Genomic DNA, 576,716 nt, shown 5'->3' on the forward strand with positions numbered 1-576,716 from the left:
GATCCCTGACTGCAGTGTAATCACTCGATCCTGATCACAAACTCCCGATTCCTGATTGCAGAGAAATCACTCGATCCTGATCACAAACTCCCGATCACTGATGCATTGGAATCAGTCGATACTGATCACACATTCCTGATCTCTGAATGCAGTGTAATCACTCGATCCTGATCACAAACACCCGATCCCTGAATGCAGGGTTATCAATCGATCCTGATTACACACTCCTGATAGCTGAATTTAGTGTAATCACTCGATCCTGATCACACACTCCCAATCTCTGAATGCAGTATAATCACTCGATGCTGATCACACACTCCCGATCTCTGAATGCAGTGTAATCACTCGATCCTGATCACACACTCCCGATCTCTGAATGCAGTGTAATCACCCAATCCTGATCACACACTCCCGATCTCTGAATGCAGTGTAATCACTCGATCCTGATCACACACTCCCGATCCTTGAATGCAGTGTAATCACTCGATCCTGATCAGTCACTCCCGATCTCTAAATGCAGTATAATCATTCGATCCTGATCAAACACTCCCGATCCCTGAATGCAGTGTAATCACTCGATCCTGATCACAAACACACGATCCCTGAATGCAGTATAATCACTCGATCCTGTTCACACACTCCCGATCTTTGAATGCAGTGCAATCACTCGATCCTGATCACACACTCCTGATCTCGGAATGCCGTGTAATCACTCGATCCTGATCACACACTCCCGATCTCTGAATGCAGTGTAATCACTTGATCCTGATCACACACTCCCGATCCCTGAATGCAGTGTAATCACTCGATCCCGATCACACTCTCCCGATCGCTGAATGCAGTGTAATCACTCGAACCTGTTCACACATTCCCGATCTTTAAATGCAGTATAATCACATGATCCTGATCACACACTCCCGATACCTGACTGCAGTGTAATCAATCGATCTTGATCACAAACTCCCGATACCTGAATGCAGTGTAATCACTCGATCCTGATCACACACCCCCGATCTCTGAATGCAGAACAATCACTCGATGCTGATCATACACTCCTGATCCCTGAATACAGTGTAATCACTCGATCCTGATCACACACTCACGATCTCTGAATGCAGGGTAATCACGCGATCCTGATCACAATCTCCCGATCTCTGAATGCAGTGTAATCATTCGATCCTGATCACACACTCCCGATCTCTGACTGCAGTGTAATCACCCGATCCTGATCACACACTCCCCAACCCTGAATACAGTGTAATCACTCGATCCTGATCACACACTCCCGATCTCTGAATGCAGTGTAATCCCTCGATCCTGAACACACACTCCCGATCCCTGAATTCAGTGTAATCACTCGATCCTGATCACATACTCCCGATCCCTGAATGCAGTGTAATCAGTCGATCCTGATCACACACACCCGATCCCGATTACACTGCATTCAGTGATCGGGAGACTGTGATCAGGATCGAGTGATTACATTCCATTCAGGATCGTGTGTTTGTGATCAGGATCGAGTGATTACACTGCATTCAGGGATGGGGAGTTTGTGATCAGGATCGAGTGATTACACTGCATTCAGAGATCGGGAGTGTGTGATCAGGATCGAGTGATTAACCTGCATTCAGTGATCGGGTGTTTGTGATCAGGATCGAGTGATTACACTGCATTCTGGGATCAGGAGTGTATGATCAGGATCGAGTGATTACACTGCATTCAGAGATCGGGAGTGTGTGATCAGTATCGACTGATTACAATGCATCAGTGATCGGGAGTGTGAGATTAGGATTGAGTGATTACACTGCATTCTGAGATCGGGAGTTTGTGATCAGGATCATATGATTACACTGCATTCTGGGATCGGGAGTGTGCGATCAGGATCGAGTGATTACACTGCATTCTGGGATCGGGAGTGTGTGATCAGGATCGAGTGATTACACTGCATTCAGGGATCGGGAGTGTGTGATCAGGATCGAATGATTACACTGCATTCAGGGATCGGGAGTGTGTGATGAGGATCGAGTGATAACACTGCATTCAGGGATCGGGAGTGTGTGATCAGGATCGAGTGATTACACTGCATTGAGGGATCGGGAGTGTGTGATCAGGATCGAGTGATTACACTGCATTGAGAGATCAGTAGTGTATGAGCAGGATCGAGTGATTACACTGCATTCAGGGATCGGGAGTGTGTGATCAGGATCGAATGATTACACTGCATTCAGGGATCGGGAGTGTGTGATCAGGATCGAGTGATAACACTGCATTGAGAGATCAGTAGTGTATGATCAGGATCGAGTGATTATACTGCATTCAGGTTTCGGAGGTGTGACATCAGGATTGATTGATGATACTGCACTCAGAGATCGGGAGTGTGTGATCGGGCTCGAGTGATTATACTGCATTCAGGTATCGAGAGTGTGTGATCTGGATTGGGTGATTACACTGCATTCAGAGATCGGGAGTGTGTGATCAGAATCGAGTGATTATACTGCATTCAGGGATCGGGAGTGTGTGATCAGGATCGGGTGATTACACTGCATTCAGAGATCGGGATAGTGTGATCAGGATCGAGTGATTACACTGCATTCAGGGATCGGGAGTGTCTGATCAGGATCGAGTGATACCACTGCATTCAGAGATCGGGAGTGTGTGTTCAGGATCGAGTGATTACACTGCATTCAGAGATTGGGATAGTGTGATCAGGATCGAGTGATTACACTGCATTCAGGGATCGGGACTGTGTTATCAGGATCGAGTGATTGCACTGCATTCAGTGATCGGGAGTGTGTGATCGGGCTCGAGTGATTACACTGCATTCAGAGATCGGGAGTGTGTGATGAGGATCGAGTGATTACACTGCATTCAGAGATCGGGATTGTGTGATTAGGATCGGGAGATTACACTGCATTCAGAGATCGGGATTGTGTGATCAGGATCGAGTGATTACACTGCATTCAGGGATCGGGAGTGTGTGAACAGGATCGAGTGATTACACTGCATTCAGAGATCGGGAGTGTGTGATCGGGCTCGAGTGATTATACTGCATTCAGGGATCGGGAGTGTGTGATCAGGATCGAGTGATTACACTGCATTCAGAGATCGGGAGTGTGTGATCAGGATCGAGTGATTAACCTGCATTCAGGGATCGGGTGTTTGTGATCAGGATCGAGTGATTACACTGCATTCAGGGATCAGGAATGTGTGATCAGTATCGACTGATTACAATGCATCAGTGATCGGGAGTGTGAGATTAGGATTGAGTGATTACACTGCATTCTGAGATCGGGAGTTTGTGATCAGGATCGAGTGATTACACTGCAGTCAGGGATCGGGAGTGTGTGATCAGGATCGGGTGATTACAATGCATCAGAGATCGGGAGTGTGTGAACAGGATCGAGTGATTACACTGCATTCAGTGATCGGGAGTGTGTGATCAGGATCGAGTGATTACATTGCATTCAGAGATCAAGAGTGTGTGATCAGGATCGAGTGATTATACTACATTCAGAGATCGGGAGTGTGTGATCAGGATCAAGTGATTACACTGCATTCAGGGATCGGGAGTGTGTGATCAGATTTGAGTGATTACACTGCATTCAGAGATCAGTAGTGTATGATCAGGATCGAGTGATTATACTGCATTCAGGGTTCGGGAGTGTGAGATCAGGATTGAGTGATTATGCTGCATTCAGAGATCGTGAGTGTGTGATCGGGCTCGAGTGATTATAAAGCATTCAGGTATCGAGAGTGTGTGATCAGGATCGGGTGATTACACTGCATTCAGAGATCGGGAGTGTGTGATCGGGCTCGAGTGATTATACTGCATTCAGAGATCGGGAGTGTGTGATCGGGATCGAGTGATTACACTGCATTCAGAGATCGGGATTGTCTGATCAGGATCGAGTGATTACACTGCATTCAGAGATCGGGAGTGTGTGTTCAGGATCGAGTGATTACACTGCATTCAGATATCGGGAGTGTGTGATCAGGATCGAGTGATTACACTGCATTCAGGGATCGGGAGTGTGTGATCAGGATCGAGTGATTACACTGCATTCAGAGATCAGGAATGTGTCATCAGTATCGACTGATTCCAATGCATCAGTGATCGGGAGTTTGTGATCAGGATCGAGTGATTTCTCTGCAATCAGGAATCGGGAGATTGTGATCAGGATCGAGTGATTACACTGCAGTCAGGGACCGGGAGTGTGTGATCAGCATCGAGTTATTACACTACATTCAGAGATCGGGAGGGTGTGATCGGGCTCGGGTGAGTGTACTGCATTCAGAGATCAGGACTGTGTGATCAGGATCGAGTGATTACACTGCATTCAGAGATCGGGAGTGTGTGTTCAGGATCGAGTGATTACACTGCATTCAGGGATCGGGAAATTGTGATCAGGTTCGAATGACTACATGGCACTCAGAGAACGGGAGTGTGTGATCAGGATCGAGCGAGTTACACTCCCGATCTCTGAATGCAGTGTAATCATTCGATCCTGATCACTCACACCCGATCTCTGAATGCAGTGTAATCACTCGATCCTGATCGCACACTCCCGATCCCAAAATGCAGTGTAATCACATGATCCTGATCACACACTCCCGATCTCTGAATGCAGTGTAATCACTCGATCCTGATCACAAACTCCCCATCCCTGAATGCAGTGTTATCACTCGATCCTGATCACACACTCCCGATCCCAGAATGCCGTGTAATCACTCGATCCTGATCGCACACCCCCGATCCCAGAATGCAGTGTAATCACATGATCCTGATCACACACTCCCGATCTCTGAATGCAGTGTAATCACTCGATCCTGATCACAAACACACGATCCCTGAATGCAGTGTAATCACTCGATCCTGATCACAAACACACGATCCTGAATGCAGTGTAATCACTCGATCCTGATCACAAACACACGTTCCTGAATGGAATGTAATCACTCGATCCTGATCACAATCTCCCGATCACTGAATGCAGTGTAATCGCTCGATCCTGATCACACACTCCCGATCTCTGAATGCAGTGTAATCACCCGATCCTGATCACACACTCCCGATCCTTGAATGCAGTACAATCACTCGAGTCCGATCACACACTCCCGATCTCTGAATGTAGTGTAATAACTCGATGCTGATCACACACTCCCGATCCCTGACTGCAGTGTAATCACTCGATCCTGATCACAAACTCCCGATCCCTGAATGCAGTGTAATCACTCGATCCTGTTCACACACTCCCGATCACTGATGCATTGTAATCACTCGATCCTGATCACACACTCCCGATACCTGACTGCAGTGTAATCACTCGATCCTGATCACACACTCCCGATATCTGAATTCAGTGTAACCACTCGATCCTGAACACACACTCCCGATCTCTGAATGCAGTGTAATCACTTGATCCTGATCAGACACTCCCGATCCCTGAATGCAGTGTAATCACTCGATCCTGATCACAAACACACGATCACTGAATGCAATGTAATCACTCGATCCTGATCACACACTCCCGATCTCTGAATGTAGTGTAATCACTCGATCCTGATCACACACGCCCGATCTCTGAATGCAGTGTAATCACTTGGTCCTGATCACACAGACCCGATCCCTGAATGCAGTGTAATCACTCGATCCTGATCACACATTCCTGATCTCTGAATGCAGTGTAATCACTCGATCCTGATCACACACTCCCGATCCCTGAATGCAGGGTAATCATTCGACCCTGATCACACACTCCCGATACCTGAATGCAGTGTAATCACTCGATCCTGATCACACACTCCCGATACCTGACTGCAGTGTAATCACTCGATCCTGATCACAAACTCCCGATCTCTGAATGCAGTGTAATCACTTGATCCTGATCACACACTCCTGATCCCTGAATGCAGTGTAATCACTCGATCCTGATCACACACTCCCGATATCTGAATGCAGTGTAATCACTCGATCCTGATCACACACTCCCGATCTCTGAATGCAATGTAATTACTAGATCCTGATCACACACTCCCGATCTCTGAATGTCGTGTAATCACTTGATCCTGATCACACACTCCCGATCCCTGAATGCAGTGTAATCACTTGATCCTGATCACACTCCCGATACCTGACTGCAGTGTAATCACTCGATCCTGATCACAAACTCCCGATCTCTGAATGCAGTGTAATCACTTGATCCTGATCACACACTCCCGATCCCTGAATGCAGGGTAATCATTCGATCCTGATCACACACTCCGATACCTGAATGCAGTGTAATCACTCGATCCTGATCACACTCTCCCGATCTCTGAATGTCGTGTAATCACTCGATCCTGATCAAACACTCCCAATCTCTGAATGCAGTGTAATCACTCGATCCTCATCACACACTCCCGATCTCTGAATACAGTGTAATCACTCGATCCTGATGGCACACTCCCGATCCGAGAATGCAGTGTACTCACTCGATCCTGACCACACACTCCCGATCCCTGAATGCAGTGGAATCACTCGATCCTGATCACACACTCCCGATCTCTGAATGCAGTGTAATCACTCGATCCTGATCATACACACCCGTTCCTTGAATGCAGTATAATCACTCGAGCCCGATCACACACTCCCGATCTCTGAATGCAGTGTAATCACTCGATCCTGATCGCACACTCCCGATCCCTGAATGCAGTGTAATCACTCGATCCTGATCACACACTCCCGATCCCTGAATGCAGTGTAATCACTCAATCCTGATCACACACTCCCGATACCTCAATGCAGTGTAATCACTCGAACCTGATCACACACTCCCGATCTCTGAATGCAGTGTAATCACTCGATCCTGATCACACACTCCCGATCCCTGAATGCAGTGTAATAACTCGATGCTGATCACACACTCCCGATCTCTGAATGCAGTGTAATCACTCGATCCTAATCTCACACTCCCGATCACTGATACATTGTAATCAGTTGATACTGATCACACATTCCTGATCTCTGAATGCAGAGTAATCACTCGATCCTGATCAGACACTCCCGATCTCTGAATGCAGTGTAATCACCCGATTCTGATCACACACTCCTGATACCTGAATGCAGTATAATCACTCGATCCTGATCACACACTCCCGATCCCTGAATGCAGTGTAATCACTCGATCCTGATCAGTCACTCCCGATCTCTAAATGCAGTATAATCATTCGATCCTGATCAAACACTCCCGATCCCTGAATGCAGTGTAATCACTCGATCCTGATCACAAACACACGATCCCTGAATGCAGTATAATCACTCGATCCTGTTCACACACTCCCGATCTTTGAATGCAGTGCAATCACTCGATCCTGATCACACACTCCTGATCTCGGAATGCCGTGTAATCACTCGATCCTGATCACACACTCCCGATCTCTGAATGCAGTGTAATCACTCGATCCTGAGCACACACTCCCGATCCCTGAATGCAGTGTAATCACTTGATCCTGATCACACTCTCCCGATCGCTGAATGCAGTGTAATCACTCGATCCTGTTCACACATTCCCGATCTTTAAATGCAGTATAATCACATGATCCTGATCACACACTCCCGATCCCTGAATGCAGTGTAATCACTTGAGCCCGATCACACCCTCCCGATCTCTGAATGCAGTGTAATCACTCGATCCTGATCACACACTCCCGATCTCTGAATGCAGTGTAATCACTCGATCCTGATCACACAATTCCGATCCCTGAATGCAGTGTAATCAGTCGATACTGATCACACATTCCTGATCTCTGAATGCAGTGTAATCACTCGATACCGATCACAAACACCCGATCCCTGAATGCAGGGTAATTACTCGATCCTGATCACACACTCCCGATACCTGACTGCAGTGTAATCAATCGATCTTGATCACACACTCCCGATCCCTGAATGCAGTGTAATCAGTCGATACTGATCACACATTCCTGATCTCTGAATGCAGTGTAATCACTCGATACTGATCACAAACACCCGATCCCTGAATGCAGTGTAATCACTCGATCCTGATCACACACTCCCGATCCCTGAATGCAGTGTAATCAGTCGATACTGATCACACATTCCTGATCTCTGAATGCAGTGTAATCACTCGATACTGATCACAAACACCCGATACCTGAATGCAGTGTAATCACTCAATCCTGATCACACACTCCCAATCTCTGAATGCAGAACAATCACTCGATGCTGATCATACACTCCTGATCCCTGAATACAGTGTAATCACTCGATCCTGATCACACACTCACGATCTCTGAATGCAGGGTAATCACGCGATCCTGATCACAATCCCCGATCTCTGAATGCAGTGTAATCATTCGATCCTGATCACAACTCCCGATCTCTGACTGCAGTGTAATCACCCGATCCTGATCACACACTCCCCAACCCTGAATACAGTGTAATCACTCGATCCTGATCACACACTCCCGATCTCTGAATGCAGTGTAATCCCTCGATCCTGATCACACACTCCCGATCCCTGAATTCAGTGTAATCACTCGATCCTGATCACATACTCCCGATCCCTGAATGCAGTGTAATCAGTCGATCCTGATCACACACACCCGATCCCTGAATGCAGTGTAATCACTCGATCCTGATCACACACTCCCGATCCCTGAATGCAGTGTAATCACTCGATCCTGATCACACACTCCCGTTCTCTGAGTGCCATGTAGTCATTCGAACCTGATCACAATTTCCCGATCTCTGAATGCAGTATAATCACTCGAGCCCGATCACACACTCCCGATCTCTGAATGCAGTATAATCACTCGAACCTGATCACAATTTCCCGATCTCTGAATGCAGTGTAATCACTCGATCCTGATCACACAGTCCCGATCTCTGAATGCAGTACACTCACCCGAGCCCGATCACACCCTCCCGATCTCTGAATGTAGTGTAATAACTCGATGCTGATCACACACTCCCGATCCCTGACTGCAGTGTAATCACTCGATCCTGATCACAAACTCCCGATTCCTGATTGCAGAGAAATCACTCGATCCTGATCACAAACTCCCGATCACTGATGCATTGGAATCAGTCGATACTGATCACACATTCCTGATCTCTGAATGCAGTGTAATCACTCGATCCTGATCACAAACACCCGATCCCTGAATGCAGGGTTATCAATCGATCCTGATTACACACTCCTGATAGCTGAATTTAGTGTAATCACTCGATCCTGATCACACACTCACGATCTCTGAATGCAGGGTAATCACGCGATCCTGATCACACACTCCCGATCTCTGAATGCAGTGTAATCACCCAATCCTGATCACACACTCCCAATCTCTGAATGCAGTGTAATCACTCGATCCTGATCACACACTCCCGATCCTTGAATGCAGTGTAATCACTCGATCCTGATCAGTCACTCCCGATCTCTAAATGCAGTATAATCATTCGATCCTGATCAAACACTCCCGATCCCAGAATGCAGTGTAATCACTCGATCCTGATCACAAACACACGATCCCTGAATGCAGTATAATCACTCGATGCTGATCACACACTCCCGATCTCTGAATGCAGTGTAATCACTCGATCCTGATCACACACTCCCGATCTCTGAATGCAGTGTAATCACCCAATCCGGATCACACACTCCCGATCTCTGAATGCAGTGTAATCACTCGATCCTGATCACACACTCCCGATCCTTGAATGCAGTGTAATCACTCGATCCTGATCAGTCACTCCCGATCTCTAAATGCAGTATAATCATTCGATCCTGATCAAACACTCCCGATCCCTGAATGCAGTGTAATCACTCGATCCTGATCACAAACACACGATCCCTGAATGCAGTATAATCACTCGATCCTGTTCACACACTCCCGATCTTTGAATGCAGTGCAATCACTCGATCCTGATCACACACTCCTGATCTCGGAATGCCGTGTAATCACTCGATCCTGATCACACACTCCCGATCTCTGAATGCAGTGTAATCACTTGATCCTGATCACATACTCCCGATCCCTGAATGCAGTGTAATCACTCGATCCCGATCACACTCTCCCGATCGCTGAATGCAGTGTAATCACTCGATCCTGTTCACACATTCCCGATCTTTAAATGCAGTATAATCACATGATCCTGATCACACACTCCCGATACCTGACTGCAGTGTAATCTATCGATCTTGATCACAAACTCCCGATACCTGAATGCAGTGTAATCACTCGATCCTGATCACACACCCCCGATCTCTGAATGCAGAACAATCACTCGATGCTGATCATACACTCCTGATCCCTGAATACAGTGTAATCACTCGATCCTGATCACACACTCACGATCTCTGAATGCAGGGTAATCACGCGATCCTGATCACAATCTCCCGATCTCTGAATGCAGTGTAATCATTCGATCCTGATCACACACTCCCGATCTCTGACTGCAGTGTAATCACCCGATCCTGATCACACACTCCCCAACCCTGAATACAGTGTAATCACTCGATCCTGATCACACACTCCCGATCTCTGAATGCAGTGTAATCCCTCGATCCTGAACACACACTCCCGATCCCTGAATTCAGTGTAATCACTCGATCCTGATCACATACTCCCGATCCCTGAATGCAGTGTAATCAGTCGATCCTGATCACACACACCCGATCCCTGAATGCAGTGTAATCACTCGATCCTGATCACACACTCCCGATCCCTGAATGCAGTGTAATCACTCGATCCTGATCACACACTCCCGTTCTCTGAGTGCCATGTAGTCATTCGAACCTGATCACAATTTCCCGATCCCTGAATGCAGTGTAATCACTCGATCCTGAACACACACTCCCGATCTCTGAATGCAGTGTAATCACTCGATCCTGATCACACAGTCCTGATCTCTGAATGCAGTACACTCACCCGAGCCCGATCACACCCTCCCGATCTCTGAATGTAGTGTAATAACTCGATGCTGATCACACACTCCCGGTCCCTGACTGCAGTGTAATCACTCGATCCTGATCACAATCTCCCGATTCCTGATTGCAGAGAAATCACTCGATCCTGATCACAAACTCCCGATCACTGATGCATTGGAATCAGTCGATACTGATGACACATTCCTGATCTCTGAATGCAGTGTAATCACTCGATCCTGATCACACACTCCCGATCCTTGAATGCAGTGTAATCACTCGATCCTGATCACACACTCCCGATATCTGAATGCAGTGTAATCACTCGATCCTGAACACACACTCCCGATCTCTGAATGCAGTGTAATCACTCGATCCTGATCAGACAATCCCGATCTCTGAATGCAGTGTAATCACTCGATCCCGATCACACACTCCCGATCTCTGAATGCAGTATAATCACTCGAGCCCGATCACACACTCCCGATCTCTGAATGCAGTGTAATCACCCGATCCTGATCACACACTCTCGATACCTGAATGCTTTATAATCACTCGAGCCCGATCACACACTCACGATCTCTGAATGCAGCATAATCACTCAATCCTGATCTCACACTCCCGAACCCTGAATGCAGTATAATCACTCGATCCTGATCATACACTACTGATCTCTGAATGCAGTGTAATCACTCAAATCTGATCACACACTCCCGATCCCTGAATGCAGTGTAATCACTCGATCCTGATCACAAACACACGATCCCTGAATGCAGTATAATCACTCGATCCTGTTCACACACTCCCGATCTTTGAATGCAGTGCAATCACTCGATCCTGATCACACACTCCTGATCTCGGAATGCCGTGTAATCACTCGATCCTGATCACACACTCCCGATCTCTGAATGCAGTGTAATCACTTGATCCTGATCACACACTCCCGATCCCTGAATGCAGTGTAATCACTCGATCCCGATCACACTCTCCCGATCGCTGAATGCAGTGTAATCACTCGATCCTGTTCACACATTCCCGATCTTTAAATGCAGTATAATCACATGATCCTGATCACACACTCCCGATACCTGACTGCAGTGTAATCTATCGATCTTGATCACAAACTCCCGATACCTGAATGCAGTGTAATCACTCGATCCTGATCACACACCCCCGATCTCTGAATGCAGAACAATCACTCGATGCTGATCATACACTCCTGATCCCTGAATACAGTGTAATCACTCGATCCTGATCACACACTCACGATCTCTGAATGCAGGGTAATCACGCGATCCTGATCACAATCTCCCGATCTCTGAATGCAGTGTAATCATTCGATCCTGATCACACACTCCCGATCTCTGACTGCAGTGTAATCACCCGATCCTGATCACACACTCCCCAACCCTGAATACAGTGTAATCACTCGATCCTGATCACACACTCCCGATCTCTGAATGCAGTGTAATCCCTCGATCCTGAACACACACTCCCGATCCCTGAATTCAGTGTAATCACTCGATCCTGATCACATACTCCCGATCCCTGAATGCAGTGTAATCAGTCGATCCTGATCACACACACCCGATCCCTGAATGCAGTGTAATCACTCGATCCTGATCACACACTCCCGATCCCTGAATGCAGTGTAATCACTCGATCCTGATCACACACTCCCGTTCTCTGAGTGCCATGTAGTCATTCGAACCTGATCACAATTTCCCGATCCCTGAATGCAGTGTAATCACTCGATCCTGAACACACACTCCCGATCTCTGAATGCAGTGTAATCACTCGATCCTGATCACACAGTCCTGATCTCTGAATGCAGTACACTCACCCGAGCCCGATCACACCCTCCCGATCTCTGAATGTAGTGTAATAACTCGATGCTGATCACACACTCCCGGTCCCTGACTGCAGTGTAATCACTCGATCCTGATCACAATCTCCCGATTCCTGATTGCAGAGAAATCACTCGATCCTGATCACAAACTCCCGATCACTGATGCATTGGAATCAGTCGATACTGATGACACATTCCTGATCTCTGAATGCAGTGTAATCACTCGATCCTGATCACACACTCCCGATCCTTGAATGCAGTGTAATCACTCGATCCTGATCACACACTCCCGATATCTGAATGCAGTGTAATCACTCGATCCTGAACACACACTCCCGATCTCTGAATGCAGTGTAATCACTCGATCCTGATCAGACAATCCCGATCTCTGAATGCAGTGTAATCACTCGATCCCGATCACACACTCCCGATCTCTGAATGCAGTATAATCACTCGAGCCCGATCACACACTCCCGATCTCTGAATGCAGTGTAATCACCCGATCCTGATCACACACTCTCGATACCTGAATGCTTTATAATCACTCGAGCCCGATCACACACTCACGATCTCTGAATGCAGCATAATCACTCAATCCTGATCTCACACTCCCGAACCCTGAATGCAGTATAATCACTCGATCCTGATCATACACTACTGATCTCTGAATGCAGTGTAATCACTCAAATCTGATCACACACTCCCGATCCCTGAATGCAGTGTAATCACTTGATCCTGATCACACACTCCCGATCTCTGAATGTAGTATAATCACTCGATCCTGATCACACACTCTTGATCTCTGAATGCAATGTAATCACTCGATCCTGATCACACACTCCCGATCACTGAATGCAGTGTAATCACTCGATCCTGTTCACACACTCCCGATCTCTGATGCATTGTAATCACCCGATCCTGATCACACACTCCCGATCCCTGACTGCAGTGTAATCACTCGATCCTGATCACAAACTCCCGATCTCAGAATGCAGTGTAATCACTCAATCCTAATCTCACACTCCCGATCACTGATGCATTGTAATCAGTCGATACTGATCACACATTCCTGATCCCTGACTGCAGTGTAATCACTCGATTCTGATCACAAACACCCGATCCCTGAATGCAGGTTAATCACTCGATCCTGATCACACACTCCCGATCTCTGAATGCAGTGTAATCACTCGATCCTGTTCACACACTCCCGATCCCTGAATGCAGTGTAATCACTCGATCCTGATCACACAATCCCGATCTCTGAATGCAGTGTAATCTCCCGATCCTAATCACACAATCCCGATCTCTGAATGCAGTGTAATCACTCGATCCTCATCACACACTCCCGATCTCTGAATGCAGTGTAATCACTCGAGCCCGATCACACACTCCCGATCACTGAATGCAGTGCAATCACTCGATCCTGATAACACAGTCCCGATCCCTGAATGCAGTGTAATCACTCGATCCTGATCACACTATCCCAATCTCTGAATGCAGTGTAATCACTCGATCCTGAACACACACTCCCGATCTCTGAATGCAGTGGTATCACTCGATCCTGATCAGACACTCCCGATCCCTGAATGCAGTGTAATCACTCGATCCTGATCACACTATCCCGATCTCTGAATGCAGTGTAATCACCCGATCCTGATCACACACTCCCGATACCTGAATGCAGTATAATCACTCGATTCTGATCACACACTCCCGATCTCTGAATGCAGTGTAATCACCCAATCCAGATCACACACTCTCGATACCTGAATGCAGTATAATCACTCGAGCCCGATCACACACTCCCGATCTCTGAGTGCAGTATCATCAATCAATCCTGATGTCACACCTCCGAAACCTGAATGCAGTATAATCACTCGATCCTGATCATACACTACTGATCTCTCAATGCAGTGTTTTCACTCGATCCTGATCACACACTCCCGATCCCTGAATGCAGTGTAATCATTCGATCCTGATCACACACTCCCGATCCCTGAATGCAGTGTAATCACTCGATCCTGCTCATACACTACTGATCTCTCAATGCAGTGTAATCACTCGATCCTGATCACACACTCCCGATCCCTCAATGCAGTGTAATCACTCGATCCTGATCACACACTCCCGATCCCTGAATGCAGTGTTATCACTCGATCCTCATCACACACTCCCGATCCCTGAATGCAGTGTAATCATTCAATCCTGATCACACACTCCCGATCCCTGAATGCAGTGTAATCACTCGATCCTGATCACACACTCCCGATCCCAGAATGCAGTGTAATCACTCGATCCTGATCGCACACTCCCGATCCCAGAATGCAGTGTAATCATATGATCCTGATCACAAACTCCCGATCTCAGAATGCAGTGTAATCACTCAATCCTAATCTCACACTCCCGATCACTGATGCATTGTAATCAGTCGATACTGATCACACACTCCCGATCTCTGAATGCAGTGTAATCACTCGATCCTGATCATACACTCCCGATCCCAGAATGCAGTGTAATCACTCGATCCTGATCACAAACACCCGATCACTGAATGCAGGTTAATCACTCGATCCTGATCACACACTCCCGATCTCTGAATGCAGTGTAATCACTCGATCCTGATCACAAACTCCCCATCCCTGAATGCAGTGTAATCACTCGATCCTGATCACAAACACACGATCCTGAATGGAATGTAATCACTCGATCCTGATCACAGTCTCCCGATCACTGAATGCAGTGTAATCACTCGATCCTGATCACACACTCCCGATCTCTGAATGTAGTGTAATAACTCGATGCTGATCACACACTCCCGATCCCGGACTGCAGTGTAATCACTCGATCCTGATCACAAACTCCCGATCCCTGAATGCAGTGTAATCACTCGATCCTGTTCACACACTCCCGATCACTGATGCATTGTAATCACTCGATCCTGATCACACACTCCCGATACCTGACTGCAGTGTAATCACTCGATCCTGACCACAAACTCCCGATCTCTGAATGCAGTGTAATCACTTGATCCTGATCACACACTCCCGATCCCTGAATGCAGTGTAATCACTCGATCCTGATCACACACTCCCGATATCTGAATTCAGTGTAACCACTCGATCCTGAACACACACTCCCGATCTCTGAATGCAGTGTAATCACTTGATCCTGATCAGACACTCCCGATCCCTGAATGCAGTGTAATCACTCGATCCTGATCACAAACACACGATCTCTGAATGCAGTGTAATCACTCGATCCTGATCACACACTCCCGATCCCTGAATGCAGTGGAATCACTCGATCCTGATCACACACGCCCGATCTCTGAATGCAGTATAATCACTTGGTCCTGATCACACAGACCCGATCCCTGAATGCAGTGTAATCACTTGATCCTGATCACACATTCCTGATCTCTGAATGCAGTGTAATCACTCGATCCTGATCACACACTCCCGATCCCTGAATGCAGTGTAATCACTCGATCCTGATCACACACTCCCGATACCTGACTGCAGTGTAATCACTCGATCCTGATCACAAACTCCCGATCCCTCAATGCAGTGTAATCACTCGATCCTGATCACACACTCCCGATCCCTGAATGCAGTGTAATCACTCGATCCTGATCATACACTCCCGATCTCTGAATGCAGTGTAATCATTCGATCCTGATCACTCACACCCGATCTCTGAATGCAGTGTAATCACTCGATCCTGATCGCACACTCCCGATCCCAGAATGCAGTGTAATCACATGATCCTGATCACACACTCCCGATCTCTGAATGCAGTGTAATCACTCGATCCTGATCACAAACTCCCCATCCCTGAATGCAGTGTTATCACTCGATCCTGATCACACACTCCCGATCCCAAAATGCAGTGTAATCACTCGATCCTGATCGCACACCCCCGATCCCAGAATGCAGTGTAATCACATGATCCTGATCACACACTCCCGATCTCTGAATGCAGTGTAATCACTCGATCCTGATCACAAACACACGATCCCTGAATGCAGTGTAATCACTCGATCCTGATCACAAACACACGATCCTGAATGCAGTGTAATCACTCGATCCTGATCACACACTCTCGATCTCTGAATGCAGTGTAATCACTCGATCCTGATCACACACTCCCGATCCCTGAATGCAGTCTAATCACTTGATCCTGATCACAAACTCCCGATCCCTGAATGCAGTGTAATCACTCGATCCTGATCACAAACACACGATCCTGAATGGAATGTAATCACTCGATCCTGATCACAATCTCCCGATCACTGAATGCAGTGTAATCGCTCGATCCTGATCACACACTCCCGATCTCTGAATGCAGTGTAATCACCCGATCCTGATCACACACTCCCGATCCTTGAATGCAGTACAATCACTCGAGTCCGATCACACACTCCCGATCTCTGAATGTCGTGTAATAACTCGATGCTGATCACACACTCCCGATCCCTGACTGCAGTGTAATCACTCGATCCTGATCACAAACTCCCGATCCCTGAATGCAGTGTAATCACTCGATCCTGTTCACACACTCCCGATCACTGATGCATTGTAATCACTCGATCCTGATCACACACTCCCGATACCTGACTGCAGTGTAATCACTCGATCCTGATCACAAACTCCCGATCTCTGAATGCAGTGTAATCACTTGATCCTGATCGCACACTCCCGATCCCTGAATGCAGTGTAATCACTCGATCCTGATCACACACTCCCGATATCTGAATTCAGTGTAACCACTCGATCCTGAACACACACTCCCGATCTCTGAATGCAGTGTAATCACTTGATCCTGATCAGACACTCCCGATCCCTGAATGCAGTGTAATCACTCGATCCTGATCACAAACACACGATCCCTGAATGCAGTGTAATCACTCGATCCTGATCACACTCTCCCGATCTCTGAATGCAATGTAATCACTCGATCCTGATCACACACTCCCGATCTCTGAATGCAGTGTAATCACTCGATCCTGATCACACACGCCCGATCTCTGAATGCAGTGTAATCACTTGGTCCTGATCACACAGACCCGATCCCTGAATGCAGTGTAATCACTCGATCCTGATCACACATTCCTGATCTCTGAATGCAGTGTAATCACTCGATCCTGATCACACACTCCCGATCCCTGAATGCAGGGTAATCATTCGACCCTGATCACACACTCCCGATACCTGAATGCAGTGTAATCACTCGATCCTGATCACACACTCCCGATACCTGACTGCAGTGTAATCACTCGATCCTGATCACAAACTCCCGATCTCTGAATGCAGTGTAATCACTTGATCCTGATCACACACTCCTGATCCCTGAATGCAGTGTAATCACTCGATCCTGATCACACACTCCCGATATCTGAATGCAGTGTAACCACTCGATCCTGAACACACACTCCCGATCTCTGAATGCAATGTAATTACTAGATCCTGATCACACACTCCCGATCCCTGAATGCAGGGTAATCATTCGATCCTGATCACACACTCCGATACCTGAATGCAGTGTAATCACTCGATCCTGATCACACTCTCCCGATCTCTGAATGTCGTGTAATCACTCGATCCTGATCAAACACTCCCAATCTCTGAATGCAGTGTAATCACTCGATCCTCATCACACACTCCCGATCTCTGAATACAGTGTAATCACTCGATCCTGATGGCACACTCCCGATCCGAGAATGCAGTGTACTCACTCGATCCTGACCACACACTCCCGATCCCTGAATGCAGTGGAATCACTCGATCCTGATCACACACTCCCGATCTCTGAATGCAGTGTAATCACTCGATCCTGATCATACACACCCGTTCCTTGAATGCAGTATAATCACTCGAGCCCGATCACACACTCCCGATCTCTGAATGCAGTGTAATCACTCGATCCTGATCGCACACTCCCGATCCCTGAATGCAGTGTAATCACTCGAGCCCGATCACACACTCCCGATCTCTGAATGCAGTGTAATCACTCAATCCTGATCACACACTCCCGATACCTCAATGCAGTGTAATCACTCGAACCTGATCACACACTCCCGATCTCTGAATGCAGTGTAATCACTCGATCCTGATCACACACTCCCGATCCCTGAATGCAGTGGAATCACTCGATTCTGATCACACACTCCCGATCCCAGAATGCAGTGTAATCACTCGATCCTGATCACACACTCCCGATCCCAGAATGCAGTGTAATCACATGATCCTGATCACACACTCCCGATCTCTGAATGCAGTGTAATCACTCGATCCTGATCACAAACACACGATCCTGAATGCAGTGTAATCACTCGATCCTGATCACACACTCTCGATCTCTGAATGCAGTGTTACCACTCGATCTTGATCACACACTCCCGATCCCTGAATGCAGTGCAACCACTCGATCCTGATCACACACTCCCGATCCCTGAATGCAGTGTAATCACTCGATCCTGATCACACACTCCCGATCTCTGAATGCAGTGCAATCATTCGATCCTGATTACACTCTCCCGATGTCTGAATGCAGTGGAAACACTCGATCCTGATCACACACTCCCGATCTCTGAATGCAGTGTAATCACTCGATCCTGATCACCCACTCCAGATCCCTGAATGCAGTGTAATCACTCGATCCTGATCACATACTCCCGATCTCTGAATGCAGTGTAATCACTTGATCCTGATCGCACACTCCCGATCCCTGAATGCAGTGTAATCACTCGATCCTGATCACATACTCCCGATCTCTGAATGCAGTGTAATCACTCGATCCTGATCACTCTCCTGATCTCAGAATGCAGTGTAATCACTTGATCCTGATCACACACTCCCGATCTCTGAATGCAGTGTAATTACTCGATCCTGATCGCACACTCCCGATCTCTGAATGCAGTGAAATCAATCGATCCTGATCGCACATTCCCGATCTCAGAATGCAGTGCAATCACTCGATCCTGATCGCACACTCCCGATCCCAGAATGCAGTGTAATCACTCGATCCTGATCGCACACTCCCGATCTGAGAATGCAGTGTAATCAATCGATCCTGATCACACACTACCGATCCCTGAATGCAGTGTAATCACTCGATCCTGATCACACACTCCCGATCTCTGAATGCAGTGTAATCACTTGATCCTGATCACACACTCCCGATCCCTGAATGCAGTGTAATCACTCGACCCTCATCACGCACTCCCGATCTCTGAATGCAGTGTAATCACTCGATCCTGATCACACACTCCCGATCTCTGAATGCAGTGTAATCACTCGATCCTGATCACACACTCCCGATCGCTGAATGCAGTGTAATCACTCGATCCTGATCATACACACCCGATCCTTGAATGCAGTATAATCACTCGAGCCCGATCACACACTCCCGATCTCTGAATGCAGTGTAATCACTCGATCCTGATCGCACACTCCCGATCCCTGAATGCAGTGTAATCACTCGATCCTGATCACACACTCCAGATGCCTGAATGCAGTGTAATCACTCAATCCTGATCACACACTCCCGATCACTGAATGCAGTGTAATCACTCGATCCTGAAAACACACTCCCGATCCCTGAATGCAGTGTAATCACTCGATCCTGATCACACACTCTCGATCCTTGAATGCAGTATAATCACTCGAGCCCGATCACACACTCCCGATCTCTGAATGCAGTGTAATCACTCGATCCTGATCACACACTCCCGATCCCTGAATGCAGTGTAATCACTCGATCCTGATCACACACTCCCGATATCTGAATGCGGTGTAATCACTCGATCCTGATCACACACTCCCGATCCCTGATTGCAGTGTAATTACTCGATCCTGATTGCACACTCCCGATCCCTGAATGCAGTGTAATCACTCGATCCTGATCACACACTACCGATCCCTGAATGCACTGTAATCACTCGATCCTGATCACACACTCCCGATCCCTGAATGCAGTGTAATCACTCGATCCTGATCACACACTCCCGATCTCTGAATGCAGTGTACTCACTCGATCCTGATCACACACTCCCGATCTCTGAATGCAGTGTAATCACTCGATCCTCATCACACACTCCTGATCCCTGAATGCAGTGTGATCACCCGATCCTGATCACACACTCCCGATACCTGAATGCAGCATAATCACTCGAGCCCGATCACACACTCCCGATCTCTGAATGCAGTGTAATCACTTGATCCTGATCACACACTCCCGATCCCTGAATGCAGTGTAATCACTCGATCCTGATCACACACTCCCGATATCTGAATGCAGTCTAACCACTCGATCCTGAACGCACTCCCGATCTCTGAATGCAGTGTAATCACTTGATCCTGATCACACACTCCCGATCCCTGAATGCAGTGTAATCACTCGATCCTGATCACACTCTCCCGATCTCTGAATGCAGTGTAATCACTCGATCCTGATCACACACTCCCGATCTCTGAATGCAGTGTAATCACTAGATCCTGATCACACACGCCCGATCTCTGAATGCAGTGTAATCACTTGATCCTGATCACACAGACCCGATCCCTGAATGCAGTGTAATCACTCGATCCTGATCACACATTCCTGATCTCTGAATGCAGTGTAATCACTCGATCCTGATCACACACTCCCGATCTCTGAATGCAGTGTAATCACTCGATCCTGAAAACACACTCCCAATCCCTGAATGCAGTGTAATCACTCGATCCTGATCACACACTCTCGATCCTTGAATGCAGTATAATCACTCGATCCTGATCACACACTCCCGATCTCTGAATGCAGTGTAATCACTCGATCCTGATCACACAGTCCCGATCCCTGAATGCAGTGTAATCACTCGATCCTGATCACACACTCCCGATCCCTGAATGCAGGGTAATCATTCGACCCTGATCACACACTCCCGATACCTGAATGCAGTGTAATCACTCGATCCTGATCACACACTCCCGATACCTGACTGCAGTGTAATCACTCGATCCTGATCACAAACTCCCGATCTCTGAATGCAGTGTAATCACTTGATCCTGATCACACACTCCTGATCCCTGAATGCAGTGTACTCACTCGATCCTGATCACACACTCCCGATATCTGAATGCAGTGTAACCACTCGATCCTGAACACACACTCCCGATCTCTGAATGCAATGTAATTACTAGATCCTGATCACACACTCCCGATCCCTGAATGCAGGGTAATCATTCGATCCTGATCACACACTCCGATACCTGAATGCAGTGTAATCACTCGATCCTGATCACACTCTCCCGATCTCTGAATGTCGTGTAATCACTCGATCCTGATCAAACACTCCCAATCTCTGAATGCAGTGTAATCACTCGATCCTCATCACACACTCCCGATCTCTGAATACAGTGTAATCACTCGATCCTGATGGCACACTCCCGATCCGAGAATGCAGTGTACTCACTCGATCCTGACCACACACTCCCGATCCCTGAATGCAGTGGAATCACTCGATCCTGATCACACACTCCCGATCTCTGAATGCAGTGTAATCACTCGATCCTGATCATACACACCCGTTCCTTGAATGCAGTATAATCACTCGAGCCCGATCACACACTCCCGATCTCTGAATGCAGTGTAATCACTCGATCCTGATCGCACACTCCCGATCCCTGAATGCAGTGTAATCACTCGAGCCCGATCACACACTCCCGATCTCTGAATGCAGTGTAATCACTCAATCCTGATCACACACTCCCGATACCTCAATGCAGTGTAATCACTCGAACCTGATCACACACTCCCGATCTCTGAATGCAGTGTAATCACTCGATCCTGAACACACACTCCCGATCCCTGAATGCAGTGGAATCACTCGATTCTGATCACACACTCCCGATCCCAGAATGCAGTGTAATCACTCGATCCTGATCGCACACTCCCGATCCCAGAATGCAGTGTAATCACATGATCCTGATCACACACTCCTGATCTCTGAATGCAGTGTAATCACTCGATCCTGATCACAAACACACGATCCTGAATGCAGTGTAATCACTCGATCCTGATCACACACTCTCGATCTCTGAATGCAGTGTTACCACTCGATCTTGATCACACACTCCCGATCCCTGAATGCAGTGCAACCACTCGATCCTGATCACACACTCCCGATCCCTGAATGCAGTGTAATCACTCGATCCTGATCACACACTCCCGATCTCTGAATGCAGTGCAATCATTCGATCCTGATTACACTCTCCCGATGTCTGAATGCAGTGGAAACACTCGATCCTGATCACACACTCCCGATCTCTGAATGCAGTGTAATCACTCGATCCTGATCACCCACTCCAGATCCCTGAATGCAGTGTAATCACTCGATCCTGATCACATACTCCCGATCTCTGAATGCAGTGTAATCACTTGATCCTGATCGCACACTCCCGATCCCTGAATGCAGTGTAATCACTCGATCCTGATCACATACTCCCGATCTCTGAATGCAGTGTAATCACTCGATCCTGATCACTCTCCTGATCTCAGAATGCAGTGTAATCACTTGATCCTGATCACACACTCCCGATCTCTGAATGCAGTGTAATTACTCGATCCTGATCGCACACTCCCGATCTCTGAATGCAGTGAAATCAATCGATCCTGATCGCACATTCCCGATCTCAGAATGCAGTGCAATCACTCGATCCTGATCGCACACTCCCGATCCCAGAATGCAGTGTAATCACTCGATCCTGATCGCACACTCCCGATCTGAGAATGCAGTGTAATCAATCGATCCTGATCACACACTACCGATCCCTGAATGCAGTGTAATCACTCGATCCTGATCACACACTCCCGATCTCTGAATGCAGTGTAATCACTTGATCCTGATCACACACTCCCGATCCCTGAATGCAGTGTAATCACTCGACCCTCATCACGCACTCCCGATCTCTGAATGCAGTGTAATCACTCGATCCTGATCACACACTCCCGATCTCTGAATGCAGTGTAATCACTCGATCCTGATCACACACTCCCGATCGCTGAATGCAGTGTAATCACTCGATCCTGATCATACACACCCGATCCTTGAATGCAGTATAATCACTCGAGCCCGATCACACACTCCCGATCTCTGAATGCAGTGTAATCACTCGATCCTGATCGCACACTCCCGATCCCTGAATGCAGTGTAATCACTCGATCCTGATCACACACTCCAGATCCCTGAATGCAGTGTAATCACTCAATCCTGATCACACACTCCCGATCACTGAATGCAGTGTAATCACTCGATCCTGAAAACACACTCCCGATCCCTGAATGCAGTGTAATCACTCGATCCTGATCACACACTCTCGATCCTTGAATGCAGTATAATCACTCGAGCCCGATCACACACTCCCGATCTCTGAATGCAGTGTAATCACTCGATCCTGATCACACACTCCCGATCCCTGAATGCAGTGTAATCACTCGATCCTGATCACACACTCCCGATATCTGAATGCGGTGTAATCACTCGATCCTGATCACACACTCCCGATCCCTGATTGCAGTGTAATTACTCGATCCTGATTGCACACTCCCGATCCCTGAATGCAGTGTAATCACTCGATCCTGATCACACACTACCGATCCCTGAATGCACTGTAATCACTCGATCCTGATCACACACTCCCGATCCCTGAATGCAGTGTAATCACTCGATCCTGATCACACACTCCCGATCTCTGAATGCAGTGTACTCACTCGATCCTGATCACACACTCCCGATCTCTGAATGCAGTGTAATCACTCGATCCTCATCACACACTCCTGATCCCTGAATGCAGTGTGATCACCCGATCCTGATCACACACTCCCGATACCTGAATGCAGCATAATCACTCGAGCCCGATCACACACTCCCGATCTCTGAATGCAGTGTAATCACTTGATCCTGATCACACACTCCCGATCCCTGAATGCAGTGTAATCACTCGATCCTGATCACACACTCCCGATATCTGAATGCAGTCTAACCACTCGATCCTGAACGCACTCCCGATCTCTGAATGCAGTGTAATCACTTGATCCTGATCACACACTCCCGATCCCTGAATGCAGTGTAATCACTCGATCCTGATCACACTCTCCCGATCTCTGAATGCAGTGTAATCACTCGATCCTGATCACACACTCCCGATCTCTGAATGCAGTGTAATCACTAGATCCTGATCACACACGCCCGATCTCTGAATGCAGTGTAATCACTTGATCCTGATCACACAGACCCGATCCCTGAATGCAGTGTAATCACTCGATCCTGATCACACATTCCTGATCTCTGAATGCAGTGTAATCACTCGATCCTGATCACACACTCCCGATCTCTGAATGCAGTGTAATCACTCGATCCTGAAAACACACTCCCAATCCCTGAATGCAGTGTAATCACTCGATCCTGAAAACACACTCCCGATCCCTGAATGCAGTGTAATCACTCGATCCTGATCACACACTCTCGATCCTTGAATGCAGTATAATCACTCGAGCCCGATCACACACTCCCGATCTCTGAATGCAGTGTAATCACTCGATCCTGATCACACACTCCCGATCCCTGAATGCAGTGTAATCACTCGATCCTGATCACACACTCCCGATATCTGAATGCGGTGTAATCACTCGATCCTGATCACACACTCCCGATCCCTGATTGCAGTGTAATTACTCGATCCTGATTGCACACTCCCGATCCCTGAATGCAGTGTAATCACTCGATCCTGATCACACACTACCGATCCCTGAATGCACTGTAATCACTCGATCCTGATCACACACTCCCGATCCCTGAATGCAGTGTAATCACTCGATCCTGATCACACACTCCCGATCTCTGAATGCAGTGTACTCACTCGATCCTGATCACACACTCCCGATCTCTGAATGCAGTGTAATCACTCGATCCTCATCACACACTCCTGATCCCTGAATGCAGTGTGATCACCCGATCCTGATCACACACTCCCGATACCTGAATGCAGCATAATCACTCGAGCCCGATCACACACTCCCGATCTCTGAATGCAGTGTAATCACTTGATCCTGATCACACACTCCCGATCCCTGAATGCAGTGTAATCACTCGATCCTGATCACACACTCCCGATATCTGAATGCAGTCTAACCACTCGATCCTGAACACACTCCCGATCTCTGAATGCAGTGTAATCACTTGATCCTGATCACACACTCCCGATCCCTGAATGCAGTGTAATCACTCGATCCTGATCACACTCTCCCGATCTCTGAATGCAGTGTAATCACTCGATCCTGATCACACACTCCCGATCTCTGAATGCAGTGTAATCACTAGATCCTGATCACACACGCCCGATCTCTGAATGCAGTGTAATCACTTGATCCTGATCACACAGACCCGATCCCTGAATGCAGTGTAATCACTCGATACTGATCACACATTCCTGATCTCTGAATGCAGTGTAATCACTCGATCCTGATCACACACTCCCGATCTCTGAATGCAGTGTAATCACTCGATCCTGAAAACACACTCCCAATCCCTGAATGCAGTGTAATCACTCGATCCTGATCACACACTCTCGATCCTTGAATGCAGTATAATCACTCGATCCTGATCACACACTCCCGATCTCTGAATGCAGTGTAATCACTCGATCCTGATCACACAGTCCCGATCCCTGAATGCAGTGTAATCACTCGATCCTGATCACACACTCCCGATATCTGAATGCGGTGTAATCACTCGATCCTGATCGCACACTCCCGATCCCAGAATGCAGTGTAATCACATGATCCTGATCACACACTCCCGATCCCGGAATGCAGTGTAATCACTCGCTCCTGATCACACACTCCCGATCCCTGAATGCAGGGTAATCATTCGATCCTGATCACACACTCCCGATACCTGAATGCTGTGTAATCACTCGATCCTGATCACGCACTCCCGATCTCTGAATGCAGTGTAATCACTCGATCCTGATCACACACTCCCGATCTCTGAATGCAGTGTAATCACTCGATCCTGATCACACACTCCCGATCCCTGAATGCAGCGTAATCACTCGATCCTGATCATACACACCCGATCCTTGAATGCAGTATAATCACTCGAGCCCGATCACACACTCCCGATCTCTGAATGCAGTGTAATCACTCGATCCTGATCGCACACTCCCGATCCCTGAATGCAGTGTAATCACTCGATCCTGATCACACACTCCAGATCCCTGAATGCAGTGTAATCACTCAATCCTGATCACACACTCCCGATCACTGAATGCAGTGTAATCACTCGATCCTGAAAACACACTCCCGATCCCTGAATGCAGTGTAATCACTCGATCCTGATCACACACTCTCGATCCTTGAATGCAGTATAATCACTTGATCCTGATCACACACTCCCGATATCTGAATGCGGTGTAATCACTCGATCCTGATCACACACTCCCAATCCCTGATTGCAGTGTAATTACTCGATCCTGATCGCACACTCCCGATCCCTGAATGCAGTGTAATCACTCGATCCTGATCACACACTACCGATCCCTGAATGCACTGTAATCACTCGATCCTGATCACACACTCCCGATCCCTGAATGCAGTGTAATCACTCGATCCTGATCACACACTCCCGATCTCTGAATGCAGTGTACTCACTCGATCCTGATCACACACTCCCGATCTCTGAATGCAGTGTAATCACTCGATCCTCATCACACACTCCTGATCCCTGAATGCAGTGTGATCACCCGATCCTGATCACACACTCCCGATACCTGAATGCAGCATAATAACTCGAGCCCGATCACACACTCCCGATCTCTGAATGCAGTGTAATCACTTGATCCTGATCACACACTCCCGATCCCTGAATGCAGTGTAATCACTCGATCCTGATCACACTATCCCGATATCTGAATGCAGTCTAACCACTCGATCCTGAACACACACTCCCGATCTCTGAATGCAGTGTAATCACTTGATCCTGATCAGACACTCCCGATCCCTGAATGCAGTGTAATCACTCGATCCTGATCACAAACACACGATCCCTGAATGCAGTGTAATCACTCGATCCTGATCACACTCTCACGATCTCTGAATGCAGTGTAACCACTCGATCCTGATCACACACTCCCGATCTCTGAATGCAGTGTAATCACTCGATCCTGAAAACACACTCCCGATCCCTGAATGCAGTGTAATCACTCGATCCTGATCACACACTCTCGATCCTTGAATGCAGTATAATCACTCGAGCCCGATCACACACTCCCGATCTCTGAATGCAGTGTAATCACTCGATCCTGATCACACAGTCCCGATCCCTGAATGCAGTGTTATCACTCGATCCTGATCACACACTCCTGATATCTGAATGCGGTGTAATCACTCGATCCTGATCGCACACTCCCGATCCCAGAATGCAGTGTAATCACATGATCCAGATCACACACTCCCGATCCCTGAATGCAGTGTAATCACTCGATCCTGATCACACACTCCCGATACCTGAATGCAGTGTAATCACTCGATCCAGATCAAACACTCCCAATCTCTGAATGCAGTGTAATCACTCGATCCTGATCACACACGACCGATCCCTGAATGCAGTGTAATCACTCGATCCTGATCACACACTCCCGATCTCTGAATGCAGTGTAATCACTCGATCCTGATCACGCACTCCCGATCTCTGAATGCAGTGTAATCACTCGATCCTGATCACACTCTCCCGATCTCTGAATGCAGTGTAATCACTCGATCCTGATCACACACTCCCGATCTCTGAATGCAGTGTAATCACTAGATCCTGATCACACACGCCCGATCTCTGAATGCAGTGTAATCACTTGATCCTGATCACACAGACCCGATCCCTGAATGCAGTGTAATCACTCGATCCTGATCACACATTCCTGATCTCTGAATGCAGTGTAATTACTCAATCCTGATCACACACTCCCGATCTCTGAATGCAGTGTAATCACTCGATCCTGATCATACACTCCCAATCTCTGAATGCAGTGTAATCACTCGAGCCTGAAAACACACTCCCGATCCCTGAATGCAGTGTAATCACTCGATCCTGTCCACACACTCCCGATCTCTGAATGCAGTGTAATCACTCGATCCTGATCACACACTCCCGATCCCTGAATGCAGTGTAATCACTCGATCCTGATCACACACTCCCGATATCTGAATGCGGTGTAATCACTCGATCCTGATCGCACACTCCCGATCCCTGAATGCAGTGTAATCACTCGATCCTGATCGCACATTCCTGATCTCTGAATGCAGGGTAATCATTCGATCCTGATCACACACTCCCCATACCTGAATGCAGTGTAATCACTCGATCCTGATCACACTCTCCCGATCTCTGAATGTAGTGTAATCACTCGATCCTGATCACACACTCCCGATCTCTGAATGCAGTGTAATCACTCGATCCTGATCGCACACTCCCGATCCGAGAATGCAGTGTAAACAATCGATCCAGTTCACACACTCCCGATCTCTGAATGCAGTGTAATCACTCGATCCTGATCACACACTCCCGATCTCTGAATGCAGTGTAATCACTCGATCCTGATCACACACTCCCGATCCCTGAATGCAGTGTAATCACTCGATCCTGATCATACACACCCGATCCTTGAATGCAGTATAATCACTCGATCCTGATCACACGCTCCCGATATCTGAATGCGGTGTAATCACTCGATCCTGATCACACACTCCCGATCCCTGTATGCAGCGTAATCACTCGATCCTGATCATACACACCCGATCCTTGAATGCAGTATAATCACTCGAGCCCGATCACACACTCCCGTTCTCTGAATGGATCACCCGATCCTGATCACTCTCCTGATCTCAGAATGCAGTGTAATCACTTGATCCTGATCACACACTCCCGATCTCTGAATGCAGTGTAATCACTCGATCCTGATCGCACACTACCGATCTCTGAATGCAGTGTAATCAATCGATCCTGATCGCACATTCCCGATCTCAGAATGCAGTGTAATTACTCGATCCTGATCGCACACACCCGATCCCAGAATGCAGTGTAATCACTCGATCCTGATCGCACACTCCCGATCCGAGAATGCAGTGTAATTACTCGATCCTGATCGCACAGTCCCGATCCCTGAATGCAGTGTAATCAATCGATCCTGATCACACACTCCCGATCCCTTAATGCTGTGCAATCACTCGATCCTGATCGCACACTCCCGATCCCAGAATGCAGTGTAATCACTCGATCCTGATCGCACACTCCCGATCCGAGAATGCAGTGTAATCAATCGATCCTGATCACACACTACCGATCCCTGAATGCAGTGTAATCACTCGATCCTGATCACACACTCACGATCCCTGAATACAGTGTAATCACTCGATCCTGATCACGCACTCCCGATCTCTGAATGCAGTGCAATCACTCGATCCTGATCGCACGCTACCGATCCCTGAATGCACTGTAATCACTCGATCCTGATCACACACTCCCGATCCCTGAATGCAGTGTAATCACTCGATCCTCATCACACACTCCTGATCCCTGAATGCAGTGTGATCACCCGATCCTGATCACACACTCCCGATACCTGAATGCAGCATAATCACTCGAGCCCGATCACACACTCCCGATCTCTGAATGCAGTGTAATCACTTGATCCTGATCACACACTCCCGATCCCTGAATGCAGTGTAATCACTCAATCCTGATCACACACTCCCGATATCTGAATGCAGTCTAACCACTCGATCCTGATCACACACTCCCGATATCTGAATGCAGTCTAACCACTCGATCCTGAACACACACTCCCGATCTCTGAATGCAGTGTAATCACTCGATCCTGAACACACTCCCGATATCTGAATGCAGTGTAACCACTCGATCCTGAACACACACGCCCGATCTCTGAATGCAGTGTAATCACTTGATCCTGATCAGACACTCCCGATCCCTGAATGCAGTGTAATCACTCGATCCTGATCACAAACACACGATCCCTGAATGCAGTGTAATCACTTGATCCTGATCAGACACTCCCGATCCCTGAATGCAGTGTAATCACTTGATCCTGATCAGACACTCCCGATCCCTGAATGCAGTGTAATCACTCGATCCTGAACACACACTCCCGATACCAGAATGCAGTGTAATCACTCGATCCTGATCAGACACTCCCGATCCCTGAATGCAGTGTAATCACTTGATCCTGATCAGACACTCCCGATCTCTGAATGCAGTATAATCACTCGATCCTGAACACACTCCCGATATCTGAATGCAGTGTAACCACTCGATCCTGAACACACACTCCCGATCTCTGAATGCAGTGTAATCACTCGATCCTGATCACACACTAACGATCTCTGAATGCAGTGTAATCACTCGATCCTGATCACACACTAACGATCTCTGAATGCAGTGTTATCACTCGATCCTGATCACACACTCCCGATCCCTGAATGCAGTGTAATCACTCGATCCTGATCACACACTCCCGATCCCTGAATGCAGTGTAATCACTCGATCCTGATCGCACATTCCTGATCTCTGAATGCAGGGTAATCATTCGATCCTGATCACACACTCCCGATACCTGAATGCAGTGTAATCACTCGATCCTGATCACACTCTCCCGATCTCTGAATGTAGTGTAATCACTCGATCCTGATCACACACTCCCGATCTCTGAATGCAGTGTAATCACTCGATCCTGATCGCACACTCCCGATCCGAGAATGCAGTGTAAACAATCGATCCAGTTCACACACTCCCGATCTCTGAATGCAGTGTAATCACTCGATCCTGAACACACACTCCCGATCTCTGAATGCAGTGTAATCACTCGATCCTGATCACACACTCCCGATCCCTGAATGCAGTGTAATCACTCGATCCTGATCATACACACCCGATCCTTGAATGCAGTATAATCACTCGATCCTGATCACACGCTCCCGATATCAGAATGCGGTGTAATCACTCGATCCTGATCACACACTCCCGATCCCTGTATGCAGCGTAATCACTCGATCCTGATCATACACACCCGATCCTTGAATGCAGTATAATCACTCGAGCCCGATCACACACTCCCGTTCTCTGAATGGATCACCCGATCCTGATCACTCTCCTGATCTCAGAATGCAGTGTAATCACTTGATCCTGATCACACACTCCCATCTCTGAATGCAGTGTAATCACTCGATCCTGATCGCACACTACCGATCTCTGAATGCAGTGTAATCAATCGATCCTGATCGCACATTCCCGATCTCAGAATGCAGTGTAATTACTCGATCCTGATCGCACACACCCGATCCCAGAATGCAGTGTAATCACTCGATCCTGATCGCACACTCCCGATCCGAGAATGCAGTGTAATCACTCGATCCTGATCGCACACTCCCGATCCCTGAATGCAGTGTAATCAATCGATCCTGATCACACACTCCCGATCCCTTAATGTTGTGCAATCACTCGATCCTGATCGCACACTCCCGATCCCAGAATGCAGTGTAATCACTCGATCCTGATCGCACACTCCCGATCCGAGAATGCAGTGTAATCAATCGATCCTGATCACACACTACCGATCCCTGAATGCAGTGTAATCACTCGATCCTGATCACACACTCCCGATCCCTGAATACAGTGTAATCACTCGATCCTGATCACGCACTCCCGATCTCTGAATGCAGTGCAATCACTCGATCCTGATCGCACACTACCGATCTCTGAATGCACTGTAATCACTCGATCCTGATCACACACTCCCGATCCCTGAATGCAGTGTAATCACTCGATCCTCATCACACACTCCTGATCCCTGAATGCAGTGTGATCACCCGATCCTGATCACACACTCCCGATACCTGAATGCAGCATAATCACTCGAGCCCGATCACACACTCCCGATCTCTGAATGCAGTGTAATCACTTGATCCTGATCACACACTCCCGATCCCTGAATGCAGTGTAATCACTCAATCCTGATCACACACTCCCGATATCTGAATGCAGTCTAACCACTCGATCCTGATCACACACTCCCGATATCTGAATGCAGTCTAACCACTCGATCCTGAACACACACTCCCGATCTCTGAATGCAGTGTAATCACTCGATCCTGAACACACTCCCGATATCTGAATGCAGTGTAACCACTCGATCCTGAACACACACGCCCGATCTCTGAATGCAGTGTAATCACTTGATCCTGATCAGACACTCCCAATCCCTGAATGCAGTGTAATCACTCGATCCTGATCACAAACACACGATCCCTGAATGCAGTGTAATCACTTGATCCTGATCAGACACTCCCGATCCCTGAATGCAGTGTAATCACTTGATCCTGATCAGACAGTCCCGATCCCTGAATGCAGTGTAATCACTCGATCCTGAACACACACTCCCGATCTCTGAATGCAGTATAATCACTCGATCCTGAACACACTCCCGATATCTGAATGCAGTGTAACCACTCGATCCTGAACACACACTCCCGATCTCTGAATGCAGTGTAATCACTCGATCCTGATCACACACTAACGATCTCTGAATGCAGTGTAATCACTCGATCCTGATCACACACTAACGATCTCTGAATGCAGTGTTATCACTCGATCCTGATCACACACTCCCGATCTCTGAATGCAGTGTAATCACTCGATCCTGATCACACACGCCCGATCTCTGAATGCAGTGTAATCACTTGATCCTGATCACACACTCCCGATCTCTGAATGCAGTGAAATCACTCGATCCTGATCACACATTTCTGATCTCTGAATGCAGTGTAATTACTCAATCCTGATCACACACTCCCGATCTCTGAATGCAGTGTAATCACTCGATCCTTATCACACATTCCTGATCTCTGAATGCAGTGTAATTACTCAATCCTGATCACACATTCCTGATCTCTGAATGCAGTGTAATTACTCAATCCTGATCACACACTCCCGATCTCTGAATGCAGTGTGATCACCCGATCCTGATCACACACTCCCGATCTCTGAATGCAGTGTAATCACTTGATCATGATCACACACTCCCGATCCCTGAATGCAGTGTAATCACTCAATCCTGATCACACACTCCCAATCCCTGAATGCAGTGTGATCACCCGATCCTGATCACACACTCCCGATCTCTGAATGCAGTGTAATCACTTGATCATGATCACACACTCCCGATCCCTGAATGCAGTGTAATCACTCAATCCTGATCACACACTCCCGATATCTGAATGCAGTCTAACCACTCGATCCTGAACACACACTCCCGATCTCTGAATGCAGTGTAATCACTCGATCCTGAACACACTCCCGATATCTGTTTGCAGTGTAATCACTCGATCCTGAACACACACTCCCGATCTCTGAATGCAGTGTAATCACTTGATCCTGATCAGACACTCCCGATCCCTGAATGCAGTGGCATCACTCGATACTGATCACACACTCCCGATCCCTGACTGCAGTGTAATCACTCGATCCTGATCACACACTCCCGATCCCTGAATGCAGTGTAATCACTCGATCCTGATCACACTCACCTGATCTCTGAATGCAGTGTAATCACTCGATCCTGAGCACACACTCCCGATCTCTGAATGCAGTGTAATCACTCGATCCTGATCACACACTCCCGATCTCTGAATGCAGTGTAATCACTCGATCCTGATCACACACGCCCGATCTCTGAATGCAGTGTTATCACTTGATCCTGATCACACAGACCCGATCCCTGAATGCAGTGTAATCACTCGATCCTTATCACACATTCCTGATCTCTGAATGCAGTGTAATTACTCGATCCTGATCGCACACACCCGATCCGAGAATGCAGTGTAATCACTCGATCCTGATCGCACACTCCCGATCCGAGAATGCAGTGTAATCAATCGATCCTGATCACACACTCCCGATCCCTGAATGCAGTGCAATCACTCGATCCTGATCGCACACTCCCGATCCCAGAATGCAGTGTAATCACTCGATCCTGATCGCACACTCCCGATCCGAGAATGCAGTGTAATCAATTGATCCTGATCACACACTAGCGATCCCTGAATGCAGTGTAATCACTCGATCCTGATCACACACTCCCGATCCGAGAATGCAGTGTAATCACTCGATCCTGATCGCACACTCCCGATCCGAGAATGCAGTGTAATCAATCGATCCTGATCACACACTCCCGATCCCTGAATGCAGTGCAATCACTCGATCCTGATCGCACACTCCCGATCCCAGAATGCAGTGTAATCACTCGATCCTGATCGCACACTCCCGATCCCTGAATGCAGTGTAATCACTCGATCCTGATCACGCACTCCCGATCTCTGAATGCAGTGCAATCACTCGATCCTGATCGCACACTACCGATCCCTGAATGCACTGTAATCACTCGATCCTGATCACACACTCCCGATCCCTGAATGCAGTGTAATCACTCGATCCTCATCACACACTCCTGATCCCTGAATGCAGTGTGATCACCCGATCCTGATCACACACTCCCGATACCTGAATGCAGCATAATCACTCGAGCCTGATCACACACTCCCGATCTCTGAATGCAGTGTAATCACTTGATCCTGATCACACACTCCCGATCCCTGAATGCAGTGTAATCACTCAATCCTGATCACACACTCCCGATATCTGAATGCAGTCTAACCACTCGATCCTGATCACACACTCCCGATATCTGAATGCAGTCTAACCACTCGATCCTGATCACACACTCCCGATATCTGAATGCAGTCTAACCACTCGATCCTGATCACACACTCCCGATTCCTGAATGCAGTGTAATCACTCAATCCTGATCACACACTCCCGATATCTGAATGCAGTCTAACCATTCGATCCTGAACACACACTCCCGATCTCTGAATGCAGTGTAATCACTCGATCCTGAACACACTCCCGATATCTGAATGCAGTGTAATCACTCGATCCTGATCAGACACTCCCGATCCCTGAATGCAGTGTAATCACTCGATCCTGATCACAAACACACGATCCCTGAATGCAGTGTAATCACTTGATCCTGATCAGACACTCCCGATCCCTGAATGCAGTGTAATCACTTGATCCTGATCAGACACTCCCGATCCCTGAATGCAGTGTAATCACTTGATCCTGATCAGACACTCCCGATCCCTGAATGCAGTGTAATCACTTGATCCTGATCAGACACTCCCGATCCCTGAATGCAGTGTAATCACTTGATCCTGAACACACACTCCCGATCTCTGAATGCAGTATAATCACTCGATCCTGAACACACTCCCGATATCTGAATGCAGTGTAACCACTCGATCCTGAACACACACTCCCGATCTCTGAATGCAGTGTAATCACTCGATCCTGATCACACACTAACGATCTCTGAATGCAGTGTAATCACTCGATCCTGATCACACACTAACGATCTCTGAATGCAGTGTAATCACTCGATCCTGATCACACACTCCCGATCTCTGAATGCAGTGTAATCACTCGATCCTGATCACACACGCCCGATCTCTGAATGCAGTGTAATCACTTGATCCTGATCACACATTCCTGATCTCTGAATGCAGTGTAATCAGTCGATCCTGATCACACACTCCCGATCTCTGAATGCAGTGAAATCACTCGATCCTGATCACACATTCCTGATCTCTGAATGCAGTGTAATTACTCAATCCTGATCACACACTCCCGATCTCTGAATGCAGTGTAATCACTCGATCCTGATCACACATTCCTGATCTCTGAATGCAGTGTAATTACTCAATTCTGATCACACACTCCCGATCTCTGAATGCAGTGTAATCGCTCGATCCTGATCACACACTCCCGATATCTGAATGCAGTGTAATCACTTGATCCTGATCACACACTCCCAATCCCTGAATGCAGTGTGATCACCCGATCCTGATCACACACTCCCGATCTCTGAATGCAGTGTAATCACTTGATCATGATCACACACTCCCGATCCCTGAATGCAGTGTAATCACTCAATCCTGAACACACACTCCCGATCTCTGAATGCAGTGTAATCACTCGATCCTGAACACACTCCCGATCTCTGAATGCAGTGTAATCACTTGATCCTGATCAGACACTCCCGATCCCTGAATGCAGTGTCATCACTCGATACTGATCACACACTCCCGATCCCTGACTGCAGTGTAATCACTCGATCCTGATCACACACTCCCGATCCCTGAATGCAGTGTAATCACTCGATCCTGATCACACTCACCTGATCTCTGAATGCAGTGTAATCACTCGATCCTGATCACACACTCCCGATCTCTGAATGCAGTGTAATCACTCGATCCTGATCACACACTCCCGATCTCTGAATGCAGTGTAATCACTCGATCCTGATCACACACGCCCGATCTCTGAATGCAGTGTTATCACTTGATCCTGATCACACAGACCCGATCCCTGAATGCAGTGTAATCACTCGATCCTTATCACACATTCCTGATCTCTGAATGCAGTGTAATTACTCAATCCTGATCACACTCTCCCGATCTCTGAATGCAGTGTAATCACTCGATCCTTATCACACATTTCTGATCTCTGAATGCAGTGTAATTGCTCAATCCTGATCACACACACCCGATCTCTGAATGCAGTATAATCACTCGATCCTGATCACACACTCCTGATCTCTGAATGCAGTGTAATCACTCGATCCTGATCGCACACTCCCGATCCCTGAATGCAGTGTAATCACTCGATCCTGATTACACACTACCGAACCCTGAATGCAGTGTGATCACTCGATCCTGATCGCACACTCTCGATCCCTGAATGCAGTGTAATCACTCGATCCTGATCACACTCTACCGATCCCTGAATGCAGTGTAATCACTCGATCCTGATCACACACTACCGATCCCTGAATGCAGTGTAATCACTCGATCCTGATCACACACTCCCGATATCTGAATGCAGTGTAACCACTCGATCCTGAACACACACTCCCGATCTCTGAATGCAGTGTAATCACTCGATCCTGATCACACACTCCCGATCCCTGAATGCAGTGTGATCACCCGATCCTGATCACACACTCCCGATCCTTGAATGCAGTATAATCACTCGAGCCCGATCACACACTCCCGATCCCTGAATGCAATGTAATCACTCGATCCTGATCATACACTCCCGATATCTGAATGCAGTGTAACCACTCGATCCTGAACACACACTCCCGATCTCTGAATGCAGTGTAATCACTTGATCCTGATCAGACACTCCCGATTCCTGAATGCAGTGTAATCACTCGATCCTGATCACAAACACACGATCCCTGAATGCCGTGTAATCACTCGATCCTGATCACACTCAACCGATCTGTGAATGCAGTGTAATCACTCGGTCCTGATCACACACTCCCGATCTCTGAATGCAGTGTAATCACTCGATCCTGATCACACACTCCCGATCTCGGAATGCAGTGTAATCACTCGATCCTGATCACACACGCCCGATCTCTGAATGCAGTGTAATCACTTGATCCTGATCACACAGACCCGATCCCTGAATGCAGTGTAATCACTCGATCCTTATCACACATTCCTGATCTCTGAATGCAGTGTAATTACTCAATCCTGATCACACACTCCCGATCTCTGAATGCAGTGTAATCACTCGATCCTGATCACACACTCCCGATCCCTGAATGCAGTGTAATCACTCGATCCTGATGACACCCTCCCGATCACTGATGCATTGTCATCAGTCGATACTGATCACACATTCCTGATCTCTGAATGCAGTGTAATCACTCGATCCTGATCACAAACACCCGATCCCTGAATGCAGGGTAATCACTCGATCCTGACCACTCACTTCCGATACCTGAATGCAGTGTAATCACTCGATCCTGATCACACACTCCCGATCTCTGAATGCAGTAAAATCACTCGATGCTGATCACACACTCCCAATCCCTGAATGCAGTGTAATCACTCGATTCTGATCACACCCTCCCGATCTCTGAATGCAGTGTAATCACTCGATCCAGATCACGCACTCCCGATCTCTGAATGCAGTGTGATCACCCAATCCGAATCACACACCCCCGATCTCTGAATGCAGTATAATCACTCGAGCCCAATCACACACTCCCGATCTCTGAATGCAGTGTAATCACTCATGCCTGATCACAAACACACGAGCACTGAATGCAGTGTAATCACTCGATCCTGATCACACTCTCCCGATCTCTGAAAGCAGTGTAATCACTCGATCCTGATCAGACACTCCCGATCTCTAAATGCAGAGTAATCACTCGATCCTGATCACACACTCCCGATCCCTGAATGCAGTGTAATCACTCGATCCTGATCACAAACACACGATCACTGAATGCAGTGTAATCACTAGATCCTGATCACACTCTCCCGATCTCTGAATGCAGTGGAATCACTCGATCCTGATCTCACAGTCCCAATCTCTGAATGCAGTGTAATCACACGATTCTGGTCACACACTCCCGATCTCTGACTGCAGTGAAACCGCTCGATACTGATCACACACTCCCGATCCCTGACTGCTGTGTAATCACTCGATCCTGATCACACACTCCCGATCTCTGAATGCAGTGTAATGACTCGATCCTGATCACACACTCCTGATCTCCGAATGCAGTGTAATCACTCGACACTGAACACTCTCCTGATCTTTGAATGCAGTATAATCACTCGATCCTGATCACACACTCCCGATCTCTGAATGCAGTGTAATCACACGATCCTGGTCACACACTCCCGATCTCTGAATGCAGTGTAATCACTCGATCCTGATCACACATTCCCGATCCCTGACTACAGTGTAATCACTTGATCCTGATCACACACTCCCGATCTCTGAATGCAGTGTGATCACTCGATCCTGATCACAAACACCCGATCACTGAATGCAGGGTAATCACTCGATCCTGATCACACACTCCCGATCTCTGAATGCAGTGTAATCACTCGATCCTGATCACACACTCCTGATCCCTGAATGCAGTATAATCACTCGATCCTCATCATACACTCCCGATCCCCGACTGCAGTGTAATCACTCGACCCTGATCACAAACACCCGATCACTGAATGCAGGGAAATCACTCGATCCTGATCACACACTCCCGATACCTGAATGCAGGGTAATCACTCGATCCTGATCACACACTCCTGATCTCTGAATGCAGTATCATCACTCGATCCTGATCACACACTCCTGATCTCTGAATGCAGTATAATCACTCGATCCTGATCACACACTCCCGATCTCTGAATGCAGTGTAATCGCTCGATCCTGATCACCCACTCCTGATCTCTGAATGCAGTGTAATCGCTCGATCCTGATCACCCACTCCCGATCTCTGAATGCAGTGTAATCACTCGATCCTGATCACACACTCCAGATCTCTGAATGCAGTGTAATCACGCGATCATGATGACACACTCCCGATCTCTGAATGCAGTATAATCACTCGATCCTGATCACACACTCCCGATCCCTGAATGCAGTGTAATCACTCGATCCTGATCACACACTCCCGATCTCTGAATGCAGTGTAATCACTCGATCCTGATCACACACTCCCGATCTCTGAATGCAGTGTAATCACTCGATCCTGATCACACACTCCCGATCTCTGAATGCAGTGTAATCGCTCGATCCTGATCACCCACTCCCGATCTCTGAATGCAGTGTAATCACTCGATCCTGATCACACACTCCCGATCCCTAAATGCAGTGTAATCACTCGATCCTGATCAGACACTCCCGATCACTGAATGCAGTGTAATCACTCGATCCTGATCACACACTCCCGATCTCTGAATGCAGTGTAATCACTCGATCCTGATCACACACTCCCGATCCCTAAATGCAGTGTAATCACTCGATCCTGATCAGACACTCCCGATCACTGAATGCAGTGTAATCACTCGATCCTGATCACACACTCCCGATCTCTGAATGCAGTGTAATCACTCGATCCTGATCACACACTCCCAATCTCAGAATGCAGTGTAATCACTCGATCCTCATCACACACTCCCGATCCCTGAATGCAGTGTAATCACGCGATCATGATCACACACTCCCGATCTCTGACTGCAGTGTAATCACTCGATGCTGATCACACACTCCCGATCTCTGAATGCAGTGTAATCACTTGATCCTGACCACACACTCCCGATCTCTGAATGCAGTGTAATCACTCGATCCTGATCACACACTCCACATCCCTGAATGCAGAGTAATCACACTCTCCCGATCCCTGAATGCAGTGTAATCAGTCGATCCTGATCGCACACTCCCGATCTCTGAATGCAGTGTAATCACTCGATCCTGATCGCACACTCCCGATCTCTGAATGCTGTGTAATCACTCGATCCTGATCACACACTCCCGATCCCTGACTGCAGTGTAATCACTCGATGCTGATCACAGACTCCCGATCTCTGAATGCAGTGTAATCACTCGATCCTGATCTCTGAATGCAGTGGAATCAGTCGATCCTGATCACACACTCCCGATCTCTGAATGCAGTGTAATCACTCGATCCTGATCACACACTCCCGATCTATGAATGTCGTGTAATCACTCGATCCTGATCACACACTCCCGATCTCTGAATGCAGTGTAATCACTCGATCCTGATCGCACACTCCCGATCTCTGAATGCAGTGTAATCACTCGATCCTGATCGCACACTCCCGATCTCTGAATGCAGTGTAATCACTCGATCCTGATCGCACACTCCCCATCTCTGAATGCAGTGTAATCACTCGATACTGATCACCCACTCCTGATCCCTGAATGCAGTTTAATCACTCAATCCTGATCACACACTCCCGATCTGTGAATGCAGTGTAATCACTCGATCCTGATCACACACTCCCGATCTCTGAATGCAGTGTAATCACTCGATCCTGATCGCACACTCCCGATCTCTGAATGCAGAGTAATCACTCGATCCTGATCGCTCACTCCCGATCTCTGAATGCAGTGTAATCACTCGATCCTGATTGCACACTCCCGATATCTGAATGCAGAGTAATCACTCGATCCTGATCGCTCACTCCCGATCTCTGAATGCAGTGTAATCACTCGATCCTGATTGCACACTCCCGATCTCTGAATGCAGTGTAATCACTCGATCCTGATCGCACACTCCCGATCTCTGAATGCAGTGTAATCACTCGATCCTGATCGCACACTCCCGATCTCTGAATGCAGTGTAATCACTCGATCATGATCGCACACTCCCGATCCCTGAATGCAGTGTAATCACTCGATTCTGATCACATACTCCCGATCCCTGAATGCAGTGTAATCACTCGATCCTGATCACACACTCCCGATCCCTGAATGCAGTGTAATCACTCGATCCTGATCACACTCTCCAGATCCCTGAATGCAGTGTAATCACTCGATCCTCATCACAAACACATAATCCCTGAATGCAGTGTAATCAATCGATTCTCATCACACACTCCCTATCCCTGAATGCAGTGTAATCAGTCGATCCTGATCACACACTCCCGATCTCTGAATGCAGTGTAATCACTCGATCCTGATCACACTCTCCCGATCCCTGAATGCAGTGTAATCACTCGATCCTGATCGCACACTCCCGATCTCTGAATGCAGTGTAATCACTCGATCCTAATCGCACACTCCCGATCTCTGAATGCAGTGTAATCACTCGATACTGATCACCCACTCCCGATCCCTGAATGCAGTGTAATCACTCGATCCTGATCACACACTCCCGATCTCTGAATGCAGTGTAATCACTCGATCCTGATCACACACTCCCGATCTCTGAATGCAGTGTAATCACTCGATCCTGATCGCACACTCCCGATCTCTGAATGCAGTGTAATCACTCGATCCTGATCGCACACTCCCGATCTCTGAATGCAGTGTAATCACTCGATCCTGATCACACACTCCACATCCCTGAATGCAGAGTAATCACACTCTCCCGATCCCTGAATGCAGTGTAATCTGTCGATCCTGATCGCACACTCCCGATCTCTGAATGCAGTGTAATCACTCGATCCTGATCGCACACTCCCGATCTCTGAATGCTGTGTAATCACTCGATCCTGATCACACACTCCCGATCCCTGACTGCAGTGTAATCACTCGAATCTGATCACACTCTCCCGATCTCTGAATGCAGTGTAATCACTCGATCCTGATCACACTCTCCAGATCCCTGAATGCAGTGTAATCACTCGATCCTGATCACAAACACACAATCCCTGAATGCAGTGTAATCACTTGATCCTGATCACACTCTCCCGATCCCTGAATGCAGTGTAATCACTCGATCCTGATCATACACTCCCGATCCCTGAATGCAGTGTAATCACTCGATCCTGATCACTAACACACAATCCCTGAATGCAGTGTAATCACTCGATCATCATCACACACTCCCGATCCCTGAATGCAGTGTAATCACTCGATCCTGATCACACACTCCCGATCCCTGAATGCAGTGTAATCACTCGATCCTGATCACACTCTCCCGATCCCTGAATGCAGTGTAATCACTCGATCCTGATCGCACACTCCCGATCTCTGAATGCAGTATAATCACTCGATCCTAATCGCACATTCCCGATCTCTGAATGCAGTGTAATCACTCGATACTGATCACCCACTCCCGATCCCTGAATGCAGTGTAATCACTCGATCCTGATCACACACTCCCGATCTCTGAATGCAGTGTAATCACTCGATCCTGATCGCACACCCCCGATCTCTGAATGCAGAGTAATCACTCGATCCTGATCGCACATTCCCGATCTCTGAATGCAGTGTAATCACTCGATCCTGATCGCACACTCCCGATCTCTGAATGCAGTGTAATCACTCGATCCTGATCACACACTCCCGATCCCTGAATGCAGTGTAATCACTCGATCCTGATCACACACTCCCGATCCCTGAATGCAGTGTAATCACTCGATCCTGATCACACACTCCCGATCCCTGAATGGAGTGTAATCGCTCGATCCTGATGACACACTCCCGATCCCTGAATGCAGTGTAATCACTCGATCCTGATCACACCATCCCGATACCTGAATGCCGTGTAATCACTCGATCCTGATCACACTCTCCCGATCTCTGAATGCAGTGTAATCACTCGATCCTGATCACACACTCCCGATCCCTGAATGCAGTGTAATCACTCGATCCTGATCACACACTCCCGATCTCTGACTGCAGTGGAATCACTCAATCCTGATCACACACTCCCGATCCCTGAATGCAGTGTAATCGCTCGATCCTGATGACACACTCCCGATCCCTGAATGCAGTGTAATCACTCGATCCTGATCACACCATCCCGATACCTGAATGCCGTGTAATCACTCGATCCTGATCACACATTCCCGATCTCTGAATGCAGTGTAATCACTCGATCCTGATCACACACTCCCGATCCCTGAATGCAGTGTAATCACTCGATCCTGATCACACACTCCCGATCTCTGAATGCAGTGTAATCACTCGATCCTGATCACACACTCCACATCCCTGAATGCAGAGTAATCACACTCTCCCGATCACTGAATGCAGTGTAATCAGTCGATCCTGATCACACACTCCCGATCTCTGAATGCAGTGTAATCACTCGATCCTGATCACACACTCCCAATCCCTGAATGCAGTGGAATAACTCAATCCTGATCACACACTCCCGATCCCTGAATGCAGTGTAATCGCTCGATCCTGATGACACACTCCCGATCTCTGAATGCAGTGTAATCACTCGATCCTGATCGCACACTCCCGATTTCTGAATGCTGTGTAATCACTCGCTCCTGATCGCACACTCCCGATCTCTGAATGCAGTGTAATCACTCGATCCTGATCACACACTCCACATCCCTGAATGCAGAGTAATCACACTCTCCCGATCCCTGAATGCAGTGTAATCTGTCGATCCTGATCGCACACTCCCGATCTCTGAATGCAGTGTAATCACTTGATCCTGATCGCACCCTCCCGATCTCTGAATGCTGTGTAATCATTCGATCCTGATCACACACTCACGATCCCTGACTGCAGTGTAATCACTCGATGCTGATCACACTCTCCCGATCTCTGAATGCAGTGTAATCACTCGATCCTGATCACACTCTCCAGATCCCTGAATGCAGTGTAATCACTCGATCCTGATCACAAACACACAATCCCTGAATGCAGTGTAATCACTCGATCCTGATCACACTCTCCCGATCCCTGAATGCAGTGTAATCACTCAATCCTGATCATACACTCCCGATCCCTGAATGCAGTGTAATCACTCGATCCTGATCACTAACACACAATCCCTGAATGCAGTGTAATCACTCGATCCTGATTGCACACTCCCGATCTCTGAATGCAGATTAATCACTCGATCCTGATCACACACTCCCGATCCCTGAATGCAGTGTAATCACTCGATCCTGATCACACTCTCCCGATCCCTGAATGCAGTGTAATCACTCGATCCTGATCGCACACTCCCGATCTCTGAATGCAGTATAATCACTAGATCCTAATCGCACATTCCCGATCTCTGAATGCAGTGTAATCATTCGATACTGATCACCCACTCCCGATCCCTGAATGCAGTGTAATCACTCGATCCTGATCACACACTCCCGATCTCTGAATGCAGTGTAATCACTCGATCCTGATCACACACTCCCGATCTCTGAATGCAGTGTAATCACTCGATCCTGATCGCACACCCCCGATCTCAGAATGCAGAGTAATCACTCGATCCTGATCGCACATTCCCGATCTCTGAATGCAGTGTAATCACTCGATCCTGATCGCACACTCCCGATCTCTGAATGCAGTGTAATCACTCGATCCTGATCACACACTCCCGATCCCTGAATGCAGTGTAATCACTCGATCCTGATCACACACTCCCGATCCCTGAATGCAGTGTAATCACTCGATCCTGATCACACTCTCCCGATCCCTGAATGCAGTGTAATCACTCGATCCTGATCACAAACACACAATCCCTGACTGCAGTGTAATCACTCGATCCTGATCACACACTCCCGATCTCTGAATGCAGTGTAATCATTCGATCCTGATCACAAACACACAATCCCTGAATGCAGTGTAATCACTCGCTCCTCATCACACACTCCCGATCCCTGAATGCAGTGTAATCACTCGATCCTGATCACACACTCCCGATCGCTGAATGCAATGTTATCACTCGATCCTGATCACACTCTCCCGATCCCTGAATGCAGTGGAATCACTCGATCCTGATCACAAACACACAATCCCTGAATGAAGTGTAATCACTCGATCCTGGTCACACACTCCTGATCCCTGAATGCAGTGTAATCACTTGATCCTGATCACAAACACACAATCCCTGAATGCAGTGTAATCACTCGATCCTGATCACACACTCCCGATCTCTGAATGCAGTGTAATCACTCGATCCTGATCACACACTCCCGATCTCTGAATGCAGTGTAATCACTCGATCCTGATCACACACTCCCGATCCCTGAATGCAGTGGAATCACTCATTCCTGATCACACACTCCCGATCCCTGAATGCAGTGTAATCGCTCGATCCTGATGACACACTCCCGATCCCTGAATGCTGTGTAATCACTCGATCCTGATCACACCCTCCCGATACCTGAATGCCGTGTAATCACTCGATCCTGATCACACATTCCCGATCTCTGAATGCAGTGTAATCACTCGATCCTGATCACACACTCCCGATCCCTGAATGCAGTGTAATCACTCGATCCTGATCACACACTCCCGATCTCTGAATGCAGTGTAATCACTCGATCCTGATCACACACTCCACATCCCTGAATGCAGAGTAATCACACTCTCCCGATCACTGAATGCAGTGTAATCAGTCGATCCTGATCACACACTCCCGATCTCTGAATGCAGTGTAATCACTCGATCCTGATCACACACTCCCGGTCCCTGAATGCAGTGGAATCACTCAATCCTGATCACACACTCCCGATCCCTGAATGCAGTGTAATCGCTCGATCCTGATGACACACTCCCGATCTCTGAATGCAGTGTAATCACTCGATCCTGATCGCACACTCCCGATTTCTGAATGCTGTGTAATCACTCGCTCCTGATCGCACACTCCCGATCCCTGACTGCAGTGTAATCACTCGATGCTGATCACACACTCCTGATCTCTGAATGCAGTGTAATCACTTGATCCTGATCGCACACTCCCGATCTCTGAATGCAGTGTAATCACTCGATCCTGATCGCACACTCCCGATCTCTGAATGCAGTGTAATCACTCGATATTGATCACCCACTCCCGATCCCTGAATGCAGTGTAATCACTCGATCCTGATCACACACTCCCGATCTCTGAATGCATTGTAATCTCTCGATCCTGATCGCACACTCCCGATCTCTGAATGCAGAGTAATCACTCGATCCTGATCGCACACTCCCGATCTCTGAATGCAGTGTAATCACTCGATATTGATCACCCACTCCTGATCCCTGAATGCAGTGTAATCACTCGATCCTGATCACACACTCCCGATACCTGAATGCAGTGTAATCACTCGAACCTGATCGCACACTCCCGATCTCTGAATGCAGTGTAATCACTCGATCCTGATCGCTCACTCCCGATCTCTGAATGCAGTGTAATCACTCGATCCTGATTGCACACTCCCGATCTCTGAATGCAGTGTAATCACTCGATCCTGACCATACACTCCCGATCCCTGAATGCAGTGTAATCACTCGATCCTGATCGCACACTCCCGATCTCTGAATGCAGTGTAATCACTCGATATTGATCACCCACTCCTGATCCCTGAATGCAGTGTAATCACTCGATCCTGATAACACACTCCCGATACCTGAATGCAGTGTAATCACTCGATCCTGATCGCACACTCCCGATCTCTGAATGCAGAGTAATCACTCGATCCTGATCGCTCACTCCCGATCTCTGAATGCAGTGTAATCACTCGATCATGATTGCACACTCCCGATCTCTGAATGCAGTGTAATCACTCGATCCTGATCACACACTCCCGATCCCTGAATGCAGTGTAATAACTCGATCCTGATCATACACTCCCGATCCCTGAATGCAGTGTAATCACTCGATCCTGATCACAAACACACAATCCCTGAATGCAGTGTAATCACTCGATCCTCATCACACACTCCCAATCCCTGAATGCAGTGTAATCACTCGATCCTGATCACACACTCCCGATCCCTGAATGCAGTGTAATCACTCGATCCTGATCACACTCTCCCGATCCCTGAATGCAGTGTAATCACTCGATCCTGGTCGCACACTCCCGATCTCTGAATGCAGTGTAATCACTTGATACTGATCACACACTCCCGATCCCTGAATGCAGTGTAATCATTCGATCCTGATCACAAACACACAATCCCTGAATGCAGTGTAATCACTCGCTCCTCATCACACACTCCCGATCCCTGAATGCAGTGTAATCACTCGATCCTGATCACACACTCCCGATCGCTGAATGCAATGTTATCACTCGATCCTGATCACACTCTCCCGATCCCTGAATGCAGTGGAATCACTCGATCCTGATCACAAACACACAATCCCTGAATGAAGTGTAATCACTCGATCCTGGTCACACACTCCTGATCCCTGAATGCAGTGTAATCACTTGATCCTGATCACAAACACACAATCCCTGAATGCAGTGTAATCACTCGATCCTGATCACACACTCCCGATCTCTGAATGCAGTGTAATCACTCGATCCTGATCACACACTCCCGATCCCTGAATGCAGTGTAATCACTTGATCCTGATCACAAACACACAATCCCTGAATGCAGTGTAATCACTCGATCCTGATCACACACTCCCGATCTCTGAATGCAGTGTAATCACTTGATACTGATCACACACTCCCGATCCCTGAATGCAGTGTAATCATTCGATCCTGATCACAAACACACAATCCCTGAATGCAGTGTAATCACTCGCTCCTCATCACACACTCCCGATCCCTGAATGCAGTGTAATCACTCGATCCTGATCACACACTCCCGATCGCTGAATGCAATGTTATCACTCGATCCTGATCACACTCTCCCGATCCCTGAATGCAGTGGAATCACTCGATCCTGATCACAAACACACAATCCCTGAATGAAGTGTAATCACTCGATCCTGATCGCACACTCCCGATCTCTGAATGCAGAGTAATCACTCGATCCTGATCGCTCACTCCCGATCTCTGAATGCAGTGTAATCACTCGATCCTGATTGCACACTCCCGATCTCTGAATGCAGTGTAATCACTCGATCCTGACCATACACTCCCGATCCCTGAAGGCAGTGTAATCACTCGATCCTGATCGCACACTCCCGATCTCTGAATGCAGTGTAATCACTCGATATTGATCACCCACTCCTGATCCCTGAATGCAGTGTAATCACTCGATCCTGATCACACACTCCCGATACCTGAATGCAGTGTAATCACTCGATCCTGATCGCACACTCCCGATCTCTGAATGCAGAGTAATCACTCGATCCTGATCGCTCACTCCCGATCTCTGAATGCAGTGTAATCACTCGATCATGATTGCACACTCCCGATCTCTGAATGCAGTGTAATCACTCGATCCTGATCACACACTCCCGATCCCTGAATGCAGTGTAATAACGCGATCCTGATCATACACTCCCGATCCCTGAATGCAGTGTAATCACTCGATCCTGATCACAAACACACAATCCCTGAATGCAGTGTAATCACTCGATCCTCATCACACACTCCCGATCCCTGAATGCAGTGTAATCACTCGATCCTGATCACACACTCCCGATCCCTGAATGCAGTGTAATCACTCGATCCTGATCACACTCTCCCGATCCCTGAATGCAGTGTAATCACTCGATCCTGGTCGCACACTCCCGATCTCTGAATGCAGTGTAATCACTTGATACTGATCACACACTCCCGATCCCTGAATGCAGTGTAATCATTCGATCCTGATCACAAACACACAATCCCTGAATGCAGTGTAATCACTCGCTCCTCATCACACACTCCCGATCCCTGAATGCAGTGTAATCACTCGATCCTGATCACACACTCCCGATCGCTGAATGCAATGTTATCACTCGATCCTGATCACACTCTCCCGATCCCTGAATGCAGTGGAATCACTCGATCCTGATCACAAACACACAATCCCTGAATGAAGTGTAATCACTCGATCCTGGTCACACACTCCTGATCCCTGAATGCAGTGTAATCACTTGATCCTGATCACAAACACACAATCCCTGAATGCAGTGTAATCACTCGATCCTGATCACACACTCCCGATCTCTGAATGCAGTGTAATCACTTGATCCTGATCACACACTCCCGATCTCTGAATGCAGTGTAATCACTCGATCCTGATCACACACTCCCGATCCCTGAATGCAGTGGAATCACTCAATCCTGATCACACACTCCCGATCCCTGAATGCAGTGTAATCGCTCGATCCTGATGACACACTCCCGATCCCTGAATGCTGTGTAATCACTCGATCCTGATCACACCCTCCCGATACCTGAATGCCGTGTAATCACTCGATCCTGATCACACATTCCCGATCTCTGAATGCAGTGTAATCACTCGATCCTGATCACACACTCCCGATCCCTGAATGCAGTGTAATCACTCGATCCTGATCACACACTCCCGATCTCAGAATGCTGTGTAATCACTCGATCCTGATCACACACTCCACATCCCTGAATGCAGAGTAATCACACTCTCCCGATCACTGAATGCAGTGTAATCAGTCGATCCTGATCACACACTCCCGATCTCTGAATGCAGTGTAATCACTCGATCCTGATCACACACTCCCGATCCCTGAATGCAGTGGAATCACTCAATCCTGATCACACACTCCCGATCCCTGAATGCAGTGTAATCGCTCGATCCTGATGACACACTCCCGATCTCTGAATGCAGTGTAATCACTCGATCCTGATCGCACACTCCTGATTTCTGAATGCAGTGTAATCACTCGATCCTGATCGCACACTCCCGATCTCTGAATGCTGTGTAATCACTCGATCCTGAACACACACTCCCGATCCCTGACTGCAGTGTAATCACTCGATCCTGATCACACACTCCTGATCTCTGAATGCAGTGTAATCACTCGATCCTGATCACACACTCCCGATCTCTGAATGCAGTGTAATCACTCGATCCTGATCACACACTCCCTATCTCTGAATGTAGTGTAATCACTCGATCCTGATCACACACTCCCGATCTCTGAATGCAGTGTAATCACTTGATCCTGATCGCACACTCCCGATCTCTGAATGCAGTGTAATCACTCGATCCTGATCGCACACTCCCGATCTCTGAATGCAGTGTAATCACTCGATATTGATCACCCACTCCTGATCCCTGAATGCAGTGTAATCACTCGATCCTGATCACACACTCCCGATCTCTGAATGCAGTGTAATCACTCGATCCTGATCGCACACTCCCGATCTCTGAATGCAGTGTAATCACTCGATCCTGATCGCACACTCCCGATCTCTGAATGCAGTGTAATCACTCGATCCTGATCGCACACTCCCGATCTCTGAATGCAGTGTAATCACTCGATCCTGATCACACACTCCCGATCCCTGACTGCAGTGTAATCACTCGATCCTGATCGCACACTCTCGATCTCTGAATGCAGTGTAATCACTCGATCCTGATCGCACACTCCCGATCTCTGAATGCAGTGTAATCACTCGATATTGATCACCCACTCCTGATCCCTGAATGCAGTGTAATCACTCGATCCTGATCACACACTCCCGATACCTGAATGCAGTGTAATCACTCGATCCTGATCGCACACTCCCGATCTCTGAATGCAGAGTAATCACTCGATCCTGATCGCTCACTCCCGATCTCTGAATGCAGTGTAATCACTCGATCCTGATTGCACACTCCCGATCTCTGAATGCAGTGTAATCACTCGATCCTGATCACACACTCCCGATCCCTGAATGCAGTGTAATCACTCGATCCTGATCATACACTCCCGATCCCTGAATGCAGTGTAATCACTCGATCCTGATCACAAACACACAATCCCTGAATGCAGTGTAATCACTCGATCCTCATCACACACTCCCGATCTCTGACTGCAGTGTAATCACTCGATCCTGATCACACACTCCCGATCCCTGAATGCAGTGTAATCACTCGATCCTGATCACACTCTCCCGATCCCTGAATGCAGTGTAATCACTCGATCCTGGTCGCACACTCCCGATCTCTGAATGCAGTGTAAACACTTGATACTGATCACACACTCCCGATCCCTGAATGCAGTGAAATCACTCGATCCTAATCACACACTCCCGATCTCTGAATGCAGTGTAATCACTTGATACTGATCACCCACTCCCGATCCCTGAATGCAGTGTAATCACTTGATCCTGATCACACACTCCCGATCTCTGAATGCAGTGTAATCACTCGATCCTGATCACACACTCCCGATCTCTGAATGCAGTGTAATCACTCGATCCTGATCGCACACTCCCGATCTCTGAATGCAGTGTAATCACTCGATCCTGATCACACACTCCCGATCTCTGAATGCAGTGTAATCACTCGATCCTGATCACACACTCCACATCCCTGAATGCAGAGTAGTCACACTCTCCCGATCCCTGAATGCAGTGTAATCAGTCGATCCTGATCGCATACTCCCGATCTCTGAATGCAGTGTAATCACTCGATCCTGATCGCACACTCCCGATCTCTGACTGCAGTGTAATCACTCGATGCTGATCACAGACTCCCGATCTCTGAATGCAGTGTAATCACTCGATCCTGATCACACACTCCCGATCCCTGAATGTAGTGTAATCACTCGATCCTGATCACACACTCCCGATCTCTGAATGCAGTGTAATCACTCGATCCTGATCGCACACTCCCCATCGCTGAATGCAGTGTAATCACTCGATACTGATCACCCACTCCTGATCCCTGAATGCAGTGTAATCACTCGATCCTGATCACACACTCCCGATCTCTGAATGCAGTGTAATCACTCGATCCAGATCACACACTCCCGATCTCTGAATGCAGTGTAATCACTCGATCGTGATCACAGACTCCCGATCTCTGAATGCAGTGTAATCACTCGATCGTGATCACACAATCCTGATCTCTGAATGCAGTGTAATCACTCGATCCTGATCACACACTCCCGATCCCTGAATGTAGTGTAATCACTCGATCCTGATCACACACTCCCGATCTCTGAATGCAGTGTAATCACTCGATCCTGATCGCACACTCCCCATCGCTGAATGCAGTGTAATCACTCGATACTGATCACCCACTCCTGATCCCTGAATGCAGTGTAATCACTCGATCCTGATCACACACTCCCGATCTCTGAATGCAGTGTAATCACTCGATCCAGATCACACACTCCCGATCTCTGAATGCAGTGTAATCACTCGATCGTGATCACACAATCCTGATCTCTGAATGCAGTGTAATCACTCGATCCTGATCACACACTCCCGATCCCTGAATGTAGTGTAATCACTCGATCCTGATCGCACACTCCCCATCGCTGAATGCAGTGTAATCACTCGATCGTGATCACACAATCCTGATCTCTGAATGCAGTGTAATCACTCGATCCTGATCACACACTCCCGATCCCTGAATGCAGTGTAATCACTCGATCCTGATCACACTCTCCCGATCCCTGAATGCAGTGTAATCACTCGATCCTGGTCGCACACTCCCGATCTCTGAATGCAGTGTAATCACTTGATACTGATCACACACTCCCGATCCCTGAATGCAGTGAAATCACTCGATCCTAATCACACACTCCCGATCTCTGAATGCAGTGTAATCACTTGATACTGATCACCCACTCCCGATCCCTGAATGCAGTGTAATCACTTGATCCTGATCACACACTCCCGATCTCTGAATGCAGTGTAATCACTCGATCCTGATCACACACTCCCGATCTCTGAATGCAGTGTAATCACTCGATCCTGATCGCACACTCCCGATCTCTGAATGCAGTGTAATCACTCGATCCTGATCACACACTCCCGATCTCTGAATGCAGTGTAATCACTCGATCCTGATCACACACTCCACATCCCTGAATGCAGAGTAGTCACACTCTCCCGATCCCTGAATGCAGTGTAATCAGTCGATCCTGATCGCATACTCCCGATCTCTGAATGCAGTGTAATCACTTGATCCTGATCGCACACTCCCGATCTCTGACTGCAGTGTAATCACTCGATGCTGATCACAGACTCCCGATCTCTGAATGCAGTGTAATCACTCGATCGTGATCACACAATCCTGATCTCTGAATGCAGTGTAATCACTCGATCCTGATCACACACTCCCGATCCCTGAATGTAGTGTAATCACTCGATCCTGATCACACACTCCCGATCTCTGAATGCAGTGTAATCACTCGATCCTGATCGCACACTCCCCATCGCTGAATGCAGTGTAATCACTCGATACTGATCACCCACTCCTGATCCCTGAATGCAGTGTAATCACTCGATCCTGATCACACACTCCCGATCTCTGAATGCAGTGTAATCACTCGATCCAGATCACACACTCCCGATCTCTGAATGCAGTGTAATCACTCGATCGTGATCACAGACTCCCGATCTCTGAATGCAGTGTAATCACTCGATCGTGATCACACAATCCTGATCTCTGAATGCAGTGTAATCACTCGATCCTGATCGCACACTCCCCATCGCTGAATGCAGTGTAATCACTCGATACTGATCACCCACTCCTGATCCCTGAATGCAGTGTAATCACTCGATCCTGATCACACACTCCCGATCTCTGAATGCAGTGTAATCACTCGATCCAGATCACACACTCCCGATCTCTGAATGCAGTGTAATCACTCGATCGTGATCACACAATCCTGATCTCTGAATGCAGTGTAATCACTCGATCCTGATCACACACTCCCGATCCCTGAATGTAGTGTAATCACTCGATCCTGATCGCACACTCCCCATCGCTGAATGCAGTGTAATCACTCGATACTGATCACCCACTCCTGATCCCTGAATGCAGTGTAATCACTCGATCCTGATCACACACTCCCGATCTCTGAATGCAGTGTAATCACTCGATCCAGATCACACACTCCCGATCTCTGAATGCAGTGTAATCACTCGATCCTGATCACACACACCCGATCCCTGAATGCAGTGTAATCACTCGATCCTGATCACACACTCCCGATCCCTGAATGTAGTGTAATCACTCGATCCTGATCACACACTCCCGATCTCTGAATGCAGTGTAATCACTCGATCCTGATCGCACACTCCCCATCGCTGAATGCAGTGTAATCACTCGATACTGATCACCCACTCCTGATCCCTGAATGCAGTGTAATCACTCGATCCTGATCACACACTCCCGATCTCTGAATGCAGTGTAATCACTCGATCCAGATCACACACTCCCGATCTCTGAATGCAGTGTAATCACTCGATCGTGATCACAGACTCCCGATCTCTGAATGCAGTGTAATCACTCGATCGTGATCACACAATCCTGATCTCTGAATGCAGTGTAATCACTCGATCCTGATCACACACTCCCGATCCCTGAATGTAGTGTAATCACTCGATCCTGATCACACACTCCCGATCTCTGAATGCAGTGTAATCACTCGATCCTGATCGCACACTCCCCATCGCTGAATGCAGTGTAATCACTCGATACTGATCACCCACTCCTGATCCCTGAATGCAGTGTAATCACTCGATCCTGATCACACACTCCCGATCTCTGAATGCAGTGTAATCACTCGATCCAGATCACACACTCCCGATCTCTGAATGCAGTGTAATCACTCGATCGTGATCACACAATCCTGATCTCTGAATGCAGTGTAATCACTCGATCCTGATCACACACTCCCGATCCCTGAATGTAGTGTAATCACTCGATCCTGATCGCACACTCCCCATCGCTGAATGCAGTGTAATCACTCGATACTGATCACCCACTCCTGATCCCTGAATGCAGTGTAATCACTCGATCCTGATCACACACTCCCGATCTCTGAATGCAGTGTAATCACTCGATCCAGATCACACACTCCCGATCTCTGAATGCAGTGTAATCACTCGATCCTGATCACACACACCCGATCCCTGAATGCAGTGTAATCACTCGATCCTGATCACACACTCCCGATCTCTGAATACAGTGTAATCACTCGATCCTGATCACACACACCCGATCCCTGAATGCAGTGTAATCGCTCGATCCTGATCACACACTCCCGATCCCTGAATGCAGTGTAATCACTCGATCCTGATCACACACTCCCGATCCCTGAATGCAGCGTAATCACTCGATCCTGATCACACCCTCCCGATACCTGAATGCCGTGTAATCACTCGATCCTGATCACACATTCCCGATCTCTGAATGCAGTGTAATCACTCGATCCTGATCACACACTCCCGATCCCTGAATGCAGTGTAATCACTCGATCCTGATCACACACTCCCGATCTCTGAATGCAGTGTAATCACTCGATCCTGATCACACTCTCCCGATCCCTGAATGCAGTGTAATCACTCGATCCTGATCACACACTCCCGATCCCTGAATGCAGTGTAATCACTCGATCCTGATCACACATTCCCGATCCCTGAATGCAGTGTAATCACTCGATCCTGATCACACACTCCCGATCCCTGAATGCAGTGTAATCACTCGATCCTGATCACACACTCCCGATCCCTGAATGCAGTGTAATCACTCGATCCTGATCACACACTCCCGATCTCTGAATGCAGTGTACTCACTCGATCCTGATCACACACTCCCGATCTCTGAATGCAGTGTAATCACTCGATCCTGATCACACACACCCGATCCCTGAATGCAGTGTAATCACTCGATCCTGATCACACACTCCCGATCTCTGAATACAGTGTAATCACTCGATCCTGATCACACACACCCGATCCCTGAATGCAGTGTAATCGCTCGATCCTGATCACACACTCCCGATCCCTGAATGCAGTGTAATCACTCGATCCTGATCACACACTCCCGATCCCTGAATGCAGCGTAATCACTCGATCCTGATCACACCCTCCCGATACCTGAATGCCGTGTAATCACTCGATCCTGATCACACACTACCGATCCCTGAATGCACTGTAATCACTCGATCCTGATCACACACTCCCGATCCCTGAATGCAGTGTAATCACTCGATCCTGATCACACACTCCCGATCTCTGAATGCAGTGTACTCACTCGATCCTGATCACACACTCCCGATCTCTGAATGCAGTGTAATCACTCGATCCTCATCACACACTCCTGATCCCTGAATGCAGTGTGATCACCCGATCCTGATCACACACTCCCGATACCTGAATGCAGCATAATCACTCGAGCCCGATCACACACTCCCGATCTCTGAATGCAGTGTAATCACTTGATCCTGATCACACACTCCCGATCCCTGAATGCAGTGTAATCACTCGATCCTGATCACACACTCCCGATATCTGAATGCAGTCTAACCACTCGATCCTGAACGCACTCCCGATCTCTGAATGCAGTGTAATCACTTGATCCTGATCACACACTCCCGATCCCTGAATGCAGTGTAATCACTCGATCCTGATCACACTCTCCCGATCTCTGAATGCAGTGTAATCACTCGATCCTGATCACACACTCCCGATCTCTGAATGCAGTGTAATCACTAGATCCTGATCACACACGCCCGATCTCTGAATGCAGTGTAATCACTTGATCCTGATCACACAGACCCGATCCCTGAATGCAGTGTAATCACTCGATCCTGATCACACATTCCTGATCTCTGAATGCAGTGTAATCACTCGATCCTGATCACACACTCCCGATCTCTGAATGCAGTGTAATCACTCGATCCTGAAAACACACTCCCAATCCCTGAATGCAGTGTAATCACTCGATCCTGATCACACACTCTCGATCCTTGAATGCAGTATAATCACTCGATCCTGATCACACACTCCCGATCTCTGAATGCAGTGTAATCACTCGATCCTGATCACACAGTCCCGATCCCTGAATGCAGTGTAATCACTCGATCCTGATCACACACTCCCGATCCCTGAATGCAGGGTAATCATTCGACCCTGATCACACACTCCCGATACCTGAATGCAGTGTAATCACTCGATCCTGATCACACACTCCCGATACCTGACTGCAGTGTAATCACTCGATCCTGATCACAAACTCCCGATCTCTGAATGCAGTGTAATCACTTGATCCTGATCACACACTCCTGATCCCTGAATGCAGTGTACTCACTCGATCCTGATCACACACTCCCGATATCTGAATGCAGTGTAACCACTCGATCCTGAACACACACTCCCGATCTCTGAATGCAATGTAATTACTAGATCCTGATCACACACTCCCGATCCCTGAATGCAGGGTAATCATTCGATCCTGATCACACACTCCGATACCTGAATGCAGTGTAATCACTCGATCCTGATCACACTCTCCCGATCTCTGAATGTCGTGTAATCACTCGATCCTGATCAAACACTCCCAATCTCTGAATGCAGTGTAATCACTCGATCCTCATCACACACTCCCGATCTCTGAATACAGTGTAATCACTCGATCCTGATGGCACACTCCCGATCCGAGAATGCAGTGTACTCACTCGATCCTGACCACACACTCCCGATCCCTGAATGCAGTGGAATCACTCGATCCTGATCACACACTCCCGATCTCTGAATGCAGTGTAATCACTCGATCCTGATCATACACACCCGTTCCTTGAATGCAGTATAATCACTCGAGCCCGATCACACACTCCCGATCTCTGAATGCAGTGTAATCACTCGATCCTGATCGCACACTCCCGATCCCTGAATGCAGTGTAATCACTCGAGCCCGATCACACACTCCCGATCTCTGAATGCAGTGTAATCACTCAATCCTGATCACACACTCCCGATACCTCAATGCAGTGTAATCACTCGAACCTGATCACACACTCCCGATCTCTGAATGCAGTGTAATCACTCGATCCTGAACACACACTCCCGATCCCTGAATGCAGTGGAATCACTCGATTCTGATCAAACACTCCCGATCCCAGAATGCAGTGTAATCACTCGATCCTGATCGCACACTCCCGATCCCAGAATGCAGTGTAATCACATGATCCTGATCACACACTCCTGATCTCTGAATGCAGTGTAATCACTCGATCCTGATCACAAACACACGATCCTGAATGCAGTGTAATCACTCGATCCTGATCACACACTCTCGATCTCTGAATGCAGTGTTACCACTCGATCTTGATCACACACTCCCGATCCCTGAATGCAGTGCAACCACTCGATCCTGATCACACACTCCCGATCCCTGAATGCAGTGTAATCACTCGATCCTGATCACACACTCCCGATCTCTGAATGCAGTGCAATCATTCGATCCTGATTACACTCTCCCGATGTCTGAATGCAGTGGAAACACTCGATCCTGATCACACACTCCCGATCTCTGAATGCAGTGTAATCACTCGATCCTGATCACCCACTCCAGATCCCTGAATGCAGTGTAATCACTCGATCCTGATCACATACTCCCGATCTCTGAATGCAGTGTAATCACTTGATCCTGATCGCACACTCCCGATCCCTGAATGCAGTGTAATCACTCGATCCTGATCACATACTCCCGATCTCTGAATGCAGTGTAATCACTCGATCCTGATCACTCTCCTGATCTCAGAATGCAGTGTAATCACTTGATCCTGATCACACACTCCCGATCTCTGAATGCAGTGTAATTACTCGATCCTGATCGCACACTCCCGATCTCTGAATGCAGTGAAATCAATCGATCCTGATCGCACATTCCCGATCTCAGAATGCAGTGCAATCACTCGATCCTGATCGCACACTCCCGATCCCAGAATGCAGTGTAATCACTCGATCCTGATCGCACACTCCCGATCTGAGAATGCAGTGTAATCAATCGATCCTGATCACACACTACCGATCCCTGAATGCAGTGTAATCACTCGATCCTGATCACACACTCCCGATCTCTGAATGCAGTGTAATCACTTGATCCTGATCACACACTCCCGATCCCTGAATGCAGTGTAATCACTCGACCCTCATCACGCACTCCCGATCTCTGAATGCAGTGTAATCACTCGATCCTGATCACACACTCCCGATCTCTGAATGCAGTGTAATCACTCGATCCTGATCACACACTCCCGATCGCTGAATGCAGTGTAATCACTCGATCCTGATCATACACACCCGATCCTTGAATGCAGTATAATCACTCGAGCCCGATCACACACTCCCGATCTCTGAATGCAGTGTAATCACTCGATCCTGATCGCACACTCCCGATCCCTGAATGCAGTGTAATCACTCGATCCTGATCACACACTCCAGATCCCTGAATGCAGTGTAATCACTCAATCCTGATCACACACTCCCGATCACTGAATGCAGTGTAATCACTCGATCCTGAAAACACACTCCCGATCCCTGAATGCAGTGTAATCACTCGATCCTGATCACACACTCTCGATCCTTGAATGCAGTATAATCACTCGAGCCCGATCACACACTCCCGATCTCTGAATGCAGTGTAATCACTCGATCCTGATCACACACTCCCGATCCCTGAATGCAGTGTAATCACTCGATCCTGATCACACACTCCCGATATCTGAATGCGGTGTAATCACTCGATCCTGATCACACACTCCCGATCCCTGATTGCAGTGTAATTACTCGATCCTGATTGCACACTCCCGATCCCTGAATGCAGTGTAATCACTCGATCCTGATCACACACTACCGATCCCTGAATGCACTGTAATCACTCGATCCTGATCACACACTCCCGATCCCTGAATGCAGTGTAATCACTCGATCCTGATCACACACTCCCGATCTCTGAATGCAGTGTACTCACTCGATCCTGATCACACACTCCCGATCTCTGAATGCAGTGTAATCACTCGATCCTCATCACACACTCCTGATCCCTGAATGCAGTGTGATCACCCGATCCTGATCACACACTCCCGATACCTGAATGCAGCATAATCACTCGAGCCCGATCACACACTCCCGATCTCTGAATGCAGTGTAATCACTTGATCCTGATCACACACTCCCGATCCCTGAATGCAGTGTAATCACTCGATCCTGATCACACACTCCCGATATCTGAATGCAGTCTAACCACTCGATCCTGAACACACTCCCGATCTCTGAATGCAGTGTAATCACTTGATCCTGATCACACACTCCCGATCCCTGAATGCAGTGTAATCACTCGATCCTGATCACACTCTCCCGATCTCTGAATGCAGTGTAATCACTCGATCCTGATCACACACTCCCGATCTCTGAATGCAGTGTAATCACTAGATCCTGATCACACACGCCCGATCTCTGAATGCAGTGTAATCACTTGATCCTGATCACACAGACCCGATCCCTGAATGCAGTGTAATCACTCGATACTGATCACACATTCCTGATCTCTGAATGCAGTGTAATCACTCGATCCTGATCACACACTCCCGATCTCTGAATGCAGTGTAATCACTCGATCCTGAAAACACACTCCCAATCCCTGAATGCAGTGTAATCACTCGATCCTGATCACACACTCTCGATCCTTGAATGCAGTATAATCACTCGATCCTGATCACACACTCCCGATCTCTGAATGCAGTGTAATCACTCGATCCTGATCACACAGTCCCGATCCCTGAATGCAGTGTAATCACTCGATCCTGATCACACACTCCCGATATCTGAATGCGGTGTAATCACTCGATCCTGATCGCACACTCCCGATCCCAGAATGCAGTGTAATCACATGATCCTGATCACACACTCCCGATCCCGGAATGCAGTGTAATCACTCGCTCCTGATCACACACTCCCGATCCCTGAATGCAGGGTAATCATTCGATCCTGATCACACACTCCCGATACCTGAATGCTGTGTAATCACTCGATCCTGATCACGCACTCCCGATCTCTGAATGCAGTGTAATCACTCGATCCTGATCACACACTCCCGATCTCTGAATGCAGTGTAATCACTCGATCCTGATCACACACTCCCGATCCCTGAATGCAGCGTAATCACTCGATCCTGATCATACACACCCGATCCTTGAATGCAGTATAATCACTCGAGCCCGATCACACACTCCCGATCTCTGAATGCAGTGTAATCACTCGATCCTGATCGCACACTCCCGATCCCTGAATGCAGTGTAATCACTCGATCCTGATCACACACTCCAGATCCCTGAATGCAGTGTAATCACTCAATCCTGATCACACACTCCCGATCACTGAATGCAGTGTAATCACTCGATCCTGAAAACACACTCCCGATCCCTGAATGCAGTGTAATCACTCGATCCTGATCACACACTCTCGATCCTTGAATGCAGTATAATCACTTGATCCTGATCACACACTCCCGATATCTGAATGCGGTGTAATCACTCGATCCTGATCACACACTCCCAATCCCTGATTGCAGTGTAATTACTCGATCCTGATCGCACACTCCCGATCCCTGAATGCAGTGTAATCACTCGATCCTGATCACACACTACCGATCCCTGAATGCACTGTAATCACTCGATCCTGATCACACACTCCCGATCCCTGAATGCAGTGTAATCACTCGATCCTGATCACACACTCCCGATCTCTGAATGCAGTGTACTCACTCGATCCTGATCACACACTCCCGATCTCTGAATGCAGTGTAATCACTCGATCCTCATCACACACTCCTGATCCCTGAATGCAGTGTGATCACCCGATCCTGATCACACACTCCCGATACCTGAATGCAGCATAATAACTCGAGCCCGATCACACACTCCCGATCTCTGAATGCAGTGTAATCACTTGATCCTGATCACACACTCCCGATCCCTGAATGCAGTGTAATCACTCGATCCTGATCACACTATCCCGATATCTGAATGCAGTCTAACCACTCGATCCTGAACACACACTCCCGATCTCTGAATGCAGTGTAATCACTTGATCCTGATCAGACACTCCCGATCCCTGAATGCAGTGTAATCACTCGATCCTGATCACAAACACACGATCCCTGAATGCAGTGTAATCACTCGATCCTGATCACACTCTCACGATCTCTGAATGCAGTGTAACCACTCGATCCTGATCACACACTCCCGATCTCTGAATGCAGTGTAATCACTCGATCCTGAAAACACACTCCCGATCCCTGAATGCAGTGTAATCACTCGATCCTGATCACACACTCTCGATCCTTGAATGCAGTATAATCACTCGAGCCCGATCACACACTCCCGATCTCTGAATGCAGTGTAATCACTCGATCCTGATCACACAGTCCCGATCCCTGAATGCAGTGTTATCACTCGATCCTGATCACACACTCCTGATATCTGAATGCGGTGTAATCACTCGATCCTGATCGCACACTCCCGATCCCAGAATGCAGTGTAATCACATGATCCAGATCACACACTCCCGATCCCTGAATGCAGTGTAATCACTCGATCCTGATCACACACTCCCGATACCTGAATGCAGTGTAATCACTCGATCCTGATCAAACACTCCCAATCTCTGAATGCAGTGTAATCACTCGATCCTGATCACACACGACCGATCCCTGAATGCAGTGTAATCACTCGATCCTGATCACACACTCCCGATCTCTGAATGCAGTGTAATCACTCGATCCTGATCACGCACTCCCGATCTCTGAATGCAGTGTAATCACTCGATCCTGATCACACTCTCCCGATCTCTGAATGCAGTGTAATCACTCGATCCTGATCACACACTCCCGATCTCTGAATGCAGTGTAATCACTAGATCCTGATCACACACGCCCGATCTCTGAATGCAGTGTAATCACTTGATCCTGATCACACAGACCCGATCCCTGAATGCAGTGTAATCACTCGATCCTGATCACACATTCCTGATCTCTGAATGCAGTGTAATTACTCAATCCTGATCACACACTCCCGATCTCTGAATGCAGTGTAATCACTCGATCCTGATCATACACTCCCAATCTCTGAATGCAGTGTAATCACTCGAGCCTGAAAACACACTCCCGATCCCTGAATGCAGTGTAATCACTCGATCCTGTCCACACACTCCCGATCTCTGAATGCAGTGTAATCACTCGATCCTGATCACACACTCCCGATCCCTGAATGCAGTGTAATCACTCGATCCTGATCACACACTCCCGATATCTGAATGCGGTGTAATCACTCGATCCTGATCGCACACTCCCGATCCCTGAATGCAGTGTAATCACTCGATCCTGATCGCACATTCCTGATCTCTGAATGCAGGGTAATCATTCGATCCTGATCACACACTCCCCATACCTGAATGCAGTGTAATCACTCGATCCTGATCACACTCTCCCGATCTCTGAATGTAGTGTAATCACTCGATCCTGATCACACACTCCCGATCTCTGAATGCAGTGTAATCACTCGATCCTGATCGCACACTCCCGATCCGAGAATGCAGTGTAAACAATCGATCCAGTTCACACACTCCCGATCTCTGAATGCAGTGTAATCACTCGATCCTGATCACACACTCCCGATCTCTGAATGCAGTGTAATCACTCGATCCTGATCACACACTCCCGATCCCTGAATGCAGTGTAATCACTCGATCCTGATCATACACACCCGATCCTTGAATGCAGTATAATCACTCGATCCTGATCACACGCTCCCGATATCTGAATGCGGTGTAATCACTCGATCCTGATCACACACTCCCGATCCCTGTATGCAGCGTAATCACTCGATCCTGATCATACACACCCGATCCTTGAATGCAGTATAATCACTCGAGCCCGATCACACACTCCCGTTCTCTGAATGGATCACCCGATCCTGATCACTCTCCTGATCTCAGAATGCAGTGTAATCACTTGATCCTGATCACACACTCCCGATCTCTGAATGCAGTGTAATCACTCGATCCTGATCGCACACTACCGATCTCTGAATGCAGTGTAATCAATCGATCCTGATCGCACATTCCCGATCTCAGAATGCAGTGTAATTACTCGATCCTGATCGCACACACCCGATCCCAGAATGCAGTGTAATCACTCGATCCTGATCGCACACTCCCGATCCGAGAATGCAGTGTAATTACTCGATCCTGATCGCACAGTCCCGATCCCTGAATGCAGTGTAATCAATCGATCCTGATCACACACTCCCGATCCCTTAATGCTGTGCAATCACTCGATCCTGATCGCACACTCCCGATCCCAGAATGCAGTGTAATCACTCGATCCTGATCGCACACTCCCGATCCGAGAATGCAGTGTAATCAATCGATCCTGATCACACACTACCGATCCCTGAATGCAGTGTAATCACTCGATCCTGATCACACACTCACGATCCCTGAATACAGTGTAATCACTCGATCCTGATCACGCACTCCCGATCTCTGAATGCAGTGCAATCACTCGATCCTGATCGCACGCTACCGATCCCTGAATGCACTGTAATCACTCGATCCTGATCACACACTCCCGATCCCTGAATGCAGTGTAATCACTCGATCCTCATCACACACTCCTGATCCCTGAATGCAGTGTGATCACCCGATCCTGATCACACACTCCCGATACCTGAATGCAGCATAATCACTCGAGCCCGATCACACACTCCCGATCTCTGAATGCAGTGTAATCACTTGATCCTGATCACACACTCCCGATCCCTGAATGCAGTGTAATCACTCAATCCTGATCACACACTCCCGATATCTGAATGCAGTCTAACCACTCGATCCTGATCACACACTCCCGATATCTGAATGCAGTCTAACCACTCGATCCTGAACACACACTCCCGATCTCTGAATGCAGTGTAATCACTCGATCCTGAACACACTCCCGATATCTGAATGCAGTGTAACCACTCGATCCTGAACACACACGCCCGATCTCTGAATGCAGTGTAATCACTTGATCCTGATCAGACACTCCCGATCCCTGAATGCAGTGTAATCACTCGATCCTGATCACAAACACACGATCCCTGAATGCAGTGTAATCACTTGATCCTGATCAGACACTCCCGATCCCTGAATGCAGTGTAATCACTTGATCCTGATCAGACACTCCCGATCCCTGAATGCAGTGTAATCACTCGATCCTGAACACACACTCCCGATACCAGAATGCAGTGTAATCACTCGATCCTGATCAGACACTCCCGATCCCTGAATGCAGTGTAATCACTTGATCCTGATCAGACACTCCCGATCTCTGAATGCAGTATAATCACTCGATCCTGAACACACTCCCGATATCTGAATGCAGTGTAACCACTCGATCCTGAACACACACTCCCGATCTCTGAATGCAGTGTAATCACTCGATCCTGATCACACACTAACGATCTCTGAATGCAGTGTAATCACTCGATCCTGATCACACACTAACGATCTCTGAATGCAGTGTTATCACTCGATCCTGATCACACACTCCCGATCCCTGAATGCAGTGTAATCACTCGATCCTGATCACACACTCCCGATCCCTGAATGCAGTGTAATCACTCGATCCTGATCGCACATTCCTGATCTCTGAATGCAGGGTAATCATTCGATCCTGATCACACACTCCCGATACCTGAATGCAGTGTAATCACTCGATCCTGATCACACTCTCCCGATCTCTGAATGTAGTGTAATCACTCGATCCTGATCACACACTCCCGATCTCTGAATGCAGTGTAATCACTCGATCCTGATCGCACACTCCCGATCCGAGAATGCAGTGTAAACAATCGATCCAGTTCACACACTCCCGATCTCTGAATGCAGTGTAATCACTCGATCCTGAACACACACTCCCGATCTCTGAATGCAGTGTAATCACTCGATCCTGATCACACACTCCCGATCCCTGAATGCAGTGTAATCACTCGATCCTGATCATACACACCCGATCCTTGAATGCAGTATAATCACTCGATCCTGATCACACGCTCCCGATATCAGAATGCGGTGTAATCACTCGATCCTGATCACACACTCCCGATCCCTGTATGCAGCGTAATCACTCGATCCTGATCATACACACCCGATCCTTGAATGCAGTATAATCACTCGAGCCCGATCACACACTCCCGTTCTCTGAATGGATCACCCGATCCTGATCACTCTCCTGATCTCAGAATGCAGTGTAATCACTTGATCCTGATCACACACTCCCATCTCTGAATGCAGTGTAATCACTCGATCCTGATCGCACACTACCGATCTCTGAATGCAGTGTAATCAATCGATCCTGATCGCACATTCCCGATCTCAGAATGCAGTGTAATTACTCGATCCTGATCGCACACACCCGATCCCAGAATGCAGTGTAATCACTCGATCCTGATCGCACACTCCCGATCCGAGAATGCAGTGTAATCACTCGATCCTGATCGCACACTCCCGATCCCTGAATGCAGTGTAATCAATCGATCCTGATCACACACTCCCGATCCCTTAATGTTGTGCAATCACTCGATCCTGATCGCACACTCCCGATCCCAGAATGCAGTGTAATCACTCGATCCTGATCGCACACTCCCGATCCGAGAATGCAGTGTAATCAATCGATCCTGATCACACACTACCGATCCCTGAATGCAGTGTAATCACTCGATCCTGATCACACACTCCCGATCCCTGAATACAGTGTAATCACTCGATCCTGATCACGCACTCCCGATCTCTGAATGCAGTGCAATCACTCGATCCTGATCGCACACTACCGATCTCTGAATGCACTGTAATCACTCGATCCTGATCACACACTCCCGATCCCTGAATGCAGTGTAATCACTCGATCCTCATCACACACTCCTGATCCCTGAATGCAGTGTGATCACCCGATCCTGATCACACACTCCCGATACCTGAATGCAGCATAATCACTCGAGCCCGATCACACACTCCCGATCTCTGAATGCAGTGTAATCACTTGATCCTGATCACACACTCCCGATCCCTGAATGCAGTGTAATCACTCAATCCTGATCACACACTCCCGATATCTGAATGCAGTCTAACCACTCGATCCTGATCACACACTCCCGATATCTGAATGCAGTCTAACCACTCGATCCTGAACACACACTCCCGATCTCTGAATGCAGTGTAATCACTCGATCCTGAACACACTCCCGATATCTGAATGCAGTGTAACCACTCGATCCTGAACACACACGCCCGATCTCTGAATGCAGTGTAATCACTTGATCCTGATCAGACACTCCCAATCCCTGAATGCAGTGTAATCACTCGATCCTGATCACAAACACACGATCCCTGAATGCAGTGTAATCACTTGATCCTGATCAGACACTCCCGATCCCTGAATGCAGTGTAATCACTTGATCCTGATCAGACAGTCCCGATCCCTGAATGCAGTGTAATCACTCGATCCTGAACACACACTCCCGATCTCTGAATGCAGTATAATCACTCGATCCTGAACACACTCCCGATATCTGAATGCAGTGTAACCACTCGATCCTGAACACACACTCCCGATCTCTGAATGCAGTGTAATCACTCGATCCTGATCACACACTAACGATCTCTGAATGCAGTGTAATCACTCGATCCTGATCACACACTAACGATCTCTGAATGCAGTGTTATCACTCGATCCTGATCACACACTCCCGATCTCTGAATGCAGTGTAATCACTCGATCCTGATCACACACGCCCGATCTCTGAATGCAGTGTAATCACTTGATCCTGATCACACACTCCCGATCTCTGAATGCAGTGAAATCACTCGATCCTGATCACACATTTCTGATCTCTGAATGCAGTGTAATTACTCAATCCTGATCACACACTCCCGATCTCTGAATGCAGTGTAATCACTCGATCCTTATCACACATTCCTGATCTCTGAATGCAGTGTAATTACTCAATCCTGATCACACATTCCTGATCTCTGAATGCAGTGTAATTACTCAATCCTGATCACACACTCCCGATCTCTGAATGCAGTGTGATCACCCGATCCTGATCACACACTCCCGATCTCTGAATGCAGTGTAATCACTTGATCATGATCACACACTCCCGATCCCTGAATGCAGTGTAATCACTCAATCCTGATCACACACTCCCAATCCCTGAATGCAGTGTGATCACCCGATCCTGATCACACACTCCCGATCTCTGAATGCAGTGTAATCACTTGATCATGATCACACACTCCCGATCCCTGAATGCAGTGTAATCACTCAATCCTGATCACACACTCCCGATATCTGAATGCAGTCTAACCACTCGATCCTGAACACACACTCCCGATCTCTGAATGCAGTGTAATCACTCGATCCTGAACACACTCCCGATATCTGTTTGCAGTGTAATCACTCGATCCTGAACACACACTCCCGATCTCTGAATGCAGTGTAATCACTTGATCCTGATCAGACACTCCCGATCCCTGAATGCAGTGGCATCACTCGATACTGATCACACACTCCCGATCCCTGACTGCAGTGTAATCACTCGATCCTGATCACACACTCCCGATCCCTGAATGCAGTGTAATCACTCGATCCTGATCACACTCACCTGATCTCTGAATGCAGTGTAATCACTCGATCCTGAGCACACACTCCCGATCTCTGAATGCAGTGTAATCACTCGATCCTGATCACACACTCCCGATCTCTGAATGCAGTGTAATCACTCGATCCTGATCACACACGCCCGATCTCTGAATGCAGTGTTATCACTTGATCCTGATCACACAGACCCGATCCCTGAATGCAGTGTAATCACTCGATCCTTATCACACATTCCTGATCTCTGAATGCAGTGTAATTACTCGATCCTGATCGCACACACCCGATCCGAGAATGCAGTGTAATCACTCGATCCTGATCGCACACTCCCGATCCGAGAATGCAGTGTAATCAATCGATCCTGATCACACACTCCCGATCCCTGAATGCAGTGCAATCACTCGATCCTGATCGCACACTCCCGATCCCAGAATGCAGTGTAATCACTCGATCCTGATCGCACACTCCCGATCCGAGAATGCAGTGTAATCAATTGATCCTGATCACACACTAGCGATCCCTGAATGCAGTGTAATCACTCGATCCTGATCACACACTCCCGATCCGAGAATGCAGTGTAATCACTCGATCCTGATCGCACACTCCCGATCCGAGAATGCAGTGTAATCAATCGATCCTGATCACACACTCCCGATCCCTGAATGCAGTGCAATCACTCGATCCTGATCGCACACTCCCGATCCCAGAATGCAGTGTAATCACTCGATCCTGATCGCACACTCCCGATCCGAGAATGCAGTGTAAATCAATCGATCCTGATCACACACTACCGATCCCTGAATGCAGTGTAATCACTCGATCCTGATCACACACTCCCGATCCCTGAATGCAGTGTAATCACTCGATCCTGATCACGCACTCCCGATCTCTGAATGCAGTGCAATCACTCGATCCTGATCGCACACTACCGATCCCTGAATGCACTGTAATCACTCGATCCTGATCACACACTCCCGATCCCTGAATGCAGTGTAATCACTCGATCCTCATCACACACTCCTGATCCCTGAATGCAGTGTGATCACCCGATCCTGATCACACACTCCCGATACCTGAATGCAGCATAATCACTCGAGCCTGATCACACACTCCCGATCTCTGAATGCAGTGTAATCACTTGATCCTGATCACACACTCCCGATCCCTGAATGCAGTGTAATCACTCAATCCTGATCACACACTCCCGATATCTGAATGCAGTCTAACCACTCGATCCTGATCACACACTCCCGATATCTGAATGCAGTCTAACCACTCGATCCTGATCACACACTCCCGATATCTGAATGCAGTCTAACCACTCGATCCTGATCACACACTCCCGATTCCTGAATGCAGTGTAATCACTCAATCCTGATCACACACTCCCGATATCTGAATGCAGTCTAACCATTCGATCCTGAACACACACTCCCGATCTCTGAATGCAGTGTAATCACTCGATCCTGAACACACTCCCGATATCTGAATGCAGTGTAATCACTCGATCCTGATCAGACACTCCCGATCCCTGAATGCAGTGTAATCACTCGATCCTGATCACAAACACACGATCCCTGAATGCAGTGTAATCACTTGATCCTGATCAGACACTCCCGATCCCTGAATGCAGTGTAATCACTTGATCCTGATCAGACACTCCCGATCCCTGAATGCAGTGTAATCACTTGATCCTGATCAGACACTCCCGATCCCTGAATGCAGTGTAATCACTTGATCCTGATCAGACACTCCCGATCCCTGAATGCAGTGTAATCACTTGATCCTGAACACACACTCCCGATCTCTGAATGCAGTATAATCACTCGATCCTGAACACACTCCCGATATCTGAATGCAGTGTAACCACTCGATCCTGAACACACACTCCCGATCTCTGAATGCAGTGTAATCACTCGATCCTGATCACACACTAACGATCTCTGAATGCAGTGTAATCACTCGATCCTGATCACACACTAACGATCTCTGAATGCAGTGTAATCACTCGATCCTGATCACACACTCCCGATCTCTGAATGCAGTGTAATCACTCGATCCTGATCACACACGCCCGATCTCTGAATGCAGTGTAATCACTTGATCCTGATCACACATTCCTGATCTCTGAATGCAGTGTAATCAGTCGATCCTGATCACACACTCCCGATCTCTGAATGCAGTGAAATCACTCGATCCTGATCACACATTCCTGATCTCTGAATGCAGTGTAATTACTCAATCCTGATCACACACTCCCGATCTCTGAATGCAGTGTAATCACTCGATCCTGATCACACATTCCTGATCTCTGAATGCAGTGTAATTACTCAATTCTGATCACACACTCCCGATCTCTGAATGCAGTGTAATCGCTCGATCCTGATCACACACTCCCGATATCTGAATGCAGTGTAATCACTTGATCCTGATCACACACTCCCAATCCCTGAATGCAGTGTGATCACCCGATCCTGATCACACACTCCCGATCTCTGAATGCAGTGTAATCACTTGATCATGATCACACACTCCCGATCCCTGAATGCAGTGTAATCACTCAATCCTGAACACACACTCCCGATCTCTGAATGCAGTGTAATCACTCGATCCTGAACACACTCCCGATCTCTGAATGCAGTGTAATCACTTGATCCTGATCAGACACTCCCGATCCCTGAATGCAGTGTCATCACTCGATACTGATCACACACTCCCGATCCCTGACTGCAGTGTAATCACTCGATCCTGATCACACACTCCCGATCCCTGAATGCAGTGTAATCACTCGATCCTGATCACACTCACCTGATCTCTGAATGCAGTGTAATCACTCGATCCTGATCACACACTCCCGATCTCTGAATGCAGTGTAATCACTCGATCCTGATCACACACTCCCGATCTCTGAATGCAGTGTAATCACTCGATCCTGATCACACACGCCCGATCTCTGAATGCAGTGTTATCACTTGATCCTGATCACACAGACCCGATCCCTGAATGCAGTGTAATCACTCGATCCTTATCACACATTCCTGATCTCTGAATGCAGTGTAATTACTCAATCCTGATCACACTCTCCCGATCTCTGAATGCAGTGTAATCACTCGATCCTTATCACACATTTCTGATCTCTGAATGCAGTGTAATTGCTCAATCCTGATCACACACACCCGATCTCTGAATGCAGTATAATCACTCGATCCTGATCACACACTCCTGATCTCTGAATGCAGTGTAATCACTCGATCCTGATCGCACACTCCCGATCCCTGAATGCAGTGTAATCACTCGATCCTGATTACACACTACCGAACCCTGAATGCAGTGTGATCACTCGATCCTGATCGCACACTCTCGATCCCTGAATGCAGTGTAATCACTCGATCCTGATCACACTCTACCGATCCCTGAATGCAGTGTAATCACTCGATCCTGATCACACACTACCGATCCCTGAATGCAGTGTAATCACTCGATCCTGATCACACACTCCCGATATCTGAATGCAGTGTAACCACTCGATCCTGAACACACACTCCCGATCTCTGAATGCAGTGTAATCACTCGATCCTGATCACACACTCCCGATCCCTGAATGCAGTGTGATCACCCGATCCTGATCACACACTCCCGATCCTTGAATGCAGTATAATCACTCGAGCCCGATCACACACTCCCGATCTCTGAATGCAGTGTCATCACTCGATCCTGATCACACACTCCCGATCCCTGAATGCAATGTAATCACTCGATCCTGATCATACACTCCCGATATCTGAATGCAGTGTAACCACTCGATCCTGAACACACACTCCCGATCTCTGAATGCAGTGTAATCACTTGATCCTGATCAGACACTCCCGATTCCTGAATGCAGTGTAATCACTCGATCCTGATCACAAACACACGATCCCTGAATGCCGTGTAATCACTCGATCCTGATCACACTCAACCGATCTGTGAATGCAGTGTAATCACTCGGTCCTGATCACACACTCCCGATCTCTGAATGCAGTGTAATCACTCGATCCTGATCACACACTCCCGATCTCGGAATGCAGTGTAATCACTCGATCCTGATCACACACGCCCGATCTCTGAATGCAGTGTAATCACTTGATCCTGATCACACAGACCCGATCCCTGAATGCAGTGTAATCACTCGATCCTTATCACACATTCCTGATCTCTGAATGCAGTGTAATTACTCAATCCTGATCACACACTCCCGATCTCTGAATGCAGTGTAATCACTCGATCCTGATCACACACTCCCGATCCCTGAATGCAGTGTAATCACTCGATCCTGATGACACCCTCCCGATCACTGATGCATTGTCATCAGTCGATACTGATCACACATTCCTGATCTCTGAATGCAGTGTAATCACTCGATCCTGATCACAAACACCCGATCCCTGAATGCAGGGTAATCACTCGATCCTGACCACTCACTTCCGATACCTGAATGCAGTGTAATCACTCGATCCTGATCACACACTCCCGATCTCTGAATGCAGTAAAATCACTCGATGCTGATCACACACTCCCAATCCCTGAATGCAGTGTAATCACTCGATTCTGATCACACCCTCCCGATCTCTGAATGCAGTGTAATCACTCGATCCAGATCACGCACTCCCGATCTCTGAATGCAGTGTGATCACCCAATCCGAATCACACACCCCCGATCTCTGAATGCAGTATAATCACTCGAGCCCAATCACACACTCCCGATCTCTGAATGCAGTGTAATCACTCATGCCTGATCACAAACACACGAGCACTGAATGCAGTGTAATCACTCGATCCTGATCACACTCTCCCGATCTCTGAAAGCAGTGTAATCACTCGATCCTGATCAGACACTCCCGATCTCTAAATGCAGAGTAATCACTCGATCCTGATCACACACTCCCGATCCCTGAATGCAGTGTAATCACTCGATCCTGATCACAAACACACGATCACTGAATGCAGTGTAATCACTAGATCCTGATCACACTCTCCCGATCTCTGAATGCAGTGGAATCACTCGATCCTGATCTCACAGTCCCAATCTCTGAATGCAGTGTAATCACACGATTCTGGTCACACACTCCCGATCTCTGACTGCAGTGAAACCGCTCGATACTGATCACACACTCCCGATCCCTGACTGCTGTGTAATCACTCGATCCTGATCACACACTCCCGATCTCTGAATGCAGTGTAATGACTCGATCCTGATCACACACTCCTGATCTCCGAATGCAGTGTAATCACTCGACACTGAACACTCTCCTGATCTTTGAATGCAGTATAATCACTCGATCCTGATCACACACTCCCGATCTCTGAATGCAGTGTAATCACACGATCCTGGTCACACACTCCCGATCTCTGAATGCAGTGTAATCACTCGATCCTGATCACACATTCCCGATCCCTGACTACAGTGTAATCACTTGATCCTGATCACACACTCCCGATCTCTGAATGCAGTGTGATCACTCGATCCTGATCACAAACACCCGATCACTGAATGCAGGGTAATCACTCGATCCTGATCACACACTCCCGATCTCTGAATGCAGTGTAATCACTCGATCCTGATCACACACTCCTGATCCCTGAATGCAGTATAATCACTCGATCCTCATCATACACTCCCGATCCCCGACTGCAGTGTAATCACTCGACCCTGATCACAAACACCCGATCACTGAATGCAGGGAAATCACTCGATCCTGATCACACACTCCCGATACCTGAATGCAGGGTAATCACTCGATCCTGATCACACACTCCTGATCTCTGAATGCAGTATCATCACTCGATCCTGATCACACACTCCTGATCTCTGAATGCAGTATAATCACTCGATCCTGATCACACACTCCCGATCTCTGAATGCAGTGTAATCGCTCGATCCTGATCACCCACTCCTGATCTCTGAATGCAGTGTAATCGCTCGATCCTGATCACCCACTCCCGATCTCTGAATGCAGTGTAATCACTCGATCCTGATCACACACTCCAGATCTCTGAATGCAGTGTAATCACGCGATCATGATGACACACTCCCGATCTCTGAATGCAGTATAATCACTCGATCCTGATCACACACTCCCGATCCCTGAATGCAGTGTAATCACTCGATCCTGATCACACACTCCCGATCTCTGAATGCAGTGTAATCACTCGATCCTGATCACACACTCCCGATCTCTGAATGCAGTGTAATCACTCGATCCTGATCACACACTCCCGATCTCTGAATGCAGTGTAATCGCTCGATCCTGATCACCCACTCCCGATCTCTGAATGCAGTGTAATCACTCGATCCTGATCACACACTCCCGATCCCTAAATGCAGTGTAATCACTCGATCCTGATCAGACACTCCCGATCACTGAATGCAGTGTAATCACTCGATCCTGATCACACACTCCCGATCTCTGAATGCAGTGTAATCACTCGATCCTGATCACACACTCCCGATCCCTAAATGCAGTGTAATCACTCGATCCTGATCAGACACTCCCGATCACTGAATGCAGTGTAATCACTCGATCCTGATCACACACTCCCGATCTCTGAATGCAGTGTAATCACTCGATCCTGATCACACACTCCCAATCTCAGAATGCAGTGTAATCACTCGATCCTCATCACACACTCCCGATCCCTGAATGCAGTGTAATCACGCGATCATGATCACACACTCCCGATCTCTGACTGCAGTGTAATCACTCGATGCTGATCACACACTCCCGATCTCTGAATGCAGTGTAATCACTTGATCCTGACCACACACTCCCGATCTCTGAATGCAGTGTAATCACTCGATCCTGATCACACACTCCACATCCCTGAATGCAGAGTAATCACACTCTCCCGATCCCTGAATGCAGTGTAATCAGTCGATCCTGATCGCACACTCCCGATCTCTGAATGCAGTGTAATCACTCGATCCTGATCGCACACTCCCGATCTCTGAATGCTGTGTAATCACTCGATCCTGATCACACACTCCCGATCCCTGACTGCAGTGTAATCACTCGATGCTGATCACAGACTCCCGATCTCTGAATGCAGTGTAATCACTCGATCCTGATCTCTGAATGCAGTGGAATCAGTCGATCCTGATCACACACTCCCGATCTCTGAATGCAGTGTAATCACTCGATCCTGATCACACACTCCCGATCTATGAATGTCGTGTAATCACTCGATCCTGATCACACACTCCCGATCTCTGAATGCAGTGTAATCACTCGATCCTGATCGCACACTCCCGATCTCTGAATGCAGTGTAATCACTCGATCCTGATCGCACACTCCCGATCTCTGAATGCAGTGTAATCACTCGATCCTGATCGCACACTCCCCATCTCTGAATGCAGTGTAATCACTCGATACTGATCACCCACTCCTGATCCCTGAATGCAGTTTAATCACTCAATCCTGATCACACACTCCCGATCTGTGAATGCAGTGTAATCACTCGATCCTGATCACACACTCCCGATCTCTGAATGCAGTGTAATCACTCGATCCTGATCGCACACTCCCGATCTCTGAATGCAGAGTAATCACTCGATCCTGATCGCTCACTCCCGATCTCTGAATGCAGTGTAATCACTCGATCCTGATTGCACACTCCCGATATCTGAATGCAGAGTAATCACTCGATCCTGATCGCTCACTCCCGATCTCTGAATGCAGTGTAATCACTCGATCCTGATTGCACACTCCCGATCTCTGAATGCAGTGTAATCACTCGATCCTGATCGCACACTCCCGATCTCTGAATGCAGTGTAATCACTCGATCCTGATCGCACACTCCCGATCTCTGAATGCAGTGTAATCACTCGATCATGATCGCACACTCCCGATCCCTGAATGCAGTGTAATCACTCGATTCTGATCACATACTCCCGATCCCTGAATGCAGTGTAATCACTCGATCCTGATCACACACTCCCGATCCCTGAATGCAGTGTAATCACTCGATCCTGATCACACTCTCCAGATCCCTGAATGCAGTGTAATCACTCGATCCTCATCACAAACACATAATCCCTGAATGCAGTGTAATCAATCGATTCTCATCACACACTCCCTATCCCTGAATGCAGTGTAATCAGTCGATCCTGATCACACACTCCCGATCTCTGAATGCAGTGTAATCACTCGATCCTGATCACACTCTCCCGATCCCTGAATGCAGTGTAATCACTCGATCCTGATCGCACACTCCCGATCTCTGAATGCAGTGTAATCACTCGATCCTAATCGCACACTCCCGATCTCTGAATGCAGTGTAATCACTCGATACTGATCACCCACTCCCGATCCCTGAATGCAGTGTAATCACTCGATCCTGATCACACACTCCCGATCTCTGAATGCAGTGTAATCACTCGATCCTGATCACACACTCCCGATCTCTGAATGCAGTGTAATCACTCGATCCTGATCGCACACTCCCGATCTCTGAATGCAGTGTAATCACTCGATCCTGATCGCACACTCCCGATCTCTGAATGCAGTGTAATCACTCGATCCTGATCACACACTCCACATCCCTGAATGCAGAGTAATCACACTCTCCCGATCCCTGAATGCAGTGTAATCTGTCGATCCTGATCGCACACTCCCGATCTCTGAATGCAGTGTAATCACTCGATCCTGATCGCACACTCCCGATCTCTGAATGCTGTGTAATCACTCGATCCTGATCACACACTCCCGATCCCTGACTGCAGTGTAATCACTCGAATCTGATCACACTCTCCCGATCTCTGAATGCAGTGTAATCACTCGATCCTGATCACACTCTCCAGATCCCTGAATGCAGTGTAATCACTCGATCCTGATCACAAACACACAATCCCTGAATGCAGTGTAATCACTTGATCCTGATCACACTCTCCCGATCCCTGAATGCAGTGTAATCACTCGATCCTGATCATACACTCCCGATCCCTGAATGCAGTGTAATCACTCGATCCTGATCACTAACACACAATCCCTGAATGCAGTGTAATCACTCGATCATCATCACACACTCCCGATCCCTGAATGCAGTGTAATCACTCGATCCTGATCACACACTCCCGATCCCTGAATGCAGTGTAATCACTCGATCCTGATCACACTCTCCCGATCCCTGAATGCAGTGTAATCACTCGATCCTGATCGCACACTCCCGATCTCTGAATGCAGTATAATCACTCGATCCTAATCGCACATTCCCGATCTCTGAATGCAGTGTAATCACTCGATACTGATCACCCACTCCCGATCCCTGAATGCAGTGTAATCACTCGATCCTGATCACACACTCCCGATCTCTGAATGCAGTGTAATCACTCGATCCTGATCACACACCCCCGATCTCTGAATGCAGAGTAATCACTCGATCCTGATCGCACATTCCCGATCTCTGAATGCAGTGTAATCACTCGATCCTGATCGCACACTCCCGATCTCTGAATGCAGTGTAATCACTCGATCCTGATCACACACTCCCGATCCCTGAATGCAGTGTAATCACTCGATCCTGATCACACACTCCCGATCCCTGAATGCAGTGTAATCACTCGATCCTGATCACACACTCCCGATCCCTGAATGGAGTGTAATCGCTCGATCCTGATGACACACTCCCGATCCCTGAATGCAGTGTAATCACTCGATCCTGATCACACCATCCCGATACCTGAATGCCGTGTAATCACTCGATCCTGATCACACTCTCCCGATCTCTGAATGCAGTGTAATCACTCGATCCTGATCACACACTCCCGATCCCTGAATGCAGTGTAATCACTCGATCCTGATCACACACTCCCGATCTCTGACTGCAGTGGAATCACTCAATCCTGATCACACACTCCCGATCCCTGAATGCAGTGTAATCGCTCGATCCTGATGACACACTCCCGATCCCTGAATGCAGTGTAATCACTCGATCCTGATCACACCATCCCGATACCTGAATGCCGTGTAATCACTCGATCCTGATCACACATTCCCGATCTCTGAATGCAGTGTAATCACTCGATCCTGATCACACACTCCCGATCCCTGAATGCAGTGTAATCACTCGATCCTGATCACACACTCCCGATCTCTGAATGCAGTGTAATCACTCGATCCTGATCACACACTCCACATCCCTGAATGCAGAGTAATCACACTCTCCCGATCACTGAATGCAGTGTAATCAGTCGATCCTGATCACACACTCCCGATCTCTGAATGCAGTGTAATCACTCGATCCTGATCACACACTCCCAATCCCTGAATGCAGTGGAATAACTCAATCCTGATCACACACTCCCGATCCCTGAATGCAGTGTAATCGCTCGATCCTGATGACACACTCCCGATCTCTGAATGCAGTGTAATCACTCGATCCTGATCGCACACTCCCGATTTCTGAATGCTGTGTAATCACTCGCTCCTGATCGCACACTCCCGATCTCTGAATGCAGTGTAATCACTCGATCCTGATCACACACTCCACATCCCTGAATGCAGAGTAATCACACTCTCCCGATCCCTGAATGCAGTGTAATCTGTCGATCCTGATCGCACACTCCCGATCTCTGAATGCAGTGTAATCACTTGATCCTGATCGCACCCTCCCGATCTCTGAATGCTGTGTAATCATTCGATCCTGATCACACACTCACGATCCCTGACTGCAGTGTAATCACTCGATGCTGATCACACTCTCCCGATCTCTGAATGCAGTGTAATCACTCGATCCTGATCACACTCTCCAGATCCCTGAATGCAGTGTAATCACTCGATCCTGATCACAAACACACAATCCCTGAATGCAGTGTAATCACTCGATCCTGATCACACTCTCCCGATCCCTGAATGCAGTGTAATCACTCAATCCTGATCATACACTCCCGATCCCTGAATGCAGTGTAATCACTCGATCCTGATCACTAACACACAATCCCTGAATGCAGTGTAATCACTCGATCCTGATTGCACACTCCCGATCTCTGAATGCAGATTAATCACTCGATCCTGATCACACACTCCCGATCCCTGAATGCAGTGTAATCACTCGATCCTGATCACACTCTCCCGATCCCTGAATGCAGTGTAATCACTCGATCCTGATCGCACACTCCCGATCTCTGAATGCAGTATAATCACTAGATCCTAATCGCACATTCCCGATCTCTGAATGCAGTGTAATCATTCGATACTGATCACCCACTCCCGATCCCTGAATGCAGTGTAATCACTCGATCCTGATCACACACTCCCGATCTCTGAATGCAGTGTAATCACTCGATCCTGATCACACACTCCCGATCTCTGAATGCAGTGTAATCACTCGATCCTGATCGCACACCCCCGATCTCAGAATGCAGAGTAATCACTCGATCCTGATCGCACATTCCCGATCTCTGAATGCAGTGTAATCACTCGATCCTGATCGCACACTCCCGATCTCTGAATGCAGTGTAATCACTCGATCCTGATCACACACTCCCGATCCCTGAATGCAGTGTAATCACTCGATCCTGATCACACACTCCCGATCCCTGAATGCAGTGTAATCACTCGATCCTGATCACACTCTCCCGATCCCTGAATGCAGTGTAATCACTCGATCCTGATCACAAACACACAATCCCTGACTGCAGTGTAATCACTCGATCCTGATCACACACTCCCGATCTCTGAATGCAGTGTAATCATTCGATCCTGATCACAAACACACAATCCCTGAATGCAGTGTAATCACTCGCTCCTCATCACACACTCCCGATCCCTGAATGCAGTGTAATCACTCGATCCTGATCACACACTCCCGATCGCTGAATGCAATGTTATCACTCGATCCTGATCACACTCTCCCGATCCCTGAATGCAGTGGAATCACTCGATCCTGATCACAAACACACAATCCCTGAATGAAGTGTAATCACTCGATCCTGGTCACACACTCCTGATCCCTGAATGCAGTGTAATCACTTGATCCTGATCACAAACACACAATCCCTGAATGCAGTGTAATCACTCGATCCTGATCACACACTCCCGATCTCTGAATGCAGTGTAATCACTCGATCCTGATCACACACTCCCGATCTCTGAATGCAGTGTAATCACTCGATCCTGATCACACACTCCCGATCCCTGAATGCAGTGGAATCACTCATTCCTGATCACACACTCCCGATCCCTGAATGCAGTGTAATCGCTCGATCCTGATGACACACTCCCGATCCCTGAATGCTGTGTAATCACTCGATCCTGATCACACCCTCCCGAGACCTGAATGCCGTGTAATCACTCGATCCTGATCACACATTCCCGATCTCTGAATGCAGTGTAATCACTCGATCCTGATCACACACTCCCGATCCCTGAATGCAGTGTAATCACTCGATCCTGATCACACACTCCCGATCTCTGAATGCAGTGTAATCACTCGATCCTGATCACACACTCCACATCCCTGAATGCAGAGTAATCACACTCTCCCGATCACTGAATGCAGTGTAATCAGTCGATCCTGATCACACACTCCCGATCTCTGAATGCAGTGTAATCACTCGATCCTGATCACACACTCCCGGTCCCTGAATGCAGTGGAATCACTCAATCCTGATCACACACTCCCGATCCCTGAATGCAGTGTAATCGCTCGATCCTGATGACACACTCCCGATCTCTGAATGCAGTGTAATCACTCGATCCTGATCGCACACTCCCGATTTCTGAATGCTGTGTAATCACTCGCTCCTGATCGCACACTCCCGATCCCTGACTGCAGTGTAATCACTCGATGCTGATCACACACTCCTGATCTCTGAATGCAGTGTAATCACTTGATCCTGATCGCACACTCCCGATCTCTGAATGCAGTGTAATCACTCGATCCTGATCGCACACTCCCGATCTCTGAATGCAGTGTAATCACTCGATATTGATCACCCACTCCCGATCCCTGAATGCAGTGTAATCACTCGATCCTGATCACACACTCCCGATCTCTGAATGCATTGTAATCTCTCGATCCTGATCGCACACTCCCGATCTCTGAATGCAGAGTAATCACTCGATCCTGATCGCACACTCCCGATCTCTGAATGCAGTGTAATCACTCGATATTGATCACCCACTCCTGATCCCTGAATGCAGTGTAATCACTCGATCCTGATCACACACTCCCGATACCTGAATGCAGTGTAATCACTCGAACCTGATCGCACACTCCCGATCTCTGAATGCAGTGTAATCACTCGATCCTGATCGCTCACTCCCGATCTCTGAATGCAGTGTAATCACTCGATCCTGATTGCACACTCCCGATCTCTGAATGCAGTGTAATCACTCGATCCTGACCATACACTCCCGATCCCTGAATGCAGTGTAATCACTCGATCCTGATCGCACACTCCCGATCTCTGAATGCAGTGTAATCACTCGATATTGATCACCCACTCCTGATCCCTGAATGCAGTGTAATCACTCGATCCTGATAACACACTCCCGATACCTGAATGCAGTGTAATCACTCGATCCTGATCGCACACTCCCGATCTCTGAATGCAGAGTAATCACTCGATCCTGATCGCTCACTCCCGATCTCTGAATGCAGTGTAATCACTCGATCATGATTGCACACTCCCGATCTCTGAATGCAGTGTAATCACTCGATCCTGATCACACACTCCCGATCCCTGAATGCAGTGTAATAACTCGATCCTGATCATACACTCCCGATCCCTGAATGCAGTGTAATCACTCGATCCTGATCACAAACACACAATCCCTGAATGCAGTGTAATCACTCGATCCTCATCACACACTCCCAATCCCTGAATGCAGTGTAATCACTCGATCCTGATCACACACTCCCGATCCCTGAATGCAGTGTAATCACTCGATCCTGATCACACTCTCCCGATCCCTGAATGCAGTGTAATCACTCGATCCTGGTCGCACACTCCCGATCTCTGAATGCAGTGTAATCACTTGATACTGATCACACACTCCCGATCCCTGAATGCAGTGTAATCATTCGATCCTGATCACAAACACACAATCCCTGAATGCAGTGTAATCACTCGCTCCTCATCACACACTCCCGATCCCTGAATGCAGTGTAATCACTCGATCCTGATCACACACTCCCGATCGCTGAATGCAATGTTATCACTCGATCCTGATCACACTCTCCCGATCCCTGAATGCAGTGGAATCACTCGATCCTGATCACAAACACACAATCCCTGAATGAAGTGTAATCACTCGATCCTGGTCACACACTCCTGATCCCTGAATGCAGTGTAATCACTTGATCCTGATCACAAACACACAATCCCTGAATGCAGTGTAATCACTCGATCCTGATCACACACTCCCGATCTCTGAATGCAGTGTAATCACTCGATCCTGATCACACACTCCCGATCCCTGAATGCAGTGTAATCACTTGATCCTGATCACAAACACACAATCCCTGAATGCAGTGTAATCACTCGATCCTGATCACACACTCCCGATCTCTGAATGCAGTGTAATCACTTGATACTGATCACACACTCCCGATCCCTGAATGCAGTGTAATCATTCGATCCTGATCACAAACACACAATCCCTGAATGCAGTGTAATCACTCGCTCCTCATCACACACTCCCGATCCCTGAATGCAGTGTAATCACTCGATCCTGATCACACACTCCCGATCGCTGAATGCAATGTTATCACTCGATCCTGATCACACTCTCCCGATCCCTGAATGCAGTGGAATCACTCGATCCTGATCACAAACACACAATCCCTGAATGAAGTGTAATCACTCGATCCTGATCGCACACTCCCGATCTCTGAATGCAGAGTAATCACTCGATCCTGATCGCTCACTCCCGATCTCTGAATGCAGTGTAATCACTCGATCCTGATTGCACACTCCCGATCTCTGAATGCAGTGTAATCACTCGATCCTGACCATACACTCCCGATCCCTGAAGGCAGTGTAATCACTCGATCCTGATCGCACACTCCCGATCTCTGAATGCAGTGTAATCACTCGATATTGATCACCCACTCCTGATCCCTGAATGCAGTGTAATCACTCGATCCTGATCACACACTCCCGATACCTGAATGCAGTGTAATCACTCGATCCTGATCGCACACTCCCGATCTCTGAATGCAGAGTAATCACTCGATCCTGATCGCTCACTCCCGATCTCTGAATGCAGTGTAATCACTCGATCATGATTGCACACTCCCGATCTCTGAATGCAGTGTAATCACTCGATCCTGATCACACACTCCCGATCCCTGAATGCAGTGTAATAACGCGATCCTGATCATACACTCCCGATCCCTGAATGCAGTGTAATCACTCGATCCTGATCACAAACACACAATCCCTGAATGCAGTGTAATCACTCGATCCTCATCACACACTCCCGATCCCTGAATGCAGTGTAATCACTCGATCCTGATCACACACTCCCGATCCCTGAATGCAGTGTAATCACTCGATCCTGATCACACTCTCCCGATCCCTGAATGCAGTGTAATCACTCGATCCTGGTCGCACACTCCCGATCTCTGAATGCAGTGTAATCACTTGATACTGATCACACACTCCCGATCCCTGAATGCAGTGTAATCATTCGATCCTGATCACAAACACACAATCCCTGAATGCAGTGTAATCACTCGCTCCTCATCACACACTCCCGATCCCTGAATGCAGTGTAATCACTCGATCCTGATCACACACTCCCGATCGCTGAATGCAATGTTATCACTCGATCCTGATCACACTCTCCCGATCCCTGAATGCAGTGGAATCACTCGATCCTGATCACAAACACACAATCCCTGAATGAAGTGTAATCACTCGATCCTGGTCACACACTCCTGATCCCTGAATGCAGTGTAATCACTTGATCCTGATCACAAACACACAATCCCTGAATGCAGTGTAATCACTCGATCCTGATCACACACTCCCGATCTCTGAATGCAGTGTAATCACTTGATCCTGATCACACACTCCCGATCTCTGAATGCAGTGTAATCACTCGATCCTGATCACACACTCCCGATCCCTGAATGCAGTGGAATCACTCAATCCTGATCACACACTCCCGATCCCTGAATGCAGTGTAATCGCTCGATCCTGATGACACACTCCCGATCCCTGAATGCTGTGTAATCACTCGATCCTGATCACACCCTCCCGATACCTGAATGCCGTGTAATCACTCGATCCTGATCACACATTCCCGATCTCTGAATGCAGTGTAATCACTCGATCCTGATCACACACTCCCGATCCCTGAATGCAGTGTAATCACTCGATCCTGATCACACACTCCCGATCTCAGAATGCTGTGTAATCACTCGATCCTGATCACACACTCCACATCCCTGAATGCAGAGTAATCACACTCTCCCGATCACTGAATGCAGTGTAATCAGTCGATCCTGATCACACACTCCCGATCTCTGAATGCAGTGTAATCACTCGATCCTGATCACACACTCCCGATCCCTGAATGCAGTGGAATCACTCAATCCTGATCACACACTCCCGATCCCTGAATGCAGTGTAATCGCTCGATCCTGATGACACACTCCCGATCTCTGAATGCAGTGTAATCACTCGATCCTGATCGCACACTCCTGATTTCTGAATGCAGTGTAATCACTCGATCCTGATCGCACACTCCCGATCTCTGAATGCTGTGTAATCACTCGATCCTGAACACACACTCCCGATCCCTGACTGCAGTGTAATCACTCGATCCTGATCACACACTCCTGATCTCTGAATGCAGTGTAATCACTCGATCCTGATCACACACTCCCGATCTCTGAATGCAGTGTAATCACTCGATCCTGATCACACACTCCCTATCTCTGAATGTAGTGTAATCACTCGATCCTGATCACACACTCCCGATCTCTGAATGCAGTGTAATCACTTGATCCTGATCGCACACTCCCGATCTCTGAATGCAGTGTAATCACTCGATCCTGATCGCACACTCCCGATCTCTGAATGCAGTGTAATCACTCGATATTGATCACCCACTCCTGATCCCTGAATGCAGTGTAATCACTCGATCCTGATCACACACTCCCGATCTCTGAATGCAGTGTAATCACTCGATCCTGATCGCACACTCCCGATCTCTGAATGCAGTGTAATCACTCGATCCTGATCGCACACTCCCGATCTCTGAATGCAGTGTAATCACTCGATCCTGATCGCACACTCCCGATCTCTGAATGCAGTGTAATCACTCGATCCTGATCACACACTCCCGATCCCTGACTGCAGTGTAATCACTCGATCCTGATCGCACACTCTCGATCTCTGAATGCAGTGTAATCACTCGATCCTGATCGCACACTCCCGATCTCTGAATGCAGTGTAATCACTCGATATTGATCACCCACTCCTGATCCCTGAATGCAGTGTAATCACTCGATCCTGATCACACACTCCCGATACCTGAATGCAGTGTAATCACTCGATCCTGATCGCACACTCCCGATCTCTGAATGCAGAGTAATCACTCGATCCTGATCGCTCACTCCCGATCTCTGAATGCAGTGTAATCACTCGATCCTGATTGCACACTCCCGATCTCTGAATGCAGTGTAATCACTCGATCCTGATCACACACTCCCGATCCCTGAATGCAGTGTAATCACTCGATCCTGATCATACACTCCCGATCCCTGAATGCAGTGTAATCACTCGATCCTGATCACAAACACACAATCCCTGAATGCAGTGTAATCACTCGATCCTCATCACACACTCCCGATCTCTGACTGCAGTGTAATCACTCGATCCTGATCACACACTCCCGATCCCTGAATGCAGTGTAATCACTCGATCCTGATCACACTCTCCCGATCCCTGAATGCAGTGTAATCACTCGATCCTGGTCGCACACTCCCGATCTCTGAATGCAGTGTAAACACTTGATACTGATCACACACTCCCGATCCCTGAATGCAGTGAAATCACTCGATCCTAATCACACACTCCCGATCTCTGAATGCAGTGTAATCACTTGATACTGATCACCCACTCCCGATCCCTGAATGCAGTGTAATCACTTGATCCTGATCACACACTCCCGATCTCTGAATGCAGTGTAATCACTCGATCCTGATCACACACTCCCGATCTCTGAATGCAGTGTAATCACTCGATCCTGATCGCACACTCCCGATCTCTGAATGCAGTGTAATCACTCGATCCTGATCACACACTCCCGATCTCTGAATGCAGTGTAATCACTCGATCCTGATCACACACTCCACATCCCTGAATGCAGAGTAGTCACACTCTCCCGATCCCTGAATGCAGTGTAATCAGTCGATCCTGATCGCATACTCCCGATCTCTGAATGCAGTGTAATCACTCGATCCTGATCGCACACTCCCGATCTCTGACTGCAGTGTAATCACTCGATGCTGATCACAGACTCCCGATCTCTGAATGCAGTGTAATCACTCGATCCTGATCACACACTCCCGATCCCTGAATGTAGTGTAATCACTCGATCCTGATCACACACTCCCGATCTCTGAATGCAGTGTAATCACTCGATCCTGATCGCACACTCCCCATCGCTGAATGCAGTGTAATCACTCGATACTGATCACCCACTCCTGATCCCTGAATGCAGTGTAATCACTCGATCCTGATCACACACTCCCGATCTCTGAATGCAGTGTAATCACTCGATCCAGATCACACACTCCCGATCTCTGAATGCAGTGTAATCACTCGATCGTGATCACAGACTCCCGATCTCTGAATGCAGTGTAATCACTCGATCGTGATCACACAATCCTGATCTCTGAATGCAGTGTAATCACTCGATCCTGATCACACACTCCCGATCCCTGAATGTAGTGTAATCACTCGATCCTGATCACACACTCCCGATCTCTGAATGCAGTGTAATCACTCGATCCTGATCGCACACTCCCCATCGCTGAATGCAGTGTAATCACTCGATACTGATCACCCACTCCTGATCCCTGAATGCAGTGTAATCACTCGATCCTGATCACACACTCCCGATCTCTGAATGCAGTGTAATCACTCGATCCAGATCACACACTCCCGATCTCTGAATGCAGTGTAATCACTCGATCGTGATCACACAATCCTGATCTCTGAATGCAGTGTAATCACTCGATCCTGATCACACACTCCCGATCCCTGAATGTAGTGTAATCACTCGATCCTGATCGCACACTCCCCATCGCTGAATGCAGTGTAATCACTCGATCGTGATCACACAATCCTGATCTCTGAATGCAGTGTAATCACTCGATCCTGATCACACACTCCCGATCCCTGAATGCAGTGTAATCACTCGATCCTGATCACACTCTCCCGATCCCTGAATGCAGTGTAATCACTCGATCCTGGTCGCACACTCCCGATCTCTGAATGCAGTGTAATCACTTGATACTGATCACACACTCCCGATCCCTGAATGCAGTGAAATCACTCGATCCTAATCACACACTCCCGATCTCTGAATGCAGTGTAATCACTTGATACTGATCACCCACTCCCGATCCCTGAATGCAGTGTAATCACTTGATCCTGATCACACACTCCCGATCTCTGAATGCAGTGTAATCACTCGATCCTGATCACACACTCCCGATCTCTGAATGCAGTGTAATCACTCGATCCTGATCGCACACTCCCGATCTCTGAATGCAGTGTAATCACTCGATCCTGATCACACACTCCCGATCTCTGAATGCAGTGTAATCACTCGATCCTGATCACACACTCCACATCCCTGAATGCAGAGTAGTCACACTCTCCCGATCCCTGAATGCAGTGTAATCAGTCGATCCTGATCGCATACTCCCGATCTCTGAATGCAGTGTAATCACTTGATCCTGATCGCACACTCCCGATCTCTGACTGCAGTGTAATCACTCGATGCTGATCACAGACTCCCGATCTCTGAATGCAGTGTAATCACTCGATCGTGATCACACAATCCTGATCTCTGAATGCAGTGTAATCACTCGATCCTGATCACACACTCCCGATCCCTGAATGTAGTGTAATCACTCGATCCTGATCACACACTCCCGATCTCTGAATGCAGTGTAATCACTCGATCCTGATCGCACACTCCCCATCGCTGAATGCAGTGTAATCACTCGATACTGATCACCCACTCCTGATCCCTGAATGCAGTGTAATCACTCGATCCTGATCACACACTCCCGATCTCTGAATGCAGTGTAATCACTCGATCCAGATCACACACTCCCGATCTCTGAATGCAGTGTAATCACTCGATCGTGATCACAGACTCCCGATCTCTGAATGCAGTGTAATCACTCGATCGTGATCACACAATCCTGATCTCTGAATGCAGTGTAATCACTCGATCCTGATCGCACACTCCCCATCGCTGAATGCAGTGTAATCACTCGATACTGATCACCCACTCCTGATCCCTGAATGCAGTGTAATCACTCGATCCTGATCACACACTCCCGATCTCTGAATGCAGTGTAATCACTCGATCCAGATCACACACTCCCGATCTCTGAATGCAGTGTAATCACTCGATCGTGATCACACAATCCTGATCTCTGAATGCAGTGTAATCACTCGATCCTGATCACACACTCCCGATCCCTGAATGTAGTGTAATCACTCGATCCTGATCGCACACTCCCCATCGCTGAATGCAGTGTAATCACTCGATACTGATCACCCACTCCTGATCCCTGAATGCAGTGTAATCACTCGATCCTGATCACACACTCCCGATCTCTGAATGCAGAGTAATCACTCGATCCTGATCGCTCACTCCCGATCTCTGAATGCAGTGTAATCACTCGATCATGATTGCACACTCCCGATCTCTGAATGCAGTGTAATCACTCGATCCTGATCACACACTCCCGATCCCTGAATGCAGTGTAATAACGCGATCCTGATCATACACTCCCGATCCCTGAATGCAGTGTAATCACTCGATCCTGATCACAAACACACAATCCCTGAATGCAGTGTAATCACTCGATCCTGATCACACACACCCGATCCCTGAATGCAGTGTAATCACTCGATCCTGATCACACACTCCCGATCCCTGAATGTAGTGTAATCACTCGATCCTGATCACACACTCCCGATCTCTGAATGCAGTGTAATCACTCGATCCTGATCGCACACTCCCCATCGCTGAATGCAGTGTAATCACTCGATACTGATCACCCACTCCTGATCCCTGAATGCAGTGTAATCACTCGATCCTGATCACACACTCCCGATCTCTGAATGCAGTGTAATCACTCGATCCAGATCACACACTCCCGATCTCTGAATGCAGTGTAATCACTCGATCGTGATCACAGACTCCCGATCTCTGAATGCAGTGTAATCACTCGATCGTGATCACACAATCCTGATCTCTGAATGCAGTGTAATCACTCGATCCTGATCACACACTCCCGATCCCTGAATGTAGTGTAATCACTCGATCCTGATCACACACTCCCGATCTCTGAATGCAGTGTAATCACTCGATCCTGATCGCACACTCCCCATCGCTGAATGCAGTGTAATCACTCGATACTGATCACCCACTCCTGATCCCTGAATGCAGTGTAATCACTCGATCCTGATCACACACTCCCGATCTCTGAATGCAGTGTAATCACTCGATCCAGATCACACACTCCCGATCTCTGAATGCAGTGTAATCACTCGATCGTGATCACACAATCCTGATCTCTGAATGCAGTGTAATCACTCGATCCTGATCACACACTCCCGATCCCTGAATGTAGTGTAATCACTCGATCCTGATCGCACACTCCCCATCGCTGAATGCAGTGTAATCACTCGATACTGATCACCCACTCCTGATCCCTGAATGCAGTGTAATCACTCGATCCTGATCACACACTCCCGATCTCTGAATGCAGTGTAATCACTCGATCCAGATCACACACTCCCGATCTCTGAATGCAGTGTAATCACTCGATCCTGATCACACACACCCGATCCCTGAATGCAGTGTAATCACTCGATCCTGATCACACACTCCCGATCTCTGAATACAGTGTAATCACTCGATCCTGATCACACACACCCGATCCCTGAATGCAGTGTAATCGCTCGATCCTGATCACACACTCCCGATCCCTGAATGCAGTGTAATCACTCGATCCTGATCACACACTCCCGATCCCTGAATGCAGCGTAATCACTCGATCCTGATCACACCCTCCCGATACCTGAATGCCGTGTAATCACTCGATCCTGATCACACATTCCCGATCTCTGAATGCAGTGTAATCACTCGATCCTGATCACACACTCCCGATCCCTGAATGCAGTGTAATCACTCGATCCTGATCACACACTCCCGATCTCTGAATGCAGTGTAATCACTCGATCCTGATCACACTCTCCCGATCCCTGAATGCAGTGTAATCACTCGATCCTGATCACAAACACACAATCCCTGAATGCAGTGTAATCACTTGATCCTGATCACACTCTCCCGATCCCTGAATGCAGTGTAATCACTCGATCCTGATCATACACTCCCGATCCCTGAATGCAGTGTAATCACTCGATCCTGATCACTAACACACAATCCCTGAATGCAGTGTAATCACTCGATCATCATCACACACTCCCGATCCCTGAATGCAGTGTAATCACTCGATCCTGATCACACACTCCCGATCCCTGAATGCAGTGTAATCACTCGATCCTGATCACACTCTCCCGATCCCTGAATGCAGTGTAATCACTCGATCCTGATCGCACACTCCCGATCTCTGAATGCAGTATAATCACTCGATCCTAATCGCACATTCCCGATCTCTGAATGCAGTGTAATCACTCGATACTGATCACCCACTCCCGATCCCTGAATGCAGTGTAATCACTCGATCCTGATCACACACTCCCGATCTCTGAATGCAGTGTAATCACTCGATCCTGATCGCACACCCCCGATCTCTGAATGCAGAGTAATCACTCGATCCTGATCGCACATTCCCGATCTCTGAATGCAGTGTAATCACTCGATCCTGATCGCACACTCCCGATCTCTGAATGCAGTGTAATCACTCGATCCTGATCACACACTCCCGATCCCTGAATGCAGTGTAATCACTCGATCCTGATCACACACTCCCGATCCCTGAATGCAGTGTAATCACTCGATCCTGATCACACACTCCCGATCCCTGAATGGAGTGTAATCGCTCGATCCTGATGACACACTCCCGATCCCTGAATGCAGTGTAATCACTCGATCCTGATCACACCATCCCGATACCTGAATGCCGTGTAATCACTCGATCCTGATCACACTCTCCCGATCTCTGAATGCAGTGTAATCACTCGATCCTGATCACACACTCCCGATCCCTGAATGCAGTGTAATCACTCGATCCTGATCACACACTCCCGATCTCTGACTGCAGTGGAATCACTCAATCCTGATCACACACTCCCGATCCCTGAATGCAGTGTAATCGCTCGATCCTGATGACACACTCCCGATCCCTGAATGCAGTGTAATCACTCGATCCTGATCACACCATCCCGATACCTGAATGCCGTGTAATCACTCGATCCTGATCACACATTCCCGATCTCTGAATGCAGTGTAATCACTCGATCCTGATCACACACTCCCGATCCCTGAATGCAGTGTAATCACTCGATCCTGATCACACACTCCCGATCTCTGAATGCAGTGTAATCACTCGATCCTGATCACACACTCCACATCCCTGAATGCAGAGTAATCACACTCTCCCGATCACTGAATGCAGTGTAATCAGTCGATCCTGATCACACACTCCCGATCTCTGAATGCAGTGTAATCACTCGATCCTGATCACACACTCCCAATCCCTGAATGCAGTGGAATAACTCAATCCTGATCACACACTCCCGATCCCTGAATGCAGTGTAATCGCTCGATCCTGATGACACACTCCCGATCTCTGAATGCAGTGTAATCACTCGATCCTGATCGCACACTCCCGATTTCTGAATGCTGTGTAATCACTCGCTCCTGATCGCACACTCCCGATCTCTGAATGCAGTGTAATCACTCGATCCTGATCACACACTCCACATCCCTGAATGCAGAGTAATCACACTCTCCCGATCCCTGAATGCAGTGTAATCTGTCGATCCTGATCGCACACTCCCGATCTCTGAATGCAGTGTAATCACTTGATCCTGATCGCACCCTCCCGATCTCTGAATGCTGTGTAATCATTCGATCCTGATCACACACTCACGATCCCTGACTGCAGTGTAATCACTCGATGCTGATCACACTCTCCCGATCTCTGAATGCAGTGTAATCACTCGATCCTGATCACACTCTCCAGATCCCTGAATGCAGTGTAATCACTCGATCCTGATCACAAACACACAATCCCTGAATGCAGTGTAATCACTCGATCCTGATCACACTCTCCCGATCCCTGAATGCAGTGTAATCACTCAATCCTGATCATACACTCCCGATCCCTGAATGCAGTGTAATCACTCGATCCTGATCACTAACACACAATCCCTGAATGCAGTGTAATCACTCGATCCTGATTGCACACTCCCGATCTCTGAATGCAGATTAATCACTCGATCCTGATCACACACTCCCGATCCCTGAATGCAGTGTAATCACTCGATCCTGATCACACTCTCCCGATCCCTGAATGCAGTGTAATCACTCGATCCTGATCGCACACTCCCGATCTCTGAATGCAGTATAATCACTAGATCCTAATCGCACATTCCCGATCTCTGAATGCAGTGTAATCATTCGATACTGATCACCCACTCCCGATCCCTGAATGCAGTGTAATCACTCGATCCTGATCACACACTCCCGATCTCTGAATGCAGTGTAATCACTCGATCCTGATCACACACTCCCGATCTCTGAATGCAGTGTAATCACTCGATCCTGATCGCACACCCCCGATCTCAGAATGCAGAGTAATCACTCGATCCTGATCGCACATTCCCGATCTCTGAATGCAGTGTAATCACTCGATCCTGATCGCACACTCCCGATCTCTGAATGCAGTGTAATCACTCGATCCTGATCACACACTCCCGATCCCTGAATGCAGTGTAATCACTCGATCCTGATCACACACTCCCGATCCCTGAATGCAGTGTAATCACTCGATCCTGATCACACTCTCCCGATCCCTGAATGCAGTGTAATCACTCGATCCTGATCACAAACACACAATCCCTGACTGCAGTGTAATCACTCGATCCTGATCACACACTCCCGATCTCTGAATGCAGTGTAATCATTCGATCCTGATCACAAACACACAATCCCTGAATGCAGTGTAATCACTCGCTCCTCATCACACACTCCCGATCCCTGAATGCAGTGTAATCACTCGATCCTGATCACACACTCCCGATCGCTGAATGCAATGTTATCACTCGATCCTGATCACACTCTCCCGATCCCTGAATGCAGTGGAATCACTCGATCCTGATCACAAACACACAATCCCTGAATGAAGTGTAATCACTCGATCCTGGTCACACACTCCTGATCCCTGAATGCAGTGTAATCACTTGATCCTGATCACAAACACACAATCCCTGAATGCAGTGTAATCACTCGATCCTGATCACACACTCCCGATCTCTGAATGCAGTGTAATCACTCGATCCTGATCACACACTCCCGATCTCTGAATGCAGTGTAATCACTCGATCCTGATCACACACTCCCGATCCCTGAATGCAGTGGAATCACTCATTCCTGATCACACACTCCCGATCCCTGAATGCAGTGTAATCGCTCGATCCTGATGACACACTCCCGATCCCTGAATGCTGTGTAATCACTCGATCCTGATCACACCCTCCCGAGACCTGAATGCCGTGTAATCACTCGATCCTGATCACACATTCCCGATCTCTGAATGCAGTGTAATCACTCGATCCTGATCACACACTCCCGATCCCTGAATGCAGTGTAATCACTCGATCCTGATCACACACTCCCGATCTCTGAATGCAGTGTAATCACTCGATCCTGATCACACACTCCACATCCCTGAATGCAGAGTAATCACACTCTCCCGATCACTGAATGCAGTGTAATCAGTCGATCCTGATCACACACTCCCGATCTCTGAATGCAGTGTAATCACTCGATCCTGATCACACACTCCCGGTCCCTGAATGCAGTGGAATCACTCAATCCTGATCACACACTCCCGATCCCTGAATGCAGTGTAATCGCTCGATCCTGATGACACACTCCCGATCTCTGAATGCAGTGTAATCACTCGATCCTGATCGCACACTCCCGATTTCTGAATGCTGTGTAATCACTCGCTCCTGATCGCACACTCCCGATCCCTGACTGCAGTGTAATCACTCGATGCTGATCACACACTCCTGATCTCTGAATGCAGTGTAATCACTTGATCCTGATCGCACACTCCCGATCTCTGAATGCAGTGTAATCACTCGATCCTGATCGCACACTCCCGATCTCTGAATGCAGTGTAATCACTCGATATTGATCACCCACTCCCGATCCCTGAATGCAGTGTAATCACTCGATCCTGATCACACACTCCCGATCTCTGAATGCATTGTAATCTCTCGATCCTGATCGCACACTCCCGATCTCTGAATGCAGAGTAATCACTCGATCCTGATCGCACACTCCCGATCTCTGAATGCAGTGTAATCACTCGATATTGATCACCCACTCCTGATCCCTGAATGCAGTGTAATCACTCGATCCTGATCACACACTCCCGATACCTGAATGCAGTGTAATCACTCGAACCTGATCGCACACTCCCGATCTCTGAATGCAGTGTAATCACTCGATCCTGATCGCTCACTCCCGATCTCTGAATGCAGTGTAATCACTCGATCCTGATTGCACACTCCCGATCTCTGAATGCAGTGTAATCACTCGATCCTGACCATACACTCCCGATCCCTGAATGCAGTGTAATCACTCGATCCTGATCGCACACTCCCGATCTCTGAATGCAGTGTAATCACTCGATATTGATCACCCACTCCTGATCCCTGAATGCAGTGTAATCACTCGATCCTGATAACACACTCCCGATACCTGAATGCAGTGTAATCACTCGATCCTGATCGCACACTCCCGATCTCTGAATGCAGAGTAATCACTCGATCCTGATCGCTCACTCCCGATCTCTGAATGCAGTGTAATCACTCGATCATGATTGCACACTCCCGATCTCTGAATGCAGTGTAATCACTCGATCCTGATCACACACTCCCGATCCCTGAATGCAGTGTAATAACTCGATCCTGATCATACACTCCCGATCCCTGAATGCAGTGTAATCACTCGATCCTGATCACAAACACACAATCCCTGAATGCAGTGTAATCACTCGATCCTCATCACACACTCCCAATCCCTGAATGCAGTGTAATCACTCGATCCTGATCACACACTCCCGATCCCTGAATGCAGTGTAATCACTCGATCCTGATCACACTCTCCCGATCCCTGAATGCAGTGTAATCACTCGATCCTGGTCGCACACTCCCGATCTCTGAATGCAGTGTAATCACTTGATACTGATCACACACTCCCGATCCCTGAATGCAGTGTAATCATTCGATCCTGATCACAAACACACAATCCCTGAATGCAGTGTAATCACTCGCTCCTCATCACACACTCCCGATCCCTGAATGCAGTGTAATCACTCGATCCTGATCACACACTCCCGATCGCTGAATGCAATGTTATCACTCGATCCTGATCACACTCTCCCGATCCCTGAATGCAGTGGAATCACTCGATCCTGATCACAAACACACAATCCCTGAATGAAGTGTAATCACTCGATCCTGGTCACACACTCCTGATCCCTGAATGCAGTGTAATCACTTGATCCTGATCACAAACACACAATCCCTGAATGCAGTGTAATCACTCGATCCTGATCACACACTCCCGATCTCTGAATGCAGTGTAATCACTCGATCCTGATCACACACTCCCGATCCCTGAATGCAGTGTAATCACTTGATCCTGATCACAAACACACAATCCCTGAATGCAGTGTAATCACTCGATCCTGATCACACACTCCCGATCTCTGAATGCAGTGTAATCACTTGATACTGATCACACACTCCCGATCCCTGAATGCAGTGTAATCATTCGATCCTGATCACAAACACACAATCCCTGAATGCAGTGTAATCACTCGCTCCTCATCACACACTCCCGATCCCTGAATGCAGTGTAATCACTCGATCCTGATCACACACTCCCGATCGCTGAATGCAATGTTATCACTCGATCCTGATCACACTCTCCCGATCCCTGAATGCAGTGGAATCACTCGATCCTGATCACAAACACACAATCCCTGAATGAAGTGTAATCACTCGATCCTGATCGCACACTCCCGATCTCTGAATGCAGAGTAATCACTCGATCCTGATCGCTCACTCCCGATCTCTGAATGCAGTGTAATCACTCGATCCTGATTGCACACTCCCGATCTCTGAATGCAGTGTAATCACTCGATCCTGACCATACACTCCCGATCCCTGAAGGCAGTGTAATCACTCGATCCTGATCGCACACTCCCGATCTCTGAATGCAGTGTAATCACTCGATATTGATCACCCACTCCTGATCCCTGAATGCAGTGTAATCACTCGATCCTGATCACACACTCCCGATACCTGAATGCAGTGTAATCACTCGATCCTGATCGCACACTCCCGATCTCTGAATGCAGAGTAATCACTCGATCCTGATCGCTCACTCCCGATCTCTGAATGCAGTGTAATCACTCGATCATGATTGCACACTCCCGATCTCTGAATGCAGTGTAATCACTCGATCCTGATCACACACTCCCGATCCCTGAATGCAGTGTAATAACGCGATCCTGATCATACACTCCCGATCCCTGAATGCAGTGTAATCACTCGATCCTGATCACAAACACACAATCCCTGAATGCAGTGTAATCACTCGATCCTCATCACACACTCCCGATCCCTGAATGCAGTGTAATCACTCGATCCTGATCACACACTCCCGATCCCTGAATGCAGTGTAATCACTCGATCCTGATCACACTCTCCCGATCCCTGAATGCAGTGTAATCACTCGATCCTGGTCGCACACTCCCGATCTCTGAATGCAGTGTAATCACTTGATACTGATCACACACTCCCGATCCCTGAATGCAGTGTAATCATTCGATCCTGATCACAAACACACAATCCCTGAATGCAGTGTAATCACTCGCTCCTCATCACACACTCCCGATCCCTGAATGCAGTGTAATCACTCGATCCTGATCACACACTCCCGATCGCTGAATGCAATGTTATCACTCGATCCTGATCACACTCTCCCGATCCCTGAATGCAGTGGAATCACTCGATCCTGATCACAAACACACAATCCCTGAATGAAGTGTAATCACTCGATCCTGGTCACACACTCCTGATCCCTGAATGCAGTGTAATCACTTGATCCTGATCACAAACACACAATCCCTGAATGCAGTGTAATCACTCGATCCTGATCACACACTCCCGATCTCTGAATGCAGTGTAATCACTTGATCCTGATCACACACTCCCGATCTCTGAATGCAGTGTAATCACTCGATCCTGATCACACACTCCCGATCCCTGAATGCAGTGGAATCACTCAATCCTGATCACACACTCCCGATCCCTGAATGCAGTGTAATCGCTCGATCCTGATGACACACTCCCGATCCCTGAATGCTGTGTAATCACTCGATCCTGATCACACCCTCCCGATACCTGAATGCCGTGTAATCACTCGATCCTGATCACACATTCCCGATCTCTGAATGCAGTGTAATCACTCGATCCTGATCACACACTCCCGATCCCTGAATGCAGTGTAATCACTCGATCCTGATCACACACTCCCGATCTCAGAATGCTGTGTAATCACTCGATCCTGATCACACACTCCACATCCCTGAATGCAGAGTAATCACACTCTCCCGATCACTGAATGCAGTGTAATCAGTCGATCCTGATCACACACTCCCGATCTCTGAATGCAGTGTAATCACTCGATCCTGATCACACACTCCCGATCCCTGAATGCAGTGGAATCACTCAATCCTGATCACACACTCCCGATCCCTGAATGCAGTGTAATCGCTCGATCCTGATGACACACTCCCGATCTCTGAATGCAGTGTAATCACTCGATCCTGATCGCACACTCCTGATTTCTGAATGCAGTGTAATCACTCGATCCTGATCGCACACTCCCGATCTCTGAATGCTGTGTAATCACTCGATCCTGAACACACACTCCCGATCCCTGACTGCAGTGTAATCACTCGATCCTGATCACACACTCCTGATCTCTGAATGCAGTGTAATCACTCGATCCTGATCACACACTCCCGATCTCTGAATGCAGTGTAATCACTCGATCCTGATCACACACTCCCTATCTCTGAATGTAGTGTAATCACTCGATCCTGATCACACACTCCCGATCTCTGAATGCAGTGTAATCACTTGATCCTGATCGCACACTCCCGATCTCTGAATGCAGTGTAATCACTCGATCCTGATCGCACACTCCCGATCTCTGAATGCAGTGTAATCACTCGATATTGATCACCCACTCCTGATCCCTGAATGCAGTGTAATCACTCGATCCTGATCACACACTCCCGATCTCTGAATGCAGTGTAATCACTCGATCCTGATCGCACACTCCCGATCTCTGAATGCAGTGTAATCACTCGATCCTGATCGCACACTCCCGATCTCTGAATGCAGTGTAATCACTCGATCCTGATCGCACACTCCCGATCTCTGAATGCAGTGTAATCACTCGATCCTGATCACACACTCCCGATCCCTGACTGCAGTGTAATCACTCGATCCTGATCGCACACTCTCGATCTCTGAATGCAGTGTAATCACTCGATCCTGATCGCACACTCCCGATCTCTGAATGCAGTGTAATCACTCGATATTGATCACCCACTCCTGATCCCTGAATGCAGTGTAATCACTCGATCCTGATCACACACTCCCGATACCTGAATGCAGTGTAATCACTCGATCCTGATCGCACACTCCCGATCTCTGAATGCAGAGTAATCACTCGATCCTGATCGCTCACTCCCGATCTCTGAATGCAGTGTAATCACTCGATCCTGATTGCACACTCCCGATCTCTGAATGCAGTGTAATCACTCGATCCTGATCACACACTCCCGATCCCTGAATGCAGTGTAATCACTCGATCCTGATCATACACTCCCGATCCCTGAATGCAGTGTAATCACTCGATCCTGATCACAAACACACAATCCCTGAATGCAGTGTAATCACTCGATCCTCATCACACACTCCCGATCTCTGACTGCAGTGTAATCACTCGATCCTGATCACACACTCCCGATCCCTGAATGCAGTGTAATCACTCGATCCTGATCACACTCTCCCGATCCCTGAATGCAGTGTAATCACTCGATCCTGGTCGCACACTCCCGATCTCTGAATGCAGTGTAAACACTTGATACTGATCACACACTCCCGATCCCTGAATGCAGTGAAATCACTCGATCCTAATCACACACTCCCGATCTCTGAATGCAGTGTAATCACTTGATACTGATCACCCACTCCCGATCCCTGAATGCAGTGTAATCACTTGATCCTGATCACACACTCCCGATCTCTGAATGCAGTGTAATCACTCGATCCTGATCACACACTCCCGATCTCTGAATGCAGTGTAATCACTCGATCCTGATCGCACACTCCCGATCTCTGAATGCAGTGTAATCACTCGATCCTGATCACACACTCCCGATCTCTGAATGCAGTGTAATCACTCGATCCTGATCACACACTCCACATCCCTGAATGCAGAGTAGTCACACTCTCCCGATCCCTGAATGCAGTGTAATCAGTCGATCCTGATCGCATACTCCCGATCTCTGAATGCAGTGTAATCACTCGATCCTGATCGCACACTCCCGATCTCTGACTGCAGTGTAATCACTCGATGCTGATCACAGACTCCCGATCTCTGAATGCAGTGTAATCACTCGATCCTGATCACACACTCCCGATCCCTGAATGTAGTGTAATCACTCGATCCTGATCACACACTCCCGATCTCTGAATGCAGTGTAATCACTCGATCCTGATCGCACACTCCCCATCGCTGAATGCAGTGTAATCACTCGATACTGATCACCCACTCCTGATCCCTGAATGCAGTGTAATCACTCGATCCTGATCACACACTCCCGATCTCTGAATGCAGTGTAATCACTCGATCCAGATCACACACTCCCGATCTCTGAATGCAGTGTAATCACTCGATCGTGATCACAGACTCCCGATCTCTGAATGCAGTGTAATCACTCGATCGTGATCACACAATCCTGATCTCTGAATGCAGTGTAATCACTCGATCCTGATCACACACTCCCGATCCCTGAATGTAGTGTAATCACTCGATCCTGATCACACACTCCCGATCTCTGAATGCAGTGTAATCACTCGATCCTGATCGCACACTCCCCATCGCTGAATGCAGTGTAATCACTCGATACTGATCACCCACTCCTGATCCCTGAATGCAGTGTAATCACTCGATCCTGATCACACACTCCCGATCTCTGAATGCAGTGTAATCACTCGATCCAGATCACACACTCCCGATCTCTGAATGCAGTGTAATCACTCGATCGTGATCACACAATCCTGATCTCTGAATGCAGTGTAATCACTCGATCCTGATCACACACTCCCGATCCCTGAATGTAGTGTAATCACTCGATCCTGATCGCACACTCCCCATCGCTGAATGCAGTGTAATCACTCGATCGTGATCACACAATCCTGATCTCTGAATGCAGTGTAATCACTCGATCCTGATCACACACTCCCGATCCCTGAATGCAGTGTAATCACTCGATCCTGATCACACTCTCCCGATCCCTGAATGCAGTGTAATCACTCGATCCTGGTCGCACACTCCCGATCTCTGAATGCAGTGTAATCACTTGATACTGATCACACACTCCCGATCCCTGAATGCAGTGAAATCACTCGATCCTAATCACACACTCCCGATCTCTGAATGCAGTGTAATCACTTGATACTGATCACCCACTCCCGATCCCTGAATGCAGTGTAATCACTTGATCCTGATCACACACTCCCGATCTCTGAATGCAGTGTAATCACTCGATCCTGATCACACACTCCCGATCTCTGAATGCAGTGTAATCACTCGATCCTGATCGCACACTCCCGATCTCTGAATGCAGTGTAATCACTCGATCCTGATCACACACTCCCGATCTCTGAATGCAGTGTAATCACTCGATCCTGATCACACACTCCACATCCCTGAATGCAGAGTAGTCACACTCTCCCGATCCCTGAATGCAGTGTAATCAGTCGATCCTGATCGCATACTCCCGATCTCTGAATGCAGTGTAATCACTTGATCCTGATCGCACACTCCCGATCTCTGACTGCAGTGTAATCACTCGATGCTGATCACAGACTCCCGATCTCTGAATGCAGTGTAATCACTCGATCGTGATCACACAATCCTGATCTCTGAATGCAGTGTAATCACTCGATCCTGATCACACACTCCCGATCCCTGAATGTAGTGTAATCACTCGATCCTGATCACACACTCCCGATCTCTGAATGCAGTGTAATCACTCGATCCTGATCGCACACTCCCCATCGCTGAATGCAGTGTAATCACTCGATACTGATCACCCACTCCTGATCCCTGAATGCAGTGTAATCACTCGATCCTGATCACACACTCCCGATCTCTGAATGCAGTGTAATCACTCGATCCAGATCACACACTCCCGATCTCTGAATGCAGTGTAATCACTCGATCGTGATCACAGACTCCCGATCTCTGAATGCAGTGTAATCACTCGATCGTGATCACACAATCCTGATCTCTGAATGCAGTGTAATCACTCGATCCTGATCGCACACTCCCCATCGCTGAATGCAGTGTAATCACTCGATACTGATCACCCACTCCTGATCCCTGAATGCAGTGTAATCACTCGATCCTGATCACACACTCCCGATCTCTGAATGCAGTGTAATCACTCGATCCAGATCACACACTCCCGATCTCTGAATGCAGTGTAATCACTCGATCGTGATCACACAATCCTGATCTCTGAATGCAGTGTAATCACTCGATCCTGATCACACACTCCCGATCCCTGAATGTAGTGTAATCACTCGATCCTGATCGCACACTCCCCATCGCTGAATGCAGTGTAATCACTCGATACTGATCACCCACTCCTGATCCCTGAATGCAGTGTAATCACTCGATCCTGATCACACACTCCCGATCTCTGAATGCAGTGTAATCACTCGATCCAGATCACACACTCCCGATCTCTGAATGCAGTGTAATCACTCGATCCTGATCACACACACCCGATCCCTGAATGCAGTGTAATCACTCGATCCTGATCACACACTCCCGATCCCTGAATGTAGTGTAATCACTCGATCCTGATCACACACTCCCGATCTCTGAATGCAGTGTAATCACTCGATCCTGATCGCACACTCCCCATCGCTGAATGCAGTGTAATCACTCGATACTGATCACCCACTCCTGATCCCTGAATGCAGTGTAATCACTCGATCCTGATCACACACTCCCGATCTCTGAATGCAGTGTAATCACTCGATCCAGATCACACACTCCCGATCTCTGAATGCAGTGTAATCACTCGATCGTGATCACAGACTCCCGATCTCTGAATGCAGTGTAATCACTCGATCGTGATCACACAATCCTGATCTCTGAATGCAGTGTAATCACTCGATCCTGATCACACACTCCCGATCCCTGAATGTAGTGTAATCACTCGATCCTGATCACACACTCCCGATCTCTGAATGCAGTGTAATCACTCGATCCTGATCGCACACTCCCCATCGCTGAATGCAGTGTAATCACTCGATACTGATCACCCACTCCTGATCCCTGAATGCAGTGTAATCACTCGATCCTGATCACACACTCCCGATCTCTGAATGCAGTGTAATCACTCGATCCAGATCACACACTCCCGATCTCTGAATGCAGTGTAATCACTCGATCGTGATCACACAATCCTGATCTCTGAATGCAGTGTAATCACTCGATCCTGATCACACACTCCCGATCCCTGAATGTAGTGTAATCACTCGATCCTGATCGCACACTCCCCATCGCTGAATGCAGTGTAATCACTCGATACTGATCACCCACTCCTGATCCCTGAATGCCGTGTAATCACTCGATCCTGATCAGACACTCCCGATCTCTGAATGCAGTGTAATCACTCGATCCTGATCACACACTCCCGATCCCTGAATGCAGTGTAATCACTCGATCCTGATCACACACTCCCGATCTCTGAATGCAGTGTAATCACTCGATCCTGATCACACTCTCCCGATCCCTGAATGCAGTGTAATCACTCGATCCTGATCACACACTCCCGATCCCTGAATGCAGTGTAATCACTCGATCCTGATCACACATTCCCGATCCCTGAATGCAGTGTAATCACTCGATCCTGATCACACACTCCCGATCCCTGAATGCAGTGTAATCACTCGATCCTGATCACACACTCCCGATCCCTGAATGCAGTGTAATCACTCGATCCTGATCACACACTCCCGATCCCTGAATGCAGTGTAATCACTCGATCCTGATCACACACTCCCGATCCCTGAATGCAGTGTAATCACTCGATCCTGATCACACACTCCCGATCCCTGAATGCAGTGTAATCACTCGATCCTGATCACACACTCCCGATCCCTGAATGCAGTGTAATCACTCGATCCTGATCACACACTCCCGATCCCTGAATGCAGTGTAATCACTCGATCCTGATCACACACTCCCGATCCCTGAATGCAGTGTAATCACTCGATCCTGATCACACATTCCCGATCCCTGAATACAGTGTAAATATCGAACAGTAATTCGCTATGGAGGGAGTGCCATGGTGGAAACTGCCCCCTTGAAGGTCACTACAAATGATCCAGTGCGCCTGAGTTTGGAAGTTTGGAAATCAGCCATAATCCCCAGGGACCGACCACTGACCAAACCCCAGTTAGTGTCCTGTGCCTCCTGTTAAAAGCTGGCCCCAGATTGCCTGAGAATAGGATAGGTCTGGGAATATGTTCACTTTCCTCATCGGCATCTTCGGATGGTCTGTCAGAGCTCTTGCATGAAAAATGGGCAACTGGACTCAGGTAAATGAAGCCCAGGTCTCAGGAGAAATAATGTCAGAGGGGGAGGAAGAAATTTAATTTAATGGGTTTGTAATGTGCCTGTACCCCTACAGACAACGTTGAAAAGAGAATACAACCCTGCATCTAATAAAATGATTTACTTGCAATTTTGCCAAGAATGCACATGTGTGCTCGAAGTCACAATAAACCCATCAGACTGTGAGCGTGTACTGCATAGCTCTGTATTGTTCCCCTCCCCCCCATCCTTCTCCCCTACAGTCACTTATTCCTGCTGCCCTGTCCAAGCTCCACATCCTGAAACCTCCATTCCAGCAACACATCTGCTCATTGCTTCACTTTTAACCCGTGCACAGTGAGCCCATCCTCTCGAGTGCAGTGATGGGGGGAGGCTGGTCTCTGTAATGATTGCTATAAATTGCAACCAGTCCCCTGCCAAATCATAAAATGGCCTGCCACTCCCTGGGAGAGCTTCGAAACCTTTTGCAGATGTGCAGCACTATGACTCACACAGAGTCTGGTATTTCTTTTGTTTAGATTCTCTGACAAGCGTCTCACATTCTTATAATTTCAAACTGAGAGAAACATTCTCCCAAGGCACGCAATGTTTAAAGACCGCTCACCTTTTCGTTTACCTTTCCGTTATATCCTCCTCACCTACTCTCAATGTTTCCAAAATTAGAAGCCTACTTTCTTCCTCTCCTGTGTAACACTTTAATTTCCTCACTTCTTTGATGAAGTGCTAGCCTTCTCTTGGGCGCAGCCACACCGACAGATTCCACCCTGGAATACAGTAACACAGACAGATTTCACCCTGGAGTACAGTCACACAGACAGATTCCACCCTGGAGTACAGTAACACAGACAGATTCCACCCTGGAGTACAGTCACACCGACAGATTCCACCCTGGAGTACAGTAACACAGACAGATTTCACCCTGGAGTACAGTCACACCGACAGATTCCACCCTGGGTACAGTCACACAGACAGATTCCACCCTGGAGTACAGTAACACAGACAGATTCCACCCTGGAGTACAGTCACACCGACAGATTCCACCCTGGGTACAGTCACACAGACAGATTCCACCCTGGAGTACAGTCACACAGACAGACTCCACCCTGGAGTACAGTCATGCCGGCAGACTCCACCCTGGGGTACAGTAACACTGGCAGACTCCACCCTAGAGTAGAGTCACACTGACAGACTCCACACTGGAGTACAGTCACACAGACAGAACCCACCCTGGCCTACAGTCACACTAACAGACACCACCCTGGAGTACAGTCACGCCGACAGACTCATACCCTGGAGTACAGTCACACTGACCGACCCCATCCTGGAGTACAGTCACAACGACAGACCCCACCGTGGGGTACAGTCACACCTACAGGCCTCACCCTTGAGTACAGTCACACCGACAGACATCACTCTAGAGTACAGTCACATTAACAGACTCCACCCTGGGTTACTGTCACACTGACAGACTCCATCCTGGAGTACAGTCACACCGACAGACCCCACCCTGGGGTACAGTCACACAGACAGACTCCACCGTGGGGTACAGTCACACTAACAGACATGACCCTGGAGTACATTTACACCAACAGAATCCACCTTAGAGTACAGGCACACCAACAGACTCCACCCTGGAGTACAGTCACACAGACAGACTCCACCCTGGGGTACAGTAACACAGACAGAACCCACCCTGGCCTACAGTCAACTAACAGACACCACCCTGGAGTACAGTCACACCGACAGACTCATACCCTGGGGTACAGTCACACTGACAGACTCATACCCTGGAGTACAGTCACACTGACCGACCCCACGCTGGAGTACAGTCACAGCGACAGACCCACCCTGGGGTACAGTCACACCGACAGACTTCCCCCTGGGGTACAGTCACACTAACAGACATGACCCTGGAGTACAGTCAACCAACAGAATCCACCTTGGAGTACAGACACACCAACAGACTCCACCCTGGAGTACAGTCACACAGAGAGACTCCACCCTTGTGTACCGTCACACTAACAGACACGACCCTGGAGTACAGCCATGCCAACAGAATCCACCTTGGAGTACAGGCACACCAACAGACTCCACCCTGGAGTACAGTCACACCGACAGACTCCACCCGAGAGTACAGTCACACTGACAGACTCCACACTGGAGTACAGTCACACAGACAGAACCCACCCTGGCCTACAGTCACACTAACAGACATCACCCTGGAGTACAGTCACACCGACAGACTCATACCCTGGAGTACAGTCACACCGACAGACTCCACCCTAGAGTACAGTCACACAGACAGAATCCACCATGGCCTACAGTCACACTAACAGACTTACACCTGGGGTGCAATCACACCGACAGACTCATACACTGGGGTACAGTCACATCGACAGTCTCCAACCTGGGGTACAGTCACACTGGCAGACCCCACTCTGGAGTACAGTCACACCGACAGACTCTACCCTGGGGTACAGTCACACAGACAGACTCCCCCCATGGGGTACTGTCTCACTGACAGACTCCATCCTGGAGTACAGTCATACTTACAAAGTCTACCCTGGAGTACAGTCACACCGACAGACCCCACCCTGGGGTACAGTCACACCTGCAGGCCTCACCCTGGAGTACAGTCACACCGACAGACTCCACCCTGGGGTACAGTCACACTGACAGACTCCACCCTGGAGTACAGTCATACTTACAAAATCCACCCTGGAGTACAGTCACACAGACTCCACCCTGGGGTACAGTCACACTAACAAATATGACCCTGGAGTCCAGTCACGCCGACAGAATCCACCCTGGCCTACAGTCACACCAACAGACTCCATCCCGGAGTACAGTCACACCGAAAGACTCCACCCTGGAGTACAGTCACACTAACAGACTCCACTCTGGGTTATAGTCACACTAACAGACTCCACTCTGGGTTATAGTCACACCTACAGACCCCACCCTGGAGTACAGTCACACCGACAGACTCCACCATAGAGTACAGTCACACTGACAGACCACGCCCTGGGGTATAGTCACACTAATAGACATGACCCTGGAGTACAGTCAACCAACAGAATCAACCTTGGAGTACAGTCACACAGACAGACCTCCACCCTGGAGTACAGTCACACTGACAGAATCCACCCTGGAGTGCAGTCACACCAACAGACTCCACTCTGGGGTATAGTCACACCGACAGAATCCACCCTGGTGTGCAGCCACACTGACAGACACCACCCTGGGGTACAGTCACACAGACAGATTCTACCCTGGAGTACAGTCATACCAACAGAATCCACCCTGGAGTACAGTAACAGACGGATTCTACCCTGGAGTACAGTCATACCAACAGAATCCACGCTGGAGTGCAGTCACACCCACAGACTTCACCCTGGAGTACAGTCACACAGACACACTCCACCCTGGAGTATAGTCACACTGACAGACTCCACCATGGAGTACAGTAACACAGACATAGGCATCAACCCAGAGACTAATTGCACAGGCACTGTCACCACTCTTGGGTACAGCTGCATGGACAGACTTCATTCTGTGGAACAGCCACATGGACACCAGCATCACCCTGGGGTACAGGCACATACATACTGACTTCACCCTCATGCTGCATCAACACTAACACCAGTCTGGGGTAATGCTGACAGGTACCAGTATCATCCTGTGGTTATTACATCATAGAAACTGACCCTGCACTGGGGAGCAGCTACACAGAGACAGGTATTGACCCGGCACAGTTGCACAGACTCCCGTATTATCCTCATACAGCGACACACAGACATTGACATGGCCAGGGTTGGAGGATTTGAGCTATAGGGAGAGGCTGAATAGGCTAGGGCTGTTTTCCCTGGAGCATTGGATGCTGGGGGGTGACATTATAGAGGTTTATGAAATCATGAGGTGCATGGATAGGATAAGTAGACAAAGTCTTTTCCCTGGGGTGGGAGCAAGGGGCAGTGTTGGATGGGGTTGGGGTGGGCGGGGGCGGTGTTGGATGGGGTTGGGGTGGGCAGGGTGCGGTGTTGGATGGGGTTGGGATGGGCGGGGGCGGTGTTGGATATGGTTGGGGTGGGTGGGGGGCGGCGCTGAATGGGGTTGGGGGTGGGCGGGAGGTGGTGTTGGATGGGGTTGGGGTGGACGGGGGCAGTGTTGGATGGGGTTGGGGGGTGGGCAGGGATGGTGTTAGATGGAATTGGGAGGTGGGCGGGGGCGGTGTTGGATGGGGTTGGGGATAAGTGGGGGGGCGGTCTTGGGAGGTGGGCGGGATTCGGTGTTGGACGGGGTTGGGGCGCAGGGCCGGGGGGGCGGTGTTGGGGGGTGGGCCGGGGGTGGTGTTGGATGGGGTTGGGGCGCAGGGCGGGGGGTGGTGTTGGACGGGGTTGGGAGGTGCAGGGCGGGGGGCGGTGTTGGACAGGGTTGGGGGACGCAGGGCGGGGGGCGGTGTTGTGGGGGCGGTGTTGTGGGGTGTGTGCAGGGTCTTTGTTGGAGAGTGCGTGCAGGGCCGGTGTTGGGGGGGGGAGGTTGCAGGGCCGGGGTTGGGGGTAGGTGGGGTGCGGTGTTGGAAGGTGGGTGCAGGGCCGGTGTTGGAGGGTGGGTGCAGGGTCGGTGTTGGGGGATAGGCGGGGGGTGGTGTTGGAGGGTGAGAGCAGGGTCGGTATTATGGGGTGGGCGAGGAGCGGTGTTGTGGGGTAGGGGGGGGGCGGTGTTGTGGGGTGGGCGGGGGGCGGTGTTGTGGGGTGGGTGCAGGGTCGGTGTTGTGGGGTGGGTGGGGGGCGGTGTTGGAGGGTGGGTGCAGGGCCAGTGTTGTGGCGAGGGTGGGGGGCGGTGTTGTGGGATGGGCAGGGGGTGGTATTGTGGGGTTGGCGGGGGACTGTGTTGTGGGGTGGGCAGGGGGCAGTACTGTGGGGTGGGCAGGGGGCAGTATTGTGGGGTGGGCGGGGCCGGTGTTGGAGGTAGGCGGGGGCGGTGTTGGGGGGTAGGCAGGGGGTGGTGTTGTGGGGTGGGCGGGGCGCAGTGATGTGGGGTGGGCCGGGGGCGGTGTTAGGAGGTGGCCGGGGTCAGTGTTGGGAGGTGGGCGGGGGGTGGTGTTGGGGTTAGGTGGGGGCAGTGTAGGAGGGTGGGTGGGGAGCGGTGTTGGGGGGTGGGCGGGGGCGGTGTTGGGGGGTAGGCGGCGGGAGGTGTTGGAGGGTGGGTGCAGGGTCGGTGTTGGGGGTGGGCGGGGGGACGGTGTTGGAGGGTGGCTGTGGGCGGTATTGAGGGGTAGGCGGGGGGTGGTGTTGGGGGGTAGGTGGGGAGGATTAGATTAGATTACATTTTTTTTAGATTAGATTACTTACAGTGTGGAAACAGGCCCTTCGGCCCAACAAGTCCACACCGACCCGCTGAAGCGCAACCCACCCATACCTCTACATTTACCCCTTACCTAACACTACAGGCAATTTAGCATGGTCAATTCACCTGACCTGCACATCTTTGGACTGTGGGAGGAAACCGGAGCACCCGGAGGAAACCCACGCAGACACGGGGAGAACGTGCAAACTCCACACAGTCAGTCGCCTGAGGCGGGAATTGAACCCGGGTCTCTGGCGCTGTGAGGCAGCAGTGCTAACCACTGTGCCACCGTGGAGTGTTGGGGGCGGGGGCAGTGTTGGGGGGTGGGCGGGGCGGTGTTGGGGGGTAGGCGGCGGGAGGTGTTGGTGGGTGGGTGCAGGGACGGTGTTGGGGAGTGGACGGGGGGCGGTGTTGGAGGATGGGTGCGGGGGCGGTGTTGGGGGTTGTGACGGGGGGCGATGTTGGGGGATGGGCGGGGGGCAGTATTGGATGGGGGGCTGTGGGGCCGCTGTTGGAGGGTAGGCAGGGGGCGGTGTTGGACAGTGTTGGGGCGGGGGCGATGTTGGAGGGGGTTGGGGTGGGCGGGGGACGGTTTTGGAGGGGGTTGGGGGTGGGCGGGGGGCAGTGTTGGAGAGGGTTGGGGTGGGTCGATGTTGGGGCTGGGCGGGGAGCAGTGTTGGAGGGGGTTAGGGGTGGCTGGGGGGTGGAGTTGGAGGGGGTTGGGGGTGGGCGGGGTGGTGTTGGATGGGTTTGGGGATGGGCGGGGTGCGGTGTTGGACGGGATTGGGGCGGGTCGATGTTGGAGGGGGTTGGGGCTGGGCGGGGAACGGTGTTGGAGGGAGTTGGGGGTGGCCGGGGGGCGGTGTTGGAGGGGGTTGGGCTGGGGGCGGTGTTGGATAGGATTGGGGGGTGGGCGCGGGGGTGGTGTTGGATTGGTGTTGGAGGGCGGTGGCGGTGTTGGGTGGGGTTGGAGGGTGGGCGTGTGGGCGGTGTTGCACAGGGGTGGGCGGGGGGCGGTGTTGGATGGGGTTGGATTGGTGTTAGAGGGTGGGCGCGGGGGTGGTTTTAGATGGGGTTATGGGTGGGGGCCGTGTTGTACGGGGTTGGTGTGGGCGGGGTCGCTGTTGGATGGGGTTGGAGGGTGGGTGGGGGTCAGTGTTGGATGGGGTTGGGGAGTGGGCGGGGGGGTAGTGTTGGATGGGGTTGGGGGATGGGTGCAGGGAGCGGTGTTGGATGGGGTTGGAGGGTGGGCGCGGGGACAGTGTTGAATGGGGTTGGGGTGGGTGGGGGGCGGTGTTGGATGGGGTTGGGGGGTGGGCGGGTGCAGGGCCATTGTTGGAGGGTGGGTGCAGGGTCGGTGTTAGGGGGTAAGAGGTGTGCGGTGCTGGAGGGTGGGTGCAAGCTCGGTGTTGGGGGTGGGTGGGGGTCAGTGTTGGGGTGTTGGCGGGGGTGGTGTTAGGGGTGGGTGGTGGTGGGCGGGGTTCGTGTTGGGGGGTGGGCGGGGGGAGGTGTTGGGTGGTGGGTGTGGGACCGGTGTTGGGGGTGGCCGGGGGGCGGTGTTGGATGGTGGGTGTGGGATCGGTGTTGGGGGTGGGCGGGGCCGGTGATGGGTGGTGGGTACAGGGCCGATGTTGGGGGGTGTGCGGGGTCAGTGTTGGAGGGTGGGCAGGGGCGGTGTTGGGGAGTGGGTGCAGATAGCGGCGTTGGGGGGTGGGTGCGGGGCTGGGTTGTGGGGTGTGTGGGGGGCAGTGTTGGAGGGTGGGTGCAGGGCCAGTGTTGGGGGGTGGGTGGGAGGGCTGTGTTGAAGAGTGGGTGCGGGGCCAGTGTTGGGGGTGGGTGGGGGGCTGTGTTGGAGGGTGGGTGCAGGGCCGGTGTTGGGAGGTGGGCAGGGTGCGGTGTTGGGGGGTGTGCGGGGGGGCAGTGTTGGAAGGTGGGTGCAGGACCGGTGTTGGGTGGTGTTGGGAGGTTGGTGTGGGGCGGTGTTGAGGGGTGGGCGGGAGGGCGGTGTTGGAGGGTAGGCGCAGGGCCAGTGTTGGGGGTTGGGTAGGGGGCTGTGTTAGAGGGTGGGTGGGGCACGGTGTTGGTGGGTGGGCGAGGGGGCTTGTTGGAGGGTGGGTGGGGGGCGGTGTTGGGGGTTGGGTGGGGGGCTGTTTTGGAGGGTGGGTGCAGGGCCAGTGTTGGGGGGTGGGCAGGGTGTGGTGTTGGGGGGTGGGTGGGGGGGTGGTGTTTTAGGGTGGGTGCGGGGCCAGTGTTGGGGGATGGGTGGGGTTGGTGTTGGGGGGTGGGTGGGGGGCGGTGTTGTGGGGTGGGCGAGGGACGGTATTGGAGGGTGGATGTGGGGTTGGTGTTGGGGGGTGGGTGGGTGCAGTGTTGGGGTTGGGTGTGGGGCCGGTGTTGGGGAGTGTGCGGGGGGCGGTGTTGGAGGGTGTGTGCGGGGCCGGTGATGGGTGGTGGGTGCAGGGCCGATGTTGGGTGGTGTGCGGGGTCTGTGTTGGGGGATAGGTGGGGGCCGGTGTTGTGGTGTGGGTGGGGGGCGGTATTGGAGGGTGGGTGTGGGGCCGTTGTTGGGGGTGGGTGGGGGGGCGGTGTTGGGGGCGTGGGTACGGGGCCGGTGTTGGGGGGTGGGCAGGGGGCGGTGTTGGAGGGCCGGTGCAGGGCCGAGGTTGTAGTGTGGGTGGGGCCAGTGATGGGTGGTGGGTGCAGAGCTGGTGTTGGGGGGTGTGCGGGGTCGGTGTTTGAGGGTGGGCGGGGGCGGCGTTGGAGAGTGGGTGCGGATGGCGGCGTTGGGGGGTGGATGCGGGGCCGGTGTTGTGGGGTGTGCGGGGGGCAGTGTTGGAGGGTGGGTGCGGGGCCAGTGTTGGTGGGTGGGTGGGAGGGCTGTGTTGCAGGGTGGGTGCAGGGCTGGTGTTGGGGGTTGGGTGGGGGCTGTGTTGGAGGGTGGGTGCGGGGCCAGTGTTGGGGGGTGGGTGGGAAGGCGGTGTTGGAGGGTGGGTGTGAGGCCAGTGTTGGGGGTGGGTGGGGGGCTGTGTTGGAGGGTGGGCGGGGGGGTGGTGTTAGGGGTTGGGTGGTGGGCTGTGTTGTAGGGTGGGTGCAGGGCCAGTATTGGGAGGTGGGCAGGGTGCGGTGTTGGGAGGTGGGTGCAGGGCTGGTGTTGGGGGGGTGGGTGGGGGGTGGTGTTGGGGGGTTGGTGTGGGGCGGTGTTGAGAGGTGAGCGGGAGGGCGTGTTGGAGGGTGGGTGGGAGGGCTGTGTTAGAGGGTGGGTGCGAGGCTGTTGTTGTGGGGTGGGTGGGGAGCGGTGTTGGTGGGTGGGCAGGGGGCTTGTTGGAGGGTGGGTGGGGATCGGTGTTGGGGGTTGGATGGGGGGCTGTGTTGGAGGGTGGGTGCAGGGCCAGGTGTTGGGGGGTGGGCAGGGTGCGGTGTTGGGGGGTGGGTAGGGGGTGGTGTTGTAGGATGGGTGCGGGGCTGGTGTTGTGGGGTGGGCGGAGGGCGGTGTTGGAAGGTGTGTGCGGGGCCGGTGTTGGGGGGTGGGCGGGGCCCGTGATGGGTGGTGGGTGCAGGGCCGATATTGGGGGGTGTGCGGGGTCGGTGTTGGAGGGTGGGCGGGGGCGGTGTTGGGAGGTGGGTGCCGGGTGCGTTGTTGGGGTGTGTGTGGGGCGTGGTGTTGGAGTGTGGGTGTGGGGCCAGTGTTGGGGGTGGGTGGGAGAGCTGTGTGGGAGGGTTGGTGCGGGGCTGGTGTTGGTGGGTGGGCGGGGGGCTGTGTTGGAGGGTGGGCGAAGGGCAGTGTTGGGGGTTGGGTGGGGGGCTGTGTTGGAGGGTGGTTGCAGGGCCGGTGTTGGGGGATGGGCAGGGTGCGGTGTTGAGGGGTGGACGGGGGCGGTGTTGGAAGGTGGGTGCGGGGCCGGTGTTAGGGGGTGATTGGGGGATGGTGTTGGGGGGTGGGTGGGGTCGTTATTGAGGGGTGGGCAGGGGGCGGTGTTGGAGGGTGGGTGCAGGGCTGGTGTTGGGCGGGGGCCTGTGTTGGAGGGTTGGTGCGGGGCCAGTGTAGGGAGGTGGGGGTGTGGTGTTGGGGGGGTGGGCAGGGGGCTGTGTTGGGGGTTGGGCAGGGGAACGGTGTTGGGGTTTGGGCAGGGGGCTGTGTTGGAGGGTGGGTGCGGGGCCGGTGTTGGGGGTGGGTGGGGGGGGTGGTGTTGGGAGGTAGGAGGGGGTGTGTTGAGGGGTTGGCGGGGACGGTGTTGAAGGGTGGGTGCAGGGCCGGTGTTGAGGGGTGGGTGGGGGGCGGTTTTGGAGGGTGGGTGCGGGGCTGCTGTTGAGGGGTGGGCGGGGGTCGGTGTTGGGGATTGGGCAGGGGACTGTGTTGGAGGGTGGGCGCGGGGCCAGTGTTGAGGGGGTGGTTGGGGGGGCGGGGTTGGAGGGTGGGTGCGGGGCCGCTGTTGGGGGGTGGGTGGGGGGCGGTGTTGGAGGGTGGGTGGGAGGCAGTGTTGGAGGGTGGGTGGTGTTGGAGGGTGGGTGCGGGGCCGGTGTTGGAGGGTGGGTGAGGGACCGGTGTTGGGGGTTGTCTGGGGGTGCGGTGTTGGGGGGTGGGCGGGGAGCGGTGTAGGAGGGTGGGTGCGGGGCCGGTGTTGGGGGGTGGGCGGGCGGCGGTGTTGGATGGAGTTGGGGGCACAGGGCGGGGCCCACATGCTGTGTGCTGCTGCCTAGTCTCCTGAACGGGGAGCAGACTTAATAGAAAACTCCGAGCTTCGGAGGAAAGGCATTGAATCGATTAACTGAATAATCAATTATCCAAACGAAATAGTGCCCGCCCATCTCATTTGGATAATCGAGGTTCCTCTGTATACCACCGTCTGATATACACCACACTCCAATATACACCACACTCTAATATACACCGCCCTGCGCTATGCACCACCCAGTGATATTTACCTCCCTGTGATATACACTGCCCTTTGCTATACACCATCCAGTGTTATACACCACCGTATGATATATGTAATATACACACCGCCCTGTGTTATATACCACGCTGTGATTTTCACCATCCTGTTGTATATGTCATGCTGTGGTATACTGTACTACTCCATGATATATTACATTTGATAATACAAATACCATGTCCTCATTTATACCACATGATGATATAAGATACATTGTTATGACATGTTTCTATTATACCCCCATTGCTGATCAGCAGTCTAACACTATGCACATGTACTTTCACATTAAAAGAGCAACCCGTTGATGTGTTTTGTTCACCACAGGTACTTCACTGTAATCCAGTCTCTGCATTGGGATCAGTGTTCACACTAGTCCACTTGTCCCAGCAGCTGGAGTGATCCTGGGGCAGTGAGTTTGGTGCAAACACATATAGGACCTCCCCAGCTGCAGCATTGGTTTGATCCGAGATGAGTGTATTTTCTTTTTGATTACACAGTCCAGGAATGAAATGTCATTCGCTTTCAAATTCAAATCTCTACAGCAGGAAGGGGGTGGGTAGTTGCTGATTGAATTTTGAACAAAAGCCAAGAGTAGTATTGCTTTATATTTTTATTTAGTTACATAGTTCACTCCATGTTCAAATCCCATTCTGGTGTGAACATAAGATTCCAATGTGGCACAAAAGCTTCTCAATCAGCCCCCAGAACGGTGGATGCTGCTTGATTACATCTTCCAGTTCTAGGGTTGTAAATCCATTTTACAAATCCACACCTCAGAGAAAGGTTTATATTTTGTGCAGCACTTTATTGCATGTCTCTGAAACAGCTCACGGCAACTCACTTAGATGAGATTGCCTTGAAATGCAGTCACTGTTGCTGCCATGTAATCGAACACATCTCCAAAGGTGCACAGAAAGATCCCACATATGGCAACTAAATGAAAGGTCAGTTTATCCACTGTGGCTTGGCGGGTTGCAGTTGAGAGTTTGGGGGTGCATTTGTACAGGACACCTGTTTGCCCCTTGGAACTGGTGTCACCGAACCTTGAACATCTGCCTGAATCAGTGGGGCCAGCAAGCGGGACCTCTGTTTAACCTTCCAATTGGTGGACATCAATCTCTGTAGTGCAGCACCTCCTCATACTGCCATGTGTCAGTCAGCGTTAAGTGGCTATGTCCCAGCACAGGACTTGAGTTCAATATTTTTTGTTGGAGAAATGAGCCAAAATCGAGCTGATATTCATAAAACCTTAACCTTAAGACAATATTATCCTTGTCCAAAAACAAACTACAACGGATGTCGAAAATGCAAAAGTCTAACAGAAAACGCTGGAAACTCTCAGCAGGTCAGACAACATGTGCGGAGAAAGCAACAGAGTTAATATTTCAGGTTGATGACCTTTCATAAGAACAATGTTTGTTTAAACTATTTGCTTTGGACTTTACAAAACAGATCTTGTTCATTTTTTAAAAATCCACTTCCTTCACACCCCTTTAGCCAATTCCACAGCTGATAGGATCTCGGAGTGACTCTCCCACGATTCAGTGCCTGTGAGGCATGTGGTGAATTGTTATCTGATCTGCTCTCCCATACCTCTGCTCAGCTTTACAAGTGGAGAATGGATCCAGCATGATCAAAGCAGAACATGGAGAATTCTGGGCATTGCTTGGAATGTAACCAGTCTCTACTGCTTCACATTGTGAACTATTCAGGGCACTGACCGTAACTTACTTCCTGTGTAAATTATCATCGCTAAGTTGGATGGTCAGGTGAGTGACAAGAAGAATCATCATGAAGAGATGGCATAGTGGCTCAATGGTTAGCACTGCTGCCTCACAGCGCCAGGGACCTGGGTTCGATTCCCACCTCGGGTGACTGTCTGTGTGGAGTTTGCACATTCTCCCCGTGTCTGTGTGGGTGTCCTCTGGGTGCTCTGGTTTCCTCCCACAGTCCAAAGATGTGCAGGTCAGGTGAATTGGCCATGCTAAATTGCCCATGGTGATAGATGCATTAGTCAGGGGTAAATATAGGGTAGGGGAATGGGTCTGGGTGGATTACTCTTCGGAGGGTCGGTGTGGACTTGTTGGGCTGAAGGGCCTGTTGCCATACTGTAGGGAACCTCATCAAGAGGAAAACTCTGCTGCTTGCTTAGCATAGGGGCAAACACTAGGGTCAAAGGTGACAGTGGTGGGTTGTGCTCTCATTTCTGAGGCAGAAGATTGGAGGTTCAAGTTGGCTCTTGAGAGCACAGAGTATGAATATCTGGCTGTCTTTTGTCCAGTATTGAGGGAGTACGGCACTGTCAGTGGTGCTATGTTTTGTATGTGATATAACTTCGATGCTCTGTCTGCCCTGACATAAAAGATTCCATAGTCCTTTCTTGTAGAATAGTTGGGGATTTCTTGTTTTTTTTAGGCTAACATTTAGGCCTCAATCAATATCACTAAAACGATTGTCTGGTCATTGTCCCATTTTTGTTTGTTGATTTAGTTATTATATTTCCTACATTATTGGAGTGACTCCACTTCTAAAGTATTCCATTGTCAGTGAAGCAGTTTGTGATGTCCCAGTGATTATCAGGACAACCAACACCTTATCCAATAACAAGCCGAAGAAGGAGCTGTTAATTAAATCCACTGAAGCTTTTCCAGCATTGCACCCTCCTCCAGAGGGATCTCCTTCAGTTGAACCAAGTTTAAATGAGTCACAGATGGGGTTTAAGTGTACTGTTGCTTTATCCAAAGTTTTGTATCTGAGCTGTTTTCAGTGAGACTCAGATGCAGAGCAAATAGTTAAATGGGAAAAGATACAACTGGCCAGTTTTTTTATTCTTAGAGAAGTCCTGAAAGTCCTGACTCTGGCATAAATGGATTCTAAGTGTTACATTTTTCAGGCACAGTCGCATCAGAGCCTAATGTTTCTTGGCAATCTATCTGCGTGTTTACCAGGAGTACAACTGTGTATTTGCAACATGTACTGTTTGCATTCCCCCTCTATGGCTGCCTTTAGCTCATAGACTCTGGCGCATTTCAGAAACATTAACATTCCTCTGTACTGTAGTCTGGAAACATCTCAAATTCTTATTGAACCATAACTGTGGTCAGAGTTCCAATGGACCAAATCACATCCCATTCAGTAGAATTCCAAATAGACTAATTCATTTCCTATTCTACCCAGCTCATCCTGCTTGGCTCACCCATGTTACTAACAATCAGTATTGACTGTCATCCAAAAAGGATCTAGGGACAGAGTATGGGGAGAGAAAGATTTTAAAAGAAGTTTTTCAGTTTTAAAAAATATTGATGATTGTACTGTTTCAATGGAATAAAACCCTTCTCCATTAATTTTCCATTTCATGTCATTTGGATCTATTATCCTGTTTGCCTTGTTTATTTCCAGAAAACTGTAGTTGGTCTACCACAGTGAACACACTCTTGATTCTGAATAAGACAACTGTGGGTTCAAATACCTCTGCCATACCTTGAGACTAAGCTGACAGTCCAGTATAGTACTGAGAGAATGCTGCACTGTCAGAGGTGTGATCTCTAGGATGAGATGTTACAAGCCAAATCCCAATTTGCAGTCCCAGTGAGGGTAAAAGATTGCAGGCCAATATGTTTGGAGAAGAACAAGAGAGATCAACATCGATATTAAATGGCAGTGAAGGTATCTTGATGAGCCTCAGAGAAAGAATCATACAGTCATAGAGATGTACAGCACGGAAACAGACCCTTAGGTCCAATCTGTCCATGCCGACCAGATATCCCAACCCAATCTAGTCCCACCTGCCAGCACCCGGCCCATATCCCTCCAAACCCTTCCTATTCATATACCCATCCAAATGCCTCTTAAATGTTGCAATTGTACCAGCCTCCACCACATCCTCTGGTAGCTCATTCCATACACGTACCACCCTCTGCGTGAAAAAGTTGCCGCTTAGGTCTCTTTTATATCTTTCCCCTCTCACCCTAAACCTATGCCCTCTAGTTCTGGACTCCCCGACCCCAGGGAAAAGACTTTGTCTATTTATCCTATCTATCCCCCTCATTATTTTGTAAACCTCTATAAGGTCACCCCTCAGCCTTTGACGCTCCAGGGAAAACAGCCCCAGCCTGTTCAACCTCTCCCTATAGCTCAAATCCTCCAACCCTGACAACATCCTTGTAAATCTTTTCTAAACCCTTTCAAGTTTCACAACATCTTTCCGATAGGAAGGAGACCAGAATTGCACGCAATATCCCAACAGTGGCCTAACCAATGTTGTGTACAGCCACAACATGACCTCCCAACTCCTGTACTCAATACTCTGACCATCTGCTGGCACACTGAAACCTAGGACAACTGCAGGGAGGTAAAGAACCTAAAAAAGGTAGTGTAATGGAGTAACTGGGAGGGGGAAGATAGGATTGAGAGCAATGGGTCCGGGTGGGTTACTCTTTAGAGGATCGGTGTGGACTTGTTGGGCCAAAAGGCCTGTTTCCACACTGTAGGGAATCTAATCTAATAAATCTAAAATCTAATCGGCACAATAAGTCATTAAACAGTCAAACTTGGTTAATTGGATTGAGACTGACTTCCAAATGCCATTTATACATTTCACTTACCAACTAAACACAGCGTCAAGCAATTAAAGAGATGTAGAACTTCACAATCAATGGCATTTTTTCCACATAAGATAATTTTACAAATAATAAATAATAGAACAAAAGATTTCAATTAAAATTTGAAAAGCGTATGGTTTCTAACATGCCTCTAATACGGATTATTAGTTTATACCGAGAGAGCAAGGGCAATCCTGAAGGGTTGGTAACCCAATCTCTGATCCTTCATCATTCTTTTAAAATTATTCCAGATTCATTTGTTTGGTTGTGGCATTTTGTAATTCTCCAAACCCCACTGACTAACCTCTTCCTTTGGGATTCATTTCCTTTGGAAAGTTCAAACAATCGAGTCTAGTCAGTGATTCAAATGGAAAGTAAATGTTTAACCCTTTTCTTCATGTATCATCTGCTGATTAAGGCTCATTTTGAAGCAGAAGAGAAGGAACTTGCGCTTATCAGATCCTCAGGAAGTTTCACGCTTAGAATTAATTCAGTATTTTTGAAGTGTTATGTTGTCAAACTTAGGAGACACAAAATATATTTCTGGTGCTCAGAATATAAAAAGGATGCCGAGACATTGGAGAAGTTGAAACTAAGAATGACACGAGCACTGAGATATTATAACTATCAGGCTGCAAAGGCTAAAACTCTTCTCTTCAGAAAAGAGAAAGTTGAGGGGTGACTTGATGGAGGTTTTTAATATTATGAAGAGATTAGTTCGGGCTGACGTACAGAAACTGCTTCTCCTTGCTGGGGAGAGCAGAATTAGGGCCGTCAATTTAAGATATTCACTAACAAATTCAGTTGGATATTAAGAAGAAATTAATTTCTTCAAAGAATCAGTAAAATGTGGCACTCACTGCCATCGAGGTTATCTGAAGCAAGTAGCTTAGATGCATGTAAGGGGAAGCCAATTAAACCCATGAAGAAGAAAGGAATTAAAGATTATAGTGAGTGGACTGGAGGACAAAAGATGGCAGGAGGCTCATAAGACCAGGAAATGAACACTAAATGACAGTTTGGAGATGTGGAAGTGAGAATTGAACTGTAACAAAAACAGAGGTTGTTGGAAAAGCTCAGCAGGTCTGACAGCATCTATCGCGAGAAATCAGAATGAACATTTCGGTCCAGTGACACTTCTTTAGAACTGATTGGAGAAAGGTAAATGTTATTTTTGATGCAGAAGATAGGGTGGGGAAGGGGGGGAAGGGGGCGGGGGGGAAGGATACGTGAGGATAGAGCCCAAAGAAAGAGAACAATTGGACAGACAAAGGAGTGGAAAAGCCAACTTTTTCCGAGCTACCATCAGTTCTGAGCAAGGTTCATTTGACCGAAATATTAACTGATTTCTCTCTGTAAATGCTGCCAGACCTCATAGAGTCATAAAGATGTACAGCACGGAAACAGACTCTTCAGTTCAACTCGTCCATACCGACCAGACATCCCAACCTAATCTAGTCCCATGTGCCAGTACCTGGCCCATATCCCTCCAAACCCTTCCTATTCATTTACCCATCTAGATGCCTTTTAAATGTTGTTATTGTACCAGCCTCCACCACTTCCTCTGGCAGCTCAATCCATACACGTAACACCCTCTGTGTGAAAAGGTTACCCCTTTGGTCTCTTTTATATCTTTCCCCTCTCACCCTAAACCTATGCCCTCTACTTCTGAACTCCCCCAGCTCAGGGAAAAGACTTTGTCTATTTATCCTATCCATGCCCCTCACAATTTTGTAAACCTCTATAAGGTCACCCCTCAGCCTCTGACACTCCAGGGAAAACAGCCCCAGTCTATTCAGCCTCCCCCTATAGCTCAAACTCTCCAACCCTGGCAACATCCTTGTAAATCTTTTCTGAACCCTTTCAAGTTTCACAACATCTTTCCGATAGGAAGGAGACCAGAATTGCACGCAATATTCCAACAGTGGCCTAACCAATGTCCTGTACAGCCGCAACATGACCTCTCAACTCCTGGACTCAGTACTCTGACCAATAAAAGAAACCATACCAAATGCCTTCTACACTATCCTATCTACCTGCAACTCTACTTTCAAGGAGCTATGAACCTGCACTTCAAGGTCTCTTTGTCCAGCAACACTCCCTAGGACCTTACCATTAAGTGTATAAGTCCTGCTAAGATAACCTGCTGAGTTTTTCCAACAATTTCTGTTTTTGTTTCTCATTTCCAGTGTCCACAGTTCTTTCAGTTTTTATTTAGCATTGAACAATAATCTGTAAATAAAATGCTATAGTTGAAAATCTCTTTGACCTCTTTGGAGGATGTGAGTGACCATGAAGGGGCAGAGAACACATTTTGCACTTCCTTTAAATGTGAAATCATCCTTGCCTGCATTGGAACTCAGATTAAATCCTTTCGTTCGTTACTCAAGTGTTCACGGATTTGGCCTCTGAAGAAAACACTTTAATTTTAAAATTTCTGTGCTTGTTTCATTTCCTCATCCTTCTCTACCTCTGTACTCTCCCCTGCCCAACAACTCTCCCCTGCCCAACAACATCACTGAAGAGGTGACTAAAGTAGTGGACATGGGAATGTCTATGGATGTTGTTTCATAGAATCCCTAGTATGGAAACAGACCATTCAGCCCAACAAGTCCACACCAACCCTCCGAAGAGTATCCCACCCAGACCCATTCCCCTACACTATTACTCTACATTTCCCATGACTAATGCAACTAACCCACACACCCTGAATACGATGGGCAATTTAGCATGGGCAATTCACCTAACCTGCACATCTCTTGCATGTTGGAGGAAACTGGAGCACCCAGAGGAAATCTATGCAGACACAGGGAGAATGTGACCAGTGGTCTCCCATAAAGATCTGTGTTTGTGCCTGAGTTATTCACAATATCTATTAAAGACTTGGATAAGAGCACAGAAAGTCACATATCCAAATTTGCTGATAACATGAGGTAAGGCACCATGGTAGACAGGATAACATTACAAAGGGATATTGATCGACTAAGTGAATGGGCAAACCTGTGGCAGATGGAATTCAATGTGAGAAAGTGAGATTATCCTTTTGGATTGAAAAAGGATAGGTCAGGGTACTTTCCAGATGGGATGAAGTCAATTACAGTGGATCTCCAAAGAGACTTAAGGTTTCAGGTGCATAGATCTTTAAAATGCCATAAACAGGTGTAGAAAATATTCAACAAAATTAATGGAATGTTAGCCTTTATATCCAGTGCACTGGCAGACAAGGATGCAGGAGATATGTTGCAGTTATACAAAACCCTGTTTTATGGACACCACACCTTAGGAAGGATATATTGGCCTTTGAGAGAGTATAATATGTATTTACAAGAATGACCTGGATTTCAGGGCTAATTTATGAGGAGAGATTATAGAAATTAGGCTTGTTTTCTCAAGAATTCTAAAGGAGTTATATAACTACAAGTCATAATTTGTTTATTGGAGAATTGAATGCAGGACAGTATTGGGGATATACAGGAATCCGTATTGGCGCATTACTAATGTAAGAAGGTAATAGAAGTGATTTGTAAATTAACAAGGTAGTGATTTGCCTATTAGGTAGCTTTCTCTGTGTACTTTATGTTGTGAAATTGTAAACTATTTCTTCATGGACAGAGCTGTGCACAGGAGAAAACTACTGTCCCCACCAGAATCACAAAGATTAAATCAAGGCCATTCAGCCTATCATGTCCTTGCTAGCTGAAAAGGATTGAGCTAGCTAAATAAGGCCCATTTTCCAGCCCCTGGTTTGTAGCCTATAAAGTTCCAACATTTCAGTACATTTGCAAGAATGTTTGAATGTTTTGAGGGATTCCTAAAGCAGTGGGTTCCAAATCCTATCCCTCTGGGTATACAACATTTCATGTCTTTAAACCAATCACTTTAATCAAGGTCCCCTGGTACTTAAACTTCTGTGAAAAAGAATAGTTCCTCCCCAGCCACTCTATCTGAACCTCAGTTAAATCTTCAATCAACCTCCCCAGTTCTACGTAAAATAATTCCAGCCTTTGCAATCTTCCCTCAAAACTAAAATTCTCCAGACCTGGCAATATCCTCATAAATCCTCTCTGTGTTCTCTCTCCATACAATCACATCCTGCCAGTGATGTGGTGACCAGAACTGTACACAGTACACTAGATGTGGCATTCCAGTATTTTACATAGTTCCAGAATTACCTCCATGCTGTTTTATTCCGTGGTCTCTGTTCAGAAAGGCAAGTATCCTGTGTGCCTTATCATAACCAACGTATTTGTCTGAGCTATTACTTTCAGGAATCTACAGGCATGTACAGACCTAAGTTGAAGCCCAGCAAAGACATGTCTACTCTGTCTATCTTTATCTTTTTTCTCTCTTTCTATTTAGAGGGATTGTAATGCTGAGCTTCTGACTTTATTTTTTGAATTTATATCTTAAATTTGGTAGCCATGCACCTTTGTACCTAAGATACCTCCAGAAATGGTGACTTTCTACATTTTCCACTATACTCCTGTATCCTTGTACAGGAATACATGTGACAATAAAACCTCTTTCTAATTCTAAATCTAATTCTGATTCTAATCTAATTTTTCTGTTCCTCTAGGCTTTTCATCATCCTGCCGTCTATAGTGCATTTGCTCACTTTATTTGACCTGCCCAAATACATTACCTCACATTTCTTTAAATTCCTATGTATGTTTTGAGAGCACAGCTAGATATCAACACACAACAATGAAGGCCAGATAATATGCTTTTAGTTCTTGCTTGAAATGATATTCATTGACCACGATATTAGGAGTTCTGGTCGCCCCCTTACCAGAAGAATATGGATACTTTAAAGAGGGTGCAGAGAAGGTTTACCGGAATGTTGCCTAGTCTGGAGGGGTTTAGTTTAGATTAGATTAGATTAGATTAGATTCCCTGCAGTAGGGAGACAGGCCCTTTGGCCCAACAAGTCTACATCCGACCCTTCGAAGAGTAACCCACCTAGACACCTTCCCCTACCCTATATTTACCCCTGACTAATGCACCTAACACTATAAGCAATTTAGCATGGCCAGTTCACCTGACCTGCACATCTTTGGATTGCTGAGAAGAAGTTGGATAAACTTGGATTGTTTTCACTGGAAAGGTAGAGGCTGAGGGGGTGACCTTATAGAGGTCTACAAATTTATGAGAGACATAGACAGGGTGGATAGTCAGAGGCATTTTCCCAGGTTGGAATGGTCAACTACAAAAGGGCACAGGTTCAAGGGAGAGGGGGGAAAGTTGAGGGGAGAAGTACAGGGAAAATCTTCCATCCAGAGGGTGGTGGATGCCTGGAATTCACTGCCAGTGGAGGTGGTGGGAGCAGGCACATTAGCAACATTTAAGGTGAATCTTGTTGGGCACATGAACAGGAGGCAAACAGAGGCACAGAAACCGGGTATGGGCAATAAGAAGCAGGTCTAAATAAGGATTAGAAATTGGCGCAGGCTTGGTGAGCTGAAGGACCTTTTCCTGTGTTTTGTTGTATTGTATTTGTAAAAACTCACCTTCTCTTCTTTGACAACGTGCTGTGGGATATTTTCAAAACCTCAGTTTAACATTTTGTCCAAAAGACTGCACCACATTCACTCAGACCTATACGGCAGTGTCAGCCTAGACTTTGTGCTATATATTGAAAAAAAAACTCCTTTGAGTGAGGGACTTGAACTCAAAGAGACAAGAGTGCTACCCACTGTGACACAGCTGACTCTGAAAGAAGCTAACAGCATTGACTGCCAGAAAATGTTTAAAGAGGGTGTAATGACAACTGGCTTATCTTTCCCAGCACTTAATTTCACCCTGTAAAACCGTCAAGGAAAGGCGTTGAAAATCTATCTGTGGTCAACAGCTGCTCTCAATGATGAACCTGGCAGGGGCTCAGACACAGCTCTGAATAGCCTCTCCCCCATTCCTGGCCTTTTCCAACTCACAGATAAAAATTCGATTTGCAGTGTTTACTAAAGAGGAAGTGTTGCAGCACCGTAGAATCCTTATCTCAGTTCTCTCACTGAGAACTCAACACCTCTTGCTGATCGGATGTGGGAGGAAAGTTCCCTCAGACCTGCTCCATAATTCTGACTCAAAATGACATTTGTCAGACCCGACATAGTCAAGGATTCGTGTTGCCACTCCTGAACAGACAGGCTGATGACAGGTTATATGACTATACGAAGGAAGTTATGCTGAACCTTTATAAATCATTGGTAAGGCCTCAGAGTATTACATTGAGTATTAATGCAGGGATCAAAATGATGGCAAGGCCTTAGAGAAGGTTTAGAGAAATGTTCTCAGTATAACAAAAAAAGACAAACAGCTTGGTTGTTCTCTTTGGAGCAGAAAATGGTGAACGGAGGTTGAACAGAAGCGTGCAAAACTACGAAGGGATTTGTTTGGGTGGTTAGACAGAAATTGTTTGCACTGGCAGGAGGCTTGGTAACCAGAGAACGCAGATTTAAGGTCATTTACGTAAAAACAAACAGTGGGGTGGGGGGGAAGTTGAGGGAAACCTTTTCATGCAGTGAGTTGGTGTGATCTGAAATGCATTGCCTCAAAAGGTGGAGGAAGCAGATTCAATGATAACTTTCAATATGGAGTTGGGTAAATATTTGACAGAGGAAAATATTGCAGGGCCACGGGGAATGAGTAGGAGAGTGGCACTAATCAGAGAGTTCTTTCAAAGAGCTGGCACAGGCATGGTACACTGTATGGACCCTCCTTCTGTGCAGTAAGGTTCTCTCTTACTACGTTCCTACCTGAGCCATATTTGTGTTGTCCTTTGTGCCTCTTTGGTGGTACCTCTTTGGCTACATTCCCAGGGATTGACTAAACAGGACAACCACTCAGTTCCACCAAAAGCAATGAGGAGTGTTGCCATCACTGTCAGCCAGTGAGTTGGAGATGGGACAGGACTTACATCCGGCTCTCAACCAAAAGTCTATTTTACAGCAAACAATGAACAGTGTCCATTTAAACAAAGCCTAATCTGAACTACAGCCAACACATCTCAGGACTGAAACCCCAGTGTCGCTATCTGATAAAAGTAGATCCACCTCTTCAGCCAAATGTGCTTAACGGAGGATAGTTACATATAAATTCTGAACATAAGTCCAACCCCAGTCCTGTTTCCACACCCTCCCACCCCTGATTGGTATAGAAATGACTCATCACATCCTTTCTGGCCTTCATATCTCTATGTAGACCCAAGAATACTGCAAGAAGGACTGGAATTGTTGTTTGTTCATTGGAGCCCTGGTTTACTTGAAGTGACGTGACTGGTGTCAGTGCTGATCTCAGGGTCTCTGTAAGCCAGTGTCAGGAGGGGGTGGCTGTCACATGGTCAGGGTTTCTAATTCTGAGCATGTGCAGGGCCACTTCAACCACCCCCCTCAATAGTTGGCACTCAGCCAGGACCAGGTCTGGCTTTTCGTTGTTTCAAGGACGACAGAGTTGCTAACAGCGGAATGTCGGAGCAGGTACTTGTGGAATCCTTTCTGCAGCAGGGGACAGGCAGTGAGAACAATTGTTAAGAGAGAGGAAGGAAACTATTCAGGAAAGTGGGAAAGATTCACTGATCACTGTAGATAATACCACAGGCTAACAATGTGATAGAAGATGCAAACATATTGCAGAGGGTCACTTCTCAAAGGAAAGAATTAAAAAGGGAAACTCTGTTAAACTTGCTCAGACTTGGTTAGATCACACTTGGGATACTGTTCTCTTGTTCTCCACAGTATCAAAAGGATACAGAGTCAACAACAATCACTTGCATTTGAGTGACATCTTCAATGTAGTAAAGCTTCTCAAGGTGCTTCACAGGAGCAACAGAATTTGACACCAAGGCTTGTAAAGTGATACTAGAACAGTCGATCAAAGCCAGGCTCAGTCTCAGACAAGGTGATATGGTGGAGAGAAGGAAAGGTTCAGGGAGGAAATTCCAGAGCTTGGGGCCTAGGCAGCTGATGGGGCTGGCATACATGGAGTCATGGAACTCAGGGATCTGCATGAGGCCAGAACTGAGGGAGCACAGTGATCTTGGAGGGTTGGAAGGCTGCAGGTTCTGGGGATAGGAACTGCTGAAGCTATAGAAGGATTTGAACAAAGAGTCAGAATTTTGAAATTGCTGTACTCTGAGTCAATGTAGGTCAGTGAGAGGGGAGTGATGGATAGGTGCTCTTGCTGGTGCAATAATGATCTAGGAAAGATTTACAACCCCAGAACTGACAGCGCACAATTACCAGGAAAGGCTGAAGTAATTGGGACTCTCAAAAAGCAAAGGCTGAGGGATGACCCAATGGAGGTCCTTAAAGGTCTGAAGACACTTGATAGAAGCATGTGGCGAATATAAAATTGGTGGCAACGCGTGAAAGTTGGCCATTAATAATTCTAAAAGTGGGATTGAAGAGAAACCTGTTTACCCAGAGAAAGCCAGGTGCATTTTTCTGGCACATGGAGTAGTCGAGGTGAACAGCACAAATGTATTTAAGGGGAAGCGAGAGAAACAAGTGAGGGAGAATGGAACAGAAGGGTTTGGAGATAAGTCGAGATAAAAACAAAATTGGTGGGAGGAGGCCGATGTGGTGCATTAATGCTGGTTTTGTCTGGCTGGTGTGAATGACCTGTTTCTGTGCTGTAACTTCGATGTAATTCTGTTTTAAAGATAAGTGGGACAAATTGACTTTTACTGATAAACAGAGAAAGGAATAAGTGTGACCTGGTATTCGGAGAAATTCCAGGTCATTGTCTGATTAGAACTGTGCCTTTTGGCCACAGTGAAGAATGGCAGCCAGCCATTGCTGTAATAACACAGTGATGGGCTGCCTGTACTAGTGAGCTGTCAGGCACAGAGAGAGGGTATGTCACTGTTGGTTTTCAGATACAGCTGTTAAGAATGTGGAGCTGAAAGGAGCCTCTCATGAGGCAGGAAGCTGAGATGGAATGCGATGCCCTCCCAGTGCTGAGCTGAAGCCAACTGCTGGCCTTCTCTTGCACTCTCTCAGGCAGCCTGCAGTGAGAGGACCACAAGCATTAACCCCGTCATTCCTCTGGCACCGCTCCTTGTTCAGTTAAAAGCACTGCAGATCGCTTTGTTTTTAACTCTTTGAGTGACTTCCGTGAAGGAGTTTAAAACAAAATCGCCATTTGTTGGTTTTTAAAAAAAACTTTATTATTTTCGTGGGCTGCCAGAAAAGGTAAGGGTTTTGTGGCCTATTGTTAATTAGTTGCCTGTGGATTGAGTGGCCCGCTCAGTCATTTCAGAAAGCAGCTCAGGGTCAGTTAGTGCTCACTGGGATTGTAGCACTGGGGCTGAGCCACTCTGCTCTGGATACCATACCTGTGCTGGGCCAGCCAAAATAGAAGCTCTCCCTGAACTGATTGTCAGCAAGGGTAGCTCACTACCATACTGAAACCCACTGGAGTTCAAGTATAGGAGCATCCAACTCAGGCAAGATGCACACTAAAGTCGAATAACCTGGTAAATAGCCCCTTTAGTACTGGAGATTGTCACTGTCTGTAGCACCCCAAGGAGAGTCAATGCCTTCAGGAGGTTGGGGGGGTGGGGGTTGGTGAAGGGTTGAAGGAGGTGGTGGTAGAGAGGATGGGGATGGGGAGGGGGTTTGGAACCTTGCCCTCTGCATATCTAATCTCCATCAGCAGCACAAAATTCTACATTCCACACACAGTGCAAGACCAGGCAAGCCGAGCAAAAGGAACATTAAGAACCTCGGAAATAGGCTATCACTTGCACCTCGGGAGTTGGAAATATGCAGGAGTTAAGGAGGAGAAATATTCCGTGCCAGTTATTTAAAAATAAAACATTTCCTTTGAGGTGAGCAAGGGAAGGGGAGCAGTGAGGAATGGAATGGTTTTCTTAATATTATTAACACACCACTTGCCCAACTCATGAAGTTGCAAGGCAGAGATCCCTGAGACTTGCCCAAACAATGTGCCTTAGTTTCCAACCTCACAAGAGTGCCCCCTAGTGCCCAGTTGTGGACTTCTGACCATTGGCCACCCAAGAGGTTATTGGAGGCATTTTCATCCAGCTATTAGGAGCTGGAGGGAAAGTGGGAGGCCAGCATCTAGCACATTGCTCATTTTGAAAAAAAACACCAAATTCGAGGTAACTTTAACAAAATACCACCTCTGGGCAAAATTAAATAATTGAGACTGGATTTAATGAGTGCAGTTATAAATGAAAGTAAGACTTGCATTGATAATAAATTTACATTCTCAGAATGTCCCCAAAGTGCTTTCCAACCAATGAAATGGTTTTGAAATGTAGGAAACCCAGCAGCAAATAAACTGTGTTAACAGCAGAGTGCTAATAACTAGATAATCAGCTTTTTTAGTGATGCATGTTGAAGGATAAATGATGACCAAAACAAGTCCACTCATGAGGACAGATGTAAATTTTTTGTAGATTTAATCCCATTGTAAATAGTTAGGAACTGGTGTAAACCATACCAGAATGATGATGTTCTGATAGTATTCAATTCTCTGCAATAGTTATTTGCATAAACATTCCCAGTGCCAGACGTTGAGTTGATTGGCTGAAGAAGCCATGATATTTGGAATGGAGCGTTGCATTGTCGGTAATATTTCAGAGGCTGTAGAGAATTAAAGCTGCATTTCCTGCCATCACAAACACAGGGGGTGCACTCACTGCCGTGTAATCACAGTGCTGTGATCTCATGGGCAGTAACACCGTGGGATATGCAATGGATTCAAAGTTAAACATTATTTCAAGTAGCAGCCTGCTGTCCCTGAAATAAACTCCACAGCCATAGACCTAAAGGGGCACTGACAGCAAGAACTCCTAATACATTGACCACCGCTTCAGCAGCTGCCCCACTCCTGAAGTCAAGCAGTAAGTGGGGCAAGAGGGGAGTGGGATATGAGGTAAGGGGAGATCAGGATATAGGAAAGAGAGGAGAATGGGGCAGAGAGGATGAATGGGAGAATGGGAAGAGAGGGGCGGGGAGAATGGGGAAGGATGGGGAGGGGAGAATGGGGAAGGGTGGGGAGGGGAGAATGGGGAAGGGAGGGGAGGGGAGAATGGGGAAGAGAGGGGAGGGGAAGGGAGAATGGGGAAGAGGGGGCGGGGAGAATGGGGAACGGTGGGGAGGGGAGAATGGGGAAGAGAGGGGAGGGGAAGGGAGAATGGGGAAGAGGGGGCGGGGAGAATGGGGAGGGGAGGGGAAGGGAGAATGGGGAAGAGGGGGCGGGGAGAATGGGGAACGGTGGGGAGGGGAGAATGGGGAAGGGAGAATGGGGAAGGGAGGGGAGGGGAGAATGAGGAACGGTGGGGAGGGGAGAATGGGGAAGGGAGAATGGGAAAGAGAGGGGAGGGGAGAATGAGGAACGGTGGGGAGGGGAGAATGGAAAAGGGGCAGTGAGCAATAAGCAGCAACAACAGACACAGCACTTCTGGTTTCAACCTCTGATTCCAATATGCTGCAGGTGCACAATTGTAACATGGATGGGACTGACTTCCTGTTCAAGTGATAGCAGATCCATTGGTATTGAAAAGGAGCTGTAAAGAAAACCACTTGTAATTAAATCGAATGTTTCACAGATTCAGGTCATCCTAACGTGCTTTACAGCACTTTGAAGAGTGATCATGGCTGTAATGTAGGAACCCATTTATGCACAGCAAGCTCCCATAAACAGCATGAAACAAAGTGATCAGATCAGAGACCCGGGTTCAATTCCCGCCTCAGGCGACTGACTGTGTGGAGTTTGCACGTTCTCCCCGTGTCTGTGTGGGTTTCCTCCGGGTGCTCCGGTTTCCTCCCACAGTCCAAAGATGTGCAGGTCAGGTGAATTGGCCATGCTAAATTGCCCGTAGTGTTAGGTAAGGGGTAAATGTAGGGGAATGGGTGGGTTGCGCTTCGGCGGGTCGGTGTGGACTTGTTGGGCCGAAGGGCCTGTTTCCACACTGTAAGTAATCTAATCTAATCATCTGTTTATCTGTCAGTGTTCAGACGCCAGAAAGAACTCAGTCAGGATTAGAGTGGTGTGCTTTTCCTGACCTGCTTGCTTTTCCAGCACACTCTAATCTTGACTCTAATCTCCAGCATCTGCAGTACCCACTTCCGACCAGAAAGAACTCTCCTGTTCTTCTCTGAGACAGTGTCACGGATCTTTTATCCTCATCTGAGGGAGTAGATGGGCCTTGGTTTAATGCCTCATTCACCATTCCAAAAAAGCAGTACTCTCTCAGCACTATACTATTGAGTACCAGCTAGACTATGTGCTGATATCTCGTGGTCAGGTATTTTGACTGATGATGAACAGTGCTATGAATACAGTCACAGTGCTATCAGCAGCCTTGCAATCCAATCCAGTCTGATCTCCAGGTGAATCTACCCCATGCTATGTGACTGTCTCGCCATGATAAAGGGAGCAGAATGTGTTCTAGCTCAGAGTTTGTTCCCATTGAATGAAATAGGAAGCACTGGATCACAACACAAGGAAGATGAATTTCCGAGATTTCTTTTACCCCAAAATGGCCTGGATTTGTGAATAGGTTTTGACTCTCATGGGAGATTACACAGTGTCAGGTTACGTGGGAGACCACAGCATATCACAGTTGTACAGGGCGGACTTGCTGGACCTTTCCCAACAGTCATTTTATTTTGTTCTTCATTAGCAGGCCTTGGTTCAGTAATACCTCTTAGGAAATAAACGTTGTCATCCTCACCTTGTGTATGTGACTCCAGTTCCGCTTTGAACTGATCTCTGAAGTGCCCTAGGAAATCATTCAGTTTTATTAAAATACCTAAGAACACCTTTACTTTAACGATAGTATTAGTTTAAAGAGAAGGCCCACAATCGATCTTCTCAGGGCAATGGGATGGGCAATAAATGCCAACTCATGATGTCTCCATTCCGAGAATGCATTTTGTAAAGGTGCCCTGTGGCACAACTCTGTATCTGAGTCATTGTTGACCCTGATCTACTGGAGACAATTTGCATTAGTCATTGCAAGGCAGGTACAAACATCATCTCCAAACATGAAACAGTGACATTTTATTGGCAGCTGTTCATCTTCTCATCTTGTACCACCTAAACCCCTGAGATTGTGATTGATGTGTTTCCAAAGAGCCATCTAGCATTGCTGCTGGGTCTGTTGTCATGGTATCCTTTGGAAACAGGAGTTTGGGAGCTCACGCTCAGCCACAGAATCGTTTCGTGAATCTGTGCAGTAAAAGCAAGTGTAAAAGTCACCATTTGACTTAATCTTCTTCTTCCGAAAAAGGCAATAGTTGGGGCTGAATGAGACAATTCTCCTCACTGGCAGTGAAAATGGAAGAAAAATATGGCAGTGCAGTTACTATGCGCTCAAGTGGAACTGAAAGTCAGGGACCCCAGGCACCAACATTGCTGAAAGGGTTGTTTTAATGGAGTCCTTAAACATCCCTCTGTATATAGCTCAGCAGCTGGTAAACCTGCTCGGTGTGGACACCGGTTGAACATCAGTGTCAGCATGATCCAAAAATAACAAAAGAGGCATCAAGATGTCAACTCCACTTTGTTGAAAAAAGACTGCTCCAAGGAGGCTAGCGTTGGCCCTGATCCTGAGTAAAGGTGTGGTTCCTTTAAAAGCATCACCTTTAGAAGGTTAAAAATTGAAAGAACGTCAGCTGCTGGAAATCAGAAACAAAAACAGAAATTGCTGGGAAGCCTCAACTGGTCTGGCAGCATCTGGGGAGAGAAATCAGTTAATGTTTTGGGTTGAGTGACCCTTCCTGAGAACCTTTAGAAGGTTATTACAACTGGAGTGAGGTGGGGGATGGTGCAAAGCTCTTTTACCAGTCATTGGAGATGCTGGTGTTGGACTGGGATGTTTGAGGAGAAAGTGAGGTCTGCAGATGCTGGAGATCAGAGCTGGAAATGTGTTGCTGGAAAAGCGCAGCAGGTCAGGCAGCATCCAGGAAACAGGAGAATCGACGTTTCGGGCATAAGCCCTTCTTCAGGAAGGGACTGGGATGTACAAAGTTAAAAATCGCACAACACCAGGTTATAGTCCAACAGGTTTATTTGGAAGCACTAGCTGTTGGAGCACTGCTCCTTCATCATGTGGGTGAGGAGAACAAGGAGCAGCGCTTCCAAATAAACCTATAATTAACTATAAAAGACTGAGATTCAAGGGAAGTAGGAATAGCTGAAGGATTTATTGTGAGGTCTTGAATCATGTTGGGTAAATTCTAAAATGTGTTTAAAACTCGTATTGTTGAAGGAATGCAGTTTCTTGTCAAAGGAATCAGTAAGATTGTGTAACAGTAAATGCAGAGCTCTGCAGGAGGTGCAAAATAGGATTACATGGCTACAAAACCTGAGAGTTTGTAAGTAACAGAGAACATTGAACTGGTTGATGCACTATCTTCTGAAGAAGAGAAGGTTAAGAGCTGGTCACACACAGGTCCGAGTGGGTTGAATAGAGGAAAGGAGGAGATATATGCACTTGTGGGGGAGTTCAGATAGTCCTGCTCTCTCTCTCATCAATTGTTTTCTGTGCAATCAGCTCAACAAAAGTGTGAAATGAAGACAAGTTGATTCTTGGACCTTGTTGCCTGCATGCCTCAGGATCATACTGGGTGAGAACCCAGCCCAGCTTGTACCAGATGTACTTCCTGCGGAAAGGATACAAATAAGAGTAAAGGTTATCAGTAATATTAAAAAAAATTGCTTATCTATCGTTTCATTTCCTTTCCTGAGACACAAACAGATAAGTAGCAAATTCTGACCTCACAATTTATACAATTTGTCGAATCGAATTACTATTTCTTTCAAAACTGCAACATTCCTGCAGCCAAACATCCTGTATGAGGAATACCGGTTGGGATACAATTCTACTCATAACAGACACCAGGCTATGGGCAGTTCAGACACCTCAGACACCAGGCTTGAGTATAGTTCCACCCACAGCAGATATGATCCATGACAAGAGTGTGGTTTCACTCTGAGCAGATTTTGCTCTGACAGACCCCGGTTTTGTATGAGGCAGAGGTTGAAAGAGAAGATGCTAACTCAGTTTCCGCCGCCATTTGTGGATGAGAGTTTCAAATGTCTACCATCCTTTGCATGTAGTTTCATCCCTAGTTTCAATCTTGAAAAGACTGTTTCCAACTTTAGTTTATGTCCCCTAGTCCTAAACTCCAGTGAGTGGAAACAGTTTCCCTCATTTAATGTTGTTGATTCTCATAAAACCTAGATAGTGACAATAAAATTACCAGAAACTGAACTGCACCAGTCATGTAATCTCTGTAGATACGAAAGCAGGTTTGAGGCTAGGAACTCTAAGTGGAGTGACTCACAGATACATTAGTCTGTACTATCGACAAGACACACTACAGCAATTCACCAAGGCTCCTCCTCCACCTTCCCAAACTGTGATCTCTAGCACCTAGAAGGACAAGGGCAGTAAATAACACCACCCCCTGCAGGTTCCCTTCCATGCCACACACCATTCAATCCTGGAACTCAGGCACCATTCCTTCAATGTTGTTGTCAGCTTCCTTCCTGACAGCTCCCTGTACCCCATGGGGACTGCTCTGGAAGGCAGCTCATTGGCACCTTCTCAAGGCCTTTTAGAGTTGGACAATAAATGCTGGCCTAGTCAGTGATTCCCACATGCTTTGAATGAACAAAATTAAAGTTTGAGACACTAAAATCCTAATTTGTTTGAGTAAACTCTCATCATGATTTAATCTTTATGTTTCCTAATAAACTGATGCTGCACTCCCTCTGATTCTAACATAAACCTCTTAAGATGAAGTGGCTAGAACTGAACACAGTTAAATTCTCTCACAGCTCACCCTCTTTTCCCTACTCTGTACTCTCTACAGACTCCCATGAATGTTTAGTCTTTCTGCTCATTATACAGCCAGCAAATGTAATCAATCTCTTTGATCACTGAGTGATCTTGTTTATTCCTTCTCTCTCCAGCTGATACTTTAACTTTAACACCTGCCATTCCTGTCAAAGGATTTCCCCCTTTTTCCAATAAACCTATCACTATAAAGAAAGTTAAGAGGAAAACAAATCTATCGAGTGTATGGTGTTAATTAATTATCCCGTACAGATTAAGAACTAAATCCACCAACATTAGAGTCAGAGGGATGAAACCAAGTATGAATATGTTAAGAAATGATGTTTAAAGGCAAATTGACAGGATGCCGTCAGGTTTCCTGATGAAGGGCTTTTGCCCGAAACATCGATTTTCCTGCTCCTTGGATGCTGCCTGACCTGCTGTGCTTTTCCAGCACCACTCTAATCTTGACTCTAATCTCCAGCATCTGCAGCCCTCACTTTCACCTAGGATGCCACTCTAGGAGTGGTGTCACATGTGCTTTATTTCAGAAAAGAATCATTCTCTGGATATGGGCTTTACTGGCATTTATTGTCCAGCTCGAGTTGCCCTGAGAAGTTGGTAACCTTCAATTCACTAAAATGTTGGATTGTGCAAATATATTTGTTTTAAATGTTTGCTTCTTGATGTATTTCTTGTTATCATTGAATGAAAAAACTCTGTGTTTGAGAGTTGCTGCTACATTGTCTCTAGCCAAGTTGAATGGCTGATTCAACTTGGACAGTTACCATAGTGACTATTGGCTTTATTCTGGTTCCATTCTGTTTATTCAGATCAGCTTGGTTGACACTTAATATCAAAGATCTTCTCCTCAAAAACCTCTGAGGTCTCCTTGCAATAAAACACAAATATTCGGGCTCCCCAATAATTGATGACCACATTCAAAAGCACAGATCAGGCAGTAACCTGATGTATCCATGCCAAGCAACTTCAATGTGACGGCTTCTCTTAAGACACAGTATATGAGGACATTGAGGTATGGCAGTGGTATTGGGAATATGGCTGGCACAAGCCAGGGGATTTCCCAGAGCTCTCCACCACAGGGTGTTTTCCTCACCTCATGTCTGGGTCCATTGCAAACTGATAGAACATAGAAAATAGAAAACAGAACAGTACAGCACAGCACAGGCCTTTTGGCCCTCATGTTGTGCCGACCTTTTATCCTACTCTAAGATCAGACTAACCTACAATACCCTTCATTGAACTATCATCCATGCGCCTATCTGAGAGGCGCTTAAATGTCCCTAATATATCTGATTCTACTACCACCATCGGCAGAGCATTCTGCACACCCACCACTCTCTGCGTAAAGAACTTGCCTCTGACATCTCCCCTAAACCTTCCTCCAATCACTTAAAATCATGTCCCCTCGTGATAGCCATTTCCATCCTGGGAGAAAGTCTCTGGCTATCCACTCTATCTATGCCTCTCATCATCTTGTACACCTCTATCAAGTCACCTCTAATCCTTCTTTGTTCCAATGAGAAAAGTTCTAGCTCCCTCAACCTTTCTTCATAAGACATGCCCTCCAGTCCAGGCAGCATCCTGGTAAATCTCCTCTGCACCCTCTCTAAAGCTTCCACATCCTTCCCGTAATGAGACAACCAGAACTGAACACAACATTCCAAGAGTGGTCTAACCAGGACTACATAGAGCTGCAGTATAACCTCGCGGCTCTTAAACTCAAAACCCCTGTTAATGAAAGCCAACACACCATACACCTTAACGACCGTCTCAACTTGGGTGGCAACTTTGAGGGATCTATGGGCGTGGACCCCAAGATCCCTCTGTTCCTCCACAAGGATCCTGCCTTTAACCCTGTAATCTGCATTCAAATTTGACCTTCCAAAATGAATCATTTCACACTTTTCCAGGTTGAACTCCATCTGCCACTTCTCAGCCCATTTCTGCATCCTGTCAATATTCCGTTGCAATCTACAATAGCCCTCCACACTATCCACAACTCCACCAACCTTCATATCATCGGCAAACTTACTAACCCACCCTTCCACTTCCTCATCCAAGTCAGTTATAAAAATCACAAAGAACAGAGGTCCCAGAACAGATCCCTGTGGAACACCACTAACCACTGAGCTCCAGGCTGAATACTTTCCATCTACTACCACCCTCTGTCCTCCAAGGGCCAGTCAATTCCGTATTCAGACAGCCAAATTTCCCTGTATCCCATGCCTTCTTACTTTCTAAAAGAGCCTACCAGGGGAACCTTATCAAATGCCTTGCTAAAATCCAGATACACCACATCCACTGCTTTACCTTCATCAATGTGTTTTGTCACATCCTCAAAGAGTTCAATAAGGCTTGTGAGGCATGACCTGCCCCTCACAAAGCCATGCTGACTATCTCTAATCAAACTATGCTTTTCCAAATAATCATAAATCCTGTCTCTCAGAATCCTGACAATAATTTGCCCACCACCGATGTAAGACTGACTGGTCTGCAATTCCCAGGGTTATCCCTATTCCCTTTCTTGGGAAAGTGAGATTGATTAGGCTGGTCAATAATAACATCTAAAAGGCACCTCCATAAATACTTCCATTCCTACAAATCTCTGGGCTCCTTGCACTCCTCCACCTCTGACTTTGTGTAGATCCCCACATTTTATCATCTCACCATCAGTGGTTGTGCTTTCTAATGTGCTTTGGAAATCCCTCCCTTAATCTCTGTCTCACTGCCCTCCTTTAAGATCCATCTTAAAAACGTCCCTCCTTGGCCAAGAATTCGGTGATCTGTCCTAAAATCTCCTTATCTGGCTCAGCGCCAATTACAGAGGAGGAGCAAATTACTTTGTCCGACCACATTCCTGCAAAGTGCCTTGGGTCATTTTCCGACATTCCTGCTGCGGGATCGATGTGAGTTGCTGGGGCAGCGTGAAGTGGGGAGGTTGGAGTTAATGAAAGCTGGAGACTGGAGCTGTGTGAGTGCCAATGGCAGGGGAAGGGCTGGACTCCTTGGCTTGGAGATTGAGCTGGATATATTTCACCCTAGGTGAATTACTGAAAGGAAATGACAGCATCTCATTTTTTTTTGTCACAGGGATGCATAAATCATCTTTCAAGTAGATTTGTTGATGCTTGTATCAGAATAGTCCATTGTTTTGTACAGACATCCTGTTGCAGCTGTTCAGCTTCTCCAGCAGTTAACCCTGTCCGCTCTGGCTGACGCTCCACATTCTTATTGCGTGTAATTTTTGTTTGAAATAAGCCCGTGTCAATCTTCTGCCTCTTGCCAGCTGAAGTTGTTGACTCCTTTACTGGCGCCTTCAATTCAGCTAAAGGTTCAGCTTTTTCAACGTGGGGAGGCTAGGGCATGGGAGACCATTGGCAGACAGAGCAAGGGGGAGGATTCCACGGGTGGGAGGAAATGACTGAAGGAGTGTTCCTATCCATTCTGAGTTGTGGAGGTCTCCGACTGACCGGGGAGGGGATGGGAGGGGGGGGGGGGGGGGGGGTGTTGCCGGCCTTACGAAATGCTCTGGGTCTTGACGTGAGTCAATGCAGCTGTGAAAAGGATGTAAAATGGCGCAGAGACGAAGGGCACAGGCTAGCGGAGTTCGGCTATCCGGTAAAATACAAGCTGAGCACCAGCACCCACGCCCTGGACAAGGTCTGAAGAAGGGTCACTGGACCTGAACTGTCAACTCTGATTTCTCTGCGCAGGTGCTGTCAGACCTGCTGAGTTTCTCCAGCAATTTCTCATTTTTGTTTCTGATTTACAGCTTTATCACCAAGCTGGATGCTGTGGTAATAAACAGCAGAGGCCGGTGGTGGTGAGGGGCTCAATGGAGAGGTGCAGCGGTTCACAGGTTCCAAAATTAAAGGAAATCAAATGTTCTCCAACCCAATCTCCACCTACAAATGCAGTTGTCAACTGACCAGGATTGACCTAGAGGTTCTAAAAATTAAATGGAGACATTACTATCCAAAACAGAAAGCAAATTGTAGAGTCCCTACAATGTGGAAGCAGGCCATTCAGCCCATCAAGTCCACACTGACCCTCCAGGGAGCATCCCATCCAGATCTCTACCCTATATTTCCTATGGCTAATCTCCTTCCAATCCTCCCACTTCCTTCAAAACAAAGGAGTCGCCATGGGCACCCGCATGGGCCCCCGCAATGCCTGCCTCTTCGTCGGATATGTGGAACAGTCCATCTTCCGCAGCTACACTGGCACCACCCCCCCAATTTTTCCTCTGCTACATCGATGATTGTATTGGCGCTGCCTTGTGCTCCCACGAGGAGGTTGAACAGTTCATCCACTTTACTAACACCTTCCAACCCGACCTCAAATTTACCTGGACTGTCTCAGACTCCTCCCTTCCCTTCCTAGACCTCTCCATTTCTATCTCGGGTGACCGACTCAACACATTTACTACAAACCGACCGACTCCCACAGCTACCTAGATTACACCTCCTCCCACCCTGCCCCCTGTAAAAATGCCATCCCATATTCCCAATTCCTCCGCCTCCACCGCATCTGCTCCCAGGAGGACCAATTCCACTACCGAACAACTCAAATGGCCTCCTTCTTCAAAGACCGCAATTTCCCCTCCGACGTGGTTGACGATGCTCCCCACCGCATCTCCTCCACTTACCACACCTTCGCCCTTGAACCCCGCCCCTCCAATCGCCACCAGGACAAAATCCCACTGATCCTCACCTTCCACCCCACCAACCTCCAGATACATCGTATCATCCTCCGTCATTTCTGCCACCTCCAGACAGACCCCACCAACAGGGATATATTTCCCTCCCCACCCCTATCGGCATTCAGGAGAGACCACTCCCTCCGCGACTCCCTCGTCAAGTCCACACCCCCCACCAACCCAACCACCAATCCCGGCACGTTCCCCTGCAACCGCAAGAAGTGCAAAACTTGCGCACACACCTCCCCCCTCACCTCCCTCCAAGGCCCCAATGGATCCTTCTATGTCCATCGCAAATTCACCTGCACCTCCACACACATCATTTACTGTATCCGCTACATTGGGGAGACAGGCCGCCTACTTGCGGAACGTTTCAGGGAACACCTCTGGGACATCCGCACCAACCAACCCAACCGCCCCGTGGCTGAACACTTCAACTCCCCCTCCCACTCCGCCAATGACATGCAGGTCCTTGGCCTCCTCCATCGCCAGACCATGGCCACACGACGCTTGGAAGAAGAGTGCCTCATCTTCCACCTAGGAACCCTCCAACCACATGGAATGAATGTAGATTTCTCCAGCTTCCTCATTTCCCCTCCCCCCACCTTATCTCAGTCCCAACCCTCGGATTCAGCACCGCCCTCTTGACCTGCAATCTTCTTCCCGACCTCTCCGCCCCCAACCCCTCTCTGGCCTATCACCCTCACCCTCACCTCCTTCCACCTATCGTATTCCCAGTGCCCCTCCCCCAAATTCCCTCCCCCTACCTTTTATCTCAGCCCGCTTGGCACACCAGCCTCATTCCTGAAGAAGGGCTTATGCCCGAAACGTCGAATCTCCTGCTCCTCGGATGCTGCCTGGCCTGCTGCGTTTTTCCAGCACCACATTTTTCAACTCTGGTACTTCAGCATCTGCAGTCCTCACTTTCTGCTATGGCTAATCCCACTCAGCCTACATATACCTGGGCACTACAGACAATTTAGCCTGGCCAATCCATCTAACCTACTCATCTTTGGACTGTAGGAGGAAACCAGGGCACCTGCAAGAAACCCACACAGACACAGGGACAACATATAAACTCCACACAGACAGTCTCCTGAAGGTGGAATTGAACCTGTGTCTCTGGTGCTGTGAGTAGGAGCACTAATCACTGAGCCACCAGTATCACTGAGTCACCTAAGGGGCATTTGAAAGAAAAAGGTCTGTTTTTTTCTAAATAAACTAGAATTTTTTTACATTTTAATTATAAAATTATTTGTGAAGTAACAAGAGTGGTGGGTGGCAAGTCAGATGATAAATACTCAGGAATAATCCAAACAGGCCTTTGGCAGCCTTTTTTCCTACAATGGAGTTTTCTCTGAGCGGAGAATGTAGACCCCAAGGTTATGGAGATCATTTAACTCGAAGAGAACAACAGGATGGACAAATTTAAATTTCCGCTCGGGAGTTTGGGAGCTGAGACAGGCTCTGAACTGTGTCAAGAAAGTGAATATGATTATATGCAGTGAGACAGAAAGAAGATTGAACAAACCATTCTCTAATTTGTTTCGAAACCTAAACACATCTCAATTCACTTTATGGCTAATGAAGTATATTTGAAGCACAGTCACTAGTAATTTAAGAAATACAATGGTCAATTTGCACATAGCAAATTCCTACAAAAAGACAATGACCCAAATGACCAGATAATCTTTCTAAGTGATATTGGCTCTGGGACAAATATTGACCAGGCCACTGAGAACTCCATTGTTTCTCATGATGCAATTTTTCATATCCAGAGAAGACAGGGTCTCAGTTTAAGAGATTGAATCGGGGAATGCTGGCTCAGGATACATGTCGAGCTTGTAGGGAATACTAGAGCATATCACAGCCTATCCTGACATTTACTGACCAGAGCCATAAAATATGTGTGATAGCTCAAACATACAGGTTCTTAAAAACACTTGCCATTCTTAATTTCCACATTTTCTATCAACTTTTCCCCACACAAGATGCAGATTCTTGGGGGATTGATTATGGGCGGCACGGTGGCACAGTGGTTAGCACTGCTGCCTCACAGCGCCTGAGACCCGGGTTCAATTCCCGCCTCAGGCGACTGACTGTGTGGAGTTTGCACGTTCTCCCCGTGTCTGCGTGGGTTTCCTCCGGGTACTCCGGTTTCCTCCCACAGTCCAAAAGATGTGCAGGGTCAGGTGAATTGGCCATGTTAAATTGCCCGTAGTGTTAGGTAAGGGGTAAATGTAGGGGTATGGGTGGGTTTCGCTTCGGCGGGTCGGTGTGGACTTGTTGGGCCGAAGGGCCTGTTTCCACACTGTAATGTAATCTAATTAATGATTCTGAGGGGGAACTCTGAGGGGACAGTCTCTTATGAGATGCTGTAGATGATGAGTTTTGGGCCATGGAGCAAAATGAACATGATGGTCAAGCCTGATTCAACCTGAACTCAATTTCAAACCCACCCAGAAGATAAGGCCTTAGTTTAATCTTTAGTTTAAAGGACAGGCGAGGATTGACGTTTCTACATTTTGCAAACAAATCTTGGGTTAGATAAGCCAGGATAGTACTAATAACAAACTTTTGTTTCAAGATTTTCATAGTGGATTTAAATCCATACTCTCAGGTTTATTATTCTAGGTCACTGGATTACTAAACCTACTAGGTGCAGTGACATTATTTAAGGAAAGCTGTAAGGAAAAGCTAGGGAACTATAGATGAGTTAGGCTTACGTTAGTGGTGAGTAAGTTGTTTGAGGGGATTCTGAGGAACAGGATTTACATTTGCAAAGTGAGGACCGATTGGGAAATTCATTTGGCATTGATGTGGCAAATCGTGTCTCACTAACTTAATTGAGTTTTTTGAAGAGGTCAAAAAGAAGGTTGATGGAGGCAGAGCGGTAAATTGTCTATATAGACTTCGGCAAAGCGTTTGACAAGATAGACTGGTTAGTAGGTTTGATCACACAGGATCCAGGTAGAGCTGACTAATTGGATACAAAGTTAGTTTGAAGGTGGGAGACAGACGGTAGTGGTAGAGAATTGCTTTTTGAACTGGAGGCTTGTGACCAGAGGTGTGCTGCAAAGATCAGTGCTTGGTCGACTACATTTTGTCATTTATATAAATGAATTGGATGTGAATGTAGGAGGAATGGTTAGTAAGTTTGCAGATGACACCAAAATAGGTGGTACAGTGGACAGTGAAGAAGGTTACCTCAGAGTATAACAGATCTTGATCAGATGGGCCAATGGGGTGAGGAGTGGCAGATGACGTTTAATTTAGATAAATGTTACATTTTGGTAAGGGAAACCAGGGCAGGACTTTTACAGTTGATGTAAGGCCCTGGGGAGTGTTGCTGAACAAAGGGATCTAAGGAGTGCAGGGGTGTATAGTTCCTTGAAAGTGGAGTCACAGGTAGACAGGGTCATGAAGAAGACATTTGGCATGCTTGCCTTCATTGGTCAGAACACTGAGTATGGGAGTTAGGATGTCACGGACATTGGGGAGGCTACTTTTAAAATACTGCGCACAATTTTGTCACCTTTCTATAGGAAGGACGTTGTTAAACTTGAGAGGATGCAAAGAAGATTTACAAGGATGTTTCAGGGTTGGAGGGTTTGAGTTCTGGGTGTAGGCTGAATAGACAGGGGCTGTTTTCCTTGCAGCTTCGGAGGCTGAAGGTTGACATTATGGAGGTTTATAAAATCATGAGGGGCATGGATTGGATGAATAGTCAAGTGTTCTTTTCCCAGGGTTAGGGGAGTCCAAAACTAGAGTGCATAGGTTTAAGGTGAGACAGGAATAACTTAAAGAGGACCTGAGGGGCAACTTTTTCATGCAGAGTATGGACTGAGCTGCTAGAGGAAGTGGTGAGGCTGGTACAATTACAACATTTAAGAGGTATTTGGATGGGTATTTGAATACGAAGGGCTTACAGGTACATGGGCCAGATGCTGGCAAATGGAACGAGGTTAGATTGGAATGTCTGGTCAGCACGGACGGGTTGGACCGAAAGGTCTGTTTCTGTGCCGTATGACTGTATGATGATACCAATCTGACTCAACATTGGATCTTCCAGATCTCCTCACTGGCCAATTTGTACTACATTCCTGCCCACAGGGTGCCATAAATAGATATAATACAATATAATATATAAGTATAATATTCCCCAGCAATGGCATTCCTTCACTAAGACACTGGACATTTACTGTGTCTTTTACATAAGTGAACACCCCAAAGCCTTTTACAGCAGATAGTTAAGGGAGTTAGAGGGTGTGGTAGCAATTCCAATTCCAATGTTACTGGAGATATTATCGTATGAGCTCCTATCCACTGTCTAAAACATTGAAAACATGAAAATAACATCTCAGGGGAAATGAAGGATCATTTAGGACAGAAATGAAGGAATGTGTTTTCACTCAAAGGATTAGGAATCTTTGGAATTTTCTACACTGGAAGGTTGTGGTCCTCCATCGTTGAATATATTTAAGGCTCCGATGGATTTTTTTTGGTCTTTCAGCAAATCAAGGCAAAGTGATGGGCAGGAGAATGGTTTGAAGCCCAAGGTCAGCCATGATTGTATTGAAAGACAGTGCAGAGATAGTGGGCTCTGTGGACAATTACTGCTTGTGTCTCTTACATTCTTGCCACAAACAAAAACAGAAGTTGCTGGAAATTCTCAGCAGTCTGGCAGCATCTGTGAAGAAAAATCAATGTTAATATTTTGGTGATCCTTCCCCAGAACAGTTCTGTAAACCTCAACATGGCGTCCCGACCCCTATACTCAATAGTCTGAGCAATGAAGGCAAGCATGAAGGAGTGTTCTAGTGCAAAATGTGATTGCATTCAAAGGTTTTATAAGCGTCCCTATGATCCAGCCCCCCGGGGGTTTCTTTGTAATAAGGCCCAAGTGTTTAGTCTTTGAACTCATAGGTCCTGATAACCAAGAGAGGTGGAGATTGAGCAGGTAAACTTTGAGGAAGCTGTTGAAGATGTGAACAGAGGGAAGGAGGTTCAGGCAGAAATATTCAACAAATGGAGAAGTCATGGGATGGAACTGAATCAATAACAGAGTGATGGAGGTGGAAGGGATAGAGTGGAGGATGGGGACATGTAGGACAATGTGCAATGCAAGCTGAGACATAAGCTTGGAACAAAGAAATTCACCAGATAAGATAACACTCAACTTTTCTTATAAAGACAAACATGTCCTACTTATAGCTGGCTACAATTTAGATACTAACAGTACTGAGTGAAACGGGTGACCTAATGCCAGTCACATTTGGCCGGGAGCCCTGTACTTCCATTCATTTCACTTTATCAACTAGTAACCATTTGATTTAAAACATTGGAGGAGCAATCTTCAAGTTCCGGGAATGATTACATTTGCAAACTTGCAGACAAGGCTGAAGGAACAAAAAGCTTGTGTTCACTTTGGCTGTTCTGTGTAAATAACATTACAGGGTGTGCTTAATATAAATGTGAAACACCTCACACGCACAGGCTACAGGACACTCAGGCTAATTGTATTGATCTCACTTCCTCCAGTGATTACACTTAAGACAAAGAATGTTTTGTGATGTCCTGACATGACGAAAAGCGCACTAAAAACACGTTTTTTTTTCCACAGGTGGATTTTGGGAAATCTGTTGTAAATCCAAAGTTCAGGCCTTTCCTGATCTAAGCAGTTTAGCTCATCATCGGATGGGCCTTAACTAAAAGTTAAAAGTTCAAAATTTCATAATATTGCATCTTGCAAAGAGGTTGTTAATGATGGAAAGCCTTTCTGGGATATGGTTCTCTCAGGGTCCCAGTCGTTCAAACGTGTTAGATCAGGAAGACCTCGGGTTTCAGTTTCAAGGCTGTTCTGAAACATTCACAACTTCAGGACTCCCCAAAGCCCCTCCCTGTCGATGCTCAGAAATGAATGTCAATGTCGATACTGTTGCCCTATGCAAATTTGTGTGAAAAAATGCAGCTGGCTAAGGTTTTGGACAATGTTGATGAAATCTGAGAAATGGGAAAAGGAAATAACTGGTTCTGAATTTCACGTACTAGTCACACCAGTTGTAACAGGAAGATATCCCATTTATATCGGCGCCTTCACCACTACAAGAAACACGAAGCACTTGTAGCCAACAAACCATTATGGAAGTACAGTTATATTTGGTAAGTAGGAAGTATAGCAAGAGATTCATCTGTCAAACTAAGCAGATAATACAGGGATGGTATTCCAAAGAACAGTCATATTGGACTCAAAACATTAACTCCCTTCCTCTCTCCACTGATGCTGCCAGGACCTACTGGGTTTCTCCAGCAACTTTTGTTTTTACTTCAGAGCTACAGCATCTGGAATACTTTGCTTTTAATCAAATTGTGGTGGTGTTTGTCGAGAGCCTAATATTTGCCAGTGCACTGGGAGATCTGCCCTGCTCTTCACATTTTACATCCACTTGAAAGGACAGTCTCAGGTGAATCGTGACAAGGAATGGACCAGCAGTAATGAACCATTCTATTTCAGAGAAGGTGATGTGAACAATACAAGGTGTACAGATGTTGTGATACATTAAATATTGAATATTTGGGTGAAATTGTTCAGATCTGTTGTTTGGCAATAAACACACCATCTTAAGAGAATTTATGTAAGTCGGTCTTGGAGCTCTCTAGACTTAGCAATTGCTTTTGTGCAGACCAAAGCTCCTTTTGGCCTGAGCCTGACCAGCACACCCAGACCTCAGAAAGCTAATCACTGCCACTTCTCTTTTAATGGAAAACAGAGGAATAGTGTGAGATAAATCCACAAAATGAAACAGGGTGCAAAAGGAGTGAGAGTGTGAGAAAGGAACAAAGAAGGAGAATAGCAACTGAAGAAAGGAGAAAGTCTGTGGGTCGGAAGCAAGTACTGAGAGAAATCTGAAAAACACAAGGCCACTCAACTGCTAGAGTTAAGATCAGTGTGGTGCTGGAAAAGCACAGCAGGTCAGGCAGCATCCGAGGAGCAGGAAAATCGACGTTTCGGGTAAAGGCTCTTCATCAGGAATGAGGCTGGGACCCTTGAGAGTGGAGAGATAAATTGGAGGGGGGAGGCTGGGGGGAAGGTAGCCGAGAGTGCAATAAGTGGATGGAGGTGGGGGTGAAGGTGATAGGTCAGAGAGGAGGGTCGAGCAGATAGGTGGGAAGGAAAATTGACAGGTGGGACTAGTCATGAGGACGGTGCTGAGCTGGAAGGTTGAAACTGGGGGAAAGGTGGCAGGAGGGGAAGAGGAAACTGGTGAAGTCCATATTGATGCCGTGGGGTTGAAGGGTCCCAATGTGGAAGATGAGGCATTCTTCCTCCAGGCGTCGGGTGGTGAGGGAGTGGCAGTGGAGGAAGTCCAGGACCTGCATGTCCTCGTCAGAGTGGGAGGGGGAGTTGAAATGTTTTGCCGCGGGGCGGTGGGGTTGATTGGTGTGGGTGACCCGGAGATATTCTCTGAAGCGCTATGCAAGAAGACGTCCGTCTCCCCAGTGTAGAGGAGACCGCATCGGGAGCAACGGATACAATGAATGACATTGGTGGATGTGCAGGTGAAACTTTGATGGATGTGGAAGGCTCCTTTGGGGCCTTGGATGGAGGTGAGGGGAAGAAGTGTGACCGCAGGTTTTGCAATTCCTGTGATGACAGGGGTAGGTGCTGGGAGCTGAGGGTGGGTTGTTGGGGGGCATGGACTTGACCAGGTAGGCACAGAGGGAACGGTCTTTGCGGGAAGTGGATAGGGGTGGGGAGGGAAATATGTCCCTGGTGGTAGGGTCCGATTGGAGGTGGCAGAAATATCAGTGATTGATACAATTTATAAGGAGGTTGGTGAGGTGGAAGGTGAGGACCAGGGGGGTTCTATCCTTGTTGCGGTTGGAGGGGTGGGGTTCGAGGGCGGAGGTGCTGGACGCGGATATCAATCTTCCTTCCCACCTATCCGCTCCACCCTCCTCTCTGACCTATCACCTTTACTCCCACTTCCATCCACCTATTGCACTCTCAGCTACCTTCCCCCAGCCCCACCCCCTCCCATTTATCTCTCCACCTCCCAGACTCCCACCCTCATTCCTGATGAAGGGTTTTTGCCCAAAACGTCGATTTTCCTGCTCCTCGGATGCTGCCTGACCTGCTGTGTTTTTCCAGCACCACTCTAATCTTGGCTCTAATCTCTAGCATCTGCAGTACCCGCTTCTGCCCACTGAACCGCTAGAGCCTATTGCAGGAGAACAGGGAGGAGATTCTTCAGCCTTTCAAGCTTATTGCATCATTAGCTGGGATTGTCTTTGACTACTGTCTACTGACCACTGTCTCCCACCATCACTCCATATCCCTTAATCCTCTTACCGAACAAGTGGGAATGGGAGCTCCAGAGTGACGGATTGTATAGAGTTGGTTCAGACACGTAAAGAGCATACACATGATAACTTTACCACTTATTATCTATCATCTTCTTTCATTTTTCTTAGTTTACCTTGGACTGCCCAATGCCAATCGATCACCTTTCTCCATCTCTTCCTGTTTGCCACCTATTCCTCTCACCATCTTACCATATTTAGGTCTCTTGCTGACACATCTCTTCTGTCTGGTCTTCAGCCTTCATCTCCTCCTTCCTCGCAGCCCCATCTTATGACTCACCTCACCACATTGCCCCCCCACTCTTACAACAGATGAGCATAACATTTCATGTTCTTCTTAGCTACATTCTTTGATGCTCCCACAATCTTCAGTGACATCCGAATGTAGTAGTTCCTCATTTTGTCCTTACATATCAATCCAAACACGCATTTTAGCTTCTGAATCTCATTATTAGTTGTGTTCCTCTCCTTATTGTCCAGGTTGATATAACAAGATCAGTCTGCAGCATCTAACAAATCATCCTTCACAGTTCCAGTGACATTGTCTGACATAGAGTCATAGAGATGTACAGCACGGAAACAGACCCTTTGGTCCAACTTGTCCATGTCGACCAGATATCCCAACCCAATCTAGTCCCATTTGCCAGCACCCGGCCCATATCCCTCCAAACCCTTCCTATTCATATACTCATCCAGATGCCTTTATAAGGAGGTCACCTTCCACCTCACCAACCAGCCTCCACCACTTCCTCTGGCAGCTATTGCCACACACGCACCACCCTCTGCGTGTCTCTTTGATATCTTTCCCATCTCACCCTAAACTATGCCCTCTCATTCTGGATTCCTCCACCCCAGGGAAAAGACCTTGTCTATTTATCCTATCCATGCCCCTCATGATTTAATAAACCTCTATAAGGTTCACCCCTCAGCCTCCGATGCTGTGGGGAAAACTGCCCCAGCCTATTCAACCTCTCCCTATAGCTCAAATCTTCCAACCCTGGCAACACCCCTGTAAATCGTTTCTAAACCTTTTCAAGTTTCAAAACATCCTCCAGATAGGAAGGAGACCAGAATTTCATGCAATATTTTCAGCACAACATTGAGGGCTGAAGGGTCTGTTCAGCGCTATATTGTTCTATGTTCTAATATTCCAACAGTGGCTTAACCAACATCGTGTACAGCCACATGACCTTCCAACTCCTATATTCAATACTCTGAACAATAAAGGAAAACATACCAAATGCCTTCTTCACTATCCTATCTACCTGCGACTCTACTTTCAAACAGCTATGAACCTGCACTCCAAGGTCTCTTTGTTCAGCAACACTCCCCAGGACTTTACCATTAGGTGAATAAGTCCTGCTAAGATTAGCTTTCCCAAAATGAAGCACCTCGCATTTAGTTAAATTAATTGCATCTGCCACTCCTCAGCCCATTGGCTCATCTGATCAAGATCCTGTTAGTAACCTTCTTCGTTGTCCACTACACCTTCAATTTTGGTGTCATCTGCAAACTTACTAACTATACATCTTATGCTCACACCCAAATCATTTATGTAAATGATGAAAAGTAGTGGACCCAGCACCGATCCTTGTGGCACTCCACTGGTCACAGGCCTCCAGTCTGAAAAACAACCCTACACCAACATCCTCTGTCTTCTACCTTTGAGCCAGTTCTGTATCCAAATGGCTAGTTCTCCCTGTATTCCATGAGATCTAACCTAGCTAACTAGTCTCTCATGGGGAACCTTGTTGAACACCTTACTGAAGTCCATATAGATCACATCTATTGCTCTGCCCTCATCAATTCTCTTTGTTACTTCTTCAGAAAACTCAATCAAGTTTGTGAAACATGATTTCCCACACACAAAGCCATGTTGACATGGGTGGCACGCCATCTTTCACGTATACCTGTGAGCATCACATGGTGTCGTTGTTAAACATTTCATCCAACAGCACCTCTGACAGTGCAAGACTCTCCCAATGGGCCAGCTTTGATTTAGCATCTCATTCAAAACCTTTTTAAAAAATGTTCTCCCCTGTAAAAGAGCAGCTTCATTTTTTTGGATTTGGCCTAATCCCTTCCCATCGCTCGTAGTCAAATTGCCTGCTAGGAGGTTTGGTTAAAATCAGCTGCAAACACCTTCCTGAAGGTGATCCCTGCATAGTCACCAGTTTGAGAATCCTGGATGATGTTCCTTTCACTGCATGGTGCTGTAAGGGCTGTTGGTGAACATGAAACTGTCACACAGCAAGAAGCAGCTCTCCCAAAGACCCACCTTCTGCCATTTATTTAGGGTGTTCTAGGTTTAAACATTAAGCAATATCAGCAGAATTATCACTATTCAAGTGTGTCAGTCATACAGCTTAATGTTTAAACCTAGAACACCCTAAATAAATGGCAGAAGGTGGGTCTTTGGGAGAGCTGCTTCTTGCTGTGTGACTGACACACTTGAATAGTGATAATTCTGCTGATATTGCAATTTTTCTGGGTTTATAAAATGTTTGGACATATTGTATAACCAATGACAAGAGAGTGGGGCTGAGTGATCTGAGATGTGGGATAATGTGATGAAAAGAACTGCTGCCTCAGGAAAGGAACCAACATAATCAAAGGCCCCTCTCACCCTGGTTATACTCTGGGCTGCAGAAGATATAAAAGTTTGAATACATGTACAAACAGATTCAAGAACAAATTCTTCCCTGCTGATATCAGACTGCGGAATGGACCTCTCAAATGTTAATTCTGATCTCTCTCTGCACCTTCTCGGTAGCTCTAACATTGTATTCTACGCTTTGTTCTGATATCCCGATGCACTTTGTATGGTACTATTTGCCCATAGAACATACAACACTTTTCACTGTAACTCAGTACATGTGACAACAATCAATAAATCATGTGTCCAACCAAGAGTTGGCAATCCCAAATCTATGTGATATTTAAAGGCTGAACAGACCATGTGTCATTTATATCCTGTTGTGCCCTATCATTGTAAGAAGCACATTTCTTTCATAGTTCCAGGGTAAGTCTCTTACTATTCTTTGCATAGATGTGTCTGTGGACATGCTGCACTGCTATCTTCACCAATATCACAGAACAAATTGTTTGTTTTCCTGTCCTTTCATGGAAAAAACAGTCTCCTTCCTGATGAAGGGACGAGTGTTGGAGAAACACAATTCTTATACTGTGCATCAATACATCCTTAACCCTTTCAATGACACCATGAGCACAAATCACTTGCAGACTCAACCACTGCAATGCTCTCCAAACTGACCTTGCCTCCTCCATAAAATTCAGCTCATTCCGACCTCTGCTGTTGGTGTTCTATCTTGCCCAAAGCCACACTCACCTTGTTAGCCCTTGCTCTGTCCCATACACAGACTCCTCCATCCAGGATGTGGTGTCAAAGCGAGGAGAATGTGCAGGTGTTGGTATTCTTGTACATAGGTTGGCTTTGTTTTTTGAGGTGATAAAGACAATAGAAGGTGATCGCAAAGGAGACTTAATCTGACCACAGTGCATCTTACAGATGGTACACACTGCTGATGTTGCTGGCAGGAATAAAGTTATGGTAACCAAATGGGCTGCTTTGTCTTTGATGGTCTTGAGGACGTGCGTTTGAATCTGTCTGGGTGTGAGTGTGTGTTCCTCGGTGTATGCTATGTCAACATGTGCCATTGTATGAATATACAAATTAGGAGAAGGAATGGGCCACTCTATCCTTTGAGCCTGGGCTGCCCCTTAATCAGCTCATTTTTGGGCAGGGGGTGGGGGGCAGGAAAGGGGACAGAGCTAAGAGCAACCCAGATCTGCTCACTTCCATGAGCCCTGCCTGCCCCCACCCCCTCCCCGTGATCCCTGAGCTTAAAATTCAACTCCCCCATTCCCCCCCAAAAAAAGGAAAGCACTGGCCTCACAGTTTGGCCTTCACAATCTCAGCTTTCCTTTCAGAAGCAAGTTCTGGGTCATGGGATTTGCCTTGAGGGCAAAGCCTTCTGCTGCTGCCCTTCAATCTGCCTGATTAGGAGAAGATACAGCGAACCTTGCTCAGAAGAGTCAGCTCAGAGGTCAGATGTCCAATAAAAAAAGTTTTCCCAGTGTGTGTGCATCTACATGCATCTACCTGTGAGTTTTTTGGAACATTCTGGACCCACCTGAGGCAAGGACAAAGGCAGTGGGGGACCATAACTCTGCAGAAGGCCAAAGTTCCAAAACAGTGGGATGAACTTTATAGAACTTTAAAACAAAGCCTTTGGAATGTTAAAGACTGGTTAAGTTTCCTGCCAATAAGCTGTGGGAAACCCTTTCGCATGCATTTTCATCTCATGTATGCTCATTAAAAGACCAACTCACGAATTAGGTTTCTTTCTCAATTAAGATCTGCGCAAGTGAGGTACATTTGGCTTCAAACTCACAACCAACAGAGGTGTGCCCCAGGTGAGGTAAGCACCTTCCGGCATACTGCAGTGAGTCTCGGCTACTCTGGGGAACTTTCATTGATGCCAGGCCATGATTAAAATGGGATGTCAATAATCTGAGTTGCACAGGCAAGAGAAGATGATCGAGGGAGTGCGACTGGGGTAATGCACCAAGGAGACTGACGAAAAGGGGAGGTTGGTCTGGCTGGGGGTCACTGGGGCAGGCTGTAGGTGTTGTGTGAGAATGTGCAGGAGTCATTTCATGGGCAGAAGTTTTATATTGTGTGTAAGAAGTTGGAGACAATAGTGTCAATAATGGAGTCCGGGCCATTAAATTAAGGGTGCTGAGACGTGGTTAGGTTAGTGACAATGAGAAAGAGAAGTGCGATATTGTAAGGTGAGAACTCTAGCTCACCCACCTTTAGGAATGTGAATGATCTCATGGAGGGAGAGCGCGCTGGTGAAGGAAGAAGTGACTTCAGTAGTGGGAAGGCCTGGGTATAGGGATGTGTGTGAGGGGGGGCTGGTGGTGTGCAGGGGAGTGCAATTTTATAAATGGCGATTGTGCTGGTATCCAGTGTAACAGAGGTAGGTCAAAGGCTGAAAAATGGGAGATGGAATGTGCGAATGTGAGAGTCTCTGTGTGCCTCTATATGCATGTGTGTGTCTGTGTACTTACGTGTATGGAATGATAGCACTCGTTAATGACCGTGTCAGTTTTATTCAGATTACTTCTGCTGGCTATTGTGTCTTCACACATTTCCCACACTTGCTGCCAAACCTGGCAGGATCAGTGCTGTACTTCTGCAAGTTTGTGCACATTCGAAACTCACTGAAAGTTGCTTGGGGCGATGTGTCAGAAAGGAGTGTCAGAAACTTCCCAGCAGTCTTATTCATTGAACCGAAAAGTACACTTTCACTGGGGTGGGGTCTATTTTGTGAAAGGGCCTGGTTAAAAATTTAATCCAATTTCTCTTTTCGGCTTGGATCTTTGTATTATACCCATTTCTGTGCAATATCTGTACATTTTCAAAGATTCCATTTTCAGCCCTGCCATCATCACAGGTTTTGCCTACTCTCCTCCAACAGCTGATGGTTTCGCTTGACTTTAGCGGTCACTTGTGATAGAGTATCCAGATGTGGTTCTCAGAAGGGCAAAAAAAAGTCAGAACAATCACCAAATCTGACTGAACAGTTGCAGTCATAGTGGGATCTCTGAGTGGGGTGAGGTGGGAACCAAAGGGTGAAGGAGACATGGCGCAGGGGGACAGTTTCAGTTCAAAGTAGGAGGGCGATCATCTCTTGTAAGTGCTGAGACATCTCCAAGGCAACTGCTGTAAATATTAGTCTGGACAAACACTGTAGCACACATCATTCCTGTGGCAACGGCTCATACATTGTAAAAGCACATGATGATCCGAGGCAGCACTTCTTGTAAAGACTGCATTTGCTAGCGGATAAGGTTAAATGCTCCAGGCTCTGCTTTGAGCTGCATATTTGACTGGTAGTAAGCTCCAGTACTGCTGTCAAAACAGACCCTTCGATGTCACGCTGTTTTGACAGTTCAGCTTTGATTACATTTACCAAGTAGTACTGGTGAGTACCGTAATACATAGAAACATAGAATGATTTACAGTTCAGGAGGGCATTCAGCCAATCACGTCCTTGCCAGTTGAGAAAGAGCCAACTTGTCTTATACCACTTTCCAACTTTTGGTTCATTGCCCTTCAGGTTACAGCACCTCGAGTAGATGTCCCAGTGTTTTTTTACTGCAGAGGTTGGTCTATGGGTCAATCACTGAAACCTGGAAAATTTCTTCACAAACAGGGGTGGACTTATACACTGAGTAAAAAAGCGAGTGGTGCCCATATTTATTGTTCCCTATTTGGGATTCTGCTGTGCGTGGGTGTGTCTTAAACTGTCATTCATCTTTACAACAGTGTTTTTATCACCTACTTGGTCCTTTGGCACCCAGTTATAAGGAACTATCAATAAAATAGTCACTTGCAGAGTGAAAATCTGAGGCTTCCTGTTAATTCAGATGTAGCATGTTGTGGCTGTCACCTTGTCTGTCGAGTTTATGCTTTTGGGCTGGGCTGAGGAAATGGGATCATTTTATATGCCAGATTGATTTATACATCGTAATCAACAGTAAATGTGATGATGGTTTCTGCATCTTCCTTCTCAAATCCACTCTTATTCTTGCACTTTTTAAAATATTCACTAGTGGCAGATGTGATTGCTGGGCCAACATTTATTGCCCTTCCCTAGTTGCCCCTTAAACCACTACAGCCCGTGTACTGTACAGAGACCCACAATGCCTTTAGGGAGAGAACTCCAGGATCTTGAGCCAGTGACAGTGAAGGGGTTACTGTAAGCCTGTGCCCAATGGTTATTGGTCTTTTTATTAAAGGGAATACATCCTTCCTACTCACTCTGTTCGTCTAGCTGTCTTTTCGTCCATCCTCGTTACCAAAGGTTGGCCCATGGATTTTCATTGGATTGGTCTATGCTTATGGTCAAAGTCCTGCAGTCGTTGTCATTATCTTCTCCGGGATGGCTGACCAGAAAACTCTCCTGCACTTACCACCCGCCGTCAGGTGTGTTGGAAGGAGTTACAGCTTGGTACTCGTTACAAATGCACATTCCATGGCCAACAACTGTCCTGGCATGGGTTTCAAACCCAGAACATCTGACCCAGAGGTAGGGACACTACCACTGTGTCACAAAACCTATAATTTAACTCTGTGTCAGCTTCTTACAATTTTATAGACCTCAACAAAATATACCCTCATTTCCTCGGTTTCAAAGACAACAACCACATGTATATCCAATCCAGACTCTCAACAAAAATGTTCCATTCCTGACAACAATCCCGCTAAATCTCTTCTGTACCCTCTTTTCTGTGATCACATCCTTCCTCTAGTAACAATAAGTGTTTGTGTGAAAACATTTTTCTAGCTTCCATTGTTTGAACTATAAGAACCATTGTTTAATTGTCACCCTGAATGGAGAGAAGAGTTTTACAAAAGGGAACTGATCCTCAACCCACATCGAGGGCAGAAACTTCATCCTTTTGACTAACTGCCAATTTTATTGAGCTTTTCAGATGGGTTTTACCACGAGACCTGAAGAGATTTCTCACCATTCTGTATCAAACATGCCTCAATAACTATCGACCCTCCTTCTTGTCCAATTCCATCCCCATCTTATCATTTACAATCTCACCACTTACCAGACCAGCATCCCTTGTGCCCAATCCATTTCTGGGCAGCACGGTGGCACAATGGTTAGCACTGCTGCCTCACAGCGCCAGAGACCCGGGTTCAATTCCCGCCTCAGGCGACTCTCTGTGTGGAGTTTGCACATTTTCCCCCCTGTCTGTGTGGGTTTCCTCCGGGTGCTCTGGTTTCCTCCCACAATTCAAAAATGTGCAGGTTTGGTGAATTGACCACGCTAAATTGCCCGTAGTGTTAGGTGAAGGGGTAAATGTAGGGGAATGGGTCTGGGTGGGTTGCGCTTCGGCGGGTCGGTGTGGACTTGTTAGGCCAAAGGGCTGTTTCCACACTGTAAGTAATCTAATCTACTCCTCATGTAGGTTGTTCTGTGCCCAGATTGTTGAAGGCAATCTGGTGTTGCCCCCTCCTCCCCCCATCATTGGCAACATAATGGCATAGCAGCCATATAAGCCACACTGTTCATGGCTGACACCCCTTCACATATACAAACCTTAACCAGCTGGGCCTCTCGGTCACGGTCCTCTTCCCCCAGTGTCCACTGGAGACCTGCATATTGTCATCGTCCAGTAAGGGAACATCACTCAGAGACAGTGAGGAGTGCAGATGCTGGAGAGTCAGAGTTGCTAAAGCGTGGGACTGGAAAAGGCACGGCAGGTCAGGCAGCATCCGAGAATCTGGAGAGTCGATGTGGCAGGACCCTCCTTCAGGACTGGGGAGGGGGAAGGGGGCTGAGAGATAAATAAGGGGGAAGTTGGGGTGGGGCTAGGGGAAAGCTAGGTGGTAGGTGGGTGAAGGTGGGAGGCCCAGCATGGATATCCTTAGGAGAGTGGGAGGTCCACACTCCCCACTAAACCCCTCTACACTCCTGGCATCTTCCCTTGCTGCTGTAAGAGGTACAAAGCTTATGCCCACACCTCTCCCTTCACCTTCGTTCAAGGGGCCAAAGCATCATTTCACATCCAGCAGGAATTTACTTGTACATCTTCGCACCTTGTTTACTGCATCTGTTGCTCTTGATGTGGTCTCCTCTCCATCGGAGAGCCTGAGCACAAACTCGTGGAACGGTTGCGGGAACATCTCTGGTCCATGAGCACCAAACAACCCCACCTTCCTGTGGCCGTCCATTTCAACTCCCCCTCTCACTGCCCCCATGACATCCATTCTGAGCCTGCTCCACCATTTGACCAAGGCCACCCGCAAACTGGAGGAGGAATACCTCATCTTCCGCTTTGGGAGCCTACAACTATACGGCATGAACATTGAATTCACAGGTTTCTAAATCTCCCCTCCCTCCAATCCATTCCAGAACCAACCATCTAACTCAGATCCACCCTCTTGACCTGACCGACCTGTCCATCTTGCTTCCCACCTAACCAGTTCATCCTTCCCACTGACCTATCATTATCACCTCCTCCCTTCCCCTGAAATGTTGACTGTGTAACTGCTGGATGCTGCCTGACCTGCTGTGCCTTTTCCAAGGGAACATCACTGACAGACAAACATTTGACAAGTCCAAAAGTGAGCTTTTATTGACAGACAACAAAATGAAACAAATACAAACCAAGTACTGGCATCTTGAGCTTGACATTCCATGATGGAGATCTGCAGCCCAATCGCCTCTACTACAGCCTGATCACATCCACTGCAGCCTGATCACATCCACTGCAGCCTGACCACATCCACTGCAACCTGATCACATCCACTGCAGCCTGTTCGCATCCAATGGAGCTGGGTGTCAATCAGGCCCTGTAGCACCCAGTGAAGCTAAGCTCTGACATCCAGCTCAAAGTCCTTGTCCCTCTCCACAGATAGTCTCTTCTGTTACCCTGGCTTCTCAGTATCTACCACATCACCTCATTGCCAACTCCAATTGTGCAGGGCACAACCCAACCGGATGGTGCAGCACACTCTTTTTGGTCTATACTGGAGGGCACCACCGCCCTCCTGACTATTGCAAGCTGCTGAACCACATCTTTAACCATCTGTTTCACCACAGCCCTGATCGCAGCACTTACATGCCAGCTAAATCACCAACACATTACATCGAAAAGAATGTGTTTGCTATGCTCTGAGCCCATTTCCAATCCCTGAACCACATTATGTTTCCATTGCATTCAGTAGTGGCCATAGTGATGTTCCCCTTGCCTCACAGGAGACCCTTCAAAGTTTCATAAGTAACAGGGTGTTTTAGCCAGCTTTCTCCTTAGTTTTTGCTATTGCCACAAGCTTCTGCATCACTGAGATGACAATGTTAGTTTAGCTGCACCAATGATATGGTACAACGCACCTTTGACCAACATGAAATGCATCAGCACGCTCACTCTGCAGGCATTTCACGCGCAAAGAAAGGTTTGTAAATGGAATTGAGCTGGAGTTTGCAAATGCATGCTTCATATATTTACCTCCTCAATCTCCAGCAAATATGGAGTCTGTGCTTTTATACATCAAACTGACATCGACTCCAGCCACCCTGGGCATTGTCCCAGTTATTTTCCAGTTGTATTTTGAATCTAGTGAATAGGCAAGTGATGGCTGGGAACATAGCTTGCAGCAGATGCTGTCAGCCCAGGCCTCCATGCGGTCGTCAGGTACCACCTCTCCTGGACCCTCCATGTCTCCTTTTACCTCACTCTACTCCAACAGCCCATTTCCACTCATCCTCTCCAATGTGGAGATACCACATACGAACCTCACCACTAACTGAGCTCCCTGCTTCCTGAGACCTAACGTTACCCTATTCCTCCATGCTCCCTTTGAGCAGGCCACTGACAAATGTCCCCACTTGTAGCCTAACACACTCTCCTGTTGCTATTTTGAACACCCCTTTACACCTTGGGTTTATTCCGTCTCCTTCCTTGTTGACACCTCCTCAAATGCCTCTATTCTCCTTGTCTGCAGCTTCCCAGCTTTAGTGATCTCCCTGCTTTTTCCCCCTGAGGTGGGGGTGTCCAGAACTAGAGGTCAAAGGTTTAGGAGGAGACGGGAAAGATTTAAAATGGACCTAAGGGGCAACCTTTCCGTGCAGAGAGGGATGAGCTGCCAGAGGAAGTGGTCGAGGCTGGTACAATTACAACATTTAAAAGGCATCTGCATGGATACATGAATAGGAAGGGTTTAGAGGGATGTGGGCCAAGTGCTGATACATGGGACTAGATTAAGTTAGGGTATCTGTTCAGCATGGACGAGTTGGACCAAAGGGTCTGTTTCTGGGCTGTACGTCTCTATGAGTCTACACTTACAAACCTCTCTCATACCCTCCTTAACAACTATCAGGCAGACCCCCATCTGTGTTCAGCCCAGACCTTCAACTGACTTTAGCAAGCAGCCCCTGGATATTACAGGTCAGACACCTGACTGAGGTCTTTTCAGTTGATAGCTGCCTTTCCCTTGGATGCTGCCATAAGCCCGTTGCTCCCTCCCTGGATTGCACTTGGATTGAATCTCCTGATGCTGAGCATCGCAAGCTGAGCATTGTCCATGTCCTAACTACTGCATTGGTGCAGACTGTCCTACTGACTGATGGTACTGGCACATTCTGACCAACAGAGGACCTTCCCTTGACTGGACTGAGGACTAGCTCCACCCAGTTTCCAACATGGCCATTTGGTTGAATGAACATGGAGTGTGTTTGCTGCAAGGGCAGCTGGCAGATGCTCTAAGTGTCAGATTGAAAACTTGGTGGGAGGATATTTCTCCCAGTCCCAGCCATGTCCCTAAGAACCAGTAACTTGTCTGCGTGACTGCACAGAAGAGCTCGTTAATACAGCATTACTGAAAACCTCTCACTCTGGCTGAAGTGCAATGTGCTAACAGGCATTGTATGGCACGGCATGGATGCTGTGGGCATATAGATGGCACAAAATGAGTAAGTACTGCAAGCAAGCAAGCAGCCCTGAGATACAACCTGGTCCAATCCATGAACTCGGTGCCTGTGTATAAAGTGCCCCTGTTGCAGTTATCTGTGGCAGCTGCTGGTGCAATGTGTGCCTGTACTTCCTGAGTCTCTTGCACATGTATCTGGTAGGTGCCATGATGGTTGTGAAAGATTGCCAAATATCAGTTGCCAGCATCCATGGGCGAGTAGATGTTTGGCTGGTACCCATGGATTGAGACCTGAGATGCTGTTTGGTGCTGAGCAACATGAAGGCTGGTCACAGCAGTGTACTCTAAGTTCCACATCCAGCTTGTTTGAGGCATTTGATAAGGTAGGAAGCTGAATATTAATAAAGTTGAGTTGTGCCGATAATAAGGCATTTAACACACAATCGCCCCCATTGAGTGGCAACTTGCCTTTGCTTCGTGAGAATCTTAACTCACTGACTCGCTGACTGACAAAAACAGAAAAGAATTGCTCCCGACATCACAATATGCCTCACCAGGGTTCTTACCTGATTTTGCCAGAACTTTCGCCATGGCCCACGTTGCTCAGATCCCAGTAAGATTCTGCCCCTAGAATCAGTTAGCCCAACACAGATTGGAGATTGATTCTGTGACCAGGACCCCATTCAGGAGAAACAGCTACATTCAGGCACTGAGCTAGTGTGGGTGCTCAGGATAGACATTTAAGGTGCGTTCCCATGGCCATGTAAGAGTTAAGAGTGCTCTCCTTGTCTAGCCTGTGACTTGTGTCAGCACAAATGAAGGGAAGATGGGTCAAAGAGATTGCTTTCCTCTCATTGAAACCTCTGGAGAGCAGGAGTAATGATGAGCTCACACACTGATGCACTCATCCGTTTCTGATCCAGTTTGCACAGCAAACATGACACTTGAGATGGGTTTTGTACGTTCTGCAGTGTTGTCACAGACGGGAGACTATTTGAATATTGAATTTCTTTCTCAGCTTTAAAACCAGCACAAGGCACCTATAAACTAATTGCCACCTAGCAGTGTTTCTATCACTTTCAGATGCTGAACATGATACTTGAGGTAAGTATTCTGACATAATCGGAAAGTGATGCTCAGGCTACACTCAAACTCCAACATGTGGTGCTGTCAGTGAGGTCACCTGCTTAAAATTGAAAGTCGAAAAAGTACTGTCATAAATCACTTTGAAAAAAAAATCGAAGGATATTTCTTGCTTTATGGATCTGCCATGATATTACACCTGGGGAGTCAAAGTGTAGTCTCCTGGTTAAGAACCATATTCAGAGATGTAATTCAGCCCCAATTGTGAAGTTACACATTCTGTCCTTATATTTTACTGATCCTAGTAGCCACTGGAGGTTACATACTCGAGGGTAGCTGGGAATGGTGAAGGAGCAGTCCACAATGTGTGTTGTATCTTACAATTCAGACAGTATGACTGTGTCAGTCTGTGGCTTGCTAAGTCTGTGACACCAGACCCCAGATGTTACTGAGAATGAGTGTACTGAATCTTCTGGGCTGGGTGTACCTTCATCACATCTTGATTTGATTCCCATGTCTCAGTCAAATGGTCTACTTATTCTTGCTATTCTTTGTAATGATTTTGATACAACTGATAGCTGACATTTCAGGGACTATCAAGAGTCAATCAGGTGTGGGACTGCAGACACATATGGGTTGAAACTTTATTGCTGGAACAGCGCAGCAGGTCAGGCAGCATCCAGGGAACAGGAGATTCGCGTTTCGGGCACAGGCCCTTCCTGAAGAAGGGCCTGTGCCCGAAACGTCGAATCTCCTGTTCCCTGGATGCTGCCTGACCTGCTGCGCTGTTCCAGCAATAAAGTTTCAACTTTGATCTCCAGCATCTGCAGACCTCACTTTCTCCTCGACACATATGGGCCAGACTGGTCTATTTTGTCAGTTGTTTCAGACCTTTTTCTGTCTTAGACAACTCTCATTTCCTTCATTTCTGCTGCTCTGAATTTCCTCACCAATCTTTGGTGAAAATACACAGAGAGAGAAATCAACATGGAAAGACGTCAGTCAGCCCAACTCGTCCATGTGAGTGTTTAAGTGTTTCTGCTCCATCTAACTTCTCTCTGCAGTGAAAATGGGGACGAGTTGGAGACAATGAAACAATCCTATATCGGACATTACAGGTTACAAGAAATGTCACAGAGATTTCCACATTCTTAAATGCAGCTCTTCTAATGTTCCTTGAATTGGAACACATGAGGTGGTGGATTCTAAATCAAGGGTCATAGCTTTCTGATATTAATGTACTGTTCAGTCCCTGAGAGGTGAGAAGAGGTACATTTGACTGGGGCTCAGTGGGACTGGAAATCCCACAGCAGCAAGTTGTGAAATTCACTAATAAAAATGATCTGAAAAGCTGTTGGTTGGCCCTAAAAACTCAGCTGGTTGAGAGAGAAAGGAGTCTGTATACCACAGCCAGTCTGTGTATCTCTGGACCCACAGTACAAGGTAGATTCTGATCTCAAAATGAAGAAACGAGGCCTTGCCAGCATTACCCATAGGAACACTCCAAGAAGTTTTTAAATAATGTAACATGCATCATATCAGCCAATTACACAGCAGTGCAGCTTGTAAAGACCTTTTCTCCTTTATCATTGTGCTTAATACCAAATTAAGAAAGTATAATTGCAGTTCTCTTTTCCCTTCCTCCTGAAGACATTGAATTCTGTGGGGATCAGTCTTATCTCTACAAATAGCCATTTGTCATGCGTGAGTCTAGACTGTTGTGTGTTAGATGGTTAACCTACTGAGTTGGGTCCTGTTCCTGGTTGATAGATGCTCTTCACAGTCGGGGCACTGGGTGGAGATCACAAAAACGAATTTGAGCTAATTTTCTTTACTTGCTCCTGTCTCTCTCCCACCTCAGTCCATCTGCTGTTGAAATTCTGATCCTTGCTTTTGTCCCATCCAAACTCAACAACTCCTGACTATCCACCCATCTTCCATCTGCCACTACCTTGAGGTTATTCAAAGCTCTGCTGCTCTTGTCTTAACATGGACCAAGTCCCAATCACCCGATTCCTTTGAGCTTGCAGACTTACAACAGCACCTGGCAATTTAAAAATGTTCATCTTTGTTTTCAAGTCACTCCACGATGTCTCCTTGTAGACTGATCCATCTCGTCAGGGTTTGGAGATTTTTGCTCTCCGTCATTTCCTTCATCCCAATCCAGGATCTGTGAAGTTGCGTTTGGCTATTTCATACTGTTAAAGGTTGGATATAAATGCAAGCTGTTGTACTGTTGCTAGTAGCCATGCTGGCACTGAGGTCTATCTTACCCACCATGCTAAACATGTTTGAATAAATTAGCACAGACTGAAGATTGAAGTTGCCCCTTCTGGGTGGCTCAGTGTAGCACCAAGTGATGTATTTCTTATGGGGCTTACCCTCTTCAGAGGAGGCTGCTGCTGGTTACTTGCAGCAGAAGTAACTTAAGTTAGCAGAATGAATGCACGATAAATTATTCATACGACTGCTTTATTTTCTTTTCTCTCACTCCCTCCGATGTTATCTTCCTGTGAGATATGGAGGACTGTCTATGCAGAGTGATCATCCTCGGTCCTGGTGGCATTCTGCTTGCTCTGCCTGGAATGAACAATCCATTGCCTGATGGATTAGGCTGGCTGCCATCCAAACCCACACCAGACTATTCTGAATGTTAGCTGATTAACAGAGCATTCATTGTGCTGAAAGGGCAAACCACAAACCCATCTCACATCTGCAAGAAAATACGAGCCCCAGCTGGCAAGAGTTTCAACAATTACAACTCCACGATGAAGTAAAGATTGTATTTTGCGGTGGGGGCGGCTACAAAGGAAGCCGTGTGCAGTCCCTTTTCTGATTATTTGCTTCATTGGAGAAGGGAGAGGAGGCAGAGGGGGGTTGGTGGGTGGAGCAGGAGGCCGGCCCATCACATGGTCCAAAAAAATAAAGTGGGACTCACGAAAAACTGCTGCCCTCTGCAGCCTAACACATCATTTATCTTTTATTTTAGACTCTGGCGACAGACTGACTCTGAGAAAACCTCTCAGAAAACTGCCCAACTTTACTTGGCCAATGCTCATGTGAATGGTCTGTTGTAGGGCTGCCAACTTCGATTGGATGCATTCCTGCAGCTTTCATCATGGAAACATTGAATCATAGGATGGTAACAGCATAGAAGGAGGCCACTCAGTCCATCATATCCATGTCAGCTCTCTACAAGAGTAACTCAGTTGGTCCCATTCTCTCGTCTTTATCCCATAGTCCAGCAATTTTTTTTCCCTTTTTAGGCAACCATCCAAAGTCAGTTTTGAAAACCACACTTGTATTTTCCTCCACCTGATATTGTGTAATCCAGGTTCTAATCACTTAATGTGTAAAAAATCCCTTTTCTTCATGTATGATTTATTTGACAATCGCTTTAATATGAGTGCCCTCTCACCTCTAACCACTTAGCTTCCACCCCCACATCTCCAATATTTTTATAACCAACTGATTAAAGTATTTCAAAAGAAAATAATAAGAAGACTGCAAAAAACCCTTGTGATATTTCTCTTTGGGGTTATTTACAATATTAACCTGGAGATTAATCTTCAATTCTTGGAGGGTTCAGACCATTCCTGCAGAGATAGGGACCCTAACTTGCCTTTAGGTATAAATCTTTGAGGAGAAAGTGAGGTCTGCAGATGCTGGAGATCAGAGCTGAAAATGTGTTGCTGGAAAAGCGCAGCAGGTCAGGCAGCATCCAGGGAACAGGAGAATCGACGTTTCGGGCATAAGCCCGACGTTTCGGGCATTCCCGAAACGTCGATTCTCCTGTTCCCTGGATGCTGCCTGACCTGCTGCGCTTTTCCAGCAACACATTTTCAGCTTTAGGTATAAATGTCCGGGTATAGACAAACATTTGGGGTAGAGAGACTCTGATTAACCAGAAACTGTCAAAAAGAGGCGTTGAATGAATCCAGGTTTTGAATGATGCCAGGGATATTTGGAATACTGCACCCTTTCCTTGGTGATCCAAAACAAGCTGTTGGGAAGATAGCGTTAGACCTGTCCAACCTTGTACACTCCTCTTGCATGTTCTTGTTTTACTTCCTGCTGAAGGTACTGACTCATCTCTTGTTAGGCAGTTCATAGCAGCCTTTTCAAATCCAGTACTGGTGACTATATTGATTCTGTGACCCCAGATAATGACCGTGTGCAGGAAGTTTGAAGTTAGGAGGAGCATCACAGCCAAATCCAGTCCCATCTTCACCCAACAACCACAGGGAACTGAGGTCATCAGGCAGCAATAAAAAGCATGTTCCTCACTGGCCTGGTTTCACTCTCCCTTTGAAGTATTAATCTTTGGTTTTTGTACTTTTTTAATGTTTGCCTCTGAGTCCTAGGTTCAAGTTCCACTCCAGAACACATAATCATTCTAAGGGTTGACACGCCCAATGCTACAGTGTTGCAGGTGGTGTCTCTCAGATGAAATGTTAAACCTGCACTGTAAGGTGAATGTGAAAGATCAAAAGTGTTCACCTCAGTGGCCTGATCAACCTTTAATTCCCCAATCATCTTCACTTAAAAATTACTTGTTCACTTACCTCACTGTGGATTGCATGACCTTGCTATGCACAAATTGGCTATCTTGTTTCTCTAATGTACTACCAGGACTACACTGCAAAAGTATTTACTTGATTATATCGAGCGTTGAACATCCTAAGATTATGAAAGGCACTGAGTCCAACTGTTGAGACCAGCTGGTTCTGCTTGCTGATTAGGGATGAAACCTGGGCCTTCTTGTCTGTATTGCTTTAGTTTCACAATGGGCCATAACCAGCACATTGAGGAAACATGTGAATGTTCACACTCTTGAGTACAAGCTGGCAGTGTGACATAGATAAATGCTCTCTCTCATATTCCATTACTTGGTGAGCAGCACTAGCAGTCAGATGAAGTTGATACTCAGGGGGAGGTATAGGGTTGCACTCAAGTAGCTCATGTGCACTTCCCAGTGGCTGACTTGAGCAGAAAGTTGGCAAAGACTTGGGGAATGAGGTGTTTTCAAGGGAAGGCAGTTTTTGGATGGAAATATCTAAAGTGTAAACTGCACAGATATCCATATGTCTGAGAGTCTCATGATGCAGAGGCTTCAAATATGAAGGTTTTAAATTAATTTCACCATCTGAAAAAGCAAACTGAGAAGTGGAACCATGATTGTTGGACACAGTAAATAACCTCATCATGGCTGGGGATGGGAGGGGTTTGGTTTCAGGCAACAGCACCAGTGAACTCTGCAAAGAGAAAAGCAACTTTGAATAGTTATTGATGCCAAGCTGCTTTCAAAGACCTTTCAGAACCCAGCTGACATCTGCAGAGGTCTCATCATCCTCCAGGGGACTGAGAAGAAACTGCTTTCTAAGTACAGTAATGATGATGACTGTTTACGAATTCAGATTAATAGTGGTGGCAAGCTTTTGCCTTGTTCTCTCATCTCTTTTGTCAATTAGTCACTCACCCCCTATTATATCACAGATCTCTCTCCCTTTTCCTTTCCTTGAACCTTGTCATTTTGGATGCTGATCCAGCTTCTAACTGTTCACACAATGTCTGTGAGGTCAAATTCTGAGAGGGAAACTGTATCTTCGTGACATCAATTCTTTCCAGAGACAGAATGATATAAAATTTACAGAGATGGTCAGTGCAATGATAGGACTGCATCATCCACAGTGATTCTGTAATACCCCTAACAGTCACAAATATTTCTCAGGGGTAACAGGCTTAAACAATAAGGACAGAGAGTATAGAAAAAGTAATATGGATGTTGGCGATCTGAAATAAAAACAGGTGCTCGAAAACTTCAAGAGGTCTAGGAGCCTTTGTAGAGAGAGAAAAACAGAGTTGAAGTTGAATATGATTCTTCAGAACAGCATTCTGTGTAGATAAGGCTTGTATTATCTTGATTGTAGACAATTAATTGAGGCCATTTAAGATGATTGAAGGATTTGATAAGGTAGGTACTGTTTCCTCTGCTGGGGATGTTCACAAGAGGGTAACATCTTAAAATTAGAATCAGACCACTTGGGGCTGGTGTCAAGAAACACTCTTTCCCAAAGGGAAAATCTGGATCCTTCGACCAAAACATTGTGGAAGCTGGGGGCTAATTGGAGCTTTCAAGATGAAGACTAATAATTTTTTTGTTATGAACAGGTGTTAAACTAAGGATTGAAGATGAAGTCAAGATACAAATGAGTCATGATCTAATTAAATGCTGGGACAGTCTTGATGGATTTCTCCTGTTCATAGTAACCCTCTTCCAATGCCTTTGCCCCAACTTCTAGCAGGTTTCTCCCTGTTGTCTCCAATTCTGCATTTTAGGAGATGATTACAAGCACACTCATTTTTCACAGTCTCTGTCACTGATGTGGTGTGGTAGAGGTGCTAAAGTAGAACTATAGAGATATTTCTTGGAAGTTTCCTCTCCATCTGATGTTTCTGTTTGACAGTTGAGATCTTCGCTCAGGACAGATTAGAGGCTCAATTGATTCTGAATGTTACTTGTGGAAACAGTTTGAACCATGACTCCCAGCACACAGTGCACTGTTCAGATTATCTACAAACCACTGTTTCGTACGTCAAAAAGCCTTTTTTCCAAATGGTTTATACATTTCGAAAAAAGCATAGTTAAATGAACTATCTAGAGAGAATTAATTGACGTATTGAACTAATGATGCAACACTGAAGGTTAACAAAAAACATGACTCTGGGCCAATATCATTGAGTACAGAGGAGCAGGAAGGGTCTGGTGGGGGAACAGATGGAGGAGTAGTCATGGTTACGATGTTGGGAGGTGGGGGAGCAGAGTTGCTGTCAATCAAGAAGCAGAGACGTAAGGGTCAACTGAAGATTGCAGCAGACAGAAAGTGGAGAGGCAACAGGTATGATAAATAAAGCAGGTCATTTGCTAGCTAAAAGACTACAAGCATTACAGCACTATAAGGATGATTTGGGGATAGAGACACAGAAAAAAATCAAAATGAGAGAGAAATCGAAATATCAGAGGCAGAAAGAAAGACATTCACTTAGAAAGGAGTGATCCAGACCCTATCAAAAGTGGCTGCCAACACAGATCTTTAACAGAAAGATAGCTGCACTGTGGTGAAATTTAAAATTCCCCTTAACTTTTTTTCCACTTCATACAACCAAACAGAAGTGGAGGCCATTTGGGCCATCGTGCCTGTGCTAACCTGGTGACTCCATATTCTTTTTCCATAGCCTTGCACTTCTCAGTAAAAAGGAAGGATTACAGTTTGGAGGTCAACCTGGTACCATATCTGAGTAATGATTTAAATGGCAGGGTAATTAACTGTGGGCAGTGAGGCAGATGATAGCTTCACTATAACTAGTCCAGCTGAAATCTGCTAACCCAGCATAAGCTAAGGAATGATCTTGCTGAATGTGGCACATTTACACACTGACAAAAACATTGGGAAAGCTGTAATTTGGATGGGCAAGCAAGTCACTTTGGTATAGTATTTAAGTTGTTTTCAGAAAATATTTGCTGCCCTAACTTCCTTCAGATCTGACCATCCTGTTCAGCTTCATAAACATGAATCTCTCAATGAGATATAAAGACTTTCCTTCCACCAGCTGCATCTGAAACTTAGAGACCCTTGCAGTTTTAAAGGAAGTGAAAACATTCAAACACATGGTTTATTAAATAGAGACCTTAAAAAATATTTATACCTTAATGAACTGAAGTAAACAGAATACAAAAAACAACCACTCTCTTCTGGTGCAAATCTTTTCTGAAATGACACCTCCGCTTACAGCAGGGACTTTTTTTTCTGTGCACTTGATGGTCTCATTTATAGAGCAGACTATTCTGGGACTGGGTGTTTACTGTGGTTTAGCATATTCCCTTTCACTTCTCAGAAATGGACTCAACTCTGACCCAGACTAATGGGATGAGAGTCTGCACTCTTTTCTGGCTATGAACGTGTGACATGAAATAGTGTTTCAAGCTGTCACCCCAAGTGATGGTATCAAGGGAGGAGTGGAGAAAGGAAAGATCAAAGAAGGGGGTTATGTCTGGCAGATCAAAGGGGTGTAGAGCAAAAATAATACACGAAAGCTATTGCTCAAACTTCGTCAGATGTAATGTTCTTCAGGAATTTCATTACTTGTTGGACACCTTCTGGTGCTCCTTCCTGCTGCTCTTTTTGCTTGCTTTGTGTGGTTTCACCTTCAGGAGAATGAAAGCTGGAGGGAGAGTGCGATCCAGGAAAGGTGGTGTTGTCACGTCCTTCACCATAATAACATAATCACCTGAAATTGGAAGAATATCATTTTTAAATTTTCTAATTTTAATATCTTTAAGTTGAAAGTTTAACTTGCCCATCCCCTAAAGGCTGGTACACAAATCGAATACATAGTTCCAAGGTCAATGACAATGTGCCCTGTACTACATTCAAGTGTGTGGCCTTTTTGTGTGAGTCTTACAGGGGAATCTCATGTGTTTTCACACAACTAAATGTAAATGTGGCAAACTACTCAATGGTGGGTGTCTTTCTGGGAGAGTCTGGAGCTGTCCTTGGCTGATGACAACTCTACACTCCTTCAATTCAGGCCTCATGAGCATTCCTGATTTTCATTGCTCTTCAACTGACAGCCATTCCTGCAGCTGTCCAGGCCCCTCTTCAAACCCGTTGTTTCTTTCCCATTCTCTCCTTTAACATGCTCATTAAAAACTGCCTCATGAACTAAGCGTTAGGTTCCTGGGCTAATATCTCCCTATGTGACTCGATATCAACTTCTGTCTGAAAAGGCTGCTGTGAAACACCTTGGATTGGTCTGCTTTGTTAAAGGTGCTACAAAAGTACAAGTTGTTGTTGTAGATGGAATCTCTGTTTAAGAATCAGGAGCAAGAATAATGACTGCCTTTCTTTCTGCATTAGCCTCATAGAGATGTACAGCATGGAAAGAGACCCTTCAGTCCAACTCGTCCGTGCTGACCAGATATCCTAAATTAATCCAGTCCCATATGGCCTATATTCCTCTAGGCCTATAGGCATTTGGCCTATATTCCTCTAAACCCTTTTATTCATATACCCATCAAGATATCCTTTAAATGTTGTAATTGTACCAGCCTCCAACACTTCCTGTAGCAGCTCATTCTACACATGCACCACCCTCTGCATGAAAAAGTTGCCCCTTAGGTGCCTTTCATATCTTTTCCCTATCACCTTAAATCTATGACCTCTAGTTTTGGACTCCCCACCCTGGAGAAAAGACCTTAATTATTCACCTTATCCATGCCCCTCATGATTTTATAAACCTCTACAAGGTCACCCTTAGCTTCTGGTGCTCCAGGGAAAACAGCCCCAGCCTGTTCAGCCTCTCACTATAGTTCAAACCTTCCAGCCCTGGCAACATCCTTGTAAATCTTTTCTGAACTCTTTCAAGTTTCACAACATCTTTCCTATAGCAGAGAAACAAGAATTACACACAGTATTCCAAACGTGGCCTAACCAATGCCCTGTACAGCTGCAACATGTCCTCAATACACTGACTAATAAAGACAAGCATACCAAATACCTTCTTCATTACTCTATCTACCTGTGACTCCATTTTCAAGGAATTATGAACCTGCACTCCAAGGTCTCTTTGTTCAACAACACTCCTCAGGACTTTACCACTAAGTGTATAAGTCCTGCCCTGATTTGCCTTTCCAAAATGTAGCACCTCACATTTATTTAAATGAAACTCCATCTGCCACTGCTTGGCCCATCAGCCCATCTGATCAAGGTCCCATTGTACTCTGAGGTAACCTTCTCCACTGTTGACTACACCACCAATTTTGATGTCATCTGCAAATCTACTAACCTCCGATATTCACATCCAAATCATTTATATAAACGACAAACAGCCTTGGCAAAAGGAGGTAATTGTTGCAACCATACTGCAACAGTTTGTTCCAGAAAACTCTGCAAAGATCAGTGATAAAAACACGGATCCAGACCTGAGAGAATACTTTAACACAGGCCACCCCTTCCTTCAATTTTGGCTTCTATCCCTCTTAGGATGTAACAGAATCATATAATTTGGAACTTTAGCACAAGGAGTTTATTCATCTTGTGACAGACGCACTTTGCTGGCAGTTGGATGATAGGTGTGCTACCTAATGAGAATATTACTTCATCCAAACCAGAGAAGTCTCACATCATTCTGCAGTGTGTGATGAAATAGTTAGCATGACATGATACCCCTGGGCTGAGGAGAAAAATGAACCAGCATACTCCTCCTAATCTCTCCAGTATCCTGGTTAGGAAGTTGGTATTGATGTTTGAGTAAGGTCAATAGTATGCTCACTTGTGATGACAAACAAAAGGAAAAAGTTCAAAATCACACAACACCAGGTTATAGTCCAATGGGTTTATTTGGAAGCACTAGCTTTCGGAGCCCTGCTTTTCTGTCAGATGTAGTGGTCCGAAAGGTAGTACTGGTACGCAATCCTTTATCTGAAATCCTTGGGGCCAGTTGTTTGTTGGAATTTTTTTGATTTCATAATTAATGACATTTTCACTGTGAAATAAAAAACCCTTACCTAACAGCAGATGCACGTGTGAATAGCACGAGCGCTGAGACACAATTGACACCTGCCAGTGCTGGGCCATGCTGCCATGTCACATCTGAGTGACATGGTTCGAGTGGGTGTGGAGTTGGGTCACCTGTTTGCACGCCAAAATGACGCTTCAGACTCCACGAAAAAAAATTCAGATTTCTGAGCTTTTCGGATTTCGGACAAAGGATTGTGTACCTGTACTTTCAAATATAACATGGTATTATGTGATTTTTAACTTTGTCCACCTCAGTCCAACATTGACACTTCCACATCGATAGGAAAAGGAAGAGGCCATTTGATCTGCTCTGCCACTTAACTGGACCTGTACCTCTTCTATTTTTCTATCTAGAAACACAGAAACTTCATATTACAGAAGATGACCATTCGGCCCAATATACCTGTGCTGGCATGTCTCTTGGTTCTCTCAGTTACCCAAAATCTCCCACTCTCACAGGTCTACTTAAGGAATGGGAAATGGGATTGGTTAATGGAGGTCTGCTGGCATCTGTGGAACTGTACCCAGCAAGAATTGACACTCTCTGGGGGTGGGGGGGAGGTTTCCAAATTAAGCATAATATTATTCTTCCAAAGAATGAGACAAGTCACAGTGTGTGTGCTGCAATGTACAGTAAAAATATTTATACAGCTGAGCCGAAAACCTCTACAAAAGGTTGTTTTATCTTGTCTTGAAGATGTAGTTTAGAAAAAGGGGGAAATAAAGCCTACACAAAATAGCATTCCGAGTACAAAGAAAGAATAAAAGCAAAATAATGCAAAGGCTGGAAATCCGAAATCAAAACAGCAAGTGTCGGAGAAACTCAGCAGGTCTGGCAGCATCTGTGGAGAGAGAAAGAGTTAATGTTTCAGGTCTGATAATGACTCTTCAAAAAAGAGAAGCCTGTGTTTACATAGCATCATTCAAACTTCAGAAGATCAGAAAGTGCTTTACAAACTTGATTAGTTTCAAATGTAAAAGTCACTGTAGTTTTACAGATCATAGGACTGTTCTCTTGTTAAACAGAGATAACTAGTGGTGGTTTAAACTGAGGGTCACCATACCTCAGGTGAGGGGACAAGTTACAAAAGAGAGCCCTTCATGGTAACCTCAGCTATTGTGGGAATTGAACCTATGCTATGGGCATCACTCTGTATTGCAAATTAGCTGTCCAGCCAACTGAGCTAACGGACTCCCTTTTTAAAATGTAGTTACTGCATTAATATTGGAAATGCATCTATCAATTTTCATACAGTAAAATCTCCAAAACAGCAAAGTGATAATGACCAGACACAATAATATGTTTTTAGTGATGTTGGTGAAGAGGTAAATATTGGGGAACTTTCTCCCTGTGTCTGCGTGGGTTTCCTCCGGGTGCTCAGGTTTCCTCCCACAGTCCAAAGATGTGCAGGTTAGGTGAACTGGTCATGCTAAATTGTCTGTAGTGTTTGGTGCATTAGTTGAAACTTTATTGCTGGAACAGCACAGCAGGTCAGGCAGCATCCAGGGAACAGGAGATTCAACGTTTCGGGCACAGGCCCTTCTCCTGTTCCCTGGATGCTGCCTGACCTGCTGTGCTGTTCCAGCAATAAAGTTTCAACTTTGATCTCCAGCATCTGCAGACCTCACTTTCTCCTTTGGTGCATTAGTCAGGGGTAAATGTAGGGGAATGGGTCTGGGTGGGTTGTTCTTCGGAAGGTCGGTGTGGACTTGTTGGGCTGAAGGGCCTGTTTCCACACTGTAGGGAATCTATCAAATCTAATCTAGGGGAATGGATAGGAAAATGGGTGTGCACAACTCCACTGCTCTTCTCTTATGTAGTAACGTGGGATCTTGGGATGTCCGGTTGAAAGGGCAAACAGGACCCTTTGCTTACCATCTGATCTGAAAGATGACACCTTTGACTGTGAAGCACTCCCTCAGTGCTGCACTGGGAGTGTCAGCCTTGGCTCTGGCTCAAATCTCTGGTGTGAAACTTGAATCCACAACATTCTGACTCAGTGTGAAGAGAGTGCTACTTACTGAAGCAAGGCTGACATTTTGGTCAGAACCACATGAAAGATAATTTCTCTCTGACAGACCTGTGAGCTGTGGGTTGTGTTTTCAGAAGTGCTGATGTATAGCCAGTGATTAAAGCCTTGTTTCACACTGAGCACTCACTCCCAGCATTCGCTATACTTGAGTTTATAATCTGACACTTAGTATTGAGACCGACATTAGTCACTATGCAACAGGTGGGCTGAAGTATTTTTAAAAAATAGACATTATTTAATAACCTTAACCACAGGCGATATCTATTACGATAACAAAGAACAAGTGCAGAGAATCAGGGCTTGTGATGCTGACATGCTCTGACTCAACTAATGTAGAATTAGCTGTCCAACGTGATTTCCTTCACTGTTTTGTGCTGTCAGCCCAGGCAACTTTTTAAAATGCTAGAAACACTAATCACACTTAATGCCAGTTCAGCGTGTGCCAAGTGTGTTGGTTTATCAGCATCATGTTCACTGTACCAACTCAGTTGAAAGCCACAAAATGAACAGTGTCCTATAATACAACAGTGAAAGAAGGAAGTAGTATTTCCCCAGAACCTTTCATGACCTCAGGATATCTCAGGGTGTTTCACAGCCAGTTAAATACTCTTAAGGTGTGGCCACTGTTGGAACATAGGAAGCACGATTCCCACAAACAGTAATGAGATAATGACCAGATAATCTTTCTCTTTAGTGATGCTGATTGAGGGATGTCCTGGGGTTGTGAAAGGTGCCGTATAGATGGGAGTTTCCTTATAACACATGTAAAAGCAATGGTTAGGCAACAGCAATGCTGCCTCACAGCATCAAGGACCCTGGTTTGATTCCAACCTCGGGCGACTGTCTATTGGGAGTTTGCACATTCTCCAATGTCTGCCTGGGTTTCCTCCCACAGACCAAAGATGTGCAGGTCAGGTAAGTTGCTGAAAATTGTCCTGCCATGCCCAGGGATGTGTAAGCCAGGTGGACTAGCCATAGTTAATGTGGAGTTACAAAAAAAGGGCAGCGAGTGGTTCTACGTGGAATGCTCTTTGGAGATCCGACACTCCGACTGGTCTCTATTGTGTAGGGTCTCTATGATTCTATGAAGAGAAAAGCACCTTCCCTCTCTTTGCCGTCACTATATATCACCTGGATTTGCAGATTCTACCCATCCTTGGTATTATGAAGGATGGGCCTGGCCCCATTGCCATGGAATGCTCCAGGTAGTTGGACCTTTCTGTATCACCTGAGCCTCTTGAAAAAAATTTGTAAAGGAAAGCACCCTTGACCACAAGCCCATCAGGAAGTGGTCAGTGCGTAGCATCCTCGAGACCCTTCAGGAAAAGGAAAGGGTGGACCTGTCAGGTGGTTCCCTGGGCAGACTGTCAAAGTCATTTGGCAGCATGTGTCATCCAACAAGTACTAAGATGTAGCTTGGCTGGTGGTGAGAAGGGACCTGTGAGATCCTTCATGTACACCCGAGCCTTCTGTTCCATTGCATACTGCCCACAAAATAGCTTTGGCGGAGTGAAGAGACTGTCAGACATCCCCTCTGGAATATGCCTTTGCCAAGGAGGCCTGGAGAGAGATGCAGTGGTTTTTGTCGAAGTTCATCCAGAGCAGTTCCGTGATGCAGGACTCTGTGTTCTTCGGTATGTTCCCCAGATGCACACCGAGACAAACTGCACCTGGAAGGCCATCAGCTCAGTGAAAGATGTCCTGTTGGCCTTCCAGTGCAAAGAGTTGACCTCAACTGAGAGTTGCAGACTGGCACATTCCAAAGCCCAGGACTACATGCTGAGGGACACAGTAAGGCTTGGGGCAACTGTTACCAAGGTGCAGTGAGGAAAGACCACTGTCTGAGGTCTGTCTGCCAAAATACAAGGATCTGTTCAGTTTTCAGACCCTCCTTTTGCCTCGATGTATGTAAATAGTGCCCGAGACAACTGGAAAATGTCTTTGGTATTTTTGCAATTGCAGGGATTGTCAAATTCCAATGATTGTACTTTATAGCAAAAGCTGTACAGAACTGCTGCACATAAAGATATTACCTTGATTTGAACTTCATTTGGGTCTTTATTTTGTTGCAAATGTCAGAACAAATGGGGCTGTTCCTGCTCAGGGTGGGACAACTGAGATATTGATCTCATTTTGAGGCTAATCTCAGTCATTACTTGTGCTGCAGGATTTTGTGGCTGTTGTCTGCCAAGCAAGTCTTAAACAGGCTGAACCTCCTCTCTTTGAGAGAAAGTGAGGGCTGCAGATGCTGGAGATCAGAGCTGAAAATGTGTTGCTGGAAAAGCGCAGCAAGTCAGGCAGCATCCAAGGAACAGGAGAATCGACGTTTCGGGCATAAGCCCTTCTTCAGGATTCCTGAAGAAGGGCTTATGCCCGAAACGTCGATTCTCCTGTTCCTTGGATGCTGCCTGACCTGCTGCGCTTTTCCAGCAGCACATTTTCAGCTCTGAACCTCCTCTCTTACCTGGTTTCACAATCTGTGGATCTGTGACATTCTGCTTCTTCTTTGATTTCCCGCTCAATTTGATACTGACTTCAGATCTGTAAAGAAAAACAGGAGATGAGTGAAATACTAGCACAATGCCTTTTGCTTTTTGCTCCCATCAGTATATTGTGTTATTGTCTTTCAATCTGCTCCTGAAGGTGCAAACATTCATCTGGGCTCAAGATCTGATAGATTTCTGGCACATCTTGATCAATTGACTGTTTTCCATGCTTGGGCAATCTACTTGACTGCGAATGATCAGGAGAGGGAGGGAAGGCTAATGGTATCCTAAAGTTCAATTCATAGCGAGTCAGCTGTCATTCAGGTGACCACAGATGTTCCATAGGACAAAACAAGTGAGGACAACCATCCAGCCCATCTGAGTGCATCCAGATAGAATGGCTCGAATGCTTCTCAGTTGTAGCATCCACTTTGTTCCTAATTGGTGACAGGGTCTCTATGTGCATCCGCCGCCATTTCCGCCACCTCCAAACGGACCCCACCACCAAGGATATATTTCCCTCCCCTCCTCTATCAGCATTCCGTAAAGACCACTCCCTCCGTGACTCCCTCGTCAGATCCACACCCCCCACCAACCCAACCTCCACTCCCGGCACCTTCCCCTGCAACCGCAGGAGGTGCAAGACTTGCGCCCACACCTCCCCCCTCACCTCCCTCCAAGGCCCCAAAGGAAACTTCCATATCCGCCACAGATTCACCTGTACCTCCACACATATCATCTATTGCATCCTTTGCACCCGATGTGGCCTCCTCTATATTGGGGAGACGGGCCGCCTACTTGCGGAGCGTTTCAGGGAACACCTCTGGGACACCCGGACCAACCAACCCAACCACCCTGTAGCTCAACATTTCAACTCCCCCTCCCACTCCACCAAGGACATGCAGGTCTTTGGACTCCTCCATCGTCAGACCACAGCGAAACGACGGTTGGAGGAAGAACGCCTCATCTTCCGGCTAGGAACCCTCCAACCACAAGGGATGAACTCGGATTTCACCAGTTTCCTCATTTCCCCTCCCCCCATCCTGTCTCAGTCAAATCCATCAAATTCAGCACCGCCTTCCTAACCTGCAATCTTCTTCCCGACCTCTCCGCCCCCACCCCAGTCTGACCTATCACCCTCACCTTGACCTCTTTCCACCTATCACATTTCCGACGCCCCTCCCCCAAGTCCCTCCTCCCTATCTTTTATCTTAGCCTGCTGGACCAACTTTCCTCATTCCTGAAGAAGGGCTAATGCCCGAAACGTCGATTCTCCTGTTCCCTAGATGCTGCCTGACCTGCTGCGCTTTTCCAGCAACACATTTCCATCTCTGATCTCCAGCATCTGCAGACCTCACTTTCTCCTCTCTATGTGCAGGCCTACATCATACACTGAGACCTGACCAGAGTCACTCGTTGATGGAGATTACTTAATGGGGTCTGAATTTTAAAAATAAGTAGTTTAACTTGTGTGGAACTAAGTAGACAAATGTTTTCAGAATCCCATTCTTCGGTGACCGCATTGGAGAGGCTGAGAGTAATGTGAACATCACATGGCATGTTGCTCTCTGAAAGATAATAGTTATATAGCTAGAGATATGTATAGAGAAGCCAATTGGTTTAATGTATTAAACAGAGAACCATCAATATGTGCACAGTAATATTTGCAGTGAGTTACAAGATGAAAATTCAATTGCAATCCAATTGCAGTTCAATCCAATGATGCCATGAGTATGGAAAATAAATTTGGTTTGGTTAAGAGGAGGGAGTGTTTCAGACTCATTGCTGGGCAGTCAGTAATCTTTACAGTAAATAGTTAACATAATTTCTTACATTTAAAATGAATCATGTCTAATTCTCCTCCTCCTGCATATATTGAAATGGATTTTTTGAACATAATTTGAGCAGTTTACTAGTTGATCAGGAAACTGGGGCTCATAACTCTTGCCAGGGTGTGATTCCACTGGCAGAAGCAGCTCTCCTGCAAGTTAGCCAATTTATTCATGAGCTGGAAGATTATCTGGCTGTTGTGGTATCACAGCCAAACAAGCAGCTGCTATTACTTGGACTTGGGATGGAATGCATTCACAAACTGTCTCCAATCTGTTTACAAATAATTAAACAGAGGTTCAGCGTTTCAGATGCCTTTTTCTGCCATTAAGTGGCTGATCCAGGAAAACTGGAAATTATGTCTTTACATATACACTAAAATTCATGAGACATAGAATGGTAACAATAGCAGAGAGATGGATAATTTACCCTCCGTGAGTAATTTTGCCAAATGGTTTGGTTCGGGTTGAGTGGAATGTTAACATGTAAAAATCTCAAACCCAAGCCCAACCTGTCTCTCAGTATCCCTTTTACTTTTAATGGATGTGGGATGAGATGGGATGTGGCCTGATCAAGGAAGATGGATTGGTTATTAAATATTTTAATAACTCAGGTTTAATCTTGCTTCCAGCTTTAGTACTGACTGGCTGGGTTTCTTAGATATCAGGAAATCCAGCACCAAAAGAGAAGCCCACTACACTGAGCAGTTAAGTGCTTTCTCAGGCCTGACCCTGGGCCAGAAGGGGCAGAAATGATTTCCATTAGCAGGCTATGTTTATCTGATTCCTACATGGACTTAAACCTCAAATGCGGGATGGTATTGATCTCACCCACCCCGACTCCCAATGAACTTCCACTTCAAGTCACTCTGAATCCCAGCAGTCATCCATCAACCTTCTGGACAATCCACTTCTGCCATCTCTGAGGATTCTGGCTTGTGGTAATATCTGGAGAGTTTCCTGCCCAAAAGGGAATCAAAGTTGACAAGCAGGAGGCTGGGAGAACACACCCAGCCAGGCAAAATCAGGAGGTGGAGAAGTCAACGTTTCAGGTGTAGCCCTTCTTCAGGACTGGGGGTGGGTGTAAGGAGAGCTGCAGATTTAGGAGGTGGGTGGATAGGGTGGTGAGGTAGTGATAGGTAGGGGTATGACCTGGTTGGTCGATGGGAGGAATGAATCCATTGGTGGCTAGAAGGAAGGGTCAATGAGTGGAATGGAAGGGAGGGGGAGGGCATGGGATTTCTTGGTCAACCTTGGATTCCAGCACCTGCAGTTTTTTTGTCTCTAACCAAAAGGGAGTCAAGCCTGTCAAACATGTTGACTTCCAAGTTGGAAAGTGGTTTAAAAATGCATGAATTGTAGAGAAAGCCAAACTTCAGGGCTTCTCAACCAGAAGTGCACCCTTCCCACTTGCAAATCTCAGTAAATGTCAGGGTCCACATTACTGTTTCTATATTTGGGGAAGCCCTTTGTAAATCTCCCTCACTCTTCGACATGGTACATAAAATCTGATACATTCATAGGCGATCCCACTCACATCCCTGTTACTCTGTTGTATTTGTCTATACACTGTACATTCTTATGTGTGAAGTGCTTTGCGTGACCTGACAGAATTAATAAGATGTTTCTAATATTTTTGGGTGCTTTAAGCCAAATTATTCTAAATCACATCAATGATACAGTGGCATCCCCCTTACACTTACTTTGTGATCTAGTTAAGTCTTTGACAACCTTCCCAGATCCAAGCATCATCCTCTAAGTTGCTGATTGCTATTAGGGGCAAACTAACTTGTGCCTGCACAATATTTCACTTTAATTTTCAGTTGAAGTGTCTCAACATTCTCTCCTAAAATATAAAATGAATCTAGTACAAATAAGGGGTGAACTAAAATCTGATATATATCTACAGTAATCAGTCTTTTATCTAACTCCAGAGGTAAACAAAAGTAATACAAAAATGGGGCAGCACGGTGGCTCAGTGGTTACCACTGCTGGCTCATAGAGAAAGGGACCTGGGTTCGGTTCTCAGCCTCGGGCGACTGTCTGTGTGGAGTTTGCACATTCTGCATGGGTTTCTTCCCACAGTCCAAAGATGTGCAGGTTTTAGCAATTTATTGCAAAAATTGCCCATCGTGTTCAGGGTTGTGTAGGTTAGGTGCATTCGTCGGGGCAATGGGTCTGGGTGGGTTCTCTTTGGAGGGTCGGTGTGGACATGTTGGGCCGAAGATTCTAATTCTAAATTCTAAAATTAGTGCCTCCAATTGTGAGGATGCAATCAGCAAGTCCTGAAGGCATAGTACACAATACTGGAATGGGACAACCAGTGTAAACAGTCAGGCCCCAAGGAAAGTTCTGAACACACACCATCGCTTCCCATTTTAAGAGGGGACATTAAAATCTGAAGCCATTAAACTATTGCTTATGCCTATTTGGTGTAGCATGCTTAAAAATATTAATAGGTTTCAATTGTCAATATAATGTATTCTAATGCTACAAAAATGCCCACAAAGCAAAAGGAAATACAATGTAGGATGCAGGAGGATATAAAAATTGTTCAAGATTGAAGCATCAGAAAGATAACTTTGGATCCTGCTTTGCTTAAAACATTAGGCAATTAAGTGCATTAAAAAAATCAAAAGATCTGTGGATGCTGGAAATCAAAAATAAAATCAGAAATTGCTGGAAAATCTCAGCAGGCCCAGCAGTATCTATAAAGGGAAATCAGAGTTAATGTTTCAGGTCCAGTGACCCCTCTTTAGAGCTGATGGTAGTGAGGAAAAAGTTGCTTTCTTATACAGAGGTGGCATGGAGGGGGGGAGGGGTGGAGGTAGTGAGTAAACAATAGGTAGAGATGGAGCTCAAAGAGAGAAAAGAACAGTTGGACAGACAAAGGAATAGATAATGGTCAGCCTAGGAGAATGAACAGTTGCTACTGGGGACTATTACTGGCTAACAATGGGTAGTGTGTAATAGCAGGCCATGTGATAACAAGGCCCAGCGTGTGGGGGTTGGGGTAAGGATATGGGATTAGGTGTCTCAAGCCCGAAAATTGTTAAACTCGATATTGAGTCCGAAAGGTTCTAGAGTTTCAAGCAGAAAATAAGGCACTGTTCTTCCAGCTTTTTGGTTTTATTGTTGAAACAATGTGGTTAGTGTCAATGAAACTAGAAATGGGGAGAAACGTAAATGGTCTGTCAACTCATTAACATTTGTTTTACCCTTGCATAAAGTTCAAATTATTCCTGTTACTTTTACCAAAGTGCTACACAGTCACATGTTCTATTTTTATTCTGGCCTCTCTCTGTTTGGCTGGTGTTCGGCCCTCTGTTAGACTTCTCATGCCAAGTACACTTCTGCCATTCCCTGCGGTATTTATCCTTTGGCTGGGCTTATATTGTACTAGACAGAAAGTAAATCCATGGTAACTACCTCCTGAAAGGGCCTCACACTTTATGCCTTTAGTATGCTTAGTAGTGTGCAACCTTTGGACTGTAACACTGATACCCCATACCCTATATGAGTATGGGGTAAGATGCTTTAAAACACAGAAAAGTAGCAATGGAAGCCCAAGTTTTCTGCATTGCACCATTCTGCATATTGGTTTGCCAACGGTGTCAGTATTACTCACAATTCACATTGTTATATTCTGTTGTCAGCCAGTTCAATTGTGCAGTAAAGATGAAACACATTTATATTCTCCAAGGTCACTCTCCAAGGCCCTGTCAGCTGAAGACTTAGCTTTGTTGCAAACCAAATCCTTCACTTGCTTTCTACTTAAAGATGCACAAAGACTTTTATTCTTTCCATTTCTAAGATGGTCTTACAATCTACAACAGCAGGTAGGTTGCCATGTCAACATATCAATATTTTATTTTGTTCTTTTTTCAATCATTACACAAATACATAGAGAGAAGACATGGACAAGCCTGTCATAATGCTGTGTAGGAGGCAGACACAGGAGAGTTGTAATAATGAAAAGCATTAAAAGAGATATAAGCCTTCACGAAAATTCATCATTTACCGACTTTGTATAGTTACCCTTGCTACTCCACTCACCCCCATTGTGTCACAAATTCTCATTGTGTGACACACCCAGACTCATTATCATGACATCACTCAACCTTAGAAATTGACACATTATCTGTGCATGATGCATTATTCTCATGGTTATACTGCCTCAGTGTATTACTCACCATTCTATCACTCACTCACTATGTTAATCACTCTCACTCCAGTTTCTGGATTAGTGGTGCTGGAAAAGCACAGCAGTTCGGGCCGCATCTGAGGAGCAGTAAAATCGACGTTTCGGGCAAAAGCCCTTCATCAGGAATACAGGTGAAGGGCTTTTGCCCGAAACGTCGATTTTACAGCTCCTCGGATGCTGCCTGAATTGCTGTGCTTTTCCAGCACCACTAATCCAGAATCTGGTTTCCAGCATCTGCAGTCATTGTTTTTACCTACTCTCACTCCAATAACTAACCTTCTTTGCATCACCCACTCATTCATCTTCATTGCAGAACATTCATCAGCATGTCATGACTGCCTATTAACACCTCATACCTACAGGAATTATGTTTAAAGCTCAATTTTTCCGCAAAACTAGAAAACGCATGCTCACAAACCGCCTGTAGATATGAGACCATAAGACCATAAGACATGGGAGCAGAAATTAAGCCATTCAGCCCATCGAGTCTGCTCTGCCATTCAATCATGGCTGATAAGTTTCCCCCTGTAACCCTTGATTCCCCCTGATATTCAAGAAGCTATCTATCTTAGTCTTAAATATACTCAATGATCTGGCCTCCACAGCCTTCTGTGCCAATGAATTCCATAGATTCCCCACTCTCTGGCTGAAGAAGTTTCTTCTTACCTCTGTTCTAAAGGTCTTCCCTTTACTCTAAGGCTATGCCCTCTCCTGAAGACTTACCTTTGTAGTCTCTCCTACCAATGGAAACATCTTCCCAACATCTACTCTGTCCAGGCCATTCAGTACTTTGTATTAGATCCCCCCCATTTCATTCTAAACTCATGTAGGTGGGATAGGCTTCTTTGTGCAAATACTTACAGTGAAGCCTGAACAGGTCAACCAGCTCATCAAATGTAACTATATGTGACCTTGCTCATTGTTATTAAAAGCTTGCAGTGTAAAGGCTGAAGCCTGACTGGGTCAACAAACAGAGAATATAGAACAATACAGTACAGCACAGGAACAGGCTTTTTGGCCCACCATGTTTGTGCCAACCATGATGTCATTCTAAACTAATCCCATCAGCCTGCACATGGCCCATATCCCACTATTTCCTGCCTAGTCATGTGTCTGTTTAAATACAATTTTCTTAACACTGCTCTACGCTCATCAATCATCTTCGTCACTTCCTCAAAGAACTCAGTCAAGTTGCTGAGACAAGAACTCCCCTGCATAAAGCCATGCTGGCTATTCCTAATAAGTTAATTCTTCACCAAATGTGAGTAAATCCTGTCCCTAAGAACCTTCTCCAATAATTTCCCTTCCACTGATGTAAGGTTGACTGGTGTAAAATCTCTGTTGCACTTCTTGAACAATGGAATAATACTGACTATTCTCCAGTTTCCTGTGATGTCGCCTGTGGCTAAAGATCTCTGAAAAGGTCCCATCATTCTCCTCCCTTGCCTCGTTCAGAATCCTGGAATCGATCTCATCAGGCTCTGGGGATTTATCAAACCTTGATGTTATTCGAGACACCCAATAACTCCTTCTTCTTCATATTCTGTCTAAGCAAGGTTGTCACACTGGCTGATGTCAACAAACCTGACCAGAGCAGGCAAACCGGTTTAACTCATAAAAGGGCTCAATTCAAAAGGTTCAGATAAAGGTGGGTTAGGTAGAAAGGTCTGGTAGGGGTTAAGTTTTAAAGGATGCAGTTTTTTGTAGCACTGGAAGGATCCTGGGGAATGAAGGGAATAAACTGGGATGCATCACAATGACAGAGGTACAGGAGACAAGGAAGGGTGGGAGTTGCACGTTTAGAATGGGAACCCAATAATAAGGCATTGCAGAAATAAGGTACCTTCAGGAGGGAGGGTGAACAGTTCATTTGAATAAGAGGTAGTATAACACTAAGGCCCCGGATGGGAGCGGAGTAAAAGCAGTAATACCAAGAGAGTTAGCAAAAGGGCCAGTAATTAGAGGGAGCGATGTAAGAAAAATAGAGGGGTTGCCGGAGGAAAAGAGAAGGCCACCTACAATTGGAGTAAAAGTATAGTGTGGAGGGATGGGTGGATGAGTCAAGTGGAAAATTAATAACCACCAACTCTCCCAAATCCTGTCACAAAAGAAAACCTTGCCAGAGACTTTGCAGTAGAAAGGGGCCCAGGCTCTATTTGCAAGTCTTCCATTACAGTGCAAACACCCACGACTAAAGGAAATGAAACAGAAACTGAAAAATACTATTGTGTGAGCTTACTTAAGGGCTTAGTACTGAAGGGAAAATCTCACTGCTCAATAAAGACGAATAGGCTGATCAACTCCTAACACCAACATCCCAACTGTCCCATGATTCATTTAATTCTGAGAAGTATGGCATCCAAAAATCACCAAAAATGGTCATTGTTTGGGGTCGTAATAAATAGGGTGTTATTCCATTTTCAGCTTTGTAGGAACATTCACAGGCCCAAGAATCTTAATGGTAAAGATATGGTGTTGAAACCATTGCATAGGCTATAGGTTCCAAGGTTGGAGGGCTGTATCGTGAGGAGTAATGAAGGTCTTCCAGAGTCCAACTGAGTTAATTGCTGCATCCATGGAAAGCAACATAAAGATCCAGGTTCCAGAAAACTAGCACATGTTGGAACGTGGAAGAGGAAAGAGTCATGGATCACAAAGGAAACAACACGCCATGCAGAGGTGGCTGTAGGGCTGGCTTTCAGCCAACACAAGAGCAGCCTGATAAGGATCCAAAGGTAGCTTGGCTATCTCAAGATTTCAGGGATGTTTAGGTTAGGTGCATTAGCCAGAGGAAATGTAGAGTAATAAGGTAGGGTAATGGGTCTGGGTGGCTTACTCTTTGGAGGGTCGGTGTGGACTTGTTGGGCTGAAGGGCCTGTATCCACACTGTAGTAATTCTAATTCTAATTCTAACTTACTCTTAAAATCAAACAAAATTCTGACCATTATGTCACTAAAGTTTGCAACAGGTTGCTTCCCCATCGCATGTAAAACGCTTGCTGCATTATTGAATAAAAACGGAAAGAATTGCGGATGCTGTAAATCAGAAACAAAAGCAAAAATTGCTGGGAAAACTTGACAGGTCTGGCAGCATCTTGGAGAATAATCAGAGTTAATGTTTCAAATCTATTGACTGAGGGTCACTGGACCTGAAACATTAACTCTGATTTCTCTCCACAGATGCTGCCAGACCTGCTGAGCTTTTCCAGCAATTTCTAATTTTGTTACCACATTACTGTCCCTGACTGCATTATTCAGTTCGGTTATATCCCTCACCCTCACAGTGTGATTCACCCTCACTGAATTACTCACCCTTGCCGTACTACTTTCACTGGGATTCCTGATCTCAATCATATCTGGCAGGGTCTGAAATTTAGGCAAAGTGAATTCAAGGTTGAATCTGATTGTGCTGACCCCACCAGTTTTGAAAACCTGAAGATGTAAACCCATGCAGAGAGTTCATGGTAAAATTGTTGCAGTGATATTCGATGGTGAAAATTTGTTCAGAGTGTCAGAAGATTCTGGAAAGGGAGGGAGGTCTTATGGGAAATTACTGGCAAAAAAGGATCTTTGCATGTGTGGCTGATGATGATCTCTCTCTCCTGTAGTGGCAGGGGGAGGATGTGCAAGAGAGGTCAAGGAATTTCCTGGGGTTTTAGTGATTATCAATAAAGGTCTCCCATGTGAAAAGTCTGCAATCCCACCACATAATGCCTGCTTGTTCCACTTCGAAAAGGCAGGGAGACAATTAAGTACAGGTTCTTTTAGTTTTTGGCTGAGTATACAAATTTGATTCAGCTCAGCGTTCATTTGTGTCAGTAGTGTACAGTTGGGAAGGGGTTAAAACAGATGGCATTCCCATTACCTCAGCAGCATCATCCGCTCCATATAGTGTGCAACATTCTTATATCAGCTTTGCGTCAGAAGAGAAACATTCATCCCAAGCAGCAGGGATTTAACATTTAAGCCCACAGCATCCAAATTACATCCGTCAGATACAGCTGGTCGGTGTTCAGGCCTTACACCTGCTTTACTTTATTATTTGTACCATGAAGGCACAGGCTGTATGTTTGGAAATAGACAACTGTCAAAGCTCAGTGCAAGCCAAAAGAACGTCACAATTTTGTTTAAATTTCTTAAAATTAAAAATTATCTCCTGGACACTCCGGATTTGGCAACCCCAGGCTGAAGAAATTGGCTTGTTGATTCCTTGATTGGTATAACCAATGTACCATGATGCTTTTACAGACCACGAGGGCCCATGTTCAACTGTTTAACCTGGAAAATTTGCCTCAGTGAGCCTAAGGTTAGGATGGCAACAGACCAAACCAGGGCTCTTGCTCCAGATCTCTCATCTGGTATCTCCCACTCCTGTAAAGTAGCAATGTGTAAAGGGCACAGCATAGAACCACGAAGTCACACAGAACAGAATGAGGCCTACCATGAACGTGATGGCCCTCAAAGAATTGTCCAACTAATGCCACTCCTCACCTACTCTTTCCCTGTAGCCCTGCAAATTTTTCCTTTCCAAATATTTATCCAACTCAACTTTGAAATTTCCGACTGAATCTGCTTCCATTAGCCTTTCAGCCATCTTCAGTTACGGCAATAACGTAAACTGGAAAAGGACAAGACAGGTCAAGGACTCAGTTGCGATGGACAAAAAAGACATTTGCTATCTAAAGCCCACAGGCCACTTAAGTGATAAGGGACAAGGGACAGCATCAGCCAGGAATAAACCCAGACATAAAGCAGAAAAGGAGGAGAGAAATAGCAGAGGAAATAAAGATTAACAAGCAGCTGGCAGCGTGTTTAAAGCTATTTCAATTTTGGGTTTTGCTCTTGGGGCCTGGGACACAATCAGAAGCAGTTGATTGAATTGCTGCTCTGCAATTCACCAGCAACCACCAATTATCCCCCAGGCTCTCATTACACTACCCATTTAAACCTTTACACCACAACTGGGAGAAAGGTTGCGGTAGAATGGGAACAGCTTCACTGCAGTAATTACTGATCCTTGATAGGGGAGCTGCCAACCTCTGTGCCTTATTACAGGCCAGGTCCAGGGTAATGAGGTGAATTGAGATGAAAAAGTGCAACATTCTCATTTTTTACTTCTTCAACACTCCCCACTTAATTGTGTTGCTGAGCAATGGGGCATGTTTGCATGTGGCTGGTGGTGCAATCGTTAGTGTATCTGACTGTGGATCAGGTGGTTGTAGGTTCGGCGTTTACTTGGCTTGCTGTGGAGCTTCACTGCATTTCCAAACTAATCTTTCTGGGGTAGCACTGTGGCTCAGTGGCTAACACTGCTGCCTCACAGCACCAGGGACCCGGGTTTGATTCCAGCCTCAGAGACCGTCTGTGTGGAGTTTGCACATTCTCCCCGTGTCTGCGTGGGTTTCCACAGGTGTTGTCTGCCTATCAGTATCCAAACCGAGGAAATACTCAATAACAAGCCAAGTGAATGCTGTTAAGTTTTTCAACTATCTTTTCTTTCATGTGATGTGCCTTTATAGCAGAGCGAAAGTTCAAACATTTCCCAGTCACCACCAGCAGCCAGCTCAGGAGCTCAAAGGAATTCCAGCACTTCAACTATATCCCTGGTACCCAAGTACTCAACTCTGGGAAGACTTGTGACATTCCTGACAGATTTAATTCACTCTCATATTAGACAGCTCCATTATCAATCCATTGTTATTCTGGAAATGTAAAATATGCTGCAATTGACTACTCACCCTCGTACTGTCACTAAAGGGAACAGTAGTGACCTAATGGTATTATTGTGAGACTATTTATCCAGAGACCCAGGTACTGTTCTGGGGACCCAGTTTTAAACCCCCATGGTAGATGGTGGAATTTGAAATCATTAAAATCTGAAATTAAGGGTCTAATGGTGACCATGAAACCATTGTCAACTGTCAGAAGAACCCATGGTCTATGCTAAGTTAACTAATCTCAGACTGAGATTAGTTTTCCGTAGAGACCACTCCCTCCGCGACTCCCTTGTCAGATCCACACCCCCCACCGACCCAACCTCCACTCCCGGCACCTTCCCTTGCAACCGCAGGAGGTGCAACACTTGCGCCCACACCTCCCCCCTCACTTCTCTCCAAGGCCCCAAAGGAAACTTCCATATCCGCCACAGATTCACCTGCACCTCCACCCACATCATCTACTGCATCCGCTGCAGCCGGTGTGGCCTCCTCTATATTGGGGAGACAGGCCGCCTACTTGCGGAGCGATTCAGAGAGCACCTCTGGGCCACCCGGACGAACCAACCCAACCACCCTGTAGCACAGCATTTCAACTCCCCCTCCCACTCCACCGAGGATATGCAGGTCATTGGACTCATCCACCGCCAAACCACAACAACGCGACGGTCGGAGGAGGAACGACTTATCTTCCGACTGGGAACCCTCCAACCACAGGGGATGAACTTGGACTTCACCAGTTTCTTCATCCCCCCTCCCCCCACCTTGTCTCAGCCGAATCCCTCCAGCCAGGCACCGCCTTCCTGACCTGCAGTCTTCTTCTTGACCTCTCCGCCTCCATCCTATTCCGACCTATCACCCTCACCTTGACCTCTTTCCACCTATCACATTTCCAACGCCCCTCCTCCAAGTCCCTCCTCCCTACCTTTTATCTTCTCCTGCTGAACACTCTCTGCTCATTCCTGAAGAAGGGCCTGTGCCCGAAACGTCGAATCTCCTGTTCCCTGGATGCTGCCTGACCTGCTGTGCTGTTCCAGCAATAAAGTTTCAACACTAATCTCAGACTGAGCAACTGTTGGAACAACCTGCGTTAGGGAGCAGCGAGGTCTGGTAGAAGGGAATGTGAGTAATGAATGGTTTCCAGTCAAGATGGTGGTTGATTAGGACATTTCCTGTTTCCTTCTCTTTTTTTCCCTTTTTCCCCCTTTGGCCTCTCGGCGACTCTCAGCCTGGTCTCTTGGCGGCTTGATGTGGGTCTTGGCCTGGCCTCTCAGCGGTTCATGGTGGTGTCTCGGTTTAGCCTGTGAGTGGATCTGTCTGGGCAGATTCCCGAGGCACCCAGGTGGGAGGGGAGTGGTCAGAGTGGCAGCAGTTTCAGCACAGCAACGGTTTCTGCAGCAGTAGTTTCGAGAACAGACAGCTGAGGTCTCCCCGGAGAGCGAGATAAGCGGAGGACTCATCAAGGATGGTTGAACTTTTAACTTACCCCTTTATTTTCCTGGTTTGAACTACAAAAGACTTTATTGTAAACTATCACCAATTTCTTTATCTTTTATTATTCTATGAAATAATGCTTAACTTTTTAACTCTGTTTCTCTTACTACTTTGTATCTAAGTTTTTTTTGTACCTTGGTATCCAAGATAGCGACATGTGTTGGGACATTATGCACTTCTCACCACACTCCTGCACTTGAGTACACGTGACAATAAAATGATTCCTAGCCCTGATGAAAATCGAATGTTCCTTCTGAAAACTGAGTATGTTGCGGCTGTATGCATAGGTTTGTCTCCATGTTTGAGTGTGTTATGGACAGTATGCCTGTGATTTTATGTATGTTGGGGTATGTGCATATATGTATGCATTCATTTGGGGATATACATACATGCTTGTGTGTGTATGTTAGGGCTGTACATGCGTAGGCATTGAGAGCATATGTTTTATGTGCATGCAGAGGGGATGCCTATATATGTTTATGTGGGTGCCTATTGAGAGTATGGGACACCCTGTATTAGGAAGCAGAGAAGTCTGGCAAAAGACAATGTGAGGAATTAGAAACTAGATTCCCAGATCTGATGACAATCAAACACTCTTTTTGAAAACTATGCATATGCTGCGATTATGTGTGTAGGTTTGTTTAAATGTTTGTGCGTGTATGTTGACAGTATGCTTGTGTGTATGCTGGAGGTTGTGCATATACATGACCAAACAGGGGGTGAACAAAGATGCTTGTGCGTGCATTTTTGGGGCTACGTGTGTGTGTGTGCGTGTGTGTGTGTTAGTTAAGACTATATTTAGAGTTTGTGTTTGTGTGTAAATGTTGAGGGGGTGTGCATATATGAGTATCTGTACACATGCTTGTGTGTGTTTGTGCTGAGTGAAGGCAGAATAGTTAGGAGTGAGATTTGCTACGCCATTGTCAGTGGTTGGAAAGCTTGATGACTGGGCTCTCTTGTGTAGAATAGCCACTTGAATGAACAGAACACACAACAAGAAGGAATGCTGTGAAGGTTTAGCTGTCAGTGCCAGATCAGCGGATGGAATGTCGCTGGGTCAGTAAGACGGCTTTATATATTCCACATGGCTTTCTGCTGAGATTTCTGTATCAGTTTGGGAGTGTCTTTTAAATGGAAAACATCTGTAAATAAAGAACCAATCTTTCCAGGCATTGTTCACCCATTAATAACCAAAAATCATAAATATCTTGACATCAGAGAGCAAAATCATTCACGTATGACTGAAACATTACTACAAAGAATGCTTGTTTCTTGGAACTGCAATGAATGAAAGTTAGAGAAAAGGCAATGAAAACTAGACTCTTTTATCTATGTTCTTGGTATATGGGAATTTCTGGCAAGGTCAGCATTTATAGTCTGTCCTTGATGGTCCTTGAGAAGGTGATGGTGAGCTATTCTCTTGAAGCTCACAGTTTATTGTGTGGGTAGACACACAGCACTGCTTAGGGGTGGAATTCCAGGAAAGAATGCCAATACACTTCCAAATCAGAAACCCATGTGAGACTTCAAGGAGAATAAGAATGTGTTGGTGTTGTTCCTATGCATGTACCACCCTTGTTCTTCAAAGTGGTGGTGGTCATGGGTTAGAGAGGTGTTATATTGAAGAAGCTGAAAATGTGTTGCTGGAAAAGCGCAGCAGGTCAGGCAGCATCCAGGGAACAGGAGAATCGACGTTTCGGGCATATTATATTGAAGAAGCCTGAGAGGGTTGCTGCAGTGCATTTGTATATATTTCACACTGCTGTCACTCTGTGATGCTGATGGAGAGAGTGAACATGTAAAATGGTGAATGGGTGCCAATTAAGTGGGCTGCTTTGTCCTGGATGATGATGAGACTCTTTGTATATTGCTGGAGCTGAATTCATCCAGGCATGTGAACAGAATTCCATCATACTCCTGTCTTGTACCTTGTAAATGACTGAAAGGCCTTGGGGAATTAGGAAATGAGTTACTCCCTGCTAAATCCCTAGCCTCTGATTTGATCTTTTAGACACAGTATTTATGTGGTTAAGACAGTAAATTTTCTGGTCAAAAGCTTCCGGCACATTGATGGTGGAAGATTCAGTGATGGTAATGTTGCTGAATATCAGGGCAAAGTGATTAGTAACCTTCTTGTTAGAGGTCCTCATTGCCTGTGTGGCATGAGTGCTGCTTGCCAGTTGTCAGCCTGAGCCTGAATCTTGTTCGGATTCCATTTCAATATTCGAGCAAATGTGAATGTAGTTAAACACTGTACCATCAAAAGTTAACATACCCAATTCTGACCTTATGATGGGGGAAGGATCACTGCTGAAGCAGATGGAGATGACTGAGGTAAGACACAGTCCTCAGGAACTCTCACAGTGATGTCCTGAGATAACTGGTTTCCAGTAACCCCAGCCATCTTTCTTATGCTGATCTATTGGGAGGGAGAGTAGGACATGGGAGCATAGATGAATGCTCAAAAATGCAAACTACAATATATAAAATGTTTCCTATCTACAAGAAAGATCTACTGTGTCACTGCAAATGGACAAAACCTAATGTGACAATAAGGCATCGAGCCTTTCTGTTGTTTAATGCTGTCCAATAAAGCATGCTATACAATTATACAGATGCATGTTGAACAAGGCTAAGACTGGACTCAGTAATGATGATCTGTGCAGTTATATATCCAGCTGACACTCACTGTTTAAGCTTACATATGATAAAGGAAAATAAGAAAATGACAATAAAATAAGTAGCCACTTGGATGAAGTACTAGTGAGTGGCTGAAAAAAGTGTAACTATCCCAAAAGGGGACCAGGCAGCACCTAGGCTTGATTGGATCATAAATGGATCCGTTGACCTGTGCTTATAATTCTCAGTAAGCAGAACAACATGCTGACAGGACAGTGACTGGCATAAATGGAACTGCATCCCAGCAGCAGATGATGACACACTGACCCATATCACAGGAGGAGATAGACTGAAACAAGTAAAATCATATCCCAATATCAAATAGACTGGTACAAGAGGGAACAATGTTTATCAGGCATCTTCAGAAGAAGAGGGGAAGCTGTTGGAAAAGAATGTTAGAAACATTTTTCACTTAATAAAATTGCTTGAAGATTTGCCTACTGTCTGTATTTTGCTCCTTAATTTGTTGAAACATAGACAGCCGTGTAAACCAAGGGTTAGCTCCAGATTGGAATATTTCAGGATCACCTTGGAAAACACAGAAGTTGGTTGACATCTTTTTTGAAGTCTACTGTGAGTGGCATGACCATTAGATCTTTTGACTATTGAATAATTAGCTTGTTCAGTACTTCATGTCCTTGGCAGTTTATAAATGTGATTCATTTGCCCAAAGCAACTGAACCACCATCATAAGGGACATGGGTTATTTTTGCTAATTGAATCAAAAATGCAAGTAATTGCTAAAATTTTAATCAGTTTAGACTCAGTTGATGCATGCACAGCCAGTGAGAAACTGGGTCTGACTACCCTGAGAAAGGGTCTCAAACACCATCCCCTGTTTATACTGAGTAAGGTGTTCTGAGTTGGGGAAGTGAATCAGTACTGAAAATGGCCCTGGGTGGAGGAAGGGAAATTATAGGTGCTATTCACTGCTAACCAATTATCCTGCATGGAGAGGAGTACAGGTATATGAGTGCTGCGTGCCTTTGTGATTGTTACTGTGACTATGATAGGAGTGTGCTTGTGCATGTGCAAGAACACAATCAGGCTCAAGCGCAGTATCCTTGGTAGTTGCATAGCTGCCATTAACTGCCTGAGCTCACACATGGTCAGCAGTGAAGAGCAATGTGATCAGGGGTGCCCATCTCCTCAGGAACTTTCAGCAGGCCGAATTCTGTGCCTTTAGATGATGCTAGAAGAAAATTGAGCAAAAGAAACTGAACAGTTTTGTAAAATAAAATTCCCATTTTTGTAGCATCTTTCAAACCCAGGGCATCCCCCTGTGCTTCACAGTCAATTCAGTCTTTTAAAAGTGTGGTCACAGTTGTAAGGCAGGATGTGCAACAACCAATTTGCATACAGAAAGCTTCCATAAACAACAGAAGTCCGAATGATCAGATAATCTATTAAAGTGATATTGTTTTAGGGATCTATATTGGCTCATTCATCGAGAACTCTCCCACTCATCTTCAAACGAGGGCCATGTTGTCTAAACAGCAAACCAAAAGCGCAGACATTTCTATGGTTACAATTCACCAGAGTCGAGAGTGTAGTGCTGGAAAAGAACAATGGATCAGGTAGCACCCAAGGAGCAGGAGAATTGATGTTTAGGGCATAATCCCTTCCTTGTTTTTTTTTAATTTCAAAAATATACTTTATTCATAAAATATTTCGATGATCTGTACAATTGGTCCTGCCATACATACGTAAACATTCCATTTCTTTGCATACAGAAACGGAGTAATCATTCATATATACAGGTCTGTACGATTACTATCCACATATTTAGCTGGGGGGTCAGCAGAGCCCCCTTACTGCGTCGGCCCCCTGTGCTTAGGCAGGCAGATTTTACATCGAGGTCATTCCCCACCATCCCTCGCGTCCCTCAATACGTAGTCCTGGACCTTGGAATGTGCCAGTCTGCAACACTCAGTCGGGGTCAACTCCTTCAGCTGGAACATCAACAGGTTTCGGACCGCCCAGAGAGCGTCCTTCACCAAGTTGATGATCCTCCAGGCACAGTTGATGTTCGTCTCGGTGTGCGTCCCGGGGAACAGACCGTAGAGCACGGAGTCCCGCGTCACGGCGCTGCTCGGGACGAACCTCGACAAATACCACTGCATTCCTCTCCAGACTTCTTCTGCATAAGCACATTCCAGAAGGAGGTTGCGACAGTCTCGTCCCCCCCCACAGCTGCTTCGAATGCAGCGTGCGGTGTGGGAGAGAATCCGGGCGTGCATAAAGGATCTCACAGGCAGAGCCCTTCTCACCACCGGCCAAGCCATGTCTTGGTGAAAGTTCTGGCGATGAGGCATTCTGCCAAATGAGTTTGACAGTCTGCTTAGGGAACCACTCGAGAGGATCTGCTCTCTCCTTTTCCTGAAGGGTCTCAAGGACACTATGTGCTGACCACTTCCTGATGGACTTGTGGTCAAAGGTGTTTTTCTTCATAAACTTCTCCATGAAGGACAGGTGATATGGAACGGTCCAACTACTTGGAGCGTTCCGCAGCAGCGAGGCCAAGCCCATCCTTCGCAACACGGGGGACAGGTAGAACCTCAGTACGTAGTGACACTTGGTGTTTGCGTACTGGGATCCATGCACCGCTTGATGCAGCCACACACAAAGGTGGCCATCAGGGTGGAGGGTGGTATTGGGTGTATTTTTTCCCCCGTTGCCCAGTGTGTGGCTGCATCCCCCGTCACCTCTCTCATGTTCGCATCCTTCCTGATGGACTCGGCAAATGGCTCTATGCAGCACACAAACAAGGCAGGAGAGAGAGGGCAGCCCTGCCTGACTCCAGATCTCATTGGGAAGCTATCTGATTCCCACCCATTGATTGAGACTGCACTGACAATGTTGGTGTAGAGCAGTCTGATCCAATTGCAGATTCCCTCCCCAAAGCCCATTTTGGAGAGAACATCTGTCATATACGTGTGTGATATCCTGTCAAAGGCTTTCTCCTGGTCCAGGCTGATCAGGCAGGTGTCCAACCCTCTGTCCTGCACGTAGGCGATCGTATCCCTGAGGAGTGCGAGACTCTCAGCGATCTTCCTGCCCGGTACAGCACAGGTTTGGTCAGGGTGAATCACCGACCCCAGAGCAGACCTGACCCCATTGGCGATTACCTTTGACAAAAGTTTGTAATCCGCATTCAATAGTGAGGTTGGTCTCCAATTTCTGAGTTCCTCTCTCTCCCCCTTCCGCTTGTAGATGAGGGTGATGATGCCTTTCCTCATGGATTCACTCATGGTACCTGCCCAAAGCTTACTGACATACACCTCCAGCAGATCCTGGCCAATCAAGTCCCACAGAGCAGAATAGAGCTTGACCGGTAAGCCGTCGCTTCCGGGAGTTTTATTCTTTTCGAAGGAATCGAGGGCTTTGGTCAGCTCGTCCAGAGATAGCGGCTGGTCCAGCCTCTCCCGTGTTCTGTCATCTAAGACCTCCGTGATAGAGGACAGGAACGACTGGGAGGCCGTGTTGTCGGTCCGCTTCGCGTCATACAGGCTAGCATAGAAGGATTTACTGATCCTCATGACGTCAGCCTGAGATGACGTTATCGAGCCATCTTCTTCCTTCAGGCTGCTGAGCACGGAGCTCTCATTGTGCACCTTCTGGAAGAAGAAACGTGAGCACGTCTTGTCCTGCTCCACCGAGCGGACACTGGACTGGAAGATTATCTTGGAGGCCTCCGAGGCAAAGAGCAAGGCTTGCAGGCCCTTCACCTCCTTGAGGTCCTCCGTGACATCGACCCCCATAGTCTGCAGCAGGAGTTGGTTCTGCATACTTTCTGGAGCTGGGACAGTTTTCCCCGCCTCTCTCTCGCCTCCTGAACACCTCCGAGGATGAAGAACCTCTTGATGTTCCCTTTTACTGTTTCCCACCACTTCGCTGGGGACTCAAAGAGGGGCTTCATGGTTCTCCAACCTGCGTAGTCCCTCTTGAGCTCCTCAATGTTTCCCGGGGTCAACAGCTTTGTGTTCAGCTTCCACGTTCCCTTACCAGCCCGCTGCTCGTCCTGTAGGTGACAGTCGGCCAGCAGGAGGCAGTGGTCAGAGAAGAACACCGGCTTGACGTCGGTGGATCTGACCAAGCGCATTCGGGACACAAACAGGTAATCTATCCTTGAGCGGATAGACCTGTCTGCCCGTGACCAGGTGTATCTATGCTGCGCTTCGTCTGCAGGAGTGCTGAAGACGTCTTGCAGGTTGGCATCTTTTACCGTGTCCATCAGGGCTCTGGACGTGGCGTCCAGTTTACTGTCCCCCCTGCCGGATCGTCCATCTGCATCAATGATACAGTTGAAGTCTCTGGCCAGAATGACCAACCTGGATGTAGCCAGAAACAGTGGAAGCTGTTGCAAGACGGCCAACCGTTCACTCTTACCCACTGGGGCGTACACATTAATCAGTCTCAGGGTAGCATTCCTACTCATGACGTCGGTGATGAGGAACCGCCCGCCCACCACCTCCTTAACCTCAGAGATGGTGAAGTTGCCTCCTTGCAACAGGATACCCAGGCCGGAGGCGCGGCTGTCGTTGCCCCCTGACCAAACTGACGGCCCATGGGCCCATGAGCTCGACCATCTCCTGTAGCTGTTGAGGTGCGGTATTCCACACTCCTGCTGAAACAGGACGTCGGCTCTAACGTTGGCCAGGAAGGCCATCGTAGATACACATTGCGTAGCCGATTTGATGCTACGCACATTGATGCTGGCAATTTTTATCCCCATTTCAACAGTTTACGAGGTTACCAGTGTTCATTTGCTGCTGGTCTTGCCTCTCTGGGGTAGCTGTGTGCATCCCCGTGGCGACAGCAAACTGCTGGACCCTCCCAGGGCTGAGGTAGCTGTCCGGCTCCACGCTCGGGCCATTTCCCCGCTCTGGTGTCTTCGGGTTGGGCCCAGGGTCCGCACAGTCCAGTTCTCCATCTGACAGCGGGGCTGTCACACAACCGTTGCTCCCAGTTACCTGGAGCTGTGGGCTGGTGGGTACCTCTTGGTTCTCACCGGGTGGGGGGAGGTCTTTACCCATCCCCTCAGAGGGATCGTGTTTTCCTGTTTGGGCGGAGCTGCCCTCCTTTTTCCTCGCGGCGCTCTGTCTCTTCCTCTGGTGATGACCCTCCTTGCGCCCGTCCTCACTATCGGAAGAGCTGCCTGTATCCTCGTCGTGTAGGTGTTGTTTCCCCCTTTGCTGGGTGGCTTTGGGGGCCTGGCAAGTTTCCTCTTCCTGCTTTTGACAGTAATCTAATCCTCTGTCTACTTTGTTCCCTCCTCTTCCATTTCTTCCGTCTGTCTTGAAGGAGCTTGGATCGGCTGCTGCACCTCCCCGCTGTCTGCCATCTGCTCCGCTACCACCTGCCCTTCCTTCTGGGTGCCTCCAGACACCGTTCCCGTGCTGTTTTGTGGTACCTTGCTGTGTTTCCGGCTCGTGTTGCCACCTCCGGCCATCTGTGCGTAGGTGGCAGCCCCTCGCCTTGGGCAGGCCTTGTACATGTGGCCCGCCTCTCCGCACAGATTACAGTTCTTGGCCTCCTTACATTCCTTGATTGGGTGGCCTTCCTGCTTGCAGTTTCACCACCATGTGGCCTGACCTCCCGCAGGCTCGGCACACTTTCGGCTGCCCTGCATACGTCAGATAACCTCTGCTTCCTCCGATAGCAAAGCTGGAGGGTGGGTGGAGGATGTTCCCACTGGCATCAACCCTGACCTGCCACTTGCTGGTCCAGATCCTGAAAGGATCAACCACATCGGTGCTTTCTCCCTCGACCTGGACGTATCTTCTCAGGAAGGTCAGGACATCCGCTGCTGGGACGTGGGGGTTGTATATATGGATTGTTACAACCCGACTCCTTTGCACAGGAAGCACACACAACGGGACTGCCGACAAGATGGAGAACAGAGGTTCCCTTCCTTCTCCTTTAAGACCTTCAGGAGCTGCTCGCAATTCTTCACGCTCCTGAAGGTCACGTTGAAATAGCCTGCCCCAGGGAAATCCTGCAGGCAGTACATGTTCGCTGCTTCGAACCTGCAGTACTCCAGCAAAATCTTCTTGACAAACACTGTCCGATCGACCGGTGTGCGCTCCTCCACCTTCTTCACACTGTGTTGCGAATGCCCTGGCCTGGGCTGCGAGCGGCTGCTGAGGCCATAGCTCTGAGGTTGGCTGGTACCTGAATTGGCGTTAGCCGAAGCCAGCATAAAGATCTACCAAGAGCAGGTCAGCACAACCAAACGAACCTCCGACATCCTATCACGATCCAGCGATGGTCTCCAGCAGCTCTGACGACTCGCAACACGACCCCCGTGGTTTCTCCCCCGCCAGCACACGTCTGCTGCGTTGAACCTGCAGCACCCGAGCAGAATCTCTTCCTCTGGTCCTCTGCTGTACTTTTCCAGCACTACACTCTCGACTCTGATCTCCAACATCTGCAGTCCTTACTTTCTCCTTACAATTTCATCAACCTGGAATTTGGGACTTAAGTGGGATCGCAACTCATAACCTTCTGTCTGAGTACAATGCTGCATGTAAGTGATGGCTGTTGGAATTTATGGGACATCAATGTCTTGTGAAGGATGAAACAAAAGTATGAAATTAGCAGGACGACAGAGGGTGCAGCCACAATTGCACACTGCAGCAAACCCAATCAGTTGTTCTTATAGACTGGTGATGCCTGAAGCAAATGTAGATGCACAGCAAACGTATTAATGGGGCATGGCTGGAGGGGAGCCTTTAAAAATTCATTGGACTATTTAGGTGATCTTTGTGTGTTTTTAGTGTTTTTTCACCTGATCTCTTTAGGTATTCCCCAATCACACATGACTGTCCAGCTGATAGCAATGATGGAATTCTACTCTTCTGTTAACTGTTCAGAGATGTACCCCACCCTTTTACAATTACTCCAGATTGCAACAAAAATATGCCAAAATACTGTTTGTGTGCTGCCCTCCTGTGCACTTCCAGTTTTCCTCTCATGGTAGTCCCTTGTTGCTCATTGGAGAACCACTTGGGAATGCACATGCTTCGAAGCATGCCTGTGGTTTCTTCTAAAGTTGCTAAAGGAAGATCAAAAGTCTTCTTTGAAACTAAATGATGGCTGTTGACCTGAAAATAGATGCTAAAGTAAGCTGATACATGCTGTGTGGTGGTTCAATTTAACATCTTGTCAAATATTCTGAATGTATTTGCAGTGCTTTGTCACCTCATTTACTCCTTTCACCAGTGCACAGTGCCTGCAGTGTGCTATCTACAGCGTACATGACAGCAATTTGCACAGGTTTCTTTGACAGCATCTCCCAAATATGTGACCTCTATTACCTAGAAGGACAAAGTCAGCAGGTACATGGCAATACTATCATCTCCAAGTCACACAGAATCTCGATTTGGACATGTATCAGCTCCTCCAGCCTCACTGCGGGTTAGTGTCCTGGAAATCATATATAACAGGAATAGTTCCATCATCAGACTGCAGTGTTTCCAGAATGCAGCGCACTACCACCTTATTGAGAGAAATTAGGGAAGAACAATGAATGCTGGTTTTGTCTGCAACATTCATGTCCTGAAAATGACATAAAATTTTCTGAGGTAGATAGCATGAGCTATGAAACATGTGGGTCTACTCTGCTGTAGGATCTTGGGGAATCAGGACATTTATCTTTACTCCCCTATTGACTAACAGCATTGAAAACAAAAAAAATGCAGGTCAGGCAGCAAACTTTAGCAAACTAACATTTCAAGTCTAGATGACTGTTCATCAGAGCTGAAGTGAAGTGTGGAGGGTCAGCATTTATGCAATAGGGGGGTGGGAGAGAGGACGGTTGGAGTGCTGGGGAAGGAAGGCTGCTGATAGTGCAGATTAAGTGATCAGAAGGTGAGAATGACAGAACAATGTGTGTCTAACTGCCAGACTGGAAAGAACTGGAGTGGGCGGAGGGAAACAGGACATGGTGGCAGAGAGTGCAATAAGTAAAGCTAAAAGAAGAAGGAAGGGTTCACAATTGGAAATGTTGAACTCAATATTGAACCCAGCAGAGTGTAAAGTACTTAGTTTGAAAATGAGATGTTGCTCCTCCAGCTACCACTGTGACTTGCTGGATCACTGCAGCATGCTTAAGCCTGACAAGTGGGCATGTGAACAGGACGCTGCGTTAGAATGACTGGCTATGGACCAGAGGTGGTCTGCAAAGCGGTCACCAGTCTGTATTTGGTTTATCCAATGTAGGCTACTTTGGGTGCAGTGAAAACAATACACAGGTGAAGGTGAAGACTGGAAAGTACAGGTGAAGACTGGAAAGACTGTTTAGACCCCTGGATGGCATGCAGGCAGGAGGTGAAGGGATAGATGTTGCACCGTCTGCAGTTACATGCGAACTTATGTGGGAAGGGGGTGGTGTTGGTAATCATCCAGGAATGGATTAGGGTGTCATGGAGGGAATGATCCCTGTGAAATGCAGTCGGGGAAGTGAGGGGAAGATGTGTTTGGTAGTGGCGTTCTGCTGGAGTTGTCAGAAATGGAGGAGATTGCAGAATTTGGTGGGATGAAAGGTGAGGACAATGATCATATTGCTGTCAGTCATGGGAAGGGGCAAGGGCAGAGGTTCGGGTGATAGGTCAGATGCGGTTGAGGGCTGTGTCAACCACAGTGAGCAGGAAACCACAGTTATAGAAGAAGCAAGCTGTGTCAGCAGCTCAGTTTTGAGAAGGTGGCATCATCTGAACAGATATGACAGAGGTGAAGGAACTGGGAGAATGGGATGGAACCATGACAGGATGTGGGTTGGGAAGAGCTGTATGAAGGTAGTTTTGGGAGTCAGTGACTTTATAGTGGATGGCAGTTTACTCCCTGAAATGGAGATGGAGAGGTCAAGGGAAGAAAGGCAAGTGTCAGAAATAGAGGGGTGGAAATTGGAGGCAAAATTTACAAATTTTTCAAGGTCCAGGTGGGATCATGAAGTGGCATCGAAACAGTCGTCGATGTGCTGAGAAAGGAGTTGTGGGAGAGGAGGCAATATAAGACTGGAACAAGGATTGCTCCACATACCCCATACAGAGGCTGGGCATAACTGGGATCCATGCAGGTTTCCATAGCCACTTCTTTGACTTGGCCGAAGTGAGGCGATGAATTAAACGAGAAATTATTGAGTGAGAGAAGAGGTTTAGCCAGGTAGAGGAGAGTGGTGGTGAATGGGGATTGTTCATGCTTCTGGTCGAAGAAGAAGCTGAGAGCTCTCACACCATCCTGGTGAGGAATGGAGGTAAAGAGAGATTGGGCATCCATGGTGAACAGGCGGCAGTTAGGGCTAGGGAACTAGCAATTATCGATATAGTTGAGGGGTTCAGAGGAGTCATAGATGTAGGTCGGCAGGGTCTGGACAAGTGCAGGTAGGATGGAGTCAAGGTGGGAGGAAACAAGTTCAGCGGCCCTACTGGGGCAGTCCGGTTAGTTGATTTTGGAAAGGAGGTAGAAGCTGGTTGGGAGTCTATAACGTTGGAGGCAGTAGGGGGAAGATCTCTGGAAGTAATGAGGTCAGTGACAGTCCTGGCAACAATGCCTTGATGTTCGGATGTGGGGTCCTGGTCCAGGGCAAGGTAGGAGGAAGTGTCTGAGAGTTGCTATTGAACCTCCACAAGGTAAAGATCAGTGTGCCAGACTACAACGGCATCACCTTTATCAACAGGTTTGATAACAAAGTTAGGGTTGGACCTGTGAGCGTGAAGTGCTACGATCTCGGGGGGGAGTAGGTTAGAGTGGGTGAGAGGAGCAGAGAAATTGAGACGGCCAATGTCATGTCGGCAGTTTTCAACAAAGAGATCGAGGACAGGTAAGAGACTAGAGGAAGGGTCCAAGTGGAGGGTGAATACTGGTGGAGATGAAGGGAACAACTGAAGGGGAGATCCTGCCTGAAGAAGTGAGTGCAGAGATGGAGGCAGCGGAAAAACAGTTCAATCACATGGTGAGCCCAAACTTCATTTAGATGGGACATAGGCGTATGAAGCTAAGTCCTTTGCCAAGGATAGTCTTAGAGGCGAAGGTCAGCAGGTATGGTGAACACACAGCAAAGTCTGGGGTTGGGGGGAGTGACCTCTGGGGGACAGAAAGGGATAGCATCTGAGGGCTGGGAAGAGGTGGGTGCTAAGGGGCAGTAAGGGATTGGCTCTGAATGAAGGCAGAAGATGGGGTCTGAGAGGTGGAAAGCGGAGGGCGTGCAGGATGAATGTTGGTGTCAATAAGTTTGCTGGAGCTTGCACTCCTTGATGCCTTAAAGAAAGAGAAAAAGTCTTTTGTTGAGGTGAAAGATGAAGTGAAATGGGGAACAACACAGCTTTGAGATGGGGTGAGTTGATGTTGCTGCAGAGTGGAGTCGAGTGTGCGCATATGACACCTGCTTTATCAGATGACTGAGTCTAACTATCTCTATAATGCCCCACCTATCCCTCCTTACCTCTGCAGTTACTACCCTGACAAAATTTCAAACAGTGACTGATGGGTATTATATTTACACGCCAATGTTCCATGTACAGTATTGCACCGACTTTAACCTGCCCCCTTCACATGATGTGACAGCATTCACACATTCACTTATCATTTAGATTGATTTGATCTGCCTACAAACAACTCCTCCTGTATTGCAGCATAGATTCTTATCAGGTGGTTGGGAATAGGGCAGCACAGGTAAGTGAATGTGAATATTTTTCACTCCAGGCAAGAAATGAGATAGCAGAGAAAATGTACTATGTGACCTTGCAAAGTGATGACCAATAGTTTCAATTTGTCATGCTAATTGGTGACTGCAATGTTTTTACTGTTACAGCATTATAATTTTACACCAGAAAAAGAATGGAAAACATAGGACCTTAAATCCCCATGAGGAGAAAATATACAACCAGCACTGCAGGATTTTATAGAGTACAGATTATTTACTTAGTTGCTATAAGCGGTGAAATTCATCAGCTCTGTTTATGTACCTGTAATAAAACTGCCCAGAATTCACTGTTTGCTTTATGCTACCTTTGGGTTCTCGGGTTCCATTTATATTATTTAATACATTCCTGTCCCAGAGCTGTGCTCATTCTCTCTGCTGCTAGACAAGGTGATGTCACAGAGTTTACCTGCTGTGACCAGTCTGCTAGACAACATTACTACATGAGGTGCTAAGTGCATTGTTGCCACAACACATTTTCCAGTTTGAATTGACTACGACGGATGCACTGCAGAATACTTTTATGGCTCTACTGTGTGGGCAGGGAAATCAGAGCAGCAAGCATATCCCCAGCTAGTTTCCAGACTGCAGATTAAAACCTGTGAACCGTTTAAGTTATTTAACTTGCACTGCTGTTGTGTTTTATTTGCTGTTTTATTTACTGTGCATTTATTTGCACATTTTCTTCTTTTACTTTTAGAAGACATTTACTATGATGAGTCCTGAGTCTGATGATGGATTGACAATTTTTATGTTGGCCTACTCATGAAAAATTGCTGAATTGGTACAATGTTAAACGGTACCAAGTGCATGTGGAATTGGGTCCAACAAAAATGCATTTCCCTCCCCACCCCTATCTGTATTCCATAGGGACCGTTCCCTTTGTGACTCCCTCGTTAGGTCCACACTCCCCACCAATCCCCTCTCCACACTTGGCACCTTTCCCTGCCGCTGTAAAAGATGCAAAATCTGCGCCCACAGCTCTCCACCTCTGTCCACAGCCCTAAAGGATCATTCCACAACTGGCAGAGATTTACTTGCACATAGTATCATAGAGATGTACAACACAGAAACAGACCTTTTGGTCCAAGTCGTTCATGTTGACCACGTATTCTAAATTAATCCAGTCCCATTTGCCAGCATTTGGCCCTCTAAACCCTTCCTATTCATGTACCCATCCAGATACCTTTTAAAGGTTGTCATTGTACCAGCCTCCATCACTTCCTCTGGCAGCCCATTCCATACATGCACCATCCCAAAAGTTGTCCCTTAGGTCCCTTTTAAATCTTTCCCCTCTCACCCTAACCTATGTCCTCTAGTTCTGGACTCCCTCATTCCTCGGAAAAGTCCTTGTCAGTTTACCCAACCTTGCCCCACATAATTTTATAAAGTCACCCCTCAGCCTCTGACGCTCCAGGGAAAGTAGGCCCAGCCTATTCAGCCGCTCCCTATAGCTCAAACCCTCCAACCCTCCTCGAACATCATTTACGGCATCTGTTGCCCTTGATGTGGTCTCCTCTGCATTGGACAGACCGAGTGCAAACTCAGTTCAGGAAACATCTCTGGTCCTTATGTACCAACCAACCCCACTTTCCTGTGGCCATCCATTTCAACTCCCCCTTCCATTCCCCCCATGACATATCTATTCTGGGCCTCCTCCACCACCTAAACAAGGCCACTCGGAAACTGAGGAGGAACCTCATCTTGGGAGCCTATAATCACACGGCCTCAACATTGAATTCACCAGTTTTCAAATCTCCACCCCTACCCAGATCCAACTCTCTGAATTGGCACTGCCCTCTTGACCTGTCCTACCTGTCTATCTTCCTTCCCATCCATTCAGTCCACCCTCCCCACCAACCTACCAGAATCAACTCCTAACTTCACCCATCTATCGCCATCCCAACTACCGTTCCCCTAGCCCCATGCTCCCTCCCACATTTATTTTTTAGCCCCTTCCTCCTTGCCAGTCCTGATGTAGGGTCAAGTGCAATACGTTGACTCTTTTGCTCCTCAGATGTTGCCTGACCTGCTGTGCTTTTTCCAGCACCACACTTTATCAACTCTGACTTCTCCAGCATCTGCAGTCCTCATTATCTCTGAATTGTGACGTTAGCTGCTATGTGCGTGTGTATTCACAAGCATGTTAATGTGTTTGTGTGAGTGCATAACACTACAATTACATTCAGTATTCTGTTATTCCTATTGAAAGGTTCGCATTTTTAAAAATGAATTCTAGTCTCCGTCCTATCGGAAGGATTTTGTGAAACTTGAAAGGGTTCAGAAAAGATTTATAAGGATGTTGCCAGGGTTGGAGGGTTTGAGTTACACGGAGAGGCTGAATAGATTGGGGCTGTTTTCCCTGGGTGGGATACTCTTTCGAGGGGCCAGTGTGGACTCAATAGACCCAATGGCCTGCTTTCACACTCGGGATTCTATGATCCTATTTCTGGTTAAAAGTAATATTCTACAGATGCTGAAAACATGAAACAAAAACTGAAAATGCAGGAAACTCATAGTCAGCAATTGTGGAGAAAACAGCCAAGTTTACATTTCAGGTTTACACTTTAAGTATTAACAGAACATCTACCTTCTTGTGTTTTTATTAACATGTTCTGTTTTTGGAAGCAATCATTATAAGGTTTGTGCTTTTGTATCTCCAAACCACTGAATATGACTCACACTCTCAGTTCTTCATAGTTGTGAGTAGCATTTCAGCCAGTCTTAAGGGGAGAGAGTCATGGTGTATTACTTTCTCACTGTTATATTCTCCATTGGGTGTGCTGGATTTCAAAGAGAGTCTCACAACAACAATTACTTTGTGTTTTTAACCTCATGAAATGCCCCAAGAAGCATAATCAGCATAATTTGACACCAAGTTACTAGAACAGGAGCGACCAAAAGTGTGGCCAAAGAGGTCAATTTTATGTCTTAAAGGAAGAAGGGGTCGAGAAGTGTCAAGTTTAGAGATGGATTTTTAGATCTTGGGGCCAAGGCAACTGAAGGCAGGGTGAGGGATAGATATATGGCAAATGTGCAGGGCTGAAACAGGCTTTTAGATTTTTGCAAAAATGTTGTCTTTATCCTGATGGTTCAATCATAGACCTACAGGTTTATGGCTCCAGGAAACCATCTGATAAAGGAGACTGGTTCTGTCAGTTGCACGAATGCAAGGGTCACTTTATGAGTGCATAATCCTGGCAATGAGCCTCACCTGCTGGCAATTTCTGACTATGTGCTCAGGGTGTGCAATGTTCCCCACTGGGAGCATGATTTTGTAAAATCAGCCCTACAGTGTGAAAGCAATTACTTTTGGACACCTGCAGCCAGCAGCCAGCAGCAAATTAGGTGACTTCAGTTCCATCTCAGTGAGCTGGGTTTGAGTCAGAGGTGGGAGGACAATTTATCGTGTCAGCCATTCTCTCTCTGAAGGTGAACCCTGAGTTTTCTGCATTTGTCATTTTTTTTTCATTGCACATAATACTGGTCTGTCACATAGGAAGACAGAGGCTGGGATCCCAGAAAGAAACCAGTAGGAATCAAACAGGGTCCAGCAGAGTTTGGCAAAGCTGGCTTGTATGCTATGTTGCAGCTGCCATCTACACCACATCAATGTAGCATTAACGTCGCACTGAAAGACAGCCTAAATAGTAGCCTCTGTTTCAAACATTAACCCATTAAGCTGACAGATCTCGTACATAGTTGAGCACTTGTGACTTTTGTAAATATTTCTGTTTGCCACACTGAGATGTGTAATTACTTTTTACAATGTGGGTGCTCTTTTGGCACTCTACTGAAAGGTCTCGAAGTGTGTCTATGAAGGTGCAGCCCACTCAGATATTGTTACTGCAGCAACCTGACAGTTCTTGCTCCCTAGTCTAGCCGCTCATTACTATAGAAAATGAGCTAACAACTGTTTGCTGCTTCTCCCGAGGCATGGGGCACTTAGTTAAGTGCTACACAGAGACATTTGCACTGACTAAGGTGTAACTCACACCCACCTGCTCTCAGATATCTTCTCCTGTGAGACTGTTGTTCTGCTACTCAACCTCTTGCTCGTTTTCTGCAATGAAAAGTTAGGACACAATAATTTATATCATACAAAGTACAAGAGACCGCTTGTTTAAAACCTGTGGCATTGGTTAATGACTGGTAAGTCACACAAGTGTCAGGAAATGACCATCTCCAACAAGAAAGAATCTAACCATCTTCCCCTGAAGTTCAAAAGCTTAATTATCATTGAATCCTCCACTGTCAACATCCTTGGGAGTTACAACTGATCAGAAACTTAACTGAACTTGGCCCATAAATATTGTGGCTACAAGGATAAGTCAGAGCTTCATAACGTTTTGGCATGTAACTCGTCTACTAACATCTCAAAGCCTGTACCCCATCTGTAAGGCACAAATCAAGGATGTGATTAAATTCTCACCACCTGCTTGCTTTAACAAGACCCAGGAAATTCAACATGATTCAGGACAAAGCAGACCATTCTCTCCCTTCTGGAAATAAGTGAGGACTGCAGATGCTGGAAATCAGAGTCTAGATTAGAGTGGTGCTGGAAAAGCACAGCAGGTCAGGCAGCATCCGAGGAGCAGGAAAATCAACGTTTCAAGCAAAAGCCTCCTGATGAAGGGCTTTTGCCTGAAACGTTGGTTTTTCTGCTCCTCGGATGTTGCCTGACCTGCTGTGCTTTTCCAGCACCACTCTAATCTATTCTCTCCCTTCCCTCAACCTCTCCCCCAGTAGTGCATCATATCTGCGTACCACCTATTACACACACTGCAGCAATTTGCTAAGCTTCTTTTTTCAGAGACTGTCTCACCAGTGACCTCTAAAATCTAGAAGAACAAGAGCATCAGATGCATGAACACACCACCACATACAAACTCTTCCCCAAGGCATATACCACCCTGTCTTGAAACTTCATCACTATTCTTTCAGTCACTGGGTAAAAATCAAGGACCTCCCTCCCTAATAGCACTGTGTGTGAGTGCTCCCTGGCAGCGCATATTGCCCATCCCTAAGTGACCTTGAGAAGATACTAATGAGCTGCCTTTGGGAGCTGTGTGTGTGTGTGGTGGTGGGAGGGAGCATTTTTCATGCCATCTGAAAGTATCACTGTGCTACATACGGATGAAACATGTACTTGAAGCTGGTGAATGCAGTCTATAACTGGCCTGGATTTCTAATTTTCATGATTTCTTATTGAAACATCTAACCCCTACCACAGCAAGATGCAAACCTCAGTCAGGGCTTCAGCACTCTTCCCAACACCCTGGGAATGTTTGCCAGTTCAAATGAGTTATGCATAGGCTACGATGGGAGCTTTAACAGCAAAGAATGTGCAAACACATCTGGAGGAGGCAAGCACTGAGGCTGGCAAGGGTGCAAAATGTACTCTGGGTGGGAGATTTCAATGTCCACCACTAACAGTGGCTCAGCAGCAGCACTATCGATTGAGCTGATCAGGTCCGAAAGGACATTGCTGCTAGACTGGGTCTGTGACAGGTTGTGAAGGAACAAAGTCACAAGTGAGAAAAACATACTTGACCTGATCCTTAAAAATCTGCCATTTGCAGATGCATTTGTCCATGTCAGCATTGATAAGAGTGAGCACCACACTGTCCTTGCGGAGATGAAGTCCTGACTTCACATTAAGAATACTCTCCATCTGTTGTGTGGCACAATCACCATGCTAAATGAGACAGACTTCCAACAGATCTAGCTACTCAAGACTGGGCATCCATGAGGTGCTGTGGGCTATCAGCAGCAGAACTGAACTCCAGTAACCACATGACCTGGCATTTCCCCCAGTCAACCATGACCATCAAGCCAGGGGATCAACCCTGGTTCAATGGGGAGTGCACGAGAACATGCCAGGAGTAGCACCAGTCATACCTAAAAATGAAGTGTCAATCTGGTGAAGCAACCAAACAGGACTACTTGCATGCCAAGCAGCATAATCAGCAAGTGATAGACAGAGCTAAGTGATTCCACAACCAATGGATCAATCTCAGCTCTGCAGCCTGCCAGATCCAGTCATGAATGGCAGTGGACAATTAAACAACTCACTGGAAGAGGAGGCTGCACAAATGCGCCCATCCTCAATGATGCAAGAGCTCAACACATCACTGCAAAAGATAAGGCTGAAGCTTTCGCAGCAATCTTTAGCCAAAAGTGCCAAGTGGATGATGCACCTCGGCTTTCTCCAGAGGTCCCCAGCATTACAGATACTGGTCTTCAGCGAATTCAATTCACTCCAGGCAATATCAAGAAATGGTTGAAGGCACTTGACACTATAAAGGCTGTCGGCCTTGACAACATTTGGCAATCGTACTGAAGATTTATGCTCAAGAACTTGCTGCTCCCTGAGACAAGTTGTTTGAGTGCAGTTACAACACCAGCATCTACTTGAACAGACATGAAAAATTTAGAAATAACCCCAAGAACTGCAGATGCTGGAAATCAGAAACAGAGTCAGAAACTACTGGAAACACTCAGCAGGTCTGGCAGCATCTGTCGAGAGAAAGCAAAGTTAACATTTCAGATCTAATGACCTTCCTTCAGAACAGAAGAATGTGCAATGTGAAGCATGTAGTTCAGAATGTGGAAAGTAGCCAAGGTATATCCTGTACACAAAAAAGACAAATTCAGCCTGGCCAGTTACTGCCCCATAAATCTACTCTTGATCATCAGTAAATTGGTGGAAGGTGTTATTAACAATGATATCGAGCAACTCCTGCTCAGCAATAACCTGCTCAGTGATGCCCAGTTTGAATTCCACCAGACCACTCAATTCCTGACTTCCTTAGTTCAAATATGCTTAAAAGAACTGAGTTCCAGAGATGAGGTGAGAGTGACAGCCCTTGATATCAAGGCCACATTCAAATCAATGAACATCAGGGGGCAAACTCTCTGCTGGTTGGAGTCATTCCTGGCACATAGGAAGATGGCTGTGTGTTGGAGGTCAGTCATCTCAATCCCAGGGCATCTCTGCAGGAGTTCCTCAGGGTAGTGTCCTAGGCCCAACCATCTTCAGCTGCTTCATCAATGATCTTCCCTCCATCATAACATCAGAAATTAAATTCGTTGTTGACTGCACAATGCTCAGCACCATTTGCCAATCCTCTGATACAGAAGGAGCCCATGTTCAACTACAACAAGATCTGGACAATATTCAGTCTTTGACTAACAAGTAGCAAATAACATTTGCATCACAGCTAATGACCATCACCAGAAAGAGACAATCTAACCACCATCTGTTGACATTCAATGGCGTTACTATCACTGAATCCCCACTATCAACATCTTTGGGTACCACCGACCAGAAACTCAACTGGACTCACCACATAAAAATAATGGCTACAAGAGCAGGTCAGAGACTAGGAATATTGCAACAAGTAACTCACCTCCTGACTCCCCAAAACCTGTCCACTATCTACAAGGAGAAGTTAGGAGTGTGATGGAATACTCCTCACTTTCCTGGATGGGTGCAGTTCCAACAAAACACTCAACAAGCTCCATTCTACTCAGGACAAAGTACTTTGAGTGGCATCACATCTAAAAGCATCCATTCTCTCTGACACTCAATAGCCGCAGAGTATACTATCTACAAGATCACTCCAGAAATTCACCAAAGATCCTTAGATACCACCTCACAAAAGCATGACCACTTCCATCTAGAAGGACAAGGGCAGCAGATATGTGACAACATCACCACCTACAAGTTCCCCTCCAAGCCACTCACTATCCTCACTTGGAAAGACATTGCTGATCCTTCACTGTTGCTGGATCATAATCCTGGAATTTCCTCCCTAAGGGGTTAACCTACAGCAGGTGGACTGCAGTGGTGCATGAAGGCAGTGCGCCACCACCTTCTCAAGGGCAACTAGGCAATAAATGTTCACCCACATCCCATGAGAGAATAATTAAAAAAAAACCCATTCCACTTTCTGTGGCCTCACTCTACTTTCACAAGACTCTGCATCAATCCTTAACTCCTGCCAAAATCATTGGCTCCCGTTCTCCCATTGGGAGAATCTGCAGTGATAGAATTTACCTTCCTCATTGTCAAACACCAGGACAAACCCATAGTTACTCCCCAGCTATTCATATCTGGTTGTCAGACTCCTATGCTCTTAAATGCCTCTGTACAGCCTGCAGCCTTCTGCCAAACAGTAGTCACAACCATCCTGCCACAAGAGGCTTAAATCTATAAATTCTTCACACTCATTTAAGACTTGTGTGTATTTTTGTTTCGGGTAAACCAGGCAGAAAGCTTTTGCGAATTATCGAAAAAGCAGAAGAAGCTGTGAATGGCTCTTCTCTGTTTCTATCTTGGGATTCTGTGAAATGTACACAACAGTTTATGTACCTTTCTCAATGCATATCTATCAGGTTCACAAGATAGGCTTTCTTGAGCTAGATGGCTAGGGAAGATTGGAGTGGGGACAATGGGAGGTTGGCATCTGAAAGCCTAACATCTGGTTCGATATCAACCCTTTCCCAGAGAGTAATCAGCCTCTAAATTGCTGCATGTCCTCAAAAGAATTACAGCTGAATAAACCACTTTGTGTGGAAGACATTTCAGGTGGGTAGGGCATTGGTATTGTCGTACTAGCCACCCTAATCTCCTGCAGCTTGCTGTTAAAAGGATCAGAGATTAAATTCCTGGAGACCCACCCTAAGGGTTTCTCTTACCTATCCTGACAAATTCCTTGCCAGGGTGGGCCAATACGACCCCCCCCCCTCACTTATCTCTCCACTCTGCAGGCACCCTGCCTCTATTCCTGATGAAGGGCTTATGCCCGAAATGTTGATTTTCCTGCTCCTCGGATGCTGCCTGACCTGCTGTGCTTTTCCAGCACCACTCTAATCTAGACAATGGGAGACGTAAGCCTAATGTTGTGTAGAAATGGTCCATGTTGGAATGAGACAGCCTTGATGAACCAGTCAGGCTGTTTCTATTTTAGTATGTTCTCAATAAGTGTTGTGCCCCTGCCAGATATGCAGATCTTTCTTGATGAAAAAACTCTCAATGGAAATGCTGCAGTCCCCAAACCTTCAGTTTCTCGTGTTATTATCTAATATGGTCTAAAGGGATGCCTGGGTACGAGATTAATTATTTATCAGAAGGGACTTGTCAATGGAGAAGTGTGACTATTATAAGTAGGGCAGGGAAAGCCACCGGAAAATATGAAAACTGGATCATTGTGGGGAATGATGGAACATATAGTACAAAGATGGAAGATAAGAACTCCAAAATGAAAAATGCCTTGAGAGAAGATTTGTAGAGAATGTTTGGAACGATGTTTTCTAATTTACATAGATCTGGATAAAGTATTTGGAAAATATTGAGCTCTATAAATGATAGAGTTACAGAATTTCCTTTTGCAGAATTGATGGCAACATATCAGAGGGATGAAAATATTTTATTTTTAAGAAATTCTATCTTGCACACCTGACTGTGGGAAACCTGATCTGCATGGGCAAATAGGACCGAAGGGTCTGTTTCCATGCTGTCTGACTCTGACTCTAACACGCTGTATAAGCTCAAACAGTGGGTTTGTGAGTGAACTAGGCCCCTAGAAAGTGATTCTCTCCACTAAGAAAGGGGGGGGGCTTGAGGAGCAGCAGGTCATGAAAAAGCAGGAAAGCAAGCTAGGTGCATAATTTAAGAATTACAAGAATTTTAGCACAAACCACAATTGCTCACCAGGGGCACAGGCCATAAGACCAGAAATCTTAGTGGTCATAAATAACTAGAAGAAAAGTTAAAAGATGTCCAACATCCAGAATTAAAAAGCTGTACAGAATTTGGGTGTGCATAGACGGGCCAGATAGTCTATGCCCTAACTTACAGGCAAATACACACAAAAAAGATGTCTGCTGATGGGACTTGTAAGCTAAAACAAGGCCAGTAGACAAGCAGGAGGCTGGAAGAGGTCAGGTTGGCCCCGAGGGCCTGGCTGAGATGCTCAGCAAAATGTTCCCTTAGTTTACGTTTGGTCTCCCCGATGTAGAGAAGACCACATTGGGAGCACCGGATACAGTAAACTAGGTTGGAGGAGATGCAGATTAAATATATTTCCCTGGATCATTTAAAAATTGCTAGAAAGGTCATATTATTCAGGTATAAAATTAGACTCGCGGCATATATCAGGAACAATTTAAATATTCCACTAAACAGTATACTGGAGAAGCTGTTTCATGTATTGTATCCGGTGCTCCCAATGTGGTCTTCTCTACATTGGGGAGACCAAACGTAAACTTAGGGAACAACTCACTGAGCATTGCAGCTGGGCCCTCAGGGGCTGACCTAACCTCCCAGCCACCGTCCATTTTAATTCCCCTTCTCACTCCCTTTCTGACAATGACCATCCTTGGTCTCCTCCATTGCCACAATGAATCATACCCCAAATTGGAGGAACAATACCTCATCTTCTGCTTAGGCAGTCTACAATCCTGGTGACTCAACATTAAGTTCTCCAATTCCAAATAACCTCCCTTCCCAAGCCCTGACTCCCTTCCCAGCCCCACCCCCTCCCTTCCATTCCTCTGACTGACTCTTCCTTCCAGCCACCAACTGGATTCATTCCTCCCATTGACCAACTAGCTGTTCCCTCTACCTGTCTTCACCTATCCCTACCTCACCACTCTGTCCCCCCCACCTCCTTTACCTGCAGCTCCCCTTACATCCACCCCAAGTCTGAAGAAGGGTTACATGGGAAACGTTGACTTCTCCACCTCCTGATGCTGCTTGGCTTGCTGTGTTCTTCCTGCCTCCTGTTTATCTACCTTGGATTCCAGCATCTGCAGTTTTTTTTCTCTCAAAACAAAGCCAGTGGCTTGGGACTTTGAAGAAAAAATGGGAGACCAAGATATAACAGTAGGTGAACCAATAGCAGGAAAAGGAATTCTGAAAATTTTCTTGTTTTTGTTAGCAACAAATGTTTGGAATGTAGATCAATTGATAGTAAAGCTGAATTTCTGCAAGGAGATCTACTCAAGAGGCACCAGACACAGTGGGGACACTCCAGAAATTAAATAAATACATTTGTGGCCTAAATGAGGCCTCTAGAGTTTGGTCCTTCTCATTAAAGTCGTCTTATCAAAATTGGGCTGATTGCAGTTAAAAAGTAGACCCTGCAGGGAGAGGTGGGCACTGCAGAGAGTGGAGAGTTATATTTCCCCCTCCAACCCTACTTTGATTTATTCCCTGCCCTCCCTTTCACTGTCTGATCACACAGCTTTGCCCTTTGTCAAGAAGGGCACTGCTTGTCACTGGCCACTTAGGTGTTTCCTTTCCTCTGGGTGGTGGAATATAAATAAAGATGTACGCACTTGTTGTTCTTCACTGTGTCCTACACCTGCACACACACAACATGGGTGCTGGGGGAAAATAAGCACTACCACTGTTAGGCAGTAGTGTGGGGAGGAAAGGGAATAAAAAGGAAAAAAAGTCAAAGAGAGAAAAAAAAGTAGACCCTGCCATGTTTTGTTATCACCATGGGGGGCAGCTTTCAGGCCTCTTTATACTGCACATAGATAATCTTTTGTGGCGTGAGAGCTGTGAATTTGAAAATATTGTCATGAATGAGCTTTGCACAGAATTCAAAATTGCAAGTCAGGTTTTTGGGGCTCTTATGTACATTGGATTGGAAATCAGGTAAAATACATCAAATGTCACTTTGCATGAGCAATCTTATTTTGATAATATTAGTCCCATTGTTTTTAATCAAAGTAGGGCCTCACAAAAAGATGCAGCAGCTTCCAAAACTGAAATAGAGGACTTGCAAAGTCTAATTAGACAGCTAAATTAGCTGTACGCCAAAAGTGCCTCATGCCAGTTTTGAAGTATTAGCGTTGAGTACAACAACATAAAACTCCGCAGGTGGATAAAATATTGACAAAAAAAGTAAAATGTGTAGTGATAGGAACCAGATGGACTTCATTGACTATGAGGTTCTTGACTGGAGTTGTTAACCTGGGCCAATCAGGAAAGCCTTGGCTGACCAATATAACCAGGAGAATATGTGGAACTGGGATTTGAGGTTTGTCCTCCTCTCCCTGTAAAATGGTTGAATGGTAGGGTTTGGGGCCTAGCTTTGCTGCTCCTCTCCCTTGTAAAATTGCTGTCTCTTATGTACAGCTGTAAATGTTTTTTGTAAATTGTTTGTAATTTGTTTAATAAAATATATAACCAGGAGAATATGTGGAACTGGGATTTGAGGTTTGTCCTCCTCTCCCTGTAAAATGGTTGAACGGTAGGGTTCGGGGCCTAGCTTTGCTGCTCCTCTCCCTTGTAAAACTGCTGTCTTTTGTGTACAGCTGTCAATGTTTTTTGTAAACTGTTTTGTAATTTGTTTAATAAAATAAAAAAAATATATATATAACCAGGAGAATATGTGGAACTGGGATTTGAGGTTTGTCCTCCTCTCCCTGTAAAATGGTTGAATGGTAGGGTTTGGGGCCTAGCTTTGCTGCTCCTCTCCCTTGTAACATTGCTGTCTCTTGTGTACAGCTGTTAATGTTTTTTGTAAACTGTTTGTTTGTAATTTGTTTAATAAAATATATAACCAGGAGAGGGATGGGTAGTTTGTCCTTGTTTCTCTTAAGACTGGTTATATGGTGCTGTTTCTTGTATGTGGCTGTTCATTTGTAGTTTTGTACTGCTTTTAAAAATAAAAAGAGGTTCAGAATCTCTTTAGTTCAGGGGAGACTGATTCTGCTGGTGCTACAGTCAGTATGTTCCTGATAGTGTTTTGGAGGAGGAGAGTTTTATTTTTCTTTACCCCCCCCCCCCCCCCCCCCCATCTATTTCCAGAGTTCTTTTTGGTATCTGCATGTGCATATGTCCTTTAGTTTAGCTGCATGAGTAGTTACCACCACCACTGCAGCCTGGGCCTTACCACAGCTGAGAAAAATCTCCAGGAGAGGGATGTGTGGTTTGTCCTCACTTCCCTGTGACCTGGTTATATGGTGGGTCTGGTCTCTGGCTTTGCTGCTCCTTTCCCCTGTAAATTTGTTGTCTTTTTGTATATAGCTGTTCATGTTAATTGTTTTGTTGTTTTTATATTTAAAATCTAAACCAAGAGGTTTAGAATCTCTTCAGTTTTGGGAACTGACTCTGCTGGCTGTGAGTTAGTTACTGCTGTTGGTTTTTGTTTTTGGAGGAAACCTGATTCCTGAACAAGTTGAATTATTATAGCTAGTTTGTTAACTCACTCCTTTTTTTTGGACTGATTTCTAAACTACCTGATTGACACAGTCACATTATTTCAGGTGTACCTCAGTTCTCATTAGGAAACTTTGTTTCACTGGCTAGTTATAGCCTGTTATTTTCCTTTCCTTTAGGAAAAGGATAATGCTGTTTTTGTGGTTGGACTTAGCCCTTGTACTCTAGGGTTTTTTTTTACTTTTTTGGTGTTTGTGCTGAGCCCTTGAGAAAATGCACCTTTCCAGATGAGCTGGCCCTTAGTTGGTGGACTAGGCCTCTGTAAAGATGCATGTGTTTGCTGGGAGGTGAGCATTTGCTGTGTCCTGGAGCTTCGGAGTAGACTAAACCCCTATGAATTAACTGTACCTTTTACAATGTACTATGTTCCTGTGAGTGGGCCAGGCCTCTATGGAGATTGAATGTGTGGGGTGTGCATTTGCTGCCTTCAGAAGTGGACTCTGCCCTCGGTTATGGATCCTGTTTTTGGTGACTGATTCTGCAGTTTGAAGTGGACTCCTCCTGGGAATGGACTCTACATTTTGAACAGAACTGTTCATGACAATGGATTCTGTACCAGAAGGGATTTTGCTTACTGTTTCCTCCTTGATTTGAAAGGTGGGATTTGAGGTTCATCCTTGTTTCCCTGATACCTGGTTATATGGTGGGGTTTGGGATCTGGCTTTGTTGCCCCTTTCACCTGTAAATTGCTGTTTCTTGAATACAGTTGTTAATGTTAACTTTAATTTGTACTGTTAAAATATTAACCAGGAGATTAGAATCTTAGTGTCAGACTGACTGAGCTGGCTAGTTACAGCCAGTGTACTGTGCACTAGTAAATACAAAGTGACTGGAACCAGCCTCTAGTTATTTCAAAATGGAACATTAAGTTTTGAAATCCCCATTTGAAAATGCCATAATTGCTTTTAGTGTTGCCTCTTACACAAACAGTTCAAGATGGCTTATAGTTTCCCTTGTAGGAAAGGGAGAAAAACATCCCCTTTGAGGTTGGGGTGCTCAAAACTTCACCAGTTGTGAAGAGTACTGTGGCAGCAGAAATTCTGTCTTGGTGAAGCAGCAATATGGTGTTTTACCTGAATGAAAAATTCTAAAAAGGCATTCAGCATTTTTATTGGGTGCATGTTATCCCAAAGTGACTTTTCAATAAAATGGGTGGATGATAAAAGACTGAGCATTTCACCCATGTAACCCCAGAGTTTCTGTGGCTAATCCATCCAACCTACACAGTCTTCCTCTGTAAGAGGAAACTAGAACACCCAGCAGAAACCTGCACAAGAGTAGGCAATCATGAGTCACCCAAGGCTAGAAGCAAACCAGGATCCCTGGCACTGAGGCAGCAGTGCTAGCCATTCAACTAGTCAAGCTGACTGATCATAGCAGTGGTGATTTAATCTGAGGGCTACCATGCCTCAGGTAAGGGGTGAGGTTGAGAAGGAGAGCACACCAACCTAAAAGGCAATGTTTTTTTTTCAGTTTCCTACTGGGGAAACTCTAAACCATCTTGAACTTTGTGTAAGAGACAACACTAAAAACAATTATGGCACTTTCAAATGGAGATTTCAAAACATAATGTTCTGTTTTAAAATAACTGCAAAGGCTGGTTCTTGTCACACTTTATTTACTAGTGCACAGTACACTAGCTGGTGTGGGGATTGAACCCACATTGGTGATATCACACTACTTTACAACCTAAACTAACACACTGACTACTTCCATGAGTCAGAAGAGAAGTCTTGTTTCTGGCTGGCTGCTATCACCTCTGACTTAGTTAGTAGTAGAGTAATGTGTTGCTGGGAAAGCACAGCAGGTCAGGCAGCATCTGAGGAGCAGGCCAGGGCTGAGATAAAAGATGGATTGGGGGGTGGGGTGGAGATGGTAGCTGAGAAAGCAATAGGTGGGTGAAGGTGAGGGAGAAGGTGATAGGTCTGGAAGGCAGTGCTGAGTTGCAGGGTTGGGACTGGGAGAATGTGGGGGAGGGGAAATGAGAAGGCTATTGAAATACACATTTATCCTGTGTGGTAGCAGGGTCCCAAGGCAGAATGAGGTGTACTTCCTCCAGGTGTTAGGTGGTAATGGTTTGGCAGTGGAGGAGGCCCAGGACCTGCATGTCCTTGATGGAGTGGGAGGGGGAGTTGGAGTTGAGCCACAGGGTGTGGGGTTGGGTGTAAGTGTCCCAGAGATGTTCTTTGAAACAATCTGCAAGAAGGTGTCCTGTCTCTGATTTAGAGGAGACCACACTGGGTGCAACAAATGCAGTAGATGATATTGGTGGAGTACAGGTAAATTTTCTGTTAGATGTGGAAGGATCCCTTGGGGCCTTGGACAGAGGTGTGGGGAGTGCAGGTTTTGCACTTCTTATGGTGGCAGAGAAAGGTGCCAGGTGTGGGCTGGTGGGGGGCATAGACCTGATAGACCTGCAGAGAATGGTCTCTCTGGAATGCTGATAGGGGTAGGGAGGGAAATATATCTTTGATGGTGGGCTCCAGTACAACAGCTTCTGAGTATGAAGATTGTGGAGTCCCACTCCAAGGATAAGCTCAAATCTGGACTGACTTTTTCAGTGCAGTACTGAGGGAGTACTGCATTGTTGGAGCTGCAATCTTTGATATGAAACATCAATTCCCTCTCAGGTAATATAAAAGGTCCCATGGTATGATTTTGATGAATATCATGGGAATTCTCCCATGTGTTCTGACAATATTTATCCTTCACCAACATTGAGAATAAAATGGATCAGCTGATCATGATCACTGTTGTGGTGAGTGGCTGTGCACAAATTAGTTGCTGCATTTCCCTACATTACAACAGTGGCTGGATTGCTTGACATGAAGGATGCTGTATAAATGCAAGTCCATTAATTTTTTTTAATATATATTAGCCACTGAGGCACTCCTTGTAATAGTCCATCAGGAAATTTCCAAACCATTGAATTGTTAATCTTAATAATAATCAGGAACATGTGATTATTAAATTACCTGTTTTTCTGATATAGTATCTAATTGGTGCAGAAAACTCTGCCTGCCCTCTGGGAATCCTGCATTGAGTGTTGGTTGCTCTATGGAGACATTTCATTTAAAATGGAAGAGTTAAAGGAGTGAGTTGTTGCAGTAATGGAGTGCTTAGGGACTCTGCTGGGAAACGTCAGCAGTCTAGCTTTATGGTGGAATCTGCAAAGTGAATCTTGAAAGGAATTTAGAAAATACAAAATTGAATAAATACTAATCCTCTTAAGTTCAGTTAAGTCTCAACCAGTTAGCGGTTAACAATTGACAGGGAGGGAGCTCACTATCTATTTTGCTGGCCAAGAGTTTTCTGAAGATAACTGCAAATGGTAGTCAGCTGAAATATCTCTCCAGCCCTGCAGATACAGGAGTAGGTAATCATTTTGGAAATGTTTTTGTGTACATGAGTGTGAATCTCTCTCCACTCTATCTGCACCTGACCACAATATGGAAGCATCTCTCAATTCTGTTTCCATCCCCTCTTGGAATGAGTCAGGGTCAGTCTATTTGTTTGTGTGCTGGGGCCCTTTTTATGAAGAGAGGAACAGAGTTGTCATTTGGAGTTGAATATGACTTTTCTTTAGAGTTCTTTCCAATTCTAATGAAGTCATATTTAACTCTTCTTCCTTTCACAGACAATTCCAGGCCTGCTGGCTGTCTGCAACACTGTTTTTATTCTAGGTTTCCAGTATTTTGCATATCTTATTTAGAAGGTGGGAAAAGCTCATCAGTTTGAAGATCTTACCTTTTCTAATTCATCCAAAGGTTGATAGTTGTCTGGCAAAGCAAATGCAATATTACAAAACACCGCATAACCATTTTCTGTTCTCTGATTGGGTGGAACAGAAGATTCCTTCTCCACTGCTGGAGTGAACTGGGACCCTGCAAAAATACAAACAGTTAACTAGGATGTTGACAATTACCACTAACAACCTGTTGTCAGGAATAGCACTTCAGCATATGGTTCATTGAGCCTTTTATGACATTTCTTTAGCCACAATCTTAGACCTCACCCCATCGCAATATCACCTAAAACACTTGATATAAGATTTTTTTAAAGTTTTTAAAGAAAGTAAAAACGTGCTGTTGTTTCATCTGAGAATAGTCTGAATGTTCTGCAAGATTTTGTCTGACAGTTGACCAATAGCTCAGTCAAGGAGCCAGGTTTTAAGGAATAACTTTAAGGAGTTGGGAGGGTGAGGGGTGGTGAGGCTTAGGGAAAGAATTTCAGAGCTTAAGGCCCAAACATGGTTGCCAATAATGGAACAACAGGAATTGGGAATGTGTAAGAGGCCAGATTTGGGAAATGTTGAATTTTGGGGATGGAGGATCCTACAAAGCTAGGGAATGGGAAATTTACTTTCCAAATAAGTGCCTATTTGCTTTTTGAGCTTCTCAATTTATTCTGAACTAAGTGTGCTTTGAGGCAGCATTCAGCACTGCCACAACCCCTTGAAGAGGTTTTCTCAGGATTTGTGTTTAACTTGTTTAGTTCAAATGATAAGATGTTGTTTCTCCTTTTTCTAGATTTCCAAATTAAAACTCAAGAAGAATCATTCAATTTCTATCCTGTCAATTACTTTTTAATCTCTCAATTATCAGTTCACCTCCTAACCTTATCACCAAGGAATATAACCCAAGAGTCCCATTATAGGTGTATGTGCATCATTTTACATTAACTCAGTTAATTTTGTTTACCAAGCTTCCTCTATTGAACATTTTGCAATAGTTGACTGTAACAGCTGAACTCGGAACAATAATGGTACAACAAATTAATGAACAATGAAATGTGACAATGGAACAGATGTTTGAGATTTTAGAGCCTTTAATTCTTGTTCTTGGGATGAGAACGTAGCTGGCATAACCAACATTTCTCTGAGAAGGTAGTTCCAGACCATCGTGAACCACTGCAGTCTGTGCTAATAGTTCTTTCACAAAGGTGTTAGAAAGGGGGAGCTACAGGATTTTGACCAAATGAAGGATTAGATTAGATTCCCTACAGTGTGGTAACAGGCCCTCTGGCCCAACAAGGCTACACCAACACTCTGAAGAAAAACCCACCCAGACCCATTTCCCTCTGACTAATGCACCTAGCACTATGGGCAATTTAGCATAGCCAATTCACCTGACCTGCACATCTTTGGACTGTGGGAGGAAACTCAGGCAGACACAGGGAGAATGTCTGTGTGGAGTTTGCACAGTCACCCAAGGCTGGAATCGAACCTGGGTACCTGGTGCTGTGAGGCAGCAGTACTAGCCACTGTGCCAAAGGAAGAATGGCAAATGCTCAAATCAGATGGTATGTGACTAGAAGGGGATGGTGTTCCCATAATATTGCTGGTCTTAGCCTTCCCAGTGGCTGAAAGCATGGCAGCACGAGGTACTGCTGCAATAGATGCACATCCTGCAGATAATATACACTGGTCAGTTGCAGAAGGCATAGCTTTAAATTAAGGGGTGGTAGGTATAGGACAGATGTTAGGGATAGATTCTTTACTCAGCGAGTCGTGAGTTCATGGAATGCCCTGCCAGTATCGGTGGAGGACTCTCCCTCTTTATGGGCATTTAAACGGGCATTGGATAGGCATATGGAGGATAGTGGGCTAGTGTAGATTAGGTGGGCTTGGATCGGCGCAACATCGAGGGCCAAAGGGCCTGTACTGCACTGTATTTTTCTGTGTTCTATGTATCGAGAGTAGGAATGTCTATTAAGCAGTTTACTTTGTCTTGCATGCTTTTGAACTTTTTTGATTTACTGTCTCCTAGATTGACAATATCTGAATTTTTATATCTCCTCTTTGGATTTAAGCTGCCTTATTGCCTTGCCCATTGTTATCAGCATTGCAGCTCTAAGATTTCAGCGCCCTTTGAATTTTGTACATCCCTGATTTGAATTGTTCCACATTGATAGCCTTTCTTTCAGCTGACTTGATTCTAAACACTGGAATTCCTTCCCCAAACCTCTCTGTAAGACGTTTCTCAAAACATATCTCTTTGATCAAGCTTTTGATCACCTATCCTAATATTTCTTTGTGTGATTCAGTCCAAAATGTTTTTTTATTGATAATGCTCTTAAGTACCAGAAAGTATTTAGTTATGTTATAGGCAGTATATAATCGCATGTTTTTATTGTTGTTGACTGCACACAGTTTGGTGAATGGTGTGTGTACAATCATATTCCAGACTTGAACTTTGTGAATGGTAGACAGGCATTAATCTATCTTTTTCCCACTGTCTCTCTCGGATGCACTCATTCGTTTTGAGTATTTCACCACTCACCATTCACCACTGATACGTGTGCAGTTTCCAGTGATGGTGGGAACAGGTAGCTAGGTAGTGATCCACAATCAGACCCCACCACCAGAGATATATTTCTCTCCCCACCCTTATCTACGTTCCGCAGAGACCATTCCCTCCTAATCACAAACCCACCCTCAGGTCCTGGCACCTTCCCTTGCCACTGCAAGCAATGTTAAAACCTGTGCCTGTACTTTGCCCCTCACCTCCATCCAAGGCCATGTGGGATCCTTCCACATCCAACAGAGATTTTCCTGTACATCCAAACACCTTACTTACTGTGTCTGTTGCTCTTGATGTGGTCTCCTCTACATTGGGGAGACAGGACGCCAACTTGTGGAACATTTCAGAGAACATCTCTGGGACACACACATTAAACCACCCCACCTCCCTATGGCTGACCATTTCAACTCCCCCTTCCACTCTGCCAAGGACATGCAAGTCTTGGGCTGCCTCCACCACCAAATCCTAGCCACCCGATGCCTGTAGGAATAACACCTCACCTTCTGCCTTGGGACCCTACCAACACACAGAATCAACATTGATTTCACCAGTTTCCTCATCTCCCCTCCCCCACCTCATCTCAGATCCAACCATCCAACTTGGTACTGCCCTCTTGAACTGTCTTACCTGTCCATCTCCCTTTCCACCCATTCGCTCCATCCTCCCATCTGAGCTATCACAATTATCTGCACCCACTTATCACCTTCCCAGCTACCTTCTCACCCACCCTCACCCTCCTATTTATCTCTCAGCCCCCTTCACCATGTCCCATATTCCTGATGAAGGGCTCATGCCCGAAACGTCGACTTTCCTGCTTCTTGGATGCTGCCTGACCTGCTGTGCTTTTCCAGCACCGCACTTTTCGACTCCTTACTCCAGAAGAAATGGAATTAATTGCAGTTCACTATTGCCCACTGGGTTGGGATGAGTTAACCTAACATTAACTGGACATTGTATCGAGGACCTTTCTAGCTCATAAGATCCAGCTGCTCAGAAGGTACTCTATGCCTCAGCTGATTTTTAAACTTGCAAGTTTCTTGAAATGAAGCTTCTTCAATTAACTTTGTGGCCTTTCCCCCTCATGATTTTTTCCATTAAATACATCTTCCTACTCATCTCAACCTTTTCATATGATAGACTTGCCAATTTCTTATCATTCTTTCAAAATTGTCTAAAATAAGATGGTCACAGATTAATGAGCCCTAGTTTTGGTCTCCCTTACACGTGAATACACTTTCTTTCTACTGTATCAACCACTTCATAATATTAAAGGTCGCCCCTCCCCTGTTTCTTCACTATGAAGTGATATGGATTTATTTCTCTGATTTTATTTAATGTGAATGGTCTGGCGTATGCTCACTGCCCTTCTTCTGTTCTCCCGTAGCGAAGAGGAATTAAGCGAGGAATTGAAATTAACTGACTTTGTTGAGATAATGAAGCATGGGACTGTATGTAATACCCTGTGGGTAGCAGGGGCAATGTATTTCTGGTCCCTGAGCATCACTATCACCATGGTACTCACTGACTTAAGTTAGAATGCCAAACACAGTGGCAATCATTGATTGTGCCAGAAGAACAGGGGAGATAAATCTGTTTGTGTTAGCAAACAGCTCACTTCCATGCTGTCTGGCACTCAGAGTCAATCACCTAATCCTTTCCCATCTGTTCAGATTTTTATTTCTTAAGATTTTAAAAAAAGTTGCAGCAAACATACACATAATTAACTCCTCAGAGGACCTGAAAGACTATGTAACAAAAATGGAGCATGGAACACTTGAGTAAGGCTGGTGATAACACCAGTGGCAGTGCTATGTAAAATAACAGAATCTGTTCATCACAACGCTAAGAAAACTTTCCCTCGTAGCTCCAGCCTTTTTGTTTCATTTGTTTATAAGGCTTAGTCTGCACAGAAGCTGAGTATTTGCTTCAATCTGGAGGCTATTTTCACTGGCTAATAGGTCACTGGGTGCGATGCATGAAACATGCTCTCAGTTGCCCTTGACAGAGTTAATTGTTAATTTCAGTTATTAATGTAAAAGGTTTATCAAAAGTGAACTGGTTGAATCAAACACTAATTTATAGGAAGGAATAAGGCCATATCTGTTGCAATTAGTTCAGTACTTAAATGCACAGATTACAGGTTTATATTTTCTTACCGCCAAACATACCATGTCTATTTTTACCTGTAGTTTCTCTCCTGTCAGTTACGGGTTGCTTACTTGGAATGCAAATTCATAGCTGAGGCCATTATTTGTAACCAACTGCAGAAAACTACCATTGGTAAACTGTTATTGACGTAAAGCATCAGATTGGGCCTTCATCTGAGATTAACACACTGGCACTTAGTCTGTGGAAATACCTTAAGTGATTGCAAGTCTTCCCTCTCTCAGTACACTGAGGGTGATGGTAATGTTCCGCCTGCCCCATCTTCTGGAATGACCTAGCTCAGCAAAAGACTGAGGCCCAAACAGCTTGCATGCTGTATTTAGTCAATAAGCTTGCTCTGTTAAGTGTGAGAGAAATGGGTAATTTCTTGATTGAACATATAGTTTTGCAGTACATTCTCTTTCTCAACACTGATAATGTTATTTGACTATTGTACACCTAAGTGCATATGTCCAAATATGTCCAAAATTGGATGTCAATTTTGTCCTATTACAAATTCCATTGTTGGCATTTATAATGAAAACTGCCTATGTAAACTTTTTGTGCTGCAATTATACCCTCCCTGCAGTAGAGGTACAATAGCTTTATCTTAATAATCTTAATTTTCTGTTGCAACACCACAAGAAACAGGATAGCCTTTTTGCAGGGAGATGTTCTCCACAAAGAACCCAATTCTGTTAATTCATAAACTTAAAAAAGACCAGTTTATTAATCAGAATTGTGGTTGTCCTACACTATTCTGTGTACCAACTTTTCTTAAGTGTATGGTGAATATTAGATGTTCAGTGGTTAAACAGACGGTCACCTCTAGGGTCTCAGTTAGAATGTGACCCAGAGTAATGGGATGACCTCTCTTGTTCTGCTCTGGGGCTTGTTTTATTCTCTATCAGCTGTTTCTTCACCCCTCTTCCCTCCAGCATCTTCTGTGCTGATTTCAGTCTTTCTCTCTCAGCCACTACAAAGAATCCTACATAAGATAAGCCTGGCAAAGTTCGGCAGCATAGGAGTGAGACATTTTGCAGGACAAGCCTGCATTAAAGTAGCAGTTTCATTCAGAGAAATAAGGATTTGTAGATGATGAGGTTGGGAAGTAAAAGTTTTTCCGTGTCGAGAGTGTGGTGCTGGAAAAGCACAGCAGGTCAGGCAGCATTCAAGGAGCAGGAGAATAGACGTTTCGGGCATTAGTCCTTCATCAGGAAAGAGGCTTGTGGGCTAGGGAGGCTGAGAGATAAATGAGAGGGTGTGGGGCTGAGGGGAAGGAAGCTGAGAATGCAATAGGTAAATGAAGGTGGGTGGGAAAGTGATAGGTCGGAGAGGAGGGTGGAGTGGATAAGTGGGTAAGATGATGTACAGGGTAAAAACAATGACTGCAGATGCTGGAAACCAGATTTTGGATTAGTGGTGCTGGACGAGCACAGCAGTTCAGGCAGCATCCGAGGAGCAGCAAAATCGACGTTTTGGGCAAAAGCCCTTCATCAGAAATAAAGGCAGAGAGCCTGAAGCATGAAGAGATAAGCTAGAGGAGGGTGCGGGTGGAGAGAAAGTAGCATGGAGTACAATAGGTGAGTGGGGGAGGGGATGAAGGTGACAGGTCAGGGAGGAGGAGGGAGTGGATAGGTGGAAAAGAAGATAGGCAGGTAGGACAAGTCATGGGGACGGTGCTGAGCTGGAAGTTTGGAACTAGGGTGAGGTGGGGAAATGAAGTCCACATTGATGCCCTGGGTTGAAGTGTTCCGAGGCAGAAGATGAGGCGTTCTTCCTCCAGGGTTCTAGTGGTGAGGGAGCGGCGGTGAACGAGGCCCAGGACCTCCATGTCCTTGGCAGAGTGGGAGGGGGAGTTGAAATGTTGGGCCACAGGACGGTGGGGTTGATTGGTGCGGGTGTCCCAGAGATGTTCCCTAAAGCGCTCTGCTAGGATGCGTACAGTCTCCCCAATGTAGAGGAGACCGCATTGGGAGCAACGGATGCAATAAATGATATTAGTGGATGTGCAGGTAAAACTTTGGATGTGGAAGGCCTTGGATGGAGGTGAGGGAGGAGGTGTGGGCACAGGTTTTGCAGTTCCTGTGGTGGCACCGGATGGTGCCAGGATGGGAGGGTGGGTTGTAGGGGGGCGTGGACCTGACTAGGTAGTCACGGAGGGAACGGTCTTTGCGGAAGGCGGAAAGGGGTGGGGAGGGAAATATATCCCTGGTGGTGGGGTCTTTTTGGAGGTGGTGGAAATGTCGGCGGATGATTTGGTTTATGCGAAGGTTGGTAAGGTGGAAGGTGAGCACCAGGGGCGTTCTGTCCTTGTTACAGTTGGAGGGGTGGGGTCTGAGGGCAGAGGTGCAGGATGTGGACAAGATGCATTGGAGGTCATCTTTAACCACGTGGGAAGGGAAATTGCGGTCTCTAAAGAAGGAGGCCATCTGGTGTGTTCTGTGGTGGAACTGGTCCTCCTGGGAGCAGATACGGCAGAGGCGGAGGAATTGGGAATACGGGATGGCATTTTTGCAAGAGGTAGGGTGGGAAGAGGTGTAATCCAGGTAGCTGTGGGAGTCCGTGGGTTTGTAAAAAATGTCAGTGTTAAGTCGGTCGTCATTAATGGAGATGGAGAGGTCCAGGAAGGGGAGGGAGGTGTCAGAGATGGTCCAGGTAAATTTAAGGTCAGGGTGGAATGTGTTGGTGAAGTTGATGAATTGCTCGACCTCCTCGCGGGAGCATGAGGTGGCGCCAATGCAGTCATCAATGTAGCGGAGGAAGAGGTGGGGAGTGGTGCCGGTATAATTACGGAAGATCGACTGTTCTATGTCGCCAACAAAGAGACAGGCATAGCTGGAACCCATACGTGTGCCCATGGCTACCCCTTTGGTCTGGAGGAAGTGGGAGGATTCAAAGGAGAAATTGTTAAGGGTGAGAACCAGTTCGGCCAATCAAATGAGTGTCAGTGGAAGGGTACTGTTGGGGACATCGGGAGAGGAAAGAACGGAGGGCTTGGAGGCCCTGGTCATGGCGGACGGAGGTGTAGAGGGATTGGATATCCATGGTGAAGATGAGGCATTGGGGGCCGAGGAAACGGAAACGGAAGTCTTGGAGGAGGTGGAAGGCGTGGGTGGTGTCTCGAATGTATGTGGGAAGTTCCTGGACTAGGGCGGATAGGACAGTGTCGAGGTAGGTAGAGGTGAGTTCAGTGGGGCAGGAGCACGCTGAGACAATGGGTCGGCCAGGGTGGTCAGGCTTGTGGATCTTGGGAAGGAGGTAGAACCGGGCAGTGCGGGGTTCCTGGACTATGAGGTTGGAAGCTGAGGGTGGGAGATCTCCTGAGGTGATGAAGTTCTGTATGGTCTGGGAGATGATGGTTTGGTGATGGGGCGTGGGGTCATGGTCGAGTGGGCAGTAGGAGAGGTGTCCTCAAGTTGGCGTTTGGCTTCAGCGGTGTAGAGGTCATTAACCGCATCAACCTATTTACCCCTCTCCCCCACTCCAATCTCTCACCCTCACAACGCGCAGCCCTCCAATCCCTCTGCTCCAATCCCAACCTCACCATCAAGCCAGCAGATAAAGGGGACGCAGTGGTAGTCTGGTGCACTGACCTCTACACCGCTGAAGCCAAACGGCAACTCGAGGACACCTCTTCCTACCGCCCCCTCGACCATGACCCCACGCCTCCGCCGGATCTGCTCCCAGGAGGACCAGTTCCACCACAGAATACACCAGATGGCCTCCTTCTTTAGAGACTGCAATTTCCCTTCTCACGTGGTTAAAGATGCCCACCAACGCATCTCGTCCACATCCCGCACCTCCGCCCTCAGACCCCACCCCTCCAACTGTAGCAAGGACAGAACGCCCCTGGTGCTCCCCTTCCACCCTACCAACCTTCGCATAAACCAAATCATCCGCCGACATTTCCGCCACCTCCAAAAAGACCCCACCACCAGGGATATATTTCCCTTCCCACCCCTTTCCGCCTTCCGCAAAGACCATTCCCTCCGTAACTACCTGGTCAGGTCCACGCCCCCCTACAACCCACCCTCCCATCCTGGCACTTTCCCCTGCCACTGCAGGAACTGCAGGAACTGCAAAACCTGCGTCCACACCTCCTTCCTCACCTCCATCCAAGGCCCTAAAGGAGCTTTCCACATCCATCAAAGTTTTACTTGCACATCCACTAATATAATTTATTGCATCCGTTGCTCCCGATGCGGTCTCCTCTACATTGGGGAGACTGGACGCCTCCTAGCAGAGCACTTTAGGGAACATCCCCGGAACACCCGCACCAATCAACCCCACCGCCCTGTGGCCCAACATTTCAACTCCCCCTCCCACTCTGCCAAGGACATGGAGGTCCTGGGCCTCGTTCACCGCCGCTCCCTCACCACCAGACGCCTGGAGGAAGAACACCTCATCTTCTGCCTCGGAACACTTCAACCCCAGGGCATCAATGTGGACTTCAACAGTTTCCTCATTTCCCCTTCCCCCACCTCACCCTAGTTCCAAACGTCCTGTTCAGCACCGTCCCCATGACTTGTCCTACCTGCCTATCTTCTTTTCCACCTATCCACTCCACCCTCCTCCCTGACCTATCACCTTCATCCCCTCCCCCACTCACCTATTGTACTCCATGCTACTTTCTCCCCACCCTCCTCTAGCTTATCTCTTCATGCTTCAGGCTCTCTGCCTTTATTCCTGATGAAGGGCTTTTGCCCGAAACGTCGATTTTGCTGCTCCTCGGATGCTGCCTGAACTGCTGAGCTCGTTCAGCACCACTCATCCAAAAAAAGACGTGTACAGGTCAGGACGAGTTGGAGGCTTGGCACTGGGACTGGGATAATGTGGGGGGAGGGAAAATGAGGAAACTGGTGAAATCCACATTAATCCTATCTGGTTGCAGAGTCCCAAGGCAGAACATTAGGCATTTTTCCTCCAAGCGTCAGGTGGTTAGGGTTTGGTGAAGGAGGAGACCCAGGACCTGCATGTCCTTGGTGCAGTGGGAGGCGAAGTTGAATTGTTCGGCCACTGGGCAGTGGGGTTGGTTGGTGTGGGTGTCCCAGAGATGTTCTCTGAAACTATCCGCAAGTTGGCGTCCTGCCTCCCCGATGTAAAGGAGACCACATCGGGTGCAATGGAAAAAGTAGATGACATTTGTTGAAGGACAGATAAATTTTTGTCAGATGTGAAAGGACTGTTCATTTTGCACTTCTTGCGGTGGTAGGTGAAGGTGCCGGTAGTGGCGTGTGGGCTGATGAGGGAAGTGGATCTGACAAGAGTTGCAGAATGAATGGTCTCTCTGAAACACTGATATGGGTGGTGAGGAAAATATATCCCTAGTGGTGGGATCTGTTTGTAGGTGGTGGAAGTGGTGAAGGATGATGCGATGTACACAGAGGTTGGTGGGGTGGAAGGTGAGGACCAGGGGGTTCTGACCTTTGTTCCGTTGGGAGAGGTGTGGAAAATAGAGGAGATGCACTGGAGAGCATTGTCAACTACATGGGGGCGGAAATTACGGTCTTTGAAAAAGGAGGCCGTCTGGGATTTTCTATGATAGAATTGGTCATCCTGGATACAGATGCTGTGGAGGCAGAGGAATTGGGATTAAGGGATGGCGTTTTTCAAGTGGGAGTAGTTTCGAGTAGTCCAGGTTTAATAGTCCAGGCTTAAAAAGCTTTGGTTCAAAGCTAATCACCTAAGCAGACCAAGTGAAGTTACTTTAGGGTTGTGTGAATCATATATCAGGAATTAATGACAACATATAAAACCCAAGTAAAATAGATGAAATTATTCTATTAGAACAGTCAAGGGACATTGAAGGAGCAATACTCTACATGCAAGTCTTTCTATTGGTTTGGAGTAGAGCTTTCTCCATGGTGCTATGTTAATAAACCCTCTATATCCTTAAAATTGATTTGTTAATGACTAATTTAAAATAGAATATAGAGGAACACATTCAAACATGTTAATCCATCCATATAAAATAAAATACAGCATAAAAGGTTGAGCTCCAAGTTGTCAAAGAACTAAGGCTTTAGACATGTGCAGGAGTGGAGCTGAAAATGCATCTTTGCAAGATTGTTCTGGTGACCACAATGACTGGAGAAAGCAATTTTCATCCAAGACTGGATGACATGTACATACAAAAGGAGAATGAGCAGTGTCAGAGAGGTAGGATTGGCTGTCCCTGGTGTATTAGTGGATAACATTGCCATGAATGAGAAAGAGGAAGGGACTCGAGGCTGGGCACTTGGGAGACTCTGGAGGAGAAGTTTAGGAAGGAATGGAAGACAATGTTTTGTGTTCTGTCTCACTGAACATACTTAAGGGAACATTGAGGAAGCCACTAACATATAAAAAAGCAGTTGCATTGGGCACTTTTGATTGAGAAAAATAGATTTTTCCTCTTTTGATCATGTTTGCAATCTAATATTTGTGTACCAATGCAGTTACATTCTACACCACATTTTACGGCTGACAGCAATATATTTTCCTCAATTTCAAATAGGTGGGAGTTCACACATATTACTTTTCGGCCCATCATTTACTTGTATGATCAATGTGATTCTAATTTGCTATAGTGCAAGTTGGAGTATGGATCTGCCACTATAATGCCAACGTACCAATGGGAGACACATTGGTCAGCATTGCTGCATCATAGTGCCAGGGACCGAGGCTCGATTCCAGCTTTGGGTGTCTGTCTGTGTGCAGTTTGCATATTCTGCCTGTGTCTTTGTGAGTTTCTACTGAGTGATTCAGTTTCTTCCTATAATCCAGTGATGTGCAGGTTAGGTGGATTGGCCATGCTAAATTGTCCTTCGTGTTTAGGGATGATCAGGTTTGGAAGATTAGCCATGGGAAATGCAGGGTATGGGGACAGGGTAGAGGTCTGTGTGTGAGATGCTCTTTGGAAGGTCCGTGCTGACTTTACAGGCTAAATGGCATCTTTTTTTTCCACTCTAGGGTTTCTAAGATTCAACTGAGTGATTGGAAAGAAAATCAATACAGAAGAGTTTTAAAAAGTCTATGGAGAGAGAACTGACTGAGGAAGATAGTCAAGAACAGAGTGAGAGATGTCACATGGAAATGAGAATATTTCCACATTCTCAGCCTTTTCTTCTCAATGTTTGCCAAACATGGCATTTGACACTCCTGGAGTAGAGTGGTGCTGGAAAAGCACACCAAAGACCAGGGCCTCCAAGCCCTCCATTTCTTCCTCTCCCAACATTCCCATCAGTATCCTTCCACCGACACACTCATTCGTTTGGTCGAACTGGTCCTCACCCATAACACTTCCTCCAGACCAAAGGGGTAGCCATGGGCACACGTATGGACCCCAGCTATGCTACGTAGAACAGTCGATCTTCCGTAATTACACCGGCACCATTCCCCATCTCTTCCTCCGCTACATTGATGACTACATTGGCGCCACCTCGTGCTCCCGCGAGGAGGTTGAGCAATTCATCAACTTCACCAACACATTCCACCCTGACCTTAAATTTACCTGGACCATCTCTGACACCTCCCTCCCCTTCCTGGACCTCTCCACCTCCATTAATGACGACCTACTTGACACCGACATTTTTTACAAACCCACGGACTCCCAGCTACCTGGATTACACCTCTTCCCACCCTATCTCTTGCAAAAATGCCATCCTGTATTCTCAATTCCTCCGCTGTATCTGCTCCCAGGAGGACCAGTTCCACCACAGAACACACCAGATGGCCTCCTTTTTAGAGACCGCAATTTCCCTTCCCACGTGGTTAAAGGTGCCCTCCAACGCATCTCGTCCACATCCCACCCCTCCACCCTCAGATCCTACCCCTCCAACTGTAACAAGGACAGAACCCACCAGTGCTCACCTTCCACCCTAACAAACTTCGCATAAACCAAATCATCCACCGACATTTCCGCCACCTCCAAATGGACCCCACGACCAGGGATATATTTCCCTTCCGCACCCCTTTCCGCCTTCCGCAAAGACTGTTCCCTCCGTGACTTCCTGGTCAGGTCCACGCCCCCCCCCAACAACCCATCCTCCCGTCTTGGTACCTTCCCCTGCCACCGCAAGAACTGCAAAACCTGCACCCACACCTCCTCCCTCACCTCCATCCAAGGCCCTAAAGGAAACTTCCACATCCATCAAAGTTTTACCTGCACATCCACCGATATTATTTATTGTATCCGTTGCTCCCGATGCAGTCTTCTCTATATTGGGGAGACTGGACACCTCCTAGCAGAGCACTTTAGGGAACATCTCTGGGATACCCTCACCAATCAATTACACTGCCCTATGGCCCAACATTTCAACTCCCCCTCCCACTCTGCCGAGGACATGGAGGTCCTGGGCTTCCTTCACCACCGCTCCCTCACCACCCGACGCCTGGAGGAAGAACTCCTCATCTTCCGCCTCGGAACACGTCAACCCCAGGGCATCAATGTGGACTTCAGTTTCCTCATTTCCCCTTCCCCCCACTTCACCCTAGTTCCAAACTTCCAGCTCAGCACCCATGTCCCCATGATCTGTCCTTCTGGTCTAACTTCCTTCTCACCTATCCATTCCACCCTCCTCTCTGACCTGTCACCTTCATCTCACCCCATCAACCCATTGTACTCTTTGCTACCTTCCCCACCCTCCTCCCTGACCTATCACCTTCATCCCCATCCCCACTCACCTATTGTACTCTATGCTACTTTCTCCCCACCCCAACTCTCCTTTCATTTATCTCTCCACCCTTCAGGCATTATGCCTGTACTCCTGATGAAGGGCTTTTGCCCAAAACGTCGATTTTCTTGCTCCTCGGATGCTGCCTGAACTGTTGTGCTTTTCCAGCACCACTCTACTCCAGAATCTGGTTTCCAGCATCTGCAGTCATTATTTTTACCTATTTGACACTCCTGCAATATCCTCACTGATCTTGATTTATGCCAGACTATCCTATGTAATTTTGCATCCTTTTCTGAAAGTCTTCACTTTTGCCAGCCTTTTTTTGAAGGAGCTAACTTTGAGACTGTTAGTGTTCTACAAGCACCAACAATCCTATGGCACCTTGGCAGCGCACAGATGACCAGAGCGATGCTGAGAACTTGGCACAGAGGAAAGACAGGGGCAAAGCAGACGCTTGCCATTCCCTATCCAGCTGCACCTGGAATCAATGATTCATTAAAACAAAACAGCTTGTCAGTTTGAAGCTTCACATTTTTGACATGACAGAATTCTGTAATATGCCTATGTTCAATGTTGGCAGGTTTATAAAGCTACTGGCATATGCACAAAGAAAAAGAGACATGAGGCAATGTCATTGGCATTCTTTCCTTGATGACCCTCAGACTACTTGATAGCAGATTACATCAGATCTGAGCCTGATCCTGCTCCCCACAAATGTCTACACATATTAAGATCACTGAGGGATCAGAAGTAATTTTCCCCAGCAAACTCAGCACTGCTGAGACTCTTTGTAAAAAAGCAAATCTTGCTTTTACATGGTGTCTTTAGATATTCATCCAATAAAGTCCTTTTGAAGAATAGTGTTGCAAAGTAAGCTGCGGAACACTCAGTTTGTGCTCAGCAAGCTCCGACATATAGTAATATGATAATAGCTAGATTAGTTTTTAGCTCAGGGATACACGTTGGGCTATGTCTTACTCAAATAGCGACATTAGATACTTTACATCAGAGGGGGCAGAATCGGGCTTTGGCTTAAAGATGCCGCTGAAAAATGTGTTGTGGAAAAGCGCAACAGGTCAGGCAGCATCCAAGGAGCAGGAGAATCGACGTTTTGGGCATAAGCCCTTCTTCAGGAATGAGGAGGGTGTGCCAAGCAGGCTAAGGTGAAAGGTAGGGAGGAGGGACTTGGGGGAAGGGCGTTGGGAATGCGATAGGTGGAAGGAGGTTAAGGTGAGGGTGATAGGCCGGAGAGAGGGTGGGGGCGAAGAGATCAGGAAGAAGATTGCAGGTCAAGAAGGCAGTGCTGAGTCCGAGGGTTGGGACTGAGATAAGGTGGGGGGAGGGGGAATGAGACAGCAGGAGAAATCTGCATTCATCCCTTGTGGTTGGAGGGTTCCTAGGCGGAAGATGAGCCGCTCTTCCTCCAGGTGTCGTGTTGCCAGGGTCTGGCAATGTCTGGAGGAAGAGCTTTCTCATTTCCCCTCCCCCTACCTTATCTCAGTCCCAACTCTTGGACTCAGCACTGCCTTCTTGACCTGCAATCTTTTTCCCGACCTCTCCGCCCCCACCCCCTCTCCGGCCTATCACCCTCACCTTAACCTCCTTCCACCTATCGCATTCCCAACGCCCCTCCCCCAAGACCCTCCTCTCTACCTTTTATCTTAGCCTGCTTGGCACACCCTCCTCATTCCTGAAGAAGGGCTTATGCCCGAAACGTCGATTCTCCTGCTCCTTGGATGCTGCCTGACCTACTGTGCTTTTCCAGCAACACATTTCTCAGCTCTGATCTCCAGCATCTGCAGTCCTCACTTTCTCCTCCTTAAAGATGCCACCTCTGATTAGAGTACTTCCTCAGTACTGCTGTAAAAATGTCAGGTCAAATTATGGAAATTTGAGTCTGCATCTGCCAACCCACAGCAAGAGCAATACTCACTGAGCCATCGTATTTATAGCGAAATCTGAGGAGTGAATTCTACCATCTTCCTGAATCTCTGGCTCAATTTTGCACCGCCTTTGCTAACTGAAGCATTAGGAGGGTAGCTGAGATACCCCTGAGATAATGCTGCAATTCCAATACTGAAACTGTGTTAATAGGTAACATGTCAGATCATTCTTCCTGTGATTCTCTGAGCTGTGATCCCAGTGAGTATAGCTTTTCACTTGGATTGCAAAAGTATAGCTAAAAGACTTCTGAAGTTCTGCTGCATGCCACAGTACATGTGTGTTAATATCATAATGTCATTGCTGCATTCAAGCCAGGCAGCTTCAGGAGGTGGAGAAGTCTATGTTTCGAGTGTAACCATGCCTGAAGAAGGGTTACACCTGAAACGTTGACTTCTGCACCTCCTGATGCTGCCTGAAGTGCTGTGTTTTCCAGCCTCCTGCCTGTCTAACTTGGATTCCAGCTTTTGCAGTTTTTTTGTTTCTAACCATTGCTTCATTCAAAAGCTGCTGTGGGCATGAAGGTGGAAGTGATATATTTGACTACTGTTCTTGATTGTTCAATTAAACCACACAAGCTGGAAGATCCTAGATTCTATTCCTATTCTGTATTGAGATACATCTAATCATAGCCAGGGCAATAATTGGGAAACTACAATTAGTTTCAGTGCCTGCTCGACTGGGTAGGAGGTAGGGAAGTGAAAAGAAAAATCAATTTCTGGTTGTTATACAGTAATCTTTCTATAAATCACATGTCTACTGAACAAAAACCATGGTCACCATGGTGTTTACTATCAAAACCCAATCATAAGAGAAATATTGAAAGCCAGCTAGTGCCTGTGGAACTGTACCCCAGTCAGAAACCAATAACTTTAGGGGAGGCCAGAAGATTGAAAATAACAGAAAATCTTTCTGCATGCCCACACATCGATGTGTTTGCTAAATAGAATGTTGAATATATTGCTCCCTTCACCATTGGCAATGCTTACAATAGCCACTGCTTGCCAACACTGTGTGAGCTCTTTTGATTCAATGTAAAATCATTTACCATTAGATGTGTTAATGTAATAGCTGAATGGCTTAATTAATTTTGAGTGGGTAATAAGTTCTATTTGACAATTCATTATTTTTCCTTTAGGGGGTCAGAAAATAGCTTAACTCACTCACTGCACATTGGCAATGTCACCTCACTTGACCCAGATTCAACGCATTGTCTACTTGTGCTCCTAGAAATTTCTCTATAAATGAACGTAGTGATTTTATTTTAAGAAAAGAGAGAAGGTAAGACATCAGAATCCTGAGAAATATTGGACAAGACTGAGGTCTTGTCGGATGGTCATATATATGTAAAAATCTGAAAGCAATAAGTAAATCAAAATGATTTCATTGCTGAGGCTAGACATGAAAATTAGGCAAAAGTGAGGACTGCAGATGCTGGAAATCAGAGTTTAGATTAGAGTGGCTGGAAAAGCACAGCAGGTCAAGCAGCATCCGAGGAGCAGGAAAATTGATGTTTCAGGCAAAAGCCTTTCATCCGGGGTGGAGGTTCCCTGCCTTCATTCCTGATGAAGGGCTTTTGCCCCAAATGTTGATTTTCCTGCTCCTTAGAAGCTGCCTGACCTGCTGTGCTTTTCCAGCACCACTTTAATCTAGACATGAAAATTGTCTCTTTGACGGTGTTCATTTGTACATTACCTAGTGCATCTCTATGATTTGAAGCAGAAACAGATTTTAGACCTATTGCTTTTTTTTTTGTCTCTTATCTCAACCAAGCGTGCTATGAGAATGTCCTTCGAGCTCTTGGCCTGCCAGAGAGATGGCAGGAAGGGAAAGAGTGGATTGGGTTGCTACTCTTCATTTTACTTGATGCCAAGGTATGTTGGGTGTACACAGGATAAGACTCGGTTGTGATGCCCTCAGTAAGCAAACGACATTGGTGGGCTCAGACATAAAGAATAACCAGCTGTCAAAGAGCTGTTGCTGGGACCTGAGCAAGAATCAATACACATGGTGGGAAGGGCAATAACTTTATGTTAATGGAGTTAACTTCAGCAGCAAATTCACCGGTCAATATTAAGAGTTAAAATAATTCTCTTCTGGTGAAATCATTTAACTACCGTACTCACTTGACATGTAATGACTTTCTGTATCCTCCTTGCAAATTCCCTCGTACTTCACATTACATTGCAGCTGTACAATATTTTTAGCTTATGCTCCTTTGATTCTCCAGACACTTCATTGCTCTGCTTTTGAATTAATTTGTGAAAGGCATTATCAGCCCATTTACTCTCCTACATTAGATAGTTTTAATCAGCGATGTTATGACACAGCTCTGGAACAGGCAGGACTTCAACCCTACCGGCCCAACTCTCATGTACTATATAACTGTGACTCATCAAAGGTGCAAGCATCATATTTATAATTTGCTTTGTTAAATGATTCACTTACCCTCTGATACTTCAGTGGAGCTGCGTTTTGAGTATTAGAGGATACAGTCTGTGCCAGTAATTCTCCCACAACAACCAATCTGGACATCTTGTGAGCAACAAATGAACACAAGTGCTGTCCCTAACAGAGCCTGAAGAGAAATCCAGCTGTTGGTCTATCAGCTGTCTGTCACTTAATTTGCAGCAATTAGTTGCACAATATCACTGAGAGGGACTACAGGCAAGTCCCTACCCAGCTGCATATCTGCAAACTGTCAATAGTGGTTAGCAGCAGGGGCAAGGTACATATTTGTAAAGCTGTGCCTTAAAATGGGAGGGTCATAATAATACTTTGCAAAACTATAATTCCTTCTAAGGTTCTAGACCTAGCCCCATAACTATAGCCAAATGGATTATCTATTTTTCTTCTATCAGCTGCCTCTCAGGAGTGTTTCAAAAGCTGGTCACCAGGTTGAAAGAATAGGATGCTAACTCCCTGGATTGTTCAGTCTTGCTTTAATACTTACTAGAGGTCAACATTAACCTGAATTCAGTTTAAGAGTGAGTGTCTGGTAAATCCAGTTGATTGATGGGATGATTGCCTCCTCCGCCTCCGCCGTATCCGCTCCCAGGAGGACCAGTTCCACCACAGAAAACACCAGATGGCCTCCTTCTTTAGAGACCGCAATTTCCTTTCCCATGTGGTTAAAGACGCCCTCCAACGGATCTCGTCCACATCCCGCACCTCTGCCCTCAGACCCCACCCCTCCAACTGTAACAAGGACAGAACACCCCTGGTGCTCACCTTCACCTTACCAACTTTCGCATAAACCAAATCATCCGCCGACATTTCCGCCATCTCCAAAAAGACACCACCACCAGGGATATATTTCCCTCCCACCCCTTTCCGCCTTCCGCAAAGACCATTCCCTCCGTGACTTCCTGGTCAGGTCCATGCCCCCCTACAACCCACCCTCCCATCCTGGCACCTTCCCCTGCCACCGCATCCAAAACCTGCATCCATACCTCCTCCCTCACCTCCATCCAAGGCCCTAAAGGAGCCTTCCACATCCATCAAAGTTTTACCTGCACATCCACAATATCATTTATTGTATCCGTTGCTCCCGATGCGGTCTCCTCTACATTGGGAAGACTGGGCGCCTTCTAGCAGAGCGCTTTAGGGAACATCTCCGGGACACCCACACCAATCAATCACACCACCCTGTGGCCCAACATTTCAACTCCCCCTCCCACTCTGCCGAGGACATGGAGGTCCTGGGCCTCCTTCATCGCCGCTCCCTCACCACCTGGAGGAAGAACGCCTCATCTTCCGCCTCGGAACACTTCAACCCCAGGGCATCAATGTGGACTTCAACAGTTTCCTCATTTCCCCTTCCCCCACCTCACCCTAGTTCCAAACTTCCAGCTCAGCACCGTCCCCATGACTTGTCCTACCTGCCTATCTTCTTTTCCACCTATCCACTCCACCCTCCCCCCGCCCACGACCTATCACCTTCATCCCCTCCCCCACTCACCTATTGTACTCTATGCTACTTTCTCCCCATTCCCACCCTCCTCTAGCTTATCTCTCCATGTTTCAGGCTCTCTGCCTTTATTCCTCATGAAGGGCTTTTGCCCGAAACGTCGATTTTACTGCTCCTCGGATGCTGCCTGACATGCTGTGCTCTTCCAGCACCCCAATCCTGCCTCCTCTCTCAGCCAGTTCTAGGGTTTTAAGTGACCTGAGTTTCAGGCTTTCATTTGTTATACTCTCCATAATTTGACACTAAACTGGCAACTGCACTCAGGGAGCCCTCGAAGATGTTAAGGTTTGAGGGCTCCCTGGTGCAGTATGGCTGTTCTTATAAGATTAGGGTCTAGGGTGTATAGACTGGCAGGCACTTTCCCATTCTCCCTATGAATCACTGAAAAAAGCGGTTTGACGATACAGTGAATTGCTGTTTTGAGGTTGGCTCTCAGAAGATATTATGTTTTTGCACAAAGATATTGTGTTACCATATTACAATTTTGGGCAGTGATGCTGAGCTGGTACATATCCAGCTCTCACTGTTCATACTGTCTATACAGCTGGGCTGGGGACCTGCTTGTAATCTTTCTGTGTCATACCTGACCCAGGAATACCCAGTACTCTGGGCAATAGAAGTTAACTGATATTTGGTTCTTTTTCTTTTGGGCAGCACCATGGCTCAATGGTTAGCATTGCTGCCTCACAGCACCAGGGACCCAGGTTTGATTTCCCCCTCCCCTACTCAGGCGACTGTCCGTGTGGACTTTGCACATTCCCACTATGTCTGTGTAGGTTTCCTCCGGGTGCTCTGGTTTCCTCCCACAGTTCAAAGATGTTCAGGTTAGGTGGATTGGCCATGCTAAACTGCTCAGTGTCCAGGGATGTGCAGCCTAGGAGGACTAGCCATGGGAAATGCAGGGTTACAAGAATAATGTAGGGAAGTGGTCTGGGTGGGATGCTCTTCAAAGAGGCGATGTGGACCCAATGAGCTGAATGGCCTGCTTCCACACTGTAGGGATTCTATGGTATTCTAAGCATTAAAATTTACCATCAATGTAAAATATTGAATAACTTAGAATAACACTCTGGCCATTAATGGCAATAAATAGTGAATAACTCAACTGGAATCAATACACCAAATTTAACCCCGCTGCTCTTTGCAGATGTGATTAGTGGAAGCAAAAGTGGAAATCTAGTGGGGTTATAATTTTAACCTGAATGCAGGACATTAAACCGAGAGAATACAAAATTCAGAACATTTTAAAATGGTTTTCATCTTCCCTATTGTACTGGTACAAATCTGTGTTCTCCTGATAGATATTTCACCAGCCCTGCTCCTGACCCAGGGTTAATGATATGCACAGTTCACCACCCTGATCAAGTGAATAATGCAGATTCCTCTTTCTTTACAGGACCTCTGTAGTTTGGAGTTAAAGCCTAGGTCACAGAGGGAAGCAGCAGCAAGCAACTCCCCATGTGTCTCTTTTAATTAACACACTCGTAACTAAACCTGCTGGCCAAGGTCAGACACCCGTCTTTCTCAGACAGGCAGGAGGACGAGACTCAGAACAGCAGGGACGAGGACAAGGGAATTGACCTCTCCAGGAGCAAAATGTCAATTAATTATACTTTTACTACCCTCTCAATTATTACATGCTGATAAGCTGAATAGGATATCTGAAGACGGCACTAAATCACCAGGAACTCCCTGGCTGGTGAGTACAGTGTGACAATTACCATAAAATTCACAGATGTGGTGGCTAATAATAGGGCATAAATAGTTATAGGCTGTTTATGAGCTAATCCATACACCTGTCATATTTTCCATCTCCTTAACTGGACTGTTTTGTCACACTGGAGAACTTTAAGGTGCGGGGTAGAAACATCATAACAATTGAGTGTTTGAAAGTAAGCAAGTACTTACACAGTGCCTTTAAGACTGCATTGACAATATAACTGTTGGCACGAGGCAATTTAATTTACCATGGACGCTCAGAGGTTACGGATTTGTGGGTGACAGGGTGGGGAGGAAATGAAAATGCAAAGGTCCACAGATGATGGAAATGTGAAACTAAATAAAATTGCTGGAAACGCTCAGCTGGTCACACAGCCTCTATGAAGAGTGGAGGATTGAGTTCATGTTTCAGATAGAAGGCCTTTCAGCAGAACAGAGGAATAGATCAGCCTTTGTTTGGAACTGGTAGTTGGTACAAGGACCACGCGTCAGGATGGCTGTGATGCTCTTCCGGTTGACTGGCCATCGAAACATATTAGATTAGATTACTTACAGTGTGGAAACAGGCCCTTCGGCCCAACAAGTCCACACCGCCCCGCCAAAGCGCAACTCTACCCATACCCCTAACCTAACACTACAGGCAATTTAGCATGGCCAATTCACCTGACCTGCACATCTTTGGACTGTGGGAGGAAACCAGAGCACCTGGAGGAAACCCACGCAGACACGGGGAGAACGTGCAAACTCCACACAGTTAGTCGCCCTGAGGCGGGAATTGAACCCGGGTCTCTGACGCTGTGAGGCAGCAGTGCTAACCACTGTGCCACCGTGCCGCCCCTGCTTTAATGCTCGTAAATAAAGAGTGGGCACTTGACTGAGGTATTGGAGGGCTGTCAAAGCCAACACTTTTAGGAGAGACGGGGAGAAAACTCGCAACAGGAAACTGCTGAGAGTGATGCAGGTCTCAAAATTGCTCCTATGCTGAATTCACAGCTAACATTCATTCATTCTTGACTGTGGGAACTCAGTATTGCAGGAATCCTCAAGCCTCAATACCCTCCGCTGAAGACTGCATGGAATCAGGGCCACAGCTGGGAGGATGATATGCACTAGTGAAATTGAGGCCCCCATGGATTCTTTGACAAAACAAAACCGAATAATAAAAGAGAAAGCAGATGAACTAGATAATGGAGGTCATTAAAACAGGGCCAGGATATATAGGGTCCCAGAGGATTTGGAAGGTAGGGCACCATTAACCTCCCCATCACACCTTAATGAGACCTGGCTTTTGAGCTCAGATCTACATTTAATGCTTTGTGTGTACTGCTCCTACTCCAACACTAACTTATTAACCCATCAGTCATAGGTTTGATTGACATATTTTCTTACACTTCGAGTTCCAAACAATACAGATAAGGAGGGCCCTAGTCTGGTCCCTGCTTGTTGTTAATTTAACTAAATCTGTCAGGGTTAGATAGAAACAAGCCTGGTGGGGAAAATCAGCCAGGATTCTTGCCCTTTGTCTTCTCTGGAAAGCACTGATATAAAGATATGTGAGGACAACTTTACCTTTGAGACACTCTTCCAGTAAATGTAAGCAAAACACTGCAGATGCTGGATTCAAAATGCTAACTCTGTTTCTCTCTCTCCACAGATGATGCCAGGCCTGCTGAATTTATCCAGCATGCTCCGCATTTGTTTCCCATGTGAAAATCCTTTCATCACTCACTATTTTGAGGTGAAAAATGTGCATTCGGGTAAAGCACTTTAGTCTCAGTTATGAATATTATTCATGTGAAGGTGCCGGTGTTGGACTGGGTTGGACAAAGTCAAAATCACAGTTCTTCATACTGATAATCAGCTCATACTTGAAATGCTTCTTGTGTCTTCCTCTGGTGTGGAGAAATTTTTATAAATAATTGCACAGCGCATTTAATAAGAATGGGCAGCCTGTACCCCTAAACATGGCTTCCCTGACTGGGAATCGAACCCGGGCTGCGGCGGTGAGAGCACCGAATCCTAACCACTAGACCACCAGGGAGATTTTTTATAAATAATTGCACAGCGCATTTAATAAGAATGGGCAGCCTGTACCCCTAAACATGGCTTCCCTGACTGGGAATCGAACCTTTTATAAATAATTGCACAGCGCATTTAATAAGAATGGGCAGCCTGTACCCCTAAACATTTAGATATGAGGTGCTGCATTTTGGAAAGACAAATCAGGGCAGGACTTATACACTTAATGATAAGGTCCTGGGGAGTGTTGCTGAACAAAGGGACCTTGCAGGTTCATAGTTCCTTGAAAGTGGAGTTGCAGGTAGACAAGATAGTGAAGAAGGAGTTTGGTATTCTTGGCTTTATTAGTCAGAGTATTGAGTATAAGAGTTGGGAGGTCATGTTGTGGCTGTCCAGGACATTGGTTAGGCCACTTTTGGATTACTGCATGTAATTTTGGTCTCCTAGCGAAAGGAAGGATGTTGTGAAATTTGAAAGGGTTCAGAAAAGATTTACAAGGATGTTGCCAGGGTTGGAGAGATTGAACTATAGGGAGAGGCTATAGGCTGGGGCTATTTTCTCTGGAGCATCGAAAGCTGAAGGGTGACCTTATAGAGGTTTATAAAATGATGAGCGGCATGGATAGAGTGAATAATCAAGGTCTTTTCCCCATGGTAGAGGAGTCCAAAAGTAGAGGGCATAGGTTTAAGGTGAGGGGAAATACATTAAAGAGACCAAAGTAGAGGGTATAGGTTTAAGATGAGGGGAAATACATTAAAGAGACCAAAGGGGCAACTTTTCATATAGAGGGTGGTGCGTATATGGAATGATCTGCCAGAGGAAGTGGTGGAGGATGGTACAATTACAACATTTAAAAGATATTTGGATGGGTACATGAATAGGAAGGGTTTGAAGGGATATGGGCCAAATGCTGGCAAATGGGACTAGATTAATGTCAAATATCTGGTCTGTATTGAAGAGTTGGACCGAAGGGCCTGTTTCTGTGCTGTTTATCTCTATGACTCTCAGTTCTCATCCAAATACTTTTCAAAGGTTGTGAGTTTCCCACCTCAACTACATTGTCTCACAGCCCATTCCTCATTTCCACTATTCTCTGAGTGAAAACATTTTTCTTCAAAACCCTCTAAACCTCCTGTCTTTGATTTTGAAATTATGCTCCCTTGTTATTGGCAGTTCAACCAAGAAGAACAGCTGCTTTCTACCCTATGCCTGTCACAATCTTGTACACCATAGTCAGGTCTCCAATCATCCTTCTCTGAGCTAAAGAAAATAAAGCAAGCTTATCCAGCCTCTCTTCAGGGCCAAATTGCCACATCTCAGGCAACATCCTGGTCTATCTTCTCTGCACCCCTGCTGGTATAATCACATCTTTCGCATAAGACAGTGATCAGAACCACCCATTTCTCCAGCTGTGGCTGAACCAAAGTTTTGTAAAGTTCCTATATAACTTACTTTCTCTTATAAACTGTCATGACTGATAAAGACAAATGGGCTCAATGCCTTCTTAACTATCCTATTAATTTGGCCTGTCACCTTCAGGGATCTATGGACAAACACCATGGGAGCTCTGTTCCGTTGAGTTCCCAAGTGCCATTCATTTGAGTACTTCTTGGTCTTGTTACTACTTCCAAAGTGCATCACCCCTCTCTTTTCATGGCTAAAATTCCATCTGCCACTGATCTGCCCATCTGACCAATCCGTTTATATTTTCCTGTTACCTAAGACCTTCTTCCTCACTGTCAACCACCTGACCAATCTGTGTCATTCACAACCTTATTGTTCTCCCCACATTTTCTTTATTTTCACATTTATTTATATCACAAACAATAAGGGACCCAGCATTGATCCCTATTCTACGGTTGAAGTTTGAAGATTTTTCTATAAGGCATTGTTAGAATTAATCTGTTTTCATTGGGTCCTTCTGAGCTTCGACCTTGATCTTTCACAGACATCTTTTCTGTAACATCCATCTGCTTGAAGCACGTGATTGAATGAACAGGTTGATAATCAGTCCAGCAGCCATTAGCTCTAGTTATTACACTGATGATACAGACATTTATATGATTCTGGCCACAATTGACCAGGTGCCAGTGTTTGCACCATGTGTGTAGCCTGATGTTTCATACTTGTCATTCTGACTGAACAAGGTATTGGTGACGATGTGCCAAGATCTGGAAACTTGGAAAGGAGAAGAATGTCATTGGAATTGACATTTCTAATTCCTTCCTTACAAATGTTTCTATTTCAGAGATTGGGATCTCTTCCAAATCTGGTGTTGAATATCTTTTCAACACTAGTGTTTATACTTTTATATGAAGAAAAAGCACACAATCAAGATACTCTAGTCTCAGGCATGAATATAAATACTGGCATGGACCTGTTAAACTGAATGGCTTGCTTCCATATTGAAACGTTCTATGAATTATAGCTTGAATCAGTAAGTGAAGGTAAGGATGGGAAAATTCTGATGTGTTAACAACAAGGATGCACAATTTAGGACTGGGGCATACCCTTCAGTTATCAACATGTTCAGAGAAATTACAGTGCTGATGAGGTCAGTGAAGTTGCCATCGAAGTTCTAGAAAGGGCCAAATACCTTGATGGAGTTAATGGCGAAGGCATCACCAAAGAAAAATGTGCTCTTCAATGTAAGAAGGAACCTGTATTCATACGGTCCCTGACCATATCTTTAGGACTTGCTGACACAATTTACATATTCTAAATTATTTTTTAAACTCGTCACTGCTACTATGTTGACAGACAGACCCTGCAATTTACATGGGTAAAATCTCACAAATAACAAAGAGATTAATGAATTGTTTTTGCTAGTGTTGGCTAAGGGAGAATACTGGCCAGACATCAGGAGAAGTGTTTGGTCTTCATCAGTTAGCATCACAATATCTTTTTTAATCATGCCAAAAGGCAGGTCACATTGTCCATATTAGAAAAAGACAGTTAGATTGCTGCTGTTTTGTGGTATTGTAATCAGAATCAATTTTAATGTGAATTACACAAAGTTTCATTCATTTATGGTATCAGTAAATAAATGGTTTAATGTTTAGTCTGTGCCTCTGACAAAGTGGCACCTACAGCGCTATGTGAATTAGTCAATTAGATTCATTCTGAAGTCCTGCTGTGGGGCTTGAGCTCCCTACCTCTCATTCAGGGAAAGGGAACCAGACACTGACGAAAACTGACATTCTGTGGATATGCTTTGCAAATCAAATGCAGCACCTGACTGTTTACAAAGATTGCACTGAGGTCTACACTGACGTAAATAAACTATATTACTTGTGATTGAGACAATAGATTAAGTCAGAACTTCTCCCTCCTCCCATTGTGGTGTCAATTCAGGACAGGATACAGTTCTATCACTCTTCAGTACCATATGTGAAGGAACAATATTCCCGTGTTAAATAATTATCCCAATGAGGATGCATTGCAATTTTCACGAGGGAATCCTGCTACTGCTAAGCCAACATCATAATGAAATTAGTGACTGTATGGTCCAATTATAATCGCAGGTGAAATCCTTTCTATGCTGATAGGCGACAGTGTCACAAGATGACTGCAGTAAATCCACGGTCCTGTTGCCTGCACGTGGCAGAACATTCATCTTGCATCTGTTAAATTCATAATAGACCCAAAGGGACAGAAACTTTCTCTGTTTTCCTCCCTTCCACATCAAACTTACTGTCATGTAATATTTCTGATGTCAAGAATCTCAACACTTTTCATTAGGAACACATCCTCTGGCCAGGATCAGTACATTGCTAATTACAAGTTAGCAGTCTGCCTTCAAATAATTGATGAATATATCTCTTTTTAAAACTCTGGTATGGATTAAAATGATATTTAACTTTTAGATTAATCCCCAAACTCCAGATTATAATCATTGCTGCCATTGTTAACAGGAGGCTGTGTTATCGTTCATCTGATTTTTCACAGAGATGGTGATAAAAATTAAAATTCTTCAGTTTAGGTGCCATTTTGTCATCATCTGCTGGCAGCTAGCACTTTCTTGACAGTGAACATTGGAGTAGAACGATGATAACATTATAGCGCTGTTTTTCTAAATTGTAGTCACCACCCACAAGATTGCCAATTACCACCAGATACAAGGCAGGCCTTTTGAATGTGATGTTAACCTGAAGCCCCTGTTTTCTCTCTCAAGTGGATATAAAATATTTTGAAGCAAAGTAGAATAGTTAACATCCAAGTCCAGCCTTGGCCACTTCTTCAACTGCAAATAAGCATCAGTACAACAGATTGTCTGCTCATTATCACATTGTTTGTTGGAACTTGCTGTGTACAATTTGGCTGCCACTTTCCTTACATAACACGACTGACCACTTGAACTGGAATTGCAGTGAAAGAAATTTTTAAAAATATTTTAACATTACAGTGAAAAATGATTCAATGCAGCAATTTCACAGCCTCATGCTTGAATGAGATGGGAGTCAATCAAACTAGTGAGAGTGGGAGAACGGAAAACAGTCTGTGCCTGTAGATAATAAACTGCTGAAGGCATTGACTTGATGTCGGTTATTGTCCCAGTGGATTCAGCCTGCCAGTAACTGCTACATTCACCAAGATTTAAGAAGTTTGTGAATGTGTTACTTTACTGGCATGAACTGGAAATGCATCAATGTCTTTGCAAGAATACTCTGACATAATTCTTTGGTTTTGTTTTCTGTGGACAGCAGCTGAATTGAAAAGATTACATATGCTCACTGGCTTTTTTTAGAACTGACTCAGCAAATTGCAATTACAGCCAACCTGATTCTATACAAAGCTAGTCATTTACAGGAAGATGTTCACAAAGTCTGTCATTTAAGGAGTGGGGAGAACTGGGAGGTTAATGGCAAAACTGAACAGGGTTTAAGGTGGCAGTTTAAAGGTACAATACGGATTTTAAGAGGTATTTTTTAAAAAGTGAGCGAGGTGTAAGATGGCAGGAATTAGGCAAGGAGATCTGATTTGTTTTGATTTATTATTATTGTCACATATGCCAAGATACAGTGAAAAGTACTGTTTTGCATGTTATCCAGGCAAATCATGCCTTACATAAGTACATCAGGGTAATAGAACAGAATGCAGAATATAGTGTTACAGCTACAGAGAAGGTGCAGAGAAAGATCAATTTTAATACATGAGATGTCCGTTCAAAAGTCTGATAACAGCAGGGAAGAAGCTGTTCTTGAATCTGTTGGTACATGTTTCAAACGTATGTATCTTCGGCTTGATGGAAGAGCGTGGATGAGAGTATAATCATTGTGGACTGGGCTATATTCACAACTCTATAATTTCTTGTGATCTTGAGCACAGCAGTTGCTATACCAAGCTGTGATCCAGATAGGATGCTTTCTATGGTGCATCTGTAAAAACTGGTAAGACGAAATATTGAATTTCCTAAGCCTTCTAAGGAAGTAGAGGTGTTGGTGTGCTTTTTTGACCGTAGCATCAACGTGTATGAAATAACAATGCATGAAGCAATATCTCCCAATTAAATATCTTATCATATTCAGTGTCCTCAGTGACAGATTTATAATATTTGTATTGCCATCGATGATACATTGGAAGTCAGATTCTCTGACTCTAATTACATCTTGACCAATAACTTGTTCCAGAGCACGGACAAAGAGCAGTGATAACATGGGACACTTCCATGTAATATTGAAGGACTGCTATATTATTCGGACTGCTGTCTTTGGAATAAGATGTTAAATTCATGCCCAATTTGTCCTGATAGACAAAAAAATCCATGATGCTATTTGTATAAGAGGAAGGTGTTCTCCCAAATGTCCTGACCAAGACTTATTCCTTCAACAATGCCATATAAATAGATTATCTCATCATTGTCATATTTGCTGCTTGTGGGATTTGTGTGCAAATTAACTGCTCTGTTTCCTCGATAACAAGAACTAGTCACATTACAATACTCGAGTCGTTGATTGACCAGACCACTGTATAGCTTGATCACTACTTCCTCTGATATCTATTTTAACACTTTCCTATGTCATTCAACATGTTATTAACTTTCTTGATTGCTGCTAAACATATATCAAACATTAAACTAATACTCCTTTGTCTCTTTAAGTTTCATCTTTGTTGTCATATGAACGCCAAAGTATGTGTAATTTCCATTTTTAATTCCTATGTGCATTACTTGTCTGCATTATATTCCATCCTCCATAATTTGACCTAGTTGCTTACTTTTAGCTTGTCTTACTCTCTAATTTTTGGGCTGCTTCCTCCAATTTCACTGTTTTGTCTAGTTTGGTGCTATCAACAATCTTACATTATGTTATGGAATCAAAGTAAAATATATGTCAATTAGAAAGAGTAGCAATTCAAATTCTGAACGCTAGGGTGGTGGCCTTCTCAGTTTCTCTGCCAAACCTGACATTACCCCATCTCAACAGGAACTGCTTTTTTTAAAAAACTCCTTAAATTTCTAATCCATACCCAAGTTTGAGCAGTATAGCTTCCAAGTGGAACTTTATCAAATGCATTTTTATGAAGTGGACATATGCAATCTTCTGGCTGCATATATTACTCCATGTACAACCGGTTGACGCTGAGCTGACAAAATTCACTTTACAGTTTTGTAGGATTTACAGTCAACCTGGCTATGACTTCCTATAATAAATGTAAACAATGGTTTTCTTTTAATGTTCTGAGATTATGGATGCTTCACCCTACTCTCCACACAAGCCAGTGGATACACTTCCATGCTTATGTGAATATAGTTGAAGTCAGTTCATGGGCCTGCTGGTAGGGACTATACTCTGTCGGGCTGTTAGCTTCTTAACTTATTGGGACTGCTGTCTTTGGAATGAGATGTTAAATTGATGTCCAATTTGTCCTGGTAGACAAAAAAAAATTTCATGATGCTATTTGTACGAAAGGATGGTGTTCTCCCCAGTGTCTTGACCAAGATTTATTCCTTTAACCACACCGTATAAGTAGATTATCTGTTCATATTTAGTGTTTGCGGGATCTGTGTGCAAATTAACTGCTCTGTTTCCTTGATGCCAAGAACTAGACACATTACAATACAGTCAGTTCTGCTATAACATGGTAGTTCTGTTCTCGTGCAGTCCCATGTTATAAGAAAAATCATGTAATAGCAGCACCATTTAACTAATGGGGCTGGAATCGCATTATAACTAATACATGCTTTAAAACTTCATGTTTTAGAAAGTGTTCCCAATTTATCAATCTTGTTATAGCAAATTCGTGTTAATGAAACGTGTTATAGCAGAATGACCTGTACTTGAGTCGCTGACTGACCAGACCACTGATCATATTCCTGGAGATTTCATAATATGATCTCATGTTCACATGCACTTTTTTTCCACTTTCCTGTCTTTGGAAACTCACAAATTAGAAAATGAATCTTTGTTATCTGATTTTCAGCCCTTTCTCTAATCATCTGTAATTCTTTTTAAATTAAGAAATTAGTGTTCACATAAAATGAAGAAAAAACACTTTTTTAATGCTATAGTTATTTTTCCTTGTAATTTTGTTTATAGTGTCCTGGAGATTCATTTTGAATTTTTGAAGATTCCAGTGCAATCATTGCTACTGGTCTCAGACCAATCACAGTGTATCACTGGCACTTAAATGGGTTTGATATAGAATAGCAATTAGTAAAATTAAAGAAAGCTTTCTGAGACTGACTGTCTGGAAGACGTGCATTTACTGGATTTTCTACTTGTGAGCTTTAGCGAATCCAGCAAGTCCAGGTCGGGGTTGCTGTTGGTTTTGCAAGACTGCATGTCAGGAACAAATGGCATTAACCTCAACATGACACAGCTTTAGAGCTTGGTGCCCTGGTCTTGACACAGTGAAGGCAGTCTTGGCAACCCTTTCCAAAATCTGTTCTGTTACTCTTGAACACAATACTGCATACAACAGTGGCTAGGGTGAACGTAACAAGAAGCCTAATTACATATTTGCTACATGTTCAAATATTCCTCTCCTTTATATATTGACACGGGACACTCAATAAGAGGAAGGTGATTTTTTTCATAAATTCATTTCACCTACAGTGCAAACAGACATGCAATAATGTGACGTGACCTTGCAGTCCTTTGTCCTATAATCATCCTTATTAATTATCTATTAATGACCCTTTGTGACACAACAAAAGCTTCTGAACATCTTAATCGCCAATAGCAAAGGTGGGAATGAAAAAATATGTATTGTGTGTTGTGTATAGTTTCAGAATTTGCCCGTACACTTCCACTTATATTGAAGATTTCCCACAACGACAGGGCAGAAGTAGGCGCAAATTTGCGAGGATGTTTGAGTATAATCTAGTTGTAGAGAATGGTTCCCAAGGTGAAGGATTCAACTGGAGCCTGTTTTTTGTACACTCACAAGCCTTCATGTACAACGATATACATTAAATATCAGATACCTCCAACATTTACAGCCTTTTTATAGGAGTGCAGAAGGTCTGGGTTCAAGTCCCACCAGCTCAAAAGATGTGCCATAACATCTGTACAGGTTGATTAAAAATATCTTCATATGAGCACGAGTGAATCCAGTTAATACCCACTATCTGATGTCAATTAAACATCCAATTAATATACAATTAACAAGTCTGATTAAAATAACCAATAGAAACTCTCCCTTGATCTATCAGCTCAATTTGCTATTGTCTTGAGCTTGCCTAACTTGAACCTTTGGGTTAGATGTGGCTGGTAGGTAGCGTGCTTTGGGTAAGTCAAGTTATTGCAACAATTACAAGTGGAGTTGGGCTATGGGATGTTGCTGTGCCTTTGTCACAGCAAAGCTGGGCAATTTGGTGCAGCAAGACATACTGGCATCAGGACTGGACAAACTGGAAATCTTTGTTTTTATGCTGACATGGATTGTAGGCGTCATTGGCAAGGATGACTTTTATTGACTATCCCTAAATGCTCTTGAGCTGATTGGCTCTTTAGATCCTTTCAGTGAGTAATTAAGAGTCATAGAGTCATAGAGATGTACAGCATGGAAACAGACCCTTCGGTTCAACCTGTTCGTGCCAACCAGATATCCCAACCCAATCTAGTCCCACCTGCCAGCACCTGGCCCATATCCCTCCAAACCCTTCCTATTCATATACTCATCCAAATGCCTTTTAAATGTTGCAATTGTACTAGCCTCCACCATTTCCTCTGGCAGCTCATTCCATACACGTACACGTACAAGGTGAAAAAGCTGCCCCTTAGGTCTCTTTTATATTTTTCCCCTCTCACCCTAAACTTATGCCCTCTAGTTCTGGACTCCCCGACCTCAGGGAAAATGCTTTGTCTATTTATCCTATTCATGCACCTCATGATTTTGGAAATCTCTATAAGGTCACCCCTCAGCCTCCGACGCTCCAGGGAATTCAGCCCCAGCCTCAGCCTCTCCCTATAGCTCAAATCCTCCAACCCTGGCAACATCTTGTAAATCTTTTCTGAACCCTTTCAAGTTTCACAACATCTTTCCAATAGGAAGACCAGAATTGCATGCAATATTCCAACAGCAGCCTAACCAATGTCCTGTACAGCTGCAACATGACCTCCCAACTCCTGTACTCAATACTCTGACCAATAAAGGAAAGCATACCAAACTCCTTCTTCACTATCCTATCTACCTGTGTCTTCACTTTCAAGGAGCTATGAACTAGCTCTCCAAGATCTCTGTTCAGCAACACTCCCTAGGACCTTACCATTAAGTGTATAAGTCCTGCTAAGATTTGCTCTCCAAAATGCAGCACCTCGCATTTATGTGAATTAAACTCCATCTGCCGCTTCTCAACCATTGGCCCATCTGGTCAAGATCCTGTTGTAATCTGAAGTAACCTTCTTCGCTGTCCACTACACCACCAATTTTGGTGTCATCTGCAAACTTTCTTATGCTCACATCCAAATCATTTACATAAATTACAAAAAGTAGAGGACCCAGCACCGATCTTTGTGGCACTCCACTGGTCACAGGCCTCCAGTCTGAAAAATAACCCTCCACCACCACCCTCTGTATTCTACCTTTGAGCCAGTTCTGTATCCAAATGACTTGTTCTCCCTGTATTCCGTGAGATCTAACCTTGCTAACCAGTCTCCCAAGGGGAACCTTATCGAACACCTTACTGAAGTCCATATAGATCACATCTACTGCTCTGCCCTCATCAATCCTCTCTGTTACTTCTTCAGAAAACTCAGTCAATGTTTGTGAGACATGGTTTCCACACACAAAGCCATACTGACTATCCCTAATCACTCCTTGCCTTTCCAAACACATGTACATCTTGTCCCTCAGGATTCCCTCCAACCACCTGCCCACCACTGATGTCAGGCTTACTGGTTTATAGTTCCTTGGCTTGTCCTTACCACCTTTCTTAAACAGTGGCACCACGTTAGCCAACCTCCAGTCTTCTGGCACCTCACCTGTGACTATCGATGATACAAATATCTCAGAAAAAGGCTCAGCAATCACGTCTCTAGCTTCCCACAGAGTTCTGGGGTACACCTGATCAGGTCCTGGGGATTTATCCACCTTTATGCGTTTCAAAACATCCAGTACTTCCTCTTCTGTAATATGGATATTTTGTAAGGTGTCACTATCTATTTCCTTACATTCTATATCTTCCATATCCTTTTCCACAGTAAATACTGATGCAGCAACCACATTTCTGTGTACGTGGAGTCACAAGTAGGCCAGATTGGGCAAAGATGGTAGATTCTCTATCCCTGAAGGATATTAGTGAACCAGATGAATGCCCGAAATGTTGACTCTCCTGGTCCTCAGATGCTGCCTGACCTGCTGTACTTTTTCCAGCACCACATTTTTTGACTCTGACTCTCCAGCATTTGCAGTCCTCATTTTCTCCCAAATGTGTTTTAATACAATCGCCAATGTTTAAATTAGACAGTAATGGAGCAGGTGGTACTGTGAACCACATGTGTCTATTGCTCTAGCCTGAGTTAGAAGATTTCAATTTTAACCATCCTGCACTTCCATGTGGTCTGTGTAAGGCCGGAGCGGAACTCTTGTCATGATGACAGTGGCAGCCTAGTCTGGCTGCCAGGCCAGGGATTCCTGGGTGCAGTAGGCCCAGAGCGAGGAAGTGGCTGCAGTGGCAGCAGCACAATGTGCGCAGAGTAGGGACTCCTGGCATCATCGATGTGGCAGCAGAGCTTGGAACTCCTGGTTGCGGTGCGAATGTAGATTCAGCACAGAACCCAGCATTAGCAGCGGCATTGGCAAGGTAGGCCCAATGGTGAAGAGATAGTGCCTAAGGAGTGCTGATCTCTACATTGGTGGGTCTGGCGCAGGCAGCAGTGAGGCAGTGGAGGAAGGGAGGTGGTGCAGGTGTTGTTGGTGACCTGGCTTAGTGCTCAGGACTCTTTCAGTTATATCTTCTTTCCTTTTTATTCTCAAACTATTTTGGTGACTGTTGAAGCTTCTACCTGTATTTTACTGTATTATTCACTGTAAAGTGCAAGTGACAATAAATTTTAAAAAAGTCCTTCTCTTTCTCAGCTTTTCTAGCTATTTTACTGAGGATGGGCTCTGAATCAATATCCACTATTGGTCCATTACTTCCCACAACTACCTTGGATACATTTCCTCCCATCTATCTCCAATAAGAACTTTATTCCAGTCTTCCAGTTCTTCCATCTCATCTATTCAAATGATAATATCTTCTATACCAATGTTTCTGATAACTTTGTTTCGTTAACCCAAGATTCTTCTCCCTTGTGGATAAAAGGACCCTTGATTGTATCTGTCCCATTTCCCACAAATTTGCCCTCATACATTCCCTTTTCTCCTAGAATCATGATCAGGCTCCCCTTGTCCTTACGTCCCAATCCATCAGCTTCCACATTCAATGGATCATGCTTCATAGTTTCTGCCAATTCCAGCAATGTAGCCACTATCAAATGATCTTTGGCAATTATTTCACAATTCCAAAAGGGCTGTTCCCTCCATTATGTTCTGGACCACTCCTCATTCACACCAGCCCATCACCCCCTCATCTCCCCATAATACCTTCCTGTGTAAATGTGGGAGATGTAACATCTGTCCTTTTAACTCCTCCCTTCCCACTATCCAGGGTGCAAACACTCATTCCAAATGAAACTGCACACTTCTTTCAATTTATTAAAACATATTCAGTCCCTATGATATGGTCTCCTCTAAACTGAGGAGACTTAACACAGATTGGGAACTTTTGGATAGTTTGTCAACCTGACACTGAGCTTCTGATAATTTGTCATCTTAATTCTCTGCCCCATCCTCATTTTAAACTCTTGTCTTTAGTATCTGATACTGTTCCAATAAAGCTCAACTTAACCTTGAGGAAGAAAAGCACATCTTTTTATTAGGCACTTTACAGTCACTGAACTCAAAATTAATATCAGATTATAACCACTGATCATCTTTTCAGACAGCAATTATTGATGATGACACATTTTTACATCCTCAAGACCCCTTCTGTTTCTTGTTCCATTATCATCTGCTTCTGAAGCACTATTATCCTTTTCATTATTTAATATCTCCTGCCTCTTATATTATTACAGAGCTTCCAGTTTGTTTTTTCCTCCACCCCTGACGTTCCCTACCTCTGTATTTGCCTAAACTCTACAACCTTGCTAACTGCTTCCAGTTGCAATAAAAGATCGTCAACCAGAAACATTAACTTGGTTTCTCTTGTCACAGATGGTGTCTGACTTGCTGAGCATTTTCATATGCTGTTTTTGTCACACTCATACTTCAGAAGTTACAGTTTCGCATACCCTCCGCCTTTTCATGTGAAATGCCACATGTGGTCTACATAGTATATGAAGTTCTTAAAATAATCAAGTACAGGTCCCACTGTGCTAGTGAGCTTGTCTGGATAGGAACAGTGGACTAGGTTATTTAATTTTGGGCAGTGCATGGTTCCCTTGTTGTGAATCATAAAAAAGGTACTTTCTCAATCTTGAAGAATTTGAGTGAGTTTCTGTCTAATATGCAAATTCTGTTGCCTTAATGCCTTGTTGGATTGAAGTGGCTTTTGTAAGCCTCCTAGCTCTTTGTCCTCATAAAATCTCACTCTTGATAATGTGCTGAGGTTGGCAACTCTCCGGTATATGGCCAAAGATCTGACAGCTAGCAATTTCTGCATACCTAATTTGCTTGGGAAGCAGGACCAGTGAGCCACAGACTGCAGCAATAAAATTAAATCACTCTTTAAACGGAAATGATTAGAATTAAATAATTACAGGAATCCAAACAGGATATGCTGTCATTGCATTGGTTATGGGCTACAACCTATAAAATACCTTCAGGGAAAGAAATGTTGCAAATGAATTAGGTCAAGTGACAAGGCAGAGATTTTTAAATAATTACAATTTAGAAGCCAATAAATTACAATACATTTTTTGATTTTCAAATGACTGCATTAATCCTCTTATTCTTCAGTGTTTTGTTTCTCCCTCTTAAGGTCTATTACCTCCCTTGATAGTCAAGCTAAGAGGATGACCTGTTCAATGTCAGTTGATGCTTTAAGTGTATTAACCATGAAGTTATGCAAAGCTGATTCACTTCTGCTAATTTTTTTCTCACTTTCTCTCCCATTTAGAAATTCCAGTTCTGTGAGGTATCCCGGTATGAAGGGTAGAAACTGGTGAAACAGAGTGTATCACTTTGTTACTGAGGGCATTCATTTCAAAAGTCACTGACATATTAACATTGTGGTCAACTGGGTTCATTACAATACTGAGTTAATAATTCAGGGTTGCAATGAAAGTTCTTCAGAGTACAATCATTTTCCATGTAATGAAATGTTGAAAAAAAAATCCAGATCACAACTTAATTAACTGTGACTGGTTGAGTCACAAATTCCAAGGTTAAAGTAAGATCTGCTTCTTGCTCTATAAATTAGTCTTAACTTGTTGCCCTTATAAATAAAACTTCAACTTAACAGCTAACAATAGAATGCCCTCTCAAATTTCTTATTCAGACAAATAACTCATTGCTGATCTTTGGGTACGATTGTCTTCCTAGAAAGTTCTATGTCCCTAGTCATAGGCTCTGTGGGTCCTTGTGTTGCTGATGAACATGATCCTAGAGCTGCATTTCCGCTGACATATCTGGGAGATGGAACTGGTCCTTCATCTTGACTCAGTGGCATGCCTTTTTCCAGTTCCTTTTCCGTACTTCCTATTGCTGATGAGTGTTCTCAAAGAATTGTGTTCCTTCAGTCAGGAGGTTCCTCCAAGTTGGTTTCTTCTGAATGAGGGTCTCCCACGAATTTCATTTCTATGTTGCATTTCTTGGAGGAAGCCTTCAGGGAGTCTTTGAACTGCATTCTTTGTCTTTCTTTCCTGCAATGCCTTCCTTGACTAGATGAAGAAGATTTACTTTTGCAGTCAGATCAGACATTCTAAGTATGTGGCTAAGCAGTTGGTTTTGGATAATCATGGCCTTAATGCTGGGACTATTGGTTCTTTCAAGGACACTGAGGTTAGTATGCCTCCCCTCCCAGCTGCTGGACAGAATCCCTCTCAAATATCATCGATGGTACCTCTCAAGGCCCTTGAATTGGTGGCTATACATAGTCCAAGTTTCAAAGCTATACAGAAAAGTCAGAAGGATGACTGCCTTCTGCACAAGGATCTTGCTATCAGTGTGGATGTCATGGTCATCAAGACTCTCACTTTCTGCAGCCAAAGATAGCACTTGCAAATTGGATACGATATTGGATCTGTGCATGAATATCAGCCTTAGATGAGAGGTGGTTCCCAAGGTAAGGAATGTTTTCCACATTTGGGAGGATTTCTCCATTGATCTTAATGGAGGCATGGACTGAAACTTGCCTTGGGGCGTATTGGTAAAGGACTTGAGTATTTTTGAGATTGAGTCTGAGACCAATTCTTTGGAATGCTTTTCCAAAGACATTACTGAGGTTTGAAGATTCTCTTCCAAGAGCGAGGAGATGAAATCATCTTCAGATATTGAGCAAGGTTGGTGTTATTTTCTTCCTGAATTTCAACTGGTTAAGATTGAAAAGTTTTCCGTTCCTGTTGTAGATAATATCCAAACCACTGGGATTCTTGTCCTTTTCAAGATCAAGAATGATAGTAATGAAGATAAGAGAAAAGGATGGGGGCGATGACACATTCCTATCTTGACCTCAAAGGATTCTGACATATTATTGTTAGTGAGCATTGTCAGTGAGTACTGCCACCAACTTCTTATTGTGGAGGTGCTGGAGGACATTGATTAATTTCTCTGGATAGCCAGCCTTTGACAGGGTCTTTGACAATTCCCGACTGACGGAAGCAAAATCTTTGGTCAGATCAATAAAGGCTATGTGGAGCGGTAGCTGCTGTTCCTGCTAATTCTCTTGGATTTGCTGAGCAGTTCATAGTCCCACTGTTTGGTTGGAAGCCACGCTAGCTTTCCTTGTGACAAATAACGCTGTTAATATAATTCTTCTCTCAAACCCTTCCTGTAAAAATAAGTGGTTTGAAATACACAAAGACACTCTATTATAAGAGTCAGACCAGCTTTTTTACCTTAAAAACTACTCTCCATCGTTTTGTTTTGGAAATGTAATGCTGAAAGAAAAATGTATCATTTTCACTTCTGATTTTCAGTGTGAGAACACTCAAACCGTGTGCAGATTCATCATCAAATAATTAAACTCTAACTGATATAAGAACATAACGTTTTGGAAATACCTAGCATCTGTGAAGGTGAGTGAAACAGAGTTAACACAAATGCTTCCAGAGGTGTTGAGTGTTTCCAGCATTTTCTGTGATTTCAGATATTCAGCATCTGCAGTATTCTACTTTTCAAACCCTGATTAATCCTAGACCCTGGGGACAGAATCTTTTGAGGTGTTTGAATGATGTGGGCTAAGATGAGAAAACTGGCAAAATAATGTGACAAAGCCATTGGGGCCTTTCTCAACATCAGGAGCAACAATTTGCATTGTTAACTAAGTTTCAGGTGTTGAGATGAGATTCTGTGACCCAGCAGAAAGATGCCTTTTAAGGGGAATGATTGCATCTCACATCATTAATATGCAGATTCCTATCCTATCACTTGCCACTAGAAAACTAGGATGGTTAATGGCATTGCCATTGCTGATATTCCCCACCATTAACATCTTGGTGGTTACTATTGACCAGAAACTTAAATGGACCAACAAGATAAGCATTGTGGCTACAAGATTAGAGACTTATCATTCTGCAGTGAAGAACATACCTGCTGATTCCTCAATGCCTGCCCACTATCTATAAAGCTCAGTTGAGGAGAGTGATCGAATGGTCTCCTATTGCTTGGACGTCAACAAAGAAATTCTGTACATCTAGCACAAAGCAACCCACTGGACTGGCACCCCGTTCAACAGTTCAAACACTCACTCACTCTACCACTGGTGCATAACGGCATCTGTGTGTCACATCTACAAGATGCACTACAGCAACTCACCATGGCTCCTTTGAGAACAGCTTCCAAACCTGTGACCTCTACCATCCAGAAAGATAGGGGCAGAAATACGCAGAAACAACGCCTCCTGCAAGTTTCTCTCCAAATGTCACACAATTGGAAATTGGAAATAATTCAGTGTTACTGTGTCAAAATCCTGGACTTCCTATCCTAATAGCATGGGGGGGGGGGGTAGGGCTGCTCCACATGAACTGCAGCAGTTCAAGAAAACACGTCACAATCACCTTCTCAAGGGCAATTAGGGATGAACAATAAATTCTGGCTTTGCCGGTGAAGTCTTAATCTCGTGAATGAAATAATGCCTTATACCTTTTATCATGCACCAAACGGCCTCGATATGTTTGAACATATTATACACACATAGATTTATGTACTATATATATGTAAATGAATGTGTGTATAAAAAACTTTGTTTCCAAAAATCATGCTTTTTGCCACCTGCAATGGAACAGTGTAGATACGCATGCTTTCCTTACCTCTAATCCTGCTCTCCTGGTGGGAACAGCAGGAAATGATTAGTCAGTCATTTTGCTGCAAGCTCCTTTTCTCCTGTGGCCCTACTGTGCCAGGTCAGAGAAGGCAGACGAGAACATTGCGTGAGACTGTCTGGAAAACTGCCACATGGCGTTATGGAAAATGACAGGCTAACAGATGGCAGTCTTTCTCTCTGGGGAATTTATTACACTGCTCCAGAGGGTGACTGACTCTGTGACGGAGTCCTATGTTTCATAATTCATCTTTTCTGCTTTTTAAAGGCACAAGTCTCATTTCAGTAGGAAACTGTAAATCCTGGACTGATTTGCATTGAGAATAATAAAATTTTACAGTACTGCATCAAAATTCTGTTTGCTCATTTGACTATTTCTGCATAGGAAATGCTGCTGGAACGTAATCTCCTACTGTTCCTGCAGACGGGTGTTCTGCCTGATAATGTCTGAAAATAATCATCCATCCAATATGAAAGCCTCTTATCACCATACCAGTTGTTTATCCCAATTTTCTTCCTTTCATTCCTGAAGGGCTTGTCTTCTTGCTGAAGTAAAATGCCCTGGGCCCCTTAGTCCTCCTCTGGTTGTGCACTGATGTAACCATTCTGCAGTTGGCACAGTGGATGGCACTCTCACCTCTAAGTGAGAGAGGGTTCAACTCTAACTCTAGAGACATGAGCGCAAAATCTCGACTGATGCTCCAATGCTGTGTAGGAAATGTTATCCTATGAATAAGATGATATATCTTGGTGCCAACTACCCGGTCAGATTTACGTAATGTATCTCTGGTGACTTGACCAATACTTATCTCTCCAAAAAAAATCACTCAAACAGATTAGCTGGTCATCATCGCATTATGTTTTGTGGGATCTTGCTTTGTGCAAATTTTGTGCCATGATTCCTGTAACAGTGACTACATTACTAAAAATACTACAATTGCTGTGAAATGCATTAGGACATTGTGAAAACACTATATAAATATAGTAAGTGTTAGACGACTTGTGGACCTTGCAAGACATCACAGCTAAGCCTGATGAATATCCATACATCTGCAGCTCCCCTTAGGTGAGGAACCTTTAATGTATTCGCTTCCCCCTAGCATGTATCAGACAGAATGGGTTCAAGCCCCATTCGAGGACTTGTCCATATAAATTGGAGTGATATTTATTGCAACTCTGAAGACGCACTTATAGTTAGAAGCACCATCCTTTGAATGAAATGTTAAACGAACACTTCATCGTTTTGTTCAGCTTAACATTGAAGATCCAATGGCTATTCAGAGTCAAGGAGAATGTCCTAGCCAACATTCCTACTTCAAACAAACCACTAAAAGCAGATGATATGGTCATTTGACTCATTATTCTGGAACTTTTCTATATGCACATTATTTCCCTACGAAATAACAGTGACAGCACTTCAAAACTATTTGTTGGCTGTAAAAATACTGTAGAGGATTCTGAGCATGTGAAGTGTGCTACATAAATGTAAGCTACTTATCTCTATCTTGCAGCAGCTAAAACCAAATGGTTTCTGTAAAGTTGCCTCCACATATGTAGTGTAAGAATCGAGTTCTACAATGAATGCTGCAAATATTTCTCTAGACAAGGTATATTAAAATTTATTTTAATTTGATCTAGGGTGTTATAATTATCTTCTACATCCTTAGGCTATCGACAGGAAAAGCCCCAGGCCTTGATTGTACTTTCTTGTGACTATTGTAGGACAGAATTGTGTGATCCTCTGCAGTTGAATAGCCTGCCAAATCAAGGCCTGCGTAAGGGCCAATAGTGCCTTCCCAACTTGAGTCAGTGCCTTCAAAGGATGCTGCTGAATCTGTTCTCTTCTTTTCCTGTGCGTAAAGGTCTACATCTGTTTGAGGTTTCTGTCTCGAGAAAGGACTTTTTAAACATCTGAGTGAGTCAGCAAACCTGGTACCCTGCCTGCACGAAGCAAAACTGCTGGCTTTGAGTTTTCAAGGGCAGAGCAGTTCTCAGGCATAAGCCTTTGTAAGAGAGGCTCTCAGCTTACGCTTCACTGCATTAGTTGATGGATGGACCATTTTGTTTCCCTCTGTGTCTCACACCCACGTGACATCTGGAACACATTTTCTGCAGATATCCCATGGTCAGAGCCAACGAGAATGAAAATCTGGGACAAATTTTTCTTTGCAGAAATATGTTAAAGTCTGTGGGAAATCTGTAGCCCCAGAATCAGCGCATTCTCTCCCCCACTCCAAAGGATTATAATAGATGTAGCAATCGTTTCATCTTGTAGTTTACAAAGATGAGAGCTATAAATAACAAATTACCACCCGAATGACAGAAAGAGCACCTATGCAAGACTTCCTGTGTTTGATTGACCAACATGATCCTCAACAATTAGGGCTACAAGTTGATCTGTGCTGTTTTAGGGCATCAAAATCATGATTCATAACTTGCCTTGTCTTTTGTTGTGAAGCAAGGCAGCATATAAATTTGGTGCTGTGTTGTCACTATAGTTGCAGTGTTGGTGTGGGAGCGTCCACACTGCTAGCTGTCTTAATGCTGAGCAGGGGCCTGGACAACATGCACTCATAATGCTTGTGTTTCCTAAAGAATCACAGGAGACTGCTGCTGAATGCTATTCCTGCAATTCTATGGAAATGGAATGCCAGGATGGAGAGAGGGCACCGAGGCCCACAGATGTAATACTGGAACACTTATGTCATGTAATGAACAAGAGGAGAGATGCCATGGTTCAGCATTGTTGGATAACCAAGGAGAGCTGGGCAGGATTACCTCAAGCATAGCTCTGAGAAGTGACTAGGAGCAGGTAGCCGGGGATGTCTGGTCCTGAGGATCTGGCACCATTGCTGCAAGAAGTGTAATGACTTTACTTGGATGGTTAAAGTCAGTGAGTGAATTTTCACATGACATCTTCTTGTTACCACTGCACCAACCTCTCTCACTCTTCAGTGTATCACATCATCATTAGTCCCGGCACCAGTCTCTGGCACTCAGAACTCGCACAAAACTTCCAGATGTTCCACCTTACTCTCACATGCCTACCAACAAAGCCAGTCTCACAATCAGTCTGTTACTTCCACATATTTTCAGCTACCAGCTGAGCAGGAACATCACTCAAACACACTGCAGCACATCAATGAAATCCTCTCTCCATATTACTGGAAACAAATTGTACATAGCATAAGAGGTCATAGAAAAATCAATAGGGGAAGGGTGCAATGATACCTGCATCTCCTGTGCTCCAAGAAGGAAATGTGTATCCAAATCATGGGGTTAGTATGTGTGACAGAATCCATGTCAATTGGCATTGCTGAGAACATTGACGATATTACTGTGCTTCTGCTTCAAGCCCTTCTCGACTCTTGGTTGACTCTCACATTGCTATCAGACATGACAAGCAAGCTGCAGATGATGTGATTCTGGTTTTCTCCCCCACCTTCCTTTCCCTCACCACCACCATTCTTGCTGCCTGCCCAGCCACAGCAAACGAAAGGAGGAGAGAAACAGCAAAGCATATCGGTATAGCAAGGCCAGGTCAGGGAGTAAGGACGTTTTCGTATGCCAGGTCACTGGAGGGTGATGTTGCAGAAAAATTCTCCTATGAGGACCTCAGTTGAGTACCTTGACATGGCAGCATACAAGAGGTTCACAGGAATATGCTTGGTGAATTCCATGACCTATCAGCCAACTTCCTGTCACAGTCAGGAGGAGTCTGGCTCAGTTTGGCAAAGACATCATACAGCACGTCCTCTTCCTTGGGCCAGTGGATCTCCGAAGTGTTGGAGATATTTTTGTTGCAGGTCATTTCCAACTAGAAAAGATTGGGTTTCAAGGCAGACTTTCATAACACATTGGAAATTATTCTGTTCTCCATTCAGGTTTTGGGCTTACAAAAGAAAGTATATAATATGAAACATAGGGTTTGAATTCAAGTCCTACTTGATGTGTAGGTGTGTCTCAGCATGCCCGAAAAGGTTGTTAAGATAACTATAATATGAAACATTTGATTTTGCCAGGACCAGTAAAAGCTGTAATGAGAGAACTTAACCTCAGAGACAGACTGAAACATCATCTTCAATCCTCGATGCAGCATCTCAGCATTCTGCAAAGTGTGATCCAAACAGGTGTCTAACCTGACATTGGACAACAGCGTGGATTGAGCCCATGTAAGGCCAATGCCTGGGAGAATCTTATATCCACAAAAACAGAAATTGCTGGAAAAGCTCACTAGGTATGGCAGTATCTGTGGGTCCAGTGACTCTGCTTTTGGACCCAAAAACGTTAACTCTGCTTTGTCTATTTGTCACGTTACCATTCAGTTACACACAGAGGTCAACCGGAAAAGAGTGGCAACCCCATCAATGCTGGATGACTCTTGGTTGAAGGGTGAGCTTGAGATGGTTAAGAATTGGGAACTACTAACATGGAAATATGGTCAGTGTCACAATAAGAGCATCAATTTATAATTGCTGATTTTAAACAGCTGAGTTAAAGTAATATAACCATATTTAACAGTTTCATGGAAACACATATATATTAATATGTTCAGCCTGAGCAAAATTGGGGTGCTTCCCTGAAGCGACTGACTGTCAACAACCATGAAGATGTGTGCCTGAATCTGACCAACATTCTAGCCTGGAACAAATACATACCTGCCTCCAACAGGTACACCTTTCAGATTTTGTTGAAGAGGCTGCAAGCCTTGAAAAGAGTAAAAGTTTAAAATCCAAAATAAATTTGCCTTATAGCCTGAGAAATTGATTGTGGAATAATTATCTGCACAAGATCCTCAATATTTCAAAAGTTCCCATTACAATATCGGATGCCATAGATAAACTGATTTCCCTGGTATTCAGCAGTGTTTTGAGTAAAATGTAGAAAATATATTGCCTAATGTATTTCCATTGCTATTATTTCAATTCATTTCCACATATACAGGGGCACAGATAGAACTATTGCAATGTCATGTCTGACAGGAAATCTGCCGGATTGCCATGATCCATTTTCTGCCCCCATTAGTATGCTCCACTAAGATTTTGGTGGGGGATGGTGAATGAAAGATCCTGGTTAGATTATTTAACTTGCTAGTGGCTGAAAATGACTTTTGTTATTCTACTATATTATCTTCTAGTTAAAAAGAGATTTTGCCCTTGGAATGTCAAAATGTCTTGGAATGTCAAAGTGTGTGAAACATTAAGTGTTTAACTTCCTCATCAGAAGATTCTAATTTTGTAAATCTCATTATAAGTATATATTTAGTGGGTTTCATAATTTATCTAACTCTCAATATTTTTTCCATGTTGACAGGTCTATTCACAGTATCCTATCAATGTTTCCTTGCATTAGTTTCAAAATAAATCCAGATATTACTTCTGCTTTAATTACATGGCCCACAATGCTGTCAATGCTATAATTTGGAGATGCTGGTGTTGGACTGGGGTGTACAAAGTTAAAAATCACACCACACCAGGTTATAGTCCAACAGGTTTAATTGGAAGCACTATCTTTCAGAGCGCTCCTCCATCATCAGATGGTTGTGGAGTATAAGATTGTAAGACAGAATTTGTAGCAAAAGTTCACAGTGTGATGAAACTGAAATTATATATTGAAAAAAGACCTGGATTGGTTGTTAAGTCTCTCATCTTTTAGAATGACCATGGTGGTTTCAGTTCTTTCATATGTAAATCCCAGAACTTTTAAAAAGTTACATTCTCAAGTGAACTTCAACAATAGATGCCATGTTAACCCAAATAATGCATTGAAGGTGTGAAGTGCCCTGTGTGAGGCTGTCTGTGCCTCAATGTTCAGACTGATTCTAATCTATGCCATGCTGTGAGTTTTCACAGTGGCCCCTTGCACTGTGAGGAAAAGCTGCCAGGTGCGTCATGAATGGAAATGGGTCTGAAGTTTCCAAGCTCTAAGCTAAAAGGAAGCCCTTAGCCTGTGACACTGAAACCTCTAAAAGGACTGAGCCCAGACTGACTCTTAGAAAGCAAACTCCTGGTATTGATATATTCCTCACAAATAAATGTAGTAGCCTTCTGTGTCCTGTACAGGTCAAAAATTGGCTACGCGGCCTTGTATCTGTGTGATTCCCCCAGGAGGGGAGACATGCACAGAACGGTTCACAACACAGAGGCAAACAATGCAATAAAGCAATATTTTCCTTGACAAACGTAATCAAACAAAATTATTCTTTATGTAATTTAAATATCTACCATACAAGAGGAAAAGCTGCTTTATATAACACCTTTCATTTTCAGGATAGCCTATAGTGATCCAGAGCCAATTAAGTGTCTATTGTAGTTAATATTGTAAAACAATTTGTACAAAGACCAAACATAGTAGCTGACACCTATTATGTCTCTTGAACTATTTCTGTGGCATAGCAAAGGTAATTTTCACTGTCATCATTACTTTATCTCAGTGTTTGCTGAGTTCTTCATGATGTCAGTGGTACACTTCAATCTCAGCCTCTCTTGTGAGTCTGAGTGTTCCCACCTCTACCACCACTGCCATTCCTTTGCGGCTATACAGTCGAACAGTACAGAAACAGATCTTTCGCTCCAAACAATCCGTGCCAAACATAATCCCAAACGAAACTAGTCCCACCCGCCTGCTCCTGGTCAGTATTCCTCCAAACCTTTCCTATGTATGTATTTATCTAACTGCCTTTTAAACATTGTAACTGTGCCCGCATCTTATTACCCACGTTTGAAAAGCCACCTCAGTTTTGAATTTGTTAATTAACTCTTGGCCTCTCAGATTTTTGGGGAGAGTGATCCAGATTTCCACCATCTTTTGTGTGAGAACATACATCCTGACTCTATCCTTGAACAGCCTAGTTGTAATTGTTCTGAACTCCCCCAACAGAGGAAATATTTTTTACCTACCCTCTATGAAACTTTTAATCATCTAAAGTCAATTAGATCACCCAATAACCTTCTACATTTAATAGTTGTAACAGCTCTTATTTTGAAGATAATTTGGAGCAAAGCAACATTAAATCTGTTGGAAGGGGTGAATGTTATCTTTCAAAATCTTATCTCTATAGTTTCTGGATCATTGGGGCAGTGAGAAGACAGTATGAAATCCCACCCTTCACTCTGCCAAATTGTAGAAATCATTACAATGGCTTCAGCTCACAATTAAAGTAGTTTGTTTCCTACAGGTCTTACACCAAAATCATACTGCAGAGTACTTAAAACTATTCTGTGGAAAATTGACCTTTATTGCTGCTGGGAAACACAAGCCATTAATTATAAACTGTAGTGCCATTTCAATTATTGCCTCCTTTTGTCCTTAATAATAAAAAGGTACGTTGAGATTATCTAACCTTCTCATTTGTCAGTGGCTCTTCAGCATTCTAATAATCTGAAATCCAATTAGCAGAGTAAGAGAGTGTTGGGCTGCATAGGACTGGTCTTGCCTTGCACATAACAATTGTGCAATTATCAGCACCTTGACTGTAACATGCTGGGTTAAAAAATACACAGACTTGTCACAGACCTCTTAACTGGCACCAATTAAGTGAAATGAAGAGAATTGAAGCCAGTGATAATGATCAAGAGGAGGATGAGACTGAGGGACAGTGGAAGTAAGAAGCGTTAAATTATAATGGTGAAGTAATGGCTCATTAAATTCTGTTATTCACACACTGCTGCAGACATGCTGAATCTCCTTTAGTACTCTTAGTGGGAGGCTATCAGATGATAAGGTCAGATCATAGGACTAGATGCAGCGGGAAACTGTTAATCACTTAATGTCTGAAAAGAGATTTTTCTTTCCATTTTTCATTCTTTATAGGCTTAAGAGTAGTGCCTTTCAGAAAAAAATTGTCAGCATGGAAAATGGAATCTGGACATAGTCTTTTCTGTCAGATGAATTAGAGCCTGGGAACTGATCAGAGAAAAGATAAATAAGGTGCATTTACAGAATCCATTCAAAGTAGATGGATTATCACTAATGTGAACTGTTGGAAGGAGTTGCTAAGATTGAGATGGTGTCTGCATCTGCTGCTGACCCTTAAACTCCACATAACTGCCAGCCATGAAATAAGATTTACAGGTCACTGGTAGGCAGATACATGGCACAGTGTAGGACAGACCTTTCCCAGCTTGGTGGTCCCAGTTTTGATTGCTGCCCTGTGAAAAGGTTAGCTAGGGTCCGACAATTGCCTGACTCCTGCCTCTTGGTTTCTTCAAACCACACCTGCTGTAGTGCAGTAGAGGATCTCTGATCTATTCACAACTAACTTATTAGAACATTGAACACAGAAGAGCACAGTACAGGCCCTTCGGTCCTCAATGTCGAACTTTTATCCTACTTCAAGATCAAACTAACCTACAAACCTTCCATTTTACTATCATCCAGTTGCTTAAATGTCTCTAATGTATCTGAATCTATTACCGCCGCTGGCAGTACATTCCACACACCAACTACTCTCTGTGTAAAGAATCTGACCTCTGACATCTCCCCTAAACCTTCCTCAATTACCTTAAAATTATGCCCCTTTGTGATAGCCATTTCTGCCATGGCAAAATGTCTCTGGCTATCCACTCCAAGCCTCTCATCATCTTGTACACCTCTATCAAGTTGCCTCTCACCCTTCTTTGCTCTAATGAGAAAAGCCTTAGCTCCCTAATACTTTCTGTATAAGACACGCCCTCCAGTCCTGGCAGCATCCTGGTAAATCTCCTCTGCACCATCTCTAAAGCTTCCACATTCTTCCTGTAATGAGGTGACTAGAACCGAATACAATATTCCAAATATGGTCTAACCAGAACTCTATAGAGCTGCAGCATTACCTCACGGCTCTTAAATTGCTAATGAAAGCAAACACACCATATGCCTTCTTAACAACCCTATCAACTTGGGTGGCTACTTTGAGGGATCTATGGACATGGACCCCAAGATCCCTCTGTTTCTTTACACTGCCAGGAATCCGGCCTTTAATGCTGAATTCTGCATTCAAATTTGACCTTCCAAAATGAATCACTTCATGATTTTCCAGGTTGAACTCTATCTGCCACTTATCAGCCCAGTTCTGCATCCTGTCAATGTTATCTGGCATCCACTTATTGAGACCCAACATTTGGCTCAAGCATACTGCGCACTTAAACAGTGCCTTTAACATTGTGAAACTTGCCAATGTGTCTCACAGGAATGTAATCAGAATGGCCACTTTGGTGAAGTATTAGAGGATTGTGATATAAATGGAACTTGCAGGTACGAGGGAGGAAAATTAAGAATATAGAATTTAAATGCTCACTGTAAAACTGACAAGATAAGATGTGAAATAGTCAGCAATTGTCAGGGTTGTTTGGGTATTAAGTGCAAGTTAACTCCTCCTATTTACTATCCAAATATTAATGACTTTGAATGCAATCAACTCGTGCAACATAAGCAAGAAACGAAATGGATCCAGTTAACGGTACAGTATATGTTGAAGTTGAGTTTGAACAGTGTAGATTAAATTTCCCAGCCACACTCAACTGTGATATGGGTCAGAAATTTGGCAAGACATGATCTCTGCCCCAATCTGTGATCAGTGTACTGGCAGAACATGATCAGCAAATTTCCCTCACAGGAACATAGAGACCTACATGTGTGCTAACATTTGCAAAACAAATGTGGAGGATTTGTGTCCAAGTATTTACATAATGAAAGCAGGACAGTCAACATTTAAAAAATACCACTATTGATATTTCCTCTCTGGGCAGTTATCTTAAGTTATCTAAATCATTAACACTAATGAACCTATGGTAACTGTTTTGACTTTGATACATAACATTCTTTCAAGGGTGGGTTGTCCAGGTGTATAACAAGACATAAGTATACAAGGTACAGAAGCAGGAGTAGATTGCTGTGTATAAATCATCCAGGTGCATTAGATGACCCCATATTCCTGAAAAAGTTATGTTTTTGCAGATATACAGGACATAAATTGCAGCTCCCACCTTACCCCTTTCTAGAATTAGTTGTCAGCTTCAATTTTTCATACTACAAATGCACATTTTACTTACCAGTACCTTATAATTGAGTGCAAGGGATCAAGCAGGCTGTGTTGTGAAGACGTACAGGACTTAAAGATACACCCACACAGAGCAGACTACATGTCTTATATTGCGAATGACAAAGAGAAATGAGGCTTCCAACAAACTAAATGAAGTATGAAGTTGGTCTCAAGCTAAAAGTCAGAACATCTGCTAACTTGTTAAATAATTGTGCTGCATTGAAGGAATTTGATGTGAATGGAAAACTGGTGCTTGAATGGAAGAACTCCCATGGGGAAGATATCCAGGACCAAATACATCATGGGAACATTGACCAACCACTGGTCTAGATCTTGAGAAACATATATCAAAATAGGTCATTGAAAAACATCACAATGCTGACATCATCTCCAGAAATGTATTGATTATGAATCCAGCAAAGATTCACCGCAACACCTAGTTTGTGCAGTCACTTTATGGATCAAAAATGTCTACTGTTGCAGCAGAAAATCAAACTCGCTCAGACTCATGGAAGAACTCAATGCCAAAATCAGGAGCAAGACCAGGGGTTGCTGGAGGGGCTTAGCAGGTCTCTTAGCATCTGTGAAGAAAAATCAGTTTCATCCCCAAATCATGGGATGGTCCTGTTGCACAAATGGTCATCAGATAATTCAAAATGTAGCCTATCCAATTCCCTGAATAGGGAAGAAGATGTTTTGTTCTGGAGGGATGATTGTGAGACTAAACGCACCACGTCTGATCCATCACAGAATGCTTATGATGACAGCATAGTCAAAGCAACTCAATGAATTCAAAGTATTTTTTGTGAATGCCCATGAAGATGAACTTCATGGATTTTAAAGCTCTTTGATTAAATTCAAAGTATCGTTGCTGAATAAATTCATTCAATAATCTGTTCCACATTAAATTTTTCACATTTCAAAATGGTGACTACCTACAATGGCAGGTCACATTTTATCCTCAGTATATAAGTCAAACCTGTTTTTGGAAGGATTTTGGAGGCTACAAAGGTTGATTTATATATTGCAATCGACACGACTCTAACTCTGGCAATCAATGGCACAGTGGCTCAGTAGTTAGCACTGCTTCCTCACTGCTGGGTTTGATTCCAGCCTCAGGTGACTGTCCATGTAGAGTTTGCACATTCTCCCCGTCTCTGTATGGGTTTCCTCCGGGTGCTCCGGTTTCCTCCCACAATCCAAAGATGTGCAGGTTAGGTGAATTGGCAATGCTAAAATTGCCCATAGTGTTAGCTGCATTAGTCAAGGGTAAATATGGGGAATGGGTCTGGGTGGGTTACTCTTTGGAGAGTTGGTGTGGACTTGTTGGGCTGAAGGGCCTGTTTCCATACTGTAGGGAATCTAATCTAATAAAACCATGGAACGATTATCTACCTCAAATACTCTTTCCCGGCCTTTCTTCATCCCCATTGATTCTCTTTGTATCAAACACCTCAGTCCTGAATGTATTCAACAAGTCAGTGTCTGCAGCCCTCTTGGGTATAAAATTCCAATGTTTACAACTAGAGTCATAGAGATGTATAGCATAGAAACAGACCCTTTGGCAACTCGTCTTGCCAACCAGATATCCCAACCCAATCTAGTCCCACCTGCCAGCACCCAGCCCATATCCCTCCAAACCCTTCCTATTCATGTACCCATCCAAATGTCTCTTAAATGTTGCAATTGTACCAACCTCCACCACATCCTCTGGCAGTTCATTCCATACACGTACCACCCTCTGCGTGAAAAAGTTGCCCCTTAGGTCTCTTTTATATCTTTCCCCTCTCACCCTAAACCTATGCCCTCTAGTTCTGGACTCCCCGACCCCAGGGAAAAGACTTTGCCTATTTACCCTATCCATGCCCTTCATAATTTTGTAAACATCTATAAGGTCACTCCTCAGCCTCCGACGCTCCAGGGAAAACAGCCCCAGCCTGTTCAGAATTTTCCTGTAGCTCAAATCCTCCAACCCTGGCAACATCCTTGTAAATCTTTTCTGAACCCTTTCAAGTTTCACAACATCTTTCTGATAGGAAGGAGACCAGAATTGCATGCAATATTCCAACAGTGGCCTAACCAATGCCCTGTACAGCTGCCACATGACCTCCCAAATCCTGTACTCAATACTCTGACCAATAAGGGAAAGCATACTAAGCGCCTTCTTCACTATCCTATCTACCTGTGACTTCACTTTCAAGAAGCTATGAACCTGCACTCCAAGGTCCCTTTGTTCAGCAACACTCCCTAGGACCTTACCATTAAGTGTATAAGTCCTGCTAAGATTTGCTTTCCCAAAATGCAGCACCTCGCATTTATCTGAATTAAACTCCATCTGCCACTTCTCAGCCCATTGGCCCATCTGGTCCAGATCATGTTGTAATCTGAGGTAATCCTCTTCGCTGTCCACTACACCTCCAATTTTGGTGTCATCTGCAAACTTACTAACTGTACCTCTTATGCTCGCATCCAAATCATTTAAGTAAATGACAAAAAGTAGAGGACCCAGCACCGAACCTTGTGGCACTCCACTGGTCATAGGCCTCCAGTCTGAAAAACATGGGTGGCACGGTGGCACAGTGGTTAGCACTGCTGCCTCACAGCGCCAGAGACTTGGGTTCAATTCCCACCTCAGGCGACTCTGTGTAGAGTTTGCATATTCTCCCCGTGTCTGTGTTGGTTTCCTCCGGGTGCTCCGGTTTCCTCCCACAATCCAAAAATGTGCAGGTTAAGTGAATTGGCCATTCTAAATTGCCCATAGTGTTAGGTGAAAGGCTAAATGTAGGGGAATGGGTCTGGGTGGGTTGCGCTTCGGCGGGTCGGTGTGGACTTGTTGGGCCAAAGGGCCTGTTTCCACACTGTAAGTAATCTAATCTAATCTAACCCTCCATCACCACCCTCTGTCTTCTACCTTTGAGCCAGTTCTGTGTCCAAATGGCTAGCTCTCCCTGTATTCCATGAGATCTAACCTTGCTAATCAGTCTCCCATGGGGAACCCTGTCGAACGCCTTACTGAAGTCCATATAGATCACATCTACTGCTCTGCCCTCATCAATCTTCTTTGTTACTTCTTCAAAAAACTCAATCAAGTTTGTGAGACATGTTTTCCCACGCACAAAGCCATGTTGACTATCCCTAATCAGTCCTTGCTCTTTGAGTAAGACATTTGTCTTTATCTGAATCCTAAATAGCCAATCTTTTAATGTGAGACTGTGATCCCAAGTTCTAGACTATCCAGCCAGGGGGAACCCCATTTCATCATCTGCCTTGTCAAGCCCAATTCCACAGAAGGTCAGTGGGCAGAGCCAGTGTGGAACTGACTCACACAGGCCTTAATTCTGTTGTCAGGTGATCTTAACCAGATAAACGCCAAGAGAATCTCACTCTCCGTAATGTAGGGTTGGATTGCACAGAGATAATATTTACATTCTGGGAGTAGCACTTTCACCTGTAATATTGATGTCTGTCTTGGTGTTTGAGCTATAAAAGTAGCCTGCAAAGGAAGCCTGAAGTTCCCTGGAGTTCTCAGCGGTTTAAGAGTTAATGACACGTTCACTGCAAAAACACATTGACGTCAAATAGTTACTAGGCTTATTCTGCTCCATTCCGCCCCTTAATTATTGGTTTAATTGGCGATTTTCTACTTGGGTGGTAATGCTTTACATCTGTGATTAAATCACAACAAAAAAACAATGCAAAAAGTACAGATAACAACCAAAATTTCACTAATAGATGCTAATCATGTTAAACCACTACACTGAAATAGGGACTATTAAAACAGCCAGTACATTCAGCATAATTCATGAAATAAAATATAAACATAATTTTATTTCAAAAACAATACGTTTAACTATTTGGCATAAAAGAAATGTATCATGGCAACTAAGGAATCAGATCAAGTGAAACAAACACAGAGTTGGAGGGAACCCAGGACAAAAAATGCTCCCAGTTTATTATCACAAAGGCTGAATGTCATGCAAAATGATCCTAGAGATGCTTTGTCTGGAACATGTCAGGTTAACCTCTCACTTTTATGAAAGGTTGATGTGAATAGATGATAGACAAAGCAAGACATGATATGTACAGTTTATTTTTGGAAAGGTTCATCTGATTAACCATATGCTATGTAGATTATCCACTGTGTACTGATAAAGACTAGATGCTAGTCAGGCTTTGCAGTTTAATACCTTTCCCAATTGGCAACGCTGTTTCTTCGCCTTCCATTTCCTCCTCACCTTGGCACTCCTAGGGTGATATTTAATGCGGGCTTTGAGGTCTTGCCTGTAGCTGAAGAGCCAGTAACTGCCCTAGGTCACTTCCTTTGGGGTACGCTTACTGATTGAGGTGTCTCTCAGTGGCTAGCAAGGCCTTTGCCAAAATCAAGGTGCCTGGGGGTAGACATCTCACTCCACTGAGAGCTGATGACCAATAGCATTTCAGGCAGTGACAGTGTGAGCAGCAGAAATGGCAGGTATTGCAAGCTGCAGATGCCCAGGATCACAGTGGCATTCAGGCCATAGGTGAGTAAAGGTGTGATGGGATTGTGGGAGGTCGTAATCTGTTCAGCAATGTGGGCAGAAGGTTGGCTCTCTGTGGGCTCCCCATTCTTGATTCTGTGTTCTTTGAACAATGGATATGGATTAATTAGATTCCCTACAGTATGGAAACAGGCCCTTCGGCACAACAAGTCCACACCAATCCTCCTAAGAGTAACCCACCCTGACCCATTCCCCTGTATTTACCCTTTACTAATGCTGCTAACACTATGGGCAATTTAGGATGGCCAATTCACCTAACCTGCACATATTTGGATTGTGGGGGGAAACCGGACACAGGGAGAATGTGCAAACTCCACACAGACAGTCACCCCAGGCAGGAATCAAACCCAGGTCCCTATCGTTGTGAGGCAGCAGTGCTACCATGCCGCCCAAGGATATGCTTTTGGAAGTTGCAAGCAAACCCTCACAAGTGATCACCCCATTGCTGGTGGTTGAATACCAGTGGTGTAGGATGAAATCTTTAAGTAGGCTTTACTTGCACCTTCAATTGGCAGCAGGGAGCAGGGTGAGTCATATTTTCCCATGATGAGGGCGAGTGGTGGACGTGACCTATATGGACTCAGTAAGACATTCAACAAGGTTCCCCATGGGAGACTGGTTAGCAAGGTTAGATCTCATGGAATACAAGGAGGACTAGCCATTTGGATACAGAACTGGCTCAAAGGTAGAAGACAGAGGGTAGTGGTGCAGGGTTGTTTTTCAGACTGGAGGTCTGTGGCCAGAGGAGCGCCACAAGGATTGGTGCTGGGTCTAATGCTTTTCATCATTTATATAAATAATTTGGATGTGAACATAAGTAATATTAGTAAGTTTGCAGATGACACCAAAATTGGAGGTGTAGTGGATAGAGAAGAATGTTACCTCAGATTACAACAGGATCTTGATCAGATGGGCCAATGGGCTGAGAAATGACAGATGGAGTTTAATTCAGATAAATGCAAGGTGCTGCATTATGGGAAAGCAAATCTTAGCAGGACTTATATACATAATGGTAAGATCCTAGGGAGTGTTGCTGAACAAAGAGACCTTTGAGTGCAGGTTCACAGCTTCTTGAAAGTAGAATCATAGGTAGATAGGATAGTGAAGAAGGCATTTAAAGTCACAGAGTCATAGAGATGTACAGCATGAAAACAGACCCTTCGGTCCAACCTGTCCATGCCGACCAGATATTCCAACCCAATCTAGTCCCACCTGCAGTCACCCGGCCCATATCCCTCCAAACCCTCCCTATTCATATACCCATCCATATGCCTCCTAAATGTTGCAATTGTACCAGCCTCCACCACTTTCTCTGGCAGCTCATTCCATACACGTACAACCCTCTGTGTGAAAATGTTGCCCCTTAGGTTTCTTTTATATCTTTCCCCTCTCACCCTAAGCCTATGCCCTCTCATTCTGGACTCCCCGACCTCAGGGAAAAGACTTTGCCTATTTACCCTATCCATGCCCTTCATAATTTTGTAAACCTCTAAGGTCACCCCTCAGTCTCTGACGCTCCAGGGAAAATAGCCCCAGCTGTTCAGCCTCTCCCTATAGCTCAAATTCTCCAACCCTGGCAACATCCTTGTAAATCTTTTCTGAACATCTTTCAGACAGGAAGGAGACCAGAATTGCATGCAATATTCCAACAGTGGCCTAACCAATGCCCTGTACATCCGCAACATGACCTCCCAACTCCTGTACTCAATACTCTGACCAATAAAGGAAAGCATACCAAACATAGGAGGTATAGTTAGTAAGTTTGTAGATGACACCAAAATTGGAGGTGTAGCAGATAGCAAAGAAGGCTACCTCAGATTACAACAGGATCTTGATCAGATGTACATCTCTATGATTTTATATACATTTCTGGACCAAAAGTCACTGAGAGATTGTTTGTTTTGTGAGCTTGAATGCTGCACAATGGAGCATTATCAAATTTAATTTTGCCCTGTTTGACCTCACAGTAACCTTCAACTCTGTCAGCCAGGAAGGGTTGTTGAACAGCCTCCATGTGGCAGCCTGCAGAAATTCACCACCATTCTCTGCTTGCTGCATGACAACATAAAGGCCAGGATCCTCACCAGCAGATCCACTAAATACCCAATATGTCTGCAAACAGGGGTGAATTGGGTCTTATGTTGTTGACAGAGGGATAAGGAGGAACAAATGGAACAGGTGATGAGGGCGCTCAGACAAAAGACAGTAAAAGAGAGAAAGGGGTGTAAAATCAGTGTAAGTGGTAGGCATGAAAAGGAGAAAATGGATCCACTGTGCTGAGAGCAAAGCCAGAAGAAACAAATAAGATGTGGTGGGGGAAGGGGCCAATGGAGGGCAAAGGTCATGTTCTAAAGCTGTTGTCTGCTATGTTGATCCCTAGAGGCTGCAAAGTTGCCTAAATTTAACTTAAGAAGGTTCAGATGAGAATGGATCAAGCTCAAACACGATAATCATAAAGGCTACCAGTTCTCTAGTTCCGTGATAGGACTATTGCTTCTATAAAATCAGCAGGTTGCATAACTTGAGCACGAGTTTCTGGTAGGCACACTGGTGTAGTACTGAGGGAATGACTGCACTGTCAGAGGGACTGGTTTTCAGATGGGATACAATGCTGAGGCCTCTTCTGCCCTTTCAGATAGTCTCGAAAGATTCAATGACCCTCAGAAGAATAGAGTAAGTCTCTCTGGGGATCAGGCCAACATTTATCCTTCAACCAACATCACAAGAACACGTGGTCTTTCTATTAGCATTTTACTGTTCCAGGGATCAGATTGTGCAGAAATAGTCTGCTGTATTTTCATACACAACAGTGATACACTTAAATCATATCGTAATTGGCTGTCATGTGCTTCAGGGTGTCCCAGGGTAATGCAAGTGGAATATAAATGCAATTTTTCTTCCTTTCTGAACAATTATCTAGACATAGCACATCGACAAACATTCAGCACACCACCAACGATGATCAGTAATAACGTGTGTACATCTACAAGATGCATTGCAGAAATTCACCAACGCTTCTTGGACAGCATCTTCTAAACCTACAACCGTTACCAGCAAAAGAACAAGGGCAGCGGATACATGAGCACACCACCACCTGCAGGTTCAAGCCACCATCCTGACTTTGAAATATCTTGCCGTTCCTTTGGTGTTGTTGGATTAAAATCCTCAAACTCCCTCCCTTTCAGCATTGTGGGTGTACCGACATCAAATGGACTGGGGCAGTTCGAGCAGGCAGCTCACCACCATCTTCTCAAGGCAACAAGGGATTAACAATAAATGCTGGCCAGCCAGTGGTGCCCACATCCCATGAATAAAAAAAAAAATCAATTCATGGGTGAGGTACAGTCACCCTTTGGAAGCCAATTCAATATGAGTCACCAGCTCCAGGAGTAAAATGGCAAGTGGAGAAACTGGGAAGGGGAGGTGAGAAGACCATCAGTGAAAGATGGAAACTCATATGATATTTATCACCACCAATGAATATCACATCCAATAAAGTTAGTGCAGAGGTATAGAAAGCTTCACTTGGATTGTTTTACTGTGTTTATTCAACCATCAGAATAAACCACCCAACTGCATGATTACAAAAGAGCTCCGGAACATGTCAGGTGAACCAATCGCTTTGGTGAACTGCAAACAGGATTGCATAAAATTTGACCTGCAAAGGATTATAGGGGAGTATCGTCTCAAGAGCTATTTGGCAGTACAGTTAATCTTCTGTGTACTGATAAATACTGGGTTGAAATACTATCAATTTCTGTCAAAACTAATACCAGGTTCAATGCTAGACAAGTTATTCCAGTCCTACAGTAAGTAGCCATCTGTAAATAATTCTGCCCTAAGCTGTACCAAATGATCTGTCCTGACCAATTAAATACATTCAGCAAATGCCCATATTTTGTACTTTCAATAAGATTTGTTCCAAACACTCCAGCTCAAACGCCACAAACACTCCAGCTCTAATCCCCAAATGTTGCTGTACAACCTCATCAAATACTCCAGATCTAACTCTCGAAGCAGTCCAGCTCTCTGTCCCAAAGTTTTCCGGATTTGTAGCATTAGACTTCAAACAGTGGTGATGGGCAGGGGTACAAGGGACAAAACTAAAAACTTCCATATTCTTACTCTTGAAAGTCACCGGTAACCGCTGTTGCGAGATTTGTTTGTACAGAAGAAGCTGTTGGCCAAAGGTAGGATTGCGTTCTGTGTAGTGCTTTCTGTGGTAAAATAGCCTACCAGCACTTCAATCTAGCTGCACACAATGAATAGCTACTTGCACAGGAGAGGAGAGGGGGCAAGTCACAATATCAGGTTTACAAGGGAGATTGTGTCAACAGAAGAGAAGAACTGTGGTTGCAAGAATTCCTGAAGGCTTCATTGGAGTACTGTCCCAGCTGACCATACAGGCTTCTCTTTCAATAGTTTCATAATCTCACAAATGAAAATGTTCAGAATAAATAAGAATTTACACAGGTTAGTTTAATGCCTCTATGATTTTTATCCAGGATTTCCTACAGCAGTATCTTGAGGGTTCATTAATTATTTCAAGGGACACCAGGGAATCTTGGTGGGTTGGCAACCCAACAGATAGCATTGCCAGTGAGTGTGTTAATTTTTATCAACTACCAGAAGAGTCTGATCAGATCAAAGGGATTTTATTTCAATGAGGAATGAATTCTACAGCAAGGCAATAATGGACAAGAAATAACCTTCCTGAAATTGTTATAAATCAGGGTACTTTCCTACTCTGTAAATATGTGCCAGAAATGTCTTAATAGCACCTCATCAAATCTCTGAATTGCAAAACGTCAAATAAGTTACTCTTCAGATTAACAATCAGGTGAACAGGAGTAGTAATTTTGCCCCGTAAACAACAGAGATGATTTACCAGTTCACAGTTTTGTGGTGTGGTTGATTGTGGGTTGATTTACTAACAATACCAGTAAAAATCCCCCCTCTTTCTCAAACAGACTCACAGGATTTTTGACTTCCACAAGAACCAATGGGACAGAGGTAGGCCTCAAGTGAATGCCATATTCAAATGAGAGCACTCCTTCCATTCTGCATAAGCAATACTAGCAGAGATTATGGGCTCAAGTCTCTGGAGTCAGGTCTGAAAGCTCAAGTTCTTTTTGGAGGCAACAGTGTTATCATTTCAGCCAAGAATGCCAATTTCACATTTAAGGATATATACCCAAGTTTCCTACATTGCAATCGTGCCTACATTTTATAAGTACTTTATCTGATTGACTGGAAAGCACTTTGAGACATTGGTGGTTGTGAAAAGTACAATACAACTTAAAGATTTTCTTTCATTTTTAGAATGAGTTATAGATGGTTTTACACAATTAATCCATATTTTCAGCAGCAGGTTTTACATTGTGCAGTAAGAAGGGTTACCCACAGGCGGCAGCAGTGAGTGTATCTGAAAGGGTTACCATTGACTGAACCTAACCAATGGAAATCTTCCACATCCAATTTTGATTGTGAGCTCTGAGGGAGGCACCAGCTGTGAAGAGGCAAATAACTCGCAGAAAACCAACAACCTGTGAAACATGCATAGCCCCAGGGACAGCAGTGCACATGGATCCTCCATCTCTATCCACGCTGAAACCACAGATGTGTGACATGTATTTGTGTCATTATACATGTTGTCTGTATTAACTCTTGCACGGTCATTAAACTCCTGGCACTGAATGTCTGTCTGTAGATCATTCTGACATAGATAGTGGCTTAAACAACTCCCTTTGACATAACAGATAAAATCAGTTTGAACTACCAGGACCTCTTTCTGTTTGATGCAAACAGAGCTGTTTTGTACTGTACCCCATTCTATCAGTTGACATGACATAAAGAAAGAAGTTAGAAACACTAAGGAAAGTCAGAAGGAACATTTCAACCCAAAAGAAATAGATTTGTGGAGCAAGCCATCAGGGAAAGCTTTATAGTGAACAGTTCAACCACAACTAGAAGTCGTTCTGGAGAGAGGCACAGAGAAGAAATAAGGCAGTAATATCTAAACTGTTACCGTTGGACTATATGTAGCTAGTGAGACATATTGTTCAGTTTTATTGATGCAAAGATTTCTTATTCATTGTTTGTCCTGCTACATTTCTTGAGTCTGAGGATAAGGATTCTTAGCGCTATTATCATGTTGGTGGATAATTGTTTAATCAGAAAATCAGGATTGAATAGTGTCAGCAAATTGAGAGTTACAGAAATTAATGAGAAATTAAAGTTTATATTTAAACTCCATGTTAGCAGCTACTACTGTTTTAGCTACAGTGAGAAAATGAGCAAGTGGAGTTGATCCATGACAATGAGCCATGTTTGCCAGGTTTAATGTGCTTGTTTTTTGTGTTCACGATTACTTTCTGTCACTGCTGGCACTGGCTAATTGCCCAAGTTGGGAGGCGGTCAGCTCAAACTTCACACGCTGCAAGAAGGATCCCAGGACTCCAAGTAACAATAGAGGCTGATGCAGTACTGGGAATCTGCCACCAGATTACAATCAGGTGCAATTACCATAGAGGGCTTCCTCCTGTGGGTTTGTTCCTTTTCTTTTGGTTGATGGATGAGGGGTCTAGTGACTCAAGGTAAGGAAAAAAGTGCGCTCAGAAAAATAGATGATATTTTATCCATTTTCTCTCACCATGTTTGAGTTGTTTTGGAGTGTGGATTGATCAAATTCGATTGACTTACTGAAATGCATGTATAAGTGGATATAATATGCTAACATGAGACTCAGGAAAGATAAAACAATGAAAACAGTTATTTGTTACATAAATCCTAAATAATTACTGAATTGAGAAGATTGATTATTGCAAGCAGCATTTCAGCAGGGTCTTTATTTTGAAGGGACCCAGACACAAGAAGAAAGGGACGGATATTGAGCGCTTGTAGTGAGTTGGGAAAGGTGATTGAAGGTTACCCAAAGAGCTGGGATGTCAGGAGGGTTTTCAAATATAGAAACAGATTAGACGTCACGAATAGCACAAAGATGGTTTACTAATATTTTCTTAGTGGTGAGAGACTTAGAGCCATGGAGGAGAAACAGGATATGCACAATTGCTATACTCTGATACAAAAAGTAATCAAAAAGGCAAATGGAAGTGTTGGCCATTGGATTTCAGTTGTAGAAAGCCTTGGTCAAACCCCATTAGGAATGCTGGGCTCAGGAAGGACACAAGTAGCCTTGAAGGGGATACAATGTTGATATATCAGAATTATACTGGGGTTTAAAGTGTTAATTTAGAAAGACAGTTTGCATAAATGTGGCTTACATTCCCTTGAGTTTAGATGACTGAAAGGTGATCTAATTGAGATGTTTAAAATGATAAGGGGATCTGATAGACTAGACACAGCATAACTATTTCCTCCGTTGGGGGAATTCGGAACAAAGCAGCATAATCTTAAAATTGGAGCTAGGACATTCTGGAATGAAATCAGGAAGGAGTTTTTCGCACAAACGATAGTAGAAATCTGAAACTGTCTACTTCAAAAGGTTGTGGATGCTAGTAAATGAAAAAAATCTGCTTTCACAAGTTCAAAAGAGCAACACAGGCTTTAATTAATGTTGGTAATAATAGAGAACAAACACATAACATGTTCTTTAGACTTCCTCTAGTCTTTTAATGGATGGCTTAAACCCATTTATTTTGACTTATTAAAGTCCATACAACTACTTTTGTTTTCACAATTACAATATCTCTAACCATTCCAGAAGGATTTATTTTTTGTTCAAAAGAAAATTTAAAGGAAGCTCTAAAATGCTGGAAAACTCACAATGCAGTGTCAAAAATCAAAACTTTCAGGGGCCTTTGTCCTGGAGATAACAAACCTTGCACTATCATCAGTCTCATCCTCACAATTTTTAACTTCACTATTGATATAAACACCACTTTAAAGCACCTGGGAATGCTATTTGCCCTCACAATGAAAATGATCAAATATTGGCCTCACCTACAGGTTAAGTAACAATCTTTCTACATTCCAACCCGTATTCACAGCTATATTTTAAAAGATATTTGCCTTTTGTCTGTCCAGGTTTGATAGGCTGAAAGTCCTTCTCTGAACTGTCTGATACCATGCTTCTTATATAGTGTTTTACATGGCCACAAAGTTCTTTACAACCAAGATATATTTTTAAGATGTAGTCACTGTTGTAACGTGGGAAACATGACTGCCAATATGCAAACATACACAGAGCAACTTAAACAGACTGCAAAAAGCAATGATCAGTTAATTTATTTTAATGAAATTGATTGAGGGATAAATATTAGCCAAAACAATGAGGATAATATCCCTCATCTTCTTCAAAATAGTGCAATGGGATCTTTTCCATTCACTGATGTGGGCAGAAGGGGCTTCAATTTAACATCTCATCTGAAAGTTGGCACCTCTAACAATGCAGTGCTCCCTCAGCAATATCGTACAATGTCAGGCTGGATTTAGTGCTGAAACCCTGGACTCAGAAAAGAGTGCTACCAAACCACAGGTGATTTTAGGGCAAGAGTCACACTATCAGCTTTTATGAAGCTGTTCATCAGCTTTTGGTAGGTTTCTGACAAAACATTGATGGAACAGGAAAATATGGTTAGGAAGTTAGATCAGAGGAAGGGAGGACATGTAAGACTGGACAGGTTGACCAGCAAGTAGAGAAGCACAATTGAATAATAACTGAAAAAGGTAGGAAATCAAGTTGAAAAATTCTTTCATGTGTTATGAGTATCTTTGAATGCTTGGATGGTGTGTAACCTGGAGGGGAGTTTGCAGGTGGTGATGTTCCCATGTGTCTGCTGTTCCTTTTCTTCAAGTTAGTGCAGATCATAAGTTTGGAGCTGCACTCATCCAGGCAAGTGGACAATATTCTATCACTTTCCTAACTTGTGCCTTGTAGGTGGTGGACTGGTTTTAGTGAGTCAGGTGGTGAGTTAGTGACCACGGAATTTGCAGCATCTGACCTGCTCTTGTTGTTACAGTAGTTACATAGCAAGCCCAACTAAGTGTCTGGTTAATAGTAAACCCAGGAGGTCTCAAAATTCCTCTTCAGATATAGTGAGGCCAGACCATCGCAAACAGCAAATAAACAGTGAAAGCTGAGTACATCCTTAAATATCTCTTAAAATGCTCAGCTATGACTGAGGGTTCTTGTAATGCAGTGGTAGTGTCTCTACCTCTGTGCCAGGAGACCCATATTCAAGTCCTATCTGCTCCAGAGCTGTGCCATAACATCTCCATTCAGGTTGATTAATTTTTTTCATTTAACTTACCCTATTTTTCTAGTCAACCTGTTCAGAGATGTTATACACACCTCTGGAGCAGATGGGACTTGAACCTGGGCCTCTTGGGTTTGGCTGGGCTGGGTGGTGGGCATGGGGAACCACTACTTCTAAACACAACAGGGCCCTCAAACAGATTGATTAGAAAATATACAAAATGATTTGCATATGAACGTCTGGTCTCTATTTGGAGAGGGTTTTTATTGAAGTGTTGGCCAGCAAAATGCAGTGTAGCCCTGATAATGAGTGGTACCAGGTAATTCAATTGTTAATCAAAACCTTCATCATACTCAGCCTCTGTTCCTGGTGTGTGTTTCAACTCCTTTATAAAGATGGTGTTCAGTAAAATAGAGCTCACAGGGCACTGCAGTTTAAATCACCATCTCAGCCGCATTGGAGACTCTTTAACACCTAAAGTAATTGGAGGAAATTGGCTCCTACAGCCCAGGAAAAGTGTGTCAATGGGCTAGTTGACAGTGGATGGTTCACAGTTGAACACAATTCTGTAGTCATCAAACATCCACTGAAATCTAGTTTCCAGACGGGGTCACTGAATAACAATCAGAAGCAGCAAGTTCATAATTACAGCTTTTTATCCACTCTGGACCAGGAAAGCTGAGGCCTATTATAACAGTTGGCATCAGCTAACCTGGCACAGATTGGAGATTGAATCTGGGACCTTCCTGGTTCATGTGGCTAAGTTCCACATTGAGTACCATTTTATCAACTAAGCCAATAGAGAAGAGATGGATGATTTGATTACACTTTTTGTAAATAATTAAAAGCAAATTCCATTTGTGGAAAACGTGATGTTTGGCAAAACAAGTTGTGTAAAATGTGCCCACATTTTCTGGAAAGTAAATTAGATTTAAATGTAAGCACCTCTAAACTGTGAATTGTTAATTATGTCATTACTTTCCCACACCATCTGGCTCATTCTGTCATCAGTTCCCAAAGATGTGATCTTTAGCACCAATAGTATTTCCAGTGATTCTATTTACATAAAAGCACTGCTGATCTTTAGAACATGCTAGGAAAGATGTAGTGAAACTTGAAAGGGTTCATCAAGATTTACAGGAATTTTGCCATTGTTGAAAGGTTTGAGCTTGAATAGGCTGGGGCTATTTTCCCTGGAGTGTCGGAAGCCAAAGGTTGGCCTTATGGAAGTTTATAAAATCATGAGGGACATGCTTAGAGTGAACAGTCAAAATATTTAACCCAGGATACAGGAGTCCAAAACTACAGGGCACAGGTTTAAGGTGAGAAGGGTAAGGTTTAGAAGGGACCTAAAGGGCAATGTTTTCAAGCAGGGGGTGGTGTGTGTATGGAATGAACTGCAGGAGGAAGTGGTGGAGGCAGGTACAATTATAACATTTAAAAGACATCTGGATGGGGATATGAATAGGAAGGGTTTAGAGGGATATGGGCCAAATGCTGGCAAATAAGACTAATTAATTTAGGATTTCTGGTCAACATGGACGAGTTGGACCGAAGGGTCTGTTTCCATGCTGTACATCCCTATGACTGTATGCCGAGTTGCAGATAGTGAAATGGATTGTCAAAAGATACAGCAGAATTTATATGGATTGCAAATTTGGGCACAGAAATGGCAGAGTTTAATCCAGACACGTGAGGTGATGCATTTTGGAAGATCAAATTCAAGCGCAAATCATACAATAAATGGCATAATCTTTAGCGGCATTGACACACAGAGGGATCTGGGTGTATAGGTCCACAGATCCCTGAATGTGGCAACACAGTGGATAAGGCAGTCAAGAAGACATACTTGCCTTGGGTCTCAAATATAAAAGTTGGCAAGTTACGTTACAGATAATACAAAACTTTAATTAGGCCACATTAGATCACTGCGTGCAGTTCTGATTGCCACACTGTTAGAAGGACATGGATGCTTTGGAGAGGGTGCAGAGAAGGTTTGCCATCATGCTGCCTTGTCTGGAAGGATTAAGTTATGAGGAGAGGTTGAATTAACTCAGATTGTTTTCTCTGGAAAGACAGAGGCCAAGGGGCGACCTGATAGAAGTCTACAAAATTGAGAGGCATAGATAGGTGGATAGTCAGATACTTTTTCCTAGGATGGAAAGGCTAACCATAAGAGGGTACAGGTTCAAGGTAAGAGGGGGAAAGTTTAGGAGAGAAGTGCAAGGAAAAGTTTTCAGACAGAGGATGGTGGGTGCCTGGAATGCATTATCAATGGAGGTGGTAGAAGCATGCATGTTAGCAAATTTTAAGGTGTATCTTGGTAGACAGATGAATGGAAGGCAAAGGGGTAGAAAGCATGCATGGGCAATAAGTGGCAGGTCTAAATAAGGAATAGGAATCAGCACAGGCTTTCTGGGCCGAAGGACCTGTTCTTGTGCTGTGTTGTATTGTATTGTACTATTCTATATTATATGCATTTAGACTTGTTCTGATTTGCATGCTCTAATCAAATTATATAGTGCTGTGCAACCAGTTCACACAAAGGAAGTGAAGTATGTCTTTCACAATTGTCCTTAATTGTGTTTGTACCCAACTTGGTGACATTACAGAAGATTCAAATCAAAACAAACTATGTACATGCCATCATGATCCCTTTAATTGTCTGTTAAATATACGTGTAGAATTCTCTAATCAGTTGTTTACTTCCTCTAAATTGGGACTGTCTTACTCTTCATTTCTCAGTACAACCTTGTTGTTCACATGCATGGCCTTCACTCACTACCACATCGACTCCAAACCTGTGGACTGCCTCAACATCATTTCAATATTTAAATTATTTAAGTGTGGGAAAACATTTTTCAGTGGAATTCTACTTTTAAATTATGCTAACAAGTCCAATAGTTAAGCCTCCCATCTGAGTTTATCCTTTGTGTCTCCCAAGTTGGCTGTCTCACCCAGTACAATGGTCTCAAGTGGAAAAACTCAGCAGCAAAGCCTTGGATAAAGAGGAAGAATTCAAGGTAGCTGCTGATCTTGTTCTAGCAATTCCTGCCAAAAAGGGTGAAACCTGTGAACAGTGGATGAGGAGTAGGGTCAGCACTCAGAAAGCATCAAAAGACTGTTGCTATAGAGTTGTAGTCCCTTTTCCTAGCTGTGCTACTATGGAGTGGGACTTCCTACTGGGTGTACAGAACTGATTGATTTACCCTATAAATTGATTGGTTGTAAAAGATCAGGGAAATCCCTTAGCCAAAGGGTTAATTTGTTGCTGAGATTCTCAGCAATGAAAATTATGTTGGCATCATTGAAAGACAATGTCGCAATTTTGATCTTTCAGCTTTTTTCCTCTCATAACTCTTGATCTTTAGATAATACACATATAGGAGGAATCATTTGGTGGTACAGTTGTAATTAAACACGTTACATTTCAGCCAATAAAGATGTCAAAGGCTTTTTAATATACGTTATACATCAAAATATCATAACTTTAGGGTGTTCCTTTGATGTTGATTAGAACAGAAGTTGTCTCTGGCAGCACATTGCTCAGGCACAGCTATTTATGAATGAATTCTCTGAAGCTTGCTTTGCCCGAGGGCCTGTCCATGGGTATCACTAGGAGAAAGGCTGACTTTGTCTTTCATCTCTTTGCCTGATCTATGCTGGCTTGCAGGGTCAATCTGTGAATGTTTATGATGTCAGTGCATTGAGGCACAAGATTTCCTCTTTTGGAAAAGGGTGGTGGATTTAATTTAAGATTCCTTCCTTTACTATCATCCACATCTGTATAAGGTGTCTAAATCTGTTGTAACAAAATTAATTTTGTCATTAACAGTCTGATTTATTTATTCTTAGATGTATTTCAGAACGGCAAACTAACTGAGTTAAAAAAAAGATCTTGGTGATAAGAGAGAGCATGATTTAGAGAGTTGTTGAGCACAGGATCATGTAACACCAGATAATGACTAGTAAGTACAGGAAGTGCATTTTTCTCTGAAATAACCTCAGTACACTAGACACAAAGGTCAGATAAATTAAAACAGGCAATTTACAGACTTCTGAATGATGCTCAAATGTGGTCTTTACACATCAATACAAAGTGAACACGTTCACCTTCTGAGGTAGAAGATATGGGCTGATACTCCTTGCCAGGATATTCACGCCGAGGTCCTGAAATTCCATTGCTGGCAGTCAGGATGTCTGACACTCCTGTTTTTTTTTCTTTTTCAAAATAACACTTGTTTTTTTTTCTTTTTTTTTCCCACACAAACACCTAAGTGCGGTAGTGCTTATTATATATTTTTTTTTTCCCCAGCACCCATGGTGTGTGTGTGCAGGTGTGAGAAACAGTGAAAGACACAAAGTGCACGAATCTTTATTCAATTTCCACCACCAGGAAGATAGGAAAACACCCGGGTGGCCAGTGACAAACACTGCCCTTCACATCAGAGGGCAGTGCTGTGTGAACACTCCTGTTTTTATCTGTAAACCAGGACTCCTTGATTGGACCAGATTAACAGACCCAAGCGAGGAATTCATATTCTATGAGATCCATTTCGCTGATCTCGTTACAATCCCTCCCCCTCTGGTTCCAAGGACATAGGCAGGTTCTTTTTCTTGTCGCTCCTCCTGGGATGTTTTAGAACCGGTTCCACTGACTCTGCCTCTGATATGAGTGGTGCATAATGCACATTAGCTTGCCTCTTGCACCCAGAGCATCTTGGAAGAAATTCATTCTCTTCTTCAGGTGGCAAAGGTGTTGAGGTAACGACATCTGCTGTGCCCATCTCAGATTCTGAGTAATCTTCAACGCAGCTTTCATATGGTCCACATGCTTGTCAGGACCATCACATCTACCTGAACTTTATACATCAGAGGATCTGACCTCACGTCAACCAAGCCTTTTACCTATGCAGGGCCATTTCTGTAATTTCTACAACAAACTTCATCCCCTGAAATAAACTGTCTATCTTACTTAATGGAGACTTGTGTCTGACATAGGCTTTCCTGATGCCGTTTCACCCTCTCCCCTCAGCTCAGATCAGATTTAACCTGGTGCGGAGCCTTTGCCCCATTAGCAACTCTGCTAAAGCTATCCTTTTAGTTGCATGAGGGGTGGTGCTCTAATCAAACAGGAAATGGGACCGTTTGGTATCTAGTGAATGTTTAGGCTGTGTCTTTAAGCCTGCCTTCAAAGTTTGGATATTCCTTCTGCCAAACCATTGGATGATGGATGGTATGGAGCTGTCATTATATATCGAATGCTGTTCGACTTTATGAAATACTCAAGTTCCCAGCTGGAAAATGATGGCCTGTTATATGTGACCAACGCTTCTGGGAGTCTGCGTTTTACAAAAGTGCGCAGTTTGTCTGTCATCGTCCCTGTGTTTGACAAATGAACTCTATGCATGTCCAGCCACTTTTGAGTCCTCAATAACTAAGAACATTGAGTCCATGAAGGTACCTGCATAGGTGATGTGTAACTGAGTCCAGGGTTTACCCAGCCAGTCCCTTAATATGGGGAAGCTACTGGTCCTTGTTGGCACTCTAGGCACTGCCCCACTAATACAGCTATGTCTGCATCCAAACCTGATCTCTTGTTGAGTCTTGTTGACTCTGTAGTCCAAGTAGATAACTTGGGGTGCCTGGAACACACATTTTTTCCATTTAAGGCACATGCACACCTGGGAGAAATGTCTAAGGATTATGTCCAGGTTCTCTATGTGTTCCCTACTGGTCTTCCCAATTATTAACACATCATCTAGATAAATAGTTATCTGCAGTAGACCTTGTAAAATGTTCTCCATTGTCCACTGAAAAATTGCATAGGCTGGTGATACCCCAAATGGCAGTCTTGTACATTGGTCAAACCCTTATGGATATTAATTGTAACATATTAATTGTAACATGGTAGGCTTATGCAGAAAGTCAGGAGGCATGGGATAGTGGGAAATTTGGCCAATTGGATAGAGAACTGGCTAACCGGTCGAAGTCAGAATGGTGGTAGATGGTAAATATTCAGCCTGGAGCCCAGTTACAAGTGGAGTTCCGCAGGGATCAGTTCAGGGTCCTCTGCTGTTTGTAATTTTTATTAATGACTTGGAAGAGGGAGTCAAAGGGTGGGTCAGTAAATTTGCAGACGATACAAAGATTGGTGGAGTTGTGGATAGTGAGGAGGGCTGTTGTCGGCTGCAAAGGGACTTACATATGATGTAGAGCTGGGCTGAGGAGTGGCAGATGGAGTTCAACCCTGTCAAGTGTGAGGTTGTCCATTTTGGAAGGACAAATAAGAATGCGGAATACAGGGTTAATGGTAAGGTTCTTAGTAAGGTAGAGTAGCAGAGGGATCTTGGGGTCTATGTTCATAGCTCTTTGAAAGTTGCCACTCAGGTAGATAGAGCTTGTAAGAAGGCCTATGGTGTATTAGCGTTCATTAGCAGAGGGATTGAATTCAAGAGTCGTGAGGTGATGTTGCAGCTGTACAGGACCTTGGTAAGGCCACATTTGGAGTACTGTGTGCAGTTCTGGTCGCCTCACTTTAGGAAAGATGTGGAAGCTGTGGAGAGGGTGCAGAGGAGATTTACCAGGATGTTGCCTGGAATGGAGAGTAGGTCGTACGAGGATAGGTTGAGAGTGCTAGGCCTTTTCTCATTGGAATGGCGAAAGATGAGGGCTGACTTGATAGAGGTTTATAAGATGATCAGGGGAATAGATAGAGTAGACAGTCAGAAACTTTTCCCCCGGGTACAACAGAGTATTACAAGGAGATATAAATTTAAGGTGAAGGGTGGAAGGTATAGGGGGGTGTCAGGGGTAGGTTCTTTACCCAGAGAGTGATGGGGGCATGGAATGCGCTGCCTGTGGGAGTGGCAGAGTCAGAATCATTGGGGACCTTTAAGCGGCAATTGGATACGTACACGGATAGGTGCTTAAGCTAGGACAAATGTTCGGCACAACATCGTGGGCCAAAGGGCCTGTTCTGTGCTGTATTGTTCTATGTTCTATATGTCCTCATTTAACCACAATTGTAAGTAAGCATGCTCATGTCTCGCTTCGTGCAAGACAGCCCCCCTTTGCCAGTTTTGCATATAAATCCTCTATGTGAGGGACTGGGTATTTATCCACCTATGAAAAGCAGTTTACCGTCTATATAAAAAGCCCACAAAGGAGAACCGACCTGTTGGGTTTCACAATCAGTACGACCGTTGCTGTCCATTCTGCAAACTGTGCTGGTTCGATGATTCCTTTGAATTCAAGCCTTCTGATTGCTGCCTCTACTTTTGCCTGTAAGGCAAATGGCATAGGGCAGTCTTTGCAGAATCATGGAATTGCTTCCTGGTCAACATGCAAGGTTGCCTTAGCTCCTTTGAGGAGAAAGTGAGGTCTGCAGATGCTGGAGATCAGAGCTGAAAATGTGTTGCTGGAAAAGCGCAGCAGGTCAGGCAGCGTCCAGGGAACAGGAGAATTGACGTTTCGGGCATAAGCCCTTCTTAAGACCTCACTTTCTCCTCAAAGATTTCAACCTACTGCGAATCCTCTTACAAGGATGCCTTCCTTGAAGAAGCTCTCTTCCTCCCTCTACAAAGATTTCAGTGAGTCCCTCTCTCACTGCACCCCCCAGGTCATCTCCTCTGCACAGAAGCTCTTCAGCCATTCCTGAAGAAGGGCTTATGCCCGAAACGTCGATTCTCCTGTTCCCTGGATGCTGCCCGACCTGCTGCGCTTTTCCAGCAACACATTTTCAGCTGCCTTAGCTCCTTTGATAGTCCCTAGACCTTCCTGAAACACCTTCAGGTATTTAATTGGGACTTCACTCAAGCAGCTATTTTCTAATCAAAAAAATGTTGAGCCAATCTAAATGAGTCTTTCTCAACCAATTTCACTACATCAAGCTTGGGCCCAAGCCTTTTACTGCATTCAGGGGAAACTGAACCAGCTGCTCCTAAGAGACCAGAACCAAAGTTGTACCGTTAATCTGTAAAGGTTCCCTGGTATAGGTTCTAAGTCAAGCCAAGTTCTTGTGCAAGCTTAAGGGTTGGAGTCCAGAGCAAATTTTGTTAAAGATTGGTTCTGCAATCAATGAAACAACCGCACTAGCATTGACCTCCATTAGAACCAGGTGACCATCTAATCATACATTTATTTTGATTAGCTCTGATTGGATGTTCCAAACCAGATGTTTGTGGACTTTCCAGGGTGTGTACTCTCCTAATACCGGCTAATGAACTCTCTTACTCAACTTGGGTCGAGTGGGACTCTTTTGCAGTCTTGAGTCCACATACCAGCGGAAAGTACAATCCTGAAGAAACATTTAACAGTTTGGCTGAGGGTTGGCATTGTTTTGGGTTTTACTGTGAGCTGACCTAGAGTTCTTGTATTCAGGATATGTCTTGAGTGAGGCTATGCAATTGTCTGAACTCAAGTAGTGCTTCCCAAGCTCAGTTAGACCTGTGACAACGTCAAGATTAGAGTGCTGCTGGAAAAAGACGTTTGCCTGAAATGTCGATTTTCCTGCTCCTCGGATGCTGCCTGACCTGTTATGCTTTTCCAGCACCACTCTAATCGTGATTCTGATCTCCAGCTTCTGCAGTACTCACTTTTGCTTAGACTGGTGACAGTGTCCTCTGAATCGGAATACCCTGCAACTCATGTCTTCACTTGCCACATTTTCCAATGATAAAGCCAGTTGTGCTTCAGCTAACAGGTGTTTTTGCATGGTTACATCATTAATCCCATATACCAACGGGAACCTCAGCATCTCATTAAGGGTTAACCCAAAGTCACATGGCTCTGCCTGTAGTCTTAACTTAGTCAAAAATCCCAACACAGATTCCCCAGTTCTTGCTGAGTAAAAAAATGACATCTCAGAAAAAGGAGAAGTTAGGGGTCATAATATTTTTTAACTCAACTCTTGAAAGGTTTTAGTAGTTGGTGTCTCAGGGAAAGTTAGGCTCGTAATAACAGAAAAAAGCAATGCATTCTTTCCACATACTGGGCCCAATCTTCAACAACAAGGTCAAACAAGTCAAGCTTGCCAAATAACAGCATGATTCAAACAGTGCTTATGCCAACTCAAAGATGACTGTTGCAAGCGAGTTTCTTCAGGAAGTGCTTTACTCTCATTGCCACCAAAATAATTCGAGGAGGCCAGTATTCAGTCACTAATTCACCCTTATTTACACGTGGAAAGTCCTTGGCTCTGTCAGACTCAACTCCTGGAGAGTTAGGGTGTCTCCCATTCCTGTTTTTATTTACTAAGTCTCCTGGTTATATATTTTTTTCTTTTCTTTCCCAGCACCCATGTTGTGTGTATGCAGATGTGTGACACAGTGAAAGATAAGTGCATACATCTTTCTTCATTTTGCGCCACCAGGAAGAAAACACCCGAGTGGCCAGTGACAAACAGTGCCCTTCACAAAAAAGGCCAATGCTGTGTGTTCAAACGTGAAGGGGAGGGCAGGGACTAAATCAAAATAGAGTCGGGGGCGGTGGGGGGGAATAAAGCACTCCACACCCTATGGTGCCCACCTCTTATTCCTGTTTTTATCTGTCAGCTAGGGCTCCATGATTGGACCAGATTAACATCCCCAATCAGGGGACTCATACTCTATGAGGTCCACCTAGCTGACCTGGTTACAATTGTTACAATTGAGACCGCCTTCCTACCCTTGAAATCTATTGGTATATGACTTGCAACACATTAGCTGAAACTTTATTGCTGGAACAGCACAGCAGGTCAGGCAGCATCTAGGGAACAGAAGATTCGACGTTTCGGGCACATGCCCTTCTTCAGGAATGAGCAGAGAGTGTTCAGCAGGAGAAGATAAAAGGTAGGGAGGAGGGACTTGGAGGAGGGGCGTTGGAAATGTGATAGGTGGAAAGAGGTCAAGGTGAAGGTGATAGGTCGGAGTAGGGTGGAGGCGGAGAGGTCAAGAAGAAGACTGCAGGTCAGGAAGGCGGTGCCGGGCTGGAGGGATTCGGCTGAGACAAGGTGGGGGATGAAGAAACTGGTGAAGTCCAAGTTCATCCCCTGTGGTTGGAGGGTTCCCAGTCGGAAGATAAGACGCTCCTCCTCCGACCGTCGCGTTGTTGTGGTTTGGCGGTGGATGAGTCCAATGACCTGCATATCCTCGGTGGAGTGGGAGGGGGAGTTGAAATGCTGTGCTACAGGGTGATTGGGTTGGTTCGTCCGGGTGGCCCAGAGGTGCTCTCTGAATCGCTCCGCAAGTAGGCGGCCTGTCTCGCCAATATAGAGGAGGCCACACCGGCTGCAGCGGATGCAGTAGATAATGTGGGTGGAGGTGCAGGTGAATCTGTGGCGGATATGGAAGTTTCCTTTGGGGCCTTGGAGAGAAGTGAGGGGGGAGGTGTGGGCGCAAGTGTTGCACCTCCTGCGGTTGCAAGGGAAGGTGCCGGGAGTGGAGGTTGGGTTGGTGGGGGGTATGGATCTGACAAGGGAGTCGCGGAGGGAGTGGTCTCTACGGAAAGCTGATAGAGGAGGGGAGGGAAATATATCCTTGGTGGTGGGGTCCGTTTGGAGGTGGCGGAAGTGACGGCGGATGATGCGCTGTACATGGAGATTGGTGGGGTGGTAGGTGAGGACCAGTGGGGTTCTGTCCTGGTGGCGGTTGGAGGGGCGGGGCTCAAGGGCGGAGGAGCGGGAAATGGAGGAGATGCGGTGGAGGGCATCGTCGATCACGTCGGGGGCGAAATTGCGGTCCTTGAAGAAGGAGGCCGTCTGTGTTGTGCGTATTTTGAACTGGTCCTCCTGGGAGCAGATGCGGCGGAGACGAAGGAATTGGGAGAATGGGATGGCGTTTTTACAGGGGGCGGGGTGGGAGGAGGTGTAGTCCAGGTAGCTGTGGGAGTCGGTCGGTTTGTAGTAGATGTCCGTGTTGATTCGGTCGTCTGAGATAGAAACAGAAAGGTCTAGGAAGGGGAGGGAGGAGTCCGAGACTGTCCAGGTGAATTTGAGGTCGGGGTGGAAGGTGTTAGTGTAGTGGATGAACTGTTCAACCTCCTCGTGGGAGCACGAGGTAGCGCCGATACAGTCATCAATGTAGCGGAGGAAAAGATGGGGGGTGGGGCCAGTGTAGTTGCGGAAGATGGATTGTTCCACATACCCTACGAAGAGGCAGGCATAGCTGGGGCCCATGCGGGTGCCCATGGCTACTCCTTTTGTTTGGAGAAAGTGGGAGGATTGGAAAGAAAAGTTGTTCAGGGTGAGGACCAGTTCAGTCAGTCGAAGGAGGGTGTTCAGGGTGAGGACCAGTTCAGTCAGTCGAAGGAGGGTGTTCAGGGTGAGGACCAGTTCAGTCAGTCGAAGGAGGGAGTCGAAGGAATCACCTTCACCTTGACCTCTTTCCACCTATCACATTTCCAACGCCCCTCCTCCAAGTCCCTCCTCCCTACCTTTTATCTTCTCCTGCTGAACACTCTCTGCTCATTCCTGAAGAAGGGCATGTGCCCGAAACGTCGAATCTTCTGTTCCCTAGATGCTGCCTGACCTGCTGTGCTGTTCCAGCAATAAAGTTTCAGCTTTGATCTCCAGCGTCTGCAGACCTCACTTTCTCCTCGAAGATTGCAACACATTAGACCAATGTTACGTCAATGGTCCAGCATTTCAGCTTTGATGAGTGTGGATGGGGGAGGGGGGGTAGTTGATGGTCAACTGGGGCAATCCTGGGCTTATCAGAGGCACTACCGCTTCCACTCCTCCCCAAGATGATTACCCCTTTAACTTACCTGCCACGGTGTCTTGAAGTTGGCCCCATAGATTTTCTCACCCTCTCCATCATGAGCAAGGATGGCAAGAGCCATGACCTTGAACTTACTTTGAGGAGCATAGGGATTGTGGTGCTCCTGAGGAAGCAGCTTCATTTGTCTGGTGCTGAGTAATGGTGAGGACAAGTGGACAAATGTTGGCTCGTTCGCTGTGAAAATACCATGTTTCTTGATGAATACCTCTGGCAGTATTGGAATGTCAGCCTAGATTATAGGCACAGATTTTGGTAGTGAAACTTAAAGAACGTAGAGCTGAGTATTACCAAATGCGCCAAACAGATTTCTGCAGGTTATTTGCATTAAAGATGCTGTGTTCATATCCTTATTGTTACCGAGACTGGAATTGCACGCAGCCCCTCTGACTATTTTGGATCCTGAAATGGAGACATCGCCCTTTTAAGAGCTCTATTATTTTAAGCTACATAAAATATTTATACATCAGCCTCATGCTACAGACCTAAGTACAGGTTTGTGCCAGTAAAACGATCAATAAAGTATTTTCTGGCAGACTGTTGACACAGTCAGCATCTCCGGTCTCCTTGTGAGGGTACCAGCAGCTGCAGTCTGCAAGCTGCTAAGGCTGTCTGGAGACGGATGTGCAGTCCTCAGTCCTCTTGCTGAAGCTCTTATCGGACCTAATTCTGTATAAACTCCCTTCATCAGCACAGCAGCATTCATCAAGAGCTATGTGAAATTCCCCACACACAATTCACTCAGGTCGAGTATCCAGACAAGTACAGACCAGATTCAAAGGCTCCAAAAATTAGTTAATCCTCTGAAGCATAAGTTATGAAACTAACAAGCTCAGCAGTCAAGGAAGAACTTCCACAGAGCTGCCAGTGGTATGGATACAGGCTGTCATTATTGAATTTCCCCACATGCTTTGCTCCTGGAATTACTGAAATTCCCCACCTTCTTCCCGCCTAGTATTACTGAATTTCCCCATGTTCTTCCCTCCCAGAATTATTGAATTTCCCCACATTCTTCACTCCTTAAATTACTGAAATTTTCCATGTTCTTCGCTCCAGGAATTACTGAATTTCCTCTCATATTTCGCTCCCACAATGCTGCCAATGAGGAGGGTCTAATTTTTTTCTTCTTCTAAAGCAGTTTCATAAAGTGCAGTTAGCCCTCTGTCATTTTGTTCTATGTAACCATTCTTCACTGAGCCTGTACAGTGAATATTTCTCCAGTTATTCAATAGTAGCAAGCATTGTAGCCAATGAAACTTGTTGGTCCATCTAATAAAGAGCCACTAACTTAGTGCAGATTGGGGATCACATCAGGGATCTTCTGATCCATATAGTTCAGTGCTGTACTGGCAATGACTTTCATAAAAAAATATTGTTTTTATCTTAAGGAAAGATTTTTTAAAAAGCTAAATGAAGAAATGAGAGCGAATAGAACAGCAAATTATTGTCACTTGTATTTATGAAGACACAGTGAGATGTGTATTAAACGTCACCACAATTCAGCATAATTTTAATTGGAGAAATTATAAAAAGAAATAATTGAGTCAAAGTTAGGATAAAGTTCACCTTTTGTTCACTCCACGACTTCTGGGTTTCTGGAGTGGCTACGGGATGCTGTGGCCACTAAGGCAAGGATTCCTGGACTAGACACACCACACGACCAATGCTGAAGCCTTCAGTCACTGCCTGAAGCTGCTGCATTGCTACCATAGCCTTGAGGAATGAACTGGAACTAGCCCATGCAGCCTCCACTGAAACCACCATACCGCCACCAGAAGGAACAGACCAGACCCATCAACGATGAAGCCTTCAATAAAGTTACAGCCACTATGGCTATGCAGAACAGATATCCAGATCCCCTATACTGCTACTGTTGCAGCAGGCCCTCGCAACAGCCTTCCTTCACTGCAGCCGCAGAAAAGCAGGTGAACGTTGATATAAGACAGAAATGAAGAAACAAAACAGAAAAGAAATATAGAGAAAAGAAAAGAACTCAGCCAGCGGGAGCATACAGGCACAGAGCTGAAGCACACCCTACACTGCAGTCACCACCAGCGAGAGAGAAATCCTTTTATGCACAGGTACAATGCCCAAAATCCATTGTCTGAAAATGGGAATTGTCCAAAAACCAGACATTTTTGAAAAGGTATGTCAATCTAGTTCCAGGATTTGTTTCAGGCTCAGAGTCTGTATTAGGTTCAAGGTTTCAGGTGCTGTGCAGGTGAAATGTTCTACATTCACAAACATCCAGCAGGGTTTTCATTTTGGACATCACTTCTGTAGTGCTAAAATAGAACAAATACCTGCAGATGCTGGAGATCTGAAACACACAGAAATAGAAACTGTTGGAGAAACTTAACAGGTCTGGCAGCATTGAAAGAAAGGAAACAGCATTAAAGTTTTGAATCCAACAACCCTTCTAGTGCTGTTCACAACCTCAGGGCTTTCCAAGCCCTTTATAGACAATGAAGTACTTTTGAAGTATAAGCACCATTGTATTATGGGAAATGTATCAAAGAGCTGATACACAAGATCCCTTGAACAGCAATGTGATAATGGTCAGATACAGTTAACTGCTTTGAGTCATGTTAGTTGAGAGATAAATATTGGTCATGAGACTGGAAAGAATCTCTACTTTTATTTGAGTAGAAGCATAGGATATTTTACATCCACCTGAGAGGACAAATGGTCCCTTAGTTTAACATCTCATCAGACATGTCAACAGTACAGCATTCGCTCAGTTCTACAGTGCAGTGTCAGCTTGGAGCTTTTTTGCTCAAGGCTTTAAAGTGGGACTTGAACTCAAAATCTTGTGTTTCAGAGATGTCAATGCTATCACTGAACTACTATAGGCTGAAAACAGTGAAGATAGGAAGCTGGTCACTTGCCATATAGGGAATGAAATGCAGCATGTTAAGGATGTGGGAGAACTTAAAATAAAGAGAAAAGAGAAATGGAGAAATTTACATGCAGAGAAATCAATGTGCAGAAAAATATACATTTCAAAACAATTCTGATGAGTTTTCTTAGCCATGAGGGCATTTGCAAACTAACAATATTCATTTCAGAGTAGTGAAAGAGTAACTGACATACAAAGGACTTGTACATTGAAAAATAAATTCTATGTCAGACTGGCTGACATAATTAATTTCTTTAACCAGTGAACAATGTTTTACGATGCAAGCTCTTCCAGGATAAGCCACTATAGTGACTTTTTTTTGTGTAAGTGCAGCTGCTTTCTGCAAACCCATAAATGAACACTCTGTCTACATGCTTGCTGTGTCTCAGGGAGATGGCTCTCCCATCCAAATGCATTATTCACTCGCGCTTCCACTTCTATTTCTGGTGCACTTCAGCATGGTTAATACATCAAGTGCTGTTCCATAAGTGCACAAATCAATACAGGAGGAACACTAGGGCTGCAATATGTAACTGTCCTATCTGTTTTGTCTAGTCGAGTTACTGGATATTTTTTATAGCTGCTTAAGGTTGCCTACTTATTCAATTAATATCTAGACTACTATAGAAGGTTCTTAAAAAATTATTTTAAAACTTGGCTGCCCTACAGTCTTCTGATGACTAAATATGGAATTCACAACTTCAGTAAAATTAATGAACTACATTTCAAGTACTTGCTGTAGGTTAATATTTTGGGAGCTTGGACAAAGTGCAGGTGAATCTGTGCTGTTTTCTGGTGCTGTGCTTTGCCAATACCTTTTATACTTCAATTTAATTTTTATTGTGGTGGTGAGGTCTAAATGTGGTGTGAATATTTATGCTTGTCAGGTTACAAGTTATCAACAATGAAGGTAAAAAAAAAAATCACAACACCAGGGTTATAGTCCAACAGGTTTATTTGGAAGCATGAATCCAAAACCGGCATCTCCACATCATGGCTAACAATGAAGGTGGAAGAGCTCTCTTTGCTGGCACCGAAGCCTGTATAATGTATGGTGAGGCCAGGTACCAACCATGTATCTCCACCATCCTCCACACCCTCAGAGTGGAACCTCGACTTAGTGACATTTCCAGTTCCTGTGCTAGCTGTCCTTCAATTCCGAATTTTAACTTGAGCTGCATTTAAGATAGTTTGTGTGGTGAGCTCCCACACAGCTATGTATTTTCCTAAATCAATCTGTTCAGAAGCAGAATGGGACATGAACCCAGGTCTCCTGGTTCAAAGGTAGGGGTACTATCACTGCCCTACAAGAGCCCCTAAAAAAACTGCTTTGCCTCCACTACAGGTTGAGAATGCCCAAGCTCAGTTCATTCAGGAGTCAGAAAGTCGATCGTCCCAACAGTTTGTGCTGGTTGGACATCTAATTTGGAACATTTTCTGTACATTCCTTATCCGCTTAAATATGGCTTGGGTAACATTGATGACAGTGTTAATTATCGATCAAATGTCCCAAACCGTCTATTAATCTGTGATATAGAGACTTTGGATTCCTCCCTGATTAGTCATGGACTTCTTTCCCTGAACATTTTGAACTACCTAAAGTTCCAAGGTCATAAGAACATATGACAATAGGAGTGGAAGTAAGGCCATTCAGCCCATCGAGTCCACTCCACCATTTAATCATGGCTGATGGGCATTTCAGTTCCACTTACCCGCAACTCTCCCCATTGTTCTTAAATTCTTGGCCTCGAAAGGAATTATCAATCGCTGCCTTGAAGACACCCAATGTCCTGACCTCCACTGCGCTCCATGGCAATTAATTCCAGTGTCCACTCCTTCTAAGCCATGCATTATCTTGTAAGTTTCTATTAGATCTTCCCTCAACCTTCTAAACTCTAATGAATACAATCCCAGAATAGTCAGCTGATCATATGTTAGGCCTACCATTCCAGGGATCATCTGTGTGAATCTCCGCTGGACATGCTCCAGTGCGTCCTTCTTGAGGTGTGGGGCCCAAAATTGGACCGATATTCTAAATCGGGCCTAACTATAGATTTATAAAGTCTCCGTAGCATGTCGTTGCTTTTGAGATGAATGACAACATTACATTTGGTTTCTTAATCACGGACTCAACTTGCAAATCAACTTTTAGAGGATCCTAGACTAGCACTCCCAGATCCCTTTGTACTTGGCTTTATGAATTTTCTCACTATTTATAAAAAAAAGTCCATGCCTGCATTCTTTTTTCCAAAATGCAAGACCTCGCAATTGCTCATGTTGAATTTCATCAGCCAAAGGTCCTACTCAGGTCTGGTGGAATCAGATGATCACAATTAGGGAGCAAGAGCAATCATTGAGCTTGCAGTGCACTTTGAATTCAAGTTCCAACCTGCTCCTTCCTTTGCAAAAAGAAAGCATTTTAGCCTTCTGCTTTCCTAAAGGCGTCGATTCATGCTTGGGCACAGTTAAACAGATGCCAGCTGAGTCCTCGCCATTGGCCATTCTTCATGTCAGTGAACGAATTGAGGGCTACATTTGGATCGTGGTGATCTGCATTAATTGCGACAAGAGGTTGTGTCATTTCCCACTCCATCATCAGGGGCTTGCTGCACCACTTGCTTATTATTAGTACACCGTGTGCACTTTCCATGGGAGATCCTCCTCAGTGGATTTCATTATGAAACGGAACAAAATTTGAAAGTATCACTTCTGAGTGAGAAAGGCTATTTATCAACAAACTTCCTCATTCTTTGTTTATGACTATTTCATAATTGACATTGCTTTGAGCACAACTCGTTGATCACTTGTTCGATGAACAAAAAAAAATCAACAATCCTTCCAGCAGGGACGGAATTGTTCAAACATGGCTATGAATGTCTCTGTGCTTTTCAATCATGCAGAAATTTCACAAATGGGCAACATAAAATTCCCTACAGTCCATCTTCTGTGAGCGTTTGAAGTGAGGACAGTGAATTTACTAGGGTTGGCCAGCTCACCAAAATTATATAGATTAGTTCAATTAAATTTCTACAAAAGCCATAGAATCAGAATGAACACTCTCTCAGGTAACATGAAAAAGCTTAAATTCTGCTTCAATAGAGTAACTCAAAGCTTAAACCAAGCAGAAGTCTGGTTTTGTTCCAGCTTGGATAAAATGACTCAAATCAGAGTTATTTGCAATTTGAGCTTACTGATTGATAGCTTGAGTCAACCTGTTTCTTTCCAGGTCAGTCCGTTCTCTGTTAATTTGTGGGCCATCAGAAATGGCTGATCTTCCTTTTGAGACCTGTCGATTGCTGCCAATATCTGTGAAGGACTTTGGATTTTTGTTAATACTAATTAATCTCAGAACCATAGGTAAAGCACCAAGGTCATGATACAGGATACTGTCAAAAATGAAAAGGCCAGGAGAAAAGGCAGGAAGGCAACAATCAGATAATGCCAAACTTAGGGTTTTGAAAGTGTATAGGTTGGGGTGGTGAGGAAGGATGAAAAGAATTGGAGAGTTCTAGACTGGGGAGATCCCAGGAGAGAATGCATTTAAGTATGAGACAGCTCAATGTTTCTTAGGCTTGGTCTTCCACTTACTCCTAGGCAATGAGTTGAAAATATATCCTTGAGTTCAAAATTAGTAAGAATGCAGGAAGAAGAAAAACTGTCACCTGAGGTACACTATTTGGTATATTTTAACATCCTTAGAATACAAAATATAGTGAATAATATTGCCTGTAATTTTATTCTGAGAAAATGGTCTGTATTTTTGCTTCAGCAGGTCGCTTTGATAAATAATTATGAAAACATCATTTGAGAATTTGAAAAATTAAGCTATCAAGAAGTCTAATTTGCATGTCTAGTCTATGATGAGTTAGCTGGTCATAGCTAAAGGCATTAGTTCATGTATTAATAAGTTCCATCAATAACCCTGAACAAGGAAAGACAAAAATATGAGAGGTTCACTCATAATTTTCATCCAGTGAGTTGCTGGATTTTGTGTGCACTTGTACGTGCGTACCTGTGTTTATATGACTGTGTGTGTGCGTGTGTGTGTACATGTAAAAGAACAGGATGGAGATAATGGATACACTCTCTGATCCAACAAACTGACAATAGTTTCTGTCCTGATGCACACACACAAATTAGTTCCTGTGCTAATATTCTTATCAAGAAAATGTAGAGATAGGTGTGAGGAATGGCAAGTTGTGCTGCATTCCAGGTCATGGAGTTCACTGTGAAGAAGTTAAATATACAAACTCCTTGATTTTGCCAAAGAGCTGACCACTCTTTCTGACCACCATCTCTAAAGGGGAGCTGCAGAAGCCACAGGATTTCTTACTTGCATCTCACAACTCAGAAATGTGCAGAGATTAAAATATGGAAAAATGAAAGTTACTTAAGTGAGTGTGAATGAAAAAGGGCCATTCAATTCAGAATTCCAGAGGATTGACTTTGTGTTGTCCACCTTGAGAAGGAGTATTCACTATCAATAGTGCAGCTTGTTTGATCAACATCACATCCTTTGGAATCAGCATGCATCCCTTCTGCCACTGACACACTTCAGCTCCAATTTGTTAAACTTACGTTAATCACACTTCCCAGCCCCAAACAATGCACCGTCAAATGGAATAAGAACAATTAGATTACAAGAAATCCTTCCCCAAGCATTCCTCAAAATATACCATCAATATATAAAGATAACTTCTGCTTATTCATTGTTATTGGATCAATATTTTAGAGTTCTTTAAATTTCTGAAGCCATTTCACAACCACCATTAGCCAAGGAACTTCTGTATTTTAAAGTAGATAACCCACCATTACTTTCTTGGGGCAATTAGGCACAGGTAAGAAAAACATGATTTTGCCAGCTCTACCCACATCCTGAAAATTTTTTTACAAGCTAACACTCACAGGCACAGTTATTTAATAGGGTAACTAATCAGAGAGTGTTTCTGGCACTTGTGCTAGTCTCACAATAACTGTTCTGTGCGCAAATGCAATTAGAGCAACCAATGTGGACTATCCTGCCTTGTCTGCTGCAGTCCCTGCCAATCTGTGTTAAAGCCACAAATGCTGGCTCAGGATGAGTGTTTATCATCCTGCCAAGCAGACTGCAAAACTCGCAGGCTCAGCAATAGGAAGGAGGATTAGATATAAAAGTAACCAATTGACGCAGACTTTTTTTTTCTCCAAAGGAACTAGGTTAACTTGTCCTTCAGAATACGGGAACTGAATGAAACTGAGGGAGACAGGGCAACCGGTCCTCCTTTCCCTGACACTGCTGACTAAGAAGATTTGTAAACAGCAGGTCATATCTTTTCGGATTTGGGAGATTAAATAAGATGTTAGGATTGTTAATGAATTGATTTCCATTTGCTTTTACTTTGTCCTTTGTAGATATGAATCCTAAGCATAAACAGCTACCAAGTTTGATCCCTGGTATGTATCGAGATAGCTGATCTTAGCTGGGGTCAGCAGTGGGGGCATTACAATTGGCTTCAGTGTATAAAGGCAAAGGGAAGTTGGAAATTTTGGTAGGATTCTTGATCCTAATTACTATCTGGCAGAGTCTTTGAAACTGAGGTCCAAATAGAATTTTAAGAGATTAATAAAGTCAGCAAGTTATTGCCTTTGGGGGCTGGATTCACCATGCATTGCAAGCACAATACCTCAAAAATTCTGCATTCTATCTTTTACTTGAAAAGAAAAACCTGCTTGCATACAATGCCTTTCACAATCTCCAATGTCCATAACAACCAGGTAAGCACTTTGCAATCACTGCTGTAATGAAGGAAACTTACTGTCTCCCTTGCAGTGTCATACATGCTCAGCTCTGGTGACAATTTTCCTTGTGAAACTGACATTGTCTTTAGGGTGTTACAACACGGATCTAGGTTGAGAGTGGAGAGCAGAGGCATTCAAGGTTTGCTTTACCCAGACTGGGAAATATCAAAAACTCGATAGCAAGCCCTGCTTTAACTGAAGGTGTAAGGCTGGGTGGAGGTGTGTGAGGGGGTTTTTGGGACTGAGAGAATTTGGTTTGTGCAACTTTCCTTCTACAGTCAGATAGTCTGCGAACACTCACTGTCTACAATCATGTAGTTATTTCACTGAGAGACAAGAGGGCTGTCAGAAATTGAGATACGTACTCATCGGATGACAGAAACTTGTACAAAGAATTAGAGTAAATGGGAGCAGTGAGGAAATTAAAAATTATATAGAAACTTGCATTTAATCACATTTTCATTGCAGTAAACTATCACAAGGATCTCAACAGGAGAATTATCAGATGAAAATAAGTATCACATCCATAATGATGTCACATCTAATGTCATTTAGGGAAGGAAATTGCAAATTCTTACCTGGTCTGGCATACATGAGACTCCAAACCCATAGCAATGTGCTTGACTCTTAACTGCCCTCTGTGTATTAGGGATGGGCAATAAATGCTTGCCTAGCCAGGGATGCCCTCATTCCATAATGAATTTTTTTAAAAAGGAGCTATTAAGCCAGGTGACAAAATACTTGGCCGAAGGTTTTAAGGAGTATCTGAAAGTTTGAAAAGTAGGAATTTAAGGGGGGAAATCCAGCGTTTACAAAAACTTTGCATTTATATAATGTCTTGCACAATGTCAGAATGTTCCAAAATACTTCAGCAGCATAATAACTATTATAGGGTCAAGGCAGCTGACTGCTTGGTTATCAATGCTGGACTGATGAAAATCCTGGATGCCCAGGCGGCCAGATTTGGAGACACACACAGAACCCACAGGTTTATGGGACTGGGGAAGGTTATAAACATAGGGAGTAGTAAAGTTACAGAAAGTACTGAAGTCCAGAAATGGACACACTGAGGTCAAATACAATCTTCGTTACATCTCATAACATGAGTCACTATCAACCTGTCTGGCTTCTCATGAGAGAGTGTGGTGCTGGAAAAGGCAGCATTCGAGGAGCAGGAGAATCGACATTTCGAGCATAAGCCCTTCATCAGGAATGAGGCTTGTGGCCCAAGGGGACTGACAGATAAATGGGAGGGGAGTGGGGTGGTAGCTGGGAATGCGATTGGTAGATAAAGGTGAGGGTGAAGGTGATACATCAGAGAGGATGGTGGAATGGATTGGTGGGAAGGAAGATGGACAGGTAGGACAGTTCAAGAGGGCGGTGCCGAGTTGGAAGATTGGATCACCAGTTTCCTTATTTCCCCACCCCATCCCAGACCCAACCTTCCAAATCAGCACCACCCTCTTGAACTCTCCTACCTGTCCATCTTCCTTCCCACTTATCTGCTCCACCTTCCTCTCCGACCTATCACATTCACCCCCACCTTCATCGACCTTTCACATTCCCAGCTATTTTCCCTCCAGCCCCAGCCCCCTCGGGCCACAAACCTCATTCCTGATGAAGGGCTTATGCTCGAAATGTCAATTCTTCTGCTCCTCAGATGCTGCCTGACCTGTGTTTTGCCAGCACCACACTCTTCGACTCTGATCTCCAGCATCTGCATCCTCACTTTCTCTGGCTTCTCATGATATCCAATGCCATGAATGTAGTTAAATAGATTATTTCTAAACATGCTAGAAGTTCACAAAGATATCATCTCAAGGCCACAAGTGTCTGAAACTGATTGTCACAATGACTGATGAGAAGATAACACAGCAATCGTCTGAGAAGGGCATGAAGAAAATCTCCAAGAAGGCATGAAGAATGGTGAGAAGATGAGAAAGTCCAGGAAAGAAAGTTCCCCCATCTATATCAACAAAGTGATGAAACAGGTTCATCCCGACTCCAGCATCTCTTCCAAGGCCATGAGCACCCTGAACTCATTCTACAATGATATTTGCACATCCTGGGGGAAGCTTCCAGTCTGGCCCATTACAACCCGCACAGCACCATCAGCCTCCCGGTAGATCCAGAGTGTCGTGTGCCTGCTCCTATCTGGGGAGCTTGCCAAGTATGCCGTGTCAGAGAGACAAAGACAGTGACCAAGTACATCAGCGCCAAGTGAAACACCACATCCTACGGTAAAAAACAAACAGCAGTTCCTTCCATAATCTCTCTCTAAATCCCTTTGGAACTCCTGACAAAGGTCAAGAACTGTACAAGTTGACATAAAACATTACACATTCTCAGGCCAAGAGCACAGATTTAACTCCGCTTCACTATCATACCTCTCCCTGACACACCAACCCAATCACCACCATTGCCTGTTTTCCCTGTCTTGCCTTCCAATTACCTTGGAAGAAAATAGGCACTGTGGAGTGAAACAGTCAGTCCTGTGTCACCACTGCCCTCTTCCTTCTTAAGGTCTTATTACAATCATCAGTATGCCTTTGGAATCAGGCTGGAAGAATTGTGGGAGAAATGTAAGGTCACCACCAGCTACACTTAAGTTTACTGCACTTGTTTGTCATCAAGATAATCTCGCACTGCAGCTTCACCTGCATGCCTGGCAACCCTCTTTCAGCATAAAGAATCGTGAAAAAAAAATCTGCACTTGCACACATGCAAACAACTTTACTCAAAAAAAAGGGAACAAGATGCACTCACTAGTTTTTTTTTAAAAAAGAAATTAATTAAACTCTGGTTTTGCTTGTTTTAAGGGTTGATGCGGTTCTAAAAAAAAATGGCTCCAGCCTTCAAGAGGGCTAATTACCAATTAATTTTCTCATTCATCGCTGTGATGCTAAACATCTTGACACACTGGCATATGTTGGGACATGTTTAGTGCCACGTTTCACACTCAGTTTCCTATTGAAAATCCTCTAGTTTCTCACAATGGACTGTAGCTGTGGTGTGGTAGCCCAGAGGGAGCAAATGTAGGGTAAATTCAGGTTATTCGTTACAGCACCAGTGCAGCAATTCAAATGGTAACTGTTAATTAGCCAGCTCAGAAAAGCTTTGTGAAACTGAATGATCCTGCTTTGGAGAATGCAGTGTGAAAATGTTCAGCAAAACCATTCAGGACTAAAATTACAAAGTAAACATCTTGATATTACAATAAGGCCGAACCACACTTCAAGAATATTTTGTTGGCTCTGAAATGCTCTGGACATCTAGAAGACGTTAAAGGTTCTTTAGAAATGAAAGTTATTTCTGTCACATACGACACAGGATAATTTTTGAAAGGGCAAGGGGAAAGACATGCTCACAATCACAAAAGTAAAATAACTTGGGATTAGTTAGCTCGGCTGGCTGAAAGGCTGCTCTGCAAAGTACACCAATGTAACCAGCATGGGTTGAATTTCTGGACTAGCTGAGGTCACCATGAAGCCCTGCCTACTGAGCCTTGCCCCTGAATCTTCAGGGACAGACAGTCAGGCACATACACAATCAAAAAGATATTTCTTCAATAATACAACTAATGCTGGAAATCTGAAATGAAAACAGAAAATGCCAAAAATATTCAGGTCTAGTAACATTTGGAGCGAAACAGCATTATCCATTTCAGGATAGCCTTTCATCAGAACTTTTCCAGTCACTCATGACATTCACATATCTCAGGGTTGCACAAATAACATTTTGTTTACCATTGTAACGCCTAAAGGCTCACAGTTCCAAATGCTAATGAAACATAAAAACCCAGGAATAACAGTCAGCTTTTCAGCACTCTGAACCTGTTCTGCACCTCAACTTACCTAAAGTCACCAGGAAGTAGGATTCCATCTATCCCCTATTCAATCACATTCTTGACCATTAATCTAAGGGCAGTGGCAATATTTTAAAGTTGTATTTGGCTCAAAAGCTGTAAAGGACCATGGATAAAATGCTGCCATTTTATCATAGAATTAACGGAGGTGGGTGGGGATGTTTTAGTTCAGAAGTATGTATGTAACCAAGCAGTAAGCAATATCCAGAATTATAGGCAAAATCAGTAATAAACTACCGTTAAATATGAATGTCTTCTTTTCCATTGAGGTGCAGGATCAATTAGCTCAATGGAACTTTTGAAAGCCACATAATCAACAAACATCAAGCCTCATTGGATCATCTGGGAATAAATCAATTAATCTGAAACCACTAGCTACAAACATATGAAAGGGAAGGGAAGCAATGGAAGTCACAAATACATACATAAATATTGTGGGACTTCACAGAAAGCCATGGGCTGCACTTTCCATCCTGTTACTGTTCAATATCAAAGTTGAAAGTTGGAGTTCAGGAATTGGGTTGTCAAATCATTCTGCTGCATCCCAACACTCTCAGGATGACACAACAGATGCAAATTGGAACACTGAAGATATCAGTTTGTCCATGGGCAGGCATGTTTGAGCAGGTGCATTTAAAACACATGTTAAAAATGGACAAAGATTTACCTAATGAATTCTTAACCATGTGATAACTGAGCATTGCATTTCCATTCTTAGCCTCCAACATTGCATAGCAGGTGGTGAGGAAAGGATGCCAAGATTTTAAGATCCATGTTGACTGGTTAAGAACAATCATAACTTGTCTCTTAGTGTTTTACAGAAGGATTATCGGATGCAACAGTAAGGAAGTTCTCTGTGGGTTTGTGAACCCTGGTGTCAAGATCAAAGGGGGTGGTGGTCAGAAGCATTCCAACTGTGTTGGAAAGAGTCACCCAATGTGAACTGTCCCAGAGTGGCCAATAATTGGCCAAAGCGTAGGCACGCAATTAAGGACAGCAGGAAGGCTTTTGAAGCTGGAAAGCCAATTGGAGGACATCCAGCTTGAAAGCAACCGCAGGATGCAATAGAGAGTAAACTACTAAACAGCTAAACTGGCTCCTGCTATCTGCGGGAACCTGGAAGCCAAATGAAATGGTCCAGTTGAGGAATTGGCTTGCCAGCTCTATTTTTAGCACTCGCCTGCCTCCCTTCCTTGCCTAAATGGGACTAAAATTCAATTTAAAGAGACATCAAAAACATAAGATATTAGGTTGGCTGATGTATTAATTGCTCAAACAGGTAGGTTTAAGGAGTACTTTACGGGAGCAGAGATTTAGAGAAGGAACTCCAGAACTTCCCAAACATTTCACCGTTATAAACCCATTTAGAAGTTTGAAAATTCTTGTGTTGGCTTGGGGGATAGGGATGAGAGGGATGATGTTCATGCTGCTGTAAGAGTGATGGGCCACGTTGGAGAAGGGCCATAGCCATTATAACTCAATCAAGTGGAGCTGAAATGCGCATCAGCCATGATTGAATGGCGGAGTGGACTCGATGGGCCGAATGGCCTTACTTCCACTCCTATGTCTTATGGTCTACAGTAACCATTGCTGCCTCAGAGCTTGTGACTCCAAAATTCTAGCTTATAACTCCACAAAGTGAGTCCTGATACTCATTTGGGAAGCCCCAGCTTAGGGATTAGCTGCTAAAAGACAAACTGCTGAATGGTCAAGTTTAGGGGTGGAGGATGAAAGAGTTATCAGAGGAGGTTAAATAAACAACACCTGTAACTATTTGACTGCATGCCTAGCTTGTTTATTCACATTCTGATTAATATAATGAAAATGTTGTCAGCTCCTGATGATTTATGGGTGAAAGCAACTTTTCTTGAACTGTAAGGCTGGAAAAATGTAAGCTTCATTCTCAAAAATTCTTCACTTTAGTCAGGATGGTACAGGAGTCATTATCTTGGTTTAGTCCCCACTCCTGGTTACTATCTAAGAAACCCATGTGAACCGTGAGTGGAATTGTCCACTGACTTGGCTGTGATAGTGAAGAGCTGCCTACATTCTCTAGATTCATACATAAACAATGTCATTTGGGGAAGGTAATGGAGGGTCTTTGGCAGAACCGAACATGGAGCCTGGATTTGGGCCTGGCAATAACTATTTTTCAAGTTTTCTTAACTCTTATCATACAATGAGCCATTTGTATTTCAGTTGAGAAAATAGAATAAACAACACATGTTTCAGCTCTTACCATGTAATGAATCATGTGCATTTCAGCTGTTACCTTGCAATGAGCCATGTATGCTTCCAGTTATTGGAAGAAAATCCAGTTTAGTTTCATTCACAGAGGTGTCTTTGATACTCAATGACCCGACTGTGGTAACTTCAGATCTACTTGGTTCAGCACTGTTAACTGCCTTGTCAGGTTCTGGCACATATGCCATCAAGGGATAATTGATGGCGGTGTAACCACTGCATAAACAGAAAAATAAGAGTTTGATGTCTTCATCACATCTAGTACTGGAAAAACTAATACCCTCAACCTCACCAAATGGACACATTACTGACTAATTGCTCTGGAGAATATGGTAACGAGCTGCCTTCTGATGCTGCACCAGAAACTTTGGTGGAAGTAGAAAGTTAATGAGATATGCTGTATTTGCCAGGGTTCAAAAGGCCCTCAAATGGGAAGAGGTAATCATAGAGGCCAATGCTATGAACCTAGCCCCAAGGACAAGGAGTCTAGACCCAATGCGAGATGTTGCATTTTGGAAAGACAAAACCAGGACAGGACTTATACAATCAATGGTAGGGCCCTGGGGAGTGTTGCCGAACAGAGAGGCTGAGGAGTGCAGGTACATAATTCCTTGAAAGGGTCCTTATAGGTAGATAAGGCGGTGAAGGCATTTAGCATGTTTGCCTTCATCGGTCAGAGCACTGGGTACAGGAGTTGTATAAGACATTGGTAAGGTCACATTTGGGGTAGAGCATACAAATCTGGTTGACCTGCTAGAAGAAGTAGGTTCTTAAACTGGAAAGGATGCAAAAAGGATTTACAAAGATGTTATCGAGGCTGGAGGGTTTGAGTTATATGGAAAGGCTGGATAGGTTGGGACGTTTTCCCCTGGAGCATAGGAGGTTAAAGGGTGATCTTATAGAGGTTTATAAAATCATGGAGGGGCATGGATAAGGCGAATTGGATAAGGCCAAGGTCTTTTCCCCAGTGTAGGGGAGTCTAAAACTAAAGGGCATAGGTTTAAGGTGAAAGGGGAAGAATTTAAAAGGGACCTGAGGGGAATCATTTTCATACAGTGTGTGGTGCAAATATGGAACAAGCTGCCAGAGGAAGTGGTAGAGGCAGGTAGAATGATTACATTTAAAAGACATTTGGATATGTCAATGGATAGAAAATGCTTAGAGGGATATGGGCGAAACACAGGCAAATGGAAGTAGTCCAGTGTAGGAAATCTGGTTGGCATAAACTAATTGGGATGAAGGGTATGTTTCCATCTGTATGAATCGAGAACCTGAATGTGGTGCGCAAAACGTTAATATGTCCTAACCGAGTATACTCACCACCAGTCTTAAATGCAACTCAGTCTCCACACACCCATTACTTATATACTTAACAATCGCTTTCAATCAGAACTCCTTCCTGACATTCATGTGCTCCATCTTACCATTATACACTTACGTGGCCGGAAGCCTCACAGCCATATCTCCAAGGCTGCACGCAGTCCGCTATTCAAACATGTCAGCCAAACTAATCAAACAGATTTCACAACACTCACTGACACACTTCTCTCTCTCACACATCACCAGGAAGTTCAAAATGATGCAATTGGAGCAACAACAGCTAATTCAAAGGGGGACATCCACACCTGCATCTTTTAACTCCCTTGGAGACAACAGTACTGGCCTTTGATGGGATGGTTAAGGAATTCCCTAATTCCTCTTCCTACGTCCCTCTTCCTCCTCATCCCATAATCTCTTCTCATTTACAAGCTGTAGATGATGTGAGCATCTATTATTTTGCTTCTTTTCCTCACTATATCCTTACCATTATGCCTTTCCCCTTTCAAATATCAGAAGTGCAACCTGACCAGACAGTGGAGCAACAGAAAAAAAGGCAATTTTGACAAAAATGTATTGTCATTCAACACTACAAGCAAGTTACCAGTTCAGTTATTCACACTGGGTGCAATTTGACATTTAGCATAGAGATTGGATCTGCAAGTGGTAAGACTCTTGGCACAAGGAACCTTTGGTCAGGGCAAGGACAGGAACAGCAGAGATATGAGAACATGAGAAAAAAAAGAGGAGGAATAGATTACGTGCCTGTTGAGACTGTTCCACCATTTAAAATAATCGAAGCTGATTCAACTCCACTTTCCTGACTGATCCCATGTCCCTTGATTCCTTGAGACACCAAAAATCCACAGCAGTTACGTGTACAGAATGATGGGGCATCCACAATGCACTGGGGCACAGAATTCCAAAGATTCACAAGTCTTTGAGAGAAGAAATTTCTCCCTAACTCAGTCCTAAGTGATTAGCCCTTTACAGTGAGATCATGTCCCTGTGTTTTCGATTCTCTCACCCGTAGAAACAACCGTCTCAGCAATCACCCTATCGGGGCTTTTCAGAATTCCGTAAGTTTCAGCATGCTAAAGGATGAGGTCACACAAGTTCTGGTGGACAGGATTCAGATGAGGGCATCAATAGGGCAGATTCACAGCTATGCACAATGAAATGCTTTGTGCACTGGTAGACCTGCCAGAAAGTCTGGATTCCATGCAAAGGAGCATAGCAAAGTCCGGCACCAATTTTGCACAGGATTCTGAACAGAGCTGGGAGCTTATTCGTTGCAGCTCAGAGGTGGTGGCCAACTTCACCAGCATATATGTAAATCAATTTGTGATGTAGGACAGGTGTCCCAGCCTTCAGTAGAATACAAACAGCTTACACCTGAGGTCCGAGTACAGCAGTGGAAGCTCAACAAATGTTAAGCAGGATCAGCTTGGATTCAACTCCCGGACTAGCTGAGGTTGCCATGAAGGACTGTTTTTCAACCTCTCCCCTTGCCTGAGGCATGGTACTCTCAGATTAAACCACCACCAGTCATTTCTCTCTACTGTGAGAGCAGCCCTATGGTCCACTAGGACCATGGCAACTTTAGCTTTTTACCATCAAGGAGGGCAGCAGATACACATGAACACCACCACCTGAAAATAGTATCACCATTCCTTAATGGCATTGCGGATCTACCTACAGCACATGGACTACAGCAATTGAGTAGGTAGCTCACACCACCTTTTCAAGGTAAGCTTAGAATTGTCCACACATATATAGTAACCTCACCTCCAGTCCCACCAGAATCTACACATGACATTCACCATTGCTGCGTTAGAGTTTTTGACACACAGTTTCAGAGTCTTGGTATGTGCTGCATTAACTAAGAAACCCTGCCTCAGAAACCCTGGACAAATGGAGGAAAGGAATCAGCCAAGGCTGCTGACCACTATCTGGTGCAGGATTCACAAACTGTGTGTCAAAAACTCTAACGCAGCAATGGTGAATGTCATGTGTAGATTCTGGTGGGACTGGAGGTGAGGTTACTATATATGTGTGGACAATTCTAAGCTTACCAGAATCTTCAGAATGATTATGGAAAGAATAATTTATCCCTGCTCAACAACTCTCATTGCCTCACAACATCACCCAGTCCTGTCCAACAGCTGTCCCCAGCTCCTGCTTAACAATTCTCTCCTAACATCTCCCATAACTCACACAGTACTCTGGGACTGTTACAATTTTTAAACATTAAAATGGGATCACACTGGAAAAATGTTTGAGAAGTACTGATCTAATGCACATGTATATATGTATGTGCTCATATGTGCATACTTTCAATAAAGCTTAAGAGGGAGGCATTAACAGGTGAACAACATGCCACATTTACTATTCAAGTTCACATATGATGAATAGCAACCTGAACTGTACTCCAAAATCAAACCAGAAGGGGAAATTAGGTACATTTTATCAGCATTTATATTATACCTTCATCTAGAACACTTACAATGGTGTTTCAAAAAGTGATTCTTCTAGATCCTCCTGCTCCAGGAAGGTATCACTGACATTTGGGGAGAGCTTAACATGTTTTACTCCTGCCAAGATCTGCAACACTCGCCCACTTTCAGCTAAAAGGAAACAGAAGCACATCATCATTAAAAGTACTGTCTTCCCCTTCAGTCCCTCTTCTATATATGAGCTAATGACTAACCAGAGAGGCCTCGGCTCACAGTTTATGACTTGTATTGCCCTGGCAACTTGACTTTAAGTGTTCATATAATTTTTGGCTGTTTAAATAGGACTGTTCTCTCATTGCCAGATAAAGTTTCAATGAGAAAACCAGGTTCTGTTTGTATCAGCAGCTTGAAATATAATGAGAATTAATGGGGAACATGGCTTTAAACCTGATACATTGCCCATAAGGCTCAATGCTGTGCACTAAGTGGCCCACAAAGACAAAGGTTTTGGACACTTCTGGTTTACATCTGAACTACATTATGGTCTCAGAGAGTATTGCATGGCCATTTAAAACTTAGAAAGGCAGCGTCTGCTTTCCAAGAGAGATCACATGAACAATAAGGCACTTTTTTCCCAATTTTTGAATTTAGAGAAACAAAAACAAATGATACTTTGTCAATCTCACATTTTGTTTAAAAACTCCTCACCATGGCAAAATGGCCTGTTGTTTTACTTGTTCCATCTTAATCTCATTCTTAATGTATCCTTTCTCAGCAGTTAAACACTAAGATGATCAATAAGATGAGGAGAAATTTCTTCATTCACAGTGTTGTGAATCCTTGAAATTCTCTTCTCTGATAAAAGTGATTTCTTTAATTTTTAATTCAATTTTCTTCCTCCCTTCACAATTCTAATTCTTGTTGGGATGCCATTGTTAGAGTGATTCCTGTGATTATGGAATTCTCTTATGAGATTCAATGGACAAGACCAATATTCCCCTGGAGTTTAGAAAAATGGGAAGTAATTTAATTGAAATATAACATTCTCTATGAGCTAAAATGGATAAATGCTTGGAGCATGTTTCCTCTGGCTGGGGAGTCTAGAGCTATGAGTGATCATCTCAGAATTAGGACTTGATCAATAAGATGAGGAGAAATTTCTTCATTCACAGTGTTGTGAATCCTTGAAATTCTCTTCTCCAGAGATCTAAGAATGCTCCATTATTGAGTATATTCATGAAAGGGATTGATAAATTTATGGATGCTAAGAATGGAGCTAAATAGATACTCACTATGATAATACTGAATTGTGGAAAATTCTTGAAAGGTTGTACAGTCTGCTCCATATGTTCAAATTTTCATCACAGTTTGTCAGTGGACTGCTGAGTTATGGGGTGGCATCACAGCTGAGTCTAATCCTGCCCTCAACCCAACATGCAAACACACATGTACTTCCCAGCAGGGGCTTAGAGTTGGAATTTTGACTGTGTTTTACCTCCCTAGACCAAGATTGCTGAGACCAGTTGCAGCAAACCCTTCCACTGCCCTTAGCTGATATCAGTTAATACAGCTGAAAAGAATTGAAAATACAAGGGTGATACATCTATTAACCTGACAACAAAAAGAAATCCACTATTTTTTGCATATATTTTTGTTGGCATAGCAACAAGAAAGCAATAAATTCTTTTGTGCAGCTGGGATATAACATCTGTGCACTAGCAAGATTCTAGTGGATTTTTCAGTTTGAAGCCATCAGTCGAGTGTTTCCAGGTATCTGTTGTCACAACAATAGTCTCGAGTTATGACTGCTATTATATGGGCAACAGATGGGTCGGTCACCTGACCGCAAGCAGATTAACCAGGCATTTTATAACTTCCACAGTGAATGCTATAACATCAGAGAGTTGTGCCTGCCAAAAGGAAACATGAGAGAATCTGGCTGCCTCGCTTCTTCCCAAAGATAGCTGTGAGGGGAATACAGCTCGACCACTTCCAAACATTTTGGCAATAGAAGATCACTGGAGGGAGATTTTACTGCACTATTGAGTAACTCTCCTGGTTATCTAACTGAATGCTACAAAAACATTCTGCCCAAGCTACCCAACCTGATTCAAAGCTGTTAGCACATATCATTGATGCTGGAATGATGCCCAGCACCTGGAGGCAGGCCATGTTATAGCTTAGGCATAGAGAAAAATCAAACAAGGATTTGTTAAATTCGATTATTCACCCCTAATTTTCTCCTCTCCTCCTGACGTTGCTGAGTCTGAATGGACTATTGCCTCATTGCCAACATCTGGTATCTAACCCTCATGGCCACCCCTTTAAGTGGGTCTCAATAGTGAGTCACCACAGACTAGCTGAACACAGATAAACTGAATTTTGTTCTCACTGAATGCCCACACAACACAGTTTCCAGCATTTGACAGCAATCAGGTATGACAAGCCTTGGTTGATTACTTTATCCTCTCCTTTCTGTTGTCTTGGGGACACTGATGCCAATTAACTGTTACCACTGCTGCCCTGACTACTGGGGCCAATTTTCATCTTCAGGGTGATGGCATTTCTAAATGATTTAGAACTGGTGTAAATCCCATCTGAGAGGTCAAAAGCTAATAACGCTCAATTCTCCAAAGTGCACTTATTTGCATAATTATTCATTACATAGTGCAGGCCGATGATGGGTCCAGACAAGACACTGGTATTAGAAGATGAAAACTGTAAGCAAGTTAAATTTAAAGGAATGGGAACAATTTAAACTTAAAACTAAAGCCAAATAAAGAGTATCATACATTCCTTTTGTTTAAAAAAAGTACAGCTTTGCCTGCTGTAGCCAATCAAGTCAATAGTGGAAACAGCACATGAACCACTTCCTCCTTTTCTCCATGCCTCAGGGAAAGCTTCTCATCATCCCATCCTAAATAGCTTAACCGAGTTCAGCATGTGGGAAATATCTTTGGAGGCACCACTCCCTAGCACAAATGTGTTTGCCCTAATCTGTGTGGCATAGGTCCACACTGGATAAAATAATGAGAGTAGTGAGAAGCAACAGTTTCTATTATTTCAGATTGGACAAGCAGAATTCCATGGTGAGCTCATTTCTATGGATCCTACTCTCTGTAAGCCCACGGAGAGATCTGTCTCTACAGGCACCACTTGCAAGCTCTAACTCTATAAAGTTGGACAAATGCCAGTCTAAAGTAAAGGCTGTTTCTGCAGGCATCATTTATTGTCTCATTTCTATGACAAAACTGAACATGCACCAATTTATAGCAGCCTGTCTCTGACAGTCCTGCATATGCTCCTTTTGCAATTTTAAAAATCTTTTCTTCAAATTACACTCCCTGTCTTCATGTTCTTCCAATATTTTGTATTTTGCATTTCCTTTTATTTTCCTCTTTTGGACTTCTTTCTGTTTTTATCTTTCTTTTAATCACCAAATTATTCTTTGTTTTACTGTCACACTTTCCTGAATCTTTCTTGTTCCTTTAATGAGCTTCTCTTTCTCCAAGCACTGAGTCTGCTTATTATTTTATTCTTCTATTTTGGCTTTCTGTTTCTTGGACCTCACAAAATGGCAACTGCAGACCAAATTCGTCAGCTCTAAATTGTTGGCTTTGAGTCAGTGCATTGATATAATTCTTGTGTCTTACCAGTTTCATTGGTTCAAACTGCCAAATGCAAAAAAAATCTTATTTGCTCATTCAATTTTCTTCCCTTTCCTTTCTGACATATACTATCTTACCCAGGCAACTACTTTCCTAGTTAGACTCTTAACATTAATTGCTGACACCATTCTAGCATGGGGGGAACATCATATCTGGACTGGATCTTATCCTCATCTGATACTCAAACACACATGCTTTCCAACTTGAGTTGCCGGCTCTCAGTCTAGATCATATGTTTGGGTTTGTATTGCTCAGTTTCATGCCAGATAGTGTGCCAACTGTGGAAGAAACCATGTCTATTTACTCTGAATTAGTGTGAGAGTCAGGGTATTAGTCGGCCCAGTTTAACAGTTAATAGAAAATGGGCATGATCAATCTCCGTGTATTCACAAATTGAACACCACTCTGCATATTGCAAATCAGCTACTGGGCAAAATAATACAAAGTCAGATTGGCATCAAGTCCTTACAGTGCTTTCAAATTTGTGAGCATTTGTAGGAAATATTTCCATTGCTTGACAGTTTGTTCCTTCCAAAAGTTAGCCTTTTTGTTGCCAGCCAGCCAGCTTGTCAGCTAGGGTTTGCTTTGGATCAGTTTTGCTAGCGGGAAACCAGCATTGCAACTGACAGGTCCTAGCCATTAGCAAGCATTTGCTGTCTATGAAATAAATTAAATTGGAGTGTTGCTCTTTCAGGTACCCTTTGCACATTTAAAAGATGTGAAATTGGGTCATCTGCTGCAGGCTGTCGTGTATGACATCTACTGATGTACATTCCAGGATAATGAAAAAATGTGACTAGTTCTAAAATTTCCAGAAAAATATTCCTGTGGTGTTTTAAATATTTTTCTGCATGTTATTAAAGGCTGAACAAGGCTGTGGAAACACATTGCATCATTGGTACTAAACCAAATATTAATACCTGTTTGGGGGAGGGGGGGGGGGGTGATATTGTTAATTTGTGCTGAGAGATTTTGTTTTCGCTAGACAACATTGCACCTTATTCCAAGTCATGTCTAGCCAGAGTTATATCATGTCCTCTATCATCAAGGTGCTCAATTTGCCAGAGTTTTATTTCTCACCCAAGTGGTAATTCTTCATATGCAAACTCAGGTAATTAGTGCTTCCAGTCAATAAAACTGGGAAGCGGGGTGGGTGGGGGATGGTGATGCCACAGCTGTATTGATTTGGTGGGATGACATGGAGAAGATGCATCAGACTCAAGCCTTTTGCTGGTTCTTGCCCAACATTCAAACATATGCCCTTTCCCACTGGGCCAAATGCAACAGTGCTGCTGTTACTCAACTGGAATTAACGAACTGTGTACATTGTCCACATGACAATGTCAAGAAGAGCTTTCAAGCCTGAATGATTTATTTAGTGTCAGACAGTGCATATGTCTGCTAAACTACTAGAGTAGCATTAAGTCTCAAGTGATGTTTGCCTCTGGTTTCTAGGAGCTCTATAATTATGATAATGGAAGACCCTTACCTTTCACTATCTCGCCTTTGTTGTTTTGGAGCTGAACTTCAACAGAGAAAGGACAGCCCTCCACCACCTCCCGTATTTCTTCACCAAGGATCACCAGCTTACTGGCTTCAGCTATCCCAAAAGCAGACAGATTACATTATTTAAAAAATATTGTTAGTCATACACTATAAGTTAAATAACACTAGTAACAGGGACCCCAGCCTTAGACTAATGAATTAATTCTGTGAAGAATGGAATGTTACTTTACTTTGTGAATTCTCCTTTAAAATGGAAAAGGTTATGAAGGCAAATGGGTAGCAAAGAGCTAAGGACAGAGTTGAAGGATGTGGGAGCATTAATGTCCTCAGTGCAAAACCATAATCTATTACTACAGAGCCGCATTCAACAAAACAAAATGTACACTGAACTGTAGTCAGAGAAAAAAAGTGTACAAGCCAAAGTTATATTCAAACAGACCACACCTTGAGTACTGTAGATGCTCTGGTCACTGAGACTCAAGGGAGGTATATAAAGAACCACCACCAGAGATGAACTACAACAATACAACACAAAAATGCTTCATCTTATGACTTAATTCATTACAAATAAAAATCTTTCCCAGCCAACTGTTTCAACCCCATTTTTATTCTTTTCAGTGCCACATTCTTTCCTATTTCCCTTAAAGGCAGCGACTTTTACTGGAGTACATGTCAATAGGCACCTGGATAATAATCTTAATTTATGTATAACAGTTAATGGTACGAATTGGGGAAATTATTCCATCAGGAAATGAATCTCAGGCAATTTTGACTGATTTTTCACCCATTGTCTACACACCGATACTTCCAGCTGGCTTTGGATTTGGGAACACTGCCTGATACAAACAATGTAACCAGAGTCATCCTCAACAGTGTTCATAAACACCTTGTTCTGTGATTATATCCCTAATTTCTAGACTCCCCAGACTAAAGAAACAAACTGTTAGTATGTACTGTCAACTCTTTGTGAGAATTTTATACATTTCAATGAGATCATATTATAAAGTGGAGAGAGTATAGACCTATTCTATTCAATCTTTCCTCATCTAAGGCATCAATCGCATGATCTTTTGTTGCAAACCCTCCAAGGTAAGTATGCTCTTCCTTAGGAAAGTAAACCAAACTTGCAGTTTTCCAGGTATTGTCTGAACGAAGTCGATGTAATTGCAGGAGGTCTGATAACTGTTAAGGTCCAACCTTTTCACACTAACCGTTAAAATAACACTTGCCTTCATGGACCGCATGTCATAGCTGCAAACTAACTATCTTCAGACCCAATACCATCACTGTGAATCAATTTAGATACTGATGATAGCTTCCTTGTGCACATCCGCTGGCCCAGGACAGTAATAAACCGATTATGATCCTGGACTAGCAAACCAGAAGTCATGAATTCAAATCTTCAATTCAATAAATCTGGGTATTTTGTTCCTAATATCAGAGAATGGATCTGTCACCCCATACTATAGTTCCTGTCCTGCATCACGTGGTTCACTCTTTGAAATGCCTTGTCAAGCCAAATATGGTCAATAATCGTAGAATCATAGAAGCTTTACAGCATGGAAGCAAGCCTTTCTGCCCATTGACTCCACACCAACCCAACACCACCACCCCCACCCCCCTCCTCCAACCCTACCCCTATAACCCTGCATATCCCTGGACACTGTGCGCAATTTAGCATGGTCAATCAATCTAACCTGCAAATCTTTGGACTGTGGGAGGAAACCAGAGTACCCAGAGGAAACCCAAGCAGACATGAAGAGAATGTGCAAACTCCACACAGACAGTCACCAGTGACTGGAATTGAACCTGTGTCCCTGGCACTGTGAGGCAGCAGCGTTAATCACTGAGCCACTGTGCTGCCCAGTAGTCTGAACAGTATTATCCATGCTCTTGACAAACATAGTAAAGACAATGGCTATCAAGAGGAAATATACCTAATAAAAAAAATCTTTCCAACAAAATATCAAATGTTTGGGATGCTTACAAAATAGCTTTTGTGCTAAAGTATAAAATAAAGGAAACAGGACCACTTGATGACAAGCAGTGACTATTCAAATATCCATTAAAAACACATAATTGTATGCCCTCTAAATTTTCATCAGATCATAACCTCTTAGTACCCTACATCACTAAAACAACACGAACTACATAATTGTTAATCAATGACTGTGTTATCAGTGTGACAAGTGCAATTGGTATTGCAGTCTGAAGGGTACGCACCGGCGGGACGGCCATTGATCCATATTCCATCATAAATGACTCCACTACAATGAATCATGGAGCCTTGTCCATTAAACAGGTCATTTCTCCACTGTCCCTGAAATGAAAGGAAAACATTTCAACCACTGTTGTGAAGTCGGTTAGAAACCACCCTCTCTCTTTACCAAAACCAATACTTTACACGGAAGCAAATTTTCCGCAGGACCTTATCACCTCTAATGAATGATATCCTCCATACAAACGTGCCCCACAGAACCACATCCCCCCCTATATCCCCACAATAAAACAATATTCGCCACATTATTGTGACCCAGCCACAATGTTAGCACAAAATAATATTTTGCACTACAAACCCATTACAGAAGCATATCCTCCAAAGAATCATATGCCCCCCCCCCCCCCCCCACCCACTATAATACCAAAGCTCCCCCATTATAGAACATATGGCCATTATAAAACTATACATCCCCTATGGTACCATATATCCACATTGTTGCAGCAGGGTAAAGGGAGCATGCCACTGCACCTGGCAGCGCTATGTATAGTCTGGGAGCTTTTGTTGTTGGCACTGATGCAATGCAAAGCAATTCCAGGTCCTCACCTTGGTGAATACAAAATTCAGCTGCTATACACAAACTTATAAATTGTAGCAAGCATAAAGAGCAATCAGAAGATCTGTGAAAATTCCTCCCAATTGCAAATAAGCAGAGTAGGCATTCAACAGATCAAACTATCACCCAAACTCTTCTCAAGGGTATTGGCTCATCTTAACATAGACCATCAGCCTTCTCTATCATCTGGTTTAAGCTGGCCATTCTTCACGTGAGAACCTAGGCAGACAGTTTTGGCGGGGATTATTCAATTGTGGAGCATTTCAATGCCAGATTGTTAGATTAGTGCCAACTTTTCTGAAGTGATTCTTTAAGTACACATAGGTATACCTATGGGCGGCACGGTGGCACAGTGGTTAGCACTGCTGCCTCACAGCGCCAAAGACCCAGGTTCAATTCCCGCCTCAGGCAACTGACTGTGTAGAGTTTGCACATTCTCCCCGTGTCTGCGTGGGTTTCCTCCGGGTGCTCCGGTTTCCTCCCACAATCCAAAAATGTGCAGGTTAGGTGAATTGGCCATGCTAAATTGCCCGTCATGTTAGGTGAAGGGGTAAATGTAGGGGAATGGGTCTGGGTGGGTTGCGCTTCGGCGGGTCGGTGTGGACTTGTTGGGCCAAAGGGCCTGTTTCCACTGTAAGTAATTTAATCTAAGCTAAAAGGTAACATGACTGTCCTCACAGCATGCACTATCTGTAATGCTGAGACTCCAGGATAGACACAAAGTCACTGGATCAAAATAGCCTCTTCAATCTTATACTCTCTTTTTTAATCTTTCAATAGGCTGCTTACAAAAAATGAATGCACCTCATTTGTCATGCATCACTCTACCTTGGATCGCTGGTTGGCATGCATTGGATCTGATGGCCAGAGATGAAAGAGTAGCACTGGAACATATTATGCTACTTTGCACAACAAAAATTTTGATGGTTTCCAAATAAACTTTGGTAATAAATGGTATGCAGTCAGCAGCTGTTTGTGCATCTTTTAACCCATGTAGGATGTTTGTGTACAGTCATTACAGTTGACCTGTAAGTAACATGTTTGATTCCTGGAGGTATTCCGGAGAAAGGGTCCAGGCAAATACAAGGAGTGTTTTTCTTCAAAGACATTGGAATGCATGGGGAGCACATTCCTATCAACTTATTTCCCTAAAATTTCATAGGTGAAAGGAACTCTAAGAATCCCCACCTGTTCAGTGTAGTAAACAGCCATAACTGACTGAGCAGGTGTGGAGAGCAAGGTCTCCTCTGGGAAAAAACGGCAGAATACAAGCAGCCAACAAATTCTCCATGTTCCAAACATTTGGAGCAATCATTGTAAAATCTCTGCTTAGAATCTTAACCAAAAGCTGACAGATGACAAGTACTCTTACAAAACAATCTAAGACATAGAAGCAGTAGGACACCATACAGCACATGAAGTCTGCTCCTTTGTTCACTCAGATCATAGCTGATTCTCAACCTCAAATTTACTTTCTTCACTAATCCCCAAATTTCTTCCCTTTGTGCCCATAAATCATTCAGTTTCAGTTTTATATAAACCTAACGGTTGAGTACCCCTGCCATCTGGGGTGGATAATTCGGAAGATTCACAAGCCTGAGTGAAGAAATGTCTCCTCACTTCTGTCCAAAATGCTTATTCCCCAGTTCTGACACTATATATCTAATTTCTGGACTCCCCAGCTCAAGGAAACAACCTGTCAGTATATACTGTCAAATCTTTGTGAGAATTTTATACATTTTAATGAGATCATGTTTTATGCTTATACAGAGAATATAGATCTATTCTATTCAATCTTCCCTTGTCCAAGGCATCAATCTAGTGTATCTTTGTTGCAACCCCTCCAAAGTAAGTATATTCTTCCTTAGGAAAGTAAACCAAACTTGCAGTTTACCAGGTATTGTCTGAACAAAGCCTATGTAATTGCACAATCACCTGATGAAGGAGCATCGCTCCGAAAGCTAGTGTGCTTCCAATTAAACCTGTTGGACTATAACCTGGTGTTGTGTGATTTTTAACTATGTAATTGCAGTAAGTCTTATAATTGTTGTACTCCAACTTTCTTGCAATAAAGGCAAACATAACATTTGCCTTCCTAACTGCATGTCATACCCACAGGATAATTTTCTTTGGGTCCAATACCAACAATTTTTAGTCTCTCATCTTTTAGAAATATTGTGGTTTTACTATTGTTCCAATAAAAGTAGATAATCTCCCATTTACCCAAATTACAGTCCATCTCCCAGCTTTTCATAACTCACTTCACATGTTCAAATTCCTTCGCAATCTCTTTCTGTTCTCCATAAGGTTTACTTTCCCACTTAGCTTTGAATTATTAACAAATCCTGAAACATTACACTCTGTTCCCTCATGAAAATAATTGATATAGATTGTTAATGCTTGTGCTCAAAGCATTGGCCCACATGGTACCTACCAGTTATAACCTGCCAGCTGAAGATTTGCTTATTCCTACTGACTGTTTTGTATCCATTAATCAATCCTTAATCCAAGTAAATTAATTACCACCAAAAAAGGGCTGTACTTGCTAGGTTTCTGGCCCTAACCCATACTATTGATTCTATGGACAGCCCCTCTCCATTTTGTCACTCATCAGAATATAGTACATTTACATCTCTGTCCCTCACAAGGATACACAATCCCTCTGTAACTTATAGGACATTCAGTGCCTTTAGAATTCTGTCCCTCAAGGCCATTCAGTCCCTCTGGAAATGTCCCTCACAAGGTCATTCAGTACCTGCACACTTCTGCAAAGTTCCTCTACATTTACACCCCTCACATGGCCATACAGTCCCTCTGGAACTCTGTCCCTCACAAGGAGATTCAGTACCTATACACATCGACAAATTTCCTCTATACTTATGTCCCTCACAAGACTGTAAAGTTCATTACAACCTTCAACTCTGACAAGTACTTACACGATATCTCTAACACTTCGGTCTCTCACAAGAACATACAATAACTTTACACCTCTGTTCCTCACAGGAACGCACGCACAGTCTCTCTACACCTATCCCTTCTTTGAATAGGCATTTCTTTATACCTCTCTCCCTCATGAGGAAATGCAATTGCAACTTGAGAGGAATGTATTACTTGGTTTGAGGACTAATTATCAGCTTTGGACTAGAAAGGAGGTATAATCACAGAATCACAAAATTGTACGGTGCAGGTGGTCATTTGGCCCACTGAGCCTACACCGGCTCTTCATATGTCCATCGTTATCTAGCACCAATCACCTGCTTTTTCCCTTGCACACTATTTCTAACCAAACAAACATTGAATGCCTTCTTGACTGCCTCAACTGAAACTGCCTCCAGTGCATTTCTAGGCAGTGCATTCCATACCCTAATTATTACTTATTTGAAAAAGGTTTTGTTACCATCACTCTTGCTTCTCTTTCACATAAGTTTACATCTATGCTCTCTCATTCCTGTTCTTTTTACAAACGGAAACATCTTCTCCTTAACCGCTCTATCCAGATCACTCGTGATTTTGAAAACCACCATCAAATCTCTTCTCAGCCTTCTTCTCTCGAAGAAGAGCAGTCCCAACTTCTTAAATCTATCCTCATGACTGAAGTTTCTCTTTCTTGGAATCATTCTTATGAATTGCTTCTATACTCTCTCCAATTTATTCACATACTTCCTGCAATGTGGCACCTACAACTGTACACAATTCTTCAACTGAAGTCTAAGAAGTGACTTCTACAAGTTCACTATCAACTCCTTGCTCTTGTATACTATGCCCAGATTAATAAATCCAAGAATGCTTTATTAACTGCTCTCTCCATCTGTCCTGCCATCATCAGTGCACATATATACAGGTCCCGCTGCTCCTGCACTTTAGAATTGTACCACTATTTTATATTGCCTACCAGAGTTCATCACCTCACACTTCTCTGCACCAAACTTTGTCTGCCATCTATCTCCCCACCTATTTATCGATGTCCTTTTGGAGTTCATACTGTCCTATTCACAGCTTGGTTTCTGCAAGTTTTATGTCATTTGCAAACTTTGATATTGTCCCTTGCACACCAACATCCAGATCATTTATATATATCATGAAAAGCAAGGGTCCAGATGCCCATCCATGAGGAACTCCACCTCAAACCTTCCTCCAGCCCCCAAAAAAGCATTTTTATCCAGCTAATTTTGCATACACCTTGCTACTGTCCCTTTTATACCATGACCTATACTTTTCCTCACAAGTCTGTTGTGTAGCACTGTAGCAAACACCTTCTGGAAATATAAGTATAGCCCATCAACAGCATTATTCTGTTACCTCTTCAAAAAAATCTCCAGCAACTTAGTTTCTCCTTTAGAAATCCATGATGGCTTTTCCTAATCAACCTATTCTTTTTCATGACTACTAATTTTATCCCAAATAATTGTTCCTAGAAGCTTCCCCACTACCAAAATTAAACTGCCTGGTCTGTAATTGCTGGTATTATCCTTACAACCTTTCACAAACAAGGCCATAAGTTGTGCAATTCTCCATTCCCAGGAGTTGAGGGAAGACTGAAACATTACAGTCAGTCATCCAGGAAACTCTGGATTTGTTTGTTCTTTCCCATTCAAAGGAATATGTCTTGACTGTTCATTGAAGGTAGCCCATTGTTCAGTTACTGTTTTTCCTGCCAATCTCTTGCCCCAGTCAATCCAGCCCAGCTCTGTTCTTCCTTCACTGAAGTTAGCTCTCCGCAAATTGATTTTTCTTACTCTGGATTATTGCATGTCATTCTCCATCACTACCCTGAATCTTATTATGTAATAATCACTGTCTCATAAATATCCTCCAATATAGACCACCTCATTTTCAAGGATCAGGTCCAACAGTACATAGTTTCTTGTACTGTTAATATACTGCAGTAAAAAGCTCTCCTGAACACAATCTAGGAACACTTGCTGCTCAATGCCTCCTAATCTACCTGTATCCCAGTCCATATTTTGGTAATTGAAATTCTGCCATTCTCTATAATTTCTATTAAATAACAAATAAGCCAACACTTGAGACTTGCTGGTAATATTCTTTTCATTGTTAGAAATTGACATTGATCCAAATGCTGTGGTCCACTGTTCAACAGTAAAACTCAAGTGTCGTACTCATGCATTTCCTCCCTTTTTTTAACTAACTGGCATATAACTTCACAAGCAAGGCTTCTCCTTCATGCCCAAATGGTCATTCTTAATCAGTGAGAATCAAGAGTTTCTTCAACCTAATGGGGCCAGGATAGAAACCTGAGCCTATTCTCTCAAATGAGTGATTTAGCTCACTGGGTAGTCATCAGGAGCAGGAAGTCAGGTTAATTTTCCGTTCCTTAGCCCAGGGATACTAACAGCTTCTATTAGCCTTTCACCATTCTGGTTGGGAGATAGACTGGGTATCAAAACTTTCTGGTGTATACCGTTAGTGACTCAATGCACTTGGAAATGTTACCACTAACAGCAGCTGCATTTAAATGTTTTCTCCATTCTCAACCTTTTGTATATATTAAAAATACCCTTGCGTCTAATGAACAGGACAAAGAGGAAAGCAAATTAAATCCCTGGAATATTTTCAATAAAATTCATGCATGAAAAAAAAGGCCAAAGGGAATAATAGAGGAATTCACTCCAGGATTTTAGAAGAATGAAGAAGTGAGGAAAATGTTTTTCTGTCCCAAACAGATGTTATTAGAACATAGAATACTTCACCTCAAGAGAGGTGTTGAGGTACAGGCCGTTACATTATTTAAAGGAAAACTGGACAGACGTAAAAATATAGAAGATCAAAAGATAATGGATAGGGAACTTCAACTAAAGCTGTCTACTTCAATTCAAGTGTTAGTACTGATACCAGCACAATACAATGAAAGTCCTTTTCTATGATTTGATCATGGTTCAAGTTTGAATACTAGTGCTTTTACCTGCTTAGGGATCATTTAAATCATACAAGTCAAGAGTATTAATAATAAATCTACATTTATTAAGCTTGTATATATTAAATTTTAGCCAAAAAGAGTTACAATTTGGGAAGGTAGTGTATGGAAATGCGATATATTTCCACTTAAATAGAGTCAATAATGAGAATTTCCAGGTTGAACAAAGCACAGGTAATACTGTTCCTAATAACACTGCCTTAATTATCTAATCTCAGTTTTAGGAGAGAATACCTGACTTAATTGGTGTAAATTTCCAGGCTTTTTAAAAAATATCTTCGTATGCATGGAATTATCAAAAAGAACTCATTTGGCTAACCAATTGTTTCACCCTGAATTCCACAGGTTGCACATCCCATTAATATGACCCTTCATGATATGATGTTAATATGCTGTGCCATCAGCTTTTTTATTAATCCATGGGATGTGGGCATCGTTGGGGAGGAGAGTATTTATTGCCCATCCCTGAAGAGACAACATTGCTATGAGCCTGGAGTCACATGTAGGTCAAACTAGGTAAGGGCAGCTGTTTCCTTCCTCAAAGATAGTGAATCAGATGGATTTTCCTGACAATTGACAATGGTTTCATAGTCATCTGCCATGGTGGGATTTGAACCCAGATCCCCAGAACATTACCTCGGTCTCTCGTCGAGCAATAATACAAATGGACCATTATTTCCCCAAGGAATAATGCTTTGGGAAAAATGAGTTTAGAAAGCGATTTTCTTCTATTCCCTCACTTAGGTATGGAATAAATAGTCTATTTAAACATTCATGTTCTCCACTTTGTGTCACACCACTTATTTCTTCATTTAATTGACCCTCTGCAAATGTCAGCTTTGACAGACCATTTGATTGTGAGGACCCCACAGCTAAATATGATCCAGTCCTCTCCTGGCAATCATACATCCTCATTTCCAGCAGGGAGGTGAGGACCAGGAACAACTTTATATCGGATTATATACATAGATTCTATAGAACAGGTCATTCAACTCATTGATCCTAGGTTAATGTTTTCACACCAACCACATTCCACTCTACAATTGTTTGCTAACTAACTGCATTATTCAGTATCCTTTCTGTGCTCATTTTAAGTCACTGTCCATCTGAATCTAGTTTAGAGTAATCTGCTGATGTATCCAGCTGACCGATAGAATGGATGTCTTTTCTGTCTTCCAGTAGTAAGATTCTTTATTGAAATTAGTTTCAGCTTATGAACAAACAGACTGCTCATAATTTCTGGTAATAAACAGACAACCTCCCTTAGGGAGCCTTCAAATGATGACAAGGCCTAGAGGAAGGAAATGTCAAGCTGCGTTGCTCTTGGAAGATTGGGATCCACAAATGTGTTTGAGGTAGAGTAGGCCTGGCTTCTTCCTAACCCAGAAATATTCAGGCCAGCTTCAGTTCTGCCTGACTGAGTCAGCTGACAATGAACAGAGATTTAGGCAATAAGCATCTTCATCAAAATTTTGACAGAAAGCATGTGCTTTGATACAGCATTTAATCACATTTTTAGGATATGCCAAAACGTTGCACACCCAATGATTTAAATAAAATGTGACCAACTGAGCCAAATATTATACCTCACTGAAAACTGAAAATAGTACTCCACTATTTCCAGAGTCATCACAAAAGTTAAACATAGTTTAGAAAATCATAAAGTTCCCCAATTTACTTGATTTTCAGACAGGTTAATGGAAAACACAGACCAGGATTTTGTACTTATCAAGAATAGCTATTCATAACAAGTAAGTATACTCTTGCTACATGTAAATAATTATGAACCTTTGGCATAACCTTACAAGTCAAAACTCTAATTCTCTTATAACCTCCCTCTTACACACAAGCACATGTAAACAAGTACAGGTGTTATGGAAGAAGGGAAAAATTGGAAAGCAGTTCAGTGGTGTCAATTCACGGGATTTGCTGAGATGTTTCTTGTGCTGATCAGAATGCTGCTTCTCAGTTTTCCTTCTCCAGATTCTTTTACTGGTTTACAAGAGGCACAGGTTGACTGGCTCACACTAATAAAAAGTCTCCGACTTATTAAAAGTCATAGCTTATAGAAACTATTAAAGAAAGAATAAACCAGTTTTCTTCAGGTTTAAAGTCATTTTATTGCAGAGAACAGACACAGCTCTTGAGTTGGTGGAAATCTGATAGCTTCGCCCTATCTTATTCACAGCTCAAAGCTGTTCAGCTACCTGAGATCCAATCACATAGTTGTTGTTTGCCTTTGATAACTGGTCAGTATTCCACAGAACAATCAGCTCCTGGTTGCCAACTGAATCTCCATTTGTACACAGCCTTAGCTTCAGTTTGTCTGCATCTTCTTCCACTACTCCTTGAACTAGCAGCTGTCTAAGCACTTCGTACAATGATGTCAGATAACTTGCTTTCAAAAACATGAAATAACCCCTCAACAATCCTGGTCTTACTAGTGTTTTCCTTATTTCAGTCCACAATCAAAAAGACAGAAAAAAAATTGTATGTGTAAAAACTATCATTCCCAACTTGTCTATTCTAAGGCTGTTGATTTCAGAAGCGCTAGAATAGCCACACTGCAGTGTGATGATGGGGGCTGTCTGGTACAGTATGGGATGGGGGAAAAGAGTGTTGGTAGCGAGGGAAAAATTAAACAATTAATTATTGGCTTGTGACCTATTTTAAAAATATTGAAATCATGATCCAAGTTCTATCTCCCCCATCCGCAACACTGGCATGTTAGAAATGACTGCAGTATTTTCACAAAAGAGACAGGAGATTTAAACCCAAATCCCACCATGCTGACCTTTAGAGGCAAATATGAAGGAAGCAAAATTAGTCAAAACCTGAAGGCCAACACTCAGCATAAATTTGCATTACATTCACATATTGGTCATAGTGCAGCAGAGTTTCAAAATGATTAAGTGTTGTTTGTACTAGTCTTCAGCAACCAACGCGTAGAGAGGTATTTGCTGCAAATCCAAACATTCGTTCTCATAGGCGGATAGTAATTCCCCACACAAAACTCCACAGTCCCAGCCGTTAATACTCAAAAATGATTCATTACCTAGGCACTGGATTATTACAGAATTGTTTTGCTAAGTGCTTTGCAAAGAAAATTCCAAAATCCCACTGTCAGCACTACAGACAAGCAAATCATCTTAAAGTGCAAGGAGCTTTAAAATAAAGACTGATTTAGAATTTTGTGGTTCTTTGCTTGTTTGGATCTATTTCTGCTGATTTTGTGTGAATTTTCTTTTGTTTGATAATGCTGAATGACAAAATTTGAGGGGTTACTGCATGTTGCAATGCAAAAGAGCTGAAAGTCACCGACACATGCTAAATGACAGCCACTGAAGCATATAAGGTCTAATTAACTTTGTCCCACTTATGCTAGTTTAGTTCTCTTGCAGTGCTGGGCTCAGTAACACTTCCAAGTTTGTTACCTAGTGCACTCAGCCATGCACACAACTTTGTTAGTGCCACTATTCATTGTCTACCCCTTGTTGCAATAATATTTTTATAGTGCACCATTGATGTATTTCACCACTGTCAGTGGTTAGACAGCAACTAATGATTTCTGGGATGTTAGACAACAAGCATAAGCATCAGGCTCTATTACTGTGCTATCCCTTTATGAGGATTCAAGCCTTAAAAAGTTACATGCCCTAGACAAGTCTGATGTATGGTTGACTTACAATTCTATTTATTATCAGTATTGTTTGTTTATCCCACTGTAGAATCCATATTTTTTCTTCAGTTACGACAAAACTAATAATACAATGTATTGAAAATAATGTTACAAAACTACTGTGCTTTCATGTAGCACCTTAAATGCAGTAAAACATGCGTTGGCATTTCATACAAGATAGGTCAGCAGCCCTGGTTAGCGAAACCTTTCACCTTTGAGTTTCATAATTTGGCCACTTCTGAGAAACACTCAGCTCTTTCATGTCTTTATTCACATAGCTTTTCAGGTTTTAGACCTTTTAAGTCACCTCATCAAATACTCCAAGAGCTCCTATCTCCTTTCGGCCAAATTTTTAAAAATGAATTTACACAAAAATTCACTGTTCCTTCTTTCTTTTTACAACTATGCACTGAATGCTTACATTCTCCAGCTCCTGTTTAAATCTTTTATTCATACTTTCCGTGTGGCTTCTGTCCTAACTTCTGTCCTGTTGGTACTGCTTCCAGGTATACAGTTGCCAGATCACATGGACTAGTATTTAGGTAGCACTGCTGCCTCACAACGCCATGGACCTGGGTTCGATTCCAGCCTCGGGTAACCGATGGTGTGGAGTTTGCACATTCTCTCCGTGTCTGTGCGGGTTTCCTCAGGGTGCTCTGGTTTCGTTCAACAATCCAGAGATGTGCAGGTTAGGTGGATGGCCCATAGTGTCGGGTGCATTAGACAGAGGTAATGGGTCTGGCTGGGTTACTCTTCTGAGGGTCGATGTGGACTTGTTGGGCCAAATGGCCTGTTTCCACACTGTAGGGAATCTAATCTAAAAATATTGCAACTGATCAATTCAGAAGATCCAAATGGTTTTCAAACATTCTTTGAAAATAAAAACACAGATTCGACAAATTTAGAATAGCTACACATTTTCCTTATAGTACTGCTCTTGGTCAAAGATCATCACAGATCTGAAGCCTGGATAAAAAGGAAACTTTATTGTAGTAAAGTTTTCTTTACAACAATGTTCAAATTGCAACAATTTCTTAACATCATAAACACTTTTAAACTAATGTATTTCATGTCATACTGGTAACAACAATATACACTGTCTTATAAAGTAAGTTTGAAAATTGAACAAGGTAGCCATAGGTTCATTTCCAACTTTTCTTGGAACACCTAGGTTGTGGCTTTTATATACTAGCACCTTGGGTTTGCACTGGTCATGTTGCCTTTTTTAAAATATAAATCTGTATTAGACTTTGTATAGTCAGGATTAACACTAATGAGGAATCCAAAGGTTCTATAATCTGTTGGGTCTGGTTAACTTTGTCAAGATCAACATTGTTGACTGCAGGCAAATGATATGGTTTCAGGGTACAGGTGGCTATGAATTGGAATCCATGGAGAAATCCCATTATGTTACTTCTTATTTGCTTGATTCAACAATTTAATTTGTTTCTCCTTAAAGCTAGACATTAAAGTATCCAGCATTTTACTTTTCAAAACAGATCTGAAACTTCTGGTCAGTTTTTAAACTCTCGATATCCATTTTTTTTCATATTGCCGTGTTTTTAACGTACAAGTCTTTAATAAACATTCCAGCCGTCCAAATATCTGAACAGTCCTTCCCAACAATTGAATTCATATCATCAAATTTAAATTCAGGATCATTCTTAGCTTTAAGTTCCTTGCCATGATTTAACCATTTCATTTTATTTCCCAGGACACACAGGTTTAACACTGACTCTTTTCATACAAACAACTTATTCCCCTGTCAAGTCAAATCTTCCTTAGCTGCTTTAAAAGACTGTTTGAGTTTTTGATGTTTAGAAAAGCAAGTGTCATTTAAAATAAGCACCAGAAAATTTGTGCATATCTGAAGTCCTAACATACCCTCTCAGAAGGCACTGCTCCATGGGACACGGAGGACTGCAGATGCTGGAGAGTCAGTCGATAAAGTTACGGTGCTGGAAAAGGCACAGCATCTCAGACAGCATCTAAGGAACAAGACAGCCAACGTTTTGGGCATAACCCCCTCATCAGAACTGTGTCACTAGGACAGGACAAGAGTCCTGATGAAAGGTTATGCTCAAAATATCGACTCTCTTGCTCCCATATGCTGCCTGACCTGCTGTGCCTTTTCCAGTGCCACACTTCATAGGCACTGCTCCCTGTCAGCAATGGGGAGAAAGTGAGGACTGCAGATGCTGGAGATCAGAGCTGAAAATGTGTTGCTGGAAAAGCGCAGCAGGTCAGGCAGCATCCAAAGAACAGGAGAATCAACGTTTCGGGTATGTCCCTTCTACTCAAATTGTTACACCTTACTAACTTTGAGATTCCTCACAAACCTAAAATAATGTCATAGAGACATAAAGCACAGAAGCAGAGCCTTAGGTCCAACTCGTCCATGTTGACTAGATATCCTAAATAAATCCAGTCCCATTTGCCAGCATTTGGCCTATATCCCTCTAAACCCTTCCTATTCGTACACCCATCCAGATGCCTTTTAAATGTTGTAATTGTACCAGTCTCCACCACTTCTTCTGGCAGATCATTCCATATATGCACCACCCTCTGCATGAAAAAGTTGCCTCTTAGGTCCTTGCTAAATCTTTCCCATCTCACCTTAAATCTGTGCCCTTTAGTTTTAGATTCCCCCAACCTGAGGAAAAAACTTTGTCTATTTAGCATATGCATACTCCTCATGACCTTATAAACTTCTTTAAGGTCACCCTTCAGCTTCTGATGCTCCAGGGAAAATAGCCCCAGTCTATTTTCCCCCTAAGCTCAACCTTGGCAACACCCTTGTAAATCTTTTCCAAATCCTTTCAAGTTTTACAATAGCCTTCATACAGCAGGGAGACCAGAATTGCACGCATTATTCCAAAACTGGCCTAACCAATGTCCTGTACAGCCACAGCATGACTTCCCAACTCCTATACTTAATGCAGTGACCAGTATTGGAAAGCATACCAAATGCCTTCCTCACTAGCTTATCTACCTGTGACTCCACTTTCTAGGAATTATGAACCTGCATTCCAAGGTCTCTTTGTTCAGCAACACTCCCCAGGATCTTACTGTTAACTGTATAAGTCCTACCCTGATTTGCCTTTTCAAAATGCAGCACCTCACATTTACCTAAATTAGACTCCATCTGCCACTCCTCAGCCTACCTGATCAAGATTCTGTTGTACTCCGAGCTAACCTTCTTTGCCAATCACTAAACCTCCAATTTTGGTGTCATCTGCAAATTTACTAACCATACCTCCTATGTTCAAATCCAAATCATTTATATAAATAATGAAAAGCAGTGGATTCAGCATCAATCCCTGTGGCACATTCCTGGTCAAAGGCCTCCAGTCTGAAAAACAACCCTGCACCACTGCCCTCTGTCTTCTACCTTTGAGCCAGTTCTGTATCCAAATAGCTAATTCTCCCTGTATTCCATGTGATCTAACCTTGCTAACCAGTTTACCGGGGGAACCTTGTCGAATGCCTTACTGAAGTCCATATAGATCACATCCACCACTCTACCCTAATCAATCTTCAACGTTACTTCTTCAAAAACAACTTCAAAAAATTAAGTTAGTGATTCATGGTTTCCCACACACAAAGTCACGTTGACCATTCATAATCAGTCCTTGACTTTTCAAATAAATGTAAATCCTTTCTCCCAGGATTCCCTCCAACTTGCTAACCTCTAATGTCAGGCTCACCAGTCTATAGTCCCCCAACTTTTCCTTTACACCTTTCTTAAACAGTGTCACCACGTTAGTCAACCTCCAGTCTTCCAGCACCACACCTGTGGCTATTGGTCACACAAGTATCTCAGCAAGGGGCCCAGCAATCACTTCCTTAGCTTCCCATAGAGTTCCAGGGTACATCTGATCAAGTCCTTTATGCATTTTAAGACGTCCAGCAACAACTCCTCTGTAATATGGGCATTTTTCAAGATGTCCCCATTTGTTTCCCCATGTTCTATATCTTCCATATTCTTCTCCACAGTAAACACTGATGCAAAATATTTGTTTAATATCTCCCCCATCTCATGCAGTTCCACACACAGGCAGCCTTACTGATCTTTAAGGGGCACTATTTTCTCTCTCTAGTTACCCTTTTGACCTTAATGTATTTGTAGAATCCCTTTGGATTCTCTTTAACCTGATTTGTCAAAGTTATCTCTTGTCTCCTTTTTGGCCTCCTGATTTCCCTCTTAAGTATACTCCTACTGCTTTTATACTCTTCTAGGGACTCACTCTATTTCTGCTGTCTATACCTGACATACGCTTCCTTCTTTCTCTTGACCAAATCCTCAATTTTTTTAGTCATCCAGCATTCCCTACACCTACCAGCCTTGACCTTCACCCTAACAGGAACATACAGTCACTGCACTCTCGTTATCTCATTTCTGAAGGCTTCCATTGTCCAGCCATCCATTTACCTGCAAATCTCTGCGTCCAATCAACTTTTGAAAGTTTTTGCCTCATACTGTCAAGATTGGCCTTCCTCCAATTTAAAAATTGAGTTCTCGATCTGGTCTATCTTTTTCCATCACTATTTTAAAACTAATAGAATTATGGTCACTGGCCCCAAAGTACTCCCCCACTGACACCTCAGTCACCTGCCCTGCCTTATTTTCCCCAAGAGTAGATCAGGTTTAGCACTGTTCTAGTAGGCACATCCATATACTGAATTAGAAAATTTTCTTGTACACACTTTCATCTCCAACCAAGCTCTCAACACTATGGCAGTCCCAGTCCATGTTGGAAAGTTAACACCCCTACCATAACTATCCTATTGTTCTCATAGATAATGGAGGTCTCCTTACAAATTTGTTTCTCGATTTCCACTTACTGTTAGGGGGTCTATTGTACAATCCCAATAAGGTGTTCATCCCTTTCTTATTTCTCAGTTTGACTCAAATAACTTCCCTGGACATATTCCCAGGAATATCCTTCCTAAGTATAGGTGTAATGTTATTCTTAATCAAATTTTCCATTCCTCTTCCTCTCCTGCACCCCCTGCCTTTCTATCCTTCCTATAGCATCTGTAATCCCCAGGACCTGTACCCTAGAACTCTGTGGGAAGCTAAGGAAGTGATTGCTGAGTCTCTTGCTGAGATATTTGTATCATCGATAGTCACAGTGAGGTGCCGGAAGACTGGAGGTTGGCTAACGTGGTGCCACTATTTAAGAAAGGTGGTAAGGACAAGCCAGGGAATTATAGAGCGGTGAGCTTGACTTCGGTGGTGGGCACATTGTTGGAGGGAATCCTGAGGGACAGGATGTACATGTATTTCAAAAAGCAAGGACCAACTAGGGATAGTAAATATGGCTTTGTGCATGGGAAATCATGTCTCACAAACTTGATTGAGTTTTTTTGAGGAAGTAACAAAGAGGATTGATGAGGGCAGAGCAGGAGATGTGATCTATGTGGACTTCAGTGGGCATTTGGCAAGGTTTCCCATGGAACACTGGTTAGCAAGGTTGGCCATTTGGATACAGAAGAGGTGGTGGAGGGTTGTTTTTCAGACTGGAGGCCTATGACCACTGGAGTGCCACAACGATCGGTGCTGGGTCCATTACTTTTCGTCATTTATATAAATGATTTGGATGTGAGCATAAGAGGTTTAGTTAGTAAGTTTGCAGATGACACCAAATTGAAGGCGGAGTGGACAGCGAAAAGGTTACCTCAGGTTACAAAAGGATCTTGACCAGATGGGCCAATGAGCTGAGGAATGGCAGATGGAATTTAATTTAGATAAATGCAAGGTGCTGCATTTTGGGAAAGCATATCTTAGCAGGACTTACACACTTAATGATAAGGTCCTGGGGGGGGGTGTTGCTGAACAAAGAGACCTTGGAGTGCAGGTTCATAGCTCCTTGAAAGTGGAGTCGCAGGTAGATAGGATAGTGAAGGCGGCGTTTGGTATGCTTCCCTTTATTGGTCAGAATATTGAGTACAGGAGTTGGAAGGTCATGTTGCAGCTGTACAGGGCATTGGTTAGGCTACTTTTGGAATATCACATGCTATTCTGGTCTCCTACCTAACGGAAAGTTGTTGTGAAACTTGAAAGGGTTCAGAAAAGATTTACACGGATGTTCCCAGGATTGCAGGTATAGGAAGAGGGTGAATAGGTTAGGGCTGTTTTCCCTGGAGCATCAGAGACTGAGAGGTGACCTCAGAGGTTTATAAAATCATGAGGGGCATGGATAGGGATAACAGATAATGTCTTTTTCCTGGGGGAGTCCAGAACTAGAGAGCATAGGTTTAGGGTGAGAGGGGAAAGATATAAAAGAGACCTCAGGGGCAACCTTTTCATGCAGAGGGTGGTGCGTCTGTGGAATGGGGTGTCAGACGAAGTGGTGGAGGCTAGTACAATTACAACATTGGATGGGTATATAAATAAAAAGGGTTTAGAGGGAAAACGGCCAGTGGAACTAAATTGGGTTGGGATATCTGGTGGGCACGGATGAATTGGACCGAAGGGTCTGTTTCCATGCTATATATCTCTATGACTCTACCCTGGAACATTAAGCTGCAAATCCTGTCCGTTCCTGAGCCATGTCTCTGTAATTGCTCTGATTTCCCAGTTCTATGTTCCCAACCATGCCCTGATTCATCTGCCTTACCTGTTAGGTGTCTTGCATTGAAATAAATGCAGTCTAATTCATCAGTCCTACATCATTCTCTACTTTGTTCCTGCCTTCCCAGACTGTTGGACTGGCTCCTTTTCTCAACTGTACCAGTTTCAGACTGATCTCTTTCCTCAGTATGTCCCTGGGTCCCACTGCGCCTCTCTCTCTCACACCCCGGCTCCTACTAATTTAAATCCTCTCAAACAGCTCTAGCAAATCTCCCTGACAGTATGTTAATCTCTTTCCGATTCAGGTACAATCCACCCTTCTTGTACTGGTCACTTCTACCCCAGAAGAGATTCCAATGATGCAAATCTGCCAATCCTTCTCCCCTGCAACAACTCTTCAACCTCACATTCATCTGCTCTATCCTCCCATTCCTACCCTCACGAGTCCGTGGCACCAGAAGCAATCCAGATAATACTACCCCAGAGGACTTCCTTTTAAAATTCCTACATTTTCTCCTCAGACTCTCATGCCTTTCTCTTCCTATGTCGTTCATTCCAATGTATACAATGACCTACTGGTGGTCCCTTTACTTTTAGAGAGCATTCTGCATCCTCTCAAAGAGATTCTTGATCCTTGCAGCACAGACACAACACACCATTCTGATGTCTCACTGTCGGCTGCAGAAACATCTGGTCTGACTAGACTGATCAATTGGAACCTAATGTACCCCTCATTACATTACAGCCAGTCTCGGTACTAGAAACCTGGCTATTAGTGCTATATTCTCCTGAGAGACTATGACACCCTACATTTTCCAAAACAGCACACTTGTTTGAAATGGGGATAGCCACAGGAGACTCCTGCACGACCTACTGCCCTCTCCCATCTTTCCTGGGTGTAACCCATTTACTTGACTGTATCTTTGGTTTATCTCCCTCCCTGCAACTGCCACCCCTAGCTCCTGTAAATTCCTCAATGCCTCTAACTGCCGTTCCAACTGATCCATGCTATCCAACAGGATTTGCAACCAAACACTTCCTGCTGACGTAATTATCAGTAGTATGAAAACCCTGCCTTATCTCCCACATCCGACAGTAAGAGCACATCACTCTACCAAAGCCCTTCTTTGCACCTTAATGATCTCCAGAGCCAGAAACTAGAAGAGTCTTACTGCTCCAAAAATAAAACACTGCTCCAGGTTAACATAGTACCTATCTTTTCTATTTTTAATGTTTAATCAAGAGACAGATCTCAATAAAACATTTAATCAAAAAGGAACCCACTCTACTCACTATTGTAGATTTACAAAAAAAGCTGTAAGTTGACACTTGAAAAAGCCACTTAGCTGCACCCCTGCTGAGTTCTTCCGCACGGGTTTCAGTTACTCCACTCGACCTGTTCTACTATCCATCAGTAGTATCCCACCTGCAGTCCAAGATAGCATCAGCACTGTTCCACAAAGGGAACAGAATTCCTTCACCACTGTTCACCTGATCGTCCATTTTGAGAAAACACTGCACTGTCGGAGGGTCAGTCCTGAGGGAGCACTGCATTGTGAGATGGTCAATACTGAGGGAGTGCTGCACTGCTGGAGGCTCAAAAACTAAAGATGAGAAAGACTGACAGATTGCTTTCACATATTAATGGGATACTTGGTGTTAGATAATTTTACTGAATCTAAGGGGTCATTACAAATCACAACTTAGAACACAGACAAATTCCAATGGCTGTGATGTGAAGGATATTGGAGACGGATGGATGTTGAGAGTTGGGACATGAAATACCAGTGGGATGTTGATGGCCTCAATAGCTTTTTTTCCCTTCTCAATCTTTTCATATGAGGATACGGTAATGATCAAAAGCAGAGATTACAGGCTTCACGTAGTCTACTCAGAGCTAAAGGGAAAAAAACAGGCATGTGTCTCCAGCTAAGTCTTGCAAATTTTTGGCTAACTGTCAGTTTTGTCAGGTTTCACAGAGGATTTCTCTCCATAAGGCCTTACACGTTTTCTTGCTGAATCTTACCAAAACTGCCTCATTAACTTCCTACCCTGCCCCTCTCAAGCAATTCTAATCCCATTCTATCACTTGCTGTGCCCAGAACATCACACCACTGCCAAGACATCCTGGAATGGATTGGCAAGTTGGCACAGAGTCTAGAGATACCCTGCAAGTTTTTTGACATTTGCACTGGACATGGCAGACAAGGGAAAATTAGCTTCCCACTTTGCGGATAGGCACTTAGCAGTCCTGTTGGCCAAGGAGGCGTAGAGGTGGGAAGTCCTTCTCCCCCAGAACCAGCAGAGGAGGCAATAATTCCAGATTATGCCAGATCAGTCTCAGGCAGAATGCACAGTAATGTGGGTAAGTCAATGACCTTCTCCCACTCCACTAGCACAAGCACCACTATCGACACTCCAATACCTCACACTCACTCTATTTCTGCCATTGTATCTACCAACCACTAAGGCTTATGCTCCACCAGTCTCATTGTTGCCTGCAACAGATTCCGCCATTTGTGCTCACCCACCCAACCCCTGACACTGCTCAGTCACAACGACTTTTAAGAATATGAATGAGGAACATTAAAAGTGAAATGAAAAATGCTCGCTGGCTAAGGACCTGGTTACCAATAGTGAAATGGTGAGAGAGCATGGATGTGTGCAGCAGAAAGAATTCATTCAGCAAAGGTTGGAGTATATTGCCCTATTAATTTCTCACTATGGGTTGGTTTGCGATGCAGTGTGATATCAATTCCCGCATTGGCTGAGGTTACCATGAAGAAAACTCTCTTTCTCAACCTCACCCCTCACTCAAGAACTTCAGGTTAAACCACCTGAAGTCGTCTCTCTCTAATGAGAGCAGAGCCCTATGGTCCTCTGGGACTATGACCACTGTTAACTTTACTATTAACTTCTCACATTATTAATTTTGGCAGGTTTAAGTGCATCAGAATTTCAGAACATTCAAACTAAAACTCATAACTCCCAAGCACACATACAAGCACATTTCCAGTGAATGGTGTGAAAAGAGAAGTGATTATACTATGGGAAAATGATGTTATCATTCACTGAATCTGAATTAATTCATTCATTACACAGTGCCATGGTGAGGTAACGTGTTCCTGCCTGCACACACTCCACACAGCTGCAATACTGACGTCTGGGGAGACTGGAGCCTGGAGCCTCCAGTGGGCAATGACGCCAAATGGCATCCAATGTCCTGTAGGAGTTAACCATTCGGACGCCGAAGTTTTATTTTATTCCAAGCCAGATTTTTCATCGACTGGTCTCCTTCCCATAGAACACTGCCATTTAAGAGTTATTTGATCATGTTTCGCATCTTTTGAATTCTATTTTGAAAGCAGAGCTAAAGATGAAAAGTTATGAACAACATGCCAGTTGCAAAACTATTTTATACAGGACTAATCATTTAGGATTGAAGTTTTATTTGTTCCGAATTTTAATCAGACATACACTTCATTATGTTTCCAGTCCTTTTCCTCAGAGCACAAAACTTTCCCCACCTAAAATGGGTAGCTTGGTCACCACCTCCAACAGCTTTGCGAATGGTATCCTACAATCCAGCACTGTAGCCTGTAACTATCCCAACTATCCCCTCTGACTTTCCCTTTAGCGGTACAGCCTAGACTTGGGGTGGGGGGGGGGGGTTCCTGCAGTTATCACTCAATGGAATTCGCACTTAAACTTCCTTAACAATCCCGCAATAGGAGAATCCCCATTCACTGCTGTAAAGTCCCATCCATCATTCTGAATCTACATTAAATCTCATTTACTGGTTTACAGTGGGATGAACTCCATCATTTATTTCTTCATGAGAAAAGTGGCCTCCCATTTACCACTCCCCAGAGGGAGTGACCCCCCCACCCATTTACCACTCTCTAGAGGGAGTGACACCCCCATCTACCACTCGCCAGAAGGAGTGACCCCCCCCCCCATTACCACCAGCCAAGAAAGAGTGACCACCCCTCCCCCATTTACCACTCCCCAGAGGGTGTGACCACCCCCCCCCCTCCATTTACGACTCTGCAGAGGGAGTACCCCCCCCCACCCCCACCCAAACCATTTATCACTCCACAGAGGGGCGATGGTAGAATGGTAGTAATGTCAATGGATTATTAATCCAGAGACTTTGGGGACATGGATTCAAATCCCACCACAGCAGCTGTTGGAATTCAAATTCAATTAATGAAAACCTGGAAAATAAAGCTTGTCTTAGTAACTGTATGATCAATACTGAAAACCCACCTCATTCCTGAACATTCTTTAGTGAAGAAAATCTACAATTCTTACTGGTCTGGCCCATGTCTCTAGCATCACAGCAATATGATTAACTCTAACTGATACTCTGAAATGGCCCAGGAAGCCACTCAGTCATAGAGATGTACAGCATGTAAACAGACCCTTCAGTCCAATTCATCCATGTCGACCAGATCTAGTCCCATTTGCCAGCACTTGGCCCATATCCCTTTAAACCCTTCCTATTCATATACCCTTCCAGATGTCTTTTAAATGGTGCAATTGTACCAGCCTCCACCACTTGCTCTGGCAGCTCATTCCATTCATGCTCCACTCTCCGTGTGAAAAAGTTGCCCATTGGATCTCTTTTATATCTTTCCCCCCTGACCTATGTCTTCTCGTTCTGGACTGCCCCACCCCCAGGGAAAAGACTTCGTCTATTTATCCTATCCATGCCCCTCATGATTCCTATTGACAGAATGTTGTCGGGGCTTATAGTACCTTCAGCCATTTTTTTGATATCACATGGAATGAATCAAATTGGAAAAGTAAGAGTACCTAAGGTTGCTACCAAGAACAGTGCAAGTGACTAAAACTTGTTTAGTTTTAGTCCTAAAACTAAACAAGAACTCATGTGGATTTTTGGAATGTGGGTTTTACCGGAGAGTTGTGCATAATTTCAGTTTATTAACTATACCATTTACACACTTTTTAAAGGAAAAAGCAAAAGCGGTATGGTCAATAGCACGCCAATTAGCTTTTGAAAAGCTGAAGGCAATCTTTAAAAATGAAGCTGTGTTGACTCCCTCCTAACTTTTCCAAACATTTCAAAGTGGCAGTCAATGCTAATGATTTGCGGGTTGGTGCTTTCTTTTTACAGGATGTTGTGTCAGGAGTAGAGATGCCAGCACAGTACTTCTCTAAATAACTAAATCAGTATCAGAAGCACTTACTGTAGAACAGACTTTGGATTGTTGTTAGCCCTTCAGCATTTTAAAGTATCAAGGAAATATTAACTTACACTGATCATAATTCACTAGCCTTCATTGAAAAGGTTAAAAAATAGAATGCAAGACAATTCAGATGGAGCCTTTCGTTTCATTTGATGTGATACTACAGAACTCGAGAGAAGCTTGTTGTATTGAGCAATCCTTTTCATTGCTAGCCTCCAATATCTCATATGTTAGAATCTTTTCTGATAGATATTGCCTGTGAAGCTGGAGTCTGTCAGGGCACTGCAGTGGTCATCAGCGGAAGTTCCTTCTAGCATTAGGAATTACTGTGACTTCTGGCAAATCTAGGACAATTAGGGACAGGCAACAAATGCTAACCTTATCAGTGAGGCTGACTTCCCATAAAATATTTTGTAAAAGGTTACTGTAGTGATTGTTCTGAGGTCAGCCAGGTGGATGGATTGGATTCCCATGATTGGACCAGGGTAACAGCCCCAATCAGGGAGCCCTGGCTGACAGATATGAGCAGAGTATTAGAGATTCTATTCACTCAGAGAGCTGACTGAGAGGAGGCCGGGCTAGTGTCAAGAACTCTCCGTGTGTAAATAAAGGATGACTTGGTGATGGGATACCGGCCTCTGTAGAGTCATTTCAATTACCACACCGCAGCAGCAGGAACCTCAAACGATTTATGATTTATTCAAGAAGGTTGCACAGTTTTTCTGCCTTATAAGAACAGTTGCAATTGACGGAATTAAACATTTAAACTTGAAAGTTTGCACAGTACTGTAAATGGACTGTGTTATTGTTGTACTGAATGGGAATGTACAACTTCATCCCCAGACTGTGCTACATTAACTGATCTCACACCAGACTGGGGTTCAACAGTGACAATTGGCTCAGGCTTTTGTTTTTTGTAAAATTATGGAACCCAGCCTATGCCACCTGAGCCACAAGCCACTCTGGCAATCTTGTGGATTGAACAGAGGCAACATAACTCACTTGAGCAAGGTAAGCTCCATTTGAATTTTAAGAGCCACAAGATTTCACAGAGGCTGTTCTATTATTTGTGAAGGAATTCTAAACTCAACATTGAAACCAGATTATCACAGCAACTAGAAACAAATTAGGAATTAATGCAAATATTGTTTTTAACTTTATCTGGAGCTCATCAGTTGACAGTGGATGAACATGAGATTGAAATCAACTGTGAAATCCTCAATGACCAAACAACATGTTGATGCTCATTGGAAAAGCTCTCACATAAGGAATAGCCACTTTGTTAAGATATGATGTCACTGTTTGAGGGATAAACAGATAAATGTCAGTGTTGTCAGGCTATGAAGGGATGACAGTTGAAGTGTAGGGAGAAGGGTGGAGAGGATAAAACTTAGAACACTTTGTGTGGTGTCATTCTTTGACTTTGTTTTTGAACAAACCATACGGCTTTACAAGTTTAGTTGGCATCCTGAAAATCAGCAAATTGTTAAAGCCTGCAGTGTGTTGCCTTTGAGTTGAAAACTTTGCTCACAGTGACATCTACTGCCAAATAGGAATACCTCATAAAGAGAACCATCAGCGTACTGCATAATGCCATGGCCCTGTCGCTGGTCCAGTACCCAATCTCCCTGATAGTGGCTCCCATACCTGAAATAAGAGGGAAAAATAGGAGTCATTTTTTAATTCAACTTTTGAATAAATTCACAAATGATTCATCTGAAAGCACCAAACTCAAAACGTATGGTTAGTTTGTTAACCCACCTGCACCCCGGTTGCCAGTCGGGCACACAACTCAATTTGAAACTAAAATATACAGATCAGGAGATTTAATCCCTTGGAGATGATGGGTTTTGCTGATCCCAAGGGCGGCCATTTTAAAGGCACTATTGTTGACCTTTGAACCCCTGGGTGAGATGGGGCTATCTGCCAAGGTTCTTGCCCTGATCATTATGTAGCGTTCACTGTTGGAATGGGCACATTGGGTAAGGAGGAAGTGGCCAATGCTGCCATTTCCCCTAGGTGGACTAGCCAGCCAACAGTCATTTCTTGTGCCTGCAGATAAATAATGAGTACTGGGGAAGTCACCAGAAATTTTTAAAGCCCATGGATTCACACTATAACATGAGTCAGCAACTTGGATTTTTTTTAAATAAAGGCAGAGAAAGTGCTGGCTAAGTATTAGAGGCAGGCACAGTCAGAGGACATCAATTCAGCTGCAGCTGCAACACTGCCAACTTACTGTTGGAAAGTTTTTTGCTGTTGCTGTTGTTGGTATGCTCAAAGTGCAGAAAAATAAATAAATCTGTTCTCTGCAGGCTCCAGACCGTCTGCTGGAGTTTCCTGAAGCGAAGCGAGACAAAGAGGAAGTACCATAAGATCCAGTACAGCAGGCGCAACTTCACATTTAAGCTAAGCACAGTACAATCCATGCTTTGCTGCCAGGTATGACTTCCTCACTGAGGTAAACTTTTAATTGTAAATTCCTTTATTACCAATTATCTTAAAATCTTTATAAAATTTTCATAATGTTTTTCTTCAGGAAATAACAGACAATAGTCAAGGGTCACCAGTACACAAATTTATTGCTGAAACTGCATCAACAATAGCCTCAATGAAGAAAGCCAAGATGGCAGTGGGCCACCTTCACCCTACTCTCTTTTTAAGCTGCATTTATTCTGTGGAAATCAGTCTCAAACTGTTAAATAAGTACTAAATAAGGTAGTGAAAACTACTGGAAAAGAAGAAAGAACTTCTATTTATAGATAACATTATGTGCAATTCTGGTCTGCTTTCTATCGGAAGGATGTTGTGAAACTTGAAAGGGTTCAGAAAAGATTTACAAGGATGCTGCCAGGGTTGGTGGATTTGAGCTATAGGGAGAGGTTGAATCGGCTGGTGCTGTTTTCCCTGGAGCGTCAGAGGCTGAGAGGAGACCTTATAGAGGTTTACAAAATTATAAGAGGCATGGATAGGATAAATAGGCAAAGTCTTTTCCCTGGAGTGGGGGAGTCCAGAACTAGAGGGCATATGTTTAGGGTGAGAGGGGAAAAATATAAAAGAGACCAAAGGGGCAGTTTTTTCACGCAGAGGGTGGTGCACGTATGGAATGAGCTGCCAGAGGTGGTGTTGAAGGCTAGTACAATTGCAACATTTAAAAGGCATTTGGATGGGTATATGAACAGGAAAGGTTTGGAGGCATATGGGCCAGGTGCTGGCAGGTGGGACGAGATTGGATTAGGATATCAGGTTGGCATGGACAGTTGGACCAAAGGGTCTGTTTCCATGCTGTAGATCTCTATGACTATGTCCTGATAATGTTTCATGGTGTTTCAGAGCTTAAACATACAGTCCCTCCGTACTGGCACACCATGGTTGCAGCATCTACTATCTGTAGGCTACACTGCAACAACTTGCTAAGGCTTCTTAATAGCACATCCTAAACCTGTCAAAGTCAATTGACATGTGGAAATATCATGACCTCCAAGTTCCCCTCAAAATCACCAGTTACCGCAAACTAAAAGTATATTGCTGTTCCTTCATCAAAGAAGCTTCCGATATCAAAATCTTGGAATTCCCTATCCACCAGCAGTCACAGCACCTTCACCATACAGAACGTATTGGTTCACATTACCACTTTTGCAAGGATAATCAAGAATATGTAATACATGTTGACCTTTCCAGTGAAGCCCATATACCAAGAATGAAGGAAAGAAAACAGCTGAATTACCTGCGAAATCTCACAGTCACATTTATTCACAGACAGGTGAATACTGCCAACACTAGTACAGTCTGTTTGTGTTTCTGGTGTTGGTTGAGGGTTTAAGCATTCCCTGGAACACCAGGAAAAGTCCATTATTTGTTTTAATATCTCATCCAAAATGTAGCTCTTCTGACAATGCCACCTTCACTCAGTACTGCAGTGAGGTCAAAAATTCAGGTACCAGAAGTGGGATCTCTAACTTATAGCTCTCCAACACAAAAGTAAGAGAACAAATACTCAGACACTTCATTGACAACAACACCACTCTTATCTAGTCTGTCTTTAGCCAGTACTGGAATTACAGTCCATCTGGTCCAAAACCCAACTGGGGAAAGACCAACTCCTTCAGGAGCGTCTCACATAATTCTAATCAGAGCAATTCAGGTCAGAAACTGACTCTGTTAAGTTATACTGGCACACTTAATTTGTAGTAATGTACTCTTCGATCAATGTAATATTCCTGTTGTGAAGACATTCACAGCTCTCAGTGGCAGGTCAAAGCAGGAGTATTACTGGTAGCAATAAAAAAACTGATTTGGACAGTTTATGCCTTCTCCTCAAGACTGACTCCAGACCATGGCCATTTTGTGTACTCCTACCCATTAAACTGCAGAAGTAATCTTGGCAAGCCCTCTAACTGCAATTGGAGTAAAGGCCTCATTCAATGTAGCACAGACTCAAGCAGACAAGAGAGGTTTTAGACTCCGATCTGTGCAACACCAGCCAAATTAGTGGCATGAAGGGGAGGAACCAACAATTGGCCTTAATGTTGCTGGCTTGTGGGAAGTGGGAGTGAGGAAAATCAGCAAGGGTTTCCGCTCCTAAACACTATCTAGTACTCTCTGTTGGAAAGTGCAGGTGTGTGGACATAAGGTGCAGCCAACATCAGCCTCCGCTGTGGTTTACCAGGGTCAAACATTGGCCAGCCACATTTAACTAAGATCAAAACTGGATGGGGTAGGGGAACATGTAGGAAACTGCCTTGCTGATGAAGAATTTATTAAAAATGTTAATAACATTTGAATAAATTAATGTTTTCACATTTCAACTAAAATAGGCGTCTAGTTAAACAAAAAATCTTTTGGCAGCATATTTCCACATTTGGAATTGCCAGACGCCCACTGAAAAACTTGACTATCCAGTTCAAGACAACTGAACAGTCTGCCAAAACACACAAAGAAAGACTGCTTGAGTAAGATACTGTTGAACTGCACTCCTGTATCACTCAGTGTCGATGGAACATTACTCAGTGTGCCTGTCGAAATGTATGCCAACATTACTCAGTGCCTGTGGAATTGTACCTCAACATTATTCAGTGCCTGTGGAAATCTACACCAACATTACTCAGTGCCTGTGCAACTGCACTCCAACATTACCCTGTGGCTGTGGAACTGTACCTCAAAATTACTCAGTGCCTGTGGAATTACACCCCACTATTTCCTTTGACAGAAGTTGGCTTGAGGCAGATGGCTCATCTCCAAATCCTTTCTATCGACTTTAGCTGGAATGTCTATACATCGCAGGAGTTTCAAGTTTCTGACATTATGATCAAGTGATCAGCCAGAGCTATTTTAAAAGTCCAACAATAGCATTTAAACACAAAATTACATAAAGAAATACAGTTTTGCTTTAATTTCTCATCATGCCCTCTGGACACAGCAAACTACCATCTGTAACATTGTGGCCCACAGTATCCCTCACTCTACATTATCATCAAGCTGGGAGATCAATCCTCGCCCAACAAAACATGTCAAAGGGCATGCCAGGAGTAGTACCCCAGGGATACCTAAAAAATAAGGAGCCAACCTGGTAAAACTACAATACAGGATTACTTATATGCTGGATAAAATGAAAGTTATGCATGTAATAGATGTATGTAATAGACAGGGTTAAGTGATCCCACAACCAATAGATCAGATGTAAAACCTGCAGTTCTGCCATGTGAAATGTAATGGACAATTAAACAACTTATTGGAGGAGAATACACACATTCTTAATGATTGGTGGTGGTGGTTGGGGGAGCACTGTGGGGTCCCCAGCACATTAGTGTCAAAGACAAAGCTGAAACATTTGCTGCCATCTTCAGACAGAAGTGCCTAGTAGATGATTCATATCACATTTCCTCCAAACTCAGCATCACTGTGGTCAGTCTTCAGCCAATTTGATTCACTCCATGATTATGTCAAGAAACAATTTAAGGAACTAATACTACAAGTCTGGACAACAATAATATGAATGATTTGTGTTCCAGAACTAGCCATGTTCATACCCAAGAGGTACAGTTCCAACACTGGAACATACCCACTGTAATGTGGAAAAATGCCTAGTTATATCCAGTCCATAAAGTGCAACAAACCCGATCTGGTCAATCAGTCTACTCCAGATCATCAGCAAAATGATAGAAGGATCATCAACAGTGTTATCAAGCAAAGAAATAACCTGCTCACTGCTGCTCAGTTTGGGTTTCATCAGGATCACTCAGCTCCTCATTTCATTACAGCCTTAGTCCAAACGTGGACAAGAAAATTTAACTCAAGAGATGAAAGGAGAGTGATTGTCCTTGACAACAAGACAGCATTTGATTGACTATAGCATAAAGGAGCCCTAGCAAAACTGAAGTTAATCAGGTGTAAAGTATTCTGCTAGTGTCTGTATTTCACAGCATCATAGAATCCCGACAATGCAGAAAGAGGCCATTTGGCTCACTGAATCTGCACCAACCCTTCAAACACCATCCCACTCAGACCCAAACCACACACCTCCCCCTCCCCCCCACACCCAATGCCCGTAACTAACACACATGACCTGCACATCCCCAGACACTACAGGGCAATTTTTAGCATGGTCAATCCACCTAACCTGCACATCTTTGGACTGAAGGAGGAAACCAACGCAGACACAGGGAGAATGCGCAAACTGCACACAGACAGTTGCCCAAGGGTAGAAATGATTCCGGGTCCCTGGTACTGTGAGGCAGCAGTGCTAACCACTGTGCCACCATGCAGCCCTTTTGTTGGCAGTCAACCACCTCAGTCTCAGGATATCACTCCAAACATTCCTCAGAGTAGGCTCAATTACCTTCAGCTGATCCAATAATTACCTTCCATCCATCAGGAAGTCAGAAATGGTAATATTCATCAATGGTCATACAGTGTTTAGCACTTGCTATGACAGATACAGAAGCAGTTCTTTTCAATCTGAAGTTTAACAGCAAAACTATTTTCAACATGCTTAGGTTACCAATGAGCAAAAACTTAACTGAACCACATATAAATACCGTGGCTACAAGAAACCATCAGGCTCTAGGAATTCTACAATGAATATCTCCCCTCCTGTCTCCCAATGCCTATCTACCATCCACAAGCACAATCAGGAATGTGATAGAATACTCATCTGCCTGGATGAGCACAGCTACAATAACATTCAAGCAGCTCAACACAGTCCAGGTTAAAATCACCTGCTTAATTCACACCCCATTTATCATATTCAACATTTACTCCTTTTACACCAGCTTGCACAATGGCAGCAATGTGCACCACGTGCAAGATGTATTGCAGTAACTCACCAAGACTCCTTCTACAGCATTCTCAAAACCGCTACCACTTAGAAGGATAGGGGCAGTAAATATGTAGGGACACCATCACTGTTCTTTCATAGTTTCGTTTAGATTAGATTAGATTCCCTACAGTGTGGAAACAGGCCCTTCGGCCCAACGAGTCCACACCGGTCCTCCGAAGAGTAACCCACCCAGACCCATTTCTCTCTGACTCTCTCTAACACTATGGGTCCACTATCTTTGGATTGTGGAAGGAAACCGGAGCACCTGGAGGAAATCCACACTGACACGGGAAGAATGTGCAAACTCCACACAGACAGTCACCCGAGGTGGGAATTGAACCCAGGTCCCTGGTACTGTGAGGCACCACTGAGCCACCATGCTGCTCCAAAATCTAGGTCCAAATCCTAGAACTCCCTTCTTAATTGCACTGTGGGTCTTCCTACATGCCAAGGAGTTTGAGAAAGCAACTCACAATGTCCAGGACAATTACGAATGGACAATAAGTGCTGGCCAAGCCAGCAATGCCCATACACCATGAATAAACAAATAGAAAAATAAGTACTCAGTGCGTGTGGAACAGTATCTCAACATTAATCAGTTCCCATGGAACAGTACCCTATGATTACTCAGTGCCTTCAGAACTGTACCATAATATCACTCAGTGTCTGTGGAACTGTATCTCAGTATTACATAGCATCTATAGAAAACTGTATTCAAGGATGGAATCCATATTTTCAGGATACGAAGTGGGAAGAGAAAAATGCAAAACATTTTTATATAGTGCAGAAATACACTGTATCTATTTATTTGCTGATGCTCTTTGTTTACTGGCAGGATGATGAGTTGGTATCACTGGCTGTAGTCTCAGCACAATATAAATGTAGCTACAGATAATATTAAGTTCATTCTCTTTTTCAGTGATTCTGGTTCCCTTGCAATTTCATTTGCTTTTCCAATCGATTTATCTTCTTTCCTGAAGTTGCCTGCTTTTTAAAGTGTCTAATATCTGAATGAGATGGTTATTTATTGTAAATGAACCTGGAGGATATCTCAGCTGAGCCTGTTGCCTTCTTTACCTGATAATTACAAACACATACTTTCCAGTAGGGGTCACTGGAGAACAAGAATTAAGTCTTATTGACATCGCCCTAGCCCTGGGGCACATTACGGTGCTTTGCATGGTTTCCCTGCCTTCAACCCAGTGGAAGGTTAGCCAACTAAGCACAGACAAGTGACTGAACAACACTGTTTAAACACAGGGAGAGTCAGATAATCAAAGCCAATGAAAACAAAATGGATATATTAAAGTTACAAGAAAGATGCTTGAAAGAAGGCAGGCAACACTTCTGAGCAAGGCACCACCATGAAACAAGAGCACAAGGTCACGAAAACATGACTGTATAGATGAGTAACTGCGAGCGGGCATATTAATGAAATCCTTCACAAAAGAATCCACTTGAGATTTGACGGAATGGAATTTGTATTGATGGAGCAACAAAGACTTTCTAACACAGCAGTGCAGGAGTCATTAGTTCTTGTCAAAGCAATCTTTTTCCTCATTAATTGACTTTTACAGTTCATCATTTGCAGAGTACTGTGCCCTGGTCTGTGTTGTGTGCGCAATGAGAACAGAGGCCAAGTTTCTTTGACAGTTTTCTGACAGTCTAATCCTCTCTTGTCCTACTTTAGAGTCATAGAGCTGTATAGCATGGAAACATAGCCTTCAGTCCAACTCATCCATATCCAAAATTAATCTAGTCCCATTTGCCAACACTTGGCCCATGTCCCTCGAAACCCTTCCTATTCATATACCCATCCAGATGCCTTTTAAATATTGTAATAGTACCAGCCAGCACCACTTTCTCTGGTAGATCATTCCACACAAACACATCACCCTCGATATGAAAAAGTTGCACCTTAGGTCCCTCTTAAATCTTTCCCCTCTCACCTTAAACCTATGCCTTCTAGTTTTGGATTTCCCCATCGTCAGGGAAAAGACCTTGGCTATTTACCCTATCCATATCCTCATGATTTTATAAGCCTCTAAAGTCACCCTCTAGCCTCTGTTGCTCCAGAGAAAACAGCCCCAGACTATCAAGCATCTCCCTACAGCTCAAAGCCTCCAACCCTGGCAACATCCTTGTAAACCTTTTCTGAACCCTTTCAGGTTTCACAACATTCTTCCTATAGCAGGGAGACTAGAACTGCACACAGTATTCCTAAAGTGGCCAAACCAATGCCCTATACAGCTTCAACATGATCTCCCAACTCCTATGACCAATAAAGGCAAGCATACCAAACACCTTCATCACTTCTGAAGGCTCAGGATTCCAGATGAACTACACGGAGCTTATCACACTCTGGTACCTTGAGTGCCACATTTCAGATTTTATTGAAAGAATGAGAGGAGAGGAGTGGGTGGATTTCATCTCAAAAATATTGGGAACATTTTCCCCTCTCAGCTATCTTATTTAATGTTTTGGACTTTTCTCTTCCATTTTCAAAAAGGTTTACCATGAGATTTCCCACACAGAAAAATATGTTGATAGGGTAAGATGAAGTGTGGTGGGAGATGGTTTATGTGAAGGATAAACACCAGCATGGACTGGTTGAGCCTAACGGGCTGTTTCTATGATAGCACTATACATAATATTTTGGGACTTTCAAAATTTGGTGGTTAGATGTAGAGCTAAAAGAAAATAAGGAAAGTAAATAAGTGAATGAAGCTGGAAACAGCTATGTTATTCATTTTGCACATGCGTAAATATTGCCTCACTAACTAGGGGGACTTGACAAAGCATCGGTCCTAGGTTCAAATCCCACCTGCTCCACAGCCATGTATTAACAACTCTGAACAGGTTGATTATAAAAACATCAGAATCTCAGTAAGTAGGTTTCACTTACTTATAGTACATTTCTCCTTCTCCTTGTTTCTTATTGTTGTGAAAGGAGCCTCGGTACACCTGGCCCTCTTTATCTATCAGTGCTCCGTGTCCTAGACAAAGAATTAAAGTAGACTTATACATTTTATCAGTAACAGAGGGTCAGCCTCCAGTTCTACAATTATAGTAAATGTCACAAGACACAATGTCAAGTTGAACAGGCAGGCTACATATAGATTAAAAAATCAGACAAAAATACATTCACCTGTTCGGACGCCATAGTGAAACTCTCCTTCATACCGAGTGCCATCAAAGTACTTCATCACTCCAAATCCATGAAGCTCTCCCTGTGAGAACTGTCCACAATATTCATTTCCTATAAAAAAATTTAAAAAAATTTACATTTTTATTATGCTTAAGTTCCTCCATGGCATTGGATAAGGTACTAACTTGGATTGAAAGCCGGTTGGCTGACAGGAAACAAAGAGTAGTGATAAACGGCTCCATTTCGGAATGGCAGGCAGTGACCAGTGGGGTACCGCAGGGATCAGTGCTGGGACCGCAGCTCTTTACAATACATATTAATGATATAGAAGATGGTATTAGTAATAACATTAGCAAATTTGCTGATGATACTAAGCTGGGTAGCAGGGTGAAATATGAGGAGGATGTTAAGAGATTACAGGGTGACCTGGACAGGTTAGGTGAGTGGTCAGATGCATGGCAGATGCAGTTTAATATGAATAAATGTATGGTTATCCACTTTCGTGGCAAGAACAGGAAGGCAGATTACTACCTAAATGGAATCAATTTAGGTAAAGGGGCAGTACAGAGAGATCTGGGTGTTCTTGTACACCAGTCAATGAAGGTAAGCATGCAGGTACAGCAGGTAGTGAAGGCGGCTAATAGCATGCTGGCCTTCATAACAAGAGGGATTGAGTATAGAAGCAAAGAGGTTCTTCTGCAGCTGTACAGGGCCCTGGTGACCACATCTGGAGTATTGTGTGCAGTTCTGGTCTCCAGAACTTGAGGAAAGACATTCTGGCTATTGAGGGAGTGCAACGTAGGTTCACGAGGTCAATTCCTGGAATGGCAGGACTACCTTACGCTGAAAGACTGGGTATGTATATCCTTGAGTTTAGAAGACTGAGAGGGGATCTGATTGAGACATATAAGATTATTAAAGGATTGGACACTCTGGCAGCAGGAAACATGTTTCCGCTGATGGGTGAGTGCCGAACCAGAGGACACAGCTTAAAAATACGGGGTAGACCATTTAGGACAGAGAGGAGGAGAAACTTCTTCACCCAGAGAGTGGTAGCTGTGTGGAATGCTCTGCCCCAGAGGGCAGTGGAGGCCCAGTCTCTGGATTCATTTAAGAAAGAGTTGGATAGAGCTCTCAAGGATAGTGGAATCAAGGGTTATGGAGATAAGGCAGGAACAGGATACTGATTAAGGATGATCAGCCATGATCATATTGAATGGTGGTGCAGGGCGAAGAGCAAAATGGCCTACTCCTGCACCTATTGTCTATTCCTTCAGGTGCAGAATCTTTGCTAGGTTTTGCTTCAAAGAGCTGCATGCCTTCTCTACCTCATTAAACAGTCATTGTTTCTGTGAACAGTATGTTCTTCCTTCCCAAAGGGGCTGAGTGCCTATGGCTTATGTGTGAGCCAAGGAAAAAAATTTACAAGCAAGCTGTTCATCACTGGCCATCACAGAGAGTCCCAACCCCAACCTTATCCAATACCCACACAGGCACTTTCCACAAGGGACACATTGAGAACATTATTCACAGTAATCTGCAAAATGATCACCTACTTCCACCTCTATAGCATCCTTAGCACTGGCCCAGTGTATCAATTGATAAAAACTTCTTGACTAAGCCAAGTAGGATCCTTGCAACACCTTAAATGTGAGCTCAACTAAAAAGTTCTGCTGTCTGCATCATAACTTGCACCAATTCCTAGTCACTCATTGCCTCTCGGTCTGTTGACAGCACCAGTTTTAAAACTTTATCCCTTCTTTTCAAGTTCTTCTGTGAACTCTGCACTCTTACAATTCTGGTCTCTCATGTATCGGCAAATATAATTCTTCATCATTGGTTGTTGTGACCTCAATTTGCCCCCAAATCACCTCTTTTCAGATGGTCCTTAAAACCTAAGATTTTGGTCATCCATCCTGATACAGCCATTATGTGGGAAAGTGTCAAGTAATATTTGATAGTGTTCATGTGAAGTTTTTTGGAATGTTTTAATAGATCAAAGATGCTACGTAAATGCAAGGTTTTGGTGATCAGCTAAAGCAGCAAGCAAGTTCTAATACTTAAATCAACATTAAACAAAGGATGGGATTAATAGGAACAGTCCAAGAAGAACCTAAAACATTTAAAAACAAAAAAATAAGTTAAGGACACAACATCTGTATAGGAAACAAAGACATTAATTTTAAACTGTTCAGAAACACAAATTGTAATAAAGTACAGAAATGTTTAATTGCATGTATGAAATCACTGAAGTGAAAATGACACACAAGTTCACTTGCTCGATCCCTCAAGATCTTAATTTGCTAAATTATTCTTTTTCTTAAACAGGAATGGGTTTTAAGATCATGTGTAAAAAATCAATTTAACAGATAGCGATTTGACAAGTGTTCATACCAGAGGAAGCCCAGTACCGGATACCGTTCCCTTCTATTTCTCCATTCGCAAACTCTCCTTCATAGTAACTTCCATCCTTCATGAGAAACTTCCCAATACCTAGTATGACCAAAAATAAAATCAATCACAGCCTTTCCTGTCAATCAGTACTAGACAGTTCAAATTTGAACTGTGTGACCAGGTTACAAATCAGAATATTGACAGCAAACAATGACAAAACAGACCTGCCTTACTTTTTTAAAAAAGGGTTTGCTTAGAGAAAGACATTACACCCAGGAGTAAGAAAACAGGAGACAAAGATTGCAACCCAGTTTTGTTTTTAAATCAACTGTAACAAACGGTCAAGGCCATGCTGTGTCAGTTGTCAGAAAGTAGTGCTAATCATATGTAGATGTATTAATAGTTTTGAGTAATGATTTGGACAATTATGGATTGAAACCAAAATGTTGGATTGTAGTCTTTTCTTAAGACTCCAAAATTTAATTTGAAAAATCCAAAAGCTGAGAATCAAAATAGCAAAACTGTATGGAAAGTGTGCCTGAGCTCACTAGGAATAATCTATTAATATCAGTATATGCTGTTCAGTGGAGTCAACAGAAAGGGTAATGCAAGTTTGCAGAAAATGGAAAGGAGCTTAAAGAATCTAAATTTGTGAAAACCTGTCACTGCAGTCTGTGATGTGACTTTGGATTTAGATATAATGTGCACCAGAGTCAAAAGAATTACAGATATCACATATCTAGTCACCTTTCCCTACCCAACTTAAAAACATTAAACAAAAATCTAAACTATATATGGAATCATTGCATATGAATTTATCAAATAACTTAGAGCACTTCAAAATTGGTGGTAGTGGACAGCAAAGAAGGTTACCTCAGAGTACAATGGGACCTTGATTGGATGGGCTATTGGGCCGAGGAGTGGCAGATGGAGTTTAACTTAGATGAATGCAAGGTGCTGCATTTTGGAAAGGCAAATTGGGGTAGAACATATACACTTAACGATAAGGTCCTGAGAGTGTTGCCGAACAAAGACAGCTTGGGGTACAGGTTCAAAGTTCCTTGAAGGTGGATTCACAGATAGACAGGGTAGTGAAGAAGGCATTGAGTACATTTGCTTTTATTGGTCAGTGCACTGAGTACAGGAGTTGGGAGGTCATGTTGCGGCTGTACAGGACATTGGTTAGGTCCTTTTGGAATACTGTGTTCAGTTCTGGTCTCCCTGCTATAGAAAAGATGTTGTGAAACTTGAAAGGGTGCAGAAAAGATTTACAAGGATATTGCCAGGGTTTGAGGGCTTGAGCTATAGGAAGAGGCCAAATAGGCTGGGGCTGTTTTCCTTGACCATTGGAGGCTGATGGGTGATCTTATAGAGATTTATAAAATCATGAGGGGCATAGATAGGGCGAATAGCCAAGTCTTTTTTCCAGGGTAGGGGAGTCCAAACTAGAGGCCATAGATTTAAGGCAAGACGGGAAAGATTTAAAAGGACCTAAGGGGCAACTCCTTCCACACAGAGGATGGTGCATGTATGGATTGAAATGTCAGAGGAAATAGTGGAGGCTGGCGCAATTACAACATTTATAGGCATCTGGATGGGTATATGAATAGGTAGGGTGTAGAAGGAAATGGGCCAAGATTAATTTAGGATATCTGGTCTGCACGAATGAGTTGGACTGAAAGGTTTGTTTCTGTGCTATACATCTTTATGACTCTATGAGAAGGCATAGAATGATAATCAAGCTTATAGAAGCATACCATTTTACAAATATCAGTATTGCTCAGTGGGTAGCATACTAGCCTGAGTTATAAGGTTGTGGATTTGCAGACCCACTTCAGAGACTAGCACTAAAAATCTAGGCTGACTCTTGTGCAGAACTGAGGGAATGCTGCAATATCAGAGATATTGCCTTCCCAGTCAAATACTAAAGCATCACAGGTGGACATAAAAGATCCTATGGAACCATTCTGAAAGAGTGAGGACTTGGAATACAATCTCCTGGACAATGTTTATGTTTCATCCAATATCACTAGAATAGATTATCTGGTCATTATTCCCTGCTGTGTGTAAACTGGCCGCCCTCTTTCCCGTGTTAACTCAGGAGCCTCCACTAAAAGTGCTTCACTGACTGCAAGGACTTTCAGAAAGTTCAAGATTTGGGAACTTGATTTCCAAACACAAGGTCTTCCTTTGTTTGACAATACACAATGGATGTTATACTTCAGAAAGCAGCACATGAATAACTTACCATGCTTTTTCCCATTTTTCCATTCTCCCTCATACTGATAAAAGCTGTTCGGATAAATATACAGACCAAACCCTGAAAGAAATAAAAATCAATGTTCTATTTACAAAAGTTGAATTTCCCCACTTAATTACAGCAGTAAAAAAAAATTCAGAAATCATTTCATTCTGAGCTGAAGTCAGAAACTTACAAAAGAATTTCCAGACCCTGTTTTTCCCCTGACTAATGCACCTAACACTATGGGCAAATTAGCACAGCCAATTTATTTGACCTGCACATCTTTTGGATTGTGGGAGGAAACCCACACAGATACAGGGTGAATGTCAAACTTCACAGACAGTCGCCCGAGGCAGGAATCAAACCCGGGTCCCTGGCGCTGGGAGGCAGCAGTGCTAACCACTGAGCCATCGTGCCGCCATCTTAAAATTTAGAAAATGGTGGAATGAGGTTCCAACCCCTCTTTCACCTGGACTGCTCTTCAGTTTACAGAAAAATTGACATTCCTGTTCTTTGACTGTCTACACCTGAGGGGGAAACAAACCAGAATCGCTTCATGAGAATTACTCCTGGATCTAGCCTAACAGGTCCAGGCAGCAAGCACTCAAGGAGGTTCTTCAGACCAACTGCCAGCCTCTCTCCCACAACAATTTCAGTGCTTGGGTGTCTCTAAAGAAGGAACACATGTTGTCAGCCAATACACCAGAGACTTTCCTGGGTATCAGAATGACTGGAGACCATACTAGACACAGTAACACATTTTGACGTAATATACTCACTTTTATTTTAAGTATAATTTGACATTTATTATTTATTAGACACTTATTATTTTTGCAATCAGAAAGGAGACACTACTGTTAATTTGATTTCTATTGATAACATTTGTGTATCCCAACCGGCATTTAAATGAGTGGAAAATAAAGAAGGACTTTGATACTTTGCCCTCATTCACCCTACTGCCTTCAGTTAAGGACGCATTGCAATAAAGGGATGGGGGTGAATTGTTGAGACATCATTTGTTTTTATTTGTTATTGAGATGTGGTTGGTTATACAAGTAGAGTATTACTCCAACACAGGTTATGCCTGAAACCAATTCAGGTCTGAATTGGAGTCAGTCAACTCTAATGAAAGGGAATATACAGTTGACCACCAAGGGCAAAAATTCATCTTTTCTATAGAAAACTTCTCATTTTCAGGCCAGGATGGTTTGAGGCTTTTTCCCAAATTCCAAAACTTTGAGTCACACAACACCAGGTTATAGTCCAACAGGTTTATTTGGAAGTACTAACTTTTGTAGCACTGTGCCCTCATCAGGTAACTAGTGGGGCAGAATCGCAAGTCACAATTTATAGCAAAAGATCATAGTATCATGCAACCGATACAATATATTGAACAAACCTAGACTGCTGTTAAATCTTTCATCTTTTAGAATGCGTCGCAGGTATCGATTCTTTAAATGTAAATCCCAGAATTTCTTTCAAGTCCCATTCCCAAGATAACTTAAGAGTTTATAACAAAAAAGTGACATCTCAGTTCATAAAATGCAGTAAAAGGTGTGAGGTTAGAGTTTATCTGTATTCCAATCTTGAGTCAGACTGGCTCTAGACAGACAGAGAGTGAGAGAGCGCACATGGGTAAGTGTGTGTGGGGTATATGTGTGTGTCTGAAAGACAGTGTGTATGAGAGAGGATCTGCATGAGTGAGAGAGCAGAAGAATGTGTGTGTATGTGTGCTTTTGTGTGTGTGTGAGAGTGTATAGTGTAGTGGGGTCACCTGTAGTGTGACATGAATCCAACGTCCTGCTGAAGGCCTCCTCATGAGTGCCAAATTTAGCTATCAGCCTCTGCTCAGCCACTCTGCGTTGTTGCGTATGCTGAAGTCCGCCTTGGAGAACAATCCCCGTTTGATGATTGTTGCACGGTATCCATTCATCTGTTGCCGTAGCATCTGTTGGGTCTCGCCAATTTACCATGTCTCGGGGCATCTTGCCTGCAGCGTATACGACAGACAACAATGGCCAAGTCACATGCATACATGGTGGGTGGTGTCCCCATGTATAATGGTGGTATCCATGTCAACACTAACACGTCTTGCAGTGGTCGCCAAGACAGAGTAGTACGGTGTTGTAGTCGATGTTGTCCTGAAGTCCGGGCAGTTTGCTGCAAACAATGGTCTGTTTCAGGTTTGGCGGTTGTTTAATGGTGAGAGGTGGAGGCGTAGGCAAGGTCTTGGTGAGGTGCTCATCCTCATCGATAATGTGTAGCAGGCTGCGAAGATATGCCGTAGTTTCTCCACTGCTGGGAAGTACTGGACAACGAAGGGTACCCTATCGGTTGGATCCAGTGTCTGTCTCCTGAGGAGGTCATTACAGTTTCTCACTGTGGCACATTGGAACTGGCAATCGATGAGTTGAGCATCGTACCCTGTTCTTATGAGGGTATCCTTCAGCACCTTCAGGTGTCCGTCGCCTTCCTCCCCATCTGAACTGATCCGTATGCATACGGTAAAAGCAAGGACTGCAGATGCTGGAAACCAGACTCTAGATTAGAGTGGTGCTGGAAAAGCACAGCAGTTCAGGCAGCATCCAAGGAGCAGGAAAATCGACGTTTCGGGCAAAAGCCCTTCATTAGGAATAGAGGCAGAGTGCCTGCAGGGTGAAGAGATAAATGAGAGGAGGGTGGAGGTGGGGAGAAAGTAGCATAGAGTAAAATAGGTGAATGGGGTTGGGGATGAAGGTGATAGGTCAGAGAGGAGGATGGAGTGGATAGGTGGGAAGGAAGATAGGCAGGTAGGACAAGTCAGGGGAACAGTGCAGAGCTGGAAGTTTGGAACTGGGTGAGGTGGGGGAAGGGGAAATGAGGAAACTGGTGAAGTCCACATTGATGTCTTGGTGTTGAATTGTTCCGAGGTGGAAGATGAGGCGTTCTTCCTCCAGGTGTCGGATGGTGAGGGAGCGGTGGTGAAGGAGGCCCAGGACCTCCATGTCCTCGGCTGAGTGGGAGGGGGAGCTGAAATGTTGGGCCACAGGGCGGTGTGGTTGATTGGTGCGGGTGTCCCAGAGATGTTCCCTAAAGCGCTCTGCTAAGAGGTGTGCAGGCTCCCCAATGTAGAGAAGACCGCATCGGGAGCAACGGATACAAAAATGATATTGGTGGATGTGCAGGTAAAACTTTGATGGATGTGGAAGGCTCCTTTGGGGCCTTGGATGGAGGTGAGGGAGGAGGTGTGGGCGCAGGTTTTGCAATTACTGCGGTGGCAGGGGCAGGTACCAGGATGGGAGGGTGGGTTGTTGGGGGGCGTGGACCTGACCAGGTAGTCATGGAGGGAACGGTCTTTGCGGAAAGCAGAGAGGGGTGGGGAGGGAAATATATCCCTGGTGGTTGGGTCCATTTGGAGGTGGCGGAAATGTCGGCGGATGATTTGGTTTTTGCGAAGGTTGGTAGGGTGGAAGGTGAGCACCAGGGAGTTCTGTCCTTGTTACGGTTGGAGAGGCGGGATGTGGACAAGATGCGTTGGAGGGCATCTTTAACCACGTGGGAAGGGAAATTGCGTTCTCTAAAGAAGGAGGCCATCTGGTGTGTTCTGTGGTGGAACTGGACCTCCTGGGAGCAGATACGGCGGAGGCGGAGGAATTGGGAATACGGGATGGCATTTTTGCAGGGGGTAGGGTGGGAAGAGGTGTAATCCAGGTAGCTGTGGGAGTCGGTGGGTTTGTTAAAAATGTCGGTGTCAAGTCAGTGGTCATTAATGGAGATGGAGAGGTCCAGGAAGGGGAGGAGGTGTCAGAGATGGTCCAGGTAAATTTAAGGTCAGGGTGGAATGTGTTGGTGAAGTTGATGAATTGCTCAACCTCCTCGCTGGAGCACGAGATGGCGCCTATGCAGTCATCAATGTAGCGGAGGAAGAGGTGGGGAGTGGTGCCAGTGAAACTATGGAACGTGGACTGTTCTACGTAGCCAACAAAGAGACAGGCATAGCTGGGGCCCATATGTGTGCCCATGGCTACCCCTTTGGTCTGGAGGAAGTGGGCGGATTCGAAGGAGAAATTGTTGAGGGTGAGGACCAGTTCAGCCAAACGAATGAGTGTGTCTGTGGAAGGGTACTGTTGAGGACGTCAGGAGAGGAAGAAACGGAAGGCATGGAGGCCCTGTTAATGGCAGATGGAGATGTAGAGGGATTGGATATCCATGGTGAAGATGAGGTGTTGGGGGCCGGGGAAACGGATGTCTTGGAGGAGGTGGAGGGCGTGGGTGGTGTCTTGAACGTATGTGGGGAGTTACTAGACTGGAGAGGATAGGACAGTGTCAAGGTAGACAGAGATGAGTTCAGTATGCATACGGCTTGTCCGTTGGGGATGGCTGTTTTAATATGTAATAGAGAAGTGCACTTCTCTAGCTTCCATCCTAAACATATTCGGCACCCAAGAGGATGGCCTTAACAGGGACCTTGGGCTCATGTCACACTACACACTATCATGCACACACATTCTTACATACTCACACAGTGTTTGTCTGTCTGTCTCTCTCTCTCTCACACACACACACACACACACACACCCGGTCACACCCTCTCGCAGGCTTATACTCTGTCACACTCACGCTCTCTCCCCCTCACATGCGTGCGCGCACACACACCCACCCAACCCTATAGGGTGAATTTGCATTTGCATATGCATAAAAGTCATAGAGAATCCGAAAGTGAGAGATTAGACCCCGGCAGTCCTTTGTCTCAGGGAGGGATTGAAGATTAGCAATGACTAAGTCAAACCTTTTCAAAGCAAATATGTCCAGTAAAGATATGTGACAAACACATGTTTCTGTAAATGACAGCCTCAAGACGTTTTAATGTAACTCCTAGCCTGGATAAATAGCAACTTCACTTATTTCTTGTATCTTATAAGTAAGGTGGAGTGTAACTAGAAATGGTGCATGTGAAGATAGACAGACTGAAAGACAGGCAGGATAGGACATTGCTGTTTAAATTTCTAACATCATTTTTCACAATGGAGTACATATCCATCAAAATTGCACCATTTCATTCACACTGTAACTCCTGACCCTGGTTTAAAGTGCATGACTTCCTTTCTTACCTTCGTATACCTACCCATTGTTGAAAAAAATCAATTAAATGAAAGGACTTGTTGTCAAACATAGTGCTAAGAATAGAGTTATCCCCAGTAAGGTTTAAAAGTTAAAATCAAGATCAAATCACAAATGTATTTGCAGAAACATTCTATTTTGTTCAAAAACATACAATAGGCAGTCAGTCCGTGTGACATTTTATAAATTCCTACTTTGGAAATAGAACCGGTGTGAGTCAAGATTGAAATACAGACAGACTCTAACCTCACACCTATAGTGTGTCAGGGCTGAGATATCACTTTTTTAACATAAAATCTTAAGTTATCTCAGGAATGCGACTTCGAAAAAGTTCTTGGATTTAAATATTAATGAATTGGTACCTGCAACCCATTCAAAAAGATTAAAGACTTAACAGCAATCTAGGTTTGTTCAATATATTGAATCAATTGCATGATACTGTGAGCTTTTGCTATAAATTCTGTCTTATGATCCTACTCCACAGCTACCTGATGAAGAAGCAGCATTCCAAAGGTACTCCAAATGAACCTGTTGGACTATAACCTGATGTTGTGAGATTTTTACCATGATGGAATATATTTAATAAGGAGGGAGAGGTGAAAAATAGCCTCCTCTTATGGCTCTGTGTTTGTTATGTTAAAGTAAGCTGTTTAGGTTGTTATTGATTCTCCATATCCTCCACATCAGAGTTTAAACTGTCTTGCAACGACATAACAAGCAGATTGACCACTGCCACTAAGCTAACACGCTTGACAACCAGAGACATGTGGGAAAAATATTAACATGCCAAATACAACAACCAGCAGACAACTTCCCAACTGCACTGTACTGGCTGGAGGTATTACCCCTCTAAACGGCCCGTATCTCTGCCCCGTTAACCGGCCGATTCCGGGTCCTCACCGTCCCGCAGCTGTCGTTTCACGTCCCCGACATAACGACCAGTGCCCTGGAGTACCTCCATCGCACGGCGGCCCGAAATCAATAACAGCGCCACCCATTGGTCGAGGCACTGACGCCGTTGCTAGGGGAAACTCACCAATTGCGATTCGGAGTTTCCAGCGGGTCCAATGCTCCCGACCAACGGCCAGCAAGATGATCGCAGGAGGTGGCGCCAGAGTAACGGTCCTCCCAACGTTTGCGCCACCCATAGGCCACTGCTCATACTCTGATGAGGAACCTTCCTGGGCCCAATTGGAAGGACAGGGGAGGGAGAGGCATATTGTGCTGAATGGGTTTTGTTAACTTCAGCTGTCTTCTGTCAGCTTCTTGTTCGTTGGTGGTAACCTCATTGCAATAAGATCCCTCCCAGATAGTTCTAGATTTTCTAAGAATTACAAAAAAAAAATCTGGATATTGCTGGGAGCAATTCATTGACAAATCACCAGGGCATTTACAAAAAAAAAGTTTTGTTTTCCTGGAATACTTGTTTATTTATACAAATGTCAAAACAAGTTGAAAGTATTTTTGCGCTAAAAGATCATGTGATTAAATCTGCAGGAATTTGTCCAACTTCAGTTGGCAATGCTATGAGGAAACCATGTGACTACCACACCTAAAATTTGATTAGCTTCAACATGCAGTATTCTGTATCTGGTCCTGGCCGCTCAAGCCCAAAGCACAGATTTAGATCCAGATTCCCAAGTAAAATCTCTCACATGAGCTTCATATCTGTACCCTGCTCAGCCCTCTTCTTTATGCTGCAACTCCAGACTTAATGCTCTCCCAGTCCTGGGCTCCACTGGTTCATATTACATATTTAACAGAATTCTTCATCCTTTTGCAAACAAATGGTGTGATCAGACTGCAGAGAGTACAGGAGAGATTCACACACACGTTGCCAGGAATGGAAAGTTTTATCAATTTAGGAAAGCTTTGTTGGACAGGGTTTGTTGCCTTGGGAGCAGAATAAACTTATGGGAGATTTAATTGAGGAGTTCAGAATTCAGAAACCTAAATCGAGTAGATCGGAACAATATATGCCCCCCAGCAGAGAAATAAGCAGCCTGGGGGCATAGATTTAAAGCAATTAGTAAAATGATTTGAGGGGAGTTGAGAATATTTTTCACCCAGAGAGTGTTGGGGATCTGGAACTCACTGCCTGAAAGTGTATAGGTTGAGGGAAAAACTCTTATTGGCCTTTTTTTAAAATCTGGATTTATACTTGAGGTGGGTCTATGGACCAAAAGTTGAAAGGTTAGATTAGACAGGATAGCAGTTCTTTGATTGCCACAGACCTGATAGATCAAATGACCTCCTTTTGAGTTTTATCTGTAAACTTAAGCTTTTATATGTCATAAAATGAATCCTCACCACTGTTCATCATGTTATCTGAGCTAATTGATGGATTTGCTGCCATCATTCTCCATTCTAGTAGGGATCTACAGGGACTGTTTGATCTCGTGAAGGAAATTGCTGGTAGTCTAACAAGAGACTCCTGTCTTGACAATTTGTAGTTTATTGCATGATAACAATTACTTGTATTATGGACTCCAGTCATTCTGATACCTAGGAAAGGCTCTGGTGTATTGGCTGACAACATGTGCTCCTTCTTTAGAGACACCCAAGCATTGAAATAGTTGTGGGAGAGAGGCTGGCAGTTGGCCTGAAGAACCTCATTGACTGCTTGCTGCTTGGACCTGTTAGGCTAGATCCAGCAGCAATTCTCATGAAGAAATTCTCTGATCTGTTTCCCCCTCAATTGTAGACAGCCAAAGAACAGGAATGTAAATTTTTCTGTAAACTGAAGAGCAGTCCAGGTGAAAGAGGCGTTGGAACCTCATTTCACCATTTTCTAAATTTTAAGATGGCAGCACAGTGGCTCAGTGTGTTCAATTCCTGCCTTATGTGACTGTCTGTGTGGACTTTGCACATTCTCCCCACGTCTGCGTGGGTTTCTTCCCACAATCCAAAGATGTGCAGGTGAAGTGGCCATGCTAAATTGCCATAGTGTTAGGTGCATTAGTCAGGGGTAAAGGTTTTTCATTTTGCTGCTACTGATAACAGCCACAATGGAAGTGTTTTTTGAACTTTTGTGGTCAAAATGGAGGATTCCAGCATTTTGTGAGTATAATAGATAATTTCTGCCTTCTCTGCAGCTTTTCTAGATGAATGCCATAAATAATAAACAATTCTCATTTCCTTAATATCTTTGCTTTCACCTCGCTTTAAAGTAGTTTAAATAATGATTCTGTTCTCTTAACAGCCTTATTGAATGAATGCCTCTCTTAGTTGCTCTACGAAATGAATCCTGTTTTTAATCATTTTACACAGCTGATTGATTCTTGCTCTAAATAATGATCCCTGTTGTTTTGACGCCTTTTCTTCCTCGATGAATCCTGCAGCATGGGGTTTAATTAAATCTTTCCTGACTTACCTGCAGTTTAAGTCATGCCTTTCCCATGGCTTCAATGGTCTCCTCACTTTCTTTTTCCATTAGACTTTATTTGTTCAGGTTTCTAAATTGCTCCTTTAACACTTTAATTGTGGCTTCACAACATTGCAAGGTCTGTGTTTCTGTGGCCCTTGATTTCCCTGACAATAGTTGTGCCTCACGGTCAGCATTCCTTCTCATTTTCATTCTGGATGTGTCACTCTCTGAAGTCCATGTTCCACAGCTTCTTCTGGAATTGGCAGACAATGTCATGATTAATGAAGCTGATCACTGTGTGTGGATCACTTGGGAGTGCCATGCAATTTGGACGCCTGTATTTTATTTCCAGTTTTCGTAGCCCGTAAATTGTGCCATTTAAAACTGCTTGCTTACCAGAGACTTCAAGTTTATTCATGCAGCCTCTGATGCCCATTCACTCTCTAGCTGTACCTCAAATTGGGATGGCTCCTATGGATCAGCAGCAGCCAATGCAACTTGTAACCATCTTGGTGTGATTAAATCTCCAGCTGCACAGAATTCTGAGCTCCCTCTTGTTGTTGAACAACCCTCGCCAGGTCTGAAATACCTTTGACCATCAATTGTCGATTCTGCTTTGTTGTTCATTGCCAGGAGGTTCTCTTCTTGAGATTTCTCAGTTTTTCTAGCTGCTGACCATCTGCACGAGCAATTTCTTAAAACTGGCTTGGAAGGAGTTTTTAAATTTCCTCTGATGTTGTAGGATGCAGCTGAATGGAATCCATGCTGCTGTGACCATGTTATAAGATGAAACCCCACTACTGCTCATCATGTCGTATCATCTTTCTCGTAGGTTTGCTGCCACTATCCTCTTTCCTGGTAGGGATCTACAGGACCTGCTTGGTCTAGTGTTGTCTCAGAAAATCACATGGTAAGCTAATGATAAGAGGCTCATACTGTTTATTGTATGATGTACAAGTTACATCATTGTGATAGATGCTGTTATTGAGTCTCTGAAGAAAACCCCAATTAATGGTCTTACTCCTTCAAGGTCTTAAGTTGTTCTCATATGACATAATCATTGTTGATGGTACTTATGGCATGCTTCAGCATTAACCCTTTCACCTGTATTCCAGGCAATGGGCCTTGTAGTATTATCACTTGACTATTAATCCAGAAATTCAGCTTATGTACTGGGGACCTGGCAGATGGTAGAATTTGAATTCAGTAAAGAATCTGGAATTAAGGATCTAATGGTGACCATGAAACCACTGGTGGTTTGTTAGAAAAACCCATCTGGTTCATTAATGTCCTTTAGAGAAGGAATTCTGCCACCCTCACCCAGTCTGGCTTACATGTAACCCTGAACCTGCAGCAATGTGTTCGACTCTTAACTGCCCTCAGGACAATCAGAGATGGACAATAAACATTGGCCTGGCCAGAGACGCTCATATCCTGTAAGTGAATTAAAAGATGATCAACATTAGTGAACACCAAACATTCAGTGATCATTCAGTTCCTACTCTCCAGATTCGTAAAGAACTTTCATTTATACAGTGTTTTCCACAACCTCAGAACATCCCAAAGCACTTCGCAGCCAATTAAACACTTTTTGAAATGTGGTCTTTCGAGTCAGAAAAAATGCAAGCAATTTGCACACACCAATCAACAATTACCAGATTAGGTGTTTATTTGTGACAGTTCAAAAGAGATTCACTTTGCTGACTCCTAGGATGAGTGGGTTTACTTATTGAGAGCAGCTAAACAGTTTAGGTCTTTCCTGATTAGAGTTTAGAAGAAACTAAAACGTGCAAGATTCTGAGTGGGCTTAGCAGGGTAGATATTGAGAAGATGTTTCCATTAGTGAGGGAATCTGGGGTATGTTACGGAATAAGGCAACTCGTTTATAGATTCATTGTCATATGGGACGGAAACAGACCCTTATCAGACAGCAACTCATCCATGCCAAACAGGTATCCTAAACTGAACTAGTCCCATTTGCTGCCCTTTCCTTCTAAACCTTTCCTATCCATGTACCTGTCCGCGTCTTTTAAATGTTGTAATTATACCTATATTTACCAATTCCTCTTGCAACTTATTCCATAAATGCATGTCCCTCTGTGTGAAACGTTGCCCTTTAGGTCCCTTTTAAATCTTTCCCCTCTCACTATGCCCTTTAGTTTTGGACTCCACGAACTCTTGGAAAAAGACTTGGGCTATTCATCTTATCTATGCCCCTCATGATTTTATAGACTTGTATAAGATCACCCCTCAACCTTCCTTGCTCCAGGGAAAAAAGTCCCAGCCAACACAGGTTCTTCTTATGACTGTTTCTGTACAGGACATCTCTATGATTCTATGACCCAGAACTAATCCTTGTGGCACACTGCTGATGACAGGCCTCCAGTCTTAACTGAGACGTGAAGGAATTTCTTCTCAAGGAGGTTGGTGTACGTCTGGAATTCTCTGCCTCACTTAGTTGTGGATACTCGATCACTGAAAGTATTTGAAGTGGAGGTAGATAGATTTTTGAAATATCAGCGTGTTGACAGCTATGCTGAGTTTCATGAAAGGGGAGTTGAGGCCTGGATGGCCTGCTAAATATGCTCATGTCAGTCAGTTGCCTTGTTGTAATGTCACTTGTAGTAGACTAGTAATCCAGAGACCCAGGTAAAAATGATTTGGGGTTCAATTCCCACCATGGCAACTGGTGCAATTTAAATTCAATTAATAAAACCTGGACTGGAAAGCTAAAAACTAACCAAAGGCCTTCAGTTGCTTTGGTTCTGAGGTTTGGAATTCCACCCACAAACATCTCAGTTTCTCTCTCTCCTCCGACAAAGCACTCCTGAACACTCATCCGTTTTTGATTATCAATTCTAAAATTTCATTACGTGGCTGAGAGCTGGAGTAGAGCGGGATGGAGGCCTGGAGCAGGTCGGATTGGCTGAGAGCGGGAGCAGATCGGAGTGGCTGAGAGCCGGAACAGAGCAGGCTGGAGACCTGGAGCACAGCGGGGATGATTGTCAGACTGGAGTCTGGCATGGGTGGTCAGCAGATTGGACCATGCATGGAAGCCCCTGCACTGAGCTACTATAATGTAATGTTTATCTGGAATTTGTTTATCTAACTGTAATGTTTATCCATTTAACTATGTCTTATTTCTAAGAATCACTGGAAGGTAATGCAATTTTTAGTTTTTAATTCCTCTTTTTGTATGTAAAATTTCATAGAATCCCATTCTGAAAATCATCCCAACCAGACCCATCCTCTTGCCCTATCTCTGTAATCTTGCATTTCCCATGGCAAATCCACCAAACCCTGGACACTACAGGGAAAGTTAGCATGTCAATCCACCTAACTTGCATATCTTTGGACTGTGGGAGGAAACCGGAAATATCCAGAGGGAATCCATGCAGACACGAAGCATGTGCAAACTTCACATTGACAAGTCGCCTGAGGCTGGGATTGAACCTGGGTCCCTGGCACTGTGAGGCAGCAGTGCTAACCACTGAGCTACCCTTCCTAGGTACTTTGCATCTAAGATGGCACCATGAGAGGCATCATTGTAAACTTTTCACTGTACTCCTGTACCTCCGTACACGTGACATTAAAGGATATTGTATTCTATTCTATTCTGTTGATACTCTCTAAGTGTCGAAAAGTGTGGCACTGGAAAAGCACAGCAGGTCATGCAGAATCCAAAGAGCAAAAGAGTGGATGTTTCGGGAATAAGCCCTTCATCAGGAATCTAAGCGTGCAGGAGAAGTAGAAACCCAGTTCCTAGTGCAACAGTGGGGGTTTTATTCTGATTTTCTGGAGAAGTGACATTAACAGGTCAAAGAAAGTTGGCAGTCAGCAAAAGCTGCTGTGTGTCAAAGCGGCAGACTGACACAAACATTCCACTGCAATGTGGTACTGCAATTCACCTCCTCCCAGCTCCAGCATTGAAAAGGGATTAAATGCTGAGTGCAGCCGTCAGTGGAATTTGGAGCAGTGTCGAGACGCAGATTCCAATCTACCAGAGAATCCAATATATACTCAGCTTCACCATGTGTTGTGCCTGGGCAGAACGTTTCAGATAAGCATTCAGTGGACAGATGCTCTGTGTGCATTACTGTAAGTACCAAATAGGATACAGTCCAGCAGCTGGATTATTGTTGAGCATTTAAGTGAAAAAATTAAGCTATAGAATTGATTTAAGAATTTGTAATTCTCAATCATTTACAAATGGCTTGCTTTGTCTTTTTAAAAGTGGCCATGGAGGCCCTTGTTTCCTGATTGTAGACGTTCTAGCCACCTTGCTCAGGGCCTAGAGCAGGAATACAACATTCCATTGGTCCACTTTCTTGCTCTGAGCTCCTCTCTGTCCCTGTGAGGGACCCATTACTTTGGGAAACAGTGATGTGGAGGTGCCGGTGTTAGGACTGGGGTGGACAAAGTTAAAAATCACACAACACCAGGTTATCGTCCAACAGGTTCATTTGGAAGTACAAGCTTTTGGAGCACTGCTCCTTCGTCAGGTAGCTAGTGGGGCAGGATCATGTGACACAGAGTTTATAGTAAAAGATTAACGTGTCATACAACTGATGCAATGTATTGAACGAACATAGATTGCTGTTAAGTCTTAAATCATTTAGAATGGATTGCAGGTTTCGATACATTAATATGTAAATCCCAGAACTTCTTTCAAGTCACATTCCCGAGATAATTTAAGATTTTATAAAAAGAGGTGACATCTCAGCTCAGACAATGCATTAAAGGTGTGAGGCAGATATATTGATGATATTTTTTTCCTCTGCACCCATGGCGAGGAGTCACTGAAACAATAACACAATGATATGAAGTTTCATCCCACCATCATACTTACCATGGACTACTGTTTGGAATCAGTCTCATTCTTAGACACACGCATGTCCATTAAGGATGGGCACCTCAGTACCTCACTCTACCATACACCCACAGATAATCTCACAATGCTCTAGCTTCCACCCTGAACATATTAAAACAGCCATCTCCTATAGACAAGTCCTACGCATACACAGGATCTGTTTGGATGAGAAGGAACACGATGGACACCTGAAGATGCTGAAGGATGCCCTCATAGGAACAGGATGCCATGCCCAACTCATCGATCGCCAGTTCCGATGTGCCACAGCGAGAAACCGTAATGACCTCCTCAGGTGCCAGACACGAGATGCAACCGATAGGGTACCTTTCATTGTCCAGTACTTCCCAGGAGTGGAGAAACTCCACTCAGGGCAGCATGGTGGCTCAGTGGTTAGCACTGCTGCCTCACAGCACCAGGGTCCCAGGTTCAATTCCAGCCTCGGGAAACTGTCTGTGTGGAGTTTGCACGTTCTCCCTGTGTCTGCGTGGGTTTTCTCTAGATGCTCTCGTTTCCTCCCACAGTCCAAAGATGTGCAGGTTAGGTAAATTGGCCATGCTAAATTGCCCATAGTGTTAGATGCATGGGAAATGGGTCTGGGTGGGTTACTCTTTGGAGGGTCGATGTGGACTAGTTGGGCTGAAGGCCCTGTTTCCACACTGTAGGTAATGTAATGTAAAAAACCTGTCATTCTTCTTCACAGCCTGTAACACATTATCGATGAGGATGAGCACCTCACCAAGATCTTCCCTGCACCTCAACTTCTGACCTTTAAACAAGCACCAAACCTTAAACAGACGATTGTTTGTAGCAAACTGCCCAACCTTCAGGACAACATCATCACAACACCATATAACCCTGTCATGGTGACCACGTATCAGAGAGCCGACATGGATACCACCACTACACATGACACAACCCACCATGTACACAGCACGTACTCATGTGACTCGGCCAGTGTTGTCTATCTCATACACTGCAGGCAAGATGCCCGAGACATGGTACATTGGCAACACCAAGCAGATGCTACAACAATGGATGAATGGACATCTGGCAACAATCACCAGATAGGGATGTTCCATCTCAGTGAGGAGACACTTCAGTGATCAGGAACATTTGGCCTTGGATCTTTGGGTGACCATTCTCCAAGGTGGAGTTAGGAATATACAACAATGCAGAATCATTGATCAGAGGCTGATAGCCGGGTTCGGTACCCATGAGGATGGTCTCAACCAGGATGTTAGGTTCATGTCACATTACAGGTAACCGCACTACACGATACACCCACATGCACATACACGCTTACAGATGATCACACTCACGCATACATATGCTCTCTCACGCACTCACACTCATGCGCATACCCTCTCACAGGCATATACTCCGACTCATTCGCGCACACATGCACACTCATACACTCTCCCTCTCGCTCACACACACGCACACACATATAAGTCTATGGGGTGAATTTGCATTTGCAAATACATTCTATTCTGTTCAAAAAGCACTCAATCTGTAGACAGTCAGTCTATGTGACATTTTATAAATTCCTACTTTGGAAATAGAACTGGTCAGACTCAAGGTTGGAATACAAACAGACTCTAATCTCACACCTTTACTGCATTGTCTGAGCTGAGATGTCATCTTTCTTTATAAAACCTTAAGTTATCTCGGGAATGTGACTTGAAAATTCTGGGGTTTATATATTAATGTATCGAAATCTGCAATCCATTCTAAATGATTTAAGACTTAACAGCAATCTAGGTTTGTTCAATACATTGCATCAGTTGTATGACACATTGATCTTTTACTATAAACTTTGTGTCCTATGATCCTGCCCCACTAGCTACCTGATGAAGGAGCAGCACTGCGAAAGAATGTACTTCCAGTTAAACCTGTTGGACTATAACTTGGTGTTGTGTGATTTTTAACTTTGGGAAGCAGGCCATCTAGCGGTGAGTCGAAGATGTTGGTGAGAACGGAACAGTTTTCAGAGCTTGCACACTTTTTCCTCCCCCCAGACTCCCCCAGGAGCTTTCATTGTGTCTCTAAGAATATGCCCAACTTCATGAGGGCAGTAGATTCTCGGAAAGTTAAAGAAAAGGCTGGAAATATTCAGCAGGTTGGGCAGCAGTTGCAAAAGACGTGTATTAAAATAATTTTTTTTAATACAGAATCCCTACAGTGTGGAAGCAGGCCATTCAGCACATCAAGTCTGAAGAGCTTGCCTCCCTATCCCTGCATTTTGCACAGCTAATCCACCTAACCTGAACATCTGGGGAGGAAACCAGAGCACCCAGAGGAAATCCATGCAGGTACAAGGAGAACGTGCAAACTCCACACAGACAATTGTCCGAGGGTGGAATTGAACGCAGATCCCTGACGCTGTGAGACAACAGTGCTAACTACTGAGCCACCATGTCTTTATGCAATTAAATATCCTAGGTGCTTTACAGAAGTGTCAAAAAGCAAATGTAACATTAAATTACATAAGGAGATACTCATTAATGTTCCTTAGAAAAGAAAATCTGCCATCCTCACCTGGAATGGGCTACATTTAACCCTGGATCTACAATAAAAGGGCCTCTCAAAGATCAGAAAGGCAGCCTTTGTGTGGACCCTCAGGAGATGGGGGAATACTAAACGAGTATTTTGCATCAGTGTTTACTGTGGAAAAGGACATGGGACATATAGAATGTAGAGAAATAGATGGTGACATCTTGAAAAATGTCCATATTACAGAGGAGGAAGTGCTGGATGTCTTGAAACACATAAAATTGGATAATCCCCAGGACCTGATCAGGTGTACCCCAGACGTCTGTGGGAAGCTCGGGAAACGATTACTGGGCCCCTTGCTGAGATATTTGGAAAATCGATAGTCACAAGTGAGGTGCCGGAAGACTGGAGGTCGGCTAATGTGGTGCCACTGTTTAAGAAGGGTGGTAAGGACAATCCAGGGAACTATAGACCAGTGAGCCTGACATCAGTGGTGGGCACGTTGTTGGAGGGAATCCTGAGGGACAGGATGTACATGTGTTTGGAAAGGCAAGGACTGATTAGGGATAGTCAACATGGCTTTGTGCGTGGGAAATCATGTCTCACAAACTTGAGTTTTTTGAAGAAGTAACAAAGAGGATTGGTGAGGGCAGAGCGGTAGACGTAATCTATATGGACTATAGTAAGGTTTTTGACAAGATTCCCCATGGGAGACTGGTTAGCAAGGTTAGAGCTCATGGAATACAGGGAGAACTAGCCATTTGGATACAGACTGGCTCAAAGGTAGAAGACAGAGAATTGTTTTTCAGACTGGAGGCCTGTGACCAGTGGAGTGCCACAAGGATCAGTGCTGGGTCCACTGCTTTTCATCATTGATATAAATAATTTGGATGTGAGCAAAAGAGATATAGTTTGTAAGTTGCAGATGACACCAAAATTGGAGGTGTAGTGGACAGCGAAGATTACAAAAGGGATCTTGATCAGATGGGCCAATGGGTTGAAAAGTGGCAGATGGAGTTTAATTCAGATAAATGTGAGGTGCTGCATTTTGGGAAAGCAAATCTTAGCAGGACTTATAGACTTAATGGTAAGGTCCTAGGGAGTGTTGCTGAACAAAGAGATGTTGGAGTGCAGGTTTATAGCTCTTTGAAAGTGGAGTCACAGGTAGATAGGATAGTGAAGAAGGTGTTTGGTATGCTTCCCTTTATTGGTCAGAGTATTGAGTACAGGAGTTGGGAGGTCATGTTGTGGCTGTACAGGACATTGGTTAGGCCACTTTTGGAATACTGCATGCAATTCTGGTCTCCTACCTATAGGAAAAATGTTGTGAAACTTGAAAGGGTTCAAAAAAGATTTACACGGATATTGCCAGGGTTGGAGAATGTGAGCTATAGGGAGAGGCTGAACAGGCTGGGGCTGTTTTCCCTCGAGCATTAGATGCTAAGGGGTGACCTTATAGAGGTTTATAAAATCATGAGGGGCATGGATAGGATAAATAGACAAAGTCTTTTCCCTGGGGTGGGGGAGTCCAGAACTAGAGGACATAGGTTTATGGTGTGAGGGGAAAGATATAAAAGAGATCTAAGGGGCAACTTTTTCACGCAGAGGGTGGTATGTGTATGGAATGAGCTGCTAGAAGAAGTGATAGAAGCTAGTACAATTGCAACATTTAAAAGTCATTTGGATGGGTATATGAATAGGAAGGGTTTGGAGGGATATGGGCTGGGTGCTGGCAGGTGGGAATGGATTGGTTTGGGAAATCTGGTTGGCATGGATGGGTTGGACCAAAGGCTCTGTTCTGTGCTGTACATCTCTATGACTCTATGACTTGAGGACAGCCATCTGAAATGGCAGAGCAAACCACCCAGTTCAAAGACAATTAGCTGTGGGCAACAAATGCATCCCATGAATAAATTTAAAAGATGAAATCACAGCAGATGCCTAAATACTTTGCCCCAAAGGTGAATTTAAAGAACATCTGAAGGGAGAAGAGGTCGGGAGGCAGAGAAGTATAAGGAGGGATTCCCAGAGCTTATGTCCTGGGCAGCTGCAGATACCACCATGAATGGTAGATCAACTGAAATGGGAAATGCCCAAGAGAATTAGAGGAGGAGGAATAAGCCATACCATCAAGGCTGCTCCATCGGGTGGCACAGTGGTTAGCACTGCTGCCTCACAGCGCCAGAGACCCGGGTTCATTTCCCGCCTCAGGCGACTGACTGTGTGGAATTTGCATGTTCTCCCCGTGTCTGAGGCTGCTCCGGTTTCCTCCCACAGTCCAAAGATGTGCAGGTCAGGTGAATTGACCATGCTAAATTGCCCGTAGTGTTAGGTAAGGGGTACATGTAGGGGTATGGGTGGGTTGCGCTTCGGTGGGGCGGTGTGGACTGGTTGGGCCGAAGGGCCTGTTTCCACACTGTAAGTAATCTAATCTAATCTAATCATTCACAACAATCCTGACAGATCTTCAGCCCAGGTCCACGTTCGTGCTCAATCTCTTATCCCTTAGTCCCCTTAGCAACAAATATCTGTTCATTTCCACCTTAAATATACTAAACAAAGGAGTACTTGCAACCCCAGATTCACAGCCCTTCATGTGAGGAATTTCTTCCTCACGTGAGGAATTTCTTCCTCAGCTCAAACCTAAATGACGAGTCTATTATCTTGAGACTGTGCCCTTACACTCTGGTTTCCCCAACCTAGGGGAAACACCATCTCGAATATTTGTCCTGTCAAACCCCTTTAGAATTTTGAATGTTTCAATGAAACCATCTTTACCTCTTCTGAACTCCAGAGAGCATGTTTCAAAAGCACAACACAGTAGTGTTTTCAACAGGAGTTTATTGAAGTGAAGCTTTAGGTGTGTGCCTGTAGGGTGTGTGCTGCAAGGTAGAGATCACATTTGTCAGGATTTTCAGCCACTAACTCTCCAATGGCCATCTGTACCTGTGGTTAATCTTCCCTTTAGCCAGAGACTTGTGTGCAGAATGATTCAGTTGTTTGCAGTGAGAACCCTGGTCTCTCCGTATTGGACATGCCTTCCCACTTTGCATGATGCCTTCTGCATTATTCACATCCCATTGTTTGTCTCTGACTGTTCTGCCCTGTGTGTCTGGATTTTCTGTCAGTATAACACTTGGTTTCTTCTGCATTAATCTGCTCTAGCTGTAGATTGACAACCTTGGAATTCTGAACAGGTTAATTGCTCATCTGGATGTAAGTTTACCTTCTCTCAGTTGGTGTTTATGCTTTTACATTCATTATTCCTAACACAAACCTGTGTCTAATTAGTTCATCCTTTCATTGCAAGCTGAGTTAATGATATTATGTACCGATCATTGGATTCTTTTCCAATGTGTTCAGTAGTATTGAATACATACTGTTCATATGTAACATTTGCTATGGGGCTCAAAGTGTGCCTTCAAAGCTTTTACAATTTCTGCATCTTCTTTTTCAGTTCCTCAGATGGATTTAGAGTGGAAAATAATTTGAAACAGTCTCTCCCTGCCAGTGATAAAAGTATACAAGATTTGTACTTGTTCTGGTTTGTTCAAACAAACCACAGCTGTTACATAATTCTGCCATTGTTCATGGAAGAACTCCCAGTTTTCCCAGTAATTTGAGCAGGAGATGGTCGGGGGAAAGCTGCAGCTATTTTCTCTTAAGCAGTATCTTCACTGTGGTTTTTGTGTTTTTTAGTGTTATTGACCAGACCTACCCGCTGAAAATATATTAAGAATTGAAAATGTATTACCCTCAAGGTAAGTGTAAGGCATTGCACTCCCGATGTAATTTGATTTGTCAAACTGCTTGACTTTATGTAAAAGACATTTCATTTTTACACTACAATTGAAATATAGACAAAATAAAAATAAAAGAATTGCCTTAACTGAAACTCTATCAAAATGCCCAAGAGAATTAGAGGAGGAGGAATAAGCCATACCATCAAGACTGCTCCATCGGGTGGCACAGTGGTTAGCACTGCTGCCTCACAGCGCCAGAGACCCGGGTAACATCCTATAAGCACACCGTTGGCAAAGGCAAATACAGTAAAATTGATTGTCCGATGTTACCAAATTGGAACAGTTAATTAGTAGTAGTTAATATATATTATTTTGTTAGGCATTTTGATAGATTTCAGTTAAGGCAATTCTTTTATTTTTATTTTGTCTATATTTCAATTGTGAAGAAGGGCTTATGCCTGAAACGTCAATTCTCCTGTTCCCTGGATGCTACCTGACCTGCTGCGTTGTTCCAGCAACACATTTTCAGCTCTAGATTGTCTCACATGCAATTCTAGCAGCAGGAAGAGAACCCCAGATATTGGCTGCAACAGACAGAAGCACCTCTTTCTCAATCTTCTTTCATTAAAAAAAACTGGACACAAAACACCTCTTAAATCCATAGTATCATCACTGTCCCCAGGAGGAGTTTATTGAAGTGATACTTGAATTGTCTGTCTGTACGGTGTGTGCCACATGGAAGGAGTCACATGACTAAGTCAGTCTAGGACAGACATTTGTACATAAATATATTTCAATCTAAACAGTGTATAGATCCAATGTATTCAAAAAGTCAATGTAGAACAACATTCTTATCCCAGGAACTAATTTTCTGAACCTTTGCAGTACCACCTCCAAAATAAGTATACCCAAGGAACACATTTTTCAACTATATACATTTCATAGTTACTCTTTAGATGCCGGCATTGCTGGAAAGCCCTGGATTTACTGCCTTTCCTTTTTTGCCCTTGGGAAGGTGGTGATGGTCATGACTCTACTTCCTGAACCATTGAAGGCCATTTGGAGTTCCAGGGTTTTTAATCCAACAAAAATGCAGCAACAGCAATATAGTTCCAAGAAAGGAGGTGACTTGGACATGAAGTTTATCATATTGAACGCATATTGAAAATGTGATTTGTCTAATCACACTTTTTTTGTTATTTGCCCTGTCCTAAAACAGGCACATGCCTTTTTGTTACATATTTGGCTGCCCATCATTTTGTAATACATCTTCTCCCAAAGCCCCACAGTGAATAAAACCCACAATAATTTACAAGCTTTCTCGAAGTTGATGTTATTTGTGTGGATAAACTTGTTTCAGCAAACAGCAATGTCTATCTGTGTCAACATTGACCAAACATTAGGTATTTGAATCATATTACAGAAAGTGAGATCAACTACAAATTCATTTTACAATGTCATGAAGGGAAGCCATTCGGCTTCTCAAGCTTGTTTCACCATTTAGTCAGATCATGCTTGAGCTGCACTTCAACTTCATTCACCTAATTTTGTTTCAAATCACTTGATAGATATCTTTACACAACAAATTTCTATTAACTTCAATCCCAAAATATCCAACACCAACAGCAAACCTCTTTATCATTTTAAATACTTCAACTCAATTACTTGTCAACTTTCTGCTCTTTTAAACAAAACTTCAACAGGTTCGACAGTCCCTGCTGGGGCACTCTAACAAAAACAAAATCAAATCGTTAACAAAAACCTGCAGAACTGCAACAGCAACTGAACTAGAATGGCAGCCATCCTCGATCTCAAGAAACTGCCGAAGAAAAAGGGACTTGGATTAGCACTTTTCTTTATGATGCCACTGTTTTAAAAGGGGAGGTAGACAAAAGGTAGGGAGTTATGTACCAGTTAGCATAACTTCTGTAGTGGGGAAAATGCTTGTGTGTTTTTTTTACTTCAAAAATATACTTTATTCATAAAATTATTTGGATCTCTTTACAATTGGTCATGCCATTCTTGTGCACAATTACATCTCTTTACATACAGACATCAAGATTTATATTTTCCCATATACAAGTCTGTACATTTTACTATCCAGCTCTTCTGCTGAGGCGTCAGCAGAGCCCAAATGACTGGGTGGGCCCCCTGTTCTTCTTTAGGCAGGCAGATGTTACACGGTGGTCTTTCCCCACCGCGCCTTGGCGGCAGCTGCCCCAAGCTTCAGCGCGTCCCTCAACACGTAGTCCTGGACCTTGGAATGTGCCAGTCTGCAACACTCAGTCGGGGTCAACTCCTTCAGCTGGAAGATCAACAGGTTTCGGACCGCCCAGAGAGCGTCCTTCACCGAGTTGATGATCCTCCAGGCACAGTTGATGAAAATGCTTGTGTTTATTATCAAGGAAGAAATTGCAAAGCACCTAGATAGAAATTGTCCCTTTGGGTAGACTCAGCATGGGTTCATGAAGGGCAGGTCATCTTTAACTAACCTTTTGGAATTCTATGAAAACATTACGAACATGGTGGACAACTGGGACCCAGTAGGTGTGGTCTATCTAGAATTCCAAAAGGCATTCAACAAGGTGCCCAACAAAAGGCTGCTGCATAAGATAAAGATGCAAGGTGTTACTGGCAATATATTAGCATGGATAGAGAATTGGTTAACCAACAGAAAGCAAAGAGTGGGAATAAATGAGTGCTATTCTGGTTGGCAGTCAGTGACTAGTGATGTGCCTCACGGATCAGTGTTGGGACCGCAATTATTCACAATTTATATAGATGATTTGGGGGTGGGGACCACGTGTAGTGTGTCAAAGTTTGCAAATTACACTAAGATGAGTGGTACAGCAACGTATGCGGAGGACTGTGAAACTTTGCAATGGGGTGTAGATAGTTTAAGTGAATGGGCAAAGGTCTTGCAGGTGGAGTACAATGTTAATAAATGGGAAGTCATCCATTTTGGTAGAAATAACAGTGAAAAGGACTATTACTTGAGTGATAAGAAACTGCAGAACACTGCTGTGCAGAGGAACCTGGGTGTTTTGTGCATGAATCACAGAAGGTTGGTTTGCACGTCCAACAGGTAATTAAGAAGGCAAATGGAATTTTGTCTTGCATTGCTGAAGGGATTGAATTTAAAAGCTGAGAAATTATGTTGTAGCTATATAGGGTGCTGGTGAGGCCACACCTGGTTTCCTTACTTCAGAAAGGATGTACTGGCACTAGAAGGGGTGCAGATGGGTTTAACTAGGTTGTTTCCAGTGTTAAGGGGTTGGCTCATGAGGACAGACTGAGTAGACAGGGATTATATTTATTGGAATTTAGAAGAATGAGGGGGGATCTTATAGAAACATATAAAATTATGAAAGGAATATATAAAATAGAAGTAGAAAGGATGATTCCACTGGCGGGTGAAGCTAGGTCAAGAGAGCATAGTCTCAAAATTAGGGGGAGCAGATTTAGAACTGAATTGAGAAGGAACTTCTTTGTGCGTGGGAAATCATGTCTCACAAACTTGATTGAGTTTTTTGAAGAAGTAACAAAGAAGATTGATGAGGGCAGGGCAGTAGATGTGATCTATATGGATTTCAGTAAGGCGTTCGACAAGGTTCCCCATGGGAGACTGATTAGCAAGGTTAGATCTCATGGAATACATGGAGAACTAGCCATTTGGATACAGAACTGGCTCAAAGGTAGAAGACACAGGGTGGTGGTGGAGGGTTGTTTTTCAGACTGGAGGCCTGTGCCCAGTGGAGTGCCACAAGGATCGGTGCTGGGTCCTCTACTTTTTGTCATTTACATAAATGATTTGGATGCGAGCGTAAGAGGTACAGTTAGTAAGTTTGCAGATGACACCAAAATTGGAGGTGTAGTGGACTGTGAAGAGGGTTACCTCAGATTACAACAGGATCTTGACCAGATGGGCCAATGGGCTGAGAAGTGGGAGATGGAGTTTAATTCAGATAAATGCAAGGTGCTGCATTTTGGGAAAGCAAATCTTAGCAGGACTTATAAACTTAATGGTAAGGTCCTAGGGAGTGTTGCTGAACAAAGAGACCTTGGAGTGCAGTTCATAGCTCCTTGAAAGTGGAGTCGCAGGTATATAGGATAGTGAAGAAGGCGTTTGATATGCTTTCCTTTGTTGGTCAGAGTACTGAGTACAGGAGTTGGGTGGTCATGTTGCGGCTGTACAGGACATTAGTTAGGCCACTGTTGGAATATTGCATGCAATTCTGGTCTCCTTCCTATCAGAAAGATGTTGTGAAACTTGAAAGGGTTCAGAAAAGATTTACAAGGATGTTGCCAGGGTTGGAGGATCTGAGCTACATGGAGAGACTGAACAGGCTGGGTCTGTTTTCTCTGGAGCATCAGAGGCTGAGGGGTGACCTTATAGAGGTTTACAAAATTATGAGGGGCATAGATAGGATAAATAGACAAAGTCTTTTCCCTGGGGTCGGGGAGTCCAGAACTAGGGGGCATAGGTTTAGGGTGAGAGGGGAAAAGATATAAAAGAGACCTAAGGGGCAACGTTTTCACGCAGAGGGTGTTATGTGTATGGAATGAGATGCCAGAGAATGTGGTGGAGGCTAGTACAATTGCAACATTTGAGGCATTTGTATGGGTATATGAATAGGAAGGGTTTGGAGGGATATGGGCCGGGTGCTTGCAGGTGGGACTAGATTGGGTTGGGATATCTGGTCGGCATGGACGGGTTGCACCGAAGGGTCTGTTTCCATGCTGTACATCTCTATGACTCTATGACACACAGGGTTGTGAATCTATGGAATCTCCTGCCCAGTGAAGTGGTTGAGGCTTCCTCAGTAAATGTTTTTAAAGCTAAGGTAGATAATTTTTTGAACAGCAGAGTAATTAAGGGTGACAGCGAGATGGTGGGTAAGTGGAGCTGAGGCTACGAGAAGATCAGCCATTAACTTATTGAATGGCAGAGCAGGCTTGAAGGGCCAGGTGGCCTACTTCAGCTCCTTGTTCTTACATTCTTATATTTATAAATGTCAACTTTGGCGGGTGAGGCACAATTTCAAGTTCGAAGATGCCACAAAACTTTGACACATAATGAACTGTGTTGAGGACAGTGCTAAACTCCGTTAGAGCAGTCATACAACAGGCTGGTGGAATGTTTGGATATTGGCATTTGAAATTTAATTTTGCCAAGTGTGAAGGGGGATATTTTGCAATGAAGAGCAAAGAAATTCAATACAAAAGGAATAATTCCACAGGGAATATTGGAACAAGGGATAAGTGCACAAATTGTCAAGCTGGCATGACAATCTGTGTAACAAAAACAAAGTTGTTGGAAAAGCTCAACAGGTCTGGCAGCCATTTATAAAGAGAAATCAAGGTTAACGATTTGGGTCCAGTGACCCTTCCTCAGAACTGGAACAGAAATAATAACTTTGATTTATCTTCACAGATGCTGCAAGACTTGCTGAGCTTTTCCAGCAGCTTCTATTTTGTTTCTGATTTACAGCATCCACAGTTCTTTTGGTTTTTATTGACAATTTTAGTAAGTGGTTAAAAAGGCATGAGAGAGCCTGGACTTTATAGAGATCAAGTACAAAAACAATGAGTCTGTGATAAACTTTGGTGAAGAATATAAAAACTGTTCTTCTTGGAGAAGGTTAACAGAGGTGTTCAAAAATTAAAGGTCAAGGCAAACAGAGTCCTAAACCAGAGGGGTACGTTTTAAGGTAATTGGCAAAAATAACCATTGGAAAATGAGAGGATTTTTAAAAATGAAATGAGCAAATAGGATTTGCATTGCAGTGATTGAGAGTGTGATTATTTCAAAATTTAAATGGTTGTTTCAAAAGGGGAACCTGAAAAGAAAAAGTGTGGGGAGCTACAGAGAAAAGTACAATGATCTCCTTTCGTTCTAGCCACTCTAATGCTATGATACAAAAACAGAAACTGTTGGACAATCTCAGCAGATCTGGCAGCATCTGTGCCAACATTAACTGATTTCTCTCCACTGATACTGTTAGACATACTAACATCTTCCAGCAATTTCTGTTTTGTTTTAATCAGGTTTCCAGCATCCGTAGTTCTTTATTTTTGTCTAATGCTACAATGGATGGGTTTGTATCCTTGGCAATGATGAAGAGCCAGAGGTGACATAGTGAACAACATGCAGCCTCTTGAATCCTTTTGGATTGACAAGTGCAGAACATGTGGCAACGTCAAGGGCACGGCGCAGAGCGCCGCACAATCGATGTTTGCTGGTGCCGGCTGGTGGGGTCTGTGAGGGAGCGGGAACGAGGCCGTAGTGACGTGTAGCGTTGAGGAGTGGAGGCCGCTGGAAGCGAGTAGCTGCTCAGGTGAGAGTGATGGGCCTCGGGGAAAGTCAACACAGGCACCGGCAGACGCTGCTTTATCCTGACCGTACGACGGAACACGCCGTAACTGTAACGGTTGCGTTTTGTCGCCTTTTCTCCTGACCCTTGGCCTCCTGCGGCGCTTTCTCTGCCTCAGGGAGACGTCGCGGCCTTAGCGGGAGGGGAGGGGGGGGGGGAAGATAATGGAGACAGCGGAAGTTGCCGACGGGTTCGCAGCGCATGCCGGGAATTGTAGTTTGCCGATTTTCTTGGAGATGTCCCTAGATTAACCGGAGCGAGCTAATGGACTACAAATCCTAGCCTGCACCAGTGAAGTTGCATATTTCCTTCCTTTGACACATCAACCGGCCAGCATTTATCAATGAAAGTTGACCCTTTAAATTGTAGCTCGTTCTTATTTCGTCTTCGGTCTCAGTTGTATCTATTTTAAGAACATCCTGGTGTGGGAAAAGGACGGGCAACGTTCCCGTGTGGTTCATCATGGGGGTTGTAATTCCTGATTCGCAAACTTTGATGGAAGGAGTGGGAGGGAAGACTGCATTTCCCAGCATGTCTTTCGGGGCCAGCCCCTGCCAGGCTCATCTCTTCTGTCTGTCAAACAAATTGCTTTCGAATAGTGTCTTAACAGAATTGAAACTCTCTCGTTCCCAGAGGTAAAGGCCTCAGACTAAGGCCATGATTGGTAGTTTACAGATGTGAGATGTCTTAGGTCTTGGTTTCAGTTTCATAGCCAAATCTAGTATAAGTTTGCTGTTTGAGGAAATGTGGTATAAATATAAAATCAATTTAATGTGCCACAGTGTGTTATTTTAGTCATCTTGGTTTTGTGGAGTGTTTCATATTAGTGCTCTGCCATGGATTGGCCCAAGATTTTGAGCAGTGGACAAGGTGTCAACTCCAACCTTTCCTCACTCAGTCTCATTTGACCTCACTAGCTCTTCAGTAATCAATTCAGGGTTGATATATATGGAATAATTTATATATAAATAGATGTTGTGATCTTAAGGAAAATATAAATTTTCCTCCGTGTATTCTGGCTTGCTGTCTGAGTTTTTATACTTTGTGCAGGGAAAGGGCAGTTTTTGTTGTGTAGAGCCCTGTGAATACTCAGTATGTTTTAATCCTACCTTATTTCTGTATTTATTGACATGAAATTGTAGAAAGCAGCCTGAGTGCATTTGTTGATTGCTCACACAAGATCTTGCGCTGGCTATGTAGTTGTCAGTAAGTTCCGAAATGATATATTCCAGTGGTCACATTAAAAACATTTCCTGGTCATTCAATTCTTAAAGCTGTTTTGCCATTCAGTTAGATTGTTGTCTGATCTGTCCTTGCATCTGCCTGTTTTGGTTCTGTAAGCCTTAGTACTTGTGACCAACAAAATTCTATTAATCTCTGTTTTGAAATTTTTAGCTGTTATACTTCCTTAGCAACTTTTTAGCAGTTGTCTTGTACCAAAAATCTTCCTTCAGATTCTAACACTTTTGTGATTCTGTGAAGGAATATAGTTAACTTTGCAATTGAGGATACTTCAGAATCTACACTCAACTCAGTACTGTATTTGGTATTATTGATCAATAATGGAACTGCCACCTCAGATTAGGATATTGAACAAATGCTGTTACAAAAGCCAAAATAATTTAGGCTGTTGGTCAATACACCATTGAGCTCAACCATCAACACCAGAGAATAGTAAGTTAGATTACTAGTTTAGATATTTTCAAGTCAACATGTTCAGAGATGTTTTGACACACCTCTGAAGCAGGTGGAACTTAAACCTGGGTCTCCTGGCTCTGAGGTAGGGATGCCAGCATTGTGTTAAAGAACCCCTAGATCATTGGAGTTAGCTAATTTTAGCCAAAGCAGCAGTTGGGATACTAATTAAATTTTATGAGCAAGAGATTAAGATCATTTAAGGCTACAATTCCTAATTATTATTCTGCTGGAATCTTCCCTCAGCCTGAGCCAGTGCCAATTGTAGAGGAAAGATGAGCAGAAAAGTAGTTTGTTTGGGTTAAATCTTACCGAATATTTTCTCAATATTTGATTTTTTTTCCCATTTGGAGGTGTTAAGCTCCTGTTGGTTCTTGGTTTAGCCTTATTAACAACTTTGAGTTGTGGGTGAGCAGGAACAATCTGGACTGAACTAACACCAGCTGATACACCTGACACTTTAAATGTACAGTTAAAGGTTTAAAGCCACAAAACCGTTTTCATATCCTGAACACATAGGGATTTCTCAGTGAAATCCAGAATGTGCTAACTGCACATACTGAGAAACAGCAGTTAAGAATATTAGAATATCACTGCAGTGACTATTTTAGGTAATTCAAGACAAGCTTTAGGAATGCATTACCTTGCCTAGTGCCTAAAGCAAATTTGTATGCTTCCACTTTTCTGAAATTCAGCAACAATAACTTTATTTAATACCTTTTTAAATAATTAACTATCTCCAGGCACTTTACAAGAGTGTATTAAAACAAAGTATGATACTGAACCACATCAGGATATATTAGGTCAGATGACTAAAAGAGATATGTTTTAAGGAGTTTTTCAAAGGCAGAGAGATGTAGGGAGGTAGTACCAAAACCTGGGGCCTGGGCACCGAAGACACTGCCACCAATGGTGCAGTAAATATAATGGAAATGCACAAGATATGAATTAGATGAGTGCAGAATCTCAGAAGGTTGGAAGAGATTGGCTTCTGCCTGAAATGTTGATTCTCCTGCTCCTCGGATGCTGCCTGACCTGCTGTGCTTTTCCAGCACCACACTCTCGACAGAGATTAGAGGTACGGTAGGGCTAGGTCATGGAGGCATTTGAAACGAAACAAAAATCAAAATTTAATGTTAATTATATTTTTACAACTTGAGTAATCACTGTTATGATTAGAAAATTAACACACAATTACAGTGTTAAAACAGATAGTTTGCTCAAGCCAGTCTGGTGCTGTTTAATCTCTACCTGAGCTGTAGATCTTATTCCTCTTGCCTACTCTTTCCATGTTCCTTTTTTATCAACAACTAAGAACAGTCACTCGAAGTAGTCTCTGTTTCAAGCACAAACGTGCATTCCATAGAATCTCAACCTTTTATTACCAAAATAAAGTTTTTTCCTGTTCTGTCCCAAAGATCTACTCAGATCTTCTGTGTCCTGCTTAGTCTTTGCATTAGGCTGGCAATTAATGATCCAATGCTGGCATTTAGATAAATAGAAAATAAATCTCGTGATGATATAATTAATATTCCTCTTTCAGCCAGCAGAACAGAGTCACTGGCCACTTTTGTCTTTTGTTCTGTGTGGAGCCTTGTAGTGCATAAATAGACTCTGTATTTGCCTACACATCATTGTCTGCCCAGCTGAATGTTTTATTGGATGTGAAGGATATTGGGATGAGTTGAGAACATGATGAGGCTGTATTTGAGTGCACATACTCTTGCTTTCTTGCCATCCCCGAAGAGAATGTTGTTCCTTGCAGATGAGAATCTGAATTAGATGAGAAACTTTGGATTAAAATGCCTGATAAGTGAAAGCAGTTAATGAATGTCGCTCGCTGTTCAGTAACAGACTATAGAGAAAGGAACTAATTAATATAGAACTGTTCAAAGGAATTTGTCTGGAAAGGGAGAGTAGTTATTTTGGATAACTTTAATTGTCCTAAATGAAATTGGATTGCTTTATCTGTCCTCCTTAAAGTGAAATACGGATGGTGATTATGTCAGATGGGGCAGTAAATATATGGAATGCTTCATATGATTTGTATTTGGCATTCACTGTAATATGCGATGTAAAGTTATGGGATCAGCCATAATCTGATTGAATATTGACAGACTCATGATGGGCTGAATGCTCCTCAGTGTATTTCTTCTATTTTCCTGTGATGTTGGGATCACTTCTAGACTATCAAATTGTAATATCCAGCTGAATAGATAGCTGGGATTTTATGCTGAGGTGTTGAACATATTGGTGGCATTTTGACTAGGTGGAAACAGTGGTGTGGAAGAAATAGCAATCTGCCAGGAAGAGCTCATTGAGAAATTGGACTACTTGAATCCTGAAGCTCTCAGACACCTTGCGACAATGTTCCAACTGCAAATTCTCACATGACGTATTTATCAGCATAGAAATAACAAATGAAATGAATTAGTCGGGTTAGGCTGTGGGGTCGTGTATCACCCTAAAGACTGGAGAAGCACAAAATTCAGAGCAATGTTGATGGAATTCTGCACTGTTGAAAGAGCCATCTTTTGAATTAGATGTTAAACTGAGACCGTGTCTGCCCTCTCTGGTAAATGTACTATTCTATAGTATTGTTGGAAGAAGAGTTAAGGACTTTGCTTATTGTCTTAACAGAATTCTTTTTAAATTGATATCACTGAAACTGTTGATTAGGTCATCACCACATTGCTGTTTATTGGTGCTTGCTGTGGACAAATTCACTGACATTTTTACTACATTTCAGCAGTGTGTATAGACTACGTCCAGTGTTTTTGGCGATCCAATATAATTGTAGACTGGTTATTTAAAAAGACCAGCTAACACAATGTATAACTAATTTTGAAACACCATAACTTCAGGAGAAAAACAGAAATTGCTGGAAAAACCCAGCAGGTCCAGCAGCATCTGTAGAGAGAAAGCAGAGTTAATGTTTTGGGTCCAGAGACCCTTCTTCTTAACTTCAAAGCATCCTGGGTTTGAACCCTTTGTTGCTGTAGTGTATGTAAGCTTTTGGCTGATCAACAAATCAGATGTTGGGATTTATTTAAAGCAGGAATGAGAACTGTCAATGTAGTTAGCATAGATGCATTTAAGGGAAAGCTAGATAAGTATTCGTGGAAGAAATAAGTAGAAGGATATGCTGGCAAAGTGAAATAAAGTGGGCGATGGCTCATGTGGAGCTTAAATGCTGCCGTAGACCCGTTTCCATTGCTATTTGTGTTTACTTCTGACCAGTTTCCATATTGTATGTTTTTATAAATCTTATGCATTGTAATACATCATTGGCTGTGAAGCACTTTAGGACAACATGAGGTTGTGAAGGACTGAAAATATTTAAAAATTCTTTGCTGTAACTATCTAACTCATTATGTATTGAGAGTGATCTTCACATTTAAGGTTCTAAAGAATGGTGTAATCCATGGCAAGCTTGTTTATAGATTAGTTTCTGTTGGTGAGATGAGTTTGGTAATCAGCCTTCACACTGATCAGTGATCGATCTCAGGACCTGCTTTGAGCATTTCCCCTGCATGGCATCATACCTGAAGGGGACAAGTCATATTCAAAAGTAATGCCACATCCATGTTCCTAACATGATACCATAAGAGATCTGTTGCTACATTTTATTATGACTTCAGGATTTGACTGCTCAACTTGACTGTCATACAGGTCGTTCTGTTATAATGCGACAGTTGCATTCCTCCCCAAGCCTGTGCTATGGAAACTGCTATAGAAAATGGCGCTGTAGAAAATTGCTATAGAAACTCGCTATACCCGTTCAGTAGAAAGTTTGTGTTGTCCAGACATCGTTCACAATCTGTCAATCACTTTATAGCCAATTCACGTAGATGAAACGTGCATTATACCAGAATGACTCTTAGTTTATAATGGTATTCAATATCACTGCTGCCATGAAATCACTCTTGGGTGGCATAAACCTCTATATTGTTAACTGGTTGCCATTCATTACCAACGATATTTTGATTTTGTTGTGGAGGCTGTGAATTGGATAACTGCAACAAACTGCTCCTTTTAGCTCCAGGATGAGCAACAAAGTGCCCAAATAATTCATTCTGGATTGCACCTGTTAGTATTTCTTACCAGTTTCAGAGAGCTGGAGGCATCATGAGTGCAATATCAAAAGTTAATAGCAAGCTGTGGCAAGAAACAATACACTTATATTGGTAACATGCATTTTCTGCCATTTTCCAGAGCCACAGAAATTGGCCAGGCCTATAAATTGCATTTAATACTGCAAAATGTAATTGGTTAGGTAATGTTGAAGGATGGGTAAGAATACTTGGCAGGCAGGGGCGGAGTGCTGTTGTGGGCAGATGAATATTGCTACTGATTGGAATTTGAACAATCAGTTCACCATTTAGTAACCAAAATGTTTGAATTCACAATTAATATTTAGACCCAGATATGAAAGGACAGAAATAAATTGATCTTAAATCAACTGCTGTTAATAAGGAAAACTTGTATTGTTTGGCTCACCTACCTTATAAGAACCATAGCAAAATATGAACCATTCAGATGAGCCTCTGATCCGAGGCTATGCTTAATTAACCTTAGTTGAAAGAATTAATAAGTGATGTTAGGAATTCATTGCTATTAAGATGCATGGAAGGATAAACTTTGTTCATGGACCAAATTTACTTTTAAGATACCAACCTGGAGTGAGCAACACTAATGTGTAAATAAATAGAGTTTAAAAGTCGCAAGTTAAAGTGTGATGCTAAGTAACTGTCCTGTGTTATTTCAAAATGCAGCCACTTAGCTCAAGTGAATTGTTACATGTCCAGTAATGGCTTATAGATGGCACGTAAATAATAGTTATTATAAATCAAATTTGTTTTATTGTAGAATTATCAAGAATATCTCAAATTACACCAATTCGTCAAACAGCATTGTTTACTTTAAGTCCTGTCTCTTATAACCTTATCCCATTTCCAGGTAGTTACCCAATTGATTTGAACAAATTTTACAGTCTGTGCCTTGTATCTATCATCTTGTGGTAAAGCATTGTGTTGTCCCCCACCTCTAGTTGGAAACATTTCTTCTGCTTGTCCCCCTTGTTTTTTTTTTCCAAAAGTTTGCAAAAGAAAACTAAAATAAGACCCAAGTATAAACATTGATATACAGTTAAATCTTAAATAAATGATCACCAAAATCTATCAAACAAGAAAACAGAAATACCAAGAGGAAAAAAAAGACAAAACTCAACTAACTACACATCTAACTTAAAACTAACCAGAGTCTATCATTAAAATTCTTACATTATTCAAGAGAAAAAAAAATCCAACGGATAACACATAAATTGAGCAGTGATATACCTGCTCGGAATGTGTTAACATCAGATCACGACAAAACCCGTATTTATCCAAAACATCCCGAGCATAGAGCATATAAAATTCACAAAAATAAAAGCTCTTTAGTACATTCAGATCAATATAATAAAAAAACCCATTTCTAAATAGTAAAAAAAAGTATAAAACTTATTTAAATGGAAATCTTCCCCCTTATTCCCAGGGGGCATCACTTCCTTTCCAAAAAACCCATCATAACCTCTCCCAACCAGTGCCCCACCCTTGACCCAGGCACCCCACGATAGGATAAAGAAAATTCAAGTATACTACTGAACTAGAACTAACAGTGAGTACCCTATCTCCCACCCACACCAACACCTGGATATATTTGGTAATGTTAATACCATATATGAACATATATGACTATAAAATTACAGTCTCAGCAAATAATAATTAAATATATTAATACAAAATAACAGGGGAAAACAACCCCACTCCCAAGGACAAACATAAAATAAGATAAGGTAGCCACCTTTCCCCCCCCCCCCCCCCAATCTACATTAACTAGACCCCCTGGCCTATATATACATAAATTTTAAAAAGTGGGGAAAGGAAATCACTAAGTAAAGGATGAATAAATAAGTCCTTCTTCCCACCCCTCGGAGATAATATTAAACAGTAAGATAATGAAAGGAAAAAAAAGGGGGGGTAGACCGGGGTGGGGGTAGGGCAAAACAACATCAATTAACTCTTATAGTTTGTCTAAGAGAGTCCAAAAGTTCCTTGGCCTTCTCCGGTGATCCGAAGTTAAACACGGACCCTTCATGGCTAAAGCGTAGTATAACTGGGTAGCGCGAGGAGTATTGAATGTTTAAATCCCATAAACACTTCTTTGCTTCATCAAATGCCTTCCTCTTTCGAACCAAAGCTGGGGAGAAGTCCTGAAATAACATAATCTTGGATCCTTTATGAATCATGACTTGTGGATCTTTCCCAAGATTTCTGGAGGCTTCCAAAAGCATCTGCCTCACCTTATAGCTCTGCAGCCGGAACAGGACTGGGTGGGGGCGCTGGTTCGAGCCGGGCCCGCGTATTGCGACCTGGTAGGCCTATTCTACCCTCACCTGGCCTGATCCAGCCTTCAGATTCAATAACTGTAGAAGCCACTGTTCAAGGAACCTTGTAAGCTGGCCTTCTTCTTCCTGTTCAGGAAGGCCCAGCAAACGAATTTTTTTTGACGACCTTGATTCTGCAATGGCCTCGGAGGTCGTGGGCTTTAGCTCCGCCCCTCCGACTTGGCATTCAATTTCTTCAATGTTTCTGCCGTGCTTTTGTAGCGCGGCCGAGAGTGAATTCCACCGACTTCGGGACTCTTCTATGAAAGCATCGATCTTCGCGTTGAGTTTGGAGATTATTTCCGCGAGGCTCACCACCGTAGGTAAGTCCCCCGGGGCGGCTGCAGACGCCTCTGCTGCAGCTGGGGAGGGTGGGGGAGGGGCGCCTGCCTGCTGAAAACTGCAGGCTCTTTCCCCCCCTAGTCATTTTTACAGGAGACTGAACTGTATAAATTTAGTACTAAACCACTAATTACATTAAATAAAAACTATTTTTAGTTGATTTGGTGAGTGTGGTGGGGGAGGGTGGCCCACTTTGCCTAGGCCTTGAGAGGAGCACTATAGACTTAGACTTGCTGAGTCGCCGCCATCTTGGATCTCCCCGTCCCCCTTGTTTTAATGTTTAAACAGTTTGCTAAAATCTATTGCTGCTTGAAATCTTTCTCACGATTGAAAACCTTGATTACATCCTACTCTGCCACCTTCACTAGTTCCAGTAGGATGATTTTTTGGCCTCTGTTTTCTTCTTAATGGTGACTGAATCTTGTTACTTTAGTGAAACTTTTCCCTTTCCATGCTTCCAATCCCCTTTCTACACCTAGTGCTACACATGCTACTGCAGTTATTGCTAAACCATTGATTTAAATTTAACATTACTTCCTTGTTTTTAAACTCTATGTTCTTGCTGTAGCTGCTTAACAACGCTATTCTGATAGTAGAGATTATAGACCTTGCCTTCACGGTAACACATTATCTTGATGGGAGGAAATCAAATTGTGACCTCTACAGTAACAGACCAACCTATTGTGGGGATCTAGATTCTGGTCTGCATCGTAACAATATCTGATAAACATTTGGATCGTGGCCTCCAAAGCTGACCAAATGTCACCATATCAAGTAATATTTTGTATTTTATGAAGAAAACAGTGGGAAAATCTCTGATTCATTTCCCAGTCTATTGTGTGACAGCTGATCTCAGCAGTGCTAAAATTGGTCTTCATGTCCACTGAGGTTAAGGAGGGAAAATGAACCTAGATATTGTCCTTGATCACAAGGTGGTGGCCCAGCTGTGAAGTGTGCTTGTGTACTGGGAGTCAGATCCATCTGCACTGACTAGCTGATCGAAGGTTTGCTCATAAATGGTTGGCTGAGACTTGTTTATTGGAGGTGGCTGGTGCCTGTGGAACCACAACCCAATAGCAGTGAATAAGAGAAAAGAAACATGAAAATTTGAGAAATTTAAAAAAACTGCCAATTGTTGGATGTAAGAATGGTGTGATTCTGTTCAAGCACACTACGTTCTAAAGCAGCAGTATGAGGGGGGTAGGAAGGTTTCTATGCGCTAAAGTGGTGGGCAACTGTTTATATGTTCAGTGGTTTCATTCCATCCTGCACTTAATCAGCTTTTTATCAGGTTCTGTAAGGATGTGAAGTAAACAACAGTGATACATCAAGTATGTTTGGGGGAAGTGTGTAGAATAATAATTTATGTTTGTAAGGCAATGACCACAGAAGACAACTATAGCAGTAGAATAAGCAATATTTTCTTTTAATTTTGTATTTTACACTTCTCTCCAGTAAGTTTGTTGAATGTTTGAATTGCTTGAGTGAAGTTGTTTAAAGTCGAGATACCTTTGACCTCAACTTGAAGCCAAGATAAGGGTCATACTTTTGTGTCCTGCATATACAAGCACCGCCCCTTTTGAAAGTTCAACAATGTAATTTTGTTTATGATTCTTCAGCAATGGCATCTCTGTTCTATCTTTTGCAGTATTCTGAGAAAGGTGGATGAATTCAGTCAGTTTGACCTCAGAATTTTACTGTTAGCAGTTGCCTGGAACAGTGTAATTTTTTTTTCTTCCAGTTAAAAATCCACTTCTGGTGAAGGTAAACTCATTTTGAAGATATTTCCTAACATCATTGAACAGGTTGATTAGGACACACCTCTGGAGCAGGTGGGACTTGAACACAGATCTCTGGTTTCAGAGGTAGGGGCACTACCGCTGCACCACAAGAACCAGCAACTCATTTGAATTGTCTAAATCCTTCAGAAGAAAGAATTTCATTCCAGCCCACTAAATCTTTTAATCATCATAAGCACCTCAACTAAATCACCCTTAATCCTCTGGACTGTAGAGGCTATGAAACTTGCCCTCAATTTAACCTTTTTAGCCCCAGTATCATTTTGGAAAATCAGTTGGGAATTGTTTAGCAGTATTCGTGTGACCTTCATATGCAGAAACATTGCTGTATATTGGAGAGTGCTTGTGCTTTTTTTTGAACAGTGTAGGCGCCATCAGACTTTGTTAGTTGTCCCATGTGGAGCTGCTTTTCACAGTTAAGGCTGCGTACTGAGTAATGTGGCTGACAAGTTTTCAGTGCAAGTGTTCCATCTGCCAAATTGCGATGAGTTCATTAACAGTTTTGTTGAATTTCACCAAGCCTTGCCAAAAGCTGGTTTATCAAGAACTGAAAATGTTGTCATTTAGTTTCTCTTAAGTATTTTCTATGTATCATTTAATCCATTTCAAATTTAGAAATTGTATGCCCTCCTCAGTTTCACACCCAATTGTTACTTATAGCCAGGAATTTCTGATTTTAAATAATGAACAGCATTACCTTTAAACTACTTGTCAGGAAGTGACATTGTTGTGATCTGTCTGCCCTTTTTCATCCCTTGGTATCCTTCCTTCTCCCGACCCCTCCAAAAAAAGTGTCACCAGCACAATAAGCATTTTGTTGTTTGGGAAACAGGAAAAGTTCAGCAGTACACATCACTTTCTTGCTCCATCCTAAAATGGCTCCTTCTTGTCTCATTTTCAAAGCAGTTGAAAGTTGTTCTGGATTCAGAGCAATTTATTTCTGATCCAAGTTCAAAAATACATATGTAGAACATTTTAAAAATGAAAGATCTCCTATTTCAGACAGAGATGAGATTTGCTTTGAGGGTTATGTGTCTGTGGAACTCTTCCAGAAGATGGTAGAGGCGGGGTCTTGAATATTTGTATGATGGGATAAATAAATTCTTGACCAACATGAGACTCAAAAGGGAATTGGGGGAGGCAGCCAAGCATATTTGAGGTCAAAATAAGACCAGCTTGGTCTTAATTGAATCACGATTTTAAAAAACAGCTAAGAGGCCTTCTCCTGATTCACATGTTTACACCTAGACCATCAACATGGGAGCAGGAACAAGCTATTATTCAGCCCATTGAGACTGCTGTGACACTCAGTAACATCATGGCTGATCTGATGATCTCAAATCCACTTTCCAGTCTTTCTCCACAACTCTCAATTCCCTTACTGATTAAAAATCTGTCTATCTCAGCTTTGAATATACTTAACAACCCAGCCTCTACAGCCCTCTGTGATAAAGAATTCCACAAATTCATTGTTCTCTGAGAGGAAATTCCACCCATCTCTGACTTAAATTATTCAGAGATGATGCCCTGTGATCTAGACTCTCCCACAAGGGGAAGCAACCACTTTGCATCTAACCTGTCAAATCCCCTAAGAATCTTGTATTTTTCAATTAGGTCACCTCTCATTTTTCTAAACACCAATGAGTACAAGGTAAAAACAATGACTGCAGATGCTGGAAACCAGATCTGGATTAGAGTGGTGCTGGAAAAACACAGTTCTGGCAGCATCCAAGGAGCAGGAAAATTGATGTTTCGGGCAAAAGTACTTCAGGTATTCCTGATGAAGGGCTTTTGCCTGAAACGTCGATTTTCCTGCATCAATGAGTACAAGCCTAATTTGCTCAACCTCACCTCATAAGACAGTCCCTGCATACTGGGATCAGTCTAATGAACCTTCTCTGGACTGTTTCCAATGCCAGTATATCTTACCTCAGATAAGGGACCCAGAACTGCTCTAAGTATTCCAGCTGAGGTCTGACTAGTGCCTTGCATAGTTTCAGCAAATCTTGCTTGTTTTTAAACTCATTCCCCATTAAATAAATGCCAACATTCTATTGCCTTCCCTATTACCTGCTGAATTTGTGTGCTATCTTTTTGAAATTAATGCATGAGGACTCCCAGATCCCTCCATGCTGTAGCTTTCTGTAATACTTCTGAATTTAATTAATATTCAGCTCCTCTATTATGCCTACCAAAATGCATAACCTTACATTTTCCCACATTACATTCCATCTACCAGGTTTTTGCCGATTTGCTTAACATATCGATATCCCTCTGTACAGTTTGCCATCCTCACCACCTGCCTTTCCACTTATTTTTGGTGTCAACCGCAAACTCAGCTACAGCATTTCACCTTCATCATCCAAGTTGGTAACATATTATAAATAATTGTGGCCCCAGCACTGATCTCTGGGGCACTCCACTAGTTAGAGATGACAGACTTGAAAATGCCCTCCTTCTCACAACTCTATCTTCTATATATTGCTAATCAATGGGTTCAGAGATGTTATGACACACTTCTGGAGCAGTTAGGATCTGAACACAGGCCTCCTTGATTAGAGGTAGGGACAATACCACTGTGCTAGAAGAACCCTTTTCTGTTTTTTAGTTAGTTAGCTATTCTCTATCCATGCTAGTTTACTACCTCACACACTTAGGGTCTAACCTTATTAAGTAGCCTATCAAATTCCTTCTGAAAATCCAAAAGTGTTACATCCACTATTTCCCCTTTATCTATTCTGCTTGTTACTTCCTCAAAGGTTTCTCGTAAGTTTGTCAGACATGACTTTCCCTTCATGAAGCCATGCTACTGTGCTTGATCATAGATTGTAATTCTAAATGCTCTGTTATTACATCATTTAACATTTTACCAACAACAGACATTAAGCTAACTGGCCTATATTCACCTGTTTATTTTTGACTCCTTCCCTTTCTAAATAAAGTTATATTGGCAATTTTCCAATCCTCCAGGACTTTTCTAAAATTGAAGGATTCTTGGAAAGTTACAGCCAGTGGATCTGTGCTCTTGAGACAATTCTATTAATATCCAAGGATGCATCCCACCATATCCAGGGAACTTACTGGCTTTTAGGCCCATTATTTTCCCTAGAACATTTCCTCTAATGATAGCCATTGTGTGTTTTTTCCCTCTAAGTACCTAACAGTAATTGGATTAGCTGTTTCACTTTTGTGCTTGTGTGATTTGCGCAGTCATGTTCCACACATCCTTTCTTCCTTTTGATATATTAATTTTTTGTACTTCCTCACATGAGCATTATCAGATTCTTATTGATTTCAGTTATTGCATCCCCAGGCGCATTCTCATTTCTCACTCTTCATATTGCCTTCATTCTTCTCTCAGCATTTGAGAGAGTAAGAACGTTTCATTTGTAGAGCATCTTTCGGCATCAGAGAGTATCCCAAAGCACTTCACAGGCAGTGAAACATTTCTGAAATGTGGTAGCCAGTTTTCACAAATGCTACCACAAATGATTTGATGTAACAGTTAATCTGTTTTAGGAATTGTTGGTTAAGAACAGCAACCGGTCTCTGTTTAATGTCTTACTTCAAAGATGGCACCCCTGATAATGCAGCACTCCCTTAGTTTTTTGTTGAAGTGTCTCTTTAGATCATTCTTCAGCCCGCAACCATCTAATTACATTCCAGAGTGCATCCACTGTCAGTGCTGACACCCAGGAAGAACAGAAGGCTGGGAGAGGTGGGAATTCGTTGACAAAGATCAAGTTAGAACAGGCAATGATATGGTTGATTTTAAATAATAGGAGTGTGTTACCATTGGACTGAGGCCTTCTGATTCTTTGATTATTGACTGCTTGTTTTATGTTGTGTGTCTAGTTGTTATCTAATTCTGTCCACTTCCCAATTGGTTTCTGTACCTGTGACACTGGGCTTCACGTAATCTCTGTTGGAGTAAATATTATCCTGGGTTCAAGCCCATTTGCAGAAGAAACTATAACGTTTTTTGATCTTTCAGACCCAGTTACTTACTGTGGTACTAGATTACTGCTAATTCAACACAGATTGGCAATCTGATTCAGAGGCTAAAAAGGCTGGCTGTTTTGGTGGCTTTGATTCCAGTTAAAATTGGATCAGTAAAACAAAAAGAAATTTTGTTCCATCACCAACTACTGTTGATCTTTTCACGTGACTGAGTGTAATCATGGGATGTCATCCCAAAACACTGGCAACAATGGATTCCTACGTATTAAAGTTAAGTAGTTCTGACCATTGTAGAATTTGGATATTGAGTGGACCATTTTCCTGAAAAATAATTGACTTCTCATCAGACTTATGAGCAGAGTGGAAATACTCATGATAGAAATCTGAACTGCCCCAACTTCCTCCATTTTCCTCTGAAACCCTTACTTGCTCAATAAAAACAGAAAGGACTGTGGATACTGTAAATCAGAAATCAAAACAGAAATTGCGAGAAAAGTTCAACGGGCGTGGCAGCATCTATGGAGAGGAATCAGAGTTAACATTTCTGGTTGAGTGACCCTTCCTCAGAAATTGGTTAGTGCTACCCTGTTGCTTGAGGCAAACTGCTTCACTTGTATTTCCTCAGAGAAAGGCTCCCTTATGACATCTGACCATTCATTAGGTGAGCATCATTGTGCTCTTGGTAAAAGAAAGGGTGTCTTGTTGCTCCCTGAGCTCTCAGCCAAGGTACAAGGCACTGTAACATTGAGCCATCTTGTCAGACAAGAATATCTCATTGTTTGCAGTTTCTGTACAGCCCTTGATCTGGAACTCTGGCTGGATGAGTGTACAGACAGGCTGTAGACGTTTAACATAACATTTTTGTGTTCTCAATAACCCTGTTTTTAAAGTCTGAGTTTAGGATATCAGCAATGAAGGAAGTGATTTTATTGTCTAAGTTATAAAACTCCACATAAATTAGGTATGTTAGTTGCTTTTGTATGTAAAATCAGCACTGCAGTTGATATTGTGAAAATTCAACAGAATATTTTTAATTGATTTTGGGCTGGGCAATCGTCGCAAAGCTGTATTTATTAATCATTCCTAGTTTCCTTGAGGATATTGTGTCAATGTCTGAGAAGGATGGTATACAAATTGGAAGGATAATGGGTTTCCTTCTCTTTCATGAGTTGCACTGATGAGCCAGTTGATTTGCGGCACAGTCCAGCAGACTTTGAGCATTTCTTCTCATGCTGGCCCACAGATTTCATTATTTTTTGTTTTGTAGTTTGTCGGATTGGGGATATGAATTTATGTACTTTGTACTGCTAGTCCAGTTCAACAACTCTTCCAATTATGTGAGGAAAAAGAGGTATTGGAATGGGGTTGGAATTGATAGTCAGGCAGCATCCAAGGAGCAGGAGAGTCGACGTTTCGGACATGAGCCCTTCTTCAGGAAGCCCCTTCTTCAGGCTCATGCCCGAAACGTCAATTCTCCTGCTCCTTGGATGCTGCCTGACCTGCTGCGCTTTTCCAGCAACACATTTTCAGCTCTGATCTCCAGCATCTGCAGTCCTCACTTTCTCCTTGGAATTGATAGTATTTAGCATTGAGGGTGATGAAACAACAGTATCTTGCATTTATTAAGCACTTGTGTAACATATCAAGAAGGTTTATTATAGTCTGTCAAACTTCAACAAGAAGAGGGAGCAAGGAGTAAAAACTGAAAATGTGGTGAGAGAGTTTTAAGGAAGTGTTTGAAGGGAACAAGATGTAACATAATGAAGGGAATTAGGGAAGGAGTTCTATATTTTTGGGACTTGTACCACTGGTGGTAGGTATTACAGTTAACCAGAGTTGGGGAGAGGGACCGGGAGCTGGTGGAAATGCACTGATTCGGGGGGTGGGGTTGGTAATATGATCTAAACTGTTAATGAAAACAGAAGTGCCCCAACTCTCAAAATATTTTGTTATTCTATTAGAAACATTATGTCAGAAGGGGACAGCAGTGGAGATGCCATTCACGGGAAACCATCAGCAATCAGCAGATTTTTTACGCAGATTGGACAGGTAAGACATCATCCTTCTTTCCTCCCTCTTAAAACTCCAATTAGTTATTGAATGGGAGTGAACTCCACTTCTATCCATTTTGAGAATATCATTGAGAAATTTTTGGCACAAAAAATGTGCACTTTTGAGGCGTAGAGTCATACAGCACAGAAACAGACCCTTCAGACCAACCCATCCATGCCAACCAGGTTTCCCAAACTAAACTAGTCTCGTTTGCCTGCTTTTGTCCCATGCCCCTCTAAACCTTTCCTATTCAAGTACCTATCCAAATGATTTAAATCTTGTAACTGTACCTGCATTTACCACTTCCTCTGGCAGTCCATTTCATTTACGAACTACCCTGTGTGAAAAGGTTGCCCCTCAGGTCCCTTTTAAATCTTCCTTCTCTCACTTTAAAATTATGTCCTCTTGTTTCGAACTCCCTTACCATAGGGAAAAACCTTTCCTCTTCACTTTATCTATGTTCCTCATGATTTTATAAATCTCTAAGATCACCCCTCAAACTTCTACGCTCCAATGAACAAAATCCCAGCCTAGCCAGCCTCTACTTATATCTCAAACCCTCCAGTCCTGGCAACATCCTGGTAAATCTTTTCTGCACCCATTCCAATTTAATAATATCACTCCTATAACATGGTGACCAGAACTGCACACAGTATTCCAAAAGTGGCCTCACCAACATTTTGTACAAACACACCATGATGTCCCAGCTCCTATACTCAGTGACCTGAGCAAATATGCCAAATGCCTTCTTCACCACCCTATCTACCTGTGATGCAACTTTCAAGGAACTATGTACCTGAACCTCTAGGCCCCTCTGTTCAACAACATTTCCCAGGGTCCTGCCACTAACTGTGTAAGTTCTGCCCTTGTTCATCTTATCAAAATGCCTCACATTTATCTAAATTAAACTCCATCTGCCATGCCTCGGCCCATTGACCCAGTTATTTAAGATCCCATTGTACTCTTAGATAACCTCCTTCACTGTCTGCTATACCACCAGTTTTGGTGTTATCTGCAAACTTAATAACCATGCTTGCTATATTCTCATCCAAATCATTTATATAAATGAAAACCAACAGTGGATCCACCACCAGTTTCTGTGGAACACCGCCTGTCAGAGACCTCTAATCTGAAGAATAATCCTCCATCACCACCACGCTCTGTCGCCTACTGTCAAGCCAGTTTTGTATCAGTTTGGCAAGCTCTCCCTGGAACCCATGTGATCTAATTTTATTAACCAGTCTATCATATGGAACCTTGTCAAAGGCCTTGCTCAAGTCCATGTAGACAATGTCTAACACACTCTGCCCTCATCCATCTTCTTGGTCACATGCTCATAAAATTCAATCAAGTTTGAGATACATAATTTCCCACACACAAAGCCAAGCTGACTGTCCGTAATCAGTCCTTGCTTTTTCAAATTGCATGTAAATTTTGTCTCTCAGAATCCCCTGTAACAACTTATCCACAACTGACATTAGAATCATCGGTCTGTAGTTTCAAAGCTTCTCTTGGAGCCCTTCTTAAATAAAGGCACAACATTAGCCACTGTCCAGTCTTCTAGCACCTTACCTGTGGCTGTAGATGTTGCAATAATCTCTGCTAGCAGCCCTGGAATTTCTTCCCTAGCTTCCCACAATGTCCTGGGATACACTTTATCAGGACTTGGAGTTTTATCTACCTTTTTTCTTTTTAAGACCTCCAGCATCTCCTCTTCTCTAATGCGGACTGTTTTCAAGACATCAATATTTATCGCTGTGAGTTCCCTAGCTTCCATATCTTTCTCCACAGTAAATACTGACGTGAAATATTTGTGGTTGATGGTTCAGAGAAAGCATTTTTCTTAAACTTTCTGTAAAGAGGGCACAGATTCATCTTAGGGTATATTTCCACCATTAAATTCCTGTCATGCTGCTCACATAGTTATGTTGGCAAACTATTAGATTATAAAAGGAAAGTGAGGGAACACGGATCTCCCGGTTCTTACCTGATATCCATACAAACAACTTTCAGAAGGAATCTAAGACAAAACATAGAACAACTGCAGATGCTGGAGATCTGAAACAAAAAGAGAAATTGCTGGCAAAAGTCAGCAGGTCTGGTAGGATGTGTGGGAAGAAATCAGAGTCAATGTTTTGAGTTCAGTGACTTCTCTTCAGAACAATTCTGATGAAGCGTCACCAGACTTGAGACGTTAACTCTGTTTTCTTTCCACACGTGCATCCAGACCTGCTGATCTTTGCCTGAAATTTTTGTTTTTATTTCAGAAAGAATCCTTGTGTAACATTCTCCCCTTTTTTTCCCATTAGCTCAGTTTCCCGCAGATCGTTGTAGCAACTCAGCAGCTGTCCTAGGTCGAGATAAGTTAACACAACAGCTTCCTAGTTTGAAGATTGTTCCCTGATGGGGTAGTATATTAATCTGTTTAAAGGAAAGATCAACACAGTAGTAAATACTGAAATCTTTAAAAATGTTCTTTTGTAGATCTACCAGTCCTTCTTAGACAAGTCCACACCCTATGGCATTATGCGATGGATTGTAACATTTGTCTTTGGTGCAGTCTACATGATTAGAGTTTATATCCTGCAGGTGAGTATATGCCTGTGCTGTTACTGGGTGGCTGCAACAAAATCCATTTCATGTGATGCAGTTTCTTGCTTTGATCTTCAGAACAAATAATATGCATTGATGCACCTCAATAGGGTAAGCCTATTCAGGAGATCAAATGAGAAGTGGAAGAGTGAAGACAAATGGAATGTTTGCTAGAAATTGGACGACATTAGATCTAAAACTAGTCTACTATAATAATACTTGCCACATTCTCCAATTTATAGCTTTAAATTAAGGGGGGGTAGATATAGGACTGATGTTAGGGGTAGGTTCTTCACTCAGCGAGTCGTTAGTTCATGGAATGCCCTGCCAGTAACAGTGGTGGACTCTCCCTCTTTATGGGCATTTAAGAGGGCATTGGATAGGTATATGGAGGATAGTGGGTTAGTGTAGTTTAGGTGGGCTTGGATCGGCGCAACATCGAGGGCCCAAGGGCCTGTACTGCGCTGTATTCTTCTATGTTCTATGTTCTAACACTGTGGAGCAAACTTCTGCAAACAACCTTTTTCTTTTTGTTGAGATTTTGAGGAGGGGACACAGAATAAGGGACAAAGCAGTAGCATTATGCCCTCTGATTTTGTGGCTTTTGATTTTGCATCAAATCCAGATCAGACTAATGGAATGAGTTCCTGTGCCATAAAGTAAAAATGCCCCATTTCTTACCTATTGGCCCTGAACTGAGTGCAACATTGAGGTAACAAATAGAGGAAAAGCCAGTGAAGCAAACCAATTACCATTGTGTTTTGAGCATGGCACTGAACAAATCCTTACTAATTGGAGAATGTGGCAAGTATTATTATAGTAGACTAGTTTTAGATCTAATGTCGTCCAATTTCTAGCAAACATTCCATTTGTCTTCACTCTTCCACTTCTCATTTGATCTCCTGAATAGGCTTACCCTATTGAGGTGCATCAATGCATATTATTTGCACCTTTAGGAGTCTTCCCACATCCTGTACAAATTCAGACAGTAGATGTTTTGACTACACTGAACATCATGGTTGAATGCACATATCGTCCACCTACAGCAGTAATTTGTGGCTCTTTAGGAGCAAGAATTCTGAAGATTATTTCAGACATCATTTTAGTAAATCTATGCCACACAACCTCCAAGACTAATTTATTCTTCCTTGAGTGTGATGCATGGAATCAAAACTAGTACTCCACATCTGGTACTTTAATTTCCATATTCCATTTTCCTTTTGAATATGTTCTGTAGCTATCTGTGACATTTTAAAGATAGGTGTCTCTTAGAACACTGTCTGTTTTGATGCTAATTTGTGATTTTTTTTAATTGTTCAGGGATGGTACATTGTGACGTACGCCTTGGGGATTTACCACCTCAACCTCTTCATTGCTTTCCTGTCCCCAAAAGTTGACCCTTCACTAATGGAGGATTCAGGTATTGAGACTTCAGTGGTTTTTTGGGAGTTAACATGTCATCAATTTGCAGAATGCCAAGACCTTGTGAAATTGGATTTTCTAATTTAGAGGAGAATGATCAGAAAAATAATGATCAAATTCAATTTGTAGTTGTTGTGGAAACAGGATTGAGTGGGAAGGAGGGGCTTGATCTCAGTTGAATGGAGAAATGGATATTGCAAATAAAAGCAGCATGTAAAATTAAGCTATGATTAGTGAATTGGAAGAATGATTTAACAAACTTCCAGCTATCTAGAGATTAGAAAGATTTATTTCTGCCATATTGGAAATATGTGATTGAATAGTTGATGCTGAGTCTGTTAACACCTTTTGAATGCATTGTTGCAGTGTCCAAGCTGTACCTGAACCTGATATTTTAGCATTGTTGGAGGATCCATACAGTCTTTCCTTGCAACAAATACTGATCTTCCTTACGTCACTTACTGTTTTTTGTTTCCAATTTTCAGCGCTGAATATTTTGCTTTAATAAATGAATGAATTTTTTTTTTGCTTTGCCATTCCAGAATATTACAGCAGCAAAACAAGCCACTTAATTCTGATGGTGCCAGTGTTTTCCTCCATATGAGACACCAAATATAATCCAACTCCTATATTCACCATAGATTTTAACATTTCTGTTTTACTGTGTTCTGTTTCCATTTCATTGGTTGGTGGAATATGGAAAGATCAGAATTTATTACCCATGTTTAACCAGATGTTGGTGAAACACCTTGAACTCCTCCGATCCCGTGGTGTAAGTATTATTAGGAACTCCCAGGTTTTTGACCCAGTGACACAGAGAGAGTAGCAATATAGTTGCAAGTCAGGATGGTGTGTGACTTGAAGGGAAACTTGTAGGCCGTGGTGTTCCTATGCATCTGCTGCACTTGTTCTTTGAGATGGCCCATGTTGCAGGTGTGGGACGTGCTCTTGAAGAAGCCATGGTGCTTTGCTGCAGTGCATCTTGTAGATGGCACACACTGTAGCTGTAGTGCACTGGAGGATGGGCTGCCAAGTTCAGCACCTTTTTTTTTAAAAAGACTTCCCAGTCTCCCCTTCAGTAGTGGTTCATGGCTGAAAATTCTACATGCTAAGCATTCTCTGTAAAGGAAGTTTACCTCGTTATGTTGCGTTATGGAATATGGAGACCATGGTATAGGTCTGAAATGATTTAGTGAGGTCTGTGCGTTATGTGATGTGTCTATTTTTGTTTTGTCCTGTGAAGTGTTTTTAATTTAGTCCTTCCTGAAAGCCCCTATGTTTATCTGATCCTTCCTCCATGAGGGGTGGTCAGGCTAAGCATCGAAAGTTAGATATTGAAATTGGTGTTGTCATAGTGATTCATGGAGATGTGGATATTGTTAAGTTTTCTGTGTGACTTGCAGCGGTTCTGGCTTGCATTTTCCCAAGGTTGACTGCACATCACTGAAAATTTTAGGTGGTTCTATCAGGAAGGAGATGTACATTTATTGCAAATCCAATGATTCTCTGGGCAATGTGTATTTGAGAACTGCAGAGTCTTGTATGTTGATGCTGAGGCTGTCACAGATGGCAGGTTGTCAGCAGAAGTATTCTTTTAATGGCTTGCTGCTGTTTGTGTGCACCACTGAATGGGTCTCCGTGTGTGTGTGTGTGGGTAATAATTACAACTGCAAAAGAAATGTCAAATTTAATCAATGAGCTTTACTTGACTGACTGATTTGATGCTGTCAGTGTGCAGCAATTACACTGTCAGTGAACAGGGGCTCCCCTTGGGCCCAGAGCTCATGTAGTAGGGAAGATGCAATTATTAATTTAGGTTTGATTATGTTTTTACATCCATTATTCCTTTGTCAATGCTTTCACCTGACACTGTTGCTCTGACTAATAATCCGTACTTAGTCTTCTGGGTGCACAATAGGAATTTAATTTTACAAGACAGTGGGATTCACCTGAAGATTCTGCATTATTATGGTTATTGGGTCACATGTGCAAAACCCAATCTTTTTCCTCCAACTGCAGATTCCAGCCAGTCTATGCCATTGGGCAGTGAGAGGCATTCCATGCAGTGTCAGACATTCAACCAGATAATCAGATATGACCTCCCTATCACAAACCCATGCTGACTGTCTCTGATCAATTCACATTGATGCAAGTGCACGGTCAGTCTATCTTTGATAGATTCCAATAAAATCAAAGAGTGACTCTACCTACTTAGTAATTAGAAATTGGACACAGATCTCATGTCTAAAAGGTACAGGTAAGATTAACAGTCTGTTTGCGTTGATAGTTTTCACAGCCACAGAAACAAATTTAAATTACTTGTATATCATTTTTTAAAAATCAAAACGTAATGTACTGAACTTTATACAGTAACATAATATTTTCTAAGCTGCTGTGTGATTTGGTTAACACAAGAATTGGTGGTCGAGAGTGTGGTGCTGGAAAAGCACAGCAGGTCAGGAAGCATCCAAGGAGCAGGAGTATTGACGCTTCAGGCATAACGCCCGAAGAAGGGCTTTTGCCCAAAATGTCAAAATTCTGCTCTGCTGTGCTTTTCCAGCACCACACTCTCAACTCTGATCTCCAGCATCTGCAGTCCTCACTTTCTCCTACAAGAACCAGTGGTGTCAAGGAGACAAGGTCAGTGTCTGAATTTCACTTTGTGGGATCTTGCTGTGCACAATTCAGCTACCGTGTTCCCTATAATAAAATGGTGACTACACTTCAAAAGTACCTCATTGGCTGTAGAGCATTTTGTGACCTTCTGAAGTTGTGAAAGTGCGATGTGTGTTAAAGTTCTTTCTTTGTGTGAGACTACTGTGTTGTGACTGTATTAATGTTACTCCTCTCTCTTTCCCAGATGATGGACCTGCTTTACCAACAAAGCAAAATGAGGAATTTAGACCATTTATAAGAAGGCTGCCAGAGTTCAAGTTCTGGTAAGTCATTTGGAGACTGGATCATCCTTCACTGTGACTGCACCATGAAATTCAAAACTCTGTAATGCAAACCCATCCTCCATGGTATCTGGAGCTTGCTTTTTTCACTGCTGCGAGTGAGTTGACAAAAGAACATGGATCAAGCGTGATGGAGTTATTAGATTTATTTTGAACGTGCATTGCCTGACTTTTGACAGCTAGCCAGAGATGTACAGTGCTCTGCTTGTGTTATGATGTTCTGCATTTGTAATTTAAGCACGCTGACACACTTAGCTGGCCCATTGTGTTTATAATGGCAAGTGAGGTGATAGTACTGGATGTAGTTTGATATGCTCACAAAAAGAATTCTTATTACTTTGCACAGGAAGAAAGTGCCATTTTGCAGTTTAAAATAATTACCAGCTGTGACCAAAAGTCTGGCTCAGTTAATTATTGAAGGGGAGGAGACAGAGGGATTTCGGAAGAGAATTCCATGGTTTAAGATCTGCACATCAGATTCAGCCTGACACTATTGTTTTAAAGCATGAAGGAGACTGGACAGGAGTAGGGAATTTATATCATAGAATCCCTGCAGTGTGGAAGCAACCATTTGGCCTATCAAGTCCGCACCGACCCTCCGAAGATCATCTCACCCTGACCTACTGAAAATAAGACCTAAGTGTAAAATGGTTGCTATGTTTGTCCATACAACAGCAGTCTTCCGTCTCAAAATAGTTCATTATATCTGTTCTGAAGAATTGTCATATGATTCAAAAAGGTCTAAATATGGACTTGAGATATTAACTGTTTTCAACTCTCCAGGGATACTGCCAAACCTGCTGAGTTTCTCCAGTATGTTCTATGTTTGTTTCAGATTTCCAGCATCTAATCTTTAGCTTTCATTATATAAGAAGTTACTTTAAATGTTTCTTGATGGGTGTGTAAATGCAAGGTTTCTTTCACAGTATATTCAAATGATGACAACTGGAGAATGCTGGCCGTTGTCTTCTGCAAAGCTAATATCCATGTTTGAAAGAATGAGGGGTGGGAAAGATGGTTATTCAACTGGCATTGTCTCCTCACCAACTATCTAACCAATACTTAATGTATATTTCCTAGATCTAGGGCCTAGGCAGCCAAGTTGGAGAAGCTCAGAAGTCAAACGACACTAGGTTATAGTCCAACAGGTTCATGTGAAACCACGAGCTTTCACCTGACGAAGGGGAAATGCTCCACAAGCTTGGGATTTCAAATAAACCTGTTGGACTATAACCTGGTATCGTCTGACTTCTGACCTTGTCCACCCCAGTCCAACACCGGCTCCTCCACATCATCATTAGGAGATGGGAGGACAATGGACACCTGGGTGTTAAAATCTGTTGCAAGGCACTAATTATCTCGCTCTTCTTACTTTTATATATTTAAAATCATATTCACCAGAAGCGTCTCCTGGAACCACAAAGTATATTGTAATGGGTAATTTGGTCAGGATTGCCTTCTATTCAATGACTTGATGCAGAATTATATCACAGCTACAGCAGTCTCTCAGAAAGGTGGAGGTGTCAATGGGAAGGAGAAAAACACGAAAAGTGATCATCACACAACATAAATTTCGTGAAGAATTTAAAGGTCAGCTGAATCCATCTAAATCACCATGTAAAAGTGCTTCTTGTGGCCAATTGAGAATCAAAACTTTAAAAAAAAAACTCCATCAGCTAAACTTCAATTTCCACCATTAATGTTTCCAGGAAAAATAAGCAGATCTTTTATAATAAATTTCTTTCAAAGGTGCTGCTGAACGACCCAGGAACCTTTCTAAAAAGATTAAATTTTATATTAGCTTATCTCTGAAACACCTCCTGAGGATATCAGCCAATTACATTTTAAGTGGAGCGACTGTTTTATGGGATCAAGAGTGCAGATATTTTGCATAGTAAGATCCCACTAATAGTAATAAGATGAAATATCAATTACATCTATTTTGGTGATGTCACCTGAAAGGAATGTTGTGCCAGGATAGATGGATTAGTCTTTGCTGTTAAACAGGCACAGTAGGATTTTAGCGTCGTCTTGAATATTATCCGGAGTCAAATAGAGTTCTTAGTTTAATGAGTCTTAATCAGATGGACTTTCAATGCAGCTGTGGTACTTCATTAGAGCCAGGCATTAGATTGTGCGCTTAAACACTAAAATTATGAAAGAATGCTGCAATCAAGAATAATATTAAGCTTGGCTTTTAAATAAAATATAAGGTCTTGGCAGCGGAAGCTAGGATTGAGGGAGATGAAGAGATCCACTACTTTTAAAATACTGGGGAAGAAAGAGTTCTTGTAGAGATAACCCTCTTAGATTTACAGTCAGTTGCTGAAGATTGGACTTAACTGTGCAGCTACTGATAGCTTTAATAATGTCCTGGAATGGTTGGAGCACAGACAATTCAGCCAATTAAGCCTTTTTTAAAAAAAAAGTTGACCTATTTTCCTGTTCAGAGATGTTATTATACACCTCTGGGGTGTGTGGGACTTGAGCCGGGGCCTCCCGCTTCAAGGATCAGGTTTCCACACTGTAGAGATTCGAAGATACTTTTGCACCACAAGAAGGTCTCTCAATTCAGTGTATTCTAGCTCGCTCTCCCTGCAGTCCTGCAATAAATTTTCCATCAAATACATTGTAAATTGCTTTTTGAAGGCCATGACCTAATCTGCTTCTCCACCTTTTTAGACTCTATTCACTTCCTTTATTTTGAAGGAAAATGTTTTTCTCATGATGCCTTTGGTTCATTTACCAGCCATCGTGAGTCTGCATTCTCTAATTCTAGAACCTTCCACCACTGGGAGTAATTTTTCTCTACCTCCTCGATCCAAGTCACTCCAAGATGTTTAACTCCTCTATTCGATTTCCTCTTGGCCAACTCTACTCTGATTTGCAGTGATTTAATTATTGAAAGTAGAAAGTAGTTAATCCATGCTGCTTGGGAGATCTTGGGTTTGATTCTCAGCCCAATCTGAAATCTTGATCTCAGCTGAGATAGTAGTGAGGGCATTACCATGAAGAGGCAGATTAAGGTAAATCCATCAATCCAAGTATTCATTGATGAGGGGCAAAAAATAATTAGTTAAGATGCTGGATTTTTCTGAATTTCCAGTGAGTCGTGGACATGCTTGTATATTGGAAGAGAGAAGATTCATGTGTGGCTAGGATTTCCCTTGTGGTCAAAAAGTTTACTGACACTTGCTACCGAGATTTATGCATACAGAATAGCGATTTGGAGGTTGATTGGCTGGTACAGATTTAGATAAACCAAACAGTCATTGTGCTGAAAAGATTTTATGGGATGAAAATGGCCAATGAAACATGATAACTGACCTTTTTTTGTCTATATTTGCTTTCAGGCACTCTGCCACAAAAGGAATAATAGTAGCCATGGTTTGCACATTTTTCGATGCCTTCAATGTACCTGTTTTCTGGCCAATCTTGGTCATGTACTTCATTATGCTATTCTGCATTACCATGAAGAGGCAGATTAAGGTAAATCCAATCGATTGTGAAACACAATGCTTTACAGATAGAACAAAGATATATAATTCGAACCTAACCTTAAATCTACCATGTAAGCAACATAGTAATGAGCAGAGTGTGAAATCTGTACTTCATAAGGGTTCCAACGTCTTTCTTGGCAAAATTGATGTCAGTTGCAGTTTTTTATTGCTGTTCTGCGATGCACACCAATAACTATGTCAGTGCTGGTTACTGAACAGCTTGGGTGGAAAAAATCCCAAGCTGTAGGTTGTGCAGGTCCCAATTCAAATAATTGAAATATTTTCAAATAGCTCCAAGTCGGCGATAAATGAAACACTAACAATTCAGCATAAATGTAATGTTGGCTTTGAGCCATGTTGTTGGGTCAAAGAGTATTTGTATCATCGATAGTCACAGGTAAGGTGCCGGAAGACTGGAGGTTGGCAAACGTGGTGCCACTGTTTAAGAAGGGTAGTAAGGACAAGCCAGGGAACTATAGACCAGTGAGCCTGATGGTGGTGGGCATGTTGTTCGATGGAATCCTGAGGGACAGGATGTACATGTACTTGGAAAGGCAGGGATTGATTCAGGATAGTCAACATGGCTTTGTGCGTGGGAAACCATGTCTCACAAACTTGATTGAGTTTTTTGAAGAAGTAACAAAGAGGATTGATGAGGGCAGAGCAGCAGATGTGATCTATTTGGAATTTAGTAAGGCGTTTGACAAGGTTCCCCATGGGAGACTGGTTAGCAAGGTTAGATCTCACAGAATACAGAACTGGCTCAAAGGTAGAAGACAGAGGGTGGTGGTGGAGGGTTGGTTTTCAGACTGGAGGCCTGACCAGTGGAGTGCCACAAGGATCAATGCTGGGTCCTCTAATCTTTTGTCATTTACATAAATGATTTGGATGCGAGCGTAAGAGGTACAGTTAGTAAGTTTGCAGATGATACCAAAATTGGAGATGTAATGGACAGCGAAGGTTACCTCAGATTACAACAGGATCTTGACCAGATGGGCCAATGGGCTGAGAAGTGGCAGATGGAGTTTAATTCAGATAAATGCGAGGTGCTGCATTTTGGGAAAGCAAATCTTAGCAGGACTTATACACTTAATGGTAAGGTCCTAGGGAGTGTTGCTGAACAAAGAGATCTTAGAGTGCTGGTTCATTGCTCCTTGAAAGTGGAGTCGCAGGGAGATAGGATAGTGAAGAAGGCGTTTAGTATGCTTTCTTTTATTGGTCAGAGTATTGAGTACAGGGGTTGGGAGGTCATGTTGCAGCTATACAGGACATCGGTTAGGCCACTGTTGGAATATTGCATGCAACTCTGGTCTTCCTATCGAAAACATATTGTGAAACTTGAAAGGGTTCAGAAAAGGATGTTGCCAGGATTGGAGGTTTTGAGCTATAGGGAGAGGCTGAAGAGGCTGGGGCTGTTTTCCCTGGAGCGTGGGAGGCTGAGGGGTGACCTTATAGAGGTTTACAAAATCATGAGGGGCATGGATCGGATGAATAGACAAAATCTATTCCCTGTGATGGGGGAGTCTAGAACTCGAGGGCATAGGTTTAGGGTGAGAGGAGAAAGATCAAAAAGAGACCTAGGGGGCAACGTTTTCATGCAGAGGGTGGTACGTGTATGGCATGAGCTGCCAGAGGACGTGGTGGAGGCTGGTACAATTGCAACATTTAAAAGGCATTTGGATGGGTATATGAATAGGAAGGGTTTGGAGGGAAAAGGGCCGGGTGCTGGCAGGTGGGACTAGATTGAGTCGGGATATCTGGTCGGCATGGATGGGTTGGACCAAAGATGCTATACATCTCTATGACTCTATTAGGTCGTGTGAGACAGAAAGCCATTAGTCAATGCCTCAGACTTTGCTGAGCTTGGTACAGCTGTCTCATCTTAGTAATTAGCCCTGTTTCTGGGAATAAAAAAACAGCTTGGACTCCCAATGCTGAATGCCATCAACTAACTAGGGATCCAGTGATATCCTGCAAAGTCAAGTGCTGACAGCAGCCACTGCCATGGGTCACATAATGAGAGAAAGATAAACAGATAACCATATTCCCGTTGATAGTGCTGAGTATGAAACTGTATGAAATTATTATTCAGTAATTTTTCTTTTGTCCTTTTAAATAGCACATGATCAAGTACAGATATCTACCGTTCACACATGGGAAAAGGACGTACAAGGGGAAAGAGGATTCTACGAAAGCATTTGCCAGTTAGAAAAAGTGCTGCATGGCACTCCTGGATTATCTTCTCCCCCTCCTCTTTACATGTAAACATTGGACAATAATCACAACCGTGACATGACTATTATTATCATGTTTGCTCCAGGCCTTTCTGAAGTGTACATTTTAGAAGGTGATTTAGTTTTGAGATTTTTTTGGCACAGAGACAGTGTTTATAATATGATATATATACACGCAGACGTTTTGTCCTGACCATTTTGATTTAATTTATAGGATGACTTCATTTAAATTTCCCTTTAATTGTATTTCTTTTGCCAGTTGCTTCAACTGTACTTCCTCCTTTTCTCCTTTTTGTCATCTGGAAAGAAAGAAAGAATTAAACTATCAAATCAGTTCCATACTTGGGTAATTAGACTACTTGCTATGACTCCCCCAAGTTACTGAGGCTTTTGACAAGGAAATTGCAGTATTAAGATGCTACAATATCAGTAGTTGGTAATTAATGGTTGAGAATTGGATGGCTATTTACCATGTTTTCTGGGTTTAAATCAAATTTTGGAAGCGCAGTTTTTATGTTGTGGCCTCTTGGAAGAGTTGTGGAGAAGCAATCGGAGGAATTTGGAGAGTGTGAGGAAAGAGGTTTGCAACAACACCGAAACACAGGCTTGCAGCTTTTGAAGCTAAAATGCTCATTTTTGAGTGCTGTGGAACCAAATAGCTTGAAGATGGAGATCGGACTTTCCTCTTCTCCCATTTTTAAATCCAAGTCAACTTTGAGGACATTGTCATCTATGTCCCGAGTCATGGCATTGTATTTCGAATTCATCAGGCTAGATGTTAATAATGCGAAAGAAATAAAATTTTGATAAAAAAATTTCCAATCTGAACTCTATGCTGAGCTTTAAACTTTGGATTGCTACAAGGTACTGGTAGATGCCTCAATTACAAGTGTGTTCAAGAATTTGTTTTGTTCTACTTTTTTGAAAAAAAATCTGTTAAAATTCAACAGTTTTCATGATGTAAGGGAAGGGGGTAGCTTTAAGATACAGTGGAGCTCTTTTTACTGTACATGCTAAAGTAAATAGCAAGCCTACAATGAATAATGGGAAGGGGAGAGGGAAAGATTGGTGGGTTTTATGATAAGAATGTAAGCGAGACCAGTATCTGAGAAGCAGTAAGGGCAAACAAAGGATAATGTTCCAGAACAGATCTGCAGACATTAAACCAGTTAAATCCCTCATTGGAAAATATTACGTATCAAAAATTATAATTGGCAGTAATTTGGATCTCCAGTTCAAAACAAATGGTGGAAGAGGGCATTTGTGTATTAAATATAGATTCACAGTGGGTAGCTAAAATCATTACATATAATACAGGGTTGAGATATGAAAGTGCATAGGTTTGTGTTTGGATTATCCTATGGAAATGGAACTCCAGTTCCCCATTGTGCACTGCAGCTGCACTGATGCCAGCTGTGGCAGCATGAGGGAGTGGTCCAGGATTTGCACTCAGCCCCCAGCTGAAAATGAATATTGACTGCAACACTTCACTTCTCTGGTCATTTAGCAGGTTGAGACTCTCATAAAGCCTATCCACTTTGGATAAAAGACTGGAGACCTGGGAGACCAAATGAATGCTCAGCACAATTCAACACATTAACATGATGTCAAATGAAAAAACTTTATCATTCATTGACCAGTGTGATTTTCAGCTCTCCAGCCCAATAATTTGTCATAATGTCAAACCAGGTGGATGAATATATTCCGAATGTGATAATGCCCTGATTTATATAATTGCACTAACAAACTCTCCCTCCAATCAGATCCCCATCCAACCACCATCACACCCCAAAGTTTAAAATGTTTGAACCTATAGCAGCTTCACCCTCTCAACAGAAGTGTTGAAGACTGTAGGTTACTTTAAAGAAATAGTCAGCACAATGTAGCAGCCCTTGCCCTTTAGAAAATGTCTTGTTGCCTGCATGGAACATATAAACAAGACTGACTTTACCTGTGATGCATGAGTCAGTTTAACCCAACTTATTTAACAAAACTTTAACTTTCCAGATGTAATTTACCATATCCAAAGAAAAATACAGTACGCGGCATCTAATTTTAAGGTACACCTGTTCAATCTGTTTATTACTGGGGAGTGTCCTGACAGCATAAATAATACTCTATAATGCAATACTCTCCTAGTTTAGTGTAACCTCTGATTTCACATTACTTAGTGATGTATGTATCTCCAGTCTGTATTTTGTTTTCTTAACCGTTTTTCATTCTAATTTTGTATTTAAAATATTTAAACTAGAGGGAGATTTATGTTGCTAGGTTTTATTAGGTTTTTTCACATAATATTTTTCACCTTTCATACTGTTCACCCAACATGCAGAACAAAAGCGACATCCATGCTTCTAGTGCTGTAGCTTGGGAGTTGGTAAGTCTAGCATAACCAGGGTAACGCCACAATCCACTTGCATTTTTGTTTGCCATATACATTTACTGTATATAATATCTATTTAAATCACATTGTGAGTGTGTTGTGCAGGAATTGATGCAATTGGAATAGATGTCAAGTAAGCGCTAACACTAGTGCTAGGTTATACCAACTCTTGCTGGACTTGTTCACTGTTTGCTTAATCTTTTGAGGTAGGAGTCTGTTTTACACTCACTGGTTCAGGGTTACAGGATGGTTGGTGGAGGGAGGTGGTAGTAGGCAGGGATAGCGAGGGTTCCTGTTCAGTCAAATGATCTCTGCCAAAAGTATGCATTTGTGAATGCTTTATCAAACTCTTGTCACACTTTACAGTATCTGCACACAACATTATAGATATAGTCTACACTGAATGGAAGAATTACCACTGTGTGAAGGGCACCCTATTCAATTGTAAACTTGCAGGGGTCAGTCCATCAGGAGCTAAAGGGGAAGACGAGAGGGGATAAAGCAGAAATAAGTTCTGGAACCAAGGATATAACTGCATTGAAAACAAAGCTGGAAATCTTGTGTGCTTACAATGCTGATGTGAACAATCGTGTATTTGACATGCACCTTACTGACAATTATTTAATGTGATGTATTTACTGGGATTGCTGGCCATTGATGGCATCTGTTCTTCAAACTTTTCACCTCAGCAGGGCACAGGCAAGAGCAGCCTGTTAGTATATAAGGTGTAAATGCAGCACAGCTGAGCAGGTGGACATGGAGAGATCTTACAAACCACCCACTCCCCTCCCTCCCTCTTTAGTGAAGCAGCTCCACCAGTGTTGTGCTTGTACAGAGATTTTATTTTTTTAAGATTAACCTTGGCTACCTGCTGCTTCACATTGTGAACAATGCCCATAGGTGATGTTTATGTCAACTAGAATTTTAGAGTCAGGGCCTTTGCAGCCTTTTATACTGTCTGAGGGAATAATCCCAGCATCCTTTACTAGAAGGAGTCCCATCTCCTTTTGATATATTTAAATAAACAGGTGGATGTTTGACTCCATGAGGGTGAAATTACCAGTTGTTACAGATCTGTTCACTGGTGTTGGGAGTAACTGGAGATGAATTTAAACATTGCACAGAAATTGTTCTCTGCAACATTACCATTTTTATTTTAGCTTAATGAGATTTTTGTTTCTGTAGTGCTGTCCTAGTGTGATGTAGGTGTGCTTGATGTTTTAAAATCAGATTAGAGAGAAAGCAGCTCTTACAATGGTGCATTTTATATAATTTTATATGAAACCAAATCATTAGTCATTGTGCAAATCGATGTGTTGCATTATGCAGCACCACATACACATCCAATTGCCTTTCTTTAAATAAACATGTTTCTTGTGCTAGGTTTTAAGAACTCCCAACTCTGCGTCACATGTTATAACTTTTCTTTACTTGTAATAAAGGTGAACAAAATAAATTTGTAATGCTGTTTCTCAGCCCTCTTCCTCTGGGAAAACAAAATGAAACCATTAAATGAATTAAATAAAGTGACTAGCCTGACCACTGAATTGTAAATACTACTTTAGATGGCTGTCATTTTCCCAGAGTATTGGTAAGTACACTAAACATTTAACATTACTGGACTTAGCAATACACAACAGCAGCAAGAGCCAGTTGTGGTTTGTGCTAGCCTGGACAACAATATCTCTCATTCAAACCAGCACTGTAAGGGAGCAGGGGACTTTATCAGCTCCTGCATTCTCACCAGGAAAAACAGTACAGCACTCTGGAGATCCTCCATGGTTGAGTTATCTCCTACAATTTAAGTACACAGAACAAGTGAGCTCCTCAGTTGCTGCATCCAATGGAAGTGGACCAAAAGTATAATATCCTGAAGAATAGAAGGATAAACAATGGCAAAGGAAAATGGTTTAGTACTTCAACTCCTATTATGTTCAGATATAAAGCTTGGCATCAAACAGTCTGAACTCTAAGGTTTTCATCTGATCTTGAAAGCAGTAATATTTCAGCATACTTGTCACAATTCCTTTGAGCAGACATGCTGCTGACTTAGTTGTTCTGTTCTCTTTTATTGTTGTGCTTCAATGTCAATCAGATGGAAGTCTCCGAACCACACATCTATTGAGCCTCTTCTTTCAAACTTAAGTAATTGCAGGTCAAATGTACTTCGTTAGCTGTAAAGCACTTTGGGATCTCTTGAAGTTGTGACAGGCATTAAAGAAATGCTATTTCTTTCATCCTAAATGTAATGACGCAAGTAGATGAGTCTGTGTGGCTGGAATGTCTCCCGACAAAGTGGACATTCTGCCTGAAAGTAAATTGAAAACAAATTAATTGATGGTCCTTCAGAAATAATGGGGAATTATTAAGTCTCTTCACATTAAGAAAGATGGTAGCCAGGAGGTATTCTGCTATAAATTGGAACAGTCTGTCTCCTTTCCCCAGATGTGCACTAAATTAATGCCCACATCAACCCTATAAAAGAGATCTCTGCCCTCCTCAGTCTCTGGATTCTTGCACAAGTGGGGCAGCACTGCTACGTTACAGTGCCAGGGACCCAGGGTCTACCCCACCCTTGGTGTTGGAGTTTGCACATCTCCTTGTGTCTGTATGGGGTTCTCTGGCTTCCCCCCACTGTCCAAAGATGTACATATTAGGTGGGTTGGCCATGGGATATGTAGGTTACAGGGATAGGGTAATGCAATGGGATGCTCTTTGAAAGGTCAGTGTGGACTCAACAGACTGAATGGCTTCCACAGGAATTCTTTGAATTCCATTAATCTATCACTAGCTGCGCCCCCCCCCCCCCCCATCAACCCGAAACCTCCATCTCTCTCCTTTAAGACTTTCCTTAAACTCTATTGTTATAACCTGGGTCAATCTCTTTTTAACGTGGCTCCTGCAGTGCGCCCGTGGATGTTTTGTTCCATTAATGATGCTATATAAATGCATTTTGTCATCATCTCACCTTTGTATTGCACCATTCCGTGATGCATTCCCAGCAGAAGAGGTGGCCACATGGTGTGGCTGTTGAATGCCTGCGTTCTTCCAGACAAAGTATGCATTTGGAGCTGCAGGCTGAATGGTCCCGACTGGGGTTCCTAAAAAGTAAAACTTCCATAAGTTGCTAATCTGGTTCTGTTCATATTTTCATCTGTTATTTAAAAAATATTTCTTCTATGTCCACTTTGTCAAATTCTTTTATACATGTTTATAATGAATATTACCTATGCAACTTGACACACTAATTGCACCTTCTCTTTAGGAGGTGGTCAACACAATGCATGATTTCAAAAGTTGAGATATGAATTCTCTCTGTTCCCAGGCCCTGTTGTTTCTTCCTTTCTAACCCAGGATGTTATAGTCAATTAGTTGTTAACTGTGGCTCAGGGTAGCACTTGCCTCCTGGCCAGCTGCTTGTAAGTTCAGGACTAACTATAGAAACTTGATCACATTCTAAGTTGCCATTCTCACTTATTACTGGCATTGAGTAATGTCAGGGATGCTGCCTTGTAAACAAGATTAAAATGAGGCTTTGTATACTTCCTCAGGTGGACGTAAACGATTCCTTTGCGTTGCTTGGACAAAATGCAGAGGACTTATCCTTGATATTAGAGCAAAGTTTTATCCTATACGTTATCTGGTTATTGCTGTTTTTGGGACACTGTGCTTTCATTGACTGTCAGGTTTCCTACATTAGAATAATAGCCTCAGTAGCTACTAAAAGTGGGATCGCCTGTGGTTATAAGGTGCTGTATAAATCCAAGGATTCCATTTAATCATAATGCCTCAACTGAGATCAGCTCACTCCACACTGACCAGGAATTAAACATGCTTACTTTTGGGTGCAACATTCAATACTATATTAGGCAGATCATTTTAATATAGTATTGATGTTAATAGTGAAGATTTCTGACTCCTTTAACTAGCATAATTACATTAATTGGAATTTGATCATTATTTAATGAGGGTATTGCATCTGTACCTCGAATATGGAAGGTTGCGATGGAGTTTCCACTCTTGCCGGGCACGTTGCCTTTGCTGATAGCTGTTAACTTGCATAGCAACAGTCAGGGCTAGCTGCAGCAGAGAAATCTTCCCCAGCAATTCGTAACTCCACCGGAGTCCAGCATTGTCACTGAATAAACCACGGACGCACAGCTACACAGCAGTAAAACAACATGAGGAACAATCAGCAAACTATTCAGTGGAATATTTAGCACTGAAATATACACAGACTACACTGATCCTTCATATCTATTGGAGTCTACAAAGCCCTCCCATTTATCGCTCCACACCAGAGGCTCCCTGCCTTTATTCATGGTGAAGGGCTTTTGCCCAAAACGTCGATTTTCCTGCTCCTCAGATGCTGCCTGACCTGCTGTACTTTTCCAACACCACTCTAATCTAGACTCTGATTTCCAGCATCTGCAGTACCCACTTCTGCCTATATACACATTGCCCCAGAGGCACAAGGCCCATTATTTTCTGCAACATACAGTTGCTACTCCATCATACAGTGCAGTAATACACCTATTTAACTACTGTTTTTAAGGAATGGACACAAAGGACTTACGTAAGTGATCCTGGTGAATCTTTTAGCTATGTGGTAGAAAGCTCCATTGAGATAGAAGATGCCCAGGTGCAGACGGTGGAGTAAGGAGGTTGCCTGTCGCAGGATATAGATAGTCTGCAGTAGCACCTTTTTCTGCTGCTCGGTCAAGGTACTGATTGCCTCCTGCAGCCAGTGTGAGACTCCTGGCCTTATTGGTAAGTGTCTGTGGTCTGGTGCTTGGGATCTCTCACTCTCCGCCTGCAGATTCTGCTCTAGACGGTTCAGTCCTCGGTCCAGCAGGTAAGGAATGCAGGTGTGAAGGACAATGAGCACTGCCCGTCTGGCAGAGGATGGCACCCGCTGCCCACTGGAGTCAACCTGGATGATGTTGACATACTCCTCACCGAGGGTCTGGTAACCTGTGCAGTCAAGCATCAGAATGGTCAGCCAGAAATTCAATTACTACAACAAACTTGTATTTATATAACAACTTCAAATCAGGGAAAAGTCCACAGTTACAATAGTATAATCAATTATTTTTGAAAATTGGAATGATGGTTGGACATATTAAGAACTTCTTACCTGAAATGGGATCACACCCCACCCATACACTATTGTATGAGACAGCAGATCAGGCTTGAGAGGCGAACGGCCCCAGTCTGTTCCCATATTCCTTCCAACCCTACCCCAATCCACATCAGGCATTTTGTTTGTTTACCATTACACCTGGCACAGCTTAAGAACAGCATAAATTGGCGATCAACTTAGGGATATAAAGGGTGTATTCATCTCATGACAGTGCCCTCCATGACAATCTAATGGAAACAGTATGATCTCTCACATAACAAAAGACTCCAGGCTGCAGAATTGTAATGTGCCTACAGACAGAGACTGGAAATATAAATAAGAGGATTTGGTCTTGAATTTCAGGCTGGGGAGAAGGTAGTTGAGATGGTACAGTGTGCCAATGTCACAAATATGGGCTGTAAGAGAAACAATCGAAGAGGAAAGGGGAGAGTTAATTGTTTGAAAGAAGGAGACAATGTGGACACATACTTGCAGATGCTAGGCAGAGGCAGATGGATAAGGAACTTTTAAGAAATGGAAAGGTAGCCAAACAAATAAAAGCGTGCACACAAAAAAGAGGGTGACATGGAGCAGATAGAGCTGTCTGCTAGACAGATTCAAGTGGTAAACAAAGGTATAATGTGAGGCGAGGATACCATTTGCTTACAAAAGAAATCAAGGTAGTGTCCAGTAATAATGGAGCCTACCTGCCAAGGTTGTTAGAAGAAAGTATGTCAGGTCTGCCAGTAACTCAACCTCCTTCTTCCATTCCAGCCATCGCTTAGCACCTGTAGGTAAACAGGCAAATTAGTTCTATATCTGCCTACTTACAGGAGAGTAAAGAAGGTGGAGGGGAGGGAATGGAAGGCAAACTGCATCCATTGCTCAGACCCAAGAATTAGGGGGCATTTAACAAACTTACCAATGAAATTATCTTCACAGAAAAGTTCAAACACAAGTCATCTAAAATACAATCAAGTGATCACATCTGGACGAAACAAATCCCCAACAATTCAGATCAAAGCTACCTGCTCTTGATTTTTGTTTGTTGGCTTGTTTGTACTTTGTGAGCCTTGCTACAAGTAAAAAGGCTGTTGTGAATGATGCCGGTGGATGAATCTTAAACCAGGTCACTGACAGATGAGATGTACAAAAGGAAATAGGTTTTATATGCAGAAAGTTCAAAGGTTCTGGCTAGGCTGAAGCCTTGTGTATCAGAGGCCCTCAGTCCCTTTAGTGCACAGATGCACGGTCTCACCGGCAAAGATCTGGAAAATCTCATTAGCGTAGCTCCGCAGAGAGTTCAGGTAGTATTCATCCTTCTGGTTTGAGCGGATCAGCTGAGGCTGGAGCACAGGTAAGATGAGCATTGCAAACGCTGCTGTAAAAGGAACAAGGCCATTAACCCACCAGCACTGTTTTTTCGGAGATGCTGCACTCAGGCTTACATTAGCAACAATGTTTCCCGAGACCATGTGCTGCTCCCCTAGGTTCACTGTCCATCCCACCAAGAGCCCCCCGCACTCACCACCCTCCCTCAATCTCTCTTTCTTCCCATACCAAGAGCCCCCCGCACTCATCACCCTCCCTCACTCTTTCTTTCTTCCCTTACCGAGAGCCCCCCGCACTCATGACGCCTGCCCTGACTCACTACCCCCACACATTCACCGCTCCCCCACATTTCTCAGCCCCCATGCTCACCGCCCCCTGACTCAGCATCCCCTAAACACTCACTATCACCACACTCTTCATCCCAACTCTCACCGCCCCCTCCCACACTTCACCCCCTTCCCCCCCTCAGCCTACTTTACCCCCGCACTCCCTCTCTCTTATCCCCTCTTCACCCTCCTCTCTCCTACTCCTCTTTCCTACCCCATCTTTCCCATCCCCCTCTCTTAAATGCCCTTATACCCCCTTGTTTCCTCCTCACCCAGCTCCCTCATCTACCCCTCTCACCCCCAACCCCATCACACTCCTATCTCCCTTCCCCTCATCTTATTCCTCCCCTCACCACTCAACCCCCTCCAGCCCTTACCCTCTCGTCCTTCACACTGTTCACCCCACCAAACCCCTCCCTGTCTTACCCCTTTATCCCCTCACCCAATCCCCCCTCTCCCTCCCCCTTACCCCTTCTCCCTCCCCCTTACCCCTTCTCCCTCCATCCCCCCCCTACCCCTTACCCCCTCTCCCTCACCTCTTACCCTCTCTCCCCCCTCACCCCCCCATCTCCCCCCTCACCCCCCCCATCTCCCCCCTCACCCCCCCATCTCCCCCCTCACCCCCCCTTCCCCTCACCCCCCCATCTCCCCCCTCACCCCCCCTTCCCCTCACCCCCCCATCTCCCCCCTCACCCCCCTTTCCCCTCACCCCCCTTTCCCCTCACCCCCATCAACCCCCCATCTCCACCCTCACCCCCCCATCTCCACCCTCCCCCACCCCCCCCCCCCGATCTCCCCTCCCCCTGAGGGGGGGTCCCTGTTGAGGGCGGGGCTGTGGGGCTGAGCCACCTGCTCCGGGGCCGTTGGGACGAATGGCCTCACCTACTGGATAATCCGGTTTAAAACGGCGCCGAGGTCATCCCGAACCTCGCCTGGGCCTCGGGGGTAACACTAGGCCGCAGCGCCGTTCCCCGGGCGCCGGCAGCGATTTCCCTCGGTCCGCGAGCCCAGGAGGACACCCGGGGCCGGGCCAGATCCTGCAGCGGGCACCGGGGCGTGTAATCCCAGCGGGGATCCAGAAACACCGCCACCTGGTGCCCGGAGGACAAACAAACCCCATCAATAATCAATAATCAATAATATACAAAAACACAAACTGCTGGGAAAGCTCAGAGTTCTCAGGGAGGGTCACTGGAGCCGAAATGTTAACCCTGATCCCTCTCCACAGATGCTGCCAGACCTTGTGAGCCTTTTCAGCAACTTTTGTTTTTGTTTCTGATTTCCACCATCCGCAGTTCTTTCAGTCTTTATCATTAATAAGAAAGTACGCTTAAAAATGTGTTGCTGGAAAAGCACAGCAGGTCAGGCAGCATCCAAGGAGCCAGGAGAATTGACGTTTCGGGCATAAACCCTTCTTCAGGAATGAGGATGGTGTGCCAAGCAGGCTAAGATAAAAGGTAGGGAGGAGGGACTTGGGGGAAGGGCGTTGGGAATACAATAGGTGGAAGGAGGTTAAGGTGAGGGTGATAGGCCGGAGAGGGGGTGGGGGCGGAGAGGTCGGGAAGAAGATTGCGGGTCAAGAAGGCGGTGCTGAGTCCGAGGGTTGGGACTGAGATAAGGTGGGGGGAGGGGAAATGAGAAAGCTGGAGAAATCTGCATTCATCCCTTGTGGTTGGAGGGTTCCTAGGCGGAAGATGAGGCGCTCTTCCTCCAGGCGTCGTGTTGGCCATGGTCTGGCGATGGAGGAGGCCAAGGACCTGCATGTCCTTGGCGGAGTGGGAGGGGAAGTTAAAAGTGTTCAGCCACGGGGCAGTTGGGTTGGTTGGTGCGGGTGTCCCAGAGGTGTTCTCTGAAACATTCCGCAAGTAGGCGGCCTGTCTCCCCAATGTATAGGACGCCACATCGGGTGCAGCGGATACAGTAAATGATGTATGTGGAGGTGCAGGTGAATTTCTGACGGATATGGAAGGATCCCTTGGGGCCTTGGAGGGAAGTGAGGGGGGAGCTGTGGGCTCAAGTTTTGCATTTCTTGCGGTTGCAGGGGAAGGTGCCGGGAGTGGAGGTTGGGTTGGTGGGGGATGTGGATCTGACGAGGGAGTCACGGAGGGAGTGATCTTTCCGGAACGCTGATAGGGGTGGGGAGGGAAATATATTCCTGGTGGTGGGGTCTGTTTGGAGGTGGCGGAAATGACGAAGGATGATACAATGTATCTGGAGGTTGGTGGGATGGTAGGTGAGGACCAATGGGGTTCTGTCCTGGTGGCGATTGGAGGGGTGGGGTTCAAGGGCGGAGGAGCGGGAAGTGGAGGAGATGCAGTAGAGAGCATCGTTAACCACGTCTGAGGGGAAATTGCAGTCTTTGAAGAAGGAGGCCATTTGGGTAGTTCGGTATTGGAATTGGTCCTCCTGGGAGCAGATGCGGCGAAGGCGAAGGAATTGGGAATATGGGATGGCATTTTTACAGGGGGGAGGGTGGGAGGAGGTGTAATCTAGGTAGCTGTGGGTGTCAGTCAGTTTATAGTAAACATCTGTGTTGAGTCGGTCGTCCGAGATAGAAATGGAGAGGTCTAGGAAGGGGAGGGAGGAGTCTGAGACGGTCCCGGTAAATTTGAGGTTGGGGTGGAAGGTGTTAGTAAAGTGGATGAACTGTTCCACCTCCTCATGGGAGCACAAGGTAGCGCCGATACAGTCATCGATGTAGCGGAGGAAAAGGTGGTGGGTGGTGCTAGTGTAGCTGCGGAAGATGGACTGCTCCACATATCCAACGAAGAGACAGGCATAGCTGGGGCCCATGCGGGTGCCCATGGCTACTCCTTTGGTTTGGAGGAAGTGGGAGGATTGGAAAGAGAAGTTGTTCAGAGTGAGGACCAGTTCAGTCAGTTGAAGGAGGGTGTCAGTGGAAGTGTACTGGTTGGGTCGGCGGGAAAGGAAGAAGCGGAGGGCTTTGAGGCCTTCGTGATGGGGGATGGAGGTGTATAGGGACTGGATGTCCATGGTGAAGATAAGGCATTGGGGGCCAGGGAAGCGAAAATCATGGAGGAGGTGGAGGGCGTGGGTGGCGTCCTGAACATAGGTGGGGAGTTCTTGGACGAAGGGGGACAGGACCGTGTCGAGGTATGCAGAGATGAGTTCGGTGGGGCAGGAGCAGGCTGAGACAATGGGTCAGCCGGGGCAGTCAGGTTTGTGGATTTTGGGCAGGAGTAGAAACGGGCGGTGCGGGGTTGTGGGACGATGAGGTTGGAGGCGGTGGATGGGAGATCCCCTGAGGTGATGAGGTTATGGATGGTTTGGGAGAAGATGGTTTGGTGGTGGGAGGTGAGGTCATGGTCAAGGGGGCAGTAGGAGGAGGTGTCCGCGAATTGGCGTTTAGCCTCAGCAATATAAAGATCAGTGCGCCAAACTACCACAGCGCCTCCCTTGTCTGCCGGTTTAATGGTGAGAAACCCAGGCAAAAGTGGGGACTGCAGATGCTGGAGATCAGAGTCTACTTTAGAGTAGTGCTGGAAAACCACAGCAGTCAATAATCAATAAGTAGCTCACAAACCCAGTCAATAATCAGCTTAAAAAATCTGGTAAACAATAAAACGTTTTTTTTATTATTGTCCTTTTTTTTCCAATTAACCTATTCAGGCATATTACTACACACCACTGGAGCAGTTGGGCTTGAACTCAAGTCTCTTGATTCAGGGATACTACCACTGGATCACCAGAGGACCCTTTAATAAAGCTTTAGTGGAAAAAAGAATCAGCCACAAACCCCAGTAACTAATAATTTTAGAAACCCAGTTAATTAGATTAGATTCCCTACAGTGGAAACAGGCTCTTTGGCCCAACCAACCCTCCAAAGAGTAACCCACCAAGACCCATTTCACTCTAAACAATGTACCTAATACTACAGGCAATTTAGCACAGCCAATTCACCTGACTTGCATGTCTTTGGACTGTGAGAGGGAGACACAGGGAGAATGTGCAAACTCCACACAGACAGTCACCTGAGGCCAGAATCGAACCTGGGACCCTGCTGCTGCAAGGCTGCAGTGCTAACCACTGAGCCACCATGCCACCCACTACTCAAAGCCCCTAATCCAAATCAGCCCCAGAAACGCAGTGGATAATCAGTTCAGAAAGCTGGGTCATTGATGAGTTCAGGACTGTGGTCAACAATCAGCACAAAAACCACAGTCAGTAATCAAACTAGAAACCCAGTCAGTAAACAGTCCCAGAAACCAGTTCCGAATTAAAACAGAAAATCCAACCAATAATCAGCTCCAGAAACCTGGTTAATAATCTGCCTGTATTCCTGATGAAGGGCTTTTTCCCGAAATGTCGAATTTACTGCTCCTCGGATGCTGCCTGAACTGCTGTGCTCTTCCAGCACCACTAATCCAGAATCAGCACAGAAACCCAGACAATAATCTGCTCTGGAAACCTGGTCAGTAATCTACCCCAGAAACCCGTCAACAATCAATCCCTTTAAACAAAGATGGTGTCCGTCAGCTTTCTGACTTTTATTCTTGGTATCTCAGCAGGTCATTCCCTGAGCCATAGCTGTTGCACCACGAGGAGCCCTGAAGAGGTTGGGGTTCTCAAACCAGGATTCTGTCTTCTCTCCAACTGCTCTCATCGATTCGCTGCAGAAAGTTTATGCTTCAGTGTCTGACTGGGTTGTAGCTTGTTGTTTGAGGAGCTGGCACATGATGCAGTTTTATGGCAAGAACCTCATTCATCAATATAAATTTGTTCCTTTTCAACCTGGTCTTCAGAATGTCCTTTGAATATTTTCTCCATCCTTGAGATTGGGTCCTATCTTCAAATTGTGAGAAGATAAGCTGCATTGTGGTGAATTGAAACAGGGAGGAGTGTCCAGACCGTCAAACTGATTTTGGACGAGCATGGTTTTGATGCTGATGGAATTGCCTTTGGTGAGGAATGCCTTGCTTCCCACTTGACTTTGAGAATCTTGCGGAGACTGAATAGAAATTCTCCAGCACCCTGAGGAAGCCCACATTCCACTGGCATGTGGAGTATGGTGACAACAGCGTGGTGATTAAAGCCTTTATCCTTGTACAGGGATGGGTTTTGCTGAAGACCTGGTGCACATTATCTGGAAAATTGCACTGTATAACTGATAGTTTACTGAAGTTCCACTATGAAGTTCCACAAAGGCAGACGCTGAGATATGTGGTGTTCAATCATTTCTGAAATCTGACTTCAAGAACAGGAACTGGAGATATTGCTCCATGTCCAGGAGAGTCATAGTCATACAGCATAGAAACAGACCCTTCAGTCCAACCAGTCCATGCTGAACATACAATAATCCCAAACTAAATTAGTCCCACCTGCCTTATCCTGGCCCTTATCCCTCCAAACCTTTCCTATTCGTGTACCTATCCAAATGTTTTCAAAACATTGTAATTGTACTTGCATCAACCACTTCCTCAGGAAATTCATTCCACATGTGAACTCTCTGTGTAAAGAATTTGCCCCTTGTGTCTTTTTAAAATCTTTCCCCTCTCACCTTAAAAATATACCGCCTAGTTTTGAAAGACCCCAATCCTAGGGAAGTTACCATTAACTCTAACTCTACCTCTCATTAGTGCTGGTGAAAAATTTGAATCTTGCTGATGTTGAGTAAGAGGCTAATCATTTTGTTGACAGAGTTGAAGAGGGGGAGGGTGGTCTGAATGTCCCTTACAATGTAGGCCATAATGTGTCCTCATTGGTATTGGATATGCTGAAGGCTTGACTGTAAGCCAGTTGAAGTTGAAATGTTTCTCATTAAGTCAAAAAATCAATCATGATCCATGTGAACTTTGGTCAAAAATGAATTCCATCACCAGTCTGAGGGAGATAGTGATTAGAATTGGCACATTAGCACAGCATTATTAGATGCCCAACTGGATGCGAAATAGTTTCATTGTCAATCCAATGCAACAGTTGCTGTTGTACTGCCATACAACAATCTCAGAACAGTAACAATTCTTTTCTGAACATTCAAGTTTTCAGAAGACTTTCCAAAGGGCTTGGCAGTTGATGGAGACAAAGGTCTTTGATAGATCAATTAAGGCCATGCAGAGCCATTTGCTTCATTCCAGACACTTTTCTTGGATTTATTCAGTGACGCTAGATAGCCAGAAACCACACTGGATCTCTGGAAGAATGTCTTTGCTGTGAGGTAGGAGGTCATTCTAGAGGATTCTTGTGATAATCTTCTCCACTATGGATGGAAGGAATGTAACTGTAAAATTCCCACAGATTAATTTATGATTTTTCTTAAAATGTGAAAAACTGATGGCATTTCTATCTCTTCCCTAGTTTTTGCAAAAATGTCTGAGGGTTTAACTAAGAGTTCATGAGCACTGTTATGCTGTATATATAGAATCAGACCCCTGCAGGGATGTGGTCCAGTTCATCACTTATTATACTTCATCTGTTGGAGGCATAGCTTCTTCCAAGCCACCAAGTTCATCCAGGGATCAAAACCAAACAATGCCTCCCCCATCTGAGTTGAAGACAGCAGTATTCTTCTCAAAAGACCACAGAAACCAATGGGAGAGGCATCATCAGAAGTTGGAAGTCAATAAATAGTGTCAGACAGGACAACCCCTCACCTGCTAGAGATGGCAACGTTGCACACACTGTCAACACTTGCTGAGATACAAAACATTATCCAAAGGAAAGGATATATATTTATACAGAGCCATTCACATTTTCAGAAGTCACAAAGGACTTTACAGCCAGTGACGTATTTCTAAAATGTCATTAGTGCTGTCAGTGAGGAAATAGATCATCCAAGCTCAGACAAACAGCTGTGTGATTGTTATGAGAGGAGAAAGTGAGGTCTGCAGATGCTGGAGATCAGAGCTGAAAATGTGTTGCTGGAAAAGCGCAGCAGATCAGGCAGCATCCAGGGAATAGGAGAATCGACGTTTCGGGCACAAGCCCTTCTTCAGGAAGAAGGGCTTGTGCCTGAAACGTCGATTCTCCTGTTCCCTGGATGCTGCCTGACCTGCTGCGCTTTTCCAGCAACACATTTTCAGCTTTGATTGTTATGAGAACCTGCTCATAATAAATATGACTGAGAGATAAATATGACTGAGAGATAAATATTGACCATGACATTGATATAAGATGGTGTTTTTGTTAATCCACATCAGAGAAAATATGTGGCCATGGTTTAACGTCTCATCAAAATGATGGCACCGCCAACAATACCACACTCCTTCAGCATTGACAGCATGCTAGTTCCTGGAGTGAGGCTTTTAGTGATTAAACTCTGGGAAATACGGATCAAAGGAAGATGGCGAGGATGATATATCTTGGATCTAGAGGAAGACCTGGGATCATGGGGTGAAAGGAGATTGCAGAACCATTCAGAAAAACAGCATTTTATACAACTTATTATCATCCCCTTGGAGACTAATAACATGAAAGAAAAAACTGATGCACAAGATTTCACTTTTTAAAGCTTTTACTGTAATAATCAAATCGAAGCCCATAACATTAAACACGAACTGACAGATAAATTGTGTTTAAAAAAAAATACATTATACTCCACATATCTGATAACAAAAATGGCTCTTACAAATTTACTGGCAGATCTTTCAATGTATATGATATTAGTAACAGCCATAAAGACCCTCACAATCCCATACTTGCCAGTAGAGCTTCAGTCCATCATTCATGCAAGAGTTAAGCACAAAGTCCCATTCAACAGCAGCTTTATTACACCCCAGGTACATGGGTACAATGTCCACCAAAGTCGCACCTTGGTTTGCTTGATAGTCCAAAATCAGCTTGATAGTCTGGACAGTTTTCCATGTGTCAAATGCAGATTCTCTTCTCACAGTTTAAAGATGGGACCCAATCTCATGGACAGAAAAAAATATTCAAAGGACACGCTGGCAAATGGGACTAGATTAGGTTAGGATAACTGGTCATCATGGATGAATTGGACTGAAGGGTCTGTTTTCGTGCTGTACATCTCTATGACTGTATGACACTCTGAAGACCAGGTTGGAAAGGGACAAATTGATATTGATGAATGACAGGTTCTTGCCATCGAGCTGCACCATGTACCAGCTCCTCAAACAACAAGCTGCAACCCAGTTAGACACTGACAGCTTAAACTATCTACAGTGAATCAATTCTATGACTACCTTTCCAGAGCTCCATCAGCTCAGCTCATGGAACGAACTACTTGATCTTATTTTCCAGCTGTACCATGACTTTCCCCTCAGCTGTATCAAACACGCAGTCGCCTAAACCCTGTCTGAAATACTCCCTTCCAGCTGAAAACTGAACTCCAACTGGTGCTTCTCACTACTGGTTGAAATGTGACTTCTCCAATTCTCAAAGGGTGGCTCAGTGGTTAGCACTCCTGACCCACAGCACCAAGGGCCTGGGTTCAATTCCACTCTCTGTGTAGAGTTTACATGTTCTCCGCGTCTCTGTGTGGGTTTCTTTCCACTATCCAAATGATGTGCAGGTGGATTGGCCATGGAAAGGGTGATGTGTCTGGGTGGGATGTACTTTAGAAAGCTGATGTGGACTCAAAGGGCCTGTTTTTACACTAATGTCTATGATTCTTGGAAAAAAGCAAATTGCTGATGATACCGGAAAACTGAAATTAAGAAAAGAAGTGCTGGAGAAACTCAGCAGCTTTGGCAGCATCTTTGGAGGGAGAAAAACAGTGTTAACACTTCTAGCCCAACGTGATCAATTTTAAGAACAGTTCTGATATTGGACACAAAATGTTAACTCTGTTTCTGTCTCAGTAGATGCTATCAGACATGGTTTCTCCAGCATTCTCTCTTTTTATTTACTTCTTCAGTTCTGTTTCTTTTTCCTCCCCATCAGCTTCTATTCCCCTCACAAACCTAAGCCACATACTGACTTCTCAGTAGTCTGATGTCATAGTATTCTAATTTACAACCATAGCCAGTGCAAGAAACTACTCACACATGATGGATTGCATCACCTTGTAAGAAAACACAGTAACATTCCCATTGCACTGTCAGATTTCAGCAGCAGGGCCAATGTCCTGTCTGACCTTTGCTCCAGATGTGTTAGTGCAGCAAGCAGATACTCTGAGCTTGGAAACTATTAACCAGATCCACTGATAGCAGTGAGTCATTAAATATATTCACTGAAATAACAACAGGGACTGTCTGGTTTTCCCTTACCAAATGTGAAGTATGGGCATATACATCTAAGCTACCTGCTACAGGTCTTCAGCAAATTTGGCATCTCCTCCCCCTTTCCATGGAAGCATCAGGATGGCACGGTGGCTCAGTGGTCAGCACAGAGGGAGGGACCCAGGTTTGATTTCACCCTCGGGCAATTGTCTGTGTGGAGTTTACACATTCTCCCTGTGTCTGTGCTCTGGTTTCCTCCCACAGTTCAAAGATGTGCAGGTCAGGTGGATTGGCCATGTTTTAAGTTGCCCATTGAGTCCAGCGAGGTGCAGATTAAGTGGGTTAGCCATAGGAAATTTGGGGTTACAGGGATGGGTGGGGTAAGGTGGGTCTGGGTGGGATGTTCTTCAGAGAGTTGGTGTGGAGTCGATGGGCTGAATGACTTGCTTCCAGACTGTAGGGATTCTATGATATATGATCATGTATTCCCTACTCAATCCCAATTTGCTGATCTGATTCCCTGGGTTACAAAAACATATCAGTTGGAGTCCCTGTTCTTGGTCGTTATCCTGCTATAGAGAAACAATGGCTGAATTGCGTATCTTTTCATGATTTCAGGCCATCCATTAGCAGACCAAGTACTTTTTGAAGTTGTAGACGGTGAACTAACAGAAAAAAAAAGCAGCAAAGCAGGACAAGCCAAGCCGAACAGATACGACAGAAATAAACTCGAGGTAAAACTTCCACTAATCAACAGCCTGATAACGAACAACAAGACTAATGAGTGGCCAACCTTCAAACATTTGACTACCAGTCACTGGTGACTTTTTCTTTTGTTTCTGATGATGTTTAACTCAAGCACATTCATTTTTGAGGACCTCAATAGATTTCATGGTACTATTATTAGTTAATTCAACTGCTGCCACAGTCTAATTATTTGCCAAAGCAATTGCTGGGCTGATTTAACCAATTGAATACTTTTAGGGACAGCTAGTGGCCACTGCTTATCACCTAATGTCTTTTTTTAAGGATTTTGGTTCAGGTCCTGCCTGTCCTGGAGGTGTGTCATGACAGATCGATTTTAAAATGATACAATTTCTCTGCTTCCTCAGCTTTAATTCCTGGGTGACCTTCCCCTGGGGGATTGTGAACTTCTGCCAAGAGTCTTTATGTCTCTGAACCGGCTGGGTGCGTTGGGCGCATCAGACAGATATCCCACAATATAGCGGGATCTGAGTTCACAAATTGTTTCCTTTGTTCCCAGTCAGGTACCTGATCTGTTGAGTTTTAATTTTCCCAAAACTCCCTAGATTTGAGTATAGTCCTAATGGAATGGAAAAAGTGGATGCAATTCCCTTTTGCAAAAAGAGAGGGAGACAGAAAGTGACAGAATAGAGCACTTTTATTGACTTGTGATCATCTTTGCTATCAAACACTCACTGTCACGGTGGCGCTGACCTGCTGTTTGATGTTCTTGTGGCTGCTGAGGAAAGGAGTGTTCAATATATTCCTCTGTGTATACAGAGGGGCAGGCTCAGAGGAGGAGTTCGGAAGAAAAGTAAGACTGGACTCTAAAATGTTAAGTCTGTTTCTCTCTCCACAGATGCCACCAGACCTGCTGAGTTTCTCCAGGTACCTTTGCTGATTGCCACGTTATTCTCATTTGAGATCGATAAAACATTTGCTGAATGAGAAAAGGTGTGGGGCAAGGAAGGAGAAGCTGAGTGAAAGGGTGCTGCGGGAGGGTGAGGCAGGGAGGGAGAAAGGGAATAAGGCCACCATTCCCAAATTGAGCTGATTATGCCCCCCATTGCCAGCCCAGATACAACGGTACCCAGAGAGGAGCTAACCTGGCACTAACTGGCAACTGAAGCCAGAAATTTCCTGTTTTGCGCTACTTTATAGAGAAATCCAGAAGTGTCAGATGGGAAAACAACACTGAGTGCAGGACTGGGCTGAAACCTATAGTGAACTCATGTTAAAGAATCAGCTGTGATTCACTGGCAAGATGAAATAACTCTGCATCAGAAGGTTATGGGGATCAAGCCCAATGTGGGGATGTCTATAATCTCAGATAGCTCTCAGGTGAACTCAGGGCCATTTCTAAAATAAAGCTTGGGGGTAGGGTGCTGTCCAGTTTCTGATCAGTCTTTATCTGATCAGTCAGCACCTAAAGCCGATTACATGTTCATTGTAAACTTGTATTTCCACTTTGCTTGGTCTGCCAGGTTTATTTGAGAAATCAGTAACCCAAGGCAGTTCTAACAACGGGATATCAAAGAGTGTGGTGCTGGAAAAGCACAGCCGAACAGGCAGCATCCGAGGAGCAGGAGAATCGACGTTCCAGGCATAAGCCTTTCATCAATCCTGAAATGTTGACTCTCCTGCTCCTCGGATGTTGCCTGATCTGCTGTGCTTTTCCAGCACTACACTCTTCGACTCTGACTTCCAGCATTCGTAGTCCTCACTTTCTCCTAACAATGGGATATATCCAATGTTCTTTATTAAAGCAAAGTACATGATTAAAAAAAATGCAAAAATCTTCTCCATACAAAGTGAACCCCATTTTCATGGACCCATCAGAGGATCAGAGCAGGATAGTTCCAGCTGCTGATTCGCCGAGCCCTGCCTGAGCTTGCTAACTATACTCTGAGGCAAGCTTTCCTTATACCTTTTTTCCAAAGAAAGAAACTGTGCAACCAAACTTTTATACCATCGAGTCTCCAGCAAATAATCAGTTTGATGACTGTCAGCATCACAAACATATCACCCACTACGGTTTGTTTCATTAAGACTTAGAGGAGCCGGTGTTGGACTGGGGTATACAAAGTTTAAAATCACACAACACCAGGTTATAGTCCAACAAGTTTAAATGGAAGCACTAGCTTTCGGAGCGTCGCTCCTTCATCAGGTTCCAACCACCTGATGAAAGAGGAGCGCTCCAAAAACTACTGCTTCCCAATAAACCTGTTGGACTATAACCTGGTGTTATGTGATTTTTAACTGTTTACTTAATTTCTCATTAAGATTTTGCTGAGGCTCCCTTGGAAAATGGCCGATCTCTTGTACTTAACAAACTTTGACCTCAGTTTTAGCTTGCTCACTCTGTTCACTGGTTTTATGTCATCCAATTTACCATATGATGGTTACAGAGCACAATTTTAGGACGATCATAAGTTCAGTTGGTAAATAGACCGCGTTATCACAGCTGATGCTCTGTGTCTATTTAAAACAAAATCCCAGCGTTTCCAGAGTTACTGATAGTTCAGTTTGTGACTGCTTGATGTAAACACACATGCCTTCAACAAAACAGAGAAACACATTAAAACCATTACGTTTCTAACCATTAGGCCTTCACAACACTTCATATGTTTTTTTCTCCCCTTTCTCATTTCATTAAATTTCATTTTGAGTAGCCCAGCATATTTTTGGTTAAAATCTACACATTTCTATTTGTGCGGGCTGTGTTTCAGAATCACAGAATTATTACAGCCACACTTTGGGGCAGACCTTTATTACTTGCTGTGAGGAAAAGCTTTCTTTTATGTCCCTTTTGTTTGATTGGCAGTTACTTTAAATCTAAGTCCTCCACTCTGACCAGATCACTCATGATATTGAATACTTAGAAATTTGAATTTCCATCATTACAGCAACTACACTTCATAAGTACATCATCTAGACTTGAAAAATGAGCTTGTTCTCTCTCCATGGATGCTGTCTGACCTGCCGTGATCTCCAGCATTTGTGGTTTTCAGTACAGATTCCAGCATCTGCAGTAATTTGCTCCTAAAGATAGACAGGGTCTTGATTAATAAGGGGATCAAGAGAAGACAGAAGAATGTGGTTGAGAAACATATCAGTCATGATTGAATGGTGGAACAGACTCGACGGGCCGAATGGCCCAATTCTGTGTGTCTTTTGAAGAGAAACAGTGTTAATGTTTCTAGTCTGGAAGTGTCATACTGGACTCGAAATGTTAACTCTGTTTCTCTCTCCACAAGGATCAGTTCCTTTGAACCTCCCAGCTCACAAGTTGGGAGAATGAGTTGCCCCCTTTTGGTTATTAATCTGTGGGATGTGAGTGTCCCTGGCAACACCGACATTTATTGCTCATCCCTAACTGCCCTGGAGAAAGTGGGAGTGAGCCTTTAAACGTACCAAATGGAAGAAAAACTGGCAGAGTGCTAGCAATCATTAACTCGAGTGACCTCTGCACCCTGTTTGCTCCGTGCTCCATGGGACAGAATCTGATAAGAGAGAGAAAGAGAGAGCGAAAAATACAAAAGCCAAAAATCCCGCGAAAGCACACAGGTGTCAGCTTGGTTTGCCATTTGCACCCTGCTGAACCAGTAATCCCAGAAAGTTCCACTTTATCTTCTTACAGCTCCCTCTCTGTCTGTCTCTTTTACTTTCAATCTGTCAACACCCTTTCACACTTGCTTGCTCCACCCCCCCACCCCTCCTTTATGTTACTGATCTAACCAGGTTGGCCAGGCACCTGGGTTTGAACAGTGTTGAGTGAGGGTGGATGTGTCATGTGTTTATGGGACTGCCTTCCAGGGCTTTTCAAATTCTTTAACAACTGAAGAAGGAGGCGGGCTCGCCCATACTGGCTTTGTTTTCTTTAACAGTAAGCCTTTGACTCGTACTGAGAAAAGACGTGCATGTAAAAGCTCTACAGAGCTTGTATCCTGTAAAGCACCCCGTCCACACCGGGAGAGTTCAGGTAAGCCTTTGGTCCGTCTTACCCAGTTCTGCTTCCTCGCTCGATCTCACAATCATTGCTGCAACAGGATCCTTGGAACTCTCCGGATCTTTTTAGTGGAGACTCTTTCCCTTCAAATTTTTAACTTTAATTAACAGTAGCTCTGTCCCACTCTTTTCAATTGCCATCTCTCCCTTCTTGCTGACTCTCGGTTGGAGTAGAGAAGGTTCTCGGGTTACTCATCACTCTCTGTCTCACTGCTCACCTCTCAGAGAGAAAGAAAAAGGCAGGAGCACTTTGAAATGAATGGACAGGTCACAATGGAGCTCTGTTTTGCAGTGGTCAAACCGGTTCACATCACTGGCAAGCTTATTGTCTTTTCCACATGGAATTCCTAGATAACAAGAGCTAGTAGGACCTTCAACCACTGAAGCTTCACACTCTGGTCAAATCCTGAGCTACAGATTAAGGTAGGGGGAAAAAAGTCTTTGCTGTCTGTATTCTCGCACCAAGCCCTACTCACCTTACACTCCTTGAGCTCACCGGCATAACATTGGTTCCCAGTTCACCAAATGTCTCTCATTTAAAATACTTGTTTTTGTCTTTAGATTAGATTAGATTGCTTACAGTGTGGAAACAGGCCCTTCGGCCCAACAAGTCCACACCGACCCCCCAAAGCGCAACCCACATTCCCCTCTATTTACCCCTTCACCTAACACTATGGGCAATTTAGCATGGCAAATTCACCTGACCTGCACTTCTTTGGACTGTGGGAGGAAACCCACGCAGACACGGGGAGAATGTGAAAACTCCACGCAGACAGTCGCCTAAGGTGGGAATTGAACCCGGGTCTCTGGTGCTGTGAGGCAGCAGTGCTAACCACTGTGCCACCGTGCCGCCTTTCCTAGGCCTTGTCAGTATCTAGTGATTTTTGAAAAGATTTGTAGCTCAGGTTGAGGTTCTGAATGTAAGTTTGCTCGCTGAGCTGGAAGGTTTGTTTTCAGATGTTTCGTCACCATCATCAGTGAGTCTCCAGTGAAGCACTGGTGTTATGTCCCACTTTCTATTTATGTGTTTAGGTTTCTCTGGGTGGGCAAGATCATTTTTGTTCTTTTCCTCAGAGGATGGTAAATGGGGTCCAAATCGATGTGTTTAATGATCGTGTTCTGGTTGGAATGCCATGCTTCCAATAAACACATCGATTTGGATCCCATCTACCATCCTCTGATCACCCACCCAGAGAAACCTAAACACATAAATAGAAAGTGGGACATACCACCAGAGGCTCACTGATAATGTTACCTAACATGGTGACAAAATGGTAGAGGTAAAAACAATGACTGCAGATGCTGGAAACCAGATTCTGGATCAGTGGTGCTGGAAGAGCACAGCAGTTCAGGCAGCATCCAATGAGGGGACAAAATGTCTGAAAACAAACCTTCCAGCTCAGCGAGCAAACTTACAACCTTGTCAGTATCTATTTACGCCATCTCCTCCAGACAACACTTGGTGCTTCTCCAAATGTAGCCTTTGGCCTGTACCCATCTTCCTTCGAGCTTCCATTTATGGTTCGGCCTTCAGTTGCATGGGCCTACACTTCCCTCCCTAAACCTCTCTTCATTTGAAAATGTTGCTTAAAAAACTATTTCTTTGATTAAGCTTTTGTTTTAATGCCTCCTTATGTGGCTGTGTGTCAAATTCTGTTTGTTCCAGCCCCTGTGAAGTGCCTTGGGACATTTTACTGTGCTGAAGGTGCGATATAAATGCAGTTTGTTGTTGGTGTTGTTTACTTTTCTTTCTCTCTCCTTGTCTCCTCAGACAAGGCACTGTCTACTCAGATGTTGACACACTTTCCCCGCCTCAGCACCATTCTGAAGAACGGGCCCAGGTCTTCAATGGTGGCTGCATTTTTAAAAAGCATTTCACAAAATGTGAGTGTTGCTGGCTAGATGGGCTTTTATTGTCCCTAATTGCCCTTTGAGATGGTGGTGGGGTATTGGAATCATTCCAGCACTTGGGCTGCAGGGACAGACACAGTGCTGCTAGGAAGAGTTCTACGACTTTGACCGAGAGAGAGTAAAGGAATGGTAATTATATTAACAAATGAGGATAGTGTTTAGCTTCAGGGCCGTGGGGCAACTTGTTGGAGGCATTGGTTCAATGCATTACCTGCTGTTGTTCTTCAAACGATAGAGGCTGCAGGTTTGGAAGGTACGGTTGTAGGAAGCTTTGCTGAGTTATAGAGTCATAGAGTTATCCAGCGCAGATACAGACCTTTTGGTCCAACCAGTCCATGCCGACCACATTCCCAAACAAAACTAGTCCCATCTGCCTGTGTTTGGTCCATATCTCTCCAAACCTTTCTTATTCATGAACTTATCCAAATGTCTTTTAAATGTTGTAACTGTACCCACATCCACCACTTTCTCTGGTGGTTCATTCCACACATGAGCCACTCTCTGTGTAAAATGTTGCCCCTCATGTCCTTCTTATATCTTTCTCCTCACATCTTAAAAATGTGTTCCTATTCTTGAAATCCCCCACCCTAGGGGAAAGACTCCTGCCATTCACCTTATCTATATCCCTCATGACTTTACAAACCTCTATAAGGTCACCTCTTAACCTCTTACACTCCAGTGAAAAAAGTCCCAGCCTATCCAGTCCCTCTTTATAACTCAAGCCCTCCATTCCCAGCAACGTCTGGTAAACATTTCCTGAGCCCACTCTAGTTTGATATCATCCTTCCTATAGCAGGGTAACCAGAACTGGACAGAGTACTCCCGAAGAGTCATAGAGTCATAGAGATGTATAGCATGGAAGCAGACCCTTTGGTCCAACTCATCCATGCTGACCAGATATCTTAATCTGACCTAGTCCCATTTTTCAGCACCTGGCCCATATCCCTCTAAACCCTTCCTATTCATATACCCATCCAAGTGCCTTTTAAATGTTGTATTGTATCAGCCTCCACCACTTCCTCTGGCAGCCCATTCCAGACAGGTACCACCCTCTGCATGAAAATGTTGCCCCTTAGGTCCCTTTTATATCTTTCCCCTCTCATCCTGAACATATGCCCTCTAGTTCTGGACTCCTCTACTATGGGGAAAAAAAACCTCGTCTATTTACCTTATCCATGCCCCTCATGATTTTATAAACCTCTTTAAAGTGAACCCTCAGCTTCTCACATTCCAAGGAAAATAGCTCCAGCCTATTCAGCCTCTCCCTATAGCTCAAACCCTTCAACCGTGCCAGCATCCACCTTGCTGCAGTGTCTCTTGTGTATCTGCTACCATTGTAAATCAAACCTTGGGGGTGGCAGGGATAAGTTTAACCTTGATATCAGCTGACATCCAAAGGTGTAAACAGCAGACATTACTGGAGGAGGAGGGAAGGACAGGAAACTGGTTGGCTTTAGCCTTTGTAACTGAGGGTGCAGGAGTCACATATATTGAGCCTGAGCTGAACTAACATAGCAAAGACTAAGGTTTGGAGCTGGGATTGTCCTCGTCCATGCAGATGTGCAAAGTCAAGCTGAGGAACATATCCTTTACAATTATAGTCATCGCATTCCATAAATAAACCAACTGAGACACTTTGATGTCAAGCACTAGATAAAAGGCAACCTAGAATATGCTGGCATGTTTCAGAAAATGTCTCAAGCGCACACGAGGTAATCAAAAGCATTCATAGAATATTGGATGCTATCTTAAAGAAACTGAAATGTTGAAGGCAGAAGGTTTTGCTTCAAATGTAAAAAGCATCAGTGATCAGAGATTACATTCCATTCTGGGTACTGCACCTCAGGATAAATGGGCTTCAGCACAGATTTACCACAATGATATCAACAACAATTTTTTTCATTTTTATAGTGCCTTTCACAGAGTAAAATGAACCACAACATGTTACAGATGCTATTATCAAATACAATTTTATATAAGGATATACCTTAAAGCGATGGAGAAGGTGGGAAATTCCAGACCATATAGCCCTGGTGCTGTTGGTGCTGCCAGTGATGGAGTCATTGAAATCCACGATATTTAACGTCAGAATTCGAGGCATTCAGATAAACAGCGACACGGTAGGTCTGGAGGAAATTAAGATGAGCAGTGAAGCATTGTGGGATTTGAAAGCCAGGATGAGATGTTTTTTGACATGGACTGGAATCCAATGCCTGTCAGTGAGCAAAGGGGTGACTAGGACTTGGCCAGAGTTTGGACACGGGCAGCAGGTGAGCTCCGGTTTCCGGAGAGTAGATGCCGGGAGGATGACCAGGGAAGCACTGGATCGGTCAGTGGTGGTATGGTTAGTAAGTTTGCAGATTACATCAAAATTGGTGGTGTAGTGGACAACGAAGAAGGTTACCTCCAGAGTACAGCGGAATCTCGATCAGATGGGCCTATGGGCCAAGGAGTGTGAAGTGGAGTTTAATTTAGATAAATGTGAGGTGTTTCATTTTCGAAAGGAAAATCAGGGCAGGACGTATACACTTAATGTAAGGTCCTGGGGAATGGTGCTGAACAAAGCGACCTTGAAGAGCAGGTTCATAATTCTTTGAAAGTAGAGTCACAGGTAGATATGATAGTGAAGGAGGCTTTTGGTCAGTGCATCAATTAGAGGAGTTGGGAGGTTATGTTGCAGCTGTACAGGACATTGGTTACACTCATTTTGGAATATTGTGTGCAATTCTGGTCTCCCTGCTATAGGAAGGATGTTGTGAAATTTGAAAGGGTACAGAAAAGATTTATAAGGATGTTGCCAGGATTGGGGTGTTTGAGCTGTAGGGAGAGGCTGAATAGACTGGGGCTGTTATTCCTGGAGTGTTGTAGGCTGAGAGGTGACCTAATAGAGGATAATAAAATCATGAGGGGGCATGGATAGGGAAAATAGACATGGTCTTTTCCCAGGGTAGGGGAGTCCAATACTAGAGAGCAAAACTTTAGGGTGAGAGGAAAAAGATTTAAAAGGGACCTAAGGGACAACCTTTCACACAAAGGGTGTATGGAATGAGCTGCCAGAGGAAGTGAAGACAAGCAGGAGGCTGGGAGACCACAGCAAGCCAGGCAGCATCAGGAGGGTCAGGCAGGAGGCTGGAAGAACACAGCAAGCCAGGCAGCATCAGGAGGGTCAGGCAGGAGGCTGGAAGAACACAGCAAGCTAGGCAGCATCAGGAGGTGAAGTCAACATTTCAGGTGTAACCCTTCTTTAGGACTGGAGGTCTGTGTAGGGGGAGCTGCAGATAAATAGGGGGTTCGGAAGGGTTCTGGGTAGGGAGAGGGGCAAGGTGGGGAGGTGGGGATAGGTGAAGACAAGTAGAGGGTACTGCCTGGTTGGTGAATGGCAGGGAGCAGTGGAAGGGAGGGGGCAAGGGGCTGGAATGAGAGTTGGGGGATGGGGAGGGAGGTTATTTGAAATTGGAGAACTCAATGTTGAGTCCTCTGGGCTGCAAACTGCCCAGGCGGAAGCTGAAATGTTGTTCCTCCAAATTGCAGTCTGATTCGTTATGGCAATGGAGTAGGCTGAGGATGGTCATGTCAGAAAAGGAGTGGGAAGGGGAATTAAAATGGACGATGACTGGGAGGTCTGGTCGGCCCCTGCGGGCCCGGCTGAGATGCTCGGCAAAATGTCCCTTAGTTTACATTTGGTCTCCCCGTTGTGGAGAAGACCAGATTGGGAGCACCAGATACAGTAAACTAGGTTGGAGGAGAGGCAGGTGAAACTCTGTCTCACCTGGAAGGATGGACTGGGGCCTTGGATGGAGGTGAGGGCGGTGGTGTGCTGACAGGTTTCGCATCTTTTACGATTGTGGGGAAAGAGCTGGGGTTCAGTGAGGGGTGGGGGGTGATTGTTGTTAGTGGGGATTGTGACGTAAACCAAGGATTGGCGAAGGGAACAGTCCTTATGGAAGGCAGAGAGGGGTGGGGAGGGGAAGATCTTCTTGGTGGTGGGGTCTAGTTGTGGTTGTAGAAGTGTTTAAGGATGATTCGTCAGATGCAGAGACTGGTGGGGTGGGAGGTGAGGACAAGGGAGACCTTGACTTTATTGTGTTTGGTTGGGGGAGGTTTGAGCAGGGGAATGGGGAATGGAGGAGGTGCAGTGGAGGCGCTGTCTGGATGACAGAGGGAGGAAAAGCACATTGTTCAAAATAGTGTTGACATCTGGGATGGTTGGGAGTGGAATGTGTCCTTGTCTGAGCAGATGTGGCAGAGGCGGAGGAATTGGGAAAACGGGATACTGGGTGGGAAGAGGTGTACACTAGAGGAAGTGGTGGAGGCTGGTGCAGTAACAACATTTAAAAGGCATCTGGATGTGTATATGAATAGGAAGGGTTTAGCAGGAATGGGCCAAATGCTGGCAAATGGGACTAGATTTATTTAGGATATCTGAAAGGCATGGACAAGTTGGACTGAAGGGTCTGTTTCCATGCTGTAAGACTGTATGACTCTAAGTCTCGACCCAACAAAGACAGAGTGAGGGTTTCTGCAGTAGATGAGCTGAGGCAGTGGCAGAGTCTGTTGGTGTTGTGGAATTGGCAGCTTTAGTTTCTTCTAGTGGGATAGTACAATCATTAAATTAAAATTTGGGCCACTTGGGAGTGAAATCAGGAGACCATATCTCATCCAGGCTGTGAATCAACTGGAGTTTTTAATAGTCAGTTTTGATAAATGTTGGTTTGTTAAGGGCCTCGGTGGATGAGGAACAAAGACAGGTAAATGGAATTAAAGTATGGATCAGCCATGATTAAACTGTTTAGCTGGGGAGAGTGGTGGTACTGTGGTAATATCACTAGCATCATGGGCAGGCAATGGCCTTGTGACGTTATCACCAGACTATTAATCCAGAAACTCAGCACATGTTCTGGGGACCTGGGTTCAAGCCTCATCAGGGCAGATGGTGAAATTTGAATTCAATAGAAAAGCTGGAATTAAGAAGCTCATAATGACAGTGAAGCCATCGTCAATTGTCGGGGAAAACCCACCTGGTTCACTAATGTCCTTTAGGGAAGGAAATTGACCATCCTTACCTGGTCTGGCCTGCATGTGACTCCAGACCCACAGCAATACGGCTGACTTTTAATTGTCCTCTGAAATGAACTAGCAAACCATTCTGTTCAGGGGCAATTAGGGATGGACAACATGCAACACCTAGATCTCAGCAAAGAATTAAGAGTGCTCCTTTTATTATGACTGGCGGCTGAATATTTATTCTATGTGATTGTGGGATGTGGCACTGCTAGTTAGTCCAGCATTTATTGTTCATCCCAGAGTCTCCACGTTGCTGTGCCTCTGGGGTTGTATATAGACCAGACCAGGTAAGGGTGGCAGATTTCATTCCCTAAAGGACATTAGTGAACCAGGTAGAGTTTTACAACAATTGACAGTAGTTACATGGTTAGCAGTAGATTATATTATTTATTATTCCATATTTTTATATTGAATTCAAATTTTTCCACTTACCTTGGTGGGATTTGATCCTATTTCCCATTAGCCTGCGATTGTGGATTATTTGGCCAGTGATATTACCATGACACCACGTCCCCCTTTGATGTTATAGAAAGGAGCTTCCTTGCCTTTGTCACCAGCTCTCCGATGACAGGATGGACTGGTCTACTCTGACAGGTGGAAACTTAAAAGCCCATCACCACCGTCTTATAGGGGGGCAGTCTCCACCCTCTCCCCAACCAACCCATTCCATGCCTTGGCCAATATTCACCCTTCAAATAACTTGGAAAAAAAAACAAGTGACCAGACATTGTCTGATTCCTTTTTCTGATCATGAGAAGGGTTATCTTGCTCAGTGCAGGTGGGCTGTCACATAGAACACAGAACAAAGAACAATACAGCGCAGAACAGGCCCTTCGACCCTCGATGTTGCGCCGACCTGTGAACTAATCTAAACCCATACCCCTATACTGTTCCATCATTATCCATGTGTTTATCCAAGGATTGTTTAAATCTCCCTAATGTGGCTGAGTTAACTACATTGGCAGGCAGGGCATTCCACGTCCTTACCACTCTCTGAGTAAAGAACCTGCCTCTGACATCTGTCTTAAATCTATCACCCCTCAATTTGTAGTTATGCCCCTCGTACAAGCTGACCTCATCATCCAAGGAAAAACACTTTCACTTTCTATCCTATCTAATCCTCTGATCAACTTGTATGTCTCTATCAAATCCCCTCTTAGCTTTCTTCTTTCCAATGAGAACAGACCCAAGTCTCTCAGCCTTTCCTCATAAGAACTTCCCTCCAGACCAGGCAACATCCTGGTAAATCTCCTCTGTACCTTTTTCAATGCTTCCACATCCAGCCCGAAATATGGCGACCAAAATTGTACACAATATTCCAAGTGTGGCCGCACTAGGGTTTTGTATAGATGCAGCATGACATTACAGCTCTGGAACTCAATCCCTCTATCATTGAAACCTAACACACCTTATGTCTTCTTAACAGCACTATCAACCTGGGTGGCAACTTTCAGGGATCTATGTACATGGACTCCAAGATCCCTCTGCATATCCACACTACCAAGAATCTTTCCATTGATGCAGTATTCTGCCTTCCTGTTATTCTTCCCAAAGTGAATCGCCTCACAATTTGCCACCTCTCAGCCCAATTCTGCAGTTTATCCAAGTCCCCCTGCAACCTGTAACATTCTTCCACACTGTCCACTACTCCACCGACTTTAGTGTCATCTGCAAACTTACTAATCCATCCATCAATGCCTGCGTCCAAGTAATTTATAAAAATGACAAACAGCAGTAGTCACAAAACAGATCCTTGTGGCACACCACTAGTAACCGGACTCCAGGCTGAATATTTTCCATCAACCACCACTCACTGCCTTCTTACAGAAAACCAGTTTCTAATCCAAACTGCTAAATCACCTTTCATCCCATGCCTCTGCCAACAGCCTACCATGTGGAACCTTATCAAAGGTCTTACTGAAGTCCATGTATACTAGGTCAACTGCTCTACCTTCATCCACATGCTTGGTCACCTTCTCAAAAAACTCAATGAGGTTTGTGAGACATGACCTGCCCTTGACGAAACCATGCTGACTGTCTGCAATCAAATTGTTGCTTGCTAGATGATTATAAATCCTATCTCTTATAATCCTTTCCAAAGCTTTTCCTATAACAGACGTAAGGCTCACTGGTCTATAATTACCTGGGTCAACTCTACTCCCCTTCTTGAACAAGGGCACAACATTTACAATCCTCCAGTCCTCTGGTACTAAACCTGTAGACAATGACAACTCAAAGATCAAGGCCAAAGGCTCCGCCATCTCTTCCCTAGCTTCCCAGAGAATCCTCAAATAAATCCCATCCGTCCAGGGGACTTGTCTACTTTCACTCCTTCTAGAATTGATAACACCCCTTCGTAACTAATCTCGATCCTTTCTAGTCTAATATCTCGTATCTCATTCTTCTCCTCTACAAAATTCTTCTTTTCCTGAGTGAAAACCAATGAGAAATATTCGTTTAGCACCTCTCCAATCTCCACAGGGTCCACACACAACTTCCCACTTCTGTCTTTGACTGGCCCTATTCCTACCCTAGTCATCCTTTTATTCCTCACATACCTATAGAAAGCTTTAGGGTTCTCCTTTATTCTATCTGCTAAAGACTGATCATGACCTCTCCTTGCTCTTCTTAACTCTTTCTTTAAATCCTTCCTAGCTAATCTGTATCTCACCATCACCTCATCTGAACCGTCTCATCTCATCATCACATAAGCCTCCTTCTTCCACTTAACAAGAGATGCAATTTCTGTAATAAACCACGGTTCCCTTACCTTATTACTTCGTCCCTGCCTGACAGAGTCATTATCTATCAAGGACATGCAATATCTGTTCCTTAAACCAGCTCCACATTTTGATTGTCCCCATCCCCTGCATTTTGCTAGCCCATTCTATGCATCCTAAGTCTTGCCTAATCGCATTATAATTGCCCTTCCCCCATTGATAACTCCTGCCCTGTTGCATGTACCTATCTCTTTCCATCGCTAAACTAAACTGAACCGAATTATGGTCACTTTCTCCAAAGTGCTCACCTACCACTAAATCAAACACCTGGCCTGATTCATTACCAAGCACCAGATACAGTGTGGCCTCCCCTCTTGTCGACCCTTTGAAACCCTTCTGCCCACATTGGACAACATTTATGATGTCTTCAAGGGTGCTACAGAAATGCGAGTCTTTTTGATGGACACAGAACGTACTTTGAAAACTTTTAATATATCCATCATATAAGGTTGGCCCATCTCATTAACACAAACACAACCTGCCAAATGACATGCAATTCAGGGGAAGCGGGATTATAGGAGTCTTAACTCCAGACTTGTTCCTCAGGTTTAGGATAATGACTGATGATTAGATCCAGTGTTGTAAAGGCCTGTACAACCGCAAGTAAACACTTTATTTTGTTTGAGGAATGGAATGCTAATCTTGAGGAAGAATAGAGGGGCGGCAGCTTCATGGTTGTGGTTTCTTCCAGCATCCATCTCCTCACCAGAAGGAGTTGATAAAGTCACAGCCGTAATCAATTTGCCCGGCAAGCTGCTAGCACCCCACATAAGCATCTGGCTATTCAACTGTGGAGGTATCACAGTTAATCCTGCCTTTAGTTGGGTTAGCTGCCACTGGACACAGATGGAGATTGGAACTTATGAGTCTCTCTCCACAGCCCCATGGGCACTGAGCCCAGTTCCCCCAGTGAGACCAGTAAATTCAGGACACATCAATGCGACAAATAAACATCTTTCCTTGTCGTTTTGTGTGCAAGTATCTCCTTCCAAACACCTGACCTGCATTGCTTTAAAAGCTCCAATCACCTGCCTTCTAATGTGTTTTCTGCTGAGAATAATGAATTACAGAAGACGTCTGGAATTACATCCAGTGATCCGCTCCGAACCCTTCCTATCCTCTCTTAAACACTGCGGTCAGGGCTGAGCACAATACTGAGTGTGAGGACTCATTCATATCAATGAAATGCCAGCACATTTCATATGGAGAAATGTTATGGAGCAACAGACTGAAATATGGTTGGGAGAGAGCAGATGACTTGTTGCTTCACTAAGGGCTAGTCTCAGCCCAGGAGCAAAGTCATGATGTTTCGCTGCAGGGAAGAAGCTGAGTATAACTTGGTCCATCCCTTCAAGGCCCCACCTCGTGTGGGTGATTGATCCTAACAGGCAAGTCTTGGTCAAAGGAACTGGTGTCAATTACAGGAATGTTGTAGCTGTTTGAAAATGCTAGGCTACCGGTCAGAAATTCCCAGTAAGAGCCTGTTACAGAATGTAACAGCACAGTACAGGCCCTTCGGCCATCGATATTGCACCGACCTGTGAAAATAATCTAATGCCCACCTAACCTACACCATTCCATTATTATCCATATGTATGTCCCATGCCCATTTAAATGCCTTTAATGTCAGTGAGTTTACTGCTGTTGCAGGCAGGCTGTTCCACGCCCCCACTACTCTCTGAGTGAAGAAACTACCCCTGATATCTGTCCTAAATCAATCACCCCTCAATTTAAAGCTATGTCTCTTTGTGTTAGCCTTCACCATCTGAAGAAAAAGGCTCTCACTGTCCACCCTATCTAACCCTCTGATTATCTTATACGTCTCGATTAAGTCACCTCTCAACCTTCTTCTCTCCAATGAAGACAGCCTCAGTTTCCTCAGCCCACAGATTTCCCACCGCTGTCAGTGTTTATAGTTTGACTGGAACAGTTGTCTATTGGTGCAGATGGCTCTGGAGTAAAGTCTTCAGTACTAATGCCGGAATATTGTCAAGGCCCATAGCCTTTGCAGTATCATGTAGGCCAGACCTTTAAGGACATTTGAGAAACAGATGGGCTTTTTAATGACAATCGACAATGACTTCATATTCACCATTACACGAGTTTTAAATTCCAGATTTATTAACTTCCCTTTCTTTTTAAGCTTATTTTGCCTCTATGGTACGCCCAGTGTGTGAGACCGATGTGCATACTAGAGAATAATGTCACTGTAATATCAGTTCCTCAGACGATTTATTCAATGTGTTCCCCATTCTGAACCTAAACCACAGGATCCATGCCACTCAGACAATCAATTTGATCTCACCTGGAGATTGGTATAATTTCTACACAAGTTTGGAGTATTCAGGAGAGGGGACAGTGTTTCACTGCACTGACCCTGTTACATGATTACAGCTTACTGCTTAAATAAACTGATAAGAAAGAATTATACAACAGTGCATTAATTTTCATAAAAATTAGATTTTGTGTTTTTTTCATGCATTTTAATGCCTTTGTTTCCCTGTATTTCTCTGGAAGCCTAGAGTCCTGAGGGCTGTTTTTAATTTAAATCTATTTTTAAAGCTCATTTTTTAGACAGCTGTCTGAGAATCTGAAGAAATGAAAAATAATTGACATTTCCCAGATTAATAAAGCTTTGAGTTGATTCTGATCTAAAATAATTCTGTTGGTATCAATATTAGACACTGAGTAAAACTTCCTCTGCACTGTTCCATCAAACACTCCCAGAGCAAGTATAGCACAAGGTTTGACATAGAGTAAAGCAACACTGACCCTTTACCAAACCTGCAATCTTGTGAGAGAGATACCAGTGAGGCATTGCTGGCAATGCAGACAGATTTAAGATCCTGAGGCTAATATAGAGCTCAGGAAATCATGAACAGGTTTTCTCAATGTTGAAATTTCTATATGAAAGAATGTGACATACGTAACTCAAATGTATATAGTCAGAATGAAGATGGTACAGAGCATGTATACAGCCCCAGCTAATACTTTGGGACACAAATCTAATCCTGGCTGACAGCAGAATATGAATTCAATTCAATAAATCAGGAATTGAGGGCCAGCCTCAGATAAATACCTTTAGGAAAGAAAACCTTTACCAGCCTTGGTTACATGTAATTTAAAAGGGACTTGGGGGGCAACTTTTTCAAGCAAAGGGTGGTACATGTATGGAATGAGCTGCCAGAGGAAGTGGTGGAAGCTGGTACAATTACAGCATTTAAAAGGCATCTGGGTGCGCACATGAATTGGAAGGGTTTAGAGGGATATGGGCCAAAATGCAGTTTAGGAATAGTCAACACAACTAGAATATCATAGCTACACTTCAAACATAGTGCTCATTAGAATAAAGATAGACATTTGATAGCAAGATTTTTAAAAATGGCTTGTCGGAGTAAGTCATTTCTTTCAGGCAGAATGATGGAACGGGTCTGGTCACCTTTCAACTTCAGTAAACTGTGTAAAAATCAGTGAGAGGTATTTGTGCAGAACCGTGTAGCTCCTGAAGTAAAGGCTTCAGTTAATGGCAACCGCAGCAGAGGTGACACCAAGGACGTTCCCCACACAGTGAGTCGTCATGGTCTGGAAGGTGCTGTGGAAAAGGGGACCAGATTCAAGTGGTGATTTTCAAAAGAGAGTTGGACATGTGTTCAAAGGACACAATTTCAGGGCCAAAGGGAGGGAGGGGGACTGGCGGGAGAGGGAGAGGAATTGTCTGGAGAGGGAAGGGGAGGGAAACTGGTTCGAAACAGATGGGAGGGGGACTGGTTGGAGAGTGAGAGAGGGACAGGCTGGATAGGGAGAGGGACGGGGTGAAGAGGGAGGGAGAGAGGGGCTGTTTGGAGAGGGAGGGGCTGGTTGGAGAGAGAGAGGGAAAGGAACTGGCTGGAGAGGGGGAGGGAGGGGAACTGGTTGGAGACGGAGGGGGAAGGGGACTGGTTGGAGAGGGACAGGGAAAGGGACTGGTTGGAGAGAGATGGGGACTGGTTGGAGAGGGAGGAGAAGGGGAACTGCTTGGAGACTGAAGGGGAGCGAACTGGCTGGAGATGAAGGTGGAGGGGGACTGGATGGAGAGGGAGAGGGACTGGTTGGAGAGCTCCCTGATAGAATTGGCATGGACATGATGACAGACCTCTCACCCTCACAATGCGCAGCCCTCCAATCCCTCTGCTCCAATCCTGACCTCACCATCAAGCCAGCGGAAAAAGGGGGTGCAGTGGTAGTCTGGTGCACTGACCTCTACATCGCTGAAGCCAAACGCCAACTCGAGGACACCTCTTCCTACCGCCCCCTTGACCATGACCCCACCCCCCATCACCAAACCATCATCTCCCAGACCATACAGAACCTCATCACCTCAGGAGATCTCCCACCCACAGCTTCCAACCTCATAGTCCGGGAACCTCGCACTGCCCAGTTCTACCTCCTTCCCAAGATCCACAAGCCTGACCACCCTTGCCGACCCATTGTCTCAGCATGCTCCTGCCCCACTGAACTCATTTCTACCTACCTCCACACTGTCCTATCCCCCCTAGTCCAGGAACTCCCCACATACATTCGAGACACCACCCACGCCCTCCACCTCCTCCAAGACTTCCGTTTCCCCGGCCCCCAACGCCTCATCTTCACCATGGATATCCAATCCCTCTACACCTCCATCCGCCTTGACCAGGGCCTCCAAGCCCTCCGTTTTTTCCTCTCCAGATGTTCCCAACAGTACCCCTCCACCGACACTCTCATTCGTTTGGCCGAACTGGTCCTCACCCTTAACAATTTCTCCTTTGAATCTTCCCACTTCCTCCAGACCAAAGGGGTAGCCATGGGCACACGTATGGGCCCCAGTATGCCTGTCTCTTTGTTGGCTACGTAGAGCAGTTGATCTTCCGTAATTACACCGGCACCACTCCCCACCTCTTCCTCCACTATATTGATGACTGCATTGGTGCCACCTCATGCTCCCGCGAGGAGGTTGAGCAATTCATCAACTTCACCAACACATTCCACTCTGACCTTAAATTTACCTGGACCATCTCTGACATCTCCCTCCCCTTCCTGGACCTCTCCATCTCCATCAGTGACGACCGACTTGACACTGACATTTTCTACAAACCCACCAACTCCCACAGCTACCTGGATTACACCTCTTCCCACCCTACCTCTTGCAAAAATGCCATCCCGTATTCCCAATTCCTCCGCCTCCGCCGTATCTGCTCCCAGGAGGACCAGTTCCACCATAGAACACACCAGATGGCCTCCTTCTTTAGAGACCACAATTTCCCTTCCCACATGGTTAAAGGTGCCCTCAAACGCATCTCGTCCACATCCCGCACCTCCGCCCTCAGACCCAACCCCCCAACTGCAACAAGGACAGAACGCCCCTGGTGCTCACCTTCCACCCTACCAACCTTCGCATAAACCAAATCATCCGCCGACATTTCCGCCACCTCCAAACAGACACCACCACCAGGGATATATTTCCCTCCCCACCCCTCTCCGCCTTCCGCAAAGACTACCTGGTCAGGTCCACACCCCCCTACGACCCACCCTCTCATCCTGGCACTTTCCCCTGCCACCGCAGGAACTGTAAAACCTGTGCCCACACCTCCTCCCTCACCTCCATCCAAGCCGTAAAGGAGCCTTCCACATCCATCAAAGTTTTACCTGCACATCCACTAATATCATTTATTGTATCCGTTGCTCCCGATGTGGTCTCCTCTACATTGGGGAGACTGGGCGCCTCCTAGCAGAGCGCTTTAGGGAACATCTCCGAGACACCCGCACCAATCAACCATACCGCCCCGTGGCTCAACATTTCAACTCCCCCTCCCACTCTGCCGAGGATATGGAGGTGCTGGGCCTCCTCCACCGCCGCTCCCTCACCACCAGACGCCTGGAGGAAGAACGCCTCATCTTCCGCCTCGGAACACTTCAACCCCAGGGCATCAATGTGGATTTCAACCGCTTCCTCATTTCCCCTTCCCCCACCTCATCCTAGTTTCTAACCTCCAGCAACACGATCCCCTTGACTTGTCCGGACTTATCCGACCTGCCCAGCTCCTTTTCCACCTATCCACTCCACCCTCTCCTCCCTGACCTATCACCTTCATCTCCTCCCCCACTGACCTATTGTACTCTATGCTACTCTATCCCCACCCCCACTCTCCTCTAGCTTATCTCTCCACGCTTCAGGCTCTCTGCCTTTATTCCTGATGAAGGGCTTTTGCCCGAAACGTCGATTTTGCTGAAGCTCCTCGGATGCTGCCTGAACTGCTGTGCTCTTCCAGCACCACTGATCCAGAATCTGGTTTCCAGCATCTGCAGTCATTGTTTTTACCACCATGATGACAGACCTGTCTTGTTCTGAGCTGTTTTATTCTGTTCCATGAATGAATTTCACTTAAAATTTACTGAGCTTTCTTCAGTGGGCCTGGTGTTGTGATATACTCTGTCTAATTGCCCGTCGGTTTATGATATGTATCTTACTGATCATGGTTGACCTGCAGGAGGTGTACTTGTAAATGCTGAAACAGTTGAGAAAGTAACTAATGAATAATTATTCTTACTGAGCTGCAGATCAATAGCACTGAGGTACAGTTAGGAATGCAAAGGGGAGGGTGAAGAAATCTTTATGTACAGGGAGGTAGAACATGAGGCACTTTAGCATAAGAGACTGAGTCAATCGCAGTATTTAACAAGGAATTAGAGAGATAGTTCAGGATGAGAAATCAGGGATTGAGCAGGACATTGGGCTGAAAGTGACACTGAATGAGGTGAAGTGAGTTAAGCGTTTGAGCGTGGATGTGTATTCTTTCCCCATTTCCAATTTTTTAATAACTTGGAAACTAAAATGTTCAACCAAAGGAAGAAAACATACCATTACTGTTACTGTTTCTGTGATTTCTTTTCCTCCTGATTTTGCTCAGAGCATTTTCCCTGAGATTAACCTGGGAGGGCATTCCTTGCTGTTGTTCATTCAACACAGGTCACGTGGGTCAGCCTTGAGGTGAAGGGGAATTTCTTCCATGTCCCCGTTAACTCCTGTGTGATAGTTGATACTAACAGAAGCCAGCACTTGCTTTAATAGCTACCCTCCAAAATGGGAACAAGGGCAATAACATCCCTCTTCCCAACCGTCCAGGGCTTACATGCTTGAATCAGGATAGAGCAATGTCGGAGAGTTACAACTACATGACGGGCTCAGTGACCCTGAAGTCATATGGCTGCCTGGGCCAAAGTATTAGCTGTTCATGGATCATCATTTGACTGGCAGTTGTCAGGAAGCATTTTTGGCATAAACTTTTACACTTTAAACATCAGACACATGATAGATTGTGATGTTACTGTCGGTGTTTCTGTTATTGGTATAGACTCTGTGTAAGGAGATACAGGAGCAGGTGCTATCTCCAGTGCTGTCTGTGCCTGTCAGGTACAGACACGGTCTCCAGTGCTGTCTGTGTCTGTCAGCTACAGACATGGTCTCCTGTGCTGTCTGTGTCTGTCAAGTACAGGCATGGTCTCCAGTGTTGACTGTGCCTGTCAGGTACAGACATGGTCTCCAGTGCTGTCTGTGTCTGTCAGCTACAGACATGGTCTCCAGTGCTGTCTGTGTCTGTCAGCTACAGACATGGTCTCCAGTGCTGTCTGTGTCTGTCAGGTACAGGCACGGTCTCCAGTGCTGTCTGTGTCTGTCAGGTACAGACACGGTCTCCAGTGCTGTCTGTGTCTGTCAGCTACAGACATGGTCTCCTGTGCTGTCTGTGTCTGTCAAGTACAGGCATGGTCTCCAGTGTTGACTGTGCCTGTCAGGTACAGACATGGTCTCCAGTGCTGTCTGTGTCTGTCAGCTACAGACATGGTCTCCAGTGCTGTCTGTGTCTGTCAGGTACAGGCACGGTCTCCAGTGCTGTCTGTGCCTGTCAGGTACAGACATGGTCTCCAGTGCTGTCTGTGTCTGTCAGGTACAGGCACGGTCTCCAGTGCTGTCTGTGTCTGTCAGGTACAGGCATGGTCTCCAGTGCTGTCTGTATCTGTCAGGTACAGGCACGGTCTCCAGTGCTGTCTGTGTCTGTCAGGTACAGGCACGGTCTCCAGTGCTGTCTGTGTCTGTCAGGTACAGACATGGTCTCCGGTGCTGTCTGTGTCTGTCAGGTACAGGTACAGGCACAGTCTCCAGAGCTGTCTGTGTCTGTCAGCTACAGGCATGGTCTCCAGTGCTGTCTGTGTCTGTCAGGTACAGGTACAGGCACAGTCTCCAGAGCTGTCTGTGTCTGTCAGGTACAGGCACGGTCTCCAGTGCTGTCTGTGTCTGTCAGGTACTGGCACGGTCTCCAGTGCTGTCTGTGTCTGTCAGGTACAGACGCTGTCTCCAGTGCTGTCTGTGTTTGTCAGGTACAGGCACGGTCTTCATTGCTGTCTGTGTCTGTCAGGTACAGGTACAGGCACAGTCTCCAGTGCTGTCTGTGTCTGTCAGGTACAGGTACAGGCACAGTCTCCAGTGCTGTCTGTGTCTGTCAGGTACAGGCACAGTCTCCAGTGCTGTCTGTGTCTGTCAGGTACAGACATGGTCTCCAGTGCTGTCTGTGTCTGTCAGGTACAGACATGGTCTCCATTGCTGTCTGTGTCTGTCAGGTACAGGCATGGTCTCCAGTGCTGTCTGTGTCTGTCAGGTACAGACACTGTCTCCAGTGCTGTCTGTGTCTGTCAGGTACAGTTACAGGCACAGACTCCAGTGCTGTCTGTGTCTGTCAGGTACAGGCATGGTCTCCAGTGCTGTCCGTATCTGTCCGGTACAGGCACAGTCTCCGGTTCTGTCTGTGTCTGTCAGGTACAGGCACGGTCTCCAGTGCTGTCTGTGCCTGTCAGGTACAGGGATGGTCTCCAGTGCTGTCTGTGTCTGTCAAGTACAGGCATGGTCTCCAGTGCTCTCTGTGTCTGTCAGGTACAGACATGGTCTCTAGTGCTGTCTGTGTCTGTCCGGTACAGGTACAGACACAGTCTCCGGTTCTGTCTGTGTCTGTCAGGTACAGGCATGGTCTCCAGTGCTGTGTGTGTCTGTCAGGTACAGACATGGTCTCCAGTGCTGTCTGTGTCTGTCAGCTACAGACATGGTCTCCTGTGCTGTCTGTGTCTGTCAAGTACAGGCATGGTCTCCAGTGCTGACTGTGTCTGTCAGGTACAGACATGGTCTCCAGTGCTGTCTGTGTCTGTCAGGTACAGGTACAGGCACAGTCTCCAGTGCTGTCTGTGTATGTCAGGTGCGGGCATGGTCTCCAGTGCTGTCTGTGTCTGTCAGCTACAGACATGGTCTCCTGTGCTGTCTGTGTCTGTCAAGTACAGGCATGGTCTCCAGTGCTGACTGTGTCTGTCAGGTACAGACATGGTCTCCAGTGCTGTCTGTGTCTGTCAGGTACAGGTACAGGCACAGTCTCCAGTGCTGTCTGTGTATGTCAGGTGCGGGCATGGTCTCCAGTGCTGTCTGTGTCTGTCAGTTACAGACACGGTCTCCGGGGCTGTCTGTGCCTGTCAGGTACAGACACTGTCTGCAGTGCTGACTGTGTCTGTCAGGTACAGGCACGGTCTCTGGTGCTGTTTGTGTCTGTCAGGTATAGGCACAGTCTCCGGCGCTGTCTGTGCCTGTCAGGTACAGACACTGATTCCAGTGCTGACTGTGTCTGTCTGGTACAGGCATAGTCTCCAATACTGATGACTGTATCTGTCAAGTACAGACACTGTCTCCAGTGCTGTCTGTGTCTGTCAGGTACATGCACGGTCTCCGTTGCTGTCTGTGCCTGTCAGGCACAGACACTGTCTCCAGTGCTGACTGTGTCTGTCAGGTACAGGCATGGTCACAAATGCTGTCTGTATCTGTACCCTCCTGTTTCCTTTCGGTAAGTTATTGTTGAATTGAATTCAGCTCATCAATACAGCTCACTACTCGAGGTGTTTCCTTGCCTCTCTGATTTGCTCACCTTTCATCTATATGTTCTGTATCTGTCTCCAGTGCTGACTGTATCTGTCAGTTACAGACACTGTCTCCAGTGCTGACTATGTCTGTCAGGTACAGGCATGGTCACAAGTGCTGTCTGTGTCTGTCAGGTACAGGCATGTTCTCCGGTGCTGTCTGTGCCTGTCAGGTACAGACACTGTCTCCAGTGCTGACTGTGTCTTTCAGGTACAGGCATGGTCACAAGTGCTGTCTGTATCTGTCAGGTACAGACACTGTCTCCAGTGCTGACTGTGTCTGTCAGGTGCAGGCATGGTCTCCAGTGCTGTCTGTGTCTGTCAGGTACAGACACTGTCTCCAGTGCTGACTGTGTCTGTCAGGTGCAGGCATGGTCTCCAGTGCTGTCAGTGTCTGTCAGGTACAGACACTGTCTCCAGTGCTGACTGTGTCTGTCAGGTGCAGGCATGGTCACCAGTGCTGCCTGTGTCTGTCAGATACAGGCATGGTCTCCAGTGCTGTCAGTGTCTGTCAGGTACAGACACTGTCTCCAGTGCTGACTGTGTCTGTCTGGTACAGGCACTGTTTCCAGTGCTGACTGTGTCTGTCAGGTACAGGCATGGCCACCAGTGCTGTCTGTGCCTGTCAGATACAGGCATGGTCACCAGTGCTGTCTGTGTCTGTCAGGTACAGGCACATGTCCACACTCTCACATACACATGTTCACACTCTCACATGCACAAGCATGCACGCAAACAATCTCTCCCACACATGCAAACAAACACACATACAACACTCACATACATATGCAATAACTACTGTTTGAGGACACACACACACATACAAAATCTCTCTCACACTCACCAACACATGAGTTCACACGCACAAGCCCATACACATATGCAAAAACACGTGCACACATGTTTAACACAGACATATATCTGAACACATGGATGAACATGCTCACATACATACAAACTCTCAAATGCACACACTGTGTTGAACACACCCCACTCTCTGACACGAGCATGATACATATGAAAAGACACACATGTGAACACTAGTGGGATAATGTCATTTAAAGGTGAGCTGGAGCAGGAAGCTTTTCTGAGACTTCCTCCTCCAGCTTAGAAATCCAAAGGTTACATTCACTGCTCTGATTCTAACACGATGCTCTGAAGGGAGCAATTTGAATGAGCTGTGCGTTGAGACTGTCTTGTACAGACAGCTGTGCCCATGAAACACAATGTGACATGGGAGACTCCAGTTTACCAACTGATTGAGCACTGTATAGGTGAGGCTGCCTAAGGTCAGTCAGAGAGGTCACCTGAGCTGCAGAAACTGTCCCAAACCAGCTTGAGTGAGGAAAACCACTGTTATATTCAAAGCTGTTTGGATCTGGTGTTTCTCACAAACTGACAGATGTTAAATACTTTTGGTCACTCTTGGAGAGACTCTCCATGGCCCAGAATTATCTCCAGCCCTTAATTATTGACCACTTTTATTTTATTTCTCCTCTTCCCATCCCAGATCCCTTGCAGCCAAACCCCTCTCCGGCCTGATTGAGAGACAGGTTCACTGGCCCAGTTTCACTAAGATGTCATCTCTCTCTCTCATTCAGAACCGAGAAGGTGTTTAAAGCCACAAATGTGGCGTTACCTGTTTGCTGATTCCCCCTGTTTCCTGCTCTGCCCAATCTTAGTGGGGGCTTAATCATCAAAACAATTAACCTGTGAGAGTCTGGAGACACCTCCTCAGAACAGGGAAGGATAACAGGAGATTTGGTTGAGGTGTGCAGAGCATTGATGCTTTTCAGAGAATTCTTACAGCATGGAAGGAGACCAATCATTATGTGCTGTCTGCTAATGCATGTCAGCTCGCCCCAATCCCCACCCTCACTCTGTAACCCTGCAAACCTTTCTCCCCTCAGGGGTTAACCTCTCCTTTGTGAAATCGCCAGTCTGACCTGCCTCCACCATATTCTCAGGCAAGGCTTTTCAGTCACTGTGTTCTTCAGCAATCACCTCTGGCTGATAGAGTAAATGGAAAGATTGTATCCAATGGCAACCAGAACATATAGATGAAAGGTGACAGGTGAGCAAATCAGAGAGGCAAGGAAACACCTCGAGTAGTGAGCTGTATTGATGAGCTGAATTCAATTCAACAATAACTTACCGAAAGGAAACAGGAGGAAAGCTTGATGGGGAATAAAAAACAGAGCTACATTGAAAGAGCAGTGTGAGTGGATTTTGGATAACTCCACCATTAACCAACAGAGGCACTATGGCTGAATGGCCTTGTGCTGTTTTGTAATGTTTTATGATTTAATGGTTTTATATGGTGCTTTTCACAAGGTCAGAGTGTCCAAAGTACTTCCCAGTTAGAGAAATACTCAATGACATCACTGTTACAGGAAATGCAGCAATCAATTTGAAATTCTTGAAACCTCTGTTTCAGAGGTTGTTGATTACGACACAGTCACAGCACTCTCTCATACACATACACCAACACACACAGATACACTCACAAACATACAGTACTGTAATGCGTGTACCCACTCTCACACAGAGAAACTCCTGTGCACACTCTCACAAGCATACAGTCTCACCCTCATGCTCACGGACACACACACATACACATACACACAGACACATACCGAAATGCACACAGACACACACAAATACACACACACACACAAAGATAGACACACAGATATAGACAAACACACGCAGACACGCACACAGACACATACAAAGATATATACACAGATATAGACACGCTTATGCAGACACACACAGATACATACACATATAAGGATAAACACACAGATACACACACAGACATGCATACTCACTCTCATCACCCCCAACACACACGCCTATACACACACACACACACTCTCACATACAGTCTCACACAGACACATGTGCATACGCTCTCACACAATCCCCTACCCTCACTGCTGAGTGCCAGGTAAATGAGACTTTGTGCCATGCAGTAACAGTTGGATTTGCATGTACCTCAAACAAAGAGCCTATTCAGCTGCCCTATTCAAACAGGTATCAAGCCAGGGATCTTCTCACTAGCTGGGCACTGGGCAAGGAGCCAGGTTTGGAGGGGAATTGTGGGGGAGTTGAGGAGGGTGCGGTGGCTCGGTTGTTGGACTGTCAGCAGGGAGGCAGGTTCTGACAATGCCTCTGGGAGCTGTGAGTGGGCTTCTCACCCGACCTGTACCAATGCTGAACACTGAAGCATCTGTAACTAAGTGAGCCCATCTGTAGAGTACAGGAATCTGACAGTTTGTTCTTCTCATTCTTCTTGACATCATCCCTGGAGTGGCCTCCAAACTGTGTAATTCTCTCCACTCATTGGCTGCCCTCTAGCATCCCAGTACACATCCTGTTAGAAACAGAGAGAGAGAGTGATGAGAATTGAATGAAAATGCTATTGAAGTGTAGCGCTGTTCCCATGAGCAAACTCCATCCTCTGAGCTGCTGCTTAGAACATTTGACTTCTCCCCTCAGTGAAACATTGCCAGATACTCACTGCTCAAGCAACGTCTCTGATTTGATTCCTCGGAACCCCTTCTTTCTCCTCCCGTAGCTACCATGTCGAGAACAGGACAAAGTTATTCAGACCCTCAAACCTTTCAGGAGGGGATATTCCAGTTTTTCCAGTATCCTTTGGTGTGCAAGGATGATTCCCCACCTCTACACTCCCCTTCCCCTCATTGTCCCCTCTCCTCTTCTCTGATAACTGGTCCCACAAAGATGGTTCCCCTGGAAATGTATTTTCTGAGGTGAAGGTGTTCATACTGGTGGTTCTCCATGTGGTGGGAGGGACTGATGGCTATTTTACAAAACCGCCACTCGCAAAGTTAGCAGCTGAGTAACGTGAGAGTGCAAGGAACTGACAGAGTGGGAATGTTTTCGAACAGTTCACATTACTCCCCAGCTCAGACGTGCCTCTGAGCGTGACTGTAATCTGTCCTTCTCTACGCCTCGCAGGCCTCTCCCCTCCTCCTCTTTTTGACCCTGCCTTGCCTGCAATGCTGAAACATCAATCTCCTGCTTTGTCTGCCTGTCTCACACTCGAACAATAGGAACAACCTGAACTCTCTTTGCTCACTGTACAGCTCCCGGCTCCTATTTCTCAGAGTTTGATATGTTTGTCCTCCAACATTCACACTGGAGCCAGTGGGAGAGTCTAAAAACCAGGATACAGGAGACACATCAGGATCTGACCAATACAACCTGATGCTAGTTCATCGAACTGGTGTTGCTTGCTTGACAGCAGCTCTCAAACCCATGACCTCTGACCCCTGGAAGAACAAGGGCAGCTGGGAATACTGTCACCCCCAAAATAAACACAGGAAGACTTACATTCACGTAGCATCTTTCACATCCCTCAGACATCACAAGTACATGACAGCCAAAGATATGCATTCAAATAGCAGTCGCTATTGCAATTAGGAAACATGACCCATTAATTTGTGCACAACAAGCTGCCACAAAGCCTGGTGATAGTAACCAGGTAATCTGGGATCGAAGAATCAGATATTGGATACCAGAGGGAACAGACACTAAAACAGAAATCGCTGGAGAAACTCAGCAGGTCCGGCATCATCTGTGGTAGAAAAACGCTCTTTCTCTCCACAGATGCTGCCAGACCTGCTGAGTTTCTCCAGCCATTTCAGATCTCCAATATTCGCTGGTCTTTGTTTTATTACACCAGACATAACTCCGTGGGATCTACCTTAGAAGGCAACAAGAGGTCTTAGTTTGAGCACTCATTTGGGAGACAGTACAAGATTCCGCAATGTCAGCTTAGATTTCCCACCCTGTGTAAAACTCACCTGTTTCTATTCAAAGGTTCCTCTGAGCCAGTTTACCACCCAAAAAGCAACCTCCTATTTTACCCTGCAATTTCCTTTGGCACAAGATAATCAAAAATGATGTCTGATTCATATTCCAATCAATATCCTTGGGCCCAAGTCCCCTCACCTGGAAAATGTAGCTGAGACAGCTTCTCTTCAAGTGGACACATGCCTGACTGTAATCCTTTGAAACTCCTACGAGCCCCTGCCTTAACTGTAAAATGCTTATTCTTGTTGGCTGGACTCCTGACAAAGCCTTCGAGGAGAAAGTGAGGTCTGCAGATGCTGGAGATCAAAGTTGAAACTTTATTGCTGGAACAGCACAGCAGGTCAGGCAGCATCCAGGGAACAGGAGATTCGACGTTTCGGGCACAGGCCCTTCTTCAGGCCCTCTCTCTCCTGACAAAGCCTTGCCCGTCCCCTATAGCTGTAATCTCCTTCAGCTCCATGGCCCTCTACAACTGACAAGCTCCTTCACTTCAGGCCTTTTGTATCTCCCCTATTGTCATCACCACCATAGACTTGGTCAGGACTTCTCGAATTCCTTTTCTCTCTCTCTCTTTCTCTCCATTAAGAGGCTGAATTTCTATGCTTTAAGGAACAGATGGAAATCTCTCTTTATTTGGAAAATTCCTCCTCCACACTCTGTTCCCCTCTCATCTATCTCCATTCTCATTCCCTCCCTTTCTTTTCTCTTCCTTCTCTTCTGCCTCCACGAGATTCCAGTCTGTTACTCTCTCTCTCCTGTTTTTGTTCTCAAAAGATATTCTGGGGAGATTAGTAACACGAGAGCTGCACTATCTTCTTGACTGAATTACACTGCATTACTTAAGAGTCAAGGAGTCACAGAGAGGGTCTGTTTCCGTGCTGTACATCTATATGACTCTATGACTATAAATGGCAAAACTGTACTCACCTCCAGCGCTACCTCTGGGATCTCGTTCCAGACACTCCCCACCCTGTGTGTGAAAAATTGTTCCTCTGGACCCTTTTGTATCTCTCCCCTCTCACCTTAAACCAAGCCCTCTAGTTTTAGACACCCCTCCCATGGGGAAGAGCTGTTGGCTGTCTAGCTTATCTGTGCCTGTCATGATATTATATACTGAGAAAAAGTGAGGATTGCAGATACTAAAGAGTCAGAGTCAAAAACTCATGATGAAGGGCTTATGCCCGAAATGTTGACTCTCCTGCTCCTCGGATGCTACCTGACCTGGTGTGCTTTTCCAATGCCACACTGTTTGACTATGATTATATAGACCTCTATAAGGTCACGCCCCCCCCCCCCCCTCCAATCTCTCACGCTCCTGGAAAAGAAGTGCAACCCTATCAGTCTCTCCTTATAACTCAAACCTTCCAGTCCAGGTAGCATCCTGGTAAAGACTTAGACATTCTGCAGTATTTGGACACTATAGAAACAGGCCATTCAACCCAACTGGTTGCATATGTTCCTCATGAACCTCCTCCTACCTCACAGCATCTCACCCCATCAACTTCTACTTTCCCATTCATGTGTTTATCCAGTTTTCCCTTAAATGCCTCAAATGCTCAATTTTCCACCCACTCTCTCAGTAAAGAATTTTTTTAAAAAAGTCCTTTCACGGCATGTAGGTGTCTTTGGCAAGACCAGTATTTGTTCTCCTTCCTTACCTGTCCTTAGGTTCAGCAGGTTGTTAGGCCATATCAAGCACTTTGCTGTGGGCCACATGTAGGCCAGACCAGGGAAGGATCAGGGAGATTTACAGCTTCATCATCATAGAACCCCTACACTGTGGAAACAGGCCATTTGGCCCAACAAGTCCATACTGACTCATTCCCCTACCCTAATGCGCGCATTTACCCTAACTAATACACCTAACCTACACATCCCTGAACACTTCTGTTTAACACAGAGGCTTAACTTATGTTTCAGGTGGAAACATCATCTCTCTCTCTCTCTCTCTGTTTCTGTTCTAACAAATCAGTCTATAATTTTAAAGATCTGTCAGATCTCCCTTCAGGCTTCTCTCCTCCGGTGAGAAAGAGTGTCCCAGCCTGCTCAGCCTTTTACAGATTGCTGTAATCCTCCGGCTGAGGAATTGAGATTTTTTTCATTTTCCCCTCGTTATTCGGAGGATCAGAACCGTGTTCCGTGTATAGGTGCAGTGCCCTTTAAAAATTTCCACAGAGGTGAGGTTGCCTCCAGGTGTGACTGGATATGTCATCTTGTTTCCGGTGAGTTTGGGCAGATTGAGTGGAGAAATCTGATTCTGGCCTGTTAGCGTTGCTGAGATTTGACAATGAACAGGAGGTGGAAGGAATGCGTCACAAGACAAGCTTCTGCTTGTCAGGGGTGGGTTGATTTCAACTGAAATCTCTCCTAAAGAGGCACCAAAAGGCATTGAGACATCTTAGCCTCCCTGAGCCTTTCCTGCTGTTAGTCAGTATGGGAGTAGGAGTTAAACTCTTCCTCACTCCCAACTCTGTCTTGCTGCTCCCCTGCTGACTGGTTTCTGACTTCAATCCCCTTCCCCCATCAGTATAACTGACTCTAACTGGCAGGATGGGGTAGGCAGCAATAGTGTGACATGGGTTATCACAGACAGAGCTGCTTCTGAGGGGCCTTTGGCCTGCCCTGCCCTGTCAGGATGTGCTCAGGAATAACCAAGGATCAGTAACAGGGCAGTGATGGCTTGAGGAATCACCCTCCCATCCGCAACACATTCACTTTACACAATCTGTTACCAGAGTTGGGAATTATATCCAAAACTACAGCAAGGGTATTTATTCTGCCAAATGAAACAGACACTGATATCCTCTTTTCTCACACACAAACACAGACACAAAAGAAATGGACATACACAGATACATATACACATACATATACACACACACACATATACATATACACTCACACAGACATATACACATACATATACACACACACATATACACATACATATACACTCACACAGACATACAAACACAGACACACACACGCACACACATGCACATACATACACACACACACATATACACATACATATACACTCACACAGACATACAAACACAGACACACACACACGCACACACATGCACATACATACACACACACACATATACACATACATATACACATACATACACATACATATACACTCACACAGACATACAAACACAGACACACACACGCACACACATGCACATACATACACACACACACATATACACATACATATACACTCACACAGACATATACACACACACATATGCACATACATATACACTCACACAGACATACAAACACAGACACACACACACGCACACACATGCACATACATACACACACACACATATACACATACATACACACTCACACAGACATATACACATACATATACACACACACATATACACATACATATACACTCACACAGACACACAAACACAGACACACAAACACACATACAAATACACACACAGACACAAATATAGACCTACTCACAGACACACACATATATGCAAACACATAGATACACATGCTTTCATAGGTGGTCATCCAGGTCCTCCAGTCTGTTCTGTTTTTCATGATCTGTATCTTAATTCTTCACCCACCTAGCTTTGATAAGAGTTCATATGCCTATACACTATCCCTACTCTCTGTTTGCTCTGTCCAGATCAGTTCCTGATCACGACAATAGGGTTGCTTCCAATTATTTTTGCTAACAATTACCAACATTCTCCTAATTAGCATATTAATGAGCTCTAAACAATTCAACAAACTATTTTAGGTCTGATTAATCCTGTGCAAATCCAAACCACAGTTCACTGATCGATCCATGTCCAGCAAATAGGCCAGACACTAGGTCTTTAAAACACATCCTTATAACTTCACTACGACATGTGTTCGACTAATAGGATTAGGATTTCCTAATTTATCATTCTTGCCCTTAAGCATGGAGTGACATTGGAGACAAAAGATACAGGACAGATGTCAGAGGTAGTTTCTTTACTCAGAGAGTAGTAAGGGTATGGAATGCTTTGCCTGCAACGGGAGTAGATTCGCCAACTTTAAGTATATTTAAGTCGTCATTGGACAAGCATATGGATGTACATGGAATAGTGTAGGTTAGATGGGCTTCAGATTGGTATGAAAGGTCGGTGCAACATTGAGGGCCGAAGGGCCTGTATTGCGCTGTAATGTTGTATGTTCTATAACACACTCTCACTCATGGGGATAATCACACACACAAACCAACATGAGTCTGGACAGACACTGCATACAATATCCCAATGTTATACTGAGACAGAACAGTCCCCACCAGTCCTGTACCCCAGTGTTATACAGTGACAGTCCTGTCCCCACCAGTACTGTACCCCAGTATTACACAGTGACAGACCTGTCCCCACCAGTACTGTACCCCAGTGTTATACAGTGACAGTCCTGTCCCCATCAGTACTGTATCCCACTGTTATACAGTGACAGACCTTTCCCACCAGTACTGTACCCTAGTATTATACAATGATAGTCCTGTCCCCATCAGTACTGTACCCCAGTATTACAGAGTGACATACCTGTACCCACCAATACTGTACCCCAGTGTTATACAGTGACAGACCTGTCCCCACCAATACTGTACCCTAGTATTATACAATGACAGTCCTGTCCCCACCAGTACTGTGCCTCAGTGTTATACAGTGACAGACTTGTCCCCACCAGTACTGTACCCTAGTATTATACAATGACAGTCCTGTCCCCACCAGTACTGTGCCCCAGTGTTATACAGTTATGAACATGTTTCCACAAGTACTGTACTGCAGTATTACACAATGACAGTCCTGTCCCCACCAGTACTGTACCCCAGTGTTATACAGTGACAGACTTGTCCCCACCAGTACTGTACCCTAGTATTATACAATGACAGTCCTGTCCCCACCAGTACTGTGCCCCAGTGTTATACAGTTATGAACATGTTTCCACAAGTACTGTACCGCAGTATTACACAGTGACAGACCTGTTCCCACCAGTACTGTACCCCAGTGTTATACAGTGACAGACTTGTCCCCACCAGTACTGTACCCTAGTATTATACAATGACAGTCCTGTCCCCACCAGTACTGTGCCCCAGTGTTATACAGTTATGAACATGTTTCCACAAGTACTGTACCGCAGTATTACACAGTGACAGACCTGTTCCCACCAGTACTGTACCCCACTGTTATACAGTGACAGACTTGTCCCCACCAGTACTGTACCCTAGTATTATACAATGACAGTCCTGTCCCCACCAGTACTGTGCCCCAGTGTTATACAGTTATGAACATGTTTCCACAAGTACTGTACCGCAGTATTACACAGTGACAGACCTGTTCCCACCAGTACTGTACCCCAGTGTTATACAGTGACAGACTTGTCCCCACCAGTACTGTACCCTAGTATTATACAATGACAGTCCTGTACCCACCAGTACTGTGCCCCAGTGTTATACAGTGACAGACTTGTCCCCACCAGTACTGTACCCCACTGTTATACAGTGACAGACTTGTCCCCACCAGTACTTTAACCTAGTATTATACAATGACAGTCCTGTCCCCACCAGTACTGTGCCCCAGTGTTATACAGTTATGAACATGTTCCCACAAGTACTGTACCGCAGTATTACACAGTGACAGACCTGTTCCCACCAGTACTGTACCCCAGTGTTATACTGTGACAGACCTGTACCCATCAGTGCTGTATTCCAGGGTTACACAGTGACAGTCCTGTACCCACCAGTATTGTATCCCAGTGTGTTACACAGTGACAGTCCTGTACCCACCAGTACTGTACCCCAGTATTACACAGTGACAGTCCTGTATCCACCAGTACTGTATCTCTGTTTTAAGAATTCAAAGTGTCTTTTCTGAGGCAAAATGCATTCTCTGAGAAGGATATATCCTGCAAATGTGCTGTGCTGTGTTTTATTTTCTTTACAGTTCACATGGGGATCATGAAAAGTCCACTCCCACAGCCTTTGACAGTTGCAGAAAGCAGAACAACAGGATGATTGAACAGATCCACAATGCTCAGCTGGTTGAAGTGTTTATGTTTGAGTTCACCTTTCTCCTGCCCTTATCTAAATAGTGTGGGATGCCAATTATCAGGCGCACGTCACGCTGCCATTCACTCTCCATGCCACTCCTGCCAACACCTGTTTGTAACCTGGTGTCTGTTACTGTGAGCACAGTGGGAGTTGCTCTCTATCAGTCAGTGTAAAGAGAGCTGCAATCCAGCTTGGGTCCGATTTGGTTGTCTTTGGTCTTGGTTTTGATATCAGACTGCGCTGAGAGTTCAGCAAGTCAACGCTCACCTGAATGAACAAATCTTTTTCTTCCTTTTCTCAGGTACATGACACAACCATTTATTTGAGTTGGCTCAATGCCCAGCCTGGGCCTGTGTCAATTGGAGAACTGATTTGCTCCTTTCAAAAAGGAAAGCTCCTCCCAACTGTCTCGAGTTTGTGCGGTTACTTTGATCCTCGATGCTCTTTCAACCGACAGTGGGCCTTTGAGGAATGTGTGCTACTCCCCGAGGCAGACCTGCAAAGTTCAGGAGACTTTACCGATGGTCTGAACGGCAGAACACTAAACCCTGATTGTGAGGAACATTGACTGACTGGTGCAGCACCTCTCTGACTCAGCTCCTCACACCAAACATTTCTGCCTGTATCCTGTTCACTGTGTTTGGAGTGTGGACCAGCATGAGTCAGGCCTCTCCAAAGCCTGGACCTAAAAATCATGAGCTCCCCAAGAAACTGGGAACCCGTCTTCTACACCGCAATCATTTCCTGACCAAGAACATTGTCCGTGTGGGTAAGTTACTTCCTTCAGTCCTTCAGTAGCTGGACTTTTACATTGAAATCTGCTGTTGGAACGCAGTGGCTTGGCATCTTTGAGATGTTTGCTCTTCCTGAGGAGAATGGTTGCTGGGTCAAGGTTGAAGCAGTTTCAAACTGAGGGCCCATCCTCAGGCAAGTCATAGGATGGGGTTTACCTTCAGAGTAAAAGCAGTACACCAGGGGATTGTCTCCCAGAAATGCCGCTTGATGTTACTGGAGGGCACTATTCCCTACAACACAGAGCACCACAAAGAAGGCACAATATTTTATAACATTGTTGTCATTGTCAAGTGTGGATTGTCACTGGGAAGGCTGGGTATCCAGAATGGAATAGTGCAGGGAGCCATCTCAGGGGACAGTGAAATGCCTATCTCAGTGTGAAGACACAGACTCAGACTGGGCAAGAATGGCAAGATTCCTTCCCTAATGGGACATCGACAAACCTTCGGGTTTTTAGAATAATATGCTAGCTTTTTATTTTTCAGATTTAAACATTGCAATCAAATCCTCAAACTACAATGGCGGGATGTGAATGGATGTTCTCTGGATTATTATAGCTGCCCATACCCCCAGCTTACTGGTCGAGCAATATGGCCACTTCATTCCCATACCCTGTGTGTGTAACATCTGCTGCTCTGTCTTTGCAAATAGCTCAAACAGTTCACCACTTAGAAATCAGCGTCTGTACAAAACCAATGTTTCATTAAAATGGGACGATGGAAGGAGTGGGAATACAACAAATTCCAGCATAATAATAGATCACTAAGTATATGAAATGCACTCCATTCTGTGTAGAAATGTGAACAATTATTCCAACAGCAACTCATGTCCTATTGGGGGTTGTTCATATTCTGGGGTGTGAGGATAATGTCTATCTTCATTTACGGTTACTGCTGTAGCAGGAAACTCCAGGGAACTTCAACCACTGATATATATGGAGGTCAGGCAGAGTGTAATTGGTACTGTTCACAGATTTCAAGGCCAAGTGCTGAATTTCTGTGCATGTCACTACATTGTGACTAATTGATATCAGATTTATTTTTTAAATTCATTTTGTGCGATGTGGGTGTCACTGGCTGGGCCAGCCTTTATTGCCTATCCCTAGTTGCCCCTTGAGAAGGTGGGGGTGAGTTACCTTCTTGAACTGCTGCAGTCCACCTGCTGTGGGTTGACCCACAATGCCACTGGGGAGGGAATTCCAGGATTTTGCCCCAGCGACAGTGAAGGGACAGCAATATATTTCCAAGTCAGGAAGGTGAATGACTTACAGGGGAACTTGAAGATGATGGTGTTCCCATACATTTGCTGCCCTTGTCCTTCTACATGGAAATGGTCATGGGTTTGGAAGGTGCTGCCTGAGGGTCTTTGATGAATTTCTGCAGGGCACTTTGTACACACTGCTGCTACTGAGTGTTGGTGGTGGTGGAGTGGATGCTTGTAGATGTGGTGCCAGTCAAGCGGGCTGCTTTGTCCTGGATGGTGTCAAACTTCTTGAGTGTTGTAGGAGCTGCACCCATTCAAGTAAGTGGGGGGTATTCCATCAAACTCTGACTTGTGCAGTGTAGTTGGTGGAAAGGCTTTCAGGAGTCAGGAAGTATTCCCAGCCTTTGACCTGCTCTTGTAGCCCCTGTGTTTATGTGGTGAGTCCAGTTGAGTTTCTGGTCAATGAAATATAATGTTTAAATACAGATGAAGCTTGCGTGGTCTTGCTGATGATATGTTGGAGATATCTTTCATGTACATTTATTACAACAGACCATCGTGGCACAGACTGAGTTGGCGTACTCCTCAGTGCCAATGAGTGGAGTGAGAGAGTGAAATAATGGAATGACAATTGAAAGATATCAATGCTAGATGTCACCATTACAATTTACCTTCTAATATTACTAACATAAAGCATGTGTTTGAATTGTGACAAGAAGAATCAATGTTAAAAGTGGTAAGTTGGCCGTGGAGATACCCACTCTTGTTTGACAACAAAGATTTTGCCCACTGCAAGATGGCGATGGGGTCTTCTGCCCCTTGCTCCACTGTGCCCCATTGTGACCACAGCTTGGTGTGGCCGTCACTATGTCACAGGAATGAATGGGAAATACTGACATTGTCATTAATGAATGAAGTTGCCTAAAGAAAAATGATAACAGCAAGTAGGGTTTGAGTGAATGTGTGACCTCTCAATAACATAGAGAGATCATTTAATAAATGAACTTTGCATTCCACAAAATTTACTAATTCCCTCTTTGTTAAACATTTTCTCTACTCCCTCTGCTTCTTTCTCTCCGTATATGAGATACTGAAAGAGCTGTGCACAGAACAAACTTAATTCTCGGTGGTGTTGGTGCCTGGAGCGGGGACTCCTAGTGGCAATAGGCCCGGAGCCTGGACTCTTGGTGATGTTGGTGCCTCGACCGGGGACTCCTAGTGGCAATAGGCCCGGAGCCTGGACTCTCGGTGGTGTTGGTGCCTGGACCAGGGACTCCTGGTGGCAGGAGGTTTGGAGTATGGATCTCCCCGCCTTCTGTCAGACAGCCAATCCTCAATCCATGCTAGTAGCTCATCTTGAGCACCATAGGCCCTCACCTTACTCAGCAGCCTCCCGTGAGGCACTTTATTAAAGGCCTTTTGGAAATCTAGATGGATAACATCCACTGGGTTTCCCTAGTCTAACCTACTTGTTATCTCTTCAAAGAATTCTAACAGGTTTGTCAGGCACAACCTCCCCTTACTAAATCATAAGACCATAAGACCATAAGACATAGGAGTGGAAGTAAGGCCATTCGGCCCATCGAGTCCACTCCGCCATTCAATCATGGCTGATGCGCATTTCAGCTCCACTTACCAGCGTTCTCCCCGTAGCCCTTAATTCCTCTAGACAACAAGAATCTATCAATCTCAGCCTTGAAGACATTTAGCGTCCCAGCTTCCACTGCACTCCGTGGCAATGAATTCCACAGGCCCACCACTCTCTGGCTGAAGAAATGTCTTCGCATTTCTGTTCTGAAATGACCCCCTCTAATTCTAAGGCTGTGTCCATGGGTCCTAGTCTCCTCGTCTAACGGAAACAATTTCCTAGCATCCACCTTTTCCAAGCCATGTATTATTTTGTACGTCTCTATTAAGTCTCCCCTTAATCTTCTAAACTCCAACGAATACAATCCCAGTATCCTCAGCCGTTCCTCATATGTTAGACCTGTCATTCCAGGGATCATCCGTGTGAATCTCCGCTGGACACGTTCCAGTGCCAGTATGTCCTTCCTGAGGTGTGGGGACCAAAACTGGACACAGTACTCCAAATGGAGCCTAACCAGAGCTTTATAAAGTCTTAGTAGTACATCTCTGCTTTTATATTCCAACCCTTTTGAGATAAGAGACAACATTGCATTTGCTTTCTTAATCACGGACTCAACCTGCATGTTTACCTTTAGAGAATCCTTGACTAGCACTCCCAGATCCCTTTGTGCTTTGGCTTTATTAATTTTCTCACCATTTAGAAAGTAGTCTATGCTTTTATTCTTTTTGCCAAAGTGCAAGACCTCGCACTTGCTCACGTTAAATCCCATCAGCCATTTCCTGGACCACTCTCCCAACCTGTCTAGATCCTTCTGTAGCCTCCCCACTTCCTCAGTACTACCTGCCTGTCCACCTAACTTCGTATCATCGGCAAACTTCGCTAGAATGCCCCCGGTTCCCTCATCCAAATCATTAATATATAATGCGAACAGCTGTGGCCCCAGCACCGAACCCTGCGGGACACCGCTCGTCACCGGCTGCCATTCTGAAAAAGAACCTTTTATCCCAACTCTCTGCCTTCTGTTAGACAGCCAATCCTCAATCCATCCCAGCAGCTCACCTCGAACACCATGGGCCCTCACCTTGCTCAGCAGCCTCCCGTGTGGCACGTTATCAAAGGCCTTTTGAAAGTCTAGATAGACCACATCCACTGGGTTTCCCTGGTCTAACCTACTTGTTACCTCTTCAAAAAATTCCAACAGGTTTGTCAGGCATGACCTCCCTTTACTAAATCCATGCTGATTTGTTCTAATCCGACCCTGCACTTCCAAGAATTTAGAAATCTCATCTTTAACGATGGATTCTAGAATTTTACCAACAACTGAGGTTAGGCTAATCGGCCTATAATTTTCCATCTTTTGTTTTGATCCTTTCTTGAGCAAGGGGGTTACAACAGCCATTTTCCAATCATCTGGGACTTTCCCTGACTCCAGTGTCTTTTGAAAGATCTCAACCAATGCCTCTGCTATTTAAGTACCATGTGACCTGTGGATATAAATGGCCAGGGAAAAGACCACAAAACATTCCAGTGATAACAATACACTGGAAAAGAAAAGCTTTAATTTATATAGCGCCTTGCACAACCTCAGGACATCGCAAAACAATTTATAGTCAATTAAATCCTTTATTGAAGTGTAATAAGCACTTGACAAATTCCTGCAACGAGCAATGTGATAACTTATTAGGTAACAGAAAGGTTAAAACTCAAAAGGTGCAGCATTCTCTTCTCTTTCCTTCACACCTCAGAAACCTGGACAGATCTGTGATAGAAAACTGAAGCACATGTAATATGATGTTAAGACATCGCTAAAATTTCCATGTACAGACCATAAGACAAATGAATAGGTGTTTGAATTTAAAAGATCACAAAGAATTATAAACAGAGACACCCAGAAAAGAAAATGTCAGTGTATTTTGGCCACTTGATGTGAGTTGAAATGTGAAGGCAAAGTGGAGGGGGCAGAAGAGGGGCTACGGTTGGGCGGTGGACGTTAGAGTGCTTGCAGGTGAGCTACAGTGGATGTGTGAGAACGGCATGAGACAGATGAGTGTGGCAATACTAGGGCACCCGATGTGGCAACTGTAATCACAAACAGCAAGTGGAATTATTCTGGTGTTGAGAGATAAACATTAGCCATGACATTGTGGAGAGCTCCACTACATCTCTGAGGTCTTCCGCATCCCACTGAGAGGGTAGTCAGAGGCTCAAAGGCTCATTTGAAAGAGGACAGTGCCCACAAGGCCGTACCATACTAGAATGCCAGCCTGGAATGGGCATTAATGTCTCTAGAGGCTGGTTGGTCAGTGCATTAAGTATAGGAGTTGGGACATCAGGTTGGGGCTGTACGGATCATTGATTAGGTCACTTTTGGAATACTGAGTTCAGTTCTGGTTTCCCTGTTATAGAAAGGATGTCGTGAAATTTGAAAGGGTTCAGAAAAGATTTAAAAGGATGTCACCAGGGTTGGAGGGTTTGAGCCATAGGGGGAGGCTGAATGGGCTGAAGCTGTTTTCTCTGGAGCGTTGAAGACTGAGGGGTGACCTCATAGAGGTTTATAAAATTATGAGGGACATGGATAGGGTGAACAGTCAAGGTCTTTTCCCAGGGATGGGGGACGTCCAAAACTAGAGGTTTAAGGTGAGAGGGGAAAGTTTAAAAAAGGACCTACGGTGAAATTCTTCATACAGAGGGTGGTGTGTGGATGGAACAAACTGCCAGAGGAAGTGGTGGAGGTGGGTACCCCAGAGCCTGACCTCTCGGTGGTGTCAGTGCCTGGATTGGGGATTCCTGGTGATGTTAGGCCTAGAGCCTGGACTCTTAGTGGTGTCAATGCCCAGAGTTGGAGGCAGTAGGCCCAGAGCCTGGACTGTCAGTGTGCTGGTGCCTAGAGTGGGGACTCTTCGTGGCAGTAGGCCCGGAGCCTGCACTCTCGGTGGTGTTGGTGCCCTGAGCGGAGATTCCTGGTGGCAGTAGGCCCAGAGCCTGGACGTGTGGTGGTGTTGGTACTCAGAACAGGGGCTCCTGGTGGTGTTAGGCCCGGAGCCTGCACACTAGGTGGTGTTGGTGCCCAGAGCGGGGACTCCTGGTGGCAGTAGGCCTGGAGCCTGCACTCTAGGTGGTGTTGGTGCCCAGAACGGGGACTCCTGGTGGCAGTAGGCCCGGAGCCTGCACTCTAGGTGGTGTTGGTGCACAGAATGGGAACTCCTGGTGGCAGTAGGCCCAGAACCTGGACTCTAGGTGGTGTTGGTGCTTGGAGTGGAGATTCCTGGTGGCAGTAAGCCCAGAGCCTGGACGCTTGGTGATGTTGGTGCCCGGAGCAAGGACTCTTGGTGGGAGTAGGCACAGAGCCTGGACTCTCAGTGGTGATAGTGCCTGGAGCGGGGACTACTGGTGGCAGTTGGCACAGAGCTTGGACCCTCGGTGGTGTTGGTGCCTGGAGCGGGGACTCCTGGTGGTAGTAGGCCTGGAGCCTGGACCCTCGGTAGTGTTGGTTCCCAGATCAGGAATTCCTGGTGGTGTAAGGCTCGGAGCCTAGACTCTAGGTGGTGTGAGTGAGGCAGTGGCAGCAGGAGAGCTGGGGTCTCCTGGGGCATCGGTATCATTATCGGTCCCAGAGTGGGACTCCCTGAACAGTGGAACTCCTTGCAGAGACCTTGCCAGGAAGCCATGCTTGAGACACCAATTTGAACACTTGACGAATTCGTATTTAAGTAATTTCTTTTTATCCTTATTGTACCTCAAAATGGCGATAGATTATTAAGTCTTAGAGATGTACAGCACAGAAACAGACCCTTTGGTCCAACCCGTCCATGCCGACCAGATATCCCAACCCAATCTAGTCCCACCTGCCAGCACTTGGCCCATATCCCTCCAAACCCTTCCTATTCATATACCCATCCAGATGCCTTTTAAATGTTCTAATTGTACCAGCCTCCACCACTTCCTCTGGCAGCTCATTCCATACACGCACCACCCTCTGTGTGAAAAAGTTGCCCCTTAGATCTCTTTTAAACTTTTCTCCTCTCACCCTAAACCTATGCCCTCTAGTTCTGGACTCCCCCACCTCAGGGAAAAGACATTGTCTATTTATCATGATTTTATAAACCTCTATAAGGTCACCCTTTAGACTCCGACTCTGCAAGGAAAACAGCCGCAGCCTATTCAGCCTCTCCCTATAGCCCAAATCCTGCAATCCTGGCATCATCCTTGTAAATCTTTTCTGAACACTTTCAAATTTCACAACATCATTCCTATGGCAGGGAGACCAGAATTGTACACAATAACCAATGTCCTCTATAGCAACATGACCTCCCAACTCCTGTGCTCGATGCTCTGACCAATTGTGGGAAAAAAACACTTTTCACTCTATCTTCAAGACGTATGGGGTAGCGCGGTGGCTCAGTGGTTAACACTACGGCCTCACAGCGCCAGGGACCCGGGCTTGATTCCAGCCTCAGGCAACTGACTGTGTGGAGTTTACACATTCTCCCCGTGTCTGTGTGGGTTTCCTCTGGGTGCTCCGGTTTCCTCCCACAGTCCAAAGGTTAGGGTGGATTGTCCATGGGAAATGTGGGGTTACGGGGATAGGATGAAGGGGTGGACCTGGGTGGGATGCTGTTCAGAGAATCATGTGAAGTTGTTGGATCCACACTTTAGGGATTCTGTTCTGATCTAAAGCTACCACAATGCCACCACTAATTGAATTTGCAGTAAGTGACAATTATCATTCATACAATTACAACATTTAAAAAGCGTCTGGATATGAATAGAAAAGGTTTCAAGGGATTTGGGCCAAATGCTGGCAAATGGGATGAAGTCGGATTGGGATGTCTGGTCCCATGGACGAGTGCTGTAAGATTCTGTGACTCAAACCCACAGCTTGTGCAATGCAATGATGCTAAGAGGCCAGGGTCTGGTGTTGTTCTGGCACAGTGCTGAGTCCCTCAGTGATATGCTGTGGGTTCAAGCCCCAGTCCAGGACTTGATGGCCAAGGAGTTCATGTTCATAACATGGTCAATGGCGGACCATCAACCTGCAAATCCTCTCAGTAAGAGCCAAGTGCTGATTCAAATTGGAGATTCAATCAACTCTAGTCCTTAGTCCAGGACAACAATTGTATGTAGAAGGCTGGGATGCAGCAGTAAGCTGGGGTCCTGGAGCAAGCAGGCTGGCTCCATTGACTGGATAACCATGTGGCTCAGATCGGTGCCAAGGATGGGGGAAGGGGTCAATGCCCCGGGGTGGATCTGGGCATCACCTCCTTGTGCTAGGCCTGGTACAGTGGGCTGAGCCTGCCTTTGGGCTGAGGACAATGGGGATTGTGTTGTGCAGCAGTGGGAAGCAGACTCCATGTGGCTCTGGTTGTGATAGAACAGTGCCCACCCCCTCAGAGCAAATCCCTGTGCTCATTCACAGTCACCAGTTGATTGTTTTCCCACATGCCATCTGTTTGGAGAACGAGTCAGGACTCAGCTGTAAATGAGGCCCCAGGCTGTTAATTAGTTACCAACAGATTCCTGTTAGTGATTACAAGGTCACGATTCCTCCGAAGGGCTTTGTGAATGTTTCACAATCACTGAGCTGAGCTCCCACTCTTGTCTGCTGTTCACAGACGGAACTTTCAAAGGCTGCAGCTTTTAAAATTCCAAATTCCTTCTTGCTCCTGAAGGTGTGGATGTTCACTTGTGAGTGTTGAGGTCAATTCAAACCTCGTTAAACGTGGCTATGTTCCAGCTTCCATTTCTAAAGCACTTTAACTGGAGCAATACATTGCCAAGATACTTTGCACAGGCAAAAACTTGACACCGAGCCATATAGAGAGGTATTCGGAGAGATGAAGCAGGCTTTAAGGAGTGTCATAAAGGATGATAGAGGGAGTGAACTTGAAAGCTGATGGCCTAAGTAGCAAGTCATGATCTGGAAAAAACAGGCTCCGAAATTTCCGAAATGTCTGACTTACGAACACTTGTACCTACAAAGGCGACCCCGTACAACGATGTGATTTTAAAGACCCGAAATACAAACTTTCCTCATCTCGCGAACATTGTCCTGCATTGTGTTCCAACTTGCAAATGGACTCTGGACCCAGGGACTGCCTGTCCATTGTCTGAAGGCAGGTTTAATAGTCATTTTCAAAAAGTTTCTGAATAAATACTTGAAGAGGAGAAAATTGCAAGACAAGATGGAGGGAGGGGGGGTTGGGAAGCAGGCAGTAGTCGGGACTAACTGACAGTTTTATCAAAAAGCTACTGCAGGTGTAGTGAACTGAATAGCCTCCTTCAGTACCTGGATTTTTAATGATCCTACATTGACTGATCTACATTGTGACTGGGTCAACATCCTGGAACTCTGTCTCTAACAGCACCATGAGTGTCCCTGCACCACAGGGACTGGAGAGCTTCAATAAGGCAGCTGCCCACCACCATGTCAAGGCTGTGGACAACAGCTGGGCCCAGTCAGAGCTTCTCATGACACCTGAACAAATAAATGAAGAAGTCGCGTTAAAGTGTCAATGGTGTTGTATTCTATCTGATTGGGCCTTTACTGCATTTACACTGTCGTATTCAGCATCCTTACCACCCCGGCAACTCATCCCCCAGCTCCACTAGCTCATGTCAAGTGTATTTGAAAAGTCTATGTGAGGGAATGCAGTTGGTGTCTGAAGAAATGGGTCAGTTACAGGCTGGCTAGGAGACAGACTGTGAATCCCTCGGTGCTGTTTAACAGGAAATTACACGCCTCACATTAAAAACTCCACAAATCACAGGAGGTAAGTTTGGCGTACATTCTTCCTGTCTGAACATTTTATTTAAACATGCTCTGAACTTTCTGATCCGTTGCCATGGTTTCAGAGATGCTTCCCCGATCAGTTTTCATGTTTGTTAATTATTGGCAGGAGTCTGATTCTAAACTTTGAAAGGGAGACCACTTTAAGATGGTGCGGCCAATCAGAAGGGAACTTGTACTCATGTTTCCCCCTCCTCTTTCTCATCACTGACAGATATATGGTCCTTTCACTTAGCTGTGGGCTCCCACAATGGGCTATTCAACTGGAGAGGCATCACAGACATTTGTAATCCTTTCCCCTTATTCTCCACACACATACACTCACTCACAACACATATCTGCACACTCACTCATTCAAGCTCTCTTGCACACTGACCCTCACACACAGACTCTGTCTTACATACACACTGACTCTCTCTCACACTCACTGATTCACCCTCACACACACTGACTCTCTCTCTGACTCACACTGACTCTCTCTCAGACTCACACTGACTCTCTCTCACACACACTGACTCTCTCAGACTCACACTGACTCTCACACACACACTGACTCTCTCAGACTCACATTGACTCACACACACACTGACTCTGTCTCACACACACACTGACTCTCTCTCAGACTCACACTCACTCTCTCTCACACACACTACTCTCTCACAACACACTGACTCTGTCTCACACACACACTGACTCTCTCTCAGACTCACACTCTCTCACACACACTGACTCTCAGACTCACATTGACTCTGTCTCACACTCACACTGACTCTGTCTCACACACACTGACTCTCTCTCAGACTCACAATGACTCTCACACTGACTCTCTCTCAAACTCACACTAACTCTCTCTCACACTCACACTGACTCTCTCTCACACACACTGACTCTCTCAGACTCACACTGACTCTCTCAGACTCATACTCACTCTCTCTCACACACACTGACTCTCTCTCAGACTCATACTCACTCTCTCTCACACACACTGACTCTCTCTCAGACTCATACTCACTCTCTCTCACACACACTGACTCTGTCTCACACACACACTGACTCTCTCTCTGACTCATACTGACTCTCACACTGACTCTCTCTCAAACTCACACTAACTCTCTCTAACACTCACACTGACTCTCTCTCACACACACTGACTCTCTCAGACTCACACTGACTCTCTCAGACTCATACTCACTCTCTCTCACACACACTGACTCTCTCTCAGACTCATACTCACTCTCTCTCACACACACTGTCTCTCTCTCAGATTCACACTCACTCTCTCTCACACACACTGACTCTCTCTCAGACTCATACTCACTCTCTCTCACACACACTGACTCTGTCTCACACACACACTGACAATCTCTCAGACTCACACTCACTCTCTCTCACACACACTGACTCTGTCTCACACACACACTGACTCTCTCTCAGACTCACACTCTCTCTCACACACACTGACTCTGTCTCACACACACACTGCCTCTCTCTCAGACTCACACTCACTCTCTCTCACACACACTGACTCTGTCTCACACACACACTGACTCTCTCTCAGACTCTTACTGACTCTCACACTCACTCTCTCTCACACACACTGACTCTGTCTCACACACACACTGACTCTCTCTCAGACTCACACTCACTCTCTCACACACACTGACTCTGTCTCACACACACACTGACTCTCTCTCTGACTCATACTGACTCTCACACTGACTCTCTCTCAAACTCACACTAACTCTCTCTAACACTCACACTGACTCTCTCTCACACACACTGACTCTCTCAGACTCACACTGACTCTCTCAGACTCATACTCACTCTCTCTCACACACACTGACTCTCTCTCAGACTCATACTCACTCTCTCTCACACACACTGTCTCTCTCTCAGATTCACACTCACTCTCTCTCACACACACTGACTCTCTCTCAGACTCATACTCACTCTCTCTCACACACACTGACTCTGTCTCACACACACACTGACAATCTCTCAGACTCACACTCACTCTCTCTCACACACACTGACTCTGTCTCACACACACACTGACTCTCTCTCAGACTCACACTCTCTCTCACACACACTGACTCTGTCTCACACACACACTGCCTCTCTCTCAGACTCACACTCACTCTCTCTCACACACACTGACTCTGTCTCACACACACACTGACTCTCTCTCAGACTCACACTGACTCTCACACTCACTCTCTCTCACACACACTGACTCTGTCTCACACACACACTGACTCTCTCTCAGACTCACACTCACTCTCTCACACACACTGACTCTGTCTCACACACACACTGACTCTCTCTCAGACTCACACTCACTCTCTCTCACACACATTGACTCTGTCTCACACACACACTGACTCTCTCTCAGACTCACACTCACTCTCTCTCACACACACTGACTCTGTCTCACACACACACTGACTCTCTCTCAGACTCACACTCACTCTCTCTCACACACATTGACTCTGTCTCACACACACACTGACTCTCTCTCAGACTCACACTCACTCTCTCTCACACACACTGACTCTGTCTCACACACACTGACTCTCTCTCACACACACACTGACTCTCACACTCACACTGACTCTGTCTCACACACACTGACTCTCTCTCAGACTCATACTCACTCTCTCTCACACACACTGACTCTCTCTCAGACTCACACTGACTCTCACACTCACACTGACTCTGTCTCACACACACTGACCCTCTCTCAGACTCACACTGACTCTCACACTCACTCTCTCTCACACACACTGATTCTCTCAGACTCACATTGACTCTCACACTCACTCTCTCACACACACTGATTCTCTCAGACTCACACTGACTCTCACACTCACTCTCACACACACACTGACTCTCTCAGACTCACACTGACTCTCACACTCACTCTCACACACACACTGACTCTCTCAGACTCACACTGACTCTCACACTCACTCTCTCTCACACACACTGACTCTCTCAGACTCACACTGACTCTCACACTCACTCACACACACACTGACTCTCTCAGACTCACACTGACTCTCATACTCACTCTCTCACACACACTGACTCTCTCAGACTCACACTGACTCTGTCTCACACACACAATGACTCTTTCTCAGACTCACACTGACTCTCTATCACACTCACTGACTGTCTCAAACACAGTCTCTCACACACTGAGTCTCTCACACACTGAGTCTCTCACACACTGGCACACTCACTGTCATGCACTTCCTCACTAACATACATACTCACACATGGGCTCACGCACACTTACTTACACACTCTCTCACACACAAGCTGCTCTCCTCGCAAGCTCCTACCTCCATGAACTCACGTTAACCTAGATCACTGCAAATATCCAAACTCATTCCATTATAACCAACATTCTCTCTGATTCCCAATCTGCAGGACCTCTGAGCTATCATCTTCCTCCCTCTCTAAGGATCTTCCAAAGCTTCAATACACCAGCCACTACCCACCTCCCCCTGCCCCTACCCACCTCCCACAGCCCGTAACACCTCCCCCAGCCCCTACCCACCTCCCGCAGCCCCTACCCACCTCCCCTGCCCCTACACACCTTCCACAGCCCCTACCCACCTCCCCTCCCCTTACCCACCTCCCCAGCCCCTACCCATCTCCCGCAGCCCTTATCCACCTCCCGCAGCCCCTACCCACCTCCCGCAGCCCCTACCCACCTCCCTCTGCCCCTACCCACCTCCCGCAGCCCCTATCCACCTCCCCCTGCCCCTACACACCTCCCGCAGCCCTTACCCACCTCTCCCAGCCCTTACCCAACTCCCCCAGCCCCTACCTACCTCTCCCAGCCCTTACCCACATCCCCTTTCCCCTACCCACCTCCCGCAGCCCTTACCCACCTCCCGCAGCCCCTACCCACCTCCCGCAGCCCCTACCCACCTCCCTCTGCCCCTACCCACCTCCCGCAGCCCCTATCCACCTCCCCTTGCCCCTACACACCTCCCGCAGCCCTTACCCACCTCCCCCAGCCCCTACCCACTTACCCAGCCCCTATCCACCTCCCGCAGCCCCTACCCACCTCCCGCAACCCTGACCCACCTCCCCCAGCCCCTAACCACCTCCTCCAGCTTTTACCCACCTCCCCCTGCCCCTACCTTCCTACCGCAGACCTTACCCACCTTCCGCAGCCCCTACCCACCTCCCCCAGCCCCTACCCACCTCTCCCAGCCCTTACCCAACTCCCCCAGCCCCTACCTACCTCTCCCAGCCCTTACCCACATCCCCTTTCCCCTACCCACCTCCCGCAGCCCTTACCCACCTCCCCCAGGTCTTACCCACCTCCCCCAGCCCTTACTCACCTTCCCCAACCCTTACCCACCTCCCCAGCCCCTACTCACCTCCCCCAGCCCCTACCCACCTCCACCAGCCCTTACCCACCTCCCCCTGCCCCAACCCACCTCCCTCAGCCCTTACTCACCTCTCCCTGCCTCTACTCACCTCCCTCTACTCACCTCCCGCAGCCCCTACACATCTCCCCCTGCCCTTACCCACCTCCCGCAGCCCCTACCCACCTCCCCCAGCCCCTACCCACCTCCTGCAGCCCTTACCCACCTCCCCCTGCTCCTACCCACCTCCCCCAGTCCTTACCCACTTCCCCAGCCCCTACCCCCTCCCTCAGCCCCTACCCACCTCCCCCAGCCCCTACCCACCTCCCCCTGTCCTTATCCGCCTCCCCCAGCTCCTACCCACCTCCCCCTGCCCTTACCCACCTCCCACAGCCCTTAACTACCCACCGCAGCCCTTATCCACCTCCTGCAGCCCTTACCCACCTCCCCCAACTCTTACTCACCTCCTGCCACCGTTACCCACCTCCTGCAGCCCTTACTCACCTCCCCCTGCTCTTACCCACCTCCCGCAGCCCTTACCCCCCCCCCAGCCCTTACCCACCTCCCCCAGCCCCTATCCACCTCCTCGTGCCCTTACCCACCTCGCGCAGCCCTTAACCACCTTGCGCAGCCCTTACCCACCCCCCCAGCCCTTACCCACCTTCCCATAGCCCTTACCTACCTCCCCCTGCCCTTACCCACCTCCCCCTGCTCTTACCCACCTCCCCCTGCCCTTACCCACCTCCCCCTGCTCTTACCCACCTCCCCCTGCCCTTACCCACCTCCCCCTGCTCTTACCCACCTCCCGCAGCCCTTACCCATCCCCCCAGCCCTTACCCACCCTCCCCAGCCCTTACCCACCTTCCCTTGCCCTTACCCACCTCCCCCTGCTCTTACCCACCTCCCACAGCCCTTACCCACCCCCCCAGCCCTTACCCACCCTCCCCAGCCCTTACCCACCTTCCCTTGCCCTTTCCCACCTCCCCATGCCCTTACCTGCCCACCTTCCGATTGTGCCCACTATGTGGCCTTTCCTCACTCCTGCTTTCACTCCTTAATAAAGCCGGTGGAAGCAGAGACCTTGAATCTTTTTAAGACCGGGTGTGGGTGTAGGGGGGTGTAGATTGAATCTTATTAAGCAGGGAGGTGAGAGGTTATCAGGGCTGGGTGGGAATGTGGATTTCTGATCATAACCATAGAGTCATACAGTACAGAAACAGGCACTTCGGCCCAATGCGTCATACTGACCAGGTCTCCTAAACTAAATGTCCCCTTAAGTCCCTTTTAATTCTTTCCCCTCTCACCTTAAGCCTACGCCCTTTAGTTCTGGACTCCCCTAAGCTGGGGAGAAGACCTTGTCTATTCACCCTGTCCATGCCCTTCATGATTTTATAAACCTCGATAAGGTCACCTCTTAGCCTCTGATGCTCCAGTGAAAAAGTTCCCAGCCCCAGTCTCTCCCTATAGCTCAAACCCTCCAGTCTTGGGAACAAATCTTTTCTTGCACCCGTTCCAGTTTAATAACATCCTTAATATAGCAGGGCGACCAGAATTATGTGCAGTATTCCAAATATGGCCTTAGCAATGTCTTGTACAAGTGTAATATGAGGTGCCATCTCCTGTACTCAATGCTCTGACTGATGAAGGGAAGATTGCCAAAAGTCTTCTTCATCACCCTGTCTCCCTGTGACGCCACTTTCAAAGGACTATGTACCTGCACCCCATGGTGTGGCTGTGGAACAGATCCCTGGGTCATAATGCCCTGCTGCTGCTCCCCATTGGTATGTTTGTATATCTACAGCAACTGGAGATGTCCTTAATCCCCCTAGTACCAAAAGGTTCCAAAAATGCTGGTGCTGCCAAACGTTCAGGACTATCCTGATCTCCAGGACCCTGCCACTCAGGAATGCAGGCGGGAAGGACAATATTAATATAAAAACCAATTGTCTGCTGTATCCATAAACAGTTTAGTTCATCATAAACGTGGGAAGATGGTGGTTTGACTGATGTTAATCCAGTCAGATTGATTTTGAAAGGGACTCTGCATTTTCAATTACTGTGGAAAGACAGCAGATTGAATAACAAAATCTTCAGGAATAGGTCCCACCATAGCAGGCAACCTGCCCGCAGCCTGCTGAGCTGTCAGTGTAAATCTGATGTCTCACTACAAGACTTCAGAGTCACTTCCTGAGCAGTAAGCACGTTTCAGAATGCTGCAGTGAAGTTGCTGTTGAAGCAGTTAGCCCTCTATCAGTGTGTCGGTACAGTTCTGTGAATTGTGGTGAGCTTCAGGATGGGGTCTTTTTTCAGGGAGAGACGGCCCCTACCCACCTTTTGGAGGGACATAGTGGCACCAGAGGCAGTTCAGTGGAGGTTCACTGATTCCCGAGATGAGGCTCTTGGGGAGGGGGTCGGGGGCTGTCTAGGCCCATACTCTCTGCAGTTTATAAGATTGAGAGGAGATCTGGTAAGATGTTAAAGGGGATTGACAAACGTAGACGTACAGAGAATGATTCCTCAGGTTGGGCTGTCTGGATGAGAGGTTCTAGTTTTAGGATAAGGAGTAGCAGATTTAAAACAGAGCTGAGGAGAGATTACCTCGCTCAGAGGGTGGTGTAGCTGTGCAATGCTGGGACATTGAGTAAAGTTGAGGTGGGGATAGACAGATTTTTAATCAGTAATGGGTTGAAAGGTGGACAGGAAAGTGGAGTTAAGCCTGAGATGAGATTAGGTGTTAGGTGCTGAAGCAAGGAACTGAATGGTCTAATCTTTCTGTTCTTGTTGTGTGATGCTGGGTTCATACAAACGCTAAATAAGCACCTAACAACTTGCAGTTGTGTGGCGCCTTTTAACATAATGGAGCATGCACGGGAGTGAATGATCAAGCTCAATTTGACACTGAGTCATAGAGACTTTAAACCTGGTGACCAAAGAACTCAGTTTAAAAGGGAAAGGAGGGGTAGAGGGGAAAGGAAGGATAGAGAGGAAAGAGGTTGAGAGAGGGAATTCCAGAGGGAGTCAGAGGTGGAAGTCAGGGATCTCAGCTGGCTGTCAGGCAGGAGGAGGCTGTCGATTTAACCAGTCACAGTGCACAGGATGATCCATGTCCCTCTGTGTGGCAGCTCAGTCAGTGATAGCCCTTTAAGAGAGACAGCACCTGCTCTGTCGAATTAAACTGCACAGACTCCGAGGGGAGGTGTTCAATCTGCTTTCCAGAGTAGAAAGGCGTCAGAATTCTGATCTTTTGGAGTGACTGCCTCTTCCCTGGAGGTGCTGAATGTTTTATATATGGATAAGGCGTTGGCAGCTGTTTGGTTGGAATGGAAGTTTAGTTTCCCGACTGTTTTGAGAGCAGCACACAGGAGACAGAAGTGAACCAACTCCGATGGATGGCACAATCTACTCGAAACCTTGTCCTTCTTCACTCTTTCCATTTCCCACTTGGTCAGGATCCAGGCCCCAACCTCTGCTCCCTTGTGTCATCAGCTAATCCATGAGCCTGGACTATCTCTGGTTTTCCACTGTTCTGTAATGACCAGCTCCCTCCATACCTCAGATGCTCACAGGCTTGTTGTTGGAGCCTGGGGCTTAGTACCATTCACAGAGTGTCAGTGCATCAATCCCCAGTCTGACAGTGGCTGACGGATTGAGAGAATGGGTGATAAATGGGACTGGGATTGGGGGAGTAGGAGGAGATGGATTTTAACAGGGCATGGTGGAAAATGGGAGATAAACCAGATACTCAATGGCTCAGGGCTATTGAGGGTCAGACAGTGCACAAGGGGAGTCGGCCGAGTGAGGATTATCACCCAGTCTCTCTCTGTCTCTACCATGCTCTGCCTCCCTCTGCCTCTCTCTGTCTCTCCACCTCCCTCTACTTCTCCACCTCCCTCTACTTCTCTACCTCTCCACCTCCCTCTGCCTCATTCTGCCTCTCCATCTCCCTCGGCCTCTCTACCTCCCTCTACCTCTCCACCTCCCTCTGCCTCCCTCTCTCTCTCTGTCTCTCCACCTCCCTCTACCTCTCCACCTCCCTCTACCTCTCCACCTCCCTTGGCTTCTCTACCTCCCTCTACCTCTCCATCTCCCTCTGCCTCTCTACCTCCTTAAACCTCTCCACCTCCCTCGGCCTCTCTACCTCCCTCTTCTCTCTCTGTCTCTCCATCTCCCTCTGCCTCTCCACCTCCCTCTGCCTCACTCTGCCTCTCTTCCTCCCTCTGTCTCTCTACCTCTCTCTACCTCTCCACTTCCCTCTGCCTCCCTCTGCCTCTCTACCTCCCTCTACCTCTCCACCTCCCTCTGCCTCTCCACCTCTGTCTGCCTCTCTCTGTCTCTGTACCACTCTATCCTCCCAGAGTATTGAGTACAGGAGTTGGGAGATCATGATGCGGCTGTACAGGACATTGGTTAGGCCACTGTTGGAATATTGCGTGCAGTTCTGGTCTCCTTCCTATCGGAAAGATGTTGTGAAACTTGAAAGGGTTCAGAAAAGATTTACAAGAATATTGCCAGAGTTGGAGGTTTTGAGCTACAGGGAGAGGCTGAACAGGCTGGGGCTGTTTTCCCTGGCGCGTCGGAGGCTGAGGGGTGACCTTATAGAGGTTTACAAAATTATGAGGAACATGGATAGGATAAATAGACAAAATCTTTTCCCTGGGGTCGGGGAGTCCAGAACTAGAGGGTATAGGTTTAGGGTGAGAGGGGAAAGATGTAAAAGAGACCTAAGAGGCAATTTTTTCACATAGAGGGTGGTACGTGTATGGAATGAGCTGCCAGAGGATGTGGTGGAGGCTGGTACTATTGCAACATTTAAGAGGCATCTGGATGGGTATATGAATAGGAAGGGTTTGGAGGGATATGGGCCGGGTGCTGGCAGGTGGGACTAGATTGGATTGGGATATCTGGTCGTCATGGACGGGTTGGACCAAAGGGTCTGTTCCCAGGCTGTACATCTCCATGACTCTATGACTCGAAGAAGGTTCCTTGAAAGCTGAGCTCTGAGAGAAAGCTCTTCACAAGCTGCAGCTGCCTTTGTTGGTGTCTCTCTGTGCGATTCCATTCAGTCCAGTTACACTCTTTGGAAAACATTGTTCCCATGTTGATGATGTGAAATAAAGAGATATGAGGGCAAAGACAAAACATTTGATCAGAAAATGCAATCAGTAGTTCCTGTTATCTGTGTGTGGGAGACATTGTCAGAGATACAGAGATCCACAATGTGTGGTTTGTTTCAGGGAGAAGGTATTGAACCTGACCTTGTTTCTGGTTGACGTGAAGAGTAAATGGACACTGAATGAGGCAAGACTGTACTTGCCGGGGAATATTGGCGCTTAGAGTGAGCTTGTGTTAGTGTTTGTGTAATAATTATAGTCTGAAGCCTGAGGGGAGAATGCCAGGGAGATCCCAGGTATGTACAACTCTGGGTGGACAGTTACTGCTCTGTGTGGACAGATACTGCTCTGTGTGGACAGTTACTGCTCTGTGTGGACAGTTACTGCTCTGTGTGGACAGATACTGCTCTGTGTGGACAGTTACTGCTCTGTGTGGACAGTTACTGCTCTGTGTGGACAGTTACTGCTCTGTGTGGACAGATACTGCTCTGTGTGGACAGGTACTGCTCTGTGTGGACAGATACTGCTCTGTGTGGACAGTTACTGCTCTGTGTGGACAGTTACTGCTCTGTGTGGACAGATACTGCTCTGTGTGGACAGATACTGCTCTGTGTGGACAGGTACTGTTCTGTGTGGACAGTTACTGCTCTGTGTGGACAGTTACTGCTCTGTGTTGACAGTTACTGCTCTGTGTGGACAGTTACTGCTCTGTGTGGACAGGTACTGCTCTGTGTGGACAGGTACTGTTCTGTGTGGACAGATACTGCTCTGTGTGGACAGTTACTGCTCTGTGTGGACAGTTACTGCTCTGTGTTGACAGTTACTGCTCTGTGTGGACAGATACTGCTCTGTGTGGACAGGTACTGTTCTGTGTGGACAGATACTGCTCTGTGTGGACAGTTACTGCTCTGTGTGGACAGTTACTGCTCTGTGTTGACAGTTACTGCTCTGTGTGGACAGTTACTGCTCTGTGTGGACAGTTACTGCTCTGTGTGGACAGTTACTGCTCTGTGTGGACAGATACTGCTCTGTGTGGACAGGTACTGCTCTGTGTGGACAGATACTGCTCTGTGTGGACAGTTACTGCTCTGTGTGGACAGATACTGCTCTGTGTGGACAGGTACTGTTCTGTGTGGACAGATACTGCTCTGTGTGGACAGTTACTGCTCTGTGTGGACAGTTACTGCTCTGTGTGGACAGTTACTGCTCTGTGTGGACAGATACTGCTCTGTGTGGACAGTTACTGCTCTGTGTGGACAGTTACTGCTCTGTGTGGACAGTTACTGCTCTGTGTGGACAGATACTGCTCTGTGTGGACAGGAACTGCTCCGTGTGGACAGTTACTGCTCTGTGTGGACAGTTACTGCTCTGTGTGGACAGATACTGCTCTGTGTGGACAGGTACTGCTCTGTGTGGACAGATACTGCTCTGTGTGGACAGGTACTGTTCTGTGTGGACAGGTACTGCTCTGTGTGGACAGGTACTGCTCTGTGTGGACAGATACTGCTCTGTGTGGACAGGTACTGTTCTGTGTGGACAGGTACTGCTCTGTGTGGACAGGTCCTGCTCCGTGTGGACAGTTACTGCTCTGTGTGGACAGGTACTGCTCTGTGTGGACAGTTACTGCACTGTGTGGACAGATACTGCTCCGTGTGGACAGTTACTGCTCTGTGTGGACAGGTACTGCTCTGTGTGGACAGGCACTGCTCTGTGTGGACAGTTACTGCTCTGTGTGGACAGGTACTGCTCTGTGTGAACAGGTACTGCTCAGTGTGGACAGTTACTGCTCTGTGTGAACAGATACAGCTCCGTGTGGACAGTTACTGCTCTGTGTGAACAGGTACTGCTCCGTGTGGACAGGTACTGCTCTGTGTGGACAGTTACTGCTCTGTGTGGACAGGCACTGCTCTGTGTGGACAGGCACTGCTCTGTGTGGACAGATACTGCTCTGTGTGGACAGGCACTGCTCTGTGTGAACAGATACAGCTCCGTGTGGACAGTTACTGCTCTGTGTGGACAGGCACTGCTCTGTGTGGACAGATACTGCTCTGTGTGAACAGATACAGCTCCGTGTGGACAGGTACTGCTCTGTGTGGACAGTTACTGCTCTGTGTGGACAGTTACTGCTCTGTGTGGACAGGTACTGCTCTGTGTGGACAGTTACTGCTCTGTGTGGACAGGTACTGCTCTGTGTGGACACGTACTGTTCTGTGTGGACAGATACTGCTCTGTGTGGACAGATACTGCTCTGTGTGGACAGGTACTGCTCTGTGTGGACAGATACTGCTCTGTGTGGACAGATACTGCTCTGTGTGGACAGGTACTGCTCTGTGTGGACAGGTACTGTTCTGTGTGGACAGATACTGCTCTGTGTGGACAGGTACTGCTCTGTGTGGACAGATACTGCTCTGTGTGGACAGGTACTGCTCTGTGTGGACAGGTACTGTTCTGTGTGGACAGATACTGCTCTGTGTGGACAGATACTGCTCTGTGTGGACAGGCACTGCTCTGTGTGAACAGATACTGCTCTGTGTGGACAGATACTGCTCTGTGTGGACAGGTACTGCTCTGTGTGGACAGATACTGTTCTGTGTGAACAGATACTGCTCTGTGTGGACAGGTACTGCTCTGTGTGGACAGGCACTGCTCTGTGTGGACAGGTACTGCTCTGTGTGGACAGTTACTGCTCTGTGTGAACAGATACTGCTCTGTGTGGACAGATACTGCTCTGTGTGGACAGGCACTGCTCTGTGTGGACAGGTACTGCTCTGTGTGGACAGTTACTGCTCTGTGTGAACAGATACTGCTCTGTGTGGACAGATACTGCTCTGTGTGGACAGGTACTGCTCTGTGTGGACAGGCACTGCTCTGTGTGAACAGATACTGCTCTGTGTGGACAGATACTGCTCTGTGTGGACAGGCACTGCTCTGTGTGGACAGATACTGTTCTGTGTGGACAGGTACTGTTCTGTGTGGACAGCTACTGCTCTGTGTGGACAGATACTGCTCTGCGTGGACAGATACTGCTTTGTGTGGACAGATACTGTTCTGTGTGGACAGCTACTGCTCTGTGTGGACAGGTACTGCTCTGTGTGAACAGGTACTGCTCTGTGTGGACAGTTACTGCTCTGTGTGGACAGATACTGCTTTGTGTGGACAGACACTGTTCAGTGTGGACAGCTACTGCTCTGTGTGGACAGATACTGCTCTGTGTGGACAGGCACTGCTCTGTGTGGACAGGTACTGCTCTGTGTGAACAGGCACTGCTCTGAGTGGACAGATACTGCTCTGTGTGGACAGGTACTGCTCTGTGTGGACAGATACTGCTCTGTGTGGACAGGTACTGCTCTGTGTGGACAGATACTGCTCTGTGTGGACAGGTACTGCTCTGTGTGGACAGGCACTGCTCTGTGTGGGCAGTTACTGCTCTGTGTGGACAGATACTGCTCTGTGTGGACAGATACTGCTCTGTGTGGACAGGTACTGCTCTGTTTGGACAGATACTGCTCTGTGTGAACAGGTACTGCTCTGTGTGGACAGGCACTGCTCTGTGTGGACAGATACTGCTCTGTGTGGATAGGCACTGCTCTGTGTGGACAGATACTGCTCTGTGTGGACAGATACTGCTCTGTGTGGACAGGCACTGCTCTGTGTGGACAGATACTGCTCTGTGTGGACAGGTACTGCTCTGTGTGGACAGATACTGCTTTGTGTGAACTGGTAACCCTCTGTGTGGACAGATACTGCTCTGTGTGGACAGATACTGCTCTGTGTGGATAGATACTGCTCTGTGTGGACAGGCACTGCTCTGTGTGGACAGGTACTGTTCTGTGTGGACAGGTGATGCTCTGTGTGGACAGGTACTGCTCTGTGTCGACAGGTACTGCTCTGTGTGGACGGATACTGCTCTGTGTGGACAGGTACTGCTCTGTGTGGACAGGCACTGCTCTGTGTGGACAGGTACTGCTCTGTGTGGACAAGCACTGCTCTGTGTGGACAGATACTGCTCTGTGTGGACAGGCACTGCTCTGTGTGGACAGGTACTGCTCTGTGTGGACAGGCACTGCTCTGTGTGGACAGATACTGCTCTGTGTGGACAGGTACTGCTCTGTTTGGACAGATACTGCTCTGTGTGAACAGGTACTGCTCTGTGTGGACAGGCACTGCTCTGTGTGGACAGATACTGCTCTGTGTGGATAGGCACTGCTCTGTGTGGACAGATACTGCTCTGTGTGGACAGATACTGCTCTGTGTGGACAGGCACTGCTCTGTGTGGACAGATACTGCTCTGTGTGGACAGGTACTGCTCTGTGTGGACAGATACTGCTTTGTGTGAACTGGTAACCCTCTGTGTGGACAGATACTGCTCTGTGTGGACAGATACTGCTCTGTGTGGATAGATACTGCTCTGTGTGGACAGGCACTGCTCTGTGTGGACAGGTACTGTTCTGTGTGGACAGGTACTGCTCTGTGTGGACAGGTACTGCTCTGTGTCGACAGGTACTGCTCTGTGTGGACGGATACTGCTCTGTGTGGACAGGTACTGCTCTGTGTGGACAGGCACTGCTCTGTGTGGACAGATACTGCTCTGTGTGGACAGGCACTGCTCTGTGTGGACAGGTACTGCTCTGTGTGGACAGGCACTGCTCTGTGTGGACAGGTACTGCTCTGTGTGGACAGGCACTGCTCTGTGTGGACAGGTACTGCTCTGTGGGGACAGGTACTGCTCTGTGTGGACAGTTACTGCTCTGTGTGGACAGGCACTGCTCTGTGTGGACAGGCACTGCTCTGTGTGGACAGATACTGCTCTGTGTGGACAGGTACTGCTCTGTGTGGACAGGTACTGCTCTGTGTCGACAGGTACTGCTCTGTGTGGACAGGTACTGCTCTGTGTCGACAGGTACTGCTCTGTGTGGACGGATACTGCTCTGTGTGGACAGGCACTGCTCTGTGTGGACAGGTACTGCTCTGTGTGGACAGGCACTGCTCTGTGTGGACAGGTACTGCTCTGTGTGGACAAGCACTGCTCTGTGTGGACAGATACTGCTCTGTGTGGACAGGCACTGCTCTGTGTGGACAGGTACTGCTCTGTGTGGACAGGTACTGCTCTGTGTGGACAGGCACTGCTCTGTGTGGACAGGTACTGCTCTGTGTGGACAGGCACTGCTCTGTGTGGACAGGTACTGCTCTGTGGGGACAGGCACTGCTCTGTGTGGACAGGTACTGCTCTGTGTGGACAGGCACTGCTCTGTGTGGACAGGCACTGCTCTGTGTGGACAGATACTGCTCTGTGTGGACAGGCACTGCTCTGTGTGGACAGGTACTGCTCTGTGTGGACAGTTACTGCTCTGTGTGGACAGGCACTGCTCTGTGTGGACAGATACTGCTCTGTGTGGACAGGCACTGCTCTGTGTGGACAGGTACTGCTCTGTGTGGACAGTTACTGCTCTGTGTGGACAGGCACTGCTCTGTGTGGACAGGCACTGCTCTGTGTGGACAGATACTGCTCTGTGTGGACAGACACTGCTCTGTGTGGACAGGTACTGCTCCGTGTGGACAGACACTGCTCTGTGTGGACAGGTACTGCTCCGTGTGGACAGTTACTGCTCTGTGTGGACATATACTGCTCTGTGTGGACAGGCACTGCTCTGTGTGGACAGGCACTGCTCTGTGTGGACAGTTCCTGCTCCGTGTGGACGTGTTCACTGGCACATCAGGAGCACTGCTGAAGAATGATCAAATCTCCCCCTGGTTTGTGGGCATTCAGATGGAGAGGTCATTCCTGAAAATCCCTGTCCTTCAAATTGTTTTCCTCCTTCCATAGCTCTGTGGAGCTCATCACAAAAACTCACTTGCTCTGAAAGCCTCAGGGAGAGCTCACCGCACAGTCCCAATCCTCTGGTACCTCTACTGCCCAGCCCCGCCTCCCTGACATCAACTCCCCCTCTTCCCTGCCCCCACCCCTCTCTCTCTGCCCCCTCCCCCTCTCTCTGTCTCCCACTCTCTGCCCCTTCCTCTCTGTCTATTCCATCCTCCCTCTCTGTCCCCCACTCTCTGCCCCTCCCTCTCTGTCTGCCCCACCCTCCCTCTTTGCCCCCTCCCTCTCTGTCCCCTCTGCCCCTCTCTCTCTCTCTGCCCCCTCCCCCTCTCTCTGTCCCCAACTGTCTGCTCCCTCCCCCTCTCTCTGCCCCCTCTCTGCCCCTCCCTCTCTCTCTGCACCCCCTCTCTCTTTGCCCCCTCCGTCTCTCTCTGCCCCTCCCCCACCCCTTCCCTCTCTCACTTTGCCCCCTCTGCCTCCTTCTCTCTCTCTCTCTGCCTCCTTCTCTCTCTCTCTCTCTCTCTGCCCCCTTCCCTCTCTCTCTCTGCATCCTCTTCCCTTTCTGTGGAATCCTGACCAGTCCAAACCTGTTTATTCCCCATCAGTATTATAACACGGGGTCGCTCACTCCATTTCTGGTTAAAACGGAGGCTTGTTGCCTGGTTTTGGGGCCCTGTCCAAGACTCCACATCTAACCAGAGTCTTTGTTTTAGCTCTCTCTACAGCCAGCTCCTCACGCTCACTTTGTATTTCAAATGTTCGCTAATCCCAACGCCTCACAGCGGGACTGACTTTTTATTCTCTCTGCCTGGTTTGAAGAACTCCTTTGAATTAAAGTCCTAGCACAGCGTGTGTGAGGAATTTCCCAGTAATCACTGAAGCAGCCACTGGATAAAAACAAACTCCCAATTCTCCATCATCTGCAAAAAAGCTTCACCCTGTTGGAGAGAATGCCACTAGAGGGCAGCAGCAGCATGCCCATTTGAACTACCTGAATCTCTCGCACAGCCTTTCCCTGTGGTTTTCTGAATCACCTTCTTACCTCTCCCCTCATCCTACCTCTCTCCTTGTCCAATGTAACCTCTCTTTACTCTCTGAGCTGCGTGTTCTTCGTCCCTCCTTCTAACCTCCCACTGTCATAAGATAGACGTGGACGGGATGTTTCACTGGTGGGTGAAGTTAGGATAAGAGGGCGTAGCCTCAGGATCACATTGAGGACTGAACTGAGAAGGAACTTTCACCCAGGGGGTTGTCAATCGATGGAATTCCTTGCCCAGTGAAGTAGTTGAGTCACTTCAGTAAACGTTTTTAAAGCTAAGGTGGATTTCTTATTTGGCAAAAGTGAGGACTGCAGATGCTGGAGATCTGAGTCTAGATCAGAGTGGTGCCGGAAAAGCACAGCAGGTCAGGCAGCATCCGAGGAGCAGGAAAATCAACATTTCGGGCAAAAGCCCTTTTCTTGAACAATAAAGGAATTGAGGGTTATGGTGAGCGGGCGGTAAGTGAAGCTGGGTCCATGAAAAGATCAGCCATGATCCTACTGAATGGTGGAGCAGGCTCGAAGGGCCGAATGGCCTACTCCTGTTCCTAGTTCTTATGTCACACTCCCTCTCCGATTCTTCGTCTCCTTTCTCGTATTCAGTCTCTCTAAAGCCCTCGCAATTCCATCGTCGGCCCAGCATTTGAAGCTCCACTATTCTTTTAGCAGGATGTGAACACCTGACTTTCACATTGCAGGGGGAAACGCGTTCAAGCCGAGTGACAGCTGGTGTTTATCTCCGGAGACCCAGTTATCCCAGCGAGTCCCGGTCGGTGCTCTGTTGATGGACATCACCTTGGCCAACTGGTGGTGAGGTTTCACACACAGCAGGAGCAGCAAGACCCTGAGGTCATACCCTCAGAGTTTCATCTTGACTGTAGTGCAGGGAGACCGTGTCAGTGTTTGACATGGGCAGTTGGAGAAGGAAAACAACATAAACCCAGCTTATTCCCGGAAGCTTCCCTCATGTACACCAGACAGGGAGTTCAGTGTTTGATCAAGTGTTGAAGTGAGGACATTTGAGAGCTCGTTGATTCATCAAGCCCACTGATCAAGCTCCCTGGCAACAGCTCAGCCTTTCACCAGCCTGCTTCTAATTGCTTTCTGTCACAAAGTGTTGCAACAACGGCTGAATAGCTGGATGTGTAAATCCACAGCTCAGATCATCAATCATCTTTACTGTTCTCCACCAATCAGCTGCAGGGCCTGTTCGTCCATCTTGTTTAACTTGTCAGGAATACCATTAGTATTCATGAGGCTGCAGCCTCCGCCAGGTTCAAACCTGGCGACTGTTTGATTGCTTCATATCACCTCCGCATGAACAACTCTCTCTCTCTCTCTCACCACTTTCTTCCTCTGCAGAGACTTTTACTCTGGATCTAACTAAGGCCGTGCCTGCTCTCAAGAGTGCTTGGTGAGGGATCTTTATTCTGTATCTATCTCAGGCTATACCTACCTTTGTAGTACTTGATGGGTCAGCATAGAGGGAGCATCACTTTGTATTTAGTGTGTGTGGATTTACCCTGGGTGGGGGGGGGGGTGTTTGATGGGACACTGTAGAGGCAGCTATACTCTGTATTTGTATTATGTTGTGCCTGTCTTGGGGAGTGTTTGATGTATTTTTAAATTCATTTATGAGATGTGGGTGTCACTGACTGGGCCAACATTTATTGCCCGTCCCTAGTTGCCCCTTGAGAAGGTGGTGGATTGCTGCCTTCTTGAAGTCGGTTTGGTGCAGGATGAGGGTGTTCAGTGTGAAATGGGACGCTTCCACTCCCAACTCCTCCTTATCTCCCTGTTGAACTCCGATGTCAATCCTGTAGTGATCCTCTCGACTCAAGGGAATATTCTGTCGGAGCAAATGACTGCAGATGCCGGTCCTGAAAACAACAAATGCTGGAGTTCACAGCGGGTCAGACAACAATGTTCTGCAGGACCTGACTGGAAACAGGTACCACATGCCCCAGTGCCAACTCAATACAATCCCCACTCTGTGCAGACTCGGCTTCGCCTGTTGTGGGCTGCCCCTTGTCAGGTTTATCACATTTCCAATTCAGCATCAGAATACCCAGCGACTGATACCATGACCTGACTTACCCACAGTGTAAGACTTGAGTTGAGCTCCCCTCACAGAGTTGGTGGTCCTGATATTGATTGCCTTGGGCTGTTGCTGCTGCAGCAGGTAACTGACCATCCCTCCTCTTCCCCCTTTCGATAACTGGGCAGCCTGAGATCAGCTCGAATCTGCGCTCAAGAATGGCTGTCCTATTTGAATGGGAGAGAGGAGGCTGGCCTAAGGCTTAAAGCTGGTCTACATCTTTTAACAAAGGGAGGTGCAGCTCTTCAAAGTCAGTTCCATCCTGGGAAAGAGACTGAGAAAGTCCAAGTGTGGAGCTGGGAGCTGGATGGTTCCCTCCAGCCCTCCATTGAGAAGGAGAGAGATGATTTCTGTACTGAGGGCCCTCAGGCTGTACTCTCAGAGGCAGCTGAGCCAGGAGGCCAGGGGTAAGTCACAAAGAGCTGCATGGAGAGCTACAGAAACATCAGCCGTGCTGGGGTCATGCCCCGATCTGGAGCGTTCGCTTTGCGCCTGAGTCTTGAAATTCTCCAGTAGTCGACCCACCATCCCCTGGCGACTTCAGCAAAGCCGCACCAAAGCCACCAAACTCTTGAAGAACCGAACCAACAGGAATTTTCAAATTTGTCATGAATTTGGAGAAAAGCAGAAAGCATAGGAGACTGTCAAAGAATACAGGAGAATATAGATAGACTGGAGAGTTGGGCAGAGAAGTGGCAGATGGAGTTCAATCCAGGCAAATGTGAGGTGATGCATTTAGGCAAATCTAATTCTAGAGCAAACTATACTGTAAAAGGAAGAGCCTTGGGAAAAGTTGATGAGCAGAGAGATCTGGGAATTCAGGTCCATTGTACCCTGAAGGTCAAGAAGGCATATGATATGCTTGCCTTCATCCAACGGGGTATTGAGTATAAGAGCTGGCGTGTCATGTTAAAATTGTACACGATGTTGGTTCAGCCGCATTTAGAATACTGTGTACAGTTCTGGTCTCCACTTTACCAAAAGGATGTGGACGCTTTGGAGAGGGTGCAGAGAAGGTTTACGAGGATGTTTCCTGGTATGGAAGGTGCGAGCTATGAAGAGGGGTTGAGTAGGTTAGGATTGTTTTCATTAGAAAAAAGAAGATTGATGGGGGACCTGACTGAGGTTTACAAAATCATGAAGGGTATAGACAGGGTGGATAAAGATAAGCTTTCCCCAGGGTGAAGCATTCAATAACGAGAGGTCATGATTTCAAGGTGAGAGGTGGAAAGTTTAAGGGGGCTACACACGGTAAGTACTTCACACAGAGGGTGGTGGGCGTTTGGAAGATGTTGCCAGCAGAGGTGGTAGAGGCAGGCACGGTGGATTCATTTAAGATGTGTCTGGACAGATGCATGAGTATGTGGGGAGCAGAGCGATACAGATGCTTAGGAATTGGGTGGCAGGTTTAGATAGTAGATTTGGATCGGCTCAGGCTTGGAGGGCCGAAGGGCCTGTTCCTGGGCTGTAAAGTTTTTTGTTCTTTGTTCTTTATGACCAAGCTGTGCTTCCTGTTGAGGGTTGAGCTCGAATATGGCAGCGTGGCTGTCAGATCAGTGTGGTCGCTGCTTACTGCCAGGAACATCTTCCTCTGAATATTGCCAGCTGTTCATGCTGTGGGCTTATAGGTGCCTCTTACATCACCCTCTGACCCAAAACCAACTAAGTTGTGCCCCTCTCACTCTCTGTTGTTCACTCTCTCTCTCGCTCTCTCTCTTTTCCTCACACTCTCACTCTCTCTTGCTCACTCCCTCACTCTCTCGCTCCCTCATTCACTGTGTCCCTCACTCACTCTCTCTCCCTTTCTCTCTCACTCTCTCCATCACTCACTCTCTCACTCCCTCACTCACTCTCTTGCTCACTCCCTCACTCTCTCCCCTCACTCTCTCTCCCTCTCACTCTCGCTCCCCCTCACTCTCTCTCTTCCTCACTCTCTCTCTCACTCTCTCTTGCTCATTCTCTCCCTCATTCAATCTCTCATTCTGTCCCTCACTCATTCTCTCTCCCTCACTCTGTCTCACTCTCACTCTCCTCCTTTAAGACCCTCTTCAAAATTTTATTTGATCAAGCATTTGTTTCTGATGTCTCCTGACACAATTGGATGTGAGATTCTGTTTAATTAGGCCTGTTGTGAAGTTGTAGGCGTGGTTTCACCATCCCCTAGGCAATATATCAATGTATAAATGGTTAAGGCTGTCTTTTGTGCCCCGTTCATGGCCTGCCATCGCCTACAATTGGAGGTGTCCTGGTTTGAGCGACGTGACTGTATTTTCGCTGACATTTGCACTCAAAGTCACAATCTCTGCCTTTCACAGAGCCTGAAAATCCAGGCTGAGTAGCTGTGGGAGTGAAAAGCTCCTCTGAGCAGTCAGTCTAACGTACGATAATTCCCCCCTTATCTTGATCAGCACAGAAGAAGCTCCTGATAGATTTATTTCCTCTCTGACTCTCCAATTTCAGCTGGAGTGCCTGCGCTAATCTTTTCTTGCAAGGGAGAGTTTATCCATTTTTAATGCAGTTGACACATTTTATGCCATTTATTCGGATCTACACTGACACCCCAGATCATCTCCTAGTTTTAGGTAATGTGATTGATGTGGCTTTCTCTTGCATATGTTTTCCTGCACTGATGCCGAAATGCCTGATTGTTGGAGCACCAGAAGAACTTGCTGATGTGGCTCTCTCTGTTACCGTGGAGACATGTCTATTTGCTTTATGCTTCAACTTTAAACTATATATATATCGTTGTTTTCATCTTCCTCCACATGTTCACCCCTTTCCAGCTTGAACAACCCTCAGCTCGACAATACTCTGAAAGCTCAGCTGCCCTCGAGTTCTGGGGCTCTGCACAATCCTCCACGATTGGATGCCATGTCCTCAGCTGTCTGTGTTTTAATGTCTGCAATATCCTCCCTGCGCATTTCCACTTCCCTCTATCCTTTAAGACCCTCCTTAAGTCTTTGCCTTAAGATATTTAGTCACCTGCCTTTAATATCTCCTTATGTTGCTCGGTGCCAAATACTATCTCACACCAGTGAAGTGCCTGAATGTTATATTACGTTAACTGTCGGTGCTATTGTCTAAAAAGGGGATGCTGGTAAGCTTTTTGTTTTGCAGCTACTTGGACAGAATTGCAACAATAATCGAGAGTGTGGCGCTGGAAAAGCACAGCAGGTCGGGCAGCATCCGAGGAGCAGGAGAATCGACATTTCGGGCATTAGCCCTTCATCCTGGGCTTATGCCTGAAACATTGACCCTCCTGCTCCTCGGATGCTGCCCGACCTGCTGTGCTTTTCCAGCGCCACACTCTCGATTATTGTTGCAATTCTGTCCAAGTAGCTGCAAAACAAAAAGCTTACCAGCATCCCCTTTTTAGACAATAGCACCGACAGCATCTGCAGTCCTCACTTTCTCTAGAATTGCAACAATACCAAATGTCAATGATTTCACGCCTGATTTGAATTTACAGCAAAATTTAACAGCTCGCTCTTTCCCAGTGTATTGTCCATGACAATGCCTCCATTAATTGACACCAATTGTCAATCAATCAATGTCCTGTTATTCTGTTTAGATTATGCTTCCCTTTGAGATTTGATATTCTTGTGATTCAGTCCTGATGAGTGCCAGATAAAAAGCCTCAACAGCATGTTTTCGTTTCAGCAGAACTCAAGCTCTTTACAACAAATCCACGAAAGGTGCTAGATAAACACAAGCTGTTGTTGTTGTAACTCTGTCTGAGGTGGCCTTGAATACATTCTGCTGTTGATAGTGGGTGACTGAACTCGGTCTCTCCACAGTAATGTCTGTTACTCTGACTGAGGAACAGCTGGGTGGATTTGTGACTACCTCCGATCCATTATAAGGTTTTTGATGAAATTTCAAGGAGGAAAGGTAGAGGATGAATGAGACAGAGGAAGTGAGAGAGAGATGGAGAGAAAGAGAAAATGAGGGAAAGGGGAAAGCTGAAGCAATAACTGCTAAGAGGGCAGAGCAGATGTGTGAAGGGCTGGGATAATAGAATGGGAGAGGAGACTGAGAGGAAATGAATATTAAACTGAAAAATATCACAGGCTTAAAATCATAGAATCTCACAACACAGGAGGAGGCCACTGTGCCTGCATCGGGGTCTTTGAGAGAGCTATCCAATTTACTCCCAAGTGTACAGCAAATAAAAATGCCATGCATGGAACAATTGGAATTTTCTGATTTATTTTGAAACCATTTTCAACAAAAGGGCAGTTTCTAAAGCTGGAAGCTGGAGTCCCTTTGACTTATGGATCTTGGTGACAATACCAATCTCTCCTGGGGCTACAGTAATGTTTCTCTCTATTTGGAGTAAACTTTGGCTGCTTCTGTTATGTCTGCAAATCAACACTGAGAGCATTTCAAATTATAATTGATGTGAAGCACTTTGGGATGCTCTGAAACCATGGAAGGTGATACATAAATGTAAATTCTCCCTCCCCTTTTCTGACCTTGCTGGGGTCCTTCAACGCGGACATTGCCTCCTCACCTATAATCCTCAATAACCCTGTCAAGTGTGATCAGTGAGTGAAGTTGTAACTTTTCAATGGACCGTCCCCGTCTGTTTCATTGCTGGGGGATAGAGGCCTCGATTCTCCAGGATTGCCCAGGAGTCTATTGGATTAATTCTCGGATATTTAACCCAGGAGAATAATTATAGGCATAAAGAATGTGCACTTTCTTTGAACACTTTTAATCATAAAGATAATGAAAATGGGGAAATAAATATTAGTTAGCCAAAGAGGTGCCCTTTATTTAGGGAAATGTATTATTTATCTTGGAGGCAGTTCAGAGAAGGTTTACTAAACTGATCCGTGGTGTGGAGGGATCGTCTTATGAGCAAAGGCAAAACAATTTTGTTTTAAGATTCCCTACAGTGTGGAAACAGGCCCTTCGGCCCAACAAGTCCACACCGACCCTCCGAAGAGCAACCCACCCAGACCCATTCTACTACGCCTAAAACTGCGGGCAATTTAGTGTGGCCAATTCACCTGACCTGCACATTTTTGGACTGTGGGAGGAAACTGGAGCACCCGGAGAAAACCCACGCAGACACAGGGAGAACGTGCAAACTCCACACTGACAATTGCCTGAGGTGGGAATTGAACCCGGGTCTCTGGCGCTGTGAGGCAGCAGTGCTAACCACTGTGCCACCGTGCCATCCACTTTGTGGCGCTACTCCCAGGAGTTTAGAAGAATGAGAGGTGATCACATTGAAACATGTAGGATTCTTGTAGGGCTTGACAGGCTAAATGCTGAGAGGATGTTTCCCCTCCTGGGAGCGTCTGGGACCAGAGGGTATAGTCTCAGAATTAAGGGGCACCAATTTAAGACTGAGATGAGCATGAATTACTTCTTTGAGAAGTCTGAGTCTTTGGAATTCCTTGCCACAGAGAGCTGTGGGAGCAGAAACCTTGTGTATATGTAAGACTGATCAGTCAGGGAGTCAAGGGTTAGGGGGATAAGTTCAGGAAAGTGGACACAAGGAACGTCGGATCAGCTGGGATCCCATTGAACGGCGGGGCAGACTTGAGGACCTGATTGGCTTACCCCTGTTGCTATTTCCTATGGTCTTGGGAACCAAGAATCATCCAATCATTCAGTGGAGCTTCAGTTCATTTTCTGATTTGCTGGGAAGGGAGTCACATAATGTGGGACTGTTGATTGGCCAATAGGAGCACGGTTTGTTGGGGCGGTGGGCCGTCAGTGGTCATGTGATGAACTCTCCGGGAATAAGTCCAAAACCCAGTTGACAACCTCCGTAGGGAGTCAGGTTGTGGCTGTGCAGTCACAGCAGCATCATCCGCAAGGTCAAACTGGATTAAAGTATGTCGTAAAACGCAAGCCATTCATTCCCTTTTGGAGTGCCCTGCCTCTATTACACCCAGGATGCGGGGGTGTGAGGGGCAAATAGTTTTTATTGTCCTGTTTTGTCACTGGCACAAAGAACATACAGATCATAGCCCCCCCTTCTTGAGAAAGAGTGAGTGTGACTGAAGCCCATTGCCCCCCCTGCAGGGCACTGTGGCTTAAATTTTGAACAATACTTCAGCAGAGTCCCTCCTATAACCCTTGGACATTGGATCCAATTCTGAAAACATGAAGACAAAGAATATGACTGATCTGTAACCCCACAGGGCTGAGCCTCACTTATCTGTCCTGCTCCTGGGATATCTGCAGTGGGATTCGGGAACTGCTCAATCCCAGCGTCTCTCCACGATTCAGAACATGGAAGTGACGGCCCCCTGAGGGGGTATCAGTTCCTACCGACTGGCAGTCGGCTTGGTTCAGGGAGGACTCAGGTTTAAGGTTTTCAGTAAAACTGAAGATTTGGAGCATGTGTTTGATGCAGTGAGGCGCTGCGATCAGGCACCTGCTGCCCGAAAGGTGGTGGGAGCAGATTCAATTGTGAAGAAACGTAATGTAACAAAGTCAATGCTAATTGGGGAGGTGGGGGATTGGGATATGGAAGTGGAGCAACATAAGAAGCAATCATCTGAGCATCGGGGTACAGGGCAGCACAAAGTACACGGATATGTGCTCCTGATAAATTCTCAATTCTTCAGCTTTGCTTTCAAATCCATGCATGGCCTCTTGCCCCCAATATCTATCATCTCTCCTAACACTACAGCCCTCCTCCAACACTGCCCTGTGCCCCACAAGCCCACCCACTCTCTATTCTCCATCATTGGTTGTCATGTCTTTAGTGCCCTCAGCCTTAAACTCAAATTCTCCCCCTTCTCCTCTCTTCTGATGCTGCTTAAAATCCAACTCTTCCATTAGTATTTGGTCACCCATCGAAATTTCATAGGTGTGTCAAACTCTGTTTGATCATCACTCCCTTGAAGCAATTGGCACTGGGTTTTTTATTGTGTAGGTGTTACCTAAAGTCCTTGCTGCTGTGTAAAACCTGGAACTCCTTAACTTTGTCACTGACAACTACTAAAACTTCAAATACATTGAAAAGAAGCATCAATCTATTCAATTAACTCCCATCATGCTCTTGTGTGGCTGAAAAGAAGTAATCAGTGGTATGTTTTGTTTTATTGTCTTCTGACATTGAGTGACAGCATGTCTCAATTACCCCCAAGTCAGTTTAAAGAGAGAGCTTTCTGTGGAGAGGTAATTTTTATAATGGCCTTAACACAGGATCAATAACTTGCTCAGTTGGGATATATCTACTTTTTTAACTGCACATTATGGGACAGTGGCAGTGTCCCTATCTTTGAGCCAGAAGGCCTGGTTCAGATTCTACCTGGGGTTCTGCTCTATCTGACCCATAACGTGTCTGTACATCACAGTGTAGAATCAAACCCAAAGGCAATCACTTTATAAAGTGCTGCTCAAGGAAGTGCCGGCCAAGCCCAGCCCGTCGTATGGAGGCGTTTCAGCTAAATGTTTGGCATTGGAGGACAGGGCAGAACATCCGAATCCAGGACAAAGAACAGGATTGTATCCGAGAGTGGAAACTCCAGCTAAACTCCACCCGACCATCTCCTTAACCTGAAAGACATTAAGCTACAATCTATATGCCTTACACAAGATCAGTTTGGGCATTAATTCTTGGACCCCTGGTTTGTAAAGCACAGCATCACAGTGGCTTGTATAAGACCATAATCTCCACGTGGAGCATTGGTTACAGTGCTGGTGTTGTTTCTAGCTAATAAATGACCCTACTGTACATATAAAAGGATATGAAAACAATGTCAAAGTTGCAACCGAGGATCATGTCAGGGAGACAGTGACAGTTAGAAACATGGATTGGAATTTGGGGCTTTTTGTTTACAGATGCTGAAGTTAGGGGAGATCTGATCTGATCTCAGTGAGTGAGATTATAGAGGACAGGAGATTGCAGGCTATAGGGAGTGAGTGGGATTATATAAAACAGGAGACTGCAGGCTATAGGGAGTGAGTGGGATTATATAAAACAGGAGACTGCAGGCTATAGGGAGTGAGAGTGGGATTATATAAAACAGGAGATTGCAGGCTATAGGGAGTGAGTGGGATTATATAAAACAGGAGATTGCAGGCTATAGGGAGTGAGAGTGGGATTATATAGGACAGGGGATTGCAGGCTATAGGGAGTGAGTGGGATTATATAAAACAGGAGACTGCAGGCTATAGGGAGTGAGAGTGGGATTATATAAAACAGGAGACTGCAGGCTATAGGGAGTGAGTGGGATTATATAGGACAGGGGATTGCAGGCTATAGGGAGTGAGTGGGATTATATAAAACAGGAGACTGCAGGCTATAGGGAGTGAGAGTGGGATTATATAAAACAGGAGACTGCAGGCTATAGGGAGTGAGTGGGATTATATAGGACAGGAGATTGAAGGCTATAGGGAGTGAGTGGGATTATATAAAACAGGAGACTGCAGGCTATAGGGAGTGAGAGTGGGATTATATAGGACAGGGGATTGCAGGCTATAGGGAGTGAGTGGGATTATATAGGACAGGAGATTGAAGGCTATAGGGAGTGAGTGAGATTGTATAGGACAGGGGATTGAAGGCTATCGGGAGAGAGTGGAATAATATAGGATACGAGATTGCAGGCTATAGGGAGCGAGTGGGATTATATAGGACAGGAGATTGCAGGCTACAGGGAGTGAGTGGGATTATATAGGACAGGAGATTGCAGATTATAGGGAGTGAGTGGGATTATATAGGACAGGAGATTGCAGGCTATAGGGAGTGAGTGGGATTATATAGGATTGGAGATTGCAGGCTATAGGGAGTGAGTGGGATTATATAGGACAGGAGATTGCAGATTATAGGGAGTGAGTGGGATTATATAGGACAGGAGATTGCAGGCTATAGGGAGTGAGTGATTATATAGGATTGGAGATTGCAGGCTATAGGGAGTGAGTGGGATTATATAGGACAGGAGATTGCAGGCTATAGGGAGTGAGTGGGATTATATAGGATTGGAGATTGCAGGCTATAGGGAGTGAGTGTGATTATATAGGACAGGAGATTGCAGGCTATAGGGAGTGAGTGGGATTTTATAAGGTGCCTTGTGGAGTTAGTTACTGGCACAGTATTGTTGGCCTATTTGGCCTATTACGTTTCTGGAGCAGTCTGCAGTTGTATTTACTCACTGAAGCGTGGGCAAGCTCAGTGTTTCAAGAAACAATAAAGAATGAGATTGTGGTGGTTACATTAAGATTGTAAACAATACAGAAAGCAGCAAGGACCAGGAGGAGGCAGAGTCTGACTGCAGTAAAACAGACTGCCGTGAGCTATCGAAAGAAATGAACCGGTTTTCATCAGCTCTGGAATGTTTTCAAATGATTACAATCTCCGAGGCCGCTCATAATCAAGAGGCTGTTATTTGTTTATTAGTGCACATAACAATTAGAGACAGAATGAAGTGCCAGATCTAAACAAACTATCTGTCCTTTCACCACAGTCATTGCAAAGCTTTCACTGTCAAGGGTCCCATTGAATCCAATTCAGTTGCTCTCACTGAAGGCCATTACACTGGCAGTTCATAAGTTGGTGTCTCAAGGGTTTCTGCTTCTTCGAGTGCTGCAGGCTTATTTTAAATCAAATTTGATAATACACTGGAATTTGCTGAAGCTTTTAACTCTGCTCTCACCTCCCATAGATGGCTCTTGATCAAAATACAAGACCAGTGTTATTTCCTCCCCTGTTAAGATATTTTTTTCAGCAACCTCTTCAGAGATTTTTTACATACCTTTGGAGCAGGTAGGACTGCAACTCAGGCCTCCTGGATCAGAGGCAGGGACACTACTGCTGCGCTATGAGATCCCTTTGTCCCCTGTTAAGAGAAACGTATTGATCTAGGGATCAGCTGTGCCTCAGTTAAAACCAAGAGTACAAGCTTTACAGATGATTGCTAGTGATGGTTAGTAGTTAAGAAGGTAAAAATAGCACAAGAAGGAAGACAGGGCAATTTTGGTGCGGGACATTCACTCAGTTGATAGCCTTTCTGGGCATGAAAACAAGCTAGCATTACCGAGAGCTTTTGTTGTACAATGACATTGTCTCTATCTCTGAGATAGGAATCATTGGTGAACCAGGATCTCAGGTTCAAGCCACAGAAGTGTGTCATTATACCTCTGAATAGTTGATTGAAAAATACATTTTTTTGAAAGCAGTAAGGAATGTCATTTGGCCAATCATTCCTGTGCTGGCTTTTTTGATTAATTTTATCTAATTAATCCCTGCTCTATCCTGATGTACCTGCGAATATTTTCCCATTTTATCTAATTATCTTTTGAAAGTCACGACTAACACTGCCCTTTCAGCCAGTGCACTCCACATCCTAACCCAGCATGAATCTTCACGTCGTTCTGGTTCAGTACTGAGTGACACTTTGTTCACGTCCTGACTCCCAAGATTCGAGCACAAAGTCCAGGCCAGTCATTGGTCCACAGGCAGGAAGGTGCTCAGGGTGAAACAAACTGTCTCTCTCGGTGATGGAGGTTAAGGAGAAAATAAAGAGGAGGATATTGTGAGTAGTCCTCTATCCTTTTTGAAATGATTCATGGGATCATTTACATTCATCTGAGAGGACTGACAGGGCTTTGGTTTAACGACTACTCCAAAACGTAACACATCTGACAGTGTAGCCCTCACTCAGTACTGCCTGCTCTGACATGGGGTGGCTCAGTGGTTAGCACTGCTGCCTCACAACGTCAGGGACCCGGGTTCGATTCTAGCCCCGGGTGACTGTCTGTGTGCAGTTTGCACATTCTCCCTGTGTCTGCGTGGGTTTCCTCTGGAAGCTGTGGTTTCCTCCCACAGTCCAAAGATGTTCAGGTCAGGTGAATTGGCCATGCTAAATTCTCCACAGTGTTCAGGGATGTGTAGGTTGGGTGCATTAGTCAGGGGTTAAATGTAGGGGTCTGGGTGGGTTGCTGTTTGGACGGTCAGTGTGGACTTGTTGGGCTGAAGGGCCTGTTTCCAAACTGTAGGGGTTCTTCTCCTAAAGGTTAGGTGGATTGACCATGCTAAATTGCCCATAGTGTTCAGGGATGTGCAGGCTGGATGGGTTAGCCAGGGGAAATGCAGGCGCATGGGGCATAGGATATGGGGGTGAGTCTGGGTGGGATGGACCTCAGACGGTTGGTGTGGACTTGATGGGTTGAATGGCTCGCTTCCACACTGTAGGGATTCTATGATTTTGTGTCCCTCAGATAGAGCAGCACTCTGTGACTATCGCACTAAAAGGCCAGATAGCCTCTACAAAAGCACTGCACTCCATTGTGGTTGTGTCTGAGGTTCGAACATTGAACCCTACCTGTGGAGCTATCCCAATGCAATACGGAGGAACTTTAACAGCTGAATGATGTCAGAGTGGTGGCAGTGTCAGCTGAAAGAGAATAGATGTGAAGGATATGCAAATGGAGTTAGATGAAGAAAATTGTGGGGGGGAGGTTTGTGAGGGGCATCCCTTAGGATGGGAATCCCTTGGGCTGAGTGGCCTGTTTCTCTGCTGCAAATACTCTGCAGGAGTTGGAAGGGGTCAGATTTAAAGCCCTGGTCTGTTCTGAGATGAGGATTGAGAGCACTGTCTTCTCTAGTTTACTGAGCTGCTGGGAAACTCAGAGGCAATCAACAGCATGCTATTTCCGAACAGACAGGAACTTTACTTCCACGGTTGAGTGAGTTGATCTGGAACATCCTGCCTGAAAGGACGGTGGAAGCAATTTCAACAGAAGCTTTTGATAAGGGATTGGAGAAATCCAAATCCTTGCATGACCAAGGGGGAGGGGGGAGCAGGGTAGTGCCAATGGGGTGGAACTCATTGGAGAATTCTTTCACGGAGCCAACACAGGTGAGGATGGGCCAAGTAGCCTCCTGTATTGTACACTCTGCTTCTGCAGGTGGTGGGGAGGATTAGATCTTTAATGAGTTTATCTCTAAGCCAAGCACATGCAGGTAGGGGTGAATGTCTCATGTCTCAGACAGTGTTGGCAGTTCCGTGATGTTTAAGGACAGCTTGTAATAACTGTCAGTGATGTCTACACTGATTAGGGTTTTGATTTCGAAGGCGTGGCAGAAGTTGACAGACAGTTTAATCTGATCCTCCATCTGGGCCTGGCCACATGTGAGATCACGTGCTTCAGGCTAATGGATCCTCAAACACTCCATCAGACACAGGGAACGAGCTAGCAATGAGACTCCACCATCTGGGTGGTGAGTGAACCCCAGTGGAATGATCAGTTGTCTAGGCCCTTCCCTGGCTGATGGAAACGGTGCGGACTGACGACCGTTCCTGAAAGGCTGACCTTCAGATTAATCAGCTGGATGCAATATGTCACCTTGTGCCAAAAATACACCCAGATCAAGTTTGCCTCCATCTATTATTGGAAGCTGGAGCTAACCTAGAGTCACTAAAATAGTCCTATTGATGTCTTTTACTGATGCTCCTTCCTCCGCCTTTCTCAGTCATCTTTCCCTTTTGTCATCTCTCTCTCTCTTGCTGGGAAGATTGTGTCAAGGCAGATTGAGAGATGAAGAGGCTGATACCTTTGGATTCACCGGAAGTCCCCTCCCGTTATTAAACAATGGGCTCAATATTGAGTGTGTTGCTGTGAGCTCAGTACTGATTGGCTTATGTATGTGAAAGGTGCTACATAAATGCATATATTTCTTACTGAAATAACTCCACAGAGGCTGGTAACCTGCCACCAAGTCATCTTTATTTGCACATGGAGAGTGCTTAACACTGATCCAGCTCCCTCAGAGCCAGCTCTCAGAGTGGACAGGATGTCTGACACTCCTGTTCTTATCTGTCAGCCAGGGCTCCCTGATTGGACCAGATTAACAGCCCCAAACAGGGAACTCCGAGTCTATGAGGCTGACCTCATTACAATCACTGCACCTACTTTGTGCTGTGCCCTCCCAGGATTGTTGTATTTTACGTGAATGAATGTAAAGAGCTCAGGAGTAAGGTCACCACCAGGAATTGGTATTGGCTAAGCACATGTTAAACTCCTTAATATCAAATGGAAAGGACTGACTTTGTCGAAAAGGAGTTGAGAGAGCTCAGAACAAGAGATTGTAACCATCGAACCCAAGCCAGGCTGTTCAGGAGTGTGTCAGGAAGCACTAATTCACATAAAGGGGTGTGGAAATCAGGGCCTCTCTCTCTCTCCCCTCACTCTGTGCTCAGGGCAGGGAAGGAAGTTCAAGCAGAAGTTTGAGTTGGAGACTAATAAATCCTCTTGCGGGGATGCCTACCTTGAAGAAGTTCTCCTCTGCTCTCTACAAGGATTTCAGTGAGTCTCTCTCTCACTGCAACCCCCAGGTCATCTCCTCTGACCTATCACCTCCATCCACCAATTGTACGCTTGGCTACCTTCTCCCCAGCCTCACCTCCCATTTATCTCTCCACCCCCGGAGGCTCCCTGCCTCATTCCTGATGACGGGTTTTTGCCTGAAACATCTATTTTCCTGCTCCTCGGATGCTGCCTGACCTGCTGTGCTTTTCCAGCACCACTCTGATCTGGATACTAATAAATCTTTGTTAGGTGCTGGTGCTAACATGTCGGGGACCAAGGTGGGTAAATGGAGTTAAGGCACAGACTAGTCATAAACTGAATGGAATGATGTGCTGGATTTGGGGATGCCTGACCTGTGGGACTAGATTCTATCCTGGTGTAGGCCCCTGCTTCACAGAGCGAGTCTGGCTGGCAAGAACTTGACAAATCCCTGACAGAGGAAGATGTTGGTGACCATCAGGGGCTGCTAACGTGTATTAATGTGTGTTGGTGATGTGTCTTTGTTCAATTGCCTCAGGGAGTTGGAGACAGAGTGGACACAGGTTTCTAGCCTCCCAATGACCCGTATTGAGATAGCACCTACAATGTAAAAAATGCATTGATGAGGCACAGACTCACACAAGTGGATGCTACACTGTAGAATCAACACTTACGGGGAGAATCTTTATAGAGAAGAAAAAGAGATAGTGGGGGTGGGGGGAGGGGGGCGCGGGGAGGTGGGGAGTGGGATGTTTTAAGGAGGAAATTCCAGCCCAGCGATTGGGGTCTCCACAGTTTGATGACAGGGGTCAATGAGTGAAGAATGCACAAAGTTAAAGACAGAGGATCATAGGATGCTGTAGGAGATCACAGAGAGGGGAAAGATAGAAGTGTCAATATTACTGGTGGTTGTTAAGAGACATGGGAGTGTGTTATCTCACAGACAGGATGGGAATTTAGTGATTTATATGAATGAACATCATGAGGGAAAGGAACTGGGAGTGAGAGAGGGGGAAGGGGAGAAGTGAAGGAACATTTCTGTGTTGCTCAGGTGCCAGAATAGGAGGTTGAAAGCTGTTCCAACCCCCTGTCGTAACCTTTCGCTGCAGAAAGAAAAGGGCTGATGGACAGAACGAAACAATCTCCCGTGTTGTGAGACTTGGAGTAAACTGACAGTCCCTCCCTCCAAAAACCATCGTCACCACCAACCCCCTCCTCAAAGTTAACAGCCCTCCCTCGGCTGGCTGAAGCTCTGGGAGAGATACCTGACAGGATTGTGAGCAGGCAATAGGGTGTATCGATGCCTCATCTTCAGACAGTTCATCAATGAATGAAATTTAAGCTACCTCGCACAGGCTCAGGAGGGTGTCAGAGTCTGAGAAAAGAGGAGCAGGAGAGAGAGAGAGACAGAGAGAGAGAGAGAGACTCACAAGCAGGAGGGAGCTGAACACATATTAACTCACTGTTAATCTGGAGCATCAATGAACAGGTCGTTCACACCAACCTAACAGGAGGCTCAGAAATGGACATACCAGCACCAGCGAGAGACCACAGTATGTTGAACTGTCTATTTTGCTTTTCCTTGCGTTTATTGCTATCTTCTGTGATTTCTTTTCTTTGCCACAGACAGCTGCACTGCCAGTGCTTCACTGCGTGAGGCAGAATGTGGGGTCTTTCGGTTTTGTTTTAGCACTTCTCTTTCGAGGGGAGGGGGACAGTATTGGATTTGGGGTGGGGGTGGTTGGGAGATGCAGAAGGAGACTGTTCACTGCTGATGCTGAGTGTGAGTGGGGTTGTGAGGGGGGGGGTGGATGAGTGAGGACAAGCTGAAGTTTGCGCTCCCTCCCAGTCTGGCATCAATTGCAAGCTCACTGTGGACACAATAATCTGTGAACAAAACAGTGGGACAGGGTCTGAGAGAGTGCAGAAACAGAACAATACCAGCTGGATTTCTGAATGACAGGACATGGAGAGCATTGGGAGCAGGCTGTTTATATATATATAAATAGGCTGGAGTGTGCTAAGAAATGAGGAAGGGGGTTTTGGATGCTGCTTCTGAATTTCCCAGAGCATTGGGAATCTCTCTCTAAACCCATTGTTGTGATGTTTGCCTGTGTGTACAACGTATTGACTTGATGAATGCCATTCCTGCAGATGTTGCTGCAGGTGACTGAATGCATGTTCATTCTGTCTCTGCGACTATACACTCAACCTCCATCAACCCTTCCCTCAGGAAGCAGGAGGCAAAGACTAAAACCAACTGACCTGTCCTGCTCATCTGCTGGGACTGCGTAACTTTACCTGGCTCAGACTGTTCTGCAGTCCAGCTTTTACTGGTAGCAGCTAGAACCTGCCCTGTATCTCAGACTGGGGATTCGGGGCGGGGGCAATCTCCCTGTTGCACATTTCTGAAAGGGGGGTACACGGATTAATGTGGTGTATCTGATCGGTCACATTTCTGAAAGGGGGTACACGGATTAATGTGGTGTATCTGATCAGTCACATTTCTGAAAGGGGGTACACGGATTAATGCGGTGTATCTGATCGGTCACATTAGCCAGAGCCACGAGAGAGGGAAGGGGGAGAGAGAGAGGGAAGGGGAAGTGGGCTTCAGCCCCTGATGATGCCTGTAACTGGGCCTGGAATGCTGCAGGTTTGCTTTTCCTGTTCTCAAATCCCTCCTCATCTCAGTATCCTCCCTCAGTTCCATAGCCCCCCCCCTCCACGGTCTGTACTCCTGCAGGTCCGGCCTCTTGTACATCCATTGGGCTGTGGAGGACCTGAACTTTCTGTCTCAAACACTCTACATCAACCCCGCCAAGACTCTACTAGAAACCCTATCAGTCTTATCAAACCTACCCTCAACCCTCTGTGTGGTGTCACATCTCTCTTTAGGTAACATTGCTGTCAGGTGCCTTGTGGAATTTTACTTCATTAAAGGTTCTACATGAATGCAGTCTGTTGTTGTTTGGGCTCAGGGTCAGGGTGACTCAGTGTCTGGAGCTGGGGTGCCCTGTCTCTCCTGTACCTGATAGAAAGTGGGAGGGGGGGGGCCGGTGTCACAGGGAAGTGAGTGTGCTGCTTCCCCCACAATGGAGATTGGTGACGTGGGGGCGGGGACATCGACACCCCCTGGCCCGTCAAACACTCACCCACCCCCCCATTCCCCCCACCCCCCAACTCCCCACTCCCCCATTCCCCACACACCCCAACTCCCCACTCCCCCATTCCCCACTCCCCCATTCCCCACACACACCCCAACTCCCCACTGCCCCCATTCCCCACACACACCCCAACTCCCCACTGCCCCCATTCCCCACACACACCCCAACTCCCCACTGCCCCCATTCCCCCCACACCCCAACTCCCCACCCCCCCATTCCCCACACACACCCCAACTCCCCACTGCCCCCATTCCCCACACACACCCCAACTCCCCACTCCCCCATTCCCCCCCACACCCCAACTCCCCACCCCCCCATTCCCCCCACACACCCCAACTCCCCACTGCCCCCATTCCCCACACACCCCAACTCCCCACTGCCCCCATTCCCCACACACACCCCAACTCCCCACCCCCCCATTCCCCACACACACCCCAACTCCCCACTGCCCCCATTCCCCCCACACCCCAACTCCCCACTCCCCCATTCCCCCATACCCCAACTCCCCACTGCCCCCATTCCCCCCACACCCCAACTCCCCACTGCCCCCATTCCCCACACACACCCCAACTCCCCACTGCCCCCATTCCCCACACACACCCCAACTCCCCACTCCCCCATTCCCCCCCACACCCCAACTCCCCACTCCCCCCATTCCCCACACACACCCCAACTCCCCACTCCCCCCATTCCCCCCACACACCCCAACTCCCCACTCCCCCATTCCCCACACACACCCCAACTCCCCACTGCCCCCATTCCCCACACACACCCCAACTCCCCACTGCCCCCATTCCCCACACACACCCCAACTCCCCACTCCCCCATTTCCCCACACCCCAACTCCCCACTGCCCCCATTCCCCCCACACCCCAACTCCCCACTGCCCCCATTCCCCACACACACCCCAACTCCCCACTGCCCCCATTCCCCCCACACACCCCAACTCCCCACTGCCCCCATTCCCCACACACACCCCAACTCCCCACTGCCCCCATTCCCCACACACACCCCAACTCCCCACTCCCCCATTTCCCCACACCCCAACTCCCCACTGCCCCCATTCCCCCCACACCCCAACTCCCCACTGCCCCCATTCCCCACACACACCCCAACTCCCCACTGCCCCCATTCCCCACACACACCCCAACTCCCCACTCCCCCCATTCCCCCCACACACCCCAACTCCCCACTCCCCCATTCCCCACACACACCCCAACTCCCCACTGCCCCCATTCCCCACACACACCCCAACTCCCCACTGCCCCCATTCCCCACACACACCCCAACTCCCCACTGCCCCCATTCCCCACACACACCCCAACTCCCCACTGCCCCCATTCCCCACACACACTCCAACTCCCCACAGCCCCTATTCCCCACACACACCCCAACTCCCCACTGCCCCCATTCCCCCCACACCCCAACTCCCCACTCCCCCATTCCCCCCACACACCCCAACTCCCCACTGCCCCCATTCCTCACACACATCCCAACTCCCCACTGCCCCCATTCCCCCCACACACTCCAACACCCCACTGCCCCCATTCCCCACACACACCCCAACTCCCCACTGCCCCCATTCCCCCCACACCCCAACTCCCCACTCCCCCATTCCCCCCACACACCCCAACTCCCCACTGCCCCCATTCCCCACACACACCCCAACTCCCCACTGCCACCATTCCCTACACACACCCCAACTCCCCACTGCCCCCATTCCCCACACACACCCCAACTCCCCACCCCCCCATTCCCCACACACACCCCAACTCCCCACTGCCCCCATTCCCCCCACACACCCCAACTCCCCACTGCCCCCATTCCCCCCACACACCCCAACTCCCCACAGCCCCCATTCCCCACACACACCCCAACTCCCCACCCCCCCATTCCCCCCACACACCCCAACTCCCCACTGCCCCCATTCCCCCCACACACCCCAACTCCCCACTGCCCCCATTCCCCCCACACACCCCAACTCCCCACTGCCCCCATTCCCCACACACACCCCAACTCCCCACTGCCCCCATTCCCCACACACACCCCAACTCCCCACCCCCCATTCCCCACACACACCCCAACTCACCACCCCCCCATTCCCCACACACACCCCAACTCGCCACTCCCCCATTCCCCACACACACCCCAACTCCCCACTGCCCCCATTCCCCCCACACACCCCAACTCCCCACTGCCCCCATTCCCCACACACACCCCAACTCCCCACCCCCCCATTCCCCACACACACCCCAACTCCCCACTGCCCCCATTCCCCCCACACACCCCAACTCCCCACTGCCCCCATTCCCCACACACACCCCAACTCCCCACTGCCCCCATTCCCCACACACACCCCAACTCCCCACCCCCCCATTCCCCACACACACCCCAACTCCCCACTGCCCCCATTCCCCCCACACACCCCAACTCCCCACTGCCCCCATTCCCCACACACACCCGAACTCCCCACTGCCCCCATTCCCCACACACACACCAACTCCCCACTGCCCCCATTCCCCACACACACCCCAACTCCCCACTGCCCCCATTCCCCACACACACCCCAACTCCCCACTGCCCCCAGTCCCCACACACACCCCAACTCCCCACTGCCCCCATTCCCCACACACACCCCAACTCCCCACTGCCCCCATTCCCCACACACACCTTAACTCCCCACTGCCCCCATTCCCCACACACACCCCAACTCCCCACTGCCCCCATTCTCCATACACACCCCAACTCCCCACTGCCCCCATTCCCCCCACACACCCCAACTCCCCACTGCCCCCATTCCCCACACACACCCCAACTCCCCACTGCCCCCATTCCCCACACACACCCCAACTCCCCACTGCCCCCATTCCCCACCCCAACTCCCCACTGCCCCCATTCCCCACACACACCACAACTCCCCACTGCCCCCATTCCCCACACACACCCCAACTCCCCACTGCCCCCATTCCCCACACACACTCCAACTCCCCACTGCCCCCATTCCCCACACACACCGCAACTCCCCACTGCCCCCATTCCCCCCACACACCCCAACTCCCCACTGCCCCCATTCCCCACGCACACCCCAACTCCCCACTGCCCCCATTCCCCACACACACCCCAACTCCCCACTGCCCCTATTCCCCACACTCACCCCAACTCCCCACTGCCCCCATTCCCCACACACACCCCAACTCCCCACTGCCCCCATTCCCCACACACACCCCAACTCCCCACTGCCCCCATTCCCCACACACACCCCAACTCCCCACTGCCCCCATTCCCCACACACACCCCAACTCCCCACTGCCCCCATTCCCCACACACACCCCAACTCCCCACTGCCCCATTCCCCCCACACACCCCAACTCCCCACTGCCCCCATTCCCCACACACACCCCAGCTCCCCACTGCCCCCATTCCCCACACACACCCCAACTCCCTACTGCCCCCATTCCCCACACACACCCCAACTCCCCACTGCCCCCATTCCCCACACACACTCCAACTCCCCACTGCCCCCATTCCCCACACACACTCCAACTCCCCACTGCCCCCATTCCCCACACACACCCCAACTCCCCACTGTCCCCATTCCCCACACACACCCCAACACCCCACTGCTCCCATTCCCCACACACACCCCAACTCCCCACTGCCCCCATTCCCCACACACACCCCAACTCCCCACTGCCCCCATTCCCCACACACACCCCAACTCCCCACTGCCCCCATTCCCCACACACACCCCAACTCCCCACTCCCCCCATTCCCCACACACACCCCAACTCCCCACTCCCCCCATTCCCCACACACACTCCAACTCCCCACTGCCCCCATTCCCCACACACACTCCAACTCCCCACTGCCCCCATTCCCCACACACACCCCAACTCCCCACTGTCCCCATTCCCCACACACACCCCAACACCCCACTGCTCCCATTCCCCACACACACCCCAACTCCCCACTGCCCCCATTCCCCACACACACCCCAACTCCCCACTGCCCCCATTCCCCACACACACCCCAACTCCCCACTGCCCCATTCCCCCCACACACCCCAACTCCCCACTGCCCCCATTCCCCACACACACCCCAGCTCCCCACTGCCCCCATTCCCCACACACACCCCAACTCCCTACTGCCCCCATTCCCCACACACACCCCAACTCCCCACTGCCCCCATTCCCCACACACACTCCAACTCCCCACTGCCCCCATTCCCCACACACACTCCAACTCCCCACTGCCCCCATTCCCCACACACACCCCAACTCCCCACTGTCCCCATTCCCCACACACACCCCAACACCCCACTGCTCCCATTCCCCACACACACCCCAACTCCCCACTGCCCCCATTCCCCACACACACCCCAACTCCCCACTGCCCCCATTCCCCACACACACCCCCAACTCCCCACTGCCCCCATTCCCCACACACACCCCAACTCCCCACTCCCCCCATTCCCCACACACACCCCAACTCCCCACTCCCCCCATTCCCCACACACACTCCAACTCCCCACTCCCCCCATTCCCCAACACCCCAACTCCCCACTCCCCCATTCCCCATGCATACACCCCAACTCCCCACTCCCCCCATTCCCCACATAAACCCCAACTCCCCACTCCCCCCATTCCCCACACTCACTCCAACTCCCCACTCCCCCCATTCCCCACACACACCCCAACTCCCCACTCCCCCATTCCCCATGCATACACCCCAACTCCCCACTCCTCCCATTCCCCACACACACCCCAACTCCCCACTCCCCCCATTCCCCACACACACTCCAACTCCCCACTCCCCCCATTCCCCACACACACCCCAACTCCCCACTCCCCCATTCCCCATGCATACACCCCAACTCCCAACTCCCCCCATTCCCCACACACACTCCAACTCCCCACACCCCCCATTCCCCACACACACCTCAACTCCCCACTCCCCCATTCCCCATGCATACACCCCAACTCCCCACTCGCCCCATTCCCCACACACATCCCAATTCCCTACTCCCACCATTCCCCACACACACCCCAACTCCCCACTCGCCCCATTCCCCATGCATACACTCCAGCTCACCACTGCCCCCATTCCCCACACACACCAGAACTCCCCACAGCCCCCATTCCCCACAAATCCCCCAAATCCCCACTCCCCCATTCCCCCCCAACACCCCAACTCCCCACTGCCCTCATTCCACACACACACCCCAACTCCCCACTCACCCATTCCCCACACACACACCAACTCCCCACTCCCCCCATTCCCCCCACATACCCTTACTCCACACTGCCCCCATTCCCCACACATACCCCAACTGCCCACACACCCCATTCCCATACATACACCCAACTCCCCATTCCCCACATACACCCCAAATCCCCACTCCCCCCATTCCCCACCCCCCCAAATCCCCACTCCCCCCATTCCCCAGACATACACCCAACTCCCCATTCCCACACACATACACATCAACTCCCCATTCCCCCCATTCCCCACACACACCCCAACTCCCCACTCCCCCCTATTCCCCACACACACCCCAACTCCCCACTCCCCCATTCCCCATGAATACATCCCAACTCCCCACTCCCCCATTCCCCATGCATACACCCAACTCCCCACTCCCCCCATTCTCCAAACACACCCCAACTCCCCACTCCCCCCATTCCCCACACACACCCCAACTCCCCACTCCCCCATTCCCCATGCATACATCCAACTCCCCAATTCCCCCATTCCCCATGCATACACCCCAACTCCCCACTCCCCCCCATTCCCACCACACACCCCATCTCCCCACCCCCCATTCCCCACACTCACCCCAACTCCCCATCCCCCCATTCCCACCACACATCCCAACTCCCCACTCCCCCATTCCCCACATACACCCCAACATCCCACTACCCCCATTACCCATGCATACACCCCAACTCCCCACTCCCCCATTCCCCACATTCACCCCAACTCCCCACTCCCCCAATTCCCTGCACACACCCCAACTCCCCACTCCCCCATTCCCCATGCATACACCCAACTCCCCACTAACCCCATTCCCGATGCATACACCCAACTCCCCACTTCTCCATTCCCCATGCATACACCCCAACTCTCCACTCCCCATATTCCCCACACTCCCCAACTCCCCACTCCCCCCCATTCCCCACACACCCCAACTCCTCACATCCCCCACTCCCCACACACACTCCACACCCTATTCCTTCCATTCCCCACACACACCCCAAGTCCCCACTCCTCCATTCCCCACACACCCCCAACTCCCCACTCCCCCATTCCCCACACACACCCCAACTCCCCACTCCCCCATTCCCCATGCATACACCCAACTCCCCACTCCCCCATTCCCCTTGCATACACCCCCCAACTCCCCACTCCCCCCATTCCCCCACATCTCAACTCCCCACTCCCCCATTCCCCATGCATACACCCCAACTCCCCACTCCCCCCATTCCCCATGCATTCACCCAACTCCCCACTCCCCCCATTCCCTATGCATACACCCAACTCCCCACTCCCCCATTCCCCATGCATACACCCAACTCCCGCCCATTCCCCACACACCCCAACTCCCCACACCCCTCATTCCCCACACACCCCAACTCCTCACTGCGCCCCACCCCCACACACACTCCACACCCCATTCCCTCCATTCCCCACACACACCCCAACTCCTCACTGCCCCCCACTCCCCACACCCCCCAACTCCCCACTCCCCCTATTCTCCATGCATACACCCCAACTCCTCACTCCCCCCATTCCCCATGCATACAACCCAACCCCCCACTCCCTCCATTCCCTACACACCCCAACTCCTCACTGCCCCCCACTGCCCACACACACTCCACACCCTATTCCCTCCATTCCCCATGCACACCCCAACTTCCCAATTCCCCCCTCCCCAGACACATACCCCAATCTTCACCCTCCCTACCCTCACACACAACCCCCCCACTCCCCACACATACACCCCAACTCCACCCCCACCCCATTCCCCCCACACACACCCCACTCCAACTTCCCCATATCCCCACACCTCACATTGCCCACACCCCCCCCACTCCCCACACACCCCTACTCCCTGCTCCCCACTACCCCCGACTCTCCAAACGCACTCTCCATTCTCCACATACCCCTACTCCCTACTCCCCGCTCCCCACTCCCCCCCACTCCCCACACAGTCCCTATTCCCCACATACATCCCACTCCCCACTCCCCCCTCCCCACACACACTCCCCATACCCAACTCCCTCCCTACACAAACCCACTCACCCACTTCCCTCCCACCACACACACATACACACCCACTTCCCCCCACCACACGCACACACACACACACACTCCTCCTCCCCCAGGCAGTAGTGGTTTCTCTGACAGTGGCTGGTGACTGTACCTGAGCTGGCCAGCTGGAGGCGCTCATGAGGTGGCAGCTTGGCTTGAGTCTGTAACCGAGATGGTGCAGAGGGGGAGACAAGGGTGAGGGGGCTGTGGTGTGGTGTGTGTGTGTGGCAGAGAGGAGAATGAGCTAATTACTGTTTCCTGTTCCTCTGTTGAAGGTAATTAGGGCGATAAGCACTACATTTGTACTCTGATGTATGGCCTGACTGTACTGGGATGACATTATCTGTATTGTGCTGAAATAATTCATTCAGCCCAAGTGCTCCCTACTTCACATTGACCTTCTCTGTACTCGAATGATCTCCATCCCGATTTCCCCTGTATTCCTCAATTTTCCTCTCCCTTGTCTACACATCCTATCTTCTGTTAGCTCCATCAGTGCAGACTGCCTCAGGCACCCCATCTTGCGTGAGATCACCTACTGAAACTTATTCCTCAATTGGGTCACTTTGCTCCCTTGTCTGGATTAAATTACAATGAGAAACAAGTTGTCTATGTCCATTCTCTGACCACCTTAAATATTGGTGCTGGAGAGCGAACAGCTCTGGCTATTCTATCTTTCCTCCAAATTGCACTCTTTGTTCACCCAGCCCCAGCCCTTCGATTTACTCATTGTATAATGGAGGCCAATACTGTGTATGATGCTCCAGGTGAGGTTAACCCAAGGTTCACTTTAATATTATTGTCACTTGCTGCTTCCCTGCCTCCAGTGCTGTGTTTCCACTCCTCGTGGCCTAGCCCCCTTTTAGAGATTTCTGTTTTCCAGGGGCTCTGTGTTATTCCTCTCCCCTCCTCCCCACCACTCTCCTCCTCCCCACCACACCCCTCCTCCCCACCACACCCCTCCTCCCCACCACGCCCCTCCTCCCCACCACTCCCCTCCTCCCCACCACTCCCCTCATCCCCACCACGCCCCTCCTCCCCACCACTCCCCTCCTCCCCACCACTCCCCTCCTCCCCACCACTCCCCTCATCCTTTTCTTACCTTCGGGACAATAAATGCGCTGACTGTTCCTCCGACCAAAATAAATCATCTCAAACATTGCCATATTAAATTTAATCTTCCACTTACCCACCCACTCTATCCCTCCATCAGTTGGTTTATGTTTTTCTGTGTTTTGGTGCAGTCTCCATGTTATTAATGCTTACCCCCTACTGCAAACCCTCCCCTCAATTTGGTGGCATCTGGAAATTTCGATACACCTCCTCGAATCCCTAAATTGGAATCTTTGATGTGGCTGGTGAATGACTTCTGTCTCAATACAGATTGCAATCCTAACACCACTACACACTGATAAAGGCACAATACTGTGGATGCCAGAAATCTGGAACAAACACAGACAATACTGGAGAAACTCAGCAGGTCTGGCAGCATCATTGGAGAGGGAAACTCCTATTTTAAGGAGTAGCCATACCAGACTCGAAATGTTTCTCTCTCTCCTCAGATGTTGCCAGACTTGCTGAGTTTCTGCAGCTTCATCTGCATTTGCACCAATTCCTCAATTTCCACCAGTCCCAATAACGTTTCTTAAATCCCCTGCCCTTAGTCTCTGGCTTGAGTTCACCTTTCAATGCATTTCCTTGTCATTCCCCAGAGTCCACACACTCTGGCCTTTGTTACCAGCTGTGTTTGTGACACTCTGTCAAAGACTTGTCTCCTATTCCTGATGCTTTTGCAGAGATTTTCCAGAACATTCCCTCTCCTTGTATCACAGACCTCCCGGACCTTCATCGACCTCTGCCTGGTACCCACTCCATTTCGATCCAATTAGAGGTGTCAGTAATCCCAAACTGTTCCAGATTGTTCCATCTCCTCATTTTAAGATCATGTCTATTGCTGAGTTGTATTCCACGGTACTATCCACATTGAAACTTTTATGCAAACTTCACAGTGAGAGCCAGGAGGCTGTTCAACTGTGGTAATCATCACCAAAATGAGACCCTCATGCACATTCACACACACACTCACACCCACACACACTCACACTTACCCACACATTCACACCCACCCACACAAACACACCCACACCCACACACACACCCACACACTCACACCCACACACACACTCACACACACATACTCACACCCACACACCCTCACACACACACACACACTCACACCCACACACACACTCACACCCACCCACACAAACACACCCACACACACATACACCCACACACTCACACCCACACTCGCACACACACACACACTCACACCCACACACACTCACCCCACCCACACACTCACACCCACACACACACATCCACCCACACATTCACACACACACTCACACCCATACACACTCACATCCACACACACACTCACACCCACACACACTCACACCCACCCACACACTCACACCCACACACACTCACCCACACACACTCACACCCACACACACTCACACCCACACACACTCACATCCACGCACACACTCAAACACACACCCACATCCACGCACACACTCAAACACACACTCACATCCACACACACTCACATCGACACATACACACATCCACACTCACATCCACACACAGACTCAAACACATACTCACACCCACACACACACTCAAACACATACTCACATCCACACACACACTCAAACACACACACCCGCACATGCACAGTCAAACAACTCACATCCACACACACTCACATCCACAGACACACACTCACATCTACACACACATTCAAATACACACTCACATCCACAGACACACTTACAATTGATGCATACACTCAGATTCACATAATCGTATCCACACGCACACTCAAACTCACGTACACACTCGCATCCTCACACACACATTCACATCCTCACACACACTCGCATCCCCACATTCACCTTCACACACACTCAATCAAATATCCACACACATTCAAACACACACATCCCCACACACATTCATATCTACACACAGACATTCACAAACACTCAAACACACACACACACGTGCACACATGCTGGGTGCTCTGTTACTAACCAAGGCTTGGGCCGGGTAGTTTAATAAGAAGACAAAGCAGATTCTCAAGATTGTAGGGAGCTGAGAATTTCTGCCCTAAAATTCTTCCACCAATAAAAACAAATGTAGGAATTTTCCTGTACTTGTGGGATTAGAATATGAATCCAGCACTCAAAGGGACATTGGACATACGCGCTCTCAGAAAGATGTGAGATTGTGAGAGCCAGCTCTGAGGGGAACCTATTGCTGGAGGTTTGATGCAATGATCTCCTGCCTCAGTCCTCCCTTTCCCCCCACCACACGTCAATCTCTGTCAAACAGTAGCTTTCTCTCATTGCAGTATAAAACTAAAAACGCTCAAAGGATCATTTTCTCTAAGAGCACCAACAATTCTTTGTGTCTCTACTTGCTGAAGAAGGTTAATGTTTAATTCCCAGAGAATCTAAACAGCCCTCAAGGGTGGGCAGCCTACACCCCCCACCCGCCTAGTTCTAACTGTGCCCCCAGCGCTGCCCCGTTTCCCGGCCACAGTGCCCACCAATTGTCCCCTCCAATAACTCCTCTCTGTGCTGCTGTGTGCACTGACATCTGCAGCTGCCTGCTGCCCTCTCACGCTCTGCATCATTGACTCCTGCTCGCCAGAAGTGAGACAGCCTGATAACAGCACAGACGTCAGCAGCAACAGTGCACAGCACTGCCTGTGCTACACTGGGAATGGGCTTGCTGTCCCTCACCTTCGAGTCCACTCTTATTAATAAGAATCGAACTGTTTAGATTCTCGTTTCCCCCTGCAGGGAGCCAGCTGCTTAATAAAAATCAGATCCAACTTACCAGGGACCCTGTGATCAGCTGTTGAAAGTAGGAGAGCTAACTGAGGTTGAACTGTCTTTACTTAAGGATTTCAATTGCTTAGTGTCCAGGCTGTGACAGTGTGCTGACTGCGACAGTGCTAGTTGTCTTCTTCCTGCAGTTAGTAGTAATCTTACTTTGTCCACAGACATTCCCTGGGATGTAATTCCCTTCGTCGTACCCTCTTTGCTATGATACAGTCCTCTCAGTCATTGCCCCCTCTTCGCTACGATATAGTTCCCTTTGTCATTCCGCCTTTGCTACGATACACCTTTCCCTGTCGTTGCCCCCTCTTTGCTACGATACACCTTCCCCTATTGTTGCCCCCGCTTTGCTACGATATACCTTCCCCTGTCGTTGCCCCCTCTTTGCTACGATACACCTTCGCTGTCATTGCCAGCTCTTTGCTACGATGCACCTTAACCTGTCGTTGCCCTCCTTTGCTACAATGCATCTTGCACTGTCGTTCCCCCCTTTTTGAGCGATATACCTTCCCTTGTCGTTGTGCCGTCTTTCCTACGATACACCTTCCCCTGTCGTGGCCCCTTTGCTACGATGCACCTTCCCCTGTCATTGTCCCCTCTTTGCTACGATACACTTTCCCCTGTCGTTGCCAGCTCTTTGCTACGATGCACTTTCCCCTGTCGTTGCCAGATCTTTGCTACGATACACCTTCCCCTGTCATTGCCCCCGCTTTGCTACGATGCACCTTCCGCTGTCGTTGCCAGATCTTTGCTACAAGACACCTTCCACTGTTGTTGCCCCCCTTTGCTACGATGCACCTTGCACTGTCATTCCCCCCTTTTTGAGCGATATACCTTCCCTTGTCGTTGTGCCGTCTTTCCTATGAGACACCTTCCCCTGTCGTTGCCCACTCTCTGTTACGATACACCTTCCCCTGTCGTTTCCCCCTCTTTGCTATGATACACCTTCCCCTGTCGTTTCCCCCTCTTTGCTACGATACACCTTCCCCTGTCATTGCCAGCTCTTTGCTACGATGCACCATCCCCTGTCGTTTCCCCCTCTTTGCTACGATGCACCTTCCACTGTCATTGCCAGCTCTTTTCTACGATGCACCTTCTTGTCGTTTCCCCCTCTTTGCTACGATACACCTTCCCCTGTCATTGCCAGCTCTTTGCTACGATGCACCATCCCCTGTCGTTTCCCCCTCTTTGCTATGATACACCTTCCCCTGTCGTTTCCCCCTCTTTGCTACGATGCACCTTCCCCTGTCGTTTCCCCCTCTTTGCTACGATGCAACTTCCCCTGTCATTGCCCCCTCTTTGCTACGATGCAACTTCCCCTGTCGTTGCCCCCTCTTTGCTACGATGCAACTTCCCCTGTCGTTGCCCCCTCTTTGCTACGATGCACCTTCCCCTGTCGTTGCCAGCTCTTTGCTACGATGCACCTTCCCCTGTCGTTTCCCCCTCTTTTCTACGATGCACCTTCCCCTGTCATTGCCCCCTCTTTGCTACGATGCACCTTCCCCTGTCGTTGCCAGCTCTTTTCTACGATGCACCTTCCCCTGTCGTTGTCCCCTCTTTTCTACGATGCACCTTCCCCTGTCATTGCCCCCTCTTTGCTACGATGCACCTTCCACTGTCGTTGCCCCCTCTTTTCTACGATGCACCTTCCCCTGTCGTTGCCCCCTCTTTTCTACGATGCACCTTCCCCTGTTGTTGCCCCCTCTTTGCTACGATGCACCTTCCCTTGTCGTTGCCCCCTCTTTGCTACGATGCACCTTCCACTGTCGTTGCCAGCTCTTTGCTACGATGCACCTTCCCTTGTCGTTGCCAGCTCTTTGCTACGATGCACCTTCCCCTGTTGTTGCCCCCTCTTTGCTACGATGCACCTTCCCTTGTCGTTGCCAGCTCTTTGCTACGATGCACCTTCCACTGTCGTTGCCCCCTCTTTTCTACGATGCACCTTCCCCTGTTGTTGCCCCCTCTTTGCTACGATGCACCTTCCCCTGTCATTGCCCCCTCTTTGCTACGATGCACCTTCCACTGTCGTTGCCCCCTCTTTTCTACGATGCACCTTCCCCTGTTGTTGCCCCCTCTTTGCTACGATGCACCTTCCCCTGTCGTTGCGAGATCTTTGCTACGATGCACCTTCCACTGTTGTTGCCCCCTCTTTGCTACGATGCACCTTCCACTGTCGTTGCCCTCTCTTTGCTACGATGCACCTTCCACTGTCGTTGCCCCCTCTTTGCTACGATGCAGTTCCTGGTAATTTCTTCCCTTTTTTTTGAGTTTTGAGTGAACCCGCAGAATATTTTCAGGATTCGCAGTCCTTGAGGGGTTAAGTCCGCAGTGTTTCATCACAGTAGTAGTGGAATCACTGAAATTCCACAGTACATGCTGTTATTTGAAATGATGACAAAGAAATACACAATCCAATAAAAGATTTGCTTTATTTCTCCAAGCTTTTAAGGGTTATGTGTCTACTGAGGATCAAAACACAACAGACATTTTTCCAACCTATAACTACTGATGAAAGATGCCATTATGTCTCAGCCGAGGGCAGTGCATTGCAGTGCTGTTTTACACTGTACCATCCTATTGAAAAGATGGAGGTGATTTGTACTCTTTAACTCCCCACAGAGTTAGCTCGTACTAGTTGAACACACCAACACTGTCTGTTGACAATAACCGGTGCATTTATATAGTGCCTTTAAAGTATCCCAGTGTACTGACTAGGAGCAATATTCAGAAAATATTTAACACTGAGCTACTTAGAACAATGTTAGGGCAAGTGACAAAAAGCAGTATGTTTTATGGTGAAGACTGGGGGAGAGGACTGAGGAAGGAATTGTGGAACTTAGGACCTCAGTGGCTGGAGGCAAACCACCAAAGGGACAATTAAAGTTAGGGATGTGCAAAAGTCCTGAATTGTTGAGATCACAGACTTTTCTGTGCCAAGATATGATACTGTCATAGTTAATATCAAGTGACCTGAGAAGCTAGGACTCTCACAGATTCACTTGCTCTGTTACTTGTGAATCTGAACACCGCTCGCTCAACACACAATCAGTTCCTTTCCAAAGGTTTCTATTACAAATGTGTTCCTTCAGCTAGTATGTGGATGTTTTCAAACAGTTCGAGATAGGAACCAATTTGATAAATTGGAGATTCATTTCTGACTAAGTAGTTCACAGACCTTGACGCTGTGCATGTAGTTTCTCAACATACACATTGTACATTTATCAAAAAGGACAAAAAATTCATATTGAAAGCAGCATTAATTCCAAATCCAATTATTTTCCGTGGAGCTGCAAACTTTGCCTTCATCAGTTTGCTGGTATCTACAGTCAATGCCTGATTGTTTCTGAGAATTTCTCAGTCCCCTTTGCTTCATTGCACTAACATTGAAGGAGAAAAACCTCTCAGATGGCAAAATCCTGAGAAAATGACTCTCTGACAAACCTGTTATAAAACAAAAACAGACAAGAAGCTGTGAAACCAGGCAATTAGCTGTTGAGTCTTTGAGACTGTCTCATTTATGCTATGCATTTATCTCTGAGTATTGATGTGTATTTTGTGGAATTTGATTTTGTACATGCCATATCTGAGCACATATTCTAATAGCTGTTTATTTTTGTGTCTATCTAGCATGCTATCCTCATATTAATGTGTCTTACTCTTTGACTATCTCTCTCTCTGCACCTCTCCCTCAATTTCTCATTTTGTTTATTTCTCTCTCTCTCTGTCGAGCGATCTATTCCTCAATCTTGTGTATTTCATTTGAATCCCTGTCTTATTGTTGCTACATCTCTCAGTAGATGGTGTCAATCTGTATGCTGCCTCTGTGACAGACCTTTCTAGAGAGATTACCCCAATACATTACAGCATTGTCATTTTGTCTCACAGTGGTTCAGGTGGGAGGGGGGGATATAGAATTATGGAGAATGCTCTCCTCCCACCACCCCACTTGACTGGTTAAATATAACCATTGGGAAGGTTTCCCGAGAGCAAACCTCTCTCGAGCTGTTTTAAACAGAGTGCCACTACAAAGCATATTAAAGCATCAAACAGAGCAGGGTGATCATTAATATTTCAATTTTTTGTATCTACTTTCATTGTTTGTATTTTAAAATGTAGCTTTACATCTCAGCAGAGTGAGTGCTAATATTAACAGGGAACTGAGGTGGAACAATTACAAGAGGAGACAGCAAGCAGCAATCAGCTAGATTGTGTGTAACACTGGGTTAAGTACTGAGCCCTCCCGTTCTGTTTGGTATATTTATCCCAAGACTATATATAGCGTTGCCACCTGCAGCAGAGGACCCAGGTTTGAAGAGAAGACCTGTTCTGTTCCACAGAACTCCATGAACGTTCTAATGACCTCCTTAGGGAGCGTGGAGCTGGATTTATGTAAGAAGACAGATTGTTCACATTTCACTGGTTGGTCATGGTTGGGAGGCCTGAATGTTCCATTGTTTATTTATTAATGGAACACAGTAACTTCGACTGAGCAACGCATTTACTATTTCACTACCTCCCCAGCACCCCGTACCAAGTGGTGCAGCCTCAGAGCCTCATTAACGTGGGGCCGAGTCGAGGAAATGCAAGCACCAAAATTTAATTGGCCTGGGTGCCACACACAGTGATTGATGTTATTTATTACAGGCTATGGAAAGAGCCAAGAGCCACCTCTGAATAAAGATGATTACAACAGAAAGTACTTTTAACTTCCTCTCTCCTGAAGAGGCAGTTTGCAGAGACCCTGGCCGGATCAGCCACACTCCATCATCTTTTCGATGGCTGAGAATCTGTCGTCCCCGCCACAGGAGACTCTCCTGGGTTTTGGTCAGCTGCAATATTAGTGTCACAGCGGGGGGTGCGGGTTATATCAGTGTCACAGCAAGGGGTGCAGATTTTATCAGTGTCACAGCGAGGGGTGTGGGTTATATCAGTGTCACAGCGAGGGGTGCAGATTATGTCAGTGTCACAGCGAGGGGTGTGGGTTATATCAGTGTCACAGTGAGGGGTGTGGATTATATCAGTGTCACAGTGAGGGGTGCGGATTATATCAGTGTCACAGTGAGCGGTGTGGATTGTATCAGTGTCACAGTGAGGGGTGTGGATTATATCAGTGTCACAGTGAGCGGTGTGGATTGTATCAGTGTCACAGTGAGTGGTGCGGATTATATCAGTGTCACAGTGAGCGGGGTGGATTGTATCAGTGTCACAGTGAGGGGTGCAGATTATATCAGTGTCACAGTGAGGGGTGTGAAATATATCAGTGTCACAGTGAGGGGTGCAGATTATATCAGTGTCACAGTGAGGGGTGTGGGTTATATCAGTGTCACAGTGTGGGGTGTGGATTATATCAGTGTCACAGCGAGCGGTGTGGATTATATCAGTATCACTGCGAGGGGTGCGGATTGTATCAGTGTCACAGCGAGAGGTGCAGGTTATATCAGTGTCACAGCGAGAGGTGCAGGTTATATCAGTGTCACAGCGAGGGGTGCAGGTTATATCAGTGTCACAGCGAGGGGTGTGGACTATGTCAGTGTCACAGCGAGGGGTGAGGATTATGTCAGTGTCACAGTGAGGGGTGTGGGTTATATCAGTGCACAGCGAGGGGTGCGGGTTATAACAGTGTCACAATGAGGGGTGTGGGTTATATCAGTGTCACAGCGAGGGGTGCGGGTTATATCAGTGTCACAGCGAGGGGTGTGGATTATATCAGTGTCACAGTGAGGGGTGTGGGTTATATCAGTGTCTCTGCGAGGGGTGTGGATTATATCATTGTCACAGCGAGGGATGCGGATTATGTCTGTGTCTCTGCGAGGCGTGTGGATTATATCAGTGTCAAGTGAGGGGTGAGGATTATATCAGTGTCACAGCGAGGGGTGCAGGTTATATCAGTGACACAGCGAGGGTTGTGGCTTATATCAGTGTCAAAGCGAGGGGTGTGGATTATATCAGTGTAACAGTGAGGGGTGTGGGTTATATCAGTGTCACTGCGAGGGGTGTGGATTATATCAGTGTCACTGCGAGGGGTGTGGATTATATAATTGTAACAGCGTGTAGTGCGGATTATGTCAGTGTCACTGCGAAGGGTGTGGATTATATCAGTGTCACAGTGAGGGGTGATGATTATATCAGTGACACAGCGAGGGGTGAGGATTATATCAGTGTCACAGCGAGGGGTGCAGGTTATATCAGTGTCACAGCGAGGGTTGTGGTTTATATCAGTGTCACAGCAAGGGTTGTGGGTTATATCAGTGTCATAGCGAGGGGTGCCGATTATATCAGTGTCACAGCGAGGGGTGTGGGTTATATCAGAGTCACAGCGAGGGGTGAGGATTACGTCAGTGTCACAGCGAGGGGTGCGGATTATATGAGTGTCATAGCGAGGAGTCAGGATTAAGTCAGTGTCACAGTGAGCGGTGTGGATTATATCAGTGTCACAGCCGAGGGGTGTGGATTATATGAGTGTCACAGCGAGGGGTGCGGATTTTGTCAGTGCCACAGTGAGGAGTTTGGATTATATCAGTGTCACAGCAAGTGGTGTGGATTATATCAGTGTCACAGTGTGGGGTGTGGATTATATCAGTGTCACAGCGAGGGGTGTGGATTATATCAGTGTCACAACGAGGGGTGTGGATTATATCAGTGTCACAACGAGGGGAGTGGATTATATCAGTGTCACTGCGAGGGGTGCGGGTTATATCAGTGTCACAGTGAGAGGTGCAGGATTTATCAGTGTCACAGCGAGTGCTGCAGGTTATATCAGTGTCACAGTGAGGGGTGTGGATTATATCAGTGTCACTGCGAGGGGTGCGGGTTATATCGGTGTCACAGTGAGGGGTGAGGATTATGTCAGTGTCACAGTGATGGGTTTGGATTATATCAGTGTCACAGCGAGGGTTGCAGATTATATCAGTGTCACAGCGAGGGGTGTGGATTATATCAGTGTCACAGCGAGGGGTGTGGACTATGTCAGTGTCACAGCGAGGGGTGAGGATTATGTCAGTGTCACAGTGAGGGGTGCGGGTTATAACAGTGTCACAGTGAGGGGTGGGGATTATATCAGTGTCACAGTGAGGGTGTGGATTATATCAGTGTCACAGTGAGGGTGATGATTATATCAGTGTCACAGCGAGGAGAGAGGATTATGTCAGTGTCACAGCAACGGGTGAGGATTATATCAGTGTCACAGTGAGTGGTGTGGATTATATCAGTGTCACAGCGAGGAGTGCGGGTTATATCAGTGTCACAGCAACGGGTGTGAAGTATATCAGTGTCACAGTGAGGGTGTGGATTATATCAGTGTCACAGTGAGGGTGATGATTATATCAGTGTCACAGCGAGGAGAGAGGATTATGTCAGTGTCACAGCGAGGGGTGCGGTTTAAATCAGTGTCACAGCGAGGGGTGAGGATTATATCAGTGTCACAGCAAGGGGTGTGGATTATATCAGTGTCACAGCGAGGGGTGTGGATTATGTCAGTGTCACAACGAGGGGTGCGGATTATATCAATGTCAGAGTGAGGGGTATAGATTTTATCAGTGTCACAGTGAGGGGTGTGGATTATGTCAGTGTCACAGCGAGGGGTGCGGTTTATATCAGTGTCAGAGTGAGTGGTGCAGATTATATCAGTGTCACAGCGAGGGATGTAGTGTATATCAGTGTCACAGCGAGGGATGAGGGTTATATCAGTGTCACAGTGAGGGGTGTAGATTACCTCAGTGTCACAGCGAGGGTTACGAATTATATCAGTGTCACAGCCAGGGGTTCAGATTATATCAGTGTCACAGAGAGGGGTGTGGGTTATATCAGTGTCACAGCGAGGGGTGTGGATTATATCAGTGTCACAGCGAGGGGTACGGGTTATATCAGTGTCACAGAGAGGGGTACGGGTTATATCAGTGTCACAGTGAGGGGTGTAGGTTATATCAGTGTCCCAGCAAGGGGTGTAGGTTATATCAGTGTTACTGCGAGGGTTGTGGTTTAGATCAGTGTCACAGCGAGGGTTGCGGGTTATATCAGTGTCACAGTGAGGGTTGCAGGTTATATCAGTGTCACAGCAAGGGGTGCGGATTATATCCATGTCACAGCGAGGGGTGCGATTTATGTCCGTGTCACAGCGAGGGGTGTGGATTATATCATTGTCACAGCGAGGGGTGTGGATTATGTCAGTGTCACTGCGAGGGGTGTGGATTATATCAGTGTCAAGTGAGGGGTGAGGATTATATCAGTGTCACAGCGAGGGGTGCAGGTTATATCAGTGTTACTGCGAGGGTTGTGGCTTATATCAGTGTCACAGCGAGGGTTGCGGGTTATATCTGTGTCACAGTGAGTGTTGCAGGTTATATCAGTGTCACAGCAAGGAGTGCGGATTATATCCGTGTCACAGCGAGGGGTGCGGATTATGTCAGTGTCACTGCGAGGGGTTTGGATTATATCAGTGTCACAGCGAGGGATGTAGTGTATATCAGTGTCACAGCGAGGGATGAGGGTTATATCAGTGTCACAGTGAGGGGTGTAGATTACCTCAGTGTCACAGCGAGGGTTACGAATTATATCAGTGTCACAGCCAGGGGTTCAGATTATATTAGTGTCACAGCGAGTGTTGTGGATTATATCAGTGTCACAGCGATGGGTGTGGATTATATCAGTGTCACAGCGAGGGGTACGGGTTATATCAGTGTCACAGTGAGGGGTGTGGATTATATCAGTGTCACAGAGAGGGGTGTGGGTTATATCAGTGTCACAGCGAGGGGTGTGGATTATATCAGTGTCACAGCGAGGGGTACGGGTTATATCAGTGTCACAGCGAGGGGTACGGGTTATATCAGTGTCACAGTGAGGGGTGTGGGTTATATCAGTGTCACAGCGAGGGGTGTGGATTATATCATTGTCACAGCGAGGGGTGTGGATTATATCAGTGTCACAGCGAGGGGTGTGGATTATATCAGTGTCACAGTGAGGGGTGTGGGTTATATCAGTGTCACAGTGAGGGATGTGGATTATATCAGTGTCACTGCGAGGGGTGTGGATTATATCATTGTCACAGCGAGGGGTGTGGATTATATCAGTGTCACAGTGAGGGGTGTGGATTATATCAGTGTCACAGCGAGGGGTACGGGTTATATCAGTGTCACTGCGAGAGGTGTGGATTATATCATTGTCACAGCGAGGGGTGCGGATTATGTCAGTGTCACTGCGAGGGGTGTGGATTATATCAGTGTCAAGTGAGGGGTGAGGATTATATCAGTGTCCCAGCAAGGGGTGTAGGTTATATCAGTGTTACTGCGAGGGTTGTGGTTTAGATCAGTGTCACAGCGAGGGTTGCGGGTTATATCAGTGTCACAGTGAGGGTTGCAGGTTATATCAGTGTCACAGCAAGGGGTGCGGATTATATCCATGTCACAGCGAGGGGTGCGATTTATGTCCGTGTCACAGCGAGGGGTGTGGATTATATCATTGTCACAGCGAGGGGTGTGGATTATGTCAGTGTCACTGCGAGGGGTGTGGATTATATCAGTGTCAAGTGAGGGGTGAGGATTATATCAGTGTCACAGCGAGGGGTGCAGGTTATATCAGTGTTACTGCGAGGGTTGTGGCTTATATCAGTGTCACAGCGAGGGTTGCGGGTTATATCTGTGTCACAGTGAGTGTTGCAGGTTATATCAGTGTCACAGCAAGGAGTGCGGATTATATCCGTGTCACAGCGAGGGGTGCGGATTATGTCAGTGTCACTGCGAGGGGTTTGGATTATATCATTGTCACAGCGAGGCGTGTAGATTACATCAGTGTGACAGCGAGGGGTGCAGAATATATCAGTGTCACAGCGAGGTGTGCAGATTTTACCAATGTCACAGCGAGGGTTGTGAATTATATCAGTGTCACAGCGAGAGGTGCAGATTATATCAGTGTCACAGCAAGGGGTGTGCATTATATCAGTGTTACAGCGAGGGGTGCAGATTATATCAGTGTCACAGCAACGGGTGTGGAGTATATCAGTGTCACAGTGAGGGTGTGGATTATATCGGTGTCACAGTGAGGGTGAGGATTATATCAGTGTCACAGCGAGTGGTGTGGATTATATCAGTGTCACAGCGAGGGGTGCAGATTATATCAGTGTCACAGTGAGGGTGAGGATTATATCAGTGTTACTGCGAGGGTTGTGGCTTATATCAGTGTCACAGCGAGGGTTGCGGGTTATATCAGTGTCACAGTGAGGGTTGCAGGTTATATCAGTGTCACAGCAAGGAGTGCGGATTATATCCGTGTCACAGCGAGGGGTGCGGATTTTGTCAGTGTCACAGCGAGGAGTGTGGATTATATCATTGTCACAGCGAGGCGTGTAGATTACGTCAGTGTGACAGCGAGGGGTGTGGATTATATCAGTGTCACAGTGAAAGGTGCAGATTATATCAGTGTCACAGCAAGGGGTGTGCGTTATATCAGTGTTACAGCGAGGGGTGCAGATTATATCAGTGTCACAGCAACGGGTGTGGAGTATATCAGTGTCACAGTGAGGGTGTGGATTATATCGGTGTCACAGTGAGGGTGATGATTATATCAGTGTCACAGCGAGGAGAGAGGATTATGTCAGTGTCACAGCGAGGGGTGCGGTTTAAATCAGTGTCACAGCGAGGGGTGAGGATTATATCAGTGTCACAGCGAGGGGTGCAGACTAAATCAGTGTCACAGTGAGGGTGTGGATTATATCGGTGTCACAGTGAGTGTGAGGATTATATCAGTGTCACAGAGTGTGGTGTGGATTATATCAGTGTCAAAGCGAGGGGTGCAAATTATATCAGTGTCACAGTGAGGGTGAGGATTATATCAGTGTTACTGCGAGGGTTGTGGCTTATATCAGTGTCACAGCGAGGGTTGCGGGTTATATCAGTGTCACAGCAAGGAGTGCGGATTATATCCGTGTCACAGCGAGGGGTGCGGATTTTGTCAGTGTCACAGCGAGGGGTTTGGATTATATCATTGTCACAGCGAGGCGTGTAGATTACATCAGTGTGACAGCGAGGGGTGGGGATTATATCGGTGTCACAGCGAGGTGTGCAGATTTTACCAATGTCACAGCGAGGGTTGTGGATTATATCAGTGTCACAGCGAGAGGTGCTGATTATATCAGTGTCACAGCAAGGGGTGTGCATTATATCAGTGTTACAGTGAGGGGTGCAGATTATATCAGTGTCACAGCAACGTGTGTGGAGTATATCAGTGTCACAGTGAGGGTGTGGATTATATCGGTGTCACAGTGAGGGTGAGGATTATATCAGTGTCACAGCGAGTGGTGTGGATTATATCTGTGTCACAGCGAGGGGTGCAGATTATATCAGTGTCACAGTGAGGGTGAGGATTATATCAGTGTTACTGCGAGGGTTGTGGCTTATATCAGTGTCACAGCGAGGGTTGCGGGTTATATCAGTGTCACAGTGAGGGTTGCAGGTTATATCAGTGTCACAGCAAGGAGTGCGGATTATATCCGTGTCACAGTGAGGGGTGCGGATTTTGTCAGTGTCACAGCGAGGGGTGTGGATTATATCATTGTCACAGCGAGGCGTGTAGATTACATCAGTGTGACAGCGAGGGGTGTGGATTATATCAGTGTCACAGCGAGCTGTGCAGATTTTACCAATGTCACAGCGAGGGTTGTGGATTATATCAGTGTCACAGCGAGAGGTGCAGATTATATCAGTGTCACAGCAAGGGGTGTGCATTATATCAGTGTTACAGCGAGGGGTGCAGATTATATCAGTGTCACAGCAACGTGTGTGGAGTATATCAGTGTCACAGTGAGGGTGTGGATTATATCGGTGTCACAGTGAGGGTGAGGATTATATCAGTGTCACAGTGAGGGGTGTGGATTACGTCAGTGTCACAACGATGGGTGCGGATTATATCAGTGTCTGAGTGAGGGGTGTAGATTATATCAGTGTCACAGCGAGGGGTGATGATTATATCAGTGTCACAGCAAGGAGTGCGGATTATATCCGTGTCACAGCGAGGGGTGCGGATTTTGTCAGTGTCACAGCGAGGGGTGTGGATTATATCATTGTCACAGCGAGGTGTGTAGATTACATCAGTGTGACAGCGAGGGGTGTGGATTATATCAGTGTCACAGCGAGAGGTGCAGATTATATCAGTGTCACAGTGAGGGGTTTGGATTATATCATTGTCACAGCGAGGCGTGTAGATTACATCAGTGTGACAGCGAGGGGTGGGTATTATATCAGTGTCACAGCGAGGTGTGCAGATTTTACCAATGTCACAGCGAGGGTTGTGGATTATATCAGTGTCACAGCGAGAGGTGCAGATTATATCAGTGTCACAGCAAGGGGTGTGCATTATATCAGTGTCACAGCGAGGGGTGCAGATTATATCAGTGTCACAGCAACGTGTGTGGAGTATATCAGTGTCACAGTGAGGGTGTGGATTATATTGGTGTCACAGTGAGGGTGAGGATTATATCAGTGTCACAGCGAGGGGTGTGGATTATGTCAGTGTCACAACGAGGGGTGCGGATTATATCAGTGTCAGAGTGAGGGGTGTGGATTATATCTGTGTCACAGCGAGGGGTGCAGATTATATCAGTGTCACAGTGAGGGTGAGGATTATATCAGTGTTACTGCGAGGGTTGTGGCTTATATCATTGTCACAGCGAGGGGTGTGGGTTATATCAATGTCACAGTGAGGGTTGTGGGTTATATTTGTGTCACAGTGAGGGGTGTGGATTATTTCAGTGTCACAGCGAGGGGAGTGGGTTATATCAGTGTCACAGTGAGGGGTGTGGATTATATCATTGTCACAGCGAGGGGTGTGGGTTGTATCAGTGTCACAACGAGGGGAGTGGGTTATATCAGTGTCACAGCGAGGGGTGTGGATTATATCAGTGTCACAGCGAGGGGTGTGGATCATGTCAGTGTCACAGTGTGGGGTGTGGAATATATCAGTGTCACAGCGAGGAGTGTGGATCATGTCAGTGTCACAGTGTGGGGTGTGGAATATATCAGTGTCACAGCGAGGAGTGCGGGTTATATCAGTGTCACAGCGATGGGTGTGGATTATATCAGTGTCACAGTGAGGGGAGCGGGTTATACCAGTGTCACAGCGAGGGGTGTGGATTATATCAGTGTCACGGCGAGGTGTGTGAGTTATATCAGTGTCACTGTGAGTGGTGTGGCTATACTAGTGTCACAGTGAGGGGTGTGGATTATATCAGTGTCACAGCAAGGGGTGTGGTTTATGCCAGTGTCACAGTGAGGGGTGTGGATTATATCTGCGTCACAGCGAGGGGTGAGGATTATATCAGTGTCACAGCAAGGGGTGTGGATTATATCAATGTCACAGCAAGGGGTGCAGATTATATCAGTGTCACAGCGAGGTGTGTGGGTTATATCAGTGTCACAGTGAGGGGCATGGGTTATATCAGTGTCACAGCGAGTGGTGAGGATTATGTCAGTGTCACAGCGAGGGGTGCGGATTATATCAGTGTCAGAGTGAGTGGTGCAGATTATATCAGTGTCACAGCGAGGGTGCGGGTTTTATCAGTGTCACAGCGAGGGATGCGGGTTATATCAGTGTCACAGCGAGGGGTGTAGATTATCTCAGTGTCACAGCGAGGGTTGCGGATTATGTCAGTGTCACAGCCAGGGGTTCAGATTATATCAGTGTCACAGCGAGTGTCCACGATTATATCATTGTCACAGCGAGGGTGCGGGTTATATCAGTGTCATAGCGAGTTGTGTGGATTGTATCAGTGTCACCGCGAGGGGAGTGGGTTATATCCATGTCACAGTGAGGGGTGTGGATTATATCATTGTCACAGCGAGGGGTGTGGGTTATATCAATGTCACAGTGAGGGTTGCGGGTTATATTAGTGTTACAGTGAGGGGTGTTGATTATATCAGTGTCATAGCGAGGGGAGTGGGTTATATCCGTGTCACAGTGAGGGGTGTGGATTATATCATTGTCACAGCGAGGGGTGTGGGTTATATCAATGTCACAGTGAGGGTTGCGGGTTATATTAGTGTCACAGTGAGGGGTGTTGATTATATCAGTGTCACAACGAGGGGTGCGGGTTATACCAGTGTCACAGCGAGGGGTGTGGGTTATATCAGTGTCACAGTGAGGGTTGCAGGTTATATCAGTGTCACAGCAAGGAGTGCGGATTATATCCGTGTCACAGCGAGGGGTGCGGATTTTGTCAGTGTCACAGCGAGTGGTGTGGATTATATCATTGTCACAGCGAGGCGTGTAGATTACATCAGTGTGACAGCGAGGGGTGTGGATTATATCAGTGTCACAGCGAGAGGTGCAGATTATATCAGTGTCACAGCAAGGGGTGTGCATTTTATCAGTGTTACAGCGAGGGGTGCAGATTATATCAGTGTCACAGCAACGTGTGTGGAGTATATCAGTGTCACAGTGAGGGTGTGGATTATATCGGTGTCACAGTGAGGGTGAGGATTATATCAGTGTCACAGCGAGGGATGTGGATTACGTCAGTGTCACAACGATGGGTGCGGATTATATCAGTGTCAGAGTGAGGGGTGTAGATTATATCAGTGTCACAGCGAGGGGTGATGATTATATCAGTGTCACAGCAAGGAGTGCGGATTATATCCGTGTCACAGCGAGGGGTGCGGATTTTGTCAGTGTCACAGCGAGGGGTGTGGATTATATCATTGTCACAGCGAGGTGTGTAGATTACATCAGTGTGACAGCGAGGGGTGTGGATTATATCAGTGTCACAGCGAGGTGTGCAGATTTTACCAATGTCACAGCGAGGGTTGTGGATTATATCAGTGTCACAGCGAGAGGTGCAGATTATATCAGTGTCACAGCAAGGGGTGTGCATTATATCAGTGTCACAGCGAGGGGTGCAGATTATATCAGTGTCACAGCAACGTGTGTGGAGTATATCAATGTCACAGTGAGGGTGTGGATTATATCGGTGTCATAGTGAGGGTGAGGATTATATCAGTGTCACAGCGAGGGGTGTGGATTATGTCAGTGTCACAGCGAGGGGTGCGGATTATATCAGTGTCAGAGTGAGGGGTGTGGATTATATCATTGTCACAGCGAGGGTGCGGGTTATATCAGTGTAACGGTGAGGTTTGCAGGTTATATTAGTGTCACAGTGAGGGGTGTGGATTATACCATTGTCACAGCGAGGGGTGTGGGTTATATCAATGTCACAGTGAGGGTTGTGGGTTATATTTGTGTCACAGTGAGGGGTGTGGATTATTTCAGTGTCACAGCGAGGGGAGTGGGTTATATCAGTGTCACAGTGAGGGGTGTGGATTAGATCATTGTCACAACGATGGTGTGGGTTGTATCAGTGTCACAACGAGGGGAGTGGGTTATATCAGTGTCACAGCGAGGGGTGTGGATCATGTCAGTGTCACAGTGTGGGGTGTGGAATATATCAGTGTCACAGCGAGGAGTGCGGGTTATATCAGTGTCACAGCGATGTGTGTGGATTATATCAGTGTCACAGCGAGGTGTGTGAGTTATATCAGTGTCACAGTGAGTGGTGTGGCTATACCAGTGTCACAGTGAGGGGTGTGGATTATATCAGTGTCACAGCGAGGGGTGTGGTTTATGCCAGTGTCACAGTGAGGGGTGTGGATTATATCAGCGTCACAGTGAGGGGTGAGGATTATATCAGTGTCACAGCAAGGGGTGTGGATTATATCAATGTCACAGCAAGGGGTGCAGATTATATCAGTGTCACAGCGAGGTGTGTGGGTTATATCAGTGTCACAGTGAGGGGCATGGGTTATATCAGTGTCACAGTGAGTGGTGAGGATTATGTCAGTGTCACAGCGAGGGGTGCGGATTATATCAGTGTCAGAGTGAGTGGTGCAGATTATATCAGTGTAACAGCAAGGGATGTAGTATATATCAGTGTCACAGCGAGGGTGCGGGTTTTATCAGTGTCACAGCGAGGGATGCGGGTTATCTCAGTGTCACAGCGAGGGTTGCGGATTATGTCAGTGTCATAGCCAGGGGTTCAGATTATATCAGTGTCACAGCGAGTGTCGTGGATTATATCATTGTCACAGCGAGGGTGCGGGTTATATCAGTGTCATAGCGAGTTGTGTGGATTGTATCAGTGTCACCGCGAGGGGAGTGGGTTATATCCCGTGTCACAGTGAGAGGTGTGGGTTATATCATTGTCACAGCGAGGGGTGTGGGTTATATCAATGTCACAGTGAGGGTTGCGGGTTATATTAGTGTCACAGTGAGGGGTGTTGATTATATCAGTGTCATAGCGAGGGGAGTGGGTTATATCAGTGTCACAGTGAGGGGTGCGGATTATATCATTGTCACAGCGATGGGTGTGGATTGTATCAGTGTCACAACGAGGGGTGCGGGTTATACCAGTGTCACAGTGAGGGGTGTGGGTTATATCAGTGTCACAGCGAGGGGTGTGGGTTATACTAGCATCACAGTGAGGGGTGTGGATTATATCAGTGTCACAGCGAGGGGTGCGGGTTATACCAGTTTCACAGCGAGGGGTGTGGGTTATATCAGTGTCACAGCGAAGGGTGCGGGTTATACCAGTGTCACAGCGAGGAGTGTGGATTATATAGTGTCACAGTGAGAGGTGTGGGTTATACCAGTGTCACAGTGAGGGGTGTGGATTATTCAGTGTCACAGCGAGGGGTGCGGATTTTGTCAGTGTCACAGCGAGGGGTGTGGATTATATCATTGTCACAGCGAGGTGTGTTGATTACATCAGTGTGACAGCGAGGTGTGTGGATTATATCAGTGTCACAGTGAGAGGTGTGCAGATTTTACCAATGTCACAGCGAGGGTTGTGGATTATATCAGTGTCACAGCGATAGGTGCAGATTATATCAGTGTCACAGCAAGGGGTGTGCATTATATCAGTGTCACAGCGAGGGGTGCAGATTATATCAGTGTCACAGCAACGTGTGTGGAGTATATCAGTGTCACAGTGAGGGTGTGGATTATATCAGTGTCACAGTGAGGGTGAGGATTATATCAGTGTCACAGCGAGGGGTGTGGATTATATCAGTGTCACAGCGAGGGGTGCGGCTTGTATCAGTGTCACAGTGAGGGGTGTGAATTAGATCAGTGTCACAGCGAGGGGTGTGAATTATATCAGTGTCACAATGAGGGGTGTAGATTATATCAGTGTCACAGCGATGTGTGTGGATTATATCAGTGTCACAGTGATGTGTGCTGGGTTATATCAGTGTCACAGCGAGGGGCGTGGGTTATATCAGTGTCACAGCGAGGGGTGAGGATGATGTCAGTGTCACAGCGAGGGGTGAGGATGATGTCAGTGTCACAGCAAGGGGTGTGCATTATATCAGTGTCACAGCGAGGGGTGCAGATTATATCAGTGTCACAGCAACGTGTGTGGAGTATATCAGTGTCACAGTGAGGGTGTGGATTATATCAGTGTCACAGTGAGGGTGAGGATTATATCAGTGTCACAGCGAGGGGTGTGGATTATATCAGTGTCACAGCGAGGGGTGCAGATTATATCAGTGTCACAGCGAGGGGTGCGGCTTGTATCAGTGTCACAGTGAGGGGTGTGAATTAGATCAGTGTCACAGCGAGGGGTGCAGATTATATCAGTGTCACAGCGAGGGGTGCGGCTTGTATCAGTGTCACAGTGAGGGGTGTGAATTATATCAGTGTCACAATGAGGGGTGTAGATTATATCAGTGTCACAGCGATGTGTGTGGATTATATCAGTGTCACAGTGATGTGTGCGGGGTTATATCAGTGTCACAGCGAGGGGCGTGGGTTATATCAGTGTCACAGCGAGGGGTGAGGATGATGTCAGTGTCACAGCGAGGGGTGAGGATGATGTCAGTGTCACAACGTGGGGTGCGGATTATATCAGTGTCAGAGTGAGTGGTGCAGATTATATCAGTGTCACAGCGAGGGATGTAGTGTATATCAGTGTCACAGCGAGGGGTGCAGGTTTTATCAGTGTCACAACGAGGGGTGCGGGTTTTATCAGTGTCACAGTGAGAGGTGTGGATTATATCAGTGTCACAGCGATGTGTGCGGGTTATATCAGTGTCACAGCGATGGATGCGGGATATATCAGTGTCACAGCGAGCGGTGTGGATTATATCAGTGTCACAGCGATGTGTGCGGGTTATACCAGTGTCACAGTGAGGTGCATGGGTTATATCAGTGTTTTAGCGAGGGATGAAGATTATGTCAGTGTCACAGCGAGGGGTGGGGATTATATCAGTGTCTGAGTGAGTGGTGCAGATTATATCAGTGTCACAGCGAGGGATGGAGTGTATATCAGTGTCACAGCAAGGGATGCGGATTATATCAGTGTCACAGCGAGGGGTGAGGATTATATCAGTGTCACAGCGAGGGATGTAGTGTATATCAGTGTCACAGCGAGGGGTGAGGATTATGTCAGTCTCACAGCGAGGGGTGTGTTTTATATCAGTGTCACAGTGAGGGGTGTGGATTATATCAGCGTCACAGTGAGGGGTGAAGATTATGTTAGTGTCACAGCGAGGGGTGTGAATTATATCAGTGTCACAACGAGGGGTGTAGATTATATCAGTTACACAGCGAGGGGTGTGGATTATATCAGTGTCACAGTGATGTGTGCGGGGTTATATCAGTGTCACAGCGAGGGGCGTGGGTTATATCAGTGTCACAGCGAGGGGTGAGGATGATGTCAGTGTCACAACGAGGGGTGCGGATTATATCAGTGTCAGAGTGAGTGGTGCAGATTATACCTGTGTCACAGCGAGGGATGTAGTGTATATCAGTGTCACAGCGAGGGATGCTGGTTATATCAGTGTCACAGTGAGAGGTGTGGATTATATCAGTGTCACAGCGAGGGGTGTGGATTATATCAGTGTCACAGCGATGTGTGCGGGTTATATCAGTGTCACAGCGAGGGGCGTGAGTTATATCAGTGTCACAGCGAGGGGTGCGGATTATATCAGTGTCAGAGTGAGTGGTGCAGATTATACCTGTGTCACAGCGAGGGATGTAGTGTATATCAGTGTCACAGCGAGGGATGCGGGTTATATCAGTGTCACAGTGAGAGGTGTGGATTATATCAGTGTCACAGCGAGGGGTGTGGATTATATCAGTGTCACAGCGATGTGTGCGGGTTATATCAGTGTCACAGCGAGGGGCGTGAGTTATATCAGTGTCACAGCGAGGAGTGCGGATTATATCAGTGTCAGAGTGAGTGGTACAGATTATATCAGTGTCACAGCGAGGGATGTAGTGTATATCAGTGTCACAGCGAGGGGTGTGGATTATATCAGTGTCACAGCGAGGCCTGCGGGTTATACCAGTCTCACAGCGAGGGGTGTGGATTATATCAGTGTCACAGTGAGAGGTGTGGGTTATACCAGTGTCACAGTGAGGGGTGTGGATTATATCAGTGTCACAGCGAGGGGTATGTGTTATACCAGTGTCACAGTGAGGGGTGAGGATTATATCAGTGTCACAGCAAGGGGTGTGGGTTATATCAGTGTCACAGCGAGGGGTGCGGGTTATATCAGTGTCACAGTGATGGGTTTAGATTATATCAGTCTCACAGTGAGGGGTGCGGGTTATATCAGTGTCACAGTGATGGGTTTAGATTATATCAGTGTCACAGCGAGGGGTGTGGATTATATCAGCGTCACAGTGAGGGGTGAGGATTATGTCAGTGTCCCAGCGAGGGTGTGAATTAGGTCAGTGTCACAGCGAGGCGTGTGAATTATATCAGTGTCACAGCGAGGGGTGTGGATTATATCAGTGTCACAGTGATGTGTGCGGGGTTATATCAGTGTCACAGCGAGGGGCGTGGGTTATATCAGTGTCACAGCGAGGGGTGAAAATGATGTCAGTGTCACAACGAGGGGTGCGGATTATATCAGTGTCACAGTGAGAGGTGTGGGTTATACCAGTGTCACAGTGAGGGGTGTGGATAATATCAGTGTCACAGCGAGGGATGAAGATTATGTCAGTGTCACAGCGAGGGGTGCGGATTATATCAGTGTCACAGCGAGGGGTGTGTGTTATACCAGTGTCACAGTGAGGGGTGTGGATTATATCAGTGTCACAGCAAGGGGTGTGGGTTATATCAGTGTCACAGCGAGGGGTGCGGGTTATATCAGTGTCACAGTGATGGGTTTAGATTATATCAGTCTCACAGTGAGGGGTGCGGGTTATATCAGTGTCACAGTGATGGGTTTAGATTATATCAGTGTCACAGTGAGGGGTGCGGATTATATCAGTGTCACAGTGAGGGGTGTGGATTATATCAGAGTCTCAGCGAGGGGTGAGGATTATGTCAGTGTCACAGTGAGGGGTGTGTTTTATATCAGTTTCACAGCGAGGGCTGTGGATTATATCAGTCTCACAGTGAGGGGTGCGGGTTATATCAGTGTCACAGTGATGGGTTTAGATTATATCTGTGTCACAGCGAGGGGTGCGACTTATATCAGTGTCACAGTGAGGGGTGTGGATTATGTCAGTGTCACAGCGAGGGGTGTGTTTTATATCAGTGTCACAGCGAGGGGTGTGGACTATGTCAGTGTCACAATGAGGGGTGTGGATTATATCAGCGTCACAGTGAGGGGTGAGGATTATGAGAGTGTCCCAGCGAGGGGTGTGAATTAGATCAGTGTCACAGCGAGGAGTGCAGATTATATCAGTGTCACAACGAGAGGTGTGAATTATATCAGTGTCACAACGAGTGGTGTAGATTATATCAGTGTCACAGCGAGGAGTGTGGATTATATCAGTGTCACAGTGATGTGTGCGGGTTATATCAGTGTCACAGCGAGGGGTGAGGATGATGTCAGTGTCATAACGAGGGGTGCGGATTATATCAGTGTCAGAGTGAGTGGTGCAGATTATATCTGTGTCACAGCGAGGGATGTAGTGTATATCAATGTCACAGCGAGGGGTGCGGGTTTTATCAGTGTCACAGCGAGGGATGCGGGTTATATCAGTGTCACAGTGAGGGGTGTGGATTATATCAGTATCACAGCAAGGGGTATGGATTATATCAGTGTCACAGCGAAGTGTGCGGGTTATATCAGTGTCACAGCGAGGGGTGAGGATTATGTCAGTGTCACTGCGAGGGGTGCGGATTATTTCAGTGTCAGAGTGAGTGGTGCAGATTATATCAGTGTCACAGCGAGGGATGTAGTGTATATCAGTGTCACAGCGAGGGATGCGGGTTATATCAGTGTCACAGTGAGGAGTGTAGATTATATCAGTGTCACAGAGTGGGGCATGGGTTATATCAGTTTCACAGCGAGGGGTGCAGATTATATCAGTGTCAGAGTGAGTGGTGCAGATTATATCAGTGTCACAGCAAGGGATGTAGTGTATATCAGTGTCACAGCGAGGGGTGTGGATTATATCAGTGTCACAGCGAGGGGTGAGGATTATATCATTGTCACAGCGAGGGGTGTGGGTTATATCAATGTCACAGTGAGGGTTGCGGGTTATATTAGTGTCACAGTGAGGGGTGTGGATTATTTCAGTGTCACAGCGAGGGGAGTGGGTTATATCAGTGTCACAGCGAGGGGTGCGGATTATATCAGTGTCAGAGTGAGTGGTGCAGATTATATCAGTGTCACAGCGAGGGATGTAGTGTATATCAGTGTCACAGCGAGGGGTGTGGATTATATCAGTGTCACAACGAGGCCTGCGGGTTATACCAGTTTCACAGCGAGGGGTGTGGGTTATATCCGTGTCACAGCGAAGGGTGCGGGTTATACCAGTGTCACAGCGAGGGGTGTGGATTATATCAGTGTCACAGTGAGAGGTGTGGGTTATACCAGTGTCACAGTGAGGGGTGTGGATTATATCAGTGTCACAGCAAGGGGTGTGGGTTATATCAGTGTCACAGTGAGGGGTGTGGATTATATCAGTATCACAGCAAGGGGTGTGGATTATATCAGTGTCACAGCGAGGAATGCGGATTATATCAGTGTCAAAGCGAGGGGTTCAGATTATATCAGTGTCACAGCGAGTGTTGTGGATTATATCAGTGTCACAGCGAGGGGTGTGGGTTATATCAGTATCACAGCGAGGGGTGTGGGTTATATCAGTATCACAGCGAGGGGTGTGGGTTATATCTGTGTCACAGCGAGGGGTGTGGGTTATATCTGTGTCACAGCGAGGGGTGTGGATTATATCAGTATCACAGCGAGGGGTGTGGGTTATATCAGTATCACAGCGAGGGGTGTGGGTTATATCTGTGTCACAGCGAGGGGTGTGGGTTATATCTGTGTCACAGCGAGGGGTGTGGGTTATGTCAGTGTCACAGCGAGTTGGGTCGATTATATCATTGTCACAGCGAGGGGTGCGGATTATATCAGTGTCACAGTGAGGGGTGTGAGTTATATCAGTGTCACAGTGAGGGGTGTGGGTTCTATCAGTGTCACAGCGAGGGGTGCGGATTATATCAGTGTCACAGTGAGAGGTGTAGTGTATGTTGGTGGCTCCTTCATCACCTTCCACATTTGTTTTTCCCACTACAGGCTCCCAATGGCTACAGTGTGTCCCGTCCAGAATATATACTTTGGAAGGAAGTCTTGCAGTTTCTGTCTTTTTCTCGGGACATCTGAAAGTGCTTTGCAACCTCCAAAGTTGTCTGAAGTGCACTAACATAAGATTCCGTTCCCTTTTGAAAGTTCCTATCAAAACTGTTTCCAGCTATATTTTGGGTAAATTGCAGATCCTTACAAATCATTCCAAAAGCACTGTAGAATTGGTGTTAACAAATCCCATTTAATGTTGTTGGAATTACTCTCTCTTTTCTGAATGGGTGCAAACGCACAACCTACATCCAGAACGACACAGACAATGTGTAATACTATCACCTGTGAGTTCCCCTCCAAGCCACATGCTATCCTATCACTGTCACTGGGTCGAAATCCTGAAGCCTAACACTATTCCCAGCAGTGGATCAAGGGAAAGGTCCATTACCACCACCTCTGGGATAATTAGGACTGGCCAATAAATGCCAGCCTTGCCAGTGGTACCTACCTGTCAATGTAATATTTGTACATATTAGTGAACTGTAACAAATATCTTTTGGATCTTTCAATCACACATCACCCACGTATTAATTTCTTACGTTATAAGAAATAACATAAACATCATGGAAAGATGACATTCTAAGAACTGGATGGTTGATATCCTCAAACCTAATTGAGGATCAACTGGGCATTGACACCACCAGTTACTGTGAATAAAGATCTGTAATGGGAGAAGGATTGAGTGCCGGAGCTGTAATGCCATGCTGCAACTACACAAAATGCTAGTGTGGTCACACTTGGAATATTGTGTACAGTTCTGGTCGCCCCGTTACAGGAAGGATATGGAAGCATTGGAAAAGGTGCAGAGGAGATTTACCAGGGTGTTGCCTGGTCTGGAGGGAAGGTCTTATGAGGAAAGGCTGAGAGACTTGGGTCTGTTCTCATTGGAGAAAAGAAAGCTAAGAGGGGATTTGATAGAGACATACAAGATGATCAGAGGACTAGATAGGGTAGACAGTGAAAGTGTTTTTCCTAGGATGATGACGTCAGCTTGTATGAGGGGGCATAGTGACAAATTGAAGGGTGATAGATTTAAGACAGATGTCAGAGGCAGGTTCTTTACTCAGAGAGTGGTAAGGGCGTGGAATGTCGTGCCTGCTAATGTAGTTAACTCAGCCACATTAGGGAGATTTAAATAATCCTTGGATAAGCACTTGGATAATGATGGGATGGTGTAGGGGTATGGGCTTAGATTAGTTCACAGGTCGGCGCAACATCAAGGGCCGAAGGGCCTGTTCTGCGCTGTATTGTTCTATGTTCTATATTCAATGTAAGCATTGAATGGCTGGAACACAGGATTGATTTCTTACTGATTAAAATCCAAGTTCTTTATATTAAATTAAACAGCCAATCTCCATTCCTTTTCAAATGAAGTGTGAGTGTCTGCAAGTCTGATTCTATAAAAAAGGCCAAGTACTCCTCACAGAATGACTAGAAAGCTCTCTGAAAGGAGATGCAACTAAAAAGAAGAGTTTCCTTCACTAAGAAGGCTTACCACTTTCCAGATGTTGTTTGGTTCCATCATTTTCTTTCTTAAAATCGGCATCTATGGACTAAACCATGCAACTACAATCTGCCATTTTGACCAACAATGCTGTAGTCCTAAAGATATCACTCTTAAACCGACCAAGGTGAGTAAAGGAGCAGTAACAATGATAAATGAAGGAGTATAGAAGCTAAAGACAGTAAAATAATTGCTGAGACAAAAGCAGTAAAACAAATACACAACACTGCACTCGGCTTCTTAAAAAAAATCCTCCAAAGAGTAATGGAATGCAAGCTGTTAATGATGGACTGGTCATCCAATGATACTTTTACTGAATTTCAACTATTCAAAACACACGTTGTTCCATTCTACAGATCAAGTGATAATTAATCTTCTGAAGACAGCTCTGAAAATCGTGCTTATCAGCAGCAAGGATAGGCTTCACAGAATCAATGCATCTTGTCCTCCCATGGTCAAACAGCGAGATCCAGAAAAGATCTGAAGGAACCAGCCCAAAGTAAAGAATCAACTCTAGGGTGAACAGCCTCCAACTCAGATTGAGTCTGAAAGCTTCAGGGTCTCCAAACAGAAGATGCGATGCTGTTCTTCCAGCTGGTGCTGAGCCTCGCTGGAAAACTGCAGCAAGCCCGAGACCACCAGTCACCAACACAACACCGGCAGCAGTGGAAGTATTCGGAAGGCACACAAATGCAAATCTATCAGTGAGGTTCACAGTCGACCACAGAAAAGACAAATTTCAGAAGATGACCAAGCTTCCTATATTGTTAACCTCACACACCTCGATGGTGTAAGATGATCAGAAGCTTTTATGACCGTTAACATCAGATGTCCTGGAATGGCAGATTGACCCAGGAGCTAATGGCAGCACATTACTCTAATTATACTGAAACACATGGAGCTCAGCAAGTCACACTCTATGGTGTAAAAGCATGCTCTGTGCTACAACCTGGGAGAGAGTGGCCCACCGTGTATAACTGATGACTGATTCAGGATCACACTCTCATGTCAAAACTACAGTTCATCTCCAGTGGGGAGCAGCAGTACCGCAGCAATATGCACAGATCTCAGTATCGTCACAGTTGATGAGAATTAAACCACACCCATGGTGATAGAACAGATCACACGTGGTGCAATCCGATCGGTTTGAAAATGTTCTCGAAGTTGATCTAGTTCCTATTTGGCCAGAGCCAGTGTGAACAGTTGTAGCCAGCTACTGCTGTAGGTGAACAGCTACAAGAGTTGGAAAAGACCATTATAGTATTGAAGATACATCTGAAAACATTCATTCATTTTATCCATACAGAGACACACTTGATATATCCGGGCGGCACGGTGGCTCAGTGGTTGGCTCTGCTGCCTCACAGAGCCAGGGACCCAGGTTCAATCCCACCCCTGAGTGACTGTCTCGGTGGAATTTGCATATTCTCTGCGTGGGGTTTCCTCCGGGTGCTCCAGTTTCCTCCCACAGTCCACAGATGTGCAGGTTAGGTGGATTGGCCATGTTAGATGGCCCATATTGTGCAGGGATGAGCAGGCTAGGTGGATTAGCCCATGGGAAATGAAGGGTTACAGGGATTGAGGTGGATTACTCTTCAGGTGAACATTAAAAGTCCTCTAGTCACTGTCACTGGGAAAAAGAGGAGTGCTCCCCCTATTGTCCTGGCCAATATTTAATCCCTTAATGAAAATCACACAGAATGGCCTGCTTTTCCATTGTAGGGATTCTATGATTCTTGATTTTATATCATGACCAGTCATTTTAAAGGACAAACAGTTTCTCATGCCACCAGGATGTTGTGTCTCTGTTATACCAGGGACACATCGAGGAGGAGGATACTGAGCCTACAAGACAATTAGCACATGACTCTGTACTGGCCAGGGGTGAGTTATGGTCATGTTTTATGAATGTGTGTAAGGTATGTCAATTGTACCAACTCCAGCAGCCTCTCCATCGACACAATGTTCTAGCCACTCCTTAGAAGAAAGTATAACTCCAACCACTCCACTGTTACAATTGCAACATTTAAGAGGCATTTGGGTGGGTGTATGAATAGGAAGGGTTTGGAGGGATATGAGCAGGTGGGACTAGATTGGGTTGGGATATCTGGTCGGCATGGACAGGTTGGACCGAAGGGTCTGTTTCCATGCTGTACATCTCTATGACACTATGACTCTAAGTAGAACAGATTGATGCGTTGTGCATGGAGAAGGTCACATCCTTGTACCAGATTGTTTCTCCAAATGTCCCAGTAGCTGACGACTTCGTGAGAAAAGAATGTAACCATCGCGGAGGCAGTGAGTGTGATTTTTGGTTGAGTTTAGCTGGTATTCCAGAATGGAGAGCATCTCTGGCAATGGACAACAACTCATCAGCAAACCATTTTGAAACTGTACTTATACAATCATAGAATTGTACAGGACAGAAGGAGGCCTTTTGACCCATCGTGTCTGTATTAGCTCCTGAAAGAGCTACCCAGCTAAACCCACTCTCCAGCCCTAATTCCATAAGCTTCTACTTTGGTGGAGAATAACCCCCATGTCATATCATCATCATCTCCCCAGCTGAGCTTCACTATAAGATTGTGTGTACTATCAAAAGTCCACAGCAAAACCAGATTTTCGCATTGCATTACTGTTCAATGCATTGGAGCAAGGATTATTGTCCCTAACACCAGCCATACCTGAAGGCAAATCCAAATGATCTTGCCCAGCAATAAACTGTCGGATTGTTCTAAGACCCAGGACCGTCTTCCCTGAAAACAGAGGAGAACGAAAAACATACACAACCAGTGAACAGGTGGAGAACTATCAAAACAGTGCGTGGCAAGTTCCAAATACAAACACAAACATCTGCGCACCAGCAATGGTTCCTCAAATACACACTAAACCAGTGTACACAAAAATATTACTGCTACATTGTGAGGGAACAGTTCAGATCAACTGTCTGGTAACAGAAAGAACTGAGGAAGGACACTGACAGTGATTGTGTAGTGATGTGAGTGAAGACACAAATCAATTGTCAGACCGCTGTAACAGGGAACAATGCCTATCTCTCCAGACAGGTATACCATCATCAGCTCAGGATAATTTGTCCAAACTCGAAAGGGTTTCATTGAAGTTTGAATTGTTCATCTTGTAAACTCTTTTTTTTCCTGTTTGAAGAGTAATCGAGTCATCTGTGTACAACTGGTACAATCTGTTTGAGGTCATTTTTTATCCCTGGAAAAAGGGAAATGGTGTTCTGTCTTGCAGCCAGCATCCCTTTCAGAGACACAGTGTGTTTGTATACCCTGAAGAGACATGCTCACGATATCATCACTGTATGAGAGCATGTGACCTGAGGGTATTAATGTCTCAGACTCCATCTTCACTGGGGCTACTTGAAGCATGGCATGCTGATGGAAGCATACTGTCCTTCAGAATCAGAAGTAACCGTCAATGTAATATTTGTAGATATTAGTGGGCTGTAACCAATGGATTGTTCAATGTCACGTCTAGTTTCCTAAGGATAGCATAAGCGTTGCTACATCAGATAAAAGTAACCCACTGGAGGCAAATACACACATTTGTGTAGGTTAACCATAAAGAATTGGCTAGAAATCTCACCAGCTCCTTACATTTTAACTCAGGTTACAAGGATGTGGCTTCGAGTCCCACTCTGGGGCAAAACAACCTACTGAGGAAGTGCTGCACTGTTCGATGGGGAACTTTATAGCGACATCTCATCTTCCCTCTTTGGGTGAACATTAAAAATCCTATAGTCACTGTCACCGAGAAAAAGAGGAGTACTCCCCTAGTGTCCTGGCCAATATTTAATCCCTTAATGAAAACAAGCCAGGTTATCTGGTAATGATCACATGGTGTTTGTGGAATCTTGCTGTGTATATACCGACCACCATTTTATCCAAATTACAACAGCACATCCCCCGCATACTTTTGAATGTAACGGACTTTGGGATGTCCTGGGTTTATGAAAGGTGCCATATAAATGCAAGCCAGTTCATTCTACCATGACAAGCAAATATAAGAAGCACCTTCTCAAGGACTGCTCTACAGACAGTGTCGCTGTCCAACAGTACAGCACAGCTGTGTCGGCCTGGACTGCAGTCAGGTACCTGTGTGAGGGACACTTCCCCATCATCTTTGTGAGTTTTTTTTCAGTGTTAGATTATTCCCTCACCAACAACACCAACCAATCACTGATAGATGTAGTGAACACAACTGGTGTGAGCAAGTCAAAGTGCTAAACGAAGATCAACAACAGCAACTCGCATTTATGTAGCGCCTTTAATGTGATAGGCTGTCTCAAGGTGCTGCACAGGAATGTTTATCAAATCAAATTTGACACTGAGCTACATGAGGGACTAACAGCTTGGGCAAAAAGAAGAGCTTTAAGAAACACCTTAAAGGAGGAAAGTGAGGTGGAGGGTTTTAAAAGAGACTTCCAGAACTTAACGTCTGGGCAGCTGACGACATGGCCACCATTGGTGGAGTGAAGGAAGTGGTGGATGGACAGGAGGCCAGAATCGGAGTGATGGAGGAGGGTTGTTGGGTTGGAGGTGGCTTGTGACTGAAGAACAGAAGCTGTTGTCTGAGGTAAACCTCCTCCAGCTGTCCACCTCATCCTTTTTTAAAATTACCATCTCAATTCCCAGCACCCTAACCCTCATTTAGCTGCAAATGGCTTTCCAACTGGGCCACTGAAACAGTTTCAGATAATGCCAGGGTGGCACAGTGGTTAGTACTGCTGCCTCACAGCGCCAGAGACCTGGGTTCAATTTCCGCCTCAGGCGACTGACTGTGTGGAGTTTGCACGTTCTCCCCGTGTCTGCGTGGGTTTCCTCCGGGTGCTCCGGTTTCATCCCACAGTCCAAAGATGTGCAGGTCAGGTGAATTGACCATGCTAAATTGCCCCTAGTGTTAGGTAAGGGGTAAATGTAGGGGTATGGGTGGGTTGCGCTTCGGCGGGGCGGTGTGGACTTGTTGGGCCAAAGGGCCTGTTTCCACACTGTAAGTAATCTAATCTAATCTAATCTAAAAAAAAATTAAACTGAATCATCAGCTAAACAAATGCCATTGGTTACTGTGGTCTTTGAGCTAGAAGGTGAGTGGGCATGGGTTACTTTGTGATGTACCATTACAAAAAGGGACAGACTTAAATATTTCAGTGCTCCCTTGTCCAGCCTCCCATCTTTCACATCTCAGTTACTGGAGGCCAGTCAAAACTCCACTGTATCCTAATTTGCTCAAGACCTATTAATCCTTCAGCCTGCTGCTCACTCACCTACATTTGCTCCAAGTCCAGCAATACCACGGATATAATACTTCATCTTTGTTTTCACCTCTATCTATGGCACTGCTTCTCCCCAACTCTTTGTCATTTTCCATTCACCCAGGTCTGTGAAATCGCGGTGTTTCTCCAATGTGTTGGGGAGCCTCACCTCCATTGATGAACAGTAATTCCCTCCAAAAACCTCTCCACCCCCCATTTCTTCCTCCTCAGCAAGAGGGCAGTCATGCCCCTTGGTGTAACATCTCATCCCCAAACAATGGCATTCCCAATAATACAGCCAGATGAGCGCTAGCCTTCATTGGATGTGCTTGACTGTATCATGACCTCCTGATCTGAAGGTTGAGGTGAAAGGTCAGCCAATCACTTGACATCTTTCTCTGGGATGATGGGAAGGACCCAGTGAAGAATGGTTCTGGGAATGGGATATGTACTTGGAGGAAAGAGGTGCAAAGGAATTAGGCTTTCCCATTGTATACCGGACTGATTAAGAAAGGGAGCTAGGATAGAGCGTTTCTGAATAACAGGATTGTAACAGCGTGGAAGGTGGCTATTCAGCCCATCATGCCTGTACTGGTTCTATTACCTGACCAATCTCCGGCCATTTCTCCACATCCCTACACAATATTTCCACCCAAATAATCATCAAATATCCTCTTGAACTGTTCAGTTGAACCTGCCACCACTGTATTTCCAGAAGAAAGATTTTGAGAGTGTAAAGTGTGAAAGATTATTTGGCAAGTCAGTAAAGTGGGGTCCTGGACTGGCTGTGACTAACAATGGGACAAAGCAACAGATGGAAGAGATGGTTTCACACAGTGTATTCAAACAGAGAACCTTGTACCACTGGGGGCTATTGAGACAGAGACTGAAACTGCATTAAAAAGGAAATACGTATTGTGGAACAGATGAATGTAAAACGTTTTAGGGAAAGGGAAAGATGAGATTGGAGTGGCTAGAGCCAGTGGGATAGCACAGTCTCCATAGGCTGAATGGCCTCGTTCTGGGCTGCATATCTCTGGCTTGCTGAGACGTGATTGAGAGGCCTATCATTGACAAGGACGTGTGGAGGTGTACTTTAAGAAGATTGCAAAGTAGCAATGGGTTTTTGAGATTTTGATGATCACAGAAGGATGATTATAGAGCAACAGAAATTGAAGGTGAGGCCATTTGTCCAAGTTGATAGTTTAAGAGATTCCTCTGTTTTCAATCATTGGCATTTATTTGCTGTTTTATCTGAGCAATTGGGCTCATACAGAACAAGGGGACAGCCAGAAACCCTGGACGAGAGGACAGTGATTGAGGTCTCAATGGTCAGGATGTGAAGAGACGAAAAGGAAGGAGAGGTCCCCACTGTGAAGTCCCCGTGATAGTTCACAGGAGTGTGAGGGAGTGTGGCTGTTTATCACCACACAGGCAGACAGGCAGGAGGGATCATCACAGACAGGGAAATCATGACTGCGTGAGACAGTCTCGATTTCACTTGTCATCGTACCTGGTTTAAATAGAGCTTTAAGGCCACAGCTCACGCACCTCCATATCTCCGTGACTTTTTCCTTTTATTCCCTCCTTCATTCTTCCTCCTTCCCTCACTTTGTTACTTTTTCTCCCCATTTTGTTTTCCCTGTTCCTGTTCTGTCAGAATCCCCCCGCACTCCCACCTCCCCTGTCTCCATGGCCTGCCCTTTTCCAAATCTGTGTGACCTCTGTCTCCATATCGCGCCCTCTCTCCCCGAAGTCTCTCAGTCCTTGTATTATTCAAGTAATTATTGATCTGAACTGGCTTACAGCCCTTGCTATAACAGAGCTGTGGTTTATCAGGCAGAAAGAGACTTTCAAAACGTGTTATGCTGAAATAAATTCAGAGTGAGTAAATGCAAACAATTTAATAAGTGGTAACTTAAAATGGATGTTTGCTGGAATTAAACGCATCCATGATTTGACATTTTCAGAGTGCGTGTTGATGTGTGTTGACTGCACAATGTGAAACTGGCTGGATACACAGACCATTCTGGGTGAATACAAATTTCTGAAATAGTTGAGGGTCTGTTCTTAAAGCAGAAGGTTAGCTACTTTTGAGAGTTAGCTGGACATGGGATATTTTTCAGAAAAGTTAATGAGGGACTAACTGGGTTGGCATTGTCTTGGAGGGCTGAATGGCCTCCCTCTGTGCTGTAGATGGTCTTATTGCTTCAAGACAGTCCACAATATTGGGGAGAAGATACTCAGCCCACTGGTGAGGGTAGAGCTGAGAGAGAGAACCTCTGAAACAATTGTCAGTCTGGACAGGAAGCGAGGTAGAAAGGGGATCATTCGTAGAGATCAATTCATTGAATAGATTTGCCTGTTTAGTTCCCCAATTCAGGGGCAAAGAGAGAGTTCGGGGAGGCACAGGGAGCTTATAGGGAGTAGTTTGATCATGAATCTTGTTCAGAACCCATTTGGAGTATTGTGTGTGTCAGGTCAGTGAGTTACATTCTAGCCTCGGAGTCAGAATGTCGTGTGTTCAATCTGCACGCCAGGTGTGAGCACTAACTTCAAATGTTATGCAGAGTGAGTGCCACACTGTCAGAGGTGTTGTCTTTTAGAAAAGGTATGAAACTGCCTGCTCAGATGGACAAGATCCCATTACAGCATTTCAAAGATGAGCAGAAGGCTTTCTCTCAGCATGTTGTTCAAACAGCATCAATATGCCTCACCGTTTTTACCTCAAAGCTTTTTGTGGTGTCTCTCTGAAATGTTACTAGTTGCACATTCCCCCTCATAGAGAAGGACAGAACCGACACAATTAATGGCAGGGCCCTGGGTGGTGTTGTAGAACAGAGAGACCGAGGAGTTCAGGTACATAATTCTTTGAATTTTGTGTGCCAGGTAGACAGGGTGGTTAAGAACCCATTTAGTATTCTTGCCTTCATTGCTCAGACCTTTGAGTACAGGAATTGTGACATAATGTTGAGTGAGGCCTCTTCTGGAATAATATGTCCAGTTCTGGTCGCCCTGCTATAGGAAGGATATTATTAAACTGGAGAGGGTTCAGAAAAGATTGACCAGGATATTGCCAGGAATAGAGGGTTTGAGGTATAAAAATGGACTGGGGCTTTTCTTGCAGGAGGTTGAGGGCTAACCTTATAAAGGTTTATCAAATCATGAGGGGGCATAATTAAGGTGACTAGCAAACTGACCTAGATCCAATATACCAACCACTGCAATGAATAACAGGAACCAGCAATCAGAGGCAGTGGGAATGAGACCAAATAAATTCCAACTGACCCAGTACAGCAGCGCTTCACAGGAGGCTCCACAGCACTGAGGATGTCACCTAGATAGGGGACAAAACATCTACAAACCGAATTCCCCAGCTCAGAGAACAAACCCACAACAGCTGCAATCAGCACCCAAGCTACAAATCTTTACACAAACCTCAAACACTGAAGGGTCTTTTCCCTGAGATGGGGGAGTTCAAAACTAGGGACCTTATTTTTAAGGTAAGAGGAGAAAGATTTTAAAAGGACCTGAGGGGCAACGTTTTTACACAGTGGGTGGTTCGTGTGTGGAATGAACTGCCAGAGGAAGTTGTGAATGCAGGCATTGTTACAACATGTAAACGACATTTGGATAAGTGTGTGAATAGGAAAGGTTTGGAGGGATGGGGCCAAACGTGGGGCAGGTGGGACTAGTTTAGTTTGGGAACGTGGTCAGCATGGACTGCTTGGACCGAAGGGTCTGTTTCCATGTTGTATGACTCTAAGTCACACACACTTCTGATTTAGAGTATTAACACTGGCCCCTCACTGCCAAAATCCTGGAACTCCTTTGCTAACAGCACTGTGAGTGTCCCAACACCCAGGGACCACTCCCTTCCCAAGGCCATTTACGAATGGGCAATGAGTTCCGACCTAGCCAGTGATACCAACATTTCATGAGCGAATTATAAAATGTATATGCTGGGGACCAACCAGAGGCTTGGAACCTGGGGATTGGGAGATTTTTGTTGGGCGAAGGTGACAAGTTATGTTGAACAAGGATGAGTAAATGGAGTCAGGTACTCGGAAAGTTAGTGTGACTGAACAACCAAAATACTTTGTGTCAAGATGGATTCCCTGTCTCATGATCTTTCACATTAGTAGGCAGTCAATCCTCCACTCCAGTAGGGCTTCCAGTATTCCAGGATTCCAGGATTCCTGAAGAAGGGCTCATGCCCAAAATGTCGATTCTCCTGCTCCTTGGATGCTGCCTGACCTGCTGCGCTTTTCCAGCAACACATTTTCAGCTCTGATCTCCAGCATCTGCAGACCTCACTTTCTCCTTCCAGTATTACCATGGCAACTCCATGAGTCCAGTCAGGTAAAACTTTATAGGGGTTTAGGAGATTCAACCATTTTCTGCTGCAAGTTTATTCATGCAAATAGCATCAGTCGTAGAAATTAGACTGTGCAAGGATGCTTCTTGAATGTAAATTTTCAGTGGGAGCCCAAACAGAAACATTGACTTCATAAAACTTTAACAAGAAATCACCCGTTGACCAATCTTCACCTCTGTTTTGTTTAGCATTAGTTACAGTCTGGGAATATGAGAATAACTCAGCTCTATATCCACATAAGGTCAGATGTAGAGGAGCATTATGTAAATCCAGTGAATTATAGTGCCGCTGTACTCAACACGGCCTCTTTCTTGGAGGTCCCAAGGCTAATGAATGCAAATGGATACACTCCAAGATCGATTAAAGATTAATTACTGTCTCCCGTTCATCTTTTCTGCTCTCTCTATCTCTTTTTGTCTTCTGTTTCTCTGTTTTGTGCTATCTCTTCTCTGATCATCTGTCTGTTTGCAGAGGTCTCTGTATCTCTCTCTCTTTTCTGGGTCTTCCTCCAGCTCTTGCTCTTCTCTCCCTTTGTTGGAGGGTCAGGGATGTGACGGAGACACACTCAAACTCCCAGCTCTGCTCCCTCAGGGCCAGATTAATACAACTAATGTTTGCTAGGTTACATCACAGATTAGTTATGAATCACAGCCAATGTCTGTGACAGATTCATTCAGTTGATGAGGTTTTGTGTTAGGAATACAGGGCTGAAGAGGGAGCTACAATGGAAAACAAAATGAATAAATTAAAGCTGTTTAATCCCGTGAAATATCTTCCTGGTGTCCTTCATTCTCTAAAGACATTTCCAAATGCCCCCCATCACAACTTTATTAATCCAGATTCAAAAGTTTTCCAGAAAAATTCATGACCTTCAGTAACAATAAGACATCATGTAATCTTCTTGATACAAACGGTAAAGATCATTAAGGCCTGAATGCCCAACCACGGTAATTTTCTATCAATCTCTGGCTTCAAAGTTGATTTTTGATTTCTGTCTCTGCAGTATTACAAAACAAGGTTTAAAATAATGTTAATTCACAAAAACTATATAAATGTTTCATGGACATTATCAATCCCTGTGTTCGCATTTATATTGGGAATTCCCTATGTAAATGATCACGCTGTAATTACACCCTCTGCCAGTGGTGGTGCTGTTTCTGGACTGTGAAGGAACTTGTATGCATCATTCAGTTCTACTTTACTGATTTTCAAGTTGCCCTAAATTATTTTGGTATGTAAATATAAATACTGCGTTAGACAAAAGCAAGGGCATATTTTATAACTTAAAAATAAAGACTGAATTATGCTCGTGTGCCTTGGTCCAACTATACTCTTGTCTTTTAACTCAGCAAAACAACTTCCATTTATATAACATCTTTCATTTAACAAAAGCTCCCCAGGTTCATATGTCTGTAATGAGGAATAACAATCAGACAAATATTTGACACTGATCCAATGAAAGAAATACTGACCAAAAACTTGATCAAAACGTTTGAGCCAATTTGAACAGTTTAAGAAGAGAGTTGTGTATTGCTGGATCGTGGCTGGTCATCAATAGTCCAGCAAAAGAAATCAATGCGGGGCAAGAGAACAGAAATCGAGAAATGCAGAGATCTCCATTGTAGACTGAGAGGAGCTAAACTCTTTGCAGTATGAGTTCAATCCCCTCATCGTGGCTTCACGTCACTCACCGTTTTATCACATCTAACAACAGGAATCCTCCTGAGGCACACACTCTGAGAATGTTCCCTCTGCCTTTAACTCTCTTTCCCTATCCTTCTTCCCAAAATCCCCTCTCAATTCCTCCAATTTGCCTGCACTTACTACCTCAGCCACTGTAATTTTTTCAAAACATCTGAAAAGATGTTGATTTTCTCCAGAACCAAACTCCCTTTTTGTTTTTTTAGAATTCATTGATGTTTTGTACTTTTGAGGATTCTAACGCTGTTCACAGCACAGTCAATGCTCAATAAGACAATAAGTTTTTAAGACTTCTGTTTGTTTTGTTTTATTTGATTTTGAGTCAGTGCTAGGTTCAAAATAAATAATAAAAAAGAAAGTCTTGTATTTAGACAGCATCTTTCCCAAACTCAGCATGGCCCAAAGCCTTTCACTTTTATATTGTTTTGTGTATTCATTCATGGAGGACGGTGTCGCTGGCTAGGCCAGCATTTATTACCCATCCCTAATTGCCCAGAGGGCAGTTAATAGTCAACCACATCACTATGGGTCTGGAGTCACATGTAGGCCTGACCAGGTAAGAGTGGCACTTTCCTTCCCTAAAGGACATTAGTGAACCAGGTGGGTTTTTCCAACAATCAGCAATGATTATCATTAGACTCTTAATTCCAGATTTTTATTGAATTCAAATTCCACCATCTACCACGGTGAGATTCGAACCTAGATTCCCAGAACATTACCTGGGTCTCAGGATCAAGAGTCTCATGACAATAGCATAAGGCCATTGCCTTCCCCAGAATGCGATGTAATTACGATTGTAATGTTGGAAACCTGGCAGCCAGATTGTGCATGACAGCTCCTACAAACAATGTTGATCATGACCAGTTAACTGTCCATTACTGAAGTTGATTGGGGGGATCAATATAAATCAAGGAAAAAACTTCCCAATCTCCCTCAAAGTTAGGACCCTGACATCTAGTGGGGCTTGCTGCTATAGCCATCATATCTGAGAAACAGTATCTGTGACAGTGCTGCTCTTACTTAGTGTTGCATGGAGTGCTGGCTTAAATGTAGGTCTCATGTCAGTGGAGTGAGATATGACCAACTTCCATTAGCACACAAATATCATGCATCCATCGTACTGCCACCCCCATATGTGTGTGTGTGCCTGTGTGTATGTGTGTGTGTGCCTGTGTGTATGTCTGTGTATCTGTATATATGTGTGTGTCTGTGTGTATAGATATCTCTATGTGTGTCTGACCATGTGTGTTTGTGTGTATGTATATCTGTGTGTATGTGTATATCTGTACACGTGTGTGTGTATATCTGTGTGTGTGTGTATGTCTAACTGTGTGCACGTGTATGTATACATATATCTGTGTGTGTGTATATATCTGTATGTGTGTGTATATATCTGTGTGTGTGTATATATCTGTATGTGTGTCTGTGTGTGTACATCTGTGTGTATGTGTATGAGACTGTATATATCTGTGTGTGTCTCTGTGCATGTATGTGTGTATCTGTATTTGTGTGATTGTGAATGTGTATATCTGTGTGTGTGTGTTTTGTGTGTGTGTTTAAGCATCCTGTTTGCAAAAGGTTATGTATTTTTCTCGAATGAGATACTGAGTGGTGAGAGGAACAGGAGCCAATGGTCTCTGTTTATTCACATGTAGTACGAGTTCTGTAAATGTTGTTCAGTGAGGCGCACTACTTCACAAACCACTGACCTGATTCGGGAGTTAAAAAAAGCCTCTGGGATGGAAGCAGAAAATAAGAATGCAACTCATTCCGGGAAAGCTTGTAGGGATTTTAAATGTTCCATAAATTCTTTCACCCAGATTATTTTTTCATTATTATTTGTCCTTATCTTTCTGTCTTTCCCCTAACCTCTGCAGGATATTGAAATGCTGATTGACACAGTGGCTCAGTGGTTAGCACTACTGCCTCACAGCACAAGGGACACAGGTTCAATTCCAGCCTTAGATAACTGTCTGTTTGCGTGGGGTTTGTATGTTCTCTGGGTGCAGGTTAGGTAGATTGGCTATGTTTAAATAAAATAGTGTCCAGGGATGTGTAGGCTAGATGGATTAGCCATTGGAACTGCAGGGATGGAGGGGGTGGATCTGGCTTGGTTGCTTTTAGGGGTGACACGGTGTCTCAGTGGTTAGCATTGCTGCCTCAGAGCACTGGGGACCTGGGTTCGATTCCTACCTCGGGTGACTGTCTGTGTGGAGTTTGCACATTCTCCCCGTGTCTGTGTGGGTTTCCTCCTGGTGCTCCGGTTTCCTCCCACACTCCAAATATGTGCTGGTTGGGGGAATTGGCCATGCTGCATCCCATTCAGGATTAGGGGCATTAGCCAGAGGTAAATATAGGATAATAGGGTAGGGGAATGGGTCTGGGTAGGTTACTCTTCGGAGGGTCAGTGTGGGCTTATTGAGCCGAAGGGCCTGTTTCCAAACAGTAGGGATTCTATGAAATGTAGGTTTTTAAATGTCCTCCAGCATATCTGTGCAAGAGGTCACTTTTCACGTGAGTACCAGTGTGGTATTTGACTTTGGAAGCCATTACAGAGTGAGGCAGACCCTGCTATCAACAGACAACGCCACCACTCTGTGTCCAGTGATCAGGAGGAGGATCCTATTCCTAACTGGGGAATGTGGCACACTGCCCACCAAAACCCAGATGTAATCAACTCTCCAGGTCACGCTGGGGATTGCTCCTCTCCCTCAGGCCACATGCTGCAGTGATGTGAGATGAAGTCTTTTTAAGGTGTGAGGCACGTGGAGTGAGCAGTGATTGCAGTCTCCAGTCATACCACCTTCCGAGATCTGTGTCCTTCCAATCATTCAAACTGGAGATCTCCTTTTCTCTTCTTTGAAATACTGGCTGTGGGATTTTCTGTTTCCACCTGAATGGGCAGCTGGAGGTCCTGTTTGAGTGGGCCCTCTGAAAGATGCTGCCTGTGACAGTGCAGCAGCCCTTCAGTCCTCCGTTGAGAGTCCTGGCCTTGATTTTGGGCTGGGGCCCAGTGAAATACACTTTGCTTCAAGATGAACCTTAAGCTGCAGCACAGAGGAGCAGCTGAGTCCCCAGTTCCCATGGAAACGCCTCTGTATGACAGCACCAATAACGACACAATTAGGTGCAATCTTTACACGTTACAGAGCAATATGCGTCACACACAAGCAGGGGCCATTCGGCCCAAACTGTCCATGCCAGCATTTCCACTTCACTCCAATTTCCTCCCAATCTTTCCTTATCTGAATCTACCAACATTCTCCCTAGTCTAGTTTCTCCTGTCCCACTCGCTTCACCCACACCGTGTGCCGGTGAGTTCTACATTCTTGCCATTTTTATGGTGCAGGGATTTCTGCTGCGTTCCCTAGTGGATTTCCTGGTGACTATCGTTGATTGATGGCTCCACTTGAGCTCTTCCCAGCAGTGAAAGCAATCACACTGTGTCATAGAACCATAGGATCCCTCCAGTGCAGAAAGAGGCTGTTCGGCCCATCGAATCTCCACCGACTCTCCGAAAAGCATTCCACCCAAACCCACCCCCCCTACCCATGCCCCTACCCTATCCCCTATAACCCCACATTTACCATGGTTAACCCACAGATCCCCACACACTACAGACAATTTAGGAGCTAATTACTGCTGATGCCGGAATCTGTACTGAAAACAACAAATACTGGAGATTACAGCGGGTCAGGCAGCATCCATGAGGAAAGAGCAAGCTAACATTTCGGGTCTAGATGACTCTTCACCTGAACAGACAACTTAGCATTGGCCAATCCAACCAACCTGCACATCATCGGACTATCTGCTCTCTAAAACCCTTCCTGAGTTTTAAAGATGTGGATTCGCTTTTACAGGGAGAGAATACCCACGCAGTGCCAGCACCAGGCTGGTACATCTGCCCTTTTCAGTACCACACACACACACACAGGCACACTCACACATACAGGGGAGCGGGACAGACAGCACACTCTGGTACCTCCTCACCCTCTCCAGCGTGCTGGGTCTGTCACTGGCAGCTGGACATTCTCACCCTGAGGTGACATTTCACCATCATCTTCCGTTTGTTGCTTCCTGCTGCCTGAGTGTTATTTTTTTTGTCGTGCAGGAGTTGGCAGAGGGTTAGTCACTGATGAGTCAATGCAGGCTCTCGAGAGGCCCGGCAATGGAAATTGAGGTTGTGTGTTGGAAGTCAGCTGTCTGTGTAGAGGAGCCAGGTCACTGCGACATTGATTACCAGACAACGCCACAGCAGCTGTACCCTGTTGCAATGCTGCTGTCTAGGGCCCACAGGGCTCAGGAGGGGAATCACACTGCGTCAGGTCAATGCTGTGCCACCGCAGTAACTGCAGAGCCAGATGCTCAGGGAGCCTTACGCACTCGAAGCTAGTGAAGGCAAATGAAATGGAAAGGCAGGAGGGCAAATGACATTAAAGTTGGATGCACAGATGGACAGCAGCATCAGAGCATCACCCGACCAAGTCCAGCCAGTGGCAGAGTCCATTCAGAGAGAGATAGAGACAACGAGAAATAAATAGATGAATAGCTGTCATGGTTTCAGGACATTCCAGCGTGGTTTGTAACCATGAAGTGTAGCCTTTGTTGCAATGTAGGACACCCGAGCTTTCTCCTTTGCCAGCTGTTGAGAGTGTGGTCAGTGTGTGTGGCATTCGAGTGTGATGGTGGAATGGGAAAAGTGAGGAGGTGGAGAAGACTTCGGGAAGTGTGACAGTGCGGAGCGATGCCATTGTTCCAGGTGACAGTGTCCCAACAGCCCAGTCTCTGTACAGCTATTACACCAAAGACAGTCCACAGACCGACTGTCAACGTGACCCACTCTGGCCAGACGTGTGAGTGTGACTCACTAACATAGTCACACTGCACCTTCTGTAATCTTGGAGGAAGCCAATCATTTGCTGGCAGTCAACGGTTTGGCAGAGAAACACAGAACACTCTCTCACACAGACACACACATACACACACACACTCTCACACACACGGGCACACATACACACACACACACTCTCACACACACACAGGCACACACACATCTCACACACAGGCACATACGCACACTGGCATACACATAGGCACATATACACACACACACTCACACACACAGACACACATACACACCAACACACAGGCATACACACACAGGCAAGCTTACACACAGACACATTCACACTCACACACACACATAGGCACACTCACACACAGGTACACTCTCACATAGGCACACTCACACACACACACAGGCACATTCATGCACACAGGTACACTCACGCAGGCACACTCATGCACACATGCTCACACACACAGGCACACACAGAGGCACACTCGCACACAGGCAGACACACACACTCACACACACAGACATACTCACACGCACGCACACACACACTCACACTCTCACACACAGGCACACGCACACTCTCACACACATAGACACATTCACCCTCACACTCACACACACAGGCGCACTCACACACAGTCACACTCACACACTCAGCCGCACTCACAAACACTCTTGCCCACCACAGATATTCTCACATACACAGTCACACTCACAAACACTCACACACTCACAAACATTCTCATCCACGACAGACACACTCACACAGGCACACTCACACACACACACACACACACAGGTGCACTCACACACAGGCACACTGACACACACACACACAGGCACACTCCCACACAGGCACACACACAGGCACACTCACACAGGCACACTCACACACACACACAGACACACACACAGGCACACTCTCACATATATACTTAGGTACATTCACACTCTCACACTCATAAACAGACACACTCACAATCTCATGCACACTTTCATACACACAGACACTCATGCACACTGATGCACATACACTCTCACACACACAGACACACTCACACACACTCTCAGACATCTGCACTCACATGGACATGCATATTAATCTGGGCACATGTTCACACATTGACACACACTCCAACATACACACTTGTGGACACATTCGCTCAGATGTACACACACCTAATCAGGTACAAGTGCAAATATACTTTAATGCACATGCAGACAGATACAAGCACTCACAGTCAAATACACACAAAAAGACCAGTACACACGTGCATACATAGATAGTTACACACAGACAGGTACACGGACACAGAAATAGATACGTGCATAGAGATACAGACACATACAAACACATATACACACACAGATACACAAGCACACAGACAAACACACACATATGCAGGCAGACAAGCACAAGCACAGAGGCAGATACACGTACACAGGCAGATACATGGACAGGTATATGCATATACACACAGATACATGCAGTGAGACAAACACACACATGCACATAGACAGATGCACATTCACAATGAGATACACACAGAGAGGTACATCGACAGACGTACACGTATACAGATAGAAATGCGTGCACACACACTCAGGTACGTACACAGACATACACAGATACATACACAGACACACACAGATACGTATACATACACAGATACGTACACAGACACACACAGATACGTACACAGACATACACAGATACTTACACAGACACACACAAATACGTACACATACACAGATACGTACACAGACATACACAGATACGTACACATACACAGATACGTACACAGACACACACAGATACGTACACAGACATACACAGATATGTACCCAGACACACACAGATACGTACACAGACATATGCAGATACGTACACAGACACACACAGATACATACACATACACAGATACGTACACAGACACACACAGATACGTACATAGACATACACAGATACGTACACAGACACAGATATGTGCACAGACACACACAGATGCGTACACAGACATACACAGGTATGTACACAGACACACAGATACGTACACAGATATACGCAGATACGTACACAGACACACACAGATACATACACATACACAGATACGTACACAGACACACACAGGTACGTACATAGACATACACAGATACGTACACAGACACAGACATGTGCACAGACACACACAGATACGTACACAGACATACACAGATACGTACACAGACACACACAGATACGTACACATACACAGATACGTACACAAACACACACAGATACGTACACAGACATACGCAGATACGTACACAGACACACACAGATACGTACACAGACATACATAGATATGTACACACACAGATACGTACACAGACACACACAGATACGTACACAGACATACGCAGATACGTACACAGACACACACAGATATGTACACAGACATACACAGATATGTACACAGACATACACAGATACGTACACATACACAGATACGTACACAGATATGTACACAGACACACACAGATACGTACACAGACATACACAGATACGTACACAGACATACACAGATACGTACACAGATACGTACACAGACACACACAGCTACGCACATAGACATATCTCTCCACCCTGAAGGCTCCCTGCCTCATTCCTGATGAAGGGCTTTTGCCCGAAACGTCGACTCTCCTGCTCCTCGGATGCTGCCTGACCTGCTGTGCTTTTCCAGTACCACACTCTTGACTCTAATCTCCAGCACCCGCAGCCCTCACTTTCGCCTATACACAAAGACAGATGTACCCTCACTCACAGACAGATACACACACAAATAGGTGGCTATACAGGCGGATGCACACACTGGCACAGGGACATCCACACCAGAGTGAGACACACACATTGATGTGTACACACACACACACACACATCTCAATCACCACCAGGGGATGGAGAGACTTTATTCTCTGAGTAGTATCTGACCACACTGGGTTTCTGACATTGGGTTCCAGGCTCTCTCACCGTCCAATACGTCAGCCTTTAATCAGTTTTTTTCTCTGTTGAGTCGTGTTAGTGTTACTCATACATTTATCCTCCACTTGATTGGATTGGTAACTGCTGCAGGTAGGCAGTGTCTGTTTACACATGCACTGAGATCAAGGTACCACACAAAACAAATCAAACAGGAAGTGGATTCTCTATCAGCCAAGGGAACTAACCTCAAGGAGATAGTCCGGCTAGTGGCTGAGGGTGAGAGACCGTACTCTGTCCTGCAGTGTCAGGCTGGCACAGTGAGGATCACAGGGCCAGAGAAGTGACACTCCCTGCAGGCGTTGAGCCCGGAGTGTCAGTCCAATGTTGGAGTGTACTTCAGACTGAGCAGGCATCATGCATCATACAGCAGTGATGTCAGTGGGAGTGCCAGGACAAGGAGGAGGTTCTGATGATGGTGTGATGGGAGACGGGAGAACAGTGCTGGAAGAACCACATGGAGACACAGCATATAATGATAGAAATACAAGAGGCAGGTTCAAGATAATTGGCATAAAAATGGGAGGGGGTGCTGCTGAGGTGGAAGGTGAGGCCAAATGTTTTTAATTCTGTGAATTGTGAAGATGAGGTTGGTATCAGTGGTGGGTTTAGATTCAGTAAATAATCTGCTAAAGGAATGATCTAAAATAAGTTGGAAAGGGCAATGGAAAGAGAAAATGGATCCTAGCTCTAATTGGAACGTTCTGACAAAGGGTTGGAATGGACAAGATGGGTCAAATAGCCTCATTCGTGCTGGGAGATCTTAACCCAAACAGAGGAAATGCTTTAAGAGACAGAATGGTTGTGTATTCAGGTGGTGAATGGGAAATGTGTTTATGGACAGGATGGCACTGGGATGTGACACAGTAGCAATTAAACAAGTCAAATGAACTGGCTTGATTCTGAAAAGCAATATTCCAAACGGGATGAGCCAGATTCATATCCTTTTTGCCCTCAGGATGTGTGGAACAGATGTGAGTCGATTCAATTGGAAATGTAACAATCGAGATAAGCAGAGATGGTGAATGTGGGGGAGCAGAGCCAACAGAGAAATTACACTGCGCTCTTAAACAGTCAGGCCACACAGCATCGGGGCAAACAGCATCTTCATGTACAAGATTATTGATCGAGGTCTTGACTCTGCACTGCCACTTGCTGTTCATGGTATTGGTGATTCAATAACAATCTGCTGCAGGGAAAATCTCATTGTGAGTCAAAACCTGTTCAGGACACACAGACTGAGAACAGAGCTATACCCCAGTGTTACACAGAGACACACACACTGCACCCCTCCATTCTTATACCCCAGTGTTATACAATAAGACAGAGCACCACTCCCATCCTGTACCCCAGTGTTACACAGAGACACAGCACCCCTCCATTCCTGTACCCCAGTGTTACACAGAGACACAGCACCCCTCCCTTCCTGTACCCCAGTGTTATACAGAGACACAGCACCCCTCCCTTCCTGTACCCCAGTGTTATACAGTAAGACAGAGCACCCCTCCCATCCTGTACCCCAGTGTTACACAGAGACACAGCACCCCTCCATTCCTGTACCCCAGTGTTACACAGAGACACAGCACCCCTCCCTTCCTGTACCCCAGTGTTACACAGAGACACAGCACCCCTCGCTTCCTGTACCCCAGTGTTACACAGAGACACAGCACCCCTCGCTTCCTGTACCCCAGTGTTACACAGAGACACAGCACCCCTCCATTCCTGTACCCCAGTGTTACACAGAGACACAGCACCCCTCCCTTCCTGTACCCCAGTGTTACACAGACACACACACTGCACCCCTCGATTCCTATACCTCAGTGTTACACAGAGACACACAGCACCCCTCCATTCCTGTACCCCAGTGTTACACAGAGACACAGCACCCCTCCCTTCCTGTACCCCAGTGTTACACAGAGACACAGCACCCCTCGCTTCCTGTACCCCAGTGTTACACAGAGACACAGCACCCCTCCCTTCCTGTACCCCAGTGTTACACAGAGACACAGCACCCCTCCCTTCCTGTACCCCAGTGTTACACAGAGACACAGCACCCCTCGCTTCCTGTACCCCAGTGTTACACAGAGACACAGCACCCCTCCATTCCTGTACCCCAGTGTTACACAGAGACACAGCACCCCTCCATTCCTGTACCCCAGTGTTACACAGAGACACACAGCACCCCTCCATTCCTGTACCCCAGTGTTACACAGACTCACTGCACCCCTCCATTCCTGTACCCCAGTGTTACACAGAGACATAGCACCCCTCCATTCCTGTACCCCAATGTTACACAGAGACACTGCACCCCTCCATTCCTGTACCCCAGTGTTACACAGAGACACAGCACCCCTCGATTCCTGTACCCCAGTGTTACACAGAGACACAGCACCCCTCCCTTCCGGTACCCCAGTGTTACACAGAGACACAGCACCCCTCCCTTCCTGTACCCCAATGTTACACAGAGACACAGCACCCCTCCCTTCCTGTACCCCAATGTTACACAGAGACACTGCACCCCTCCATTCCTGTACCCCAGTATTACACAGAGACACAGCACCCCTCCATTCCTGTACCCCAGTGTTACACAGAGACACAGCACCCCTCCATTCCTGTACCCCAATGTTACACAGAGACACAGCACCCCTCCCTTCCTGTACCCCAATGTTACACAGAGACACTGCACCCCTCCATTCCTGTACCCCAGTATTACACAGAGACACAGCACCCCTCCATTCCTGTACCCCAGTATTACACAGAGACACAGCACCCCTCCATTCCTGTACCCCAGTGTTACACAGAGACACAGCACCCCTCCCTTCCTGTACCCCAATGTTACACAGAGACACTGCACCCCTCCATTCCTGTACCCCAGTATTACACAGAGACACAGCACCCCTCCATTCCTGTACCCCAGTGTTACACAGAGACACAGCACCCCTCCCTTCCTGTACCCCAATGTTACACAGAGACACTGCACCCCTCCATTCCTGTACCCCAGTATTACACAGAGACACAGCACCCCTCCATTCCTGTACCCCAGTGTTACACAGAGACACAGCACCCCTCCATTCCTGTACCCCAGTGTTACACAGAGACACAGCACCCCTCCATTCCTGTACCCCAGTGTTACACAGAGACACAGCACCCCTCCCTTCCTGTACCCCAGTGTTACACAGAGACACAGCACCCCTCCATTCCTGTACCCCATATTACACAGAGACACTGCACCCCTCCATTCCTGTACCCCAGTGTTACACAGAGACACAGCACCCCTCCCTTCCTGTACCCCAGTGTTACACAGAGACACAGCACCCCTCGCTTCCTGTACCCCAATGTTACACAGAGACACAGCACCCCTCCATTCCTGTACCCCAGTGTTACACAGAGACACAGCACCCCTCCATTCCTGTACCCCAGTGTTACACAGAGACACACCACCCCTCCATTCCTGTACCCCAGTGTTACACAGACACACAGCACCCCTCGCTTCCTGTACCCCAGTGTTACACAGAGACACAGCACCCCTCCATTCCTGTACCCCAGTGTTACACAGAGACACAGCAGCCCTCCATTCCTGTACCCCAGTGTTACACAGAGACACAGCACCCCTCCATTCCTGTACCCCAATGTTACACAGACACACAGCACCCCTCCCTTCCTGTACCCCAATGTTAGACAGAGACACAGCACCCCTCCATTCCTGTACCCCAGTATTACACAGAGACACTGCACCCCTCCATTCCTGTACCCCAGTGTTACACAGAGACACAGCACCCCTCCCGTCCTGTACCCCAGTGTTCCACAGAGACACAGCACCCCTCCATTTCTGTACCCCAATGTTACACAGAGACACAGCACCCCTCCCGTCCTGTACCCTGGGGAAAATGTAGCCAAATCTGATCTCCTGAAACGGCTTATAGGAGATGAGCCGGAGGTTTCGGTGGTTGGGGGGTGAACGATGTAGAGTGTGGAGAGAGAATGATGGGAAGGTGGGGCATTTGTGCAGGGAGGGATAGAGCTTTCTTGAGCCAAAACCCTGATTAACAGCTGGCGGTTTCCGTGAAACTGTGGCTGTTTCAAATTGTCTCAGTGTTGATGGGAATGAACTGTGTTCTAGTTTGATGGGAATTTTTCTCGTGCACTAAGTGATTGAGCAGCCTCCTGCCGCATTGGTTCCATTGCTCTGGTCCAGGGATGAATTCTCTGCTTCATTGAAGACTGACACAGATCGAGCTGAAAGATAAATTCCATTTGGGAATCTCTGCTCTTGGCTGACGGGTCACTCCAGACCAGAGGAGACCCCAGAAGGAGGGAGAGGCAGGGGGAGAGGGGGGAAGTGAGTGGTTTGAAAGTGGGGTTTAGTCTTTTTTGGGGGAACAATTATCTTCCTGCAATTTCTCCTCTGCTCTTCCCACTGCACCTCATATCAAAATTGTCATCCATTCAGCCCATCTAATGGGGCACTATGTTTCTCTGAGGGAGGCCAGCAGATTGGAAAGGACACTGGAACGGGGGTGTTGGATAGGATTAGGAAAGGGAACAAGCTGAGGGAGAATAGAGAGGGAATGGATAGGGGAGAATGGAGATGGAATGGTGGGGTGAATAGAGAGGGAATGGGAGAGAGAATAGACAGGAAATGGGAGGGAGGAGAATAGAGAGGGAATGGGAGGTGGGAGAATAGAGAGGGAATGGGAAGGGGGGAGAATAGAGAGGGAATGGGAGGCGGGAGTATCGAGAGGGAGTGGGAAGGGGGGAGAATAGACAGGGAATGGGAAGGGGGGAGAATAGAGAGGAAATGGGAGGGGGAGAATCGAGAGGGAATGTGAGGGGGGAGAATAGAAAGGGAATGGGAAGGGGAGAGAATAGACAGCAAATGGGAAGGGGGGAGATAGAGAGGGAATGGGAAGGGGGGAGAATAGAAAGGGGCAACGGCCAGGGGAAGAACAGAGATTCCCTGGTTCTTAATCTCCCAAATTGGCCGTGGATTTGGTCCTAATCTGTCACCAGTTCCATGATTCTTTGGTTTCTGGAGGATAGAGAATGTTGAAATTCCATTACAGTATAATGGATCACAGCAAGACATTCAGAGCTGGGGGTCGTTACCTGTCCAATATTGTCCATCTGTCTGTAAGTCACGACACCCATCATTCAGGTCTGTACTGTTCCTCCAAGGAATTGGATTCCCGTGTCAGCTGAGACAGTGTGACTGTGTTGGGGGGTTATTTAACAGCTGAGACACTGCCCGATTACTCTCCCTCAGTCTCCCTCGACACTGACCGATTACTCTCCCTCACTCCCCCCGACACTGATTGATTACTCTCCCTCACTCCCCTCGACACTGCCCGATTACTCTCTCTCACTCCCCTCGACTCTGACCGATTACTCTCCCTCACTCCCCCCGATACTGATTGATTACTCTCCCTCACTCCCCCCGACACTGTCCGATTACTCTCTCACTCCCCCCGACACTGACTGATTACTCTCCCTCACTCCCCCCGACACTGATTGATTACTCTCTCTCACTCCCCTTGACTCTGACCGATTACTCTCCCTCACTCCCCCCGACACTGATTGATTACTCTCCCTCACTCCCCCCGACACTGTCCGATTACTCTTTCTCACTCCCCCCGACACTGATTGATTACTCTCCCTCACTCCCCCCGACACTGATTGATTACTCTCTCTCACTCCCCCCGACACTGACCGATTACTCTCCCTCACTCCCCCCGACACTGACTGATTACTCTCCCTCACTCCCCCCGACACTGACCGATTACTCTCTCTCACTCCCCCCGACACTGACCGATTACTCTCCCTCACTCCCCCCGACACTGTCCGATTACTCTCCCTCACTCCCCTCGACTCTGACCGATTACTCTCCCTCACTCCCCCCGACACTGATTGATTACTCTCCCTCACTCCCCTCGACACTGTCCGATTACTCTCCCTCACTCCCCCCGACACTGACTGATTACTCTCCCTCACTCCCCCCGACACTGACCGATTACTCTCCCTCACTCCCCCCGACACTGTCCGATTACTCTCTCTCACTCCCCCCGACACTGACTGATTACTCTCCCTCACTCCCCCGACACTGATTGATTACTCTCCCTCACTCCCCACGACACTGTCCGATTACTCTCTCTCACTCCCCCCGACACTGACCGATTACTCTCCCTCACTCCCCCCGACACTGATTGATTACTCTCCCTCATTCCCCCCGACACTGTCCGATTACTCTCTCTCACTCCCCCCGACACTGACCGATTACTCTCCCTCACTCCCTCCGACACTGTCCGATTACTCTCTCTCACTCCCCCCGACACTGACCGATTACTCTCCCTCACTCCCCCCGACACTGATTGATTACTCTCCCTCACTCCCCCCGACACTGTCCGATTACTCTCTCTCACTCCCCCCGACACTGACCGATTACTCTCCCTCACTCCCCCCGACACTGATTGATTACTCTCCCTCATTCCCCCCGACACTATCCGATTACTCTCTCTCACTCCCCTCGACTCTGACCGATTACTCTCCCTCACTCCCTCCGACACTGTCCGATTACTCTCTCTCACTCCCCTCGACTCTGCCCGATTACTCTCACTCAGTCCTCCTCAACTCTGCCCGATTACTCTCCCTCAGTCTCTCTCGACACTGTCCAATTACTCTCCCTCAGTCCCCCTTGACACTGTCCGATTACTCTCCCTCAGTCTCTCTCGACACTGTCCGATTACTCTACCTCAGTCCCCCTTGACACTGATTGATTACTCTCCCTCACTCCCCTCGACACTGACCGATTACTCTCCCTCACTCCCCCCGACACTGATTGATTACTCTCCCTCACTCCCCCCGACACTGCCCAATTACTCTCTCTCACTCCCCCCGACACTGACCGATTACTCTCCCTCACTCCCCCCGACACTGACCGATTACTCTCCCTCACTCCCCCCGACACTGATTGATTACTCTCTCTCACTCCCCTCGACTCTGACCGATTACTCTCTCTCACTCCCCTCGACACTGACTGATTACTCTCCCTCACTCCCCCCGCCACGGACCGATTACTCTCCCTTACCGTCCCCTCGACACTGACTGATTACTGTCCCTCAGTCCCCCTCGACACTGATTGATTACTCTCCCTCACTCCCCCCGACACTGCCCGATTACTCTCTCTCACTCCCCTCGACACTGACCAATTACTCTCTCTCACTCCCCTCGACACTGACCGATTACTCTCCCTCACTCCCCCTCGTCACTGACCGATTACTCTCCCTTACCGTCCCCTCGACACTGACCGATTACTCTCCCTCACTCCTCCTCGACACTGACCGATTACTCTCCCTTACCGTCCCCCCGACACTGACTGATTACTCTCCCTCACTCCCCCTCGCCACTGACTGATTACTCTCTCTCACTCCCCCTCGACACTGCCCGATTACTCTCCCTCACTCCCCCTCGCCACTGACTGATTACTCTCCCTTACCGTCCCCTCGACACTGACCGATTACTCTCCCTTACCTCCCCTCGACACTGCCCGATTACTCTCCCTCACTCCCCCTCGACACTGCCCGATTACTCTCCCTCACTCCCCCTCGCCACTGACTGATTACTCTCCCTTACCATCCCCTCGACACTGACCGATTACTCTCCCTTACCTCCCCTCGACACTGCCCGATTACTCTCCCTCACTCCCCCTTGACACTGCCCGATTACTCTCCCTCACTCCCCCTCGACACTGCCCGATTACTCTCCCTCACTCCCCCTTGACACTGCCCGATTACTCTCCCTCACTCCCCCTCGACACTGCCCGATTACTCTCCCTCACTCCCCCTCGACACTGCCCGATTACTCTCCCTCACTCCCCCTCGACACTGTCCGATTACTTTCCCTTCCCTCCCCTTGACACTGCCTGATTACTCTCCCTCACTCCCCCTCGACACTGCCCGATTACTCTCCCTCACTCCCCCTCGACACTGCCCGATTACTCTCCCTCACTCCCCCTCGCCACTGACTGATTACTCTCCCTCACTCCCCCTCGACACTGACCAATTACTCTCCCTCACTCCCCCTCGACACTGCCCGATTACTCTCCCTCACTCCCCCTCGACACTGCCTGATTACTCTCCCTCACTCCCCCTCGACACTGACCGATTACTCTCCCTCACTCCCCCCGACACTGACTGATTACTCTCCCTCAGTCCCCCCCGACACTGCCCGATTACTCTCCCTCACTCCCCCTCGCCACTGACTGATTACTCTCCCTCAGTCCCCCCCCGACACTGCCCGATTACTCTCCCTCACTCCCACCTGACTCCAATAGATTCCATTGAATCCCTACAGTGTGGAAGTAGACCATTCAGCCCATTGAGTCCACACCAACCTTCTGAAGAGCATCCATCCCAATCTTTATAACCATGTACTACCTACCCATGGCCTATCCACCTGACCTGCACATCTTTGTTCTGTGGGAGGAAACCCACGCAGACG

The 576,716-nt window shown here is 45.6% G+C and overlaps 3 protein-coding genes, 1 long non-coding RNA gene and 1 other non-coding gene across 15 annotated transcripts; 2 read left to right on the forward strand and 3 right to left on the reverse strand.

Moving 5' to 3' along the window:
- Window positions 1-163,344: 163,344 nt before the first annotated feature.
- On the reverse strand, window positions 163,345-365,893 carry LOC122540113 (MORN repeat-containing protein 1-like). Of its 4 annotated transcripts, XM_087980384.1 has the most exons (15): window positions 365,833-365,893; window positions 359,839-359,910; window positions 357,591-357,689; window positions 355,197-355,307; window positions 354,954-355,044; window positions 346,290-346,377; window positions 322,716-322,812; window positions 320,476-320,586; window positions 315,369-315,489; window positions 311,574-311,761; window positions 221,249-221,385; window positions 208,263-208,324; window positions 177,618-177,694; window positions 170,685-170,829; window positions 163,345-165,120 (listed from the first exon to the last, which is right to left on the reverse strand). In XM_087980384.1, exons 1-15 carry the CDS (start codon window positions 365,891-365,893, stop codon window positions 165,072-165,074), a joined length of 1,509 nt encoding a protein of 502 aa, XP_087836510.1. In that variant the 3' UTR covers window positions 163,345-165,071. The 4 variants fall into 4 exon arrangements, with proteins under 4 accessions (XP_087836510.1, XP_087836511.1, XP_087836512.1 ...); XM_087980385.1 differs by lacking the exon at window positions 163,345-165,120 and having other exon boundaries at window positions 170,197-170,829; XM_087980386.1 differs by lacking the exons at window positions 163,345-165,120; window positions 170,685-170,829; window positions 177,618-177,694; window positions 208,263-208,324; window positions 221,249-221,385 and adding an exon at window positions 300,439-302,316.
- LOC148139769 (uncharacterized) lies at window positions 242,090-281,282 on the forward strand. The gene is made up of 3 exons (XR_015753444.1): window positions 242,090-242,218; window positions 243,893-243,995; window positions 281,154-281,282. It is a non-coding gene; the product is annotated as an uncharacterized LOC148139769 (long non-coding RNA).
- Window positions 244,208-244,279, reverse strand: trnae-cuc (transfer RNA glutamic acid (anticodon CUC)). The gene has a single exon. It is a non-coding gene; the product is annotated as a tRNA-Glu (tRNA).
- A 6,452-nt stretch (window positions 365,894-372,345) lies between the features above and the next one.
- rer1 (retention in endoplasmic reticulum sorting receptor 1) lies at window positions 372,346-418,612 on the forward strand. 2 transcript variants are annotated; one of them, XM_087980393.1, is made up of 8 exons: window positions 372,346-372,397; window positions 379,362-379,423; window positions 401,964-402,051; window positions 404,539-404,643; window positions 405,967-406,066; window positions 408,929-409,007; window positions 412,379-412,514; window positions 414,645-418,612. In XM_087980393.1, exons 3-8 carry the CDS (start codon window positions 401,971-401,973, stop codon window positions 414,732-414,734), a joined length of 591 nt encoding a protein of 196 aa, XP_087836519.1. In that variant the 5' UTR covers window positions 372,346-372,397; window positions 379,362-379,423; window positions 401,964-401,970; the 3' UTR covers window positions 414,735-418,612. The 2 variants fall into 2 exon arrangements, with proteins under 2 accessions (XP_087836519.1, XP_043531955.1); XM_043676020.2 differs by lacking the exons at window positions 372,346-372,397; window positions 379,362-379,423 and adding an exon at window positions 385,685-385,743.
- Window positions 414,929-424,956, reverse strand: pex10 (peroxisomal biogenesis factor 10). 7 transcript variants are annotated; one of them, XR_015753446.1, is made up of 8 exons: window positions 424,805-424,956; window positions 423,523-423,645; window positions 422,972-423,052; window positions 421,719-422,116; window positions 421,128-421,303; window positions 420,111-420,243; window positions 419,157-419,446; window positions 414,929-415,058 (listed from the first exon to the last, which is right to left on the reverse strand). XR_015753446.1 is itself a non-coding variant. In XM_087980391.1 (7 exons), exons 2-7 carry the CDS (start codon window positions 423,632-423,634, stop codon window positions 419,357-419,359), a joined length of 990 nt encoding a protein of 329 aa, XP_087836517.1. In that variant the 5' UTR covers window positions 423,635-423,642; window positions 424,809-424,956; the 3' UTR covers window positions 418,553-419,356. The 7 variants fall into 7 exon arrangements, 5 of the variants coding, with proteins under 5 accessions (XP_087836517.1, XP_087836516.1, XP_087836515.1 ...); XR_015753445.1 differs by having other exon boundaries at window positions 414,940-415,058; window positions 418,887-419,446; XM_087980391.1 differs by lacking the exon at window positions 414,929-415,058 and having other exon boundaries at window positions 418,553-419,446; window positions 423,523-423,642; window positions 424,809-424,956.
- Between the last annotated feature and the right edge of the window lie 151,760 nt (window positions 424,957-576,716).

The sequence above is a fragment of the Chiloscyllium plagiosum genome, unplaced genomic scaffold, assembly GCF_037043375.1.
Source record: "Chiloscyllium plagiosum isolate Xiang-an unplaced genomic scaffold, Cpla_swu_hap1 HiC_scaffold_37, whole genome shotgun sequence".
NCBI classification, from domain to species: domain Eukaryota; kingdom Metazoa; phylum Chordata; class Chondrichthyes; order Orectolobiformes; family Hemiscylliidae; genus Chiloscyllium; species Chiloscyllium plagiosum.

Excerpts from the sequence above, each read along its gene's own strand:
- rer1 (XM_087980393.1), top strand. The coding sequence starts at position 401,971 with ATGTCAGAAGGGGACAGCAGTGGAGATGCCATTCACGGGAAACCATCA. Across the intron at positions 402,052-404,538 it reads TTTTTACGCAGATTGGACAG|ATCTACCAGTCCTTCTTAGA; the intron begins GTAAGACATCAT and ends GTTCTTTTGTAG. Across the intron at positions 406,067-408,928 it reads TTCACTAATGGAGGATTCAG|ATGATGGACCTGCTTTACCA; the intron begins GTATTGAGACTT and ends TCTCTTTCCCAG.
- pex10 (XM_087980391.1), bottom strand. The coding sequence starts at position 423,634 with ATGCTCATCTTACCTGTGCTCCAGCCTCAGCTGATCCGCTCAAACCAG. Across the intron at positions 423,053-423,522 it reads GATTTTCCAGATCTTTGCCG|GTGCTAAGCGATGGCTGGAA; the intron begins GTGAGACCGTGC and ends GTTTACCTACAG. Across the intron at positions 420,244-421,127 it reads CGCAACCTTCCATATTCGAG|GAACCCCAGTCGGGACCATT; the intron begins GTACAGATGCAA and ends TTTACTTTTTAG.
- LOC122540113 (XM_087980384.1), bottom strand. The coding sequence starts at position 365,893 with ATGGAGGTACTCCAGGGCACTGGTCGTTATGTCGGGGACGTGAAACGA. Across the intron at positions 346,378-354,953 it reads GAAGGAGAAATGTACTATAA|GTATGGGAGCCACTATCAGG; the intron begins GTAAGTGAAACC and ends CTCTTATTTCAG. Across the intron at positions 311,762-315,368 it reads TCACTTTTTGAAACACCATT|TGGTTACACCGCCATCAATT; the intron begins GTAAGTGTTCTA and ends CTGTTTATGCAG.